The sequence below is a fragment of the Nycticebus coucang genome, chromosome 6 (genome assembly GCF_027406575.1).
Source record: "Nycticebus coucang isolate mNycCou1 chromosome 6, mNycCou1.pri, whole genome shotgun sequence".
Taxonomy (NCBI): domain Eukaryota; kingdom Metazoa; phylum Chordata; class Mammalia; order Primates; family Lorisidae; genus Nycticebus; species Nycticebus coucang.
Window position 1 is genome coordinate 10922603 of NC_069785.1, and position 576716 is coordinate 11499318.

General features: G+C 39.9%; 7 protein-coding genes, 2 long non-coding RNA genes, 3 other non-coding genes and 6 pseudogenes across 32 annotated transcripts; 6 read left to right on the forward strand and 12 right to left on the reverse strand.

Annotated features, from left to right (window-relative positions):
- Nucleotides 1-18854: 18854 nt before the first annotated feature.
- Nucleotides 18855-39242, reverse strand: LOC128588512 (uncharacterized). The gene is made up of 7 exons (XR_008380791.1): nucleotides 39181-39242; nucleotides 36403-36557; nucleotides 31494-31564; nucleotides 28427-28560; nucleotides 25806-25983; nucleotides 24623-24731; nucleotides 18855-19041 (listed from the first exon to the last, which is right to left on the reverse strand). It is a non-coding gene; the product is annotated as an uncharacterized LOC128588512 (long non-coding RNA).
- Nucleotides 39099-126311, forward strand: MIS18BP1 (MIS18 binding protein 1). 2 transcript variants are annotated; one of them, XM_053595351.1, is made up of 17 exons: nucleotides 39099-39487; nucleotides 44874-45507; nucleotides 47499-47624; nucleotides 47845-48329; nucleotides 53697-53770; nucleotides 55766-55896; nucleotides 59044-59131; nucleotides 60096-60256; nucleotides 64980-65131; nucleotides 66588-66684; nucleotides 68964-69810; nucleotides 74323-74495; nucleotides 75246-75400; nucleotides 78145-78293; nucleotides 83138-83225; nucleotides 86360-86414; nucleotides 126097-126311. In XM_053595351.1, the coding sequence occupies exons 2-17, from the start codon at nucleotides 44964-44966 to the stop codon at nucleotides 126255-126257; spliced, it is 3486 nt and encodes a 1161-aa protein (XP_053451326.1). In that variant the 5' UTR covers nucleotides 39099-39487; nucleotides 44874-44963; the 3' UTR covers nucleotides 126258-126311. The 2 variants fall into 2 exon arrangements, with proteins under 2 accessions (XP_053451326.1, XP_053451327.1); XM_053595352.1 differs by lacking the exon at nucleotides 126097-126311 and adding an exon at nucleotides 86590-86988.
- Nucleotides 42791-42926, reverse strand: LOC128589285 (U4 spliceosomal RNA). Its single transcript, XR_008380887.1, has one exon. It is a non-coding gene; the product is annotated as a U4 spliceosomal RNA (small nuclear RNA).
- Nucleotides 94040-165461, reverse strand: FANCM (FA complementation group M). Of its 2 annotated transcripts, XM_053595339.1 has the most exons (23): nucleotides 164868-165461; nucleotides 163266-163438; nucleotides 157066-157143; nucleotides 148080-148238; nucleotides 144174-144302; nucleotides 139894-140026; nucleotides 139441-139566; nucleotides 138543-138629; nucleotides 133885-134069; nucleotides 132068-132274; nucleotides 129056-129269; nucleotides 124734-124891; nucleotides 123190-123345; nucleotides 118549-120451; nucleotides 112485-112579; nucleotides 112262-112330; nucleotides 109103-109231; nucleotides 107497-107653; nucleotides 102712-102818; nucleotides 101420-101980; nucleotides 97564-97936; nucleotides 95423-95714; nucleotides 94040-94491 (listed from the first exon to the last, which is right to left on the reverse strand). In XM_053595339.1, exons 1-23 carry the CDS (start codon nucleotides 165373-165375, stop codon nucleotides 94353-94355), a joined length of 6138 nt encoding a protein of 2045 aa, XP_053451314.1. In that variant the 5' UTR covers nucleotides 165376-165461; the 3' UTR covers nucleotides 94040-94352. The 2 variants fall into 2 exon arrangements, with proteins under 2 accessions (XP_053451314.1, XP_053451315.1); XM_053595340.1 differs by lacking the exon at nucleotides 157066-157143.
- LOC128587629 (twinkle mtDNA helicase-like) lies at nucleotides 142853-143583 on the reverse strand (annotated as a pseudogene).
- A 1809-nt stretch (nucleotides 165462-167270) lies between the features above and the next one.
- Nucleotides 167271-184984, forward strand: FKBP3 (FKBP prolyl isomerase 3). Of its 2 annotated transcripts, XM_053595363.1 has the most exons (7): nucleotides 167271-167450; nucleotides 171693-171794; nucleotides 173673-173780; nucleotides 177711-177846; nucleotides 179692-179759; nucleotides 182537-182634; nucleotides 184641-184984. In XM_053595363.1, exons 1-7 carry the CDS (start codon nucleotides 167343-167345, stop codon nucleotides 184693-184695), a joined length of 675 nt encoding a protein of 224 aa, XP_053451338.1. In that variant the 5' UTR covers nucleotides 167271-167342; the 3' UTR covers nucleotides 184696-184984. The 2 variants fall into 2 exon arrangements, with proteins under 2 accessions (XP_053451338.1, XP_053451339.1); XM_053595364.1 differs by lacking the exon at nucleotides 171693-171794 and having other exon boundaries at nucleotides 167302-167450.
- Nucleotides 184985-185858: 874 nt separating this feature from the next.
- On the reverse strand, nucleotides 185859-208432 carry PRPF39 (pre-mRNA processing factor 39). 5 transcript variants are annotated; one of them, XM_053595354.1, is made up of 14 exons: nucleotides 208278-208432; nucleotides 201935-202281; nucleotides 201373-201498; nucleotides 200604-200722; nucleotides 196238-196405; nucleotides 194789-194954; nucleotides 194233-194340; nucleotides 191860-192024; nucleotides 191420-191546; nucleotides 190670-190938; nucleotides 188866-189050; nucleotides 187215-187289; nucleotides 186866-186986; nucleotides 185859-186615 (listed from the first exon to the last, which is right to left on the reverse strand). In XM_053595354.1, the coding sequence occupies exons 2-14, from the start codon at nucleotides 202250-202252 to the stop codon at nucleotides 186559-186561; spliced, it is 2004 nt and encodes a 667-aa protein (XP_053451329.1). In that variant the 5' UTR covers nucleotides 202253-202281; nucleotides 208278-208432; the 3' UTR covers nucleotides 185859-186558. The 5 variants fall into 5 exon arrangements, with proteins under 5 accessions (XP_053451329.1, XP_053451331.1, XP_053451332.1 ...); XM_053595356.1 differs by lacking the exon at nucleotides 208278-208432 and adding an exon at nucleotides 200851-201013 and having other exon boundaries at nucleotides 201117-201498; nucleotides 201935-201956; XM_053595357.1 differs by lacking the exons at nucleotides 201935-202281; nucleotides 208278-208432 and adding exons at nucleotides 200851-201013; nucleotides 201117-201185 and having other exon boundaries at nucleotides 201373-201500.
- Nucleotides 190525-190610, reverse strand: LOC128589524 (small nucleolar RNA SNORD127). The gene has a single exon (XR_008381079.1). It is a non-coding gene; the product is annotated as a small nucleolar RNA SNORD127 (small nucleolar RNA).
- Nucleotides 208433-221054: 12622 nt separating the features above from the next.
- Nucleotides 221055-310758, reverse strand: TOGARAM1 (TOG array regulator of axonemal microtubules 1). 9 transcript variants are annotated; one of them, XM_053595341.1, is made up of 21 exons: nucleotides 308369-310758; nucleotides 296043-296199; nucleotides 294667-294801; nucleotides 274574-274870; nucleotides 271324-271583; nucleotides 267920-268152; nucleotides 263573-263673; nucleotides 258922-259074; nucleotides 253378-253476; nucleotides 252132-252307; nucleotides 249925-250075; nucleotides 246162-246315; nucleotides 242221-242326; nucleotides 241355-241590; nucleotides 239604-239762; nucleotides 235671-235797; nucleotides 232522-232640; nucleotides 228296-228485; nucleotides 225573-225792; nucleotides 223890-223976; nucleotides 221055-222180 (listed from the first exon to the last, which is right to left on the reverse strand). In XM_053595341.1, the coding sequence occupies exons 1-21, from the start codon at nucleotides 310409-310411 to the stop codon at nucleotides 221924-221926; spliced, it is 5460 nt and encodes a 1819-aa protein (XP_053451316.1). In that variant the 5' UTR covers nucleotides 310412-310758; the 3' UTR covers nucleotides 221055-221923. The 9 variants fall into 9 exon arrangements, 8 of the variants coding, with proteins under 8 accessions (XP_053451316.1, XP_053451320.1, XP_053451317.1 ...); XM_053595345.1 differs by lacking the exon at nucleotides 258922-259074; XM_053595342.1 differs by lacking the exon at nucleotides 253378-253476.
- On the forward strand, nucleotides 272409-273289 carry LOC128588509 (ribosome biogenesis protein NSA2 homolog; annotated as a pseudogene).
- A 116-nt stretch (nucleotides 310759-310874) lies between the features above and the next one.
- Nucleotides 310875-344711, forward strand: KLHL28 (kelch like family member 28). 2 transcript variants are annotated; one of them, XM_053595359.1, is made up of 5 exons: nucleotides 310875-310996; nucleotides 321035-321933; nucleotides 334435-334878; nucleotides 337572-337780; nucleotides 339652-344711. In XM_053595359.1, exons 2-5 carry the CDS (start codon nucleotides 321035-321037, stop codon nucleotides 339813-339815), a joined length of 1716 nt encoding a protein of 571 aa, XP_053451334.1. In that variant the 5' UTR covers nucleotides 310875-310996; the 3' UTR covers nucleotides 339816-344711. The 2 variants fall into 2 exon arrangements, with proteins under 2 accessions (XP_053451334.1, XP_053451335.1); XM_053595360.1 differs by lacking the exon at nucleotides 310875-310996 and adding an exon at nucleotides 311007-311074.
- A 13742-nt stretch (nucleotides 344712-358453) lies between these two features.
- C6H14orf28 (chromosome 6 C14orf28 homolog) lies at nucleotides 358454-369353 on the reverse strand. 2 transcript variants are annotated; one of them, XM_053595361.1, is made up of 5 exons: nucleotides 369029-369353; nucleotides 365301-365825; nucleotides 362561-362650; nucleotides 361258-361392; nucleotides 358454-359870 (listed from the first exon to the last, which is right to left on the reverse strand). In XM_053595361.1, exons 2-5 carry the CDS (start codon nucleotides 365822-365824, stop codon nucleotides 359687-359689), a joined length of 933 nt encoding a protein of 310 aa, XP_053451336.1. In that variant the 5' UTR covers nucleotide 365825; nucleotides 369029-369353; the 3' UTR covers nucleotides 358454-359686. The 2 variants fall into 2 exon arrangements, with proteins under 2 accessions (XP_053451336.1, XP_053451337.1); XM_053595362.1 differs by lacking the exon at nucleotides 362561-362650.
- A 183-nt stretch (nucleotides 369354-369536) lies between these two features.
- Nucleotides 369537-396844, forward strand: LOC128588513 (uncharacterized). The gene is made up of 3 exons (XR_008380792.1): nucleotides 369537-369569; nucleotides 370087-370359; nucleotides 396343-396844. It is a non-coding gene; the product is annotated as an uncharacterized LOC128588513 (long non-coding RNA).
- Nucleotides 396845-426437: 29593 nt separating this feature from the next.
- Nucleotides 426438-428842, forward strand: LOC128588503 (nuclear autoantigenic sperm protein-like; annotated as a pseudogene). The gene has a single exon (XR_008380789.1). The product of XR_008380789.1 is annotated as a nuclear autoantigenic sperm protein-like (transcript).
- Nucleotides 428843-471040: 42198 nt separating this feature from the next.
- LOC128589517 (U1 spliceosomal RNA) lies at nucleotides 471041-471204 on the reverse strand. Its single transcript, XR_008381075.1, has one exon. It is a non-coding gene; the product is annotated as a U1 spliceosomal RNA (small nuclear RNA).
- A 25295-nt stretch (nucleotides 471205-496499) lies between these two features.
- LOC128588595 (26S proteasome non-ATPase regulatory subunit 4-like) lies at nucleotides 496500-497662 on the reverse strand (annotated as a pseudogene). The gene has a single exon (XR_008380805.1). The product of XR_008380805.1 is annotated as a 26S proteasome non-ATPase regulatory subunit 4-like (transcript).
- Nucleotides 497663-523005: 25343 nt separating this feature from the next.
- LOC128588596 (protein yippee-like 2) lies at nucleotides 523006-523560 on the reverse strand (annotated as a pseudogene).
- A 15335-nt stretch (nucleotides 523561-538895) lies between these two features.
- Nucleotides 538896-539928, reverse strand: LOC128588508 (omega-amidase NIT2-like; annotated as a pseudogene). The gene has a single exon (XR_008380790.1). The product of XR_008380790.1 is annotated as an omega-amidase NIT2-like (transcript).
- Between the last annotated feature and the right edge of the window lie 36788 nt (nucleotides 539929-576716).

The following is a 576716-nucleotide window of genomic DNA, read 5'->3' on the forward strand; positions in this document are numbered from 1 at the left end:
ACCAGAGGAGCAGAGCGGATGGGGCAGAAGCACAGTCTCTGAGGGAGAAAACCATTTGCTGCTTTGTTAACCTCTGGTTTGGAATGAGTTCAGGTGGAACACTCCCCAGTTTCCACTGAGCACCCAAAGAAGTCAGACTTCAACTTCCCCAGCTAGTAGAGTGCGGTCGCCTGGCCAATGAGGCATTGACTTCCCTTGGACTCTGGCAGGCCCAAATCCCTCACACATTTGCTCCTTGGAGAGAAATGGGCCACAACCCCATGGGGTTACCAGTGCCTGGGTGTGACAGAGGTGCAAGGTGGGGAAGGAGGCACCAGCCCCCTGGACTATTTTGCTGAATGGGCCTTTCTGACTCCACAGAGCACCATAGTGAGTTACAATTCAGCTGCAAATGGACCCCCCACTACCTAGATGCTGAAGAGTTTTTGAACTCTCCCACCTGATCTGTGTTTGTGTTTACCAGGACAATTGGTTTGGAACTGTTGACCTGGGCCGATCACCTGGGGAAACACCAAGGTTTTACCCTGGTTAAGTTGTTGTGGGAGTGTGGGATTCTCCTCTTCTAGTTGTCGCCTTTGGTGGGGGGTGGGGGGTGTCTTAGTTGCTTGTATATCGCTACAGCTGAGATTTCAGCCCAAAGCCACTGATTTCACTAGGATTGGACAGAGCTTAGCTAAATACAGGTCAGAGCCATCTAGCCCCATCACACCAAGCAGGTCCTCAGAGTTTCAGGCTGTAGTACTGAATGGGACCTTTTTAAAGCTCTAGGGGGAAAGCCGCAATCACCAGTCCCAGTTCTTTGGTAAAGGGCTGGTTAATTACAACTCCAATTTCGCCTTGCCAGCTTCTCTAGCCAAACAGTGAAAAATAATCATGGGGTGGAATCAACAGAAAAACTCTAGCATCATGAATAATCAGAGTAGATCAACTTACCCAAGGAATGACAAAAGAGACACAATAGAAGATCCCATTCATAAACAAATGGCTGAGATGTCAGAAATCAAATTCAGAATTTGGGTTGCAAATAAGATTAACAGAATGGAGGTAAAGTTGGAATTAGAAATTCAAGGAGCAATTCAAAAGTTGTCTCAATAATTCAATGAATTCAAAGACAAAACCACCAAAGATTTTGACACATTAAGGCAAGAACTTGCAGCCCTCAAAGATCTGAGAATCTGTGGGATCTCTACTAGTGAGCAGTAGTAACAGAATGGAACAGGCAGAAGAAAGGCTCTCTGACATTGAAGACAAAGCTTTTTAACATTCCCAAACACTCAAAGAGGAAGAGAAGTGGAGAGCAAAAATGGACCATTCCCTGAGAGAACTGTGGGCCCACTCCAAAAGAGCAAACATCTGCCTTATAGGAATCCCCGAAGGAGAAGAGGATAGTCTAAAAGGCACAGATACTCTACTCCAAGAGATAATTGAGGAGAACTTCCCAAGCATGGCAAGAGATACGACAGCAGACAGTTTCAGAACCCCAGCATGACTCAACCCAAATAAAGCATCTTCTAGACACATTGTAATTAACTCTGCCAAAGTTAATATGAAAGAGAAAATCCTGCAAGCAGCCAGATGTAAGAAAATCATAACCTACAAGGGGAAGAACATTAGAATGACTGCAGATCTCTCAGCTGAAACTCTTCAAGCCAGAAGAGGATGGCCATCAATCTTCAATCTCCTAAAACAAAACAACTTTCAGCCCAGGATCCTGTATCCAGCTAAATTGAGTTTCATTTATGATGGAGAAGTTAAATACTTTAATGACATACACACATTTAAGAAATTTGCCATAACCAAACCAGCTCTTCGGGATATTCTCAGACCCATCCTCCATAATGGCCAGCACAATATTCTACCACCAAAGTAAACTCACTCTGAAATTCTTGATCAAAACCCAATTTCCATGGTGGTGAAAAGATTTAAAATGTCCACTGGACTTTCAAAAAACTTGACACCCAAAACATTACCATTCTTATCACTACTCTCAATTAATGTGAACGGCTGAAATTTTCCACTTAAGAGGCACAGGTTGGCTGACTGGATACAAAAACTCAGGCCAGATATCTGCTGTATACAAGAATCTCATCTTACCTTAAAGGATAAATATAGACTCAGGGTGAAGGGATGGACATCTGTAATCCAGGCAAACAGAAATCAGAAAAAAAGCAGGGATGGCAATTTTATTTGCAGATACATTAGGCTTTAAACCAACAAAAGTAATGAAAGACAAGGATGGTCACTTCATATTTGTTAAGGGGAACACTCACATGATGCAATGTCAATTATTAACATTTATGCACCCAACCAGAATGTTACTCAATTTATAAGAGAGACCCTAACAGACAGGAGCAATTTAATGTCTTCCAGCACCATAACAGTTGGAGATTTTAACAATCCTTTGGCAGTGTTGGCCAGATCCTCCAATAAGAAACTAAGCAAATAAATTTTGGACTTTAATTTCACCATACAACAATTGAATTTAATAGACATCTACAGAACATTTCATCCTATCAAAACTGAATACACATTCTTCTCATCCCATGGAACCTCCTCCAAAATTGATCACATCTTAGGTCACAAGTCTAACCTCTGCAAATTGAAAAGTATAGAAATTATTCCTTGTATTTTCTCAGATCATCGCACAATAAAAGTTGAACTCACCAATAACAGGTATCTGCATACTTATACAAAGACATGGAAACTAAATAACCTTATGCTGAATGATAGCTGGGTCATAGATGAGATTAAGAAGGAAATTGCCAAATTTTTGGAACAAAACAATAATGAAGACACGAATTATCAGAACCTGCAGTATACTGCAAAGGCAGTCCTAAGACGGAAATTTATAGCATTGCAAGCCTTCCTCAAGAGAACGGAAAGAGAGGAAGTCAATATCTTAATGGGACATCTTAAGCAACTGGAAAAGGAAGAACATTCCAACACCAAATCCAGCAGAAGAAAAGAAATAACTAAAGTTAGAGCAGAAATAAATGAAATCAAAAACAAAAGAATTATTCAAAAGATCAATGAATCAAAAAGTTGGATTTTTGAAAAATTCAACAAAATTGATAAACCCTTGGAAAACCTAACCAAAAATAGAAAATTAAAGACCCTAATATCATCAATCAGAAAAGACAAAGGCAAAATAACAACAGACACATCAGAAATTCAAACAATCCTTAATGAATACTACAAAAAACTTTATTCTCAGAAATATGAAAAGAAATTGACCAATACTTGGAAGCATACCAACTTCCCAGACTTAATCAGAAAGAACTGGAAATGCTGAACAGACCCATATCAAGTACTGAAATTGAATTAACTATACGAAATCTCCCAAAAAAGAAGAGTCCGGGACCAGATGGCTTTACATCAGAATTATACTAAACATTTAAAGAGGAACTAGTACCTATATTACTTAACCTTTTCCAAAATGTAGAAAAAGAAGGACTACTTCCCAACATATTCTATGAAGCAAATATCACCCTGATCCCCAAACCAGGAAAAGACCCAACCAGAAAAGAAAATTATACACCAATATCTTTAATGAATATAAATGCAAAAATATTCAATAAGATCCTAGCAAACAGAATTCAGCAACATATCAAACGAATTATACACCATGACCAAGTGTATATCTCAGGGTCTCAAGGTTGGTTCAATATACATAAATCTATAAATATAATATATCACATAAACAAAATAAAAGACAAAGACCATATGATTCTCTCAATAGATGCATAAAAAGCTTTTGATAATATCCAGAATCCTTTCATGATCAGAACACTTAAGAAAATGGGTGTAGAAGGGACATTCTTAAACTGATAGAGGCCATCTACAGCAAACCCCAGCCAATTTTGAATGGAGTAAAATTGAAAACATTTCCACTCAGATCAGGAACCAGGCAGGGTTGCCCATTGTCTCCACTGCTTTTTAACATTGTAATGTACGTCTTAGCCATTGCAATCAGGCAAGAGAAGGTGATCAAGGGTATCCAAACAGGGTCAGAGGAGATCAAACTTTCACTCTTCACAGTTGATATGATTTTATACCTGGAAAACCCCAGGGACTCAACTACAAAACGCTTAGAAGTGATCAAGGAATACAGTAGTGTCTCAGGATACAAAATCGACACTTACAAATCAGTAGCTTTTTTATATGCCAACAATAGTCAAGCTGAAAAAAAAACAGTCAAGGACTCTATTCCCTTTATAGTTGTGCAAAAGAATATGAAATATTTGGAATTTACTTAACAAAGGACGTGAAAGATCTCTATAAAAAGAACTATGAAACTCTGAGAAAATAAATAGCTGAAGATGTTAACAAATGGAAAAACATACCACGCTCATGGCTGAGAAGAATCAACATTGTTAAAATGTCCATATTACCGGGCGGCGCCTGTGGCTCAGCGGGTAGGGCGCCGGTCCCATATGCCGGAGGTGGCGGGTTCAAACCCAGCCCCGGCCAAATTAAAAAAAAATAAAAAAATAAAAAAAAAAAAAGTCCATATTACCCAAAGTAATTTACAAATTTAATGCAATCCCTATTAAAGCACTACTGTCATACTTTAAAGATCTGGAAAAAATAGTACTTCATTTTATATGGAACCATAAAAAAACTCAAATGACCAAGACATTACTCAGAAATAAAAACATATTATTTATATCATAAATATATACATAATATAATAATAATTTACATATTATTATATTATCACTGGATAAAAGATTTAAACTTAAGACATGAAACTATAAAGATTCTTGGAGAGAGTGCAAGATAAATACTTGAAGAAATTGGCCTGGGAGAATACTTTATGAAGAGAACTCCTACCCCCCCACCCCAGGCAATTGAAGCAACACCAGAAATACATTACTGGGATCTGATCAAACTAAAAAGCTTCTGTACAGCCAAGAACACAGTAAGTAAAGTAAGCAGACAGTCCTCAGAATGGGAGATGATATTTGCAGGTTATGCTTCTGACAAAGGTTTGATAACCAGAATCCACAGAGAACTCAAACTTATTAATAAAAGAACAAGTAATCCCATTTCATTGTGGGCAAGGGACTTGAACAGGAGCTTCTCTGAAGAAGATAGGTGCATGGCCTACAGACCCATGAAAAAATGCTCATCATCTTTAATCATTAGAGAAATGCAAATCAAAACCACTTTGAGATACTGTCTAAATCCAGTAAGAGTGGCTCACATAAAAAAATCCCAAAACTACACATGTTGGCATGGATGTAGAGAAAAGGAAACACTTCTGCACTGCTAGTGAGAGTCCCTTTTGGGGCAAGCTAATATGTCCCTTTTGGAAAGAAGTATGGAGAATACTCAGGGATCTAAAAGTAGACCTGCCGTTTGATCCTGCAATTCCTCTGTATCCAGAAGACCAAAAATCACTTTATAACAAAGATATTTGTACCAGATTGTTCATTGCAGCTTAATTCATAATAGCCAAGTCATGGAAGAAGCCCAAATGCCCATCAACCCATGAATGGATTAATAAATTGTGGTCTATGTATACATGGAATATTATGCAGCCTTAAAAAAGATGGAGACTTTACCTCTTTTACGTTTACATGGATGGAGCTGGAACATATCCTACTTAGTAAAGTATCTCAAGAATGGAAGAAAAAATATCCAATGTGCTCAGTACTATTATGAAACCAATTTATGATCACTCACACTTTCCTATGAAGAATAGATCACAACTATGGCCCAGGATGAAGGAGGGAGGAGGGGGAGTGGGAGAGGAGAGGGGAGGTCAGATCAAGGGAGGGTGAATGGTGGGATCACACCTGTGGTACATATTGCAAGGGTACATGTTGGATCCATTAAGTATAGAGTATAAATGTCTTAACACAATAATTAAGTAAACGAGATGAGGTACATATTAACCAATGCCATACAAGCGTTCCTAATTCTATGTGAAATCAGCACATCGTACCCCATAAATGCATTAACGTATACATGATCTATGTGTTTATGGTTTAATAAAAAGAAAGAAAGAAAGAAAGAAAGAAAGAAAAACCAGGAAAGGAAGAGAACTCCGAAGGAGAACACCCACACTCTTTCAATGGTCCACCCCAACTCAAGTCATGGCAGACACCAAGCCAGCTGGGGCGGCAATGAAGTGACAGCCCACAGTTCAGCCAGGCTGTGACTCGTACCTGTTGCTGGTCTCAGCAGCCACAGTAGTTTGTTTCCCAGTGAGCTGACCTGGGCCAACATGTTTTACGAGGTAACAGCCTCACTTACTCAAATGAGAAATATCTAGCATTGATATCTAAATCATAGACACCTGATAAATGACAAAAATCTTTGTGCTCTGCAGGCATGGCATACAACACAATAATTTCATAACAGCCTTTCAATCTCTCTCTTTTTTTTTAGTAAGATGTAATCATAAATCTAACAAACAGTTCTAATCAAATACATGGGGCTCTCAAACTTTTTATTCAAATAAGAAATCCAACAGGCTTTTTCTTTGCCTCTCTGCATGTGAGAGATGAGGGAAGTACCAATAATTCCCTCCTCATTTAATCTGTGTTAAGCTTTTCAACTTCCAAGTATTATCTTTCAGGGGTAAAAGAAGATTGGTAATCTAAATATTATTTTCAGAACAACAAATTATTATGCAAGATGAGTAACAGAATTACAAATTTTTTAGAGGTTACAGGCTACTATCCCAGAATACAGCAACAGAGCGTGAAATGTGGCATCTTACAAGATGCCTTTGTTAGAAATAAAATTTCCAAGAATGGTTTTATGATGAAAATAAAATCATGCCCATGTTTCTGCAGATATAGAGAAAGAGGGAATATTGTGCCCTTCTTATCTTGCTGAGATTTCCATCAGCAGTTAGAAGTCCCCACAGTTTTATTGCTAGTACCAAAATTTCATTCATTAGCACCAAGAGAAAAATAAAGGCTAGCTGAAAAGCTCAAAACTTACACAGCAGAAAAGGAAAGATCCAAAGAAGATGGTTAATAAGTGAAGATTAGGGCATGTAATGTGTTCTATCCTCACCTGGCAACTCAGTAACATTATAGTTAGTAAAATAATAATAACTGCACCTGTAAAGGAGGCTGAATTGCATGGAAGAATTATGATAATCTGTGTGGATATTTTAACTTTCAGAAGTCTAACTTAACCATAAAATTCAAAGTTAATACATTAATTATAGACATTTCTTTCATTTAAAAAGTTGGTAAAAAATATAATGCCCTCATCTGAAATACAAATAAATTTTTAATTCCTTAAAGGAATTCTGAATAATATAAAAGGAATTTAAGAATTAGTATGCAATTCTGAGGATCAAGGCCCTTTCCAGATGCATAAAATATTCAATTAACTACACTGTAGAATTTTTAATTGTAACATCGAAATGCTAAGCAGAGCATTAATATCTATTATTCTTTATGAATTAATATTTTCCAGGACTGTACACCGTGTCAGTTCTATAATAGCACTTTAGGACACAATTTGAGGTTTTAGTTTCATTTCTTAACCCATGTTAAAAGGTAGTATTTAATTCTAGCTAAGCTACCCTTCAAATAATAACCAATGAAGTATCATTTCAAACTAGGAAAATGTTATATTTACTTAATTTAAAAGGGAAAGTATTTTTAATATATTAGGACAATTTCTTACCTAATTTCAAAAACAATAAAATGTTCCAAATTCTCAATGCTGTGTTTTAATAAACTATTATCATAATGTTTTCTGGCTCATTTCTTTCCTTCACACACACACAAAAGAATCAGGCCCTCAAAAAAAAAAAAAAAGAAAAGAAACAGGCCCTCCACCCCACTTCCAGGGAGCAAAGCAGCTATGCACAATTGTGCCCTTAGCACAGTAGGGAAGCAGCCCAACATTGACCCACCACCAAATGTAAGGTAGACAATAGAGGAAAAAGTGCCAGGCACTAGGAACAGAATAATCTGGACAAAAGCCAAGAATCACTACTGGCCATGAGCACTGACAATACTCACTAGACACAGCCCACTGTCCCAGCCTTACGGCACATATCAGCAGTGACAAGATTAAGGCAAGACAGAAGTTCAATAAACAGGATGTGTTAGGAGTTCAATCATGCAGCTAAAGAAAAAGTACTTGTTTTTTAACCTTTACTCTCTCTTTGAAGCTTGCATGGTACTGAATTTTTTCATGCCTGAGATGGCAATACGAGCCAGTGAGGAACATTGGAGGAGGCCACACCCTTGTTTCTCCTTGTGGAGTGCTTGCTGGTGTTGGCCTCCCCAGGTCCCTTGGTTCAATGCAAATGGACTGAGCAGCTGTTGTTCATATTGAGTCAAGCTGTACTGACAAGCAAAGACTTCAGTGAAAAGAGGTGATACTGAGCAGTGGTGAAGAGCCTGGAATGTGGAAGTCAGAAAGCCAGAAAGACCTGGTCTAAGATTGGCAGCACTAAATTACTAATTCCATGACTTTTGGAAAGTTTACTTCACCCCTGTAAGTCTCAGTTTCCTCATCTATAAAATGGGAATGATGGCTAGAGCACCTGTAGCTCAGCAGCTAGGGCACTAGCCACATACACCGGGGCTGGAGGGTTCAAACCCAGCCCAGGCCTGCTAAACTACAATGACAACAATAACAAAAAAAAAAATAGCTGGGCATTGTGGCAGGCACCTATAGTCCCATCTACTTGGGAGGCTGAGGCAAAGAGAATCACTTAAGCCCAAAAGTTTGAGAGTGCTGTGAGATGTGATGCCACAGCACTCTACCAAGGGTGACATAGTAAGATTCTGTCACAAAAAAAAAAAAAATGGGAATGCTGATAACATCTGTTTCATAAGGATGCTGTGACAATTATGTGTTAACATGAGCTGTAACACTGAGCCCAGTGCCTGGTCCCTAAGGACTGATCAGCAGGTATTCGATTTTTGTTATTTTATTTATCTATATTTTATTATTTACTATGTTAAAACTCCAATCATCTGGCATTTCTTTTTTTACAGTTTTTGGCTGGGGCCAGGTTCAAACCCACCACCTCCAGTATATGGGGCTGGCGCCCTACTCCTTGAGCCACAGGCACTGCATCCGGCATTTCTAAGTTCAGTATAACTCCAGGAAAATAAACAAGTTTGAACTTGTCTGTAGCTCCAATGGATCACTGAATTAAGCAATGAAGCATTATTTAAAACCAAAGAAAAACTATATCTGCTTAATAAAATAGAAGTTTGTTTTTTTTTTTTTTTTGTAGAGACAGAGTCTCACTTTATGGCCCTCGGTAGAGTGCCGTGGCCTCACACAGCTCACAGCAACCTCCAACTCCTGGACTTAAGCGATTCTCTTGCCTCAGCCTCCCAAGTAGCTGGGACTACAGGCACCCGCCACAACACCCGGCTATTTGTTGTTGTTGTTGTTGTTGTTGTTGTTGTTGTTGTTGTTGCAGTTCGGCCGGGGCCGGGTTTGAACCCGCCACCCTTGGTATATGGGGCCGGCATCCTACCGACTTAGCCACAGGTGCCGCCCAAAATAGAAGTTTTTTTTTTTTTGTTTGTTTTTTTTGGGGGGGGGTTTTGGCCGGGGCTGGGTTTGAACCCGCCACCTCCGGCATATGGGACTGGCACTCTACCCCTTGAGCCACAGGCGCCACCCAAAATAGAAGTATTTTTTAATATACTAGAACAACTTCTTACATAATTTCAAAATCAATAAGATTTTCCAAATCAGCCTCTGGACTCAGGGGAACAGAGTTATCGATTAGTGCTCTCTACTATGGGCATAGAAGCGGGTAAAAGCCATGTTTTCCATCCCTGGTTAAGTATTTGTTGGCATACAAGGAAGATTTTCTATTGATGAAATCTTTGCTTTTCACTTAGTTTAGCCTTTGTGTGAATAGTAAAATCCACCCACAGGTGTAAAAGGGCAACTACGTAATATGAGCAAATCCACAGAAAAATTAAGTACATCAACTTTGGTCCAGAATATCCCAATTCAAACAGCCAATGCAACACTGCCAAAAAGGTTCCATTGACTGATAACATCATCTTAATAAATGCTTAAATTTTTAAATAGAGACACTATGTAAACACTAGGTCAAGTATTTTTTGCAAATTGAAAAACGATATTTAGGATTGTTTTTGAAATATGTAAAGGATGCTGAAGATCACTGCATTAAGATAGTTTTTGAACAATGGTGATTTTCAAAGAAATGATAAACATTCAAAAGAGATCAGTTACAAGCTCCATATCCTACCACACTGCTGCCAACTTCCCCACTTTAAAAATAGGAACAATTTTAGAAAAGCAAGCAATGCAAAAGAGAATATAATTTTAAAAACAGAGCTCATCTGCTAAATTCATATTACACAAATTCATTAGCTTTACTAAAGATGTTTTCCAACAGTACAAATGGAGTTCTATTCAATATTTATCCTCCGCTACAGAAAATGTACCAAAATATGGGTTTCATTATCACTAAAGTGCAGGGTGTCCCAAAAGTATACTTACATGGAGGGAAATGGGAAATTATAGTTAAATGCACCTTCATTTACAAAACATTATTATGAAATTTTATAAAGAGACAGCCAACACAAGGAGAATATTTGGTAAATATTTTGTAATATTTTGTAATGAATATTTTGTAAATAATGGTACATTTAGTTAAAATTTCCTATTTTCCTTAGGGGTGACTTTTGGGGCACCCTGCAGCATTCAGTAAAACAAGAAAAATTAAGCCACATTCCCCAAATTTCAGCATAAACAACATGCTTTATTTACCAACCAATTAGTTTTTACTAATTCTGTCCCCATATCTAGTATAATTAAGGGGTTGCAATACAATATACTATCCATAGTTTGGCTAATGTGCATTTTCTTTTTATTTTCTTTATGCTGTAACATAATTTTCTTAGTAGATGAGAAGAATATTCCACTATTACCTACGAATTTATATTTCCTTCAGGACTTACTATAAAACAAGTGGTCTACTATAGTTTGTACACAATGCTTTTAACTTGTTTATTATTTGAAAGAAAAAAAAAACCTGTATAATAGCATTAAAATAAGCTATATCTAAGAAGCACAGAATGTGAAGAAGTCTGCTTAAAGCAGTGACTATCAAGGTACTAACTACTAAAAATCTCTTTTAATTCTATCCAATTCACTTTCTAAAAATTTTTTAAAGATAGTATTGAGAAATAATAGCTTGTGTTTTAAAAGCAGAGAAAAAGGTAACTGTAAGAAACGCTGTTCATGGGAATGAAAATTAGTATAGCCATATGGAAAACATTATGGAGATTTCTCAAAACACTACAAATGTAAGTATCATACAACCCAGAAATCTCAATACTAAGATTGAACTAAGCCAGATGTTTAGTTCCAGTCCTAGATCACCACCATTTGCTGGTTGTGTGACCTATGCGTGTTTCCTTAACAGTATCATGAGAATAATGAGAGTAACTACCTCATAGAAGTAAATACTAATATGTATAAATCTCTTAAAACAATGTCACCCCTGCATCCCCATGTTCACTGCAGATCTATTTACAATAGCCAAGTCATGAAATCAACCTAGATTTCCATCAACAGATAAATGGAAAAAGAAAATGTGGCATAAATACATGATGAAATACTGTTTAGCCATAAAAATAAAATACTATCATTTGCAGCAACGTGGATGAGCCTAGAAAAAAGTGAAATAGTCAGGCACACAAAGATAAATGCCACATGTTCTCACTCACATGTAAGAACTAAAAATAATGAGTTCATAGAAGTAGGGAGTTAAATAGAGGTTATTAGAGGCTAGGGAGGAAGGGGGAGGAGAGAATAGGGCTAACGGTACAAAATTATAGCTACATAAGAAGACTAAGTTCTAGTGATCTGTATCCAGATCACTGATCTGGAGGGAAAACATTGTTAATTTAGTTGTCCATTTTCACAAAGCTGTAATGTTCACAATACAAAGAAATGATAAATGTTCAAGGTCAGATATAATAACTATCGATCTAATCACTGTGTGCTGCATATGTGCACTGAAATACCACTCTGCAGCCCATAAATATGCACAAGTATTACACATCAAGCAAAAAGGAGAAAGTGGGTTTCCTACAGCCATAAAACAGCATTTTAAAAAAATGATTAATTTTTCCACTCAATATATGGAAATATAAATGCCAACTTTCCAATGGGCTTTAGTAATGTTCGACATAGCTCGTGGTTCAGTGTGAGCCAGATGTTTAGTTTCAGTCCTAGATCCATCACCATTTGCTGGTTGTGTGACCTATGTGTGTGTCCTTAACAGTATCATGAGAATAATGAGAGTAACTACCTCACAGAAGTAAATACTAATACGTATAAATCTCTTAAAACAATGTCAGGCAGATAGTAACGACTAATTAAGTGTGACTTATTATATAAATATTACCATTGTAGTCTCTGAGGAAGGAACCATCTTTGGAACTAATTTCATCTATGTCCATCTAAGTCAAATACCCTTTTCTATAATAATTTTGACTAACCGCCATTCATCTCTTGAACATAACCAACTGAGAATGTGTCAGTTACCTATTAGCACAGTAAATATTACATAGCAAAGCACCTCAAAATGCAGTAACTTAAAACCATAAGCATTTGTTTAGTTTGCAATAAATAAATGAGTCAGCAATTTAGACTGGGCTTGCCTGGACTTAGCTATACTCATCTGAGATATATCAGCGGGCCCTTAGCTGATTGACAAAGGCTTGATAGGGGTGATTAGGGTGACTTTCTGCCCCACATCCACCTCATCCTCCAACAGTCAGGCCCGAGGATATTTTCATGATGCTAGGAAAGAAGCAAAAGAAGACAAACCCCAACATGCACACCTGCTTCAATCCCCTGCCGTGTCACACGTACAAGCATCCTACTGGCCAAGCAATTCACCTGGTTCAGCCCAGAGTTAAGAGGCAGGACTGCCCACAGTAGCAGGCACCATAAAGCTACATGACCAAGCACACGGACAGAGGGAGTGGTGAAGGGAAATCATCATCATCAGTATACACACGAATGTACTAGATCAAAAGACACCCCTTTGCAATTATCAGACACATGTACTTGGGGTTGAGCCAAACCCTCCTTCATTTTAACTTCTATGATTTGTTCTAGTTAATTCTCTGGAGCTACAACTGTGTAAGTCTAATCATTCTTCTACATGACATTAAGTGCCATTAAAATATTTGATTAGGTTGATCATAAATCATATCTTTTGCAAGCAGAAAAAATATTCAGTTCCTTCTATTGTATTTCATTTAACTTGAGAAACGATCTTGCTTATACTGTCAATACTCCCCTTAATCCATGGTACTTTATATATGTCAGATACAGTCTGATGCTACCTCTGTTATACTGTGTACTAAACACCTTTTATTGTGTTTAAAAACAGCATAGGCTTTCTTGCTGCTAAAGCACACTGTGAACTCACACTGAGTTTGCAGACAAATAAAATTCGCAAGAGTTCTGCATGAACTGTTGTTAAGGTAAATTCCTCTTACTGTAAATTTCCTATAAAATGACCAAATAACATACTAAACTCTCCTGAGTATATGCTTTAGTCGACAATAAATCATGAGTTTTCTGTTGCTATGCTTTTAAACTTACTGATCTATTCCAAAATCTGGTCCCTTGTCAATTCCCTTAATGATATACTTTGGCCCTGCAAAACCAGCTTTATTGACACTTCTTGTATTAAGTCTAAATATGAATTTGGCTTTACAGTGCTTCCATCAGAGGTAGTTTATGCAATCTTATAAATTTAGAGATGGATGGGCCATTTGAGAACATCTACTCCAACCTCCTACCCAATGCTGGTATGTTCAGTATACCTGACAGGTGAACCAGGTTAGCATCTCAAGAACTGCAGAGAAATGCCCCCCTCCAAAGAATTCACTTCCTGGTTACAAGGACAACAAAAAGAGATGGAAAGATGCAAGGTGGGTAGAAGGTGTCCTAATCTGGTCCCTAAGACTTTTCAGTTTAAAAGTGCTCTCCCAGCAGTGTCTCACACTTGTAATCCTAGCCATGATTCAGGAGGCTGAGGCAGGAGAATCACTTAACCCCAGAGGGTGGAAATAGCAGTGAGCTACGATCATACCACTACACACCAGAATGAGCAATAGAGTGAGATCCTGCCTCAAAAAAAAAAAAGTTTGTCAACAATAGCAGAAAGCACTAAACATAAAATATCTTCCACAAGATCCCTGACAAGTAGTTGACAAGTCCCTGAACAAATAATTGAACATTTAGTGGTGCGTTTGCAGAAAATGCTTTAATCAAAGGATCCTTCTAACACTGTCATGCTTCTTTGTCTCTGAGGCTTCCCAGAATAAATATTAATATAACTCTTCTACACGACAATCGTTCAGCTATTCTAAATACAGAATTGAGTCCATCCACATTTCTGTTTTCCATTTCTCACAGGTACCATTCTCGATTACGCCTCATGTGATATGGCTTCAATTCACCCTTCTCTGGCTATAATCTAGTCAGGTGTTCAAAGGGTGGCCCATGGGCTGCATGCGGAGTATGTGAGGACTTTTTGTTTATCGATGGTGGTAGCTATCACAAAAATGATGCACAGACTTTTTCTTGTGCTCATCAGCTTTCATTAGTGTGCGTGTATTTGATATGTGGCCCAAGACAACTCTTCTTCCAGTGTAGCATCAAAAAGTTTGGACACGCCTGCCAGTTGGTCATTTTCAAAATGTAATAGTAATCATTAAACACAATCCACTGGATGTGTTTTACAAGGAAGAAAGGAGGTTGCTTCCTTTGTGATAGGACCAATGACGCTTTATGAGTTTGAGGGGGATTTTGTTTTGGAGTATCTTTTGTTCCTTTGATTTTTTTTTTCAACTACCCCACACTGTCAACTTATTTTAAGTTTAGAGTCAATAATACCCCTAGGTTGTTTTGTCACCTAAGAAAATGTAGAAATTTATGTTTAGCATTAGGAAATTTCATTTTCTTAAATTTAGCCTTTCATCTCCTATTCCAGCTAATTAAGATCACTTAGATTTTAATTCTACCATCCAACATATTAGCTGTTTTCTGACTTCATCATTTTCCAGTGTAATGAGTATGTCATTTTAATAAAACAATTTTGAAATGTTGAATTCAACATTTCAAAGACATGTTACTAGAGATACACCTTAGGCACTGTTTGAACACAGCCTTCAAACCAGTTACAAATCCAATTTCTTCATTTTTAATGTACTATGCCTTGAAAGCATGTTTGTATTTTTAGTGTGAAACCTTTAAATTACCCAAAACCTGCAAGGCCAATATAAATTAATTTCTAAAGATGAAATTCTAGAGTTTTGAGAGAAAGTTTTCTGCCAGGAGAGTTTTTCTATTGTAGTTTTGTGTCTATTCAGATGCCTATGCTGGATAATCACATCCTTACCTAGGTTTTTAATTCCTGTCTTCCATAAAGGTGAGAATTGTGCTAAGAATTTATTAAAAGTATTGTGTTGAGTGAGACTGATTTGAGGAGATATTATTTGCTGATTTCTTTTAAACATAAACTCTAATACATATCATTTCTCATGCAAATATCTGTGGTGAATGGATCAATATAAAGGGTCCCTATGGGTTCCAGTAATCACAAGGGCTGTAACAATACAACAGTCAAGTGATTTCCTTCTGTAAAATCTGGAAGTCAGAACTTCTAAGATATTAGGCTTGATTTTTGGCATGCACAAGTTACTATGATCATCTTTTAAATTCATTTCAGATTCAGCAATTTTATTTCCATTTTTACAACTCTCCTATGTCACTGAATCTTCCCTAGAATCTACAGCCCTGACTCAGTGAAAACGAGGTGAATCACAAGCTATAGTTGTTTTATTTTTAGTGCACAGCACAATCCTGAGAGAGTTGCAGATGTTCCGAAACCAAAAAAAACCACCACCACCTTGGGTAAAGCCAAAATAACACTTCTTTGCACCATAAAGAGAATACATGGCCTGAATCTTAATATAATAGATGCAACAGAGAAGAGGCAGCTGTGACACTTTCAGGAGAAACTGTGCGCTCTCTGCACCTTTCTGATGCCTTTTTCAGTGTGACAAAAGGCACAGATGGCAAATGAAGAATTCCGCGTGTGAGTTAGGTTAGTAATCTAGCACACAACTTCATTACTCTTACCCAGAGGCTGTGTGTGAAATGCATGGGAAAAAGAAAACCCAGGGCCGCTCCCTTTCAGCCAAAACAAGCCCTTTTATCAGATATGAGAAAATTCTGTTAAAATTAACGGAACTACAAGCATGTCAAAAAATGGGTTCCAAATACCTCTCTAAAGCTTTTTTTTTTTTTTTGAGGCAGAATCTCACTCTGTAGATTCTGGGTAGAGTGCCATAGCATTATAGCTCACAGCAACCTCAAACTCTTACGCTTGAGCAATCCTCCTACCTCAGCCTCCCAAGTAGCTGGGACTATTGATGCCCACCACAACACCCCTTTTAGAGATGGGGTCTCCCTCTTTCTCAGGCTGATTTCGAACTTCTAAGCTCAAGCAATCCACCTGCCTTGGCCTCCCAGAGCACTAGGATTATAGGTGTGAGCCATGGTACCTGGCCTCTAAAGCAAAGTGATAGCTACCTAATTGGGTAACGAAATGTTTGCCAATAATTAATTCCATTTTACCTGCTCTCTATTTGCTTTACAAAGTTTTATATTTGACCTAGACTTCTGTAAGAATTCAATGTAATTACTGAATTTAGGCAGCACCTGTGGTTCAGTGGGTAGGGCGCCAGCCCCATATTCCGAGGGTGGTGGGTTCGAACCCAGCCCCGACCAAACTGCAACAAAAAAAATAGCTGAGCATGCTTGCAGGCGCCTGCAGTCCCAGCTACTCGGGAGGCTGAGGCAAGAGAATCGCTTAAGCCCAGGAGTTGGAGGTTGCTGTGAGCTGTGACGCCATAGCACTCTACCAAGGGCAATAAAGTGAGACTCTGTCTCTTAAAAAAAAAATTACTGAACTTGGAATATTACATGTGGGTTTTTTCTTCCAAAAGAATGTTAAATTGATGAAATCATATAATATCAGGCTTTGTTTTTATAATACACTGAGTATTTTTCTGTACTACAGAAATAACTACAGATTAGTAAAAAAAACTACTAGTTTTTCTTTATCTTGGGTAAGTCAGTTACTACACGGGCATAATTAGTGACAGGGACCTACCCCTGCAACCCCCGCCACAAGAGAATGGTATTATAACAGAACACTGTGAGATTAAAAAAAAAAAAAAAAAAAAAATTACTTACCCAGTAGAATTAACCTAGGTATAATTCACATTATATTCAGAAATAAACTGTTTATTTTTAATGTAAATGGCAAGCAAACTATATCAATAGCATTTCCTGAGTTCCCTAATGGATTCATGGTTTATGTGCAAGATACAGCCAAACAGAAAACTTTTAAGTTGTGTTTATTATATAATTATAGGAATAGGGAATTTGGGTACTCTTACTTGTATCATAGTATCTTGCTATCAAAGTGTGGTTGGTAGATCAGTAGCATTGACCTCACCTAGAAGCTTATTAAAAAGGCAGAATTTCAGGACCTATCCCTACCTCCTCTGAGACAGAATCTTCATTTTACACAGAAGCCCAGTTGATTCATATGCATATTAAAGTTTGAAAAACATCATCATCGAAAACTTTAAAATTCACTTCTAGCTCTGATCTTCCACCGTCAAAATCCTGTACTCCTTTTTAAATAACTAAAACACATTACTCATAGATGTTTTATTGAGTCCTGCATTCCTTTTCCAATTAGCTGGAATAAAATGTTATACAAACTTATCAAATAACGAACAAATAGGGGACTATAATGGCAAGAATGAAGGTAATATAAAAATAGTGGTTGGCCATGGGAAACAAATCTTATAGGTATCACATTCTTTCAGCATCCTCACTGCTTGTAAAATTGCAAAAGATGATACTCAACAAGACAAAATGAAGCAGCTATGCAGAAATCAAAGAAGCATATCTAAGACAAAGGCAAGAAGAAAATTGAAATGCCAAACGCCAAGTTTCATTTGAAATAGGAAACATAACCAAATTGTTGTGCAGAGCATGTGGACGTGACAGTGTTGTAGAGAATCATGAGGCAGGTCCTTCTCTTTGGAAGAAGCCTGTGTCCTGTCTCTGGGCAAAACTGCTCCTAAACAACCTCCAGAAAATGACCATTTCAGGATTTTCTACAAATTTGTTTAACCTCTCCAACCTGACGCCAGAATGATTTTTTAAAGACTTTATTGAGGTATAATTGAGACACAACCCTTCAAAAAAAACCCCACACATATTTTATGTATACAATGTCATGAGCTGGGACATAAGAATACAGCCATGATAACTATCGACCATAATCCAGGTAGGAAACACATCCGTCACCTTCTAAAGTTTCCTCGTGTCCTTTTGTGTATTGTGTCTCATAGTAAAAACACGTGAGATCTGCCCTCTCAACAAATTTTTAAGTGAACAATACTGCATTGTTAGCTATAGAAATTATGCTTACAGCAGATCTCTAGAAGTTATTCATCAAGCATAACTGAAACTTCATTCCAATAGAGCAACAACTCCCCATTTCCCCCTCCCACGCCCCAGCCTCATTCCCAATCATTTTTTAAATGCAAAAATCAGTCATTTTCTTCATTAAAAACCTTCAATGTCTACAGGATTAAGATCAAGCCCCTCAGTTGCTCTACAACTTATGACGAGGATAGGTCCTCATAAACCTATTATAAATTGAAAATATGTTAAGTTGAAAATGCTTTTAGTACACATGCTTTTATTAACTAACCAAACAGCATACCTTAGCTCAGCCTACCTTAAACATGCTCAGAACACTTATGTTTGGGCAACATCATCTACCACAAAATGTATCTTATAATAACGTGTTGCCTATCTCATGTAACTTACTGAATATTGTACTAAAAAATGAAAAACCGAATGGTTGGGCAGCTCCTGTGACTCAAGGAGTAGGGTGCTGGCCCCACATACCGGAGATGGTGGGTTCAAAACCAGCCCCTGCAAAAAAAAACAAAAAAACCAAAACAAATGGTTGTATTGGTACTTGAAGTTTGGTTTTCTACTTAATGAGTATCACTTTCGTACCATTTTTCAAGTAAAAAAAAAAAGTTAAACTGTCACAAATCAAGACCATTTGTACACACATCCCTTCATGAGCTGCTTGTAACTTTCTAAATCCATATTCTGCCACTTCTGCATACCCCACCACACAACCATTCCACACTGCCAACTCAAAACATTAAACCCTCGTACTTTGCTCCCCCTTGCTAGAATGGTCCTCTCTGTCACTTTTATCATCTGCATGTTCAACTTCCAAGTCTAGGGCTTTAGTTATCTTATGTACAATGACCTTTTCCCCTAATCTACAATGCAGTAGTACTTAATACCTTGTACCCTATTGACTGATACCTCTGAATCTTCCACTAGGCTAAGTTTCATGAGGACAGAAATGCCTTACTTGTGTTTTTAACCCCAGCACCTAGTCCACTGCCAAGCACTTACTGCTACTCTAACTAGATGTGTGTCTGTATTTCTGGTTCTCTATTTTTTAATCAATTTCTTGATTAGCTGGACTCCATGTGATGATAGCTTAGGGGTTTCTTCTTTTTTATTTAAGAAGAACGTTTAAATATTTTTTCCTTAAATCCTTTATATTTGAATGATACCAAGGGTGAAGATAATATTTTGTCTAAGAATGTGGTAGGAATCTCTTATTTATTTCAGGACTAAATGTTTCTATAAAAAGTCTGATGCAAACAGAATGACTTTTCCCCTTTTGGGTGGGGGAGTGCCAAATCATCTTTTATTGAAACATTTTCCGTTGGACTTTTTAACTAGCTGGGCATTCCACAGCATCACTGTTGATGTCATCTATGACGTCATCAGGGTGGCAGCCATCAACATTGCAGCCCACCTACCAGGCAGTCCCCAGGGTCTCTTTAATGGTTCCAGAGTTTTCTGGCTAAAGATCGGTGCTACATTTGTCTGGCAATGTTGACAATCTCATCGAAAGTGATATTTCCGTTTAATGTTTTTCTGCTTTGATGATGAGGGCAGAGGCAGAAGGTACCACGTCAATTTGGGCCTTTCTGTTCTGGATAATTGCAATCCTCAGACTCTTCCAGTCACTGGCTGCCTTAGCAATGTCATCACCAATCGTTTTTGGAGACAAACCCAGGGGGCTGATCTTGGGGGCGAGGGCAGATGTGGCACCGACTTCACCACCAGTGTACCTCAGGCACACGATTTTGATCTCACTGGGGTCAAACTTGGTCAGCCTGGTGGAGGCGGCTGGTGTCAGATGAACCCAGATTTGGGATGACTGTAGAAAGTTGCACCTTAGCCTCCTCCAAGCCAAAAGCGAATTTTCCCCCTTTTAAGTAACTTGCTTATTTTGCTTTATGTCTAAAGAATTCTATTTTGTTGTTAAAACTATGAAGCTCAATTAACAAATAGGGCATTTTTCAATGTTGAAATTTGATAATTTGATATCAATTTTTCCTATTAGATGTGTATACTTTCTTGTTTAAAAAAATTTTTCCATTATTAGATCTCTGAATACTTTTTATCACCGTCTACTGTCTACTTTGGAGATGCCAATTGTTTTTCAGTCATCTACGTCTGCCTGCCTCTTCCTGATTGTTTTCATTTGCATCTTCACATTCACTGCAATCTTATGCCTTTCTTCTATCACATTATTTAGTGTGAATTTAACTACGACTTTAACTGTGTATTCTGCTCCTTATTTTTTATTGTTCTTGTTAGATTTTTTTTTTTTTTGAGACAGCCTCACTCTGTTGTCCAGGGTATCGTGTCATGGCATCATCATAACTCACATCAACCTCAAACTCTTGATCTCAAGAGATCTCTTGCCTCAGCCTCCCAAGTAGCTGGGTCTATAGGTGTCAGTCACACTGCCTGGCTAATTTTTTTCTACTTTTTGTTTAGTAGAGACTGGGTCTCACTCTTACTCAGGCTGGTCCTGAACTCCTGAGCTCAAGCAATCCTCCCACCTCAGCCTCCCAATGTGCTAAGAATCCAGATGAGAGCCACCGTGCCTGGCCTATTTATTAGATTTTAAAATGCTGCTTTACTTCTGAACTTCCTTGACCTTGCACTTGCCTTTTTATTTCATTCTGTTGTCTTATATTCTTGTCTTTAAACTTCCATTTTATTGTTTTTGTATTTGTATACAATTCTTTCCATAGCAAGAACTCACCCACTCACAAAGAAATAGTTTGTTACCTAAATTACAATTTCTTACACATGGCTTCCTCATCTGTTTTTCATCCATGGCTTCCTCATGGATGTCTTTCTCATTATCTTTCTCTATCTCTTTGTTTTTCTCTCTGGTGCATTTGCAGTGTTTATGTTATTTCTTTTCATCTTGTACAAGCTTAAGACAGTCGACATTGTACAGACACTCTTTGCTCTAATATAGTGTGATTTGTAATAATTTTCAATACTTTATACATAGTCTTTCTTAAAGGGCATGCCAGTAGATTCAACCCTGCTAATGCCTAAAAGAAGAAAATAATAAATAATACTTCTAAACATGACATTGTGCTAAATACTTTAAATTGTTTTACTATAACTTATTTATAGTAAACACTAAGATTAAGCTTTGAGACAAGCTATGTAGATTTAAGCCTGTGCACCTTTGGCTAATAAATAAGCCTCAATTTCCCAATCTCTAAAATGAGACTAATAAAAATACATAATCTCATTGATGGGGAAGTAAATGAAACAAAGTATGAAAAACAGATATGAGGTACTTAGTGCTTGTCAAATGAATGAATATATCCTCCAAATAAAACTTTAAAGCATCACAATATATTTTCAGTTGCATTTTGAATAACTTGTTTCTAAATTTGGCTAAATTTGTGAATCAGTGCCTTTATCATTTTTTGATACAAGTGCAGCTGTCTCATGCAAAGATGTAAGTTTTAAATAGCAGCATTTTTTTCTTTTTTAGCTTTACACCACTACAAAATTGAAAGAGGATGCTTGCCATCTAGTGGAAACCTGTTACATTCCCTTGGCCCTTCTGAGTTCTAGTGAACTCTTGGATTAAAGTAAATTTTGTAATATCTTTGTGACAAACTTCCTGCACATAATTTTTCTGTGCACGTTTATAGGGAGAAAATGATCTGTGGTAGAGCAAAATAAGAATAACAATAATAATCAGCTCGAATTATCTACTGATCAAACAGGATTTGCTTTACAAGAAAAGATATATATCAAGAATTTTCAAATCTGGCTTGAAAGAAAATAATTAACAATAAGAAAGACACATACTTGTTTAAGGAGATGTCAGACTTTCCCCCACAGTGCCATGTAGAAACCCCAGGAATCTAAGCAGGCTCACACTCCCAGGTTTCTTTCTAGGTTTAAGACCCAGTTTCTTTGTACGTGTAAGTAATCTCCTGTCCTTCTCCCTGCAATTATCTTTTTATAAATAAAAGACCAGAAAATTCCAACCTACTTTGTCTTGCCAAAAGTATTTCCTTTTACCACCAAAAAACACCCTAAGCATTGTTCTTTTTCTTTTTTTTTTTATCTTCTTTTCCTTTCCCTCATCCACTCCCTCTTTCTCTGTCTGGTCTTTATAATAATATATTCTCTCCAATTTTAATATCAGGTATACCCAGATCAAGTAGAATGATTTTGAAGTATTTCTTCTTTTTCTATTGTCGATTAAGATTTGGCATACTCTGTTTTTTGAAATTATTTTTTACTTTTATTTATAAATATTAGTTGTCTATTTTTTGAGACTTAAAAAAAAAATAAGAAAAAAATAAGAAGAAGCTAACTGATGACTCCATACTGAATCTCAGAGTCAAAGCATTCTAAAATAGACATACTCTTATTTGACAATGCAAATGTTACTTTCTTTGCAATATTATTATTATTATTGTTTAATATTTCGATGCAGCAATTCTCTGATTTCTTTTCTGAATGTATTTATGTTTGTTCATTCTTTATGAGGTTTTTGTTTCTAGTCCTTATCTTAAACATTGTTATTGTTATTAAATTTTAAGCTCCTTTAATTTTGTGAAGGCAAAAAATGGAAACATAATAAACACATGTACATGTAAAAATTTTAAAAATGAAGAAAAGAAAAAAACAATGTTCTTTTTCCTAATGGATTATCACATTCAATAAGGATTTCTAGGTTTGAGTTTAATATTATTTCTTTTTTTTTTTTTTTTTTTTTGCGGTTTTTGGCCAGGGCTGGGCTTGAACTGACTACCCACAGCATATGGGGCCAGCGCCCTACTCCTTGAGCCACAGGCGCCACCCAGAGTTTAATATTATTTCTTTAATCACCACAGAGATAAAACCCAGCAGTCTTATGAAACTAGAAACTACTCCGTATCTCAAGAAACAAATTACATTGTCAAGGTCATGAGCTATGGCAATGATGTATAGTTCTCAGGTCAAAAAGGTAACTAATCTACAAGTTGAATAAGGTTCGCTCTCTAAAACGGAGGAAACTTGACAAAGTTATGGGTGATAATTCTTAAAAGAGGCAAGTAAGTGGATTCCATAAAATTATTTGAAAGGTTAATGATTTTAAAAAATAATAAGGAAATAGCTAAGGTTAGGAGGTAGAAAATTTACTAGTGAGACTAGGAAATGGATTTGTGCAAAAGATGTAGTAGACAATAGTTCCCGGAATCCTCTGTCTTTCTAGGCAACTTTTAAATTTAGGCTATTTTTGACCTTCATTTACATACTGAGTTGGTCCATTCATAAACCAAGACTGAGTTTTTCCTTTACCTTTTAGGCAGGATCCTCCATAGAACCACAGGCATGAGCTGAGAGAGGCATACTGATAAAACAGTGAGACAGGTGCCATGAAGGTCCATGTACCTACTTATGACACTTGTTTGTGCAGTATGATTATGGTCATTCTAACTCCCAAATGGACCACCTTCATCTTGCAATGTAGTTTTGCTAGGTCGGTCTGACCTAATTATTCAGTAAGTCTGACAGGGCCAGCTAATGATAAGAATTTCTGTATACACAGTCATTTGATGCTTCATGCCCAGGCATCATTTTTTACCAGCACATAAAAAGGCATATAATTCTCCACTGAAATTGCATGGCCTTACTCCATAATCTAAGGGGTGAACAGTATGACTTGCCCACTGGGATTTGTCACAAACTCCACACAGTTTCTTATCTTCGCACTAACACATTGAATATTATAGATTCTGCCAAATTTTATGACCCACGCAGCAGTTGCTTGCACCACAGCCTGGACATGTTGCTGAGCTCTTTCCTACTCTGGATCCAATTTAAAGTTAACAGCTTTTTATGTCACCCAGTATATGGGCTGGAGAAGTATCTCTAGCACAGAATTATACTGCCTGCCTCCACAGCTCAAGAGATCCACAAGGTGTTGATTCTTTTTATTTATAGGAAGTACAAGACGCAATAATTTGTCATTTACTTTGAAGGAGATATACAGGCACACCCCTGCTCAACCTGTAAGATATTTGTAGATGTGGCAAACACTTAAATCTTTATAGACATTATCTCCCATACTCTAGAGCACATGTCTTACCAATACCTGTATTGTACTAGCCATCTCTTGGAAAGCCAACTGAATCAACATGTCATCAAAGTATTATAATTAATCAGGTAGTGCCAAAAGTCAACGTGGTCCAGATATCTTCACCCTATATTATGACAGAAGATATGAGAGTTAAAATATCTCTGGAACAAACCTATAAATGAAATTATTGTCCATCCCATATGAATATGAACTGTTCCTTATTCTCTTATCCAATTGAAACAGAAAATAACACATTTTCTCATTCAGTGGCCACATACCACATACCTGAGACCAAATCAATTACTCTAGTAAAGATTCCTCATCAGGCATCATAAAAACAATCAGGGATAGTGTTTAGCTGAGTTTCTGTTAGTCTACAGTGATTCTCCAAGATCCAGTGGATTTTCAAAGGGTTAGGTAAATTAAACGGAGATATTAGTAGGGACTACCATTTTGGCATTCAGCCAGAAGTTGACAAATTTTTCTGTAAAAGGCAAGATAGTAAATATTTTTGGCTTTGTGAGCCATGCAGTCTCTGTGGCAACAACTCAACTCTGCCATTATAGAACAAAAGCAGCCACAGACAATACATAAATGAATGGGCCTGGCTGTGCTCCAAAAAACATTTTATTTACAAAACAAATAACCATCCAATCTTATTACCTGTATCTACCCACTCTTTCCTCTGTAAGCCTCAGGTGTCTAACACATTTCACCCCAGTGCATTCTCCTCTACCAATTTATCCTCCCAGTTGACTATGGGTAAAAGCTTATAATAAAACACCACCTTTTCCAGGAGCAATTTGGGCTCCTTATTGCTTGCTAGATAATGATTCAGTTCTAAAAGGCCATTTTATCAACTTCTTTTTAGCTACACCTGGTGCCTGGCAGGTAACTACTCCATACTGTAAGCAGTTTGGGTTCTCTAGGGGCAGATGAGGATGCAGAGTTTGATGATTATGGAGGCTGAGAAGTAATAAAATCAAGTTACCAACCCACCCAGGAAGGATCCCTTTCCTGGAAAGCATGTCCCTCCCAGGAAATAGTGAACGGACCCATCCAGACCACCCTACCCTTGTCTCACCTACCTGCCCAGGTAAAGCTATGGACAGACCAATCCTGGCAGCCCTAACCCTTTAAATTCCTGTCCGCTGTAGCCCACATATGGATTTCTCCCTACTAAGGAATCTCACCCCACCTGCCCTCCAGGTGGAATAAAAGCCACTTTAATTGCACAAATTGGATCTCCGTCTTCCTTTCATCTCGGAATGATTTTATCCTTGGGTCCAGAACCTTTTGAGAAGTCCCACGGTCAGCTGTCAGCATGATGGAGAAGCAAGAAAGCTGGTAGTCTGGCCCAGTCCAAGTTCAAATGCCTTAAAAACCAGAGAAGCCAATGACATAATGCTCAGTCCCAGGCCAAAGGCCTGAAACCCAAAGGGGCTGCTGGTACAAGTTAAGTCCAAAGGCCAGAGAACCTGGAGTTCTGATGGCCAAGAGCAGGAAAAGGGCACCTTGGTTTCAGGAGACAGAGAGTGAATTCATCCTTCCTCTGCCTTTTTGTTCTATTCAACTTCAGCCAATTGAATGGTACCCATCTATATTGGGTGTGAAAAAAATCTTTCTTTGCTGACTTAAAGGCCAATTTCTTTTGAATTCTGAACTAGAATTATCTTGCAATAATACCATTCATAGCAAAGACTCTGCATCAGAATCATGCAGCATAAGTATCTGTCATATCGCCTTTTAGTCTTTCCTTGACTTTCCTAGTCTTGACATTTTTTTTTTGTAGAGACAGAGTCTCACTGTACCGCCCTCGGTAGAGTGCCATGGCGTCACACGGCTCACAGCAACCTCTAAATTTTGGGCTTACGCAATTCTCTTGCCTCAGCCTCCTGAGCAGCTGGGACTACAGGCGCCCGCCACAATGCCTGGCTATTCTTTTGTTGCAATTTGGCCGGGGCTGGGTTTGAACCCGCCACCCTCGGCATATGGGGCCAGCGCCCTACTCACTAAGCCACAGGCGCCGCCCTAGTCTTGACATTTTTGAAGATTTACAGGTCAGTTGTTTGGTACTATGTCCCTTTGCTTGAATTTGCTTCCTTATGATTAGACAAAAGCTAATGAGACTCTGTATGTATAGGCACACCCAGAAATAATGCTTTCCCAGCAGTGGTTGGTGGAGCTTAAGTGTGGCAAGTAGGGCATCTGTGCAAGGAAGGGGGCCGCAGTGGCAACAGCAGGATGGTTACATACAGGACTATTGACCAAACAGTATTTACATCAAAGTTTGGAACTGATGGAAAAGAGGGTTACAAATATAAAGAGGAAGAATACTAGAATTAATTCTGTAGTACTAAATAAAAAAGAAAATCTTGAGGTAAACGTGTGGATTTCAAATTAGATATATAGATAGAATATTTTAAAATATATATAGAAGAGAGAGAGAAAGACAGAGAGTATAATTGTGTATTTGGCCACAGAAAGGACCTGAGGGAAGCGACACCCAGAAATAAGCATGCCTCGTCTCTGGATCTTAGCTTCCAAACACATTCTCTATGAACGTGACCCAAGGCTCCTTGAAAAAATGGCTGATTCCAGAGGTCGGGCAAGGAAAGTATAAGGTGAGTCTGGAATCTTGTTTCGGTCCCAGAAAGCAAAGAAATGCTCACAAAATGGTATAGCATGATAAAAGGACACCAAAACCAGCTAGAAAAGACTCTCGCTAACAAATCTGGGGCCATCTAAGAATCAAAATAATAATAGTAGATACTTGAGAAACTGAAGTAAGAGTATCACTTGAGCCCAAGAGTTTGAGGTTGCTGTGAGCCACAGCACTCTATCGAGGGCTTACAAAGTGAGACTATGTCTCAAAAAATAAATAAATAAATAATGGTAGAATTGGATTACAATCTATTGAATAAATTAGGAAGCAAGAATTCTTATTTCCATAAATTAATACCTGAACAAGTTAAAAAAATTCACGAATAACACTATGACATGATTTCAAAGTATTTCCCCATAAAATATGTGTTTTGGGGGCTTTACTATGTTGCCCAGGCTATTCTCAAACTCCTGGCCTCAAGCAATCCTTCCATCTTGGCCTCCCAAAACACTTGGATTATACGTGTGAGCCACTACACCTGACCCTTTTTTGTTTTGTTTTGTCTTGTTTTGTTTGTTTTTTAGCCAAACTATATCTTGCTCTGTCACCCAGCCTGGAGTGCAGTGGCCCAAATCAAAGCTTGCTGCTGCCTTGAGGGCCTAGGCTCAAACAATCCTCCCACCTCAGCCTTTCAAGTCCCTGTGACTACAGGCGTGCACCACTGCACTCAACATCTTTATTACAAAGAGGAAAAGAGTAATACTGCAGTGAGGAATTCTAGTGGTTACCACCTTAATCAAGTGATCAAAGCAAGCATCAGTAAGGGAACATAAAGATATCATGTGACACTCGACAGGATACAGTGAGAAAGACTTGGAATTACTTCTGTGATGTTCATGTTCAAATTGCATAGCTCGAATCTGATTATGAGGAAACAAATCCACAGAGTACCACATGACAGGCTTGTAAACCTTCAAGTGTGTCAAGGCCACACAAGTCAGGGGAAAACTGAAACAGAGATGACAACTGCACACACCACATGATTCTGAAGCAGATAGATTCTTCGCTTGGAATGTTATTTTTGAGAAAATTGGCAAACCTGATTGGGGTCTGGGGATGAGAGGGAAGTAAATACATTGTGAATTTCCTGATTTTCATGGTTATTTTGTAGTTATATAGAACAATGTCCTTTTTTGTAGGAAATATACACTAACCTATTAGAGGAAGAACCAATCAAATCGTTGTTTTAAAGTAAGGTATTGTAGTGTACTTGCAACTTTTTATAAACTTGAGATTATTTTAAAATAAAAAAAGGGTGAGAGCTCCAGGGGATCCCAAATAAGCAAGTCTGAAACAAAGCAAGAAAAACAAATTAAATTTATTTACTATAATTAAATAATAAAATTTTCATTTCTCTGCTTTCCACTGTTTTGCATTTCTTTGTGATAAATCTTCCCATATTCTGCCAGGAGTATTGATGCACCTTGAGAACATTTAAGTGTATGACAGCAATAATGCAAATGAAAGGAAAAATTAATGTTCAGCTTCTGGGAATCAAAATAGGATTTTGAAGCAAGTATTGAAAGCCAGGCTTAATATTTTCTTCTTTTTTTTTGAGACAGTGTCTCACTATCTCCCCCTGGGTAGAGTGCCATAGCCTCACAGCTCACAGCAACCTCAAACTCTTGGGCTTACACGATTCTCTTGCCTCAGCCTCTCAAGTAGCTGCGGCTACAAGCACCAGCCACAACGCCCGGCTATTTTCTTGTTACAGTTGTCATTGTTGTTTAGCTGGCCCAGGCCGGGCTCAAACCTGCCAGCCTCAGTGTATGTGGCTGGTGCCGTAACCACTGTGCTTCAGGCACCAAGCCAGGCTTATTATTTTCTAAATTGGATTACTCTCAGAACATGAGGACAAGCTTAGGCAGTGGTCCTCAATCTTTGCAGCATCAGAGTCTGATTTCATGGAAGACAATTCTTCCACAGACCAGGTGAAGGTGGGGGAAATGGTTTCAAGATGATTCATGCACATGACCATTACATTTATTGTGTACTTTATTTCAATTATTATTACATTGTAATATATAATGAAATAAATATACAATTCACCATAATGCAGAATCAGTGTAGCCCTGAGCTTATTTTCCTATCTAGACAGGTAGTCCCAGCACAGGCTCAGCTCTACCTCTGATCATCAGGCATTAGACTCTCATAGGAGCCACAACCTAGGTCCCTTGCATGCACAGTTTATAGCAGGGTTTGCTCTCATCTCACTGATCATGAGACAGGAGTTGGAGCTCCTGTCCATCATCCAGGTGATGTGAGCGATGGGGAGTTGCTGTAAATCAATGAAGCTTTACTTGCTTGCCCACTGTACACCTTCTGCGCCGCCTGGTTCCCAAAAGGCCACAGATTGGTACCAGTCTACAGCCCTGGGACCCCAGCCCTAGAGGACTTAAAACACAGTGCAGAGAATGCACTCCTTTTGAATAAAATGGCCAGGCCCTGAGACTTGTTACACACAACACAAGAATAGCAGTTTTCAAAGTGTGGTCCAGACACCCCCTGAGGAACCTCAAGACCCTTTCAGAGTGTATAAGGTCAAAACTGTTTTCATAATACAGTCCACCAAAACATTATGTGCTTTTTCCACTCTCATTGTCTCATGAGTATACAGCAGAGTTTTCCAAGGACTACATGATGTGTGAAACTGCAATAAATTGAATGCAGAAGCAAATATGAGCTTCTATTAAGCTATCTTCTACTTAGACACCAAAGGGAAATGCAAAAACATAAAATAATGCCACTGTTCTCATTAATTATATTTTTTTTCTTTTTTCTTTTTTTTTTTTTTGTAGAGACAGAGTCTCACTTAATGGCCCTCGGTAGAGTGCCGTGGCCTCACACAGCTCACAGCAACCTCCAACTCCTGGGCTTACGTGATTCTCTTGCCTCAGCCTCCCGAGTAGCTGGGACTACAGGCGCCCGCCACAACGCCCAGCTATTTTTTTGTTGTTGCAGTTTGGCCGGGGCTGGGCCTGAACCCGCCACCCTCGGCATATGGGGCCGGCGCCCTACTCACTGAGCCACAGGCGCCGCCCTCATTAATTATATTTTAAACTGAAAAATAAAGGTTATATTTCATAAAATGTTCATATAACATTTATTGTAATTAATGAATAAATGTTTAATTTCTGTTTTACTTTCTAATATGAGAAATATTAATAAATAGAATTTTTAAGGGCATAAAGGGGTCATGAAACCATGAGATTTGAGAATCACTAATACAGACATAGGAAGTTATAGAAGGAAGAAAGAAGACGAAGTCAGAGCCCAGAAGTCAGACACCTGGATTCTCACATCTCTGCCTCCCGATGTCCCTGCACTTCTGCACAAACCTTTAGTGAGTTTGGAGACATACACATAGTATGGGAAACTCAAGAATATTGAGACTAACATATACTGGGCGGCGTCTGTGGCTCAAAGGAGTAGGGCGCTGGCCCCATATGCTGGAGGTGGTGGGTTCAAACCCAGCCCCGGCCAAAAACTGCAAAAAAAAAAAAGAATAACATATACTAAAAGGCTAAATCAAGAATTTTTCGCATATTTTGTAGTAGGGACCACCTCTGGAAGTCTAATGAGACTTGGGGACCCTAAGAATATATTATTCATAAAATAAAATACACAAAACTCAAAAAGAACTTGAGATACATTTCTATCCATACACCCAAAAGAAGCCCTGCTCATGACCACTTCCAACATGGCACAGTGGAATGTGCAGCAGCATGAGCAGGCGACTGTGGGTGAGTGAGGCCGGAGCAGCACCCCTGATTCCCTGAAGCAGGCCACGTAGGGTCCACATACGCCCCTATGATTGGGTATAGAAGGGTGAGATATTGGGGATAGGAAAAAAAGAGGCCACGGAATGGGGGTACTTCAAGATACCCCTAAAATAGCTAGGACCATGTACTCTAGCTGCAGATTTTAGCACATCTCCCCTGCTGGAGGATAGTAATAATGAGGAGAACTATGCATGTGTGAGAGCTGGAAATAGATGAAAATCTCCTGTACCTTCCTCTCAATTTTTCTATGAACCTAAAACTCCTCTAAAATCTCTAAGCCTACTTTTTTAATGCTCAGCTATGCTCCTGTTGCACACCCTGAGTCTATCTAGACATTGGATTCACAAGACCAGAAGGGATCTCACTTGGAACAAATTTACTCAAAAGGCTGCAGGGGCAGGAAGCATAGCATGTCAGCAGGGTAACATCAAGCATTTACCTTATTTAGGAGCCTTCAAAGCAATCCACCAGTCCAGAAGCTTGTCTTCATCAGCCATGGCCATGTAACAGCTCAAGGGGAAGACAATGAGACCATTTGGGTTACAAGCCCCCTGTGTCATATATAAACCAATATTTGTAGGCATAGCTTCCAGGTTCCCACAAAAGACACAGAGGTATTTGGGGCAGTCCAGCTTTGGCCCATACCAGGAATTTATAGTTCTTCACAAACTTTCTACACCATGTAAATTCATCAACCAGGGTCATTTTTATTATAAAAAAAAAACATTTTTATCATAAAAAAAAAAAACAAAACATTCTACCTTTTTCAGTTTCCAAGGGAGGTACAATTAGAAAGTTAACCCAAGTTCAAATTTCTCCACATCAAAAAAAAAATTTCACATCAAGACCAATAATCTAAGACTGACAGACATTTCAATGCTGAAATCTGAGAGAAACCATACTTGCTTTAAGACAGATGGAACTTTTCTGAGCAAACCACTTCAACTTTGCTTCATGAAACAGAGACTGACTGAAAAGGAGTAAAAAGATAGTGTCTACTTCACTCTGCCTGTTTCTAAATTCAGGGATATGGTATCTCTACCAACCAGAAATTTAGAAAGCTTATTCCTCTTTTCAGAATGGGCCAATCCTGGCACATCTCTTGGGTGCAGGACACAACTACAAGAGGGACTCTACCTAACAAATGCAAATATTGTAACCTAGTTGTTTGTACACTCACATTAACCATAAATTAAACAAAATAGAAAAGAATTAAGCTAAAAAATGTAATTGTGATAAGTTTTCAACACTTTGGAGAATAAGGCCTGTCAATGCCAAAAAACAATAAAATAAAACTTATATCTCAAACAAGTTCTTTTTGAGTTTTGTGTATTTTATTTTATGAATAATATATTTTTAAGGTCCCCAAGTCTCATTAGACTTCCAGAGGTGGTCCCTACTACAAAATATGCAAAAATTCTTGATTTGGCCTTTTAGTATATGTTAGTCTCAATATTCTTGAGTTTCCCACACTGAGGCAGAGATGTGAGAATCTATGAATCAACCCTCTCTCTCCTTCATTCTGTAGGGAGACAATCATCCAAAGGTCTCTTGTGTCTCTGTATGTGTTGTGAAAAGGCACTGATAGCTTTTGTTCCAAACTAACTTTTCAGGGATGTTCGTATGGAAAATAGTTTTAGAATATAAAAGTTGTCTCTCCTTCTACTGCAAAGGACAGATTCGTTTCCTGATGAATATAGTAGACATGACTCTGGTGAAATATTTTAGTGAAAACTGACTTAATAGAGAAGACATAACAGAAACCTAAGCTTCAGGGGCAAGAAAGCTAATAAGTAGATTTCTGGGATTTGTATTGCAATTTGATTTGCAATACAAATCCCAGAAAGTTTAAGGAATTGCAGACCCCAAGTACATCTGAAGGCAGAGTGTAGAATTAGTATGAAAACAGAAGAAATGGTTGAAAGTCTGTATTTTTTTAAAACAAATTTTCCTTTCTCCTCAGTGAGGGAAACCAGATCCAGACCCACAACAACAATAACAACAAAAACCGGAACAAAGCTTCCTTTGATCTTATAGTAAGTTAGCAACAGACAACAGACAAAACCAGATCAAAAGGCCCCCAGTGCAGATGCCCATTTAACCACAAGATGGCACCAGAGCTAAGCTGCAGGGGAGCCCTTGTCAGAACCTCCTTGGAGCCGCAAAGCCATCACTTAAGGTGCTTCAGTTTTTCTTTGTTAACAAGAAAGGGCCACTCCCTGGTGAAATACCTGGCTGAAAAGAGACATTTGGAACATTCTAAAACAAACTATACAGAAAATACAGTTTGGTCTAGCTTGGAAGATGGCACATGATGAGCAGACAACTGAAAGGACCTAAGAGCTGTTGGTTTAAACCAGACTTCAGGGACTGCTGGATAGCAAGTGTGAGCCTTCAATATAAACCACAAGGTATAAAAAGTGATCTAAAGGTTAGGTGAATACGCATAACAATCAGAACCAAGAACAAAGACACTAGCATGTCTATGCATCATCTGGCAGAACTCCAGGTGGTTATCAAGAAGCCCAGTTATCTCCAAGCCAATTGTTTTTTTTTTTTTGGGGGGGGGGGGAGGTGTACAGTAGTGCGATTATAGCTCATCATAACCTCGAACTCTTGGCCTCAAATGAGCCTCCTGCCTTGACCTCTCAACATGCTGGGAGTATAGGCATGAGCCACCATGTCCAGGCTGCAGACAAAATATTACATTAGATATATTCTGTCCTTTGACCCTTAATAAATACCATTGCAAACACTGCAGTTCTGTTACTCATTGTGAAAGTAGGTAAGTTAGCAAGAAAGAAACAAAACTAGTGTTGTCACCTCATTCCTTCATCTCCAATATTACATACATATGTCCTAGGAATCATCTCAGTGTCAAAAGGATGTGGGAGCATCAGAACCAGAGTGAGATTCAGGGCATTTCCCCAAAGATGGGGAAAAGGCTGAAATACTGTGATTTCTTTAAGAGGCAGGAATCTGCAGTTGGCACAATCAGGCCAACATGTTTTTAAAGTAGCCACAGCTTAGAGAAAGAATATTTGACATATTATAGTAGAAAGCAGGAACTGAGAAAATAAAACCATTTCCTATTTACTACCTAATAATTTGAGACTGTTAAATGAAAGAGTTCCATTTCTAATCTTTGAATTCAAGCTTGTTTCAGTGTGGCTTCTACACCTATTAGTATGAACTGACACAAGAAAACACAATAAACTTTATAAATTCACATCATATGAATCATAGATGCCCTACCTCACTTCACTTTTAGCTCTGACTAAAATGCTAGTTAAAATAGGTATTACAGACATAGCTACCACCAGGCCTCCTATATCACCCCAATCTCAGCCTACCTACAGCTGAGTTATCCATGTTAATAACTATTTCCTAAATTTTGCAAGTAACCTATAAATGGCACATATCTTTAAATACTGATAATCTAATTTTTCACACGGCTTCCTCCAAACATTCCAGTCTCTTATTTGCTTAACTCTCACTGTCTTCAAATTCCTCAAGACCTCCTGTTTTTTGATCTGTATAATCTTCCCAGCCACTTTCACTTCCCTTTATTTTTATTCCCATTCAGAAAAAAAAACAACAACAACAACAAAAACTCTATCATTTCAGCTACTCTAACTATACCTTTAGGTCCTTTACATTCTTGACATTCTGCTACATCCACTCCAAAGTAATCCTAGATCTGGATTAATATTTTTCTCTTACAAAATTTATTGGAAATCCTGAAAATTTCTGCAACTACAAATTCCAACTCCAACTTTAGCTTGATTCTCAGTATACTGTGGCTATCTTTCTGTTTCTCCCAAGATTTTCTATTAACAACTGCTCTAAAATTTAACTACTCTTCTCACAGAGCAATCTCAGCGAGGATTAGAGGATTAGATACTTCTATACTTCTTACCTTAAATCTGGCCAATGATCTCTCTTCCTACATCACAGACAAAAAAGCCATGGGAAGATTTTAACATCAAGACTATTCCCTACACAGAGCGGTGGCTCACCTCTATAATCCTAGCACTCTGGGAAAAGGAGACAGGTGGATTGCCCAAGCTCAGGAGTTCAAGACCAGCCTGAGCAAGCAGTGCAAGACCCCATCTCTACTAAAAATGAAAAACTGAGGCAAGAGGATCACTTGAGCCCAAGAGTTTGAGGTGTCTGTGAGCTATGATGCCAAGGCACTCTACCAAGGGCAACGAAGAGAGACTCTGTCTCAAAAAAATAAAAATAAAAACCGACAACAACTATTCCCTACCTAAAAAAAAGTATGCATTGCTACTAGCTTTTCCTTCCAGCCCTATTAACTCTGTCCTCACCCTTTCTCTAGGCCCATATAGGACAGGAGTGGTTGTATAGCTGTGCTTTACAGAAGGGCACCCAGCTGACAGAGTGAGAAGGGCTGAAATCCTGTTCCACTGTCAGACATCTAGCAGACTCCAAGCTGGGACAGGGGTCAGCAAGGGAGATGGTGCTGAGGAAATCATGAAACCTACATCAAACTTAGTGCATAAAACCAGAAGCCTGTAAGGGCAGACACTGTTTCATGTGCCTGGTGGCTGCATGAGAAAATGCAGCATCTGTTTCCTGGAATCCTTTTATTGGGTACATAACAGAGTACATGTGCAAGAATGCACACCAGTCATTAGTCAGCAGTCAAGGTTAAGAACAAGTGAGGGGAGATTGCAGCCCCCAGGAAAGTTGAGTTAAAGGGTAAGCAAGGACATAGGGTAATGGAAATTCAAAGTGGCCAGATTACAGTGCAACCAGATGAGGTTAGGGGAGAGCACATCTCATCTCCTCAGACAGACATCTCAGCTTCTTAGCCTAAGCTATTAGCTGATGGTCTCAGCTCTCCTGCACTGCTGATTTCCCCATGCAGGGATAGTCACCGAGACATTCCCCTGACTGCGCACATTCAGACTCCTTTCTTCCAATTAGGAGTACAGGGATGGCCCACCTGTGGGCTTTACCCTGGCTTTTGAAAGGTCCATGGGGTCTCAGCCTATCTATTCCCACATTTCATGGCTTTATCTCCAAAATCAGGACTTCTCAAATATAGGCACTATTGAAATTTTAGTCTGATTAGTCCTTGTAGTGTAGGAGCTGTCCTGTGCATTCTAGGAATTTTAGTAGCATCTCTATCCTCTACCCACTAGATACCAGTGGCCCCATCCCTACTTGTGACAATCACAAATGTCTCCAGACATTGACAATTGTCCTTTAGAGGATGCAAAAGTGTCTCTGATTGAGAACCTCTGGCCTTGAATAAAGAACATTTTTCTAATTCCCCCCAAAAGGCCATATGGTCAGCTAGTAGTCCTGTTAGAACTTACCATGGTCCTGGGAATATCCCTCCAGGATACAGTAGTCCCAGATTCCTTGGCAGCAACTCCCACTCAGTAGGAGTTACGAGCCTTTCAATTCCTTCCTCTTATGTCTGCTTTTTGGACCACAGACAGGTCTGCATGGGTTCCCACAAGTTCTAGGCCTAAAATGAGACAGATTATTCCATTAACTAGCTAACAGTAAACTAGGAAAAGCTCTCTTCTCCAGGCAGACTGAAACTTAAAGGAGGGTCCAATCAGAGCAGCATGTGGAGGTCTCAGTAGACAGATGATCGCTGTCCCTTGGTCTCTATGCCTTCTCATCACTTTTTTTTTTTTTGGCAGTTTTTAGCCTGGGGTGGGTTTGAACCCACCACCTCCGGCATATAAGGCCAGCGCTCTACTCCTTTGAGCCACAGGCGCTGCCCCTCATTACACTATTTTGTCCACAAATTGATTAATCCAGTTTTGTTTGAAAAATCACTAGCCATCCTGGCTCAGTGCCCATAGCACAGTGGTTATGGCACCAGCCGCATACATGACGCTGGTGGTGTCAAACCTGGCCCAGGCCAGCTTAACAAGGACAACAACAACAACAAAAAAAAAAAAATAGCCGAGCCTTATGGCCAGAGCCTGTAGTCCCAGCTACTTGGGAGTCTGAGGCAAGAGAATCATGTAAGCCCAAGAGTTTGAGGTTGCTGTGAGCTATGACACCAAACCACTCTACTGAGGGCGACATAGTGAGACTATGTCTCAAAAAAAAAAGTCATTAACCACCCTTACCTGAATTCCCATTGCCATTCACCTTGGAGCATCCTACAGTGAATTACTTCTCACATGAGAAGTGGCTAATTAAAAAAAAAAAAAGTCTGTGTTGGCTCCCGGCCTGTAGCTCAAGTAGCTAAGGCGCCAACCACATACACCTGAGCTGGTGGGTTCAAATCCAGCCCGGGCCCAGCAAACCAACAATGATGGCTGCAACAAAAAAATAGCCCGGCATTGTGGGCACCTGCAGTCCCAGCTACTTGGGAGGCAGAGGCAGGAGAATCGCTTGAGCCCAGGAGTTGGAGGTTGCTGTGAGCTGTGATTCCATGGCACTCTACCCAGGGCGACAGCTTGAGGCTCAAAAAAGGTCTGTGATTCTGAGTGCCTGCCTCTAATATTTCAGGGTTCCTACTTTGCCTCATCACATACAGAAACTTCTTATACCTCAATTTTAGACACTTAGAAAGTTGAGGGCTTATCTTTTCAAATTCCCTCTATCCCACAAAATATATTTCATACATGCTGCTTATCCTATATTTTAAGTCTGGCTCTATCCATAAACTTAGTTCAAGTCCATGTCCAGTCACTTTCTCATTATGCTATACAAGCAAGAAGCTGTTTTTACTCCTCCAAATTTGTTTACCTTCCCCCTACCTCCAATCTGTTTCTTTTCTTTTGAAGGACCCAGTGATGCCATTTTGGGCTTTTCATCATTTCAGGCTTTTGTCCTCCATTTTAAAAGCAACCTGAAAATCCTTTGTTTTCTCGGTAAACCACACCCCTCCCTATCTACCCGAGTGCATCAGAACCCTCCCGACCCCCCCGCCATTGAGACTGGGGGGACCCTATTAGCCTTAAATTCTAGTGACAGCATAAGAGATACCTGACCCAAAGGCCACGCTTTGTTTCCCACGCTCCTCACCCCCTAACCACTGCATAAAAATCCTCAGGGGACGAGCACAGGACTGTCGGCCTCAGTTGCATCTAGGAACACTGGCAGCCCTGGCTGGAGGTTGAATAAACGCCCTCATGTAATTTGCATCCGTGTCTTTCGATTCTCGGGTGTAACACTTTGTTTGCGTTCATTTGGACGTTTTTAATTTATATTTTGGATTCTGAACAGTCGATGTCCACAAAATTTAGTATAATTTAGAAGGAATTGCAAAAGCCACCTAAAAATTAATCCACTATAATCCTTTCAGTCCAGCACACTTTTTAACAGGTAATGCGATATAAGACTTTAGGAAGTTGAATGCTTTTTCTCAGAGGAAGCATAAAAAAAAAAGATGCTCTCTTGTACCAACTGCTGATTGGGGAAGGAGGGACAGAATTCACAAGACACTGCAGGACTGGAGGTGGATGGGATTCAGGATGGAAAGCGTTTATCACTGCCCTGGTTTTCTCCGTTCCAAGACTGAACTGAGGCGCGCTACGCAACGCCGCGTCTTGTCGGGGCGCTGGGTCTAAAGCTGCACCCTGCACCCCTCAGCATCACTGTGTACAGTCCGAGGCGGGGCTCAGTCCATCCACCACTGTCAGAAACTGCGCGCGACCCACACTTGTGGAGATTAATGCTTTTTAACTCTGCAATGATGAAACATAAAATAAATCGCACTTTCCGCGTTAAGAGCTCAAACTAACAATCCGCTGCGTGTGCAACTTTGCGTTCAGTCCGTTAGCGCCTCAAGTACAATACGTCCTTTCTCGGTCTCAAATACATGACAGACCGAGAAAAACTAGCAGTCCTTTCAAACCCGCTCAGCAAGCTGTTTCCCTCAGCGAAGTTAAGGACGGATAACTAAACACCAACAGCGAGCACAGCCTCTAGAGAGCACGGCAGCCGAGTAGGGCCAAACTTAAGAACCGCGGTCCGGCGCAGGCGGCGTGTGACGTACTTCCCAACGCAAAGCACCTCGGGAGGAGCGGGAGGAACCAAGGGTGGGCCCGTACGCTAGGCAGATGAAACGAACTCTGAGGACTAGAAGGCGCGCCTCGTACCCGTGACAGGTTAAGGTCACCTACTTTTTGTGGACCCGCCACTGTCCACGCGGCGCGGAGGCTACCCTCAGTCGCCTAGAGTCCCGGTGAGACGCACGGTGACGCACTTCCTGAGCGTGCTAATTAGGGCTTCCTGAGAGCGGGCTCCTTGAATTTGAATTCCCAAACTGCTGTGGTGGGGGGGGAAACCTCCATGGGGAAGTGAGCGTGGCCTGGGGCCCAGCGGCAGTGGGCAAGGGCCGACTTGGACCTGCGGCGCGACCCTTGGGGTGTCCGGTGCCCCCTTCGCGCGAAGCCGAGTCAGGACCGTATCAGTCTCGCCCCCGCCGAGGTATGTGATCCAGTCGTACATCGCGGTCACCGGTCGCCGCCTGCTGTGCGAGTCCCAGCCCTTGAGCGCCTGGGCCGGTGCGGTCTCTCGTAGGTTTCTGGCTTTGGCAGTGATTTCACCCCTGCGCCCTCACTCTGTATTTGTTGCGTGTGTACTGCAGTTGTCAGGAGAGTAGAACACTATTGCTCAAATTCATGTCCATGGTAAGCGCGCTAAGTCTTTGTTCTAAAGTCACTACTAAGAAGAAAATAGTACAGAATGATTACCAAGCAGAAAAATTGTGCTTTGGACACAATAGAAGCAATTGATTCTTCCAGCTTATGTTTTCTTCTTATTAAATTACAGTATACCCTCCATAGCTGACCACCTCCTTACATTGACCTAGTTTTCATAGGCCAGTCACACACAGGACGTACAGTAGGCCTGGTTCCTTATGTTGACCACCTCTGTGTGTTGACCAGTTTGTGCCATCCCCTTCAGTGGTTAACGTACAGAGGTTTTACTGTTTGCTGGTTGCAAACATTTTCAGCTGTTAATAAAATTATTTAGAAAATGGAAAGCCTCTTGATGCTACCCTTCAAAGATAAACACTGTTTACAGTCTGTTGCACTCCAGATATTTTGCCTGTGCTTATTATGGGGGGGAGGTTTAATGAAAATGCAATTATGTGTTTTGTTCTGCTTCTTTTTTGTAATTTTATATTTGGGGGTGCATATATACCTTTTTATAGAATTCAGTTGTGTGGGCGTAGTGGCATTTATTTTGTCCTTTAATGAGTGCTTCCTAATTTCCCCTGTTATTGCAAGGAACATCCTTGTGTAGTGCACAGTGGTAAAGATACTTGGGCTTTGAATTTGAGTAGACTTGTTTGGGTCTTGCAGTTCCTTACTTACTATTAAGTGTGATCGCGGACAGATTACTTAATTGCTTAATTTCCTTTTTTCCAAACCGGGAACAGTAATGGTACTTAACTCTTAAAAGTTGCTGTAAAATTATATAGTGGCTGACATAGAGTAAATAGTAAATATTGACTATTATTATATTACCACATGTATTTGCCTTCCTATGTAGATGTTTCTGTATGGAAAAAAATTTAGAAGTGGAATGTTTGTGTCAATGGTATGCAGACCTATATTGTGAAATTAATCTTTACTGATGTGAAAAAGAAATCTCACTGTTTTAATTAAGCATCGCATCATGTATTAGTAAAATCAGGTGTTGGCACATTTATTGGCCTTTTGTATTTCTTCTATTAATTATCTTTTATGTCCTCTGACCTTTCTGTTTTGATCATTTTTAAAAATTGATTCATTAGGTCTCTTAACTTATTGTCATATATGCTGCCTATTTTTTTCAAGGACTTCCCTTGCCTGTTACCTTAAAATTATCTTATTTTTCCTATCTAGACCTCCCATTTTTGTTTTGCTTCTTTTTCTCCGATGTGCTAGGATTACAGGCATGAGCCACCACATCTGTCCATCCTCCCAGTTTTGATTAGTGTACTCAGTGATTTTGGACTTTTTACATTATAAAAATTATTAGACCCATGTGCAGTGGCTCACACCTGTAATCCTAGCACTCTGGGAGGCCGAGGAGGGTGGATAGCTTGTGCTTACGAATTCGAGACCAGTCTGAGCAAAAGGGAGACCCCGTCTCTACCAAAAAAAAGTAGAGAAACTGAGATAAGAGGATCACTTGAGCCAAAGACTTGGAAGTTGCTGTGAGCTGTGACGCCACGGCACTCTACCCAGGGTGACAGGTTGAGACTCTGTCTCAAACAATAAATAAATATTATTAGAAAAATCTTCCATGTCTTTTTAGCAAGAGGAGTAACAGTTACATTCAGGGCCACATACATGATAACAATTGCTTAGTTCGTTGTTTACATAGAGAGACATATGTTATGGGAAATGCATCCTCAGGTGATTATATCATCAGCATTGCTGTGAGAACATCAATATGCTTATACAAACCTAAATGGCAGCCTGTTGTTCTTAGGCCACAAACCTGCACAACATGTTACTGTACTGAATACTATAGGCAGCTGTAACAAAAGGTTAAGTATTTGTGTATTTAAACATATCTAAATACAGAAAAGGTACAGTAAAAATACTTTAATATTATATTTAAAGTATTATCATCTTACAGGGCCACCATAATATACGTGGCTTGTTGGCCTCAACATCATTATGCAGCTCATGACTGTAATATAAATAATTATAGCCAGCCCTTTCATACAGTGGTTTTCCCATTCCTGAGTCTTTATGTTGAATAAATAGAAATTTTTTTCTAAGTACATCAGTATTAGTCAGTTTTCAGAATAAGTTATAAGAATCAGAATTTTCAAAAAACTTTAAGCAGTTAATGAAAATAAAGGCATATCATATTAGAATTATATAGGGTGTCCCAAAAGTCACCCATAAAATCGCCATCCATAGGGGAAGTTATAGTTAAATGTACCTTTATGTACAAAGTACTCATTACAAAATTTTACAAAATATTCTCTACATGTTGGCCACCTGTTTGCTAGCTTATTTGTAGTTTTTACCTTCTATTTAGCATGTCATTAGGCTCTGAGGAATTGAGATTGTATAAAGCTGAACATTCTTTGCTATTTTTCTTTTTTTTTTTTTTTTTTTGCTGTTTTTGGCCGGGGCTGGGTTTGAACCTGCCACCTCTGGCATATGGGGCTGGCGCCCTACTCCTTTGAGCCACAGGCACGGCATGCTATTTTTCTCTGTAACTATTCATTTTTGTTTTTGAGAGATAGTACAGGTTTATTATTATTTAAAGTGAATGGCTAATGATTCCTGGCATCTTGCACAATGATGAACATATAAATATATACATTAATACATTTCCTGGATTAACACTCTATGGAAGAATTATAGTGGTTTTTGTGTCACCGGGGCCACAGTATCCCAAGATATCCTTCCTTGTCAGTTGTTGTTATTGAGAAATATTTTTCTTCTTTTCTCTATTATATTATAAATTATTAGATAAAATTGTATTTTATACATGAATTTATTTTTTTTTTTTGAAACAGTGTCTCACTTTGTCACCCTTGGTAGAGTGCTGTGGTATCGCAGCTCACAGCAACCTCAAATTCTTGGGCTCAAGCAATACTCTTGCCTCCATTTATCATGTTTAGTAGAGATGGGTCTCACTCTTACTCAGGCTGGTTTCAGACTCATGAGTTAAACTATCCACTTGCCTTGGCCTCCCAGAGTGCTAGGATTATAGGCATGAGCCACTGTGCCAGCCTATGAGTTTTTTGTTTTTTGTTGTTTTTTTTTAATTCGGTCTCTATAGAGACTGTCCAATTACTAATGCCATCTATATTGCTAATTATCACTGGGGTATTGGGAAAAGTTTTCAATTAGCAATAATCATACCTTGATAAACTTCATTGGCTATGATATTGCCATTGTACAGAGCTGTATGTGCTTTTTTACCTTATTCTCACAGAAGTTACTGTAGGTAAAGATACTTAATGTCTTTTGGCCTGACTGCATTAATATTTTCTGATATAGGCTTTTTATGTTTACGATGTCAAAAACCGATTGTAATAATTATAAATTCACTAATAAGAGATGTTATAAATCTAGAATAGTAAGTTCCAGGCTTGTTGAGTTGCAATATTTTATCTACCAAGTATTACTGAATGCAACTGTATGGTTGTTCACCTGGAATCTTAGTTTCTAGGTGTGGAAAATAAAATTTATACATGAGAAATAAGTCTAAAACCATGTCAGTCCAAGTACATGATTTCTTCTAAAAAATTATAAATAGCATTACATTTTTTAATAATTAGGATGAATTTCTTTTTTTTTTTTTTTTTTTTTGTAGAGACAGAGTCTCACTGTACCGCCCTCGGGTAGAGTGCCGTGGCGTCACACGGCTCACAGCAACCTCTAACTCTTGGGCTTATGCGATTCTCTTGCCTCAGCCTCCCGAGCAGCTGGGACTACAGGCGCCCGCCACAACGCCTGGCTATTTTTCTGTTGCAGTTTGGCAACATTAGAATAACTGGCACTTGTAGTCCCAGTTATTCGGGAGGCTGAGGAAAAAGAATTGCTTAAGCCCAAGAGTTTGAGGTTACTGTGAGCTATCATGTCACTGTACTCTATAGAGGGTGACATAGTAAGACTCTGTCTCAAAAATAAAATAAAATAAATAAAAGGGCTTAGTTGAAAAACTCTCAGATAAAAAATTCATCCTAGGGCGGCGCCTGTGGCTCAGTCGGTAGGGCACCGGCCCCATATACCAAGGGTGGCGAGTTCAAGCCCCGTCCCGGCCAAACTGCAACCAAAAAAAAAAAATGGCAGGGCATTGTGGCGGGCACCTGTGGTCCCAGCTGCTCGGGAGGCTGAGGCAGGAGAATCGCTTAAGCCCAGGAGTTGGAGGTTGCTGTGAGCTGTGTGAGGCCACGGCACTCTGCCGAGGGCCATAGAGTGAGACTCTGTCTCTAAAAAAAAAAAAAAAGAATAGATCACTGCTGTCTTAAAATTTACCTGCATAAAGGGGAAAACTATATTTTGAAATTTAATTCTTTATAACACAATGTAGTGCCTTATGCTGATATCATTTAGTTCCTTTTCATCCAAATATTAGGTTAGAACCTTTAAGACTTGAAGTTCAAGTAAATTTCAAAATCATATATTCAAAATTCAATACTTATGCCAGGCACAATGGCTCACCCTTGTAATCCCAGCACTTGGAAGGCCGAAGCAGGGGAATAGTTACAAGTTGAGTATTCAAGACCAGCCTGGGCAATATGGTGAGACCCTATATCAGTGGTACTCAGCCTGTGGATTGCGACCCACAGGAACTGTATTAAATGGCCACGGCATAAAGGTTGAGAACCACTGCCGTATATTTACAAAAAAATAAAAATAAAATTAGCTGGATGTGGCAGTAACCACCTGTAAGCCCAGCTACTTGGGAGACTAAAGTGAGAGAATCACCTGAGGCCAGAAGCTCGAGGTTACAGTGAGCTATGATTGGGGCGGGGGGCTGTACTTTAGCCTGGGCAACTGTGAAACCCTCATTCCCCCCAAAAATCAAAAAAACAAAATTCAATCCTTGGAACATTAGATATATTATTTGATAAATGCTGCTTTTCTGTAAAGATACAAAGACCAAACTTCATGTCTGCATGTTGCATTAAAGACAAAATTGCATATTATTGTTGAAAAACAATAATAAAAATGAGACTTCAACAAAAAAAGAAAGGTTAGTCTGGTTTGTAAATTATAGATTATCGACTGTTGTTGTGAAGCAGTTAAACATTTTGATTAGTGTGATGTTGTTGTGGAAAGCAAATAAACTTCAAACTTTTTATACAGCAAAGCATGGTAAAGATTGATCTCATATTGAACTACAGGTGTCTCTGGATCCCTGCTGAAGTTCTGTCCTGAAAACTGCTGACATCAGTTTTCTCTTAGAGGAATTTTGTTGCTGCTGTCTTACGAAGATGATTGCAACACCTTTGAAACATCCAGGAATTCCCTTGTCTTCAGAGACGTCTTCTCAGAGGAGAAATCTGTCCCTTGATGCAGTCTTTCTTGATAGCATTCCTTCAGGCACACTTACCCCTGTAAAAGATTTGCTGAAATATCAGAACTCCTCTTTAAAATTGAATGACTTTAAAAAGAAGCAGTTCCTAGAAATGACAACTTTTAACAATAAAAATATACTTCAGTCTACCATGCTAGTAGAGGCTACTACCTCCAACAGATCTCTTGATATCAGTGCTATAAAACCCAACAAAAATGGATTAAAAAATAAAGCAAACTATGAATCACCAGGAAAAATATTTCAAAGAATGAAAGAAAAAGTACTGTGTGACAAGCAAGAACAAGCATCAAGAAACAGTAGTTTATTAGAACCACCAAAAAATGAAAGTAATAAAATCTTCACTCCTAACAAAGCTGAGAAAAAACTGTTGCAGCATACCTACCTCTGTGAAGAAAAGGAAAACAACAAATCATTCCAATCATGTAACAGTTCGTTGAAAGGTTAGTTTTGTTACATATGGGCTAATAGACTACAATGTCTTAAGTGTTGAGTGTGCTAAACACTGTTCTGAGTGCTGAGAATACAGCAGTGGACCCAATGGACAAAAATCCCTGCCCTTGTTTAGCTCTACTTCAATTTGGTGAGAAGACATAATTAACATATTAAATAAATAATTTTTATGGTATAACAAAGAGGAAAAGCAGAAAGGAAAGAAAGAAAAAGCAGAGTAAGGATGATAGAGTTGGAGGGGCTTATAGTTTTAGTGGGTTGGTCCAGGGTAAGCTTCAATGAGAAGACATTTGAGCCCCCAAGATTGAAGGAGGTGATAGATACAGATATCTTGGACAATAGGAAAGGATGATCCAGACGGGTAACAACTGGTACAAATGCCCTGAGATAGGAACGTGCCTGACAAATTCAAGGACTGGCTGGGAAGTTAGTGTGCCACGGAGTGAGTACACAGCTCCAGAGAAGAAGGGATGAATAAGAGTGGGTCAGATAATGTAGAACCTTATAGGTAAGTGTAAGAGTTTTGACTTTTACTATGCGCAAAATAATGAGCCATTGGTAGGTTTTGAGCAGGGGACTGACAAGGTCTGACTTAATTTTTTTTTTTTTTTTTTTTTAAGACAGTCTCACTTTGTCAACCTCAGTAGAGGGCTGTAACGTCATAGCTCACAGCAACTTCCAACTCTTGGACACAGCGATCCTCTTGCCTCAGCTTTCCAAGTAGATGGGACTACAGGCACCTGCCACACCCAGCTATTTTTAGAGAACAGGGTCTCTCACTCTTGCTCAGATTGGTCTCAACTCCTGAGCTAAGGCAATCCACCCTCCTCGGCCTCCCAGAGTGCTAGGATTACAGGCGTGAGCCAGTGTGCCCGGCCTGATCTTACTTAATTTTAAAATATCACTCTGCTGATTTGAAATAGAGTTACTATAGTAATCGAGATGACGGTGTTGGCTTGGTTCAGGTGGTGGTAGCGAAGAAAAAAGTTGTTGGACTCTGGATATATTTTGAAGGTAGAACTAATAGGATTTGCTCATAGACTGGGAGTAGAATGTAAGAGAAAGAGATATAAAGGATAACTGCAGGGTATTTTTTTGTTTGGTTTTGGTTTTTTTATTTTGGCCTGAGCAACTAGAAGGATAATTTAACTTAAATGGTGCAGACAGAAGAAAGAATAGAATGGGGGCTCAGTTAAGGTTTTTATCATATTAATTTCAATATGTCTAGACTTTATTTGATTTTTTTTTTCTCTAGAGACGGAGTCTTGCTCTGTCACCCAAGCTGAAATGCAGTGGCACGATCATAGCTCACTGCTGCCCTAAGCTCTTGGGCTAAATCATTTCTCCTGCCTCCACATCCTGAGAGCTGGGACTACAGGTGTGCACCACCCTGCCTGGCTAATTTTTTTTTTTTTTTTTTTTGTAGAGATGGGGCATTTCACTGTGTTGCCCAGGCTGGTGCTGAACTCCTAGCCTCAAGCAATCCTTTCACCTTGGCTTCCCAAAGTTCTGGGATTACAGGTGTGAAGCATACACCTGGCCTTGGAGAAATTTTTTAAAAATTCTTCCTCAGCAAGGGAAGAGCAGAGAGAGAAAGAAGAAGGGAGGGGTGGGGAAAGGAAGAGCAGAGAGAGGGAAGAAGGGAGGGGAGTGGGACCTTGGTGTGTGTACCACACCTTTTGGGGGCAAGACATGATTGTAAGAAGGACTTTACCTAACAAATGCAATCAGTGTAACCTGGTTTCTTGTACCCTCAATGAATCTCCAACAATAAAAAAAAAATTCTTGTTCCTCAGTATGATATGGGTATAGAGAATGAGGTGAAGGCATAAGAAGATATAAAGGAAAAATTTAAGTGTCATATGCTGTAAAAAGTACAGTATATTGGTCTGATCATTACTGAACCTCAGTGTCTTTAAGAATTTAAAAAGACATTTTTGTTCCTTCTCAGTCACTAATACAATTCAACTTCTTTCTTTAGAAAATAAAACCTCAGTCTCAGTCCGGGAAGTTCTTCTGGAATCATCAAATGATAATTTCCTTCTGGACAAACATAAGACTCAGTGCCAGCAGGAAAACAAAGCACCACTGCACAATTTAACTTACGGTAAACTGTTCTGTGTTTTGTTTTTTAGTTTGTTACTTGAATGTATTGTTAGATGTTCTAGGTAATTATTTTCCTTGTATGGGCAATACGCATTGACTGGACAAAAGCTTGAATTATAAAAGCTGGAGGCACTCAGAGAAAGACTGGACGGGGGATGGAGCATTCTCTTAATTTCATAAGTTCCTTCTATAAATTTTGTTTTGCTTTGTATTTTTTGCAGAACTTCCAATTCAGAACCAACAACAAGAACATTTTTTGGCTACAGGAGTCTCAAACAAGATATTAACTAGAGCTCAGTTGGCTAAACAAATTCTTCATTCAAAAGAGAATATAATTGCAACCACTAAGTCCAAAAAGAGCATGTTTGTTTCAGAAGGCATTGATTCTGTCGATGAAAAATTCCAAAATACTAATGTTGAGACTGTCAGTATCAGTTTTGTTCCCACTGAAAATGACAGTCAACTAATGGTTTCTGATAGCAAGATGACAACAGAAATGTCCTCACAACAGGAAATTAAAGAAGGAAATGAAAAAACAGTATCCACAGAGAATAGTCTTCCAGGTTCCTTGGAAGATACATGTAAAATTGTACTGGCAACTCCAAGACTTCACATAACAATACCTCGAAAGTCAAAAAGAAATGTTTCAAAGCTTTCCCCTCCGAGTCTATTTCAAACTGTTACAAATGGAGTTAAAAAAAATAAGGTAGGAAAATTTTTAAGGTAAATATTTATTTCTGTTTTTACCCCTATTCTTTGACAACGTGAGCTCTTTGCTCTTACTATCTTTTTTTTCTTAGCTAGTATTTGAACCTATGCTCTCTCATTGTTAACAGTAGCTTCATTTTCATGCTTTATGATTATTTGCTGTAGCTACAAGGTGGCCTAGTATAAAGAGTAGTGAGCTAAAAGAAGACCCATTTGTTAAGCCTTATCTTGCTCTATTACTAGTTATGTAGGCTCCACTATGCCCTTTGGGGATGAACACTGAATTCATTCCTGTTCTGTTTTTCTGATTCTTGGGGTACTATTAGGAGAACGATGGAAATAGAAAGGAATTGTAGCATCTGAACATTTGAGAATTTTTCCCAATGTAAAGTGATCAGTAAAAGACATATTTAAGACAGTACTAAATAATGTTATACATTAGAACTTCTGTAAGTTGATGACCCATGGGACTGTAACAAACTGATCAACATATGGGGATGGTCAACTAAGGAACTGGCCTACTGTACTAATACATATGGTGCATATCTAGTGTATGAAAATTAGGTCAACTTAAGGAAGTGGTTGGTGTAGGGAGGTGGTCAATTATGGAAGGTCTACTTAAATATGGATAAATTCTTTGAAGAAAGTAGAATGGTAATACAAGTTTAAAGGGAAAGATAAAATGTAAAATTTCTCATTGTTAAAGATTTGCCCATTCTTAAATGGATGATTGATAATGGGTATCAAATTGTGATGGTATATTAATGCCATCTAAATTTTAAAGAGTAGCATAATAGTTACAGTTTCATTTCTCAGTTTATTCACTGGAAATTGCATTATTTGCAAATACTTACACTTTTGATGAAAAGCTTTAGCAAAAGGTGTCAGGCCATATGCTGCTTTTACGAGGACTTTTCTTTTTTATGGTGTCAAATGTCACAAAAAGTATACATGGATCTTTGACCTTTTTAGCTATTCCGTTTTCATTCATTACTGTTTGTGTATTTAATGTGTGGCCCAGGACAATTCTTATTCTTCTAATACGTAACAGAGATTAAAAAAAAAAAAAAAAATGGACACCCCTGGCTTAGTTACTGACTTAAAAAGATACCAGGTGTGTTGAACAAAAAAGTTTTAAGATAACTGTTTCAAGATACCCCACAGTACTATTTCTACCATCCTAGTTACCATGAGAAGTCCACGCTTCCAGGGACTCTTATCACTGTTTAGTTCTTTATGTCCCCTAATTTTGATGCAACTTTTCACTCAATTCTTTAAACATTACATTATGTCTTCTTGAACTCTAAGTAGGTTGTCAGCAAAATGTTATATTGTCAATCTTCTATGAACATTTATTAACTTTCTTCTAACTAAAATACAGTTTCTACAAACAGCCCTCTCAAATGGTGGCTATTTTTTCTCCCATACCCCACATTCCATTGGACTTAGAAATGAGATAGGGTGTGTCTCTCTTTCTTATTCCTCATTGCTACTTCAGGCCATTTTTCCTATTTCTAAAGCATCTTTGAAGGATATGCCATAAAAGTTTACTACTCCCTGTCCCCTCTTATAAGTCACCTATAAAATAACCTTCTAGTCATGACCTTGCATTCCTGTTGAAGTGTTTGATGCCTGTTAGGTTTTCCTGTGCTACTACTTCTGTCATTATCTCTGGTGACATCAGCATTCATATAGATGATCCATCCATTCTACCTGCTATCTTCGTATTCAGTGACCTTTCTGCTACCTTTATGCTCTACCATCACCATACCCATTTCTTTTCACGCCAAATAATACATGCACCAAATTCTCACTTTCAAACATCTTACTCTCTCACTACCAACTTCTGTATTTCAGATCATTCCCCCTCCAGTACTCTTCACCTACTCCTCACCATCAATCTCTGACCCTTAAGACACCTTTCAGTCCATCAACTCTTTCATGTTCTCATTTCCTTCTTTACCCCACGTAGATTCCATGGTTCGTTCTAACTATTGCAGGTTATAACTCTCAACCCTCTTCAGTTCTTTTCTTCCCCTGCCTTCTGCTGGCAAATTCTAATCCTGGTTACATTTAAGTGTTTTGCTATATGCCTGTACCTGAGAGCTAATGGTTACTAGAGAAAAACACACAACCATGCTGACAGTTCTCATTTTTAATTTGACAGCTAACAGTGGGCTCTCAATGTTGTTCATTAGTCCTGGTACATTTCACTTGTTAATCCATTCTATGACTTTCTTCACACCTTTCCTAAAACTCCACTTGCTGCTATGTCCAGGTACTCTGCTTTTCCTCCTATTTAAATGCATGAACAATTTATGTTCCTTTTGGGGGCCTATTCATTTCCTCTTACCACCTAAAGGTAATTGCCCCTGCAATTATCCCTTTAATATTCTCTTCTTGATCATCCTCATTAGCATATAAACATGCTGAAACATGGCCTGCATTTTTAAAAATATATCAGAAGCCTACCTTTCCTTTATCACCTATCAACTTAAGCTATTATCCCAGTTTTTAATTTCCTTTTATAGGAAAACATGTTGAAAGAGGCATATGTATTCACTGTTATAATTCCTTCTCCCATACCTTTTTGAACGGTTCTATTTTGGATATCCATTACTCTATGAAAATTGCCCTTTCCAAATTCACCAGTCATCTCCATATCACTAAATCCAGTAACTGATTTTTACTCCATATTCTTAAGTCCCTCATGAGATTTTAATAAAATGAATCAAAATGTCTTTGTAAAAAGATGTTAGGCTTTTTCTTTTCTTTTCTTTTTTTTTTTTTTTTTTTAGGTCTTATGCTATTTCTTTTGGATTCCAGGACATCTTTTTCCTGATTTTCTGCTTCATCACTGAACATTCCTTCTTGGTCCTCTTTGTTGATTCCTTTTCCTGTCCTATAAATGTTGGAACTCCTCCAGATCAGTCCTAGAAATGTTTTTCTATCTACTCGCACTCTATCTCTAGGGCTGTTGTTTTAAATTCCATCTCTATGTTGCCAGCTCTCAAGTATAAATTTCTAGCTCAAAGTATTCTCTAAACTCCATACTCATACATAATTACATGTATGACTGTTCTATTGATATCTAATTATTTCTATTTTTTTAATTTTAAAATATTAAGGGACTACAATTGTTTTTGTTAAATAAATGCTTTTTATAATACTTTAGTTGAGGCTTTGACTGTATTCATCACCAGGCTACTGTTCATTGTACCCAGTAGGTAGGTTTGTTTTTTTTTTAGAGAGACAGAGTCTCACTTTATCACCCTCGGTAGAGTGCTATGACATCACTGCTCACAGCAACCTCCAACTCCTGGGCTTAAGCAATTCTCTTGCCTGAGGCTCCAGAGTAGCTGGGACTACAGGCGCCCGCCACAACGCCTGGCTATTTTTTTGTTGCAGTTCGGCTGGGGCCTGGTTTGAACCCACCACCCTTGGTATATGGGGCCAGCGCCCTACCCACTGAGCTATAGGCATCGCCCCCCAGTAGATAGGTTTTTACTCCCCCTACTTCCTGATTTCCAGTGATCTTTGCATTTCCAAATTTTCTATTGATACCTCAAATTTAAAATGTCTACAACTAAATTCTGATTTCTTCACCATAAACCTTATCCTTCATTATCCTGTATTAGTACATAGCAATACCATTTTCCCAGGTACTTAGGCAAAAATTTTAGATTCAATCTTGGACTCTTGGTTGTCTCATAATCTATATCCAAAATATTAAGAAATCTTGTTGGTTCTACTGTCCTGAATCTGACCGCTTCTCACTCCTCAAATTCTACCTTCTAGTCCAGGGATTACTGCAGTAACCTAATGGTCTCTCTGCTTACACGTTTGCCTCTCTCTTCTTTAATCTGTTTTCTAGACAGAATCTGAAATCATTTTACTATCCTGCTCAAAATCCTCCAGTAACTTCCCATCTACTAGAAAACACTAAACCTCAACCGGGGTTTAAAGGGCTTTACGTAACTAATCCTGGAGATCTCCAACCCCACCTCTCATTCTTTCTCACTCCTTTCAAATTGCTATGCCTTCCATGCTACCTTTTTAGGGTGTTGGCGCTGGTTCTCTCTGAACAGTCTCGCGAATGTGCAGCTGGCTCGTCCCTTACTTCATCCCTTTTCTGTTCTAAGACCTTCCCTGACTATCTTATCTAAAAAGCACCCCCAATTGTCTAATGACTCATGTTTCTTTGTTATAGTAATTATCACCACCTGATATTTTAATATTTGACTGTTTGGATACTACCAGGCTACTTACTTCTACACACCCCTCAAGACACACACAAGAATACTTGCTCTAAGAAGCATCCATTTTGTTTCTCCCTGAATCTTCACTGCCTAAAACAGTGTAGTACTCAACAATATTTGTTGAATGAATAATGAATGAACATCTTGATACCTTGTATAAGCAGTATGGTACACATTATTATCTCCATCTGATTGATGCTTTAATGTACCTCAGGTAATTGTTAATGTAATATAAATAATTATATCTTTGCACAGATGTTTGTAAAAATTTTTCCATTAAAATGGGATTTTGTACCACAGGAATTATGTGAACTATTCAGATGTTTGCTTTGAAATAGAGTGCTATTGTATGTATGTTACCAGGAATCACCATTATAGTTTATAAAAAATTGAAATGCAACTCTCAATCAACTTTACCAAAAAAATACTGTAATTTTTTAGGGATAGGCATGATGGTATATACACAGCTGACTCTTTTTTCCCTCCAAGTGATTGGATTTTTCATAGGACATGGTTTTTTTGTTTTTTTTTTTTTTTCTTTTTTTTTTTATTGTTGGGGATTCATTGAGGGTACAATAAGCCAGGTTACACTGATTGCAATTGTTAGGTAAAGTCCCTCTTGCAATCATGTCTTGCCCCCATAAAGTGTGACACACACCAAGGCCCAACAGTTACATTCCAATGGGGCGGGGCGGGGGTCAGAGACTGACTCTACCAACTGTTTTTGCATATTTTACTGTCCTGCTTAAACAGATGTGGAATCAGTTCCTGACCCCCAACCCATTGGAATGCTACTATTTTAATGTACAACTTGGTATTTTATTATGATTTTTCCCCATTGGTTGAGATTTGATATAATAATATTTAAAAATAATTGCTTCTGGGTTGTAGAAGAAGCTATGCAATATAACCTGAGTTTAGTTTTTAACTTCATTTTGTCTATTTCCTTATGTACAAGACTATTTAAAATAGAATGTGGTTCCTAGATGGGTCAGTACTAAGGAATCACTTGGATCACTGAGGTTTTATCTTTCAATGTAATTTCATTTTGTAATACTTTTACAACAAGTAATAGGAAGTATGTTCTTTACTTTATGCTTGATTAGGTCGTCCAGCTACAGGAATGGATGATTAAAATCATTAACGATAATACAGCTATATGTGTAGAAGGAAAACTGATGTAAGTATAACATTTCAATATTCTTTTAATAAAACTTAAGAAGATAATGTGTATAAGAGCTTAGAAGGGTACTGCATGGAAAACAGCATCTTCCTAAAAACAAAGACTGTCTAATGAGGTAATTAATTGAAGACAAAAAAGTAAAGTGACCATGCAGGTCTTAACTATGCTACTTGTTAGTAGCTTTCTTGTTTTTGCCTGTTTACTCAAGTTATTTTTAATTTGACAGCTCAAATTTGTATAGTACTTTATTATTTTCTGAGGCGCTGTGGTGCTAAGTGGACTGTTATTATCTGCTTAATTACATATGATCAGTTAATATTTGCTACCTACATTTCAGTCCAGATTCTCACATGTAAATTGGGATGACCAGATATAAGTTACTGAGCCAGAAAAGGAATAAAAGTTATTTAAAACTTTGCCACACAGCTACACATTAAGTAATCATTGGCACTTTCTGGTTCTCCCTAAAGTGTGAGCATCATCAAGTAAGTGAGCTTTGTCTGATTCAGCTACTCTGTTAGCACCATTTCCTAGTCTGCAAGACCAGTTTCTTAGAGCTAATAAAACATTAAAATATCACTGTTTAAGGTACTTATATTTGAGGTATTTATATAAGTTGAGTATATAAAATTTGCACTGTCTATACTGTATCTGTCACTCTGCCACCATTTCGTTAATGTACAAGAGGCAACGTGGATTGCTTTGTTGGAATCCCACTGCTGCTCCTTACTGCAACTTTGCTTCTTCATCTGTGCAGTGTGGATAATTGTATTACCAGCCTTGTTAGTCGACTTGAGGATTAAATGTAAGACTAGAGAACAGTGCTTTTAATGTGTTATTTAAATTATTGTTACTGTTTAATAAATAAAGAAAATGAATGGAAAAGAAGTGATACTGTGTTAAAGTATAGCATGAGTTTATAACATGATAACATGATCCTACTTGACCAAATTAAAGGAACTTAACTTTCTTATTTATTATACTAGTGATTAATCATAACATGTTATATTAATCACTAGTATTTATTATACATATAGTAAATATACTATATTTATTATACTAGTGATTAATATGTTTATTTGTAATAGTTAACTGATAATAGGAGAATGCTCAACACTTATGAAATACATCTCCATATTTTGCTCTATTTTATATATATGTTTAGCTTAGTTTAAAGAAATATGAAGAATAGGTTGATACTATAGTTTTTTTTTTTCCCAACTGGAACTTCTTGTTAGTAGTTTCCAAAATGAAAGATAAATACATTTGGCTATATAGTGAAGGTAAAAAAAAAAAAAAAAAAATCAGGGTGGCGCCTGTGGCTCAGTGAGTAGGGTGCAGACCCCATATCTCGAGAATGGCGGGTTCGAATCTGGACCCCAGCCAAACTGCAACAAAAAATAGCCAGGCACCTGTACTCCTAGCTACTCGGGAAGCTGAGGCAAGAGAATCGCCTAAGCCCAAGAGCTGGAGGTTACCGTGATCTGTGATACCACTGCACTCTACCAAGGGCAACAGAGTTAAGACTCTGTCTCTTAAAAAAAAAAAAAAAATCAGATTAGGTGGTTTCAATCTACATTTCTAAACAAAGGTTAATATAATGTAGACCCTAAGGGAGAGGTACAGGGAAATCATTCTTTGGAAGCTTAGTTAAGCTGAAGTTGCAAAGATTGCCAGCACCAGATATTTAGAGAAGGCTTATCTTCCTTGATAATAATATATTTTATAGTAGGGACATGGTTTGGCCACAGTACAGTTTCTTGGCACATACTCTAAGGCTCACAGTAGCCAAGCAGTTCTGAGTTCTACAGTATTCTTTAGTCCCCGTATGTTTTGTAATTAGATTTATAGCATTGTTGATGTTGTTGTAGCTAGAGTGCAAAATTACTGCTTTCTGTTATAACTTTGTATATACTTATATGTGCATTGTGACTACTGGTAAATGTGAATATTTCAACCTTATGAAAGTGTTTTTTTTCTTTTTTTGGCTAGAGACGTCACTAACATATATTGGCACAGTAACGTAATTATAGAGCGGATTGAGCACAACAAAGTTAGGACTAAAACAGGCAACATTTATATGTTGAAAGGAATGATAGACCGGGTTTCCATGAAAGAAGCAGGTAAGTGACTGTCATTAATTGATAAATTATTTTAATAAGGGAAGCAATTAGCTATAATATTAACAATAACATATTTTTTACCTTTTAATTAGGTTTTTTAAAATTAGGAATAAATGAAGCCTCCTAATTAAAGCAGAATTGATCACATTATATAAAATTTACACAGAATTGATGTTTTTCTGATTTAATCACTTGATGACAATTTTAATATGTTCAGTGATTTTTTTAAATTAAAGTTAAATACTCCTTATTGCTGGGTGTGGTGGCTCACACCTATAATTATAGCACTCCAAGAGGCTAAGGCGGCAGGACCACTTGAGTTTAGGAATTCCAGACCAGACTGAGCTACATAGTGAGACCCATCTCTACTAAAAGTAGAAAAAATTAGCTGGCCATCATGCAGGCACCTGTAGTCCCAGCTTCTCAGGAGGCTGAGGTAGGAGGATCATTTGATCCCAGGAGTTTGAGGTTGTTGTGAGCTATGATGACACCATGGCACTCTACCCAGGGCAGCAGAGTGAACTCTATCTCAAAAAAAAAAAAAAGCAAAACCCTTATTTATAAGGAATTGCATTTATAAGAATATGATTTAACTCCCTCATTTCTCTCTTTGTTGGATTCACCTGGCATCACCTCAGTCTTGGTATAATCTCATTTTCTGCCTATGCCTTGTACATAGCTCAATGTAGCTGTGGAAAAATAGACTTTAAACGTGTCATTGCTAGCAATAAATTATAATCCTTTAGTGGTCCCTTGGTATTTGCTTGGCATCCTACCATATTCCCTTAATCATTCACTCTCTTCTCCTTCCTGATGACTGTTTTTGTGTTTTTTGAAATCTCCTCCTCGACCCTCTTTCAGGTGAGATAGCAGGGGAAAGAGGATGCCCTTGAGCCCTGGGAACAGGCAGCAGAGGGTTTCCGCACCACATCTGCTGCCTCTCATCTGTGCCTGTGATTGTGGATGAACTGTCTGTGTTCTGTCTGAGTCAGCCTCCCCATTTTTGTGCTAGCTCCCATTTTCCCTGTTTTACTCAAGGACATTGTTCCAGTAATTCTTCTTCTTAAAAGAACTCCCCCTTTTAACCACACTTCTCCTTTAAGCCACAATTGCTCTCCTTTACAACAAAACCAGTCCACTAGATCTGTCTGTACTTACTATTACATGTCTAATTACTCTTGAATTCTCTTCCATTTTTTTCTTGAACTCTCCTTAATCATGCCTTAATCCCCAATTCTTCTCCAAAACAACCCTTATCAAAGTCACCAATGGCCTCTGTATTGCTAAATCCTGTATATACTTAGCAGAATTAATCACATTTACCTCCTTGAAATGCTTTATTTGCTTTCTTGAATACTATGTTCTAGTTTTCATGCTGCCTCACTGCCTTGCCTGTTCCATCTTAGTTTCTTTATGTATTTTTCTCCTTTTCACCTTTAAATAATGAGGTAGCTGGGGGCTTTTTTCTAGACTCAGCACTATGCTGATTCTTTTGTCTCTGTATGATGACAAATATTAGGCATCTCAAACTTAGTATGTCTAAAACCTTCTTTTCTCCCTTAAATTCGCATAGCCTATAGTTTTCCCCATCTTTCTATGCATCTAGTGGTGACCAAAACTCTGAGAGGCATCCTTAAAACCTTAGTTTCCTCATACCCACATACAGCGTATCAGGATATCCTATTGGTACATCTCCAGGTGATCTAAAACTTGGACCTCAGTAAGAGAGACTCTTACCTAACAACAGCAAACACTGTAACCTAATTCTTTGTACCCTCAAGTTAACCTGAAACAATAATAAAAATAAAACTTGGACCTCTGCTATATCACTGTGGTCCAGACTTTCCTCATCTTTTGTCTGGATGGTTATAGTGGGTTCTTAACTGGTCTCGCTCTTTCTTCTCTTGCTTTTCCGCAAACTCTTTCAAAATATCAGCTCTACAGTCCTATTAATAAAGTAAGTCATAATAAATTGTGGTATATGTACACCATGGAATATTATGCAGCCTTAAAAAAAGATGGAGACTTTACCTCTTTCATGTTTACATGGATGGAGCTGGAACATACTCTTCTTAGTGAAGTGTCTCAAGAATGGAAGAAAAAGTACCCAATGTACTCACCCTTATTATGAAACTAATGTAGGACCTTCACATAAAAGCTATAACCCAGTTACAACCTAAGAATAGGGAGAAGGGGGAAAGGGAGGGAAGGGGGGAGAGGTAGGTGGAGGGAGGGGGATTAATGGGATTACACCTGTGGTGCATCTTACAAGGGTATATGTGAATCCTAGTAAATGTGGAATGTAAAGGTCTTAGCAAAATAACTAAGAAAATGCCACGAAAGCTATGTTAACTAGTGTGATGAAAATGTGTCAAACGGTCTATGAACCAAGTGTATGGTGCCCCATGATCATACTAATGTACACAGCTATGATTTAATAAAAAATAAATAAATAAATAAATTCTAGAAAAAAAAATAAAAATAAAGTAAGTCAGATTCTGTCACTCTTCTTGGAATCTTTCCATAGCTTTCCAACTTGCCCAAATTAAATAGTCAGATCCATAAAATGACCCCAAGGCCTTTTATTAATTTTCCATGATCCCCACTGCCTCTGTTACTAATCTGAGTAGCGTCCTGATACTAACTCCTCCTCGTCTCACTTCAGCTATACAAATGTCCCCACTGTTTCACAAACTGACAAAATATACTCTTGTTTTAGCATTTTGCCTTCTAGTCCCTCTCCTTCTAACCCTGTATTGCCACATGGCTCACCCCTCATGTCTTTCAGGACTTTGTTCAGATGTGTCTAACTCAGTGAGGACTTCCCTGACTATCCTTTTAAAATTGCCATCCACTCTACCCCCCAATGAACATATTGGTATCCTTGTCCATTTCCCTGCATAACTATCTAACAAGCAAGATATTTTACTTACTGGTTAGTTTTCTCTGTCGCATCAGAAGGCACATCCCATGAGGGCAGGGATTTTATCTGCTTTGTCAACTGCTGAATTCTGATTATCTATAACAGTGCCTGGGACATAGTACGTATAAGCAATAAGTACATATCTCATGAATGATTTAATGAATTAATGATGTCTCTTTAAAATTCTAAGCTTTTAAATAATTTTTTTGTTCATCCTTAAATAGGATATCCAAATTATCTCATAAGGAAATTTATGTTTGGATTTCCAGAAAATTGGAAAGAGCACATTGATAATTTTCTAGAACAATTAAGGTAGGGTGTTAACAGTTTTAAAAGTTAACTTTATTGAGGTATAATTTACATTTAATAAAATGCACCTATTTTAGGTATTAAATTGTATATACTCATGTAGCCAATGTAACATGGTTTGAGTTGCGGGGGAGGTTGTTTGGGTTTTTTTGGAATGGCAATTTGAAGTCGTCTTTGATCTTTGAAGAATTTTAGAAGCAAATACACTTTACTAGAATTTCTGTTATTATGAGTAAATCTAAAAGGAAAATAAAACTTTTGACATATTTCAGAGAGTTATCCTCTATTCCCTACCCTTCAAAATAGAGTTAAGTAGTCTGAAGTTCTTGGTCCTTTTGTTTTTCATTTGTTCTTTCAGTAGTTATTGAGTGTCAGCTACTTAATAGTCACTATGGTTGACACTGAGAAAACAAAGAAGAATTTGATTAATGCTTGCTCCTGAGGAGCTCAAAGGGGATAAAGAGTTTAAGGTTAATCAAAGTGCAGTGTAATACAGGACATGTAACAGGGAGTACCGTTTATTTTTTCTGTAAAGGACTGACAGTATTCTATTCTTATGGACATGTTGCTTCGATTGCATCTCTTCAACTCTGCTTTTGTAGCAGAAAAGCAGCCGAAGATAGTGTGTAAATGATCATGGCTATGTTTCAGAAAACTTTACTTACAAAAACAGACAACTGGCAGTTGTCCCCTAGTTTCCTAATAGCAAATTAAGTAGGAATTATAAGAACATAGAGTAGGAAGTAGTTAAGAGGTTCTGTTTGAGTCCATTGACTTAAGACATGATACTTGAGTTCTTTGTGGGGTAGGAAGTAGAACGAATGAAGAATTAAAAATGTTTAAGTTTGAAAGGTACTCTTTGCTGAGGCAGAAAGAGCATTACCTGAGGAGGTTTACTTTGTTTATTTATGGGGGGGGGTTGTTTGTTTTTTGAGAACCAATATGAAAGGGTTCTAATTATTTTTAGAGCTGATGAAAAGAATAGAAGAAAAAGGCCAGCCAAAAACAAAAAACTGGAAGATGTGTCTCTAATATACAAAAATCAAAGAAAAATAATGCAGGAGAAAAAACAAACAGATGTTCTCCAAAAGGCCAGCACCACTTATGACCTTGATGGCGATAACTTGGGTATGTTTGTTATTTATTTCTTTTGACATAGTGGTAAATTCTTATGTGAGTTCTATAATGTTTATTGTTTATAATGTACATAGCATTGTGTTTTTAGACCTAAACTACCCTAAAATTCATGCTCTTTCCCTACTAATGGGAAGTAACCTTAGTGAAGAGTGCTCACGGTCAGCATTTAGCTTACTTCATTAAGTATCACCTTGTCATTAATCAGAATACCAAAGAACACTGATAAATGTATCGATGGAAAATGATTGTCTTTTTATTTTCCTAGACTCAAGGTATTTAGGCTACCAGCTTACCCCAAACCTATAGTAAAGATTTATGTACGGTATCCATAAAGTTTGTGTGCAATTTAAAATATTGTCTATTTAGGCTCGGTGCCCGTAGCACAGTGGTTAAGGCGCCAGCCACATGCACTGAGGCTGGCGGGTTCAAACCCGGCCTGGGCCAGCTGTACAACAGTGATAACCGCAACAACAAAATAAAATAGCCGGGTGGGTGCATGTAGCGCCAGCTACTAGGGAGGCTGAGGCAAGATAATCGCTTAAACCCAGGAGTTTGACGTTGCTGTGAGCTGTGACACCGTGGCACTCTACCGAGGGCGACATAATGAGACTCTGTCTCAAAAAAAATAAATAAAATAAAAATATATATATATATAGTCTATTTAAAATACTCTGTCTCAGTCAGCATCTGTGGCTCAGTGAGTAGGGCGCTGGCCCCAAATACCAAGGGTGTTGGGTTCGAACCCAGCCCCAGCCAAACTGCAACAAAAAATAGCCCAGCATTGTGGCGGGTGCCTGTAGTCCCAGCTACTCGGGAGGCTGAGGCAAGAGAATCACCTAAGCCCAAGAGCTGGAGGTTGCTGTGAGCTGTGACGCCACGGCATTCTACCAAAGGCAACAAAGTGAGACTGTCTCAAAAAAACATAAAATAAAATAAAATACTGTCTCAATAAATAAATAAAATACTATCTATTTTAAATTACACATAAACTTTATGGACACCCTGTATTTTTGTACTAAATTTCATTTTTCTTTCATGGAGGAAATGTCATCTTTTCTTGAGTGACCATTGCTAGAAAAGTAAATGGCAGAACTGTTCTGTCCCAACTCTGCCAACATTATTATCTGCCTCCCATGTCTGAAAAATATATGAATGCCCCTGAAAAAAAAAATGCAAGAACGTTAATGTATGTTATTAAAATCTGTTGTATACATTTCTGCCATTTTTACCTTGATTTTGTAACTAAGACCTTTACAAAACTCAAAAAAGTGTTCACGATTGCTTCTGCCAAAAACATGGTGCCATCCTAGGATAATAAATGTACTTTGGGCGCAGTGGCTTATGCCTGTTATTCCAGCATTTGAGAGACTAAAGCATGAGGATTACCCGAGGCCAGGAGTTTTGAGACCAGCATGAGCAACATAGCAAAATCGTGTCTCTACAGATTTAAAAATTTAGCTGAGTGTGATGGTGTTTACCTGTAGTCCTAGCTGCTCTAGAGACTAAGGCAGGAGTATCTCTTGATCCCAGAAGCTATCTGATATTACTACTGTACTCCAGCTTGGTCAGCAGTGTGACACCCTGTCTCAAAAAACAAATGAACAAACAAAAAAGTATATCCCATTCCCTTCTCCCCATTTGAACTACCTCCCACCCTTGAAAAGTTTTTGCTTATCTTTTCTAGTACAGAGAAAGTAATAACAAATACACAGATGACTGGCAAGCAGTCATGGTAACTATAGATGACTGGGCAAACAATTCCATTGCTTAAGTTTCTTCCTTCTTAACTCTTCCTCTTGATCAAAAGACATCCTATTTTCCCCCAAATAATACATTTTGTTTATTGTCATTGCTAGACTAGTATTCTGGGTTCCTGGGGCTGCAGCATCTACTATCTACCTTTACTAACTCCTAAATTTAAAAAAAAAATCCCTGAAAGTATACGTCAGGTTTAAAATATTTGTTAGACTTTCTTTTTACATATCATCTCTTCTCTGTCCCTTCTTTTACTTAAAGCCATCACTTTTTAGGAATTTAAGCTGACTTATGAAAATTATTGGTAAAGTGTTTGAGAAAACAAGTGGAAGGGGTGTAGAGTACAAATTTAAAAGACTAAAGTTTATGGCTCTGCACCTGTTGCTCAATGGTTAGGGCGCTGGCCACATAACACCAGGGCGAGCGGGTTCAAACCCTGGCCTGGGCCTGCTAAACAATGACAACTGCAACAAAAAAATAGCAGGGTGTAGCTGGGCACAGTGGCTCATGCCTGTAATCCCAGCACTGTGGGAGGCTGAGGCGGGGGGATTGCTTGAGCTTAGGAGTTCGAGGCTTGTCTGAGCAAGAGTGAGACCCCGACCTGTGGAAATAAGTGGAAAAACCCAGCTGGGCGCCACGGGGAGCACCTGTAATCCCAGCAGCTTCGGATTCCCATCCCTGAGGCAGCAGGATGCCCACAGCCTGAGTGTGAGGTTGCAGTGAGAAACGATGCCATTGCACTCTGCTCAGGGCATAGGGTAGAACTTTGTCTCGACAAAAAAAAAAAAAAAAAAACAGGGTGTGTGGCAGGCACCTGTAGTCCCAGCTACTTGGGAGGCTGAGGCTAGGGAATCACTTAAGGAATCACTTTGAGGTTGCTGTGAGCTGTAATGCCACAGCACTCTACCCAAGCCCACAGCTTGAGACTGTCTGGAAAAAAAAAAAAAACTGTTTTATAAGCCAGCTGTGTCCTTATGAAATGACTCAAGAAACACTTTTAAAGCATCTTTCAAAAACCTCAATCTATGCTAAGTGTTAGGAACTTAGAGATGAATAAGACATGATGCTCCCCACCGTAGGAGCAATTAGGGACAGATAATACTGTATTTTTCTTATGTAATGCATTAGATCTCAGTTTTAAACTATTAGAAACTATAGTATCACAGAAGTTATTTTGAGTGGTTATCAATACTGTTACTGTTTTTATTTTTTATTTATTTATCTTTTTGAGACAGAGCCTCAAGCTGTCGCCCTGGGTAGAGTGCTGTGGCATCACAGCTCACAGCAACCTCAAACGCTTGGGTTTAAGTGATTCTCTTGCCTCAGCCTCCCAAGCAGCTGGGACTACAGGCGCCCGCCCCATTGCCTGGCTATTTTTTGGTTGTTGTTGTCGTCGTTTGGCAGGCCTGGGCTGGATTCAAACCCACCAGCTCTGGTGTATGTGGCTGGTGCCTTAGCCGCTGAGCTGCAGGCACTGAGTCTGTTTTTATTATTTTCATTACACTTTTTGTGAGGAAAACAACTAAATAAAATAAAACTACTTCTAACATAAAATAACTAAGGTCATATAAAGGGCCTAACCCATTATAATTTAAAATGATGTGATTTTATTTTTGTGTTTTAATTATTTACCGAGAAGGAAATTTTATGTATTATAACCTGTATGTGATAGTATTGTTCTTAAAATACTTTATCTCTGTTATGACACTTACCATAGTATATTATAAATGATCTATTACATGACCAGCCTCCTTCACTATATGGTAACATTCTTAAGATCATTTAAAATGTAGCTTATGGAAGAATAATAAAAATATTTCTTTTATTTATTTATTTGTGGGTTTTTTTTTTTTTTTTTGGAGACAGAGTATCACTATGTCACTTTCGGTAGAGAGCTGTGGCATCACAGTTCACAGCAACCTCAAACGCCTGAACTTAAGTGATTGTCTTGCCTCAGCCTCCCAAGTAGCTGGGACTACAGGCACCCGCCACAGTGCCCAACTATTTTTTTTTTTTAATTGCAGTTGTCATTGTAGTTTAGCAGGCCCTGGTCAGGCTCAAACCCATCAGCCTTGGTGCATGTGGCTGGTGCCCTAACCACTGAACTATGGGTACCAAACCAATAAAAAACATTTCTATACTTTTTGGAGCCTTTTTATACTTTTTGAGAATTTTAGTTCATTAAACATTGAACTTAGATACTATATGATTTTGTTTTACTCAAAAAAAAATTGTTTTTTTTTTATTTTTTTTTGTAGAGACAGAGTCTCACTGTACCGCCCTTGGTAGAGTGCCGTGGCGTCACAAGGCTCACAGCAACCTCTAGCTCTTGCGCTTACGCGATTCTCTTGCCTCTGCCTTTCAAGCAGCTGGGACTACAGGTGCCAGCCACAATGCCCGGCTATTTTTTTGTTGCAGTTTGGCTGGGGCTGGGTTTGAATGCGCCACCCTCGGCATATGGGGCCAGCGCCCTACCCACTGAGCCACAGGCGCCGCCCCGGTTTTACTCAAAATTTTAATTAGCATGGATTTAGTTACACATTAGATTATAGGAACTAATTGAAACTTAATTCTGCATACATGAAGGAATACAAGAGAAACAGTTCTAGCTTTATCTTTAGCTGATACGTAGTTAGGATGAACAGGAATTTGTATTTACAAAATAGATTAACCTTACTATTTATCTTTAGAAATGTGACAAAGTGAGATCCAATACAGAGACTTTTGATTAATATGACTAATTTTTCTTCACTTTTGTGAAAAAAATAAAACTGATTTAAACAAAACATGGTCCTATACAGAGTGAGTCTGTCCAAATACAATTGCTTTATATTATATTCAAGTTATAACAAATATTTGTGGTATTAGACAGATTTTTTTCAAGGTTAATTCTTTAATGTAGAAAAGCAGCTTACTTTTTTGTAATTGTTTATTGAATTCTCCTTTTTTTTACTCATAGAACTAAAGAATAATAAGCATAGTGGGTTGCCTGGAGCTACAGAATTAAATGGTTGCCATACTAAGTGCCAAAATAAACCATCATTAAGACCCCCAGATGACCAAATAAATAAAACTATGCAAAATGGAGGCGGAGATGACTTATCTAATCAGGTACATCGTTTGCTATTTTGAGGGATGACATAGCACTAAAAAGGTTAGGGACCATATCACAAGATAAGAGTTCTGTTTGTTAAGTATTAGTTTTTCATTAACTTTGGGACTGTAAGTATATGTCTTGATATTTATTTTCCCAGCCTCTCATTGAAAAAATGTAGGCAACAAAAGTTGTAGCTTTTAGGCCTCCCTGCTTCCGCGACCCGAAAACCGAAAGTTTGCTTGGTTCTAATTATGAATGAGTACTTTACATTCTGATTTTGAACAGATCCGGTATATGGTGTGTTGTGACATCTTTAAAAAATGTATCCATTCAGCTAAAGGGTTTGCGATGACAGGGAATCTCCCTAGTCATGTCTTTTTGTCACTCACAGAGACTGTGACTGGTTGTCTGCTCTCTCTCCTGAAACACACTTTTCACTGCAGGGAATGTATTTAACAGACCACCTGTTACATTATTCTGAGCACTTCTCATTTCTTTGCCTAGGAAATGTGTTCTCCAATTTGGTCTTGCATTTGGAAGATCCTTGTGTTCTTCCAATAAAATGTGTTTTTTAGAGGAAAAAGGATGTTGTAGCTCTTAGACTGAAGCTTAAAAATAAATAAAACATAGAAAAGCCCTTGAAAAATAAATCAGAATGTATTAAATTAATAAAAGAAATGTGTAAGATAATTGCACCAGATTGTTCAGTGCAGTTCAATTCATAATAGCCAAGTCATGGAAGAAGCCCAAGTGCCCATCAACCCATGAATGGATTAATAAATTGTGGTATATGTATACCATGGAATATTATGCAGCCTTAAAAAAGATGGAGACTTTACCTCTTAAACATTTACATGGATGGAGCTGGAACATATCGTACTTAGTAAAGTACCTCAAGAATGGAAGAAAAAATATCCAACACTCAGTACTATTATGAAACCAATTTACAATCAGTCACACTTTCGTATGAAGAACAGATCACAACTATGGCCCAGGATGAAGGCAGGATGAGGTGGGGTGAGAGGGAGGGGGGGAAGTCAGATTGAGGGAGGATGAATGTGGCATCACACCTATGGTGCATATTGCAAGGGTATATGTCAGATCTATTAGTATAGAGTATAAATGTCTTAACACAATAATTAAATAAACGAGATGAGGTATCTATTAACCAGTGCGATGTAAGCGTTCCTAATTCTATATGAAATCAGCACATTGTACTCCATAAATGCATTAATGTATACGTAATGTATGTGTTTATAATTTAATTAAAAAAATTAAAAGAAATAATGAATACCCCACTGGTACTTCTAAATCTTAAGTTCTGACAAATGAGTTTCTGAGCCTCCACTAATAAAATCTCTCTCTTGAGTACCTAGAAGTTCATGTGCTGGATGCATTTTGTGAAATGCTTAAGGTTATGTTTAGATGGGGGTTGTTAAAATAAAAACATGTTATCTTTTTTACTTGAAGGAATTCATTGGAAAAAAAGAAGTAAAACATTTGTGTTCAGAGAAACTAAAAAATTGTGAAAGAACAAATGAAAGGATAATTCAAAGTCAGAAACAAGGTAATGTATATATGATCTATGTATAAAAGACTTAATAAAAAAAAGAAAGGAACAAGGTAATGTATCTTTGATGGTTTTGTAATCATGAGAAGAAAGGTACTATTTGAAATGTTTTTAATATAAAAGTGATCTTATAAATTTTCTAATCTGAAACAGTAAACTATTTTAGTGATTTTATATGTTTTGTTATTTTTACATTAGATGGTTTGCGTAATAAAATAATCTATTACTTTACATACCATATATAATTTGAAATATGCTTACAGGAATGTTTAAAAACTGGATCCTTTTATGAATTTAATATCATAATTTAGTTTTGTGTAAGTGTGGGGCTTTTATTTACAGAGCTTTTTCTGTAAGCATTCACAGGTTTAAAATTTCATCTTGAGTTAGACTCATCTGTTCAATAACAGTTTTTCTATTTTTCTCATAAACAAAAGTAAAAATGAAAAAAAAGTGTTTGAGTAAATGGAGAGGAAAGCAATATTGCTTAGACTACCAAATTTATATGAGTTAGGTTAAAGTATCTAAGAGAAGGCTGCATCTTCAGTCAAATTTTTAATAAAATGAACAAAAATATTCTAGATAGGAATATTTTGTTCAAAATTAGAACATCCACGACTTTCAAATTCCCAGTTGAATTTATACAAGGAATTAGATTTTCTTCATAATTTGAAGATATGTGATGCTAGTGAAAAATCTTACAGAAGCTTTTTAGGTTACTTTTGATTAGTACCATTTCTCCATGAACTGTAATTTAGTGGCTTCTTTTCTCCTCTGCATTCAATATTATCCATCACTTTTTTGTTGTTGTTGTTCATCTTGTAAACAATGGTCCATAATATGTATAGGTTGTTGCAGTATTTCTCTGTGATGATTGGTAGGATGATTTACAATTTAAATGTATTTTTATAATTGGATAATTTTAGAGTTTCAGTTAGTTTGGCTTCTTGTTACTGAAGTGTGTCCATTTTAATTTGGCTTCTTTACCTAGTGACAAAGTATAATAAAGATTCTCAAGTTGTTCTGTTTTGCTTATTTTCCCATGATACGTCATGGTGTTTGGAGGGATTCATTTTGGGTGTGTCTCTCTGGCTACCATAACGGGTGCAAGTGTAGCCACATAGATAGAGTCCCGTGTTCTCCTAACTCTCTTTAACTAGCACAATTTCTGTTCCATACATTACATACCGAAGAAAGTCTTAATGACCCTACTGGTTTTATTATGTCTCCTATCTCCAGAAAGTTGATTTATTAAATTTTTATCAGCTATTATGCGATGTCAGACAATTAAGTTCACAAACTTGTCCTAGAAAAAGTGTTACATGCCTCACTGCTGAATATTAACTTACGGTCACCTTCAAACACTCCCCTTGGAAAGGAATATACTGATGCCAGTGGGTAGTCTACCCTTCAAAGCACTTTTTGTAGGATGAGTTCATGAACTTAGTGGTCCAACCTTATATGACAAGAACTCTGATGGCCATTCCAGAACAAGAGTTCTAAATTTGCTTTGAAGGATGGACTAGGTCCTGGCATTGGTGCATACCTTCCCAAAGGGAGTACTTCAAAGGTGACTGTAATGATGTATGTAGCACTTTTTCTAGGATGAGTTAGGGAACTTTAATTGTCTGACCTCGTATATGTAAAAGGCTCTGTTCTAACTGCAATAAAGAAATTCAAACCATAAAGACAAAGTTCTTACTACTAATGATTTTTTTCTAGTCTAACTGAAAGATAAGTGTGCAATTGTAAGGACACATTGTAAAACCTGGCATTATTTAAACATATTCTGGAAACTTTAAAGAAGGCAAGGTTTCATTTAGTTGAGGGAATCAATACAAAGTTTGTGAACTAGGTAAGTTAAAGAATAAAATTGAAGCAGGTTGTGATTTGCTTTACTGGTGAGTGAAGGAAACTTTCTGAGTAGAATGAACAGCATTAAGTTGAAAATAAAGAAAATTTGAGAAACTTCAATATTATTTAGATTTTGGGACACTGAGAGATTGGAACTACATCAAGGGCCAGGCACTGGAGCTTCTCTGTATACTAGAAGACTGTCAGAAGTCAGTGGCAGGTTTGTACGAACAATAATACTTGTTTACAAGTAGAGGGGCAGTGATTTGAATAGACCTGTACTTCAAGAAGATTAACATGGCAGTAGGGTTTACAATGGAACTTGTAAAAACAGAATAGTATATTTATTTGTAAAAATATTTTTTCTATGCTTAAATTTATATAGCTAATTTGGTTTTTGGTTTTGTCTTATGAAATTAAAGAAAGAACTGAAGAATTGGATGTACCCATTGATATTCTAACCTCAAGGAAACAGATTTTCACAGATGAAGAAAGAAAAGACATGGCTGTCAGTCAGAAGGAAGCTTTTATTTTAGTAACACCACTTCATTCTAGAAAACTGATAAAGGAAAGATGCATGAAGTATAATCTGTCTGCTAACACAATTAAAGCAGTTACAGATCTTATAGTGCCAAAGCATCCAAAAAACAATCCCATTAGCAAGTTCTCGCAGACTTTAGAAAACACATTTGAGTATAGTGTAGGTCATAAAAGTAAAAGCAAGGACGATTACAGTGAGTGTGATTTGCTCACTATCAACCAGAAAATAAAAATACCGAGCCCTAAAAAGGAACAAATGGTCACCTCTGACTTTAAGAAAAATACCAAGATGTTACCACAATCGAAGAAAATCGAAACTCAAGTAGGGATGCCATCGTATGAACATCAGTCTTCATCAGGTTTGTCAAGTGAGGAGAGGGAGACAGAAAAGGAGATTAGAAGGAAAGCTGCTGCTGCTAAGAGCATCAGAGCAAGAAATACCAAAGAAACGGGGGCTCACCTGAGAAAAAGCACCAGAAATACCACAAAGAATATTCCAGTGATTTCAGACTCTGAAACTGAAGAAAGTGAAGATGAATTTTATATCAAACAAAAGAAAGCTAGATTTTCTTCTACTAAACAAAATCTTCCGAAACCTGGTGCTAGGAATTCTTTACCGATTGTTGAGGTGATGGTATCTGATAAGACTAATACCCATCATACCAAGTGCTTACCTGATTTCATTCAAGATGAGGAATGGAATGAGAATGAATTACAGAAACTTCACTGGTAAGTAGTTAGATTTGACTCTGAAGTGTCCACAGAGTGGTCACAAAATATTTGGAGATGCAGAAATAGCAATATGGATTGATTTAATGACTTCTACCAGTTAATGTGGAAGATGTCATTTCAAAAAAATGGAGAGAAGTTAAAATTTGTACAGGGGCAAGAGGAGAGGGAAAATACAAACAACCAATAGTGTTACTCTAAAGCCTCCATTTGAGGAAAGTAAAAGTGACCTTTTTATTCTCATTTAGTATTTCAAGTTAGCCAAATGCTGTGCTCTCACTTAGCTTCACATTTTAAGAAATATTTTATAGGGGCGGCGCCTGTGGCTCAAGGAGTAGGGCGCCGGTCCCATATGCCAGAGGTGGCAGGTTCAAACCCAGCCCCAGCCAAAAAAAGAAATATTTTATAACTTAATTTACTGTTACAAAACCTTAAAGCTGAATTTAAACGTGTAAATTATTAATAGTCTTTCCCCCTCATTTACAGGCTAGAAGATAGGGTCTCAAATTAGGTGATTTGTCCAAGGTTTCATAGTATAGAAATTGAAATAAAGTGCAATAAGAATCTGTTCTTTCATTCATTCATTCAGTCAACATTTATTTCTTAAGTGCCTTCCATGTGCCAGTTTGAAATGTTTGGAAATACAGAAATTAACAAAATAGACAAGCTCCTTTTCTTCAAGTAGTTTAGTAGGAAGGACATAATGCAAAAGTAAACCAGTAAATAAAAATAGTCAACAAATTGTGATAAGTTCTATGAAAGAGGCAAATATGAGACTGATATGGAGAATTATAGGTAGTATGGTCAGGGAAGCTCTCAAAGGATGATACGAGATGGTGTCAGTCATAGAAAGAACTAGAGAAACTGCATTCCAGGAATAGGGAACAACCTAACCACAGATCCTAAGGATAGAAAAATGTCGATAGAGGAGTTTGCTGGGGGTTATTTTTAGGTTTAATAAAAAGACATTTAAGGATGGCATGATCCTTAAAGTTTGAGGAGATTTGTTTGGGGAAGTAGAAAAGGTACTAATTGCAGGTTGTTAAAGTAGTCTATTGTGTTGTACATTGATGTGGGAGCTGTAAAGATGGAGAAAATTGGATTAGCAATATGTAGACAACATCAAATACAAATTTTATCAGTTATGTGGCACCTGACCTAAATGACTTGTCAGATGGTGGTGTGGAAGTATTAGAGAAAGAAATAGATTGCGGTTGGGAATTGAGTTTCTTTTTAGAAATATTCTATTTAGATTGTTAAGAAGTAGGTAGAAAAACACTATGGAGTTCAGGAGAGGTCTAGGCTATGATATAACTTCAGTTGGCATGAAGATAGATTTAACTTATGAGAAACACATGAGGGCTGTCCCAGATGCATACTGGAAAGCCTGGTTTCTCTGCCTCTCCTCATCAGGCAGGGGCTACAGCCTAGTATAATCAGAAAAGATTAGGCCCCATCCAGATAAGCAGTATGGATAGGAAATTGGGAAAATGCTATCTACTTGTGTCTGTCTCAACAGCAGCCTGCAGCAGGGTGGTGGGGGCCTTCCCAGGGGTGCATGGAGTGCTTTGGTGCCTCTTTCCCTCCTTGGAGACATTCAGTGACTGCAGGAGCACCCACAGCTCCCTGGTACCTAGGCTCTCAGAATGGCACCCAGCTCAAGCTGCTGTCGTAGGCTCAGCTGCCTGTGGGATTTCACATGTGTTCCCTTTTTAGAGCAAGGTCTCTGGCATTCTCCAAGCATCTCCCTATGTTAGGCCTGAGTGAAATCTACATGGGTTGGGGGTTTGCTTAGCCAAGAAATACATTATTTCCAAGGTAGGTTGATCATTTATCAAAATAGACCATATATCAGGTCATAAAATGTATCTTAACAAATTTAAAATAAATCATTATACAAAGAATGTTTTCTGATGATAATTGAATTAAACTACAAATCAATAAAAGAGAATGGAAAAAATTTCAAGTAGTTGGACATTAAATAACATAAATAATGGATCAAGGAGGAGGTTTTAAGAGAAAGTAGAAAATATTCTGAATTGAACAAAAAATGAAAATATATCAGAATTTGCAGGATAAACCCAGGAGTTCATAAACAACTTGATGGTGTTGCTTTACCAGGTTCCTGCCTCCCTCTGATTTCTGTGGTCCTTTCTGCATAAAACAAATTATGTTACATTATTTTAGTGGACTGTAAGCCATAAAAAGGAAGAACTACTGATACATGTAACAACTTGGATAAATCTCAGAGACATTCTGCTTACTGAGAGAAGACAACTCAATGGGTCACATACCATTTGCTTTCATTTATGTCATTCTGCAAAAGACAACTAAATTCCAAATCAGGAATTGCCAGTGGTTAATGGTGAGGGATAGCTTGAGGGGTTTTTCTCATTGTAATAGAACGTTCTGTATCCTAGATGTGATAGTGATTCTATAAATCATATGTGAAGCATTCATAGAACCATACACCAAAAAGTCAGTTTTACTGAATGTTAATTTTAAGAATTGTAAAAATCCTGTACTTTATACTACCTTTTTTTGTACTTGGAGTTGCTGTTTTATGCATTAAGTATTTTTTTATTAAATCATAACTGTGTACATTAATGCGGTTATGGGGTACAATGTGGTTTTATATACAATTTGAAATACTTTCACCAAACTGGTTAACATAGCCTTCACCTCATTTTCTTAGTTATTATGTTAAGACATTTATATTCTATGGTGGCACTTGTGGCTCAAGGAGTAGGACGCCAGCCCCATATACTGGAGGTGATGTGTTCAAACCTGGCCCCAGCCAAAAATTGGAAAAAACAAACAAAAAAAGGACATTTATATTCTACATTTAGTAGATTTAACATGTACCTTTGTAAAATGCACCATATGTGTGGTCCCACCAATTTGCATTAAGTATTTTTATTATGAAAAGTAGACCTTTTTTTTTATTTATTTTTTTTGTAGAGACAGAGTCTCACTGTACCGCCCTTGGGTAGAGTGCCGTGGCATCACACGGCTCACAGCAACCTCTAACTCTTGGGCTTACGCAATTCTCTTGCCTCAGCCTCCCAAGCAGCTGGGACTACAAGCACCTGCCACAATGTCCGGCTATTTTTTTTGTTGCAGTTTGGCCGGGGCTGGGTTTGAACCCGCCACCCTCGGCATATGGGGCCGGCGCCCTACTCACTGAGCCACAGGCGCTCAGTGAAAAATAGACCTTTTAAATAGCCCTAGACTTGTAAATTAGCTACACACACAAATAGAAAACCTTGATCCCCCAAATCCTTGTAGTTCCCTACTTTAGAACATCTATATAGTAATTATGCAAAAGAAAGCATTAATTAACAAGTGTTTGATTCTCATAAGTGTTTGTTTTCCTTTTCTGCAAAAAATGGTAAACTGTAGTGGTCTGGTAGCTATTCCACTCAAGAGCTGATTTTTAAATTTGATTGTTAAAGTCATTAAATTATATAAACTTATAATTAAATAAATTAAAAACAAAGGTAATACTCAAAACTCGTCACTGCCTAATTATTTTACTATATCTATTATTTGTGCTCTTGAAGTTCTTTACCTCTATTGTTTCTGTATAGTAGAACTACTACTTTTGCACAGTGTTTATTAATTGCATATTCATTGAGGTCATGTTGGTAGCTTGAAATCGACCACAGTGGGAATATTCACCATATGGAAATTGGAAAACATTACAAATAAGGGCTTTTTAACCCCACAGAGCCAATTAAAAATTTACTGGCAAACAACTGCATGAAATCTTTTTCTAGTGGTTGGTATCCAAGTTGAAATAAAAACATTTTGTCAAAGAAACTATTAAAAATAAAGACTTGATATAGTTGAAATAAGACTGTTAGTACCTTTTGTAGGCTAAATTGTTGAGTTACAGAGATGTTTTCTGGTTGAAATGTCATCCTAGCCATAATATATAAAATATTTTGGGGGGGGAGGGGTGGTAATGTTTAGTATAGGTTCTAAACAGTCATTTACTAGTAACCTTTTAGAATTTAACTCCTATGTTAAATTGGGGACTATCTTATTTTTTTTCTATTTCGTTTTCATCTCTCAACAGACAGGATTTTATCTAAAATACTGAATTCTATAAATTTCAGTAGAATGAAAGCAAGCAAAACACTTTTTATAAGAGTTTAAAACCTGGAAAATAATAAGAATGCAGAGCTTATCTTCTAAAATACTTAGCACTAGTAACATTGTAGAAAAATGTGCCCAGAAGACCAAATCGTTGATTAGTTGGACTTAGAAAAAAATTTCAAAAGATTGGGGATGATTTTTCAGGTTTCACAGAATACAAGGCATCTACGCGATATATGAAGTTACATCTTCATCTGTAGAGAAAGTTATAGAGTAGGGAATAGTGTCTTCTTTCCAAATGGTTATCTAGAATGATTTTCGTTCCTTCAACCCAGTGTATCTCATTGTCTCAGTGGTATGCTTTCAGGAGGTTACTTCCACTGTTCTCTAACTGGTTTTGGTCTTCCATAGTGCTTTTGCATCTTTTCCAAAGCACAAACCTGGTTTCTGGTCTGATGTGGCTATGGCAGTAGGTTCTCGATCTGCTCAGGAATGCCAGAATAAGTACATGGAAAATCCCCGAGGAAAAGGATCCCAGAAACATGTCACTAAGAAAAAGCCAGCCAATCCCCAAGGCCAAAATGGTAACTTTTATAGTAAATAGTTTTTTCCTAGTGCTTAGTATAGAGTACTAATCACTTACTAAATATATTTTATATTTATCCATTAGTATTATATACATATTTTCTTAAAATGTTAAAGCTAGAAAGAACTTCAAACATCTGCTTAATTGTTAAGTCTTACCTAGGTAGCTAGCTACTTCTATCAATATTAACTTAGTAGTGTGTACTTTGAGTTTGGTCTAGGAAATCTGCAGTTGGATCCAGAGGTTTCAATATCTTAGGGTCTAATTTAAGGCCATTTGGGCAGGGTTCCCTAGTGAGAAAACTTGTAATAAATTTAGTTTTTATAGTCTCAGTTCTTTCCACAGTTACTAGTAAAAGGTATTTTGTGCCAGAGAAACCCTATTGTAAGCTTTAGGGAATTACCCAATATCCCTACTATAATTCAGTAAGGTTTATGTTTTAGCAAAATCAATAAATAAGGCATCAGTGAGGGCAGGGATGGGAGGTGCCCTTTCTTACAACATAAAGACCTTTTTAATTACTCTCATCTTGCCTAATCATACATAGTTTCCTCATGAGTATCATGTGGGCTAATCATATTGCATAGGTCCAAGTGTAGAAAGAACCATTTGTTAAACTTGTAAAATGACAGAGGCTGAGTTTACTTAATATGAGTACACATTTTAAAGTTTGCAAAGACAGTTAACTTTATAGGGTAGTTACTATAAATGATCGAATCCTTATCAAAATGTTTTGCTGGCTTTTAAGGCAAGAGAGGTGATGCTGATAAGCAAACTACTAAGATAACTGCCAAAGTGGGAACTCTGAAAAGGAAGCAACAAATGAGAGATTTTCTGGAACAGTTGCCGAAAGATGATCATGATGATTTTTTCAGTACACCTTTGCAGAATCAAAGAGTACTGGTAAGAGTCTTAAGTGCATGCGATTACGGTTTCTATTAGAAATATTCTAGAATACAAATAGAAATCTATTTGTATCTTTATTGATACATACTTTTTATGTATGTATCAATAATAGATTGATACATACATAATAGATTTCTAATATAATAGAAATCTATTATGTATCTTTATTGATACATACTTTTTAAATTTTTTATCTATTTTTTTAATTTGGGGGGATTCTGTTTGTTTTTATCAATATTGACTTTTATGTATGGTGAAAGTTCATTACTAATATTTAGGTCAAAGATTAATGGTCTCCACAGACATGACCAAAGTATGATAGCAAAATGATGGTACATGCTATTCTTACCAGTTTCCATTCTGCCTTTCAGTGAAGTTCCAAGATAATGTTTGTAGAACCAAATAGTATTTAGAAATAAAAATAATAAAAACGACCAGGCACAGTGGCTCATACCTAGCACTTTGGGAGGTCAAGGCTGGTGGATTGTGTGCGCTCAGAAGTTTGCAAGCAGTCTGAGCAAAAACAAGACTCCGTCTTTGAAAATAGCCGGGCAAGGCTAGGCTCAGTGGCTCACACCTGTAATCCCACCATTCTGGAAGGCCCAGATGGACAGATTGTCTGAGCTCACAAGTTCGAGACCAGCCTGTGCTAGAGTGAGATCCCCACCCCCACCCCGTCTCTAAAAATAGCCAAGAGTTGCGGCAGGCTCCTACAGTCCCAGCTACTTGGGAGGCTGAGGCAAGAGAATTGCTCAAGCTCAAGAGTTTGAGGTTGCTGTGAGCTGTGACACTATGGCACTCTACTGAGGGCACCAAAGTGAAACTGCCTCAAAAAAATAAAATAGCCAGCCATTGTGGTGAGTGCCTATACTCCCCAGCTGCTTGGGAGGTTGAGGCAAAAGGATCACCAAGCCCAAACTGTGAGGTTGCTGTGAGCTATGATGCCATGGCACTCTACCTAGGGCTATAAAGTGAAACTCTGTCTCAAAAAAAGAAAGTATGAAGACCACAGGAAAATATGAAGAATTCAGAAGGCTGAACAAACATTTGGCAAAGTGGTCACTTTAGCTAGTAATCAGAGAAAAAGGTAAATTATATGTATACCTTCTAAATTACAGGATCTGACTGGGCATAGTGGCTCACACCTACAATCCTAGCACTGTGGAAAGCCAAAGCAGGAGGACTGCTTGAGGCCAGGAGTTCAAGACTAGCCTGAGCAAGTGGCAGACCCTGTCTCTACTGAAAATAGAAAAATTAGCCAGGTATGGTGGCTGGCATCTCGTCCCAGCTACTTAGGAGGCTGAGGCAGGAGGATTGCTTTAACCTAGGAGTTTGAGGTTGCAGTGAGCTATTACGATGCCACCACACTCTAGCCTATGTGACAGAGCAAGACCCTGTCTTTCTCGATAGGTAGGTAGGAAGATAAGACTGACTGAATCTTTTTGTCAAAAAAAAAAAAATTACACTCTCCATTGCTAACAAAAAGCAATGATGATGCTGACACAGTCATGCCTAAGTTAGTGAATGCATCAGTTGAATCGTCTTTTAGAAAGCATTATGACAATATATTACAAAAGCCATAAGATTAATTCTAGAACGTTTATTGTACAAAATTTAAAAGCCCCAAATCTTCACAAAGATACGTACTCACTGCAAGTTTATCTTCACAGCAAAAAACTTGGAACAATCTATATATTTAATATAAGGATGTTTTTCATAAATATAGTGAAATGTAAGACTATTTCTAAAATATAAAAATGTTAAGAATATTAAGATTAAAGAAATGTATAAATGTGTGGATAAACAACTGGGCTGTTAAGTGTAAAAACTGGAAGAGTTTTGTTAGTAAGCTAGACTTAACGGGTAATTTTTTCATGTACTAATTTGTTGTTTTTGTCATTATATCATCTTCAACTTAAAAAGGCTACACAGAGCTTAGGCCCCCTTTTGCTTATAGAAGTTACAGAGGGAAATATTTTAAAAGCATCATTTGAGGCCCTCTGTTCTCTTCACAACACTGTGGTCCTTTAGGGGTTCCCTAACATGCTGTCCCACCATCCTGTCAAGTTTACTATGTATGTTTTGGTGTAAATTATACAGTAGCAATGTTAAATAGAGATAAAACAGAAATGGACAGCAATGTTTTAGCTCATCTTATGTGACTTAAGTATACTTTCTCTAAGGTTTTACTGTAAAGGTATGTAAAATCTTAAGAACTCAATTTACTGGAAATACATATGCACAAAAGTTTAATACTACTCAAGTTCTTACCAAGTGCAAGTATAATGGCAAATGATTACAGTTTTATTCTGTCTTTATTAAACATCAGCAAACTATGGTCCTGTGGACCAAATCCAGCCTACCACCTGTTTTTATAAACAAAATTTTACTAAAACGTAGCCATGCCCATTGTTTGCATATTGTCAATGGCTGCTGGCATGCAACAATGGCAGACTTGAGTAGTTGGGACAAAGTATATGGAACACAAAGCCTAAAATATTTACCATCTGACTCTTTACAGAACACATTTGCTGACCTCCAGTCTACAAAACCTTTAGAAATAGGTGTTTTGTCTCCATTTTACCCAGGAGAAACTTCCTGTACCTACCAATATTTTTAATTACTAACTTACAAAAATTATAGAAAGAAAAACAATTTATCAGTCCACCAAAAAACATTTTATGATAATAAGAAAATCCATTTTTATGGGTGCCTGCTGATAATAAGTATTTGTCTTCTAGTTGCCAAGCTTTCAGGATAGTGAAGATGACGATGATATTCTGCCAAAAATGGACAAAAATCCAACAACTCCGTCATCAGTTATCTTTCCATTGGCAAAAACTCCTCAGTGTCAGCATGTCAGTCCTGGCATGCTAGCCCCAATAAATAGGTAAATATTCATGTATGTGATGTGTTGATTCTCTGCCTTAGCCTATTAAGGAACATTTAAATGTTTCATGAGGAGCATAGAAGCCAGAAATGGGAAGAGTCAACATTATAGAAAAATTAAGAATGAATAGTTCCTAGAAGTTAAGGACGGAGAATTTTAGCAAGTTAAGGGTGTTATTCAATTATAATGTTGGGATATAATCACATTTTACAGTAGGATGAATTCCAAATGGATCAGAGTTTTACACGTAAAAATTAAAGCATAGGCTGGGCAAGGTGGCCAACACTTGTAATCCTAGCATTCTGGGAGACCCAGGTGGTGGATCATATGAGCTCAGCAGTTCAAGAGCAGCCTGAACAAGAACGTGACCCCTTCTCTAATGAATAAAAATAACCAGGCGTTATGGCGAGTACCTGTAATCCATCTGCACAGGAGGCTGAGGCCAGAGGCTCACTTGAGCCCTAGAGTTGCTGTGAGCTATGACACCATAGCACTCTATCAAAGGCAATAAAGTGAAATTGTCTCAAAAAATTTTTTAAAAGGCAGCACCCGTAGCTCAGTGGGTAGGGTGCCAGCCACATACACTGAGGCTGGCAGATTCAAGCCTGGCCCAGGTCAACTAAAACAACAATGACAACTGCAACAACAACAACAAAAAAAAATAGCCGGGCATTGTGGTGGGCACCTGTAATCCCAGCTACTTGGGAGGCAGAGGCAGGAGAATGGCTTGAGCCCAGGAGTTTGAGGTTGCTGTGAGCTGTGATACCATGGCACTCTACCCAGGGCGACAGCTTGAGGCTCTGTCTCAAAAAAAAATGATATTCCTAGGGATTGAAAACCCTCAATTTTTCCAAATCTGCTGGGTTCTCAATCCAGCCTTTGCTGTGAGCTGTGGCGCCAGAGCACTCCACCCAGGGTGACAGCTTGAGACTCTCTCAAAAAAAAAAAAAAAAAAAATTTAAAGAAACCTTGGAGAAATATTGTAGGACCTCAGATTAGTGATGGTCTTTCAAACTCAGATGCAAATTAAAGTCAGTAATGAAAAGATTAATAAAGTCAACCATATAAAAAAAAGTTTGAACTTTTATCTGGTACCAACTACCATAAATAATCAAAAGTAACCTGAGTAAACAACATACACAAGTTATGACAGGTAAAAGGTTCATTTGCCTCATATATACAGCACTCCTACAATTTAACAAGAAAAGGGAAGCCATTCTCATTCCTTGCTAGTAAGAAGGTAAATTATTAAAATATTTACAGCAATTGGTCAGTACCTATCAAAGTTATAAATGCACATGCCCTTTGACCTAGGAATCTTTTAGAATTGTAAATGTACAGCTTATTCATTGTACCATTGTTTACAATGTTAAAATTCAAATGTCCATCAATAGAGACCAATTTTTAAGTACTGTATGATATAATGCCCAAGATAAAGAAGTGAAAAAAGCTGGATGCAGTGAACAATGTGCTATTCATGCAAAGGCTGTATGTTTGTGTGTATGTGTATATATTTGTATGTATATGCACATATACATAGTTGCTTTTATTAGAGTACTTATAAGAAACTGAAAAACTGGGGATCCCTAGGGAGAGGAACTAAGGTAGTTGGTGACAAATGAGGTACTTTTGAATTCTGAACGATTGAATATAGGAACTACTTGAAATATAAATTAAGAGAATTAAGAAAAAGTAAGGGTGGCCAATAGCTAAATGTCACAGAAAGAAGAAAATGTTAAGACTGAGGCCTAAAAATGGGCTATACCTTTGGCAATTAAGAGGTCAGTGCTAATCTTAGTAAGAACAATTTCCATAGTGTGAGAAGCAAAAGCCAAATAATTGTAACTGAGAAAAAAACTATTCAGTAGTCCCATGATGCTTGGTGAAAATCTTCTCTAGCACTCCAATTTTGTTTTAGTATTTAGTGGAGGTGAAAGCATATTGATAATCATTTTGGACAGAATTTTTGGTAAGCACTTTGGCCACATCATCAAAACCTTAAAATATTCATCTGTTTGACCCTTGACTCTTATTAGTCAATTCTAAGGAAAAATGAAATTTGGGCAAATATGTTTTTATACATGTCTGAACAAAGATTTTCATCACAAAACATGTAAAAAATTTGAAAATGAGCTAAAATTCCAAAACTAAGATATGAAATTGATTTATTCATGTAATAGAATAGTATGTTTAATTAAAAATCATGTCTACAAAAATTTTTAGTGACATAGAATAAATGATGTTCAGTGGATAATCATTTATAAAAGATAAGAAATAAAACTACATACAGTATGAGCCCAATTTTATATAACATATATTCATATAAGAGAAAGTGATACAGGAAGGTGGACCCCAGGCAGGTTCTTGGCTTCCCACAGGAAAGAATTCAAGAACCAGCCACAGAATAAAGCAAAAGCAAGTAACAGACAGAAGGCAGGCTGCTCGGCTGCTCCAGAACCAGAGGGGTGTCCCTCTCTCTGGGCAGCGGAGAAGGGTCCTTTTGGAGTTTCCAAGGTCTTACACTTTACTACCTTTTATTTAATTTTACGTTAAGCAGAGGGAAGATTATTCTTAAGATTTCTGGGAAAGGGGTTGAGAGTCCCCAGAACCCAGGATTCCTCCTCTTTAATCCATATATGGTAACTTCTAGAATTGCCAGGGAATTGTAAACTGGTGGGAGTTTCTTCTAGTATGCGAATACATTATAACTGGCATGCACTGAGTAGTGAGGGTAACTTTAAGTAGTTTTCTATCACCCTGTGGGTTCTAACTGGTTTTGGCCTGCTTCTCCAAGGTTCTCTTAGGAACCTTGGTTTGTGTCTTGTTTCTTATTAAGTAGAGGCTACTGATTCCCTATCTCAAAGGGACATTTCTTCTTTCTTTTGAGACAGTCTCAAGATGTCATCCTGGGTAAAGTGTTGTGGAGTCACAGCTCACAGCAACCTCAAACTCTTAGGCTTAAGGGATTCTCTTGCCTCAGCCTCCCAAGTAGTTGGGACTACAGGCACCTGCCACAACACCTGGCTATTTTTTGTTTGTTTTGTTTTTTGTTTTAATTGTCATTGTTGTTTGGCAGGTCCGGGCTGGATCCGAACCTGCCAGCTCTGGTGTATGTGGCTGGCACCCTAGCCACTGCGCTACAGACACTGAGCCAAAAGGACATTTCTTTAGGCTGTAGAATGACACTGGTATGGGTTGTATGGTTTTGTTTTAGGTGGAGGAGGCATTTTCTGTCAGCTGATAGCACTTTAGGGAATATGGTGGGTTTTCTTTAGAGCACATGATAGACTATATACATCATGAATCTTTCCTAAAACTGTTTTCTTAAAAAAATGATTTTCCTTGGCTTCTGCACTATCTTTTGACTTCACCAGCTCTAGTAATTGGTTTAACTTTTATACCAATTTTAAATAATGAAACAGTTTTATCACTTCAGTTGTGAAAAACTTATATTTGTTGCACAAAGAGATCTCTTTGAAAACAGACTTAAGGGGTGCTAATCCTGAACAATTGGCTAGGTCTTTTGTTAAGCAACTTGTTACCAACCTCCTAGGCTTCTTTACTTGCTATTCAGCAGCATTTGTGGTTCAGATAGGTATCTTTTTTTTTTTTTTTTGAGACAGAGTCTTATTCTGTCACTGTAGGTTGAGTGCCATGGGGTCATCATAGTCCACGGCAACCTCAAACTCCTGGACTCAAGAGATCCTCTTGCCTCAGTTTTTCTATTTATTAGTAGACACGGTCAGATAAATATCTTAATACACTTACATGTTTGTGTATTTGTCTAGGACGTGCTTATAAGGTTTCTCCCAAATTGAAATAAAGGAAAGAGGATAATCCATCTATATAAGATCTTGGAGCCCAGGGAGAGGATGGAACTAGTGTTCAGCTGGTGTTTACTGCTATAAGTGAGACTAGGAATTGTAGGGATTGAGAATTGAAAATAACCATCCTTTTTGGCTTCTTATCTAAATTATTAATCAAGCATATTTTTATAAATGGGGTGGGGTGACAGATAAGGTAAAAGCAATGAAAAAATACTTTCATGGTTGGTATAGAGCAGCGGTTCTCAACCTGTGGGTCACAACCCACAGGAACTGAATTAAAGAGCCATGGCGTTAGGAAGGTTGAGAACCATTGGTACATAATTTTATAAAAAATAAAAGGCTGGATTGAGAACCCAGCACATTTGGAAAAATTGAGGGTTTTCAATCTCTAGGAATATCTTTTTTTTTTTTTTGAGACAGACTCAAGCTGTCACCCTGGGTAAAGTGCCATGGTATTACAGCTCACAGCAACCTCCAACTCCTGGGCTCAAGCGATTCTTCTGCCTCTGCCTCCCAAGTAGCTGGGACTACAGGCACCTGCCACAACACCCAGCTATTTTTGGTTGCAGCATCATTGTTGTTTGGTTGGCCCAGGCTGGATTCGAACTCGCCAGCTCAGGTATATGTGGCTGGTGCCTTAGCCTCTTGAGCCACAGGCACCAACCCTCCAGGAATATCCTTAAAGTGAATCAACTGTGAGATTCAACCTGAAGAGGAAGAAAAATAAATGACATAATACTTTCAAAGTTTTAGAAAATAGAGACAGCAAGATACTGAGAAGAGCTTAAATGGGACAATGAATAATAAGCGAAGCATAATTTTGTGGAATGTTCTTATTCATTGAAAATGATTGAAGCATTTTTTTATCTATACAGGCACAACATTCTCTTACTTAAAATAGAAATGTACTTTTTAAAGATTGAAGTAGATTTTTTGAAAAATTTGTCAATTGCTGTTCAACTTGTAGATTAAAGTATGACAGCTAATGTTAACTTGAAATCATCTTTATTCAAATAGAAATGATTGTGATCAATACGTTTTTCGTATGCAAAAAAAGCAAAAAAGTCATGGTGGCATTGTCTGGGGCAACATCAAGAAGAAAATGGTAAGTAATTTTATTTATCCAACACTTATGACACAACTATAATATATGATAAATTATGGTTAGTTATCAGTTATGTAACAGTCCTTCCCCTCAAGGTACTTAATAACTCAATACAAGTAAACTGTGAGGCCATGAGTGAGATGAGTATGTTAAATACTGAAGGATTACAGGTGGCAGCTCATAGACTAAAGCCTTTGACCAAGGTGAGAATAGGTAAACATCTTCATTTGGGAAGTAAAATAGGTACATTTCAGACGAGACAAAAGCATACTGCCTGTTCAGTGATTGGGGAGTAATTCCAATTGAATCATAATTTTTATAGAATAGGATGGAGATAGATTTTTGTTTTTTGCTTTTTCTTGAGTCAGTCTCACTCTTTTGCCCAGGCTAGAGTGTCATAGCATCAGCCTCGCTAACAGCAACCTTAAATTTATGGGTTCAAGTGATCCTCCTGCCTCAGACTCCCGAGTGCTGGGACTACAGGCACCTACACAACACTCAGCTAACTTTACTATTTTTAGTAGAAACGGGGTCATTTGCTCAGGCTGGTCTCAAACTCCTGAGTTCAAGTGACTCTCCTGCCTCGGCCTGCCAGTGGTAATATTACAGGTGCAAGCTAATGTACCCAGACTTTGAATAAGAAATTTCATCAAATCCCATGCAGCTTTGTAATGGTTTCAAATATTTTCAGATTCAATTATTTTATTTCCCTTCTTTTTTTGGCAGTTTTTGGCCAGGGCTGGGTTTTGAACCCACCACCTCTGGTATATGGGGCCAGGGCCCTACCCAGTGCGCTACTCCTTTGAGCCACAGCTGCCGCCCCCGTTTTGTTTTTTTACATCCCAACATTTAAAATCCAATTACAAAAAAAAATTTTTAACTTTAGCCAGGCGTTGTGGCGGGCGCCTGTGGTCCCAGCTACTCGGGAGGCTGAGGCAAGAGAATCGCTTAAGCCCAGGAGTTGGAGGTTGCTGTGAGCTTTGTGAGGCCACGGCACTCTACCGAGGGCCATAAAGTGAGACTCTGTCTCTACAAAAAAAAAAAAAAATTTTTAACTTAAAGATGCTTTAATAGAGTGATCTTTGAGAAAAAATTTAATTACTTTTTAAATTTCTAATTTGAATTTGAATTACTGATGGCCAGATGTAAGTATTATTATCCTGGAAAAGCTCAATTTCTTTTTTTTTTTTTTTTGAGACAGAGTCTGACTATGTTGACCTTGGTAGAATGCCATGGTGTCACAGCTCACAGCAACCTCCAACTCTTGGGCTCAAGCAAGTCTCTTGCCTCAGCCTACCAAGTAGCTGGGACTATAGGCATCAACCATAACGCCCGGCTATTTTTTACTGCAGTTGTCATTGTTGGTTAGCTGGCCCAGTCTGGGTTCAAACCCTCCAACTTCGGTGTATGTGTCTGGCGATGTAACCACTGTGCTGCAGGTGCCAGGCCCACCTCAGATTTCTTCAAAGTAAATAATCTTAGAGAATGACAGTTTATGGGCATAGTGGACTACTCTGTCCCCCCCAACAGTACTGCTTCAGATGAGGTTATGGCCATCTCTTTATCACTTATTTGAAATACACAGCAAACTGGCCAAAGTATAATTCTTCTCAGAGAGTCTAAGTTAAATATTTGGTTTACACAATTATATCCCATCTATATGGGCTTTACTTGACCACAGGAAATGGTAGCTAACTCGCTGGAGACCTTAGTTTAAAGCCAGTTGAAGGATTAAATTCAAAAGAAGTCCGTACTCTGTAATTGAAGTGGGAAGACTCCTTCTTAGTGTTTAAGATTCCCTTTTCATTCTTTAATGAAAACGAAATTTTTGTTTGTTGCAAGGACCTGGAATTAGGTTAACATAGTAAGAAAACCTTGGAATGGGAATCCAAAGACTTAGCTCTACTTCCTATTTTACCAGTATGTAGCTTGTTGGCTTAAGAAACACCCTATCCAAGTGTTTCCAAACCTTTAATGTGCTTAGAAGTCTGGGGATCTTTAACTCCAGTTCTGATATGGTAGATTTAAGATGCTGTATTTCTAACAAACTCCAGGGATGTCTGTGCTACTGATCCATGGACAGACTAATCCACTCAGTTTTCTTTGCAAAATGAAAAGAAGCTCATACGGATATATCTGTAAGGGCCCTATCTAGTTGTTGAGAACTTTTCATCTTTTTTATTGTTTCAGGTTGATTTGAAAGAGAACTGTTAATCTTTATAGGTTATACTTTCAGCAGTCTACCAAACTACAGTATTGTGGTTTAGCCCCATTTAGTTCATAGCATAATGTGGCCAATGTGTTAGGATGGGAGCAAAGGATTTAGTGTTGTAACTTCAAGGTCTGGCTCCACATGCCAGCTTTAGGACACTGAGCAAGCTACTTGCGTTTTCTAGCCTCATTTTAATTATGTGTAGTATGACAGTGGTGATCACAATTATACTGGCTTACGTTACCAAATAGTTTTAGAATCAAATGATATAATACAGCTTTTTGCCTCATCTCATGGGAAAAAACTACAATCTATGGGCATGAGTTTGTATCTCAAAAGTTTCTTACAGCAATACTTACCCTTAATATAGGGGATATATTCCTATCATGTTTTCTACTCTATGACTTTTCATTTTTTAAAGATTGCCAGACATGGCCTATATATAGTTTGATTGATGAAAGTTAGCATGTACTTCAAACTTGTCATATACATTGCCATTTTAGCAAAGAATTTGAAGTAAGGGAATTAGTTTTGCTAGTATAATGTTTTCCAAAAGCATATTTTTACCTGTAGTCTGTTAGGATAATCATGATAAATTATATTTTGAGTTAAGTTTACTAGCATACTTAGTACATTTTGACAACTTTCAGAGGGCCACAGACTATCCTTTAACACTGTAACATGGTTTACAATATTTTCTAACAGTAATGTTTGTCAACAGTGAGAAATGTTAAGTCATGGTTCTTGCCTTAGGTAAACTCAATTTAAACAAGAATTAGGCATTTCACAGATAATAATGTGATTACATATCATTACAGACATGTTCAAAGTACTCTGGCATAAAAAAGGTTTAATTTGGTTTAGGCTTGAGGTAAGCTTCCCAGGAGTCATCATTTAGCTATTATTGTGAACTCTTTTATAGGTTGAAACTGATGTCTCAACTTCAACATCAAGAAGAAAAAATCCATTTAACAAAGGTAATATGCTTAAATTTTTCTTTTTTAGCTCAGTTCTATTATATGGTAGTTTATATAGGTGATATTTGATTGCTTTCAGATCTACCATTTAGTTCCTTATATTTGTTTTCAGTTTCACTGAAATTACTTTTAGAAATGTATTAATCCTTTTTATTAAACGTCTCTTTCTTTACAGATTTAGCACAAAACTCTGGTATTGGAAAACTTTTCACTAATGCTATGGAATCTTTAGATGAAGAAGAGAAAGATTATTATTTTTCAAACTCTGATTCTCCATAGCAAAAATGAGAAAGTACAAGTTCCCAGGTTTTTACCATAAAGCAGACATTGATCTTCATTTGGAGTACACGTATTTTCTTTATAAAGTAGCTTCATATGCATATATGGAATTTTTCCCAAAGATTTCATATGTTTATATTGAAAGTAAAATATCCTTCTATAGAATATTCTCATTGCTATACCTTACTAAAACTGTAAGGAAAATTATTTTGCTTACAGAGATGTTTGTAAATTTCTGTTTCACAATATTAAAACATGTAAAGATAAGTTTCTTATAAGCATCTAAGTCTGTTTACTTTAAGAAAATTATGTCCCAAATAGATTTTTAAAAAGCTTTCAAGAAAATGTTGCTACCCATAAGTGAGATAAGGTGGGAGAGGGGATGTAAGAGGTTGTACTGGTGGCTACTGAAGTCAGGAAAACTTGTAAGTTAGCATTTACCAGCCCACAAAAGCCAGAATAGATCTAATGTTTAAATTACACATTCTTGAAACTTATGTGACATGCTTCTCTCCTGATTGTTTTTCTTAAAACTTATGATTGACATATCTATAAAACCTATGTAAATTTATTATTGCCTTTTCATTATTTTATCAGATACAACTACTTAACAGTTTTGTTGCATTCTTAATCCTTATTACGTACGCAGACAGCTTAAATTTGATCTCAATATTTTGACTGTATTAGACTTTCAGTTAATATACCCACTATTAGTAAAGTTTATGTTGTGTCATAGTAAACATCCTTTCTGTTCCAGACAGCTCCTTTCAAAGTAAACTGCTTTTTAGCTTATTATATTTTATAGTTTGATATAGACTATGTTCTCTCTGGCTATATATTTGTCTACCCTTTCTCTCCAGTTAGATTGTTCAAATAAAGTTAGACTGCTTTTATATTAGTTTCTTATTTTTTTGTTATTTTTAATTACTCGATCATAACGAGATAAAGAAATATGCATTTTTTAACTGACCCATTTTAGTTTCCTCAAAAATACATGAACTTTTAGTGGAAAAGTGGAAAATAATATTTTCTTGTTCCTTAAGAATTTAGTCAAAGCTGAGTACAGTATCACATGCCTGTAGTCCCCACTACTTGAGTGGTTGAACAGGAGGATAGCATGAGCCAAGGAGTTCAAGATTGATCACACCTGTGAATAGCTACTGCATTCAAGCCTAGGCAATACAACAAAACATTGTACAGTTAAAACAAAGAATTCAGTAATAACCAGCAGTTATAGACAAGACTTATAGAAATACAAGATTTACATAGAATAGGTGGGCAGAGCAAGATGACCAAATAGAACCATCCAACTGTCATCCTCCACAGGAACACCAAATTCAACAACTGCCCACACCAGAAAGCACTTTCAGAAGAACCAAAACAGAGATTTCAGGCTTTGGTTTGGTTTGGTTTTTGCGGCAGAGTCCCACTCTGTTGCCCCAAACTAGAATGCCACGGCATCACAGCTCACAGTAATCTCAAACTTCTGGGCTTAAGCCATCCTCTTACCTCACCCTCCCAAGTAATTGTTACTACAGACATCTGCCACCACGCCCACCTAAATTTGGTTTCACATGTTCTCACTCATGTGGAAACTAAATATTAAAATAACTGATCTCATAGAGACAGAGAACAGAATGATGATTACCAAAGGCTGGGAAGGGTAGTGCATGGGGATGGTTAATGGGTCCAGAAATATAGTTAGATAGAATGAATGTAAGTTATAGTATACTTTAAAATAACTAAAAGAGTAGAATTAAAATGTTCCTAACATTGGTTTGAGCGCCTGTGACTCAAGCAGCTAAGGTGCCAGCCACATACACCTGAGCTGGCGGGTTTGAATCCAGCCCAGGCCCGCCAAACAACAATGACCGTTGCAACCAAAAGAAAAAACATAGCCAGGCATTGTGGAAGGCACCTGTAGTCCCAGCTACTTGGGAGGCAGAGGCAGGAGAATCGCTTGAGCCCAGGAGTTGGAGGTTGCTGTGAGCTGTGATGCTACAGAACTCTATCCAGGGCGACAGCTTGAGGCTCTGTCTCAAAAAAAAAAAAAAAAAAAAATTGTTCCTAACACAAAGAAATGATAAATGTTTGAGATGATGGATACACCAATTACTCGGATTTGTTATGTATGCCTGTATCAATACATCACATGCACCCTCTAAATATATATAAGCTGTTATGTACCCATGACAATAAAAATAAAACATGGAAAACAAGATGGCAGACTAGAGGGATCTCCCTCCCTGCTGGCCTCTCCCAGCAAGGCAAGGGAAAGAGAGAACCCAACCATATTTGGCATGGGAACCTACCTGGAGTCGTTGCTTCAGGTGCACAGAAGGTGGTGGTGGACTGCAGGAGACAACAGGAGGTCTGGAGCTGTGGAGAACTGACAGTAGGCGAGTGCATGGGAGTGGGAGGGTACCAGCCAGCCCCCCCACAGAGGTCTGGGGACAGGAGGGAGCGATTTTGCAGTTTTTAGATTTCAGGAGAAGCTGCACATTGAGTGGAAAGCTTGGACGAGTGAATAGATTCAAACAGTGTACAGTGACCGGGTTTGAATACTGGGTGGAGTGGATTTACCAACAGCTTGACTGCTGGGTGGGCTGCCATTTGTGGGAAGGTCTATGGGGACTGTCCATAGGAACCTAAAGCACATCTGACTCTGGTGTGCCTGAGCTCAGTCTTCCACTCTTGGGGTGAGCTGAGTGGCTCCTGCAACCCCTGGGAATTGTCAAGGGCCTTTGTGAGACTTGCCTTGTAAGGATTCTGGAGAGCTTTAACACTCCAATGCGGCAGGGACTGAATGCTGAAGAAACAACCAGGCATTCACTGAGGACAACTAAGTAAGGATGACAGGACTTGTTCTTGGCTTGTGTTCTCCGTCTCCTAAAACCACGGCAACACTTGGTGTCCCAGCTCGCTCTCACATTCACGCACGCATTTGCTCTCTATATATATGTATGTGTGTTTGTGTGTATCCCTATTCTTGCTCCCTTCTACAATATATTTTTTTTTAATTATTTTTTTCTTTTCTTTGTTGTTGAGGTTATTCTTATTTTGGTTTATTTGAGTTTTGCTTGTTTTTTGCCACTTTGGTTGTATTCTTAATTTCCATTTACTTTCTTCGAGAGCAAGGGCTCCTATATTTTTGTTACAGTATGTCAGCTCCTTTAATTCTATTTTACTTCTCTCCTTTTTTCACTTTCAGTAGAGACTTTTCTACATATTCTATATTTTCCATATAAATTGCTCATACAACAGTTAAAAAAAATATCCCCCCCTTCTTATGTTCTTTTCCCCACTACCTTCTTCTTTATCTGCTATAACCTGTATTTTTAATTTTCCTTATCTATTTTGTTTTTACTCTTTTGTCATAATGCTGGGGGAGGGGGGCAGGAGTCACAGCATTGGCCTGGCTCAAAGAGGTCAAGAGATCACAATCAGGAGAGTCCTTCTACATTTGGCCTTTGGAAAGACAATATTGGCAAGTCCACAGTGCTGAATTTTTTTCTTTTCTTTTTTTTTTTTCTTTTTCTTTTTCTCTTTTTATATTTGGCAGAGGTAGGGTCTTGCTTTCCTCGGGCTGGTAAGGAGCTCCTGGTTTTGACAGACCTGCCCAGCCTAGGCCCCCAAAATCCTTGAGTTGCAGGCATGACCATAGCACTGTGCCATACAACACCATTTCTCCTATCAATGTCATTCTCTTTTTTCTGTCCTCCCACTCCCTGTTCTTCCATTTGATTCTTTCCTCCCTTCTATGCACCCCCCCCCCTTTTGTTCTTCCCTTCTTTTCCTTTTCTTTCTCCCTGCTCACTCTTTATCCTTCTCTTCTTTTTGGCCTTATACTAACAGGCCACTTAAACATCTAAGCTCAAAGATAAGGTAATTTAAAGTGAGGGAGACAATGAGAAGGAAAACAGGGCAAGGAGGTGAAAACATACATGAGGAGAAATCAACACAAAAATTCTGGTAACATGAAAAACTAAAACAGAACAACTCCCCAAGGGACCAGGAGGCAAATACTGCAGAGGACTCCACCTATGAAGAAATAATGGATGGGGGGCACCTGTGGCTCAGTGGGTAAGGCGCCAGCCCCATATACCGAAGGTGGCAGGTTCAAACCTAGCCCGGCCAAACTGCAACAAAAAATAGCCAGGCTTTGTGGCGGGCGCCTGTAGTCCCAGCTACTCGGGAGTCTGAGGCAAGAGAATCACCTAAGCCCACGAGCTGGAGGTTGCTGTGAGCTGTGATGCCACAGGGCGATAAATTGAGACTCTTGTCTTAATAAAAAATAATAATAATAATAATAATGGAATTGACAGAAAGGGAATTTAAAATACAGATGATGAAGGCAATAAAGGAAATTGATGAGAAAGTGGAAAAACAACCAAAAAATGGACAAAAGACTTCCACAATGGCACAAGGATTAAACTATGCAATGGCCTTTCACAAAATAAGATGAATAGAACTCCACCACACTTATCAGTTCTCTCAATAAATGTAAATGGCTTGAATTCCTTACTGAAGAGGCACAGGCTAATTGGATAAAAGCACAAGCTGTCCATATGCTATCTCCAAGAAGCACACCTAGCCTTAAAGGACCAAAGACTCAAGGTTAAGAGATGGAAAACAGAATTTCAGGCAATGGAAACCAGAAGAAAGTTGGGGTTGCAATCTTATTTTCAGATACAAGTGGATTTAAAACAACTAAAGTCAAAAAAGACAAAGATGGAGATTTCATATTGGTCAAGAGAACAATACAACAAGAGGATATTTCAATTCTAAATATTTATGCACCTAACTTAAATGTTCCCCAATTTACAAAACAGACCTTGATCAGTCCGAGCAATGTGATATTCCATGACACCATAATAGCTGAGGACTTTAACACCCCTCTGACAGAGCTGGATAGATCCTCTAAACAGAAACAAAGATAAAAAGACTTACATGTGACCCTAGAATAAACAAGCTTAATAAACATATATAGAACACAGCATCCCAAACATCCCAAAGGTAAGGAATATAAATTCTTCTCGTCAACCCATGGAACATACTCCAAAATAGATCAGATCCTATGTCACAAATCAAACCTCAACAAAATCAAAAGAATTGAAATTATACCTTTGTATATTCTTAGACCACAAGGCAATAAAGGTGGAACTCAACTCCAACAAAAATGGTCATCCTGGCTTAGCACCTGTAGCTCAGCGGCCACATACACCAGGGCCGGCGGTTTGAACCCAGCCCAGGCCTGCCAAACAACAATGACAAACAACAACAAAAAAAAAAATAGCCAGGTGTTGTGGCAGGCACCTGTAGTCCCAGCTACTTGGGAGGCTGAGGCAAGAGAATCGCTTAAGCCCAAGAGTTAGAGGTTGCTGTGAGCTGTGACACCATAGCACTCTGCTGAGGGTGACATAGTGAAACTGTCTCAAAATAATAATAATAAATTGTCATCCCCACACAAAGACATGGAAATTAAATAACCTTATGCCACAGTTGGATCAAGGAAGAGATAAAGGAGGACATTGTTAAATTCCTTGAATGTAACAATGAAGCTACAATAAGAGAGAAATTATTACATTAGCTGCCTACATATGAAAAACAGCATTTCAACAAACTGATGAATGATCTTAAGGACGTAGAAAAGAAAGACCAATCCAATCTCAAACTTAACAAAGAAAAGAAATAACCAAAATTAAATCAGAAATTAATGAAATTGAAAATAAAAGAGTCATTCAGAAAGCTAATGAAATGAAAAGTTGGTTCTTTGAAAAAAATAATAAAATCAATAAACCTCTGGCCAAATTAACTAGAAATAGAAAAGTAAAATCTCTAGTAACCTCAATCAGAAATGAAAAAGGGAAAAAAACAACAGATATCACAGAGATACAAGAGATTATCTCTACATGCCTACAGTGGCGAGGAAGGTCAGAATGTTCAGTAGATTAGATAAGAAACTAGTCTGGGAAATGTCCAGAAAGAAATCAGAGAAATCCCTTAGCAGAGACCAGGGTATCAGTAGAGTTACAAGGCAGCTGACAATTACCTTCCAGCTGTGGCTATCAAGCCTGTGGGCTGTAACCAGTTCCTCATTAAGTCCCTATGATGGAGTTGTTTAATACGTGATTTAATACTTTACTGTCCTTCCCACTGATAGTCGTCTTCTTCCTTCATAAAAAGACCACCTGTTTAACTTAGTCATGAGACTGTTAACTTCTCACTTTTTTACTTTGTATGTACACACCCCCAAATCCTAATATAAGGCTCTTGAGATTTTGGTTCAGGGTGGCACCAATCTGCCTCACTAAAGGCTGATAGGGCCGTAGAAACTCCGTGTAAATTTCTCGCACAATTCCTCACCATCTCTAGACCCCAGGTGGTCAGGAAAGTATGCACTTGGAGAATGCTCAGTCTGCCATTGTGTGGCTCCCTCCTACGCAACCCCAGAGAATAAAGGATGCTAAATAAAGAGGTAGTGGGATGCCCATAATTAAAGGCTTCTTTTGTACTATACTCGCTAGAAGGAAAAAACCTCATGCATGTTGCAGGTATAAACATGAAGCTATTTTAAAAGCATCACAAACAATATAATGGGTCAATAGGTAAATAAAACAGGTCCACATCCAATAATTTATACAAAAATTTATACTAAAAGATATTGTGGTTTATATATAGCAAAACTGTTTATGACCACATTGGCAGCAGTCACAGACACATCACTGCTACTATACTAACAGTAAGTACATGCTTTAATCTTGGGGAAAGCTCCAAAATATATCCCTAACTCAGCTTTTACTTTGTTTTTTTGTTTTGTTTGTTTTGTTTTTGAGACAGAGTCTCACTTTGTCGCCCTCAGTAGAGTGCTGTAGCATCACAGCTCACAGCAACCTCCAGCTCTTGGGCTAGGACAATTCTCTTGCCTCAACCTCCCAAGTTGCTGGGACCATAGGCGCCTGCCACAATGCCCAGCTATTTTTGTTGCTGTTGCCACTGCTATTTTAGCTGGCCAGGGCGAGGTTCGAACCTGTTACCCTTGGTATATGGGGCCGACGCCCTACCCACTGAGCCACAGGCACTACCTACCAGCTTTTACTTTTTTTAAATATTCTCAAAATTACCTGTAGTAAACCTTGGTTTATTCAATTAAAAATGGTTCCATAATCTAGTCAAAATTACTACAGAACACCAGGTTTTCTTTTTAAATAATTTCCATAATCTTATACAAATAAAAGTGGACAAAATATAAAATAGTATCTTTAAGTGATAAGGAAATACTCTTATTTACGAATTTTATTATTTTTTTTTTTTTAGAGACAGAGTCTCACTTTGTTGCCCTCAGTAGAGTGCTGTGAAATCACAGCTCACAGCAACCTCCAGCTCTTGGGCTTAGGTAATTCTCTTGCCTCAGCCTCCCGAGTAGCTGGGACTATAGGTGCCTGCCACAACACCCAGCTATTTTTTTTGTTGCAGTTTGGCAGGAGCCAGGTTCAAACCCACCACCCTGGGTAAATGGGGCTAGCATCCCACTCACTGAGCAACAGGCGCTGCCCATATTTACAAATTTAAATTGATAATCACAAACCACAGCAATGGTAACCAAAGTGCATTTAGTACTGTGAGAGTTCTCTGATAACCACGTCTTGAGTAGCCTGGTCACGCATCAGATTTCAGTCTACCTTGGTTAATATCATCTGGTAACATTTGTATGTCAAATACGTAGTGAACATATTTATAGATCTCCTCAGCCTTTTGATGGGTTACTTGTGCATACATGGAGATTTCTTGAGGTGAGCTGAAAAATAAGACAAAATTATTATACTTAGAACATCTGATTTTTATAAAATGTAGTATCTTATTAATTACCAAACAACAGCCTTTAAGAAAATCATCTCTTCCTAAGCATTAAACATGCAGTTGATGTCTTTAGCATTAGTTTAAACAAAACAAAAATGTACTTGTTTCCTTTATTTAAAAATCATCTGCAATAATAATGATTTTAATATCTGCAATGAACCAAATGTTTGTGTTTCCCCCAAACTTATATGTTGAAACTCTAATCCCAATGTACTGGTATTCTGAGGTGGAATCTTTGGGAGGTAATTAGGTCCAACGGGTAAACCCCTCAGTGCTCTTATAAGAACAAGACAGAAAGCTAGTTAGCTCTATTTCTGCCATGTGAGGATACAACAGTAAGTCATGCTGGCACCCTAATCTCAGACTGCCAGTGTCTAAAACTGAGACGCAAATTTCTCTTGTGTATAAAGCACCTAGTTTATGGTATTGTTTTATAGAAGCCTGAGCTAAAACAATATCTTATGTGGACCTTTAGTTAAAATGAACCTATGCTCTAAAATCTCCATCTTTAGGCAATATAATGATCAAAACTAGTAATATCCTCAACATTTTTTTAGTTACAGAACTGAACAGCCCAGAAATGGTAGAATGCAAGGTCAAATATAAATGTCACTTATTGTCTATCTCCCCATAGGACTCTAAGCACCTTGAAAACAATGCCTCTATGCATTTTTTCCCATTATTTTCCCCATTAATATCCCTGAGCTTCATAGTAACTGATACATGTTGGCAAGCAAAAAAAAAAAAGCTTTACTGAATAAAATAATAGGCATATACCTCTTAATTTTAAAAAATACTGAAATTCTATTAAATATTTTTAGGAATCTTTAAATGGTAATAATTTAAAACTATTATTAAAAGAGACATACCTGTTAGCCATCTTTCTCACAGATGAAAACTGGTGACACAAATTTAATGCAGTTATATAACTTGTATTTGGAATACTTAAATAAAATGAAAGTGCCTCACATTTACTACTATTCACCACCACTGGAACACAAATACCAACATTCTTTCTTTGTTCCACTAAAGACAATTCCTTTAGCAAATCTGCAGTTTCTTCTTGGCAGGAACTGAAAAGAATTCGGATTCCAGCACCAATTAAGGTAGTCAGTAGGCTGTCATAGCTCTTTGTTCTCCTAAACATCCTTGATGTGTCTCCTAAATATTTAATATTTAGGAAAATGCAAATGTTAGCCAATATTAAGTAGAATCATTAATATATTGTTATTAAAATACCAAGATCTATACCATCAAGCAAATTAGTGTCACATTCTGCTAATGAGAATCCTACAGCTAATGTTACAAAGTGATTCTCAAATATCTGAGAAATAAAACAGGGAGAACTGTCTCTGAGAGTGTATTGAAGTGGAATCAAAATAGGCTGGGTAAATAAATAAGGGAAAGCTTATATTCCTAGATAATTCATTCCTGAAGGCCAAGACAATATTACTCATCTCTACAATTTTTCATTCTAGCATTAAGTATTGGGTTTACTGATACAAAATTATATTATGTCATTATTCCAACCCATTTTAATGTTAAAATAATTTTAACAATTAATTTACCCCTACCTTTCCTGTTCATTTTCTCTTTCATATTCTACTCACATCCTTTTATTGGCATCCCCCTGACACTTGCCCACAACTTCTCTATAACTTTTGCCATGTCACTTTCCTCTCTATTCCAAATCTCTTTCCTTTATTCCGTGCTTTTCAAATCAAAAAGAACTATAAATTGGGTTACTGAAAGTTAAAGTGACCTATCTAAAGTAATATGGTTCACCAGTGATAGCATAAAGATCCACAGATAACATGAAGATGAAAAAGTTGCCTAATTCCCAAACCAGTGTTTTATATAAACTACACTATTTTCTTTTACATAAATTGATTCTTCCATAATTGCTTTCACCTATATTTCACTTTTTCTCATAATCTTACAAGGTGTATAGGACAAGTGTATTATCAATCTCTCCAGGGGAATGATTTGTCACTGAAATGTCACATAGGTATAGAAATAGATGCCTCGGGTGGCGCCTGTGGCTCAAAGGAGTAGGGCGCCAGCCCCATATGCCAGAGGTGGCAGGTTCAAACCCAGCCCTGGCCAAAAACTGCAAAAAAAAAAAAGAAATAGATGCCTCTTCTGATTACACATCTCATGATCTTTTCACTATTCTTCAGGGCTCTCCACACAAATGATTAGCACAGAAATTTACTAACTGAACCTCAAATCCAACATTTACAAATGCATTCTAGGCAGCCATTATAGGGACCCATTAAGAACTCAACTCAAGGCTTGACACCCGTAGCACAGTGGTTACAGTGCCAGCCACATACGCCAAGGGTGATGGGTTTGAACCCAGCTAGGGGCAACTGCAACAAAAAAATAGCCAGGTGTTGTGGTGGGCACTTGTAGTCCCAGCTACTGGGAGGCTGAGGCAAGAGAATCACTTAAGCCCTGGAGTTTGAGGTTGTTGTGAACTGTGACGCCATGACACTCTACCAAGGGTGACATAGTGACACTCTGTCTCAAGAAAAAAAAAAAAGAACTCAACTGAACATGTTCAAAATTAAGCTCCCCTTGCCCCTCAAATCTACTGCTTTTATATTCATAATTGTAATAAATGACACCACTGCCTACTGGCCCAATAACCATTGGTTAATTCAGCATGATTTTCAATTTCTTCCACCATCTCCTGCTTATCCTGGCTCTTAAACATCTCCTGAATCCTACTTCTCTTCTCCATTACTGCCATAGGTAGTATGATCCTTATCCTTACTGGATTCCTGAAAAAGTCTCATTTGGTTCACCTGCCTTCAATTTCTCACCCTTCAATTCTCAGAAGCTACATTTAAATACAGTGACTAATGAAAAACATCATGGCATTATGAAAAATTGAAATGACATTCCTAAGTTACTTATTTATATTTTAAGAGTTTCCTATATTCTGACAGTAGAATAAATTGTCAAGTTCATAGACAGTCTTATAAATATATTTTAAAATACAAACCTCTTCTTTCTCTGTCCTTTTCCACAATCACACATATTCTTTCAAACATGCTCTGCAGGTGCTGGATCTGTTCAATGAGCTTGTTCTTACTGACACTATTTAACATCTCAGATTGATACCTCCTCTCCACCACCATGCGGTTACTCACAATGTAATTACAGCCATTAAGCGGACAAACCTCCACCTGCAATCCATGAACTGCTCTTAGGGAAGAAATTACTTCTAAACCAGAAGTGATTTCATGACTATCTACAAGAATACAGGCATTTTTTCCTTCCTGTGGAAGTGTAAGAGAAGAATGTGTCTGAGCCAAATATGGTCCTGAATTGAAAGAGCATGTCCCTGAAGTGCTAGAATCCTCCAGAGCGCCAATCTGAAAAAGGTAAAAACACTGATCACAATGAGGCTAAATATCTATCGGCAACATAAACTTCTCCTTACTGATAATGTTAATTTTTCCTTCTTTGATATATCCAATGTGACTACATGTGACGGAACAAACAAGCATTCCTCAAAAAAATTATGAAGCTACAATATAATTAACAACAAAAGCTAAGAAGAGAAAGAGGTGAAGAAATCGGGAAAAACCTAAAAAAGAAGAGGAAAGGAAATCAATTTAAAAAGGAAAATTAAATTTTTAGCCCAGAGGGGGAGAAAAATGACAAGAAAGTTAAATAACCTCAAAAATAGATTATAGAATTCATGTCAAACAAAGAACAAGGAAACCTGATAAAAAACACATTTTTAGAAAATATTTCAGCCAGACACAGTGGCTCACGCCTCTAATCCTACCACTCTGGAAGGCTGAGACAGGAGGATCCCTTGAGCTCTGGAGTTCAAGACCAGCCTGAGCAAGAGTGAAACCCCCATCTCCACAAAAAAAAAAAAAAAAAAAAAAAATTGAGTGTGTTAGCAGGCGCCTGTAGTCCCAGCTAATCAGGAGGCAGAGGATTGCCTAACCCAGGAGTTCGAGGTTGCTGTGAGCTTGGCTGACCCAATGGCACTCCAACCTGGGGCAACACTGTAAGATTGTCTCAAAAAATAATAATAATCTTCAAAATACACACCTGGGCTGACAAGAAATTAAGGAATGTACCGAGGTAAACAGAATAAAAGTGAAACTCCTGGAACTTAATTAAGCCAGAAAGAAAACAGGTTTCCTTCGCAAAGTACCTACCAAATCCTTTTGACAGCTTCTCTTTTGACAAAGGCATGGGAAACAAATCCCCTTAGAATTGGTATCTACAGGGCAGCGCCTGTAGCTCAGTGAGTAGGCACCAGCCCCATATACCGAGGGTGGAGGGATCGAACACAGCTCTGGCCAAACTGCAACAAAAAAAATAGCCATGCGTCATGGCAGGCGCCTATAGTCCCAAGTACTCAGGAGGCTGAGGCAAGAGAATCACCTAAGCCCAAGAGCTGGAGGTTGCTGTGAGCTGTGACACCACAGCAAACTACCAAGGATGAAAAAATGAGACTCTGTCTCAAAAAAAAAAAAGAATTGGTATCTACAAACTAGCCTTCCAGCCTTCCTGTGGGTTTGTATCAAGGATACATAATACCTGTATTATGTCCTGTACAAAAAAAACCCAAAACAATTTAAAGTGCTCTCAGAAAAGAAACGCCATATGAATGTATGAAACACAAAAGTTTTCAACATTGCTATTAAAAAAATACGAAGGGTGGCACCTGTGGCTCGGTGGGTAGGGCACCGGCCCCACCAAGAGTGGCAGGTTTGAACTGGACCTGGCCAGCTAAAACAGCAGTGGCAACTGCAACAAAAAATAGCTGGGTATTGCGGCAGGGACCTGTAATCCCAGTTACTTGGGAGGCTGAAGCCTTAGAATCACTTGAGCCCAGGAGTTTGAGGTTGCTGTGAGCTATGACGCCACAGCACTCAACCAAGGGCAACAAAGTGAGACTGTCTCAAAACAAAATCTATATAAGAAAAGCCAGGCACAATTTAGAATTGGAAACACCAATTGAAGGACAATTACGTGGACACTGTGAAGCCTGCTGCTAAAGCAGACTGGAGTGAGGTATCCTAGGAATAAAAGAAAAATAGAGGCGGCGCCTGTGGCTCAGTGAGTAGGGCGCCGGCCCCATATGCCGAGGGTGGCGGGTTCAAACCCAGCCCCGGCCAAACTGCAACAAAAAAATAGCCGGGCGTTGTGGTGGGCGCCTGTAGTCCCAGCTGCTCGGGAGGCTTAGGCAAGAGAATCGCGTAAGCCCAAGAGTTAGAGGTTGCTGTGAGCCGTGTGATGCCACGGCACTCTACCCGAGGGCGGTACAGTGAGACTCTGTCTCTACAAAAAAAAAAAAAAAAAAAAAAGAAAAGAAAAATAGAAGCAGAGAGTAGAATGGTGATTACCAGGCACTAGGGGAGGGGAGCAAGGGTATTGAGGAGATGTTAGTCAAAGAATAAAAAACTTCAGTTAGAAAAGGAGTAATTTCAAGAGATCAGATGTACAACATGGTGACTATAGTTAATAACATTTTCTTAAAGGTAGAGTCTCAGTTGCCCAGGCTATGCAATGGTGTCATCATAGCTCACAGCAATCCCCCAGCCTCAGGCTCCCTCACACCCGGGACTATAGGTGCTTGCCACAGTGCCTGAGTAATTTTTTATTTTTTGGTAAAGAGGGAGTCTTACTATGTTGTTGAGGCTGGTCTTACACTCCTAGCCTCTAGCAATTCTCCTAAAGTGCTAGGATTATAGTCACGAGCCACAAGCCCAGCAATAGGTACTGAGACAGATTTTAAGTGTTCTCTCCAGAAAAAAAAAAAGAAGGTAATATTTTAGGTAATGCCTATGTTAATCTCATCCCAATGAGATGATTTTTTTTGAGTCTATGTTTCAGTCTCCTTAGATCAGCGGTTCTCAACCTGTGAGTCACGACCCATGGGAACTGTATTAAAGGGCCGCGGCATTAGGAAGGTTGAGAACCACTGCCTCAGATAATCAAAGAAATGAATTATTTACAGTTAGAGGGTCCTATGACTTTAACCCCTACTTAGCCACATTACTGTAACTAATATATCAACTCTTTAGAAATGAAAATCATTTCAGTGATTCTTTCAAAAACAGTAAAATAGAGAGAAGGTGAAACTGGACTACTTAGCAGTCACTCTGAAAAGAAACAGAAACAAACTTTAGAGAAGGAACCCGGTGCTCTATGCAAACTCCTTACCCCAACAGTTCATACCTGAAACCTCTTGAAGAAAAATTAATTAGGAACCAGTTCTGAAAACATAATTTCTGTTAATTTCACCCTGTAGAAAGCTCTATTTCCCTACATCTTTTTAATAACATTAGCGTTTCCTCATAGAATGGTATTAAGAAAACAATTAACAAATAAAACTAAGTATCCTATGAATTGCCTATATAATTTAGTATGCTGGTTTTTATTGTTTTGGGGGTTTTGGGTTTTTTTTGAGTCAGAGTCTCACTCTTCTGCCCTGGGTAGAGTGCCATGGCCTCATCAGCGCTCACAGCAACCCCAAACTGCTAGGGTTCAAACTATCCTCTTGCCTCAGCTTCCTGAATAGCGGGGCCTACAGGCATGCACCACCACAGTGACTAATTTTTCTGGGGTCTCCCTCTTGCTCAGGCTGGTCTCAAACTCCTGACCTCAAGTAATCCATTCACCTTGGCTTCCCAGGGTGCTAAGATTATAGGCCTAAGTCACCACACAAGGCCTAGTATGCTGTTCTCTTATTGAAGATATTTTATTCAAATTTTGATACCTTTTCCTTGACAAAGTTATTTAGCACAAAATGCACAAAAGAAAAAATTAAAGAGAAATTTTTTTGATTTGATAAATCTATGAAGGCTTTTCTTTTATTTGATTCATACCTTTGATGGAATTGAAAATTTTCTATGGTCTTTCTGTGGATCAAAGGAAGTGAATGGTGGTGAGGAAGATTCAATTTTATTATCACTCTGAGGTTTTAAGTATGAGACTTCAAAAATCGTATCTTTTAAATTAAGTGGGGTCTGTTGTTTCTGCTTTGCTGATTCATTAACTTTTGAATTAGAGTGGACTTTGGATTGCAATGAAGACCCAAAAGGTACTAAATTCAAACAGTGGTCCTGCTGTTTGGTCCTGGTGTCAACAGCGCTTGGGCTGACCATGAGACTAGATTCTCTTCCATCATTTACGTTGTTTTCCTCCTCACTTGAATCATCTGGTAAAATAATTCTGGATAATTTCTTCTTTGAACGTGCACAGTTTTGTTTCATTTGTTTGAGCATTACTGCACGTCGGGTTTTATATTTTTTATTCTCATTTGTAAAGCAGTCTTCATTTACTAAGTTAAAATCAACACAAACTTCTTCACTTGATTGGCTTTCGCTAGACTCTCCTTCGTGAACACAAAAACTGTCTTCTAAATACGTTTCATCTTGTTCAGGAATCTATAAAAATAACACAAGAATATTTTAAATAATCAACAGGTGTTAACATATACATTTTAGCACATGAAATCTTCATTAATGATTTCATTTATTTTATTAATTCAGTCACTCATTCAACTCATATATACAAAGTACATTCTTTATAGAGGAAAATGGCAAGTTTAAAGATAAAGAAAAAGAATAACTTCCCCTCTAGATATTTACAATCTAGTGTAGGTAGTAGAAAAGTAAACAATAATAAAAGATGATAAATGTTATATAATAAGCACAATGGAAATACAGGAAGTACGTATTACCAAGCTGTACATGGTAATTAATAGCAAACAAGACTAATATGAATTTGTTATTCATAGATGAAATATAATCTAATTTTTAGAATGTAACATTTGTATAAAAAAAGATTTTCAAGAGAAATATGACAGTATATGAGAATTAAAAACTTAACTAGATGATTAAATTCTATTCACTTCCTTTAAACATTCTCCTAGTTGAAAAATTCATACTATATTCTAACTAGCTCAAATTAAAGAAAGGCTAATTTCATCAAATTAGGACTAAAAGGGATCTTGAGAATTAGTTTAGTCTACCTTCTAGATGCTAGGCTTTCCGCAAAAATTATCCCAAAGAGTGCTGACAGTACAGTTTTAGTAACAAAATGGAAGCTGCATTAATAGGAACGTACTTAGGAAAAATACGTTAGGAAAATCTCCATATATTTCTACAGTTCTTACCTGTGAGAAAACGTTTACATTGCTACGTATCTTACTGATCATTTTGTACTTAGTGCTCATCAATGGACTATGCAAAGATTTCATGTAAATCGCTCTCATTTCAGAATCTGTGTAATAGAAAATGGCAAAATTATTCAAATGAATACTGGCAAAGTATTTAACTTCAATCACTTATACATGATTGAAATCCTGTGAAAATACACAAAAGATAATACATATTGAAAGATATATAAATGCAATAATTCAAAAATGCAAAGTTAGTAGTTTTGTAATTGAAATCAGGTCATCTGCTTAGGCAATCGTGGAAAACGGATTGAAGCTCTCTGTCTTAGCTCTCTATTCTGAAAATGATGGTTAGGATGGTACTTTTCCATTCAAACTAAAAGTATATAAAGAACTTAGGACTATACGTGATTTATAGAAGTATTCACAAAAACGTAAGAAATACAGGCAGAAAAGAAAACATGCACTAAAAACATTAGAAGCTGATAATATGTTTCAGTATTTTCAGTTATACAACAATCAGAAAAGATCAGGTGTTACTTATAACTATCATTTTTTAAAGTTATAACATATATTAGTAAAGAGTGCTTAAGAAATGATACATAAAAACAAACAAAAAAAAGAAATGATACATAAAAACAAAAGATAATGTGAATTTCAAGAGTTTTTGTGAAGCTTTAAAATCATGCGTATTTCAGGGCAGCACTGTGGCTCAGTGAGTAGGGCATTGGCCCCATATACCGAGGGTGGCAGGATAGAACCCGGCCTCAGCCAAACTGCAACAACAACAAAAAAATAGCCGGGCATTGTGGCAGGTGCCTGTAGTCTCAGCTACTTGGGAGGGTGAGGCAAGAGAATCACCTAAGCCTAAGAGCTGGAGGTTGCTGTGAGCTGTCACACCACAGCACTCTATCAAGGGTGACAAAGTGAAACTCTGTCTCAAAAAAAAAAAAAAAGAAAGAAAAAAATACGTATTTCAAAGGTATTGTCGTTGAAAATGGAGTTTCAGATCTCTCCCACTCTCCATCCAAACTGCTCCATCTACAGTCTTCCAAATATCACATAACCTGTTGCTCAAGCCCACTGACACCTCTCTGTCTTTCTAATCCATCAGAAAATCCTATCAGCTTTATGCGCCCAGAACCCAATCTTTCTCACTCTCCTCAGGGCTACCATCTTGGTAGAAGCCACTGTCATTCTTTGAATTATTGCAATAGCCTCCTAACTGGCCTCCTTCTACCTTTGTTCACCCATAGGCCATTATCAACACACACGCTACAGAGATTCTGCTAAAACATGTGAGATCACGGTCTAGCTGCACACTGTCTCACTTCCTCCCACTACCTTTCTCCCTCATTACAGCCACAATGCTATCCCTTGAACTGGCCAGACACACTCCTGCCTCAGAGTCTTTGCGTTGGTTGTTGTCTGTGTATCAATGTTCCTCCATCATATTATACTGTAAATCTGCAAAAGCCACTTCTGTCAATGAACATCTAGGGCATAAAACCTTACCGTGCAAATAATTATTAATATCAGCGGCATAGTAGACTTTGTCTTTAACCCCTTTGTTTCTTTAAAATCACGAACCTTGGGAAACTTTGCTGCTCTAGATAATGTCAGAAATTGCAAGAGGAGAATAAACGGTGGGATCTGTAAAAGATCAGAATACTGAAGAGCCAGTCAGCGTTTCTCCCTTCTGTTAGAGCCGAATGGAATCATCTGCTCTAAATTATCATATACGAGATTTGCTCAAGAAGATCTCCCCTACTTGGCAAATTTAATAACTTTACCTCTGTATCTCAGTTGGCTTTAACAATGCATATCACTAACACCTCTTCTTCTGGTCTTTGACCAAATGTCACTGTCTCAATGTGGCCTATTCCTAATCACCTGAATTAAAATTGCAACTTGTGGGCGGCACCTGTGGCTCAGTGAGTAGGGCGCCGGCCCCTTATGCCGAGGGTGGCGGGTTCAAGCCCAGCCCCGGCCAAACTGCAACCAAAAAATAGCCGGGCGTTGTGGCGGGCGCCTGTGGTCCCAGCTGCTCGGGAGGCTGAGGCAGGAGAATCGCGTAAGCCCAAGAGTTAAGAGGTTGCTGTCAGCCGTGTGATGCCGCGGCACTCTGCCCGAGGGCGGTACAGTGAGACTCTGTCTCTACAAAAAAAAAAAAAAATTGCAACTTGTCCAATACTTATACCCTCAAACTAACCCCAGCCACTACAATTTTTTATTTTTTGTTAATTTATTTATTTTTTTTTTTTTGAGACAGAGTTTCACTATGTCTCCTTCAGTAGAGTGCGTGGCATCACAGCTCACAGCAACCTCAAACTCTTGCTCTTAACGATTCTCTTGCCTCAGCCTCCCAAGTAGCTGGGACTATAGGCACCGCCATAACGCCCAGCTATTTTTTTTTTGCTGCAGTTGTCATTGTTGTTTAGCAGACTGGGGCTGAGTTCGAACTGTGTGGCCGGCCCCCTAACGACTGAGCAAAGGGTGCCAACCAATACAAATCTTTCTTATCTTGTTCAATTTTATTTCATTTTTCTGTATCTTTTTTATCTTACAATATACTAAATAATTTACATTCAAATGTAAATTTCATAAGGAGAAATTTTTGTCTTTTTTATTCACTGATACATCTTTCTCAAGTGCCTTATATAGGCACAGTAGGCACGAAACACTTATTAAATGAACATTTGATATTTATGCCACCTAGATCAATCTGTAGAGAAATACTCAAATTAGCAGAAATAACCAAGTCTAAAACAAACCCAGTATTATAGAATTTGAATAAAAATGACAAATAAATATTTTACACAAACTTAAATCCCTTTAAAGTCTAGTTTCTTTGAAAACTTATTAAAATATTGGAAACATCAAACATACACTGGAGAAAAGAATCCTTTTATAAATAAATGTTGTTGGGAGAAATGGATAACCACATGTAAAAGACTGAAAATGATGACTCGGCGCCTGTGGCTCAAGCAGCTAGGGCACCAGCCACATACACCTGAGCTGGCGGGTTTGAATCCAGGCCAGCCTGCCAAGCAACAATGACAGCTGCAACCAAAAAAAAAAAAAAAAAAAAAAAATAGCCAGGCATTGTGGTGGGCACCTATAGTCCCAGTTACTTGGGAGGCAGAGGCAGGAGAATCACTTGAGCCCAGGAGTTGGAGGTTGCTGTGAGCTGTGATGCCATGGCACTCTACCCAGGGCGACAGCTTAAGGCTGTGTCTCAGAAAAAAAAAAAAAAAGACTGAAAATGGAACTGTACCTCTCACCACTTACAAAAATTGATTCAAGATGGATAAAAGATTTAAATCTAAAGCATGAAATGATACAAATCCTTAAAGAAAGTGTGGGGAAAACACTTGAATATATCAGCCTGAGGAGAGATTTTATGAAGAAGTCTTCTGTATCAATTGAACAACAACAAAAATAAACAAATGGGACTTAATTAAACCGAAAAGCTCTGTACAAAAAAAAAAGACAGAAAAAGCTCTGTACAGCTAAGGAAACAACAACCAAAGCAAACAGACAACCTTCAGAATGGAAAAAGATATTTACATAATATGAATCAGACAAAAACTTGATAAATAGGATCTTTAGAGAACTCAAATTATTGATCAACAAAAAAAGACCCAACACAATCCCATATATCACTGGGCAAGAGAGATGATTAAAACCTTCTCTAAAGAAGACAGACAAGCGCGGCACCTGTGGCTCAGTGGATAGGGCACCAGCCCCATATACCGAGGGTGGCAGGTTCAAACCCAGCCCCGGCCAAATTGCAACAAAAAAATAGCTGGGCATTGTGGTGGGCACCTGTAGTCCCAGCTACTTGGGAGGCTGAGGTAAGAGAATCACCTGAGCCCAGGAGCTGGGGATTGCTATGAGCTGTGTGATGCCACAGCACTCTATCTAGGGCAATAAAGTGAGACTCTCTACAAAAAAAACAAAAAACAAACAAACAGAAAAATGGCTAACAAACACGAAAAAATGCTCATTGTCCCTAATCATCGGAGAAATGCAAATCACCCTGTAATAACACCTAACCCCAGTAAGAATGACCCACATCACAAAATGTCAAAGCTACAGACATTGGCGTGGATGTGGAGAGAAAGGAACACTTTTACACTGCTAGTGGGACTGCAAACTAATACAACCTTTTTGGAAGGAAGTTTGGAGAATCCTCAAAGAACTCAAATTAGACCTTTCATTTGATCCTGCAATCCCATTACTGGGTATCTACCCAGAAGAAAAAAAATCCTTTTTTCATAAGTACATTTGCTGTTTATCGTAGCTCAATTTACAATCACCAAAATGTGGAAATAACCTGAATGCCCACCAACCCAGGAGTGGATTAACAAGCTGTGGTACATGTATACCATGGAATACTATTCAGTCACTAAAAAAGATGGAGACTTTACATCTTTTGGATTAACCTGGATGGAGGTGGAACACATTCTTCTTAGTAAAGCATCACAAGAATGTAAAGGCAAGTATCCAATGCACTCAATTTTCATATGAAGAGAGTAGATGAGCTAATACAAGGGGTGGCATAAAGGAATGAGGAAGCAGGGTGAGGGGAGGAGGGAGGGAGATTGGAGGTCACCGTGTATGGCACATTTCTTGGGGGCTGGACACAATTATAAGAGGGACTTTATCTAACAAATGCAATCAGTGTAACCTAATTCTTTGTACCCTCGATGAATCCCAAACAATAAAAAAATACATATTTAAAACATAAAAAAAGTAAAGCATCATAACAATATTTACCATTGACACTCTGTGAAAGTTGAGTCCCATCATTTAAGAAGTCAAGTAATGAGGAGTCTTGTTCATTCTCTGGCTCATCATGTTCATCTGATGAAACACATTCTGCACCTTCTTCAGAAAGTTCCGCTTCATCATCTAAAAACCTCCTGGCTAGATGCTAAGACAAATCAGAAAATGGGAAGATACCTCTGAGAAAAATAATTTTCTTTCATGATTGGAAATAGTTCTGTAAAGTGGGTTTCTTGTCATGCCATTAAATAAAATAACAAAAATAGAAAACTCCAAGAAGAAATGTAAAGTAACATACCTATTTCAAAATTTCCCCTAGTAATTCTATTTAAGTAAAATAAAGTACAAGTCAGCATGTCAGCTTGCTGAATGTTTCTTAATAAGCATAAAGTCTCCTGAGTCTTCCAGCTAAATAAATTTTTGGCAGGAAAAATACCACACCACAAAAGGATTGATCAGCAGGCAAAGTGCTGACAACACTTTTCTCAGTATTTCATTATTAGAGATAAGAAAAACAATGTAATGACTGTAAAAGCAAACACTCTAAAACTGAGATTTCTGTCTATATAATTTCTTCATTCTGATTCATGAATTCTCAATACACGAGTTTTTTCATCTAATCATTCAAAATAACAGAACACTGCAAGATAAAAGTATCAAAACTCAAAGGAAAGCAAAATGCTATATGTTTAAGTCTTCCTTGTGAGTAAACCTGAGGACCAGGTGCAATGCCTCACACCTGTAAACCCAGCACTTTGGGAGGCCAATGCATGATGATAAATTGAAGCCAGTAGTTCAAGATCATCCTGGGCAGCATAGTGAGACCCCATCTCTACAAAACAATTTAAAAATTAGCCAGGCATGGTTACTCATGCCTGTAATCCCACCTACTGGAGAGGCTAAGGTGGGAGGATCACTTGAGCCCAGGAGTTTGAGCAGGCAATGAGCTAGATTACACCACTATACCCAAGCCTGGGCAACAAAATAAGACTCTGACTCTTAAAAAACAAAGCAAAACAAAAAACACAGCTGGGGTGGTGGCTCACACCTGTAATCCTAGCACTCTGGGAGGCTGAGGCGGGTGTATTGTCTGAGCTCACAGGTTCAAGACTAGCCTGAGCCAGAGCGAGACCTTGTCTCTAAAAATAGCTGGGCATCGTGGCGGACACCTGTAGTCCAGCTACCCTATTTCCCCGAAAATAAGACATCCTCCGAAAATAAGACCTACTTACAGGAAAGATAAGACGTCCCCTGAAAATAAGACCTAGCGCGTCTTTGGGAGCACACCTTACTGTCTTATTTTTGGGGAAACAGGGTAGTCTTGAGGCTGATACAAAAGAATCGCTTGAGGCCAAGAATTTGAGGTTGCTGTGAGTAATGACGCCGCCACAGCACTCTACTGAGGGTAACAGTGAGATTCTGTCTCAATTAAAAAAATTAAAAAAAGGAAAAAACTACTTAATTAGTGTCAAAATACTTTTTAAAAATTGAGATTTTTCTATAAAGAAAATGTATAGAGAAATCCAGTCAAATATAAAAGTTAATATTAATTATTTATATATATATTAAAAAAATGAATTCTCATCAAAAAGATTACCTTTAGGTGCCTCTGTCTCTTTTGGATTTTGATGCCCCTTCTGGCATTCCTGTTACAACCTCTGACATCTTCTGATTGTGAATATGGCTTGTTAAAATTCTCACTTTCATCACTAGATGATAATTCTAACTATAATAATTCAAAAAGATATTGCATAAGAAAAATACAATTGAATTATTTTATCTTAGTATATTTCAAAAGTTGCCATTTTTATTTGCCATTTTTTCTTTTAAAATATTTGGCCCAGTATTTTCTTAGACAAATAAAATTGCTCTCACAACTCAGAATCGTGTTATAAAAATGTTTATACGTAAGAATTTAAAAACTAGTAACTTTGATAATACTAAATGCTAAAATACTTTTTTTTTTTTTTTCTTTTGGCCAGGGCTGGGTTTGAACCCACCACCTCCGGCATATGGGACCGGTGCCCTACTCCTTGAGCCACAGGTGCCGCCCTAAATGCTAAAATACTAAGTTAGGTGATATAAGTAACACTACTATAGAAATTCATTCTGTTTAATATTATATCAAATATATTTGATAAAAATTGGCACGTTGAGTTTAATAACATTTCCTGTAGAAAATCCTCAAGCCCTTTACAATAATTAAGTCTGTAAATCTAGCTATAAACATCAGCCCAAACATACAGGAATCTTTTCAAACTAAGAAACCAATATAACAATAACAAATTTTGACCATCAAGCCTACCACTGTATCTCTTATAGAAAAATATAAAACCAATCAAAATAATCAAATCTTATCAGGCTCAGCACCTGTCACACAGTGGTTATGGCACGACACACACACACACACGCATGCAAGCGCACACAGAGGCTGGAGGGTTCAAACCATCCCTGGACAGCTAAACAACAATGACAACTGCAACAACAACAACAAAAATAGCCAGGCGTTGCGGGCGCCTGTAGTCCCAGCTATTTGGGAGGCTAAGGCAAGAGAATTGCTTAAGGCCAAGAATTAGAGGTTGCTGTGAGCTGTGATGCCACAGCACTCTAGCTGGGAGACATAGTGAGACTCTGCCTCAAAAAAAAAAAAAAAAAAAGAATCGAATCTTATCAAAATAATTTCAAGTAATAGAAGTAACTTTTTTTTTTTTTTTTGTAGAGACAGAGTCTCACTTTATGGCCCTCGGTAGAGTAATGTGGCCTCACCCAGCTCACAGCAACCTCCAACTCCTGGGCTTAAGCGATTCTCCTGCCTCAGCCTCCCGAGTAGCTGGGACTACAGGCGCCCGCCACAATGCCCGGCTATTTTTTTTTTTGGTTGCAGTTTGGCCGGGGCCAGGTTTGAACCTGCCACCCTCGGTATATGGGGCCGGCGCCTTACCGACTGAGCCACAGGCGCCGCCCAATAGAAGTAACTTTAGTTTAATTTTATATTGACGACTGATAGATCATCAATATAATCGGTGTTTTTAGTCACCTCTGATAGTTAATCAGATATTCTAGCTAAAGTAGTAAGCTACAGCAATTTTTCTAGTGAAGTTTTATATGAATGTACAAGGTTAATATGGACTGACTGCATTTTAATTACACAGACCCTAATTGTTTAAATTATGATTTTTTGACTTTACATTGGTCCCAAAGCAATGTGCATTCAGAAGACACTGTACTTTAAGTACCCATATAATCATTCCGTTTTTACTTTCAATACAGTATTCAATAAAGTACATGTAATATTCAACACTTTATCATAAAATAGGCTCTGTATTAGACGATTTAGCCCTACTGTGGGCTAGTTGAAGGTAAGCTAGGCTAAGCTTTGAACTGTGGTAGGTTAAGTTGGTTAATGCATTTTCTTTTTTCTTTTCCTTTTTTTTTTTGTGAGACAGAGTCTCACTATATCGCCCTCAGTAGAGTGCCGCTACATCACAGCTCACAGCAACCTCAAACTCTTGGGCTTAAGTGATTCTCTTGCCTCAGCCTCCCAAGTAGCTGCAATTAGCCTGGCTATTTTTTTGTTTTTAGTTGTCGTTGTTTGGCAGGCCAGGGCCAAGTTTGAACCTGCCAGCCCTGGTGTATGTGGCTAGCGCCCTAGCTGCTGAGCTACAAGGGCCAAACGTAAATGCATTTTCAAATTATAATATTTTCAACTTATAATGTTACTCTATTGTTATGTCAAGAAGCATCTATAATTTTGCACAAATCACCCTAGACTGTGTTAGGAAATAAAATACACAAGTTTTAATTAAAACCTACTAGTCTCAAAATTTAGCTATCAGCCATAAGCTGAGAACAAATGAACATTATTAGCCTGAAGACCTGCCCACCTACCCAGACTTCAAATTCACAGTCATCAATGTCTGTCTCTGTCACTTTACTATTCTACAAGAGCCTCACATTCATATATGTTCAACACTGAGCCATCATTTCTTTCTTATCTTTTCTAAATTTGTGGCACACTTGCCAAACAGCCCAAGCCAAAAACCAGAGAGTCACTTTGGACTCCTTCCTTTCCTTCTTTCTTTTTTTTTTTTTTGTAGAGACAGAGTCTCACTTTATGGCCCTCGGTAGAGTGCCGTGGCCTCACCCAGCTCACAGCAACCTCCAACTCCTGGGCCTAAGCGATTCTCTTGCCTCAGCCTCCCGAGTAGCTGGGACTACAGGCACCCGCCACAACGCCCAGCTATTTTTTGGTTGCAGTTTGGCCGGGGCCGGGTTTGAACCCTCCACCCTCAGTATATGGGGCCGGCGCCTTACCGACTGAGCCACAGGCGCCGCCCCCTTTCCTTCTTTCAAATTCATTCAAGTAAGCAAATAAAAAAATATGGACTTCCAAAAACTGAATAACAAGTGATTTAAGACGGTATCAGGACATACTCCTTTTAGCATCCTCAGCATCTTACACAGTAGATACAAAATAGATATTTAATACTGTTTGCTGAATTGCTGAAGGGTACTAACAAAGGTAGGATGGTTTTAAGGAAGTCTAAAACTATTAAACATTTAAATTGATTGTGCTTAGAATGACTATATCTCTAGAAACTATCAAAGTTCTAAAAACATAGTATATAATATCAATTTTTCTATCAATAATATACTTATAAGATTAAACATACATATTTATCTATATACATATTTTTCTTGTAATATTTATCCCAAAGGAATCTTGATTACTGCAAATGATCTACTATTTACTCACTCTGTTAACAGGAACTCTACGCTTTTTGACAGCATGAATAGGAGAATCAACTTCACTATTCTTCTGGTCCTAAGTAAATAAAGAAATAGGTAGATAAGATAAAAGGTAACAAAGTATCTCAGCAGAAGCTCAAGACAGAAAAGCCTTTAACATATAGGCTTTTACATAGGCCATATAATAGCCTTTCATATGATTATATTATTACAATTACTAAATGACTCACCTCAGGGGATTTTAAAACATTTTCTTTTGCATTTTTATTTTTTCTTCGAAAAATCTCATCATCTTCACTTTCATTACTTGCTAATAATTGTTCACCTGTAATTTCTTTTAAAAAATAAAAAATCTGGTCAATAGATTTAAGTTTACCCAGTCATAACAATCTATTTTACTGATGGCTACAATAAGAATTGTTTCTGGCAATCTCAACATGCATTCACTTTCCAAAAGGACAGTTTTGTTTGTTTGTTTTTTTTTTTTGTAGAGACAGAGTCTCACTGTACCGCCCTCGGGTAGAGTGCTATGACGACACACAGCTCACAGCAACCTCTAACTCTTGGGCTTACACGATTCTTCTGCCTCAGCCTCCCGAGCAGCTGGGACTACAGGCGCCCGCCACAACGCCCAGCTATTTTTTTGTTGCAGTTTGGCTGGGGCTGGATTTGAACCCGCCACCCTCGGCATATGGGGCTGGCGCCGCCCTGTTCGTTTGTTTTTTTAGAGACAGAGTCTCGCTTTGTTGACCAAAGTAGAATGCCATGGCGTCACAGCTCACAGCAATCTCCAGCTCTTGGGCTTAGGCAATTCTCTTGCCTCAGCCTCCCAAGTAGCTGGGACTACAGGCCCACCACAACGCCTGGCTATTTTTTTGTTACAGTTTGGCTGAGGCCAAGTCGAACCCGCCACCCTCAGTATAATGGGGCTGGCGCCCTACCCACTGAACCACAGGCACCACCTGCAAAAGGACAGTTTTTCAGAAAGAAGTTTGGCAAAAAAGAATCAGCATGGGAAGATGCACAAAAACAAAAATACCAGGGAGGAAAATTAGCTTTTGCTAATAAACATGGATTTGAATGTGGTTCAAGTTTATAAATTAACTGAAATGAGGGCAGAAAAAGGTAAAAATATAATTTTATGGGCGGCACATGCAGCTCAAAGGAGTAGGGCGCCGGCCCCATATGCTATGAACCCCCCCGGTGGCGGGTTCAAACCCAGCCCCGGCCAATAACTACAAAAAAAAAAAATTTAATTTTATTAGTCAATGATCCTATAATTTACCTCTCAAATCTACTGTATTTTCTGCCATTTGTGTATTATTCTCTTCCTATTTGAAGGAGTTAAATTATAAAAATATATGAAAAGATTTTTTTTATGTATGAATACATATGTGTATCCACAAGTGTGTTTATATGCAGGCATGAAGTAAAAATCTATAAGATAGTCAACATATTGTAACTAGAACTACACATTCAGGGCATAGAGGAATGTTTAAAAAAAACCCTCATAAATGAAATCAAATGCTTCACATTTTCAGGTTCCTAACTAAAGCTCTATTTCTGTACTTTCACAAAATTTTGATTGAAGACATCTTTTTGTGTCTTCATGAAGCTTTTCAATAAGAGTCCTGTGATGGTTTTACGTTCACAAATTCTTTCATAATCCTCCCTTCAAGAAGTGGATCCTTGGCTCGGTGCCTGTAGCACAGTGGTTACAGTGCCAGCCACATACACGGAAGGTAGCAGGTTCAAACTTGGCCCAGGCCAGCTAAAACAACAATGACAACTGCAACAAAAAATAGCCGAGCGTTGTGGTGATCGCCTATAGTTGGAGCTACTTGGGAGGCTGAGGCAAGAGAATCACTTAAGCCCAAGACTTTGAGGTTGCTGTGATCTGTGACACCATAGCACTCTACTGAGGGTGACATAGTGGGCTTCTGTCTCATAAAAAAAAAAAAAAATTAAGTGGATCCTCTTACCTCGAGCATGGGCCAGATTTAGTGACTTAACAAAAGAACATAATGCAAGAGAAATGGATCACTTAATGACTCTAGGTCCTAAGAGGCCCTGTGGCCTCCTCCTTGCTCTCTGTTTCACATCACTGGCACTGGGAGAAGCCAGATGCAATGTTTTACTCCACGTGGCAAGAAACTGAGGCCTCCTACCAACAGTGATGTGAGTTAGTCTTCTTAAAAGCAGATCCTCCAAACCTATTCAGGCTTTTGGATAACCGTAGCACTGGCCAGTATCTTGACTATAACCTCATGAAACATCCTAAGGCAGAGGCACACAGCTAAGGCACACTTGATTTCCAGATCCACACAAAACTTGAGATAATAAATGTTTATGGCTCAGCACCTGTAGCTCAGCAGTGAAGGTGCCAGCCACATGCACCAGGGCTGGCAGGTTCAAACCGGCCCAGAGCCTGCCAAACAACAATGACAACTACAACAAAAAATAGCCGAGCATTGTGGCGGGCAACTCTAGTCCCAGCTACTTGGGAGGCTGAGGCAAGAGAATCACTTAAACCTAAGAGTATGAAGTTGCTGTGAGCTGTGACGTCCCAGCACTCTACCAAGGGTGACATAATGACAAAATAAATAAATAAATAAAAAGAAAAATTTATTATTTTAAGTCCCTAAGGATTGAGGACAGTTAGTTATAAAGCAACAGATAAACAGTACAGATTTTAGTGCCTACAAATAAGGAGTTGCTCTAACAAAAAATGAGAAAGTAGCTTTGAAACAAGGAGAGCTTTAGTTAGAGTTTTAGTGAAGGCCTGAAGAACCTGGAAGAAATTGTAGGAACACTAAGTCATTGAGGAGGCAATGGATATAGGCTTAAAGAAAGGTAAGAAAAATCGCCCTAGAAATTTGGAGGGAAGGAAATTCATTATGTAGTTCCAGAAAATTTAGCAACACTGTAGGTAATGCAAAGGCCGGCAACATGGCTCACGTTTGTAATCCCAGCACTTGGGAGGCCAAGGCGGGTAGATCGCCTAATCTCACAGGTTGGAGACCAGCCTGAGCCAGAGCAAGACCTGGTCTCCAAAAAATAGCCGGGCCTTGTGGTGGGTGTCTGTGGTCCCAGCTACTGGGAGGCTGAGGTAAGCGAATCGCTTCAGCCCAAGACTTTGGGGTTGCTGTGAGCTGTGATGCCACGACACTCTACCCTGGGGGGCAAAGTGAGACTCTGTCTCAAAAAAGAAAAAAAAAGAAAGAAAGAAAATGTACCTAATAAAAGAGGTAATCCAGCTAAGACTTCTAGATAAAATTAAAGATATCACCTGTTGGTTTTTGCTGTTAGAGTAAAAGGCAAAAGGAAAGAAGTAACAAAAGGACCCTAAACACGAGACCATTGGGCCTTGCTGGTTTTGAAAATTCCCAGACTCTCTAGACAGCAAACAATGCTAAAATTAAGAAATCTTCTAATCAAATCCAGAGGACTGCCAGGAAAATATTATAAATCTGAGGGTGCAGTTGTAAATGCTTTATTTATTAACACTTCAGAAAGATCAAGAGTGGTACCTCAGAGTAATTAGACAAAAAAGGTCCCTTAAATATCTCAGGTATGCTCTTCAGAGACCTGTCAAGCAGACCTTGTACGGAATTGCCTCCAGACCTCTCAGCAGAAGCCCAAGGTAGAGAAGTACTTTTCTTCAAAAGATTTGTGAGCATGGACAGTGTTAATGGAAAGAACCTCAGTAAGATTCACAAGAGACTCACAAAGATTTATGAAAATCATACTGAAAGAAATGCATATAGTTATGACTGAAAAGGATAGAGACAGTAAAAGATGTCTGCTGGACCACCAAATTTTTCAACAGGAAACAGGCTGAAAAACTTCAAACATGCTACCAGATATAAAAAAGGCCTAAGCACCCAAAGAATCACAGAGCATTATTCCTAGGCTTTGAGTGTTAATAAGGGAACTTCTGATCTCAGCTCTTCTGGATTTCAGAAAGGCCATGGCCTAGCCATTCTTTTGTCCCTTCAATGGCTCCCTCACCCTTTCTGAACGCACTATCTTGGAAGCAGATTCTGCCAGTTAAGCTTTCACACAAGTGCAACCCCAGTTGAAATCCTAAGACAGAACAAGCCAGCTAAACAACTTTCAAATTCCTGACCCACAGAAACTATGAGATCAATGTTTATTTTAAGCTACTGAGTTTTATGGAGTAATTTGTTAAATAGCAATCTGTAACTAATACAAACCCACCAGGTAAATTTCTCCTCACACTCTCCCAAAGAAACATCTGCCTAGACTGATTGAAAACATTTGCCTTGAATGATTAATTTTTACAGATAAGCACTATTTAAAACAAGAACTTTTCTTTATCACTTTCTAAGGAAGCCAGAATTAAATGCAAAACACAGCTATAGTAACCAACACATTCTAGGAGAATTTCTTTTTAACTGCTTTAGTGGTGTTTTAGTAAAATATTTTTGTATGTATAACATGGTAAATGACTTTAAATTCTTTCTTTGAATTAGATGGCATAAAAAAATACTAAAATATGGCTCAGTGGCCATAGCACAGTGGTTATGGTGTGCCAGCCACATACACTGAGGCTAGCGGGTTCGAACCCAGCCTGGGCCTGCTAAACAACTGCAACCAAAAAATAGCCGAGTGTTGTGGCTGGTAAATGTAGTCCCAGCTACTTGGGATGCTGAGGCAAGAGAATCGCTTAAGCCCAGACTTGGAGACTTGGAGGTTGCTGCAAGCTATGTTGCCACAGCACTCAATCAAGGGTGACACAGTAAGACTCTGTCTCAAAAAAAAAAAAAAAAGAATACTAAAATAATTCCCTTATATGTGTTCATAATTATATTGCTCATGCTTAGTAATTAACTATAACATTAGAAGTTTTAATGCAAATATGACACATATTAACATGGACTTAATATAGAGGTATTAAAGCAAATATTGAAGGCTCATGGGCAACATACATTCAGTACAAACATGAATGTCAGACACATCTCAAAGTATGCAATAATGGCTGGTCCAAGTGCAGTGGTGTTTACAACTAATTGATCACAAAGTATGCAATAAGTCAGGTCTTAAAAAGTAAATATATTTCCAGAATTGGCTTCAAAGATGGTTTCATCTTAAATAGAACACTCATGAGTCATGCATTCCATGCTAATCAGAATAATATAAGGAAAAGATTTACAGAGGAAACTCTGATTTTATACTAAAAATGTTTTATCTCTTTACCTATAAGGAATAAAATTCATAAATGCCTGATATAATAATAATATAAAGTTATATTATATAGCAAAATTTAATGGATACTTAAATCATTTTAATACCAAACATCTATCACTATTTTCTGGGGTTTTTTTTATTTTGAAGCAGAGTCTCTTTGTCAACGTTGGTAGAGTGCTGTGGCATCACAACTCACAGCAACCTCAAACTCTTGGGCTCCATGGATTCTCTTGCCTCAGCCTCCCGAGTAGCTGGGACTACAGGCGCTTGCCACAACACCCGGCTATTTTTTGGTTGCAGTTGTCATTGCTGTTTAGCAGGCCCACGCAGGGCTCGAACCTGCCAGCCTCACTGTATGTGGCTGGCGCCCTACTCACTGAGCTATGGGCACCAAGCCAATCACTATATCTTCTGATTTTTCCATAACTGTGAAGTTAGATCATAGAAATCTAAAGATTCCTCTGGATCTTCTCAGATGGTTTCAATCCTCTGAATATAGTTTTTATTTCTCAAATATTTTATTACATAAATCCTCTATCTCCCCCAAATCTTACACATTTCTTCTTTCCCTTTGCTTTCATCATTTTATAACTCATGAATTCTTTTTTATTACTTTTAGATCCAAATAGTAAATATTCCTGAGGAATCAAAATGGAAATCTACATTACATACGATGCCTTCCCAATTTAACTCAAAATTTTGTCATCCTCTGAACCTTCTAAACAGCTACTCTTTTACTGCTCATTTGGTACTTATTCCCATAATTTACTGACATCTTTTGAATGTATTTTTCACATAATTATGTCTCATAATCAAGACCTGGGACCAAACCTTATACTCTTTTGTGTATTTCAGTATCCAGCATAATACCTTTCCAATGGTATATATATATATGCATGCTATAAATATACGTAAATAAATCTGAGTAAACATTAATTGAAGAAAGATAAATCAATTATCTAATTCTATATAAATAGTGGCACCATATAATACTGAGAAATTACATTTGGAAAAATTATATAAATATTTCTCGAGTAATTATTCTAGAAAAAAACTCTGAGTTTTAAAAAGATAGAATCTTACCTTTAGCAGAATGATAACAGGATTGATGAAAATAGATTTGATCACTGCTTTTAGCCTTTTCTAGAGAAAATTCTGAATTATCAAAAGTTGAATTCAATGTATTTTTGAAACTTTGTAGATTTACTTTTTCCTTACTAGAATCTGGTGTCTTAGGCATTTCCTCTCTCATCTTAGAAAATAGGTTCAATGTCTTTGATTCAGGAAGTGGTGTACTCATAACTTTTCCTGCTACTGGAAAAGAAAACCGAGAATAACCGGGAGACATAAATTCTTTATTTTTGTCTTCACTCAGAGGAAAATGTCCAAAACATGAACTCTGCCTGTCTTTACTTGATGGGACAGTAATGGTTCCACTTGTAAAATTTTCACTATGATCTCTGTGTGTTATTGCTTGATTTGAACAATAATTTGCACTGCTTATCTCCTTAATATCCGAAGGCATTCCAGAGAGGTCATCTAGAAGCCTACTGTTATTTAAATCTGGTGCACATTCTAATATTTCATTATCAGAATCTGGACTATGAAATCCTAAGTCAAAGGTAACAGAAAATAAATTCCTAGAACAATCATAAACAGGTTCATCACTTCTCATTTTTTCCTCATGTGTACTTCTCAAGTCTTCATGAGATTTCCAAAGATCAGTATCACAGATGATTTGATCCTGGGGTTCAGAATTACTTTCTAACAAAAGTTCGTCAGAAATTAAAAACTGAGAGACAAGAGCTACTTCATTTAACTCAGTTTTGTCTGCCACACATGAACATTTGCCTTTACCGTTTAAGGAAGACTGGCTCACATCATTAAATTCTGTATTAACATCTTCAAATAATAGTAAACTTTCATCCTGATCAGGCAACAATACTGAGAGGTCATTATTATCTACATTATTACTGTTTTCTTCAACTAAATTGTTTGTAGGGGCTCTGCATATTTGAACATGATTGTCAGTTACTAAATTTTCCTTTTGAATATCTTTATGTACTTTATCGGCACAGTCACTGAAGCTTGGTGCATCATTCTTATCTTCAGTTGCGCTGTAAAGGCAACTTTTTTCAGAAGGATGATTACTAAGTTTCAATGAATTCAATTCTAAATTCTGTTGAGTATTCACAGCTGCATGTGACGTCAAATAAATGGATTTATCATTTTGTAAATGCTCTGCATAGGGTAAGAAAAATAAATTCTTAACTGCAAAGTCCTTGGTAATTTCAGCATCTAAATCTGAGAGTCCACTGAGTGGCGGAGGAGAATGAGATAAAAATCTCTCTACATTAGCTAGTACCTCTTTCGTCAAAGAGTGACAATTATAAAACTGATCATCTATTCTAGCAATAAAAAGGTCTTCTTCAAATGGAAGAAGCAAGTCAGATGAAACAGATTTTTCACCAGTGAAACTGTTATAACCAGAATCTAAAAAATTTCCAGCCAATGAACTAGAGTTACTTGTAAACTGACACTCCATTAATGCACACGGCTGATTAACATTTTCATTAACAGTACACACGGAAGTAACTTCATCTGATGTCCTTTCATCATTTGACTGATCTAGCGGAAAACTATTTTCAACAGCACTTCTGTCAATATCTGAAGAATACATAACATTATCATTATTTTGTTTTTTAAGCTGATCTCCTTTCATTTCTTTAGAAGCTTTTTTCTTCACAGAAACAATTTTGGTAGGTTTTATAGGATTTTTTTTAAAAATTTCAGAACATTCTTCATCAGATTCCACCATTGATAATAAACTGCCTTGATTTGTATTCCTTGTAAATGAAGATTTGTTGTGAGGAATAAAGGTGGCACTGGCAAAATTACTATTTTCATTCCTAGGAGCACTAAATGTTGAGTTAACATCTTCCATTTGTAAATAGGATTTAATTTTCAATTCATAGCTGCATTCTCCCTATAAAAAAGGAAAATTAAAAAGTCATAGGAAAGCAAAATGCCAAATCTCAGAGATTAGTTTCACTTTATATTAAAATATTTTCTAAACAATATTACATTTATCTAATAGTTTTCTTTCATACCTTAAAAAGTATTCTTATAAATCAAGTGATACATCATAGTACTACGAAATTATCGTGTTATTTTTAATTGACTGATTTTTTTTTAAAAGACTGATTTTTGCTATCCCTAGTACTTAATATGCAAAAGATTCATGATAACTATTCCTAAAACAAATTTAATGATAATATAAGAATATGTAAGCAGTGCCCATGTGCTAGGGTGCTGGCCACATATACCCAGGCTGGCGGGTTCAAACCCAGCCAGGGCCAGCTAAACAACAATGACAACTGCAACAAAATTGTATATGAAATCAGCACATTGTACCCCATAAATTCATTAATGTATACATAATCTACCTCTTTATGATTTAATAAAAATTAAAAAAAAATTTAAAAAAGAATAACCGGGCATTGTGGCAGACACCTGTAGTCCCACCTACTTGAGAGGCTGAGGCATGAGAATCACTTAAGCCCAAGAGTTTGAGGTTGCTGTGAACTGTGACACCACAGCACTCTACTGAGGGCAACATAGTGAGACTCTGTTTCAAAAAACAAAAACAAAAAGAAAAAAAAAGAGCTCGGCACCTGTAGCTCAGTGAGTAGGGCACTGGCCATATACACCAAAGCTGGTGGGTTCAAGCCCAGCCTGGGCCTGCTAAACACAATGACAACTGCAACCAAAAAATAGCCAGGCACTGTGGCAGTCACCTGTAGTCCCAGCTACTCGGGAGGCTGAAGCAAGAGAATTGCTTAAGCTCAAGAGTTGGAGGTTGCTGGGAGCTGTGATGCCACAGCACTCTACCAAGGGTGACATAGTAAGGCTCTGTCTCCAAAAAAAAAAAAAGTTACTTTTTCACTTCTAACATTTAAGAAATTAATATATATTAATGAAAAACAAAAACATATCAAATTACTCTCAATTTCAATGAACTAAAACAGGTTTTTTAGGGGTATCCAACCTGCAGCCCATATACTGATTTTATGAGGACTTTTTTATGTCAGATATCACAGGAAGTATACACGGACCTTTTTTTTTTTGTGATCAAATTTTGTTAGTGTTTGTGGTATTTAATGTGTGGCCCAAGACAACTCTTACTCTTCCAATGTGTGGCAGAGAAGAAAGAAAAAAAAAGGTTAGACACTCCTACATAGAACCTCTGTCTGCCCAGTAGGCTATAACCTGGAATACACTTCTATTTTTAACAAAGTATCCAACCAAAAACTCCCGTAGTGAATTTCTAAATCTTATCTCTAAAACAGTAGCTAAAACTACAATTTCCAATATTCTTCTTTCTCCTCAAGAATGCTACTTTAATTGGGATTCTCTACTACTCAGGGACTTAAGCAGTTACGTTCTGCTTCTCTAAATAATAAATGTGAATGTGAGTGATGTCTTTCTGCCTGCTAGTATATATGCTCCACACAGACAGAATATCTTATCTGTTCCGTTCACGAACATAGGTCATATGACATATAGAAGGCATTCCATAAATACATGTTTAATTTGAAGACCCACATTTTGCTGGGATCTATAACCAATTATTTACATGTATCCGTGAAGAATAGCTAATAATAAAAACAGCAAATACAATTTACTGAGTGCCAGTTACTATTCGAAGTGTTTTACATATATTTGGTCATTTAATCCCAACAATCCTACAAAGTAAGTATTATCATTATCCCTACATTACAGATGAAACTGAGGCACAAGAAATTAAGTTACCTATAGACACAATTAGTAAGAGCCAGCACTGGGATTCTAACCCACACATTATGAATCTCACACTTAATACATTTACTATTTGGTCTTTCTCAAGGAAGAACAATCAAGAAACTACTCCAGGAACCAGTAACTCCCTAAACCTCACCAGGATACAAGAGTGACACCAAATTACCTATATCATAGAGATTATCTCAATAAATCTCAATCCAGGCTGGGTGCCCGGAGCTCAATGGTCAGGGCACCGGCCCCATGCTCCGGCACTGGTTCATTCAAACCCCGCCCAGGTCTGCTAAACAAACAAACAAACAAAAAAATAGCCAGGCATTGTGGCAGGCACCTGTAGTCCCAGCAACTAGGAAGGTGGAGGCAAAAGAATGCTTGAGCCCAGGAGTTTGAAGTTGCTGTGAGTTATGATGCCACAGTGCTCTACCCGGGGTGACAAAGTGAGACTGTCACACAAAAAAAATAAAAATAAAAATAAAAATAAATCTCAAGCCAGTAAGAATCCTTAATTAGCTTTATAAAACATTTACATAAATCGAGTATATTAAAATTTTATAATGATCTACCAATATTTATAGATAATATTCATCGTCAATTAATTAAATCTATTTCTTCTCCTAAGGCAGAAAACTCATTCCTTATTGTGATCACACGGAGCTGTACAGAAAAACAAAATACTTATGACTTCAAAAAAAAAAAAAAAAAAAAAGAAAAAGAGGGCGGCGCCTGTGGCTCAAGGAGTAGGGTGCCGGTCCCATATGCCGGAGGTGGCGGGTTCAAACCCAGCCCAGGCCAAAAACCACAAAAAAAAAAAAAAAAAAAAAAAAAAAAAAAAGAAAGAAAAAGAAAAAGAGAAGAACTCTAGTTTCACCATCATATCAGCAAGACAAAATTATGATAAAACCCTACCTCTTCATGTCTCATTCCCTCTATCATTTGCATAAGACTTATAAAATGGTGGCAGCGATTGGAATGGTCAACTTGATGTGTAGGAAAAGGATGATCCTGCCACACTCTCCATTCAGAGAGAGAGAGCTGATGGACTCCCATGCTTCGTTCTTGAATCTTAATTATTTAAAACAAAATAAAAATGATAAAGACAGATTTCACAAACTGATTTCTAAAAACACGTTTAGTATATAGGTAATAAGCCTCACATAAATAATTTGAATTAATTTAGATACTCTCAACTAAAATCTTAGTAGAAAAAAAGAAAAATAATTACATAAAGTACAAAGATTCCTTTTTAAACACATTTTTAAAATAACTGTTATGTGAATTCCAACTTGATCATATTCCTATTCACATATTTACAGTTCCATGTTAAGAGCAAATACTTAAGAAAATATGTTTGGCTTTTAAAGTCCTAATTTGCTAAATTTCTATCCTATATTCTAACAAGGAGGCATTCATAATCTCTCAAGAATACTGGCCTACTGCCACTCTGCATTCTGCTTTTTAGTGAATAAAATAAAATTTTGATAGTCATATAATCCAAGTCCTATAAATCTAAAAGAAATCTTTCCTGAGGTTGTTCTCCCAGCTCTCTAGGCACATATGCACCCCCGATCAATTCTGTTGACTCCCGTTAAGTTCACCAATACTTTGTTCATAATAAACAAAGTAAACAATAACATCAAATTTGAAGTTTTAGCTGTAAGTTTGAAATGAAAAATAAAAACCATTTTATACAAAGATGCTTATGACAGCATAATTTATGCAGCAAAATACTGAAAAAGCTACATATTTTGGCTTATGCCAGTAGTACCAGCTACTCAGTAGCTCAAGTGAGAAGATCACTTGGGCCCAGGAGTTCAAGGTCATCCTGGGCAACATAGGAAGATTCTACCCCCCATTAGAAAAAAAGACAAGGGCGGCGCCTGTGGCTCAGTGGGTAGGGCGCCGGCTCCAAATACCAAGGGTGGCGGGTTCGAACCTGACCACGGTCAAACGGCAACAAAAAATAGCCAGGTGTTGGGGTGGGCGCCTGTAGTCCCAGCTACTCAGGAGGCTGAGGCAAGAGAACAGCCTAAGCCCAGGAGTTGGAGGTCACTGTGAGCTGTGACGCCATAGCACTCTACCAAGGGTGATAAAGACTCCGTCTCTAAAAAAAAAAAGGGCAAAAAGAATCCCATAATACAACAGGGCTATAGCATCTTGCAGAGTAAAGTGACAACCATATAATAATATGCCTATAGAGAAATCTTTAATTGTAGAAAGTAACAAAAAAGATAAAACTTATATAAAAATTTCACATTTGTATAAAAAATATATGCACAGTAAATAATGAGAGAATTGTAGTTTTATAAACTAAAACTTTAACGATTCTTTTTTTAAACTGATTACCTTCTTAATTTTTTAAGTAAATTGACATTCTAATCATGAACATCTCTCCAGGCTCCCAAAGCTGTTATGATCGGTATAAAAAGCATCTGAGAACATGTTCAACTTACTGGTCTACTTTCCTCACTTTGTAGGGACAGAAACTGAACTTCAGGCAATGTTATCTCCTTAATTTCATCACTGTCTTTTAATCTATAAAGTCTGTTCCATATTTTATATTCTTCTTCTGATAAAAACCAATCTTTCTTTGAGTTACTTTGCTTCATTCCTACAAATTGAAAAAATAATTGAAAAGAGGTCAAAAAAATACAGAAAGCAAATACAAATTATACACTATCAACTCAAACTCTCTACTTGTTCATGGCTACTCACCTTTGCTAAACCACTGATTCTACTTTTTTTTTTTTTAAGACAGAGCCTCAAGCTATCACCCTGGGTAGAGTGCCATGACATCACAGCTCACAGCAACCTCCAACTCCCGGGTTTAAGCGATTCTCTTGACTCAGCCTCCTGAGGAGCTGGGATTACAGGTGCCCGCCACAACGCCTGGTCATTTTTGGTTGTAATTGTCATTGTTTGGCAGGCCCAGGCCAGATTCGAACCCACCAGCTCTGGTGTATGTGGCTGGAGCCTTAGCCGCTTGAGCTTCAGGGGCCATCTGATTCTACTTCTGAAAACTAGCATTTCTTCATATACAATCCCTCAGTTTAATTCTTATATATATCTACCCAACTTCCCTCACCTTCTTACCCTTTCTCTCTATGAGATACCGTTTGGTAATTATTTCATTAACAGATGAGGGCCAGGTACCATATTTTCCTGTTGTCAAAGGTGCACTAAATTTACAAAAGTCAGATCAACTTCAAGACATTTATCTTTGAAGCTGTTGAAGATGTCTGTTCCCTATATTCTATTCATAAGAGTGCTCAAAGTGAGTAATTCTTTGCAGCAAAGAAAATCAGCTGAATCATCCAAAGCAACTGAATAAATGTAATTTCCTTCTGAAGTATTCCATGAAGTTGTTCTGTTAAGTTGAAGTCTAATTCATGCTGCCAATCAGTTATGGTTCTTCTTGAAAGGGGCAGTTGTTTGTATATTATTAGGGCCTAAGTATCATACAACTTCAACAATGCATTCTTTCACAATTTCTACATCACTGAATGGCTTCCCTTTTTCCTCAAGTACACAAACTACTTTATAAGTTGCTTCAGTGGCATTATTTCCAGGTCTTAGTGATACTTGAAAGAAGCGTCTTTGCTTTTGCTTTTCATCTTTTAATTTCGGCAATACAACCTTTTTGTGCCTCTCCCTCTAATTTAAAATACTTCTGGTCCTTATGAGTGTTATAATTCTGATGAGCACTGAATGCTGATGTTGCAGAATCACAAGCAAAGCAAATCATCTTATCTTTACCAGAAACAAGATAATATTGTGATCTCTAGTGCTCATTTAAAAAAATCTGTTTTCCGCCAGGTGCAGTGGCTTACACGCATAAATCCCAGCACTCTAGGAGGCCGAGGAGGATGGATTGCTTGAGCTCAGGAGTTGGAGACCAGCCTAAGCAGGACTCTGCATCTACTAAAAATAGAAAAACTGGGGCGTGGTGGCTCACGCCTGTAATCCCAGCACTCTGAGGCTTAAGTGGGCAGATTGCTTGAGCTCAGGAATTCAAGACCAGCCAGAGCAGGAGTGAGACCACATCTTAAAAAAAAAATAGCTGGGCATTGTGGCAGGCACCTATAGTCCCAGCCACCTGGGAGGCTGAGACAGGAGGATCTCTTGAGCCCAAGAGTTTGAAGTTGCTGTGAGGTATGATGCCAACTCACCCTACCCAGGGCTACTGAGTGAGACTGTCTCAAAAATAAATAAATAAATAAAAATAAAAACAGAAAAACTGGCTCAGCGCCTATACTTCAAGTGGCTAACCCACATACACCAGAGCTGGCGGGTTCGAATCCAGTCCAGGCCTGCCAGACAGCAATGACAACTACAACCCAAAAAAAAAAATAGCCACGCATCGTGGCGGGCACCTGTAGTCCCAGCTACTTGGGAGGTTGAGGCAAGAGAATCACTTAAGTCCAGGAGTTGGAGGTTGGAGGTTGCTGTGAGCTGTGATGCCACGGCACTCTACCCAGGGCAATAGCTTGAGGCTCTGTCTCAAAAAAAAAGAAGAAAACCGGAAAAACTGAGATAAGAGGATCGCTTGAACCCAGAAGTCTGAAGCTACTGTGAGATATGATGGCACCTCACTCTACGCGGGGCAACTGGTGAGACTCGGTCTCAAAAATAAATAAATAAATAAAAAGAAAAACAGAAAAACTGAGGCAAGAGGATCACTTGAACCCAGAAGTTTGAGGTTGCTGTGAGATATGATGCCACGGCACTCTACTTAAGGCAAAGGAGTGAAACCCCGTCTCAAAAAAAAAAAAAAAAAAAAGCAAAAACAAAATACTGCCAAGCTGTGCAACTATTCACAAATTCCACTTTAAATGGAAACACTGTGCAGTACTCAACACCCATAAACTCTCACCAGCCAGCCTCCCGCGGTCACGGGGAGATCTAAAGGAGAACTAAATCACAAGCATAGCAGGCATTAGTTTAACCCTGATGGCTACTAATGCTCTACTTGTACTAGTCAATCTGGGAGGATTATTTCATTGAAACTTATTTTATTTTTTGATATTTTAAACACATTCATTTTAAAAATAAAAATATAAAAGATGAACAAAAATGTACTAATCAAAATAAAAGGATTTGTTCTGTAAAACAAAACAAATTGGATTCAGTCAAAAGGCTGCACTTGAGAACCTAGAAGGCCACATGTGACCTTAAGGCCACAGGGTCTCCACTCCTGGTTTAGGAACGATCTCTTTGAAATTCGAGAAAGTGGGCAGCACCTGTGGCTCAGTGGGTAGGGCGCTGGCCCCATATACCAAGGGTGGTGAATTCAAACCTGGCCCCAGTGAACTGCAACAAAAAAATAGCCGGGTGCTGTGGCAGGTGCCGGTAGTCCCAGCTACTCAGGAGGCTGAGGCAAGAGAATTACTTAAGCCCAATAGCTGGAGGTTGCTGTGAGCTATGATGTCACAGCAGTCTACTCAGGGTGAGAAAGTGAGACTCCGTCTCTAAAAAAAAGAAAATTTCCCATTCATAAATTCCTAAACATTTTAGGTGGAAAAAAAAGGATTAAATCAAGGAAGGTAGTGGCGTTATTTGCCAATCACCATGGGAGTTTAGCCTAGGCACCTTACTAGGAGCTGTCAGTATCTGCTTCTCATATAGATAAGGGAAGTCTCATTATTCCTCTAGACAAAGGCAACTAACACAAATGGCTAGCAGGTGAATAAGGAATGAACTATGAGAGAAGGTGTAGCAAATGGTGCTATCCTCTTATATGAGGACAAGTTACTGCTAATCTTGAGAACATGTATGAAAAAGACTGCAACTGCTTGGGGGTACGTTATAGGAGAGAGTTTCTTTTTGTTTTCATATTCTTAGCAGAGAGTCTACAATGCACACTGTAATCTGGTTTAAACGCTTATTCAAAAACAAAACTTTTCTTTTCTCTTCTCTACTTTATAAAGAGTATTCTCTGGGTGAGTAGATTATTTTTAATTTCCCCACACTGAGTTTCTATCATCCCGTACTGCCATTTTTTCCTTCCCTCTGCCACATAAACAATTTCTTATCTTTTCCAACATGAGCACCTATAACATCCTAGAACTTACAATGAGTTATTCAAAGAAGAAATATATCAAGAAATGACCTCCTCGCATAAATGTATTTATGATTTATGTACAAAAGACTTAGTAAAAAAAAAATTAAATTAAAAAAATAATAATAAGAGGGCGGCGCCTGTGGCTCAGTCGGTAGGGCGCCGGCCCCATATACCGAGGGTGGCGGGTTCAAACCCAGCCCCGGCCAAACTGCAACCAAAAAATAGCTGGGCGTTCTGGCGGGCGCCTGTGGTCCCAGCTACTCGGGAGGCTGAGGCAAGAGAATCACCTAAGCCCAGGAGTTGGAGGTTGCTGTGAGCTGTGTGAGGCCACGGCACTCTACCGAGGGCCATAGGATGAGACTCTGTCTCTACAAAAAATAAATAAATAAATAAGAAGAAGAAGAAGAAGAAATTACCTCCTGGCAGCGTCCATGGTTCAATGGGTAAGCCACCAGCCTGATAAAGTAACAATGACAACTGCACTAAAAAAAATAGCTGGGCGTTGTGGCGGGCATCTGGCGAGACACTTGGGAGGCTGAGAGGCAAGAAAATCGCTTAAGCCCAAGAGTTGGAGGTTGCTGTGAGCTGTGATGCCACAGGGCAACAGCTTGAGACTCAGTCTCAAAAAAAAAGAAAGAAAGAAAAGTAAGAAATGACCTCCTAACTAAGCATGGGGAGCAAAATGTCTATATCAAATGCAAGTTTTTTATTTACCATTCCTACAGGCAAAGACAGATGACTTTCGCTGCACGTTCCGAGAAGACTTCTCTGGTTCATAGACACCATGTGTGATGAACATTTTGTGCAATTCTGGATTGATTCCATCGGGAACCATTCTTGGACTTCTTTGGTAAAAATGAAGGACCTGCCTGTTACCTGAAATGGCTTTATAAATGTTTCTTTTGTTGAATTGGCTTTGATTATAAATCTGTAAGAACAAATATAAAACATCAAATTATATTATTTCTCTAATGATCATTTATCCATAACAAGCAATTGATATATTAGTTTGGGTTACCATAAACATAAAATAAAGCCCTGATCTACTTCAATACTTAGAGAATAGAATTTCTGTTGTCTTGAATTTTAAAACCTGTCTGTTGCCAGGCTCACACTTGTAATCCCAGTACTTTGGGAAGCCAAGGTGGGATGATCGCTTGAGGCCAGGAGTTGGAAACCAGCCTGAGCAACACAATGAGATTCTATCCCTACAAAAAAATAAAAAATAAAAAAAGTTTGGCAGGCATGGTGGTACAAGCCTTCAGCCTTAGCTACTCAGGAGGTTGAGACAGCAAGATTACTTGAGCCCAGGAGTCTAAGGCTGCAATGAGCTATGAATATGCCACTACACTCCAGCCTGGGTGACACAGCAAGGCCCTGTCTCAAAGAAAGACAAAATACCTATCAGTAAACTGTTAGATTAATTCAAAGAAAATCATTTCAAAATCTATTATTATAAAACCTCAGCCAGCCCTAAGCAACTATATTATACAAGGAAAAATCTATTTTTCATTAATTATCCTGTTGTTTTCAAATAAAGCTGCTATTTACAAAAGCATAAGGTTTGGAGTTTTTATTAGTTTTTTAACTATTCCCTTATTTCACCTTTTTCATCTTTCTACACTTTATAATTCAGTTGTATACACCAAAAGCATTACTCCTCCTCTTACAAGGGGCTAGCGCTTAAATAAGATAATGAATCTGAAGCAATCAAAACATGGTAAAGCACAGACTAAGTGCTCATTTTGGACCATTATTACTATTTCACAGATAAGAAAATTAACACTTGAGGCCAGTCATGGTGGCTCACACCTGTAATCCCAGCACCTGGTAGGCCAAGGTGGGTGGATTGCCTGAACTCCCAGGTTTGAAACCAGCCTGAGGCAGAGGGAGATCTTGTCTCTAAAAACAGCCAGGCGTTGTAGCGGACACCTATAGTCCAGCTACTTGGGAGGCTGAAGCAAGAGAATCGCTTAACCCCAGGAGTTTGAGGTTGCTGTGACACCAGGGCACTCTACCAAGGGTGAAAAAGTGAAACTCTGTCTCAAAAAATAAATAAATAAAGGAAAATTAACACTTGAATAGAGAGATTAAGTGACAGGGCAACACAATTAAGATCCAGTTCCAGCAGGATAATATATGGCCATTTACAAGCTATGAAACATTTACTAGAATTACTTTATGAATAAATTGAATTTTAAATATGAATATGTTATACTTACATGAAAACTATTAGGGAAAATAATTCATGTTTCAAGATGATTTTAAAGAATATATAAAACATTTTAAGTCAATTTTTAATAACTATTATAGTTGATCTTTAATGTGAACGAGTCCCAGTGAGTTATAAAAACTAGTTAATACTTAAGTGTTTCAAATACAAAATAATATTAAAATATTTAACACACCCCATCACCTAAGATTATAGGCAAACATGAATATAATTCAAGTTCCTTATCACTTACAATAGGCATCAGTAAACATCCATCAAGGGCCAGAAAGAAAATATTTTGGGTTTTGCAGGCCACATACTATCGCTGTACCTATCCTTTGGTTTTAATTTAGTTAGTTATTTTGGCAGCCCTTTAATATGTTAAAAACCATTCTCACTTCACTATAGCTCAGAAGGAAAACTAAACTAAAAAAAACAAAAAGAAAACAGGCCTTCAAAACACAGGGAAATAATAAAACAAAGTAATATATGTTGATTTTTGTATTTAGGTATCTCTGAATTAATACTTAAGTACTATACTAAAATGTGTTTTTTTTCATTAAGTCATATAGACATAGATCATGAATATATTTGTGGAGTACAATGTGTTGATTTTTTATACAATTTAGAGTACTTACATCAAACTAATTAATATAACTTTCACCTCATGTACTTAATTATTGCGTTAAGACACTTATGTTCTATACTTGATAGATTTGACTTGTACCCTTGCAATATTGTGGTCATTTCATCTCAAAATGAGTGGTATGTTGATTGAAACTTGAATAGTGTTAAGTTGGGAGAGTCTAGGTATACTCTTATATAATGAAGAAATTCTCTTTTAGCAACATGAAGAGAAGGAAGAATGGAAAGGTAAATAAATAGATGAATGCAATAACTCTGTGAATACAATTATTTTACCCAAGACTTTCCTAAAGAATCAAAATACTGATTTCTGGAAGCAAATATTTGTTTTGTTAGTAAAATTTTCTGAATGGAAATATTTGTTCCAGTGACATTAAAAAAAAAAAAAAAAATGTGGGGCGGCGCCTGTGGCTCAGTGAGTAGGGCGCCGGCCACATATGCTGAGGGTGGCGGGTTCAAACCCAGCCCCGGCCAAACTGCAACAAAAAAAATAGCCGGGCATTGTGGTGGGCGCCTGTAGTCCCAGCTGCTCGGGAGGCTGAGGCAAGAGAATCGCGTAAGCCCAAGAGTTAGAGGTTGCTGTGAGCCGTGTGACGCCACGGCACTCTACCGAGGGCGGTACAGTGAGACTCTGTCTCTACAAAAAAAAAAAAAAAAGTGTTTCTTTTATTAATAAAAATTAGAAAACTGAATCCAGCTGAAAATTCTCCTAATTACAAGAAAGATAGTGGTCAGAATCAAACACAAAGAATAAAATAACCATAATTACCTAAATTTTGCTTGTACTTTGAATGCTAAAATGATGTTTGTCTTCAGGCTACATTTCTCAAATTTCAAGTGTCATGTCATGTTTCTACAAGACTACTTACACGTTCCTCTCGTCCTTCAGCAAGGATAACAACAATCCTGCCTCGACGTTTGCGGCCAGTTCTGCCCATTCGTTGTACAAGACGAATTGGGCTCTTCTGAGCATCAAAACATATTATAAGATCAACTTCACCTATATCCAAACCTTCTTCACCAACACAGGTAGAAACCAATGTGTTATAACCACCATCACGAAATTGTTTCACTACCTAAAATTAAAGTGATTTAAAAATAACTAGATGCAATGTAAGAGATTCTAGATCAAGGCACAGAAATTTTTCCCACTCACCCCAAAATAATGAGATGAGATTAAAAATCAGAAACAAAGGCTGGATACAGTAGTTCATGGCTATAATCCTAGCACTGTGGGAAGCTAAGGCATATGGACTGCTTGAACTCAGGAGATGGAGACTAGCCTGAGCAAGAGCAAGACTCTATCTCTACTAAAAATAGAAAAAATTAGCAGGGCGTTGTGGCAGGTGCCTATCGTCCCAGCTACTTGGGAGGCTGAGGCAGGAGAACAGGGCAACCTTAAATACCACCATGGTTTCTTTGCCAAAAAAAGCAATAAGCTCATTATTTATTTATAGCAAAAATAATAAACATAATTATAGTAAACACTTATTAATAGCTGTATAATAAGATCTCATTTAATGGTTACATCAACCCTATGAAGTTTACAGATAAGGAAAACTGAGAGACAAAAAGTAAAGCAACTTGGAAATGATATAGCCTCTGTGGAAAGAAGTATGGAGAATCCGGGCGGCGCCTGTGGCTCAGTGAGTAGGGCGCCGGCCCCATATACCGAGGGTGGCGGGTTCAAACCCAGCCCCGGCCAAACTGCAACAAAAAAATAGCTGGGTGTTGGAGTGGGCGCCTGTAGTCCCAGCTGCTCAGGAGGCTGAGGCAAGAGAATCGCGTAAGCCCAAGAGTTAGAGGTTGCTGTGAGCCGTGTGACGCCACGGCACTCTACCTGAGGGCGGTATAGTGAGACTCTGTCTCTACAAAAAAAAAAAAAAAAAGAAGTATGGAGAATCCTCAAAGAGCTAAAAGTAGATCTTCCATTTGATCACACATTTCATGACTAGGTATCTACCCATAAGAAAAAAATCATTTTACCATAGGGCATTTACACTAGCATGTTTATCATAGCTCAATTCATAATTGGCAAGATGTGGAACCAACCCAAAGCCCAACAACCCATGAATGACTAATAAACTGTGGGATATATATACTATGGATACTATTCAGCCATAAACATCTTTTGTATTTACCTAGATTAAGTTGAAAAACATTCTCCTTAATGAAGTATCACAAGAATGGAAAAGCAAGTATCCAATGTACTTAATATAATGTGAAACTAGTAGATGAACAACTACATGCCCACAGGAGAGAAAAAGTGAATTAAACTCAAGTAGTGGGGAGAGGAGGGAGGAGGGACCCGAGGAAGGATGAGGGAGGGGTGTGGTAAACCCTCACCTAATGGGCACAACGTAAGGTTATATGGCACACCTTCTAGGTGAAGGGCTCAACTGCAACATGGACTTCACCTAACAAACACACAACAATGTAACCTAACCGTTTGTACTATCATGTTAGCCTGGCTTCCAGAGTCTTTCCACTTACCACATCACTTCACCTTACCAAAACACAAAAAACTTCAAAATCACAATAAATATTTTTCATGGTCTTTCAACTTATTTTTATTTACAGTTTTTGTTCCAAAATTGCCTTTATGTAGCCAATTCACCAACAAGTTAAAAAATCCAAAGCTAACCAATATTTTTCTTAAAATTTTATCACCTCCAAAAATAATTACCTCTAGTTGTTCCTTCTGGGTAAAGCCTTTTGTGCTTTTTCCTGAGGCGTGGCCAACAAAAGTCATTACTCTAATAACTGGCTGATGCTGTAAAAGCATTTGTGCAATTTCTTGAACACTATCTCGAAACGAAGAGAAGATCATAACTCTGGTCTCGTCACATTTCTTTTCAGAGGTGTTTTTAGCTATATAACAAAAAATACTTGAATTAAAATTTATAAAAAAGCACTTAGACAAAAACTAGTTCAAAAGATAAGCCTGAAACTATGTACTAATAAATGGTAATTCTTTCAAGAAGAATACAGGTGTTGCACACCTGTAATCCCAGCTACTCAGGAGGCCGAGGCGGGAGGACTACCAGGAGCTCAAGAACTGCTGGGGTAACACAGTGAGATCCTGTCTCTAAAAAATAAATAATTTAAGGCATATTAAACCTTTGCCATTTTTTTTTACCATATTCTCTAGTAAATACAGTAAAAAAATAATCTCTGCTTCTTATTTCTCTTTGGCTATTAAAATAAAGTCCTAGGCTCGGCGTCTGTGGCTCAGCGGCTAAGGCGCCAGCCACATACACCTGAGCTGGCGGGGTCGAATCCAGCCCGGGCCGCCAAACAACAATGACAGCTACAACAAAAAAAATAGCTGGGCATTGTGGCGGGCGCCTGTAATCCCAGCTACTTGGGAGGCAGAGGCAGGAGAATCACTTGAGCCCAGGAATTGGAGGTTGGTGTGAACTGTGATGCCACGGCACTCTACCCAGGATGACAGCTTGAGGCTCTATCTCAAAAAAAAATAAAAAATAAAGTCCTAAATGAGTCACATATGAGTTACTTAAATCATTTTTAACCCATCCTTCAATTCACGCTGAATGTCAATTATTCCCCTTTACTATCTAAGACATTTGCAAGCACAGAACTGTGATGATCCCACTAATTTCATAAATCTTCTCTTTCCTTCCCATTCACTAAAGGCATTATCTTAATCTAGGCCACGGATTCTGTCCTTGAATCTACTATACTTTCAAATTATCCAAAGATAACTGCAGAATATACCCTACAGTCACTTCCAAAGCAGCTCCCAGTTTCTCTGTGCTTGAGAAACAGCAGAATGCACCAATTACATTTTTGTGGCCATGTCACTTACTATATGGGTGTTTAGTGACCATGGTAGTTACTTAATCTCTTTGAGCTTTAGTTTCTTCATGTTAAAATGGACTGATGCATACATGAAATAGTAAATGATTATTAAGTATATGGTTTTGCCCATAAAAATTAGTTAATATTTGCAAGTTATGAGGGTTTTCTAGTTGTTATTTTTCTTTTGTTTTTAAGCTTCATTGGGATTTTGACGATTCTTTTGTCTTCCTTATGATCTGTTTTTTTTTGGGGGGGGGTAGGTTTGTGACACAAAGTCTCACTGTCACATTGGATAGAGTGCTGTGGCATCATAGTTCACAGCAACCTCAAACTCTTGGGCTCAGGTGATCCTCTTGCCTCACCCTCCCTAGTAGCTGGGACTACAAGGCTCCTGGTACAATGCCCAGCTACTTTTTGTATTTTCAGTAAAGACAGGGTCTCACTCTTGCTCAGGCTGGTCTCAAACTCCTGAGCTCAAGCAATCCACCCACTTTGGACTCCCAGAGTGCTAGAACTATAAGCATAAGCCACCAGGCCCAGATGATCTGTATTATATTAGTCATCATATGTATGCCAGAGACTATACTAAGATATATTAACTTATTTAATCTTCACAACCATAAGCAATAAATTACTTATTAATTTACAACACATAAGCAAAAAATAGAACTTGAAGAAGAAGCTGCTGTAAGTAAAATTATTCTAGATCAACCTACTTTGAATCTTCCTAGGATCAAGCACTCAGCCTTTGTATCTGGCCTACTGATGAGTTGCTACTTTCATCCCAAAGCTGGTCTCCTTCAACCAGCCACAGCCTGGCTTTCTACCTCACTCCATCTATTAGCTCCTTTTCATAAAATCAATAACTTCATGCTACCAAATTCAAAGGACACTTTTAAGTTCATTTTACCACACATCTCAACTGAACTGAACACAGTCCGTTCTTTCCTTCTGAAATAGTCTCTGCTCTCAGCTTCTCTGATACTTTCCTTTTCTGGTTTCCTCCTCCACACTCCTTAGTTGCTTTTTTCCCCCTCTCAACTCTAAAGGTTGTTAATCTTCTTTTTCTTTTAGAGACAGAGTCTCACTCTGTCACCCTGGGTAGAGTGCCGTAGCATCACAGCTCACAGCAACCTCAAACTCTTGGGCCAAAGCAATTCTCTGGCCTCAGCCTCCCTTGTAGCTGGGACTATAGGCGCCCTCCACAAAGCCTAGCTGTTTTTTTTTTGTTTGTTTTTGTTTACCAAGCCAGGGCCGGGTTCAAACCCAGCAGCCCTGGAACATGGGGCCAGCCTCCTAACCACTAAGCTACAGGCGCCCAACCTAAATGTTGTTATCCTTCAGGACTCTTCTGGACCCTCTTCTTTCTCTAAACTGTCTTCCTAGTAGTCACATCTATTCCTAAAACTTTAAATATGACTTCTTAGCTGATGACTCCAAAATATATTGCTATGTACCTAAATATATAAAAATTGCCCAGATCATTCTTCTGAGGCCCATATTCACTTACCCAATCCCCTTAACACCTCCACCTAATGTTTCAAAAACACCTTAACATGCTTGCTCTTTCTTCTCTGTTCTTTTTATTGACAAATATAAAGGTCATATATATTTATGGTGTACAACATGTTCTGATATATGTACATATTGTGGATGTCTAAATCAAGACAATTAACATGTGCATTACTTCACGTACTTATCTCTATTGTTGTTCTTAATTTTCTCTTTGCTCACATAACCATTTGCAAACATAAGCACATACTTCTACACAGCCATGATTCCTTTTTTATTCTCATACCCTATGTCCAATCCATCAACAAATACAATAAGTTGGCTCCAACTTCAACATATATCTAGAATCTAGCCATTTCTCAGCCCCCGCAACACTATTGCCTGGGTGCAAATCACTATCACCTGTCATTCATAAATTAAAAACCAAAGTCGTGATTATTCCTCCAAGGGCTACCTGACATGGTCTCTGGTTATCTCTTGCCTTTACCAGTCTTAAGCTCACTTACACTGCTCTACCACACTGGTTTGTTTACTGATCCTTAAATGTCGAGTACCCTACTGCTCAGGACCTTTGATTGGCTATACTTACTGACTGGAATGATCCTTCTCCCAAAATTCGCAAGGCTAGCTCCCTTAGCTCTGTCAAGAACCAGTTCAGGGTAGGGCCCATACCTCAGTGGGCAGGGTGCTGGCCACATACACTGAGGCTGGCGGCTTTGAACCTGGCCAGGGCCAGCTAAAACAACAATGACAACTGCAACAAAAAAACAGCCAGGCGTTATAGCAGGAACCTGTAGTCCCAGCTACTTGGTAACCTGAGGCAAGAGAATCCCTTAAGCCCAAGAGTTTGAGGTTGCTGTGAGCTGTGATGCCACGACACCACCAAGAGCAACAGAATGAGATTCTGTCTCAAAAAAAAAAAAATCAGTTCAAACATCGCTCTACAGGCAGGCCTTACTCTGTGAACAAATTTCAACTTGAAAGAGCCAATCCTTCAGAATGGATCCCAAGGGGCTCACTGGGCCTAAATTTAAAATACAGCCAAGCAATCACTTGCTGACTAGAGGTCACACACACACTTTGAGTTGCCCAAAAATGCACATTTCTAACTTTGAGACTTCCAGAATGTACCTGAACCAACCAATGACAGCTTACCTGCCTCAGATAATCAGGGGTCAGCTGTGTGGAGCAATCAGAACTAAGCAAGCACCAATCTTTCATTTTGATAAACAGACCCAATTAGGCACCTGAGCAGGAACTTTTGCTATAAAACTTAAGCCCTGCCTTTGTTCTCTGCCCTACACCTTCATTTTACTCCGTGGATTGAAACATTTCTGTGAAATAAAGTCTCTCCATATTCCTTTTTCAAACAACTTTTGTTCACACCACCCCTACATGAAACAGCACTCCTCCATGACTTTCTCCTTACCTACTTTACTTTTCCTTACCATTATACATATTTTTACTGTCTGCTTCCCCATATTGTTCCAAACTAACTTTTCTTTTTCAAATAATACCTCATTCTGAACATTCCCACCATTGCCCTTCCCCAAACCTTCCAAAATGCCTCAGAGTATTTTTGTTTTTTGACACAGAGTCTCATTCAGTCAGCCTGGGTAGAGCGCTGTGTCGTCATAGCTCATAGCAACCTCAAACTGTTGAGCTTAAGTGATCCTCTTGCCTCAGTCTCCCAGATAGCTGAGACTACAGGCGTGTACCACAATGTCCGGCTAATTATTCTATTTTTAGTAGAGAAAAGGTCTCACTCTTGCTCAGGCTGGTCTGGAACTCATGAGCTTAAGCAATCCATCCACCTTGGCCTTCCAGAGTGCTGGGTCTATAGGCGTGAGCCCACCGTGCCCAGCCCCTTCACAGCTTTTTAATATTCCATTATCCAGGGTAATTAAAAGTCTGCCTTCTCCATAAGATATCTTCGCCCAAACTAGTGAGGTGCAGTTGTAACCATTTCAATAACTTTGTCTTCTCCTAAAGCTATTAAATATAACCTACCATTCCATGATTTGAAGTGTTCAACGACAACTTCCTCTAATTTCTTTAACTTTGGATGACTATAAAAAAATTTTTTATCTGTATCTCCTGCAAAAAAAGAAAAAATTATATTTTTTTATGTTCAATTACATTAATGTATATTAAGTTATCCTTTTCAAAATACATATGTTAAAACTTTTTTCTTCTTAATTAAACAGTAAGTACCAACTAGGTAGTACATAAGTCTTACTATAAAATGAACTTTGAATTTTTTTTTTTTTTTTTTTTTTTTTTTTTTTGTAGAGACAGAGTCTCACTTTATGGCCCTCGGTAGAGTGCCGTGGCCTCACACAGCTCACAGCAACCTCCAACTCCTGGGCTTAAGCGATTCTCTTGCCTCAGCCTCCCGAGTAGCTGGGACTACAGGCGCCCGCCACAATGCCCGGCTATTTTTTGGTTGCAGTTTGGCCGGGGCCGGGTTTGAACCCGCCACCCTCGGTATATGGGGCCGGCGCCTTACCGACTGAGCCACAGGCGCCACCCGTGAACTTTGAATTTTTTTTATGAAAAGTTCATTCTGAGAGAATCCAAACAGAAATCAGCAACAAAGCAAAAAGGCAAAAACACATGTTTAGTTAAAGTACAAATCCACTTTTCAGAGTTCTTAGAATTTCCACTACCAGTAACAATCACTAACAACTACTATATTGCTAAAATTTATAAAGTTGTTTAAAATTCATAAACTGTAAACTTGTTTATATAAATCCTAACACGTAAAACCTGTAGGCATTTAACAGGTCTGTTGCTACAGAAATATACTTATAGAGAGACATATGCATCAATGGGACAAAACTTCAAAATTAAACTTGAGGAAGAAAAACAATACAATGCATATATACTTTTAAATGAACAACCAGACCTTTCTGGAGAGCAGCAACGCCACCTGCTGAGGGACTGCGTGTGTGCGCAAACATGCACTCCAGGTGATTATAGAGTCCCATGAAGTCCTCATTCTGGCTAAGTTCATTTTTTGACCGTGTCATTCCTTCAGAAATTAAGAAAAGATTTCTCAAATGAATACACTTAATAGCAAAACTAATCACAACTCACAAAGAAATTAAAATTTAGCAATGCGAATTTCTAAAATTTAAATGTGAAAATCTATAATGTTTCCCAGTTCCACCCTCACATTTGTGTTATGGCTTTATTTTTTTTCTAGCAGTTTATCTAAAACAAGGAAACATGGACATTTGTTAAATAATTATTCCACTGGTTTCTAAATAAGGCATTTTTAAGTAAGCCAAACTGTTCAGTATATGTCTATAACCAAAATATAACATGTCATTTCTTCAAACGATTTCATATAATTTACCTTTAGTTCCATCCATAATTCCACAAAGGAAGAAATATAATGATCTCATTCCCATTTGCTGCAACAATTCATAACCATGATATAGACTAATACAAATAGCAAACTCTCCCTCGATCATGCCTTGTTGTTTTCCCTAGAAAAACAGCAGCATATAACAAATTTGACCAAAGAAAGAAATAAACATACATGTTCTATGCCCAAGTGGTCAGGGCCAACAATCAGTATAACATTTATGACATACCAAATGATCTTAATAATTATTCCCTTCCTCACTGACTATAACTAACTGGTTCTAGTGAATATCATGTTATAGAAAGTTGCTATGGAAAGGCATTATGTATTTTCCATATAAAATCTGTCCTTTCTTTAATTAAACAGAAAACTTACATTTTAAAGAGAATAAAGGGGGAGAAATTATTCATCACATACTATTTCTCTTTATAGTTAGCAGTACACAGATTCATTTAGATTTAATTAAGTACTTACTATATGGCAAACAGTGAGCTAGATATTTGAGATAAAATGGAAATGGAAAACAAATCCAAAATGGGCCTGTCCCCAAGACTGTTATGGACAAAAGGCAATTATTTAATCAGACTGTTCAACACCAACATTTAACACCAAATACACAGGCCATAATATCTGACACTGAGCACCAGATACTGTTCTAAGCACATTACTCACATAAATTCATTTAATCTTAATACCTAAGAGGCAAGTTAGCTACTGTTATGCCCATTTTACAGCTGATGCAGCTCATATAGGTAATAAGTAGTAGAGTTGATATTTATTTATTTATGAGACAGATTCTCACTCTCTCACCCTAAGTAAAGTGCAGTGGCATCATACCTGACAGCAACCTCAAACACTTGGGCTCAACCGATCCTCTTGCCTCAGCCTTCTGAGTAGCTGGGACTATAGGCACTCACCATAACAGCTGGCTAGTTTGTCTCAAAAAAAAAAAAAGTCCCAAGCTATCACCCTGGGTAGAGTGCTATGGGATCATAGCTCACAGCAACCTCCAACTAGGGGTCAAGTGATCCTCTTGCCTCAGTCTTTCAATTTTTGGTAGAGACAGGGTCTCACTTTTTGTTCAGGCTGATCTCAAACACTTGAGCTCAAGCTATCCACCCACCTTGGCCTCCTGGAATGCTAGGATTATAGGCGTGAGCCACTGTACCTAACCTAGTTTTTCTATTTTTAGTAGACATGAGGTCTCACTCTTGCTCAGACTGTACTTAAACTACTGAGCTCAGGCAATCACCCACGTTGGCCTCAGAATGCTAAGATTACAGGCGTGAGCCATGGAAGAAAGCTGTGAGCTGTGAAATAATTTGTTTTCAATAAAACTGGAAAAGGCTCTACAAAAAGTCTTAACTCCAGCTGTCTGTCCGATGCAGCACACAATGTAATTAATGTCCAGGTGGCAGGCACTCTGGGCTCACAGCTTTCTTCCATGGCTAAGCAGTCGAGCTAAAGGTAGCTCCCACCTTCTGAGGACCTGAGATTATAGGGCTAAGCACCTAGGATCCAATTCTAGCAAGTGTTTCCTCATGCCCTAGAATGCGCCTCTATAATGCGTAGAACAGAAGGGCTTGGAACCCACCATGTCATCTTTTGGCTCTTAATACTGTGGCTGGAGCTTTGGCAAGAAGTCTGTTACTTCCCTCCAGATTCAGGGGGGTCTGATCTCATGGCCTTCAATTTGCCTTGCTCATGCCTATGGCAGGTCTCTGTATTTACTTCTCTCTCTGCCTGGATCCCTCTTTCTCCAGATGTTCACGTGGCTCACTCCTTCTAGTTCTTGAAGGCCCAGGTCACATGCCCTCTGCTTAGACACCTTATTAGACTACTCATCTAAACTACCCTGCAGCACTCCATCGCATTACTAAAACTATGCTGTGGCTTGAGGTATCAATGGCAGAGCCGGATGGTGCAAGGAACCGTCAACCTCCCAAAAGCATGGAGACTTCATGGCACAGCCCATGGAGAAAAAGCCAGTGGAGAGCTTAGCTGGGACTGGTAAAGTCCTGGGCAAGAAGCTGGAGTAAGGGGGCTTTGGCAAGGCATACGTAATTCTTGGCCAGTTCCCGGTGCTGAAGAAAGATGAAGACCTCTTCCAGGAATGGCTGAAGGACACACATGGCGCTGATGCTCAGTAGTCCAAGATTGCTCTGGATGCCTCTGAGAGCAGTGTGAGCCTTCGGTGATGCACTCTGGGATCCCTCAATCCTCAGCTCCAGCGTTGTCTCCAGAATTTGCAGTTCAGTGGGGACTCCTTCTTTGTCCTTTACAGCTGTTGTCGTATCCCCTCAGATGTACTCCAGGGTCTTGGGGGAGTTTCCTCCCCTCACCATTTCTACTTTTGGGAATTCTTGCTCTTGCGTGCTTCTCCCTTCTCCTTCCCCTACCACTTCCATGTTAGCACTTACCAGCTTTCCTGAGTGCATTCCTGGTCCCTTCCCTCACTCCCATATTTAACCTCCGGTCTGTTCAATATCATTTGGCTGTTTTTTGGCAAAACAGTCATTGTCCTTGTAAAGTCTTAGATCAATATAGTGGCCTTCATTAAAAAAAACAAACAAACAAAAACTATGTTGTGCTTATTCAACACTTGCTTGTCTCTTCCCCCAGAATACAGTTCATGCGGAAACAGAGACCTTATTTGTCTTTTCGTTGCTAAGTACACAGGACCTTGAACAAAGCCTGACACATAGTAGGTTCTCAAATATTTGCTATTTTCTCACTATGGAACCCTACCTAAGGTTAGGCCCCCTCAGACTAAGAAAGGCCCAGGGTTTTCAGGACCACAGGACAGAGGAGCCGTGGAAGAGGACTGAGAGAGTCTATGCCATAGCCTGTCCCCTCAGACTAAGAAGAGCCCAGAGTTCAGGACCACAGGACAGAGGAGTCCTGGCAGAATAACAAGAGAGTCTATGCCCAGCCTGTCCTATCAGGCTCATTTCAGCCACCAGATGTGGCTTGAAGGCTTGGAGGTGTCTGGCTGTTAAGAGGTCGGGGGCCAGGTCTGAGGAAGTCTCAGAGTTATGGGGTATAGCCCCCTTTTTGTCAAAAGATGGCTTTTTGGCCACTAGTCCACTGTCATCCTTGATCTTCTTGAGCCAGGATGTATTCTTTGGTGTAAGGGAGAAGGTGAGAAAGCTCTTATTGAACTCAAGTGGGAAGATACCTACATCTCCATCAAAACAGTTCTTAGACACCTACAGGTAACGTTTCCCTGGGCCGGTCACCACCTTCTTATACTGCAGGATCAGAATGCTTTCTGCTTCCTGGCTCGCTCCGGCTGAGCCCAGGTGGATGCTGTCTGCAGTTCCTTGTCATCATCCTCTTTCCGAGGGTGAAGGACGGGTGTCACGGGGCAGCAACTGTCCGTTGCAAACTTCTGAAAGGCCCCAACAATGATTGCAAAGTAGCTTAAATCCTGTCTGTGGATAGCTTCTCGTGACCCATCATCAACCGCAGGTTGTCAACGACCAAGTGACAAATGTCATAAACGCAGACTGCAGGTGGCATGGTGCCTATTATACTTTGGATACTTTGCTGCCCATGGCAAGTCATGAAATAGAGGGGCAGGTCTTCAAACCGGTCATCATTTGCATCCAGTTGCTCTTCCAGCCGCCCCATAGCAAACTGTGTCAGCAGGACCTGGCGTAGTCTCACACTGCTCATTTGTTGCAGTTGTCATTGTTGTTTAGCTGGCTCCGGGCTGGGTTCAAACCAGCCAGCCTCGGTGTATGTGGCTGGGGCTGTAACCACTGTGCCACGGGCTCCAAGCCACATTTCTGAATTTTTAATGAGCTAATGTTTTATATATATATATGTGTGTGTGTGTGTGTATATATATGCCCCCCCAAAAATCATTATTTACATTTTATTATATCTCTGAGTAAAAATTTAATCGATCACCAAAATTTACTTAAAAATACCAACCACTAGAGTGGGCGTAAAGACTTACTACTTAGTGGCCAATCTTAGCACTCAGACAGGCCTAGGCAGAACAATCGCTTGAGCTCAGGACTTCGAGACCAATCTGAGCAAGACCAAGACCTGTCTGTACTGAAAACTGAAAAATTAGCCAGGCATCATGGCAGGCACCCATAGTCCCAGCTACTTGGGAGAATGAGACAGAAGGATCACTTGAGCCCAGGAGTCTGAGGTTGCTGTGAGCGAAACTGATGCCAGGGCACTCTACCGAGGGTGACAAAGACTCAGTCTCAATAAATAAATAAATAGAAAAAGAGAATGAGAAAAACACCTACCACAATATTTGGAGATGGGTTTTTCCTAAATTGATCTCTTGCCAGAATTATCTGGTATTTCGTTAGATTGGGAATATCCCTTCTCAAAACATTCCTCTGAACCAAAGAACTGGCAAATGCTTCCAAAACCTGCAAATATGAAAGAAATCTAGTTTAAGTTTGTCTTAAAAACCTTTTCCAAGTACAATCATTTTGTCACATATTAAAATAGGAGTTATATGCTTAATAAAGTTTGTCTCAATGAACTTTTAAGTAAACACAGCAAAGATAACAAAATGTAAAATTACTTGACATTTAGCTGGGCCTCATGGCTTAGGCCTATAATTCTAGCACTTTAGGAGGCCAAGGCAGGAGGATCCCTTGAGGCCAGGAGTTCAAGACCTGCCTGAGCACCCTAGCGAGATTCCCATCTCTACAAAAAAAAAAAAAAAAATCAACTAATCAGCCCAGTGCTCAAGTATACACAAGTAGGGCAGCGCCTGAACTGCAACCACAAAATAGCCGGGTGTTGTGGCAGGCACCTGTAGTCCCAGCTACTCGGGAGGCTGAGGCAAGAGAATCGCTTAGGCCCAGGAGTTGGAGGTTGCTGTGAGCTGTGTGATGCCACGGCACTCTACCGAGGGCCATAAAGTGAGACTCTGTCTCTACAAAAAAAAAAAAAAAGTATACACAAGTAGTTCTATCTACTTAAGAGGATGAGGCAGGAAGATCACTCAAACCTAGAAGTTTATACGCCAGTAGTCTTATCTACTTAGGAGGATGAGGCAGGAAGATCACTTAAACCTAGAAGTTTGAGATTGCAGTGAACTATGATGATGCCACCACACTATAATAGGGGCAACAGAGTAAGATTCTGTCTCAAAAAAAAAGGGAAAAAGTAGTTGATGTCTCTCCCTCTAACATCCATATGAGAGTCAACACAGAGCGGAGCCGGTAGTGCAGTGGGTAGGGCGCCAGCCACATACACCCAGGTTGGCAGGTTTGGATCCAGCCCAGGCCTGCCAGATAACGATGACAACAAGAACAACCAAAAATAATACCCGGGCATTGTGGCAGAGGCCTGCAATCCCAGCTACTGGGGAGGCTGAGGCAAGAGAATCACTTAAGCCCAAGAGTTTTAGGTTGCTGTGAGCTGTGACGCCATAGCACTCTACCATGAGGGTGACACTGTGAGACTCTTAAAAAAAAAAAAAGAGTCAACACAAGCAATTACTATAAATAGCTATAATTTAGGATCATATTTATCTGTTTATTTCCTCCCCCCTGCAACCTACACACTCTAAGTGCCATGACACTTTTGAGCTTTTGATTTCATCGCTATTATATGTCATATCCTGAGTGCCTACAGTACAGTCTGGGTCATAGGTCTTCAGTAACTATTTGTAGACTATTGTATTGAAATGTCTCAAAATATACTAAATTTCATTCATCGATTCATTCTTTCCACAAATGTTTATTAAGTATCTAGTATATATCAAGTAATTTTTTGTTTCTTTTTTTTTGTTGTTGCTGTTCTTTTTTGAGATAGAGTCTCAAGCTGTCTACCTGCATAGAGTGCCATGGCATCTTAGCTCACAGCAACCTCCAACTCGGGCCCAAGTGATCCTCTTGTCTCAGTTTTTCTTTTTTTTTTTTTTTTTTTAGTAGAGATGGGGGTCTCACTTTTGCTCAGGCTCTTCTCGAACTTGTGAGTTCAAGCAAACCACTCGCCTTGGCCTCCCAGAGTGCTAGGATTACAAGAGTGAGCCACCACGTCTGGTCTCAACTAATGTTTTAAAGGCTGGGGATAATATGGCTAAGACAAAATGGCTGTTTACATTGCAATGAAGGGTACCCAAAGAATAATGCAGACAAAGAAAGTTGGTCACTTCAATTACAGTACTTGCATTAATAATCTAAAACACAATAATGCTGTAGAGTTTTTGAAGGAAAAGGGATCACAATTAAATAATGTAGGGCCAGGCCCGGAGGCTCACACCTGTAATACTAACTACTCAGGGAAGCAGAGGCGGGTGGATAGCCTGAGCTCACAGGTCGGAAACCAGCCTGCATCAGAGTGAGACCTCATCTCTAAATATAGCTGGGCGTTGTGGCGGATGCCTGTAGTTCCAGCTATTCAAGAGGCTGAGGCAAGAGAATCTCTTGAGCCCAAGAGTTTGAGGTTGTTGTGAGCTATGACGCCACAGCACCTTACCCATGGTGACAAAGTCAGACTCTGTCTTAAAAAAGACATTGCCAATGTTAAGTGGGTAAAATAATTCCTACTTGAGAACTATTGCTACGTAAGGGATCAGAGGGGACAACATTGAAAATGCATTTCATTTCAGTGAGTACAGGCGTCAGCCCCATATACTGAGGGTGGCGGGTTCGAACATGGACCCGGCCAAACTGCAACAAAAAAATAGCTGGGTGTTGTGGCGGGTGCCTGTAGTCCCAGCTACTTGGGAGGCTGAGGCAAGAGAATCGCTTAAGCCCAAGAGTTTGAGGTTGCTGTGAGCTGTGACACCACTGCACTCTACCGGGTGACAAAGTGAGACTCTGTCTCTAAAAACAAAAAGAAAATGCATTTCATTACAAAAGAAACTTCTGGCTGAACCTGTGCATGTGCTGCAGGTGACTCACTTTGTGAAAATTTGCTGAGCTGTACATTTATGTTCTGTGAGTTTTACTATACACTATATAAAACACTGTACAGGGTGGTGCCTGTAGCTCAGCGGGTAGGGTGCAGGCCACATACACCCAGGCTAGGTTTGTAACCCAGACCAGGCCAGCTAAATAATAGTGACAAATTCAACAAAAGAAAAAAAAAAAAAAATAGCCAGGCATTGTGGCAGGCGCCTGAAGTCCCGCTACTTGGAAGGCTGAGGCAAGAGAATCGCTTAAGCCCAAGAGTTTGAGGTTATGAGCTGTGACCCCATGGCACTCTACCGAGGGTGACATAGTGAGAATCTGGCTCAGATAAATAAATAAGTAAATAAAACACTGTAGGCAGAGCCTGTGGCTCAGACGGCTAGGCACCAGACACATATAGCAAGGGTGGCAGGTTTGAACCCGACCTGGGCCTGCAATGACAACTGCAACCAAAAAATAGCTGGGGCTGTGGCAGGTACCTGTAGTCCCAGTTCTGGGAGGCTGAGACAAGAGAATCGCTTGATTGCTGTGAGCTGTAACGCCATAACACTCTACCCAGGGCAACAGCTTGAGACTCTGTCTCAAAATAAATAAATAAATACATACAAAAAACACTATATTGTGCGGTTTAGAAAGTTAAAAGGTTTACTTGAAAAAATACAAAACCATAGAAAGTGATTATTTACTTTAGAAATGGTCGTTTGAGTTTGTATTTGTCCTTTAAATAATAGTTTGCTAGTACATATAAAACATAGTGCTCATTCCAAAAATTTTCTTTTTTTTTTTTTTTTTGGCCAGGGCTGGGCTTGAACCCACAACCTCCGGCATATGGGGCTGGCGTCCTACCCTCTGAGCCATAGGCACCGCCCCAAAAATTTTAATTCAAAGAACTTTCCAACAAATTAATTATATAAAATGAGATAACTGTATACTATAGCAGCCAAATCCTATTAGCAGAAATAATGTATCAAAACCCTGAATTGTGGCTTGGCGCCTGTGGCTCAAGCGGCTAAGGCGCCAGCCACATACACCTGAACTGGTGGGTTCAAATCCAGCCTGGGCCCACCAAACAACAATGACAACTACAACCAAAAAATAGCCAGGCATTGTGGCAGGTGCCTGTAGTGCCAGCTATTTGGAGGCGGAGGCAGGAGAATCACTTGAGCCCAGGATTTGGAGGTTGCTGTGAGCTGTGATGCCACAGCACTCTACCCAGAGCAACAGCTTGAAGCTCTGTCTCCAAAAAAAACACTCTGAATCGTAATAAAAATTTACCTGGACATATGTTTTTTGGATGGCTGCAAGTTCTTCACCAAGAGGAACAACAAGCTTTTCAACTCGTCTTTCATGAGAGTATGGCAAAATATCTGGAGAATCCTCAGACCGAAGCTCTATTTGCCCAATTAGTAGGTTAGTAATAACCTGTTGCACAGCCTATACAAAATCAATTAAATATGATTATAAATTATATTAAATGCTAAACTTTTTTTACTTTAATTCACTAGTAGAAATAAAATAACAGTAAAGATATTCAAACATTAAATATGGAAAAAAAAAGACAAACCCCTAAAGAAAGTATATCAGAAGTAGCACGGTATGAAGAAAATGTTTTTGAAACATCGTTTCTTCACACAGCCCCTCAAGGGAAGCATGTAAGAGATAAGAAAATTATGGGTGGCACTATGGCTCAATGAGTAGGGCATTGGCCCCATATAGCGAGGGTGGCAGGTTGGAACCTGGCCCCGGGCATTGTGGCAGCTACTCGAAAGGCTGAGGCAAGAGAATCGCCTAAGCCCAGGAGTTGGAGGTTGCTGTAAGCTGTGAGGCCACGGCACTCTACTGAGGCAATGAAGTGAGACTCTGTCTCTAAAAAAAAACAAAAAAAAAAATTAATAAATGTCTAACAAGGTCTGAAAATGTATCTTGATACTTTCCAAATGGAATCTTTATAAAGATTCAGACAAAGTAAGTTTTAGATTAGCAAACTGAACCCCCAAACCATTATGTAACAGTCCACTGCAGAGTCAAGAGCTAGAATCTAGGTTTCTTGATTCCTAGCAAATACTTTTTCCCACTGATTTTTTTTTTTTTGTAGAGACAGAGTCTCACTTTACCGTCTTCAGTAGAGTGCCATGATGTCACAGCACTCACAGCAACCTCTAGCTCTTGGGCTTCAGCGATTCTCCTGCCTCACCCTCCCGAGCAGCTGGGACTACAGGCGCCCACCACAACGCCCGGCTATTTTTTGGTTGCAGTTTGGCCGGGTCTGGGTTTGAACCCGCCACCCTCGGTATATGGGGCCTGCGCCCTACTCACTGAGCCACAGGCGCCACCCTCCCACTGATTTTTTGTGTAAAAACAGAGAAGTCCTAGGTGGAACACATTCCTCTTAGTAAAGCATCACAAGAGACAAGCAAGAATCCAATGTACTCTATTCTAGCATGAAGGGAGCAGATAAGCTAATGGGGGGTGGGTAGGGGAATGAGCCAGTGGGGAAGGGGGAGATGGGGGTCACAGTGTATAGCACACCTCATGTGGGCAGGACACAATTATAAGAGGGACTTTACCTAACAAATGCAATCTGTGTAACCTAATTCTTCCTACCCTCAATGAATCCCAAATAATAAAAATAAATAAATTAGGCCAGGCGTGGTGGCTCACGCCTGTAGTCCCAGCGCTGTGGGAGGCCGAGGTGGGTGGATTTCCTGAGCTCAGAGGTTCAAGACCAGTATGAGCAGGAGTGAGCCAGAGTGAAACCCCGTCTCTACAAAAAAAAAAAAAGCTGAGCATTGTGGGGGGCGCCTGTAATCCCAGCTACTTGGGAGGCAAAGGGCAAGAGAATCGCTAAAGGAAGAACAGGAAAAAAAGAAAATTAAAAAGACAAAACAAAAAAACTTCAAACTAAGAAGAGTGAAAGCCAGCTGAAATTGAAAGCAAAAATAAAAAACAAAAAATTATAAAAAAATAAATTAATTAATTAAAAATAAAAAAAGGCCAGGTTTGGTGGCTCACACCTATAATCCTCTGGGAGGCTCAGGTGGGTGGATGGCTTGAGCTCACAATTTCAAAACCAGCCTGAGTAAAAGCAAGAGCCTATCTCTACTAAAAATAGAAAAACTGAAGCAAGAGGATCACTTGTGCCCAAGAGTTTGAGGTTGCTGTGAGCTATGACACCACAACACTCTACTGAGGGTGACAAAGTAAGACTTTGTCTCTCACACACACACACAAAAAAGAGAAGTTCTGTTATTACTAAGGACACAAACGTCTGGCTCAGCGCCCATAGCACAGTGGTTATGGCACCAGCCACATGCACTGAGGCTGGCAGGTTCGAATGCAGCCTAGACCAGTTAAACAACAATGACAACTGCAACAAAAAATAGCTAGGCATTGTGGCGGGCGCCCATAGTCCCAGCTACTTGGAAGGCTAAAGCAAGAGAATCGCTTCAGCCCAGGAATTTGAGATTGCTGTGAGCTGTGAAGCTAAGGCACTCTAACAAGGGTGATACAGTGAGACCCTGTTTCAAAAAAGAAAAAGCTTTAAAGACTTCATCGTGAAACTAGGTAACTGGAGCAAAAATGTATAATCTGTTGGTGTAAACAACTACTATATCAGAAGACTATAAGACTGATAGTGTGATTAACGATTAAAAAGAGAGCAAAAAAGGAGACGCCAAAGATTATCTAAAAATTAACAGCTTTTCTTCTTTTTTTTTTTTTTTTGAGACAGAGTCTTACTTTGTCACCCTTGGTAGAGTGCCGTGACGTCACAGCTCACAGCAACCTCCAGCTCTTGGGCTTAGATGATTCTCTAGCCTCAGCCTCCTGAGTAGCTGGGACTATAAGTGCCTGCCACAAAGTCCGGCTATTTTTTAGTCACAGTTTGGTCAGGGCTGGGTTCAAACCCGCCATCCTCAGTATATGCCAATACCCTACTCACTGAGCTACAGGTACTGCCCAATTAACAGCTTTTTAAAAACTAGAAATCCGGGCGGCGCCTGTGGCTCAAGGGGTAGGGCGCCGGCTCCATATGCCTATGCTGGAGGTGGCAGGTTCAAATGCAGCCCTGGCCAAAAACTGCAAAAAAAAAAAAAAAAAAAACTACAAATCCACAGGGGCTTGTTTAAGGAACTCTTAGTCTGGTGTGGTAGCACATGCCTGTAATCCTAGCCTTCGTGCCTATAATCCTAGGGACCAAGACAGGTGAATGCCTGAGCCCAGGGGTTCAAGACCGGCCTGAGCAAGAACAAGACCCCATCTGTACTAAAAACAGAAAAAAAAAAAAAATTAGCTGAGTGTTTTGGTAGGTGCCTGTAGTCCCAGCCACTTGGGAGGCTGAAGCATGAGGACTGCTTGAGCCCAAGAGCTTGAGGTTGCTGCAAGCTGGGCTGACACCATGCTCTCTAGCCTGAGCAACAGAGTGAGACTCTGACCTCTCCCACCCCGACCCAAAAAAAAAAGAAAAAGAAAAAGAAAAAAATACTCTAGGATAAGAATCCTAAGTCACACTTGTATTCCCAACACTCGGCACAGTGCTTAATAGAGTGCACTATATTCACCAGGGGCCTATACACATGTGAAATCTAGACTATATTTATCACCATTTTACAAAATTAAGAGTTTCATATCTGTAATAGTTCATACAACAATATTTGAGTCACTCCCATATGCCAGACATTGAGTTCATGATAGAACTATGACCAAAATAGATACAATCCCTGCATTCATGTGGCTGGCATTTTAGTCGGTTGGAAAGACCATTAATAAACGAAGAAGCAGAAGAATGATGGATTATGGTAAATGTCAAGAAGAAAACAAGTTATGTTATACTTTAGAGTGGACCTTTCAGAAGGGATAACTAACTAAAAAACAATGAAGCATGTTTAAACAAGATGAGAGGGGCTGGGTGCAGTGACTCAGGCCTGTAATCCCAGCACTCTGGGAGGCCAAAGCAGGTGGATTGCCTGAGCTCATGAGTTCGAGACCAGCCAGAGCAAAAGCGAGACCCCCGTCTCTAAAAAATAGCCAGCTGTTGTGGCAGGCACCTGTAGTCCCAGCTACTGGTGAGGCTGAGGCAAGGGGATCACTTGAGCCCAAGAGTTTGAGGTTGCTGTGAACTATGAGGCCATGGCATTCTACCAAGGGCAACAAAGTGAGACTCGGTCTCCAGGAAAAAAAGGAAAGCTAGGAAATGCATAAGTGCATGTCAAAAGAGCACAGGAGCCATCTTGAAGGAGCTACCAATGGCAAAGCTAGAACCCTCTGAACAACAAAACTGATACAACAGTATTGGATTATAGCCAATAGAAAAAAGCAAGTACCGGGCGGCACCTGTGGCTCAAGGAGTAGGGCGCCGGTCCCATATGCTGGAGGTGGCGGGTTCAAACCCAGCCCCGGTCAAAAAAAAAAGAAAGAGTAAAAAAAAAAAAAAAAGAAAAAAGCAAGTACCTATTAGTCCATACAAATATAAAGAGTTGAATTAACAAATAAATGCGGGTAAAGGAAATACTTCCTTTATAACAGAAGAATTTAAGTTAAGAAATATAAAGAAGGGAACCAGAAAAACCGTATATAGCTAAGGAAATTCTTAGTAATAAAAACAAAGCTGGGGGCATCAGCATACCAGATTTTAGGCTGTACTACAAAGCCATAATGGTCAGAACGGCACGGTACTGGCACAAAAAATAGAGACACAGACATTTGGAATCGAATAGAAAACCAGGAAATGAAACTAACATCTTACTGCCACCTAATCTTCAATAAACCAAACAAGAACATACAGTAGGGGAAAGAATCCCTATTTAATAAATGGTGCTGGGAAAACTGGATATCCACATGTAGAAGTCTGAAACTGCACCTGCACCTTTCTCCACTCACAAAAATTGATTCAAGATGGATAAAAGACCTAAATTTAAGGCATGAAATGATAAAAATCCTCAAAGAAAGCATAGGGAATACACTTGAGGATATCAGCCTGGGGAAAGACTTATGAAGAAGTCTGCCATGGCAATTGTAACAACAAAAAAAAATAAACAAATGGGACTTAATTAAACTGAAAAGCTTCTGTATAGCTAAGGAGACAACAACCAAAGCAAATAGACAACCTACACAATGGGAAAGGATATTTGCATATTTTGAATCAGACAAAAGCTTGATAACTAGGATCTATAGAGAATTCGAATTAATCCACATGAAAAAAGCCAACAATCCCACATGTCAATGGGCAAGAGACATGAATAGAACCTTCTCTAAAGAAGACAAATGGCTAACGAACATAGGAAAAAATGTTCATCATCCCTATCTATTAGAGAAATGCAAATCAAAACCACCCTGAGATATCATCTAACCCCAGTGAGAATGGCTCACATCACAAACTCTCAAAACTGCAGATGCTGGTGTGGATGTGGAGGGAAAAGAACACTTTTACACTGCTGGTGGGACTGCAAACTAGTACAACCTTTTTGGAAGGAAGTATGGAGAACCCTCAAAGAGCTGGGTGCCTGACCTCCTATTAGGGAGCACTCGAACTAGACTGGGAGCAGAGAGAGGGACGGAGGGAAGGGGGTGGGGGTCTTGGTGTCTGAAACGCCTTTTGGGGACAAGACACAATTATAAGGGGGACTTTACCTAACAAATGCAATGGGAGCTAGACCTCCCATTTGATCCTACAATTCCATCACTGGGCATCTACCCAGAAGGAAAAAAATCCTTTTATCACAAGAACACTTGCACTATACTGTTTATAGCAGCTCAATTTACAATCGCCAAAATGTGGAAACAGCCTAAATGCCCACCAACCCAGGAAAGGAATAAACTGTGGTACATGTATACCATGGAATACTATTCAGCCATTAAAAAAATGGAGACTTTACATCCTTCGTATTAACCTGGATGGAAATGGAACACATTATGCTTAGTAAAGCATCACAGAATGGAGAAGCATGAATCCTATGTACTCAGTTTTGATATGAGGACAATTAATGACCTACTACACGGTGAGGGGTGGGGAAAGGGGAGAGCAGAGAAAGAGTGAGAAGGAGGGAGAGGGGTGGGGTCTCGGTGTGTGACACACCTTTTAGGGGCAAAAAACAATTATAAGAGGGACTTTACCTAACAAATGCAATCAGTGTAACCTGGTTTCTTGTACCCTAAATGAATCCCCAACGATAAAAAAAAAAAAAAGAAAAGAAAAGAAATGTAAAGAAGGCTCAGCACCAGTAGCTCAGTGGGTAGGGTATCAACCATATACACCAAAGCTTGCAATCATAGGCCCAGTCTGGGCCTGCTAAACAACAATAACAACTGCAAAAAAAAAAATAGCCAGGCATTGTGGCGGGCGCCTGTAGTCCCAGCTACTTGGGAGGCTGAGGCAAGAGATCACTTAAGCCCAAGAGTTTGAGGTGGCTGTGAGCTGTGACGCTATGGCACTCTCCTGAGGGTGACATAGTGAGACTCTGTCTAATAAAAAAAAAAAAAAGAAGAAAGAAAGAAATGTAAAGAAATGAGGGAAAGAGGAAACAATGATCATGCAAAGACCACAGAAAAAATTGTTGCAAGTAAGAACCACCAGTGGATGCAAAAGCAAGGTGTTTATGGGGCATCCCCTGTGGCTCAAGGAATAGGACACGGGCCCCATATACCGGGGGTGGCGGGTTCAAGCCCAGCCCTGGCCAAAAAATTACTTTCTCAATTAAAATGGAGAAACCAAGAAAACATCATCTTAAGCAAGTTAAGATTAAAAGCACCAAGAATAGGCTCGGCGCCAGTAGCTCAGCAGCTAGAGCACTGGCTACATACATTAGAGCTGGCAGGTTCAAATCCAGCCTGGGCCTGCCAAACAACTACAACCAAAACTGGCCGGGCGTTGTGGTGGGCACCTGTAGTCCCAGCTACTTGGGAGGTGGAGGCAAGAGAATCACTTGAGCCCAAGAGTTTGAGATTGCTGTAAGCTGTGACACCACAGCACTCTACCCAGGGCGACAGCTTGAGACTCTGTCTCAAAAAAAGAACCAGGAATAAATCAACATCATGGATTTCCGGACGGGATGCACTGACAAAGTTACAGCTTCACTTCTAGGCATTCTTCCCCCAAATGCATAACCTCACTCCATCATGACAAAAAAAAGTGTATATATATATATGTGTATATATATATATATGTGTGTATATATATATATGTGTATATATATATATAATCAGACAAAGCCAAATTGAGGGATATTCTACAAAATAACTAGCACCTACTCTGCAAAAACATCAAGGTCAAGAAAACAAGAAAAGACTGCAACGTGTCTCAGATGAGGAGCAAACCTAGGAGACATGACAACCAAATGCAATATGAGACCCCAGGTTGGATTATGAAGCAGAAAAGGACATTATGTGTGAACACTCGCATAATTCAGATAAGATCTGTGTACCAATAACTACTTTTCCAATGTTTATCTTCTGGTTTTGATGATATTATGATTACATATGTTGGCATTAGAAAAAGGCTGAATGAGAGCCACAAGAAAACTGCAATTTTTGCAAATTTTCTGTAAGTCTAAAGTAATTTCAAAACAAAACTTAAAAAGAACTGAAAATAGAAACAATTTTTAAAAACACCTTTGCCATTTAAAAAAATTCAGTACCACGGTGGCACCTGTGGCTCAGTGAGTAGGGCGCCGGCCCCATACACGGAGGGTGGCGGGTTCAAACCTCACCATGGCCAAATTGCAACAAAAAATAGCAGGACACTGTGGCAGGCGCCTATAGTCCCAGGTACTTGGGAGGCTGAGGCAAGAGAATTGCCTAAGCCCAAGAACTGGAGGTTGCTGTGAGCTGTGATGCAACAGCACTCTACAGAGGGCGACAAAGTGAAACTCTGTCTCTAAAAAAAAAAATTCATTATCTTTAACAAACAGCTTCAGGGGCAGTGCCTGTGGCTCAGTCAGTAAGGCGCCAGCCCCATATACCGAGGGTGACAGGTTCAAACCCGGCCCCGGCCAAACTGCAACCAAAGAATAGCCGGGCATTGTGGCGGGCGCCTGTAGTCCCAACTACTCGGGAGGCTGAGGCAAGAGAATCGCTTAAGCCCAGGAGTTGGAGGTTGCTGTGAGCTGTGTGAGGCCACGGCACTCTACCAAGGGCCATAAAGTGAGACTCTGTCTCTACCAAAAAAAAATAATAATAATAATAAAAAATAAAAAAAAAAAACAGCTTCAGATGATTCTTACACACATTGAAATCTGAAAACAACTAATTTAAAGATACTCTTGCAATCATAGAAGAAAAGCTAGCCAAGTTACAGGTAATCGTTATAATCCCAATGTCAGTGGATACAGCGCCAGCCACATACACCCAGGCTGGCAGGTTCAAACCTGGCCTGGCCAGCTAAAGCAACAATGACAACTGCAACAAAGAAAGTGCCTGCAGTCCCAGCTACTTGAGAGGCTGAGGCAAGAGAATCACGTAAGCCCCAGAGTCTGAGGTTGCTGTGAGCTGTGATGCTACAGCACTCTACCTAGGAGACAGCTGACACCCCTTCTCAAATATATATATATATCCTAATGTCAAACTATATACTGTCTTTCACCCTACCTACTACACTCCCACGTATAATACACATACATATTTTGGCCCAAACTTGCAAGAAAACAACTGTCAAGAAAGTGTCCAGCTCTTAACCAGAAGAGACACATCTGGGGAGGGCTAACACTCCCCTGGTAAATTAACAGATTGCACCATACGCCCACAGCCGTGTGCTCTGTAAAGGCTACCCCTTCCCTCTTACCAGGAGCCCTTCTCTCCCCACCACATCAAGGGCCAGGGTAGAGACAGCCACACACGTCAATGGTGGGACAGGAACTATGCAGGCCACTCAGCATACTGGCTCCCCGTCCCCTCGGCACGGCCAGCCCTCAGGACTGGGCCCTCAACCCACATGGCCACAACTGCCTCACCAGCATCCCCCCACCACACCCTCCCATGATTTCAGTGCTCTGAAGAGGCAGCTCCCAGCTGCTCCCACTAAATCCCAGATCCTTCTAAACTGAAAATCCCAGCCTCTGGAGGGCCCAAGCAGGAAGGCACAGCAGTTCCAAGATGCCTACTGGACTCCCCTGCTCCTGAGCCACACCACCCATGTATAATGTGCATCTATATTTTTCTGCCAAAAAGAAGTATGCATGTTATACACAACAAAATATGGAGAACTGATCTGGCCCCATATGAAAGATCTTATTTTCTTAAATGTTACTAGATAGAGAAACATTTTACTTACCTTTATATCACTACCTGGTGTAGCAGTAAGAGCCAAGATTCTAAAGTGATTTGTATATTTGACTAGTTCTCTTACAACCTTAAAAAAAGACAAAGTTCATTAATATCATCTGTCTAACAAAAAAACAACAGTTGCTCTTTACACAAGTTATTATGTATGGTCCATTGTCATTATTCCTTAATTGGCATATTGATTGGCTAGTGACTGGCACTATGATTGGTTATATTATCTGAAGATCAATTTACTTTTACATTAGATGCCTTCAGATCAATAGGTAAAAAGCACACATTAGGGCTTCTTTTCTATAAAAAGCTACAACATCAAGGTTAAATACAGAAGCAGATCAAAATCCCCAAAGGGCTACATCAAGGTCAAATGGAAGAGGAAGAGAGTCTAGTCTCTACACTGCCTGGGCCACAGTCCAGTCACAGGTACATCTGCATGCACAATGGACAGGAAGATGAACCATAAAAGATAACAAAAAACCTTCTAAATAGCAATATAAAATTACACTTGAAATTTTTTGGGAAAGATGTTATTGAATTTAGATTTTATGTGGAAGGCTTACAGTTTTTTCTTTTGTTTTGTTTTCAGACAGAGTCTCAAGCTGTCATTCTGGGTAGAGTACGGTGGCATCACAACTCACAGCAACCTCCAACTCCTGTGCTCAAGCGATTCTCCTGCCTCCACCTCCCAAGTAGCTGGAGCTATAGGAGCCTGCCATAACGCCCGGCTATTTTTTGGTTGCAGCCGTCACTGTTGTTTGGTGAGCCCGGGCTAGAGTTGAAGCCGCCAGCTCAGGTCTATGTGACTGGCACCTTAGCCGCTTGAGCCACAAGTGCCGAGCCACAGTTTTTAAATTAAGTTTATTTATAAAAAATAAGGTAATACAAGGTAATTTTAAAAATCTGTTTCCTTTAAATCCTAAAACATTTCCTCAGTGCATGAAAGCACCATCCTACTCTAGTTTGAACTCAACACCCACATCTAGTATGATTAATATCAGATGATCTGCCAAATAACCATATGCCCCTTGGAGTAAAACCCCAATACAAAGGAAAAAGAACTCCCAAGTAAATTGATTTGCAGGGAACAGCTCTCAGTATTCCATTGTTCCTGCATTAGAACTAAACAATAGGGTGGCGCCTGTGGCTCAGTCGGTAAGGCGCCGGCCCCATATACCGAGGGTGGCAGGTTCAAACACGCCCCGGCCAAATTGCAACCAAAAAATAGCCGGGCGTTGTGGCGGGCGCCTGTAGTCCCAGCTACTCGGGAGGCTGAGGCAGGAGAATCGCTTAAGCCCAGGAGTTGGGAGGTTGCTGTGAGCTGTGTGAGGCCACGGCACTCTACCAAGGGCCATAAAGTAAGACCCTGTCTCTACAAAAAAAAAAAAAAAAAGAACTAAACAATAAAACCAGATTATCCAAAAATCAACTAATTGCAACCCAAGTCAAATATAAACTTCACCCAGGTGCTATGTGGCTCATGGCTATAATCCTGACATTTTGGGAGGCCAAGGCAGAGGATCACTTGAGGCCAGGAGTTCAAGACAAGCATGAGCAAGAGTGAGAATCTGTCTCCACAAAAAAAAAATAGAAATTAACCGGGGGTGGTGGCACCGACCTATAGTCCCCCGCTATTACAGAGGCTAAGACAGGAGAATCATTTGAGCCCAGGTGTTTGATGTTGCAGTGAGCTATGAGGAGGCCACTGCACACTAGCCCAAGTGATACAGGGAGACCCTGTCTCAAAAATAATGAATAAATAAAAATAAAAATAAATTCAAAAGGACTAATACTGAATCTTGACTGAGCCTCAAAAAATATTTATGAATGAGACTCTGAAACATGAGACTGCATATGAAGACATAATGTTAAGGCAGCAATTCAATAATCATCCAACACCTGTAATCTTAGCACTCTGGGAGGCCAAGGTAGGAAGATTCCTTCAGCTTAGGAGTTCAAGACCAGCCAGAGCAAGAGTAAGACCCCATCTCTACTAAAAACAGAAAACTTAGCTGGACATTGTTGTGGGGTCCTATAGTCCCAGCTACCTGGGAGGCTGAGGCAGGAGGATCACTTGAACTCAGAAATTTGAGGTTACTATAAGTTAGACTGATGCCTCAGCACTCTGGCCTGGGCAACAAAGTAAGACTCTGTCTCAAAAAAAAAAAAATAATAATAATGTTTTTTTTTTCACAGATCTAGAAAAATAATTTTTTCTTTTTGAGAGAGTTTCAAGCTGTCACGGTGGGTATAGTGTCATGGCGTCATAGCTCACAGCAACCTCCAACTCGGACTCAAGCAATCCTCTTGCCTCAGTTTTTCCATTTTTACTAGAGACAGGGTCTTGCTTTTGCTCAGGCAGGTCTCCAACTCCTAAGCTCCAGCAATCCACCCACCTTGGCCTCCGAGAGTGCTAGAACTACAAGCGTGAGCTACTGTGCCCAGCCTAAAAAAATAATTCTGTACTTTGCATGGAACCAGAAAAGATCCTATATAGCCAAAGCAACCTCAAGCAGTAAGAAGAAATTGGGGGCTGGGTACAGTGGCTCATGCCTATAATTGTAATCCTAGCACCTGGGAGGCCAAAGCACATGGACTGCTTGAGCTCAGGAGTTCAAGACCAGCCTGAGCAAGAGCAAAACCCTGTCTCTACTAAAAATAGAAAAACTGAGGCAGGAGAATCACTTGAGCCCAGGAGTTTGAGGTTGCTGTGAGCTATGATGACACCGCAGCACTCTACCCACAGCAACAGAGTGAGACTCTGTCTCAAAAAAAAAAAAAAAAGAATAAACTGGAGGCATCAATTTACTGGACTTCAAGCTCTACCACAGGGCTATAGTAATGAAGACAGCATGGTATTGGCACAAGAACAAAGGCAAAGACCAATGGATCAGAACAGAGAAGCCAGATGATATAAAACCATCCTCATATTGCCATCTGATCTTTGACAAGGAGGGGAAAAGAATCCCTGTTCAATAGATAGTACTGGGAAAATTGAATAGTCACATGCAGAAGGCTGAAACAGAATCCGCACCTTTCACCATTCACAAAAATTAATTCATGACAGATAGCAGACTTAAACTTAAGGCATGAAACCATAAGAATTATAGAAGAAAATATTTTATTTTTTATTTTTCCTGAGACAGAGTAGTCTCACTTTGTTGCCCCTGGTAGAGTGCCACAACATCACAGCTCACAGCAACCTCAAACTCTTGGGCTTAAGTGATTCTCTTGCCTCAGCCTCCTGAGTAGCTGGTACCATAGGCAACCACCACAACACTTGGCTGTTTTTAGAGATGGAGTCTCCCATCTCCCAGCTCAGGCTGGTCTCAAACTTCTGAGCTCAGGCCTAGGCCTCCCATAGTGCTGGGATTACAGAAGAAAATATTTTAAATACTCTTATAGACATTGGCATAGGCAAAGAATTTATGAGGAAGATTCCAAATGTAATCACAGTAACAAAAAAAATAAATGGGAATTGATAAAATTACAAAACTTCTGCACAGCCAAGGACACAACAGTAGAACAAATAGACAACGTACGGAATGGGAGAAAATATGTGCATGCTATACATCCAATAAGGCCAGGCATGGTGGCTCATGCCTGTAATCCAAGCACTCTGGGAGGAGGAGGCAGGACAACTGCTTGAGGTCAGGAGCTTCAGGCTAGTCTGAGCAAGAGCAAGATCAAGATCTCATCTTTACAGCAAGAAAAACTAGCCAGGTGTGGTGTGTGCACCTGTAGTTCTAGCTACACAAGAAGCTAAGGCAGGATAATCACTTAATCCCCGGTGTTTGAGATTGTAGTGAGCTATGATGGCACCACTGCACCCAGGGGACAGAACAAGACTCTCCAAAAAATAAAAATTAAAAAAAAAAAAAAAAAACACCATCCAATGTCTTCAAATAGTTTTTTTTAAATAAGTACTTCAAATATAAGCTAAATCTGGCAGTGCCTGTGGCTCAGTGAGCAGGGCGCCAGCCCCATGCACCGAGGGTGGCGGATTCGAACCCGCCTCCAGCCAAACTGCAACAAAAGATAAAAATAAAAAAAGCCGGGCGGTGTGGTGGGCGCCTGTAGTCCCAGCTACTTGGGAGGCTGAGGCAAGAGAATCGCTTAAGCCCAAGAGTGTGAGGTTGCTGTGAGCTGTGATGCTAGAGCACTCTACCAAGGGCGACATAGTTAAGACTCTATCAGGTGGCGCCTGTGGCTCAAGGAGTACGGCGCCGATCCCATATGCCAGAGGTGGCGGGTTCAAACCCAGCCCTGGCCAAAAAAAAAAAAAAAAGTTAAGACTCTATCTCAAAAAAAAAAAAAAAAAAAAATCAACTATAAGAAAAATCACAGTTCTCCCTAACACAGATATAATACAATAACATGCAAAGTCCCCAACAGAAACTACTCTACAAATTCACAAACTAGCGTAAAATTTGTGTCTTTGCACTAAATAAAATCAACGTTCCCTTCTCTTTCCCTCTTCTATTCTTACTGTATCATAGTGTATAATGATAATTTCTAAATCTGTATCTACCGCTAAGAACTCTACAGTGAGATCCACACTTTTATCATCTACTGCCTAATAGACATCGAGAGCTGAATTCACCATAGACACCTCAAACTTAACACATCTAAAACTGCACTATCTTTCCACACTCCCTCAAATCTCCTATGCTGCCAGAATGCTCACAATCTACACGGTTTGCTAAGTCTGAATCCTCATCGCACATTCCTCCTGTCCCTCATTAGATGCTCTGCTGTTAGTCCTCTCCCCTCTAATACCTTTCAAATTTTAAGTTCTACCTCAACTATACTTTTTTTCTTTTGAGACAGAGTCTCACTTTTTCACCCTCAGTAGAGTACCATGGCTCACAGCAACTTCAAACTCTTGGGTTCAAGCGATTCTTTTGCCTCAGCCTCCCAAGTAGCTGGGACTATAGGCGCCCACCACAATACCCCACTATTTCTTAGAGAGGAGGTCTTGCCCTGGCTCAGGCTGGTCTCAAACCCCTGAGCTCAGACCATCCGCCCACCTCAGCCTCCCAGAGTGCTAGGTTTATAGGCGTGAGCCACCACGCCCGGCCCACCCATACATTTTTTAATGAGCCTCTACCATCTATATTCCCTACGACCTACAAAGTACATTCAAACTGTTAAGCATAAAATACAGATGCCTTCATGACCCGGCCTTTAAGTAGAAAAGGCAAAGTCCTCCTTAAAAGAAGAGGGAAACAATAACAGTAGGGAGTTGTGGCGGGCGCTACAGTCCCAGCTAAGTGGGAGACGAGGCAGGAGAATCGCTTGAGCCCAGGAGTTGGAGGTTGCTGTGAGCTGTGATCCCATAGCACTCTACCCAGGGCAACAGCTTGAGGCTCTGTCTCAAAAAAAAAAATAAAATAAGGGCGGCACCTGTGGCTCGGTGAGTAGGGCGCCGGCCCCATATGCCGAGGGTGGCGGGTTCGAGCCCAGCCCCGGCCAAACTGCAACAACAACAACAAAAATAGCCAGGCGTTGTGGCGGGTGCCTGTAGTCCCAGCTGCTCGGGAGGCTGAGGCAAGAGAATCGCGTAGGCCCAGGAGTTGGAGGTTGCTGTGAGCCGTGTGACGCCACAGTACTCTACCCGAGGGCGGTACAGTGAAACTCTGTCTCTACAAAAATAAATAAATAAAATAAAATAAAAGAAGAGGGAAACAGAAAAGAAAGTCAATTTCACTTAGTGCAACCACATCCTACCACTTTACTTTATATTTTATTCCTAGAGTACTCAACTAGAAGGCACTGTGTTAGGTATGTTCAGTACCTTATGTCATTTAATCCTAATAACACTAACAGTTAATTATTATTTTATTCAGCTGTCAAAGATGACACTACATATCCACCACCAATCTTTGCATTATTAGTTCCAAAATTCCACCCCTATCTTACTTTAGATAACAGACCCAACCACAGCCAGGCTTTCATGATCCTTATCTGACACGAATAATCATTAGGATAAAAAAGAAAACAACACAGCAGCAACACTGAATTGAATGGATGAATTAAAGTACAGGTATCTCCTACCACCATCTGTTCTGAGATTATAGATGTAAGGTGTTTTATAACAATACTGTCAATAACTTCCACCATTAATAACTATTCTCCAGAATACTCCTTAATAAGATGGTTACACTACAAAACATCATTTAACAAAATTATTACCTGGCAATAAGCATAGTTTCCGAGAGCTTTATGAGCTTCATCGATAACTAAGCACTTTATTTCAACAGCAGGACATACTCCTCTAGAAAGGTCATTTACCATGACCTGAGGTGTAAGAAAAAGGACTCTCTTATTGCACCATATTTCTTTCCTGGTGAGAGCTTGAGTAGACCCTGTAAATAAAAGTGACATTCTAAACTTCAGACTGTTCTCTGTAAAATATCAATAGTCTGGCCTATTTTCAGAATGTACACATGCCTTGGCAATCTGCTTGAGAATAATTTGACAATTCATTGGAATGTTCTCAATTTAAAGCTCTGGTGTGGGGGAAGAGACACAATTATAACCTTGACTCAAACTGTACAAAAGTAAGCATGTACCCAAAACATGCATTAGTACCTCAGTAACACTCTGAAATAAAAAAAATAATAAAGCTCTGATGTGGTCCAAATTCAAAGCTGGCACTTATCTAAGACCACGACTTGATTGTTTTTAGAGGATTCCTACAAAATAGCATAATTTTTTTTTTTTGTTTTTGAGACAGAGCCTCAAGCTGTCACCCTGGGTAGATTGCCATGGCATCACAGCTCACAGCAACTTCCAACTCTTGGGCTCAAGTGATTCTCCTGCCTTCCCCGCCCAAGTAGCTGGGATTACAGGCGCCTGCCACAACGCCCAGCTATTTTTTGGTTGCAGCCGTCATTGTTGTTTGGCAGGCACGGGCTGGATTCGAACCCGCCAGCTCAGGTGTATGTGGCTGGCACCTTAGCCAAGGCGTCCTCAAACTTTTTAAACGGGGCCAATTCACTGTCCCTCAGACTGTTGGAGGGCTGGACTGTGGCTCAGTCGGTAAGGCGCCGGCCTCATATACGGAGGGTAGTGGGTTCAAACCCGGCCCGGCCAAACTGCAACCAAAAAATAGCCGGGCGTTGTGGCGGGCGCCTGTAGTCCCAGCTACTCGGGAGGCTGAGGCAAGAGAATCGCTTAAGCCCAGGAGTTGGAGGTTGCTGTGAGCTGTGTGTGGCCCCTGAACTCTACCCAGGGCCATAAAGTGAGACTCTGTCTCTACAAAAAAAAAAAAAAAAAAAAAAAACTATGAACAAATTTCTATGCACACTGCACATATCTTATTTTGAAGTAAAAAAGAAAACGGGAACAAATTCACACCACTTCGTGTGGCCCGCGGGCCGCAGTTTGATGACGCCTGCTAGCCGCTTGAGCCACAGGCGCCGAGCCAAAATAGCATAATATTTAAATACAAGCAAATTCTTCAACCAGGAAATCCTTCTTGGGAAGGATGCCAAGTAACATCATGTTCGGTTACCCATGGAGTTTACCCATGGAGTATATACACATAATAGCTTCAAAATACTCTGACAAGGCTCGGACGTTCTCTGAAGATTGAATAAAGCAACCCTATTCACCTGTGTTGGACTTGCTTTAAGTATTAACAGATGATGTTTTAAGGGTGGGGATATACGCATAGTGTGGGCTGGGAACTATTGCGCATGGGTGAGGAATTAGCTCAATTTCTATCGGAATGCATACTTTCCCCTGGATACCCAGCTTTTAATTTCAAATTAGCCCATTCGTCTAAGATACCTGTCATCTCGGCCATGTGGGACTGTGGGATACCCATCACCTGGTAGCAAGCCTCGATCTGCTGTGTCACCAAGGGTTTCGTGGGAGCCATGAAGACCACCTTGCCAGAAGGAAACCAGCGGTAGAAATTGTACATCACCACGGCGGCAATAAAGGTCTTTCCCAGCCCAGTAGGCAGACACACCAGCGTGTTGCAGAACAGAGCAGTCCGGGAGATGTGCAGCTGGTAGTCCCGGACCGGGCAATTGGTGGGGTAAATCCACAGGGCGCCAGCTGAGGTACAGAACCCGCCATTCTCTAGACTTAGCTGCCTCTCCGCCTCGTACACCGCGACCAGCAACACATCGTCGTCCGACTCCGGCTGAGCCTCCGCTGTTGCTGGCAAACGCTCCCGGGAGCCGCCAGGGCTCTGAGATTGCTCAGTTCCTGTGCTGCAACCAGAAGCCCCAGAGGATCGGGAAATACTTGAGCCCCACGTCTGGAAAAGTGTTCTTTGCCGTCCTCTCATTTGGCCGACAACTACCAAAGCCTTCACTAAGAAACTGGTAGCTGCAGCAACTCAACTGCCACGGTTCAGAACCCCATCGGTTTCCTTCGGACAAAACTGCAGCAAGACAACCGGACGGCAGCCAGTTGGTTTATCCGGTTGAAAATACCCGCCGCGCAGTTTATGCTGGGAATATGATTGGCTGGTTTCCCGGAAATCCTCGCGGCCAATGACGCATGCGCATTGTTAAGAGTTACTCTATATTTGGTCCCTTTTGCAGTTATTTTATAGACGGTAAATTTGAGTTCCGTTTCCAACAATTAGGTTCGTGTGTCTGGGAGTCATTGTTAATGTGGTAAATCTCTTAAAATGATAAAATAAATTCGAGATCCAGGGACAATGAAATACCCATAATTTTGTGAACTTGACGTTACTGAGCGTCTGATGTGTCCTATTCCTTGTTGGTTGTATTTTTACAACTTTTTTTTTTTTAATTGCAGTTTGGCTGGGGCTGGGTTCGAACCCCCTACCCTCCTCGGTAAATGTGGCCAGCACCCTACTCACTGAGCCACAGGCGCCGCCTGGTTGGTTGTATTTTTAAATCGAATGATGAGGTGAAAAGCAAGGATGTGGAACGAATAATTTGTCTTATTTACCTAGGCTGAGAAAAAAATTTCTTTTTCATTGTATTAGGAGTGGAAACCCATTATTTTAATATTTTTATTGTTTAAAGGAACGTGAATGTGGTCTGGTTCTGTTATTTATTAGAGTTTTTGCTTGTTTGAGGGTTTCTTTTTTTTCTTTTTTTCCCCTTATCTTAGAATTTTTTTAAATGTAAGGCGTTCTGATGTTCCACATTTACATCTTTATTACAAATAAAAGCAGTAAATGTCGGTGTGCAGTCATTCCACTGCAGCCATAGCTTTCTCAGACAATTTGGCTTCTCCACTGTAAACCGGATGACTTTGAGTAACCTCCCTAAACGTGTTTGCTTGTGTACTGAGGAAAAGTACACACACGTGGAGCTGTTATAAGCATTCAGTATGAATATGCCATCCTTATCACCCTCAGTAAGCAGCATCCTGAGTGCAGCTTCATTACTTTGTTTCATTTGTTCAAGTTTCTGAACTGGCTTTTAGACAGACTTTCTCGTGTTTCTATGGGGGGAGGAAAAGAAACAGTTTACATTTAAGTTTCATTTGTGTGGTCTTTAAATGGGCGATCGCGGAAAATGGGTTTGCTCTGATGGACAAGAACTGAGCCAATACAGGTGTGAATTTTAAGGCTATAACTAGATAAAATGAGAGATTAGAATGGAGTCTGTATGCTGCTGTTTTCCTTAAACAGGTTGTAGACAGGACCTTTAAAGGCCTAGTAGCCTGTAGGTAATAAGCCTGGATAATAGCTGGTAAATATCACTCCCGCTAGAGGTCTCCTTACAAGTGGGTCCAATTAAGAGTAAATGACCAGGGCGGCGCCTGTGGCTCAGTGAGTAGGTCGCCGGCCCCATATGCCGAGGGTGTGGCGGGTTCAAACCCAGCCCCGGCCAAACTGCAACAAAAAAAATAGCCGGGCGTTGTGGCGGGCGCCTGTAGTCCCAGCTGCTCGGGAGGCTGAGGCAAGAGAATCGCGTAAGCCCAAGAGTTAGAGGCTGCTGTGAGCCGTGTGACGCCACGGCGCTCTACCCGAGGGCGGTACAGTGAGACTCTGTCTCTACAAAAAAAAAAAAAAAAAAAAAGAGTAGATAACCAGTAGGGGTCTTCCGCTTAGCTGTCTGCCGAGGCCACCTCCGCAAGTTTTTTAACCCGACTTAACAAAGAAGCCCCCATGGCACAGGCTTTACGTCACTCAAGGACAGGCACCAGTGGTGCGGGCCGGAGCACTGGCCCCGCCCCTTGTCCTGCGAGGCTTTTTGCGCCACGCCCAGGGGCGGGGCGATGCCGAACGGAGGCGGGCTGGCTCAGTAAAGCGGTGGCAGCAGGGGGAAGATGGCGGCAGCCCTTCCTCAGCGGGAGTGGACCGTGGAGCAGCTGCGCAGCGAGCAGCTGCCCAAGAAGGACATTATCAAGTTTCTGCAGGACCACGGTTCAGATTCGGTACCAGAGGCGGCGGGGCGGCCGGGTTGGTGCGGCTGAGGGACGCCTCACCCCCCTGGAGATGCCCAAACATTCCGTATCCCTGTGGGCCCCCGCCCTCGCTGTTCCGCGGCCCGTGGCCGGCAAGGCCGGAGCGCCCCGCGTGCGCCTCCCGGGCAGGCCTACTTCCTCGCGGGGAGCACCTTTTATTTTCTGGGGCACGCAGGCTGCAATCTCAGAATTAGAACCTCGTTGGGATCCTTGAGTGTGGGTGGAGGGCATGACAAAAGGGAACTCTTACTTGTTGGGGGCCGAAACGGGAATTGGGTGTGGTGGCCAGGGAATAGTGGGTTGGGTGAGACCCCGGGAGCGGAGTGCCGGCTCCCGGGGAAATGGGATGGGACATATGAAGACTTATGTGGAAACGATGTGTGCATCTTGCTTTTTTCAATAGTCTACTAAATACTGAGCATTAATGCGTGTTAATTTTTTAAAACCCGTAGATTGTGATTTAACTTTTGCTTAAAATATCGACCCGTTATATGACTTTTTCCCTTATATACTTAGGAGAGCTATGTGCGCGCTTCTTCTTGTGCTGTGGTCTTCCATTGTTGTAAACAATCAGACTAAGGAGTTTATTTGGCATTCTTTATACTGTACTCCCTACATTTTTCAGCATAGTCTCCATCTTAACCTTCTGTCTATTGTCCAGCTATTTTTTTGTCCTTCCGAAATTAAGATCATTCGTATCTCTTTTAAATCACTTAACTACTGTACATGTTGTGCACACACCATCCTCCACTTACCAGAATTCGAAACAGCCACCTGAATGTAATTTCTCTACGATTTTTAAAATTCCAAACTTGCATTCATTTTGAGAGGATTCTATTTTATTTTCCCTTGCGGGGGCTGGGGGTCTAAATGGGAAAATACAAGAACTCTCCAACCTCCAGTTTCTTACTGGTGAATCATTATAATACTGGTGGCATCTGTATCTTCATGAAAGAGATAACTCATACAATCATATATAGCAAAAACTGCTCAATTTTTAAGGATACAAGGGTGAAAGACATGATGTGTCAGGGGTCTTAACACCGTTTATCTTCTCTTAAGCCAATGGTATTTCACCTAAATAGAATACGATAGGGATATCATTAACATTTAATGTTTCAGTACTGTACTTCATCAAATTCTTTTTTTTTTTTTTTTTTTTTTTTTGTAGAGACAGAGTCTCACTGCACCGCCCTCCCTACGGCTCACAGCAACCTCTAACTCTTGGGCTTACGAGATTCTCTTGCCTCAGCCTCCCAAGCAGCTGGGATTACAGGCGCGCGCCACAACGCCCAGCTATTTTTCTGTTGCAGTTTGGCCGGGGCTGGGTCCGAACCCGCCACCCTCGGCATGTGTGGCCGGCGCCCTACTCACTGAGCCACAGGCGCCGCCCATCAAATTCTTATAAAACAAATCATCCCAATGTGGAATCTAACGTGAAACTGGCCCAAGTGGGACAATTTCAAGACACTAGGATTATCAGAATATTTTTGTAGCATATTAATCCTTTAAATGTATGTTCTTTGGGGATCATTCACATACTTACAGCTGTATTTGACAATTATTTTATTGATCTTAAAATATCTAGGAGAAGTCTATATTTGGGATTTTTTAAGGGAGGAACCTTGCTAAATAAATCACAAGAGTGCTAAAGCCACTGATCTTTGATTTAGTCAACTTTAATCTCCTTTCTCCATCAGCTGTTTGTTAATCGTTTAGAACATTAAGAAGGGACGAGAAAAAGCAAAAGATAAAATATACAATACAGATAGAAAAACTGCCTTATCAAAAACTTAGAAGATGCTAAAGGACAACTTTAAGAAAGTAACAAAATGACGGAGTCAAGTAGGGACAAGTGAGAAAAGGAAGCAAAATAGAGGGAAACAAAGATGTTATTCAAACCCTCACATGACATGATTTGAGATGAAAATATATTATGCAGCTCGGCACCTGTAGCACAGTGGTTACAGAGCCAGCCACATACACCGAGGGTGGCGGGTTCGAAACCACCCCAAGCCAGCTAAACAACAATGACAACTATAACAAAAAAAATAGTTGGGTGTTGTGGCAAGCGCCTGTGGTCCCAGCTACGTGGAAGGCTGAAGGAGAATCACTTGAGCCCACAAGTTGGAGGTTGCTATGAGCTGTGATGCCACGGCACTCTACCAAGGGTGACATGGTAAAACTGTGTCTCAAAAAAAAAAAAATATATATATATAATGACTTGATATTTTAGAAGTAGTATTTCAATGCCCACCAGCCAATGTAGCAGTATTATATTTGAGAGAAAAGGAATTATGTTGTTAACCTTAAGTTAACAATTTTAGGCTAGGTGTGGTGGCTGTAATCCTAGTGCTGTGGGGAGGCCAGAGCAAGAGGATTGCTGGAGCTTGGGAGACCAGCCTGAGCAAAAGTGAGACCCCCTCTCTACTAAAAACTATCCCGGCATGGTAGCACACACCTGTCGGGCCAGGTACTTGGGAGGCTGAGGCAAGAGGATTGCTGGAACTAAGTAGTTGGAGGTTGCTGTGAACTATGATGGCACAGCACTCTACCCAGAATGACAAAGTGAGACTCTGTCTCAAAAAAAAAAAAAAAAAAAATAGAAAACTTAACCAGGCCTGGTGGTACATACCTATAGTCCCAGTTACTTGGTAGGTTGAGGCAGAAGGATCATTTGAAACCAGGAGTTTGAGATTGCAGTGAGCTACAATGATGCCACTGCACTCTAGCCAAGGTAGCAGAGTGGGACTGTCTCCAAAGAAGAACATCAGTAAATACATTATTAATCATAATAGTAAATATATATTTTACTTATATATATTTATATATTTTGTCATAGGACTCATCATTGTAGTCTGGGTGAAATGGCTCACACCTGTAATCCTAGCACTGTAGGAGGCCAAGGTGGGTAGATTGCTGGAACTGAGGAGTTTAAGACCAGCCTAAGCAAGAGAAACCCTGTTTCTAATAAAAATAGAGAAAATTAGGTGGGCCTCGTGGTGGGTGTCTATAGTCTACTTGGTAGCTTGAGGCAGAATGATCATTTGAGACATGGAGGCTAGGGCAGGAGGATCACTTGAACCCAGGAATTTAAGGTTGCTGTGAGCTAGGCTGACTCCAGGGCACTGTAACCTATGAATACGTTGTTATATTTTATCCTTACAGCATCCTTTTGACATAGATGCTGTTTCTTATATTTTACCACAGATATCGAGACTGAGTCTTCAGGAAAGCTTAGTCCCATGTCTAGGGTCAGACAAGTAGAGTTTTAATCTTGATAATATGCTGACAGCCGACACATTTAACTGATACAGTAGAACCTCTGTAAGTTGACCTCCCAAGGGACTGTAACAAACTGGTTAACTTACGGAGGTGGTCAACATAAGGAACTAGGTTTACTGTACTGATATATACATGCATATGTACAATAGCCAGGCATTGTGGCAGGCACCTGTAGTCCCAGCTACTTGGGAGGCTGAGGCAAGAGGATCACTTGAGCCCAAGAGTTTGAGGTTGCTATGAGCTATGACGCCCCAGCATTCTACAAAAAAAAAAGAAAAAAGGAAATTAGGTAAACTTAGGGAGATGATCAGCTAGGGAAGTTCCATTGGTGGCAAAAAGGTTAGAAGAAACCATTATGTCTCATACATAATACTACAGTTCCAGTCTTGTGATTCTTAAAATACCCAGTTTTTTAAGTCTCACTTAGATTTCTTTCTTTTTTTTTTTTTAATTGAGACAGTCTCACTTTGTGGCCCTAGGTAGAGTGTCATGGCATCATAGCTCACAGCAACCTCCAATTCTTGGACTTAAGTGATTCTCTTGCCTCAGTCTCCCAAGTAGTTGGGACTATAGGCACCCTCCACACCCCAGGCTTTTTTGTGTGTGTGTGTTTTTTTTTTTTTTTTGGTAGATACTGGGTCTCACTCTGGCTCTGCCTTAGGCTGGTCTCGAACCTCTGAGCTCAGGGCAATCCACCCACCTCAGCCTCCCAGAATGCTAGGATTATAGGCATGAGCCACCATGCTTGACCTCACTTAGATTTCTTTTTGGTAATGAGTTAGGATAAAAAATATAGTGTTTGTGTGATTTCTTCTCCATGAGCAGTATTAAAAATATTAGTGCTAACATTAGATGATCGTTTTCTAATTTTAGACTCCTCTTACTTGAGGGAAATTATTTTTGACTACCCAACCTTTTTCTTTATAGTTTCTTGCAGAACACAAATTATTAGGAAACATTAAAAATGTGGCCAAGACTGCTAACAAGGACCATTTGGTTACAGCCTATAACCATCTTTTTGAAACTAAGGTGAGTGTTGTTTCATTCCATTAGCCAAATATCATTTTAAAATTTTATCTTCAAAAGGACGTTTTAAATGTATTTATTTGCAGAATATGTTGGAGGTTTTCTGCCTGTAAATTTTCTTAACTGTCATTATAAGGAGATTAGCTGTCAAATCTGCGAGTATGGCAGAATGTTTTGGTATTTTGAAAGGGACTAGATTTTGTAGTTGAAAGTGAGACAACAGGGTGGCGCCTGTGACTCACTGAGTAGGGCGCTGGGCCCCATATACCGAGGGTGGTGAGTTCAAACCCAGCCCCGGCTGAACTGCAACCAAAAAATAGCCGGGCGTTGTGGCGGGCACCTGTAGTCCCAGCTGCTCGGGAGGCTGAGGCAGGAGAATCGCTGAAGCCCAAGAGCTGGAGGTTGCTGTGAGTCCTGTGACGTCATGGCACTCTACCAAGGGTGGTAAAATGAGCCTCTGTCTCTACAAAAAAAAAAAAAAAAGTGAGACAACAAATTCTTAAGGCCACTGACATTATCTGAAGGTCAGTTGCTATTACCAAATTACTTATGAACAGTCGCACTGCATATTAAATGTTATACAGAAAAATTGAGTTCCATTGCATTAATGACTTTGAAGTCTAGTTTAGATTTAGGCTGATCCTTTAGAAAATAAATTTTAAGGTTCCAGCACAGTGGTTACGGCACCAGCCACATACACCAAGGGTGGCGGGTTTGAACCCAGCCCAGGCCAGCTAAACAACAATGACATCTGCAACAAAAAATAGCCGGGTGTTGTGGCGGGCACCTGTAGTCCCAGCTACTTGGGAGGCTGAGGCAAGAGAATAGCTTAAGCCCAAGAATTTGAGGTTGCTATGAGCTGTAACGCCATGGCACTCCCCCAAGGGTGACATAGTGAGACTCCATCTCAAAAAAAAAAAGAAAATAAATTTTAAGAAGTTCTCCAATATTTGCTCACTGTGAAATGACCGTCTTCCATTAGAAAACTAGAAGAGTTTAGAATAGCATTCATATTTCTAACTAAAGAGTTAGAATAGCATTCATATTTCCGAGTCTTAAGTTGGCCTTTCTAAGATCATGGTTCTCCTTTCAGAATTTATATTGTGAACTGGCCCAAGGGTCATGATTATTGGTAAGAATGCTGAACAATATTCCTTTTTGCGCTTAGTTCATTTATTTATAGTTGAGTATATAACCCAGTGATCTCCAACATTTTTGTCACCATGGACCAGTTTCATGGAAGACAATTTTTCCACAGATAATGGGGAATGGTTTTGGGATTTAAAGTACATTACACTTATTGTGCACTTTATTTCTGTTATTACTGTATTTTAATGTACAATTAATTATATAAGCCACTATAATGCAGAATCAGTGGGGGACCCGAGCTTGTTTTCCTGCAACTCGATGGTGCCATCTGGGGGTGATGGGACTCAGTGATGCCCTTAAATGTGTCGCTGTGTCTTCAGCTCCACCTCACAGCATCAGGCATTTAGATTCTCCTAAGCAGCACACAACCTAGATCCCTCACGTGAGCAGTTTACAGTAGGGTTCACGCTCCTATGAGAATGTAAATCCCACCACTTGTCTGACAGGAGGCAGAGCTCAGGTGGTGATGCCAGCAATGGGGGGTGGCTGTAAGTGCAAATGAAGCTGCCCTCACTGGCAAGCCCACAGTCCCCTCCTGCTGTGTGGCCCAGTTCCTAACAGGCCATGGTCAGGTACCAGTCCACAGCCAGGAGTGGGGACCACAAACATACCTATAGTTTTGGTGCAGATATTCGTTTTGTGCAGATGTTTGTTTATGAAGAGACTGAAAATGGAGGTGTCCTTTCTCATTCCTAGTCTGTCATCCCTGATGTTATAATATTCCCCTTACAGCGTTTCAAGGGTACTGAAAGTGTAAGTAAAGTTTCTGAACAAGTGAAAAATGTGAAGCTTAGTGAAGACAAACCCAAAGAAACCAAGTCTGAAGAGACCCTGGATGAGGTTTGTATATAATATTTTCTTGTTTTATTACTTATCTGAATTTCAGAAATAGTGCGCTTTATACAACTAATTCCTCATAGTGGCGGGCAGCACTTTCAGTGAGCCAAACATTGATTTGGAGTATGCCATCTTTTCTTAAAGTGTTCTGGGACAAAATAGGCCTAAACTAGTTCTTTACAATTAGTAGTCTATCCTGTGAAATATTCTGTCTTTGTATGTAATACTACCTTCACATCTGACCAGAGCTTCCGTACTTTCAAAGCTATTTTAAGGTCCTGGTTCTATAGCCAAGTTGGACGGAGTGAAAGAAACATTCTTTTGATTATTTTTAGCTGTTTCTAATGTACACAGTGTCCCTGGCAATAGAAATAATCCAGGCCTGGCTGCAGCTGGGTATGGTTCATTGGTCTCAATTTTCCCAGCCTAGATTTTGTATTTTGGTACAAAGGTTTGAAGAACTAGATGAAATTATTTCTGCAAATGGACCTCTATAGTAAAGCTAAGGACACCTGCTAACAACAGCCTTAGCAGCGCATGATAATCTTACCATTTCTGATAAGTTCACTAAGTATCAGTGATAATAATCTATCTTTAGTTTTATATAGGTATAGCCTATTTATTGGTGAAGATATAGTACTTGGGTATTTGTGGAAAAAGTGTAAGTCCAAGTATAAAATTATAGATGTTTACTAAAGTTAGTTAATTTTGCATGACCTTTTCCTGTAGGTTGAAAAGCACAAATTAATGTTTATGAGAATATACACATAAAAAGCAGTTTTCAAGTACTATAAAATTAATATTTGATAACTGTTCTGTTGAGTAGCTACGAGGAAAATAGATTGATGACTACTAAAGGGTTTAGATGCAACTGGCAACATACTTTACCTTTCAGAAAATTAGAAAGAGGATAATATTACCAGTCAGATGTATATCATTAAGGATGAGAAGAGTTTACAGCCAGGTGCAGTGGCTCACACCTATAATCCTAGCACTCTGGGTGACTGAGGCAGATGGATTGCTTGAGCTCAGGAGTTCAAGACTAGCCTAAGCAAGAGTGAGACCCTGATTCTAAAAACAGCCGGGTGTTGTGGCGGGCACCTGTAAGTCCTAGCTACTTGGGAGGCTGAGGCAAAAAGATTGCTTGAGTCCAAGAGTTTCAGGTTGCTGTGAGTTATGACACCCCAGCACTCCCCTGAGGGCAACAACTTAAGATTGTCTCAAAAAAAAAAAAAGGCTTGGTGCCCATAGCACAGTAGTAACAGTGCCAGCCACATACACCAAGACTGGTGGGTTCAAACCCAACCTAGGCCAGCTAAACAACAGTGACAACTGCAACAAATAATAGCCAGGTGTGGTGGATGCCTGTAGTCCCAGCTACTTGGGAGGCTGAGGCAAGAGAATCGCTTAAGCCCAAGAGTTTCTGGTTGCTGTGAGCTGTGACGCCACAGCACTCTACCAAGGGTGACATACTGAGACTCTGTCTCAAAAAAAGGAAGGAAGGAAGGAATTAAAAGACAAGTTCATAAGGGCTTGGAAGGGTCTCTAAGTATTATTTAAGACCTCTTTTCATTTAACTGGCCAGCTTGAGCCCATTTATATGCTTTATCTTCTTAGCACCCTAGATTCCGTAGCCTCTTGTCCAACTCATGCTTTGGGACTGGACAATAAGCATTATAAAGGGACACATAATCATAAATTCATGTTTAATATCAACCAAGCCTTTTTTTTTTTTTTTTTTTAGTTTCACTGTCTCTCAGCAACATTTATACCAGCAGTTCTCACACTGTGAGTCGTGACCCCTTTGTAACAATGAACATACATTGCGGCATTAGGAACGTTGAGAACCACTGCTTTATACCATCCCTCACCAGATTCCCCATCACATCACCCAAACAAACTACTTAACATTTTCTCACCAATTCTCAGTTGCTTCTTACTCCCTTCTTAGTGCCTGTGTAATGTGAATGTCTAAGTAATAACCTGTTCCCTTCAGCTTTAGACAGCAGCTTAAAAGTTGTCTAAATCTTTGGCTCTCCTTTTCTTTTCATGTATCTTTCAGGACTAATGCCCTCACTTCTTTTTCAAGTCTATTCTTTTTCCATTTTTAAGCATTCCAAGGCAGGTCTCAGACCTGGTATGTTGGGAAAGTTGCTCGTTCAGCCCCAAAATGGCTACTTTAAGAAGCTTCCTGAAACAATACTTTGCAAAGCATACCTTGCCCAAAAATCTTCAGTAATTCTGTGCTGTCTGGAACTTGAGTATTCAACAAGCTAGTCACTAGCCATATGTGGCTATTGAACACTTTTGCTAGTTTGAACTGAAATGTTTTGTTTTTGTTTTTTTCAGAGACAGAGTCTCACTTTGTCGCCTCTGGTAGAGTGCTGTGGCATCACAGCTCACAGCAACCTCCATCTCTTGGGCTTAGGCGATTCTCTTGCCTCAGCCTCCTGAGTAGCTGGGACCACAGGCGCCCACCACAGTGCCCGGCTATGTTTTGTTTGCAGTTTGGCTGGGACCCAGTTCGAACCCACGACCCTCACTATATAGGGCTGGCCCCCTACTCACTGAGCCATAGGCACCGCCCCAAACTGAAATGTTTTAAGTGTAAAATACGCAGTTAGTTTCAAGGGCTTACTATTTTTTTTTTCAAGGGTGTAAAATATCGCACTTATTTTTTATTTTGATTACAGGTTAAAATGATATTATTTTGGATGATTTAAATGACTTTTTTTTTTTTTTTTTGGAGACAGAGTCTCACTTTGTGCTGTGGCATCATAGCTCACAGCAACCTCAAACTCTGGGGCTCAAGCAATTCTCTTGCCTCAGCCTCCCAAGAAGCTGGGACTGCAGGTGCCCACCAAAATGCCTGGCTATTTTTAGAGATGGGGGTCTGACTCTTGCTCAGGCTGGTCTCGAACTTGTGAGCTCAGGCAGTCCACCCACCTTGGCCTCCCAGAGTGCTGGGATTATAGGTTGAGCCACCATGCCTGGCCCCAGCATAATCTTTTTTTTTTTTTAAATATTTAATTTTGTTTTAGAGATGAGGTCTCACTTTGCTGCCCAAGCAGGACTCGAACCCCTGGGTTCACTCAGCACTCAGCCTCTGCCTCCCTCCACATCTGGCTAATTTAAAAAAAAAAAAATTTTGTTTTTGTTTTTGTTTTTCCTTTTTTACTCGGGAGGTTCTGGCAAGAGAATCGCTTAAGCCCAAGAGTTTCAGGTTGCTGTGAGCTGTGACGCCAAGGCATTTTACCGAGGGTGACATAATGAGACTCTCTGTCTCAAAAACAAACAAAAAAAAAGGCGGTGCCTGTGGCTCAGTGGGTGGGGCGCTGGCCCCATATGCCAAGGATGGTGGGTTCAAACCCAGCCCTGGCCAAACTGCAACAAAAAAAGAGTCAGTAGCCAGGCGTTGTGGAGAGCGCCTGTAGTCTCAGCTGCTCTGGAGGCTGAGGCAAGAGAATCGCATAGGCCCAAGAGCTAGAGGTTGCTGTGAGTCCTGTGACATCATGGCACTCTACCAAGGGCAGTAACGTGAGACTCTGTCTCTACAAAAAAAAAAAAAAATAGTCAGGCATTGTGGTGGGCGCTTGTAGTCCCAGCTACTCGGGAGCCTGAGGCAAGAGAATCGCCTAAGCCCAGGAGTTGGAGGTTGCTGTGAGCTATGACACTACAGCACTCTACTGAGGGTGATAGAGTTAAAAAAAAAGAATTTTTTGTTTTCCAAAGAAGCTGGAAGTTGTTTGAAATTATAGATGTGTAAGTTACTGGTGTTCACATCATAATCTTGAAATAAAAAACTTAACTCACACAGGTGGACAAGAGGTAAAACAGTTTGTAAACTCTATGACCCAACTCTAGTCACTGTTGGCTATATATTCTCTTTGTCATTCTTCTAAAGGACATGAATTAATTTTGTTTTGGTTTTAGGGTCCACCAAAGTATACAAAATCTATTCTTAAAAAAGGAGATAAAACCAACTTTCCCAAAAAGGGAGATGTTGTTCACTGCTGGTATACAGGAACACTACAGGATGGAACTGTTTTTGATACTAATATTCAGACAAGTAAGGCTCAATCTAATCTTATCTTTTCGGCTTAAAGACACTGCAAAATAATTGTGTGGCAGGTTGATTTGTGGTTGGCATTGTCTCTTTCTTGACCATCACCTACTTTTTTCCAAATGTCTTTTATACTTATGATTTCCTTCAATGAGGTCTTTGTTTACTGGTCATTGGCTAGCTAAAGACTTCTTAGTCTTTAGAAAGCAAAAATGGCCAGGTGCCATGGCTTACTCCTGTAATCCTAGCACCCTGGGAGGCCAAGGCAGGTGGGTTGCCTGAGCTCACAGGTTCAAGACCAGTCTGAGCAAGAGCAAGACTCTAAAAAAAATAGCCAAGCGTTGTAGTGGGTGCCTGTAGTCTCAACCACTTGGGAGGCTGAGGCAAGAGGATCACTTCAGCCCAAGAGTTTGAGGTTTCTGTGAGCTTTGACATGACAGCACTTTACAGAGGGTGACAAAATAAGACTATGTCTCAAAAAAAAGAGGCTTGGCACCCAGTGCTCAGTGGTTAGGGCACCAGCCACATGCACCAAGGCTTGTGGGTTCAAATCTGGCCTGAGCCTGCTAAACAAACAAAAAAATAACTGAGCATTGTAGCAGGCACCTATAGTCCCATCTACTTGGGACTATAGCTGTGAGCTGTGACACCATAGCACTCTACAAAGGGCAACATAGTGAGACTCTGTCTCAAAATATAAAAAAATTAAAATAAAATTTTTTTAGAAAAGAGCAAATATAAGGAAGGCTGGTCTAAACTTGGTTAATGTCCCAAAGTTAAGCTTTAGTATTAGTATTTTATTTTTTGAGACAGTCTCACTATGTCGCCCTTGGTAGAGTGCCATGGCATCACAGACTCTTGGGCTCAAGTGATTCTCTTGCCTCGGCCTCTCAAGTAACTGGTACTACAGGCACTTGCCAGCTATTTATTTTGTCGCAGTTGTCATTGTTGTTTAGCTGGCCTGGGCATGTTCAAACCCACCACCCTCAGTACATGTGGCAGGCGCCGCAACCACTGTGCTACAGACACTGAGCCAAGTATTAGTATTTCTTTTTTTTTTTTTTTTCTTGAGACAGAGTCTCACTATGTCGCCCTTGGTACAATGCCGTGGTGTCACAACTCACAGCAACCTCAAACTCTTAGGCTTGTGTGATTCTCTTGCCTCAGCCTCCCAAGTAGCTGGGACTATAGGCGCCTGCCACAATGCCCAAGTATGTTTTTTGTTGCAGTTTTCGTTGTTTAGCAGGCCAGCGCGGAGCTCAAACCCGCCACCCTCGGTGTACGTGGCTGGCATCCTTACTCACTGAGCTACAGGTGCCAAGCCAAGTATTAGTATTTAAATAGAAAAGACAGAGTAGGCCAAGGACAGTGACTACTTCTGTAATCCTAGCATTCTGGGAGGCCAAGGCAGGTGAATTTCCTGAGCTCACTGGTTCCAGACCAGCCTTAGACCTCTCTAAAAACAGCCGGGCATTGTGGTAGGTGGCTGTAGTCCCACCTACTTGGTAGGCTGAGGGAAGAGAATTGCTTGAGCCTAAGAATTTGAGGTTGCTGTGAGCTGTGACACCATGGCACTCCACTGAGAGTGACAAAGTGAAACTGTCTCAAAAAAAAAGAAAAGGTAGAGTAGTTTGCTATTTTAGTGGTATATGTATAAGGGGTCCCACCCTTTTACCCTTTTAAAAGCCCTATAATTATTTTAATATCTGGAATTTTCTTTGTGAATTACCTGGCTTTCTAAATTTTTCTTTCTTTTCAAATACAAAGTATAATTATTCTGAAATTAATAATATAGTTAAACTGTATTTTTCCATTAGAACTTAATATCTTACAGGAAAATCCGTTTTACAGGTTCGAAGAAGAAGAAAAATGCCAAGCCTTTAAGTTTTAAGGTTGGAGTAGGCAAAGTTATCAGAGGAGTAAGTAAAGAATGGCGGTGAATCTGTAGCTACTCTGGCATGTGCTGCTTGTGACGTGGTGGTGTAAAAAATCAGGATGAGGGATATGATGAAAGATCAATCTGTGGATCATCTGCGGTGAGGAGATCTGGCACAGTTTCCCCATCTATAAAATGAAGGCAGTACTGCCTACCTCAGCGTTTTTATATTAAGTGAACATAACTTAAAGCACCTGATATAGCAAGGACTTATATATTCCTTCCATGTTTACCCCCGTTCTTTTTCTTCATAAAGTAATTCTTTGCCATAATTTTTGGCCCAAGAGTCTTATAAAATATTATATAGCTGTTGTATGTAACCACTTATATATATTCAGGTAAGGTAAAGTATCTGTTCTGCTGAAGCATAGAAGTAGGAGTTTCTGTCGTCTTCTCACCTCTTATAACCTGGGCTCCAACCCAGAAAATCATTCAAACATAAGCATGTTTTTACCATGTATTATATGTGAGTGATAACCAAAGCAAACTTTAAGAGGGTAAGTTAGTTAGGCTTGAGCTGTGGTGACCATTACAATGTACAGGAGGAGCTAAAGAGGATGGCAGATTGTCAGCTTTGCTGAATCGAGTTTTCATGCAAGGGCTCGCCCATTGTTTGTTTTAAATCATCTTAGTGGCCAGGTTCAGTAGCTCATGTCTACCTATAGTCTTAGCACTTTGGGAGGCTGAGATAGAACTACTTGAGGCCAAGAGTTTAAGAACAGTCTGAGAAACAAAGAGAACCTATTTCTACAAAAAATAAAAAAATTAGCTGGGCAAGGTGTGCATCTGTAGTCCTACCTATTTGGGACCATCGCTTGAGCCCAGGAGTTCCAAGTTGCAGTGAAATACTGCACTGCAGCCTGAGTGACAGAGTGAAACTTGTTCTCTAAAAACAAAATAAACAAATTGTGATTACGCAGAACATCAAGTATTTTTAACTGAAGTTAAGTGCCTATTTATAAATGCAGTTCTAGGCTTGGTGCCTGTAGCTCAGCGGCTAAGGCACTGGCCACATGAACCAGGGCTGGCGGGTTCGAACAGGGCCCAGGCCTGCCAGACAACAACAACAAAATAGCCGCTGGTGGGTGGCGCCCATGGCTCAAAGGAATAGGGCGCTGGCCCCATATACCGGAGGTGGTGGGTTCAAACCCAGCCCCGGCCAAAAACTGCAAAAAAAATTGCTGCTATCGCTGGGCCTATAGCTCAGTGGCTAGGGCGCCAGCCACATACACCAGAGCTGGCGGATTCAAATCCAGCCCGGGTCTGCCAAGCAACAATGGCAACTGCAACCAAAAAATAGATACTCTGTCTCAATATATAAATAAATAAATAAATAAATAAATGTAGTTCTAAGAACTCTCAGTATAATATTCTTTGTACTATGGGGTCAAGCAATCAAATCCAGAGTCTAAAACAATATAAAACATGTTCACACTTAAAAGTTTAGTTGAGCATCACTGTTGTGCTATTTTTTTTTTATTTCTGTATTTGGATTCTGATGAATATTTTTCTAGCCCACCATATTCTTTTTTTTTTTTTTTTTAAACAGAGTCTCACTATGTCTCCTTTCATAGAGTACTGTGGCATCACAGCTCACAGCAACCTCAAACTCTTAGGCTCAAGCAATTCTCTTGCCTCAGCCTCCAGAGTAGCTGGGACTATAGGCACCTGACACAATGCCCAACTATTTTCTTTGTTGCAGTTGCCATTATTGTTTTTTAGCTGGTCTGGCCTGGGTTTGAACCCACCAGCCTCGGTGTATGTGGCCAGCGTCATGATCACTGCTCCACGCACCAAGCCACCCACCATATTCTGAATTTCCACATGTGACAGATCTAACTTTATCCCTTGAGCTTTATGTGATTTTTTTTTTTTTGAGACAGTCTCACTATGTCACCCTCAGTAGAGTGCTGTGACAACACAGCTGACAGCAACCTCGAACTCTTGGGCGTAAGCAATTCTCTTGCCTCAGCTTCCTAAGTAGCTGAGACTACAGGCACCTGCCACAACACCAGGCTATTTTTTGTTGTTGTTGTTGTTGTTGTCATTGTGATTTAGCAGGCCAAGGCTGGATTTGAACCCACCAGGCCCCGTGTATGTGTCTGGCGCCCTAACCACTGATGGGCACCGAACCTGCAACTGGCTTTTTTCAAGACCCCAACTTGTTAAAAAAAAAAAAAAAAAGGGAACAAAAAATGGAGAGGCAATCTAGAAGCCTTTGTCATTTCTTTGAAGGAGTTTTACCTTTTATAAAAGATCTTGAATGTGCTAACTTTTTTCTTTTGGTATACCATCATGACTCCACTATTATAACTTGGTAATCTTAAAACAGTTTTAGAGTAAGTACTTGCTAGTATATTTTTTTTTCTTCTAAGTCTCTGTTAACCTTGCCACAGTTGAAAAAATTGAAGACACAGCTACTGGGGAGGCTAAGGCAAGAGAATCGCCTGGGCCCAGGAGCTGGATGTTGCTGTGAGCTGTGATGGCACAGCACACTACCCAGGGCAATAAAGTGAGACTCTGTCTCTACAAAAAAAAAAAAGAAAGAAAGAAAAAAATTAAAGACAAAGATCTAGGGACTCATCCAAGGACATTACCTTAGGAATGTGAAATAGTGGAATTTGAAATGTGAATATCTTAGGAAAGAGTAAAATTCAATAACAATGCTTTATATTATCTATATTTTTTTTCTTGACTCGTCTGGTGTTGCATGTAATTTTTGCAAAATGTCATTAATTTTCATTTTGTTCTTGCCTTTAGTGGGATGAAGCACTTCTGACTATGAGTAAAGGAGAAAAAGCTCGACTGGAGATTGAACCAGAATGGGCTTATGGAAAGAAAGGACAGCCTGATGCCAAGTATCCTTTTTGTCCTTTCCTCATTACCTTTCTTTATCCTTCTTTCAACTGTGACATTGAAAGGCAAATTTTTTTTTTTTTTTTTAGACAGTCTTCACTCTGTCGCCCAGGGTCGAGTGCCATTGTGTCATAGCTCACACCAACCTCAAACTCTTGAATTCATGTGGACTTCTTGCCTCAGCCTCCCCAGGCTAGTTTTTCTATTTTTAGTTGCTCAGGCTGGTCTGGAATTCGTGAGCTCAAGTAATCCACCCACCTCAGGCTCCCAGAGGGTTAGGATTATAAGCTTGAGCCACAATGCACGGCCTGAAAGGCAATTCTTAAATGTTTCAAAGTTTTACTTCTGGAAGTTATGTGTCTCAATACAAACTGTAGAAACTAATAAAAATAATTTTATGTTACACATAATTTAAGCAATTAAAGCTGAGAAAAATGGAGCACATGTTGAGGTTTGTAAATTATTAACTGAAGGAGACCATAGGACCAAGTTAGTAAGCATTTATTATTACTACTACTGACAGTAGGCCAGGCATGGTGGCTCACGCCTGTAATCCTAGCACTCTGGGAGGCCGAGGCGGGTGGATTTCCTGAGTTCACAGGTTCAAGACCAGCCTGAGCCAAAGCGAAACATCGTCCCTAAAAGAAAATAGCCAGGCATCGTGGCAGGTGCCTTTAGTCCCAGCTATTCGGGAGGCTGAGGCAAGAGAATTGCTTGAGCCCAAGAGTTTGAGCCTTTACATTTATAACATGAGGTAAAAATAGCTGTCAGCTATGATGCAGCTGCCCTCTACTGAGGGCAACAAAGTGAGGAGATTTTGTCTCAAAAAGAAAAAAAAAATACTACTAATGAAAGTATTTCTAAGTCCAGTTTGAGAACATTAAGAAAAAGTAGGGGCAGCGCCTGTGGCTCAGTGAGTAGGGCGCCAGCCCCATATGCCGAGGGTGGCGGGTTCAAACCCAGCCCCGGCCAAACTGCGACAAAAAAAAAACATAGCCTGGCGTTGTGGCAGGCGCCTGTAGTCCCAGCTGCTCGGGAGGCTGAGGCAAGAGAATCACTTAAGCCCAGGAGTTGGAGGTTGCTGTGAGCTGTGTGACGCCACAGCACTCTACCCGAGGGCGGTACAGCGAGACTCTGTCTCTACAAAAAAAAAAAAAAAGAAAAAGTAGTTACTCCAGACCATTCGGATCAGACCAATCCCAATAGGTAAGTAGGAAAGTAGTTTGTAGTTGTTGTTCATTCCATTCCTGTTAGACCAGTTAGATTAAGTTTGAAAAAGAAATTTTTAAATATCTTTTAAAATTTTCAAATTTTTTGGCAGTACCCATAGCTCAATGGGTATTGCGCCTGCCACATACACCAAGGCTGGCACGTTTGAACCCGACCCAGTCCTGCTAAATGCAACAATGACAGCTGCAATGAAAAAAAAAAAAAAAAAAAAAACAATAAAAATTTTAAAATTTTAAATTTACTTTCTGTAGTCCTATGAATTAAACATACTCTTTTCTTAGCTTATCAAAATCATGACCACTTATAGCTCCCTTTTTTCTCACATGAAACAGCTCAAGACCAATATGATGCACATAAATTGTACCCTTCCCTAAACTTAGATCTTAAAATTCATAGTAAATATCATGTACTACCTCATATAAACTTTAATACAGCATATACATAGACTGGATTGCTTTTTTTTTTTTTTAAGCACTTAGTAGCAGTCTTCATTAACTGGTAGCTAATTTTAGAGTACTAGTAAAGCATCCAGGTAAGAAGGATCCTAGTCCAAGCTCAGCTTTATCTAGTTAGCTTATGTTGTTATGATCTCCATTTATCAGTATAGTTACTCTTAGGAACCTCTATGCTAGTTATATTATTAGCTGAATCAACTACAAAGCTCTTCCCTTTGGGGTTAATGGTAATACTCAGTATACATAATTATAATTTTAGAGTAAGGTTGTTGGGGGTAGGAAAGAGACACTTTTTATCAAATTCGCCTTGACTTTTTCAACAGAATTCCACCAAATGCAAAACTAATTTTTGAAGTGGAATTAGTGGATATTGACTGAAATAGCAGTGATTCATTTCTAAAGACATCAGCAGTGATAAAATTTGGCCTTGAAGAAACTTATGTAACTAAAGCTTGTTACTATTGTAAGGGAAGAGTCAACTGGAAAATTCAAGGAATTAAGTTAAAACTTGTTTACTTATCCCAACTTTTGAGAAATGTTAATCCTTATAAACCCCTGAAATCAAATATTTTACTACAGCTGTGTAAAATATTAGTCAAGGAAAATGTGTTCCTTTTACCTCATGTTATAAATGTAAAGGCTCAATAAACATTTATCCACTGTATTGTTGTGATTTGTTTGGTGTTAAGGTAGTATTGTTCTGACTAGATAATTAAGACTAAGACCTCATCATACCAAGGAGTAACTCAGTAAAACTGTCTAAGCATATCTTTTTTTTTTTTTTTTAAACAGAGTTGCCCTTGGTAGAGGGCTGTGGCATCACAGCTCACAGCAACCTCAAACTCTTGGGCTTAAGCGATTCTCTTGCCTCAGCCTCCCAAGTAGCTAGAACTATAGGCACCTACCACAATGCCCGACTTTTTTGTTGTTGTTGTTAACTGCAGTTGTTTAGCCGTTACTCAGCTGGCCTGGCTGGGTTCGAACCTACCACCCTCAGTGTATGTGGCTGGTGCCGTAACCACTGTGCTGCCAAGGCCAAGCCAGGGACACTCATCTTAAAATGTTTAAATATTCCTGTACAGGGGCGGCACCTGTGGCTCAGTTGGTAAGGCGCCGGCCCCATATACTGAGGGTGGCGGGTTCAAACCCGGCCCCGGCCAAACTGCAACCAAAAAACAGCCTGGCGTTGTGGCGGGCACCTGTAGTCCCAGCTACTCGGGAGGCTGAGGCAAGAGAATCGCTTAAGCCCAGGAGTTGGGGTTGCTGTGAGCTGTGTGAGGCCACGGCACTCTACTGAGGGCCATAAAGTGAGACTCTGTCTCTACAAAAAATAAAATAAATATTCCTGTACAGTGAGAAAGCAAATGCAGAGAACTTAAGATCTCAGAAACAGAAAACTAAAAGGTCTAAGAAATACTGACAGGAAGATAAAGACTAAATTTAGGAAAAGTTTACTTCACAACTAATGAACCACTAATAATGTTGAGTATAAAGTTAATATTAGTTGAAACCTCCCACCCCAAAAATAAATTCATAAGCAATTACTGGATGAGTCTTCAATTTTATTACAAAAATGAAGATGATCAGTTTGATCAAAATGAAAGCTTGCTCACAAGTTTTACATGAATATTCTAAATACAAAGTCTCCTGGAACAACATATTTTTGATATGATTTTCATTTTTTAAAGGGATGCAAACATTCCATTTTCTCATTTATATAATCTCTATTCCAAAGCATAGTATTTTAATAGTGTATCTTTTCTGTAGTTAGATCACAATTCACAAGTATAACTGAAACACAGACAAAAACCTCGTCAGCAAAGGTTACAAATCCATTTTTTTCTTTTTTTTTCTTTTTTCCACGTGAAGTAAAATCCTTAATAACCAGCCCTTATGTGTTTTCAAAATCTTGTACTACACTGACATGATTTGCAGTCAGGTTTTTTTTTTTTTTTCCTACCCTTAAGGCTACAAAACTCTTGCAAATGCATTGCAAAAGAATTCTAGACCACGTAATGAAAAATCAAAAAAATAGTTCTCCAATAAAAAGTAAATTTTATAAATGGTAGGAAATAGTATCTGTGGTAAACTAATACTTGCATTTTCCCCTATTACTAAACAAATCATGTTACACAGAAACAGGGAAGACAAGTTATCAAATACAACAAGGTTATGCTATGTTTACATCCCTCATTAAAAAAAATAATTTCATATATTCCATATGAAATATTCATTTTCCCATCAGGTTGGAGGGGGAGGATAATACTGTCCATAATTCCAAGGATTCTGGTAATTGTACTGAAAGAAAAAGGCAAACATGTCAGTAAGTTACTAAAACTGCCTAAGCGCCATAATATAAAAATATAATTAAAACAGACATGTTTAAAAAAATTAGCATGTGTTCACTGCTAAAATTCTAAGATTTAAATACCAAAGACAAAGTATTATATAATCTGGAACAAAAAGATATTTTTCTTTAAAAAAAAAAAAGCTTCCAATTTATGCTTCTAGTAATATCTATGAATAAAGAATTATGATATGGACTCACTTGATACCAGGCACTGTAATTATATACAGCTTGATTGGCCTGTAAATCACCATCAATCATCTGTGTTGATGCTGAAGTTGTATCTTCTGTGTGTGCTTTCTTTTCTTCTGGTTCTTCTGATCTATATAAAACGTCAAAATGGAAACTTTCAAAACTTGCACAAATGAAAGCTTTAGTATTTGTTTTACTGAAGTTACCAACATCATAAGATTTTTTTCACATCTTGAAAATAAAGCATCTAAATGATAACATAAAGGTAATGGTTAAAAATATTTGTCTTTAAAGGCCTTTCCACAAGGAAATTTCTCTTTTCAAGCATCCCTTCCTGATTCAGCTAGAAGTTACATACCCATTTTCTGCTTTCCTTTTTAAAGAATCCTGTTCTTTTAAGAGTGTTTGATGTTCATCATAAGCATTCAGAAGCCTATGAAGGAAGAAAAAAAATCCTCTGGAATATATAAAAATCAAACCTATTTTTTAAGATTTTAAGTTGTTTCCAATTAGAGAAACTGCCTAAGTAAATTTCTAAATGGCTCATTATTTTCTTACTACCTCTTAAAATTTAAACTATAATAATCTTAGTCTGGATAATAAGATCCTCCATTACATGTACCTGCAAAAGACTAAAATATCTTGTTGAACCTCCAATTTGCCTATTACTGCCAAATCAAAAACTTCAATAACTTGCTGTCAAATACCTACCACAAGTGCTCTGAACTCAGTCTAGCTTACAAGGCACAGCACAATCAAAATTGCACTTCCACTACTTTATAATATCCTCCAAGCAAGCAGATGTTGCTTCCATCACTGTGTTTCCTCCTCAGCTTATCAGGATCCAGGAGTAATGGAAAGTAATCACATCCTCTATGAAGCATGACAAACCTGTTCTGAACCACAGAGATCTCTGCCTTCTTAACAGTTACACGCTACCCCACATACACACCTATCTCCTCTGATAATCACACCAACCAGACTAAGCTAGAATCACATACCTCATTTCTTTTGTATACCTTCAGTGCAAAACAAGTAGAAGACACTAGATATGCAGCACATGAAGAAGTAGAAACTTTGAAGTAGGTTCCAATCCTAGCCCCACAATGTACTAATCTAAGTGACAATGGAGAAACTGCCTGATCTGTCTTTAATCATCTATTCAAAGAATAGTACCTCATTATACTGCTAAGAATTTTACATAAGATGTTTCATATAAAACATCTACATGATGCACTGGCATGATGATTTAGCATGATCCAAGTACTCAATAAATATCAGCTGTTATGTTAGTTTTACACAGCCATCAAACATTACAGACACAGAAGTAATTCTGTTTATCTACAATGGTTTTGATGGGAATCACTGTAAATGAGAATAATCAGAGAAGGCACATGCCTAACGAGACCCAGATACTTCCTTACTAGAATCAGATAAGCCTGGGACTTCAGCAATGTTCCAGCCAATTATTTCTACCCCTTAGTTTAGCAAATGTAAGTATTAAACTTACACTCTTCCCAAATCCCTTAGCAAACCCTCCTACTACCTTCAACCCTCTTCAGCCTTTTACAATGCAGGAGGCTGAGGCACTAAGCATGAAGTGAGGGCCACTTCCATCCTCTTCAACATAAAAAAATGGCATCCTGTTTCACATTGACCCTTTCCACCTTCATTCACCTATATACTAAATGTTTATGTGTTTCAGGGTTCAATCCTTGTCTTGTTTCCCTTTTCACAGATTGTTTTGATTCCTGTCTTCTCATTCACTCCTGTTTTATTATTCTAAAATTAGGAAAACAGTTTTGAAGGAAAGACAAACCACAAGTCTTCCTTTTAAGCAGATAATACATTTATGAAATTGAATTTACCCTCACATATAGCTGCAGAAAGAATAATCTAAGCAGGAAACATTTTAAAATTACAATGTATTAATTTGTACTAATCATCAAATTCCCATCCAAAAATATCAAAGTTCATTGATAATTCAAAGAGATAATATAAGATCTTACTTATTAACATCTGAACCAAAATCTTCAAGAAATTCCACTTTTCTCTGAGAAAATGTTATTCTCATTTTAATAGGTAATGAACCATGTACAGCTTTGTCAAAACAATTTAGGATATTTTCTTCATTTTGTTTGAGGTCACCACTATATTCCATTTCAAGTAAATTGAGGTATAACTTTGTGTTCTCCTGTGTAAAAAGCATTATCAATTAATATTTCAAAAATATTTTGATTAAAGCACAGGTTAAAGTACCATAATTTTTACATCTCATTTGAAAAATTCAGTATTTAAAATTTATTCATTGAAATACAACTCACAGAAATGTTTTCAACATTCATCTAAAGGGGTAAAAAAATGAATTAGCACATTGATAAGTAGTAACATCATCCTGGTATCTCCCCAAACTATGCAAATTGTTAAATGCCAACAAATTAAAACACTATATCCTATCTTGGGTTTATATGACTTAACCTACCATCGTAATTAGAAAATAAAGCAGAGCGGCGCCTGTAGCACAAGGGTTAAGGCGCCGGTCCCATATGCCAGAGGTGGCAGGTTCAAACCCAGCCCTGGCCAAAAGCCACAAAACAACAAACAAACAAAAAAACTCCAGTATATTAAGGAAAAATCAAATTCAAATAAATTGAGTAACTTGTATTAAAAAAAAAAAGAAAAGAAAGCAGAAAGCCTTGGCATCCAGAGCACAGTGGTTACAGTACCAGCCACATACACCAAAGCTGGCAGGTTTGAAACATGGCCAGGGCCAGCTAAACAATGACAACTGCAACAAAAAATAGCCAGGCATTGTGGTGGGCACCTGTAGTCCCAGCTACTTGGGAGGCTCAGGCAAGAGAATCTCTTAAGCCCAAGAGTTTGAGGTTGCTGTCAGCTGTGACGCCACAGCACTCTACCGAGGGCAACATGGTAAAAAATAAATAAATGAAGCATAAAAAAAAGATCTCTATGGTTCACAGAATTTAAATCTTTACTACAACTGAGGGCAAACATCTTAAACTCCAGCAGGAAAGAGTTATAAATCTGGTTTTTTTTTTGGAGACAAGTTCTCACTGTCACCCAGGCTGCAGTACCATGATGCAATTGTAAAAATCACTGCAGCTTCAAACTCCTGGCCTCAAGTGATCCTCCTGCCTCAGGTGCCTGAGTAGCCTCCTGCCTACAAACACATCACCACACCTAGCTAACACTTTTTAGTTTTTGCAGAGATGAAGTCTATGTTGCCTAGACTGGTCTCAAAGTCCTGGCCTCAAATAATCCCACCTCAGCCTCCCAAGTTGCTAGGATTCCTGGCCTAAGCCACTGGACCTAGCCAATAAAACTGTCTCTTATGCAGACCTAGCAATAGCTAAAGACCTAGAAAAGGAGAATTTCCTATGCTCTGCCTTTAATCAATTGATATAAAAGAACACTTTGGAAAAGGAAAATCATTTCACTGCTACATTTGCTACAATAGAGGCAATTGCTACGCTTTTGGTTATGAAGTATTCTTCCAGGCACTCTGTTCTACTTATAAATCAGTAAATTCACTGTAAAATTTGTAAAGGGAAAATAGAAAGTATCACAATGTCTTCAACACTTTTTAATCCAATAATCTTAATTTTCTTAAACTTTTAATTCCAAACAATTAGCAAGAACATTTGAAATGGCAACATCAGTTTAGAGGGACTGCTGTCCTCATTAAGTAATAAAATATATTACATACAGACCAAATCTTTCATCACAGTTGCCAAAGTGAAAAAAAAACTGAATTTCTTTTATAGAAGTTATCCTTTAAAAAAAAATACGTACTTTGTCTCGTTCAATTGCTTCCAAAAGCACCTTTCTTGACTTTGGAAGATTTTTTTGTATTTTGAAAAGATGCCGGGCTAGTTTGACAGCATAGAACGAAGACTCATGATTTGATTTGGCATTCTTAATGGCATCCTGGAGCAAATGTTCAGCTTCTTCCATATTTCCATGCCGACGTTCTAAGCTTACTCTTCGCAAACGAACCATTGCCAATCCTAGAACACATTCTTCAAATGTTCTCAAGATATTCCTGGCTTCGTTTATATTACCTAGAAATGGTAATTAAATGTTTATGCTTTGTTCAAATGTCTGAAATATCCTTTACACCAAATATTGGCAAACAACCACCCATGTACTAAATCCAGCTTTCTGCCTGTTTTTGTAAAAATAATGAAAACAGCATGTTCATTTATTTTTTATTGTCTCTGGCTGCTTTGGGGCTACAACAGTAGAGTTGGGTAGTTAGAAAAGAGATAATGTGGCCTGCAAACCTAAAATATTTAGTATCTGGTGTTTTATAGAAAAAACTTGCCAAACTCTGCTTTACATCATCCCAACACTTGATTTCTATTATTTTATTCTGAAATAACTTAAAAATATCAAAAGTATCAACTGGGGTGTTGCCTGTGGCTCAGAGAAGTAGGGCACCGGCCCCATATGCCAGAGGTGGTGGGTTCAAACCCAGCCCCGGCCAAAAACTGCAAAAAAAAGAAAAAAAAAAAAGTATCAACTGAATTTGCTCATTCTTACCCTGCTGTTCCTCAAAAGCTGCCCAAAGCATATGCACCATGGGTTTCTTTGGGAGATGAATAGTACACGCTCTGCTGAACACATGCCTCACTCCTTCAATGCTGTGGTTTTCCATGTACTTGGCATACTACATACAGAAAAGAAGAAGTACTGAATAATTTACAGTTGAACAAGCCATTAAATATGTGACAGAACGATAAAATTCTATTTTTAAACCCATTCAGCACCTTTATTGAACCACTAGACTAGTTTCTGTAAGGAAGGACGAAGAGAGGCAACGAGGTTGGCATATGCAGCAGTCAAATCTGGTTGCAAGCAGACCATCTCCTAATGCAACAGATATAGTTATATGAACAACATTCAACAGAAGTACAAAAAAGGTTAGTCACTAGATCAATGTTTATAATATATTGAAGTGTAAGAGCATGTAATTTTCTTACCTTTATCCAAAACTCCTCATAGAGGGCACATGATATGACACATCTTTCAAAGAGAACCACAACTCGTTCATGAGTCCCATTTTCGATTTCAAATTCTAAGTATTCTTTCCAGTTTTTTAGCTGTGCCTTTTCCAATGGTTTCACATGAAAATAAGGTCTTTTAATCTGTAATAAAATTGTAACATGGCAATGAAAGTAACCAAAACCTACACCAAAATATGCAGAAGTAATTTGTATTACTAAACAAGTTTCATTAATGATAATGAATCAAAAATAAATGAATTATAATACTTTGTAATTATTTTTTAAAACTTTTTTGAGACAGAGTCTCACTCTGTCACCCTGAGTAGACTGTCGTGGTATCATCATAACTCACAGCAACCTCAAACTCTTGGGCTCAAGCAATCTTGCCTCAGACACCTGAGTAGCTGGGACTATAGGTGCCTGCCACAATGCCCGCCTAATCTTTCTATTTATAATAGAGAGAGGGTCTCACTCTTCTCAGGCTGGTCTCAAACTCCTGAGCTCAACCAATCGATGCCTCAGCTTCCTAGAAAGCCAGGATTATAGTCGTGCGCCATGGCACCTGGCCTATTTTTTTTAAAAACTTTTAAAATTAAATCCCTTAATTTCTTTAGGTTATATAAATGAAAGAAATAGAATATATTTTCCACTTATTCACAGCCACTTTAAAAGAATTACACATAATTGTGTATAGAAAATTTTATTGAGGCTCAGCGCCTGTGGCTCAAGCGGCTAAAGCGCCAGCCACATATACCTGAGCTGGCAGGTTCGAATCCAGCCCGGGCCCGCCAAACAACAATGACGGCTGCAACCAAATAATAGCTGGGCATTGTGGCAGGCACCTGTGGTCCCAGCTACTTGGGAGGCGGAGGCAGGAGAATCGCTTGAACCCAGGAGTTAGAGGTTTCTGTGAGCTGTGATGCCAGGGCACTCTACCCAGGGGGACAGCTTGAGGCTCTGTCAAAAAAAAAAAAAAAGAAAGAAAGAAAGAAAATTGTATTGAGTATTTAAAAATTGAAAAATTAAAAAAAAAAAAAAAAATTATACCACAGTGACAGAAAGCAGATCAGTGGTTACACAGGGCCAGGAGTGGGGTGAGGAGCACCAAACAGAAAGAGGCAACAGGGATTTCTGGTGGTGACAAAATAGTTTCAGATCTTAATTGTTGTGATGATTACAACATATATACATTTGTCAGATGATTCCATATTATATGACTCCATTCATAACAAAGGCCATTAAAGGAAAATCTATAGGAGCAAAACATAGACTAGTGGTATATTTAGAACTGGTAGTGGAACTCACAGTTGATGGTGCAGGAGCAGATAGCTAAAAGGTAAGGGGTTTATTTTGGGGGTGTTGAGAATGTTCTATAATTAACTGTGGCAATAGTTGTACCTATCTGTGAATACACTAAGAATTGTACATTTGTACACTTTAAATTAGTGAACCGTATGGCATGTGAATAATATTTTGGTAAAGCTGTCAAAAAAACAGAAATAAAGAATTCAGCTAGGGCTGGGTGGTGGCTCACGCCTGTAATCTCAGCACTTGGGAAGCTGAGGCGGGTGGACTGCCTGAGCTCACAGGTTGGAGACCAGCCTGAGCCAGAGTGAGACCTTGTATCTAAAAATAGCTGGGTGTTGTGGCAGGCACCTGTAGTCCCAGCTACTTGGGAGGCTGAAGCAAGAGAATCACTTAAGCCCAGAGTTTGAAGTTGCTGTGAGCTATGACGTTACAGCACTCTACTGAGAGCAACCAAGTGAGACTCTATCTTAAAAAAAAAAAAAGAAAGAAAGTATTTAAATGTTAAGGAAAAAACTCATTTTAGTATATACCTAAAACAGGTATATTTTTTGTATATAAAGTATAAACCAAAGAAGTCAATTAAACATTGTTCAGACTAAGTAGGTACCTTGTAAACAAGCTAAGTCTGAATTCAAGTAAGATTCTAAAATTGATAATGGAAATGTTAAAATTGAAAACAACAGGAATAAATAAGACAAACAAGTTATTACTAAATATGCAAAGTTACATTCCTATCAAAACTGAAAGAAAAACACATTATTGAGCCGTCTAGGTGATTCACGCCTATAATCCTAGCACTCTGGGAGGCAGAGGCAGGTGGATTAATTGAGCTCACAAGTTCAAGACCAGCCTAAGCAAAAGCAAGCCCCTGTCTCTACTAAAAACAGAAAAACTGAGGCAAGAGGATTACTTGAGCCCAAGAGCTAGAGATTGCTGTGAGCCCATACCACATCACTCTACCCAGGGTGACAGTTTGAGGCTCCGCCTCAAAAAAAAAAAAAAGTACTTTTTTAAAGACTATTACAAAACAAAAACACTTACAGCTTCTTCAAATGTCCACCTTTTACTAACTTCATGCTCATTATAATTAAACATTTCTTGATGAATCTCAATGATTCTATGTCTCATGTTTTCTATTTCTGTAATTAGCTTGGAAAGAAAAAGAAAATAATTAAATTTCATAAAAGCTATATACTGAAATTTTTCAACATTACTGTTTATATTTAAGTATCATCAACAGATGCTTTAGAGCAGTGGTTCTCAACCTTCCTAATGCCACGACCCTTTAATACAGTTCCTGTGGGTCACAACCCAAAGGTTGAGAATTGCTGCTTTAGAGTCTTTACATAGTGGGTTTTTAACATTAGCAGCAGTTAATGTGCAAAGTCCAATTAACAATATTAAATAGATTCTCTACCATAAACCTGTATTTACCATATCAGCTAAAGAATTCCCACTTGCCATAATCAGAAATTAACTTTATATAAGCTACAATAGTTAAATGGCCAGCTGAATAAATTTACCGCTATGCCACATAAGTAGTCAGGAACATACAATCTAGTTTCTCATGCACTGAAGAATCTGTAAGTCTAGTTACCTTTGCTGGATCCGTTATGTCCTCAATTCCTGAGGGGAGATCATCACCAGGAGGACCATCATCACCACTATGTCCATTCACAGAAGCTAATTCCCTTCGCAGCTGAATAAACTGTTCACCAGTTAAAAGATCTCTAGGCAAGTTATTCTGTACATGTTCTTTAAATCTAATGGAAGACAAGAAAAATACATGCTCTGTATTTAAATCATAACTTAGATCCCATACTGGATTCCTCCCATATATTACTTTTTTTCATTTTTGAAATAGTCTTAAGCTGTCGCCCTAGGTAGAGTGCCATGACATCACAGCTCACAGCAACCCCAAATTCTTGGGCTTAAGTGATTCTCTTGCCTCGGCCTCCCAAGTAGCTAGGACTACAGGTGCCCACCACAACACCCGGCTATTTTCTTTGTTGTTGCAGCTGTCATTGCTGTTTGAGCTGTCCTGGACTGGGTTCGAACCCACCAGCCTTAGTGTATGTGGCCGGCGCCCTACCCATTGAGCTACGGGCACCGCCCCATACATTACTCTTTCAAAGAAAATGGTTTAGGCTGGGCTCAGTGGCTCAGGCCTGTAATCCTAGCACTTGGGAGGCCAAGGCAGGTGGATTGCCTGAGCTCACAGGTTTGAGACCAGTCTGAGCCAGAGTGAGACCCTGTCTCTAAAAATAGCCAGGCCCGTGGAGGGGGGGGATGGGGAATCACCCATAGGTCAGTGGTTAGGGCACCAGCCACATGCTCCCCGGGGCTGGTGGGTTCAAACCTGGTCAGGGCCTACTAAACAAACAAACAAACAAAAAATAACCAGGCATTGTGGCGAGTGCCTGTAGTCCCAGCAACTAGGGAGGCTGAGGCAAGAGAATCGCTTGAACCCAAGAGTTTGAGGTTACGGTGAGCTATGATGCCATAGTACTCTGCCAGGGGCAAGAAAGTAAGACTCTCTCAAAATAACAGTAACAGTAATAATAATGGCTCAGCACCTATAGCACAGTGGTTATGGCGCCAGCCATATACACCAAGGTTGGCAGGTTGGAACCTGGTCCAGGCCAGCTAAACAAGAATGACAACTGCAACAAAAAATAGCTGGGTGTTGTGGCGGGCACCTGTAGTCCCAGCTACTTGGGAGGCTGAGGCAAGAGAATCACTTAAGCCCAAGAGCTTGGGGTTGCTGTAAGTTGTGATGCCACGGCACTCTACTGAGGGTGATATAGTGAGACTCTGTCTAAACAAAAAATGATAATAATAGAAACAGTAAAATTTCTAAACATCCCATGAGATATATGAAAAAAATGTCAAAATTAAGTGTATAAATTGTGATTGTCTAGCAAGAACATTTATTTGTTTCCATATAATAAAATCTATATAACATGTCAGATTATAACACTCAATACTAAAAATTAGTTATCTGAGTAATCAAAAGATATTTCGAAGATGAGATTTTTTCACCTACCTCTGAAAATGATGACTATACAGCTGTGTTGGAATCCCAAGAATACGATCGTATACAGATGTAACTTCTCTGAGGTTTCCCTGTTCATTTTCCCAGTTAATATACATTTCCCACAATCTGTCAGATCGAAAATCTGTTCCTGCAGCTAGAACAGCATGCTCAAAAGTTCTGAAAAATTAAATTACTCTTAAGTTATCTTTCCAACATAAATCACTTTTAATAGTTTCCAAATTTTAAAGATAACACTAAATTCAAATAATTATATTCAACTGCTTCCTATCCAAGTAGGGATTGGACAGGAAGAACAACAGTTAGAAGAAACAGTACAAAGTAGAGAGCAGCTGTTTTATTTAATTTAATTTTTTGGGGGGGAGGGGAGTAGCTGCTTTAAAAAAGAATGAGAAAACAAAGGGAAAAGATAAATGTACTTCTGATGTAGTTTTATCTTATATGAAATTACAGTGCAAGATGCAAAAATTATAAACAGGTTAAGAGTGACACAGTATGCTCGGCACCTGTAGTTCAGCGGCTAGGGCACCAACCACATACACCAGAGCTGGCAGGTTCGAATCCAGCCCGGGCCTGCCAAACAACAATGACAACTGCAACAAAAACACCCAGCTACTTGAGAGGCTGAGGCAAGAGAATCCCTTGAGTGCAAACTAGAAAACAGCTGGGTGTTTGTGGCGGGCTCCTGTAGTCCCAGCTACCTGGGAGGCTGAGGCAAGGAACCACTTAAGCCCTAGAGTTTGAGATTGCTGTGAGCTGTGATGCAACAGCATTCTACCGAGGACAACATAGTGAGACTCTGTCTCAAGGAAAAAAAAAAAAAAGATGAACATCAATCAAGAGTAGGGTCTAATAAACTCTCTGAGTAAGACATGAAACCCAGGAATGAGGTTAAAACATCTCCTAGAATCATCATAATAAGCACAATTGTTGTACAGCAGAACTAGACAGAGCAACCAGTCCCGGTTGCATCATAGGTCACAGGAGTGACAGCTCAAAGGAGAAAAAAAACGGGACTAATGAAGTACCTGATGGGTCTGATAGTATACAAAGATGTACCTAAAGCTTTATACAAAGCTGCTGGATCATACAAGAAAAGATTTTCAAAGAAATAGGACACATGGAAAAAAAGGTGAGGGGGGTAGGGAGATCACTGACTCAAGGAAAAACAAAAAGTTATAAAATAAAACCACAGTATGATAAAAACAAAATCTATAGCCTTAGAATGAGTTTTTAAAAAAAACACTGACAAAGACTATTAAAACCTATCCTGTAGCTACACTGAAAAGATTAAGAAATAGAACGACAGGTTGAGCAGTGGCTCATGTGTGTAATCCTAGCACTCTGGGAGTCCAAGGTAGGTGCATAGCTTGAGCTCACTTCAAGACGAGCCTTGAGCAAGAGCAAGATTTTATCTCTACCAAAAATACAAAAACTATAGCCGGGCGTTGTGGCGGGCGCCTGTAGTCTCAGTTACTCAGGAGACAAAGGCAAGAGAATCAGCTAAGCCCAAGAGCTGGAGTTTGCTGTGAGCTGTGATGTTATGGCACTCCATCGAGGGCGACAAAGTCTCAAAAAAAAAAAAAAAAAAAAATACAAAAAGTGAAGCAAGAGGATTGCTTGAGCCCAACAGTTGGAGGTTGCTATAAGCTATGACACCACAGCACTATACCCAGGGCAACAAAGTGAGACTCTGTCTCAAAATTAAATAAATAAATAAATAACGGAAAAATAAAAATCAGGGTCTAAGTGAGCTAAAATTCTACCATAGTAGATTCATGTGTACAATTAATAAAAATAGAAAGCACTATGGAGCTGCTATTACACACACAATGGAAAGTACCAGAAGAAACAGCTAAAATATTTAAAAGAAAGTAGAATGATTGCTTTGTGTTACAATCAGTTTAACATTAACTGACTTCTTAAACTAAATGCACACTTTGTTTTTGAAAAATGAAAATACATTAACAAATTTCTCTATAATTGGTAAGAAACAAGACAAGCCAGGCCCACTGGCTCGTGCCTATAATCCTAACACTCTGGGAAGCCAAGGTGGGTGGATTACCTGAGCTCACAGGTTCAAAACCAGTGTGAGCCAAAGCAAGACCTGGTCTCTAAAAATAGCCAGGCATTGTGGTGGGCATTGTAGCTTCAGCTACTTAGGAGGCTGAGGCAAGAGAATTACTTAAGCTCAGGAGTTTGAGGTTGCTGTGAGTTGTGACACCACAGCATTCTACTGAGAGCAACAAAGTAAGACTCTGTCTCAAAAAAAAAAAAAAGAAAAAAAAAATTTAAATAAACAGAAAAGAAAAGAAACATAGCATTACTCCAGGTCTTCGTAAAAAAAAAAAAAAAAAGAAAGAAAAGAAAAAGAAACAAGCTTGGCGCCTGTAGCACAGTGGTTACAGCGCCAGCCACATACACCAAGGGTGGCGGGTTCAAATCGGGCCTAGGCCAGCTAAACAACAGTGACAACTGCAACAACAAAAATAATAGCCGAGCGTTGTGGCGGGCACCTGTGGTCCCAGGTACTTAGGAAGCTGAGACAGGAGAATGACTTCAGCCCAGAAATTTGACGTTGCTGTGAGCTGACAACACGGCACTCTATAGAGGGTGACAAAGTAAGACTCTGTCTCAAAAGGAAAAAAAAAAAGAAACAATCCAATAGAAAAATGAGCAAGTGATAAGAATGGGCAATTTAAAATGGCTTATAAGTTCAAGTTAATTTATTGATGCATTGGAAACAATAAAACCACAACTGCTTTTATAAAAAATAATAATAAAAAAATAAAATGGCTTATAAAAAGCATATAAGAGAGCAAACTAGGATAAGCAATCAAGACATACACAAATTTTAAAACCAAAGAGCTAGTAGGCCGGGTGTGGTAGCTCAGGCCTATAATCCTAGCACTTGGGAAGCCAAGGCAAGTGGATTTCCTGAGCTCACAGGTTCCAGACCAGCCTTAGCCAGAGTGAGACCTCCTCTCAAAAAATAGCCAGGCATTGTGGCGGACACCTGTAGTCCCAGCTCCTCGGGAGGCTGGGGCAAGAGAACTGCTTGAGCCCACAAGTTTGAGGTTGCTGTGAGCTATGATGCCATGGCACTCCACCAAGGGTGATTAAGTGAGAGTCTGTCTCAAAAAAAAAAAAAAAAAAAACAAAGAGCTACTATTAAGGATTAAAATATATATACAAATGTATGTGTGTGTGTGTATGGAACAGCTATGGTAATTTGACTACTTTCATACATTTGGGGAATTTAAAATTGATGCCATTTTTGATTAAACATTTGATCAACCTTAGCTGTGTATTCCCTTTGACAGAAGCTCAATTTCTAGCCCATTCTATATAAATATTGACTTGTATAAAGATGGTCACTATAGCACTGAGTATTTCTTATAAATATGGATTTGGTAAAAAGTATAGCAACTTAACACTATAAAATACTTTTGCAATGGTTAAAAACTACAGTGAGATTCAAAAACATTCTATTAAATAAAAATTTTAAAAGCCAAAGAATAGTATGTCAAATACACACGCAAGTATGTATATCTACATACATCTAAAAGAACACACAAAGCCATTACCCATGAGGGGAGTATAATAGGGGACATAAGAAAAAGAGAGTGTGGAATAGAGAAAGGCTTCATTATCTGTAATTTTTTAATAATTGAGCATAAACCTATTACATGTATTTTTTTTTTTTTTTTCAGTTTATTTTATTTATTATTTTTTGAAACAGAGTCTCATTCTGTCACCTTGGGTAGAGTACCCTGGCATCACAGTTCACAACAACCTCAAACTCTTGGGCTGGGAGGGATCTTCTTGCCTCAGCCTCCCCAGAAGCTAGGACCACAGGCTCCTGCCACAATACCCAGCTAGTTTTTCTATTTTTGGTAGATCCGGGGTCACCTTCTTGCTCAGGCTGATCTCAAACTCCTGAGACATGCATCTTTTTTTTTTTAAACGTAGAAAAGAAAACATAAAAGTTAAACTTCTAGCTTGGCGTTCAACATCTATTATAGAGTTCTATTACCAACATCAGAATTCTTATTTACAGGCAGCACAAGTAGCTCAGTCGGTAAGGCGCCAACCACATGCACCCAGGATGACGGGCCAAGCCAGCTAAACGACAATGACAATCACAACCAAAAAATAGCCGGGCATTGTGGGTGCCTGTAGTCCCAACTACTTCAGAGGCTGAGGCAAGAGAATCTCGTAAGCCCAAGAGTTTGAGGTTGCTGTGAGCTGTGATGCTATGGCACCCTACCAAGGGCAACATAGTGACTGACTGACTAAAAAAAAAAAATTCTTATTTACATCTTCAAATACATGTGATGATCGAAGTTTCACATACCCTCTTATTGTACTGTTTGTCTCAGGATCACTAGGGTCCAATGTTTCCTTTAAGAAGTTTATGTAATGTATCCAAAGGTCAACACTAAGAGGTATTGCCTGAAGCCCCCGCCGATAAACCTAAGAAGAAAACAACAAACTGTACTTCAAATATTTAATTATTTCTTAACAGAGAGGCAACACTGTGTTATCCGGTGAACCTTAGAAATACTAATTACTGGAATTTTGTTTAAATAATCTACCATTACCATTTGGGTGGAGGTTGGATAGAACATGGCAATGTTCTGATCCCCACGTGCAGAGTCTTGATCTTCAAAGCGCAGCAGTCCCTGCATTCTGACCGGGTTGTGTGGGCAGGCTTTGGGTTACAGACCATAGGGCACAGACCCATTAGAGCATCAATGACAGCGTCTGACCAAAAATGCAATAAGACGTAGCAAATGTGACTAGCAAACCAACTATATTGTTTGGAAAATGAGAAATAAATGTAAGTGAGAGAAAAGCCCTGCCCTACTTGTTAAGCTGCAGTGTAATACAGAGGCTTGCACTGCAAAGCTTGACAAACTGTAGAGGTTTAACGCACCTGCCAACAAAGAGAGAAAATATTAGCTACAAATGCCACAAGAGTGACAAATGCAAATAAAATACCCTATAAAAATTGTTTGACCATAAATGGTAGGTACTGCCAGCCAAGAAAGAAAAGTCTTTATTTTGTTATTAATTGGCTTACAGTACCTAATGGAGGTAACTTTATTCAGTGATATACGCACCTCATCTGATTGTTTAATGTTGTCATGCCGCTTTTCAAGATCTGCATACTTTTTCCAGTAACCATAGCAATACGGATAGTGTACAAAAAATTTGTCAAAAGCCTTCCTGGCAGCCATCAAGTGATTCTGATGAAAATAAAACAAGGTATTTAAACATCTCAGAAGTTTTTAATCAAAAACATAGTTATTATTCCTTTCAAATTTATTATCTCGGAAACAAACAGCAGGCTTCAAAATCACATAAACAGCATCCCTTTTTCCTGTAAATGCAACCGAAACCAAAGAAACTAATTTTGTAAACCTTTTATTTCAGTAATTTTACACATACACAATTATTATAAAATGCTAGGATTTTGGCTCTACTAAGTCTCCACAATATACAAAATCTAAGTTATTTTCAAAGCTAAAAATGTATCTAATGTTATTCAACTTAATCTGAAAATTTTAAGAGACCATTTAAATTACAAAACAATGAGTCCTATTGTTTTCTTATAAACTGCTACTACTTGATTAGTTATTTGATTAATCTGTCACTACTAATACCATTTAAATAGTTACTAACCTCCTGTTCTACATACTGAAGTAAATACACCCAGCCTGTAAAATCCTGAGGATTATTTTCTACAGTTTTCCAAAATTTTTCATATTCTGGAGGAAAATTTGCTTCTGTTTCTGTCACTGGAAGGTCCACAGCATTTGCCATTTCACTTTCTTCTGCAGATGCATTGACATTGGGAGAGTCATCAGGTGACTGTTCCATTTCTGTAACATTCATAATCTCAGTACTGAAATCAGGAGGATGTTCTACCACTACCTCTGAATCGGTGCCTGTGCTGCCATTACTAGAATTTCTGTACTCATCCATGTGAGAATTTTGCATAGCTATTTACTTTGTCTTCAGTTAATGATCTGTGGAAACACAAAAGAGAAACATCTTCCAAAAGTCAATAAAATTATTATTAGGCATTGACAATAACTAAATAGCCCTATTTAGCTATTAAAGAAATATATTAATTTGATTATTTTTCTCCCCTATGAGTCAGAATCATAAGGACTGTTAGCATCTATATTATAAATAAAATTACGTAACATGAGTTTCTTCACAAAATTGCCATTTTGTTGTTGGTGTCGGAATAAAAACTAAATAACAGGCTAGGTGCAGGGCTCATGCCTGTAAATCCTAGCACTCTGAGAAGTCAAAATGGGTGCATCACCTGAGCTCAGGAGTTCAAGAGCAGACTTCATCGCTACTAAAAATAGAAAAATTAACCCCAGGCATTGCAGCAGGTGCCTATAGTCCTAGCTACTTTGGAGGCTCAGGCAAGAGCATCTTTGGAGCCAAAGAGTTGAGGTTGCTGTGAGCTATGACACCATGACACACTACCCAAGGCAACAGAGCAAGACTCTGTTACAAAAAAAAAAAAAGAAGGAAAGAAAAAACTAAACCTAAATAACCATGCCTTTAGTTTCTTTCTTTCTTTTTTTTTTTTTTTTTTTTTGAGACAGAGTCTCAAGCTATCTCATGGCGTCATAGCTCACAGCAACCTCCAACTCTTGGGCTCAAATGATCCTCTTGCCTCAGTTTTTCTATTTTTAGTGTGTGTTGGGGGGGGGTCTCACTTTTGTTCAGGCCGGTCTCAAACTCATGAGCTCCAAACAATCCACCTGGCTCCGTCTCCCAGAGTGCTAGGATTACAGGCTACAGGCGTGAGCCACCACGCCCAATCCATGCCTTCAGTTTCTTCATTCATAAATCAAGTACCACACCAGCTCCCTCATTAAGCAACCATATTTAAAATTCAATGTTTCTTGGCTAAGAATCTAAAATTCAAAGCCTGAATGGTATCTTGTTATCAATCACTGGAAAACAGCAATATCTTTTAAGAAATCATCCTTTTATGGTAGTGCTGTAATATCATTTTACAACTGCCTTCATCTCTTCCACTAACAGTTTAAATGGAAACCAAAAGTCTAGGGCATGTCTCTCTTTTTTTTTAAGTGAGGGATTATTAATTTTTCCAAATGGCCTTTAAAAAGCAAATGACTACCTTCCTCACCTCCATTTAACCTTTTCTGAAATGTCACCTTCTCACTAAGACCCACCTGAACTACCCTACTTAAAACTGTAAATTGCTCCCATTTCCTAGAACAGCTGACATCCCCTTTTCCTTAGTCTACTTTCTTTACCCATAGAATTTATTACAAATAGTGAACAATTTAATTATTTAGTGTACTCTGCTATAAGAATTAACCAGCCTCCCTGGTGGTCTAGTGGTTAGGATAAGAAAAAAAAAAGAGAGAAGAAAAAAAGAATTAGCCAGCCCTTTTTATTCCCACTATTATTGCTATAGTTTAAGTAATCATTATTTCCCCACTCTATCAGTAATTTTCTAACAGAAGATTGCTTCTTTTCCTTTTTTCAAGTTGGAAAACAGAATAAAAAAAAACTTTTTATTATAGTGCTTTGCCCAGTAAAAGTATATCATAACATTTTAATGTAATTTTACACCTACATGTGCAATACAACTCTTGTATACTGAGCTGCCTAGCACATAAAAGACACTCATTATTTTTGAAAGAATCAATGAAGCCATGTCATTTGCATTGCTATGACACAATAATCAGCTATTAGTGATAACAAGAGATGCCATTTATTGAACATATTGAACATTTTCTTAAATGCCTTTCTTTTTTTTTTTTTTTTTGGCCAGGGCTGGGTTTGAACCCGCCACTTCTGGTATGCGAAGCCGGCACCCTATTCTTTGAGCCACAGGTAACACCCATTAAATGTCATTTTTTATCATAAGGATAGTAAAGCCAAAATTTATTAAGGTTAAATAACTTGTCCAAATGTATACAAGTAGTAAGGAACATAGCCAGGATTCAACTCCATCTTACCATGAAAATTCTTGCCTCAGCCAAGACATTCTATTTGTTTTGTTTTGCTCCCAGTTCCATTCCTTTCAGCTTAGGAACCTTAGTATATGCCGTTTCTTCTACCTGGACTGCTCTCCCATCCCATCCCTCTACTCTGTGCCGACATTCCCACTCAATACCTTCAAACTAACCAAAGCCAAATCTTCTAGGTCAAACAACACTTCCTAAAAAGTATTCTCACATCCTCTGAATAAGTTAAGACTTCCCCTAGTTATGCTCTCACAGCATTCTGACTTTTTCTCCATAAAGCACCCATCACAATTGTGATACCTGTTCACTGTCTATCACTAGAAAATAAGGACCAGACCTGGCTCAGTGCCTGTAGCTCAGCAGTTAGGGTGCCCGGCCACATACACCAGGGTTGGCAGGTTCGAACCCAGCCAGGGCCTGCCAAACAACAATGACAACTAAACAACAACAAAAAAAGTAGCTGGGTGTTACAGCAGGCACCTGTAGTTCCAGCTACTTGGGAGGCTGAGGAAAGAGAATTGCTTAAGCCCAAGAGTTTGAGGTTGCTGTGAGCTGTGACACCACAGCACTCTACCGAGGGTGACACAGTAAGACTCTAGCTCAATAAAAAAAAACAAGGACCAGACCTAGAGATATATTATAACACCAGGAGGCCTAGTACACACCCAAGGCATTTAATAAGTCATAAATAACATCACTCCTTAGTCGCCCATGCAAAAACCTGGCATATTGCTTTCATCACCAAATGGGAAGGAAGCATGAAGAATTGGGCTTTTGAGGTCAACAGAACTAAATTAAAGATCTAGACGGGCTAAAATAATCACACATATCTTGCTATAAAAATTAACTATCCCGGGCGGCACCTGTGGCTCAGTCGGTAGGGTGCCGGCCCCATATGCCGAGGGTGGCGGGTTCAAACACGGCCCCGGCTAAACTGCAACCAAAAAATAGCAGGGCGTTGTGGCAGGCGCCTGTAGTCCCAGCTGCTCGGGAGGCTGAGGCAAGAGAATCGCTTAAGCCCAGGAGTTGGAGGTTGCTGTGAGCTGTGTGAGGTCACAGCACTCTGCCGAGGGCCATAAAGTGAGACTCTGTCTCTACAAAAAAAAAAAAAAAAAAAAATTAACTATCCCTTACCTCATAAATGTATATAATTATGATTTTTCAATCAAAAATAATATGCTTTAAAACTTAATCCCCATTTCATTCACACCTCTAGTGCTATAATTTAAGTAACAGTTCTATCTCCCCAAGAGATCATTGTTCTTCAAACTATAGACTGCTTCAAATCAGCTTCTCTTTTTTTTTCTGAGACAGTCTCACTATGTCACCTTCAGTAGAGTGCTATGGCGTCACAGCTCACAGCAACCTCAAACTCTTTGACTTAAGTGATTCTCTTGCCTCAGCCTCCCAAGTAGCTGGGACTACAGGCACCCGCCACAATGCCCAGCTATCTTTTTTTTGTAGTTGTTACTGCTGTTTGGCAGGCCGGGGCTGGGTTTGAACCCACCAGCCTTGGTGTATGTGGCTGGCACCCTATCCGCCCAGCTACAGGCACCGAGACTCAGCGTCTCATTTTTTAATGGATAAATATAAAATAGCAAAAAATACAAACAAGAGTGTATATACACATTAAGGCATTTTGTTGCCTTACACACACATGATTCAACTGTTTATTGGGCTGTGATGTCACATGTACATCCTACTGTGGAATGCAATAAAAAAATTGAAAAACACTGCTGCACCACAGCTCCAGATAAACCAACCTAATATTGATGGAATATTAAATTCAAAAAGAAAGAGGTCTTGGTGGTTTTGTTCACTGCTTTGTCCCTATAACTTAAAATAGTGCCAACAAATTATCTCTAAACGAGTGATGGATCTGCTCCCAATTTAACTTTCCAAAATATTTATCCTACAATACTCTTCTTCATTGCCATTTCCGGAGCCCACTGGTTCTTTGGGTCTGAGCCTCAACACAGGCTTTTCCCTCAGACTGACAAAAGTACTCCTTTTCTCAACTCTCCAAATCATTTGATGCCTTTTTACTCCATTACACTTTCTTATAAAATCAAACAGGATGAGACTCCACTAATATAAAATGAAACATAATAAAGTGAGGCAGAGCCTGTGGCTCTGTGAGTAGGGCGCCAGCCCCATATACGGAGGAGGGTGGTGGGTTCGAACCCGGTCCCTGCCAAACTGCAACAACCACAACAACAACAAAAATAGCTGGGCACTGTGGCGGCCGCCTGTAGTCCCAGCTACTGGGGAGGCTGAGGCAAGAAAATCACCTAAGTTCAAGAGCTGGAGGTTGCTGTGAGCTGTGACGCTATGGCACTCTACCAAGGACGACTGAGTGAGACTCTGTCTCTAAAAAATAAATAAATAAATTATAAAGTGTGTAGTTTATTTATCATAATTTTTAACTTTTAGTATAGTTATTACATTAAACACATAACAATTTACCATGTCATTTTAAAATGTAAAAGAAAGGGCGGCGCCTGTGCTCAGTGGGTAGGGCGCTGGCCCCACATACCGAGGGTGGCGGGTTCAAACCCTGACCCGGCCAAACTGCAACAAAAAAATATCTGGGCGTTGTGGCAGATGCCTGCTACTCGGGAGGCTACTCGGGAGGCTGAGACAAGAGAATCACTTGAGCCCAAGAGCTGTGACACCACGGTACTCTTCCGTGGGCGATAATGTGAGACTCTTGTCTCTAGGAAAAAAAAAAAAAGTAACATCTGTGGGCTGCGCCTGTGGCTCAGTGGGTAGGGCGCTGGCCCCATATACCGAGGGTAACGGGTTCGAACCCAGCCCCAGTCAGCTCAAACAGCAGTGGCAAATGCAACAAAAATAGCCAGGCGTTGTGGCGGGTGCCTGTGGTCCCAGGTACTCGGGAGGCTGAGGTAAGAGAATCGCTCTAGGCCAGGAGCTGAAGGTTGCTGTGAGCTATGACGTCATCGCACTCTACCGAGGGCGACAAAGTGAGACTCTGTCTCAAAAAAAAAAAAAAAAAAAAAAACTGTATCATTATAAAATTATATGGTCACTACAGCATCGTCAGTAACACACTGAACAGTACTAATTATTCGCCTGTAATACCCCGAATCGGAGGCTGAGGCAAAAGAATCTTATACTCATGAGTCTGCGGTTGCTGTGAACTATGACGCCACAGCACTCTACCCCTGGGGGACTGAGACTCCGTCTCAAAAAAAAAATATCAGATAATTTCAAGCAGTATTTATTAAAGTCAAGTATATTTATTAACTTAAAGATTCTGAAGCGCGGGCGGCACCTGTCGCTCAAGGAGTAGGGTGCCAGTCCCATATGCCGGAGGTGGCAGGTTCAAACCTAGCCCCGGCCAAAAACCAAAAAAAAAAGATTCTGAAGCGGAAAAAATACACCACCGCTGATCCCTGGCTACAAAAGGTGAACATTCTTAAATAGATTCTCTTAAAAGATCCTGCCGGGATCTTGCTGTTCGGTTTTTCTGCTTTAATCCCACTCTGCCAAAAGCTCTGGCTGATCTCCGGGGGTGCTGTGACTTAGGGCCGCCAAAGTGCTGCTTATGGGGTTGTAAGGCAGAGAAGGCGCCGTACGGAGCGCGCAAATGCCTTATTAACAGAATGTATCTCCGACCCTCCCACCCTCGGGGCGGCTCACCGCCTCTTCCACCGCCAGCCGTCGCAGCCACGCTGTCTCCAGCTCCCGGGCGAGCCAGAGCTGCAGACTGCGCCCGCGTCGCCTCCTAAATCCCGGCGAAGGAGGTCCACGCTCCCCCGCCCAACCTACCGCACCGGTGAGGAGAAACCTCGGCCCGCTCCACCCAACAGGTGGGAAGGAGAAAGGAATGGACAGCTGGGCGCCCCGTCCAAGCCAGGCCTCAAACAGGGCGCGAGAGGGAGGCCGCGGCCCCGGCGCGGCCTGAAACGCGCAGGCCCCTTCCCGCCCCAAGTGCCACCCCAGCAGCTGATTTCAAGGCGCCCGCCCCAGCTGACCTTACGATGGATGCCGCTCGATGCCATGAGCCGAAGCCTGAGCCAACCTAGCTGAAGAGGGCACTTCCACCGCCTCGGTCCCCACAGCCACGGCAGCTGCCGCCACAAGCGACACAGCAGCCTCGTCGCAAGCCCCGCGCGCATGCGCCTGAGTCCCAGGAGTCGCACGGGTCACGTGGTTCTGCAGCGCGCAGGCCTCGCCCTCCAGGCCCCAGCCCCGCCCTCCAGGCCCCAGCCCCGCCCTCCAGGCCCCAGCCCCGCCCCCGCCGCGGGCGCGGACCCGGCTTCCCCCCGGGGAATTCCTAAGCAAAAAGCGGGTATTTAGGGCCCTGTGGCCTTTCACACTCTTAATTGTAGACACAGACTACCTCCTGACCCCGAGAAAGTAAAATATCGTTATTCTTTGGGGGCAAATCCCCTGAGGTTTCCCAAACATTGCCCAGACTTTACCTCTAAAAATGTACCTGAAAACGGGCAAAAATTAAGCGTTACACCCCCGAATTTTCAGATGGCACGGATTCTGGAGCCAATTAGGTTTCTGGAAAATGAAACACTCGTAGATTTCCAGACTTGGAGAACTGACAGACATTTTTCTTTACAGAAAAAATGATGCAAGGACCCTTGTCAAGGCACGGTAGTGAAGATTAACTCAGGACGACAGGACTAGGTGTAGGGCTGACTGGGAAGGAATCTGGCAATGGGGAGAAGAGATACTGGGCTCCTCTCTCAATACAGCGTGGGCAAGTGGGAATGTATAGCCGGGAGCTACGTGTGAATGGAAAAATTACTAAAAGGAAGTATTGGTATCAGGAGAAAGGGGCATTTGGGCTGAACCGACCTAACAGGATTCTTGCTAAACTTGGGCCAGGATAACCAGACATCACCTGGGGAATGGTGGAGGACCAGGCACCCCTTCCAGTATTGAGAATGATCAGATGTCCAGGCTGGGGGTGGGGGAGTTTGGCTAAACTGACTTAACAACTGGATTTAATAATACGGAGGAGCACAGATGGAAGATGCAGAAGCCAGTTGGCTAAGCAAAGACTCTTTGTCACTATTAAAGGGATATGTACACCCAAGGCTACATCTTCTCAGTAAAAAATTGAATTTAGGGGCGGTGCCTGTGGCTCAAGGAGTAGGGCGCTGGTCCCATATGCCGGAGGTGGCGGGTTCAAACCCAGCCCCGGCCAAAAAACCAAAAAAAAAAAAAAATTGAATTTAAACTCTAAAAATATGTAAAATCGCCCTCCGGACAAATGGAGTTTTTTTTTTTTTTGTAGAGACAGGAGTCTCACTTTATGGCCCTCGGTAGAGTGCCGTGGCCTCACACAGCTCACAGCAACCTCCAACTCCTGGGCTTAAGCGATTCTCCTGCCTCAGCCTCCCGAGCAGCTGGGACTACAGGCGCCCGCCACAACGCCCAGCTATTTTGACAAATGGAGTTTTAACAGTTTTCCTCAGTTATACCCATATCCCTACCTAAAAAAATTTTTTTTCTTTCAAATCTTGTTTCTCCTCATGATGGGCTACTGTAGTCCCAGCTGCTCAGGAGGCTGAGGCAGGAGGATTGCTTAAACCCAAGAGTTTCCAAGGAAGGGAAAAGGAGGGGGGAGGTTTTGTTGGAGGGAAGGTAATGAGTGGGGCCACATCTATGGTGCATCTTAGAATGGGTACAGGCGAAACTTACTAAAGGCAGAATACAAATGCCTACATACAGTAACTAATAAAATGCCATGAAGGCGACTTTGAACAATTTGATGAGAATATTTCAGATTGTATATGAATCCCGCACCTTGTACCCCTTGATTGCACTAATGTACACAGCTATGATTTAACAATAAAAATAAATTAATTAAAAAAAACAAGAGTTTAATGTTGCTGTGAGCTAAGCTGATGCCATGGCACGCTTCAAAGGTGACAAAGTGAGACTCTGTCTCAAAAAAAAAATAAGGCTATTTGAGGGGATGGGATCACAAAGATAATTTTTTTTTTTTTGAGACAGAGCCTCAAGCTGTCACCTTGGGTAAAGTGCCTGTCACCTTGGGTAAAGTGCCTGTTGCCTTGGGTAAAGTGCCATGGCATCACAGCTCATAGCAACCTCCAACTCCTGGGCTCAAGCGATTCTCCTGCCTCAACCTCCCAAAAGTAGCTGGGACTACAGACACCTGGAACAATGCCCAGCTATTTTTGGTTGCAGCCGTCATTGTTGTTTGGCAGGCCCAGGCTGGATTAGAACCCACCAGCTCAGGTGTATGTGGCTGGCCCCTTAGCCACCTGAGCCACAGGTGCCGAGCCCACAAAGATAATCTTATTTAGCTTTACATGACTTTAAAAATTGTATATCATAGGGCGGCACCTGTGGCTCAGTCGGTAAGGCGCCGGCCCCATATACTGAGGGTGGCGGGTTCAAACCCGGCCCCGGCCAAACTGCAACCAAAAAATAGCCGGGCGTTGTGGTGGGCGCCTGTGGTCCCAGCTGCTTGGGAGGCTGAGGCAAGGGAATCACTTAAGCCCAAGAGTTGGAGGTTGCTGTGAGCTGTGTGAGGCCACGGCACTCTACCGAGGGCCATAGAGTGAGACTCTGTCTCTACAAAAAAAAAAAAAAGAATCTGGATCAAAAAAAAAATTGTGTATCATAATCATAAGCTTTCGGAAGAAAAAAGATATTATACCAAAAAATGTAGTTTAGGAGGTAACAGGCTCTAAAGTACAGTATTGATAGGTGATCTCAGAGCAGAGAGATTGGAGAAATCTGATAGATGGAAGAAGGTCTTTATTCTGAGAGAGGATACCCGAGAATGGTGAGGTCCAGGATAGTAGGTCTTCTCAAGGGGACCACAAGGATATACCTGCAGCATCGTCTCTATGGTGATTCAGATCTTGAAAATCTGTAGACTTAACTTCCTAGAACTTGGAAATTTCCACTTCTGTGAAATCCTGTAGTTCTGTGGAGGCTGGAACAGCATCTCCTCCTTGATTCAAACTGGCCAATAAAAAAGGTACCTATGGAGCAGCGCCTGTGGCTCAGTGAGAAGAGTGCCGGCCCTACATACCGAGGGTGGTGGGTTCAAACCCAGTCCCGGCCAAACTGCAACAAAAAAATAGCCAGGCGTTATGGCAGGCGTCTGTAGTCCCAGCTACTTGGGAGGCTGAGGCAAGACACTTGCCTAAGCCCAAGAGCTGGAGGTTGCTGTGAGCTGTAATGGAACATCACTCTACGGAGGGCAACAAGGTGAGACTCTGTCTATAAATAAATAAATAAATAAATAAATAAATAAAGGTACCTATGAGTTAGAACTTTGGGATTGGAGATAGAAAAGGAAAGACCAAGCCAATCAGGGAGCGCTGCCATTTGGAGTTCTTCCATCCTGTAAGCTCCCAGCTGGTAAATTGCGCCCTTCCTCTTATAAACATGGTGTTTGGATGCTCTTTCTCTCCTTTGGGCCTCATCTTCCTGCAACAATTCATGTAGTACCTTTCTTCTTTTTGCCATCCCAGAAGCCATGTCCGCCCTGCTCCATTCTCTAAAGATCGACCCTTTGCAGGAGGACAGCCTGTTACATAGCAAGAGTAAAAAACCATCTTGAAGGCTATGTTAACCAGTTTGATGAAAATATTTCAAACTGGGTGGCACCTGTGGCTCAGTCGGTAAGGCGCCGGCCCCATATACCAAGGGTGGCGGGTTCAAACCCGGCCCCGGCTGAACTGCAACCAAAAAATAGCTGGGCGTTGTGGCGGGCGCCTGTAGTCCCAGGTACTCGGGAGGCTGAGGCAAGAGAATCGCTTAAGCCCAGGAGTTGAGGTTGCTGTGAGCTGTGTGATGCCAGGGCACTCTACCGAGGGCCGTAAAGTGAAACTCTGTCTCTACAAAAAAAAAAAAAAGGAAATATTTCAAACTGTATATAAACCAGCACATTGTGGGCGGCGCCTGTGGCTCAGTGAGCAGGGCACCGGCCCCATATACTGATGGTGGTAGGTTCAAACCCAGCCCCAGCCAAGCTGCAGCAAAAAAAAAAAAAAAATAGCCGGGCACTGTGGCCGGCGCCTGTAGTCCCAGCTACTCAGGAGGCTAAGGCAAGAGAATCGCCTAAACCCAGGAGTTGGAGGTTGCTGTGAGCTGTGATTTCTTGGCACTCTACCAAGGGTGATAAAGTGAGACTCTGTCTCTAAAAAAAAAAAAAAAAAAAAAGACCCAGCACATTGTACCCCATGATTGCATTATTGTACACCGCTATGATTTAATTAAAAAAAAAAAAAAGAGTAAAACCATCTTAAAGTAAAACTACCACAACTATGGATGGGGATGTTTGGCTTCTACATACCAAGTCATTCCCCAAGCAAGGTCAAAAAACAATGTCTGTAACATAGACCCCCTCATACAGAAACAATGTAACAGGCTCAGCACCCCTAGCACAGTGGTTACAGTGTCAGCCACATACATCCAGACTGGGCCAGCTAACCAACAATGACAAGTGAAACAGAAAATAGCCTGGCATTGTGGTCAGCGCCTCCAGTCCCAGCTTCTTGGGAGGCTGAGGCAAGAGAATTGCTTAAGCCCAAGAGTTTCGAGAGAAGCATGGTGAGACTCTGTCTCAAAATAAATAAATAAATTTTTAAAAAGAAAGAAACAATGTAACATATATAATCCTCCCCCCCAATAAAGACACTTATTAACTTACCCAGTGGTCACAAGTTTTGCAAGGAGGTCTGAGATAAGACCAGCTACATGTTTTACCCAAAAAAGCTTACTTTATAAAAGGATGCCTTCTAGACTGCCAGGTGCAGGGATCCACCTGCTCCAGACTGCTCTAAGTCTCTATTACAAGTTTCTTTCTGGGTGGTGCCTGTGGCTCAGTGAGTAGGGTGCCAGCCCCATATACCGAGGGTGGCGAGTTCAAATCCAGCCCCGGCCAAACTGCAAAAAAATAAAAAATAAATTAAAAAGAAAAAAGTTTCTGTCTGAGGCTGGCCACATACACTGAGGCTGCCGAGTTCTAATCCGGCCCGGGACAGTCATGACAACTGCAACAACAACAACAACAACAAAAATTACAACAACAAAAATTAGCTGGGCATTGTGGTGGACACCTATAGTCCCAGCTATTTGGAAGGCTGAGGCGAGAGAATCGCTTAAGCCCAAGAGTTTGAGTGCTGTGACATCATAGCGCTCACAGCACTCTACCGAGGGCTACATAGTAAGACTGTCTAAATAAATAAATAAATAAAATAAAATAAAATAAAAATAGTTGGGCATTGTTGTGGATTCCTGTAGTCCCAGCTACTTGGGAAGCTGAGGCAAGAGAATCATTTGAACTCAAGAGTTTCAGACCAGGTTCAGCACTTGTAGCTCACCAGCTAGGGCACGGGCCACATACACCTAAAATGGTGGGTTCAACAATGACAACTGCAACAAAAAAACAGCCAGGCTTTGTGGCAGGAGCATGTAGTCCCAGCTACTCGGGAGGCTGAGGCAAGAGATTTGCTTAAGCCCAAGAGTGAGCTGTGAGCTGTGACACCAGAGCACTCTACGGAGGGCAACAAAGTGAGACTCTGTCTCAAAAAAAAAAAAAGGCTCGGCACCTGTGGCTCAAGCAGCTAAGGCGCCAGCCACATACACCTAAGCTGGCAGGTTCGAATCCAGCCTGGGCCTGCCAAACAACAATGACAGCTGCAACTAAAAAAATAGCCGGGCATTGTGGCGAGCGCCTGTAGTCCCAGCTACTTGGGAGGCAGAGGCAGGAGAATCACCTGAGCCCAGGAGTTGGAGGTTGCTGTGAGCTCTGATGCCACAGCACTGTACCCAGGGTGACAGCTTGAGGCTCTGTCTCAAAAAAAAAAAAAAAAAAAGAGTTTGAGACCAGCCCAGCCTGAGCAAAAAGTGAGACCCTGTCTTTACTAAAAATAGAATAATTGAGTCAAAAGGATTTCTTGAGCCCAAGTTGGAGGTTACTGTGAGCTATAATGCCAAGGACTCTATCCAGGGTGACAGAGTGAGACTCTTGTCTCAAAAAGAAATTAAAAAAAAACTTCACTGCCTGCAAAAAGGTCTTTTTGATAACTGTTTTGAAAGTCCCTGAGCTGACAGAAGGGTTGGGAGCCTTCCCACTCCTCCCTGAGAGGAGGGCAGCACCGGATGTCTCCTGCCATCAACAGATAAGAAACTAATTGCTATTATCAATCTGCTGTGTGAGAAACAGAAAAAGCCAACAAAGCAACTCCCCCCCACCCCCGCTTTTGTTCTCAGTCTGCTGAAGCAGAGAAGTAAAGGGTATTTTTATTCTTGAAAAACATCTCACTGCTTCTCCTGGGGCCTCACTTTCTCCCTTTTTGGCTTGGCACTCTCTCTCTTTCTCTTTTTGCTATCATTTTCTTTCTTTCTTTCTCTGGAAAATAAACTTTATGCTATTTTTTTTTTTTTTTTTTTTGGCCGGGGCTGGGCTTGAACCTGCCACCTCCGGCATATGGGACCGGCGCCCTACCCGTTGAGCCACAGGCGCCGCCCAACTTTATGCTATTTTCTATCCTAACCTTTGTCTGTGAGAATTCTTTCTCAACCAGCAGTGAACATTTCCACCCTTTCAGTGTGTTGTTGTGAAGCCAGAAGCCCCCTTGGCTTTGCCTGTTCACACATCTGCTTCCCTTTGACCTTCTGTAATGTTGTGACACAGCAACAAAGCTCCACCAGAGGCTTACCAGATGCCCATGGCACACTTCTTTGTACTTCCCAGGCTAGAAAATAATCTTTTTCTTTTTCTTTTCTTTCTTTCTTTCTTTCTTTCTTTCTTTTCTTTTCTTTTCTTTTTTTTTTTTTTTTAGACAGGGTCTCATTTTTATTGCTCCAGTTCAGTGGCATCACCACAGCAACTTCAGTCTCTTGGGCTCAGCTAACCTTTTGCCTCAGCCTCCAGAGTAGCTGGGACTACAGGCAGGCACCACCACTTGCAGCATTGTGTACGGATGGAGTCTTGCTTTTGCTCAGGCTGGTCTCTTCTGGCCTCAAGCAATCCTCCTGCCTTGGCCTCCCAAACTGCTGGGATCACAAGGTGTGAGCCACTGTGTCCAACCCATAAACCTCTCTTATTAAAAATAATTACCCATGGCTTGGTGCCTGTGGCTTAAGCAGCTAAGGTGCCAGCCACATACACCTGAGCTGGAGGGTTCAAATCCAGCCCGGGCCCACCAAACAACAATGATGGCTACAACCAAAAAGTAGCTGGGCATTGTGGCGGGTGCCTGGAGTCCCAGCTACTTGGGAGGCAGAGGCAGGAGAATCATTTGAGCCCAGCAGTTGGTAGTTGCTGTGAGCTGTGATGCCACGACACTCTACCCAGGGCGACAGCTTGAGGCTCTGTCTCAAAAAAAAAATAATAATAATTACTGGGCGGCACCTGTGGCTCAGTCCATAAGGCGCCGGCCCCATATACCGAGGGTGGCGGGTTCAAACCCAGCCCCAGCTAAACTGCAACCAAAAAATAGCTGGGCGTTACGGTGGGCGCCTGTAGTCCCAGCTACTCGGGAGGCTGAGGCAAGAGAATCGCTTAAGCCCAGGAGTTGGAGGTTGCTGTGAGCTGTATGATGCCATGGCACTCTACCCAGGGCCATAAAGTGAAACTCTGTCTCTACAAAAAAAAAAAAAATTATAATTACCCAGGCTGCGCCCATCACTCAGTGGGTGGAATGTTAGCCATATACAGGAGGTCTGGTGAGTTCAAGCCCGGCCTGGGCCGGCTAAAACAACAATGACAACTGTTGCAACAACAACAACAAAAATAGCTGGGTATTGTGGCAGGTGCCCATAGTCCCAGCTACTTGGGAGTCTGAGGCAAGAGAATCACCTAAGCCCAGGAGTCTGAGGTTGCTGGGAGCTGTGATGCCACAGTGTTCTACTGAGGGTGACATAGTGAGACTCTGTCTCAAAGACATAAAACAAAATAAAATAAAAAATAAATTACTTAGCTGGGCGTTGTGGCAGGCGCCTGTAGTCCCAGCTGCTCGGGAGGCTGAGGCAAGAGAATAGCGTAAGCCCAAGAGCTGGAGGTTGCTGTGAGCCGTGTGACGCCACGGCACTCTACCCGAGGGCAGTACAGTGAGACTCTGTCTCTACAAAAAAATAAATAAATAAATAAATTACTGTAGGCTGGGTGTGGCAGCTCACACCTATAATCCCAGCACTCTGGAGGGCCAAACCTGGTGGATTGCTTGAGCTCACCAGTTGCATATCAGCCTGAGCTACAGGGAGACCCTGTCTCTAAAAAAAAAACAAAAAAAAACCCTCGCCAGCCATTGTGGCAAGTGCCTGTTGTCTCAGCTACTTGGGAGGCTAAGGCAATAGGATCACTTGAGCCCAGAAGTTTGTGGTTGCTGTGAGCTCAGAAGCCATGGCACTCTACCCAGGGCAATAAAGTGAGACTCTGTCAATAAATAAATAAATAAAATAACAAATAACCCTAATATGAGGCCAGTAGATGATCTAAGACAGACCCACTGAAGAGAAAAACTCAATTCAAGTTGGGGGGAGGGGAAGTGAGGGAGATGGGAGGGGATTGGTTTGCTTCCACTTAATGGCACAATGTAAGGGATATGGCACTCTTTTTGGGTGGGACATGGTTACAACAGGGACTCTATCTAACAAATGCAAATATTGTAACTAGTTGTTTGTACCCTCACATTAAACTGAAATAAAAAATAAATAGCTAAGGGCAGCACCTGTGGCTCAGTGAGTAGGGCCCATATACAGAGGGTGGCGGGTTCAAACCCGGCTCCAGTCAAACTGCAACAAAAAATAGCCAGGTGTTGTGGTGGGCACCTGTGGTCCCAGCTACTGAGGAGGCTGAGGCAAGAGAATCACCTAAGCCCAAGAGCTGGAGGTTGCTATGAGCTGTGACACCATAGCACTCTACTGAGGGTGACAAAGCGAGACTCTGTCTCTAAATAAATAATGCCTCGGGTATTTTGTTATAACAACATAAAACAAAGACATATCTCTGATAATGGTATCACTATTCACCTAGTTGCTCAAATCAGAAACCTAGGAATCATTTTACTCTCTTCCTAATTTCCTCAGTCAAAACAGTCCCTTATCAACTCTGTCAGTTCTAATTAAAATATTTCATGAACTTCTCGGTGATGCCTGTGGCTCAGAGGGGTAGGGCACTGGCCCCATATGCCAGAAGTATTGGGTTCAAACCCAGCCCTGGCCAAAAATAAATAAATAAATAAAATATTTCATGAACTTCTCAAATCTTCCCCATCTCCACGGTTACTCCCTTGGGGCAGGCCACAGGTATTTTTCTCTCAGATTCTTCTGATAGTCTCAAGTGTTGAGTATTACACCAGAGAAAAGAAAATTGTGAGGTATGCAAAATTTATCATGCCCAGAGAGATTTGAGTGCAGGACTTGAGTCCAGTATCCCCTAGCTCTTACACTTACCCCAGGGGCAATTGTTTGAAGTGATTTTGTTTCTGACAGCTATCTCAATATCTTCACATTCCCAGAACTTGTGATACAAAGAACAACATATAGCCAATCAATAGCTTAACTTTTTTTTTTGAGACAGAGTCTTTGTCACCCTGGGTAGAGTGCCGTTGCGTCACAGCAACCTAAAACTCTTGGGCTCAAGAGATTCTTTTGCCTCAGCCTCCAGAGTAGATGGGACTACAGGTGCCTGCCACAATGCCTGGCTATTTTTAGAAATGAGGTCTCCCTCTGGCTTAGGCTCGTTTCGAACCTGTGAGCTCAGGCAATTCACCCCGCTTGGCCTCTCAGTGCTGGGATTACAGGTGTGAGCTACTGGGCAGGGCAATATCACCAACTCTTCTCTCTTGAGTGAAGAGAGATCACCTTTTGGGTGATGGGTTTGATGCTGGACTTGGGTTGGATTACTCTGGTGGGATTAGACTTTTGTAATCATCACTGCTGCCTATTTGTTTATTCCAAGTAAATATTTATTCAGGCCTTCAGTTTGTGATCTAAAGATAAAATCCTCCTCTAAGTGAACAGACTCCTTGTGGTCAAGGGCAACCCAGAAAAATCTTGAAACTGAGTTTCTGGTGGTGCCTGTAACTCAGCAGCTAGGGCTCTGGCCACATACAGCAGGGCTGGTTGATTTGAACCCAGCCCAGGCCTGCCAAACAACTATAACAACAACAACAAAATAGCCATTGGTTAGGGCGCCAACTACATACACTGGAGCTGGCAGGTTCAAATCCAGCCCAGGCCTCCCAAACAACAACAACTAAAAAATATAGCTGGGTGTTGTGGCAGGCGCCTATACTTGCAGCTACCTGGGAGGCCGAGGCAAAAGAATTACTTAAGCCCAAGAGTTTGAGGTTGCTGTCAGCTGTGATGCCATGGCACTCTACCAAGGGCAACACAGTGAGACTGTCTAAAAAAAAACAAACAAAACAAACAAAAAAAACCCCTGAGTTTCTAAGAAAGATGGGAGCTATAAAGGACCATTACATTTGTGCTTTTTCTCTTCATAATTATTCATGACTCCAACTACAGCTTGTTAAATATGTACAACTAGCCACCTTGATTTTTTAGAGACAGTCTTACTTTGTCACCCTCAGTAGCATGCTGTGGCATCACAGCTCACAGCAACCTCCAGCTCTTGGGCTTAGGGGATTCTCTTGCCTCAGGCTGGGTTTGAACCCACAAGCCAGCATCTACTCCCTGAGCCACAGGCGCTGCCCCCTAGCCACCTTGTTCAATATAAAATTCATATTTCTTTGTCTCTCCCTTGAAGCATGTGTTCCCAGCTTGTGTTCTGGAGCCTTGTTCCCCAGTCTGCCAGAGTGGACACTGATAGCTGTAAAACTCTTTATAAAAAATAAAGCTCTCAGACGGCGCCTGTGGCTCAGTGAGTAGGGGTGCTGGCCCCATATGCCAAGGGTGGCGGGTTTGGACCCAGCCCCAGCCAAACTGCAACAGAAAAATAGCCAGGCGTTGTGGCGCGCGCCTGTAGTCCCAGCTGCTCAGGAGGCTGAGGCAAGAGAATTGCGTAAGCCCAAGAGTTAGAGGTTGCTGTGAGCTGTGATGCCACAGCACTCTACCGAGGGCCATAAAGTGAGACTTGGTCTCTACAAAAAAAAAAAAAATAATAAAGCTCTCCTTTTTCCTAAACGTTTTTTTTTTTTAAGTTAAAAAGCTTTTCCTTAGTTTTTTTCAATCAGTGACCAGTCTCCAGTTCTTTGCTGACTTCTGGTTTTATAAAAGTTCTTTATTTGGGGTGGTTCTGGCTATGTCACAGGGACTGGAGTGGGGTGACGTCATCATAGCTCACTGTAACCTCAAACTCCTAGGATCAAGCCATCTTCCTGCCTCAGCTAATTTTTCTACTTTCTGTAGAGACCTTCTCGCTCAGGCTGGTCTCCCTGGCCTATAGCTCCTGGCCACAAATTATCCTCCAGCTTCAGCCTCCCAAAGTGCTAGGATTATAGCCCTGAGCCACCACGCACTGATAACAATTGAGAGAGTTCAACTCTACAGAGCTCAATATCAAGATGTTATAAAATAAAGAAAATCTTTAGGCTTGGCATTCTTGTAAATTAATGGCTATATTATTTATAATAAAAGATGGTTCACAGATTATGTGAAGCTATAAGGCCAGGGCACTCTACCAGGGGTGACCAAGTGAAACTGTCTCAAAAAAAAAAAAGAAAAGAAAAGAAAAAAATGGGCAGTGCTTGTGGCTCAAGGAGTAGGGCATCAGCCCCGTAAACGGGAGATAGCAGGTTCAAACCTGACACTGGGCAAAAAAAAAAAAAAAAAATTATGTAAGTGTATAAATAAAAAAATTAGCCAAGTTTTTTTTTCCAGACAGTTTCACTTTGTTGCTCTCTGTAGAGTGCTTTGCAGTCCTAGCTCACAGCAACCTCAAACTCCTGTGCTTAAGCGATTCTCTAGGACTACAGGTGCCTGCCACAATGCGTGGCTATTTTTTAGATAGGAGTTCTTACTCTGGCTCAGGCTGTCTCAAACCTGTGAGCTTAGGATATCCACCCACCTTGGCCTCCCAAGTGCTGGGGTTACAGGCGTGAGCCACCTTGCCCGGCCTAATTAGCCAAATCTTTACTCTTCTTTTAGATAAATTTCAAATAGCAGTGAAACGTGTTTGTTTATTTCTCAGAAGTTGTGAATACAGAGTCACAATCTGAAAATCCAAAGCATTAGAAAACTGGTCAGTTACACAAGCAATGAAAAAGAATGAATACAAAATCATAAAATTTCAGAATAGGATAGGACCTTAAAACTTATCTAGTCCAGCTCTCATATTCTTTTTTTTTTTCGAGTCAGTTTCACTTTGTCACCCTTGGTCGTGTGGCCATAGCTCACAGCAACCTCCAACTCTTGGACTCAAGTGATCCTCTTGCTTCAAACTCTCAAGTAGCTGGGACTACAGGCACCTGCCACAATGCTTGACTGTTTTTTTTTTTTAGAGACGGGTCTCACTCTTGCTCAGGTTGGTCTCGAACCTGTGAGCTCAGGCAATCCACCTGCCTTGGCCTCCCAAAGTGCTGGAATTACAGGCATAAGCCACCGCGCCCAGCCTCAGCTCTCACATTGTAGAGATGAGAAGGTTGAGGTCCAGGCCTAGCATGTGACTAGCTAATTTCCTATAAAGCTAGAATAAAAACCCAAATTACTGTTAGGTTAATAGTGATAGGTAAATATCACAATTGAGTAGGTCAACTGAAAGTAATAGATCAATATTAATTTTTTTTTCTATTGTAAAAGACATGAAAGTTACAAAAATAAGACACCCCCAAGTCTACAGAAATAAATCCTTTTATTTATAACATTCCTTTTCTCGTTTAAGATGCATACAGTACTTGTAAGCCCAAGAATTCTGAGAAAAGCTATAGAAGACCTGGCACTATTTTTGAGAATTACACAACTGGGCAGGAAAATAACACCTTTATAAATGTCAGGACATATAGAAATAAAATTTAGTGTTTACACACAAAAATAGGTAAGTTACATTCAACACGTTTTCTTAAACGTGCATTTGAAATGTTTAATGTTGTCTAAGACTTTGGTCATCATGCTTTATTACAACCTAAATTTCACAATTATGTAGATAATTAAACCCAAAAGGTAAGCAAATATATCACATTAACACAGCAGCAAAAGCTAATACTGGACAATTATATTAGTGGACTGATTCAGAAATACATGTTTTTCACAAATAGCACACAAGACTTAGTTTGATAACATAGTTCGATGGCTTCCACTTCATAAAATAAGGCTGAGTAATGAGACGTAGCAGAACATGATTACATAAAAAGTATATTTTTAATTACAAATCTAATCGTACATACAGGGCAACAAATTGTAGTTTCTATCAAACAGTGCAAATGAGCAGGATTTTTCTCAAAAAATATTAAAACTGGATTTATCCCATGTGCCTCAGATTTCATGAATAATAGGATTAATTAATTATTTTAGGGTTTTATTTGATGGGTACAAGTAGTAGGGTGATGTAGGATAGTTATGTACTCATAGGCTACAAATAAAAATAGCCATTGACTTAATTTACTGAACGTTAACTGCAGGCACTGAAAACGAAACTTTTAAAAAGTTCCCTTTGTCATCATGTAAACAGTTTTGTTCATCATACCATACTTTATCAAAGATTCATAATTCATTTAAAATTGTCATCAAGCAATTCCTCTAAATTCTTTTTGATATGTGGTGGTTGAGATGCAGCCTGATTTAACAGATTCTGACCCATCTGTGCAAAAAGTGCTTTTGATAATTTAGCTGTGGCTGTTCGTATATTTCCTCCAGCTCCAGGCAGGGAGCCACTATTTGTCATGTTCCCCAAGAGGTGCCATAAAACAACCAACACTTTCTGTTCTGTGGCATGGGGCTTCCTTTGATAAAGTTCCATAACAATATCTGAAACATAAAAATATGGTAAATAGTGAGGATTTTTATAAAAATAAGTTCAAATTCTGCTAATAAAGCACCTAAAATACATGCATACTAATCATCTTCCTCATGTCATTTGTAATAAAAAAATAAAGCTTCTTAAGAGAAGTAAAAACAGAACCCTCACCTCAAAGATGGAGATCTTCCAGTACAGTATTACAATTCCATATAACAGGAAAAGTTCAGGCAAATTGGTAAAGAGAACTGACCACAAAATTCATCGCAATGTTATCCAAATGAAGTTAAATAAAAATTTATACATTTTTTTTTTTTTGAGACAGTCTTACTATGTTGCCCTCGGTAAAGTGCTGTCACACCACAGCTCACAGCAACTTCAAAGTCTTGGGCTTAAGCAATTCTCTTGCCTCAGCCTCTCAAGTAGCTGGGACTTCAGGCACCTGCCATAGTGCCCGGCTATTTTCTTGTTGCAGTTGTCATTGTTTAGCTGGCCTGGGCTGGGCTCAAACCCACTAGCCTCGGTTCATGTGGCCGGCACCGTAACCACTGTGCTATGGGCACCAAGCCAAAATTTATACATTTTAAACTCATAGACCTTTTATCAAATAATTTTGAGTTTTCTGAGTGCACCAACATTTGATTTTAATGTCTTTTTATTTTTCCTGTATTATTTCTACTAACAAGATGACAAAACACTGGAAAAAAGGAAGAAAATTCTATTTTTTTTCTTGAGACAGAGTTTCACTAGATTGCCGGGGAAGAGTGTCATGGTGTCATAGCTCACAGTAACCTTAAACTCTGGGGCTCAAGTGACCCTCTTACCTCAACCACCCAAATAGCTGGGATTATAGGCACCTGCCACACATCCAGCTAGTTTTTTTTCTATTTTTAGTAGAGATAGGGTCTCACTCTTGCTGAGGCTGGTCATGACCTCCTAAGCTCAAGCAATCCATCGCCTCAGCCTCTCAAGTGCTATAATTACAGGAGTGAGCCATTGCGCCTGGCCAGAATAAAATTTTGAAGAAAATTTTCTGGATAAAAGTTTTAAAAGATTCTCGGTGGATTGGGGCGGCGCCTGTGGCTCAGTCAGTAGGGCGCCGGCCCCATATACCCAGGGTGGTGGGTTCAAACCTGGCCCCGGCCAAACTGCAACCAAAAAATAGCCGGGCGTTGTGGCGAGCGCCTGTAGTCCCAGCTACTTGGGAGGCTGAGGCAGGAGAATCGCTTAGGCCCAGGAGTTGGAGGTTGCTGTGAGCTGTGTGAGGCCACGGCACTTTACCGAGGGCCATAAAGTGAGACTCTGTCTTTACAGAAAAAAAAAAAGATTCTCGGTGGATCATTACACACTTTATTTCTACTTCATGGGCAATGATATTGAAAAAGCTAAGCTAAAATACTCATCAGTTTATTCTTTGGTAATAAAAGGTTTCTTTAGAAAGTACAATTGTGGCTCATTGAGTAGGGTGCTGGCCCCATATACTCAGGGTGGTGGGTTCAAACCTGGCCCCAGCCAAACTGCAACAAAAAATAGCCAGGCCTTGTGGCAGGCTCCTGTAGTCCCAGCTACTTGGGAGGCTGAGGCAAGAGAATCACCTAAGCCCAAGAGCTGGAGGTTACTGTGAGCTGTGATGCCATGGCACCCTACCCAGGGTGACGAAATGAGACTCTTGTATTTAAAAAAAAAAAAAATAAATAAAAAGTACAATTAAAGTCTTTACCAGCAAGCTTTTCCGTCATATCCTGTTTTGCTTTCCCATTCAAAAACTGAGCTTTTGTGCAAAATGGCTGTAGAAGTAAATAATTGTCTAAACAAAAAGAATAACACAGAGAGACATGTTACTTCATTTGTATTAAATAGCATTGAAAGGAAAATATATATTTGATGAAAATGTCTTAAGTTTTAAAAATGTATATAGCTAATCACTATTTAAAATTCTTTTTCAAGCCTTACCAGAGTAACATTCTTTCTTTTCTTTTTTGAGACAGAGCCTAAAGCTGGGGCAGAGTGCCATGGCGTCATAGCTCACAGCAACCTCTAACTCTTGGGCTCAAGTGATCCTCTTGCCTCAGTTTTTCTATTTTTAGTAGAGACAGGGTCTTGCTCTTGCTTAGGCTGGTCTTGAACCCATAAGCTCAGGCAATTCACCTGCCCTGGCCTCCCAGAGTGCTAGGTTTATAGGCATAAACCACCACGCCTGGCCCCACTTAGTGGGATTTTTTGCAGAGCAAACTTTTAAAAATTTTGATGCAGTCCAATTTATCAGTTTTCATGGATCACGCTTTTAGTATTTCTCACATAAAAAACTCTTCACCAAGCCCTAAGATTTTCTCATGCTATGTTCCATAAGTTTTATAATTAAAATTTACATTTAAATTCATGATCCATTTTCAATAAATTTAGTATCAGATATGAGGCTGAAACAGAAAAAGAAAGAAAAGTCCAAGATAAGGGAAAAGAAAGTAAATTTATTTTTTATTTTATTTATTTATTTTGGTGAGACAGAGTCTCAAGCTGTTGCCCTGGGTACAGTACTGTGGCATCATAGCTCACAGCAACCTCAAACTCTTGGGCTTAAGCGATTTTCTTGCCTCAGCCTCCCAAGTAAGTGGGACTATAGGCACCCACCACAACGCCTGCAATTTTTTTTTTTTTTTGGTTACAGTCATCATTGTTTAGTTGGCCGGGGCCAGGTTTGAACCTGCTAGCCTCGGTGCATGCGGCTGGCACCACAACCATTGTGCTACTGGTGCCGAGCCTATTTTTTTGTTGTTGTTGTTGAGACAAGAGTCTTATGTTGTGGTGTCACAGCTCACAGCAATCTCAAACTCTTGGGCTCAAGAGATGAGAAAGTATATTTAATGATATAGAATTTAATCACTAGAATTTAAAAACTCTTAGGGAAATAAATTATATGATGATACTAAATTTAAATATTGGATAACTAGGATTTCAGCATTATAAAAAAAAAAATGTTTAATCAGAAAGTGTGAAAGTAAGGCGGCGCCTGTGGCTCAGAGCAGGGCACCGGTGGGTTCAAACCTGGCCCCGGCCAAACTGCAACAAAAAAAAATAGCTGGGCGTTGTGGTGGGCACCTGTAGTCCCCGTTACTTGGGAGGCTGAGGCAAGAGAATCGCCTAAGCCCAGGAGCTGGAGGTTGCTGTGATGCCACAACACTCTACCGAAGGTGACAAAGTGAGACTCTGTCTCTTAAAAAAAAAAAAAAAAAAAAAAAAAAAAAAAAGGGGGCGGTGCCTGTGGCTCAAGGAGTAGGGCGCTGGTCCCATATGCTGGAGGTGGCGGGTTCAAACTCAGCCCCGGCCAAAAAAACCACAAAAAAAAAAAAAAAAAAAAAGTATGAAAGTAGCCAAAGCAATTTGAATGCCAAAGTAAGATTCTTACCTACGTGCTGACTTAGTGCCTGAACAACATTTGTAGCAGCAGTGTAGATGCCAGGATTCTTGGAATTCAGATTATTATCCACTATTGCTGGAATTAACATATTGATTATAGGAGACAAATTGTCTCTAAGTAAAGGAATCATTTTGTACATTGTTTCCAGAGCCACCAGATTTACTTTACTATTAGAATCATGAAGTCGAGATTTAAAAGCATCAAAGATCTGAAAGTAAATTGGGAAATTTAAAATAAAATAATGTTTATAACTATTATATTTAAATTCCCTTGGCATTTGATAATATTTCTCCTGCTTTATTCAGTTTGTTTTTATTTTAATTTAATTAGTTTATTTTTTTGAGACAGAATCTCACTTTGTCACCCTTAGTGGAGTGCTATGGCATCATAGCTCACAGCAACCTCAAACTCCTGGGTTCAAGTGATCCTCCAGCCTTAGCCTCCTGAGTAGCTGGGATTATAAGTGCCTGCCACAAGGGTTGGCTATTTTTAGAGATGGAGTCTCCCTCTTGATTAGGCTCAACTCCTGAGCTCAGGCAATCCACCTGTCTCCTCCCAGAGTGCTAGGATTAAAGGAGTGCACCACTAGTCCAGCCCCCCTTACTCAGTTTAAAAAGACACATAAGACATTCTATTGACAGTGGGGCCCGTAGCTCAGTGGGTGGGGCGCTGGCCACATACACCAGGGGCTGGTGGGTTGGAACCCAGCCCGGGCCTGCTAAAATAACAATGACAATTGCAATAAAAAAAAAATAGCCAGGCGATGTAGTGGCGCCTGTAGTCCCAGCTACTTGGGAGGGTGAGGCAAGAGAATCACTTAAGCCCAAGAGTCTGAAGTTGCCGTGAGCTGTGATGCCATAGTGCTCTACTCAGGGCAACACCTTGAGACCTTGTCTCAAAAAAAAAAAAAAAAAAAAAATTCTATTTAACATGAACTTAGGCAACTGGAACATAAAAATTTGGATACTAAATCTAAATGAAAAATGTTTTTATAGCAAAAAGAGAAAGTTTTAACAATCACCCCAAAAGACATCCTAATGAAGGTTGAAAATGTGGCTCAGTAGGCAGATAATTGACTTACCATAAATATGATAAACATGCTGTTTTCTGGAAGGTGCTGGTTAGCTTAGCTAACCCTAAGAATTTAAGAAAGTTTGTTTTGGCTCAACACCTGTAGCTCAGCGGCTAGAGCGCCAGTCACATACACCAGAGCTGGTGGGTTGGAACCCAGCCCTGGACTGCCAAACAACAATGACAACTACAACCAAAAAATAGCTAGGCGTTGTGGTGGGCTCCTATAGTCACAGGTAGTTGGGAGGCTGAGGCAAGAGAATCCTTAAGCCCAAGAGTTTGAGGTTGCTGTGAGCTGTGATGTCATTGCACTCTACAGAGGGCGACATAGTGAGACTGCCTCAAAAAAAAGAAAGAAAGAAAAGTTTGTTTTATGTCTATTTATTCCAGAAGTAGACATTCTACTGTGGAGATATGACCTCATTTCAGTTTAGGGGTTATCAAAATTTTAGATGCAATTCTCTTGCCTTAGCCTCCTAAGTAGCTGGGTCCATAGGCACTGGCCACAACACCCGGGGCTATCTTTCAGTTGCAGTTGTCATTGTTGCTTAGCTGGCCTGGGCTGGGTTCGAACCTGCCAGCCTCACTGTATGAGGCCAGCACTGTAACCACTGTGCTATGGCACCGAGCCTATCATTACTCCTTAATTTGTCTTCTTTAAGAATGATATCTTGCTCTTTGAAATGTCACCCTCAGAAGAGTGCCCAGGTGTCATAGTTCACAGCAACCTCAAACTCTTGCGCTTAAGGATTCTCTTGCCTTGGCCTCCCAAATACCTAGGACTATAGGTGCCCACCACAATGCCTGGCTAATTTTCTGTTGCTGTTGTTGTTGTCATTGTTGTTTAGCAGGCCCAGGCCTGATTTGAACCTGCCTGCCTCAGTGTATGTGGCCAGCACCCTACCACTGAGATATAGGCAACGAGCCAGGAATCCTTAACTTTCATAAACTCAAGATAAAATAAAGTTAACGCTAAAAATAGCTGGGAGTTCATGGGGGGAGCCTGTCCCAGGCAAGAGAATCACTGCTTGAGCCCAAGAGTTTGAGGTTGTTGTGAGCTATGATGCCATAGTACTCTATTGGGGGCAACAAAGTGAGACTCTGTCTCAAAAAAAAAAAACAAAAAACAAAAAACAAATAAAGACTAGTTATGTTTGCCACATTTCATGTATATAATATAAATTTAAGAGAAGATAAAGTAAATTTATTTTTTATTTTATTTATTTTTTTTAGAGACAGAGTCTCATTATGTCACCCTCACATAACGCTGTGAGGTCACAGGTCACAGCTCACAGCAACGTCAAACCTCAAATTGCTTCCAGTGGTTCTCAACCTTCCTAATGCCGTGACCTTTTAATACACTTCTTGTGGGTGGTGACCCACAGGTTGAGAACCACTGGTTTAAGCGATTCTCTTGCCTCAGCCTCCCAAGTAGCCTGGACCACAGGCATGCACCATGCCCAGCTAATATTTTTAGTTTTTGTAGAGACAGGAGTCTCATTATTGCCGAGGCTGATATTGAAGTCCCACTTTGGACTCCCAAAGTTTTAGGATTAAAGGCATTGAGTCACAGCACCTGGCCCTAATAAATTTTATTGGCTACAGACTTCAGATGAAAATTAATTTTGACAGGTCCTTACCTTCACAATGTTTCCAATAACAAGCTCTTGATTATTTTCAGTATCTGACAAAAGCTGCTTAATCCCATTGATACGATCACGAAAGTCTTTTGCATTTAATAAACCTGTTATGACTTTAATGTACTCAGCACTTTCAAAGGAATTACGAGGAACTGATTTTCTGGTGACTTCGCGTACTTCAGTCACCTCTCTAAAGCAAAAGAAAGGTAAATTTAATTTCATTTTCACTTTCCTGAACCACAAACATAAAAAATTCTCATTTTAAATTCACTTTCTAAAATTCATAAAATTATCTAACCCACAGACACAGTTTCTGTCTCCAAGATCTCCCCTAGGACTGATTTGCTAAGACGATTCATAGGAGTTAGTATATACAGGTAATTTTACTCATGGCTAAAATTTATTACAGCAGAAAGATATCATTGGAAATTAGCAAAGGAAAAAAGTACATAGGCCAAAGTCTGGGGGAAGCCAGCCTCAAGCTTTCAAGGGTATACTTTCCCAGTGGAATCACACAGGACACACTTAATTCCTTCAACAATAAATTTGTGACAATGGCTACTTGGGAGGCTGAGGCAGGAGAATCGCCTAAGCCCAGGAGTTGGAGGTTGCTGTGAGCTGTGTGACGCCACGGCACTCTACCGAGAGCCGGCCCCATATGCCAAGGGTGGCGGGTTCAAACCCGGCCCCGGCCAAACTGCAACAACAACAACAAAAAAATAGCCGGGCGTTGTGGCGGGCGCCTGTAGTCCCAGCTACTCGGGAGGCTGAGGCAAGAGAATTGCGTAAGCCCGAGAGTTAGAGGTTGCTGTGAGCCGTGTGACGCCACGGCACTCTACCTGAGGGCGGTACAGTGAGACTCTGTCTCCACAAAAAAAAAAAAAAAAAAAAGAAAGTGAAACTCTGTCTCTACAAAAAAAAAATAAAAATAAATTTGTGACAACATATATGACATGTTGCCTACCAATGAAGTTGATTAGAGTGTCTATGTCCAGAGTTTTTTTTTTTTTTTTTAAGACAGAGTCTCATTTTGTTGCCCTGGGTAGAGAGAGTGCCATGGCGTCATAGGTCACAGCAACCTCCAACTCAGGCTCAAGTGATCCTCTTGCCTCAGCCTCCCAAGTAATTGGGACTACAGGCACCCACCACAATGCCTGGCTGTTTTTTTTAGAGATGGAATCTCACTCTTGCTCAGGCTGGTCTCCAATTCCAGAGCTCAAGCAATCCACCCTCCTTATCATCCCAGAGTGGTGGGATTACAGGTGTGAGCCACTGCACCCTGCCCATGTCCAGGTTTCTTACTGGGAGCTGGTTGCATATGGATCTCTACCTAGGACACACCAAAGTTCCAGACTCCCAGAAAGAAGGACATTTTCAGCATAAGCCACAATGTTTGCCCAAGCAATGTAGGCATAGTAAACTATCTCATCAGTTAGATAATAGTGGGAATCCTAAAATCCTAGTTTCTCTGTATTAGCCAAAAGCTAATCTTGCAAGCAGGTGTTAGCCAAAACCTAACCTTGCAAGTAGGCCTTTTTGTTTATCTTTTTTTTTTGGAGACAGGGTCTCACTTTGATGTCTGATCTAGAGTACAGTGGCTTGGTCATAGTTGACTGCAATCTCAAGCAATCCTCTTTCCTCAGTCCCCAGAGTAGGTGGGATTACAGGTGCATGCCACCACATCTACTAAATTTTGCACCTCGAACAATCCTCTTGCTTTGGCCTTCCAAGGTGCTAGGATAAAAATTATGAGCCATTGTGCCCAGCCAACAAGCAGGCCTTTTTTTTTTAATTGTTTTTTATTAAATCATAACTTTGTAGGGCGGCGCCTGTGGCTCAGTGAGTAGGGCGCTGGCCCCATATGCCGAGGGTGGCGGGTTCAAACCCAGCCCCGGCCAAACTGCAACAAAAGAAAAAAAAAAAATAGCCGGGCGTTGTGGCGGGCACCTGTAGTCCCAGCTGCTTGGGAGGCTGAGGCAAGAGAATTGCGTAAGCCCAAGAGTTAGAGGTTGCTGTGAGCCGTGTGATGCCATGGCACTCTACCCAAGGGCAGTATAGTGAGACTCTGTCTCTACAAAAAAAAAAAAAAAAAAAATCATAACTTTGTACATTGATGCATTTATGGGGTTCAGGGTACAAGCAGGCCTTTTTTTTTGTGCAGTTTTTGGCCAGGGCTGGGTTCGAACCCACCACCTCCGGCATATGGGGCTGGCGCCCTACTCCGATGAGCCATAGGCGCTGCAAGCAGGCCTTTTTTTTTTGTTGTTGTTGTTGTTGTTGCAATTTGGCCAGGGCAGGGCTTGAACCCGCCACCCTCGGTATATGGGGCCGGCGGCCCACTCACTGAGCCACAGGCGCCGCCCCAGCAGGCCTTTTTAAGTATAGAAGTCTCAAGGCTGCAATGTTTTTTATTTCACTTTTTTTTTTTTTTTTTTTTGTAGAGACAGAGTCTCACTTTATGGCCCTCGGTAGAGTGCCATGGCGTCACACAGCTCACAGCAACCTTCAACTCCTGGGCTTAGGCAGTTCTCCTGCCTCAGCCTCCCGAGTAGCTGGGACTACAGGCGCCTGCCACAACGCCCGGCTATTTTTTTGTTGCAGTTTGGCTGGGGCTGGGTTTGAACCCGCCACCCTTGGTATATGGGGCCGGCACCCTGCTCACTGAGCCACAGGCGCCGCCCAAGGCTGCAATGTTTTTTATTTCACTTTTGAGACAGAGTATCACTCTGATATTTCAGGCCAGTTTTTCTATGACATCAGCCTAGCTCCAGCAACCTCAAATTCCTGGGCTCGAGTGATCCTCCTGCCTCAGCCTCCTGAGTAGCTGGGACTACAGGTGTGTACCTCCAGATGGGAATACAGGCATGTACCTTCACACCTGGCTAGGACGTGAAGATATACAGGAATATATACAGATATATTCTTGTTTTAATATTTGCATTTTTTTTCTTTTATTTTTTCTGAGAGTCTTACTATGTCCCTCTCAGTAGAGTGCTGTAGCCTCCCAGCTCACAGCAACCTCAAACTTTTGGGCTTAAGCGATTCTCTTGCCTTGACTTCCCAAGTAGCTGGGACTATAAGTGCCCATCACAACACCCGGCTATTTTTCTGTTGTAGTTGTCATTGTTTTCTGCAGGCCCGGGCCAAGTTTGAACCCACCAGCCCCAGTGTACGTGGCCAGCACCCTAACCACTGAGCACGGGTAGCAAGCCTCTTTTATATATATATATACACACACACACATATATATATTCACAACACACAATAAATCGACCCCCCCCTCTCATAACAAGGGGCCTAATGTTTGTATTTTTGAAATTGTTTTTCCTTAAACATAATTATATGTTACTTTTATCATTAGGGAAAGAAAATAAAGGCTACAAATTATTATTATTATTATTATTCTTGTTTTTGAGACAGAATCTCAACCCTATCACCCTCAGTAGAGTGCCCTAGCATTACAGTTCACAGTGACCTCCAACTCCTGAGCTTAGGTGATTCTCTTGCCTCAGACTCCCGAGCAGCCGGGACTACAGGCACCCGCCACAACGTCTGGCTATTTTTTTCTTGCAGTTTGGCTGGGGCTAGGTTTGAACCCGCCACCCTCGGTATATGTGCCCTACCCAGTGAGCCACAGGCGCCGCCCAAAGGCTACCAAATTAAAGAAAAATTAATCAGAGTTGTCCAATATAGGCCTAATATTGACAAGTTCAATAACACTAAAACTTTACTAAGGTATAGTCAATGTGAAAGCAAAGTGCTGTAAATATATAATTTGCCTTATTAAAACTAATTACCTTACACTTTCTAGATCATTACTGAATTTTTAAAACACCAAATTTTGGCAAATACCTGAGATAGTTTGTGAATATACCTAAACAAGACTACCAACCACCACCTGGTGCGGTGGCTCATGTCTGTGATTCCAGCACTTGGGAGGCCAAGGCAGGTGGATTGCCTGAGCTCACAGGTTCAAGATCAGCCTGAGCAAGAATGAGACCTCATTTCTAAAAAATATAGCCAGGCATTGTGGCGGGCACTTGTAGTCCCAGCTACTTGGGAGGCTGAAGCAAGAGAATTGCTTAAGCCCAAGAATTTGAGGTTGCTGTGAGCTCTGATGCGATGGCACTCTACCCAGGGCAACATAGTGAGACTCTGTCTCAAAAATTAAAAAAAGATTACCAATCATCACTAGAGAGTAATTTCCCTAATGCAAACGATCTTACCTTTCAGTTGAATTGAAAGTATCCCTAGAAATAGATGACGATCTTGTATTTCCAACATTGCCAGTGTAAGTTCGTCTTCCTTTTGCTGAAGGAGTATCTAGTGGAATCTCTCCCAAACCCTGTTAGTAAATGCAAAGGCAATAAAAGTCTTACAAATAGTAGTGAAATAACCTACACAATGTAATGTTCAAAGCAGCCATTATTGATTTTTTTAAAAGATTAGCACCTAATAATCTGCTATACTGGCTTGGTGCCCATAGCACAGTGGTTATGGCGCCGGCCACATACACCAAGGCTGGAGGAGGGTTCAAACCCAGCCCCGGCCTGCTGAACAACAATGATAACTGCAACAAAAAGAATAGATGGGCGTTGTGGAGGGTGCCTGTAGTCCCAGCTACTTGGGAGGCGAGGCAAGAGAATTGCTTAAGCCCAAGAATTTGAGGTTGCTGTGAGCTGTGACACCACAGCACTGTACTTTGGGAGACACAGTGAGACTCTGTCGCCAAAAAAAATCTGCTATACTAAGTTTTAGAAAGTATCAGGCACATAAATACTTTATAATTTTACATTTTGTTACAAATTAACAAAATATGCAACTAATAGGAAATTATAAACTGACTTATGAAAACAAATCATTTAAAAATTAAAATGCTGTATTTTATAACTACTCTTCTTTCTCTGTTGTTTGACTTTGTCACTCTTGGTAGAGTGCCGTGGCATCACAGCAACCTCAAACTTTTAGGCTCAAGTAATTCTCTTGCCTCAGTCTCCCAAGTAGCTGGGATTACAGGCACCTGCCACAATGCCTGGCTATTTTTTTTTTTTTTTTTTTTTGCAACTTTGGCCGGGGCTGGGCTTGAACCCACCACCCCCAGTATATGGGGCCGGCCCTACTCCTTGAGCCACAGGCACCGCCCAATGCCTGGCTATTTTTTAGAGACAGGGTCTTACTCTTGCTCAGGCTGGTCCTGAACTCATGAACTCAAGCATCCACCATACTAAGCCTACCAGAGTGCTTAGGATTGCAGGCGCGAGCCACCTCATCCAGCTATTAACTACTCTTCTTTTTTTGTTTATGAAACAGAGTCTCACTATGTTGCCCTTGGCAGAGGTGCTGTGGTGTCACAGCTCATAACAACCTCAAGCGATTCTCTTGCCTCAGTCTCCCAAGTAGCTGGGACTACAGGCGCCCACCACAATGCCCGGTTATTTTTTGTTGCAGTTGTTATTATTGTTTAGCTGGCCCGGGCCAGGTTAGAACCCACCACCCTCGGTGTATGTGGCTGCTTCCATAACCACTGTGGTACGAGCACTGAGCCTTAACTCTTTTTTTTTTTTTTTTGTGGAGACAGAGTCTCACTCTATTGCTCTCTGTAGAGTGCCGTAGTGTCACACAGCTCACAGCAACCTCCTACTCCTGGGCCTAGGGGATTCTCCCACCTCAGCCACCCGAGTAGCTGGGACTATAAGCGTCTGCTACAACACCCGGCTATTTTTTTTGTTGCAGTTTGGCTGGGGCCAGGTTTGAACCTGCCACCCTTGGTATAGGGGGTTGGCACCCTACGCACTGAGCCACAGGTGCTGCCCATAACTACTCTTAAAGCATAAAATCTATATAGAAAATACAAACACATCCCATTAATGATGAATTTCTTTCTTTCTTTTTTTTTTTTTTGTAGAGACAGAGTCTCACTGTACCATCCTCGGGTAGAGTGCCATGACTTCACACGGCTCACAGCAACCTCTAACTCTTGGGCTTATGTGATTCTCTTGCCTCAGCCTCCCAAGCAGCTGGGACTACAGGTGCCTGCCACAACAATTGGCTATTTTTTTGTTGCAGTTTGGCCGGGGCTGGGTTTGAACCCGCCACCCTCGGTATGTGGGGCCGGCACCCTACTCACTGAGCCACAGGCACCACCCAAATGATGAATTTCTATGCAACAGGAGGAGTTTCAGAACAAACATTTTGGAAACAACTATTTAAGCCCTTTTTGTTCCTGATACTTGTATTGGAAATGACTCACAAATATTATTTGCCTTATTTTAGTCAGATAATTTTTTGTAGTTATTTTAATAAGTTCTATATAAATTAAACAAAAATCATTAAAATCAATAGGCAGGAAAAATGCTCTAAAATGACTATTATCACATATCTTTGCAGTATTATCTCTTCATAAATGAGACCTGAGTCCAAGGTCATCAGAGAGAAATGACATAAATTATAACAGAAAAATTCTATATTAAGTCAAAAATATTCTTCAAAAATAACATATACCCTTCACATTTTTTTGGGACAGGGTCTCTTAGCCACTTGAGACCTGGGGTAGAGTGCCTTGGCATCACAGCTCACAGGAGCCTCCAACTCCTGGGCTCAAGCGACTCTCCTGCCTCCACCTCCCAAGTAGCTGGGACTACAGGCGCCTGCCACAATGCCCGGCTATTTTTTGGGATGCAGCCATCATTGTTGTTTGGCAGGCCCGGGGCTGGATTCGAACCCGCCAGCTCAGGTGTATGTGGCTGGTGCCTTAGCCACTTGAGCCACAGGCACGGAGCCACCCTTCACATTTTATTTTTCTTGGTATTCTCTCAGTACTCATTGCACAGACATTACTAAATCCCAGCTATCAATCAGAACAAACCAGACGTGGTGCTTAACTTCAAGGAACTCCTTACAAATGCTCTGCAGTGGGGTAGCAGCTCTAAGAGTGGGATGTACAAAGTATATAAAGCTGAGATTAAGCATGGAAAACACTCCTGATGAGTTTTGAAAAAATTAAAATTCTAGTTTAGGCATACCTAAAGTTACATAGTTGCTAATTGTTAGAGTTTTAATTCAAACCCAGTGTTGTAACTTCAATAAGCTAAAGTATAATCTAACACACATCAAGCTTTTGTTCAACAAACATTTACTCTGAAAGCCTGACGCTATGTCTGTCTACTTAGTACTTTAGTCACCAAAAAGCTATTGTAGATGTAGATGTATTGTAGATTGTTTCTATTCTTGGTAAATAAACTTTTTAAAAGTTGTTTTTCTGTTTTTTTTTTTTTTTTTGAAGCAGAGTCTTCCTCTGTGGCCCTGGCTAAAGTGCCATGGCGTCATAGCTCATAGCAATTAAAGTTGTTTTTTTCAGCTAACTTTTTCCACATACCTTTTGCCGTAAGTTTTTAACAGATTCCTTAATATATGGCAAATCTTTAGATGGGACATATTTTTCAAGCATTTTTTCAAAGTTAGGATGACACATCATGAGGAAAAGCATCTTTCGACCATAAAACCTATGAATATTTGAGAAATAGGTAAATAATCTTATGTATGTTAACAACCTGTTTGTTAGACACAATTTTGTTCAGTAAGGAAAAAACCTGCCAATATCAAGATTACCATTCCTATTTTATGTAAAATCATTGAAATGTACATACACTAATAGTATAGTACTAAAAATTACAGACAGTCCCCAACTTAAAAGTCCAACTTAGGATTTTTTGACTTGACAACAGTACAAAAATGACACGTATTCAGGAGAAACTATACAGCAAATTTTGAATTTGGATCTTTTCCCAGGCTAGTGACACATGGTATTATACTCTCTTGAGATGCTGGGCAGCAGTAGCAAGGCCACAGCTCCCAGCAAGGCACGCAGCCATGAGAATCAACAACTCTGCTCCCAGGAATGTGCTACCAGACAACGTGGCTCAACTGCAGGCCAATGTAAACATTCTGAGCATGAGGTAGGCTACACATGTTTAGTAGCTTACACATACTAGATACATTTTAAACTTGCTATTTTCAATTTATGATAAATTTATCAGGCCATCATCCCATCATAAGTCAAGGAGCAGATGTACAGAATTCTCCTGTACACTCCTTAAAATCACTATGCCTTCAAATTGTTTAGCCACATGTCAGATGGAGAACAAATAGTATGACTGTATTTGACTGTATTTTTCAGGCATCCCAGGGTCCACACCAAGGTTGGCACTTGAGAGAATGGTGAATTAGTAGATTGTTTTTTCCTTGCCTAGGCATTTTGCTAGGCCCTGTATTTCTCTTTTTTTTCCAAGGTAACACTTACCTGGGTACCATTTCCATAAAATCCTATCCTCTGCTACCTAAAATACACCCAAGATTAGTTGATAAATCATGGTTGAATATGTTAATAAATACTATAATAATCTCCAAACTGGGGTTTTTATGTTATAAGAATTTTTTTTTTTAGACAGAGTTTCACTCTGCCCCCTGGGTTGAATGCTGTGGCATCATCAAAGCTCACAGCAATTGAGCTATTTTTTCTGTTTTAGTTGAGTTGGGGTTTTGCTCTTGCTCAGGCTGGTCCTGACTTGAACTCCTCAGCTCAAGCAATCCACCCGCGTTGGCCTCTCAGAGTGCTAGGATTACAGGAGTGAGCCACTGCGCCCCGCCATATGCTATAAGAATTTTAAAATAGTCCTCTTAGGATAATACCTTAAGCCAAAATATCATTCTAAGGATAGAATTCAGATATCACTGAAGTACATATTGGAGAATTTTTCAGTACAGAGATGTCTTATAATACCTCAAAATATTAATAATTCCACATTTTATTACTCTTGAAGGAGGCCTAGATCTAAAATAAATTATAGTCATACTTTTGCTCATAACTTAGACTATTATGTACTACCCTGTTTCCCTGAAAATAAGACAGTGTCTTATTTTAAGGTGTGCTCCCAAAGATGCGCTAGGTCTTATTTTCAGGGGACATCTTCTCTTTCCTGTAAGTAGGTCTTATTTTTTGGAGGATGTCTTATTTTCAGGGAAACAGGGTAGAAGAACTAAAGGACAGACTTTTGTTGGAGAGAAGTATAGGATGATCTTAAAATCATCTATATTGGCTGGAAGTGCTGGCTCATACCTGTAATCCCAGCACTCTGGGAGGCCAAGGCAGAAGGATCCCAAGCTTAGGAGTTTGAACCAGGCTGAGGAAGAGCAAGATCCAGTTTCTACTAAAAAGAGAAAAATTAGCCAGGTATTATGGTGGGTGTCCCTAGTCCCACAGTCCCAGCTATTCAAGAGGGTGGAGGTAGGAGGATCGCTTGCACCCTGGAGTTGGAGATTGCTGTGAGTGAGGCTGAGGCCATGGCACTCTAGCCTGGGGCAACAGAATGAGAACCTGTCTCTTAAAAAAAAAAAAATAAAAATCAGGCAGCACCTGTGGGTCAAAGGAGTAGGGCATCGGCCCCATATACTGGAGGTGGTGGGTTCAAACCCGGCCCCAGCCAAAAAATAAATAAATAAAAAAATAAAAATCATCTCTATCAACCAGACTCCTTCAAATGTAATAAAATTGCATAAAGTGATTTGATGTCAGAGAACAAATATTACCGTTCTCTTTCTACAATCAAAACAAGGTTTATACCCAGATAAGCAGCTCCTAATCATTTATGATTTCAAAGATAGTTCTGACATTTAGCCTAGGATAAATATTAAGGACTGTAGGTCTACTACAGAGCCCAACAATATGAGAAAGGTTAAAACAAGCAAAAGGGACACAAAATGTGAGAAATTTGTGTTGCCTTAAGCTACTACGTCTGTGTTAATTTGTTACGCAGCAACAGAAACCTAATACAATTACTTTCTTCCTTTTTTTTTCCCCTGTCTCCCTGTGCCTTGGCATCAGAGCTCACAGCAACCTCAAACTTGTGGGCTCAACCAATCCTCTTGCCTCAGCCTCTTGAGTAGCTGAGACTACAGGCGCCCACCACCTCGCCCAGCTAGGTTTTCTATTTTTAGTAAAAACAGTGTCTGACTCTTGCTCAGGCTGGTCTTGAACTCCTGAGCTCAAGGGATCCTCTTGCCTTAGCCTCCCAGGGTGTTAGGATTGATTATAGCATGAAACACTATGCTCAACCTTAGTTTTTTTTTAACATTTACTTTCTGTATTCACTTTAAGCGTGATGAGTTCCACAAGATTAATGCCAGTTACCTAAAGTAATGAACATCTTTGTCTTAAGATGTTAAGAATTTTGTATCTTAATTTTTTTTTTTTTTTTGACAACCTCACTTTGTTACCCTCGGTAGAGTGCCGTGTTGTCACAACTCACAGCAATCTCCAACTCCTGGGCTTAGGCGATTCTCTTGCCTCAGCCTCCAAAGTACCTAGGACTACAGGCGCCCGCCACAACGCCTGGCTATTTGTTTGTTGCAGTTTGGCTGGGCTGGGTTCAAACTCGCCACCCTTGGTATATGGGGCAGGTGCCATACTCAGTGAGCCACAGCCGTCCTTTCTTTAATTTTTATAACCTCAGGATCCTCTCTCTTGCTTCTAATTATCTTCCTAAATTATTGCCATAAAATTTTAGATTTTATCTGGGACATTACTGGTCACCTAGTACAAACTTCCTAATTTTACAGACAAGGAAACAGAGACTAACAGAAACGAACTTACTTGCTTAAGGACAAATCATGATCGAGCTAGAAATTTAATCTAGGCTTCTGCCTACATCCAAAATTTTTGTCATCACCACTGCTATTATACTATACACATCTTAATTATTTCATCTTCTTTGCTGTTAACGTTTACGTCTTCTTTGTTTGATTGCTGTTAATGTTTATAAAATTGTTCAAATATAACCATAAGAAATTCACAGAAGTCTCCAAGCACAGATATCTTGTATTTCAAGGCATAATATATTGTTATGTGTTATTCCAATATTTTTCAGTTTCCTACTTTTTTAATTTTACCCAATTGTTTGGAAAATATATCATCATCCCCTAAATGCATTACCTTACATTTGCCCATAATGAAGTTCTTCTGCCACTTTTCTGCCCACTCATACAATCTTGTGCTGTTTCATGAAGTTCATCCCTGTGACTTGGCATCTCACTACCCAGAAGTATGTAGTGTCATCTGTAAATTTGGAGAATTCACTATGCACTCCCTCAAGATCAGTTACAAATTGGTGAAATATGGCTATCCCCTAGCACCAATCTCTGGGGATCCCACTTCTCCATTTAGAAAAATGTTCATTCTTCAACTTTAGCTCTTTTCCTACTTTTAAGCCCTTACACTAATGAGATTTAGCAAATACTACCAGCAGCTATTCACCTGGTTTCTGGTGAGCTGTCTTGAGCAAACTTAGCAGCAGCAGGTAGTATACGTTCAGCCATATCCTTTGCGCCAGATAAAACACGTTCTGGTTCCATAAATTCCACTACATCTGATAAGTGCTGGGCTGTACACCGTCTTACTGCGATGTGTAAATGGCTACAAGAACACATAATTTAAAACGTTGTTGGATAAACTATTTTCCAGTAATCTATTTTAAACAATTAAACAGCTCCTCAACAATTATCCAGGGAAGTTAAAAAGACAAATTATTTGCATTAGTTTTTCCCACTGAACAAGTTCAAAACAAAATAAAATTCATAGTTCCTGATATATATTTAAGTAACATTATTAAAATAGGCTCAGCGCCTGTAGCTCAGTGGCTCGGGCACCAGCCACATACACCAGAGCTGGTGGTTTTGAACCCAGCCCGGGCCTGCCAAAAAACAATGACAAACACAACCAAAAAAAAAAAAAAAATTAGCTAGGCATTGTGGTGGGTGCCTGTAGTCCCAGTTACTTGGGAGGCCGAGGCAAGAAAATCACTTACGCCCAAGAGTTTGAGGTCGCTGTGAGCTGTGATGCAACAGCACTCTACCGAGGGTGACATAGTGAGACTCCGTCTCAAAAAAAAAAAGACATTATTAAAATAACAGTATTATTATTTGAGATGGAGTCTCAGTCTGTTGCCCAGGCTAGAGTGTCACGGAGTCATCCATCATAACTCACGGCAACCTCAAGTTCCTGGGTTCAAGTGATCTTCCTGCTTCATCCTCCTGAGTAGCTAGGGCTACAGGTGCCTGCTGCAACACCCAGCTAATTATTATTATTATTTTTTTTTTTTTTTTGAGACAGTCTCAAGCTGTCACCCTAGGCAGAGTGCCATGGTGTCATAGCTCACAGGAACTCCAACTCTTGGGGTCAAGTGATCCCCTTGACTCAGTTTTTCTGTTTTCTTTTCTTTTTTTTTGTAGAGACAGCGTCTCACTTTACCACCTTCACTAGAGTGCCATGATGTCACAGGACTCACAGCAACCTCCAGCTCTTGGGCTTCAGGGATTCTCCTGCCTCAGCCTCCCGAGCAGCTAGGACTACAGGCGCCCGCCACAACGCCCGGCTAGTTTTTCTATTTTCAATAGAGACGTAGTCTCACATTACTCAGGCTGGTCTCAAACTTATAAGCGCAAGCAATCCTCCCACTTCAGACTCCCAGGGTGCTATGATTACAGGAGTGGGCCACCACACCTGGCCAATATTATTTTTAAGCTTAGCATTTAATATGTTTACCACATAGGAATTGTTCGATAAATTTTTTGATTGAAGTAATGCTGCAATTTGCTTGCTTGTTTCTATACTGAGACTGTACTATTGGGCGGCGCCTGTGGCTCAGTGAGCAGGGCACCAGCCCCATATACCAAGGGTGGCGGGTTCAAACCTGCCCCTGGCCAAACTGCAACAAAAAATAGCCGGGCAATGTGGCGGGCACCTGTAGTCCCAGCTACTCAGGAGGCTGAGGCAAGAGAATTGCCTAAGCCAAAGAGCTAGAGGTTGCTGTGAACTGTGACACTACAGTACTCTACAAGTGAGACTCTGCCTCTAAAAAAAAAAAAAAAGAAGGGGTGACGCCTGTGGCTCAAAGGAGTAGGGCGCCGACCCCATATGCCAGAGGTGGGGGGTTCAAACCCAGCCCCGGCCAAAAACTGCAAAAAAAAAAAAAAAAAAAGGCATTTCAAGATTATTCCGAACAGTACCTTTGCCCTCCACTGATGAGAGAGACGACTGCACGTGCCGGAGTTACACTGTTAGCCATGGCCCGCAGCGCTTTGTCAACGTCTTCCCTTATAAAGGTATTGGACTCTCCAGCCTTGTGCAGTAAGACTTTTACTGTAGTATCTAGTTCTTGATCCATGTTCTTTTTCAGATAAGTGAAAAGATCACTTAAACAGACCACAGCAGCACGAGAAACTCCAGAGCGTAAATTTTTTACCTAGAACAATTACCAAAATATAGGTTTTGCTAAATTACTTTGAAATAAATCTTACTATTAAGGAAACATATTTTACCATTATCTTTTGTCCTAAAATCAACATCTAATTTTTTTTTTTTTTGAGACAGACTCTCAAACTGTCACCCTGAGTAGAGTGCCATAGCGTCATAGCTCACAGCAACCTCCATCTAATGGGCTCAAGTGACCCTCTTGCCTCTGTTTTTCTATTTATAGCAGAGATAGGGTCTCACTTTTGCTCAGGTTGGTCTCGAATTCCTGAGCTCACGCAAGTTACTCATCTCAGCCTCCCAGAGTGCTAGGATTACAGGTGTGAGCCACTGCGCCTGGCCTAAATTTATTTATTTATTTTTGCATTTTTTTTTTTGGCTGGGGCTGGGTTTGAACCCTCCACCTCCGGAATATGGGGCCGGGGCCCTACTCCTTTGAGCCACAGGCGCCGCCCCTATGTTTTTTTAAATGTTGCAAATTGAGACATAGGATACTTAAACTAAAAAGCTGTATAAAGCCTACCTACGTAATAGCACAGAAAAATTTAAAGGTCAAGTAAGTGTGGCATATTTATTCTCTGTTATACCAACAATCCATGTCTCATCTAGGAAATACATTTACCTCTTGAACTACTGCAAAAGTTATTTCATGCAACTTTGTGTTCAATATCTCAGAATGAAAAGCAGCTAAGCATCTAATAAAATTCAGTCCCTCAATTTTCTTCTCCCTATGAGAAAAGGAAATAACAAAATCAGATGTCTTCTTTTTTGTGTTTTTCAGATGTCGTCTTCTTTTTTTTGATACAAAAGCCTCATGCTGTCACCCTGGGTAGAGGGTCATGGCATCACAGCTCACAGCAACCTCCAACTCCTGGGCTCAAGTGATTCTCCTGCCTCCACCTCCCAAGTAGCTGAGACTACAGGTGCCCGCCACAACGCCTGGCTATTTTTTTTTGGTTGCAGCCGTCATTTTTGTTTGGCGGGCCCAGGCTGGATTTGAACCCACCAGCTCAGGTGTATGTGGCTGGTGCCTTAGCCGCTTAAGCCACAGGTACCGCACCTCAGATGACTTTTTTTTTTTTTTTTTAGAGACAGAGTCTCACTTTATCACCCTTGGTAGAGTGCCATGACATCACAGCTCACAGCAACCTCCAACTCCTGGGTTTAGGCGATTCTCTTGCCTCAGCCTCCCTAGTAGCTGGGACTACAGGCGCCTGCCACAATGCCTGGCTATTTTTCCTGTTGCAGTTTGGCCGGGGCTGGGTTTGAACCCACCACCATTGGTATATGGGGCCGGCACCCTGTTCACTGAGCCACAGGTGCCACCCCTCAGATGACTTCTTTTTTTTTTTTTTTTTGTAGAGACAGAGTCTCACTGTACTGCCCTCGGGTAGAGTGCCGTGGCCTCACACAGCTCACAGCAACCTCCAACTCCTGGGCCCAAGCGATTCTCTTGCCTCAGCCTCCGGAGCAGCTGGGACTACAGGCACCCGCCACAACGCCCGGCTACAGATGACTTCTTTTTAATGTATGGAATATGCCAATGAAGAGACTTCAGCTGTTTTTGCTTACCATTTAGGGATCTCAAATAAAAAATATGGAAAGGATCTTTGAAGACCTAAAATCACTAATGACAGTCAAACTAAGTTAATCCTTTGTAAATAAAAAGAAATACTTGTTGCATATTCTTTCTAGAAAGCAGAGGAAAGAAAACAATGATAAACAAAAGATGTAGAAAACAATAAAACAAACATGGAAGAAGAAAACAACCTGTTACTTTGCTGGTGATTAGAAGCATGCCTCAGGGATACTGCTGATTCAGTTCCAGGCTACCACAATAAGGTGAATGTTGCAATAAAATACAAGGTTTTTGTTTCCAGTACATAAAAAGTTATGTCTACATTATATTGTACAATAGCATTATGTCTAAAAAAAATCGGTATACTTTAATTAAAAATCATTTCATTGCTAAAAATGCTAACGATAATGTAAACCTTCAGTGAGTTATCATTCTGCTGGTAGAGGATCTGCATCCATATTGATGGCTACTGACTAATGAGGGTGAAGCTTGGGGTGGCCAGGGCACTATCCTAAAATAAGACAATGAAGTTTCCCACACTGACTTGACTCTTCCGTTCACGTAAGATTTCTCTGTGGCTTGTGATACTACTTGGCAGCATTTTACTCTATTACTATTGAACTACTTCAAAAATTAGAGTCAATACTCTCTCTTTTTTTTTTTTTTTTGCCCTGGGTAGAGTGCCGTGGAGTCACAGCTCACAGCAACCTTAACTCTTGGGCTTAAGTGATTCGCTTGCCTCAGCCTCCCAAGTAGCTTGGGACCACAGGTGCCTGCCACAATGCCCGGCTATATTTTTGTTGTGGTTGCCATTGTTGTTTTAGCTGGCTTGGGCTGGGTTTGAACCCGCCAGCCTTGGTGTATGTGGCCGGTGCCCCACCCACGGAGTTACAGTGGCACCAAGACTCAATATTCTTTTTTTTTGAGAAAGAGCCTCAAGCTGTTGCCCTGAGTAGAGTGCTGTAGCATCACAGCTCACAGCAACCTCCAACTCCTGGGCTTAAGCCATTCTCCTGCCTCTGCCTCCCAAGTAGCTGGGACTACAGGCGCCCGCAACAATGCCTGGCTATTTTTCGGTTGCAGCCATCATTGTAATTTGGCAGGCCCAGGCTGGATTTGAACCCGCCAGCTCAGCTGGCGCCTTAGCAGCTTGAGCCACAGGCGCCGAGTCGAGACTCAATATTCTTAATCCCTGTCACTCCTTTATCAACTAACTTTATAGAATATTCTAAATTCTTTGTTGTCATTTGAACAATGCTCACAGCATCATCGCTAGGAGTATTTTCTTGGCCACCCATAAAAAGTAATTCCTCATCCATTCAAGTTTTATCATGAGATTGCAGCAACTCAGTCATATCATTAGGTTCCACTTGAAGTTCTCTTACTATTTCTATCATATCTGTAGTTACTCCCTCCACAGAAGCCTGGAAAGTCTCAAAGTCACTTATGAGGGGTAGAATCAGCTTCTTCTGAAATTTTTTTTTTCTCACAGTCTCACTTTTTCATCCTTGGTAGAGTGCCATGGCATCACGCCGCAACCTCCAACTCCTGGGCTTAGGCGATTCTCTTGCTTCAGCCTCTTGAGTAGCTGGGACTACAGGTGCCTGCCACAACGCCTGGCTATTTTTTTGTTGTAGTTTGGCTGGAGCTGGGTTTGAACCCGTCACCCTTGGTATATGGAGCCAGCATCCTACCCACTGAGCCACAGGCGCCGCCCTTTTTTTCTTTTTTTCATATCTTCCAAATTTTTTCTTTTTTTAGAGACAAGAATCTCACTTTATCGCCCTCAGTAGAGTGCAGTTGCGTCACAGATCACAGCAACCTCCAACTCCTGGGCTTAGGCAATTCTCTTGCCTGAGCCTCCCAAGCAGCCAGGACCACAGCTGCACGCCAGAATGCCCAACTATTTTTTTGTTGCAGTTTGGCGGGGACCAGGTTTGAATCCACCACGGGTGGTATATGGGCCGGCGCCCTACCCACTGAGCCACAGGCACTGCCAACTTCTTCTGAATTATTAATGTTGCTATTTTGATTTCCCATAAATCATGAATGTTCTCTCTCTCTCTCTTTTTTTTTAGACAGTCTCACTTTGTCATCTTCAATAGAGTGCTGAAACATCATAGCTCACAGCAACCTCCAATTCAGGATCAAGAGATCCTCTTGCCTCAGTTTTTCTATTTTTAGTAGAGATGGGGTCTTGCTTTTGCTCAGGCTGATCTCGAACTCGTGAGCTGAAGCAATCCACGGGGCTTGGCCTCCCAGAGTGCTAAGAGTACGGGCGTGCGCCATGGTGCCCAGGCCACTATAAGCACTTTTTAAGTTGATGAATATGCTCTCTCACAGAGGCAAAACTGAAGAAGAGATGTTGAATGGGGACCAAAGGACATACTGAAGGAACAGGGAAGGAAATGAGACAAAAGTAGTGCATAAGTGAATCCTCAGGCTGAAACAAGTGAGATCTATGCTGTCACTGTCTTTTTTTTGTTTTGTGGTTTTTTTGGCCAGGGCTAGGTTTGAACCTGCCACCTACAGCATATGGGACCGGCGCCCTACTCCTTGAGCCACAGGCGCCGCCCGCTGTCACTGTCTTGTTATTTTCCCTGAGTTACTAGCTGGGCTGGCCAGTGGCTGTAGCTGTAGCATGAACAGATGAGTATTTCCAGGATCGTTACAAGTTACATTTCACAGAGAATTACTTTGAGAAATGTTGAAATTTAGACTTGAACACCAATGAGTTATATAATGCACAATAAAGCCAAACTATATCCTTTTGGTATATAAGTTATAATACAACTGGTAATACAGTACTACTAGGCCAGAGTTCACCACATTAATAAATCGAAAGGACTCCAATGCCAAAAGACTGAAATAGTTGTTTCTAAGACTATTTTAATAGGAAATATGTTTCAAGGATTTTAATAAAAAAAAAATCTACAGAAAACTTTTGGAACTCAGCTTGGTTTTAAGTTAAATGGTGAACTTACCAATCCTCATCAGCTAAAAGCCTCAGGGCTTCTATCAGTGCTAATTCTGGTTTGAAAAATGGCCGTAGTTCTGATAAATCCATTATTTCTGGACTATGCGTGACAGAAGGCATCCTTTCTTTATACTGTGAAGTGGCTCCAGGAGCTGCATCACCTACAACAAAACGTATTACATAAAGCGTAAGAGAACCCTGATACAAAGGACACAGAGGTTAGGCACACCTATGATCCTAGCACTTTGGGAGGCCTACATGGTAGGATCACTTGAGGCCCGGAGTTTGAGACCAGCTAGAACACAAGTGAGAACCTCATCTCTACAATAAAATAGAAAAATTAGGTGGGTTTAGTAGAGTGTGCCTGTGGTCCCAACTGCTTGGGAGGCTGAGGCAGGAGGATGGGTTAGCCCAAGAATCTGAGGTTGCAGTGAGCTATGATGACACCTCTGCTCTCTAGCCCAGGCAACAGAGACTCTTACTCAAAAAAAAGAAAAAGAGGCTTGGCGCCTATAGTACAGTGGTTACAGCGCCAGCCACATACACTGAAGTTGGTGGGTTTGAACTCAGCCCCGGCCAGCTAACCAACAAGGACAACTGCAACAAAAAATAGCTGGGCCTTGTGGCAGGCACCTGTAGTCCTGGCTACTTGGGAGACTGAGGTAAGAGAATTGCTTCACCCCAAGAGTTTGAGGTTGCTATGAGCTGTGATGCCATAGCACTCTACTGAGGGCGACATAGTGAGATTCTGTCTCAAAAAAAAAAAAAAAAAGAAAAAGACACAAGCTCACGCCTGTAATCCTAACACTTGGGAGGCCAAGTCCACTCAGGTGGACTGCCTGAGCTCAAGGGTTTGAGAGCAGCCTGAGCCAGAGCAAGTCCCGGTCTCTAAAAAAAAAACACAACAGCCGGGCATTATGGCAAGTGCCTGTAGTTCCAGCTACTTGGGAGTAGAGTTTGAGGTTGCTGTGAGCTATGACAGCACAGCACTCTATTGTGGACAACAAAGGGAGACTCTGTCTCAAAAAAAAAAAAAAGAGAGACAAAAACAGGATTCTGATTACGGATGTTATGAATATTTCTTACAGAAACTAGTACTATCATTTAATTTTCAAGAAAATTATAATACTCAGAAATAAAAGCTATTTGAAACTTTACTTTTTACGTATAAAATAATAAAATACATTTAAAATAAATGGTCTTTTAGTTGAATCATAAAAAAGTCTAGCTTGATTTTAATAGCTTAAAGTAAATAAAAGAAGAAGTATGATCCCAGTTTCTAAAAGCACGTGCATATATACTTGTTTCACTATACAACTGACAACTGAAAATGAAGTTATTTATTTATTTATTTAACGTCACAGCTCACAGCAACCTTCAACTCCTGGGCTTAGGCAATTCTCTTGCTTCATCTTCCCAAGTAGCTGGGACTACAGGTGCCTACAACAAATGCCCAGCTATTTTTTGGTTGCAGTTGTCATTATTGTTTGGCAGGCCTGGGCTGGATTCAAACCTGCCAGCTCCAATGTATTTGGCTGGAGCCTCAGCAGCTAAGCTACAGGCGTCGAGCCTGCAGTGGAGGTCTTATAAAGAAAAGGATTAAACAGGGCAGCGCCTGTGGCCCAGTGGGTAGGGTGCCGGCCCATATACTGAGGGTGGCAGGTTCAAACCTGGCACCAGCCAAAACTGCAACAATAACAAAAAAATAGCTGGGTGTTGTGGCGGGCGCCTGTAGTCCCAGCTACTTGGGAGGCTGAGGCAAGAGAACTGCCTATGCCCAGGAGTTGGAGGTTGCCGTGAGCTGTGATGCCACAGCACTCTACTGAGGGCGATAAAGTGAGACTCTGTCTCTATCATTAAAAAAAAAAAAAAGGATCAAACAGACTGGGCCTTTGTAAGTGTTGTGTAAAGATTTATTGTTTTTTTCGCCCATATTAAGAGAGTTTTTTTTTTGAGACAGAGTCTAACTTTGTTACCCTTAGCAGAGTGCCATGACATCACAGCTCATAGCAACCTCAAACTCTTGGGCTGAAGCAAGTCTCTCACCTCAGTCTCCTGAGTAGCTGGGACTATAGGCGCCCGTCATAACACCCAGCTATTTTCAGAGATGGGGTTTGCTCTGGCTTAGTCTGGTCTCGAACCTGAGAGCGAGCTCAGGCAATCCACGTGCCTTGGCCTCCTGGAGTGCTGGGATTATAGGCGTGAGCCACTGTGCCCAGCCAAGAACAGAGAATTTTTAAAAGTTGTCTACATTTCTTGCATTTTAAAAGAAATAAAAGCTAGGAAAATTCTCATTCATTTAGCTTAAATCTCTTTTATTTTTCTAAGAAAAGAATGTTGTCCAAAAATACATTTATACTATTTTTGGGTATTTTGTCAATATCTAGAGTACAGATGCAACATAAATTAAATAATTTTTGTTACAGTTACTCATTTTATTCCTTAGTAATTAATATTTAATAAATAAAAATTAATACCACTTAATTTTTATTATAATTTACACAATATTTCATTTCAACCTTTAATTTTTCCTAGTTGCTACCACAAATATTGAATAGTTAAGATGTATTCAGTATTTTTTCAAATGGCACAGGAGGGGCAGCGCCTGTGGCTCAAAGGGGTAGGGTGCTGGCCCCATGTGGCTGGTTCTAATCCAACCCCGGCCAAAAAAAAAAAAAAAAAAAAGGCTCAACTGGCACAGGAAACATAAAGCCAATTCTTGGTCAAGCATAGAACATAGTAGGTAGGTACTTAATGACAGGCTAAGTAAACAGTAAATTCTAACAGAAAAATGAATTTTCTAGGTTATGATCATGATAAATCAATTTTACTCAGTTACCTTAGCTATAAATCACACACCACTCCTAGGCAAACCAAAACTATTTGCAGGGAATATGGAAGAAATTCTTGTGATAGTCTAAAGCTTTAAGATAATTTAAAAGAGCAGAAAATTGAGGCTTGTTTTCAGGTCACACAGCTAATTAAAGACAGAACCAATACTTAAGAAGCCAGGTCTGTCTACTGACTCTTGGTTCAGGGGTTCTTCCATCACAAATGCACTGAACCACATGTGGTATCTTCAGCTTAACAAACATTTGTGACTTTACCCTTTGCATTTAAGTAAGTGACTTACTTGAGTCTGAAAAAATGCTAAACACAGTGACTGTTTTAAACTGGACCCGCCTTTCAATGGAGGGTTAAAAGCAATGTTTTCTAAAGAAGAATTCTCATTTTTTTGATATCCCCAATCTCATCTCCAAAAATGTTTAAATCTAGAAGAGAGAAAAACAATTATTTTTGTTTTTATGAGAACAAACTAATGCTATAGTTTGTTCATATATAATTAAAATAGAAGCTACTGGCTCTGGCATATTCTAGTGCTGTTGTCTCAGTATTTCTTTTGAGACAGGGTCTCATTCAGTCACCCTAGGGTTAAGTGCCATGGTATCATAGCTCACAGCAACCTCAAACTCTTGGGCTCAAGCAATTCTCTTGCCTCAGCCTCCCAAGTAGCTGGAACCACAGGCACCCGCCACAACACCTGGATGTTTTTTTTCAGGGATGGGGTCTGACTCTTGCTCAGGCTGGTCTCCAACTGCTGAGCTCAGGCAATTCACCTGCCTCTACATCCCAGAGTGCTACACATTTTAGCATTATAGGTCAATATATTCCACTCTTAGTTATGCACCAACCTTAGCTAAGCCGTATTTCATCCAGCTTTAGAATGTTACTAGGAAAAAAGCCTATGCCAGAATTTACACTCCACTTACTTTCAGATGCCATTTTCTCACTTCCTGTCTGTTTCATTTGTTCCCAGGGATTCTGTTCCTTCTTTTCGCAGTCTTTAATGTCAAAAAGTTCTTTTTCTTTTCTCTTTTGCTTCATCTTGTCATAGGTAGATTTTGAAATAGAAACTTTAGTCTGCATAAAAACATTGAAATATCTGAAAGTATTCAGGGAGCCTGACATTTAAAATATTTTCATTTCAGATAACTGTATATATGTACATTAAATGTCTGTAAGAAATAAACTATGATTTCTTAATACTTATTCAAAACATCATAATATCTACTAGAATTACAAGGTACTGATATCCAATAAATTTGTGCCTGAGTATATTAACTTGTCACTACTTGAGTGTATCCTAGAAAATGACTGTATACACATACATCTGTTTGTATATAAAGTACATCTAGAGCAGTGGTTCTCAACCTTCCTAATGCCACACCCCTTTAATACAGTTCCTCATGTTGTGGTGATCCCCAACCATAAAATGATTTTCGTTGTTGGGGTGTTGCCTGTGGCTCAAAGGAGTAGGGTACCGGCTCCATATACCAGAGGTGGTGGGTTCAAACCCAGCCCCGGCCAAAAAAAAAAAAAAAATTATTTTCGTTGCTACTTCATAACTGTAATTTTGCTTCTGTTATGAATCGTAATGTAAATATCTGATATGCAGGATGTATTTTCATTGTTACAAAGGGGTAGCGACCCACAGGTTTAGAACTGCTGATCTACAGTTTAAAGTATACTAGATATTTTATCATCAGAGTAAGAATGCATTTATTTATTTATTTAATTTTTTGAGACAGAGTCTTACTTTTTTGCCCATGGTAGAGTGCCGTAGTGTCATAGCTCACAGGAACCTCAAACTCGTAGGCTCAAGAGATTCTCTTGCCTTAGCTTCCCGAGTAGCTGAGACTACACATGCCTGCCACAATGCCCAGCTATTTTTAAGAGAAAGGGGGTCTCACTCTAGCTCAGGCTGGTCTTGAACTTGTGAGCTTAGGCGATCCACCCACCTTGGCCTCCTATAGTGCTAAGATTACAGGTGTGAGCCACCATGCCTGGCTGAGAATGCATTTATTTAGTGTGAAGAGAGAATATTTTAATGATGAAGGATCAAAAACTACACCAACAAGATCTTATTTATTGATTGATTTGATTTTTTTGAGACAGTTTCACTATGTCACCTTCGGTAGAGTGCTGTAGTGTCACAGCTCACAGCAACCTCCAACTCTTGGGCTTAAGTGATTCTCTTACCTCAGCCTCCCAAGTAGTTGGGACTATAGGCACCCGCCACAACACCCGGCTATTTTTTGGTTACAGTTGTCATTATTGTTCAGCAGGCCTGGGCTGGGCGCAAACACACCAGCTTTGGTGTATGTGGCCAGTGCCCTACTCACTGAGCTACAGGTACTGAGCTGTATCTACTTATTTAGAGACAGAGTCTTACTCTGTTGCCCTGGGTAGTGTTATGGCATCATCATAGCTCACAGCTACCTTGAACTCCAGGGCTCAAATTATCCTCCTGCCTTAGTATTTCTATTTTTTTTTGTTTTTTAGACAGAGTCTCATTATGCTGCCTTTGGTAGAGTGCAGAGGCATCACAGCTCACAGCAACATCAAACTTCTGCTTCAGCCTCCCAAACAACTGGGACTACAGATGCATAGCACAACACCTGGCTGATTTTTCTATTTTTAGCAGAGATGGGGTTACACTCTTGCTAGGCTGGTCTTGAACTCCTGAGCTCCAGTGACCTTCCCACCTTGGCCTCTCAGAGTGCTATCATTATAGGTGTGAGCCACTGCACATGCCCAATATTGAAATTTTTTTTTTTTTTGTAGAGACAGAGTCTCACTTTATGGCCCTCAGTAGAGTGCCGTGGCCTCATACAGCTCACAGCAACCTCCAACTCCTGGGCTTAAGCGATTCTCCTGCCTCAGCCTCCCGAGCAGCTGGGACTACAGGCGCCCGCCACAATGCCCGGCTATTTTTTGGTTGCAGTTTGGCCGGGGCCGGGTTTAAATCCGCCACCCTCGGTATATGGGGCCCGCACCCTACTGACTGAGCCACAGGCACCGCCCCCAATATTGAAAATTTTAATCAAAATACTTTTATCACCCCATATCTGATATATATAAAACAACAACATTTAGTATGTCTAAATTTATTCTATTAATTAGCAAATAACCTTACGTCTTTTTCATTCTCAACATCAAGATATGAGGGAATATTTTGCTGGACTGCTCTTCCATAAATTCCTGATGGTGGTTCGAAACTTTGTTTAATTGGACACGTATCCCCATTTTCCACAGATGGTATCACTGATTGGCTGCAGGTTGCTGGCGCTGAATTTGGACTTCCAAATACACCTAAAATCAACCAATCACCAAATAGTCATTAAGTATTTTTGTGATGGCACTTTGGATAATAAAGTTTAAGACAAGGCTCTTACCTTCAAGAGGCACATAATACAGGTAGTGAGAAAGACATGCTAAATAATTATATAAAAACAAATACCCAAACAGGATGACTACTTTAACAAGATAATAATAATGAGTGAGAACTGCATATTATGTAAACGCTGAATTCATACAAAGGAAATGTTGATGCGAGCTGGGTGGTTTCAAGGAGCAAGGATTTGAGCTGAAATTTGGAGACAAGAGGGATTTGTTTATGTCAGTAAGGCAGGGGAGAAGGAAATCCTAAGAGATGGGCATATTATGTGGCAAGATGAACAAATATAAAGCACGTATGTGGAGTAAATAAATTAGTTTAGCTGGGCATAAGGTAAACAGAAGAATACAGAAAATAAGTCTGCACCAGTAAGCCGGAGCCAATCTGAGGAAGGCCTTTAAATCAACCCAATCAGACTATCAAGCAAAAAGTTAAAGATTTCAAGAATTTTATTCTGTTAAGTTATATTGAACAAAAATAAGATGTACATCCTCAAAGTATACCATGGCATTTTAGGTTTTCAATTTTAAAAAAGTCAGCTTTAAAAGGTATTTGCAATTACGCTGTTCAAAGGTCCCCTGGCCCTCCTATAATATGTAACAGGTTAATTTTGACTTCATCTAGACTTCTTTGGAGGCTAAAATGATATTAATTTATACTGATTATTAAGCTGATAAATAAGGACTACCATTTGCCATTTGAATTTAAACTACGCTAAACCTATCTCACCAATCCTAAAACTATTTCAGAAGTACCTCAACTGCAGCTGTCACATAATACATCTCTGAAAATTACTAACATGAATTTATTGTAGTTTCTTTAGAGGATAGAAGTGCAAAAATTAGCATTCATTTTTAATTCTTTCAATTTAATAATTTTAAAAAGTTTTATTCAATCTTGAATTATACTCTTTATTCTTTATTGATATGCTTTGCTTATGTGTGAAGAACACATACAATTAAAAAGCTAAATAACTTTGAAATACCTTTTCCAACAACTACTACTGAGTCTTCGGAGAAGGTATTTGTGGATATGAGGTCAACACTGGATATTTGCTGTACATTTGATGATGTCCCTATAAATCCTAAAGAAAAACAAACAAAAAAAATTTAAAAAATACACAGTACTTCTCTAGTATTTCAGGATATTATAACACAGTTTTTCAAAATTGAAGGTTTGTTTCCTATCAAGAATTTATAATTCATTTATTAATACATGTTCATAAACTTAATAAATATTTATAATTAGAACACATGGTAAAATTCAGGTACTAGGAAGAAAAGAAATCTTCCTTCCTTTAAGGAGTTTATACATGCCAAGGATGAGGACAAGAGAGGCAGAGCAAATTATCATAGTATAATAATCAGGCAATAAAAGAATCATCAAGAAGAAATTCTTTGATATCCAAAACAGATCAGGTCAATTTCACAGCAACTTATACTTTTCTAGGTTAACTTTTATCTCAGTTTCTGATTATTTAATTTTTTCTCTTTACTGTTAGACTATAAACTCCATTGGGAAAGAATCTATGTTCAACAAACATATGCTAGATGAATGCATTGTGGTTAAAAAAAAAGAAAGAAAAGCAAAAAATAATTTAGGATCTATGAAAGAAAAGCAATTCATTACTGGTAAATTTAATCAAATAACTAACGTTTACAAAAATAATAGATGATTTTGCTGACTCAACTTATTTTGGCTTTGTGTGAAAATGGCAGAGATGAAAGAAAAAAATTCATGTAGGTGATCATTTTTTCACATATTCCTAAGGATAGTTTGGAATAATCCAAATTTATGTGCACTTTTATAATACACACCAATTCATAGAAACGTTAGGTGGTCCAAAAAGGAGTTCTATGACAAACGGAAGCGATCTTAATAAATGGGAACACTCTACTCCACAGTCCACAGAATGTCCACATAAACTATCACGGGGTGAATGAGCAATGAGACAGAACACGAAGGACACGTTATCTGTAAGTAATTTAACTTCATTTATAAGAGAAGCTGACCATCATTTTTATTCTATATTTTCTTCTAAAAAAAGAAATGTTGAAATATTGCTCATGAAGTCTCAATTCTAAAATATAAAGAAAAAATGTCTAAAGGCTACTTCACACACAAATATCCTTATATAATTTTACTTCATTACTTCTAATTCAAATACAGAAAGAGAAAATATTAACTCATGGGATCTAGTTTGCTCATCTTTTAAGTATCTAGCATTACTCATTTTCTCAAGTAAATAATGGGGCTCTAGGTTACGTAGAAAATGGACAAGTTCAAAGGGACAGCCAGTGGAGAAAAGGAGTGGGGAGAAGAGGAGGTAGGTCAGAGAGCTAATCCTGATAAAATCTGATTTCTTACAGGATAAATCCATTTGGCCACTCATTACCAGCATCTCTCTTGGAAGGCTTTTTATTCCCTTCAATATAGCATTCAATATTCACTTTAATCTGATTATTTTAGAATGCATTTTTTTTTTTTTTTTTAGACAGAGTTTCACTTTATCGCCCTTGGCAGAGTACTGTGGCATCACAGCTCACAGCAACCTCCAACTCCTGGGCTTAGGCGATTCTCTTGCCTCAGCCTCCTGAGTAGCTGGGACCTACAGGTGCCCGCCTCAACGCCCCGCTATTTTTTTATTGCAGTTTGGCCAGGGCTGGGTTCAAACCCACCACCCTCAGTATATGGGGCTGGCACCCTACCCACTGAGCCACAGGTGTCGCCCAGAATGCATTTTTTTTTTAATTTTCATTTTTAAAAAAAATTTTTAAGGATCAGTCAAGGGCAATGTGAGAAGGGGTGAAAGAGTAGAACAAGGAGTTCGATTTGTAACAGACTATGAACAATTGAGGTCACTGACTACCTTTGGAATAGCCAGAATGCAATTTTTGAGTGGTTGTGTCCAAGGTCACACTATTCGGTCTGACTAATCAACACTCCTTACACTTCCCATGTGTTCACTGAACACGACAAACCATAATGGTGATATAAAGATGGCAGTATTTTATTCCTAAGAAATTTATAATTTAATATGAAAAATATTAAACATGCAAGAATATTCACTGTAAGGTAGGATGAGAGAACACAAGATGGAAAGACTACTCTAGACCAGGAAAGTTTTCTAAAGAAGTGGCTCTTAAGCCAGTATTCAAAACAGACATGATTTGTACACATTAAGATTGAAAGAGGGGGCCATTGCTGAAATCCCACAAGGGGCAATGGACCTCTGGCTCCAACTTTTAATTCTACTCCATGCTTTATGTCTTTCTTTAGCATCGCTTCTAACTCTGTATTTCTTCAGTCAATCACTACCAGTTTCCACAGTTCTCAGCGTGACCCCAACAAGGTTACACTAGCTCTTCAGCAATGAACTCCAACAGAAAGCAAATTGTTGTAATGTTAGATATGGAATTCAGAGTATGGATCACAAATAAGATCAATGAGGTTGATGAGAAAGGTGAAAACCAACACAAAGAAACAAACAAAAATAAAAGTCAAGCTAAGAAGGAAAATTGATTTAAGAGATATATAACATAAGAAAAATACATAATAGAACTTCTGGAAATGAAAGTCATTGAGAGAATTTCAAAATACAGTGGGAGGTTTAAACAACAGGCTAGACCAAGCAGAAGAAATGATTTCAGAGCTTGAAGACAAGCCCTTCAAATTAACCCAGCTAGTCAAAAGTGAAGATAAAAGAATCAAGAACAATAAATACTCTCTCCAAGAAATATGGGATTATGCATAGCAAACAAATATAAGATTCACATGTATCCCTGAGGAATAAGAAAAAGCAAAAAACATGGAAAACTATTTGAGTTAATAATGGAGGAAAATTTCCCTGGTATTGCTAGAGATTTAGACCTTTAGATATAGAAGGTCATGGAACACCTAGAAGATTCAAGGTAAATAACACATCACCAAGGCATAGTCATCAGGGCTGATGCCCATTAATCTATGAATGGATTAATAAATTGTGGTATATGTATACCATGGAATATTATGCAGCCTTAAAAAACAGAGACTTTACCTCTTCTACGTTTATTTGGACAGAGTTGGAACATATCCTACTTAGCAAAGTATCTCAAGAATGGAGGAAAAAGTATCTAATGTAAAAAAAAAAAAAAGAAAAAGATTGAAAGCGGGGGCTCAGTGCCCATAGCTCAGTGAGTAGGGCACTGGCCACATTCACCAAGGCTGGTGGGTTCGAGTCTAGCACGGGCCTGTTAAACAATAACAATTGCAACCAAAAAATAGCCAAGCGTTGTGGCAGGCACCTGTAGTCCTAGCTACTTGGGAGGATGAAGCAAGAGAATTGCTTGAGCCCAAGAGTTTCAGGGTGCTGTGAGTTGTGACGCCAGGGCACTCTACTGAGGGCGACATAGACTCTGTCTCAAAAAAAAAAAAAAAGATCGAAAGAGGGCACCTAGGCCCTTCACATGCAAATTAAGGAAATTTTTAATATTAAAAGTGCTAGAGCATAAAGCATGAAAAGGGGAATGGTAAGAAGTAAAACAAAATAGTTAAACTGAGGCAAGATTATTCAGAGACTTAAAAGTTATGCTACCGAGCAGGAACTTCATCCTGTGAGAAATAAAGAGAAGCACTTAATTTTTTTTTTTTTCTTTTTCTGCAGCCGCACTGAGTACCACTTAATGTTTTAAGTATGGAAAAGATGATGACTATTTTTTAGAAAAACAATTCTGGTATCTTAATGCAGCTTAGATTTAAAAAGGATAAAAGTAATAGATAAGTCTTACAGCATGCTTCTGTAATTATCCAGGGAAGAGGTAATGAAGGCTCAACTTACAACTGTGACAGCACATATTATTAAATTGGACTAAAAGGAAATAGTAGGATGGACCACCTCCTGAACTTGAAAGGTAAGGAGAAACAGACAAAGATGACTATAAAGTTTTAACCCTTTATATACTGGGAAAGTGGTAATGCTACTAATAAAAATAAATAACAAAGGAAGAGGAGCAAATCTGAAAAGGATGATAAATTTGGTTTGAAACGTTTTTGCTCTTGTTGCTGAGATAGATCTAGTAGGTATTTGGCTCAGAGTTGGATGCATGAGTATGAAGTAATTTTCTGGACCAACTGTTGGCTAAAGGATATAAATATAGGGCTGGGCGCAGGGGCTCACGCCTGTAGCCTAGCACTCTGGGAGGCTGAGGCAGGTGGATTGCTTCAGCTCATGAATTCAAGACCAGCCTAAGCAAAAGTGAGACCCCCGTCTCTAAAAAATAGCTGGGTGTTGAGGTGGGTGCCTATACTCCCAGCTACTCAGGAGGTTGAGGCAAGTGAATTGCTTGAGCCTAAGAGTTTCAGGTTGCTGCGAGCTGTGACACCATGGCACTCTACCCAGGGCCACAAAGTGAAACTCTGTCTCAAAAAAAAGACATAAATGTTTATAATTCTACTGTCTAAAAACGATGCCACTAGCAGTGAATAAGCATAATCTGCAACTATTTCAAGGCAATTTTAAAAAAGAATATTAAAGAAAAATTGTAATTAGGTGTAAGTCACTTTTAAGAAGAAAAGAATTTTTTTCTATATGGAAAAATCCTACTATCCTTTCAAAGCAATTTTGCAACTCTTTCTAACATGGCCATCAGAGTTGTCATTGTGTAGGCCTGACAATTAAGTTTGTGAACTCATCCTGGAAAAAGGGCTTTGAAGGGTGGACCAGGCACTGGCCACAGCTGGTACACGGCTTCTCGAGGGGAGTACTTTGAAGGTGCCTGTAGTGACATTCAGCAATGAGGTATGTGGTACTTTTTCTAGGATGAGTTTGAGAACTTGTCTGACCTTGTTCATGATTTAAGATGAGTGGAAATAACAAAGTATAGAAGTTGACCTTACATGACCCCAGGTGCTATACAAACAAAAAAAGACAGCTTCTTATTTTAAATTACAGGTACTTCTAATAACTCTACTTACATATTTATCCTTTCAAAATCACTTATTTTTTACCCTAAGGGAAATTTTTAAAATGCAGCTGTAACAGGATCTCTTAAGAAATGGACCTAGCAGTCACAGGCGTGCTGCCTGCTACTCATTAAGTAAGATGTAACTGTTAACAACAGCCTGTGATGAACAAGAAGTTTCACCACAGGGAAATCATGTTCTTGTTGCCACAGCTTTCATCCAGGGTTGCACCCTATGCAGGCATTTCGGAGTCACTCAATCACATGATTTTCTCCACCTCATTTTAGTGATAAAATGCCTTATAAAAGCTGTCCCCTCGTCCTGAGGAGACAGTTCAGTTCCCTGGCTTTAGCCACATGGGCACTTGCTTCCCTGTGCTGGCTCCTTAGGCAAGCCCATTAACCATATGCGAACCAGGGAGTTCTCTCACTGGGCAACATTATCAGAGTGACAATACATCAGCACAAGGCTAAGAAAAACCTCAAAACTGGTAATTCTCAGTTAATTTTTCTTCATTGATATGCTCAGGGAAGATTCTGATTTAGGGATACTCAATCTTAAAAATTAGCTTGTCATGGGATTTACTAACCTTTTGTATGCTTATAATGTCTTAGGTGTTCCTTATTTTGAATTTTTACAGCACTAGATGAAATGTCATGTGACCTACCATCTTCAAAATCACCACATCCAAACCTATAGTTCATACGTTGACCAATTATGCTCACATTGGGTGCTGTAATCCCTATAAAATAAAATAAATATTTATTTGAATGATTTCGGGAATATACATATCCCCTCTAAACCTACTTTATCTTGTAACCTTTTAAAAAGTCAGTTAACAAATTAGAAATTATATTATAGAAATTTTAAAAGTTGTCTTATTTAAAATTATGTAATACATTTTATTTACTAACAGATAGGAACATTTATTATAAACTGCCCAGCAAAATGGCTCATGCCTATGATCTCAGAAACTCTGGAGACTGAGGCAGGATGGCTTAAACACAGGAGTTTGAGACCAGCCTATCAACATAATGAGACCTTGACTCTAAAAAAATAAAAACATTAGCCATTTATGGTGGCTCACACCTATCATCCCAGCCACTTAGGAGGTTGAGACTAGAAGATAGCTTGAACCCAGAAGTTAGAGGCTGCAGTGAACTATGGTCATGCCACTGCAATCTAACCTGGGCAACACAAACATATATTATAAATGATACTACAACATTTCATGAAACAGGGTACTACAAAATACAGCATATGAAAGAGATAATCAATTTTAAAATGTATGCTTAAAAAGCATTGGTTTGGCGCTCATAGCTCAGTGATTAGGGTGCTGGCCACATACACCAAGGCTGGCAGGTTCAAACCCCACCTGGACCTGCCAAACAACAGTGACAATTTCAACAAAAAAATACCTGGGCATTGTGGTGGGTGCCTGTAGTCTGAGCTACTTGGGAGGCTGAGGCAAAAGAATCGCTTAAGCCCAAGAGTTGGAGGTTGCTGTGAGCTGTGACGTCACAGCACTCTACCGAGGGCGACATAGGGAGACTCTGTCTCAAAAAAAACCCAAAAATGTATTTTAATAAAAACAAGGTGGTGGAGAGAGGAGTGGCTGGTAGCAGTGGGGCTAGAAAGGACTGTAAAGGGCACTAAATCAGTTAATAGAGAAAAGATTTAAGAAATATTTAATATTAAATGATAGCAAATTTCTGGAAGTGACAGCTTTCTAAATTGTTAGTTTTGATAGTTAATTCATAAAGTAAGACTCACAAAGATACTGGCTTTGGGTGGAAATGTTGTCCATTTTATCAAAAGTTGACACTAATCCAATGCTATTAGAAAAAGATTCCCATTCAGGAAATGTAGCACAATTTGCTGTAATAGATAGTAGTAGAATATATGTGGAAACTTTTACTGGAAATACTGTATAATTTTTTTTTTTTTTTTGAGTCTCACTTTGTTGCCCTCAGTAGAGTGCTATGACATCATAGCTCACAGCAACCTTAAACTCTTGGGCTCAAGCAATTTTCTTGTCTCAGCCTCGCGAGTAGCTGGGACTACAGATGGCTACTACAATGCCCACCTATTTTTAGAGATGAGGTTCTGCTCTAGGTCAGGCTGGTCTCAAACCTGTGAGCTCGGGCAATCCATCCGCTTCAGCCTCCCAGAGTGCTGGGATTATAGGTGTGAGCCATCACGCCCGGCCTGTATAATTTTTATGTAATTGTTATTTTTGTTTTTATTTTCAGATAGAGCATTACCATTTTTATGTTTTGCCAAAAAAATCATAATAAACTTGAAACAAACCCAAATATATAAAATCCTAAATCATTAGGAACTTAGTTTGAGAATGTTAAATTTAACTAACATTGAATAATAGTAGTGGTAAGTAGTAGACCAAACCTGATCCTAGAAATACTTAAGTTACTTATTAAAAATATAAATTTCTAATGATGAAGATGAATTCAAGAGCTATGAGAGAAGGGCAGAATCTAAGGTGTTTTATGCACCCAAAGTGCTTCTTAGGTTTAGGCAAGTTTGAGAAACACTGAATATTCCATATATAAGTATGAACTATTATAAAATCAATCACTCTACTGAAACTTAAAATGACTCCCAAGGTCACACAACTAGGGTCAGAATGGAATTCAAATCTAGGTTTTCTAAATCTACTCTTTTCTATTTCTAAAGATGTTCTTTTTTCTTTCTTTTTTTGAGACAGAGTGTCACTTTGTCACCATTGGTAGAGTGCCGGTGGAGTGCTGTGGTGCCACAGCTCATAGCAAACTCAAACTTTTGGGCTCAAGTGATTCTCTTGCCTCAGCCTCCCAAGTAGCTGGGACTACAGGCACCCACCACAACATCTGGCTATTTTTAGAGATGAGGTCTTATACTTGCTCAGGCTGGTCTCAAACCTGTGAGCTCAAGCAATATACTTGCTTCGGCCTCCCATTGTGCTAGGATTACAGGTGTGAGCCACCACACCCAGTATCTATTCCAAAAGAGGGGTCTATTTTTACAAACTATAATATACAACCTAGCAATCAGATGTTTCTTTAAACTTATATAAATACTTGTAAAATTACAAATAGATTTATTAGCACGATCAACCTTAAAAAGGATTAAGAGTGGGCCGCGCCTGTGGCTCAGTGAGTAGGGCGCCGGCCCCATATACTGAAGGTAGTGGGTTCAAACCTGGCCCCGGCAAACTGCAACAAAAAAATAGCCAGGTATTGTGGCGGGCACCTGTAGTCCCAGCTACTCAGGAGGCTGAGGCAAGAGAATTACCTAAGCCCAAGAGCTGGAGGTTGCTGTGAGCTGTGATGTCACGGCACTCTACCCAGTGTGATAAAGTGAGACTCTGTCTCTAAAAAAAAAAAGGATTAAGGGTAAGTTTATGTATTTCCTTGGCATCTCCCCCTTTAGGGCAGCGGTTCTCAACCTATTGGTCGCACCCCCTACCCCTTTGTAACAATGAAAATACATCCTGCATATCAGATATTTAATTACGATTCATAACAGTAGCAAAATTACAGTTATGAAGTAGCAATGAAAATAATTTTATGGTTGGGGGGGGTCACCCTAATATGAGGAACTACATTAAAGGGTCGCGGCATTAGGAAGGTTGAGAACCACGGGTACTTCATATATGTCATATACTTAATTCTTCATTACCTTTCTCAATCAGGTAACTAATTTCCAAAGCAGTTAAGTAACTTGTATACGGTATGAATACTATTATTAAATATCAAACTAGAATTCCAGCTGGGGTCTTTCAGACTCCAAAGCATGTACACACTGTCTTCACGTGCCTAGTAGACTACCTATTTCTTTGTTAATATTAGTTTTGTGCAAGCCAGTATACCAGGCATATTCATGATGTGGCAGCCACATGGTAGGTACCCAGAGGTAAAGAAAAGTAAAATAATTGCAATACAGTAATGAAAAATGTCAATACAAAGCGCAATAGTATTACAAAAGAGGTAATAATCTTGTTTGTGAATTAGGGAAGGTTTCCTAGAGAAAGTAAATGAGTAGTTTTCAGAGCTGCATAATGTGTGAAAAAACAGTTAGAAAAAACAGTATGTGCAATTACAGAAACAGTGCTGAGATGGTACTGAAAGTGTCTAATTTAACTGGAACATATGGATACAAAGAGGGAAGTGAAATATGAGGTCGGAGAAGTGGACAGGGGGAAAGACGTCCAACTTGGGTCTTCCCCTTTGCCAGAAGCTCTAGTGCTTTTTTACTCCTTCTGTATTCCTTTCTGTCTAATAAAATTGTATGTTAAAAAAAAAAAGTAGGCAGGGACCAGATCATGGGAAGATGTCCTGAATGAATTTAGGCTGGCCAACAGAGTCAGAATTGCGTTGTGGAGACCAGAATCTAAGTGAATGATATTGAAGACGGGGAGAAAACTTAGGAGGCTAAGTAGATAAGAAATGAGTAAGAATATGAACTAAAGCCATAGTAATGGGAATTAAAAAGAGGGGGTGAAGTTAAGACATTTAATAGCAATACATCAAAAATCTTAGAAAACAATCACGCAGATATATAGCTTTTTAGGAAAATAACTACAATCTAAAGTAGCCTTAAAATAGGACTTTTATACTGAGAGCATGTGAAACTTAAGTATCATATCCAAATTTGTAACCATTCACTCAAAATTCAATATAGTTTTATTAATCATAAAGAAGAATCAATGTAGTTTCCCACCTTAAAAAGATCACAGTGTAAATATTTTTCTAATTCATTACTAATAACTGAATTTATTTTCTGAGAAGTGATATTATAAAATTAGTGATATTATAAAATCCAAGTTAGTTCCCAAAAATTCTTAACACAAGATACACATGAAATTAACTACTAGTTAAATATTGTTTTTAAAGGAAATTGCCTTGTGATTCCTAGTGGTTCCCAAAATATGCTGCACATGAGAATCATATGTGAAGTTTTCAAAACCCTGAAAGCCAGGTTACACTGGGTGTGGGAGCCAGGCATAGGTATACTATGGGGTTAAAAGGAGATAAAAGATTTCAGGTCAACAAAAATTTTTTTTTATTCCAAAAATAATATAATACTTATTCTTATCAAAATGGCCTTTTAAGAAGTTAAAAAATGATTAGTCCTAATTGGTAACTACAAAAGTGGAAAATCTGAAATGAAGTTATCATTTTTGGCATCATATAAAAATCATAATTTTTTATAAATTATATTTATAAATAGTCACAGAATACCTGTACTGGGGATATGTTCAGCAACATGAGAGTTTTTATTCTTTGCAGAAGAAAGTCTTGTTGGACAAGGTTTTGATCCAAATGTTGGAAATATGTCTGACCTACAATGAAACAAAGTAATTTCAATAAACATTAAGATTCAGAGTTCTGCAACATTCATATCACGCATTCTCTTTTTATTAACTCAATAAACTTTGAGATAAGACAGAGAGAAGTGTGAAAAACTATGGCTAACTGGTAGTCTTTTTTTTTTTTTTTTTGAGACAGAGCCTCAAGCTGTCACCCTAGGTAGAGTGCTGTGGCATCACAGCTCACAGCAACCTCCAACTCCTGGGCTCAAGTGATTCTCCTGTCCCCGCCTCCCAAGTAGCTGGGACTACAGGCACCTGCCATAATGTCCGGCTATTTTTTGGTTGCAGCCATCATTGTTGTTTGGCGAGCCTGGGCTGGATTCGTGGCCCAACTGGTGCCTTAGCCGCTTGAGCCACAGGTGCAGAGCCCGAACTGGTATTCTTAATTCATCTTTTGAACTTCTAACCTTTTTAATATATGGCCAATTCCTAATTATTCATGAGAGTATCACCATGAGAAATGATTCTCTGACTTATACCATATAATCCCTTGGGGAGTGTAAAAAAAAAAAATTCAAAAGAGTTCATTCCAAAACCAAATCAAATGATTCGTAATTATCTAACATATGTAGAATGTGTTAATACGTAACACAACAATAGAGACTTGACTATACTCTAAATAAGAGATCAGCAACAGGGCAATGCCTGTGGCTCAAAGGAGTAGGGCGCTGGTGGCCCCATATGCCGCAGGTGGAGGGTTGAAACCTAGCCCTGGCCAAAAACTGCAAAAAAAAAAAAAAAAAGAAGAAAGAAAAAAGAGAGAGATTAGCAACAAGTGTGTTTGACAAATGTCACTTTCTTTTTAGATTATACTTTGCTATACTTTCTTGACATCATAAAAGCTTTCAGGCCTTGTTTCATAATGAAAGCAAACTAAGCTACATTAAATCTGAGTGTAATGGAGCTGTTTTAAATCAACATGTGGTATAATGCCACTAAGTCAATGAGCTATAACGAAGGGGTTTTACAAAGTACAATTCTTAGTTGGGTAGGTCTATTTGTCAATGAGCCCAGGGAGAAATCACTGTTAACTATTTTGAAAGAGTAATTTCTCTAGATTACAGTAAATTTGCATTTGTACTTCATGTATTTGACTTGGATGAAAGAAAAACCTTTGTCTCTAGAAAGTGGCTGTCAACAATTTTTCCTCCCAACCCACCTAAGGATAAAAGCCTTGCATGAGCTATTAGTGGCTTCCTTTGGCCCTGGATCTCAAGGCAGAATATAATCTGATCAAAAATTGCTGTAACCTATTAAACTTAAATGTGAAAACCCCACATTCACGGAAGTTACCTTCAGGCTATAAATGAGGCTATAGGAAGTCCAAGTTCTCACTGAATTCAGTATCTGAAGAGAATAACTCCATAAGACAATATAGAAAATAGTGAACGCTAACTGTTAAACATAAAATGAACTTATTTGGGTGGCACTCATAGCTCAGTGGGTAGGGTGCCTGCCACATACACTGAACCGAGGCTGGCAGGTTCGAGCCCAGCCCAGGCCAGCTAAAACAATGAGAACTGCAACAACAACAAAAATAGCCGGGCATTGTGGCAGGCACCTATAGTCTGAGTTACCTGGGAGGCTGAGACAAGAGAATCACTTAAGCCCAAGAGTTAGAGGTTGCTGTGAGCTATGATGCCACAGCACTCTACCCAGGGTGACAGCTTGAGACTCTGTCTCAAAAAATATATATATATTTATATATTTTTATAAATATATATTTTTATAAATATATATTTTTATAAATATATATATATTTATAAAATATATATATATATATTTTTTTTTTTTTGTAGAGACAGAGTCTAACTTTATGGCCCTCGGTAGAGTGCCGTGGCCTCACACAGCTCACAGCAACCTCCAACTCCTGGGCTTAAGCGATTCTCTTGCCTCAGCCTCCCAAGTAGCTGGGACTACAGGCGCCCGCCACAACGCCCGGCTATTTTTTTTTTTTTTTTTTTTTTTGGTGGCCGGGGCCGGGTTTGAACCCGCCACCCTCCGTCACCCTCGGTATATGGGGCCGGCGCCTTACCGACTGAGCCACAGGCACCGCCCTATATTGTATATTTCTACCAAGGTAATTACAACAAAATAATTGTTGTAAGAAAAAATTTCCAAGCGTTAAATAGGCTGCTCTTTTTTTTTTGAGATAGTCTTACTCTGTTGCCCCAGGCTAGAATGTTGTGGAATCATAACTCAAAAAACCTCAAACGCCTGAACTCTAACAGCCAGGCAAGATGGCTCATGCCTGTATTCCTAGCATTCTTGGAGGAAAAGATGGGTGGATTGCCTGAGCTCAGTAGTTGGATCCCAGCCTGAGCCAGAGCGAGACCTTGTCTCTAAAAACGAAAGGGTGTTATGGCAGACACCTATAGTCTCAGCTACTTGGGAGGCTGAGGCAAGAGAATCGCTTGAGCCCAAGAGTTTAAGGTTGCTGTGATGCCATGGCACTCTACCAAGGGCAACAAAGTGAGACTGTCTCAAAGAAAACAAAAACAAAAATAAAAAAAATCTCCTGCGCTCAAGCTATCCTCTTGCCTCAGCCTCCTGAGTAGCCGGAACCATAGAACCTCGCCTCAATGCCTGACTTATTTTTCTATTTTTAGTAGAGATGGTGTCTTGCTCTTCCTCAGGCTGATCTCGAACTCCTGGGCTCAAGCAATCCACCTGCCTTGGCCCCCAGAGTGCTATGATCACAGGTGTAAGCCACTGCACCAGGCTAACAGACTGCTATTTAAGTTAAAAATGTGTGGGCGGCGCCTGTGGATCAAGGAGTAGGGCGCCGGTCCCATATGCCAGAGGTGGCGGGTTCAAACCTAGCCCCAGCCAAAAACCAAAAAAAAAAAAAAAAAAAAAAGTGGAAGAGCAAATTATGGGCTGAGACAAACATTCTAAGAATAGGACACAAAAATTCATTTTAATTCCACGAATCGCTGAAATAAAAACCTTTTGTATTCAAGTAATTACACTAGCACCTCTCCTGAAATCTCTACCCATGTTTCTTAGAAATTCCAATTCACTAAAGTGAAATTAATTTTAATTTTAAAAAAATTACTTCTAATTAAGAAAAATAAAATTAAAAAGACCAAATGACACCAAATGTTAGCAAGAATATTAAACAACCAGAACTTTCAATCATTTTGGGAAACTATTTAGCAGTTACTTAAGTTAAATATACATCTACCCTATATCCCTTAGCAATTAGATCCCTAGGTTTTTGTCCAAAGGAAGAAGGGATTCCTCAAAATCCTACAATAGGGTTAGAGAGATGCCTAGAAATCAGGGTAGACTCTCCTAGAGGTTTAGTGAGGTTAAGGTTTAAGACTTAGAAGTTATAGAGGTAATCTAGAAAAGCTGCTCTAATTGCTAGGCTAGAAAATAATTTTCTGTTGGTGTGGAGTGGCCAGGAATCTTAATTTCGGCACTATTACTATAGAGAGACTACTGAGAAGGCTATGAGAACTACGGTATAGAGTCCTGAGCTTATTATTATTATTATTTTTTGAGACAAGAGTCTCAAGCTATCGCCCTGGGTAGAGTACTGTGGTATCACAGCTCACAGCAACCTCAAACTCTTAGGCTTAAGGGATTCTATTGGCTCAGCCTCCCAAGCAGCTGTGACTATAGGAGCCTGCCACAACGCCCTGCTCTTTTGTTGCTGCAGTTGTTATAGCTGTTTGGCAGGCCTGGGCTGGATTCAAACCTGCCAACTCCACTGTATGTGGCTGGCACCCTAGCCGCTGAGCTACAGGCGCAAAGCCAGTAAAACAACTTTTCATCTAAAAAAGAAAAGAAAAAAAAAAGATATAAAAAATAATGGGAAAATAGTCATATGGACCTTATTCATAAATCAGTGCTAAGTTTAAAGTGAAAGCAGTAAAATGTGTATTAGCTATTGGCAAACTGACAAAAGGGTCAGTGATCCAGAAAAGAATACTAAGATAAATTTCAGAAAGAACTGTGACCTTAAGAATAGTAGGTTTATGTTAATTTAGAAACTCTTGGTCACAGTTGGCGTTGTGTTTTCTCTTACCAACCATACCCCAAACCAAAAACTAGTAAAGTAATATCTGTAAATTTTTCAACTTTCAAATGTATTTTAACATCTTAAAAAACAAAAAATACATGGTTTTAAGCTTTTTCCAAATATGCTATCAAGGCCTTAGTTCACAAATTACAGAGCACTCATTAAACATGCAAAAAAAAAAAATACATTATTCTCTTCCCCTGGGGAGTTGTAGACAGAGATGATGTCAGTGATTCTTGACTGTAAACTCCACTTTCACCGTAAGAGCTGATGTTCGGAGAGGAAGACCGAGATGGGGAATCCATTGTCAAGTCAAGCTTCATTGCAGAATCAGGGCTTTCAAGATCAGAAGTACTGCCACTGAGTTTAGCTCTTTTCTTAGCTGCACTGTTACGAAGAGACCTAAGAGAGTTCTGCATCTAAGAAAAAATGAAAATAATTAATTTTATGACATACATTCTTTACATTAGTAAAAGTTACCCTTAGATTTTGAATTCCATTAACTATGCCTAACAGTATCCTCCTGTACTGATTAATAATTGTATAAAAGGGCCGGCGCCTGTGGCTCAGTGAGTAGGGCGCTGGCCCCATATGCCGAGGGTGGCGGGTTCGGACCCAGCCCTGGACAAACTGCAACAGAAAAATAGCCGGGCGTTGTGGCAGGCATCTGTAGTCCCAGCTGCTCGGGAGGCTGAGGCAAGAGAATCGCGTAAGCCCAAGAGTTAGAGGTTGCTGTGAGCCGTGTGACGCCATGGCACTCTACCCGATGGCGGTACCGTGAGACTGTCTCTACAAAAAAAAAAAATAATAATAATAATTGTATAAAAGAAAGTCACTCCCTAACCCCGTATTAACAAGATGAATGCTAATATATATGTACGCAGTATAAATACAGATTTCATCACCAGGGTATTAATAAACAATGTATTAGATTGTAAGCTCCTTAAGAAGAAAAAAATCTCAGCTATTATGATTCGCCATGGTATTTTGAGCACTGGACACAATGACTAAATACACTGAATTCAATTAATCACTGAATCTGATGACAGATATCAGAGTTGAATTCAAGAGGTACAACTAGCCTTGGATCACTGGTGTGCTAATGTGGCTCCTTAGAAGTTCAAGGAGGGGCTCGGCGCCAGTGGCTCGGTGGTTAGGGCGCCAGCCACACCCAGGGCTGGTGGGTTTGAACCAGGCCCAGGCCAGCTAAACGACGACAACTACAACAAAAAAATAGCCGGGTGTTATGGCAGGCACCTATAATCCCAGCTACTTGGAAGGCTGAGGCAAGAGAATTGCTTAAGCCCAACAGTTTGAGATTGCTGTGAGCTATGATGCCATTGCACTCTACTGAGGGCCACATAGTGAGACTCTGTCTTGAAAAGGAAAAAAAAAAAAAGAAGTTGTTCCAGGAGAATGTTAACAAAAAGTAAAATGAGTTTTCTCAAGTTTGACATGCACATCAAGCTTGCAACTGTTACACAGTTCAGAGAATAACAAAATTATGACTTGCACACAACTTCTGAAACCAAATGTTTTTAGAAATGTGGAATACAAATTGTTATTACAAACTAACATATTAAGTTTGAGAATAGAACTTTGTACAAATTAGTGGCCATAAACAGGTATATAAACTGCTCTGTTTAAATTTCAATTCATAAAGTTTAGTATTTAATGAAAGTATCTGTCCTCTATTAATGAAAATGTCCATCAATTTCTTTTTTTTTTTTTTTTTGAGACAGAGTCTCAAGCTGTCACCCTGGGTAGAGTACCATGGCGTCACAGCTCACAGCAACCTTAAACTCTTGGGCTTATGTGATTCTCTTGCCTCAGCCTCCCAAGTAGCTGGGACTACAGGCGCCCGCCACAACGCCTGGCTACTATTTATGTATTTAATGTACAACATATTTTAAGGCCTTATACCAGGCAAACTGAAATGGAGAGAGGCATCTATGGAAACAGTCTTCTGAAACCAAAGTAATACAGCAACCACATTCCTTCTCTGACATAATTAGTATGTACAGGGTTTTTATACAGACAACACATTTTTATAGCATAAACAGTGATTGAGTATTAAAAGATAAACATCCAATATGATCTCAATTTCATAAAGATAAACAAATTTGCACATATGCACCAAGGACTGGCTCAGGCATGTTTGCTGTAGCAATGTCTGCAACGGTAAAAGATGGGTAAAAAAGTCAAAATCCATTATGTGGATATATCATAAATTAATGCACAAAAATAATATATTAGTACAAAAGGCACAGAAACCCATAAAACATGAATTAATGAGAATAGTTCTTCAATATTCTCAATTCTTCAATAGTTTTTCTTTTTTTTTTTTTTTGAGACAGAGTCACAAGCTGTCCCCTGGGTAGAGTGCTGTGGCATCACAGCTCACAGCAACCTCCAACTCCTGAGCTCAAGCGATTCTTCTGCCTCTGCCTCCCAAGTAGCTGGGACCATAGGCATCCGCCACAACGCCCAGCTATTTTTTAGTTGCAGCCGTCTTTGTTGTTTGGCAGATCTGGGCTGGCTTCGAACCCGCCAGCTCAGGTGTAATGGCTGGCGCCTTAGCCATTTGAGCCGCAGGCGCCAAGCCTCAATAGTTTTTCAATAGATAGTCTCTATTGAAGGAGAAAAAAAAGGATTGATATTCCTATTGTTTAAAAAATAGGAAACAAATAAGACAAATTGCTCACTGGTAAGGGTCAGTACATGAATGTATTGCTATATTATTATACTTTTTTTTTGAGACAGAGTTTCACTATGTTGCCCTCAGTAGAGTGCCATAGTGTCACAGTTCACAGTAACCTCAAAATCTTGGGCTTAAGCAATTCTCCTGTCTCAGCCTCCCAAGTACCTAAGACTGCAGGCACCCACAACAGTGCCCAGCTATTTTTTTTTTTTTTCAGACAGAGTTTCACTATGTCATCCTTGGTAGAGTGCCATGACATCACAGCTCACAGCAAGCTCAAACTCTTAGGCTTACATGATTCTCTTGCCTCAGCCTCCCATGTAGCTGGGACTACAGGCACCTGCCACAATGCCTGGCAATTTTTTGTTGCAGTTGTCATTGTTGTTTTAGCTAGCCTGGGCCAGGTTCGAACCGGACAGCCTTGATGTATATGGCTGGCGCTGTAACCACTGTGCTACAAGCTCCAAGCCCCAGCTGTTTTTTTTTTGTTGCAGTCATCATTGTTGTTTAGCTGGCCTGGGCTGTGGGCTGGGTTCAAATGTGCCAGCCTCAGCGTACGTGGCCGGTACCCTACCAACTGAGCTAAAGGTGTCGCCTGTTAGTTATACTTTTCATTTAAAAAGGGAATAATGTATGAATAGAAAAACTACTAGAAAGAAAAACATAAGAGTATTAATAGTATATTATTCTGGGTAGTGGGATGCATTATGATGAATTTCCTTCCTAATAATTCATGGCATTGTCCACATTTCCTATAATGAACATGAAATCATTTTATAAATAATAAATGTTATAGAATAAAAAGTACTTGGCTTTTCTTTATATACCAACTGTAACATTATAGAAAATTATAAATAGTTTTGAATTATTAAAAATATTTCATTCTAACCTCTTCTTGATCCAAATCTTTATCCCTGAAATTTAATTCTGAAAGATCAATTGTAAGACTATCTTTTTCACGATTCCAAATATCAGCAGGCTCTTTATTTTTGTGTCCCACTGTGCTTAAATCAGCTTTATCAGGCAAAAGGCTTATTCCTCTTGGTATCGGAGGGACAGGCTTTGTCCCATTTAGGCCTCGTCGGGAAGATGGTGATCGCACCAAGGCAGGTGTAAGTTGAACCGGTGGTTTTTCTTGACAATCTTCTCCTGCATGAAAAATACATATTTCACTTTTTCCTTAATTGCTTTTTAATTTCAGAGAAGAAGAGGGAATAATAGTTATAAGTGTTTGGAATACAGTATATTTAAATAAAAAGAGCACATTATTTTTTTCTTTTTTTTTTTTTTTTTTGTAGAGACAGAGTCTCACTTTATGGCCCTTGGTAGAGTGCCGTGGCCTCACACAGCTCACAGCAACCTCCAACTCCTGGGCTTAAGCGATTCTCTTGCCTCAGCCTCCCGAGTAGCTGGGACTACAGGCGCCCGCCACAACGCCCGGCTATGAGCACATTATTTTTTATTAGAAATAAAGATTACTATTTAAAATGAGGAGAAATAAAAATATGCATATCACTATTTTCTAATGAATATAACAAAAATGTGCCACACAAAATCCTTTCGTATTATATGAAAATATATGCCAAGTTAAGTTTTTGTTATTTATCTTCATAAATATAATCTTGAGTAATATTTGCTGTGGTTAAGTCCATAATAAGTTAGAAGGGCTACTTTTCTGTCTTAATTGTATAAGCAACATCTGAATGACTACTATATGCAAAGCTGTAATACTGAGCAGTAGGAAGAACAAGCTAAATAAAGTCTCATCTTGATTGATTTTGTAGAAAAGACCAGCAAGGAAAGAAATTAATAGAAGGGAATGAAGGTTCAATGCTAACAGAAAGTAATAAAATTGAATGAATATGCAATACATTCATCATTGGTGCTGTAGGGTAGTTTTAAGGGAAAACATCTTAGCTCAATGGCCTGGGATAGAAGAGAAAGTTGGGCTTTTCCTGTCGCAGCGGACCTGTGTGGAGTCGGCTCGTAGATCTGTGAGACCCTACAGTTGACAGCATCTTCGTACCCAAGAGGCTGCGCAGGGCGGCTCTGCAACCGTCATCATGCCACAAAATGAATATATTGAATTACACCATAAACGCTATGGATATCGCTTGGATTACCACGAGAAAAAGAGAAAAAAAGAAAGTGGAGAGGCTCATGAACAGTCAAAGAAGGCAAAGATGATGATTGGTCTGAAGGCTAAGCTCTACCATAAACACCGCCATGCTGAGAAAATACAAATGAAAAAGACTATCAAGATGCATGAAAGAGAAACACCAAACAAAAGAATGATGAAAAGCCTCCACAGGGAGGAGGACAGCTGGACAGAGAGGGACAGTCCCGAGCCAAAGTACTCTCAATATGATTAAACAAAATGAAAAGAGAAAGCGGGAAAATGGGAAGTCCCTCTGCCCAAAGTTCGTGCCCAGGGAGAAACAGAAGTATTAAAAGTTATTCGAGCTGGTAAGAGAAAGAAGGAGGCCTGGAAGAGGATGGTTACTAAAGTCCGCTTTGCTGGAGATGGCTTTATGAGAAAACCAGCTAAATATGAAAGATTCCTCAGGCCAATGGGCTTGCATTTCAAGAAGGCCGATGTAACACATCCTGAACTGAAAGCCACCTTTTGCCTGCCAATACTTGGTGTAAAGAAGAATCCTTCATCCCCATTGTATACAATTTTGGGTGTTATTACCAAAGGGACTGTCATTGAGGTCAAGGTGAGTGAGCTGGGTTTTGTGACACAAGGGGGCAAGGTTATTTGGAGGAAATATGCCCAGGTTACCAACAATCCTGAAAATGATGGATGCATAAATGCAGTCTTACTGGTTTGATAACCATTTCACACAAGTAACTTCTTGTTGAAGATTACACGACAATTGAGAAAACCAGCATTACTGCAATGTTTCTGAATGCTACCAAACAGCCTTACATGTCTGTAGTCATTAAAAGAACTATTTATTAAATTGTAGAAAACATTAAAGTGGTCCAGTTTGGAAAAAAAAAAAAAAAAAAGAAGAAAACAAAGTTGGGGCTGGGTATGGTGGCCAAGGCCAAGGTAAGTTTGAGATCAGCTTGAGCAAGAGCATGACCTAGTCTCAACTAAAAATAGAAAAACTACCTGGGCATCCTAGCAGTTATCTATAGTCCCAGCTACTCAGAAGGCTGAGGCAAGAGGATCTTTTATTTTTATTTTATTTATTTATTTATTTATTTTTGAGACAGAGTTTCAAGCTGTCACCCTGGGTAGAGTGCCATGGTGTCACAGCTCACAGCAACCTCAAACTCTTGGGCTCAAGTGATTCTCTTGTCTCAGTCTCCCAAGTAGCTAGGAATACAGGTGCTCGCCACAATGCCTGGCTATTTTTTTTTGTTGCTGCAGTTGTCATTCATATTTCAGCAGGCTCGGGCCAGGTTCGAACCCACCAGTCTTGGTGTATGTGGCTGGTGCCCTACCCACTGAGCTATGGGCACTGCCAAGAGGATCTTTTAAGCCCAAGAGTTTGAGGTTGCTGTGAGCTATGACATCACAGCACTCTGCCCAGGTTTACTAAGTTTAATAAGCAAGACTCTGTCTCACACACACACACATACACACACAAAAGCATATGGGGGAAGCAGGATGCCTTTCATAGAATTTTTATTTTCAAATTGGATCTGTCCTTAATGAACTTATATGTGCTAATTTTGTGATTCTGAAGCGGGTTATTAAGAAAAGAATAGTTTATAAAAATAGAAAACCTTTCAAAATAATGTTAGCATATAATAAATATTCACTAAGTGTTGAATAAATGAATACTAACTAGGCATTAATTATGAATGACATTTTACATTTGTAAAGCTAAAACTGGTTAGTAGGCTCTCAGGTAACATATGTTCATTATAAAGCATTATTATTTGCCTAGTTCCAAAACAGGATTTTGAAGTGGCAACATAAAAAAAGAAATGACAGTTTCAATAAAATTTTATAAGTTTGATCTATTATTTCTATATTTCCCTAAATATTTAATAATTCAGAAAGAATGTAATTTACCAGCTTTTAAAGATCTAACAACCCTATGTGTTAACACCAAAAAACTAATGCAAACACACAAATAAATAAATTTGAACAAAGTATTGATTTTTGCCATAATTTCTACCTGTAGGGTCAGATGATTTTTGGCCAATAAGCTTTTTCTGTGGACTTGGCTTTGGTAGCCCTTCCAAGCTTTTCAGAGGCCAGGAATTTGAGAAATTAATGGGATTATCTTGAGACTTCTTTGGAGATATAGTAGGAGGAGATGTATGCTTTGGACTAGTTCGAGGTGATGAAAGAGGATAGGATGGAAAGATGTAGGCTCCTGGACTTGGATTTGGACCAGGGTAGGACGAAGTACGCTCTGTTTGACTTCCAAATGTTTGCTGAGTCTTACTGCCAAAATTTAGGCTACCAAACACTGTAATAAAAAAAAAAGAAAAAAGAGAGTGTTATTTATGTATACATATCTTTTAAGAGTAGAATTTCTAAGCTTTCTTGCTTTCACAGTGAGATTTTCATAACATCTGACATTTAAATTTTTGTAGATGTGAGGTAAAGATATAATTTGTATTGTTAGAATATCCTACATCTATTCATTACCCTATTAAAATTAAAATTTTCTATTAACATTTACACATTTATTTTCTCTTCATATATATCAAAAAAGTCTTCATATATATGAAAAAAGGGTTCCAGAGGGCACAAGACTTTTTTGTGTCCTCTGGAGCCCTCCCTGCTTTGCGAAGAGCCTTTCTTAGTGAATTGTTTTTCTCCAAATGGCACTTTATACTCTTAAAATGGTGTTAGCTTTAATGTGCATATTTTCCCTATCATCAAAATATTTACACCTGAGTTTCTTTGAGCATTTGCCTAGGATGCTTTTTCCATGCTTTACTTTCTCCTCACTATTTTGATGTATTTTAGGTGATGCTCTCAGAAACAGCATTTCAATAAAAACATAAAATATAGGGGGAGGTGGAGCAAGATGGCGGCCGAGTAACAGGTTCCCTGCAACTGGACACGGTGAGTCTAGGGAGATAAGACTCCAGACATCTCTGGCTGGTGGGATCTGCCTATAATCATCCCTTTGAGGATACAAGGAGTCAGCAAGGGACTTCTGAACCCCAAGCGGAGGACAAAAACATTGGAAAACTGGCAAGTGGCTGCGTGTGTTTGACTGACCTAATCCCACCAGAAGCCGTAAGTACAAGCAGCAGTGAGACTGCAAACCCGAAAGGCCTTACCTGTGAACTGTTTCGGTGTTTTTGGACTTGGCACTCAGTTGAACTGCCTTGGGGAGAGCTTGAACAAGAGTGCAGAGAACTCTGGGCATTGTCTAGAGCCCCAGACTGAGCCGCTGAGCTGGACGGAGCTAATAATGTTCGGCTGTGGGCCGCAGGGAGCCATTGTGAGAGAACTGTCCTGGCAAGCTCTGCCCTTAGGGTCGCAGAGCAAGGATCAGGTGGGAGCTAGTAACCTAGTGACTGAGCAGCCTAAAGGCAGGGAGTGAGCTGCCTTACAGTCTTAACCCTCAGGGGCAGAGTGAAACCAGTTTTGGCACACTGGAGCCACGGGCAGTTGCCCTGGGAAGAGTGCCATGGAGTCACAGCTCATAACAACCTCAAACTCCTGGGCTTGGTGCTGCCCGGACCTCTGTAAGACCTGCACCGCTACCCCCGACTAGCGCTCCGCGCCCGCTGGGCCTCTGCATGCCCTGGAACTAAAGGAGCCGCGCAACCCCACATCCTCCCTCCTGTACCCTCCCTGCCTCCACACCGGCCCGCTCGTCTGGCCATGGACTCTGGTAGCAGCGTGCCCTCTGGAGCACTCCCTCTCTTTGCGCAGAGCCCTTCTCCTGGCCGGAGACTACTGGAGCCTTGGGCTCTCTGTGTCAAAGTCACTGGGAGCCAGGCACTCCCAGAAACGTGTGCACCACCTCCCAGCCTGTTGCTGGATCCGGGTGTGTCACACTCCAGAGCTGCTTCCACAATCAGAACTCCTGGGCTGGGGCAGCCCCAGAGGAACTATACAGGATCACTCCCTACAAAGATCCAGCAATAATAGAGTGATCCCGCTGGGGTCTAAACTTGGAGAGACACCTCCCCAACTCTGAGGACGTCCAGAGGCAATGGTGAAAAACAATCACGAGGCGAAATCACAGAAAAACTCAGGCAATATGAAGAATCGGAGTAGACCAACTCCCCCAAGGATCAATGGGGCAGACACAGCGCAAGATCCCATGCACAAACAAATAGATGAGATGTCAGAAATCGAATTCAGAATCTGGATAGCAAATAAGATCAAATTAGAATTCCAAGCAGTAACCCAAAAGATATCTCAAGAATTCAACGAATTCAAAGACCAAACGACCAAAGATTTTGACACATTGAGACAAGAAGTTGCAGCCCTCAAAGATCTAAAAAACACAGTAGAATCCCTCAGTAACAGAATGGAGCAAGCAGAAGAAAGGATTTCTGACATTGAAAACAAAGCTTTCGAAAGCTCCCAAACTCTTAAAGAAGAAGAGAAATGGAGGGCAAAAACAGATCCCTCTCTCAGAGAGCTCTGGGATAATTCAAAGAAAACCAATATTCGTCTTATAGGGATCCCCGAAAGTGACGAGGTGGCTTCACAAGGCACAGAGTCTCTTCTCCATGAGATTATGAAGGAGAACTTTCCAGACATGCCAAGAGATTCTGAAATTCAGATAGCAGACAGTTTCAGAACTCCAGCACCATTCAACCCAAATAAGACATCCCCAAGACACATCATAATCAATTTCACTGAAGTTAATATGAAGGAGAAAATACTGAAAGCAGCCAGATGAAAGAAAACCATTACCTACAAGGGCAAGAATATTAGAATGACTGCAGATCTCTCTGCTGAAAACTTTCAAGCTAGAAGAGGATGGTCATCGACTTTTAATATCCTAAAACAAAATAACTTTCAACCCAGAATCCTGAACCCAGCTAAACTGAGTTTCATTTATGATGGAGAAATTAAATACTTCAATGACATTCACATGTTGAAGAAATTTGCCATAACTAAAACAGCTCTCCAGGATATTTTAAGACCTATCCCCCATAAAGACCAGTGTAACCCTCCACCACAAAGGTAAACCCACCCAGAAAATTTTGATCAAATTCCAACTTCCACAGTTGCAAAAGCATTAAAAATGTCCACCGGACTATCAAAAGGCTTATTAATATTCTCAATTAATGTGAAGGGTTTAAATTGTCCTCTAAAGAGGTACGGGTTGGCTGACTGGATACAAAAACTCAAGCCAGATATCTGCTGCATACAAGAATTGAATCTTACATTAAAAGACAAATATAGACTCAAGGTGAAGGGATGGGTCATCTGTCCTCCAGGCAAATGAAAAGCAGAAAAAAGCAGGCGTTGCCATCCTATTCGCAGACGCAATAGGCTTTAAACCAGCCGAAATAAGGAAGGTTGATCTGTTGTTAAACGTAATACTCAATATGATGAGATTTCAATTATTAATATTTATACACCCAGCCAGAATGCACCTCAATTTATAAGAGAAACTCTAACAGACATGAGCAACTTGATTTCCTCCAGTTCCATAGCAGTTGGAGATTTTAACACCTGTTTATCAGTGCTAGATAGATCCTCCAAAAAGAAGCTCAGCAAAGAAATTTTAGATTTAAACTTAACCATTCAATATCTGGACGTAACAGACAACTATAGAACATTTCATCCCAACAAAACTGAATACATATTCTTCTCATCAGCCCACGGAACATACTCCAAAATCAACCACATCCTAGGCCACAAATCTAACCTCAGCAAATTAAAAAAAAAAAAGAAATTATTCCTTGCATCTTCTCAGACCATCATGGAATAAAAGTTGAACTCAATAACAACAGGAACATACATACCCATACAAAAACATGGAAGCTAAACAACCTTATGCTGAAGGACAGATGAGTTACAGATGAGATTAAGAAGAAAATCACCAAATTTTTGGAACAAAACAACAATCAAGACACGAATTACCAGAACCTCTGGGATACTGCAAAGGCAGTCCTAAGAGGGAAATTGATAGCACTGAAAGCCTTCCTCAAGAAAATGGAAAGAGAGGAAGTTAATAACTTAATGGGACATCTCAAGCAACTGGAGAAGGAAGAACAGTCCAACCCCAAACTCAGCAGAAGAAAAGAAATAACAAAAATCAGAGCAGAATTAAATGAAATTGAAAACAAAAGAAGTATACAACAGATCAATAAATCCAAAACTTGGTTTTTTGAAAAGATCAATAAAACAGATAAACCTTTGGCCAACCTAACCAGGAAAAAAAGAGTAAAACCTCTAATTTCATTAATCAGAAACGCTAACGATGAAATAACAACAGACCCCTCAGAAATTAAAAAAATCCTTAACGAATACTACCCTACTCTACCCTCAGGAATTGAAAATCTTAAAGAAATCGACCAATACCTGGAAGTACGTCACCTACCAAGACTTAGCCAGAATGAAGTGGAAGTGTTGAACAGGCCTATATCACGTTCTGAAATAGCATCAACTATACAAAATCTCCTTAAAAAGAAAAACCCCGAACCAGATGGCTTTACATCAGAATTCTACCAAACCTTTAAAGAAGAACTAGTACCTACATTACTAAACCTATTCCAAAATATAGAAAAAGAAGAAATATTACCCAACACATTCTACGAAGCAAACATCACCTTGATCCCCAAACCAAGGAAAGACTCAACAAGACAAGAAAATTATAGACCAGTACCACTAATGAATATTGATGCTAAAATACTCGATAAGATCCTAACAAACAGAATCCAACAACACATCAAAAAAATTATACACCACAACCAAGTGGGATTTATCCCACGGTGTCAAGGCTGGTTCAATATACGTAAATCTATAAATGTAATTCAGGACATAAACAAATTAAAAAATAAGGACTATATGATTCTTTCAATTGATGCAGAAAAAGCTTTTGATAATACCCAGCATCCCTTCATGATCAGAACACTTAAGAAAATTGGTATAGAAGGGACATTTCTTAAACAAATAAAGGCCATATACAACAAACCCAAAGCCAATATCGTCTTGAATGGAATTAAATTGAAATCATTTCCACTTAGATCAGGAACCAGGCAAGGTTGCCCATTGTCTCCATTGCTCTTTAACATTGTAATGGAAGTTTTAGCCATTGCAATTAGGGAAGAAAAGGAGATCAAGGGTATCCACATAGGGTCAGAAGAGATCAAACTTTCACTCTTTGCAGATGATCTGATTGTATATCTGGAAAATACTAAGGATTCTACTACAAAACTTTTAGAAGTGATCAAGGAATACAGCAATGTCTCGGGCTACAAAATCAACACCCATAAATCTGTAGCCTTTATATATACCAACAATAACCAAGCTGAAAAAACAGTCAAGGACTCTATTTCTTTCACAGTAGTGTCAAAGAAGATTAAATATTTGGGAGTATACCTAACAAAGGACGTGAAAGATCTCTACAAAGAGAACTATGAAACTTTAAGAAAAGAAATAGCTGAAGATGTTAACAAATGGAAAAACATACCATGCTTATGGCTGGGCAGCGCCTGTGGCTCAGTGAGTAGGGCGCCGGTCCCATATGCCGAGGGTGGCGGGTTCAAACCCAGCCACTGGCCAAACTGCAACAAAAAAATAGCCGGGCGTTGTGGCGGGCGCCTTAGTCCCAGCTGCTCAGGAGGCTGAGGCAGGAGAATCGTGTAAGCCCAAGAGTTAGAAGTTGCTGTGAGCCATGTGACGCCACGGCACTCTACCCGAGGGCAGTACAGTGACACTCTGTCTCTCCAAAAGAAAAAAAAAAAAGTCTATGCTACCCAAAGCAATATATACTTTTAATGCAATTCTTATTCAAGCACCATTGTCATATTTTGAAGATCTTGAAAAGGGTTGTGCCTGTGGCTCAGTGAGTAAGGTGCTGGCCCCATATACTGAGGGTGGTGAGTTCAACCCAACCCTGGTCAAACTGCAACAATAAAAAAATTAAAAAAAAAAAACTTAATTAAAAAAAATGATCTTGAAAAAATAATACTTCGTTTTATATGGAATCAGAAAAAACCTCGAATAGCCAAAACATTACTCAGCAATAAAAACACAGCAGGAGGAATCATGCTACCAGACCTGAGACTGTACTATAAATCGATGAACAGCCCGGTATTGGCACAAAAACAAAGAAGTAGATGTCTGGAACAGAATAGAGAACGAAGAGATGAATCCAGCTACTTACCGTTATTTGATCTTTGACAAGCCAATTTAAAACATTCAGTGGGGAAAGGATTCCATATTTAACAAATGGTGCTGGGTGAACTGGCTGGCAATCTGTAGAAGACTGAAACGGGACCCACACCTTTCACCATTAAGTAAGATAGACTCTCACTGGATAAAAGATTTAAACTTAAGACATGAAACTATAAAAATACTTGAAGAAAGTGCAGGGAAAACTCTTGAAGGAATTGGCCTGGGTGAATATTTTATGAGGAGGACTCCCCAGGCAATTGAAGCAGTATCAAAAATACACTACTGGGACCTGATCAAACTAAAAAGCTTCTGCACAGCCAAGAACATAGTAAGTAAAGCAAGCAGACAGCCCTCAGAATGGGAGAAAATATTTGCAGGTTATACCTCAGATAAAGGTCTAATAACCAGAATCCACAGAGAACTGAAACGTATTAGCAAGAAAAGAACACGTGATCCCATCTCAGGGTGGGCAAGAGACTTGAAGAGAAACTTTTCTAAAGAAGACGGACACGTCTCATCAGCTGTTCCATCTCCTGGGGATCTCAAGTGTCTCTGCAGCAGCCTCTGTCACCCTGTGACCTGCAGAATAGGCATGGACTCTCTACAATGTCCATATGTAAGAAACAAAGCTGAGGGTAGGAGACAAGATGGCTGACTGAAGCCAGCTTTCCACAGAGGCTCCTGTCCAGTAGGAGAGTTAAAGGACAAAAATTCAGCAAGTAACCTGGTGGATTTGAGCTGCACTAAGAGAGAAGGTTGAAGAATGCATGTCAACCCCGCTGAGGTGAGCTGCGACCACAAGGATACAAACAAAAGGTACAAAATCCATCACCAAGCGGATGGGAGTCCCCTCCCCCATGAGAACGGCTCAGAGTGCCCCACAAACAATCGGCCGAGTTCAAAGGTCCTCCCACTACACTCCACGGAGAGACCCTCTAAAAATTGGACCTACCTCCCCTACTAGGGTGCCACGGCGTCCTCCTGCCAGGCATAAAACTGTATAAACTGTATATAGTCTCTACCTGGAATTCTGAGCTCCCAGCACTCCCCTTCACTCACACTGAGGTCTGGAGGCCAGTCCCGGTCGGTGGAGAGGGGACCACACCGGAGTGGCAGTTCCCTGAGGCACAGCGCGACAGCCGTCTTTTGTGACAATACGGCCAGGCATAAAACTGTGTGAAGCTGTGTGTGTTCTCTGCCCACAACCCCAGGCTCCCAGCGCTCCCCGCACTCCCCTCTGCTCTCGCTCCAAGGTCTGGAGGCCTGTCCCCCAGGGGTCCAGACTCTTGGGCGATTACTCGAGGGGTGGACACAGTGCTGGGCTGAAGCCAGTCGGTGCAGACTCTGGGGTACGGGAGGGGAGAGAGGACGGTTGGCTGGAAGGGAGCTACACTGGAGCAGGGGTTGCCTGAGCCATAAAACAGCAGCCCTCTTTTGCTAGCAATACTGCTCACTACTGAATATTCTGAAGCCACACCCCCTGACTCCCTGGGCAACCAGAGACTCTGAGTATAGTATTTGCCTGAGGCTACTCCAACTTGCAAACTGGAGAAACTCCCAGGGCGGGGCTGACCCAGTGGTCCGATTTACTAAACCTAAGACGCACCTGGCCCTTAGGGGATCGTCAGCCTACAGACAATACAAGAGCAAAGACAAGCTGATCCGGAACTCAATTCAGCTTCTCTTCTGCAGGAGACCCGCAGAGTTGTTCTGTTCTGTTCTATCAGTAACATTAATCAGGGGCGAGACTGGACCTGAGTGAAAACCCCCCAACCTTCATCAAGTGCCCGAGGTTGTTAGGCCTCACCTCCTCCTGCTAGATAGAGGCAGAGGGCAGCGGCCTGGCAGACTTCCTTGTGATTCAGGCAGGTGCAAACTCCTGGAGTACCAATTCACTACAGGCAACTGGGTCAGCCAACTGCAGGGCTATCAGTGACTGGGTGTGACAGTGGTGCAAGGTGGGGAAGGAGGCAGCAACCTTCCCAGACTGATCTATTGGCTGGGTGACTCCTCCTGACTCCACGCAGCACTGGAGCAAGCCACACCAGAGTAGTCACCAGACCCCTGTGATGCAGTTCCCAGAGACCTCTTAAACTCTCTCACCTGAGACAGGTGCAGACTGAGACAATTGATTTGGACTTTTTGACCTGAACCAATTGCCTGAGGACAAATCAGGTGGTGCCCTGGGTGCACGATGGTAGGAAGGTTTGACTTTTCTTTTCAAATTGTTTGCCGGCGGGGGGTGGGGTGGGGGTGTGTGACTTAATTGCTGATATTTCTCCACAGCTGAGACTTCAATCCAGAGTATCTGTTTCACTAGGGTGGAACAGCAACCAGCTGAAAACAAGACAGAACCACTTAGCCCCACCACACCAGACAGAGCCCCAGTTTCTCAGGCCACAACACTGTACAGGCCCTCGACAAAGCCCCAGGGGAAAGAAATCGAAGGGAGTAAAACAACCATGGGAGGAATCAGCGGAAAAACTCTGGTAACATGAATAACCAGAATAGATCAACCCCCCCCCAAGGAAAGATATGGCAGATGTAATTGAAGATCCCATTCATAAACAACTGGCTGAGATGTCAGAAATCAAATTCAGAATTTGGATTGCAGACAAGATTAACAAAGTGGAATTAGGAATTCGAGGAGAAATTCAAAAGTTGTCTCAAGAATTTAACGAATTTAAAGACAAAACCACCAAAGACTTAGACACACCGAAGCAAGAATTTACAGCCCTCAAAGATATGAAAAATACAGTAGAATCCCTCAGCAACAGAATGGAGCTAGCAGAAGAAAGGATTTCTGACATCGAAGATAAAGCCTTTGAATGCTCTCAAACTCTCAAAGAGGAAGAGAAATGGAGAGCAAAAATGGATCATTCTCTCCGAGAGCTCTGGGATAATTAGAAGAAGGCAAATATCTGAATAATAGGAGTTCCAGAAACAGATGAAGTGGCCTCGCTGGGCACAGAGGCCCTTCTGCATGAAATTATGTGGCTTTTTTTTTTTTGGCTGGGGCTGGGTTTGAACCCGCCACCTCCGGCATATGGGTCTGGCGCCCTACTCACTGAGCCACAGGCGCCGCCCTGCATGAAATTATGAAAGAGAATTTTCCAGACATGCCTAGAGATTCTGAAATTCAGATAGCAGACAGCTTCAGAACCCCAGCATGACTCAACCCCAATAAGACACCCCCCAGGCATCATAATTAACTTCACTAAAGTTAATCTGAAGGAGAAAATCCTCAAAGCTGCCAGGAGAAAGAAAACTATTACCTTTAAAGGGAAGAAGATTAGAATGACTGCAGATCTCTCTGCTGAAACTTTTCAAGCCAGAAGAGGGTGGTCACCGACTTTTCATCTCCTAAAGCAAAATAACTTTCAACCCCGGATCTTGTATCCAGCTAAACTGAGTTTCATTTATGATGGAGAAATTAAATACTTTAATGACATTCATATGTTGAAGAAATTTGCCATAACCAAACCAGCTCTTCAGGATATTCTCAGACCTATCCTCCATAATGACCAACCCAATCCTATATCACAAAAGTAAACTCACTCAGAAACTTCGGATCAATCTCTAATTTCCACACTGGCGAAAGGATTAAAAATGCCCACTGGACTTTTGAAAAACTCGATACCCAAAACTTCACCAGACTTATCAATATTCTCCATTAATGTGAACGGCTTAAACTGTCCTCTAAAGAGGCATAGGTTAGCTGATTGGATAAAAAAATTCAGGCCAGATATTCGTTGCATACAAGAGTCACAACTTAAAAGACAAATACAGACTCAGGGTGAAAGGATGGTCATCCATATTTCAGGCAAATGGTAAGCAGAAAAAAGCAGGTGTTGCAATTTTATTTGCAGATACAATAGGCTTTAAACCATCAAAAGTAAGGAAGGACAAGAATGGTCACTTCATATTTGTTAAGGGTAATACTCAAATTATGAGATCTCAATTATTAATATCTATGCACCCAACCAGAATGCACCTCAATTTATAAGAGAAACTCTAACAGACATGAGCAACTTGATTTCCTCCAGCTCCATAATAGTTGGAGATTTCAACACTCCTTTGGCAGTGTTGGATGGATCCTCCAACAAGAAGCTGAGCAAAGAAATCTTAGATTTAAACCTAACCATCCAACATCTGGATTTAGCAGACATCTACAGAACATTTCATCCCAACAAAACTGAATACACATACTTCTCATCAGCCCATGGAACTTATTCCAAAATCAATCACATCTTAGGTCACAAGTCTAACCTAGGTAAATTTAAAGGAATAGAAATTATTCCATGCATCTTCTCAGACCACCATGGAATAAAACTTGAGCTGAGTAACAACAGGAATCTGCATACTCATACAAAAACATGGAAGTTAAATAACCTTATGCTGAATGATAGGTGGGTCAGAGATGAGATTAAGAAAGAAATCGCCAACTTTTTGGAACAAAACAACAATTAAGACACAAACTATCAGAACCTCTGAAACACCGTGAAGGCAGTTCTAAGAGGGAAATTTATAGCACTGCAAGCCTTCCTCAAGAGAATGGAAAGAGAGGAAGTTAACAACTTAATGGGACATCTCAAGCAACTGGAAAAGGAAGAACATTTCAACCCCAAGCCCAGTAGAAGAAAAGAAATAACCAAAATTAGAGCAGAATTAAATGAAATTGAAAACAAAAGAATAATACAACAGATCAATAAATCAAAAAGCTGATTTTTCAAAAAGGTCAATAAAATAGATAAACCTTTGGCCAACCTAATCAGTAAAAAAAGAATAAAATCTCTAATCTCATCAATCAGAAACAACAAAGACGAAATAACAACAGACTCCTCAGAAATCCAAAAAATCCTTAATGAATATTACAAGAAACTGTATTCTCAGAAATATGAAAATCTGAAGGAAATTGACTGATACTTGGAAGCACATCACCTTCCAAGACTTAGCCAGAATCAAGTGGAAATGTTGAACAGGCCCATATCAAGTTCGGAAATAGCATCAACCATACAAAACCTCCCTAAAAAGAAAAGCCCGGGACCAGATGATTTCACGTCAGAATTCTACCAAACCTTTAAAGAGGAATTAGTACCTATATTACTCAACCTGTTCCAAAAGGTAGAAACAGAAGGAAGACTATCTAACACGTTCTATGAAGCAAACATCACCCTGATCCCCAAACCAGGAAAAGACCCAACAAGAAAAGAAAATTATAGACCGATATCACTAATGAATATAGATGCAAAAATATTCAACAAGATCCTAACAAACAGAATCCAGCAACACATCAAACAAATTATACATCATGACCAAGTCAGTTTTATCCCGGGGTCTCAAGGCTGGTTCAATATAGATAAATCTATAAATGTAACCCAGCACATAAACAAATTAAAAAAAAAAGACCATATGATTCTCTCAATCGATGCAGAAAAAGCTTTTGATAGTATCCAGCATCCCTTCATGATCAGAACACTTAAGAAAATCGGTATAGAAGGGACATTTCTTCCATTTTTTTTTTTTTTTGTAGAGACAGAGTGTCACTTTATCGCCCTCAGTAGAGTGCCGTGGCGTCACACAGCTCACAGCAACCTCCAACTCCTGGGCCTAGGCGATTCTCATGCCTCAGCCTCCCGAGTAGCTGGAACTACAGGTGCCCACCACAACGCCCGGCTAGAAGGGACATTTCTTAAACTGATAGAGACCATCTACAGTAAACCCACAACCAATATCATATTGAATGGAGTTAAACTGGAATCATTTCCACTCAGATCAGGAACAGACAAGGCTGCCCATTGTCTCCATTGCTTTTTAACATTGTAATGGAAGTTTTAGCCACTGCAATTAGGGAAGAAAAGGCGATCAAGGGTATCCATACAGGGTCAGAAGAGATCAAACTTTTGCTCTTCGCAGATGATATGATTGTATATCTGGAAAATACTAGGGACTCTATTACAAAACTCTTAGAAGTGATCAAGGAATACAGCAGTGTCTCAGGTTACAAAATCAACATTCATAAATCGGTAGCCTTTATATATACCAACAATAGTCAAGTTGAAAAAACAGTTAAGGACTCTATCCCATTCACAGTAGTGCCAAAGAAGATGAGATATTTGGGAATTTATCTAACAAAGGATGTGAAAGATCTCTATAAAGAGAACTATGAAACTCTAAGAAAAGAAATAGCTGAAAATATTACCAAATGGAAAAACATACCATGCTCATGGCTGGGAAGAATCAACATTGTTAAAATGTCCATACTACCCAAAGCAATATATAATTTCAATGCAATCCCTATTAAAGCTCCACTGTCATACTTTAAAGATCTTGAAAAAACAATAGTTCGTTTTATATGGAATTAGAAAAAACCTCGAATAGCCATTACTCAGAAATAAAAACAAAGCAGGATGAATTACACTACCAAACCTCAGACTAAACTACAAATCGATAGTGATCAAAACAGCATGTTATTGGCACAAAAACAGAGAAGTAGATGTCTGGAACAGAACAGAGAACCAAGAGATGAATCCAGGTACTTACCGTTATTTAATCTTTGACAAGCCAATTAAAAACATTCAGTGGGGAAAAGATTCCCTATTTAACAAATGGTGCTGGGTGAACTGGCTGGCAACCAGTAGAAGACTGAAACTGGACCCACACCTTTCAACATTAACTAAGATAGACTCTCACTGGATCAAAGATTTAAACTTAAGACATGAAACCATAAAGATAACAGAGGAGAGTGCAGGGTAAACCCTTGAAGAAATCGGGCTGGGCGAGTATTTTATGAGGAGGACCCCCCGGGCAATTGAAGCAGTTTCAAAAATACACTACTGGGACTTGATCAAACTAAAAAGCTTCTGCACAGCTAAGAACATGGTAAGTAAAGCAAGCAAATAGCCCTCAGAATGGGAGAAGATATTTGCAGGTTATGTCTCCCACAAAGGTTTAATAACCAGAATCCATAGAGAACTCAAACGCATTAGCAAGAATAGAACAAGGGATCCCATCGCAGGCTGGGCAAGGGATTTGAAGAGAAACTTCTCTGAGGAAGACAGGTGCGCGGCCTTGAGATATATGAAAAAATACTCATCATCTTTAATCATCAGAGAAATGCAAATCAAAACTACTTTAAGATACCATCTAACTCCAGTGAGACTAGCCTATATCACAAAATCCCAAGACCAGAGATGTTGGCGCGGATATGGAGAAAAGGGAACACTTCTACACTGCTGGTGGGAATGCAAATTAATACATTCCTTTTGGAAAGAGATATGGAGAACACTTAGAGATCTAAAAATAGATCTGCCACTTAATCCTGTAATCCCTCTACTGGGCATATACCCAGAAGACCAAAAATCACATCATAACAAAGATATTTATACCAGAATGTTTATTAAAGCCCAATTCATAATTGCTAAGTCATGGAAAAGCCCAAGTGCCCATCGATCCACGAATGGATTAATAAATTGTGGTATATGTACACCATGGAATATTATGCAGCCTTAAAGAAAGATGGAGACTTTACCTCTTTCATGTTTATATGGATGGAGCTGGAACATATTCCTCTTAGTAAAGTATCTCAAGAATGGAAGAAAAAGTACTCAATGTACTCAGCCCTACTATGAAACTAATTTAGGGTTTTCTCATGAAAGCTATAACCGAGTTACAACCTAAGAATAGGGGGAAGGGGGAAAGGGAGGGGAGGGAGGGGGGAAGTGGGTAGAGGGAAGGGCATTAGTGGGATTACGCCAGCGGTGCATCTTATAAGGTTATATGTGAAACTTGGTAAACGGTCTGTGAAGCTAGTGAATGATGCCCCATGATTTTTTCAATGTACACAGCTATGATTTAATAAAAAACAAAAAATAAAAAGCTTTTCTCAAAAGAAAAAAAAAAAAGACAGGCGCATGATCTACAAACACATGAAAAAAAGCTCATCATCCTTAATCATCAGAGAAATGCAAATCAAAACTACTTGAGATATCACCTAACCCCAGTAAGAGTAGCCCACATAACAAAATCCCAAAACCAGAGATGTTGGTGTGGATGTGGAGAAAAGTGCACACTTCTACACTGCCTGTGGGAATGCACACTAATACGTTCCTTCTGGAAGGATGTTTGGAGAATACTTAGAGATCTAAAAATAGACCTGCCCTCGATCCTATAATTCCTTTACTAGGTTTATCCACAGAAAACCAAAAATCACTATATGACAAAGATATCTGTATCAAAATGTTTATTGCAGCCCAATTCATAATTGCTAAGTCATGGAAGAAGCCCAAGTGCCCATCAACCCACGAATGGACTAGCAAATTGTGGTACATGTATACCATGGAATATTATGCAGCCTTAAAGAAAGATGGAGACGGGCAGCGCCTGTGGCTCAAGGAGTAGGGTGCTGGCTCCATATGCCAGAGGTGGCAGGTTCAAACCCGACCCTGGCCAAAAACTGCAAAAAAAAAAAGGAAACTTATAAAAAAAAAAGAAAATAAAAAAAAAAAGAAAGATGGAGACTTTACATCTTTCACGTTTATATGGATGGAGCTGGAACATATTCTTCTTAGCAAAGTATCTCAGGAATGGAAGAAAAAGTATCCAATGTACTCAGCCCTACTATGAAGCTAAATTATAGCTTTCACATGAAGGCTATTTCCTAACTATAGCACAAAACTATGAGGAAAGGGCCAAGGAAGGGGAAGGGAGGGGGGATGTTAGGGTGGAGGAGGTTAATGGGTGGGGTCACACCTATGGTGCATCTTAGAATGGGTACAGGCGAAACTTACTAAAGGCAGAATACAAATGTCTACATACAATAACTAAGAAAATACCATGAAGGCTACGTTGAACTGTTTGATGAGAATATTTCAGATTGTATATGAAACCAGCACATTGTACCCCTTGATTGCACTAATGTACACAGCTATGATTTAACAATAAAAAAAACGTAAAATAGGGCAGCGCCTGTAGCTCAGTCGGTAGGGCACCGGCCCCATATACCGAAGGTGGCGGGTTCAAACCCAGCCCCGGCCAAACTGCAACCAAAAAAAAAAAAAATAGCCGGGGGTTGTGGCGGGCGCCTGTAGTCCCAGCTACTTGGGAGGCTGAGGCAAGAGAATCGCTTGGGCCCAGGAGTTGAGGTTGCTGTGAGCTGGGTGAGGCCACGGCACTCTACGGAGGGCCATAAAGTGAGACTCTGTCTCTACAAAAAAAAAAACAAAAACGTAAAATATAAAATCTGATCATCTCTGTTATTTAATAAGTTCTGCTCATTTGTATTTATGGTAACTACTGATGTTTTTGGCTTTAATTCTACTGTCTTATTTTGTGTTTTCTATTTATTATGGGTTTTTATTGTTTTTTTTCTTACCTTTTATTGACCTTTTCTTTTCTGTAATCGTTTAGGATTCCTATAAATTTTCCTTTAATATTTTTCAAAGACTTTCCATGACAAAAGACCTACCTAGCTTATATATACTAACAAAATAACCATTTCTCTTAAGACGTAAATGACTGTATATATAAAATATCCTTTCTTTTTTTTTTTTTTTTTGAGAGAGAGTCTCACTATGTCACCCTGAGTAGAGTGCTGTGAAGTCACAGCTCACAGCAACCTCAAACTCTTGGGCTCAAATGATTCTCTTGCCTCAGCCTTCCTGTAGCTGGGACTACAGGCACCCGCCACAATGTCCGGCTATTTTTTGGTTAGAGTTGTCATTGTTTAGCAGGCCCAGGCCGGGCTCGCCAGGCTCAGTGTATATGGCCAGTGCCCTACTCACTGAGCTTTGGGTGCCAAACCTAAATATCCTTTTTTTTTTTTGCAGTTTTTGGCCAGGGCTGGGTTTGAACCTTCCACCTCCGGCATATGGGGCCGGCGCTCTACTCCTTTGAGCTACAGGTGCTGCCCAATATCCTTTATTTTTAATTCCTATCTGACATAGTTAGGACCTCTACTTCTACCAAAATCTAATTTAGGTTGAGGAGACTACAAAGGACTTAACTAGTCACAGAGTTATATAATGAAAACTTTCAGTTTCTTGATTTCAATTACAGTGGTCTATTAATATATTTTGATCCTTTCAAATATAAGGAATATATGGCAATGTCTCATATATTCCTTTTCAGAGATTTAAAAAGATTTCTTATAAAGAAATCAAATATTTTTTCTACAAATAAAAACAACTGAATTCAACATATACTGACATTTCCAACACTCTGGTATGTATCACTACAATATTTAAAACTGGGATGGGGGCTGGGTATGGTGGCTCACACCTATATGCCCAACACTTTGAGAGGCTGAGGCAGGAGGACTGCTTGAAGGCAAGAGTTTGAGACCAGCCTGGGCCATACAGTAAGACTAATAATGATGATGATAATAATAATAATTGGGATGAGAATGTCTACAGAGTTTGACATCCACACCTCAGGTCCTTTGGAGATTCCATGGGGAATATTAGTTGAGATGGTGGTGGTCCTGGCAGAACTTTTAACATATAAGTATTAAGTTAAATTCCATTAACTTTATAAGAATATGATATCCCTTTATACTAGCTGCTCTAATAGATGCACTGAGGAGTTATAGAAAACCAGAGCCACTATACAGCTCTGATTAAATACTGAAAGTGGAGATATTCTTCAGAGGTAAACTAAATCATTCAGGGATAGCCTAAACAGACACAGGCTAATTCCTTTTTGCTTTTACTAATAATGAGTTCCAAAGGTATTCAAGAACCAAAATTCCCTGGGGTGGCGCCTGTGGCTCAGTCGGTAGGGCGCCGGCCCCATATACCGAGGGTGGCGGGTTCAAACTCGGCTCCAGCTGAACTGCAAACCAAAAAATAGCTGGGCGTTGTGGCGGGCGCCTATAGTCCCAGCTACTCGGGAGGCTGAGGCAAGAGAATCGCTTAAGCCCAGGAGTTGGAGGTTGCTGTGAGCTGTGTGATGCCGTGGCACTCTACCGAGGGTGATAAAGTGAGACTCTGTCTCTACAAAAAAAAAAAAAAGAACCAAAATTCCCATATCATTAAGAAAAATAGGACTATTTTATTGTGGTATGGATAATACCACAATGAAAAACTTTAAGGGGGCGGCGCCTGTGGCTCAAGGAGTAGGGCACCGGTCCCATATGCCAGAGGTGGCGGGTTCAAACCCAGCCCCGGCCAAAAAAAAAAACCACAAAAGAAAAACTTTAAGGGGTCATGTGGGGCTTTGGAATTAGTGGAGAAAGAGTAGCTAAAATGTAAGTGCTATATGCATTAACTCTTTTTTTTTTTTTGGTTTGGAATTCATTGAGGGTACAAAGAATTAGGTTACACTGATTGCATTTGTTAAAGTTCCTAATTATAATCATGTCCTGCCCCCAAGAGATGTGTCATATACCGTGATACGGCATTAAATTTTAACTACTTTTAAATAATCATTTTTTCATAGCAAATATAAAGGTCCCTACCATTCAAAAAAGTTTTAGTAAAGGACATGTAACAAAAATTAAAATACCTCTAGAAATATTAAATTGATCCTACTTGGGAATAACTGTCATCACTATTAGGATGGAAAAACATGTTCAACCCCAATAACTAGTCTCAAATTCTTTATTTTCTTTTGTACCTAATGTCTTATCTGAAATGCATAACTTGAAGTTATGATTCAATAAATTTTAAATGGTCTTAAAATTTAGTGCTGTAGAGAAAATCATATCTGTTAACACAGTAGTAATAAATAATGCTATTTTCAATGACTTTGTATTAAAATGCTGGTATTAAGCATTTTCCATATATCTGTTGCCCATTTGTATGTCTTTTGAGAAAGGTCTATTCAGATCTTTCTGCCATTTTTAAAGGGATTATTAGATATTTGCTAATGAGCTGAGTTCCTTATACACACTCTATGTATTCTGATTATCTATCCCTTTTCAGTTGAATAGTTAGCAAATATTTTCTTCTGTTCTGTAGGTCTCTTTACTTTGTTAGATTGTATCCTTTGCTGTGTAGAAATGTTTTAGCTAGATATGATCCCACTTGTCTATTTTTGTTTTGGTTGCCTGTGCTTTTGAGGTTTTTTTTTTTTTTTTTTCTTTGCAGATTTTGGCCGGGGCTGGGTTTGAAACTGCCACCTCTGGCATATGGCGCCGGTGCCCTACTCCTCTGAGTCACAGGCGCCGCCCATGCTTTTGAGGTCTTACTCAAGAAGTCGTTGCCTAGACCAATGTCCCAGTATTTTCTTCTGGTAGTTTCATAGTTTCAAGTCTTACATTTAAGTCTTTAATTCATTTTGATTTTTGTATATGGCGAGAGACAGGGCCTAGTATAAATCAAAGCCACAATGAAGAAACTTGCTCAAATTAAAATTATCAAAAAGACAAAAATAAAGGATGCTGGCAAGGAAGCAAAGAAAGGAAAATGCTTTTACATGGTTGGTGGGAATATAAATTAGTATAGCCACTATAGAAAACAGTACAGTGGTCCTCAAAAATACAAAAGTAGAACTACCATATTATCTAGCAATCCCACTGCTGGGTATATGTGCAAAAGAAGGGAAATCAATATATCAAAGAAGCATCTCCCATGTTCATTATACCACACTGCTCACAATAGCCAAGATTTAGAATCAACTGAAATGTCCATGAATGAATGAATGAATGAATAAAGAAAGCGTGGTACATGTACACAATGGATACTGTTTAGCAATAAAAAGCAATAAAATTCTGTCATTTGCGACAACATGAATGGAACTGGAGGACATTAAAGAAGGTTGGTTGGGCTGTGCCTGTAGCTCAAGCAGCTAAGTTGCCAGCCATATATACCAGAGTTGGCGGGTTCAAATCCAGCCCGGGCCTACCAAACAACAATGACAACTACAACCAAAATATAGCAGGGTGTTGTGGTGGATGCCTCTAGTCCCAGCTACTTTGGAAATTGAGGCAGAAGAATCGCTTGAGCCCAGGAGTTGGAAGTTGCTGTGAGCTGTGATGCCACAGCACTCTACCCAGGGTGACAGCTTAAGACTCTGTCTCAAAAAAAAAAAAAAAAATGAAGGTTGGTTAGTGAGTAAAAAAAATAAAATTACGTAGAAGGAGTAAGATCTAGTGTTCAGCAGCGCAGCAGTGCAGACACAGCTAACAATCACTTGTGTATTTTAAAATACCTAGAGAAGTAAATTGGTAATGTTTCAGTACAAAGAAATGATAAACGCTTGAGGTGAGGAATATCCTGATTTCACCATTACACACTGTATGCTTGCATTAAAATATCATATGTACTCCATAAATATATACAACTACTATGTACACAGAAAAATTAAAAATTAAAAAAATTTAGTGCTCATCTCTACCATGAAATCTCTAAATTTTAATTTCAATCAGTTATATTTACATCAATATTACAGAGTAACAATTATGAAAAAGTTATTGGGTTTTTTTTGTTTGTTTCTTGAACTCCTGAGCTCAAGCCATCCACTTGCCTCTGCCTCCCAGAGTGCCAGGATTACACGTGTGAGCCACTACACCCAGCTGAAAAAATTATTGTTATTAAAAACAAAATTGGCTTGGCGCCCGTACCTCAGTGACTAGGGCACCAGCCACATATATCAAGGCTGGTGGGTTTGAACCCAGCCCATGCCTGCTAAAGAACAATGACAACTGTAACCAAAAAATAGCCGGGCATTGTGGCAGGTGCCTGTAGTCCCAGCTGCTCATGAGGCAAGAGGATCGCCTGAGCCCAAGAGTTTGAGGTTGCTGTGAGCTGTGACGCCACAGCACTCTACTGAGGGTGACATAGTAAGACTCTGTCTCAAAAATAAATGAATAAAAATATAACAAAATCCTTTTTTTGGTGATGAGTATAATTACACAAAATAGAATATAAGCTAGTGTTGTAAATCCCACATAACACTTACAAATTATTTGCTTCGAAATAAATTTGGCATTTATACCTTTATCTTGATGACTATTAGTTGTCCCTAGGAACTGTAAATCAGAATCCACACTGCCAGTTTTACCACAGATCTGTGAAAATCTATGTTGTCCACATTTCCCAGAAAGATTTGTCTGATAAGTTCCAGTAGTACCTTTTGAAGGAAGGAGGGGGAAAACATAAAAGTTAATTTTATTTCATGAATACATCTTTTCTCCACAAATCTTGGTATGATCTGAATGGGAATAAAGTTGTTATAGGAATGTAAGTATGGTGAGGCAGGCAGGCAAAAAAGGAATAAAGCCTTTTTTTTTTTTTTTAAATTAAATCATAGCCATGTACATTAATGTAATCATGGGGTACAATGTGCTGTTTTTTTTTTTTTTTTTTAGAGACAGTCTCACTTTACCGCCCTTGGTAGACCTTGGCAGACCTTGGTAGAGTGCCATGACGTCACACGGCTCACAGCAACCTCCAGCTCTTGGGCTTCCGCGATTCTCCTGTCTCAGCCTCCTGAGCAGCTGGGACTACAGGCGCCCGCCACAACGCCCGGCTATTTTTTTGTTGCAGTTCGGCAGGGGCTGGGTTTGAACCCGCCACCCTTGGTATATAAAGCCGGCGCCCTACTCACTGAGCCACAGGCGCCACCCAATGTGCTGGTTTTATATACAATTTGAAATATTTTCATCAAACTGGTTAAGAGAGCCTTCACGTTAAGAGAGCCTTCACGTTAAGAGAGCCTTTTCTTAGTTATTATGTTAAGACATTTATATTCTACACCTAGTAAATTTCACATGTACCCTTGTAAGATGCACCATAGGTGTGGTCCCACCAATTACCCTCCTTCTACCCATCTGTCCCCCTTTCCCTCCCACTTCTTCTTGGGCTTTAATTAGGTTAGCTATAAATTGGTTTCATAGTAGGGCTGAATACATTGGATACTTTTTTTTTTTTTTTTGAGACAAAGTCTGATTTTGTCGCCCTTGGTAGAGTGCCTCAGTGTCTGTGGCCGGCACCATAACCAAGATATGGGCGCTGAGCCATATCTTGCATTTGTAATAATTAATGTTTGCTCCTCTCCTCAACTACAATGTAAGCTCTATTAGGCAGATCCCTAGCACTAAGAAAGGTACCTGACACATAGGAGATGCTCAATAAATATGGGTGATTTATTAAGCAAGTATTATTCTATATTACTATTTAATGAATTTCAGTGAGAAACCTTTCCAGGCACTTATGAGATAACATCAAAGTGTTAATTTTTTTATCAGGTGTTCAATAATTTATTGAATCTGAACTGCCTTCTAGTTTGCAAGTTTTATGAGCCCTTGAATGGACTATGAAGTTTAGAAAAGACTTTAACTTAGTTCAACATATCTATTACCATGTACTTACCAGCAGCACACACAGGAAGAGAATCTGGGTTAAAATCCCGACTATTGTGAAATAAATTTCGTGATACTCTTTTTCTGCTAAAACATAAATCATCATTGACTGGCATTCCTTGAGAAGGCTTTAGTTTTAGAGATGGGATGAAATCATATGCTGAAAACTGTAAGAAAGATAAATTAGTAAGTTTTAAAACTATATGGTAATAAATATGATAAATAACATATCCTATTATGAAAGTATGATTATAAGAAAAAATTTAGTTTATCAAATATATAATGAAACAAACATTCACATTTAGTAAGGTACACTAATGGTACTTTTCATTTTTCATTCTAGGATAGAAATGCTAATTTTCTTTTGTTTTTTTTACTACTTCACCTAACCTCTTTCTGTATCTTATTCTACAGTACACATCTGGAACCTGTTAATATAAGGAGAGAATACCAATGATAAAAAGGGTGAAATAACAACTGGTCTGAAGAAAAGAACACCTGACTCAGCAGCATAACCCCTCAAACTGTGCAGTCTTTGCACATTAGACAATAAATGCCAACCGAAGGCCACTGACAAGCATTTATTCTACTATTCTTACTGAGGCAAACTGCTTATCTATTTGCTGTAGCCCAAATATAAATGTAAAAGACATAGTAACCTGTTTTATAGTTCTGTTAGAAGACTTTCTTTTATAAATCTTAGTTAAAACCAAGTATATAATACTTTATATATCTCTAGTTTCCAAGTCCTTTTTCATAAACCACATATGATCTTTAAGAGACAAAAGTGCCAGGATATAATTTGAAGTTATATATAATCAGTTAAAGAACTAGAACTAAAGAAAAGCATGATTCAAGTGTTCAGAATTCTTGATTAATGATGACCTCCATTGTTCTGGAATGCTTCACGCTCAAAATGGCTACACAGCATTTAAAAAACTGAGTGAGACCAGGCGTGGGGGCTCACACCTATAATCCTAGCACTGTGGGAGGCTGAGACTGGTGGATTGCCTGAGCTTACGGGTTTGAGACCAGTCTGAACAAGATCAAGACCCCTTCTCTAAAAATAGCTGGCCACTGTGGTGGGCACCTGGGAGGCTGAGGCAAAGAGAATTATTTGAGCCCAAGAATTGGAGGTTACTATAAGCTGTGACACAAGAGTACTCTACACAGGGCAACAAAGTGAGACTCTATTCTCAAAAAAAAAAAAAAAAAAAAGGTAAATAAAATAAATAAACTGAGTGAACTGACAAGTAATTATAATTACTCTCTATGTATTTATTTGGAACTTACAGATAAAATCAAATCTACACGTGGTGAATTATAAGCCTTGTCAGTATGCTTCTTTGAGAATTTTGCCAAGTATAAAACTGGCACAATAAAATTAAAGATATGTCTACCTGAAATTTTCTTAGCCTCTTAACTATCACAAGATAAAACTATAAATATCAAATGATGATGATAACTCATTATTCCTCATCAAATTTTGTGGAAAGCTAAAGTCTTTCAAAAATTAATTCAGAAAAGACAAGTGAGAATAAAGAATGCCCAGATGAAAAAGAAGTGACTACTTTCTCAAAATCCAATATTGTAATTCCTATGTTTGATTATATAGTCAGAATTAAAAAGATACAGTAAAATAAAAATGAAACCAATTACAGTCAATTTCTGATTAGATACATTAAAAGACATTAACACAGCTAAAATAGTAAGTAATCCACAAATAATTCTTCAGTATGAAATATGTTACATTAGATTTACTTTGTAATTAATTTCTACTTAACCAACACGAGTATATGTGCCAAATACACACAACTAGTAGAGCTGGAGATGGTGATATGCATACTGATTCTTACATATTTTTCACTAAAAGATTACATACACATACTACTATCATTCAATACTTTGACATAATACATCTTACTTTAGCTTTTGGCATAGGGTATTGAAATACTTCAAAAATTGTTTTAATTCTTTTTCATTAGAGTTAGTAGCAAATGACCAATTTTCACAGAAATCACCTACACTCCTGCCTTTACTAAACTCATACTAAACTTTATCTTGACCTCCATTTTTTTGACCTTTTACCTTTTACCAGTTTATTCTGCTTTCACCTGGACTCCAACCTTGCCCCTTAATGGTGGCCATTAAAAACGTTTATCTCCGGCTTAGTGCCTGTAGCTCAGCAGCTAGGGCACTAGTCATATACACTGGAGCTGGCGGGTTCAAACCCAGCCCAGGCCTGCAAACAACAATGACAATTACAACAAAAAAATAGCCGGTTGGCTCGGTGCCTGTGGCTCAGTAGCTAGGGCGCCAGCCACATGCACTGGAGCTGGCGGATTCAAATCTGGCCCAGGGCCTGCCAAACAACAATGAAAACTGGAACCAAAAGATAGCCGGGCCTTGTAGCAAATGCCTAGAGTCCTAGCTACTTGGGAAACTGAGGCAAGAGAATCACTTAAGCCCAAGAGTTTGAGGTTGCTGTGAGCTGTGATGTCACAGTACTCTACCAAAGGTGACATAGTGAGACTCTGTCTCAAAAAAAAAAAAATAGCCAGGTGTCGTAGTGGGAACCTATAGTCAAGCCACTTAGGAGGATGAGGCAAGAGAACTGTTTAAGCCCAAGAGTTTGAGGTTGCTGTGAGCTGTGACACCACAGCACTTTACCAAAGGCAACATAGTGAGACTCTGTCTCAAAAAAAAAATAAATGTTCATCTCCATGTGCAATTCATATGCACATTAAAGTGTGAAAAATTACTGCACTAAAGCTACTCTTTCCTGCTATCTCAAAAATTTTTTAAATATTTTATGTCATCTTCCTTTTGCTTTTTCTTTAGTTTCAGAGGAAAAACCTTTTCTGTTCCAAAGCTAAACTTCTCTATACCTGTTTTTGACTGTTTATGTAAGAATAATATTTCCTTTCATTTCTCTCTCAAATATGATTACAGGGATTGTATCTGCATATATGTATTTTGCGTATCTAATAATATCTACCATAGTAACACACAGAGCAGGCATGTTAAATTCACAGATGGTTCCTTTCTATGCCTCTCTCAAATTAGGTATCTCTTGTTTTTTGGAGACAGAGTCTTAAGCTGTCACCCTAGGTAGAGTGCTGAGGCATCATAGCTCACAGCAACCTCCAACTCACGCTGGTCTTGAACTTGTGAGCTCAAGGAATCCACCCACTCCAGCCTCCCAGAATGCTAGGATTACAGGCATGAGCCACCATGCCTGGCCAGGTGTTTCTTTTCTTTTCTTTTTGAGACAGAGTCTCTCTATGTCGCCCTCAGTGGAGTACTGTAGCGTCACAGCTCACAGCAACCTCAAACTCTTGGGCTTAAGCGATTCTCTTGCCTCAGCCTCCCAAGCAGCTGTAACTACAGGTGCCTGCCACAATGCTCTGGCTATTTTTTGCTTGCAGTTGTCATTGTTGTTTGGCAGGCCCGGGCTGGATTCAAACCCGCCAGCTCCTGTGTATATGGCTGGTGCCCTAGCTGCTGAGCCACAGGCACCAAGCCCAGGTGTCTCTTATTTAAAAATAAAACACAGTAATAAGTCAACATACTATATATCCTTGTGCTACTATCTCATTTGGTCTTTCATTGTGAAATCTTTACATGTTTTCTCATTTAACAGATGTTTGTTGATGCCTGTTGTGGGAACACCACTATGGTCAGTGCTATTAGGGAAAAAAAACAATCAAACAAATACCAGTCTCTACAATCACACTACCTATCATCATTAAGGCGAAAGAACAAATGACTCACATGTGCTGAATATCAAAAGAGAAAAAAATGCTAGGCAATGCTTTATAGAGTAGTGTAAAAACGCCTACTCACCTGTGCACATAGTGTATGATCAAAAAGATGCTGAATAGATGCTTACTGCCTACATTTCCTTATCAATTCACCTCATAAACTTGGAGGGGGAAACAGAGTCTCACTCTGTCACCTAGAGTAGAGTGACCTGGAGTCATCATAGCTCACTGTAACCTCCAGCTCCAGGGCTCAAGTGATCCTCCTGCCTCAGCCTTCCAGGTAGCTAGGACTATAGGCATACTCAACCATGCCCAGATAAGTTTTCTATTTTTTGTATAGACGGGGTCCAGCTCTTGCTCAGGCTGATGCCAAACTCCTGATCTCAGGCTTTGGGCTCCCAGAGTGCTAGGATTAGAGGCATGAGGCACTGACACCAGCTGTAACTTAAATTCTACTAAAACTGCTCTTTTCCACATCCCAATGACTTTCCAATAACCAAATCCTTTTCCTTGAAAAACCTACAGGCTTGCAAATTGCATACATGTGAAACAAGTATATTCCTCACTTTTCAGTGTAGATTACTGACTACTATGACTCTTACGGCATTCTAGAAAAATCTGTTAGGAAAAATAAAGCTAATATGGTAGCTAGCTATGGATACTTTCTTCTCCTACCCCCATCAAAAGGTCTTAAAAACACAGAAAGTGACGCAGGGTTAGAATATCACAGGAATGTGACTATTACTCTGCAGGATGCCAGAGCACAAAAAGGATCCACTAAATGGTGGAAACAAAAACAGTGTTAAAATGCCTAAATATTCACAGGTAAACACACCATGACATTATATGATTCAACACTAAATAGCCATTAGAGATATGACTATGGATTATTTGCTATTAAATAAGAAATGTTCATGATAAAGTGAAAAAGAAGATACTTTCATTCACAGAAAAAAAACTACAATAGGATACAAAAACTGAAATACTGAAAGTACAGCCAATAAAATATTGAGTATAGGCTTCTCCAGGAGTGAAACTGAGGAAAATTTAAAATTTTTCCTTTGTCCTATTTTATAGTTTCCTAATTTTCTATAATGAGCATGTACAACTTTTTTATATTCAGAAGAATTAAGAGGACATTAAGAAAGATGAAACTAAGAAAAATACCTTAAAAATTATTTTGTGAATAATAGGATAGAATATGTAAGAACAAATCAAGCTTTTCCTCAACTTTCGTTTTCCTCAAGCTTTGCCCTGCGTTTATCAGTCCTGATCACTCCGTCCACTTTGCTTCTAAAACCTTGTTCTTTCTTGGTCCTCTTCCAACTCTTAGACACATTTTCTCTTTGCCTTATTTGGTTGTACCTCCTACCGCTATGCCCTAAGCAAGGCTGTATACTGAGATCCGGTCCTAAGCTATGTGCTCTTGCTCTATACGCAGCAGGAGGCCCACCCATTCTCATAGTTTTAATAATTATTTCTCATTACATAACATCCAGGATTTGCATTTGCAATCCTTTTCATGTCCCTTAAACCATAGTCTTCAATTCAATGAAAATAGTCTATCTTCCTTGACCAAAAATTTGTATTTTCCCAAAATTATTTTCTCCTTTTGGGCATTCCTTAAGTCTTGTCATGGATCTATAATGCATTTAGGTACGTGATGCGTTTAGTTGTATATTAGAAAAGAAGAAAAATCTAAAATCAAATATCTAAGTTTATTCCTTAGGAAACTAGAATAAGAAAATCAAATTAAAGTAAGCAGGAGAAAAAAAAATATATAAATTAGCACAGATGTAGCCGGGCGTTGTGGCGGGCGCCTGTAGTCCCAGCTGCACGGGAGGCTGAGGCAAGAGAATCGCATAAGCCCAAGAGTTAGAGGTTGCTGTGAGCCGTGTGACGCCACGGCACTCTACCCGAGGGCGGTACAGTGAGACTCTGTCTCTACAAAAAAAAAAATTAAAAAAAAAAAAAAAATTAGCACAGATGGCTCAGCGCCTGTGGCTTAGTGAGTAGGGCGCTGGCCACATACACTGAAGCTGGTGGGTTCGAGCCCGGTCCAGGCATGCAAAACAATGACAACTGCAACCAAAAAATAGCTGGGCGTTGTGGCGGGCGCCTGTAGTCCCAGCTACTTGGGAGGCTGAGGCAAGAGAATCACTTAAGCCCAAGAGTTTGAGATTGCTGTGAGCTGTGATGCCATTGCACTCTACTGAGGGTGACATAGTGAGACTCTGTCTTAAAAAAAAAAAAAATAGCACATAAATAAGTGAAACTAAGAAAAAAATCAAGAAAACTATAAACTGGTTCTTTGAAAAGATCAATAAAATTGATAAGCTTCTGGTCAAGCCAAGTAAGAAAAAGGGAGAGAGGACACAAATATCACCAATAGCATGAATAAAAGATAGATCACTACAGATCACACGGACATTAAAAGAATAATAAAGAAATACTATTAACAACTCTATGATCACAAATTGGGTAACCTAGGTCAAATAGACCAATTCCTTGAAAGATACAATCTGCCAAAACTCAGGAAGATACAAATAATCTGACTAGGCCTACATCTCAAATTAAATTGAATAAATATTAATTAGCTTCCAAAACAGAAAGCAAGAGACTCAGATGGGTTTACTAGTGAAGTCTACTAAACATTTACAAAATTATATCAATTTTCTACAGTCTCTTTCAGAAGACAGAAGTAGAGGGAACACTTTCTGACTCATTCTATGAGGCCAGCATTACTCTAATACCAAAACCAAAAAACACATTATAAGAAAACTACAGACTGGGGCAGCACCTGTGGCTCAGTGAGTAGAGTGCCGGCCCCATATCCTGAGGGTGGTGAGTTCGAACCCAGCCCCGGGCAAACTGCAACAAAAAAATAGCCAGGCGTTGTGGCAGGTGCCTGTAGTCCCAGCTACTCCGGAGGCTGGGACAAGAGAACCACCTAAGCCCAAGAGCTGGAGGTTGCTGAGAGCTGTGACGCCAAGCACTCTACTGAGGGTGATAGAGTGAGACTCTGTCTCTAAAAAAAAGAGAAAACTACAGACTAACATCTCCCATTAACAAATACACGATCACCTTTTAAAAAATATTATTGACAGTAAATTGAATCCAACAATGTAGAAAATGACCACTACACCATTACCAAGTGCTATTTATCCCAGGTATGCAAGGCTGGTTCAGCATCTGAAAGTTATCCATCATGTCATCAGGCTAAAAAGGAAAAAAAATAAATCTGCACTTTGTCAAATGTAGAAAAAGCATTTGACAAAATCCAACATCATACATTAAAAACTCTCAGCAAACTAGGAATAGAGGAGAATTTTCTTTAACTGTGAGAAACTTGAAATTTTCCCACTAAAATAAGGAATAAGGGAAAGATGTCCCCTCCCACTTCTTTTCCAACATTGTAATGGAAGTCCTAACCAATTCAATAAGAAAAGGAAAAGCCTGGGAGAGCAAGGTGGGTGGATTGCCTGACCTCCCAAGTTTAAGACCAGTCTGAGCCAGAGCAAAACTTCATCTCTAGAAATAGGGGGGCATTGTGGCAGGTGCCCATGGTCCCAGCTACGAGGCAAGAGAATCACTTGAGCCCAAGAGTTTGAGGTTGCTGTGAGCTGTGACACCATAGCACTCTACCGAGAGCAACTAATTGAGACTGTCTCAAAAGAAAAAGAAAAAAAAAGCAAAGAAAGGTCTTTAGAAGGAAGAAATTAAATTGTCTTTGTTCACAAATGACATGATTGTCTACAATGAAGTCTGAAAGAATGGACAAAACAAAGCTCCTGGAACTTATAAGTGATTATTAATGTGCAAATGTCGATCACGCATGGCGGCTCATGCCTGAAATCCCAGCACTTTGGGAGGGTACAGAAGGAGGATAACTTAAGGCCAGGAGTTTGAAACCAGCCTGGCAACAGCAAGATTCTGTCTCTACCAAAAAAAAAAAAAAAAAGTACGAAAGTCAATTGCTTTCCTATATGCCACCAAATAACAAGTGAAATTTGTAATTAAAAACCACATTATCGGGCGGCGCCTATGGCTCAAGGAATAGGGCGCCAGTCCCATATGCCGGAGGTGGCGGGTTCAAACCTAGCCCCGGCCAAAAACCAAAAAAAAAAAAAAAAAAAAAAAAACCAGAAAAAAACCCACATTATCCTTTACATTAATATAGACCAAAATGGGACACAACAGATATAAGTTTAATAGAATATGTACAAGAGCCATATGAGGAAAAGTGTAAAAGTCTAATGAAAGCTACCAAAGAGCTAAATAAATGAAGCTAATTTGGATTCTTGGATAGGAAATCTTAATATTGTAAAATGTCAGTTCTTCCTAACTTGATGTATAGATTTATTAACATTATTCCAAACAAAATCTCAGCTAAGTTATTGTGTAGACATCAACTAACTGATTCTACAGTTTATACAGAGAAGCAAAAGACCCAGAAGAGTGAACTCAGTATTGAAGGAAAGAACAAAGTTGGAGGACTGACACCACAGAACTCAAGACTTACTATAAACTTACAATAATCGAGCAACAAGACAGATGAACGCAACAGAATAAAGAGCCCAGAAAAAGGCCCATGTGAATAGTCAGCTGATCTTTGACAAATAAGCAAAGGGAATACATGGAGCAAAAACAGTATTTTTAACAAATGCTGGTGAAACAACTAGACATCCACCTGTAGCAAAATTAATCTAGGCCAGGAGTGGTGGTCACACCTGTAATCCTAACACTACAGGATGCTGAAGCTGTGAGTTCGAAACCAGTCTGAGCAAGAGGGAGACCCTGTCTCTACTAAAAAAAATGAGACTCTGTCTCAAAAAAAAAAAAAAAAGAAAGAAAAAAGAAAAATTAATCCAGACCAGTGGTTCTCAACCTTCCTAATACCACGACCCTTTAATACAGTTCCTCATGTTGTGGTGATCTGACACATGAGGAGTGGTGTCTCGGTTCCTAAGACCATCGGAAATATGTGGTTTTAGGCCACTCCTGTGAAAGGGGAAAGGGTCGTTCAACCCTCAAAGGGGTCGCGACCCACAGGTTGAGAACCGCTGATCTAGACAACAGACTTTTTACCTTAAGTAAAAATTAACTCCACGTAAATCATAGAACTAAGCGTAAAATGCAAACCATAAAATGCCTAGAATGTAACATAGAAGAAAGGCTATATGACCTTGAACATAATGGTGATGACTTTTTAGATCCACATCAAATGCACCATCCATGAAAGAACAAACTGATAAACTGGATTGCATTAAAATTTAAACACTTCTGCTCTGAGAAAGTCAATGTCAAGTGAATAAGAGATTAAGACATAGATTGAAAGACTTAAAGAAAATATTTTCAAAAGATACATCTGAAAAAGGACTCCTATCCAAAATATACAAAGAACTCTTAAAACTCGACTATTAAAAAGAAAAACCCAATTATAAAATGGGCAAAAGACCCTAACAGATAACTCACCAAAGAAGACATACAGAAAGCAAGTGAGCATGTGAAAATATGTTCATCATTTGTCATTAGAGAATTGTAAATTAAAACGAGAAGGACTGGGCGTGGTGGCTCACACTTGTAATCCCAGCACTCTGGGAGGCCAAGGCAGGTGCACTGACTGAGCCCAGGAGTTCAAGACCAGCCTGAGCCACAGCGGGCTCCTGTAGTCCCAGCTATTTGGAAGGATGAGGCAAGAGAATCACTTAAGCCCAAGAGTTTGAAGTTGCTGTGAGCTATGACACCATAGCACTCCACCAAGGGAGACAAACTGAGACTCTGTCTCAAAGAAAAGACAAAACAAACAAACAAAAAAACAAAAAGAGTTAACCTTAATGTAAACTGTGGACTTTGCTTAATTATGAAATGTTAATAATTGAACAAATTTACCTCTGTGGTGCAAGAGGTACTTAGTAATGAGACAGGTTATTCCTGTGAGTGCACAGGGGTAAATGGGAACTCTCTGTAACTTTTCTCCTCGATTTTGCTCTGAACCTAAACCTGCTCTTAAAAATAAATTTTATTAATTAAAAAGTATATATGTAGGCTCGGCGCCTGAAGCTCAGTGGCTAGGGTGCCAGCCACATACACCGAAGCTGGCAGGTTTGAATCTAGCCCGGGCCTGCCAAAACAACAATGACAACTACAACCAAAAAAATAGCCAGGCGTTGTGGTGGGCGCCTGTAGTCCAGCTACTTGGGAGGCTGAAGCAAGAGAATAGCGTAAGCCCAAGAGTTTGAGGTTGCTGTGAGCTGTGATGCTACTGCACTCTACCCAGGGCAACAGCTTGAGACTCTGTCTCAAAAAAAAAAAAGTAAAAATAAATAAATAAAATTAAAAAAATATATATATATACTTTTTAAAAAATGCACATGTAACTACAGGAGGGACTTTATCTAACATATGCAAATATTGTAACCTAGTTGTTTATACCATCACGTTAACCTAAAATTAAAGAATAGGGCAGCACTTGTAGCTCAGTGAGTAGAGCACTGGACACATACACCGAGTTTGGTGGGTTTGAGCCCTGCTAGGGCCTGCTAAACAATGACAACTGCAACCAAAAAAAAAAAAATAGCCAGGCGTTGTGGCAGGTGCCTGTAGTCCCAGCTACTTGGGAGGCTGAGCAAGAGAATGGCTTAAGCCCAAGAGTTTAAGGTTGCTGTGAGCTGTGACACCACAGCAGTCTATCTAGGGCGACATAGTGAAACTCTGCCTCAAAAAAATAAAAAATAAAAATTACAGTTCATACACAAAAATATTTAAATATTCACCCTCTTCCTCCATTAAGGTAATTTCCAGTGTACCTCCTCTATAGACCATTTCTAAGCAAGTATTTTTTTTTTTTTTTGAGATAGACTCTTATTATGTGGCCCTCGGGTAGAGTGCCGTGATGTCAAGCTCACAGCAACCACAAAGTCCTAGGCTTAAGAGTGATTCTCCTGCCTCAGCCTCCCAAGTAGCTGGGAATACAGGCACCCGCCACTACGCCCAGCTAGTTTTTGGTTGTAGTTGCCATTGTTGTTTGGCAGGTACGGGCTGGATTTGAACTCACCAGCTCTGGTGTATATGGCTGGCACCCTAGCCACTGAGCTACAGGCACCATGCCTCTAAGCTTGATATCTGAATTAAGTTTTAATTTCACCATAACATCTTTCAAAAGCAAAATATGTTTATGCTGGCATTTCAGAAATGTACTTATTTCCAGGTTCTTGTTGCTACTCTGGCCAGCACCAGAATCATTTTCTCTTATTTTTTTTTTGAGACAGAGGCCCAGGCTAGAGTGTCAGGGCATCAGCTTAGCTTACAGCAAACTCAGACTCCTCTGTTCAGGTTATCCTCCTTCCTGAGCCTCCCAAGTAAATGGGGCTACAGATGCCTGCCACGACAAAGACTGAGCTGGTTTCCAACTCCTGAGCTCAAGAGATCTTTCTGCTTCAGCCTCCCAAAGTGCTAGGATGACAGGCATGTGCCACTGTTGCTGGCCAAGAACCTGAATACTACATACATCGTAAGATATGATGAATATAACAAGAAGCCTCAAGATCAATGCTTACAGAAAATCATTTACTCCCAGGTAATGTTTACAATACACGAAAATAACCATATAACCAGATTATATAAATCTTAAAATCCTAATAAAAAACCCTACAAATTTTGGAACTAAATGGAACCAGCAGAGAACACTTATTTCACCTCCATCCAATTCAGAACTATTACAAAGTCTAAATTCATTATTTGCAAAATAGGACCTTTGTACTTTACTCTTACCTACATCTCCAATATCATCATCTGCTACTTCACACTATACCTCTTGTGTCAACTGTGCAAAAACTCCCCATTCTCTTATTAATTTTCTGTGTTTCTGAACATGCCATCCACAGTCATTCAGTCAAAAAATTAAGTTTAAATGTAGAACTCCGAATAATTCTAATAAAAAAGGAACTGTAAAGAAATCTTGAACTTTATTCAGTAAGTAGTTGGTTGCTATGTTATTGGTCTAGTAATTTTTTTGTGTATTGTAAGACATAGTATATGAATAAATATGACTGATACTGGGAAACCAGGATTTTATTGTGACAGAGGGAGATTCAATATGGACTAAAGGAAGATGAGGAAGATAGTGGAATTATTTTTTCATGTCTTCATTATTCCCAGTGGACTGTTTATGTTTCTATTTTAGTACTTAACAAATTTGCTAATTGCCAGTTCATAGGTCTGACCTTTCCCCTGTACTGTGTGGAAGTATTTCCAGAACTCAGCTCTTTGCCAGGCACCTAGGAAGTAATTCAGTGTTTGTGGTATGAACTGATACGCCAAAGTGACAAACTAAAACTGAAATCCAGACATTGTCTCTTTCACACTGTGCCTTAAATTTAATCAAATACATCCATCAAGAAGCCTATTACGTGGTCCTATGCGACCAGTTCCATTATAATAAATACCCACGGCAGCATTCAAACTGATTGGAAACAAAGCATAACCTCATTATGGAGTCCGATCCTTACGTCAACACAAGAATATTTTTATTTAAAAATTTTCACAGTATTAATCAATTAAAGAAGCATACCTGCTCTGTATCTTTGGAATTGGAGGTCTGGTTTTCTCCCATGATTCCAGGCTGCTCACTTTCCCATGGTAATTTATTTTTCCTTTTTCCTGCGCTTAATACCCTTCGGGTACATAGAGTTGGACTGTAAGATCCATAAATTTGCATGCTATCCCTGGTGTAGTCACCACAGTGACAGTGTGCACTCTGAGTTCTGTTACCAGCTAAAAGCCAGTCTGTGTCTGCTCCATGTGCTAAATGGCTTGACCTACCCTGGGCAGAAGATGGCATGAGTATTGCATATTCCACAAATCCCTGCTCTGTTAGCCTTGGTAGGGTTTTCCTAGCCAATCTGGCCTGCACAGCATTCATCACTCCATCTCCATTATCTTGAAGTTCAACAGTATCCACAGCTTTGAAAAGGATGCTAGTTTTACCTGAGCCCAATGATGATGCCAAGACAGCAAAAGCTTCTAGAGCTGCTTGGCGTACCCTGCGTTTGCTATCTACAAGAGCTGGGGCAAGATCAAAAGACAGTTTGGGTAAGTCAAAATCCTCACTGGGATAGGTGAGCAGGGAGCAGATGCAAATGTTCACCACTTCTTCTCTTACTCTGGAATGCTTATGTTTGAGATGCTCCAGGAGTAAACAAAGCACCTGTTGAGGACCTACTTCCTTCATTAGCTTGAGGAAGATTTTCATGTACTCTTGTTTGATGACCAACTTATTGTCTGCCAGAACTTTGACAGAAGCAGCTATAAGTGGTCCCAAAAATGCTTGTACCTGCTCTCCAAGGCGAATAACCAGTAAATGCAGGACCTGAAGTGTACCATGGACCACTTTGAAGTTAGAGTCGTCTAACAAATTATATAACAAGCTAATGAAACCAACAAGACTAGAATGGGGGGTAGAACCGGGGTTAAATTTTCCCAGCACCTGCTTTAGTTCTTCTACGGCCTGCGTCCTGTTCTTATAGTCTTCCTGATCCAACAATCTTGAATGCAGCTCCTGAGGAATAATCCCAAATTTAAGATTGCTATTGGAAAAAGTCACCGCACATGGAAGGGGATCCTCAGGAAACCCAGAGGCTTCAAGTTCCAAATAATACGGAACTTGACTTTCAAACTGGGACTCCAGGCGGCGATTGTAGTGTCTCCTCAGGGCAGAGGGTAAGCGAGAGATGTAGGATTGAAACCTGTCTTGGCCAAGCCGCTCCCCGATTTGTTGAAGTGCAGAGAAAGCTGTCTCAGATTCTTCTGTCTCCTGATCACCAAGCTTTCGGGCTAGAGATATTATCACCTCGGTGAGATCCAAGCCGAGCAACAAATCCTTAGGAGTAAGCAAGATAGGGAGGAGGAGTGCTGTGGAAGCTCTAAGCCGGGCATCGGTACTTTCCAGTCCTTGCTGGATAAGCGTTCTCAGCACCTGTCCAGAACTACGTTTCAGACATACGTGCAGGATCTGCAGCGCATCTTTCCGCAGGGCTGGGTTCTCTTCTCGTAAGGAGATAACCAGTTGAGGCAGAAGAGCTAAGCTAAAGGCTTCTTCTAGCTGGCCTGCTTTCCCCTGACCCCGGAGAACGTCCGAGAGAAGTTGCAAGCAGAGTCGCTTCTCATCACTACCTCCTTCCACAAGCACTCGGCCCAGCGCCCGATACAATGCTTCCTTGCGTCGTTGAAAGCCAAGTCGACCGCTACGCCGCGGCAAAGCAGCCTGCAAAGCCTGGAAGGCTTCGGAAGGATCTGGAGCGGTGCGGAGGAGTTGAAGGAGCCGAGCCTCCTCTTCAGAGTCTCCTCCCGACAAAGCGCCTCCAGACCCTGACCAGCTGCTGGCGACTGCCTCCGCCGGCATCAAGAGGGCTGAGGCCAGAGGCAAAGGTGTAGGGGGGCAGGAAGCGTGGTCTCCCGCAGCTCCAGGGCAGTAATTTTTTTCTCCTTTCATAGTGCCCCCAACTAGACTATCATCAGTCTCTGGGGCGGCAGGAAGAGTGTGGCTCTTGAGGCGAAAAGCACAGACAGCTGGAAGGGGCGGCAGCAGAAGCAGCCGGGAGGGCGCAGCCGCCATGGAGGGTCGTCAGGTGCTGATGGCTGGAGGGAACCATTGCCGTCTCCCGGGGGCTCGATGGAGCCCAGCCTTTCAGTTCCTTCAGCCCTAAGCTGCAGAGAAGGAAAAGAAACAGCTTCAAGCAGCTACCAGACCGCCCCCAACTCCGGGAGGCAGCGTTTGGCAAAATGGCCCCCGTCTGAGCCTCAGACCCCCACAGCTGCCGCCGGGCGTAACCAGGGGCACCACGTGACCAAACCGATCGCTTCCATGGTGATGTACCCAGCATAGAACACTTGACCCGGAGATAAAACCTCTGTGGCGAATGCTGGGTTATGCAGTCCACGTCAAATATTAAGTAGCGGGCACTAGGCAAAAGTCTCCTGGAAGAGGAAGTCACAGAACGCTGAGAACGCAGCCAGAGCGGAGAAGGGAAGGCAGGGTGAAGACCCTGGGCGGAAGTGACGCCACCCCTGCTCGGGGCGGATGTTCCCCGCCCCACCCGAAAGAGCTGGGGTTTGACCACAGCTTCTGAGGATCTTGCTCAGGCTCCCGTTGTCCACAGCTCCTCCTCCTGTCGCTGCTGGAGTAGTTCCTGGGACTCAGGTATTTTCCTTTTGCTGTCCTCCAGCAGCGCGGGCTTTGGCAGAGTTTGTCCGAATGCTGCTGGTGCTAGAGTGAGAGGTAAAGGAATGAACGGAGCAGGTGGGAAGAGGAGACATCTTCTTGGTGCAGGGCTTGTTACCGTAGTAAACGCATCTCTCTCCACTGTCCTGAGTAAAGAGATTTTTTTTCTCCTACTTGTCCTGGGACGGAGGATTCGGACCGAGGCCAAAATCATAGATTGGGTACTCTCTTTTCAATTTCTAGGGTTTTGGGGCCTTACCTTCCCCGCTCTTCTCCTTTTCTACTTCTCTTAACCCTCCGGCTGTGGAGCGTTAATGGTTTTCTGTCACTTAGTCCGGTCACTTTGACTTCTCTTTGAAACGTAGGCAATAGAGAGATGACAAGTTTACTTTCCCCTGCAGTTAACTGCCTCTCCCTTAGACGTTCTCGAAGTGTTTCCTTCTAATGCTGTTCCTCAGTGGGACTCACCCCTTCGCCCCACCCTCTCTCTGGCGCCCCAAGCTCCCTGCAGAATCCTCACGCGTCTCTGCAGCCTTTCAGTCTCCTGGAGACGGAGATTGCAAAGACAATTTTAGTTGCGGTGAAGTTCTTGTCATCACCATCCTAAGAGAATTCTGCCCTGTGGATTTAGAGATAATAGACATTTCTTTGTTTAGGCGAATTGAGAATAAGGTGGGGATTTTCTTCTCATACATGACACTTAAGCGGACGCAATTGAAGAGTGGAGTTCTGGTGTGAGGCTAAATGCCTTGGCATATGGAAGAGAGGTTTTTTTAAGCACTAACACAGTTGCTTTTGAATGACCCAGTGAGAAAAGTTTGAGTTATTTGAGGTCCCAAATTAATACACTCAAATGAAAGTATTCCTGCTCTACTCTGTGCCAGATAGAATGTCTCTTAAATACTTTTTATTTATTTATTTTTATTTCAAAATATTAAGGGGGTACAGTTGCTTTTAATACATGGCTATAAAAGTGACCATCGCTCAGACTGTGTTCATTGTAACTGTAGATGGGTTTCTTAAATACTTTTTAAAGGCTAGGAATAATTGAGCCACATATGCGAAACCACTTTATCAGTAATGTTCGTGACTGATGCACGTTCAAAAATAATTTCTAGACATTGCCTTAAAGCACAATTTAAGCATCATCGGTTTCTTTTTTCTTGGGGAATAAAGTATTACTGTAAATGAAGCTATGTAAATATGCATCCGGTGTTTTGGTTTAAATTCCGGGTTATTAATTTGATGTTGATCAGTCCTTTTGGTGTTTAAGTGAATCTACCTAAATTTGGTTTGATCCCCATGTTTCATTTTAGGGGCAAGAGCAGGAAAGTAAAAACCATGTTTGTAGCAGCTGTCAGTGAGGGTGTCTGGTTCTCCTCTTTCCAACCTAAGAAGCTCAACTATATACTTTTACTTGTGTATGCTCAGACTTCAAAAACCCAATTCTAACTAAACTAAATAACAGTGTACACGCTAGAATGCCAATTTGTGTTGTAATAGAAGATAACCCTTTCTATTTTAACTGAAAATCTGGTAGACTCTTTGGTGTATCCAAGAATTTGGGAAGCTAAGTTAATAAATAACTAGAGGTTGTGTGGTAATTATGAAATCATAGAAAAGAAACTTGGAAAGTCTGGAATGATATTTCAGCATCAAAATTATGGTAGAAGAATTAATCCTTTTTTCTATAAAGAATGTTTTTCAAGGGACTTGGATGCTTAAATCAAGCAGTTACCATGCCCTTTTCCTGGGAACAAAGCCCTTTCCTTTGTCTCTTCTCAGGTCCCTGGAGATCACAGTGTGTTACAGATTGCAGTTTATTTTATATTTGTCACCTTTTGACTCCTTGATGAATACTTGGAAGATGCATTAGTTTTCATGGTGTATATTTAGGAAATGAGACTTCATTGTTATCACATATATTACTAATTTTTATTTTAGGGCTATTTTGTGGAACATAAATGTTTATTTTTATTGTTAAATCATAGCTGTGTACATTAGTGCAATCAAGGGGTACAGTGTGCTGGTTTCATATACAATTTGAAATAGTCTCATCAAACTGTTCGACGTAGCCTTCATGGCATTTTCTTAGTTACTGTATGTAGACATTTGTATTCTGCATTTAGTAAGATTCGGCTTTACCCATTCTAAGATGCACCATAGGTGTGGCCCTACCCATTACCCTCCCTCCACCATAACCTCCCCACTCCCTTCCCCTTCCTTGGTCCTTTCCCCATAGTCTGTGCTATAGTTGGGTTATAGCCTTCATGTGAAAGCTATAATTTAGCTTCATAGTAGAGCTGAGTACATTGGGAACATAAATCTTGTCAATTTGATATATAGCCTGTTTATTTTTATGACAAAGTAGTTTTCTTTTTTTTTTTTAGACAGGGTCTCACTCTGTCACTTAGGCTAGAGTACAGTGGCCCATCACAGTTCACTGCAACCTCAAACTCCTGAGCTCAAGCAGTCAGTCCTCCCACTTCAGCTAATGTACCACTAAATTACCATCCCAGCTAATTTTTCTAATTTTTGTAGAGATGGAGTGTTACTCTTGCTTAGGCTGGTCTTGAACTCCAGGCCTCAAGCAGTGCTCCCACCTCAGATTCCCAAAATGCTAGGATTACGCTGCTCCTAGCCTATAAAGCACTTTTTAAAAACTTTTACTTTTGAATTCTAGGGATACTTGCTTATTGAGTAGAAAAGCCTTATATATTTAATCACAGATATGGATAGGATACAAATTTTTAATCAAATTCCACTATTAGGTATATAAATGATATACATCAGAAAGTTGAAAGGAAGTAGTAAAAGATACATTGAAAATTGCAAATTCAGGTAAAACAAGTTAAAAAGTTCAATAATTTCAAGAGTTTAGTTAAATTAATGGATTATAGGAATGTGTGTATAATTTTTTGAGCTGAAAGTCCCTAAAAACATCCTTTATTTCCACAGTCATAACATATTAAGCATGAATCACTATCATTTTTATGTGTTTGCACTCAAATTTTATAGATACCCAGGAATATTGGACATCAATGTGAACTCTGTAAACTATGAGGAATTTTGCATAGTTTAAGAAGTTGTGAAGAAATGCTGTGCAAATGAAAGATGTTATTAAAATTAACAAATAATTATAATAATACCATTTACTGAGTGTTTGCTATGTGCTGTATGCTGTGCTAGGTACTTAAAGAATTAACTCATGGCTCAGCGCCTGTAGCTCAAGCGACTAAGGCGCCAGCCACATACGCCAGAGCTGGTGGGTTAGAATCCAGCCCAGGCCTGCCAAACAACAATGACAACTACAACCAAAAAATAGCCAGGCATTGTGGTGGGCACCTGTAGTCCCAGTTACTTGGGAGGCTGAGGCAAGAGAATCCTTAAGCGCAGGAGTTGGAGGTTGCTGTGAGCTGTGATGCCATGACACTCTACCCTGGGCAACAGCTTGAGGCTGTGTCTCAAAAAAAAAAAAAAATTAACTCATTTAATCCTCACAATTTTTCTAGGTTACATCTTTTACATTTGTACTATGGCATATTTTATGGACAGTGAATAGAGGAAGAAAGTAAAACTTAGATGTAACTATTTGCTTAGAGGTTTGGTAATGTTTGGTGGAGGAGAATATTAGAATTATAGGATAAAATTAAATTTTTCTATTAATTATTCATATGTTTTATATATTATTTGAATATATATTTTGTAACTAAATCTTTAGGACTCCTATTTTATTGGAGTTAATAGTTTTATAAGGTTAAGAAATTATGAGCTTGGCCTAGCATGGTGGCTCATGCCTATAATCCTAGCACAGCGGGAGACTGAGGTGGGTGGATTGCCCTGAGCTCACAGGTTTGAGACCAACATGAGCAAGAGTGAGAGCCCATCTTTAAAAATAGCCAGTCATTGTGGTGGGTACCTATAGTCCCAGCTACTTGGGAAGCTGAGGCAAGAAAATTGTTTGAACCCAGGAGTTGGAGGTTGCTGTGAGCTATGACAGCACAGCACTCAACTGAGGGTGACAAAAGTGAGATTCTGTCTCAAAAAAAGAAAAAAGAAATTATGAGCTTTACATTTTTTATATACATATGTAATTAAATAAGTTTTCTTGATGTATATCAGTGATATATTTTCATCTATTTAAGATAATGTTCCAATGTCATGGCACATTTCTGTCCTGAGTCAAAACTATAATATTAAACAAAAATCCAATTTGTACTGCATTTTAAGCACTTATCTGTATAAGTTAATGGGATTTCTCTGTTGCAACTAGTTTTTTACTGGACAGTGTTTACTGAATGTAATAATGGCTTACTTGCATTGTCTGTATTATTTGATGATAGAATGGTTCAGTTATTACAAGCTTCTAATTTTCCTTTTGTTTCTCCAGATGTAGTACAAGTTAATCTCAGAGAAAAGGAAAATATGCCAACTTGTTCCATAGGTTCACCGATAAAACTATATACCATCATTTGTTGTCTTCTACTGTGAGGAAAGTTGAACTGTGGCAAAGAAAATAAAGAAAGCACAGTTTAATAAAATACTTAACTGATTTTATAAATCATACTTTTAATAGAAGTGTTTCTGTTTGAATTTTTGTTTGTAAGCAGTCTTCATTTCCCTTTACTATTCATTTACTCTGGTTGTGATCTGTGTTTATCTGTTGGCAGATAATTGCCTCCCAACTGATTTCAGCACCACTGCTTCATAGCTTAGTTGTCAATTAAGTAGATAGATCCTAAACTCATAGCTTGACCTTTATTATCTTGGTTGCAGATCCTAAAACTGTCAAGTTTCTATACACTATCGAAAGTTTGATTTTGTTTTAATTTCATCTGCCATTATTTATATGTTGTGGATATTTATGCAATAAGGAACTGATTAGCAGGGAAGTGTAATACTATTGCCTTATTAAAATTTCATGGGTCCTGTTTATTCAATATTGACTAATTCAGCTACCTAGATTTAGAATGTTCTTTTCTTTTTGCTGTTCTTCCTCTTTCTCTTTTGTTTTCCCTTCCTTACAGGAGACAGAGTCTTGCTCTGTCCCAGTGGGCACTGCCTCTTTTCTTTATGCTTAAGTATGAAAAGTGTAATTCTCTGTTGAAAAATAAATCCTAGACTAGGCACCTGTTGCTCAGTGGTTAGGGTGCCAGCCACATGCATGGGGGCTGGTAGGTTTGAACCTGGCCAGGGCCTGCTAAACAACAATGACAACAATAATAATAAAATAATAATAATAATAATAAAAAAGCTGGGTGCTGTGGTAGGCTTCTGTAGTCCCAGCTACTCAGGAGGCTAAGGCAAGAGAATCGCTTAAACTCAAGAGTTTGAGGTTGCTGTGAGCTGTGACACGATGGCACTCTACTGAGGGCAACATAGTTGAGACTCTGTCTCAAAAAAAAAAAAATCCTATAATTCCTTTATAATGTAAAAAACAAGTACCTAAATATAAACAAATAAAATTTTGAATTGAAAAGTTAAAATGAAGGATTTTTTTTTCCTGAAAGTTTGGGCCTGAAAAAATGTGGTAATTGTTTAGTTTGGGAGTAAGATGAACTTAACAAAATAACTAGATCTCCTTTTTCAATCTCTTATTTTTTCCTCTCCATTCACCTTTCCTGTTTTTTGTTCTTCACTTTTCAATCTGTCATTTTCTTTGCTTTAAGTCAGGCAAGTGAGAGTCAACACACTTATAGAACTAAATTAATTGCATGTAAAGGAATGTTGTACATAAATGCTTATCAACTTGCAGGTAATGTTAGTTGTGACTTACACTCTTGAGGATTTGAATTAGAGAAAAGGAACACGAAAGGAGAAAGATTATAGAGAACATCTAACATGTAGAAGAAAGTATTTGGGAGATAGCAAGTTTTACAGAGTGCTTTAGTAATTACATAACCATTATTAGAATGAAAGTTCATTATGAGAAAGAATGGGAATTAGTGAGAGTGAGGATTATGAGATGAGGCAATTTAGTAAAGTGAGACTTAAGTATTCTTAGCACCTCAAGTTGTATGGAACACTTTACACACTTTCAGGTAAACTGAGAAAAGTAGGGGTAGTCTTATATTATGAATGAGAATATTAATACTTATGTTAAGAAATGTACTAATTATGGCTGGGCGTGGTGGCTAACGCCTGTAATCCTAGCACTCTAAGAGGCCAAAGCAGGAGGATAGCTTGAGCTCACGAGTTCAAGACCAGCCTGAGCAAAAGCGAGACCCGGTCTCTACTAAAAATAGAAAAACTGAGGCAAGAGGATCACTTGAGCCCAAGAATTAGAGGTTGCTGTGAGCTAACCCAGGGCGATAGCTTGAGATTCTGTCTCAAAAAAAAAGGAAGAAATGTACTAATTCTACCTAATAATTCATGACTCAGTTGGGACTAACACTCATATTTCTGAGGTCTGTATTCTTCAGTGATTACTTCTGTTGCTTCACCATAGTACCCTACACATGAAACTCTTACAGTTTATTGTGCTTTCATGTACACTGATTTGATCCTCAAAAACCTTGTGAGCTGTGTAGTTCAGGTATTATTATGATCTCATTTTGGAGATAAGGAAAATGAAGGTGAGAGATGGTAAAGTTAACTAGATGTAAAGTAGCTAGGACTGCTTTCCTAACCCTGTTACTTATTTTCTGTATCTACATGTTACTTATTTTCTGTATCTACTTGCCTTTCCTCTTGTTCATTACTTTTTAGTCTAGTTATTAACTTTTCCATAAAACTAAGTCTGAAAGAAGTTAAACAGGTTAAAAAGGTCAACTCCATAATAAGTAACAGAACATACCCAGATCTAAATTTATGCCTTCTGACTATATGTATTTTGTCCAAAATAACGTCCCTACTGGAAGACCTAGAAATTTCTTGAGACTTGTTCATACCATGATTGAAATAATACTGGAGAATTATACTGCTATGTGTGTATGGTATTATTTGGAGAAATCAGAAGTGAAGGCTTGGGAAGAAGGGGGGCTTTGTAAACTCTTACCTAACGGTTACAATGTAATGGTATTTGGCACACCTCCTGGGTGGAGGGCTCAACTACAACTGGGACTTTACCTAGCAAACTCAAACAATGTAGCCTAATCATTTGTACCCATATATTAATCTGAAAAAAAAAAAAAGAAGTGAAGGCTGAAATCAGCTGTGAGGTGGCTATATTAACAATATGCTGGCTGGGCACTGTAGCTCACACCTATAATTCTAGTCCTCTAGGGAGCCAAGGCGGGTGGATCTCTTGAGCTTAGTTCAAGACCAGCCTGAGTAAGAGTGAGACCCTGTCTCTACTAAAAATAGAAAAATTAGCTGGGCTTGCCTTGTGGCCGGAGCCTATAGTCTCAGCTACTTGGGAGGATGAGGCATGAAGATCATTTGAACCCAAGAGTTTGAAGTTGTTGTGAGCTATCATGGTGCCGTGGCACTCAACCCCAGGGCAACATAGTGGGACTCTGTCTCAAAAAACAAGCAAACAAACAAGGAAAAAAAACCCCAAAACAATATGCTGACTTAAAATTCAGTATTAAGTGTGAAATGATAAGGTTCTTGACATAGATACAAGTTTCAATATGTATTTTTATCACTTAAAAATGCTCAAGAATGGCTGGTCATGGGGGCTCATGCCTGTAATCCCAGCACTGTGGTAGGCTGAGGAGGGAGAATTGCTTGAGCTTAGGAGTTTGAGACTTGCTTGAACGAGAGTGAGACCCCCGACTCCTAAAAAAATGGAAAAACTCAGCCGGGTACTGCAGTGAGCACCTGTAATCCCAGCGGCTTCAGGAGGCTGAGGCAGCAGGATGCCCATAGCCTCTGAGATTGCAGTGAGCTATGACGCCATTGCACTCTGCTCAGGGCATAGGTGGGCTCTGTCTCAACAACAACAACAACAAAAATGCTCAAGAATGAAGTGCTGTACTATCCAGGTCCTGCCAATACTTATTTAATAGTGCTCAAAATTGTTGAATTAATTTGGTAACACTTTTTTGAAAGAAACCAAATCTACTTTTTGTTATCTCCGTAACCTGTATTTGAAGTGTGAGGCAGGGAGGAAACAGCTTATATTGTAGAGATGTTGTATGTTAATCTATTCTAAGCAACTGCTACAATCCATATGAAATTTCTGTGTATCAATTCTCCCGACATCTGTAAAAAAATATCACAAGCTCAGTTGCTTAAAACAACTGTGTAGAAGTGTATTTTCTCACAGTTCTAGAGGCCAGAAGTGTGAAATTAGTGTCAGGGAGCTGAAATTAAGGTGACAGGGCCATGCTTCCTCTGAAGGCTCCAGGGGAGAATCTGTTCTAATTTCTGGTGGCTGCCAGCATTCCTGTCTCTGTAGTCACATGACCTTCTGTCTGTCAAATCTCCTGCATTCATTTTTTTTTTTTTTTTTGGCCGAGGCCAGGTTTGAACCTGCTACCTCTGGTACATGGGGCCCGCACCCTACACCTTGAGCCACAGGTGCCGCCCCATTCTTTCTTTAAATATTTTTTTTCTTGGCTAGGCTCAGTGGCTCACACCTGAATCTGAGCATTCTGGGAGGCCGAGGCAGGTAGATTGCCTGAGCTCACAGGTTGGAGAACAGCCTGAGCCAGAGCAAGACCCCATCTCTAAAAATATCTGGGCATTGTGGTGGGCGCCTGTAGTCCCAGCTACTCGGGAGGCTGAGGCAAGAGAATCACTTGAGCCTGAGAGTTTGAGGTTGCTGTGAGCTGTGACGCCATAGCACTTAACCCAGGGCAACAAAGTGAGAGTCTGTCTCGAAAAAAATTTTTTTTCTTTTCTTTTGTTCTTTTGTTACAGCAGATCCCTCTGCCTTCTTGTAAAGTACATGTTGATTATATTTTAGACCCACGTGGGTAATCCAAGTTAATTCCTCCCATCTCAAAATCCTTAATTACGTCTACAAAGTCCTTTCTTGCCATATAAAGTAACATTCACAGTTTCCAGGGATTAGCATGTGTATGTCTTTTGGGGAGCCAGTATTCCACCCACCACTGTCTTTATTGTCACTCTACTTGCTTTCTTTTCTTTCTCATCCCTTTTCTTCTCTCCTATTTTTATTCTTTTTCGTCTTAATGTTCTAAATTAATGATCAAGAGTTGAGTGGCTGTGATGTAAGATCAGTAGGCTAGCCTTATTGCCCCCCCAATGAAACATTTCATTCTGTTCACAATAATTTTTTGTTGTTATTGACAGTTAATTCATGAAATTCAGCACTTTCTACAAAAGCAGTTACTGAATTTTTGGGTAAAATATTTGAGTTAACTTAATATTTCAATTAAAATATCTGTCAGATGACAAATATCTAGTGTTATTTCGAATCTGATTTTCCTTTAAGCAGGTTTCCCTCATGTATTTGCATTTTGTTTTAGGGTTAGCTCATGACTTGAATTTAATGACTGGAAACAGAATGAAAGAGTTGGTAGAGTTTTGATCCAAAAGTTCGTTGTCCAGAGATCTTTATGGTTTGGGGCATATCATGTAAACTTTTAGGCCTCCATTTCCTAATATGTCCAATAAAGGAGTTGAATTATATGCTCTCTATGAAGAGCTAAATTGCCTCTTACTCAGTTCTGGTATTAGTATAAAGTATTTTTGAAAAAGAACGAGGCCGGACACAGCTCATATCTGCAATCCTAGCACTCTGGGAGGCTAAGGCAGGTAGATTGCAGGAGCTCAGGAATTTCAGATCAGCCTAAGCCAAACTGAGGCCCCATCGCTACTAAAAACAGAAAAATTAGTCAGGCATTGTGTTGGGTGCCTGTATCCCAGCTACTCAGGAGGCTGAGGCAAGAGGATCTCTTGAGCCCAAGAGACTGAGGTTGCTGCGAGCTATGATGATGCCAGGGCATTCTACCCAAAGTGATAGAGTGACACTCTGTCTCAATAAAACAACAACAAAAAGGCAAATAAATAACAAATCTGATTTATCTTGTACTATTTGGAAAACAGAATTATATTAGCAAGATTATTTTGAAATAACTGTGCATGCTTTCTGTTTTTCTGTAGATGGACCACACATCTCCGACCTACATGCTTGCTAACTTAGCCCACTTACATTCTGAACAACTTCTACAGGGCTTGAATCTTCTTCGCCAGCATCACGAACTCTGTGACATTATTCTTCGAGTAGGTGATGTTAAAATTCATGCTCACAAAGTGGTACTTGCCAGCATCAGCCCATATTTCAAAGCAATGTTCACTGGAAACCTTTCCGAGAAAGAGAATAGTGAAGTTGAGTTTCAGTGCATTGATGAGACTGCTCTCCAGGCCATTGTGGAGTATGCCTATACGGGGACTGTTTTTATTTCTCAGGACACAGTTGAATCCCTCCTGCCAGCAGCAAACCTTCTCCAGATAAAACTCGTCCTGAAAGAATGTTGTGCGTTTCTTGAAAGCCAGCTTGATCCTGGTAACTGTATTGGAATTTCTCGTTTTGCAGAAACATATGGTTGTCACGACCTTTATCTGGCAGCCACTAAATACATATGCCAGAATTTTGAAGCTGTTTGCCAGACTGAAGAGTTTTTTGAGCTTACACATGCTGATTTGGATGAAATTGTTTCTAATGACTGTTTGAATGTAGCTACTGAAGAGACAGTTTTTTATGCATTAGAGTCGTGGATCAAATACGATGTACAGGAACGCCAGAAATACTTAGCACAGCTACTAAACAGTGTACGACTACCACTGTTGAGTGTTAAGTTTCTCACTAGACTGTATGAAGCAAATCATCTCATTCGTGATGATCGCACTTGTAAACATCTTTTGAATGAAGCTCTGAAGTACCACTTTATGCCTGAACATAGACTCTCTCATCAGACAGTCCTGATGACACGACCTCGCTGTGCTCCCAAAGTACTTTGTGCAGTAGGAGGGAAATCTGGACTCTTTGCCTGTTTGGATAGGTAAATAGGAGACTTCCTTAAAGAAGTCATGCTAATAGATTTTATGCTTTTTAAATTGCAAATTTTCTATATTTTTAAAATAGTTTGCTTTTCCTTTTTACTTTTCTTTGTTTGCCTCTTTATTTTTCTCTCTTCCTCAAATACTATGCAGTTTTTTAAATCACATTGTCCTCCATTCTGTACAATACTCATCATTATTAATCGTTCACCTAAGCATGCACCCTTTCTCTAGCCTGGTTTCTCACTAGCTTTTCTTTCATTTTCTGTCTTCTTTTTTTTTCCTTTCTAGAACATTTACATCTTCATTTTAGTAGATGAGGTCAGAGGAGATTTATTGTTGTTAACTGTACGAGAATATGTTAAAGAAGAGAACTAGGAACCTTGGGGAGGGCACACTAGGGAGAGGAATGGGTTGGAATGAAACCAGTTAAGTAGAGGTACCACTAAAGAAATGAGAAAACAGGATATTGATATGTGATATAAATCATGGATGTCATGTGAAGTTTATTTTCTTTAGTGTAAGAATTTATTAAACACAATAGTAAAAAATACTTCCTTTTCTGGGCCAAGCTCAGTGGCTCATGGCTGTATATCCTAGCACTCTGGGAGGCCAAGGCGATTGGATTGCCTAAAGCCCGGTAGTTTGAGACCAGCCTGAGCAAGAGTGAGACCCTGTCTCTATAAATAGCAGGTGTTGTGGGGGACGTCTATTGTCCCAGCCACTTGGGAGACTGAGGCAAGAGAATCATTTCTGCCCAAGAGTTTGAGGTTGCTGTGAGCTGTGATGCCAGGACACTCTACCAAAGGCGGCAAGTGAGACTCTGTCTAAAACAACAAAGAAAAACAAACAAAAGACACAAAAAACTTAGACTAGGAGTTGTCATATAGTTTCTATAAAGGGCCAAGTAGTAAATATTTTAATCTTTGTGAGCCATGTCGTCTTTGTTGCAGCTACTCAACTTTTCTATTTTTAGTAGAGATGGGGTCTTGCTTTTACTCAGGCTAGTCTTGAACTCCTGGCATCAAGCAATCTTCCTGTCTAGGGCCTCCCAGAATGCTAGAATTATAGGTATGAGCCGCTGGATGCGCTGGTGTGCGCCTGTAGTCCCAGCTACTTGGGAGACTGAGACAGGAGGATCGCTTGCGTCCAGGAGTTATAGGCTATAGTGCGTTATGCCTATCGAGTGTCCGCACTAAGTTCAGCATCAATATGGTGACCTCCTGGGAGCAGGGGACCACCAGGTTGCCTAAGGAGGGGTGAACAGGCCCAGGTCAGAAATGGAGCAGGTCAAAATTCCCGTGCTGATCAATAGTCAGATTGCGCCTGTGAATAGCCACTGCACTCTAACCTGGGCAACATAGTAAGACCTGGTCTCTTAAAAAAAAAAAAAAAAAAAAAAAATTATAGGTGTGAGCCACCATGCCTGACTTTAATTATAGTCTAAATTGTTTATTGTTGAGATTATGCTATGAGTAGCATGTTACTTATGGTAGCTAATTATATGCCATTGTAGTGTAAGAGCAGCCGTAGTTGATACATAAATGAATAAGGACAGATGTGTTCCAAAAGGCCTTATTAACCCAGGTAGCTGGTGGGCCAAATTTGACCCAAGGCCATAGTTTGCCAATCCTTGACATAGAGAGTCATCTAAGTAACTTATATGTTCAAAATGTAGCTTGATGTTATCTTTGTTCTTTCCTTGGCTAGGATTGCTTCACAAAAACTTTTGTGTTTGATGTATTTGTTTAATACTGTGGATTTCTCTTTGGTCATTTCTAAAAATTTGGTAATTCCGTCTCCAGTGTGGTGAACTATTGACGGCTCATCACTGGCAACTCATATATTCCTGCATCTTTTAAAAAATGTCACTACATATTTTAATTGTAGTACTTTTTTTCTTCTTTTAAATTGAGATAGGATCTTATTCTGTTGCCCAAGCTAGAGTGCAGCGTGTCATCATAGCTCACTGCAACCTTAAACTCCTGAGCTCAGGTGATCCTCCCACCTCAGCCTCCTGAGTAGCTAGGACTATAGGTATATGCCACTATGTCAGGCCAACTTTTGTATTTTTTTGTAGAGACAGGGTCTTGCTCTTACTCAGGCTGGTCTTAAACTCCTGACATCAAGCAATCATCCTACCTAGTGCTCCCAGAGTGCTAGGGTTATAGGTGTGAGTCACCATGCCTGATCTTAATTATACTCTAAATTGTTTATTGTTGAGATTGTGCTGTGAGTAGAGAATTAGTTATGGTAGCTATACAAATTGCTTAACCTATTTTTTTTTTTTTTTTTTTTTTTTGAGACAGAGTTCACTATGTCGACCCGGGTAGAGTGCTCTGGTGTCACAGCTCACAGCAACCTCAAACTCTTGGGCTTAAGCAATTCTCTTGCCTCAGCCTCCCAAGTTTCTGGGACTACAGGTGCTTGCCACAACACCCGGCTATTTTTTGGTTGCAGTTGTTGTTGGTTAGCTGGCCCGGGCTGGGTTCGACCCCACCAGCCTTGGTGCATGTGGCCGGTGCCATAACCACTGTGCTACGGGCACCAAGCCTTAACTTTTATTCTTAAAGGCAGTGATAATTGGTGTGAAGTAAATAGTATTAGTCAAATGTCAAGACAAAAACTTTCAAATAATCATCTGCCTCTTATTTTGTCACCTATTAAAAATAACAAACATAAATTACTAAAGAGTCTTAAAAAATGCTCATATTTTTGGACCCTGCAATCTTTTATCATACAAATCTATCATAATGAAATTTTAAACGTATCTTTTGCACAAAAACTGTTTATTATACCATTATTTATAACTCTGAAAGAATTGGAACCAACTTGAATGATCATTCAATTTAATTCTACAAAAAAATAAACACACAATGTCGACACACTGCTAGATAATGGGTCTTTAATAAGTTTTAATTTAGTAAAGGAGACAAATATTTAGACAATTGTAATGCATAGTGTTAATGCAGTATTAAAATTAACGTTATAGAACTATTAGGGAAAGGCATTTGTCTTATTTGAGGGACTTAGGGAAGGATTATAGACAAGTTAATATCTAAGCTGAGTGTGGAAGGCTAAGCAAGAACCAAGTGAAGAAAGGGGGATGGTCATAGGGAAAGTGCAAAGACACAATGGCATTATACAGTATGGGACTGCAGGGAACTAAAAGCTGTCTGATATCCAGAAGTATATGTTCTAACCAACAAATGTCAATCAATGGTCATTACGAACCAAGTCAAAGAAATTACTGTAACTCAGAAGCCAAAAGTCAAATACCATGTTCTCATTTATAAGCAGGAGCTGAGTGATGTATATGCAGATGCAGAGAGTGGAATAATAGACATTGGAGACTTAGAAAGGTGGGAGGGTAGGATGGGGGTGAGGAATAAGAAATCACCTAATGGGAACAAGGTATACTGTTCAGGTGATGGTTACACAGAAAGCTCAGACTTCCCCAGTCTGCAGTATATCCATGAGACACACCTACACTTGTACTCCCTACATGTATTTTTACAAAAAAGAAGCTATTGTATGCTATGATAAAAAGAATTTATGTGGGTTGCAAAGCTATTCCAAGGATAGTAGTGAAATGATCAGATTTTTTATTAGATCATTCTGGATGCATTATGAAGAAAGAGGATTGGCATCAGAGTGACTAGAAGTACAGACAGGAGGCTGGGTTCAGTGGCTCATGCCTGTATTCCTAGCACTCTGAGAGGCTGAGGCAGGTGGCTTGCCTGAGCTTAGGAGTTCAAGACCAGCCTGAGCAAGAGTGAGAACCTGTCTCTAAAAATATCTGGGTGTTGTGGGGGATGCCTGTAGTCCCAGATACTCAGGAGGCTGAGGCAAGAGGATCAGTTGAGCCCAAGAGCTTGAAGTTGTGACGCCACAGCACTCTACCCAGGCACAGAGTAAGACTGTCTCAAAAAAAAAAAAAAAAAAGCAGTACAGACAAGAGATTTGAAGGTCCTGAATTAGGATAGAAATAGCAAAGATAAAGAATGGGACATTAAGCATTTAAAAGAGTAAATTGACCAGATTTGGTATTTAAGTGGATGAGGGAAGGAGTAGTGAGGCAAAGGGAGGAATTCAAGATGAGCCGAGGTTGTTCCTGGGGACTGGGCCGGTGATTGGATGATTGGATGGATGGTTATATACAGAGAGAGAAGGGAAGAATTAATGAATGAATATGGGAGGAGGAACTACCCTAAGCAGAAAAGTAATGTGTTTAGTTTTGGAATTCCTGAGTTTGAAGTACCTGTGAAATATCCAAGTGAAAGATTTTGAATTGCTTGCTGGGTATGAGTACACAGCTCAAAACAGATCAGGGCTGGAAATTTGGAAATCATTTGTGTGTAGTGTAATTTAAAGATATAAATTAGAAGCATGAAGTTTTCTATGCGTTCCTTGACTAGTTTAAATGTTCCACCTTTCTGCCCAGTGAGAACATATAGAAAGGAAGAAGAGTTTGGCGCCTGTAGCTCAGCAGCTAGGGCACCGACCACATACACCCGGGTTGGCAGGTTCGAACCCAGCCCAGGCCTGCCAAACAACAATGACAACTATAACCAAAAAAAAAAAAAAAACAACCAAACAAACAAACATAGCCAGGCATTGTGGTGGGAACCTGCAGTCCCAGCTACTTGGGAGGCTGAGACGAGAGAATAGCTTAAGCCCGAGAGTTTGAGGTTGCTGTGAGCTGTGATGCTACAGCACTCCAGGCACTCTGCCGAGGGCGACACAATAAAACTCTGTCTCAAAAAATAAATAAAAAAATAAAAAAAGAAAAGGATTGATTTATGAATTAAAATCTAGGGAACACTAAGATGACAGCAGGGACAGTTTTTGAGATAGGAGAACAAGAGCTGATAGTGTCATGAAAGCCACCCACGGAATGGAAGTGTGTCAAGGAAAGAATGTGATCAGCGATGTAAAATGCATCGAAAAGATCAAGGTGGATAATGAGGAAAAGGTGGCTGTTAGGTTTGACAGTAGGGAGATCATTAATAACTTTTGGTGGAGTAATTGTAGGAATGCTATGGATACATTATTGTGGTTTTGGAAGTGAATAAAAAGTAAGGAAATACACTGAGTGAATACTATTCTTCTAAGAATTTTGGCAGAGACAAGAAGAGAGTTAAGGCAGTACCTGATGGAGTTGGGAAGTTTTTGTTTGGTGGTTCTGTTTTCTTGAAGAGAGACATGAATGTGATTGTAATCAGATGCCAGTAAGTAGGGTGAAGACAGAGCAGTGGTCACTGATGAAGCAAGATCTCAGAAGAAATTGAAGGGGGCAGTATCAAAAGCAAGGATAGAAGGTTTTAAACAGGAGGAAGAGGAAGTCTTCATGCCTGGAGATCAGAACATAGGGGCAGATTTACTGGTGGAAGGGAGAGGTGAGAGCAGAGCTTAAGATAAAATCCTGTCCAGTGGCTTCAATATGTTCCTTCAACTAGGGGAAGGTCTCTAGAGAAGGAAGTGGAGCTTAGGTAGGCAGCTTAAGGAAACTGGAAAAACTCCCACAATGTTGCTGTTTCTACTTGCACGAAGGGAGGCCTAAGGATGGCAGTATACTGAAAGTGTTTCTGAAAAATTGTGCAAGTTCATTAAATGTTGAGTGGATGTTTGGGCATGTCACTCAACACTGTAAATCATAGGTCTAATCTCAAGAAAGAAACTCCTTGCAACTGATTATCATTAATCCTCTGCTGTGGTTTGAATGTGTTGGAAATTTAATTGCCACTGGAACGGTATTAGGAGGTAGGGCCTTTAAGAAGTATTTTTTTTTTTGTAGAGACAGAGTCTCACTTTACCGCCTTTGGTCGAGTGCCATGATGTCACAGGACTCACAGCAACCTCTAGCTCTTGGGCTTCCGCAATTCTCTTGCCTCAGCCTCCCGAGCAGCTGGGACTACAGGCGCCCGCCACAACGCCTGGCTATTTTTTGGTTACAGTTCAGCAGGGGCTGGGTTTGAACCCACCACCCTCGGTATATGGGGCTGGCGCCCTACTCACTGAGCCACAGGCGCCACCCAGGTCTTTAGGCCAGGATGGCTCTGCCTTCAGAAAGGGATTAATACCTTTGCTACAGGAATTAGTTAGTTATCACTCTTTTTTTTTTTTTTCTTTTTTTTTCAGAGTCTCAAGCTGTCGCCCTGGGTAGAGTGCCGTGGCGTCACAGCTCATAGCAACTCCATACTCCTGGGCTTAAGCAATTCTCTTGCCTTAGCCTCTGAAGCAGCTGGGACCACAGGTGCCCACCACAATGCATGGCTGTTTTTTGGTTGTAGTTGTTGTTGTTTGGCAGGCCCGGGCTGGTTTTGAACCCGTCAGCTCAGGTGTATATGGCTGGCACACTAGCCCTGAGCTGTAGGTGCTGAGCCAGGAGTTGGCTAGTCACCTCTCTGCCTGGCAGGCACCCTGGCTTGTTTGCCATGTGATTGATGCCTTCCACCATGGGATGACCCTCCCCCGATGTAGGTGCCATGCTTTTGGACCGTCTAGCCTCCAGAACTGTAAGCCAAATAAATTTTGTTCTTTGTAAATTACCTAGTCTGTAGTGTTCTAACAACAGAAAATAGACAAAGAGAAAAATGGACCCAAGAAGGGGAAGGAAGACATTGTAATAACAAATACTCTTTTTGTTTTTGAGACAGTCTCAGTCTATTGTCAGACTACAGTGCCATGATGTCAGCCTAGCTCACAGCAACCTCAAACTCCTGGTCCTGTGATCCTCCTGCCTCAGCCTCCCAAGTATCTAGGTCTATAGATACCTACTACAACATCTGTTTTTTTTTTTTTTATTTTTAGTAGATATGGGGGTCTCATTCTTGCTCAGGCTGGTCTTGAACTCCTGAGCTCAAGGGATCCTCCCAAAATGCCAGGATTACAGGCGTGAGCCTCTGTGCCTAGCCATATGACAGATACTTAGAAATATGGAAGTGACTTTGGCACTAGCTGATGGGTGGAAGCTGAAAGAATTTGGAGGAGCAGGCTAAAAGAAGCCTAGATGGTTGTGAATGGAATGTTAAGGGTGATTCAGGTGAGGGCTCAAAAGAGGAGAACTGTAGGGAAAGTCTGAAACTTCTTAGAGATTATTTAGGTGATTGTGATCAGAATGTTGGTAGAAATATGGACATTAAAGGCCATTCCAGTGAGGTAGGAAAACTGGAGTAAAAGCCGTCGAGTAGCAAATACCTTGACTGAATTATGTTCCTAGGACTTTATGGGATGCAGAACTTAAGAGTGATGAACTAGGGAATCTGGTGGGAGAAGACAGCAAAGCCTTCATGGTGCCTTGGAAGCTGAGGAGTGGGGCCATCCCCAGGACCACAGAACTATAGTACTCTCAGTATGCAACGTCAGCCTGGAAGAGATGTGGGCGCAAGACTCCCACCTGTGAGAGCTACACAAGCCCAGTCCAGCAGATGTGTGGAGGCAAGGCCACTCTAGGTCTTGAGGGTCCACCTCCTGCCTCAGTGTATCCAGGAGTCAAAGGGGCCTGTTACTCCTTCTCTTCCCTGTTTCTCCCCTTTGGAATGGGAATGTCTATCGAATGCCTGTCCCACCATTGTACTTTGGAAGTAGATAACTGGTTTTGATTTCACAGGCTCACAGCTGGAGGGAATTTGCCTCAGAATGAATCATGTCTTAAGTCAGACCCATATAAGACTTAGATGAGACTATGGACTTTGAACATTTGAGTTGATGCTGGAAAGAGTTAAGACTTTTGGGGCTATTTTTTTTTTTTTGCAGTTTTTGGCTGGTGCTGGGTTTGTACCCACCGCCTCCAGCATATGGGGCCAGCGCCCTACTCTTGTGAGCCACAGGCGCCACCCCTTTTGGGGCTATTTTGATAGAATACACATTTTGCGTGTGAAAAGGACATTAATTTGGGGGACCAGGGTCTAGTTTTATGGTTTGAAATGTTCTCCCAAAGTTCATATGTGTTGGAAACTTAATTACCATTGGAACTGTATTAAGAGCAGGGGCCTTTAAAGATAATTTGAACCATGAACTCAGTAAAGTTCTTTAGAAATCACCCAATCCTGCGGTGCCTGTGGCTCAGTGACTAGGGTGCAGGCCCCATATACCGAGGGTAGTGGGTTCAAACCTGGCCCTGGCCAAACTGCAACAAAAAATAGCTGGGCGTTGTGGAGGGCGCCTGTGGTCCCAGCTACTCAGGAGGGTAAGGCAAGAGAATTGCGTAAGTTCAAGAGCTGGAGGTTGCTGTGAGCTGTGACGCCATGGCACTCCACCAAGGGTGACAAAATGAGACTCTGTCTCAAAAAAAAAAAAAAGAAAGAAATCACCCAGTCTGTGGTGTTCTGTTATAGCAACAGAAAATGGACTAAGACACTCTGAAAACACCATAGGTCTGATGTCATACCTATTTACCTGAATCATCTCCAGAAATCTTTAACTTCTAGATAATCCATCATGTTAAACTTTAGTCTTTTTTTTATTTTTTATTTTTTTGAGACAGTCTCACCATGTCACCTTCAGTAGAGTGCTCTGGCGTCATAGCTCACAGCAACCTCAAACTCTTGGGCTTAAGTGATTCTCTTGCCTCAGCCTCCCAAGTAGCTGGGACTACAGGTGCCACAACGCTTGGTTATTTTTTGTTGTAGTTGTCATTGTTGTTTAGCAGGCCCAGGCCTGGTTCCAACCCACCAGCCTTGGTATATGTGGCTGGCGCCCTAATCACTGAGCTACAGGCGCTGAGCTTAAACTTTAGTCTTATTGTCACTGACAGGTTTATTTCCTCACACCAACAAATTTTTCAGTTCTCCAACACCAGCTGGGTGTCTAACAATTCAATTCAGCTCTTTCACTAACCCTTCAGAGTTAGCCCATACCCCACAGGTTAAGGGCTCAGTCTCACAAGACTGTCCCTACTTCAGGCACAGCCTTTGTTTTACCAATAACTTCAACACCTTCAAAATCTTGGTTCACACATTCCATTCTCTGGTCACCACCTTTCTAGCGTCTTTACTTCAGTACATATATTCAAACGATTCTTTGTTTCTTTGGGACCTTCAGGAGTTTTGATCCATTGGCTCTGTAATCACTTAGGAGAGCTGACTGCCCTTCAACCACAGGTTCTCAGCCTCACAGCTTAGATTCCAGGAGCATCACTGTCATTGTTCCTTTGAATACACCCATGGCTCCCTTGCCTGCCTCTCTCGCTCTCTCTTTCCTTTTTTGCTGTTAACAAAGTTCTTTATCGCTAAACAGAATGTATTTGCAGGTTGCAACACAGTATTTATAGATCATGAAATACAAAAGATCACTTATATGATTAACATTTAGAAAACACTGTCTTGAGTATTACAGTTTGATGAATTTTTTCACTTTTTTTAAATTTCAAGTTATTACAGGAGTACAAATTTTTTGGTTACACGAGTTGCTCTTACAATGCTTGAAACATGGTTATAGGTATGCCCATCATTCCCTTGCCTTTCTGTCCCTCCATTGTACTCATCTAGTTAAATTCAATCCTTCCCTTAACGTTGTGACCGCAACCTGGGAGCAGGATGTAGGCCGAGTAACCCCTCTGCATTTTCCTAATCAGTTCACTCTTTTTCTTCCTGGGAGGCCTATCTCACACCTTCTGCTCTCTCCATAAAAATACCCCACACCTCTTCTCCTCACCTTCTAACTCTTAGCTTGGTTACCTTATCTCTCATTTTACTGAATAGAAGCAACCAGCAGAGAACTACCCTTCCATCACCAAATCTACCAAGTTACTTCTGTCTCAGGCAGGCCCCTCCTCTTATTTCCTTACTCATTAGATTCCATTCCCTGTCCATTACACAATCTGCTCTTCCAGTTGTGGCATCTCTGTCCCGTGCCATCACCTTCTTCCACTGTAGAGCATCCTTGCCTCCAGCATACAACATATTCAGGTTGGTTCCCAGATTAAATTAATCTTCTGTGGTCCACGTGGTCTTTCTCTGCTCTACTTTGTAGCTACCTCCTAATACTTATTTTACTCTTTATAGTAAAAATCATCAGAAAAGTTGACCATGCCCACTTTTTTTTCATTTCCTCATCTCCCATTCCCTTTTGAACCACTCCAATTAAGATTTATTCCCCCTACCTCTCTGAAACTGCTCTTGTTAAGGTCAAATTGTTCCCTAACATATTATTCTCATTGGATTGGAACAAATTCACATTTTTAGAACAAGCATTATAACAAAACTGATTACAAAAAGGAAGTCAGTAATTATTAGATGAATGAATGTACTTTGATCATACTGGATGGAGGATATATATTTTTTGCTATTGCATTTTTTTTTTTTTTTGTAGAGACAGAGTCTCACTGTACTGCCCTCGGGTAGAGTGCCGTGGCGTCACACCGGCTCACAGCAACCTCTAACTCTTGGGCTTACGCGATTCTCTTGCCTCAGCCTCCCGAGCAGCTGGGACTACAGGCGACCGCCACGATGCCCGGCTATTTTTTTTTGTTGTTGCAGTGTGGCCAGGGCTGGGTTTGAACCCGCCACCCTCGGCATATGGGGCCAGTGCCCTACTCACTGAGCCACAGGCGCCGCTTGCTATTGCATTATTGAGTTTGGGGACATTAGCTACCTTTTCCCAACATTTGGGGAGTAATGCAACGCACAGAAGACCATATATCATATGCATAGGGTATCAAGAAGAATCAGCCAGATTAATAGACTATTAACACCTTAAAGTCCCTGTGTGTCCCCCCTTAACGTACCTTCCTCCCTCTGTCAGAAGTAACCACTCTCCTGAATTTTCTGTGTATTATTCCTTTCCTTTTAATTATAATTTTGCCACATACTATATGTGCTCCAACATATTGTTAGGTTTTTGCATATTTTTATATAAATACATTAATACTTATTTTTCAGAGATGTGTTTTTCACTGAACAGTAGGTTTATGAAATTTATGAGATTGCATGAAGCAATAGTTCATTTACTTTATTTGGCAGGTAATATTATAGTATATGGCTATAATATATTTCTTTCTTTCTAAAATAAAAATGTTCACCTTCAGTATTTTAAAGTGTTACACACCTACAGAAAAATATACAAATCCCAGCTGTTTAGGTCAGTGACTTACCACAAAGTGAAAATGACATACTAGTTTCAGAGATCGTACATAACCATCACCCAGAAGCCACCTTTGAGCTCCTTTCTTCTCCCCAAAGGTAAACACAATCCTCACTTCTAATAAGCAGACTAGTTTCACCTGGTTTTTTTTGTTTTTTTTTTTTTAGACAGAGTGTTACTATGTTGCCCTTGGTAGAGTGCCACGGTGTCACAGCTCACAGCAATCTCTAACTCTTGCCTCAGCCTCCCGAATAGCTGGGACTACAGGCGCTCACCTCAACGCCTGGCTCTTTTTTTGTTGTTGTAGTTGTTGTTCAGCAGGCCTGGACCAGGTTTGAACCCGCCCACTCTGGTGTATGTGGCTGGTGCCCCTGAGCTACAGGCGCAGAGCCAGTTTTGCCTGTTTTTGAACTGGTATTAATGAAGTTATACAGCATATATTCTTTGGAGTTTGGCTTCTTTCTCTCAACATTATATATGTAAGATTTACCCCCAGCTTCATGTAGCTGTAGTTTGTTCATTTTCATCGCTGTAGATAATGTTCTCATGTATAATATGCCACAATTTACTTACTCTTTTTATAGTTGATGAATGTTTGGATTGTTTCCAGTCTGGGGCTATTACAAACAATGCTGCTGTGAAAGAATATTCTTATACATGTACATACACATGGATTTTTCTTGTGTATATGTCTAAGAGCGGACTCGCTTGTTCGTAGGACAGATCAGCCACACCTTATTTAACCTTTCCCCTTTTGATGGGTGATTGTTGTGCTTGTGTGGCCATTTCTGTAGATACAAAACTGACTACAGTAGACATTCAATAGAATAAATACATAGATGGCTCGGCGCCCGTAGCACAGTGGTTATGGTGCCAGCCACATGCACCAAAGGTGGTGGGTTCAAACCCGGCCCGGGCCAGCTAAACAACTGCAACAAAAAAATAGCCGGGCGTTGTGGTGGGCGCCTGTAGTCCCAGCTGCTTGGGAGGCTGAGGCAGGAGAACCGCTTGAGCCCAAGAGAGTGAGGTTGCTGGGAGCTGTGTTGCCAGGGCACGCTACCGAGGGTGACATAGTGAGACTCTTGTCTCAAAAAAAAAAGAATAAATACATAGAAATGTAATGGCTGAGTCAGTGAGTCAGTGGACGTGTGTATCTTCAACTTGATGGGGTAATGTAAAATTGCTTCCCAGAATAGTTCATGCCAGTTTACACTTGTACCAACAGAGTGTGTGTTCCTTACTACACTTTCTTGCCAGCTGTTGTTATCTCACTTTACGTTTTTGCCAAGGTGGAAGATGTATCATGGTTTACTGTGACTTTAGTTTGCGTGTCCCTGATTACTAATGAGATTAAATAAATTTTGGTTTATGGGCCATTTTGAGTTTTTAAATTTTAACTTTTTCTTCTTATGCTTTAGTGTGGAGATGTACTTTCCTCAAAATGACTCTTGGATTGGTTTGGCACCCCTAAACATTCCTCGCTATGAATTTGGAATATGTGTTTTAGACCAAAAAGTGTATGTTATAGGTGGTATTGAAACTAATGTGCGTCCTGGGGTCACTATCAGAAAACATGAAAATTCAGTGGAATGCTGGAATCCGGATACAAATACCTGGACTTCGCTAGAGAGAATGAATGAGAGCCGAAGTACCCTTGGAGTAGCAGTACTTGCAGGAGAGCTTTATGCTTTAGGCGGTTACGATGGACAGTCTTACTTACAATCTGTAGAGAAGTATATTCCCAAAATAAGAAAATGGCAGCCTGTGGCACCCATGACTACCACAAGAAGTTGTTTTGTCGCAGCTGTACTGGATGGAATGATCTATGCCATTGGCGGATATGGTCCTGCCCACATGAACAGGTATCTAAATTAATAATCAATTGTGTATTATGTTGCATTGATTAATAGAATAAAGAAATGGGAATTTAATTCCTATATGTCTATACAATCTTATAATGAATCATAAACTAAAAGCATTATTTAAAATTAATTTTTGCCCTTTCTTTCTTCTTCTTTTTTTTTTTTTTTAGATATGGGGTCTCACTATGTTGCCCAGGTTGGTCTCATACTCCTGGCCTCAAGCCAGGGATTAGAGGCATAAAGCCTCTGAGCTCAGTCTATATTCTTATTCTGTAATCACACATATATATGAGTTGTAGTGGATTCTGAATTTGAGATTTCTATATTATGTAGTATTCTCTGGAGAAATATATAGTATATGGGAAAATAAAAGTAAAAAGTTACTGCTTATATGGAAAATTAGTTGTAATTTTGAACTTTTATTGAAAATTAATGTTCTAGGCCAGGCACAGTGGCTCACACCTATAATCCTAGCACTTTGGGAGTCCAAGGCAAGTGGATTGCTTGAGTTCAGGAGTTTGAGACCAGCTTGAGGAAGAGTGAGACCCTGTCTCTACTAAAACTAGAAAAACCATATGGGCGCTGTGGCAGGTGCCTGTAGTCCCAGCTACTTGGGAGGCTGAGGCAAAAGAATTGCTTAAGCCCATGAGTTTGAGGCTGCTGTGAACTGTGACACCAGGGTACTCTACTGAGGGTGACAAAGTGAGACTCTATCCCCCAAAAAACAAAATTTGTAAGATAAAATGTTAAGTCTTTTAATTGTGAGATAATGCTCTTGAAGTTTAAGGTCTTGCTTCAAAGATTTGGGTCTAATGTTTATTTATTTATTTTTTTGAGACAGAGTCTCACTTTGTCACCCTCAGTAGAGTGCTTTGGTGTCACAGCTCACAGCAACCTCAAACTCTTGGGCTTAAGTAATTCTCTTGCCTCAGCCTTCCAAATAGCTGGGACTACAGGTACCCACCACAACGCCTGGCTATTTTTTGTTACAGTTGTCATTGTTGTTTAGCTGGCCTGGGCTGGGTTCGAACATGCCACCCTCAGTGTATGTGGCCAGCGCCATGACCATTGTGCTACAGGCGCTGAGCCAGGTCTAATGGTTTTTATTACGATGTTTTAATATGTATCATGAACTCGAGAAAGACGTCACCACCTCTCAAATGATAAGGTTTTTCAGCCAGGTAGGTCACGACCAGAATGAGTTCAACAAGATTACCTGTGTGCCTTTGTGCCCTCTTTGTGGCAAAAACATAGGCTTAAAGAGCTTCTGGAATTTTTTTTTTTTTTTTTGAGACAGAGTCTCAAGCTGTCACCCTGGGTAGAGGGCGTTGGTGTCAGAGCTCACAGCAACCTCAAACTCTTAGGCTTAAGCGATTCTCTTGCCTCAGTGTCTTAAGTAGCTGGGAAATAGGCGCCCACCGCAACGCCTGGCTATTTTTCGGTTATAGTTGTCATTGTTTTTTGGCAGGTCCAGGCTGGGTTTGGACCTGCCAGCTCTGATGTGTGTTGCTGGCGCCCTAGCCTGAGCTACAGGTGCCAAACCAAGCTTCTGGAATTTTTTAGGGAAGCTTTTTTGGAAATCATGATTTGCTTTCGATTTCCTTAATGTAACTTGGAAATGACAATTTTCTGGAATCCAGTTTTGACTTAAATTCCTGAATTCTCCTACATTATTATGAGATTACTATGATTAGCCAGTTTGTATTATAAAATCTATAGTGATTGATTGTTTTGCAGTAAGCCATATGAAATCTGTGAGAAAAAAAAGTGTTGTTTTTCTTTCTCTTGTCTTTTTCTTAGCTGTGTAGGAGATCTTAATATCCTTAAAAAATCTGTTCTCAGGGTGGCGTCTGTGGCTCAAAGGGGAGGGCGCGGTCCCATATGCCAGAGGTGGTGGGTTCAAACCCAGCCCTGGCCAAAATCCACACACACACCAAAAAAAAAAAAAAAATCTGTTCTCAATTTGTGATTTCTAAAGTACTTTCCCATGCATACTCCTTTGACTTTAATCTTATTTGGGTCCTTAGAGGTTGCATTGCCCTCATTTTTACAGGTGAGAGGAAATGACTTATTCAGAAGTGCATGAATCCAAAATAGTAGAGCTAGGGTTCATTCAGCTCTAAGAATTTGTGTTAGCGGCTCGGCCCCTTGTAGCTCAGCAGCTGGGGCACCAGCCACATGCACAGGAGCTGGCGAGTGGAGCCCAGCCCGGGCCTACCAAACAACGGTGACAACTACAACCAAAAAATACAGCCGGGCGTTGTGGTAGGTGCCTGTAGTCCAGCTACTTGGGAGGTTGAGGCAGGAGAATCGCTTAAGCCCAAGAGTTTGAGGTTGCTATGAACTGTGATGCCACAGCACTCTACCGAAGGTGACATAGTGAAACTGTCTCAAAAAAAAAAAAAAAAAATAAAGAAGAATTTGTGTTAGTACCTGAACCCAGGTCTTCTGACTCTAAGTTCTATCCTTTTAATATTCTCTGCTGTTTACCCAGTATAATGGAATGTTCATAGATAAGCTTTTATCCCTGCATCTTGTCAGCAAAATCTAAACATTTGGGGCAAACTACTCTTGTTTTTTGTCTGTCTGTTTATTTGAACTTTTAAAATTAAAGTGAGTTTTAGTTTTGCTTTGGCAAGAAGAGTGACACAAAGGATCTGTAAATTAATTATTTCTTTTGTGAACGTTTTCAGTGTGGAGCGTTATGATCCAAGTAAGGACTCCTGGGAGATGGTTGCATCCATGGCAGATAAAAGGATTCACTTCGGTGTGGGTGTCATGCTAGGCTTCATTTTTGTGGTGGGTGGTCATAATGGTGTCTCTCACTTGTCAAGCATTGAAAGATATGATCCTCATCAAAATCAGTGGACTGTGTGTCGGCCAATGAAAGAACCCAGAACAGGTAATAATATTTTACTACTTTTTAAACATGGAGGGCAGCGTTTTCTACAGTGATGTTCTTGGGATAATAGTTCTGTGGAATATAAAAATAACAACGGATTACTTGTCCAGAAAAAAACCCTTTTTTGAAATAAACTTGGCTGAGGCAAGAGAATCATTTAAGCTCAAGAGTTTGAGGTTGCTGTGTGCTGTGATGCCATGGCACTCCACCGAGGGTAACATAGTGAGATTTTGTCTTGTGTGCCTGTAGTCCCAGCTATTTGGAAGGCTGAGGCAAGAGAATTGCTTAAGCTCAAGAGTTTGAGGTTGCTGTGAGCTGTGACGCCACAGCACTCTACTGATGGTGACAAAGTGAGACTCTGTCTCAAAAAAATAAATAAATATTAGACTCAAATCTTTGAAGCAAGACCTTAAACTTAAGAGCATTATCTCAAAATTAAAAGACTTAACATTTTTTCTTACAAATTTTGTTTGTAAGATACAACAAAACTCCAGTTTGAGCATCCCAAATCTGAAATTTGAGATGCTCCATTGAGCATTTCCTTTGTATATCACATGGTACCTAAAAAGTTTTAGATGAGCGGCGCCTATAGCTCAAGGAGTAGGGTGCCGGTCCCATATGCTGGAGGTGGCGGGTTCAAACCCAGCCCCTGCCAAAAACCACAAAAAAAAAAAAAAAAAAAGTTTTAGATTTTGGAACATATCAGATTTTAGATTTTTTGATTGGGTTGCTCAGTCTATTTTTATGATTAAAGAAACTCTTGAAGTATAAACATGCAAGGGAAACTGAAAGGAAAAACTGGACCTAACTATTTTAGTGTTTAGTTAGTTTTTTTGGTATCCTTGAGAGGGAAAGCCATACAAACAATGAGAACTTAAAAATTTGGGGTAGTAGGGCTGGGTCCAGGGCTCATGCCCATAAACCTAGCACTCTGTGAGGCGAGGTGGGTCAATTGCTTGAGTTCAGAAGTTCAAGACCAGCCTGAGCAAGAGCGAAACCCTGTCTCTAAAAATAGCTGGGCATTGTGGCAGGTACCTATAGTCCCAAATACTCAGGGGGCTGAGGCAAGAGGATTGCTTGAGCCCAAGAGACTGAGGTTGCTGTGAGCTATGACACCATAGCACTCTGGTGACAAAGTAAGACTCTGTCTCTAAAAAAAAAAAAAAAAAAAATTGGAGGTAGACTGTTTTTAAAACTGTTGTGTGTTCATATTTAAAGTAGAATTTTTAAAGCATAGATTATATGGTTATGAATTTTTTTTGTTTTTTTTTGTGATTTTTTTGGCCGGGGCTGGGTTTGAACCCACCACCTCCGGCATATGGGACCGGCACCCTACACCTTGAGCCACAGGTGCCACCCTGTTTTGCATGTTTTAATGTATTTGAAAACTTGATAAAATTAATTATTTCTAATAAAATAAATGCAATATAAAGTTATAAGAAAGCATGTAGAAAGATATACTACATCCTTTTTATTTATTTCCTTTTTTTTTTCTTGAGATAGTCTCACTATGTCACCCTTGGTAAAGTGCCAAAACTGCAAAAAAAAAAAAAAAGTGAGAGAGAGAGAGATTAACAGCAATGACTAATAAAAAATAGAGCAATTATAAAAATATGTTGTAATAAAAATCACGTGAATGTGATCTCTTTCTCACAATATCGTATTGTATAATACTCACTTATTTTTGAACAGTGGTTGACCTCAGGTAACTGAAACCATGAAAAGCAAAACTTCAGATAAGGGGGGATTGCTGTATCTGCTTCTAGATTGCTTATTTTAAGAAAACTTAAAATGCAAATTTGTTTATTTTTTGTGAGTAAAAGTGTACTTCCTGGTTCACGTTTCTTTCCTCTTTTTCTGACCTATCCTAGGAGTTGGTGCTGCAGTAATTGATAACTACCTTTATGTAGTTGGTGGGCACTCAGGGTCTTCCTATTTGAATACAGTGCAGAAATATGACCCTATCTCAGACACATGGCTGGATTCAGCAGGCATGATATACTGTCGCTGCAACTTTGGATTAACTGCACTCTGACAAGTGGAACTCCTGGAAATGGTGTGGTAGTGAAACTTGTGCCGCATGAAAGGATGCCCAGTTTTGTGAAATCCACAAGCTGCATTGCTTGCTTTTTAACTTGAAGTGGCATGAAGACTCAAAGTTTTGTTGGTACTTTGAATTGACAAATAGTTTTGGTTGCTCTTGATTACATAGTAAATCAATAATCAAAAAAAAAAAAAAAGGAAAAGACCTTACCAATAGAATTGTGCACTTTTTCCTCTAAGACTGGCATAGACTAGTTTTATGTTCTTAAGTATAGAAAACCTTGCTGCTTTTTAAAAAAAGTTCAGCTCTCCTTCCTTCCTTCCTTGATATGCACTATGATTTATTAAGATGAGAGATGTTTTAGATGCTAGAGAGTACTGAATGACTGGACAGAGCCGAAAAAGCTGGTTGGATGTAAATTCATATGCGTCACATTTTTTATTTGTCTTAAAACAAACAAAGGGCTGCTTTTTTCTGGTACTTTTAAGGGTTGTAAATATGCCATAGTGATTCATCTGAATACTCTTCCTGGGAAATGACTTTAGGGCTGGGATGTAACAAGTGTTAAGACAGTTGCTTTTACTATCATGATATTTGGGGCCCTGTTTTAAGAAAAGTCAGATATTTACTGTTCATGCCTTTTGTATATGGGCAGATTAATGCTAGATGAAGTTATTTACCCATCTATGGTGTACTAAGCCTAGATGGAAAGAGTTAACCATGTCAGTTGTTTAACTTTTGCATTAATTACACGGCAGGCTTCCCAAGGTTGATGTAAATATTTGAGAAGTATTTAGCACAATTCTTAGTGCATATTAATTTTTCATCTATCTTTATAATTTTAGTTTTCAAGGATCTTTGCGCTTTTTTTTTGAAGTGTTCAGATATTACAATGGTGCTAACTGTAGGATCCATAACAAGGCTATAACCAATGTTCTTTGGGATGCTCAGTATGAGATGTGCATGACATGTGTTGATAAGTCTTTTTCATTTTTACTGGCTTGATTCACTTGTGCTTATTAAAAATGTTAGCAATTGCACTAATATTAACATCCAGAAATTATCAAAATGGCCTATGTTTTGCTTTCCATAGTTCCTGAATAGTGGTTTAAAGAAAAATACATTTCTGATCTTTTTTGTGCTACATATTACATGTCCTTTTAAAAAGCAGAAATATATGTATTAAATATGAAGCACTAGGCAGTTATGCCTTACTTTGTACATTTCTTAGGTAACTGAATATTGTTATTGAGGAAAACTGGAACTCAATGTTTACCTTGAGTAGTGGTTCCAAATTTAGTTCTACTTTGATTAAAGAAATGATCTTTTAAAGCAGAATTGTTGACTGTAGCCAGTGATAGCTTATTTAAAAGAAGTGGTTAATTTATTTTATTTTAGCATGTTTTAGTGTCTGTCAGTCTTAAAAACAATAACTTGCATTTTGTTACGATGCTGGTACTTGTATTTTTGGTACTATAGTTATTTTTGTTTTCTTTTCCTTGATTTTTTTTAACCTGCCCACTACTTCTTTATAAAGTCTCTGGAAACCAGTGTATATTTTTTTCTTAAAAACATTCATACTTCATTCTTAAGTGCCATAATGTGCTAGACTATTGATCTTTTAGAAGCCATTTGTAATTATAAAACATGGGTTCATTTGTTAGCATATATGTTATTTCTTGAAAAATGTAGCCAGGCAATTTGCAGTTTTCCTTGTTCTTCCATAAACTGCCAGTTGTAGATTTGAATATATACTACAGAACTATGTAAAATTGTCTTTAATCATAAAAGTAGTATCATGCTTTATGAATTTTTGCACAGATTATAAAACCTTGCAAGTGATTTTTAGTCTCTTCTAATTTAGAACTCAGCAGGAGCTATTATTAAAATCTACAGTCTGATGATTTTCTGTGTTGCTTGTTTAAATAACATAATGATACATAGCAATAACTTTTTCATTGATTTGAACAAATCTATTGCATAGAAACAAGGTGCACTATTGTGGTTGGCCTAGGCTTTATTTAAGGAAAAGCAGTTTAAAATAGATTTCATCAGATACTGAATTTTAATCTCTAACTCAGTTTTCTTTGTTCATATTTAACCAAATTATTGAATATATTCCATTTTTAATCCCTCCCTCTCAGAAGATGATGGAATTTGAAAGACTATAGAAAATTATTTTAATTGTAAACACATCTATACATTTTAACAATGTTTACTCATGTATCAACTCTAATATCAATTAGTATAAAATATAATCATTTAGCAAATTAGATCAAAAGCACATAATGATCATTGTCTTTGACAAAAATCTAAATTTCATCTTGGTAAACACTAGACATGAAACATCTTGGGTAATAGTAAGAGCCATATACTAATGAACAAATTTATGAAACTCTATGATGGGAAGAGAAAAAATATTCAAAACCTAGAAATAAATTTATTTTAGTATTGCTAAACCTGGACTGTTCATAGCAACCAGAGCTATAAAATCTGACCTGACAACTGATAAGTTTACTATAGAGCCTTCTGTTACAAATTTGTGAAAGGTTCAAATATGAATACTCACCTGAAATTGTGAATTTACAGCCACATACTTCCTTTTTTTTTGAGACAGAGTGTTACTATGTCAACCTCGGTAGCATGCTGTGGCGTCACAACTCACAGCAACCTCAAACTCTTAGGCTTAAGTGATTCTCTTGCCTCAGCCTCCCAAGTAGCTGGAACTACAGGTGCCTGCCACAATGCCTGGCTATGTTTTTTTGGTTGCAGTTGTCATAGTTGTTTAGCAGGCATGGGCTGGGCTTAAACCCGCCAGCCTTGGTGTATGTGGCTGGCACCCTACTTACTGAACTATGGGAGCTGAGCCAACAGCCACATATTTCTTATGTTAAAAAGGATCAACATGTTTGGTTATAAATCCCCAGGATTAAGGGTGTTAGAAATATATATATTTAGGCAAGGAGGGAAAAGATATTAAAGATTACCCAGAAATATTTTGGGAAAGAGCAGCATTGGGAAATAGAAACTTATTAGTTGTAAAATAATTGTCTTCTATAATTATGTTATGAACACTTTATCTTTTAGGATTCCTTAGCTTTTTAATATTTGTTGAATGCCATAATAGAACTTAGTGATTTTTCTTTTTTTTTTTTTTGAGACAGAGTCTCAAACTGTCACCCTGTGTAGAGTGCTATAGCGTCACAGCTCACAGCAACCTCCAGCTCTTGAGCTCAAGTGATCCTTTTGCTTCAGTTTTTCTATTTTTAGTAGAGAGGGGGTCTCTCTCTTGCTCAGGCTGGTCTCAAACCTGCGAGCTCAAGTAATCCACCCGCCTTGGCTTCCCAGAGTGTTAGGATTACTGGTTTGAGCCACCAGCCACCATGCCCAGCCAACTTAGTGATTTTTAATGTAGCCCCAAGGATATTTACAAATTCCATATGTTAAAATGCTGTTTTAAATATGAGTGAATAATAAATGATAGGAAGTGGTATCAAGTGATAGGAAAGTAGCTTACATTTTGAAAGTTCATTTTGAGAGTTTATACATACAGAGGGTCTACTGTATGTCTAAGACATTCTGTTACAGGCTGTGGGAGCTAGAAAGGTAAGACATACTCTCCCTCAAAGAGAGTAAAACACAGTGGGAGAGATCTGTAACCTAATAGCAATTAAGATAAAATATGAATCTAATTCCTTATCCCCAACATCATAAGAAGTGATTAGAAACCTAGTTTATGTATAAATAGTTCTTTAGTATCCAATTAGGTTTTATTGACATGAAAAAGAAGTACAAAAAACCTAATGTGTACAGAACTCCAAATTTCCTGGAATTGGATAATGTATTTTCTAATAGAAAAACATACAGAAAAAATTTTAAAACTTATTTCCTGTAATATCAAGGCTATGGCTGACATTGAGGGAAATAGCTGTACATGTAATGCTGTTTATTTTCGGTTTCGATGGTGGATTCCTGGTATTGTCACCTAAGTGCTCATTTTCAGGAAAATCTGATTTCACAATAAACTTATTGCTTAAACTTCAATAAACTTGTGATAACCTCTTAACCTCTATAGTCTGAAAGTTAAGAAATTTTAAGATGTCACATGTCAAGTTAACATCCAGTTCTACTTCTTAACCTTTTTTTTCCTTTGTAAACAGCACTTTAATTAGACATGATTTAATTAGATAACAGTTATTCTGTGGCTGGTATGTGTTGGATTTTCAGTTATAGTACACTGATTCAGTATTGATAAACATTTGAAAGAGTAGGAATATAACACATTTTAAATACAATAGGTTTACAAATTTTCTTACTGGTGTAAATATGGAGTAAAAAATCCAGTTTACATCTCTGCAGAGAGAAAAATTGTTATCCATATGTCTTTTATATTATGCATATTTAACTAGGGGTAATTTATTGTTAATTTTGTCCAAGTTATGTGTAAGTCCCATTTATTTCAAAATACTAAGCAAAAAGTTCCAAGTTTGCCTTAAAATACAAGTGAAATTAAAGAACTGGATGATAATGCCTATATTTTTGCCTTATGAATTGTGCTGTATAATTAACCAGCAATGGTTTTGGTTTTAACAGGATTCTGAAATTTTGTAGATTTAGAGTACTAATATTTGTACTCTCTTGCAAAGAATGTGATCTAGTTGTGGAATATGTTAATGTTTAAATGTTTTTGTATGTGTATTTTACCTCTAAATATGTGGGTATCTTTTTAGCATCAGGGTTTTATTTTATTTTTGTTTACATAGTAAAGTGGCACTTGTATTCTTTTTTAATTTTAAAAGTTCTTTGTGTATATTACTGTGCTAATGCTCTGTAATGATTATGATCAAATTTCATTTCATGTAAAATGTTTAAAATAAAATTGAAAAACATAGCTTTGTGGAAGTCAATTTGATAATTGATGTGAAATGAACCAAGTTAACTTTGTCATCTTCACCTCTTAGGGTTTTTCTGGTAGATAGGGAGCGGCCTCAAAAGTTGAGGTAGATGTGGCACAGCCCCTTCTTTACATCCTCATTACCAGGTTATAATGAAAACCTGTCTCAGATCAAATTCTGCCACACATTCACACATTTACCAAAGAAACATTAGCAAAATAGACACAAAAGAGTTCAGTCCACAAGCCCAAGGCAGCCCCAGCTTTCTGTAGAGTGTCTAACCAGCAGTAGATGAAAGGTTTGCTTAAGGCCAACAAGGCAGTATTTCAGAGGATCCCAGTACTTTACCAGTCAGCATCAGGTAACCTGCAACGCCAAAGAACAGACTGTAAAGAGGAGGTCAAGACACAGGCGCTGCCATAAATTATCAGCCTGAATGGATTCAATCTTTAATTTTACTATTAAGAGAGATTTCCTGACATCGTGTTAGTCAAAGAGCCACTTTACTGATAAATGCTCCTGACATTTAATATGCTCATTAGCAAAACATTGGGCATTGATCAGATTATAGATAACAGAAGTAATTGCAGAAGACTTAAGCCTGCGTTTCCTGGTTAGAATACCAGCTAACCACCCCAACTGCATTCTTTCTTTTTTTTTTTTTTTTTTGTAGAGACAGAGTCTCACTTTAGAGTGAGTGCCATGATGTCACAGGACTCACAGCAACCTCTAGCTTTTGGGCTTCAGCGATTCTCCTGCCTCAGCCTCCCGAGCAGCTGGGACTACAGGCGCCCGCCACAACGCCCGGCTATTTTTTGGTTGCAGTTCAGCTGGGGCTGGGTTTGAACCCGCCACCCTCGGTATATGGGGTCGGCGCCCTACTCACTGAGCCACAGGTGCCACCCCCAACTGCATTCTTAATGAACGCAACTCTTAAAGAGTCGAAATTGGAACTTAGCAGATACAGTATGAAGTATTTAAAGTATTTTATAGATAATATAAAATATAGAAATATGCATTTTGAAAGAGGGACATGTTAAAATATTAAGATTTCTTGGCCATGTGGATTTTTTAAAGTTCTGTCTTTTTCTAAAGCATGCACACATAGCTTTCACATTACTCAGAAATTATTGAAAAATCTAGTCAGCAGACAGTTATTGAGAGCTTAGTAAGTGCAAGACATAACAGAAGGTGCAAAAGAGTAGTCCAAGCCATATCCTACAGTCCACCTGAATGTAAAAAAAGATACCTCAGATTTTTTTCACCCCAGGGAAGGAGAATAAAAGAAAGTGTTAGCTGGCAGAGGTCTACTGTGTTTCTTGGGTACTTTGATAAAATTACTATTATGTACGGTTCTTTCATTTGGGGTGGACATTTCAACCCTATTTTGGAAGACTGTGATGGACAGAGTGTAGAAGTCAGCAGTAGATGCCTAAGGGAATATATAAAAGAAGGCCTTCCAGTGCAGCACTAGAACTTAAGGCCAGCAGTAAAACTGAACGCCATGAAGGAGAGACGGCACGTATCGGAGCAGCTCAACTGAGTTTGGATATGCCTCCCAGGCTTTTATTTTTTATTTTTTATTTATTTTTATTTATTGATTTTTTTTTGTAGGGACAGAGTCTCACTTTATGGCCCTCAGTAGAGTGCGGTGGCCTCACACAGCTCACAGCAACCTCCAACTCCTGGGCTTAAGCGATTCTCTTGCCTCAGCCTCCCGAGTAGCTGGGACTACAGGCGCCCGCCACAACGCCCAGCTATTTTTTGGTTGCAGTTTTGGCTGAGGCCGGGTTTGAACCCGCCACCCTCGGTATATGGGCTGGCGCCTTACCTACTGAGCCACAGGCGCCGCCCTATTTTTTCTTTTTTAAAAGAAATGGAACCTCCACATACGCATCGCCCAGCTTCAACTTTTAACTATATTTTATTAGTTCTACTTCATCTATTCATTTTTTTTGTTTTTATTGGAATATTTTTAAGGACATCCTATGAATCTTAGATATGTAATATTACCACTAAAAAACTGAGGCTGCATCTCTAATCGAAAAGGAAACTTTACAAATGTATTCTAGAAGCCACATTGATATAATCACACTTAAAAATGAGTACTTTTGTAGTATTTAGTAGTCTACATTCAAACTTTCGTGATTGTTTCAAAAAAAAAATTTTGTTACCACTGGTTGCTTTGATTCAGAATCTAAACAAAATGTTATATATTTCATTTGACTGCCATGTCTCTTAAATCCCTTTTAATCTCTGCCAGTCACTGCCCCTCATCCCTTCTTTTCTTTATCCTATGTATTTATTGAAGAAATGAGGTCATTTTCTCTATTAGAATGCCTCACATTCTAGATTTGGCTAATTGCCTTCTTGTGCTATTGGTTAACTGAATGTCTCATTCTTCAAGTTTTCTACGAACCAATACATAGATGTAGTGAATTGGTGCCCTGGCAACCTCCAAATGAACCTTGATTAGCTTCGGGTTCTTTTTTATGCTTTGTTTGGAAAACATAGTCGCTGTGTTTTATAGTTCCAACAGTATTTGTCATGAGGTGTATCACATCTGTCTATCCTATTTTTTGTGATGCTAAGCTAAATTAGTGTGTTTGAGTTCAGGTGTCAAACTGATGATCCTCCATTATCAAGTTTCACATCAAATTCTTACCTGATGGTTTTAGCAACTATTTGGGTGGCTCCTGTGGCTCAATGAGTAGGGCGCCAGCCTCATATACCAAGGTGATGGGTTCAAACCCGGCCCCGGCCAAACTGTACCAAAAAATTAGCTGGGCATTGTGGCGGGCACCTGTAGTCCCAACTACTTGGGAGGCTGGGGCAAGAGAATCACCCAAGCCGAAGAGCTGGAGGTTGCTGGAGCTGTGACACCACGGCACTCTACCGAGTGTGATAAAGTGGGACTCTGTCTCTAAATAAATAAATAAATAAATAAAACTGATGGTTTTAACAACTATCGATAGCCACAGCTGGATCTATTACTGTATCAGACATGGCAAAATGGTGATTTTCAAATCCTGTCATTCCTTATGCATTTTTTTTTTTTTGAGACAGAGTCTCACTTTGTCACCCAGGTAGAGTTTGTGGCAGCACAGCTCACAGCAACCTCAAAGTCTTGGGCTCATGTGATCCTCTTGCCTCAACCTCCCGAGTAACTGGGACTACAGGCACCCGCCACAATGCCCGGCTAGTTATTTATTTATTTATTTATTTATTTATATTTTTTTTTTTGTAGAGACAGAGTCTCACTGTATCGCCCTTGGGTAGAGTGCCGTGGCGTCACACGGCTCACAGCAACCTCTAACTCTTGGGCTTACACGATTCTCTTGCTTCAGCCTCCCGAGTAGCTGGGACTACAGGCGCCCGCCACAACGCCCGGCTATTTTTCTGTTGCAGTTTGGCCGGGGCTGGGTTTGAACCCGCCACCCTCGGTATATGGGGCCAGCTCCCTACTCACTGAGCCACAGGCGCCGCCCAATGCCCGGCTAGTTTTTAGAGATGGGGGTCTTGCTCTTGCTCAGGCTGGTCTCAAACTTGTGAGCTCAAGCAATCTACCCGCTACGGCCTCCCAGAGTGCTGGGATTATAGGTGTGAGCCCCTGCGCCCAGCCTCCTTATGCATTTATTAACTAAAATTCTATAAAAGAAAGCATTTCCTTATCACTTAGTTACCCTGAGATATAGTATATATAAGAAAAGCAGTGGCAAAAATGTAAATTCGTTCCTTTCTCAATCTTTAGAGTAGTGAATTGGTTCCATAGCAATCTCCGAAGGTGATAAAGTGTCATGAACCCACAAGTTGTTATCTGCAGAATGGACGTAAAGTTTGTCTGCAATTTACTATGTTAAACTATTTTAAATCACACATGAACTTTATGTTCACCCTGTATTTGATTCTATATGTGTTTCAATCAATTATGTCATTTTAGGCCTGTAGAGATACCTCATTAAGTTCCACTGAACATTTACTTGCTTTTAAAACAATTCATAGCCCAGCACAGTAGCTCACACTTGTAGTCCTAGCACTCTGGGAGGCTGAGGCAGGTGGATTGCTTGAGCTCAGGAGTTCAACATCAGCCTGAGATAGAGTGAGACCTTGTGTCTTAGGAAAAAAAAAAAATAGCCGGGTGTGGTGGCGGGTGCCTATAGTTCCTGCTACTCAGAAAGCTGAGGCAAGAGGATCACATGAGCCCAAGACTTTGAGGTTTCTGTGAACTATGACACTATGGGTGACAAATTAAGACTCTGTTTCAAAAATAAGTAAAACAATTTACAAAAAACAAAATATTTAAAATTGTTTAAAATATCAATTTACAGAAAAATTGTAAGAATAATACAACTCTTTTTTTGTGTGTGTGTGTGGTTTTTGGCCAGGGGTGGGTTTGAACCCACCACCTCCAGCATATGGGACCGGTGCCCTACTCCTTGAGCCACAGGTGCCACCCAGAATAATACAACTCTTGTATACCTTTTCTAGGATTCACCAATTTTTTTTTTTAGAAAGAGTCTCACCATGTCGCCCTGGGTAGAGTGCTGTAGCGTCACAGCTCACAGCAACCTCAAACTCTTGGGCTTAAGTGATTCTTTTGCCTCAGCCTCCCGAGTAGCTGGGACTACAGGCGCTGGCCACAAAGCCCAGCTAGTATTCAGTTGCAGTTGTCATTTTTGTTTAGCAGGCCTGGGCCCGTTGCAACCCTCCAGCCTTGGTGTAGCTCAGCCCCACTCGCTGAGCTACAGGCACTGAACCGGGATTCACCCCTTTTTGACATTTTGTGCCATTTGTTCTTATAATCCTCCTCTCATTTTTTCCAATCCATTTGAAAGTTGGTTGCATATATTATGTCCTTTCGTCCTTTAATACTTCAGTGTATATGGCCTAATAATGATATTCTCTCATGTAACCACAATTCAGGTGTCAAATTCAGGCATCCTATGTTTTGGCTTTTTTTTTTCTTTCCCCAGTCCAAAATAATCCATTCCCCCAATGAACCCTGGCACTCTTTTTTTTTTTTTTGAGACTTAGTCTCACTTTGTCACCCAGGTAGAGTGCTGTGGCATTATAGCTCACAGCAACCTCATAGTCTTGGGCTCAAGTGATCCTCTTGCCTCAGCCTCCTGAGTATCTAGGACTACAGGTGCCTGCTACAACACCTGGTTAGAGACTGGATCTCGCTCTTGCTCAGGCCTTGAACTCCTGAGCTCAGCCAATCCACCCGCCTCAGCTTCCCAGAGTGCTGGGATTCCAGGCATGAGCCACTGTGCCTGGTTCCCTGGCACCTTTTGTTAGGAAATAATATTTAGAGGTCTCAGTATGGGTAATGGTGCTGTCTGCTACTGGTTTGTTCTTGCTTATAGCTATTCAGTAGGCTTTTTTATTTTAAGAGAGAAATACCTTCTTTTTTATTTTAAGAGAGAGAGAAAGGGTCTTCTACTGAAATTTTTTGATTTTTAATGTTTTCTCTGAGTCTGAAAATTGTAGTCTATCAACGTTAGCACAACGACCTATTTGCTTTATCTTATAATAGTTTCAAATAACAATACTGATATAGCTATAAATAATAAGAATACTCATAATAGTTTCAAAATGACAATACTGATAATAACTATAAATAATAAGACTAATGTGGTGACTAAATGTGGTGAAGATTGCTTTGAGATTCTTTTGTCCTTAGGGTAAAATCTTACAAGGATGTATAATGAGAACACTTGGTTTAGAGTCAAATGAAGTAATATTTTTCTTCTGTTAATAGCATAATTTAGGTATAGATTATTTTAGTCTGGGTTTTAATTTATAAGGATATATTTTTTAATTTAATTTTTAAATTATATACTTATTGACTTTAGAGTAGAAACAATATGACAACATGCATCTTCAGAAATTTTGTCTGCATTTCCATCTTTTTCACCATGTTCAGTTTATTCCTCTGCAGGTAATCCTCTTTATTAGATGATGATTCCATTGTTCCATTTTTAAAATTGAAATACCTATATACCTCTTTCCCTATTTCCTTAACAAGAAAAATAGTGCACTATTTTTTTGACTTAGTATTTTTGACTTAGACAGGAGATTTTCACATGTCAAAATATTTACATCGTATCTTTTTCTACAGTTGTGTAGAACTTTAATGTGTGGATAAACCATAGGACTTTTACTTAGTCTGGTGATGGGCATTTGGGTTGTTTCCAAGTTTTGCCTTTACAAATAATGCAATTAATAGCCTTTTGTGTTTGGGGGACAGTTTTTTGTTTTTTTTTTTCTTTTTTGAGACAGAATCTCACTTTATCGCCCATGGTAGAGTGCAGTGGCATTGCAGCTCCTCTAGCTCTTGGGCTTAGGCGATTCTCTTGCCTCAGCCTCCCGAGTAGCTGGGACCACAGGTGCCTGCTACAATGCCCAGCTATTTTTGTTGTTGTTGCAGTTTGGCCAGGGCCAGGTTTGAACCCGCTATCCTTGGTATATGGGGCTGGCGCCCACTCATTGAGCCACAGGCACAACCCTTGGGGACAGATTTTTAAAAGTGGCATTGCTGGGCCAGGGTAGATGACATATAACTTTGCAAGGTCTTGTCCAGTTCTCTCAAGATGTTTTAGCATTTGCACACTCATCTCAACAGAGAGGACTGACTTAAAGTTTGCCTTTTTTTTTTTTTTGTGGAGACAAAGTCTCACTTTATTGCCCTCAATGGAGCGCTATGGCATCACAGCTCACAGCAACCTCCAACTCCTGTGCTTAGGTGATTCTCTTGCCTCAGCCTCCCGAGTAGCTGGGACCATAGGTGCCGCCACAATGCCCGGCTATTTTTTGTTGCAGTTTGGCTGGGGCTGGGTTTGAACCTGCCACCCTCGGTATATGAGGCCTGTGTCCTACCCACTGAGCCACAGGCGCCACCCCTTGGTGAGGGTTTTAATGTGAATTTGGGGAAGACACAAACACTCAGACCATAGCAGGGGGATAAATGATTTTGGACAGGAGCAAGATCTAGAAAACTTTAAACCATTCACTTTCCCCTCATCTAATTGCTTTTGCTTTATTTATTTTTGCTTTTCAAAGTAACTAATATTTTTAACCTTTTTTTCACTGTTTTAACAATGAAATTTGTTCTGTGGGCTTGTCACAAATTCCAGCAATGATTTTCTCCAACGAACTTGAAATATCTGCACAGAATGTAGTTCATTTTCTGCAGCCCCACACTCACCTACTGACAGTAATTACTGAGATTTCTTCTTCTTTTTTTTTTTTTTTTGAGACAGAGTTTCACTATGTCACCCTCGGTAGAGTACCATGGGGTCACAGCTCACAGCAACTTCAAACTCTTGGGCTTAAGCAATTCTCTTGCCTCAGCCTCCCAAGTAGCTGGGACTACAGGCACCTGCCACAATGCCCGGCTATTTTGTTGTTGTTGTTTAGCTGGCCCCGGGCTAGATTTGAACCTGCCGGCCTCAGTGTATGTGGCTGGTGCCGTAACCACAAGCGCCAAGCCAGCGATTTCTTGATAAAATATTGAAAGAGGAATCAACAATGGCAGCCAACATTTTCATAATGCTCGTAATTTTGTGTCAGGCAGTAAGTGCTGTACATAACCATTCATTCAATCCTCATCACAGTCTTATGAAATATGTCCTATTATTGTCTCCATTTTACAGTGAAGAAACTAGGGAATTAGAGTTATGTAACAGGCCCAAAGCCATACGGCCAGTGACTGAGACTGGATTTGAGCCCAGGCAATCTAGCTTCAGAGTCCCGGCATTTCACTGCTATCATCTTGCCATGACCTTGAAAACATGAAAATTAGTAATCAAGAGCTGGTACTCGAGATAATCCAGTGGTTAAGTGATCACGTATCTTGATTCATTTAGAAAGTCTACAATTCCAGTCTTACTGTGGGGTAGAAAAGGGTTATCTTGGATTAGGTCTTCATGGCATTTTCAGGAGGACAGGAATTCCTAAGGCCTTTCCAAAGAAGAGGAGGAGGAAGAGGGGAAATTTTCAGAAACCAGGGGAGTTGGAAGGAAGTAGTTGAAGAAAACCCAGGAGTCAACTTACAAATCTTATTTTAGCTGGGGAGTTACTGGCAGAGAAGAGCACAGCCAGTCTTATCCATGGTGTCATGATTGTATGTTTTCCATGAATTATGACTGTATGTGGTGACACTGAACAGAAGAAAAACTGGACTTGCTTCATCTAAATTATAAAGTAGATTAACAGTTTTAAGGCCAAAAGGTCTGGGTATGTTGCTTTCCAGATCCTTTGCCTTCTTATTGAAGAGGAGCGTCTGTCACCTCATGTTCATAAAGAATACTGCAACGGGGGACCCAACAGTCCCGTCCCTCCAGAGGACCCCTGACCAGTCATTCACCTAGTATTTAAAGCGGATCCATCCCAAGTGACCGTCTCATTTTCCTTTCATCTCTTTCCTCTTATCAGAAATAGAAGAAATTTGAAATTATTTATCCTTGTGAATTACCTTAGCTACAATTAATTTCTTTTTAAATTTGAAGGTTTCTGAAAATCTTTTATCTTGAAATGTAAGATTCATAGCATTCCAATTTAATGGAAATGAAAGGCAGTTAAGCTTTAAGGGTGGAGGCAGAAGCAACAGGACCTCACAAGTGGCCCTTGAAATCACAAGCTAAACAGCCTGTAGTGTCTTTCCTCTAGGGAGGAGCTTCCTCCAGGAATACCAGGAGCACCTGTGAAGGGCCTATTCCAGAGCCCTCTCAGCAGTGTCTCCGGAGGGAACTCTGGTGAACTCTCAAAGCCTCAGGTACCTCCCCTCCTGCCACAACACTTCCCTCTCTATCGGCACTATTATTTTGACTCATGTACACGCTTTCAGGGCAGAAAGCAAACCTAATTCAACTAGCAAACAGTTGGTACTCAGTGAGCATGTATTAAATGAATGCTGCAGAGAACCTCTTTCTGGTGTCACCTTGTTCTGGCTTGCAGCCCCCAAATCAAGCTTAGCATGCTTGGCTAAAGATTTCCCTCGCCAGCCGGCCATTTCCTCCGAACCGTAACCTGATCTCCTCTTAACTTGCTGTCCTATTCTCCCCTTCTTTTCCTCTCCTTTCCTACTGCCCTAAAATTCCCATCTGGTGGGTGTGCACAGCTGTTTATTGTGCCTATTTTCCTCCTCTACAAAAACTTCCTCCCACCCTTACAGCTAATTATGTTCAGTGTATCTTAATCCTTCTTCGTTATGCTTCTGTGTTAGGTCAACAGACAAACAGGAAATCAATTTGGTTGTATATCTATTTGGGCACGACTTATACTATCTTGCTTCCCAACTTTGGGTCTTGCTCCCCAACTTTGGCTCCTGGAATACTATGATTGAGATGTAGGCAGAAAAGTTTAAGAGATTGACATTTATGGTAAACTAAAAGAATGAGTTCTTGAAGGTATGAGAAGATGTTTCTGATGGCAAGCTTCCAGGCAGGGAGAAATGCCTGAACAGCTGTCTGCAGATGTTTTCCTGTGTCTTACTTTCCTGTTGGAGTTGTCGCAGGCTGATCACCTCCGTCACGGCTACGCTGGCCTCCAGGAGTATATGCTGCTCCTTTCAGAGACCTGGCTCCTTGGTTCTTGGCACCAGGAGCCATGCTGGACTTTCCATAAAGTGTGAACCAATGGTTATCACTGGGGGGGAGAAATTAGGGATAATCTTTTATTTTCTCATTTTGCCTTTTTTGTATTTACTGATTTACATATTTTTATAATCCTGTTAAAAACAGGACTTTAAAGAATTCATGGAAAAAACAAGTAATGAAAATACAGTAGAACAGTTAATCATCTCCCTCCATTGACTGTTTCCTTAAGTTGACTTAATTTTCATAGACCAGACATGCCCCGCGTGTATGTATCAGCACAGGAGGCCTAGTTCCTTATGTTAACCAATTTGCTACAGTCCTTTGGGTGGTCAACGTGCAGAGGTTCTACTGTATAGCCAAGTGAACAAACAGGAATAGTTCTGATCCCACCACAGCTAACTTGTCTACACAGCTACTTTGCTCCTAAAGCTTCTGTTCATTCCACTTTTGAGGTCTCTGCCAAAGCAGCTCACTTTTTCAGCTTGAAGTGATATTCCTCTTGATATGTAGCAGAAGATTTTATTGAGAAAACAATACATGGATGAGGGAACTTACTGAAAGTAAATAGGTAAATATACACCCTCAGGCAGATACAAAGAAGCCATCTAGCTACAGACGCCTCCCTGCTTCCTGCTCTTCAACTTCCTAGAGTAAAAGGTATTTTCCCCAGGAACAAGTTAAATTTGAGATTAAAGGAGTGTCTTAGGCCAGGTATATTGCTGTTATAAAGCACCTGAGATTGGGTAATTTATAATCATAAAGAACAGGAATTTATTTCTTATAGTTCCAGAGGTTGGAAAACCCAAGATGGAAGTGCCAGCATGTAAAGAGGGCCTTCCTGCTGCACCCGCACATGGCAGACCGTGGAAGGGTAACAAGGCCCTTGAGAGGGTCAGTTCTCTCAAGCCTTTTTTATAAAGGCACCTACTCTCATTGTGAGGAAAGAAGCCCTGTGATCTAATCACCCCAAAGTTTCTACCTCTCAATACCATTACCATGGGAATTAAGTTCAAAACTTGAAATTTGGAGGGGACACCCTCCTTCATACCACAGCAAGGAGGCTGTCTGCGTGACTGGAGAGTGGACCTTGGGCCAGCTGGGTGAGATGTAGGAACCCTTGATAGGAAGACATCGGATTTAAGACCTTGTATAAATATCTCAGTAAGATGAACATTAAAAACTGCTATTGGGCGGCGCCTGTGGCTCAGTGAGCAGGGCGCCGGCCCCATATACCGAGGGTGGCGGGTTCAAACCCAGCCCCGGCCAAACTGCAACAAAAAAATAGCCGGGCGTTGTGGCGGGCGCCTGTAATCCCAGCTACTCGGGAGGCTGAGGCAGGAGAATCACCTAAGCCCAGGAGTTGGAGGTTGCTGTGAGCTGTATGACGCCACAGCACTCTACCGAGGGCAATAAAGTGAAACTCTGTCTCTACAAAAAAAAAAAACAAACAAAAAAACAAAACTGTGCTATTGGGCCAGGTGCAGTGGCTCACACCTGTTATCCTAGCACTCTGGGAGGCTGAGGCAGGTGTATGGCTTGAGCTCCTGGGTTTGAGACAAGCCTGAGTCAGAGCAAGGCCCCGTCTCTAAAAATAGCCTGGTCTTGTAGTAGGAGTCTGTCCTCCCAGCTACTCAGGAGGCTGAGGCAAGAGAATCGCTTGAGCCCAAGAGTTTGAGGTTGCTGTAAGCTATGACACCGGGGCGCTCCTCTACCAAGAGCAACAAAGTGAAAAAAAAAAAAAAAAAAGCTGTGCTATTTTAAGGTAGCAGAATTTAATGCCTATTTTAAATGTTAGAGTATTAAGAACCATGAAAAAAAATGTTTGCTTTGGCTGAAGTTTAGTAGTAACAATCATTTTATTATAGGACGGACACGAGCTTTCAAGACCCAAAGTCAATTAATATAGTGTCAATTAGGAAGTCTTTATTAAAGACCTAACGGCCGGCTGTTCCCCCAATACAGAGAGCAGCCCCGACCACTGGTAGAGTTCAGCTTATATAATGTGGGCTGATGCAATCTTGGGTGAGTTTACGTGATCAGAAAATTGCAGAGGCAGGTATTGTTTAAATGCTTACAGGATATACAATAAAAATAATCACATCCAGTCACATTGGATTTAGTCATTCCTTCTAACGATATCTTTCTAGCCACGGTGTCTGGTTGGGCCTCTCAGTATGGTGGGGGTTGCGGAGGGTAGATTGGGGAAGTGCGAACTGGTTTCTGCAGCTCAGACTTCTCAGCACCACGACCTCTGCTTCCCTTCCTTTTTTCCTTTAACATTTCATTAAACAGTAAACAGTTTATTATGATTTCTTACATACTTATACTATACTTAATGTCTAATGCTTTCTGCCGTTTACCATTTATTAATCGTTTTGTTATCTATTTTACCTACTCCTAAACTATTGTTAAGTCTTAGTAACTTCTCTAAACTACTGTTAAGAAGTCTCCCTCCCCCCTCCCGCTATTGATTGTGTCTTGCTGATTTAAAAAGAATTTAAGGGTGAAGCAAAAAGGAAGGCAACAAGGGGGTGGTGGTGGTGAAAGTGACAGGATTTTTTTATCCCACCTAAATTTCACATGAACTGCTCACCCTTTTCTGCCTACTTACAGTACATTATAGTTATTTTCCAATAATTAAACACCATTAAATCATTTAAAACTAAACTGATCATGTGCTCAACATGTACAGATTTTTGTTGGCCATAACAGCAAGTTGCTCATATGGAAACAGAACATGGGACTGGCCACGCTGGTGGCTCACACCTATAATCCTAGCACTCTGGAAAGCCAAGGCACGTGGATTGCTTGAGCTCAGGAATTCAAGACCAGCCTGAGAAAGAGACCCCCATCTCTACTAAAAATAGAAAACTGAGGTGAATGCCTATAGTCCCAGCTACTCCACAGGCTGAGGTGGGAGGATTGCACCAGCCGTTTGAGATTGCTGTGAGCTATGGCTCCTACCCAGGGCACAGAGAGACTGTCTCAAAAAAAAAAAAAAAAAAGAACAATGGACTCACTGTAGTAAGCAAGTCTAACAAAGTCAGTTATCCTTTGTTCCTCTTCCTCTTTCATTGGATCAGGTCTAGTGATAGTGCCTCAGATATTAAGTCAATTCCTGTGATTTTTTTGTTGTTTAGCAGGCTCAGGCCAGGTTTGAACCTGCCAACCCCAGGCTGCACAGGGCCAGTGCTCTAACCATTGAGAAACAGGCACCCAGCCCAACTCCAATTTGAATTTTTAAATGAAAAGCTACTTTGGAGGAATATTCTAAGTAAGATTATTTGTGGAAGCTATAGAGGAAAAGTTTCTTTTGGACTCTCCCTGCCCACTCCTAGTAGATCATTCTCATTCCTCAAAGGGTTTAGGGTTACAGAGAATTTTCCAGACCCTCATCTTCAGATTCCATAGGTCATCTAGTTCACCTTATTCTTTACCCTTTTTCTATTTCCTGTTTTTCCAGCAGGGGATAAGTTCTTTTTTTTAACCAAGCACCCACTACCATAATAACAAACCACCTCTTCTTGAACTCTAGCCATCTAGGGTCAAGAAGGCATGCTTAATTTCCATTACACATTAAATACATTAGTGATATGATCTACTGCCTAATTAAATAATTAAAAAAATCTGAAATTAGTAAGAGAATCTGGGAGCCTTGCCTGTACATGAAAGAGGTAGAAAAACGTTTTTTATTAGCATGTTCAAGGTAGTCCAGATTTTAACAAACATCTTAATCCTCACAACAGCCCTGTGAGGTAGGCGAGTCATTGTTTCATGATAAACTATTTTTTTAAATACAGTGCAATTCCTAAAATAATAAATCTGCATTAGGAAAAAATTTTCTAATGACAACATTCATGAATACACTAATATTTGCATTTTTGTATACTTTGATTCATACAGTAAGGTGCCCCTAAAAAACTTTACTGTAAATCAAATCCTATTTAAATATACTTGAGGAACTATGTAAATAAACACCTGGGCACATTTTTTGGTAATATAATCATTATTTTTATCTTATATAAAAAAGGAATTTTTGTAGTATTTACTACAATGAGGCCTTCTCAGCAGTGTTTCACCCATATTTACCCATTCTTTGGTGAGTTTTCTCAACACGGCATCATGCCAGTGTAAGATTTAATTTATTGAATGAAATCTTAGCAGTTAGGTATTTGGCAGTGATCTGTGTGTGTTGTCATGTAGAAATATCTAAATATAGTGCTTTTTAATCTCAACCCCAAACATAAGTGGACGATTTATTCAGATGTAAACATTAAAATAAATGGTGATAAATCTCAAAAAGTATTTTCCCTTAGGAATCTTATTTTTTCCCTTAAATTGCAAAAGGATGAGTTATCTTAGAGTCTTTATAAAGAAATACAGTATTCTTATAACTATAAAATTCTAGTGATTTATGTTGCAAGTCAAAGTCTCATGCTATCAATTACTACTTACAAGGGAGCCAGCAGATGTTATTCCAAAAATTTAAGTATTTGTTTTCTTTGTGCCAATATAAAATTTCACTAGGAAAAGAAATATTTCCAGGCACATATTTTACATTTCTATTGTTAGTCCAATACCAGTAAACAACCAGTTGCCTAATTTTTTTATAGGTGTCATATGTGCAAAATACATTTTTATTAAAGCATTTTCATTATATTTAATCATGAGATTAACATTCAGAATAGTTATATAATTTATCTGCAACAATATCTATAAGCTTGGCAGGTTTATAATACTTCAGCGAGTGGTTGAAGTAATTTGCTACTATGACGAAATAGTTTAAGATCAGAAAATTTTCTCACATAAATATTGTCAAAAACTGCTGCAGGCAAATTCGGCAAATCAGCAGGTAAACTAAACAAAACCATTTGTAAGTTGTACAATCAAATCCATATTAGATCCAGTAGTGCACTTTGCATTATAGTGAGGTAGGGCAAAAAAATATGTTTTGAACTGTTAAATTTATATAAACATCAATACTGACTTTTACCCAGGTTTTACTTGAATCTAAAAAGAAAAATTTATAATTCAGATGACAAAGTATTTTCTTGGATTCAAGGACAGACTTGTAAAAATCTTCAAGGTACATAAAAATAAAAAATACAAAGGCCACAAGATATATTTTATTTCAACACAAAATATGCTTATATAAAAATAACCCAGGAAATATAAAAAAGAAATACAAACACTTTTGCATAGATCCTATATATAAAACATTTACCTGGGACTAAAACAATAGAAAACATACCTCTGCAACTATTGTAGTTGAACTAGTCCCTTGGATGCCAAGTACACACAAAATAAAGCCCCTCATCTGGGAGCATGGGCAGGAGGGAAAACAATTTAATTTAGCATCAGTCTATATTTATTTCTCTGCTGCTCGAATATAAACCAATGATGACAAGAGGAGAAACTCTGGGGGTTTATTTAACAAAATTAAATTCACATTTCTGAGGCCATCATAGTGCATCCAATGTCCATCAATCTGGAAAGCTGCAGAATAATGATGTTCTTCTTTGTTAAATAATGTGGCACCTTCCAACAAATACCTACAAATTAAATGACAAAGTGTAGCAGAAAATTACAGTTTTTTGTTTTTTTTTTTTATTGTTGGGGATTCATTGAGGGTACAATAAGCCAGGTTACACTGATTGCAATTGTTAGGTAAAGTCCCTCTTGCAATCATGTACAATTACAGTTTTTTAAAGATAAACATTACTTAGATTCTTAACTAGGGAATAAAATAATTGAGATATGTCTGCATTCCCTTCTTTGGAAAAGGTATCCATCTCTATCAGGAGTGTTCAACCTGGGGCCCATGAGCAACATGTAGCTTATTTGAGGACTGTTTTGCTTATCTGTAGTGTCGGATATCATGAAAAGTATGCATGGACCTTTTTTTCTTTGCTCATTAGGGTTTTTTTTGGGGGGGTGGGGGACACAGACTCTTATTATAATGGTCACCCTTGGTAGAGGGCTGTGGCGTCATAGCTCACAGCAACCTCAAACTCTTGGGCTTAAGCAATTCTCTTGCCTCAGTCTCCCAAGTATCTGGGACTACTGGCACCTGCTACAATGCCTGGTTATTTTTTGTTGCAATTGTCATTGTTATTTAGCTGGGCCGGGCTGGGTTTGAACCCACCCACCCTTGGTACTTGTGGCTGGCACCCTAACCACTGTGCTACAGGCACTGAGCCAGCTCATTAGGTTTTACTACTGTTCTTGTATTTAATGTGTGTCCCCAAACAACTCTTATTTTTCCAATGTGCAGCAGAAAAGAATTTAAGAATAATTTAATAATAATTTAAGAATTCTTACAAAACATATTTTAACAGATTAACTCATAACCTGTCACATATAAAACAAATTTAAAGGCAAAAGTTAAAAGAACCCTGTATTTGATTTGTATGGAAATATCTGTATTTATCATGATTTTATTGTACATAGTATAATGATTAATGATGACATTTGATGTGTATGATGACCTCCTATGTATTACTACAGACTTCTTTGACTTAAAATATCAATAGTAGCCAGTAGTTACTGACTGCTTACTATTGTCTTTATCACTTAGCTTGTGATCTTATTAAATCCTCACAATAATGCCCAGTAGATACTGTCATCTCTGTTTTATATCTAAGTACACTAGTTAAGGTATGGGCCCACGGTTATATGACTTGTAAAAGACAGGCTAGGATTTGAACCCAATTCTGTCTATTCTATAGTACAGGTACCTAACCACTATGCACACTGCTGGTGCCTGACTCCCTCTAGTACATTTTGATTCTATTCAGGATGCAAAAATTTAGAGACAGCTGTAATTTTTCCAATAATATTTACTTAAGGGCTAGTCAAAATTATGATAGACTAGGATAAAAAATTTGTTTTCATTAGTTTCATAAAGTAAAGAAACAACAACAAGAAAAAAACACCTACTTGTGATCAGATAAATCCAAGTAATAGGGGACATATGCCAGATCTTCAGATTTCCAATGCTGCATATTTAAGACAACAAAAGGGGGAGCCCCATGGCAAAAAACGCGCTGGGAAAATTCTCTTAAGCCGCCACACCTAAAATAGAAAATAGGCATGGACATTATTATACCTGGCTCACAGATGCCTTTCAATGCTTCTGGGTCACCTTTATAACTTTAATTTTCTTAGAATCATCTATTATAAATACAGGTAAAAATAGTGTGCCTATACGTATGTATTATTACCTTACATATCTATTCCCAGAAGTTTATGAGCTGTGTTCTCTATGCTAGAAGTAATACTTTAAAAATGCCAAGAAAAGCTAACTATTTAGATCCGAGCCCATGATAGTGTGATTCTGCTGAACTGATATATAAGCTTTTATTTATAGATACATTTTTCTCTTTAAACTGGCTTCAAATAATGGCAGGGAGGGGAATAATAGCTCTAATAGCTTCCTTTCGCCATTAGAATCTTCTATTAACATGAAACAAATTCTCTTTTCTTAGTAAAAGAGATTACTTAATGCCATTAGGCATTAAGCATATGTATCAGAATACAACAAATACAATTATACAGTAAAATCTCGATTAACCGGAATGCTCAGGGTACAGTATTCTGGTTACCAAACATTACTAACTAAACTAAGTTAACCAGAAAACCACCGGTTTCAGTGTTTGTAATAAACTAAAATATATTAGTTCACTTTCTGGAATTAATAAGTACAATTAACTGAATATATTTTTTATCTTTCCTTCTTTTGTGATTAGCTATAAAACCATCCTTCAAAGTATTAATTCTCACTGTACGATAATATCAATGCAGAATTTGCTAAGAGATTGGATAAATATATTCTGCCCCCTCTTAATTTTTTTTTTACTATGTTAAATTTTTTGGTTGTCATTTACCTCTTTCTCCTAAATGAGGAATGCAGAAAAAATTCCAGTTTACTGAGTCCGATTAGCTGGGTTCCGGTTAACCAAGGTTTTATTGTACCTACTCAGCAGTGGGGAAAAAAAAAAGGCATTTGCTTTTTGTTCATCAATTAGCTGTAGAACCATATTCTATATTGTGATATTTGAAAACACAGCATAAGATGGCATAGTAAAAGAGGCTGTTAATTACATTAAGAAGTGTTAGGCTTCCCCAAAACACACACGGGTGGACATTTTATAAAGTATGAACTTCAAAGAGCACGTAAGCCCAGATTTCCTTACAAACAGCACAGGAATACTTTCATCTAAAATGGCTCTTGTATACTTACCCACGTTCTTCACACAGTTCAATCTTGGAACAGAATAACTCATCCACAGCCAGGCGTATCAAGTTTCCATGTGGAATTTCTTGAGGAGGACTACAATAATTGTAAACTGCATATAAGAACTGCTTCAGCATTTTACAAGCTAAAAGATTCTTAGGACAACAAATTTTATAGGTCAATCTGTTACTAGCAAAACCAAGTATACCAAGTACAACCTCTGCCATCCATCTTTGTGTTTCTTACAGGTAGTGCAGAAAGCAGTTGAACTCAAAAAACATTAATGTATGAGACTTTCCAAGAAACATTAAAATTTTCTGTAAACAATCCTGACATGTGCAAATGTTGCTATGTTAATCTAAAATATGTGTGAGAGGATTCAAAACAGACAATCTGGTCTGGTGGGAAAACACAAGGACTCAGTTTCAGGAAAACAGACAATTAGTTACCTGACCAAATGGAAGTCACAACCATTCTTGGCCTCAGGTACCTGATCTACTAAAAAAAAATTGCCTACATACTTTACAGGTTATTTTAAATACAGGCTTAAAAAATGTGCAAACACTTTAAAAAGCTCACTCTGGGAGGCTGAGGTGGGTGGACTGCCACAGGTTTGAGATCAGCCTGAGCAAAAGCAAGAGCCCATCTTTAAAAAAATAGCCGGGCATTGCAGCGGACATCTGTAGTCCCAGCTACTAGCGAGGCTGAGGCAAGAGAACTGCTTGAGCCCAAGAGTCTGAGGTTGCTATGAGCTGTGATGCCATGATACTCTACCAAGGGCGACAAAAAAAGAAAAAACACCTTTAAAAAGTTATAGAGTAAGATGAAAAATATTAAATGATAGAGGTATAACTTATTAGTATTAATACAATTAAAATATTTTATTATGGTTTCAAAGTATTTATAAATTAAAAATACTAGTTTTTAAAAAAGACAAGATAAACTTAAAAAAATTTTTTTTTTAATTTACTTATTTTATTTTGGAGACAGGGTATCTCAATCTGTTCCTGGGCTAGGGTACAGTGGCATGATCATAGCCCACTGTAGTCTCAAACTCCTGGGCTCAAGTGATCCTCCTGCCTCAGCCTCCTGAGTAGGTGGGACTATAGACACCCACTACCACACCACGCTGACTGATCTATTTTTTTGTAGAGATGGAGTCTTATACTTGCTCAGGCTGGTCTCGAACTCCTGAGCTCAAGTGATCCTTTGGCCTCTGCCTCCCAAAGTGCTAGGATTATAGGTAAGAATTACTGCCCAGCCTGAAACACTTTTTAGACCATTGTGATGTAGAGTAAGAAAATTTTACATTGACAGAAATTTCAAAATCAACACGATCATATCAACAATACAAGAAAATAGACAAAGTATATGTCAGGAAAAAAGTGAGTTTAATAAATTAGGGTAAGTGATGTACACTTCCAAACGAGAACAATCTTTTAGGCTGTTTTTCTGGACCATGGGACCAAACACTTCGTCTGACAACAGTGTGTTTGGGTCTGCTTTTCTTCCACTGTCGATTACTCCTTTTCAAGCTCTTGTCCCCTGGGTACCTTAACGTTTCCTAGCACTCCATCTAGGGCTTGCCAGGTTGGCCTCTCTCCCTGTCATTTATCAGCTTGGAGGTCTGCCTTCTCTCTGAAGGCCAAACACACTCAGTTGGCTCCCAGGCACCTCTCCTAGTCAGTGTAAAAGCTTCTCAAGTTTACGTCTCCTCCAGCTGTGAGATGCCACGTTTGCTTGAGGATTCTGAGGTTTCTGTCTATAATTATGCCCAGGCCATGATATGAAAAAATATATTTTAATCTTTTTTTTGAGACAGAGTCTCAAGCTGTCACCCTGGATAGAGTGCCGTAGCATCATAGCTCACAGCAACCTCCAATTCAGGCTTTAGCGATCCTCTTGCCACAGTTTTTCTATTTTTAGTAGAGATAGCGGTCTCGAACTCATGAGCTCAAGCAATCCATCCACCTCAGCCTCCCAGAGTGCTAGAATTACAGGTGTGAGCCACCTTGTCTGGCATTTTTTAATCTTCTTATTCACATGAAACTAGCTTTCCTGACAGAGTTTCATTCAAGGAGTGAAACATTCCAAAACAGTATTAAGTGCTTTTAAGAGGTTAAATTTGTGACACAAAGAATTATTGACGTTGTCATTTTAGTAAACTCGAAACAAGGGTAAAATATTTTGCATATTGACTGAGTTATTACTTTGCTACTGAAAAGGTTATCAGTTGGTTTTATAAAGTAATTCTAAGATGTTCAGGGGACCTGCAGAAAGTCTTACATTTGTATGGTTGTTCAATGCAGTTGTAGTTATCCAGGCTCTACTTTCACAAGTACTTTGGCAACAGTAACAGTCATGTATTATTCACTAGGGATAAGTTCTGAGAACTGCGTCCTTCAGTAACTTCTTTGTTGTGTGAACATCATAGTGTACTTACATAAATTTAGATGGTACAGTCTACTACCGACACGGGCTGTAGGGTATAGCCCACTGCTCCTGGGCTACAAATCTGTGCAGTATGGTACAGTTCTGAATTTGGTAGGTAACTGTTAACTAACAGTAAGTATCTGTGTACCAATCCTATCTAAATACAGAAAAGGTGTGGTAATTATGTGTTATAATCTTACGGGATCACCTTTGTGTATGCGGTCCTCTGTTATGTGGTGGATGATTATTTAACATTTAAAGCAACATTCATTAGAAAAGCTAAAAGCAACAAAAAGACTTTAGAGTGACTTACTTTATATTAATTGTGCGCTGCTGATCTTCCTGTACTCGAGTTGGGCATCGCCAGTTGGAACAGTAACTCTCTTGAACGGTGGACATAAGATTTTCAAGATTTTTTGTAAAGTTATCATGCTCATTCCCAAACAAATCAATTATTAATGAAGCTTTATGAACTTCAGATTTGTATTGCTGTTTTTCCATCTTGTCCCAAATCCAAAGCAGCTTCACAGTTGTAAAACTGTAGGTGTCCATTAAATAAAGAAAACAATCTACAAACTCTCTCCCAAAGTGAAGAGAGAGTTCCCTGGGGAAATTTTCATTTTCATTCAGAATGACATATAATAACATCAAGAATCCGTCTATGGTGCAAGTATTTTTCAGTCTTATTTCAACATAGAGTGGCATACAGGATACTGCTTTGCGGCCAGCTTTGATAGTAAAAACACCTCCCCAAGGAAGAACAGGTCTCCAGAATGATCGATCTTGGTTGTAGTTATTTTTAATTGATGCTTTGATCTCTTCAAACAGTGTCTTCATCCTGCATGTTAAAAGTTTAAAATAGAACATGTAAACTTGTGACTGTTTTTTTTGGAATTGGAGTCTCAAGCTGTGGCCCTAGGTAGAGTGCCGTGGCGTCATAGTTCACAGCAACCTCCAACTCTTGGGCTCAAGTGATCTTCTTGCCTCAGTTTTTTTTTTTTTTTAGTAGAGACGGGGTCTTGCTTTTGCTCAGGCTGGTCTCAAACTCATGAGTTCAAATTTATCCACCCACATTGGCCTCCCAGAGTGCTAGGATTATAGGCATGAGCCACCTCGCCCTGCCTAAACTTGTGACTTTGTATGTTAAATGCTTGATGTAAGTTTACATGGAAATAAATCCATCTAAAGACTCAAATTAAATTTGATTAGGCCTTCCAAGGTAACATAAAAAAATGTAAATGAGCCATTTTTAGAGTACTATGAATAGTCTCTGGAAGACCATTTAAAAAGGTGCCATCCTTTTTTAAGATACAGAAGGGCCATTATATTAATTATATTGCATTTTATTTATGACATATGAAAATATAGCTGTTCAAAGATATCAACTGTTTGGTTAGGTATGTTCCTAATGTAAACCTCCTCCCTCTCCAAAATGCAAGCTGCGCTTCATTTTCTTGTTAATAATGTGGGTGGTTCCACTTAAGAAACTGATACAGTGCAATCTTTAGTTGGAATATAGAGTAACAGCTATCTGAAGGCCTTTAATTATACTGCACATTTTATCTACGGCATAGAAAAACTATGTAATAACAACTCCTTTTGCTATAGATTAAGACTAATTCTGACATTCAGCTTTGAGAGACAGCATATGGGGAGTAATCATGAGAACTTATAGTAGCATAGCTAGTGTTTCTATTCACTTTGGGATTTCCATTTGCAATTTAGAATTGTTCTATTTATTACACAATTTAGATATCCTATAACTTTTAACTACAGAGACCATGCTATGGAGATCTATTTCATTCAGAAACTAACAGACATCCTGATTATCCACCAGGCATATTTTGGGAATGAACTGATATGTTCTCCCTTTTTAAACTGGCACCTGTCCTTCCCCCAACCTTGAAGATAGCTAAGCATTTTGTTTTTAAAGCCACTGACTGTATTTTAATAAACATGCTTGTGTTATTTATATATGTTATCTAAAACATTTTAAAAACAGAAGAATGGGCTCGGCGCCTGTGGCTCAAGTGGCTAAGGCGCCAGCCACATATACCTGAGCTGGCTGGTGGGTTCGAATCCAGCTCTGCCCGCCAAACAACGAGGGCTGAAACAAAAATAAATAGCCGGGTGTTGTGGCAGGTGCCTGTAGTCTCAGCTACTTGGGAGGCGGAGGCAGGAGAATCGCTTGAGCCCAGGAATTGGAGGTTGTTATGAGCTGTGATGCCATTGCACTATACCCAGGGCAAGAGCTTGAGGTTCTGTCTCAAAAGCAAAAAAACCCCCAGAAGAATTGAGTTCTTTTTTCAAATTGTATTGAAAAAACTGCTTCACTTAACTTGGGGCAAACAAATGTCTAAACTAAAATATTGTTTTCCAATATATTACTTTTATGGAAAAGTGAATTCTTATGAAAAAAGGGAAGCAGCTGAGGAATAGGAACAGAGAAATGAGTAACTGAGATCAGGGTCTTATTTTGATCATCTTTTCAAGTGCCACATCGTCCTAAGCCAAGGGTTCTCAACCTGTGGATTGCGACCCCTTTGGGGGTCTCCTGCATATTAGGTATTTACATTACCATTCATAACAGTAGCAAAATTACAGTTATGAAGTAGCAACGAAAATAATTTTATGATTGGGGGGTCACCACAACACGAGGAACTGTATTAAGAGGTCATGGCATTAGGAAGGTTGAGAACTACCGTCCTAAACACATATGAACTCAACACTCAATAATAATGTAGACCTATGTGTTTTATTTGTGAGAAACATAAGTTCAAAATACAAGCCGACTAAAAATTCATTTCTACAATATATTAAACATATGCATACACAGCATTTTCAGCTTAGCAATTCCAGTGAACTGCATTAAGTCTGAAGTGTAGATGTTTATACCTAGTCTGCTAGCATGTTGGTTCTTGCCAACCACTTAGGAATTAAGAGGGTGTGGCAAATCTTCAGCTTAGGGAAACACAAACTCAGTTTCTTCTTAATAAAAATTGGCACATTTCCTTTACAAAGATTTAAAAAAAATATCACAAGGCGTTCAAATACTTTAAACATGAAAATAACTTTATGGTTTCATTTCTTTCTGTTGCATTTTAAAAATTTCATAATAAGGTTTAAGACTGCTTAAAAGAGCCTGAGTTTGGATTCCTAAATATTGCACTGGAATGATAAATCTCTAATATTTTTTCTTCAAATTATCTTTTAGACATGACCAAATGAAAATTAACTACAGCTCTGTAAAGCGATAGCTATATTCTAATGGAATTAAAACCTGAATGATATAAATGGCATGAAACTTCTTTAGTCTTTTTCTGGCAAAAAAAAAAAAGGGGGGGGAAGGGGAGGATCGGAAGAATTAGAGGTAACAATCTTTTCAGCATTAACTTGGTGAATGCAATAAAAATTGGGGGCAGGGAAAATGGAGAGATGGCTATAAAGAGCTTTACTTAAAATTGTCTTAGGTTTTCATCACATTGTCGAAAATAATGTTAGGCACTGTATTGGGACCACTGGAGAATGTACTCCAATTCCACCTACTTCATTTTCCTGCCTCAACAAGCCCTCTCTAGTATGAAAAAAATCTGGAAAACTCTGACTTCTATTTCCTTGGCAAAACGACGCCTTTTGCGGTCATTGCCAAGGGTGGCAATCCGTACCCCAAGCTGGCTGTGGGGACCACACCACCTGCCCAAGGCACTGAATGCCGGCTCAGGAGTTGTCAGGGTCCCCTTTGGAGTCAGCGCCCCCGAAACGCTCCTCTGAAAAAACGGCCACGCGCTTCCCCCCGAAGCAGCGCGGGGTTCCCGGGCAGGGACCAGCTGGGCGCGCCCTGGGCGCCCTCGTCTAGCCGGTGCACTCCGGCCGCGCCCCGACTGGCTCCGCGCTGGCAGGTGCCCAAACCCGGAGCCGGGGAGTCGGCGGCGCGCCCATGCCTCGGTCGGGGCAGTGACCACGCCGAGCGTCCGGGACCGCTGGCACACCGGCGGGAGAGCCCGGCCAGTCTCCGTCCACCAGGAAACCGACTCCTCGTACCTCCCCGGGGACCGAAAACCGCCGGTGCTGCCGCACCCGTCGCCGCCGCCGCTTGCTCATGGAGAGCCCCGGCTGCCGCCGCCGCCGCCTCATCTACAAGCACCGTCGGCTGTCCTGGCCTCCCCCCGCATGTGTGCTGGGCGCCGGCACGGCCTCCATCGCACCCCCGTGGTGGGAGCTGCAGTAGCTCCAGCGCCCAGGTCCGATCCGACTGGACCCACGGTGCCAGGACCCCGGGACGCGTCGCTTCTTATTACGAAGGAAGATTCGGCCTGACCTCCGCCCCCTCCCCCGGCCTCCAGTTTCCCTCCGCCTAACGGTGGTGCTGCGCAGGCGCGAAGACGCCCCAACCAAACGCGCGTGTGTCGGTTGTGTACACAGCTTCCAGATTCGTCCAATGGGAACCAGGATCAGGTGCAGGGGGCGGGACCTTGCCGAGAGGGGCGGGGCACAGTGGTTGAGGATGGGTGGGGCAGCCGGAAGTGGGCAGGGTTTGCACAGAGGCGGAGCTTTACTGGGCAAACCCGACTGGATTTTAGAGGTTTGTACCATTTAGGGCTTTATTTGGTTTTAGTTTGCTTCTAGGTCTTCTCAAATTGTTAACTCAGAAGGAGACAACTTTGTTTTCTCAGTAAATTGTAATTATTTAAGCTTTTGATTTAAGTATATATTTAGGGAAAAGTTGCCAGGTTTAGTGTTCAAGGTGAGGAGTGCCCAATGTGTTGTAATTTACATGGAAGGTGACCTCATTAAAAAAAAAAAAAGAAAATACGTAGTTGGTGGGTGCCAGTAGCTCAGTGGGTAGGGCTCTGGCCACATACACCTAAGCTGGTGGATTCGAAACAGGCCTGGAGCAGCTAAACAACAATGACAAGTGCAATAACAACAAAAATTATATAGCTTTAGTCTCATAGTATAGTTGAAAATATTAAGTTTGGGAGATAAGCTCCCTTACAGCGACAGTCTTGGAAACTGAAGTTAAGACCGCTATTGTTAGTTTGTGAGCTCAACCATTATCTCTGTTCCTTAAACCCTGGTTTTTGTATTCTCCCTTACAGAATCAAAGCCCCACATGGCTCCACATCTGGAGAACAGGCCTGCCTGGAAAACTACCTCTACCTGCAAGTAGAAATGGAGATATTGTTCAGATTTACCCCATTCAGCTATTCAACACACAAGTGTCTGGAAAGGGAGGCTCAGCCTCCAGAATACATGAGGATTGATGTGGCGAGCTCAAGACCAGCCTGGTGGTTCAGTCTGTTTCTGAGTTACAGGCTGAGCCTAGAAGGTGAATGCCTTCTTGACCAGTGTAATAGCCAGCCAAGTTTATGGTAAGGGCTATTCTCCTGGACTGCTTTTCAGCGCCTGACAGCTTTGTTGCAGTGATTTTCTTTTCGTTGCAGTGATTTTTTTAAAGATAAATTTATTGAGATGTGATTGATATACAATATATGAAGCATATTTAAAGTGTAGCATTTGATAAGTTTTGACGTATGTGTACCCCCTTGAAACCATCATCATAATCAAGTATGTCTATCACCCTCAGGTTTCCACTTACCTCTTTGTAATTTCTTCCTCCCTACTTTCCTTCCTCACCTGAGCAACCACTGATCTTTCTGTTAGTATAGATTCATTTGCATTTTCTAAAGTATTATGTAAATCGAATCACTGTTATACACTCTTTTCATCTGGTTTCTTTCACCCAGTATGCTAGTTTTGAGATACTAAAGATTTATAACAGCTTTACTGGAAATACTCCAAAACTAGACACAACCCAAATGTTCAACAAATGTGTAGATTAACAAATAATAGTACATCTGTATATAGGAACACACTGAGCAACAAAAAGGATTTTCAGTAAAATCTCTTCATCTGCAGATCAAAACAAGAATGCTCTTACAGGCTTGGTGCCTGTAGCTCAGGAGCTAGGGTGCCAGCCACATACACCAGAGCTGGCGGGTTCGAATCCAGCCTGGGCTTGCCAAACAACAAGGACAACAACAACCAAAAAATAGCCAGGCGTTGTGGCGGGCGCCTATAGTCCCGGCTACTTGGGAGGCTGAGGCAAGAGAATTGCTTGAGCCCAAGAGTTTGAGGTTGCTGTGAGCTGATGCCAAGGCACTCTACTGAGGGTGACAAAGTGAAACTTTGTCTCAAAAAAAAAAAAAAGATGCACTTACACTTGATTGACCTCTAGTAGTTGCTCAGTGCACTGTTGCTTGGTGATTATTTTTTCTCTAGTAGTTGTTCCATGTGCAGCTTTGTAGATTCACTGTGTACAGCTTAGTATTTGGCAAAAGACTCAAGGGCACCCTATGCAGATTGCTGGATCTTTTTCTCTGTGCAGCTTCCTTCTGGCCATAGTTAGCCTTGCAACTTCCAGCAGTATCAATATCCCTGATTTCCGATCTCAGCTAAGCTGAGCAAGATTGCTGTGCTCTCACTTTACTGTAATATAGAAACTGCCTCTTGGAAGAACTCTGGGTGATTGTCAGGCTCATCTCATTCATTTCTCTTCTCCAGTTCACAGTCCCGAAATGCTTGTTGTCCAAAATATGAAGACAGTTATTTCATATATTTTATCTGGCTACATAGATTTTTTTTTTTTATTGTGGTGGTCATGGGAGGGGCTTGTTCACTCCCAGTTGCTTCTAATGGTCAGGAGCATTTCAAATATTTTCAAATAAAAATTAAAAACTGACAATTATCGTGGTCAGGGTAGCAATCATTGAATTATAGTAGAGCATCGTTATCAAATGAGTTGAATGAGATAAATTAGAGACTGTATTTTAAACAGTCCTTGGAATCTACCTGTCTGTCTTAGTTCAGATCCTCCTTATTTTGGTGAGAAACTCTTGTCTCAAACCCTTGTCTCAAACCCTCTGTCTTTAGTTTAATTTTCTTCTAAGTGCCAGAACATGGTTTCTAACTTGTAAGATTAGTCCTGTCACTTTGCTACTTAAAATCATTCAGTGGCTTCCAACTGCTTTTAGGGAAAAACAAAAATTTTTTAGTGAAGCTTAGAATAGGTCTTGCATGATCTGCTTCTCTCTTCCACCCCCCTCTACCTATAATTTCCATTTTCCATTATAACCTCTTTGGAAATGCCCAAGAGATGGGCATAAGAAGCAGCTAATAGACTCACTTTCTAAATAAACTTTATTTATTGCAAAATTCTCTCCAACTTTCTATTGTTACTGTCTCTATGCTACTTCAGAGTTCTTTTAAATAATTTCAGTATCCTAATGGCTTTATACTTAGGTATCAATTACTTACATTAAATTTTATGTTTGAGTATCTAGTGTGGTTTCTGTCTCCTGACTGTACCCTGACTGATAAATCAGTAACAACTGGGATGAGAGTTTGATCCCTTGTAACAACTGGGAGAGAGTTTGATCCCCAGGAACCTGTGACAATGCCTAGAGGCATTTTTGGTTGTCATAACTTAGAGGGAGCAGGTGCTGGCATCTATTGAGAAGAGGCTGGCAGGGCTGCTAAAACATTATATTATACAATGCACAAGAAAGCTTCTTACAACAAAGAATTATCTGACCCCAAATGTCCAGGGTTTCCTTACCCATCAGAGAATCCAAGATTAAAACCTGGGGAGAACTGATCCCGGTGACAAGAGATGGGCATAAGAAGCCGCTAATAGACTCACTTTCTAGATGTCATCTCTGGCACAGACCGGTTTTAATGGTCTGTGTGAATGGCCTATGTCAGCTTTTGTGGTGTGGTTTCTGATAGGTCACCCTGGAAGTTGGCAGCTTTGACAACTGAACAAATAACTCCCATCTTTTAGGTCAGGAAAAATGGCAAATCTTGGCCAAACTCAGCTATCATAGTTGTCTTTTGTTTTATTTTTTAATCGATTATAGTTTTTTCCCTATTCATCATTTATTCTTTGATGTCACCCTTCCAGCTATGATGTATGTTTATTTGCTTCTGATTCTAGTTGTGAATTCAATTTTCTACCTTGTTTTAGTTTGTCCATCCTTGACTGCTATTGCTTAAGTCACATCTAATCTACCATAACAACTCTGCCCTCTGCACCCACCTTGAAACTTATGCCCATGTTTTGCAATGTCTGGAACCTTGTATACAATAATAAGCTCATAGGTAGGCATTATCAGGGAAGGTCGGACCATACAGAAGGTCACAGTTTGGAATTTTGTAGCTGCCAGGTAGAGAAGGATAATTATTATCAGTTTCCTAGCAGCTAGAATAAAGAAGAAAACATGATGGGTTACTTGACCCTGACTATCTAGTAAGAAATGTCTTAGTTTATGACAAAAAGATAGACTCTTATTCCTGAGGTCTAAATGTAATTTCCCACAGAGATATTTATTTAAAGACAATGAATAATATAACTAATGCTTTTCTAAATTGTGATTTTATAAGAAACGAATAAAACATTTTCATTTGGCTGGGTTTTATGTTGGCCATTTATGAAGGCCAAAGGCACATTATTCACTTGTTCATCCATCCATCCATCCATCCATTTAGTTATTCAATGAACAACCATTGTGTACTTGGGACTGTATTAGCTTGGGCTGCCATAACAAAGAAAATGGACTTGAGTGGCTTAAAAACGTTTATTTCTCACAGTTGTGGGAACTGGGGGTCTGGGATAAGAGTGTCAGCATGGTTGAGTTCTTATTGAAAGCACTCTTCTTGGCTTGCTAACAGCCTGGGGTCTGCAGTAGTTTGTATTCCAGATGTGGTCTGAGGATGTGCAGCATCGGCATCACCTGGGAAATTGCTAGAAATTCTAGATTCCAGACCTCATCCTAGAACTTCTAAGTCAAAGCAGCATTTTTAATAAGATGCCCAGAGTGAGTCACATGCAGTTTAAGGTTTGGCTTAATTAATGTTTTAGTGGACAGTAGTTGGACAGCGTGCTCAATTACTTTTCTAAAATTATTTTTTATTTTTATTTTTGCATCATGTATTAAGACCCACAGCTCAATTGCTTTTTGAGATTGTTTTAGAAAAAACTTAGTGACTAACAGGAGGGACTCCCTTCTTGCCAGGTCCCAAATTAATTATTTCTTTTTATAGAGCAATGAATATATTGTTCAAAACACCAGGGAAAGTTTAACACCAGCCCTAGTTAACATCTTGATTGCAGCCTGTGGGGGAACCTAAACCAGAGGACCCAGCTAACTCATGCCTATATTTGCAACCCAAATGTAACTGTGTGATAATAAACGGTGGTGTTTTTGAACCACTAATTTTTAAATAATTTGTTATGCTGCAATAGATAATATAATGAGAGGCTTGAAATAAAAAAATTAATATTCTAACAATATGCTTAATGGCTTATTGGGACACAGTAGAATGCACTCGCTTTTTTAGACCTGGTTCTTGTTGTCTAGTGAGGACTGAAGAGCTGATCTGTTTCCCGCTGAGTCTTCTCTGTTAGTTAAACGTGGATTTTTGTCCTTCTTTGCATTCACTGTATTCTGAGTCATACTGCTTTTTATCCCAGACCAGGACTAGGGTGAGGAAAGTGAGAAGCTTAAGGCACAAAATGTAAGGAGGCCCTGGGTGCAACCATTTAACTCACGGTAGTCCTGGCCCTGATTTAGTCAGCAGAGCTAATTTTGTGTTTTGGCTTCTACTCTTATGAAATTATTTGTTTACCTGTGATGGTGTCCTGATGTTTCTCTAGAAATTAAGCTTTGCCTTATGTCCAAGCCTAGATAGATATCCGGTGTGTGTATGTCTTTGTGTGTGGCACATGTGTTTGTATAAGTCCGTTTTTCTATACTTTCTGCCTTGTGTTCGTCTCTTTCTAAGTGCCCCTTACCCAAAGGAGGAAAAGTTGATACGCTAGGCCCCAAGGCATTCCCTGGACTCTGTATTTCATAGGCAGGTGTTATGGACTCAATGTTTAGTGTCTCTCCCAAATTCACATGCTGAAATCATAACCCCCAAGGTGATGATATTAAAAGGTGGGGCCTTTTTGGAGGTGGTTAGGTCATGAGGAGGAAACCATCGTGAATGAGATTACTGCCACGCCTGTGGCTCAGTGAGTAGGGTGCTGGCCCCATATACCAAGGGTGGCGGGTTCAAACCTGGCCCCGGCCACACTGCATCAAAAAAATAGATGGGTGTTGATGCGGGCACCTGTAGTCCCAGCTACTCGGGAGGCTGAGGCAAGAGAATCGCCTAAACCCGAGAGCTGGAGGTTGCCATGAGCTGTGACACCACGGCACTCTACCGAGGGCGACAAAGTGAGACTCTGTCTCTAAAAAAAAAAACAAAAAGGGAGCTTGTTTGTCCCTTCTGTTACAATGAGATTACAATGTGAAGTCAGCAATTTACAGCCTGGAAAAGGGCCCTCCTCAGAACCTGACTACGCTGCTCCCTGATCTTGAACTGCCAGCCTCCAGAACTGTAAGAAAAAGTTTTGTTGTTTATACGTCTCCAAGTCTTTGGTACTATTTTACAACAGCCCAGAATAAGAGAGCCGGGTACTGTGCTTTAAATGTCAGTACTTAAGGCGTGGCGTCTTATTTGTACTTCTATCTTTAGCTGGTAAGCACACCCAAGCAGGTCCTGTTTTTTTAGAACAGGCTAGGCGTATTTCTCTTCTTTTGTATTCTGAATTGTTGTTTTGAGCTGTATAGACAAGATATGTCTGTGTCTCTTTCTTTTTCCCCTTTCCAGGTCTGCAGCTAATTGGTGACATAATGCCATTATTTGTTTTCTCTGCTTGTGTTGGTATTTTAGATTCAGGGGAGGGTGTGGGAAGTTCCATTTAGGTCTCCAGGACTAAGTCACATTTTTCTAACTTCTGAAGGACCTTGACATTGGAATTGTTAGATGATGATTTGACTGTTAATAAAGGGGTAATTTTCTTACTGGTTACTGTCTCTTACCTATAGCTGTCTTGGTTGGAAAATGTGCGTGCAGGAGGGCTGAGTGGTAGGGCAGGAGTTGAGCTTAATACCAGTCTATTGCCAACTAAACCTCACCTTACGTTCCTAAATATTGCTGTTCACTGGTGGGGCCTAGTGAGTGTAAACAGGGAGCTTGGAATTTGGAGTTAGCGCTGGCTGGGACGACTTTGGCAGCAGCTGGCTTAAATTGTGGCAGTACAGCTGCAGCAGCTGGTATGGTTTGGCGAGAAGAAGGGTTCATGTTGGGGTCAGGGCAGGTTTGACTGAGACTGTAGCCTGAACAAGCCTTGTCTTGACAGGGGAGAAAAGTATTTCCTTGAGGCAAGGAGAACCTCTTTAAGTGGTGCAGATTCAGTTTCAAATATTGTGAGCAGGATACATCGGGAAAGAGCAAACCCTTGCTGGGGTCAGAGACACCTAAATTCATAATGGCAGAGCTGTGGCTCATGGGCCTTTTAAGGATGCGTTTTGCTGTTACAAAGCATTAGCCCCCCTGCTTCCCTGCTTTGCCCTTCTAGTCCTTTAGTGAGAACCAATGGATTGTTTTGTTCTCCAAGGAAGATCAAGTCCTTTTGCAGCAGGAAACCAGACAGACACAAGGGATTGTTATTTTTTTGGATTTTTATTTTTTGATACTTTCCTTAGAGTAGTGAAGATTAACTGAGCCCCCAGAATTAACGGGCAGAGGCAAATAAGGTTTTGGTAAGAAGCAGTTGTCAGGTGGTTGCTTTTCCTTGGGCCTCTCAGGATAAAAGAAGACCAACAACAGCCTCTCAAGTAAGTTGCTAAGACCTTGAGTTTCCGTAAGCCGTGGATTTAGTGGAATTCACTGTTATTTAATTTCATAAGCTCCACTCTCCAAAGGTTTAGCATGGAGTGACCAGTATATTGGCAAAACAGAAACCATGGAGAATTTCTTGTTTTTTTCCTCTTGCTTTTTCGGTCTATAACACCGTAACACCAAATCTCTGCTCTTGTCCACAACTGGCAACAGCAATGTAGGAACTGCTTTGTTTTGGGAAATGCCACAGGGGCAGCTGTTAGCGTTTGGTTCTGAATTCCGAAGGGATAGATATGGCCCTGACACTCAGGTATCTTACTGACGTTTTGAGGTTGAAATAATTCGAAAAGGTTGACATTGAGAAATTTCAGAAGGGATGTGGGTAGTATTAACTTGACTTTCGTGGCTCTGAAGGAAAACATTCATTTTGGAGGAAGATCACCAGAGGCTGCGGCTGAAGAAAGCAGCCAGATCCCCCCAGACCTCTGTGCTTACCCTTGAGCTGGCACTGAGCAGAATGGAAGGGGGAGAGCTGTGGGCTCTAAGGTCATCTGATTCTTATGGGAATTTAACAATAAGGGGTGATATTTAGAGTTGTTTTAACTTGTGGGTGAATCGAACTTTTTAAGATGAAAAAGTGGCCTAAATTTCTTTCTTTTTTTTTTTTTGAAACAAGAGTCTCACTATGTGGCTCTCGGTAGAGTGCTGTGGTGTCGCAGCTCACAGCAGCCTCAAACTCTTGGGCTTAAGCAAGTCTCTTGCCTCAGCCTTCCAAATAGGTGGGACTACAGGTGCCCCCCACAATGCCCGCAATTTTTGTTGTTGTTGTAATTATCATTGTTGTTTAGCAGGCCCAGGCTGGGTTCAAACCTGCCAGCCCTGGTGTATGTGGCCAGCACCCTAACCTAACCCTAGGGTTGGGTGCATGTGGCTGAGCTACAGCGCCGAGCCAGTGGCCTATATTTCTAGTAATACTTTTTGCTTTAATTTTTTTTATATATTAATATAGTTAATATATCAGCTGTTAGAATTTGATGGTATATCTTTTTGTGTTATTTTGTGCTTTTGACCTTTGTGTATTTTGTAGTTTAGATGTTATTTTTTGTGACCAGCACATAGTTGGGTTTTTGTTTCTTTAATCCAGTGGTTCTCAACCTGTGGGTCACGACTCACAGGAACTGTATTAAAGGGTTGCGGCATTAGGAAGGTTGAGAACCACTGCTTTAACCCCTCTAACTAATTTTCTTTTAATATGAATATTTAGTTACTTTAAATTTAATATAATTATTGATTTATCTTTGTTTAAGATTACTTTTTTTTTTTTAGAAACAAGAGTCTCACTATGTCATCCTCAATAGAATGTTGTGCTGTCACAGCTCACGGCAACCTCAAACTCTTGGGCTTGAGCAATTCTCTTGCCTTAGCCTCTCTAGTAGCTGGGACTATAGGTGCCCGCCACAATGCCTGGCTATTTTTCTGTTGCAGTTGTCATTGTTGTTTAGCAGGCCCGAGCTGGGTTTGAACCTGCCGCCCTGTTGTATGTGAGGCCCACTGAACTATGGGTGCCACCCTGTTTAAGATTACTATTGACAGTAAACTGCCTGTTATCCAAAACTCAAGCAGCTGGCACAAGACCCAGTCAAAATAATAATCAGAGTCTAAACATGGCGCACCGGGCTGTCAGTAAGCTGAGGCTTCGTGCATCACTCCTTGGCTCTCATGTGTTCTTGTAACAGTTTTAAGTGTTAATATGTGTTATTTGAAGTTAAAAAACATGGTAGTGAAGTTGAAAAGTGTATTGACTGTCATTTAGGTAAAATTGTATACTGCACTTATAAAGCTGTTTTATAATACAATAAAACTATACTATAGTAAGTGAAGTTTGTCTTTATTTGACATATTTGCTTTTAATTAGTGTATTTCGATATCAATGTCAAGTCAGCACAGAGCCAGTCCAGTCTGTGGCCAGCACAGCTGCACAGCTGGTGTGCAGCACAGGGCTGAAGAGAGCAGAGGGCTGGAGTGACAGAGAACCAACACCACATCCCAGATATTGGGTCACACAGCTCCATCTTTCAGCTGTTGCTTGAATTGCATGTACTGGAGATTTGAGGACAATACTCTTATCTTGCTGTCTCAGATGACGTTAAATAGAATATTCCATCATTTTATTAGTCTAGTTACTTCCACGTAAGTCTAAGCTGGATAGTCTGAGCTCAGAATTGTCTACCAAGGTTGCTACTGAAATCAGGGACAGGCGGAAGGAATGTCACTCAGGCTTCAGAGGCCTTTGCTGCAGGGAAGAACTGCTGGTGTCATTGACAAGCACAGGAAATTTGTGAAGCCTGCTTTCATTTTTGCCTGGGAAAGGGAGTTGATCTAGCCTCATGGATCATATTTTGAGGACTAGTGCTTAAAAAGTAAAGTTGCTTCCTGATTATACTCCAAGAGTCCTTCTTGTTCAGCGTGACAGTTGCACAATCAAAGCCATTTCTCACAATGAATACTTCTGAATCTTTGTCTCAATGTCAGCATGCATGTGAGAATATGAGCGCCAGGAGACAGCCTGAGATGAGCAAAGGTGACGCTGGCCAGGACCTGAAAACCAGCCAAGCTCGTGTCTCTTGGAAGTTGCTAATTGTTGGATGATCTGAAGGGAATGCCGCATTGCCTGAGCAAAGGGGAAAACAGAAGGGAGCCACGGGGCTGAGAGGTGAGATGTTAATCAGAGGTCAGGAGGACCCTGCATGAGGGTTCTGTGAAGACAAATCCAGGTGTGGAGCTCTCTGGAATTTGGAAGGCCTTCTCTTGCTTCCCATCTAAAGGTTAGTTTTGTTTGGTAAGAATATACCATGTAAGATAAAACCTTAAGCTCAAACTCTGTAATATAATTGCCAGGTGAGCTGTACTTAACCCCCTCAAAGGAGGAGGAAGACAAAGGCAGAACAAGAAAAAAAAGTGACTCCGGCGGCAACTGTGGTTCAGTGAGTAGGGTGCCGGCTCCATATACCGAGGGTGGCGGGTTCAAGCCCAGCCTTGGCCAAACTGCAACAAAAAATAGCCAGGTGTTGTGGTGGGCGCCTGTGGTTCCAGCTACTCAGGAGGCTGAGGCAAGAGAATCACCTAAGTCCAAGAGCTGGAGGTTGCTGTGAGCTGTGAAGTCACAGCACTCTACCCAGTTGATAAAGTGAGACTCTGTCTCTAAAAATAAAAAAAATAAAGATCATGTTTACAAATAGTGTTTCGAAATGCAAATGATTCATACTTTGACCAGTCTAGCTACTTGTTATTTGTTATTGAAAAGCAGGTAAACTTCTTTGCCTTGGTAAAAATTCTGGACCATCTTTTGCTGTTTCAGTCACTAATGACTTTTCCCTTCCTAGTAAACTTTTCCTTTTATTGTCCCCACCCCCAATTTCTTTTTACCCATTTATACGTTGATCTTTCAACTGCTCCAAGTTTCCTGGTAAAGCACATTCACCTTTATATTTCAGATTTCTGGGAAAATACATAGCCTTTGCTTCAGAACACCTTTATCTTTATTTTGGATTTAGAAGCCATTTCTATTTTCTGTTGAGGTAGGAGTTCTTTGAAAATATTACTCTAGAATTTCACATATTTTCTGTTTTACCTGAAATTTTCTTGCATTTATTTTAGATCTTCAGTTTGGTTTTAACGAGCACTGCATACCACAGGCATGTCGCTATGCCTCTAGATGGCAATGCAGTACCATCAAAGAAATGAATGAGTTTTTCTGCTAGGAATGCACATTCGCTGTTTCTGCTTCTACAAAGATGACCTTCATTTGCCAATGATCATGTCTTCCTCTTTCATTATTTCCCCTTTTGACCCAAACTCGAAGCATTTGATCGCTAATTATATCTGGCATCAAAGTGAAATTTGTAAAACGTCAAGGTAGCTCCAGGGTACTGAATCAGGTGTAGGACACTGCATAGTCTTAGTAGCCATTATATTTTATATTTTTATGATTGCAATAAAGAGCTAGAATATTAAGAATTCCTGGTCTTGGACTGGAATTAGGACACCTATTATAGAAATTGAATGCTGAATAGCACTTCAAATTAGCAGCATAAGTTTAAATATTCACAGTCCCTAGGTAGAACTGATTATTATTTCCCAATTAATACAGATCATTACTTATCCTGAGCATTTTGATGTTTTGCTATTGTGAGAAAGTTTACAACAGAGACAGATTCAAGAAGATGCTACTCAATTTACCATTCCTCTGTTCTGTTGAGTTGCTTAAAGCTCCTGACATGTGCTTGTGATATTTTGCCTGTGAGTTGGATTCCCTCATGAGCTAGTTAACTTTGCTTCTTTCTATGACTTCCTCCTAGACCCTTAACTCTAAACAACCTCTCTGAAAATGCTCTACCCTGGCCTTGAGGGGGATAAGAAGTGGGAATTTGTATTCTCAGTGCAAATCCTTCATCACTAGTGAACAGTCCAGTGAAAGCCTGGCATTCCTGCTGTTATCAAGGTGATTGATGGGCTGAATGCTGGAAAGGTTATGGCCTGTCACCTGGATCGGTGTGTCCCTTTGCATCCCCACCATTCTAACTCGGGCAGGGATCATCGCCCTTGCCTCCCCGCTACTCTCCTTGTTGTCTCTACCCCTTGCCCAGTGCTTTCCTGCTGCAGTGAACAGTCCATATTCTCTAGCTACCCCTGATGACATAGTCCCCAAATGTCTTCATGGTGCCCTAACAATGTGTCAGTGCACAGTGAGGAATTCTTCGTAGTCTAGGCCATGTTTATTGTGATCATCAAAAAAAGGCCACGTTCTCTGGGGAATATTGTATTCCCTAAAAAACAGGACTACTCAATCTTCCCTGAGGAAATGTTGTGTGTTTCATTGTCTGTGCTGTTACCCACACCTGTTCCTGACTCTGGACTATGCGTCTCCCTGCCTTGATCTCACACTCTAGGGATCTTACCAATTCTTTAGCATCTGGCTGTAATTTAACCTCTTCTAAAAATGTTCATCTGTTCTTTACACTGGAAGCACTCTTCTCTTTCTCACTGATAATGCTTTGTGTGTTTTTCCAGTTTTATGGCGTTTATAGTGGTTTTCATTACAGTCATTGGTCCATATGTCTTATCTACCCTGCTGGATTGCAGGCTCCTTAAAAGACAGGGATTTTCATCATATTTGTATTTCTCTCAATACCAAAGCCATAATAGACCAGTAAGACATTTGAAGACATAATGCTTATTAATGTATAAATACAATTCCATTTTTGTAAAAGTACATGTACATAACCAATGTTAAGTGAAACTTTCTCCTTGTAGAATCCTGGCTGAATTCTAAATTGGACAATAAGCATTCTCTTATTTTCAAAAGAGGGGCCAGCCACATCCTGGAGGACTTGCTGTGATCTACCCGACTGGCCAGTGTGCATCTCCATCAACAGCTTATTTAAGCTTATTGTTGAGGAGAATTCTTTGAAGGGAGCGTGCAGTTGATGGGTCTTTGAACCTTACTCACAAGCCAAATGAAGGGAGCCCTAAAAGATCCTCTCGACGAGGCTGGAGGAGGATTTGTAAGCAGGGAAGCCTGGCATTTCACTCTTCTGCTAGATGTTTCCTGAGCAGCACAAATGCACAGCTATGGAGCATGAGAGATTTTACAAGAGGACTGGATGCCTGTGCCCAAGTCTTTGGGGCCAAATGTAAGGAAGATCAAAACTGTGGACTGCCTTTTGCTCGGAAAATTCTGACTTTGATAGGCTGCCTGAGAGAGTGGAGCCGTGGACAAGTGGTAGGGCAAAGGGTATGTGTGATGAAGGTAAGGGGAGTAGGGAGATGTGTGGGCAAAGGTAGGGAGGTAAGAAATAACACTGTGTAGGGTGAGCAATGGGGAAGGAGAGGATCATTCAAACCTCACATTTAAATAAGATTTCTTTTTTTGATACCATAAATATTGGAGCAGGGGAGTTGACGGCAACTGATTGCAACCACTAATTCATGTGACTAGTTCTTTTGGCAGAAGCACTACTAAAAAGGTGAAAGCTTTTTTTTTTTTTTGAGACAGAGTCTCAAACTGTTGCCCTAGGTAGAGTGCTGTGGCGTCACAGCTCACAGCAACCTCAAACTCTTGGGCTCAAGCGATTCTCTTGCCTTAGCCTCCCAAGTAACTGGGACTACAGGCATCCACCACAACACCTGGCTTTTTTGTTGTTGCAGTTGTCATTGTTGTTTTAGCTGGCCTGCGCCGGGTTTGCACTTTGGTGTATATGACCAGCGCCCTATCCACTGAGCTACAGGTGCCATCCGAGAAAGCATTTTAAATTCCACTTCTATTGTTCTGTGGATGTATTCTGCAAGAGTACACAATGATCCTCCTCCTAATTTTACCCTGCAAAACCACCATTGTATTTTAGCATTCTGAGCAATTCCTGGTCAACTTCTCACTATAAATTAATAATAAATTGGTACTTTGGGTTAAGAGTAATGCTTTTGTGAGTTTGAGATCTAGTGGGTATGATGGATCCCATAAAGACTCATCACTTTTGTATGACCAGATAAAATTGAATTTATTAGCTTGCAAAGCAAAGGATATATTCCTTCTGATCTCACCAAGATGTAGATATCTTAAGTCAGAACATTAATCTAGAAAGTTGAGAAGGTCAGTGTATTAGTTATCCATTGCTAGGTAACAAGTCACTCTAGAACTTTGTTACAGTAAACACTTACTCTCTTATAGTTTCTGTGGGTCAGAAATTCCAAAGTGATTGTAGCTTGGTAGATGTGTCTTTCATGAGGTTGCAATCAATATGTAAGCCAGAGCTTCAGTCACTCCAAAGCCTTGATGGGGGCTGGGCTGGAGAATTGGCTTCCAAAGTGGTTTGCTCATGTGCCTAGCAAGTTGGCCCGGGCTAATAGTGGTAGCTTTAGTTTCCCCTCCCTTGAGCCTCTCTACAGGCTGCTTGAATGACATCATGACATGGAAACCAGCATCTCCCCGTAGCTAGACGCCCAAGACAGAATGAGGCAGCACAAAAGAATAAAATGTCTTTTATTTCTGCAGTATTTTGTTCATCACACTGGTTTTTCATGATTCGACAGGGGAGATTACCTAAGGGCCTGGGTGTGAGGAGTACCAGGAGACAATGATTATGGGGGCAATCTTGGAAGGCATGGTGTCATAATCAGTTCACCACATCACATATATTTTTTTTTGTTAAGAGACGGAATCTCACTTTGTCACCCTCGGTAGAGTGCCATGGCATCACAGCTCACAGCAACCTCCAGCTCTTGGGCTTCCGCGATTCTCTTGCCTCAGCCTCCTGAGCAGCTGGGACTACAGGCGCCTGCCACAACGCCCGGCTATTTTTTTGTTGCAATTTGGCCGGGGCTGGGTTTGAACCCGCCACCCTCAGTATATGGGGCTGGCTCCCTACCCACTGAGCCACAAGTGCCACCCCATCCACATCCGATAGTTATTACACTATATTCATATAGTTTATACTTGTTTAAATTGGAATTGTCATTGCTCAGGCCCCATATTCTAAATAAGAATGTCATTTGTTTTTAGTTTTTTCTTATATAGTAGGCTAACTGTTTTTTTCCCCGTGGGGATTTTTTTTTTTTCTGGCTCTTGACCAAATTTTTGGCATAAGAAATTATAAGAAATCATAATTTCTCTCTTGTTTAAAAGCACTTGTGATACATTTGGGTTTGGTCTAAAAGCCCCTGGTTATATGTCCCTGTGTCCTCCATTTCTCATTTTATTCTTTCTTTGGCTAGCAGTGAGATTCCATGGATTTAAAAAATCAAAAGGAGTATTTTCAGGACTTCATGTAGTGCAGTTTTTAAACCTATAAATACAGTTTCTGTTTATGCATGCCTTCTGAAGTGTTCAAATCAGAATATTTATGTAGTGTTATTCCTACACTCTCAGGAATGTATTACAGAAATTATTAGCATTGAAGAATTCATTGTTTTTCCTGACAGTAACATCTTTGCTTCATCATTCTTAGAGGAAATTTTTTTGACAGCAGTATTTGTGTTCTATATCTGGAAATATCTATAAAATATATTCAATTCGCTGAAAATCTCAAAGGAAGAGTTGCTGTGATAAAATTTTTGATATAAATATTTCACACTTCTAGCTGTGGCAGCAACTCCACAACTCCAGGGGGGAAAAAGTGAATAAGTGCACATTTATACATAAAACCAAAATTCCTCAAATACACATATACGTCTACATATATATATGTATTTGTATATATGAGTGGTGACTTCTCTTTCCAGAAGATAAGAGGAAAGATCTTTATTATAACTGTATTTTCTGGCTTTAGAAACACATTTCCCGGGTGGCGCCTGTGGCTCAAGGAGTAGGGCGCCAGTCCCATATGCCAGAGGTGGTGGGTTCAAACCCAACCCTGGCCAAAAAAAAAAAAAAAAAGAAACACATTTCCCCTTGCAGGTATGGTACAAGGATAACTTTCTCACTGACTCTTTATAGTTAGAACAAGAATTATATTCCCTTAACTATTAGTCTGTGCGATTGCTGACTCAGATTTTGCAAATGTGACTGGCAAAGGTGAGAGAGGGGGCCTTAGGAAATGTTGCTGTGAATCTAGGGAAATGCCTGCTAAAGCCAGAAGGTAAATTGTTCAAGACCCAAGGTCCTATGGACAGCAAAATACTTAGAAATACCAGGTTGAAGGGCCAGACATGGTGGCTCACATCTGCAATCCCAGCATTTTGGGAGGCCAAGGTGGGAGGATCACTTGAGGCCAGGCATTCCAGACCAGTCTGAGCAAGAGGAGGCGGGACCCATGTCTATAAAACAGAAAAATTAGCTAGGCATGGTAACATATGCCTATAGGCCCAGCTACTTGGGAGGCAGAGGTCAGAGGATAGCTGGAGCCCAAGAGTCAAAGTCACAGTGAGCTGTCATACAGCCACTGGCCTACATGACAAGAATGAGACCATGTTACAAAAAACAAACAAGGGTGGTGCCTGTGGCTCCGTGGGTAGGCACTGGCCCCATATACTGAGGGTGGCGGGTTCGAACTTGGCCCCAGACAAACTGCAACCAAAAAATAGCTAGGCATTTTGGCGGGTGCCTATAGTCCCAGTTACTTGGGAGGCTGAGGCAAGAGAATTGCCTAAGCCCAGGAGTTGGAGGTTGCTGTGAGCTGTGATGCCACAGCACTCTACTGTGGGCGATAAAGTGAGACTCTTGTTTTAAAAACAAACAAACAAACAAATAAAAAAACAGAAAAAAAGAAAAATTTAAAACCCCCGAACAAACAGCCCTCACCCCCAAATTTCAGAATCATGTAAAAAGAATTGGGCGAAAGCCATCAGAAAAATTGGGATTACAGACACATTAGCATAATCTCTTGGACCCAGCTAGATGATAATTACTGCATAATATAAAACATTAAATGAATACTTTCATGTGACTCAGTGTATGAGATTTGGAGAAAGAGAAGGTTTGAGAGAGAGATATTTGACAACTGAACATAATGAGCTTACATTTGAATTGATGGTCTCCAGTTCATTGACTTGCTAAACTGAGAAACCAGACTACAGATGAGTTGAAAGGGTGTTAGAAGTTTCTCAAAATAGCCTTCTTTTACTTTTTTTGAGACAGAGTCCCACTATGTTGCCCTTGGTAGAGGGCTGTGGCATCACAGCTCACAGCAAACTCAAACTCTTGGGTTTAAGCGATTCTCTTGCCTCAGCCTCCCAAGTAGCTGGGACTACAGGCGGCCGCTACAATGCCCAGCTATTTTTTGTTGGAGTTGTCATTGTTGTTTAGTTGGCCGGGGCTGAGTTGGAATCTGCCACCCTTGGTGTATGTGGCTGGCGCCATAACCATTGTGCTATGGGCACTGAACCTCAAAATAGCCTTCTTAACTTTGTAGCTGCTTTGTGGTATGCAGGGTGGATCTTAACTCAGATCTTTACTTTAAACGAGCCTACCTAGCCAAGAACTGAAGCAATAAATTGAGTCTCAAGACTGCAGTTTTCCTTGGACCCTTCCCAACTGCAGTTTGGAAGCAGTATTTAATGGCAGAGGAGCAATATCTTTGGAGTCAGACTTATGGTTGAATCTGGTGTGTGCCTATTGCTAGTTCTGCTGTATTGGAACAGCTGCTTAATCTCAAGTCCCAGTTTTCTCATCTACAAATGAGGGATGATAGTACTTAGTGCTGGCTATGTAATTTGTAAGAGCCAGAGCAAAATGAGAATGCTAGGCTCTTTGTTCAAAAACAGGAAGAAAGTGCTATGAAAGTATTGATACATGAAGGTTTTTCCTTTAATAATACTTTATTACTTTTTTTTGCTTGCTTTGTTTTTTGAGCCAAGGTCTCACTCTGTCACCCAAGCTATAGTGCAGCGGCATAGCTCATGGAAACCTCAAATTCCTGAGCTCAAGGGATCCTTCTGCTTCAGCCTCCTGTGCAGCTGGGACTACAGGTGTGCGCCACCAGGCCGGGGAATTTTTCTTTTTTCTTTTAAAGGTGGAATCTCAGTCTGGTCCTCCCTTCCTGCCCCTAGGCAATCCTCCAGCCTGGGCCTTCCAAAGTGCTAGGATTACAGGTATAAGCCACCACACCTGCCCTGTGCTTTATTACTTTTAAAGTATAATGATATAATGTGGTAAATAAAATCAAAATTTTAAATGATTAACATGAATTTCACCATTCATGTTTATATTATATAATGTCTATATGTATTATAAATGCAAATATAAGGGCATTAACTTATGTGGAATCAATTTTGCATAGCTCATAAATGCATATGTATTTCATTTTTAACAGAACTTTGTGGGAAAAAAACTGCACACACTTTTTATTTCACTTCTTTAACATGCACATTCTACCAACACTCTCTGCTGTAGCTTATCTATGAATCAGGGAGGATTGAACAGTGGGTTACCTTGTCTTTCTCCTTTTTTCTAAATCATCATATTTAGTGATACTGGGAAGTAACAGGAATGAGAAAGGATATGATAGGGCTCTTTGGTCATTTGTGTTTGTTAGACACCATTACCCTCTTTCTGCATTCCAAGCACTTCTTGGTTTGGTCATAGATGTGTAGTGTGGAACATGAGCACAGAATTTTGGGGAACCCACTATGCATTGGATTTTAGTGAGACTCACAGTGAAAGAAGCCATGGAAGCTACATGCAAATGGGGTGGCAAGTTACAGCTGCTCTGTGCACTTATCTCCTCGGCTCATGCACTGCTCCCTGTCCCACTAGAATTCCTTACAAAACATAGACTCAAAGATGAAATTACTAAGAATTTCAATATCTTTGGGAGGTGCCTGTGGCTCAAGGAATAGGGCGCTGACCCCATATGCTGGAGGTGGTGGGTTCAAACCTAGCCCCGGCCAAAAACTGCAATAAAAAAAAAAAAAAATTTCAATATCTTTAACAGCACAGCTTTCAAGTTCCTTCTGCCCCTCAAATCTCTCTCCATTATCCACTTGCCACAGTCCTTCCGAGTTCACCATTAGAATGTATTCCTTGGTGTTAATGTGCGTCCTGTTTGAAAACACTGGAGGTGAAGCTACTGTAATTGAGCCCAAAGTGGTTTGGTTCAAGCCACTTAAAGTGCTTAAGGAAAGAAAAGGGCAAGATTGTTTTGGGAACCATTCTGCCTCTGACAATCATGTTTAGTCAGAATTTAGTAAAAGAGATGGATTCCTTTAGGAAGGGACCAGGAGGAATCAGTGATAATTCTGACTGACTTCCTTTGTTTCCAGGATTTTGTAATGATTTCTCCAAAGGTCAACTTTGAAGGGTTGAGAGTCAAATCAGAAGCTTAGTTGGAGGCAAATGGTTAATGCTAGGAAGAACTTAATTAAGGCTTGTTTTTGGCTGTGTAAGTCAGGGGAGGGGTAGAAAGAAGCCCAACCATTTGTAAGACCTTGGCCAAGCTACTTCTTGGAGACTGTTTGGCCTGAATATTCTCCAGAGTATATTCTGCCTTCTGAGTTCTCTAGGTCGATGACATTGTGTTTTTCTCTTCTCCTTTTCACTTATCCATCTGTGTGTATCTTTCTACCCTTGGGGCCTTCCCAAACAGGCACTACTGTAGGGTGGCTTATTAGTGGGCAGAGAGTACCTAGAAGGTCTGGACTACAAGTTCTACTTATAAATTCAACCATCCTATTTGGGGGAAAGCGTCTGAAAATACAAATAAACTTGGAAATGTAATAGATTAATTAAATAATTACCACTTGATATCTACATACAAAAAAAAAAAAATGAATCCAGACAGATCTTGCACTTTTCACTAAAATGAACTCAAACAGATCACAAACTTAAATGTAAAACTCAAAACTATAAAACTAGAAGTTAACACAGGAGAAAATTTAGATGACTTTGGGTTTAGCAATGACATTTTAGATATGAAGACAAATACATGATCTATGAAAGAAAGAACTAATAAACTGAACTTCATTAAAATCAAAAATTTCTACTCTGCAAAGGATACTGTTAAGAGAATGAAAAAACAAGCAATAGTCTGGGAAAAAATATTTGTAAAAGACATCTGACACAGGACTGTTATCCAAAATATACAAAGAACACTTAAAACTCAATGATAAGAAAACAAACCTGATTAAAAAATGGGCCAACTGGGCTTGGCGCCTGTGGCTCAAGTGGCTAAGGCACCAGCCACATACACCTGAGCTGGCAGGTTCAAATCTAGCCCAGGCCTGCCAAACAACAAAGACAGCTGCAACCAAAAAATAGCTGGGCATTGTGGCAGGTGCCTGTAGTCCCAGCTACTTGGGAGGTGGAGGCAGGAGAATCGCTTGAGCCCAGGAGTTAGAAGTTGCTGTGAGCTGTCATGCCACAGCACTCTACAGGGCGATAGTTTGAGGCTCTGTCTCAAAAAAAAGGCCAACTATCTTGACAGACACCTCACCAAAGAAGATACAGAGATGGCAAATAAGCCTATGAAAAGATGCTCCATATCAAATATCATTAAGAAAATGCAAATTGGCTCGCTGACCATAGCTCAGTGGTTAGGGTGCTGGGCACATACACCTGGACTGGCTGGTTTGAACCTGGCCTAGGCCTGCTAAACAATGACAATGACAACAACAAAAATAGCCGGGCATTATGGCCTGTAGTCCCAGCTACTTGGGAGGCTGAGGCAAGAGAATCGCTTAAGCCTAAGAGTTTGAGGTTGCTGTGAGCTATGATGCCATGGCACTCTACCAAGGGTGACAAAGTGAGACTCTGTCATAATAAATGCAAATTAATTTAACAACGAGTTACCACTCCAAACCTATCAGTATGGCCCCAATTCAGAACATTAACAACACCAAGTGTCGGTGAGAATGTGGAGAAACAGCCCCTTCATTGGAGAGGAGATGCCATCTTGGAAGACAGGTTGACAGTTTACTATAAAGCTAAGTGTACTCACCACACAATACAGCAGTTGGACTCCTTGGTATTTGTCCAATGGAGTCAACAACTTATGTACACACAAAACCCGCACATGAATGTTTGTAGCAATGTTATTTGTAATTGCCAAAACTTGGAAGCAATCGAGATGTCTTTTAATAGGTGAATGGATAACTAAGCTGAGGTATATCCAGACAATGGAATGTTGTCCATACTAAGAAGAGATGAAAGCCATGAAAGAACATGGCGGGAACTTAGGTGCACCTTACTCAGTGAAAGTCTGAGCAAGCTGCATGCTGCACAGTCTCAACTATATGACACTTTGGGGAAGGCAGGTCTGTGGAGACAGTGGTGAGATCAGTGATTACCAGGGAATGGGGGCAGGGGAAGAGACAGGTAGGTAGAGCACAGAGGATTTTTAGGGCATAGAAATTCCATAAAATGTGGATACAAGTTAGTCTGCATTTGTCCAAACCTATCGACTGTATAGTACTAAGCCAAGAGTGAACCCGGGCGTAGGCTGTGGACTTTGGGCAATAATGATATGTCAAGGTAAGTTTATCAGTTGTAACAAATGTCCCACTGGTGGGGGATGTTGATAATGTGAGAGGCTATTCCTGTGGGTGGGCAGGGAGTATATTGGGTATCTCTCTACCTTCCTCTCAATTTTGCTGTGAACCCAAAACTCCAAAAAATAAACTCTGGAAAGAATAATGACCACAACCTCAAAATTACTATATTTTGTTTTCTTATGGGCCAGCCCCTTCCTAAGGGCTTTATAATTATCATCTCACTTATTTCGTTCTATTATCTTTTGAGTTAGGATGTTCTTATTTCCATTTCACGGATTTAAAAACTAGCATCTAGAGGATAATAGTTGAGTCTTATTGCCTTGGTGAAAAATAATTTCTTAGTGTATTGTTCAGTTATTGTGCAGTGATTCATCTCAAAAACTCAAGCATTTGAATGTCTTACAAAGCCAAGTATTTATATATTTTTGCTCATGGGGTTGTGAGTAGGCTGGTGCTTTGCTGGGTTTGGCTAATATGTAGGTCATTATGGAAATCTTGAGATACATAAAAATCAAGAAATGTAAAACCTATGCATATGGAAACAAATGAAGCCCTCCCAGAAACACCCGTAAGCCAAGCAAGTTGACGCTTGGCTTCTCCTTGGATCAGCATCTACCTGCATCTACACAGCAAATCACAGAAGCACAAGCCAAACTATAAAAACACATTTAAGGTATCTGCTCATGTCACGTCTATGAGCAAACATCGCCAGTATTTTGGGAAAATATTGCACCCACAGTGAGGAGGTCTCTACGAAGTGACAGGGAAAAGGATGTAGATGTAATAAGTATGTATTACTACAGGAGAACATTTGGGACCAGTAGTCCAATCAGCTTCCAGTTATGAGCAGGGATTGAGAGGAGGGTAGGGACAGAGAGAAGGTAACTGTGATGTGTGTTGCACAGCGTGGCAAGTGCAGGGCAGCAAGAGGGGCTCAGGCCAGGTGATGGGCATGCTGGAAAGGAAAGTGGTGTTCTCTCACCACTTTATTCTAAGCCCAAGCTAGTCTACTTTGTAACTTTATTTATGACCATCCCAGTAAATAACAGTACCATTCAGTGAGAACAATGGCCATACAAGACCCTGGGGTTCATTTTGAGTCATTACAACCTAGAGTTGTAGTGGGTTAGGGTTTTTGGTCACTGCCTATTCTCAGTAGATTTTATGATGTTCATTAAAATCCTGGCTCACATCTCCTTTATTGCAACACAGATAATATTCTGAGTAGGTTTCTTAAAACTCCCGCTGCTCATAGCAACAAGGATGCTTCTTAATTTAAGGGCTATTTTCTGGATCAGAGTCCAGTCACTGGTTCCTGTGGGAGTTTGACAAGACTGTTTCTGGGAAAAGGCTGCCATATTATTGTTCTCAGACAATATGAAGTTATAACAGCATTAATATTAGTAGCATTTCTTGGACTTCTAGTTTGTAGGTTGGGGGAGATATTTTAGCCTCTATAAGGAAAGGAAGGTTGAGATTGAAAAGTGGAGTCGGAGCCAGATGAAAAAAAGGGCTAAGATTGGCTTTTTTCTTTCTTTTTTTTTTTTGAAAGAAGCTCTGACAGCATAAGAAGAAGGGATCTGAGAGAAGGTAACAGACAGAATGCAGAGGCACTGACGTGGAATTTACTGTGATGTTTTAGGCGAGAGATGGTAGGAACATCACGTTCTCATTCCTGGGGCACCATTTTCAGATGCCCTTCTGAGACCATCTGTTCCTGACATTCTCTAGCACTTCCATTTCCAAAACAACAAAATTCTGGAGAGCTTTAGCTGGAAGTTCCATTTGATTTTTAGATTTATGCTATTTTTTAAAGATGTTTCCTAAAATGCCTGGCAAAGTAGGTACTCTGTGTTTGCTGAATTAAAAAAAAAAAAATTGCCTTTCTATGAGCAAACTGCTTATTTTCTTTCTCTCTTTCTCTATCTGTTTTGGTTGTTGTTTATATGAAAACATAATGTACCCTGTAGTATACTTCAGAAGAAAGAAGGCTCGTTAAGACTCCAGTCCATAAGGGGTGAAGACATGCACTTGTTTTCACTTGCTGTAAAGGCCAAGTACCAGGGACGGGAGGAGTCATGTGCTGTGTAAGAGGCAGATTTGCAGAAAGCTGTTTGAGCACAGCCAGAATCACACATGGAGCCCTTCCCTTCAGGCTAAAGCAAGATGTTCCACACCATACACAGGTCAGAAGGGTAGAGTGTACCTCTTCTGTCTTATGTAACTTATTCAAGGGCCTGGGGCCAACCCAAACCTGAAACATAGCAGAAAGGTCTTTTTCTAGACCCTCTCTCTCATTTTAAAGGTTAGCCCTCCTCATGCCAGCACTGCTTATTGCACGCTCAGTGGTCCAGCTTTCCTTTGGGGTTCCTGGCTGGGTCCAGCGTGCAGGTGCTCCTGCACTGGGTTAAGGTCTACTGAAAGGTGTTTATTATCTCTCTATAAAAGAGATGCAGAGTTCCCATATCGACGTGGGCTCCCATTTCAAAGGGTGTATTTTTCTCTGACACTTTTTCTCCTTCCTTTCCATCCCTGAGTATGAGTGTGCGTGTGTCTCTTTCAACCATCTGTAGATTTTGACCATGCCTTAGTCCATTTGGGGTCAGAAGATCATGGACTGGGTGGCTTAACAATAATAACAAAAACTCATTTCTCACAGTGCTGCTGGCACCTTGGGTATCTGGTGAGGGCCTGGCTTACTAGTTCATATAAAGAATTGCCTGTCATCTCACTGTGTCCTCACATGGCATAAGGGACAAACAAGCTCCTTTTGGGTTTCTTTCATAAGGGCTCTAATCCCATTCATCTTGGCTCTGTCCTTGTGACCTAATCACAGGCCCTCTCTCCAAATATTATCATCCTCAGGATTAGATTTCAACATATAAATTCAGTGTACAGCTGACTAGTTAATCACATATTGGATGCTGTGGGAAAGAGGGCTCTGTGCTCCAATTTTGAACTTCGGTAGGCCTTGGGAAGTTGTAGTTTTGTTTCTGCTTTAATACCTTGCTTCAGCTTAATTTTTTGAGTTTTGCTATGTAAACTAAGAACCCACTCTTCTGGAGCAGAGTCACTTATATCAGCTTCACAAAGGTTAGAAGAGTGTTGCAAAGCATAACTTTGATAGCCTGCTCACATCTCTGGATGTGTTTTGGGAACTGAAAGGAATTCTAACTGATGAGCTTCCACATGAGGTCAGACAATGAGTTTGTGAACGTATCCTAGAGAAAGTGCTACATACCTTGTTGGTGAGTATCACTATGGTCACCTTTGAGGCACTCCCCTTAGGAAGCTGTGCACCAATGCCAGCACCTAGTCCACCGTTCAAAGCAATTTTGAGCACTTTTTCTGGAATGGCCATCAGAGCTGTCAGTCTTATGCAGTCTGGCAATTAACTTCATGAACTCCTTCTAGAAAAAGTGCTATATACCTCATTGCTGAATACCCCTATGGTCACCATTGAAGTACTCCCCTTGGCCATCTGGTGACTGCAGTGATATTCAACAATGAGGTAAGTGTGTAGCACTTTTTCTACGACTAGTTAGCAAACTTAACTGTCCAACCTCAAAAGCCAGGCGTCCTCCAACTGCGGCCCACAGGCCACATGAAACGGTGTGAATTGTATTTGTTCCCATTTTGTTTTTTACTTCAAAATAAGATATGTGCAGTGTGCATAGGAATTTGTTCATGGTTTTTTTTTTAAACTATAGTCTGGCCCTCCAATGGTCTGAGGGATAGTGAACTGGCCCCCTGTTTAAAAAGTTTGAGGATGCCTGTCATGAACCAATACTCTATCCATTTCATCTAATCCTGTGGCAAGATCCAATCTCTAGCCTGGTCCCATGCCTAGGTGCCATTTTTTTCTCTTACATTTAGGCTGAGCTGTTCTAATAGATGTCTTACAAGCTGCGTGAGACTATACTCTTCTGGCTCTTCATCACCGTCTCAGAAACAGAAGTCATTGACTATGGCATTGGGAAATGGAAAGTGAAGCTAGTGACTTCATTTTTAGTGGCAGTTTGTGTGTGATGGGAAAGTATTTCAAGATATTAATCTATGTACCCCAGAGGTCATCTGTCGAATTCTTTCACTTATGACCTATAAATCTTTTCCCTCCCCTGGTCCCCTTAGACAGACATGGATCACCCAGAAACACGGAATATAAATACTCTGTTATTAGTTTGAAATATGTTGGTAGCCTAAGTAGGAATGATTTGAAAGCATCCTTGCAGTTTTTCTAGCTAAATGATGTCATGAGTGGGGAAGAGTAGGAGAGGAGGGACAGGATGTGTACCGAGATGAGTGTGCAGTGGGGTGGTGTTTCTGAGGCAGGACCAGAAGCTTCCACAGTCCATCCATTAGAATGAGTTCAAAACACTCAATGACCTGTTCCATTCATTCATGATAATATTTGCTGTTTCTGGAGCTCAGACCAAATTCCCTGAAGAAAGCTTTAGCCTCTCAACCAGTAGGGCTTACTCTTTCCAATGAGCTTTTCCTCAATTCACATATGGGGCAAGGGTGCCCAGTTTCGGTTTATATAGTTTATGGCTGCTGAGGATACAGCTCAAGGGGGTCAAAGTCTCAGGCTGCCATTCACACTGACTTATTCTTAAGGACCCAGAAATTTGAGCATTTCAAATGGTGCCCTTTTCTTTCTAAGTACGTTGTAAATTACCAAAGGTTGAGCTGGCACAGAGATTATTTACATTTCTGTTGTATATCCATTTGATAAATTCTGTCCTTTTTTCTCCTTTGTTGGTTTAAGGTGGTACATTTCTGGCTCAGTTACCATAGTTTTCTTACTGCAATGTCGTGTGCACGAGTGGAGGAATGATTATTACCATAACTCTGTAACTCAGCTCTCCCAATCCGTTGCTAGTGAAGCCAACTTAAAGAATGGCAGAAAGATGTGTTATGTTAACCTTACCAATGAAGATCCTATTTCTTAGACAATATAAATAAAGGAAACCATCCCTATGCTAGTCTTAGGGTATAAGAGTGACTATAATGACAAACTCAGAGGAAATAAGCCTACTACAGTTCTACTGAAGTTGAATGAATCTCTTAGCAGCTATTGTATTCTTTTATCTGTGTTGAAATCAGGGTTTTCAATGCCAACCTAGGCTAGCCTATCTATGGGGCTATTCATTCATTTCTATTGAATTACAGTCTTATACCTTCAGTAGACTGTATCTTCCTAAAAATATCAAAATGGGTAAAATCTTTCCTGGGAATAATAATTAGTAGAAGAGTATTTTGGGGGATAGTGATCCCATGTATATGAGTTGAACAACCCAGATAGTCTCAGAATTTGTCCTCAGATTGGTAAGTAATAGAGCAGAATAAACATTTAGGCTAGGCCAAATTACTACTGATTACGTAGTAGTCCTAGTTCTCTTCATCAACCAGGAGGAAATAATTTCCCATCTCTAACACTTTATTTTGTACTTGAATTAATACCAGGAGTGGTGGTGATGGTGAAACGATCTTTGTCTAAACAAAAATAAAAAGTAACCTGACCATCTAAGGAGAACGTAAAGAAGTTGTTGAGACTTGTTTTATTGATTCGTCTGGAAAACTTTAGGCCGTGGTTCCAGAGCGCCTTGTTATAGCATCTTACTTTTTTCTTGTTTTCTTCACAGTTATGCCATGGTTACTACGTGGAGTCTTAAAAGCTTCTATACACCACTCTTCTAACAGATGATCCAAAAAATAATAAAGGCAAGATCATGCTGAGGAGCACTCAGATGGAAAATTAGGCTTTGCAAATGAACATTCAGTTCCAAGAATATCGGTAACAATGGTGAAGATCTGGACAATCTTGTTGATCTTTCCTGTAGCTTTGGCAGAGAGATGACAAAAAATGGGATTGAGAATAAGAAATAAAATTTTACAAACTTGTAGAGAAAGACTGACAATTATACAACTATGGTTAGTTTGAGAGTTAGAATTGACTTTAAACCTGTCTTAATTGTCTAATTAGAGATAATAATCAATAGCAGGTAGTGCCCTTACTCCTGTGAACACGCTTCTAAGGCTGACATTAGATGTCTGCCTCTGTAATCAATACAAAACATGCTGTCCAGGCTGATCTCAAGCCACTGTCACCTCTGTAATGAATAAACATTTCCCAGGAGCGCTCTGTGAGGTTGGAAGTCTGCTCTTCTTGACTGGCACAGCTGTTCATTACTTAAATGAGCATGCAATTCATCTTTGTGCTCTTGGTTTCAGATTTCGAATGTGGTCTCACAGTCTCTGACAAGGGACAGAAAACAAATATTGCTTGTAGAATCACTGAAAAATGGTAGAATAAGGAAGGCACATATGAAGTTTTTACTCTGGGCAATAACTTCAGACACTGAAATATAGGGCTTGTTCTCCCTTTCTTCAGAATCATTTTCCACTCAGGATGCCTGAGGACAAAGGCGATAGATTACCAACGTCTAGATGAAATGTAGGATCTTGCTAGGTGGGAGAAAAGGTGATAGAGCAAAAGAAAAGCTGGAAGGAAGAGGCAAGTGCCTGTGGGAGAGAAGAGTTTATGGAGCATTAGGTGTTTGGTGCCTTCCCACCACCTCACGCAGGGAGACGTGAATGTTCCACGTGTCCCATCCTGTTCCGGAGTTGGGGTCTCAAAGACATTATTATTATTGGGAATTGGAGGTACTTCATATAGGCCCCGCTGTTAGCTTATTGTTTGGAGTTCTCTAAGGGGCAGAAAGTAAGGGCATAACCAACCCTTGGAACTGACAGGAGGGCAGTGGAAAATTGGCGAAGTGCATAGCCTGTCAGAAGGAAGTGATGGTAACCCTTCAAATCTCGTGGAGCCGAGCCTGTCAGAGTTAACATTAATAAGTTTCTCCAAGGTCTACAGCAGGCATTGGGAAGTATCTGTGGCTGTAGACTGGCTTGCTACCTCCCAGCCTTTCCAGCATGGTGAAGAGACCATACAGAGGATGTAGGGTGGACCATTACCTGGGAGTTGGGGTGGCAAACCCCAGTCTTTCTCCTGACTTGACAAGGCTATGGAGAGACTGATCTGCAGGACGCTCAAAGACCATTGCACCTTCTATGAAGTAGAATCAGCAGCGGGGTGCTACCAATGCCAGTAGCAGATGGTGGGTAGGGGAGACGACAGCAGCCAGGACCAGAAAAAGAGACTATAAATCAGCTGTGCCACCCCTGCCTCACACTATGGAAGGCAAATTCATTCCTTTAAGTCCTTTTATAAGGTACTAATTCCATTCCCTGTTGCATCGGGGATTAAGTTTCAACATGAATTTGGAGGGGGCAAAACATTTAAACCATAGCAGTAACCCACAAAGACATAGCCTGTTATGGTTTCATTGTCTAATCAAATAGAAAATTAGGGGCACTTATATTTTACATGGGACACTATTTTTATAAATGACTGACTTTATATTGTTCAATTATGAATGCTCGGTGGGAATTAGTGTTTAACTACTTATTATAACCTCTGAGGGTATTTCAAAGAGCCTCGTGGATGGAGCAAGTTAAATGGTGGAAATTTACAACTCTTATGCTGAGGGGAACAATTTTGAAAGATTGAGCTGTTTAACATCCACCTTACACTGTACCAGGTGGCAACCTTGGATTTTACCTAAGCATAAAATCAGCCTCTTTATGGACTCAATCTGATTAATAGCAACAGGAACATATGCATGAAATGCCGAGCTATCGCAATCATGTGTTAATAAGATAGCATTTACATCGTATCCTAAATCCTTTCTGCAAGTAGTTTTGTTGGATTAAATGAAAAGAAAAGCATGAACTGTATTTTGAAATCTATAATTTGAAACTATATTTTGAATTTGACGATGAAAGAGAATTGGGTTAGATGCAATTACTTGTCAGCCCCTTTTGGAGGTAAGGCCTGAAGATCTCTTAGAGCCACAAAGTGGAAATTGGTGGTTCTGTCTCATAGCTAAGATAAAAATGAAAGTGTCATCTGGGGACTCTCTCTGGATGACTTGGGGGCATTAGTGGGTCTTACTCACTTCATATCAAACAGAACCTGTAACAAAGACCCAGCTCAAATGAAAAGGAGGCCAACGCACTGTAGATGTAATTCTTCCCTCTACTTAACTGACTCTTGAGTTCCTGAACTGTTTGGTTCTTAATACTTTGGTTACTGCTCTATGAAAGAATAATGGCAGAAATGTATTTTCTGTTGTGTGTGCTATTTCAGATTACAAATGAGGCTTCCTTTCCTTTTCTTTATTGCCAGCTAGGCTTAAACAGTAGCACTGAAAGCCACACGTGTGAATTTGTAGTTGCTGATGCTTAAACAGCAAGCATAGCACAAACCCACCCCGAGGGGCTGATAACTGATTACTCACACTTTGGAGTTTTGACCAAAACTCTGCTTCTTGGAACACACAAGCCCTCTTTTGATAGCACCTTTCTTCATTCAAAGACAAATACTAAGATGTCTACAATGTATATGTACACACATACTTATTTGAATTTTCATTGCATATGAGTTTGAATAGCTAGATGGGATAAATTATTCCAGCTGCACTTCATTTCAGTCTTTGATTTAGCGTGCCTCATGGCTAAAGGAATGCTTTTGTAAGAGAGAGAAACAAGAGTGATGTTGGAAATGGTATCTGACCTCCTAGATATGGCTTTATGTACTTTAGACAGGAAGAACAAGAAATGAACTCTGAAGAGAAAGCAGCAGTTTAGAAATTATGCTATTATTGTTAATTTGGAAACCTCTTGATTTTGCCAAGTGGAGAATTTCTATGATTAGAGAATGTGCTGGTAATTCAATTCCCTAATTTGCAGTCTTTTACTGAGGGACTGAGTGGGAGAGCAGAGTTGTCTGCTGTTTGGGTACAGGGCTGGAGCAGGCAATGCGTAGAGTATGGGCATGTTAGGGTGTCAGCAAACGGCCACCTGTCTCTACTGCTGAACTGCTGCCAATTCTGAACCCCAACTTTGGAAGTACAACAGTACTATTGGAGTGCAGTGGTCTGATCATAGCTTACTGAAGCCTCAAACTCCTGGGTTCCCGGGATACTCCTGCCTCAGCCTCCCAGAGTAACTGGTGCTATAGGTATGTGCCACCACAACCAGCTAATTGTTTTTTTTTTTTTTTGAGACAGAGTCTCACTCTGACTAGAGTGCTATGGTATTTTAGCTCACAATAACCTCAAGTTCTTGGGCTCAAGTGATCCTCTTGCCATAGTTTTTTATTTTTAGCAGAGACAGAGTCTCACTATTGCTCAGGCTGGTCTTGAACTCCTGAGCTCAAGCAATCCTCTTGCCTTGGCCTCTCAGAGTGCTAGGATTATAGTTGTGAGCTACTGCGCCCGGCCTACAACAATTAAAAAAATGGGGGGGGGGAATCTAGGTGTGGTAGCTTTCACCTATTATCCTGGCACTTTGGGAGGCTGAGGCAGGAGGATGGCTTGAGGCCAGGAGTTTAAGACCAGCCTAAACAAAAACCCCAGAAAAATAGAAAAATTAGCTGGGCATTGTGGCAGGTGCCTGTTGATCTAGCTAGTGGGAAGGCTGAAGCAGGAGGAGGGCTTGAGCCTAGGAGTTTGAGGTTGCTGTGAGCTATGATGATCACTGCACACTGCACTCTATCCCCCATGACAGACTGAGAAAAAAAAAGTCTTCTTCTTTTTCTTTTTTTTTTTTGTATAAATGAGATATGCCTATATTGCCCAAACTGGTCTCCAACTCCTCAAGTAATCCTCTTGCCTTAGCCTTTCAAACTGCTGAGATTATAGGTACCAGACACAGTGACTGCCCAACAGAGGCTATTTTAATTTTAGTGTTATGTTAACCAGTGTGATGAAAATGTGTCAAACGGTCTATGAAACTAGTGTATGGTGCCCCATGATCGCATTAATGTACACAGCTATGATTTAATAAAAAATAAATAAAATACAATTTCACTAACCAATAAATACATTTTCCAAAATCGCAAAAAAAAAATAATTTTAGTGTATACAAGATTTTTTTTAGTGTCATTTTGAAAAATTACATTGAAAGATTTAATCTTGGGGCAGTGCCTGTGGCTCAAAGGAGTAGGGTGCTCGCCCCTTATACCAGAGGTGGTGGGTTCAAACCTGGCCCCGGCCAAAAACTGCAAAAAAATAAAAAAGATTTAATCTTTTCATTGTTTAGCTTCCTAAAAAGTCTAATCTGGCCCTTGATTGGGAGACATCATCCTCCCTACTGAAATTTGAAGGGAACTCAAGGAACTCAAGGGCATTCTACTTAAAAATATCTAAAACAGACTTTCATATTCAGACAGTGCCTTCCAAAGTTCTCTGTAAGTGTGAAGAAGTTTTGCATAGATGTATGTGTGGCAGGGCTGGGGAATGAGGAGAAGTTCCATTTTATGAGAACAATCAGGGCAAGGGATGAAATGACACTTCCTAGGAAGCTGGGACAGCCTGACAGTGTCTATATCCTAGGCTCACTATTTATTCTCCATATACACAGCATCCATTTGGTACTTGAAACGTAAGCAAATTGGGTTAGGTAGGGATCATTTAGGGAGCTGAGGTGACTACACATACACCTCTACGTATGTACTTACCAAGGGGGTTCAGGATGTGATTACCCCGGGAATAGGCAGATACTGTAAAAATTCTACAAATATATAAACATATAAAGAAAAAACTTCCTTCTTGTTTCACTACCCAGAGATAGCTTCTATTAATTAATAGGTGTGTGTTGTGGGGTGTGTTGTGTGTACAATTGTAATTGTATCTGTGGCTATGTATGAAGATGCCGTGGAGTGCTATTTGGATCCTTCTTTATGACACTTCCTTTAATAATAAAAGAATTTTTTAAAAGTTTCTCAACTCTTTGTTTTTTTTTTTTACATTTGTGCTATAATTATATTTTAAACCCAGATTTAAAATTTTGGTATCACCACAGTGCCTGATACGGTGCTAAATGTGATTAAGACTTAAATATGTTGTGATGTATTTATGGGTGACATTTTCCCAGGATAATCCTATTTTAGTTTTTAATGCCAAAAAGTATTTATTGTTATATAAACGTGATTTTCAATAAAATATTTTGAGTAGGTCATTTGTTACCCAAGGGCTATCTCTGATCAGAGACTTAACAGCTGGGAATTTGGCGTGACAAAATAATGCGTTCTGTCATTTTGAGGTTTGACTTTTTGATAACTGGGCTAGTTCCAGGTACAAGACTTAAGCATCATTCATTAGTAGAGTAATTTATTTGCCCCTTTATGATGATTTTGATCACTTGCAAATGTTATGTATGACTCACTCGTTGCTGTCGTTATTAAACTCCTTATGAATACAATTACAGAATGGAAGATGTCAAATGATTCTATAGTTTCAGTTCACTTGAATTTGGGTTAGAAGAGAAAACAGGGTCATCTTAGGCCATTATGATTCAAAATTAAGATGAACAGAATTCTGAGGAAAGAGAACAAAAGAAAAGTAATATAAGCATTTATGGTCTTTATGAAATTGGAAGGGAAAGGCTGTCTCAGAAAACAATCCAATTAAACTGTGAGACATGAGATAAGCTCTTTAGAGGCTGACAGTTATTGTAATTCTTGAGACAATTCAATTTTAGTTAGGAATAAATGGTGAACCTATTGATTTTGTCACATAAAATACAAATGGGGAGAATATTCTACTATGCTCTTCCAAGATGAGTTTCAAACCACAGTAAAACTTATCAAGAAATGTAATATAACATTGGATTTTAAAATTCATGTTCTCTTTGAGTGTGCATCTGTGTTTCAACAATTTAGCCAATCTGTATTAGAATGTACTAATCTGAGTCAACAAGGCCTGGCGAATGCATCATAAATGCAATTGCACTGTGATAAAGAGATGCGACACCTGGCTTTTTTTTTTTTCTGAAATAGATTTCTATTTTCTTTCCTATAGTCTAGATAAAAAGTAAACTGATGAGGATACATTTTTTTTTTTATTAAATCATAGCTGTGTACATTAATGCGATCACGGGGCACTTTGACACATTTTCTTCACACTGGTTAACATAGCCTTCCTGGCATTTTCTTAGTTATTGTGTTAAGACATTTATATTCTACGTTTACTAAGTTTCACATATACCCTTGTAAGATGCACCGCAGGTATAATCCCACCAATCACCCTCCCTCTACCCACTTCCCCCCTCCCTCCCCTCCCTTTCCCCCTTCCCCCTATTCTTAGGTTATAACTGGGTTATAGCTTTCATGTGAAAGCCATAAATTAGTTTCATAGTAGGGCTGAGTACATTGGATACTTTTTCTTCCATTCTTGAGATACTTTACTAAGAAGAATGAGGATACATTTTATTATTATTATTTTTTTTCTTGACAGTTCTTAATGGGCCTTTTATTTTGTTTTTTTTTTTTTTTTGATTTTTTTATTAAATCATAGCTGTGTACATTGATAGAAGGAATGAGGATACTTTTTTTTTTTTTTTTTTTTGTAGAGACAGAGTCTCACTTTATGGCCCTCAGTAGAGTGCCGTGGCCTCACACAGCTCACAGCAACCTCCAACTCCTGGGCTTAAGCGATTCTCTTGCCTCAGCCTCCGGAGTAGCTGGGACTACAGGCGCCCGCCACAACGCCCGGCTATTTTTTGGCTGCAGTTTGGCCGGGGCCGGGTTTGAACCCGCCATCCTCGGTATATGGGGCCGGCGCCTTACTGGCTGAGCCACAGGCGCCGCCCATGAAGATACATTTTTAATAGACACTTTTCTCTCAACAATTACCTTCTCATTAGCCAATTACAATGTTTTATTTAATTCCTATATGTTTTCTCCCCTTTCATTGACTAGTTTTCACTGTTCTGAATATAAGGTTTTCATACAATGTCTAAGAAACCCGGGGTATATTTTAATGATTGAAATACAGTAGAAGTGGAGCGCAACAGCAAGATGGGGAGCCCCTTCTGGCCTCTTTCTCTGTTCTTCCTCTCAACTTTTACAAGAGTCTCCTACTGCCCTGCATGGGGAGAAAACTGTAGGTCTTCAGTCCTAAGACAAATTAGCCTCAGGAAAAGCTGGGTGCTTTGTGGAGACCCAAGTGAGCATAGTAACCATTTAAGTTGAAAACATACATGGCAAGGTAAGAACGCTCTGATTACTCGAAACATGGAAACATAAATCTTTTTGCTTTTCTTTCTTTTATTCCATGTACCAAGTGGATGTGAAACAAATATTTGCACCCACTTCCTGGGAAGGTTTGGTGATTAAACAAACAGGACAGAAAAACTAGTTGGTGGCTAACTTGTGTGTTCAACACTTACTCAACGACACTTTGTCGAGCATCTACCACGTATCAGGCATTATTCTGGGTACTGGTTTATGTTTTATGTGAATGACTAGGGAGATACATAGGAATAGATGTATAGGGAGAGAATTATGAGTATCTGATTTCAAAAGAGTGCTGTGACAAAAATAAAGCAAGTAAGGGAATGAAAGTTGAGGTATTAGGGGTGTCTGGGGGGAAGGAGACAAGTTTAGGTAATAGGTTTGATCAGCTACCAAAGTGTTTTGTCAAAAAAAGGATGAAAAGGTTTGAGAGAAGAGGCAGAGTGTCCTGGAGAAGCTGGAGGGAGTCTGGGGATACCATCCAAGACTGGAGGAAAGAGGACATGTGTGGGCACAGCACGCAGGTGCACTGGCTGGAGCTGCATCGCCAAGAGGTGGCCAGGCAGAGGGGAGAATGTGGGAGCGGGAAGGCAGCACCCCAAATGCTGGGTTTCCAGCCTTGGCAGACTCTCACGTCCCTCTTGTGGTGAGGAAGCTATAGGAGGCTGCTGTTTTTGAAATACTCTATGAAGACCAGCTCACAGGCATGACCTGCTTGGGCAAAGACCAACAGTTAGAGTGGTCTTCCATTTGAATTGTTGTTAAACAAGACCCTGGACCCTGACTCAACCCTGGGAGGATGTGTGGGAGCACCAAGAATGACTCAAGTTGAATCTTCTGCCGGTCAAAAAGCACAGTGATTTATAGTAAACAGGAATGATTTTTATTTCACATTTGAGTTTGTTGACCGAGATTCATATCGGCTGTATTTAAATGACTTTTCCCAGGTGTATTTCATACACTTCTCCCCACTCCAATCTCATCTTGCTCAAATGGTAAGCAAACTTATTTGCATATTTCAACCTGCACATTATTTGAAAAAATCTTGCTCTCTGGAGTTTACCAAGAATTTGACCTTTTATGGCAATATTTCAGCAGCTTAAGAAAAGTTCACTGGGGTAAAAGTTAATTTTATAGCTGAACTTTATGATCCCTTTTACATGTTAAAGTGCTGTCTTTAAGGAAACCTATATTTAAGGCTTAAATTTTAAGACATTACTGTTTCCTTTGAAAAGACCATGGAGAAATAGAGTGCTACTGATGACATTTTTTATTCTAGGAGGTCAAGGTGTACTCATTTTTTGGCAGCTTTGAAATCTGAGAAAGAAAGGTCACAATGACAATTCTTGTCTCTCTCTCAGAAAAATGGTTATTAAGAGGTTTCCGTGCTAACATTTGCTATTTTACCAAAATGATTATGGGTTATGATTCATTGGATTCTGGTGTGTAAAAACCTGTGACTAGAAATATTGCTAATGAAACAAGGTCGATATTTTACTGTGCTGCTGTGAAAACTTTTCTTCCCTTCCTTTCCTTGTAAGGAGGAGCTAAATTGTTCCAGCATGCCTGAAACCGAGGAATCGGAGTAGACTCTGATAATGCTCTATCTCCTTATCCTAGCTCTTAGTGTCTGGACTTGGGTGGGAATAGATAAATTCAGATAGTGAAGGATACTCGGCTTGGAAAAATATGTTTCCCTTAGCAATAGAGGTTCCCCTTGCTGTAGGCCCCAGCTAAAGTGTAATCTCTTATGCTCTCTAGCTGTGCTTATCACTTCAAATTTGCTGTTTTCTCAGTTCTTACTTTACATTCTACGGTGGGAGGCATTTTCAAATGATCCCCCTACCCCAACTTTTTTATCAGAGGGAGATTCTAACTCAAAAGGTTACAACTGGAGCTGAGGCTCTTGCTTGGGAAATAGGACGCAGCTGTGTGACTCTCTTGTGCAGCCGCCCTGTCTCCACCTAGTTGAACAAAAGCACAGTGTTTCTGAGCTAAAACAGGTTGTCCATTATTTCTGCAGGGCAAGCCACAGCCCTACCATTGGGGGAATGTTCTTTCTTCCTCATGGAGACTTATTCGTCTCCAAGGAAAGCTAATGATTGTCACTGAGAAAAGTGCTTATTCAATTGGTCCCCTAGTAAGGGAATCAGCAAGCTTGCCACTATAGCAGGAGGGAAGCTGAAACTAGTATTGGGGGACACATGTTCACTCTGGTTAATGAGCTGCAATAGGGAGGGGATAATCCCACTGCTCGCCACCTGATCCAGGAAGCAATTGAGCATAGAATCTTTACACCTGTGGAACGGAGTGGGGTGGGAGTTGTGAGCAGGTGTCTCTTGTCAGGAGAACATAGCCATGGTGAGATACGGCCTTTATTGTAGGAATTAGACCTTACACAACTGAGGAGGTGGGTAAGTGGATCTCTGAAAGGGGAGGTGCGGGATAAGAAAAGAAATAATGCAGTTTTTGAGAAACTTCCATACTGTTTTCCATAATGGCTGTACTAATGGTCCATCTGACAAGCTGAGCATGTCTAGCTATCAAAGTGGGGAAGCAAAGCCAAATACATGCAAAGTCTGTTGCAAGCTCTTGGCTCTTTGTGGTTACTGCTTCTGGGTCTGCAGTCAAGTGTCTGGTGGTGAGCCTGGGGAAGCTATTGGGAAGGATGGCAATTGGGAAAAAACCTTGGAAGAACAGAGGAGATTGAGGATGAAATGGAACCTGCTGGTTACTTCTGAATCTGTCCTTCTCTATATTTGTCAACAGTGACATTCAGAGAATAATGGTCACTGCTTTACTCTGTCATGCAAATCTCATGAAAATTCTTCCTTTGGCTAACCTACCTCAGAAACATATAGGGAAGAGCTCCCAGGACGTGTATTTGCTAGTTTAACATTGAAAAACTCACCACAGCAGGGCTGTGAGCCTGAGGGCAGCTGGGTCTGATCAAAGAAGAAAAGGATGCTTTGAGGCGATCACCCTCATTGTGAAGGGTGAAGGCCAAAGCTTTGAGATGCTTTGCTTAGATTGTACACAGGAAAGTCCAGAGTACCCAGAATGTTAATTTTGTCCACCTGTGGAGCATAGTGGGGCTGGAGTGGTGAGCTGTATGTCTCTGCTATCTAACATGTTAGCTTTCTGTAGGCGAAAGGGAAAACATAGCAGTGTGTATTAGTTATGATGATAGCAGAAAACCTGACTGAAACTCAGACAAATGGAGGTTTATTTTCTGTACAAGATGAGAAGTCTGGATGAAGTCCGCCCAGGGCTGGAGCAGGGGCTCCCCATGAGGTCTGCAGTACTTGGGCTCTTTGCTCTCTCCACTGGCCACTTCTCAGCATGTTGGCCTTTTGTGCTTGTGTTTATTTCTTCCTGGTCTCAAGATGCCTGCTCCAGTTTAAGCACAACATCTGTTTTCATGACAGGAAAAAGGAGAAAAGCGTTCTCCTGTCATGGAGAAGTCTTTCCTGGATCCCACTCTTAAACGTCCCCTCCTACCTTATTGGCCAAAATCGGGTCATATAGTACCTTTAGTAGCAAGGGAGACCAGGAAAGAACTTATCCAGCAAAGTGGTGAGGCATGACGCCTCACAGTTTCAGATTGATCACGATCAGCTCTGGACCTGAGAGAGGAAGCCCTACTTCCCTAACTGAATACAAAACTGATGTTCTGGTTGCACAGTGAGGAGAAGAGATGGTGCTGGGGGGTGGGAGGAGGTCCACAGTAACTGAAGAATAGCATCTGCTAGCGGGAGCTTTGCAGCTCTCATTTCCTCTTTAATCTCGGGAAAGAAGAGGGCGTCGGAGCGCACTGTGATGGAGACGTCCTGTCAGCTCTTAGTGGCCACACAGGCCACATAACCCCAACTCTGGGGGTCCTGAAGAAAATCCCCTGCTACAAAGGAAATTGGACCAAGTGTTCTGAATACCTCAGTGGTTATCAAGAGATGTCCTCCGAAGTAGAATGGCTGGTGAGTGGGTGGTGTCTGAGCTATTTCTCTGTTACAGGATGTATTAAAGATATTGCTGTCATCTGTCTTCTGTCTGATCCCTCCATAGGAAGCCAGCTTCTTTAGGTTAGGGATCTCTGCTTATTTATCTTTGTGTCCCAGTTTTCAGCATGGTATATGATTCAGAGGGAACTTTCCCAAAGTTTTGTATGGATGACAGGGGCCCAGGCTACACATGTAATTCACTGGGAGAAATTTTAAAATTGTAGTCCATAGGCCCTACTCAATTGAATCTGAATCTCTTGGGGGTAGGACCTACCCAGACAGTGCTTTTAAAATTAGCATTTTTAAAAGCTTTTCAGGTGATCAGTGTGCAGCTAAGGTTGAGAGTCACCGCAATAGCGCATTTTCAATTCTTCCTTTTTTTTTTTTTCTCAAATACTCTCTGGGGAAGTACAAGCAACACTGAGCAAATATCCAGTGGTGTTAGGTCATAAGAATGCTTGGTGCTTGGGATTCTCAGGGGGATATTTCTAACTGGAATTTGAGCAGCAGTTAGGGATCAAGGCCCTGACAAAGGTAGTACTCCACTGAAAATATTTGATCTTGATAACCACTCTGTGGCAGCCTGCTAAGAATCTCCTTAAGAGAGGGATATGTGATTTAGGAATGAGAGGAGATAATACTATTCAAACTATAGCGTATAAACCACAGCACATAAATTAGTGACCTTATTGTTTTCTTCCATGCATTTTTAAGAATGGTGTAATTATAACTAAGACTCAGATCATGCCTTTATTTCCTCTTTTTTCCTCTCTAGTACATCATCTTTTCATTCCTTTCCTCAATTCCTAGTTGTTCTAGGCAGCTCCAAATTTTTAGGCATCTCTAATTTTTCATGTTGTTATTATGCAGAGCTGGCAATTCTAAGGGTGGTATGTACTAGTCTTGAAAACAGATTCTATTTCTATGGCATGTCATCATCATATTATGGACTGCATCTGTCCCTAATCCTAGTTGAATTTGGATTTACATCATCTGGTCTTATGCACAGTGGGTGTGCAATAAATATTTATTAGAGGCATTATGGCCAAGTGGAGTCTGACAGATCCAGGCTTAGAACCTGGTTCAGTCATTTACTAGCTGTATTATTTAGGATGAATTATTTAATCTTTTTTTCTTTTCTTTTTTTATTGTTAAATCATAGCTGTGTACATTAGTGCAATCGCCTGTACCCATTCTAAGATGCACCATAGATGTGGCCCCACCCATCACCCTCCCTCCACCAAAACCTCCCCCCTCCCTTCCCCTTCCTTGGTCCTTTCCCCATAGTCTTGTGCTATAGTTGGGTTATAGTCTTCATGTGAAAGCTAATTTAGCTTCATAGTAGGGCTGAGTACATTGCATACTTTTTCTTCCATTCCTGAGATACTTTGCTAAGAAGAGTATGTTCCAGCTCCATCCATGTAAACATGAAAGAGGTAAAGTCTCCATCTTTCTTTAAGGCTGCATAATATTCCATAGTATACATGTACCAAAATTTGCTAGTCCATTCATGGGTCGATGGGCACTTGGGCTCCTTCCATGACTTAGCAATTATGAATTGGGCTGCAATAAACATTCTGGTACAGATGTCTTTGTTATATTGTGACTTTTGGTGTTCTGGGTATAAACCTAGTAAAGGAATTATAGGATCGAATGGCAGGTCTATTTTTAGGTCTCTAAGTGTTCTCCAAACATCCTTCCAGAAGGAATGTATTAGTGGGCATTCCCACCAACAGTGTAGAAGTGTGCCCTTTCCTCCACATCCACACCAACATTTCTGGTTTTGGGGTTTTGTTATGTGGGCTACTCTTACTGGTGTTAGGTGGTATCTCAGAGTAATTTTGATTTGCATTTCTCTGATGATTAAGGATGATGAGCTTTTTTTCATGTGTTTGTAGATCTTGCGTTGGTCTTCTTTAGAGAAGTTTCTCTTCAAGTCCCTTGCCCACCCTGAGATGGGGTCACGTGTTCTTTTCTTGTTAATACGTTTGAGTTGTCTGTGGATTCTGGTTATTAGACCTTTATCGGAGGCATAACCGCAAATATTTTCTCCCATTCTGAGGGCTGTCTCCTTGCTTTACTCACTATGTTCTTGGATGTGCAGAAGCTTTTTTTTTTTTTTTTTTTTTTTTTTTTTTTATTGTTGGGGATTCATTGAGGGTACAATAAGCCAGGTTACACTGATTGCAATTGTTAGGTAAAGTCCCTCTTGCAATCATGTCTTGCCCCCATAAAGTGTGACACACACCAAGGCCCCACCCCCCTCCCTCCTTCCCTCTTTCTGCCTCCCCCCCCATAACCTTAATTGTCATTAATTGTCCTCATATCAAAATTGAGTACATAGGATTCATGCTTCTCCATTCTTGTGATGCTTTACTAAGAATAATGTCTTCCACGTCCATCCAGGTTAATACAAAGGATGTAAAGTCTCCATTTTTTTTAATGGCTGAATAGTATTCCATGGTATACATATACCACAGCTTGTTAATCCGTTCCTGGGTTGGTGGGCATTTAGGCTGTTTCCACATTTTGGTGATTGTAAATTGAGCTGCAATAAACAGTTTTGTACAAGTGTCCTTATGATAAAAGGATTTTTTTCCTTCTGGGTAGATGCCCAGTAATGGGATTGCAGGATCAAATGGGAGGTCTAGGTTGAGTGCTTTGAGGTTTCTCCATACTTCCTTCCAGAAAGGTTGTACTAGTTTGCAGTCCCACCAGCAGTGTAAAAGTGTTCCCTTCTCTCCACATCCATGCCAGCATCTGCAGTTTTGAGATTTTGTGATGTGGGCCATTCTCACTGGGGTTAGATGATATCTCAGGGTTGTTTTGATTTGCATTTCTCTAATATATAGAGATGATGAACATTTTTTCATGTGTTTCTTAGCCATTCGTCTGTCGTCTTTAGAGAAAGTTCTATTCATGTCTCTTGCCCATTGATATAAGGGATTGTTGGCTTTTTTCATGTGGATTAATTTGAGTTCTCTATAGATCCTGGTTATCAAGCTTTTGTCTGATTGAAAATATGCAAATATCCTTTCCCATTGTGTAGGTTGTCTCTTTGCTTTGGTTATTGTCTCCTTAGCTGTACAGAAGCTTTTCAGTTTAATGAAGTCCCATTTGTTTACTTTTGTTGTTGCAATTGCCATGGCAGTCTTCTTCATGAAGTCTTTCCCCAGGCCAATATCTTCCAGTGTTTTTCCTATGCTTTCTTTGAGGATTGTTATTGTTTCATGCCTTAAGTTTAAGTCCTTTATCCATCTTGAATCAATTTTTGTGAGTGGGGAAAGGTGTGGGTCCAGTTTCAGTCTTTTACATGTAGACATCCAGTTCTCCCAACAACATTTATTGAATAGGGAGTCTTTCCCCCAAGGTAAGTTCTTGTTTGGTTTATCAAAGATTAGGTGGTTGTAAAATGTTAGTTTCATTTCTTGGTTTTATATTCGATTCCAAGTGTCTATGTCTCTGTTTTTGTGCCAGTACCATGCTGTCTTGAGCACTATGGCTTTGTAGTACAGACTAAAATCTGGTATGCTGATGCCCCCAGCTTTGTTTTTGTTACAGAGAACTGCCTTAGCTATACGGGGTTTTTTCTGGTTCCATAATAAACGCAGAATCATTTTTTCCAAATCTTGAAAGTACGATGTTGGTATTTTGATAGGAATGGCATTGAATAGGTAGATTGCTTTGGGAAGTATAGACATTTTAACAATGTTGATTCTTCCCATCCATGAGCATGGTATGTTCTTCCATTTGTTAATATCCTCTGCTATTTCCTTTCTGAGGATTTCATAGTTTTCTTTATAGAGGTCCTTCACCTCCTTCATTAGGTATATTCCTAGGTATTTCATTTTCTTTGAAACTATGGTGAAGGGAGTTGTGTCCTTAATTAGCTTCTCATCTTGACTGTTATTGGTGTACACAAAGGCTACTGACTTGTGGACATTGATTTTATATCCTGAAACATTACTGTATTTTTTGATGACCTCTAGGAGTCTTGTGGTTGAGTCTTTGGGATTCTCTAAGTATAAGATCATGTCATCAACAAAGAGGGAGAGTTTGACCTCCTCTGCTCCCATTTGGATTCCCTTTATTTCCTTGTCTTGCCTAATTGTATTGGCTAGAACTTCCAGCACTACGTTGAATAGTAAAGGTGACAGAGGACAACCTTGTCTGGTTCCAGTTCTAAGAGGAAAAGCTTTGAGTTTTACTCCATTCAGTAAAATATTGGCTGTGGGTTTGTCAGAGATAGCTTCAACCAGTTTTAGAAATGTGCCACCTATGCCTATACTCTTCAGTGTTCTAATTAGAAAAGGATGCTGGATTTTATCAAATGCTTTTTCTGCATCTATTGAGAGGATCATGTGATCTTTATTTTTGCCTCTGTTAATATGGTGGATAACGTTTATGGACTTGCGTATGTTAAACCAGCCTTGCATCCCTGGGATGAAGCCTACTTGATCATGATGAATGACTTTTTTGATGATAAGCTGTAATCTATTGGCTAGGATTTTGTTGAGAATTTTTGCGTCTATGTTCATGAGTGAGATTGGTCTGAAATTCTCCTTTTTGTTTGGGTCTTTTCCTGGTTTTGGTATCAGGGTGATGTTTGCTTCATAGAATGTGTTGGGGAAGATTCCTTCTTCCTCAATTTTTTGGAATAATTTCTGCAGTACAGGGATAAGCTCTTCCTTGAAGGTTTGATAGAATTCTGGAGTGAAGCCATCTGGACCTGGGCATTTTTTGGTTGGAAGATTTTTTATTGTTTCTTTGATCTCAGTGCTTGAAATTGGTCTGTTCAGGAGCTCTATTTCTTCCTGGTTGAGTCTAGGGAGAGGGTGTGATTCCAAATATTGATCCATTTCCTTCACATTGTCAAATGTCTGGGCATAGAGTTTCTGGTAGTATTCAGAGATGATCTCTTGTATCTCTGTGGGATCATTTGTTATTTCCCCTTTATCATTTCTGATTGAGGTTACTAGAGATTTTACTTTTCTATTCCTCATTAGTCTGGCCAATGGTTTATCTATTTTATTTATTTTTTCAAAAAACCAACTCCTTGTTTCATTAATTTTCTGAATGATTCTTTTGTTTTCAATTTCATTGATCTCTGATTTGATTTTGGATATTTCTTTTCTTCTACTGAGTTTAGGCTTAGATTGTTCTTCTTTTTCCAATTCCATAAGATCTCTTGTGAGATTGTTGATGTGCTCTCTTTCTGTTTTTCGAATGTAGGCATCTAAAGCGATGAATTTTCCTCTCAAAACTGCTTTTGCAGTATCCCACAAGTTTTGGTAGCTTGTGTCTTCATTGTTGTTATGCTCAAGGAAGTTAATGATTTCCTGTTTTATTTCCTCCTGCACCCATCTGTTATTCAACAGAAGATTGTTTAATTTCCATGCCTTTGGGTGGGGTCAAGCATTTTTGTTAGAGTTGAGTTCCACCTTTAGTGCCTTATGGTCTGAGAAGATACAAGGTAAAATTTCAATTCTTTTGATTCTGTTGATATTTGTTTTGTGTCCCAGGATATGATCAATTTTGGAGAATGTTCCATGGGGTGATGAGAAGAATGTATATTCTTTATCCTTGGGATGGAGTGTTCTATATGCGTCTATCAAGCACAGTTGTTCTAGGGTCTCATTTAAATCTCTTATATCCTTGTTTAATTTCTGTTTAGAGGATCTGTCCATCTCTGTAAGAGGAGTGTTAAGGTCCCCTGTTATGATGGTATTATCAGATATCATATTGCTCAGACTGAGTAAGGTCTGTTTCAAGAATCTGGGAGCATTTAAATTGGGTGCATAAATATTTAGAATTGAAATGTCTTCTTGTTGTATTTTTCCCTTGACCAATATAAAGTGACCATCTTTGTCTTTTTTGACTTTAGTTGCTTTAAATCCACATGTATCTGAAAATAAGATTGCAACTCCTCTTTTCTTCTGAATTCCATTTGCCTGAAAAATTGTCTTCCAACCCTTGACTCGGAGTTTTAATTTGTCTTTTGAAGCCAGGTGTGTTTCTTGCAGACAGCAAATGGATGGCTTGTGTTTTTTAATCCAGTCAACCAATCTATGTCTCTTCAGTGGGGAATTCAAGCCATTAACATTTATTGAGATAATTGATAAGTGTGGTAGTATTCTATTCGTCTTATTTTGTGAGAGTCCATTGCTTAGTTTTATCTTTTGCATCAGTGTGGAGGTTAGGTTCTATCCTTTAATTTCTGAGTTCTTACTTTGCTGCTGATCCGTTGTGGTTGTCAGTGTGCAGAACAGGTTGAAGTATTTCCTGTAGAGCTGGTCTTGTTGTGGCGAATTTCCTCAATGTTTGTATATCTGTAAATGATTTGATTTCTCCGTCAATTTTGAAGCTTAGCTTAGCAGGGTACAGAATTCGGGGGTGGAAATTGTTCTGTTTAAGTAGATTAAAGGTAGATGACCATTGTCTTCTTGCTTGGAAAGTTTCATTAGAGAAGTCTTCGGTCACTCTGATGGATTTGCCCCTGTAGGTCAACTGGCGCTTACTCCTGGCAGCTTACAGAATCTTTTCTTTTGTCTTGACTTTGGACAGGTTCATCACAATGTGTCTTGGAGAAGTTCGGTTAGAGTTGAGGCGACCTGGGGTCCGACAGCCCTCTGAAAACAGTGTGCCAGAATCTTTAGTGATATTTGGGAAATTTCCTTTTATAATATTCTCTAGTATGGCTTCCATTCCTCTGGGGCCTTCTTCTTCCCCTTCTGGAATTCCTATAACTCGTATGTTGGAACGCTTCATAAAGTCCCATAATTCTGACAGTGAACGTTCTGCTTTCTCTCTCTTCTTTTCTGCCTCTTTTACCATCTGAGTTATCTCAAAAACTTTGTCTTCTACCTCTGAAATTCTTTCTTCTGCATGGTCTAACCTGTTGCTGATACTTTCCATTGCATCTTTAAGTTCCCTGATTGACCGTTTCATTTCCTTCAGCTCTGCTATATCCTTTTTATATTCTTCATATCGTTCATCTCTTATTTGATTCTGTTTTTGGATTTCCTTTTGGTTATTTTCCACTTTATTAGCAGTTTCCTTCATTGTTTCCATCATTTCTTTCATTGTTTTCAACATGTGTATTCTAAATTCCCTTTCTGTCATTCCTAACATTTCTGTATAGGTGGAATCCTCTGCAGTAGCTACCTCATGGTCTCTTGGTGGCGTTGTTTAGGACTGGTTCTTCATGTTGCCTGGAGTTTTCTGCTGATTCTTCCTCACAAGTGATTTCTTTTATCTATTTCCTTGCCCTAATTTTCCTTTCACTTCCTCTTGCCCTTTAAGTTCTCGTGCCTGTGGACTAAGGGTTACAGGACCAGAACGGTGAGAAGGTTGAAGAGCAAAAAAGGGATGAAAGAAAGGAGGACCGAGTGTTAAGAAAAAAAAAAAAGAAAAGTAGAGAAAGGAGAGGGGGTGGGTATAAGGAATATTGACAAAAAGAAGAGAGGCACAGAAAGAGGGAGACAGAGCAATATAGGTGTACAGTAGGGTACTTTGATACAACCTTAAGAAAAACCCAGCTTCTGGGGGTGCCCAGTTGGGTGGTTCCCTTGAGGTCAGCAGCTCTTTGCTAACCTGATCAGACACGGTACCCCACCTCCACCAAATAGAGAGGAAAGACAAAAATGCTATAAATCAAACTAAAACAAGCAAACAGAAAGCTTTACGGGATAAAATTGGGTGGAAAACCAAATAATATCGGTAGAAACACTAACAAAAATGAAGTTCTAATTATTGAAATAGGCAGCAATGGGAAATTGTAATTAAACTAGAAAAATTGAGAAAGAAAAAGGATCTGTATGGAAAAGGTTGAACTTAAAAAACAAAGCAACATCAACAACATCAAAATAAACAAAAAAAACAACCAAACCAAAAAAAAAAAAAAAACAAAACACAACCAAAAACAAAGCAGTATGTATATGTTATTGAATATTGTCTGGGCAACATGTGGTCTTCTGGGGTGTGAGATGTTAATCACAGTTCTGATACGACTCGACTGGAGGCTGCTAGTTTCTCAAACCCCAGCATGTAGACACCCTAAATCTCTCTTTAGCCCACTTAAAAGGCACTTTGAACTTGTTCACTTGCTGAGCAGAAGCTTTCCCAGGGAAGTGCTTGTCGCTGGAATCACTGCTGAAGTGGCTATCCACTTACCCTGTGTGCCAAAACTGGTCTCCCTCTGCCCCCGAGGGTTAGGGCTGCAGAGCGGCTCAGACCCCGCCCTTAGGCTACTTGGTCGCTGGGTTACCAGCTCTCACCCAATTCTAGCTCTGCGACCCTGAGGGCGGAGCTTGCCGGGGCAGATCACTCACAATGGCTCCCTGTGACCCAACACCAAACACCATTAGCTCCGTCTGGCTCAGCGGCTCAGACTGGGGCCCTAGACAAAGGCCAAAGTTCTCCGCACTCCTGCTCAGGCTCTCCCCAAGGCAGTTCAGCTGAGTGCCAAGTCCAAAGACACCAAAGCAGTTCACAGGTAAGGCCTTTCTGGTTTGCAGTCTCGCTGCTACTGAACTTACAGTTGCGGGAAGGTTTAGACAGATTGAACACACGCGACCACTTGCCAGTTTTCCACTGTTTTAGTCCTCCTCTTGGGGTCCAGACGTCTCTCACTGACTCCCTGTATCCTCTCAGGGCTGATGCTAGGCAGATCCCACCAGCCAGAGATGCCTGGCGTCCTATCTCCCCAGACTCACGGTGCCCAGATGCAAGGAAGCTGTTATTCGGCTGCCATCTTGCTCTGCCTCTTTCTTTTCCTGCAGAAGCTTTTTAGTTTGATCAGGTCCCAGTAGTGTATTTTTGATACTGCTTCAATTGCCTGGGGAATCCTCCTCATAAAATATTCACCCAGGCCGATTCCTTCAAGAGTTTTCCCTGCACTTTCTTCAAGTATTTTTATAGTTTCATGTCCTAAGTTTAAATCTTTAATCCAGTGAGAGTGTAGCTTAGTTAATGGTGAAAGGTGTGGGTCCAGTTTCAATCTTCTACAGGTTACCAGCCAGTTTACCCAGCACCATTTGTTAAATAGGGAATCTTTTCCCCACTGAATGTTTTTAATTGGCTTGTCAAAGATGAAATAACGGTAAGTAGCTGGATCCATCTCTTGGTTCTCTATTCTGTTCCAGACATCTACTTCTCTGCTTTTGTGCCAGTACCATGCTGTTTTGATCACTATGGATTTATAGTACAGTCTCAGGTCTGGTAGCGTGATTCCTCCTGCTTTGCTTTTGTTGCTCAGTAATGTTTCGGCTATTCGAGGTTTTTTCTGATTCCATATAAAACGAAATATTATTTTTTCAAGATCTTTAAAGTATGACAATGGAGCTTTAATAGGAATTGCATTAAAATTATATATTGCCTTGCGCAGTATGGACATTTTAACAATGTTGATTGTTCCCAGCCATGAGCATGGTATGTTTTTCCATCTGTTAACATCTTCGGCTATTTCTTTTCTTAGAGTTTCATAGTTGTGTTTGTAGAGATCTTTCACGTCCTTTGTTAGGTATACTCCCAAATATTTCATGTTCTTTGGCACTACTGTGAAAGGAATAGAATCCTTGACTGTTTGTTCGGCTTGGTTATTGTTGGTATATATAAAGGCTACAGATTTATGGGTGTTGATTTTGTAGCCTGAGACATTGCTGTATTCCTTGATAACTTCTAAAAGTTTCATGGTAGGATCCCTAGTGTTTTCCAGATATACGATCATATCTGCGAAGTGTGAAAGTTCGATCTCTTCTGACCTATATGGATACCCTTGATCACCTTTTCTTCCCTAATTGCAATGGCTAAAACTTCTATTACAATGTTAAAGGGTAATGGAGACAATGGGCAACCTTGCCTGGTTCCTGATCTAAGTGGAAATGATTTCAATTTAACTCCATTCAATACGATATTGGCTGTGGGTTTGCTGTAGATGGCCTCTATTAGTTTAAGAAATGTCCCTTCTATACCAATTTTCTTAAGTGCTCTGATTATGAAGGGGTGCTGGATATTATCAAAAGCTTTTTCTGCATCAATTGAAAGAATCATATGGTCTTTATTTTTAAGTTTGTTTATGTGTTGAATGACATTTATAGATTTACGTATATTGAACCAGCCTTGAGACCCTGGGATAAATCTGACTTGGTCATGGTGTATAATTTTTTTAATGTGTTGTTGGATTCTGTTTGTTAGGATCTTATTGAGTATTTTAGCATCTATATTCATTAGTGATATTGGTCTATAATGTTCTTTTCTTGTTGGGTCTTTCCCTGGTTTGGGGATCAAGGTGATGTTTGCTTTGTAGAATGTGCTGGGTAATATTCCTTCTTTTTCTATATTTTGGAAGAGGTTTAGTAGTATAGGTACTAGTTCTTCTTTAAATGTTTGGTAGAATTCTGGCATAAAGCCATCTGGTCTTTTCGGAAGATTTCTTTTTAGGAAGATTTTGTATAGTTGATGCTATTTCCGAACTTGATATTGGCCTGTTCAACATTTCCACTTCGTTCTGGCTAAGTTTTGGTAGGTGGCATGCTTCCAGGTATTGGTAGATTTCTTTCAGATTTTCATATTTGTGAGAGTAGAGTTTCTTGTAGTATTCGTTAAGGATTTTTTGAATTTCTGAGGGGTCTGTTGTTATTTCATCATTACAATTTCTGATTGATGAGATTAGAGATTTTACTATTTTTTTCCTGGTTAGGTTGGCCAAAGGTTTATCTATTTTATTGATCTTTTCAAAAAACCAGCTTTTGGATTTATTGTTCTGTTGTATAATTCTTTTGTTTTCAATTTCATTTAGCTCTGCTCTGATTTTCGGTTATTTCTTTTCTTCTGCTGGGTTTGGGGTTGGACTGTTCTTTCTTCTTCAGTTGCTTGAGATGTCCCATTAAGTTATTAACTTCCTCTCTTTCCGTTTTCTTGAGGAAGGCTTGCAGTGCTATCAATTTCCCTCTTAGGGAAAAGGTATCCCAGAGGTTGTGGTAATTCATGTCTTGATTGTTGTTTAGTTCCAAAAATTTGGTGATTTCCTTCTTAATCTCGTCTATAACCCATCTATCCTTCAGCATAAGGTTGTTTAGCTTCCATGTTCTTATATGGGTATGCAGGTTCCTGTTGTTATTTAGTTCAACTTTTATTCCATGATGGTCTGAGAAGATGCAAGGAATAATTTCTATTTTTTAAAATTTGCTGAGGTTAGATTTGTGGCATAAGATGTGGTCGATTTTGGATTTTGTTCTGTGGGCTGATGAGAAGAATGTGTATTCAGTTTTGTTGGCATGAAATGTTCTGTAGATGTCCATTAAGTCCAGATGTTGAATAGTTGAGTTTAAATCTAAAATTTCTTTGCTTATCTTCTTTTTGGAGGATCTATCCAGCACTGCTAAAGGGGTGTTAAAATGTCCAACTACTATGGAAGTGAAGGAAATTGAGTTGCTCATGTCTGTTAGAGTTTCTCTTATAAATTGAGGTGCGTTGTGGTTGGGTGCATAAATATTAATAATAGAGATCTCATCATATTGAGTATTACCTTTAGCAAATATGAAGTGTCCATCCTTATCCTTAATTATTTTGGTTGGTTTAAAGCCTATTGCGTCTGCAAACAGGATTGCAATGCCTGCTTTTTTCTGCTTTCCATTTGCCTGGAATATAGATGACCATCCCTTCACCTTGAGTCTGTATTTGTCTTTTTTTTTGGTTTTTGGCCAGGGCTGGATTTCAACCCGCCACCTCCGGCATATGGGACCGGCGCCCTACTCCTTGAGCCACAGGCACCACCCTATATTTGTCTTTTAATATAAGATGCGATTCTTGTAGGCAGCAGATATCTGGCTTGAGTTTTTGTATCCAGTCAGCCAACCTGTGCCTCTTTAGAGGACAGTTTAAACATTCACATTAATTGAGAGTATTGATAAGCCTTTGGAGAGTGCAGTGGACATTTTTAATCCTTTTGTGACTGTGGAAGTTGGAATTTGATCAAAATTTTCTAGGTGAGTTTACTTTTGTGGTGGAGGATTACGCTGGTCTTTATGGAGGATAGGTCTGAGAATATCCTGGAGAGCTGGTTTAGTTATTGCAAATTTCTTCAACATGTGAATGTCATTGAAGTATTTAATTTCTCTGTCATAAATGAAGCTCAGTTTAGCTGGGTACAGGATTCTGGGTTGAAAGTTATTTTGTTTTAGGAGATTAAAAGTCGATGACCAACCTCTTCTAGCTTGAAAGGTTTCAGCAGAGAGATCTGCAGTTATTCCAATATTCTTCCCCTTGTAGGTAATGGTTTTCTTTTGTCTGGCAGCTTTCAGAATTTTCTCCTTCATATTAACTTTAGTGAAATTGATTATGATGTGTCTGGGGGATGTCTTATTTGGGTTGAGTTGTGCTGGAGTTCTGAAACTGTCTGCTATCTGAATTTCAGAATCTCTTGGCATGTCTGGAAAGTTCTCCTTCATAATCTCATGGAGAAGAGACTCTGTGCCATGTGAAGCCACTTTGTCACTTTTGGGGATCCCTATAAGACGAATATTGGTTTTCTTCAAATTATCTGAGAGCTCTCTGAGAGAGTGGTCTGTTTTTGCTCTCCATTTCTCTTCTTCTTTGAGGGTTTGGGAGTGTTTGAAAGCTTTGTCTTCAATGTCAGAAATCCTTTCTTCTGCTTGCTCCATTCTGTTACTGAGGGATTCTACAGTGTTTCTAAGATCTTTGAGGGGTGCAACTTCTTGTCTCTGTCGAAATATTTGGTCATTTGGTCTTTGAATCTGTTGAATTCTTGAGATAACTTTTGGAATTCTAATTCGATCTTATTTGCTATCCAGATCCTGAATTCGATTTCTGACATCTCAGCTATTTGTTTGTGCATGGGGTCTTGTGCTATTTCTGCCCCATTGATCCTTGGGGGAGTTGATCTACTCTGATTATTCATATTGCCAGAGTTTTTCTGTTGATTTCGCCTCATGATTATTTTTCACCATTGCCTCTGGCTGTCCTCAGAGTTGGGGAGGTGTCTCTCCAAGATTAGACGCCAGCGGGATCACTCTATTGTTGCTGGATCTTTGTAGGGAGTGACCCTGTGTAGTTCCTCTGGGGCTGCTGTAGCTAGGGAGTTCTGGTTGTGGAAGCAGCTCTGGTTTGTGACACACCTGGATTCAGCAACAGGGCTGGGGGTAGTGCGCCCGGTTCTGGGAGTGCCAGGCACCCAGTGACTTTGGCACAGAGAGCCCAAGGCTTCAGCAGTCTCTGCCCAGGAGAAGAGCTCTGCGCAGAGGCAGGGAGGGCTCCAAAGGTCATGCAGCTACCAGAGTCCCTGTCCAGATGAACGGGCTAGTGTGGAAGCTGGGAGGACACAGGAGGCAGGACGCAGGGTTGCGTGGCTCCTGCAGTTCCTGGTCAGGGAATGTGGAGGCCTGGTGGGTGCGGGTCATGGGTTGGGGGTCGCTGCACAGCTCTTATAGAGGTCTGGTTGGTGCCAAGCCCAGGAGTTTGAGGTTGCTATGAGCTGTGATGTCACGGCACTCTACCCAAGGCAACAGCCCAAGGCTCCAGTGTGCCAAAATCATCTCACTCTGCCCCGAAGAGTTAAGGCTGTGAGGCAGCTCAGTCCCTGCTTTTAGGCTGCTCAGTCAGTAGGTTACTTTGACCCGCCCAATCCTTGCTCTGAGACCCTGAGGGCAGAGCTTGCCGGGGCAGTTCTTTCACAATGGCTTCCTACGCCCAGCTCAGTGGCTCAGTCTGGGGCCCCAGACAATGCCCAAAGTTCTCCACACTCCTGCTCAAGCTTTCCCCAAGGCAGTTCAACTGAGTGCCAAGTCCAAGAACACTGAAACAGTTCACAGGTAAGGCCTTTCCGGTTTACAGTCTCACTGCTGCTTGTACTTACGGTTGCCAGCGTGATTAGGTCGATCAAACACACGCAACCACTTGCCAGTTTTCCACTGTTTTTGTCCTCCTCTTGGGGTCCAGAAGTCCCTTGCTGGCTCCCTGTATCCTCAAAGGGATGATTATAAGCAGATCCCACCGGCCAGAGATGCCTGGAGTCTTGTCTCCCCAGACTCGCTGTTCCCAGTTGCAGGGAAGCTGTTACTCGGCCACCATCTTTAATCTCTAATCGAATTATTTAATCTTTATTGAACAAAAAGATCTTTCTTGGAAAGATGGTGTGATTCCTATAGCTTTAAAACATATTACTATATTCTCCCACTAAGCCAAATCAAACCAAACCAAATAAAACATAATAAAGATACATCTCCTACCCTGTAACTGTCATTGTCTGATAGGGCTACCATAACAAAATGACCTAAACCAGGTGGCTGAAATGACATTGAATTCTTATAGTTCTGGAGGTTGGGAAGATCAAGGTGTCTGCAAACATGTGTTTGATTCTTGGCGGAGCTGCTCTTCTTGGCCTGTACGGTGGCTTCCTCCTCACTGTATCCTCACATGGAGATGAGAGGAAGATATGCTGTTTCTTCTTTGTATAAAAAGGACATTAATCCTATACTGAGGGCTCCATCCTCATGAGCTCATCCAAATCTAATTATTTCTGAAAGGCTCTAACTTCTTTTTTTTTTTTTTTTTTATTTATTGTTGGGGATTCATTGAGGGTACAATAAGCCAGTTACACTGATTGCAATTGTTAGGTAAAGTCCCTCTTGCAGGCTCTAACTTCTAATACCATCATATTGAGGGTTAGGACTTTTAACATATGACTTTTGCGGGTGGGAGCAGCAAACATTCAGGCACAATAACCACAAAACCCAAAAACTATATCTCAGACTTTCTGTCAACCTCACAGTTATTTTCCTCCTAGAAAAACACCTCAAAATACTTGTCTATTTTCACTGCTTCAATTTTTCTCCCCTTCCATTCACTCCTCAGCTACTGTTTTAGAGTACTAAAACAACTCTAATGTGTTCCTAAATCAATCCTAATATCTCAGTAGCAGTTACAGTGGTGATCATTCCTTTTTTTCCTTAGACTCCATGTTGCTGCACTTCCCTGGGTTCCTCTTCCCTCTCTGTTCACACCTTTGTCTTTGGAGTTTCTTAACTTTAGTCCTAGACTTTTCCTCATCTTGTTGTATTTTTGTCTTCTAGGTCTTGTCACTTATCCATGGCTTCATTTCCTGAATGACTCCCAAGTTCATCTGTAGACCAGATCTCTTTTCTGGCTTTCAAATTTACCTGTTTAACTAACTTCTTGACATGTTGACTTGGATGTCTCAAAAGACAAATTCAGACTCAACATCAGGCTCACAACACTCAAACTGCAGCTGAAAATTTTTCTTCCTCAAACCTACGTCTTATCCATTTCCCTATCTTAGAGTATGGTACATTTTTATCTTCCAATTTTGCAAGGCATAAATCTGGAAAGATCTTTTCCTGTCACTCCCCATAACCAAGCCCATTGTCATGACTCTGAACCCTTATCTTCTAAATCTCTCTTTTATAAAACAGCAATTTTGAAGTATAATTGACATACAAAGATCTGCACATATTTAATATAAACAATTTGATGTGTTTGGACAGGTGCAAATGCTTGCGGTACCATGACTACAATCAAGGTGATAGACATATCCAACATCTCCCAAAGTTGCCTTATATTCCTTTGTGTGTGTATGTACATTTTGTGGTAAGAACACTTACATGAGATCTTTCCTCTTAAGAAATTTTGAAGTCTGGTGAGCAAGGGGCCACAGCTGTTCCCACCTTTGGCAGAAGAGGTTCTAGCTAATACTTGACTCATTTGAAAGGAGTAGAGGACAGGTGGGCTACCCTAACGAGGACAGAACCAAGTTGCACTATCTCACCAAGCTGGCCAACAGAGATTCTTACCACAGCCCTAGAAGGGAGCTTCACAAGGCTGTAGGGGAAGGGTAACAAGCATAAACTCCAGCTCACTGGTGAAGGGGAGGTTAGTTCCAGTTCCCGGGGCCTCCCAATCTGGCCTCATCCCACCAGTTTCAGTTACCTGATAGGTCTCCAATTAGACAATCTCTCAGTAACCAGGAACATCCTTTCATGTCATCTAAAAAAGTATAATTAATATAAAAAAAAATGGAAAATACTCCTGGGAAGGAGCCAGCAGAAGAATTCTGGCAACATGAAAAATTAGAATAGATTTACTCCCCCAAGAGATTACAAGAGAGATACAGCAGAAAATACCATCCATAGAGAAATTGCTGAAATGTCAGAAATATAATTCAGAATATGGTTGGCAAATAAGGTGATTGGAATAGAGGAGAAGATAGAAATAGAAATACAAAAAATAGTCCAAAAGTTGTCTCAAGAAATTAGTGAATTTAAAGAGAAAGTCATCCAGATATGGACATAATGAGAAAAGATATAGCAGAGCTTACATAATTTAAAGAGGCATGCAAGGAGCTTCAAAACACAGTAGAGACCCTCAGTAACAGAGTAGAATATAGAGAGGAAAAAATTTCAGAAATTGAAGATAAGACTTTTGAACTATGCCACTCAAAAAGGCAGAAAAAAAAAAAGAGAATGAAAACAGAATATTCTCTAAGACAGTTGTGGGATTATTGCAAAAGATCAAACATCCAAATTATAGGGATTCCTGAAGGAGAAGAGGATGGTCCTAAAGGCACTGATGCTCTACTTCAAGAATTATGGTGGAGAATTTCCCAAACACTGTGAGAGACACAGAAATTCAGAAAGTACATAGTTTCAGAACACTAGCACAACTCAATCCAAACAAAACATCTTCTAGACACATTGTAATAAACTTTGCCAAAGTCAGTAGGAAGGAGAAAATCCTGAAAGCAGCCAAGTGTAAGAAAAGCCTTACCTACCAAGGGAAATATATCAGGATGACTGCAGATCTTTCAGCAGAAACTTTTCAATCCAGAAGAGGTTGGTCATCAGCCTTTAACCTTATTAAACAAAACAATTTCAGCCCAGGATACTGTATCCTACTAAACTGAGTTTCATTTGTGATGGAGAATTGAAATATTTTACTGACATGCAAATATGGGGGAAATTTGTCATAACTAGACAAGCTCTACAGGAAATACTCAGACCTGTTCTTCAGAATGACCAACATGATGGTTCATCCCTAAAGTAAACACACCCAGAAATTAAAGAACAAAGCCTAGCTTCCACAATGATGAAAGGGATAAAAGTAAGCTCTAGACCTTTTAAAAATAAGATGACCAAAACTCTACCATGCTTATCAATTATCACAATAAATGTGAATGGCTTGAATTCCCCTTGAAAGACACTGGGTGACTGGATACAAAAACTCAGGCCAGGTACCTGTTGTCTCTCAGAAACACACCTAACCTCAAAGGATAAAACAAAACTCAGGGTGAAGGGATGGAAAAACAACAATGCATTCAAATGGAAATCAGAAAAAGCCTGGAGTTGCAATCTTATATGCAGATACAATTGTATTTAAACCAACAAAAATAAGGAAAGACAAGGATGGACATTACATATTGGTAAAGGGATGCATACAACCTGAAGTGATTTTAATAATTAACATGTGCACACCCAACCTGAATGCTCCTTATACATTAAACAAACCCTAAAGGATCTAAATAATATGATATCTTCATGCACCATAATAGTTAGAGATTTCAACACTCTTTTAACAGTATTTGACAGATCCTCCAAGCAGAAACTAAACAAATAAATAATGGACTTAAACATGGCCTTTGAATAAATGGAATTAACAGACATATACAGACCATTTCATCCTAACAAAACTGAATACATTCTTCTCATCAGCTCACAGATAATACTCCAAGATTGATCATATCTTAGGACATAAGTCTAACCTTAACAAATTCAAAAGAATAGAAATTATTTCTTGTACCCTCTCAGATCATCACGGAATAAAAGTTGAAGTCAGCAGCAACAGAAATTGTCATACTGAAATAAAGTCATGGAATAACCTTAGGCTGAATGACAGCTGGGTCGAAGATGAGATTAAGAAGAAATAATTAGATTTCTTGAACAAAATGATAATGAAGCCATATGTTATCAAAACCTGTGGGAGACTGCAAATGTAGTTCTGAGAGGCAAATTTATAGCATTAGATGCCTTCACCAACCAAACAAATAGCAAGTTCATAACCTAATGGGCCATCTCAGGCAGCTAGAAAAGGAAGAACAATCCAATACCAAATCCAGCAGAAGAAAAGAAATAACCAAAATCAGAGCGGAATTAATTGAAATAAAAAACACAAGAATCATTCAGAAGATCAGTGAAACAAAAAATTGGTTCTTTGAAAAGATTAATAAAATTGACAAATCTTTGGTTAGACTAACCAGAAGCAGAAAAGTAAGATCTCTAATAACTGCAATAAGAAATGAAAAGGAGAAATAACAACACATACCACAGAAATATAAGAGATCTTCAACAATTACTACAAAAAACTCTATTCTCAGAAATATGAAAATGTGGAGGAAATGGACCAATGCCTGGAATCATGCCACTTTCCTAAACTCAATCAGAAAGAATTAGAAATTTTGAACAGAATCTGCCATTTTCTGTCTGTGGATAAGTCTTTGGTGTCCCGTATTCTTTCTGCTTTCCTCACAGGCTCTGTTCCCCTACTTGCTTACCACTTACACTTCATGGGAACGATGGCCACAGAGTCCACAGCCACTGCCACCATTGCCGCGGAGCTGGTTTTTGCCAGAGTTGAAGAAGATGTTCCTGTGCCTTCTACCTCTACAGACAAAGTGGAGAGTCTGGATGTGGATTGTGAAGCTAAGAAACTACTGGGATTAGGACAGAAACACCTGGTGATGGGTAATATTCTGGCAGCTGTTAATGCATTCCAGGAAGCAGCCAGTCTTTTAGGTAAGAAGTATGGTGAAACAGCTAATTAGTGTGGAGAAGCCTTCTTTTTCTATGGGAAATCACTTTTGGAATTGGCAAGAATGGAGAATGGTGTTTTGGGAAATGCCGTGGAAGGTGTTCATGTGGAAGAGGAAGGAGAAAAAACAGAAGAATCTCTGGTAGAAAATAATGACAATATAGATGAGGAAGCAAGGGAAGAGTTGAGAGAACAGTTTTATGATGCCATGGGAGAAAAAGAAGCAGCCAAAAAAACAGAAGACAAGTCTTTGGCAAAACCTGGAACCGATAAAGAACAGGAAAGTGAAATTGAAAAGGGTGGAAAAGAAGATATGGATATAAGTGAGCCTACAGAGGAGCTACAGGAGAAAGTTGAATTGATGCCAGGTCAGTTAATTAAAACCTCTGAAGAGGTGAAAGGAGCAGCAGCACCAGAAAGATGAAATGAAAGTGAAATCATTTCTGGGAAGCCAAATAGGAAGTCCCAGATGCTGAGGAAGAAAAATCAGTTTCTGGAACTGATGCCCCAGAAGAATGTAGAGAAAAAGGAGGTCAGGAGAAACAGGGAGAGGTAATTGTGAGCCTAGAGGAGAAACAAAAAGAAGAGCAGCCTGTTGTGGCTCATGAAAAGCCCACCACTGCAGTGGAAGTAGAAGTAGCATCCGTAGACCCAGCAATCAAGCCAGTACATATGGATGGGGATGAGCCAAAGGAGAAGGTAGCTACCTCTGAAAATGAGATAGGAAAGGTTGTTCTTGAGCAACTGATAGGGCAAGAAGAGCCTGCTGCTGAAGAGTCACCAGAGGTGACAATAGAGTCTACAGAGGCCTCAGCTATAGAGGCTGTATCAGAAGTTTCTGAGAAGCCTGGGCAGGAGGCCACAGTTCTTAAGGATAATGCAGTCAATGGACTGTCAGCTCCAGGAGATTACACTCCTGTTGAACCACAGACTTCTTTAGAAAGAGTGACAGAAACAAAAGATGGTTTAGGACTAGAGGAGAAGGCGAGGGCAAAGCTGGTTCCTAGTCAGGAGGAAACTAAACTGTCTATACAAGAGTCTGAGGCAGCTGGAGATGGGGTTGATACCAAGGTAGCCCAGGGAGCTACTGAGAAATCACCTGAAGACAAAATTAAGATAGCTGCTAATGAAGAGACACAAGAGAGAGAAGAACAGATGAAAGAGGGTGAAGAAACTGAAGGCTCAGAAGAAGAAGATAAAGAAAATGACAAGGCTGAAGAAATAGCAAAAGATTCAGTTCTTGAAAACAAGTCTCTTCAAGAAAATGAAGAGGAGGAGATTGGAAACCTAGAGCTTGCCTGGGATATGCTGGATTTAGCAAAGATCATTTTCAAAAGGCAAGAAACAAAAGAAGCCCAGCTTTATGCTGCACAGGCACATCTTAAACTCAGAGAAGTTAGTGTTGAATCTGAGAATTATATACAAGCTGTGGAGGAGTTTCAGGCTTGCCTAACCTTGCAGGAGCAGTACTTGGAAGCCCACGACCGGCTCCTTGCAGAAACCCACTACCAGCTGGGCTAGGCCTATGGGTACAATTCTCAGTATGATGAGGCTGTGGCACAGTTCAGCAAGTCTATTGAAGTCATTGAGAAGAGAATGGGAGTACTAAAGGAGCAGATAGAGGCTGAAGGATCACCTACTGAATATAAGAAAGAAATTGAGGAACTGAAGGAACTGCTACCTGAAATTAGAAGATAGAAGATGCAAAGGAGTCTCAGCATAGTGGGAATGTAGCTGAATTGGCTTTGAAAGCTATTCTGATTGCCAGTAGAAAGCCAGCAGATGGTGCTTCTTCATCAAATTGTGTGACTGATATTTCCCACCTTGTCAGGAAGAAGAGGAAACCAGAGGAAGAGAGCCCCCGGAAAGATGATGCAAAGAAAGCCAAACAAGAGCCAGCAGTGAATGGAGGCAGTGGGGATGCTGTCCCCAGTGGAAATGAAGTCTCCGAAAACATGGAAGAAGAGGCTGAGAATCAGGCTGAAAGCTGGGCAGCAGTGGAGGGGACAAAGGAGGCTGGAGCTACAGTTGAAAGCACTGCATGTTAAAAGGGGGCAGAGCCTTCCTCCTAAGGGAAGGTGTTTTTGTATATAATGTATTTTTTCACTTTTGGGGGATTCTTTTTGTATAATTTCAATAAAGATTGTAAGCAAAAAAAAAAAAAAGAAATTTTGAACAGACCTCTATCAAGCACTGAAATTGCATCATCAATACAAAATCTTCCAAAAAAGGAAATCCCTGGACCAGATGGTTTCATACCAGCATTCTATGAAATCTTCAAAGAGGAACTAGTACCTATACTGCTTAATCTATTCCAAAACATAGAGAAGGAAGGAATCCTCCCCGACACATTCTACGAAGGAAATATCACCCTGATTCCAAAACCAGGAAAGGACCCAACAAAGAAAGAAATCTATAGACTAATATCTAATATCATTCATGAATATTAATACGAAAATATTCAATAAGATCCTAGCAAACAGAAAAAGTGACACATCAAAAAAGTTATACATTATGATCAAGTAGAATTTATCCCAATGATGAAGTTTGGTTCAATATATGTAAATTCATAAAGGTATTTCACCACATAAATAAAATAAAAAACAAAGACCATGCGATTCTCTCACTTGATGCCGATAAAGGCTTTTCACAATATCCAGTATCTTTTTCTCATAAGAACACTTAAGAAAATAGGCTTTGATGGGAGACTTCTTAAACTGATTGAGGCCATCTACAACAAACCCGCAGTCAATATCATTGAATGGAGTAAAACTGAAAGCATTCCCACTCATAACTGGAGCTAGACAAGGATGCCCACTATTGCCACTGCTATTCAACATAGTTCTGGTTGCCATTGTCATCAGGAAAGGGAAGGAAATCAAGGGTATTCAAACTCTTTCTCTTTGAGGATGACATCTTATACCTGGAATACAGGTAATCAAGGAATACAGCAATGTCTCAGGATACAAAATAAATGCCCACCAATCAGTAGCCTTCATACATGCCAATAAAAGTCAATAACTAGACTGATAATTAGAATCTACAGAGAACTCAATCAACAAGAAAAGAGCAAACAATCTCATTTATAAGTGAGCAGGAGACATGAATGGAAACTTCTCTGAAGATGACAGATGAGAGGCCAACAAACACATGAAAAAACGCTCATCATCTCTAATCATCAGAGAAATGTAAATCAAAACTACTCTGCAATATCACTTAAACCCAGTGAGATTAGCCCACATCACAAAGTTCCAAATTTGCAGATGCTGGCATGGATGCAGAGAGAAGGGAACACTTCTATATTCCTGGTGGGATTGCAAATTAATACAACCTTTATGGAAAGAAAAATGAGAAATCTCAACTGAAAGTTGACCTTTCATTTGATCCCACCATCCCATTACTAGGTATCTACCCAGAACATAAGTCATTTTACCACAAGGACATTTGCACTAAAATGTTTATTGCAGCTCAATTCATAAATGCCAAGTAGTGGAAGCAACCCAAGTGCCCATCAACCCATTAATGGATTAACAAACTGTGGCATATGTATACCATGAAGTACTATTCAGTCATAAGAAAAGATGGAGACTTTGCACCTTTTGTGTTTACCTGGATGGAGTTGAAACGCATTCTTCTTAGTAAAGTATCTCAAGAATGGAAAAAAAAATTCAATGTACTCAGTACCAATATGAAAATAATATATAGGCAACTACACACCCACATGAATGATGAAATACAAACATAGTCTACAAAGTGGGAGGGGAAAGGAGGGAGAGGGAAGGGAGAAAGGAGAGTTATTTGGTGGGATCTCAGCTAATGTGCACAATGTGAGGGTGTTCAGCACACCCTCTGGGTGAAGGGCTCAACTACAACTTGAATCTTATAATTGAAAACAATGTGACCTAAAAATATGTACCCTCATATTAACTTGACATTAAAAAATTAAATTAAATTAAACAAAAATTAAATAAGAAAGACATTTTGAAGTGCATAATACCTTATTGTTAACTATACTCACTATGTTTTATAGCAGATCTCTAGTTACTTATCTAGCAAAACTGAAACTTTATACCCATTGAACAACTCCCCATTTCCTCACCTCTTCACCACTATTGTATCATAGAATATGTCCAGAAGAATTGAAATCAGAATCTTGACGAGATCTCTGCATTTTCATATTCACTGGTCTTCTGTCATGCCCATGGACAGAAGGATGGATAAAGAAAATGTGGTATATATACACAACTGAATAGTATTCATCCTTAAAAATGAGAAATTTTGCCATTTTTGACAACATAGAGGAACCGTGGGGGAGATTATGCTAGGTAAAATAAGCCAGTCACAGAAGACAAATATTGCCTAATTCCACTTACATGAGCCATCTATAATAGTCACACTCTTAAATATCTCCTGCATTGGTCTCCGTCTTCCCATCTTTACAGCTACCACCCTCATTCAGTGGACCACTTCTCCACCCTAGACAACTGAAATAGCTTCCTCTCTCCATCTCCTTTCTTGCTGCTGTCCAATCTGTTCTTCCTACTTCAGCTGGAGTGCTTTTGAAATTCAAACTTAACCATATTATTCTTTGCTTAAAACACATCAATGACTTCCAGTTTTTCTCAGAATAAGGACTGAAATCTTTAACTCTTGGCCTGCAAGCATCTGCATGGTCTGGTGTCTGCTTTTCTTTCCAGCTTTGCTTCATACTGCACTCCCCCTCACAATCTGTGTCCCAGCCACGTTGATTTTCCTTCAGTTCCTGGAAATATGCCCTGCTTCCTCCTTTTACAGGGCCCTACACAAACTCTTCCTTCAGCCTGGAACATACTGTTTCTCCCATTCTGACTTGCTAAACCCCACACATTTTTCAGAGTTCAGTCTTTGGTGCTTTGACAGGTCAAATGCTCTGAGTGCTCCTAGATCTGTGAACCTTCTCAGAATGGCATTTTATCACAGTGTACTGGTTTGTTACAAATGCTGTAACAAAGTCCCATAGACTTGGCAGCAGAAGTTTATCTTTTGCAATCATGAAGCTAGAAGTCCAAGATGAAAGTGTTGGCAGGTTTGATTTTTCCTACAGCCCCCCTCCTTGGCTGGTGGATGTCTGCCTTCAAGCTGTATCCTAACATATTTTTTTCTTTGTGTGCATGCAACCCTGCTGTTTCTGTGCATGTCCAAATTTCTTTTTGTACTAAGGACACCAGTCAGATTGGACGAGGGCCCATCCTAATGGCTTCATTTTAGCTTAATTACCTCTCTAAATGATCTTATCTCCAAATACAGTTGTGTTCTGAGATACTGCGGGTAGGGCTTCACTATCAGTTTTGGGGAGAGTAAGATTCAGTCCATAGAATACAATTATAGTTTGTATTAAAAGTAATTTATAATCTCAGTGAGGATAAATATTTTGTCTGCTGTGACCCACCATTGTTATTACATGGTCTGGTTGTACCACATACAGTTTATTTGTTGAATAAATGAACAATTATGATTTAGAAGAGTCTACCAGAATATGATATGCAACCAATGGTCTACAAGTGACAGATTTTATTAACAAGGATGATGATAAGCAGATGGTTCGGTGACTCAGGGATCACTCTCAATTTTGTTTTCATGATCTAGTCGCTCCTATTAGCATTTACTTTTTCTTTTTTAAATTTCAAATTAATATGAGGGTACATATGATTAAGTTACATAGTTTCTTCTGTAAGTTTGAAGTCCAAGTTGCAGTTGTGTTCTTCATCCAGGATGTGTGCTGTTTACCCATGTAATGTGCCCACTGGGTAGTATCTTACCCAACTACTTCACCTGCCTCCCCTCCATGAATTAATTAATCTTTTTCTCCCATGTGAGCATGTATTTGTTGATCTACTAGTTCCAATGTAGTACAATTGAGTACATGTGATGCTTGTTTTTCTATTCCTGTGATAATTAGGAGAATGTTTTTCTTTTCTTTTCTTCCTTCCTTTCTTTTTTTTGAGACAGAGTCTCACTATGTCACCCTTGGTAGAATGATGTGGTGTCACAGCTCACAGCAACCCCAAACTCTTGGGCTTAAGTGATTCTCTTGCCCCAGCCTCCCAAGCAGCTGGGACTACAGGTGCCCCCCACAATGCTTGGATATTTTTTTTGTTGCAGTTGTCATTGCTGTTTAGCTGGCCCAGGCCGGGTTTCAACCTGCCATCCTGGGTATATGTGGCTGGTACGCTAACGACTGAGCTATGGGCACCGCCAGGAGAATGTTTTTCAAATCCATCCAGTTTGTTACAAAAGATACAAAATTGCCATCTTTTTTATGGCTGAATAGTATTCCTTGGTATATATATACCAAGTTTATTAATCCATACATGTGTTAAAGGGCACTTGAGTTGTTCCCAAATCTTTGAAGTTGTGAATTGTGAAATGTCTTTTATTCTTTTGGGTAGATACCTAATGAGGTTGCAGGGGGAGCATGGGTGGTTCAGTGGTAGAATTCTCACCTGCCTAATGGGATTACAGGATCAAATTATAGGTCTCCTTTTAGTTCTTTGAGGAATCTCCATGCTTCTTTCTAGATAGGCTGTACTAGTTTGCAGTCCCACCAATAGTGCATGAGTGCTCCCTTCCTTCTACACCACACCAGCATCTGTTGCTTTGGGACCTTGTGATGTGGGTCATTCTTACTGGGGTTAAGTGATATCTCAAAGGTGTTTTGATTTGCATTTCTCTGATGATTAGAGACAATGAACATTTTTTCCATGTGTTCGTTGGTCATTTGTCCTCAAGAGAAAAGTTTCTGTTCATGTTTCTTGCCCAGTTTTCAATGGAGTTGTTTGCTTTCTTCTTGCTGATTTGCTTGAGTTCTTTGTAGCTTCTGGTTATTGGCCATTTGTCAGATTCATAGCATGTAAACATCTTCTCCCATTCAGCATTTACTTATGAGGTCCTGCTGCTGATTTAAATCAGCAAGGGTTTGAGCCTGTGACTATAACACAAGGCAAAATAATACTTAGCACATTTTCAGTAAATTAAATTGATAATTATGGATTCTCTGTGACTAATTATCTAATTTCTATGTAAGAAATTCTCTTAAAACTTGATTTGTGATTGAGTTTATAAATCCTTTTTTGAAATATTAACTTTCTAACTGTTCTTTTTATAAAAATACATGCAGCAAAAAACCCTATTTATTTATTAAATCATAGCTGTGTACATTAATGTGATCATGGGGCACCATACACTGGTTTTATAGACCATTTGACATATTTTCATCACACTGGTTAACATAGCCTTCCTGGCATTTTCTTAGTTACTGTGTTAAGATATTTATATTTCACATTTGCTAAGTTTCACATGTTACCCTTGTAAGATGCACTGTAGGTGTAATCCCACGAATCACTCTCTCTCCGCGCTTCCTACCCCTTCCCTCCCCTCCCTCTCCCCCTTCCCCCTATTCTTAGGTTATAACTGGGTTATAGCTTTCATATGAAAGCCATAAATTAGTTTCATAGTAGGGATGAGTACATTGGATACTTTTCCTTCCATTCTTGAGATACTTTACTAAGAAGAATATATTCCAGCTCCATCCATGTAAACATGAAAGACGTAAAGTCTTCATCTTTCTTTAAGGCTGCATAATATTCCATGGTGTACATATACCACAATTTATTAATCCATTCATGGATGGATGGGCACTTGGACTTTTTCCATGACTTAGCAATTATGAATTGGGCTGCAATAAACATTCTGGTACAAATATCTTTGTTATAATGTGATTTTTGGTCTTCTGGGTATATACCTAGTAGAGGAATTATAGGATTGAATGGCAGATCTATTTTGAGATCTCTAAGTGTTCTCCAAACATCTTTCCAAAAGTAATGTATTAATTTGCATTCCCACCGGCAGTGTAGAAGTGTTCCCTTTTCTCCACATCCACGCCAACATCTCTGGTCATGGGATTTTGTGATATGGGCTAATTTTACTGGAGTTAGATGATATCTCAAAGTAGTTTTGATTTGCATTTTTCTGATGATTAAGGCATTAATCATATGAACATTTTTTCATATGTCTGTAGGCCGTGCACCTGTCTTCTTCAGAGAAGTTTCTCTTCAAATCCCTTGCCCAGCCTGCTGTGGGATCACTTGTTCTTTTCTTGCTTATACATTTCAGTTCTCTGTGGATTCTGGTTATTAAACCTTTGTCAGAGACATAACCTGAAAATATCTTCTCCCATTCTGAGGGCTCTCTGCTTGCTTTACTTTACTGTGTTCTTGGCTGTGCAGAAGCTTTTTAGTTTTATCAGATCCCAATAGTGTATTTTTGAAGCTGCCTCAATTGCCTGGCTGGTATTCCTCATAAAATATTTGCCCAGACCGATTTCTTCAAGAGTTTTCCCTGCACTCTCTTCTATTATTTTTATAGTTTCATGTCTTAAGTTTAAATCTTTAATCCAGTGAGAGTCTATCTACTTAATGGTGAAAGGTGTGGGTCCAGTTTCAGTCTTCTGCAGGTTGCCAGCCAGTTCACCTAGCACCGTTTGTTAAATAGGGACTCTTTTCCCCACTGAATGTTTTTAATTGGCTTGTCAAAGATCAAATAACAGTAAGTAGCTGGGTTTATCTCTTTTTTTTTTTTAAGGAGTAGGAGATTTTATTTATTTATTTTTTTTTAATTTTTTTTTTTTTATTGTTGGGGATTCATTGAGGGTACAATAAGCCAGGTTACACTGATTGCAATTGTTAGGTAAAATCCCTCTTGCAATCATGTCTTGCCCCCATAAAGTGTGACACACACCAAGGCCCCACCCCCCTCCCACTGTCCCTCTTTCTGCTTCCCCCACCATAACCTTAATTGTCATTAATTGTCCTCATATCAAAATTGAGTACATAGGATTCATGCTTCTCCATTCTTGTGATGCTTTACTAAGAATAATGTCTTCCACGTCCATCCAGGTTAATACAAAGGATGTAAAGTCTCCATTTTTTTTAATGGCTGAATAGTATTCCATGGTATACATATACCACAGCTTATTAATCCATTCCTGGGTTGGTGGGCATTTAGGCTGTTTCCATATTTTGGCGATTGTAAATTGAGCTGCAATAAACAGTTTTGTACAAGTGTCCTTATGATAAAAGGATTTTTTTCCTTCTGGGTAGATGCCCAGTAATGGGATTGCAGGATCAAATGGGAGGTCTAGCTTGAGTGCTTTGAGGTTTCTCCATACTTCCTTCCAGAAAGGTTGTACCAGTTTGCAGTCCCACCAGCAGTGTAAAAGTGTTCCCTTCTCTCCACATCCACGCCAGCATCTGCAGTTTTGAGATTTTGAGATGTGGGCCATTCTCACTGGGGTTAGATGATATCTCAGGGTTGTTTTGATTTGCATTTCTCTAATATATAGAGATGATGAACATTTTTTCATGTGTTTGTTAGCCATTCGTCTGTCGTCTTTAGAGAAAGTTCTATTCATGTCTCTTGCCCATTGATATATGGGATTGTTGGCTTTTTTCATGTGGATTAATTTGAGTTCTCTATAGATCCTAGTTATCAAGCTTTTGTCTGATTGAAAATATGCAAATATCCTTTCCCATTGTGTAGGTTGTCTCTTTGCTTTGGTTATTGTCTCCTTAGCTGTACAGAAGCTTTTCAGTTTAATGAAGTCCCATTTGTTTATTTTTGTTGTTGTTGCAATTGCCATGGCAGTCTTCTTCATGAAGTCTTTCCCCAGGCTGATATCTTCCAGTGTTTTTCCTATGCTTTCTTGGAGGATTTTTATTGTTTCATGCCTTAAATTTAAGTCCTTTATCCATCTTGAATCAATTTTTGTGAGTGGGGAAAGGTGTGGGTCCAGTTTCAGTCTTTTACATGTAGACATCCAGTTCTCCCAACACCATTTATTGAATAGGGAGTCTTTCCCCCAAGGTATGTTCTTGTTTGGTTTATTGAAGATTAGGTGGTTGTAAGATGTTAGTTTCATTTCTTGGTGTTCAATTCGATTCCAAGTGTCTATGTCTCTGTTTTTGTGCCAGTACCATGCTGTCTTGAGCACTATGGCTTTGTAGTACAGACTAAAATCTGGTATACTGATGCCCCCAGCTTTATTTTTGTTACTAAGAACTGCCTTAGCTATATGGGTTTTTTTCCGGTTCCATACAAAACGCAGAATCATTTTTTCCAAATCTTGAAAGTACGATGTTGGTATTTTGATAGGAATGGCATTGAATAGGTAGATTGCTTTGGGAAGTATAGACATTTTAACAATGTTGATTCTTCCCATCCATGAGCATGGTATGTTCTTCCATTTGTTAATATCCTCTGCTATTTCCTTTCTGAGGATTTCATAGTTTTCTTTATAGAGGTCCTTCACCTCCTTCGTTAGGTATATTCCTAGGTATTTCATTTTCTTTGAGACTATGGTGAAGGGAGTTGTGTCCTTAATTAGCTTCTCATCTTAACTGTTATTGGTGTATACAAAGGCTACTGACTTGTGGACATTGATTTTATATCCTGAAACATTACTGTATTTTTTGATGACTTCTAGGAGTCTTGTGGTTGAGTCTTTGGCGTTCTCTAAGTATAAGATCATGTCGTCAGCAAAGAGGGAGAGTTTGACCTCCTCTGCTCCCATTTGGATTCCCTTTATTTCCTTGTCTTGCCTAATTGTATTTGCTAGAACTTCCAGCACTACGTTGAATAGTAAAGGTGACAGAGGACAACCTTGTCTGGTTCCAGTTCTAAGAGGAAAAGCTTTGAGTTTTACTCCATTCAGTAAAATATTGGCTGTGGGTTTGTCATAGATAGCTTCAATCAGTTTTAGAAATGTGCCACCTATGCCTATACTCTTCAGTGTTCTAATTAGAAAAGGATGCTGGATTTTATCAAATGCTTTTTCTGCATCTATTGAGAAGATCATGTGATCTTTATTTTTGCCTCTGTTAATATGGTGGATAACGTTTATGGACTTGTGTATGGTAAACCAGCCTTGCATCCCCGGGATGAAGCCTACTTGATCATGATGAATGACTTTTTTGATGATAAGCTGTAATCTATTGGCTAGGATTTTGTTGAGAATTTTTGCATCTATATTCAAGAGTGAGATTGGTCTGAAATTCTCCTTTTTGTTTGGGTCTTTTCCTGGTTTTGGTATCAGGGTGATGTTTGCTTCATAGAATGTGTTGGGGAAGATTCCTTCTTCCTCAATTTTTTGGAATAATTTCTGCAGTACAGGAATAAGCTCTTCCTTGAAAGTTTGATAGAATTCTGGTGTGAAGCCATCTGGACCAGGGCATTTTTTGGTCGGAAGATTTTTTATTGTTTCTTTGATCTCGGTGGTTGAAATTGGTCTGTTCAGGAGCTCTATTTCTTCCTGGCTGAGTCTAGGGAGAGGGTGTGATTCCAAATATTGATCCATTTCCTTCACATTGTCAAATGTCTGGGCATAGAGTTTCTGGTAGTATTCAGAAATGATCTCTTGTATCTCTGTGGGATCAGTTGTTATTTCCCCTTTATCATTTCTGATTGAGGTTAGTAGACATTTTACTTTTCTATTCCTCGTTAGTCTGGCCAATGGTTTATCTATTTTATTTATTTTTTCAAAAAACCAACTCCTTGTTTCATTAATTTTCTGAATGATTCTTTTGTTTTCAATTTCATTGATCTCTGATTTGATTTTGGATATTTCTTTTCTTCTACTGAGTTTAGGCTTAGATTGTTCTTCTTTTTCCAATTCCATAAGATCTCTTGTGAGATTGTTGATGTGCTCTCTTTCTGTTTTTCGAATGTAGGCATCTAAAGCGATGAATTTTCCTCTCAAAAGTGCTTTTGCAGTGTCCCACAGGTTTTGGTAGCTTGTGTCTTCATTGTTGTTATGCTCAAGGAAGTTAATGATTTCCTGTTTTATTTCTTCCTGCACCCATCTGTTATTCAACAGAAGATTGTTTAATTTCCATGGCTTTGGGTGGAGTCGAGCATTTTTGTTAGAGTTGAGTTCCACCTTTAGTGCCTTATGGTCTGAGAAGATACAAGGTAAAATTTCAATTCTTTTGATTCTGTTGATATTTGTTTTGTGTCCCAGGATATGATCAATTTTGGAGAATGTTCCATGGGGTGATGAGAAGAATGTATGTTCTTTATCTTTGGGGTGGAGTGTTCTATATGCGTCTATCAAGCACAGTTGTTCTAGGGTCTCATTTAAATCTCTTATATCTTTGTTTAATTTCTGTTTAGAGGATGTGTCCATCTCTGTAAGAGGAGTGTTAAGGTCCCCTGTTATGATGGTATTATCAGATATCATATTGCTCAGACTGAGTAAGGTCTGTTTCAAGAATCTGGGAGCATTCAAATTGGGTGCATAAATATTTAGAATTGAAATGTCTTCTTGTTGTATTTTTCCCTTGACCAATATAAAGTGACCATCTTTGTCTTTTTTGACTTTAGTTGCTTTAAATCCACATGTATCTGAAAATAAGATTGCAACTCCTCTTTTCTTCTGAATTCCATTTGCCTGAAAAATTGTCTTCCAACCCTTGACTCGGAGGTTTAATTTGTCTTTGAAAGCGAGGTGTGTTTCTTGCAGACAGCAAATAGATGGCTTGTGTTTGTTAATCCAGTCAGCCAGTCTATGTCTCTTCAGTGGAGAATTCAAGCCATTAACATTTATTGAGATAATTGATAAGTGTGGTAGTATTCTATTCATCTTATTTTGTGAGAGTCCATTGCCTAGTTTTATCTTTTGCATCAGTGTGGAGGTTAGGTTCTATCCTTTAATTTCTGAGTTCTTACTTTGCTGCTGATCCATTGTGGTGGTCAGTGTGTAGAACAGGTTGAAGTATTTCCTGTAGAGCTGGTCTTGTTGTGGCGAATTTCCTCAATGTTTGTATATCCGTAAATGATTTGATTTCTCCGTCAATTTTGAAGCTTAGCTTAGCAGGGTACAGAATTCTGGGCTGGAAATTGTTCTGTTTAAGTAGATTAAAGGTAGATGACCATTGTCTTCTTGCTTGGAAAGTTTCATTAGAGAAGTCTGCGGTAACTCTGATGGATTTGCCCCTGTAGGTCAACTGGCGCTTACTCCTGGCAGCTTTCAGAATCTTTTCTTTTGTCTTGACTTTGGACAGGTTCATCACAATGTGTCTTGGAGAAGCTCGGTTAGAGTTGAGGCGACCTGGGGTCCGATATCCCTCTGAAGCAGTGTGTCAGAATCTTTGGTGATGTTTGGGAAATTTTCTTTTATAATATTCTCTAGTATGGCTTCCATTCCTCTGGGGCCTTCTTCTTCCCCTTCTGGAATTCCTATAACTTGTATGTTGGAACGCTTCATAAAGTCCCATAATTCTGACAGTGAACGTTCTGCTTTCTCTCTCTTCTTTTCTGCCTCTTTTACTATCTGAGTTATCTCAAGAACTTTGTCTTCTACCTCTGAAATTCTTTTTTCTGCATGGTCTGACCTATTGCTGATACTTTCCATTGCATCTTTAAGTTCCCTAATTGAGTGTTTCAGTTCCTTCAGCTCTGCTATATCCTTTTTATATTCTTCATATAGTTCATCTCTTATTTGATTCTGTTTTTGGATTTCCTTTTGGTTATTTTCCACTTTATTAGCAGTTTCCTTCATTGTTTCCATCATTTCTTTCATTATTTTCAACATGTGTATTCTAAATTCCCTTTCTGTCATTCCTAGCATTTCTTCATAGGTGGAATCATCTGCAGTAGCTACCTCATGGTCCCTTGGCGGGGTTGTTCTGGACTGGTTCTTCATGTTGCCTGGAGTTTTGTGCTGATTCTTCCTCATGAGTGGTTTCTTTTATCTGTTTCCTTGCCCTAATTTTCCTTTTACTTCCTCTTGCTCTTTAAGTTCTCGTGCCTGTGGAAGTTGCGGGCGGGTTTAGACCGATTGAACACACGCAACCACTTGCCGGTTTTCCACTGTTTTAGTCCTCCTGTTGGGGTCCAGAAGTCTCTTGCTGACTCCCTGTATCCGTGCAGGGGTGATGATAGGCTGATCCCACCAGCCAAAGATTCCTGGAGTTCTATCTCCCCAGACTCACGGTGCCCAGATGCAAGAAAGCTGTTACTTGGCAGCCATCTTGCTCCGCCTCCCTCTCACCCAGACAGCATAAGAGGGCCGCCAACGTCAAGACCACTTGTGCCACAGTCCGCAAGTTACCGAGATGTTGTCGCTTCCCCCCGGCGATGGGAGAGAAGTGGGGTTCATCTCTTGGTTCTCTATTCTGTTCCCGACATCTACCCCTCTGTTTTTGTGCCAGTACCATGCTGTTTTGATCACTATCGATTTATAGTATAATCTGAGGTCTGGTACCATGATTCCTCCTGCTTTGTTTTTATTTCTGAGTAATGTCTTGGCTATTCGAGTTTTTTTCTGATTCCATATAAAATGAAGTATTATTTTTTCAAGATTTAAAAAGTATGACAGTGGAGCTTTAATAGGGATTGCATTAAAATTGTAGATTGCTTTGCGTAGTATAGACATTTTAATGATGTTGATTCTTCCCAGCCATGGGCATGGTATGTTTTTCCATTTGTTAACATTTTCAGCTATTTATTTTCTTAAGAGTTTCATAGTTCTCTTTATAGAGATCTTTCACGTCCTTTGTTAGATAAACTCCCAAATATTTCATCTTTTTTGGCACTACTGTGAATGGAATAGAGTCCTTAAGTGTTTTTTCAGCTTGACTATTGTTGGTATATATAAAGGCTACTGATTTGTGAATGTTGATTTTGTAACCTGAGATGCTGCTGTATTCCTTGATCACTTCTGAGAGTTTTGTAGTAGAATCCCTGGTGTTTTCCAGATATACAATCATATCATCTGCGAAGAGTGAAAGTTTGATATCTTGTGATCCTATATGGATACCCTTGATTGCCTATTCTTCCCTAATTGTGATGGCTAAAACTTCCATTACAATGTTCAAGAGCAGTGGAGACAATGTGCAGCCTTGTCTGGTTCTTGATCTGAGTGGAAATGATTTCAATGTAACTCCATTTAATACGATATTGGCTGTGGGTTTGCTGTAGGTGGCCTCTATCGGTTTAAGAAATGTCCCTTCTATTCAAATTTTCTTAAGTGTTCTGACCATGAAGGGATGCTGGATATTATCAAAAACTTTTTCTGCATTAATTGAGAGAATCATATGGTCTTTGTTTTTAAATTTGTTTATGTGCTGAATTATACTTATAGATTTATGTATATTGAATCAGCCTTGAGACCCTGGGATAAAACCGACTTAGTCATGATGTATAATTTGTTTGATGTGTTGCTGAATTCTGGTTGTTAGGATCTTGTTGAATATTTTTGCATCTATATTCATTAGTGATATTGGTCTATAATTTTCTTTTCTTGTTGGGTCTTTTCCTGGTTTGGGGATCAGGGTGATGTTTGCTTCATAGAATGTGTTGGGTAGTGTTCCTTCTTTTTCTATATTTTGGAACAGGTTGAGTAAGATAGGTACTAGTTCCTCTTTAAAGGTTTGGTAGAATTCTGAAGTGAAGCCATCTGGTCCCGGGCTTTTCTTTTTAGGGAGGTTTTGTATGGTTGATGCTATTTCAGAACTTGACATAGGCTTGTTCAACATTTCCACTTGATTCTGGCTAAGTCTTGGAAGGTGACGTGCTTCCAAGTATTGGTCAATTTCCTTCAGGTTTTCATATTTCTGAGAATAAAGTTTCTTGTAATATTCATTAAGGACTTTTTTAATTTCTGAGGAGTCTGTTGTTATTTCATCTTTGTCATTTCTGATTGATGAGATTAGAGATTTTACTCTTGTTTTCCTGGTTAGGTTAGCCAAAGGTTTATCTATTTTATTGAACTTTTCAAAAAACCAAGTTTTTGATTTATTGATATGTTGTATAATCCTTTTGTTTTCTATTTCATTTAATTCTGCTCTAATTTTGTTTATTTCTTGTACTGGGTTTGGGGTTGGCATGTTTTTCCTTTTCAGGTGCTTGAGATGTCCCATTAAGTTGTTAACTTCCTCTCTTTCCGTTCTCTTGAGGTAGGCTTGCAGTGCTATAAATTTCCCTCTTAGGACTGTCTTTGCGGTATCCCAGAAGTTCTGATAATTCATGTCTTCATTGTCGTTTTGTTCCAAAAATTTGGCAATTTCCGTCTTCATCTCATCTCTGACCCAGCTATCATTCAGCATAAGGTTATTTAACTTCCATGTTTTTTTTTTTATTATTAAATCATAGCGTGTACATTGATATAATCATGGGGCATCATTCACTAGCTTCACAGACCGTTTAACTTCCATGTTTTTGTATGAGTATGCAGATTCCTGTTGTTACTGAGTTCAACTTTTATTCCATGGTGGTCTGAGAAGATGCAAGGAATAATTTCTATTCCTTTAAATTTACTGAGGTTAGATTTGTGACCTAAGATGTGATTGATTTTGGCATATGTTCTGTGGACTGATGAGAAGTATGTGTATTCAGTTTTGTTGGGATGAAATGTTGGATGGTTAGGTTTAAATCTAAAATTTCTTTGCTCAGTTTCTTATTGGAGGATCTATCCAACACTGCCAAAGGAGTATTGACATCTCTGACTATTTCGGAGCTGGAGGAAATCAAGTTGCTCATATCTGTTAGAGTTTCTCTTATTAATTAAGGTGCATTCTGGTTGGGCGCATAAATATTAATAATTGAAATCTCATCATATTGAATATTACCCTTAAGAAATATGAAGTGACCCTTCTTATCTTTCCTTACTTTTGTTGGTTTAAAACCTATTGTGTCTGCAAATAGAATTGCAACACCTGCTTTTTTCAGATTACCATTTGCCTGAAATATGGACGACCATCCTTTCACCCTCAGTCTATATTTATCTTTTAAGGTAAGATGAGATTCTTGTATGCAGCAACTATCTGGCCTGAGTTTTTGTATCTAGTCAGCCAACCTGTGTCTCTTTGGAGGATAGTTTAAGCTGTTCACATTAATGGAGAATATTGATAAGTCTGGTAAAATTTTGGGTATCGAGTTTTTCGAAAGTCCCATGGACATTTTTAATCCTTTCATCACTGTGGAAGTTGGAGTTTGATCAAAAGTTTGTGAGTGAGTTTACTTTTGTGGTAGAGGATTGGGCTGGTCATTATAGAGGATAGGTCTGAGACTATCCTGAAGAGCTGGTTTGGTTATGGCAAAGTTCTTCAACATGTGAATGTCATTAAAGTATTTAATTTCTCCATCATAAATAAAACTCAGTTTGGCTGGATAGAGGATCTGGGGTTGAAAGTTATTTTGTTTTCAGAGATTAAAAGTCGATGACCACCCTCTTCTGGCTTGAAAAGTTTCAGCAGAGAGATGTGCAGTCATTCTAATATTCTTCTCTCTGTAGGTTATGCTTTTCTTACCTCTGGCTGCTTTCAGAATCTTCTCCTTCATATTAACTTTAGTGAAGTTAAATATGATGTGCCTGGAGGATGTCTTATTCAGGTTGAGTTGTGCTGGAGTTCTGAAACTGTCTGCTATCTGAATTTCAGAATCTCTTGGCATGTCTGGAAAATTCTCTTTCATAATTTCATGGAGAAGGGCCTCTTTGCGAGGGATGCCAATGAGGCAGATATTAGCCTTCTTTGAATTATCCCGGAGGTCTCTGATAGAATGATCCTTTTTTGCTCTCCATTGCCCTTCCTCTTTGAGAGTTTGGGAGCATTCAAAAGCTTTGTCTTCAATGCCAGAAATCCTTTCTTCTGCTTGCTGCACACTGTTACTTAGGGATTCTACTGTATTTTTCAGATCTTTGAGGACTGCAAATTCTTGCTTCAATGTGTCAAAATCTTTGGTGTTTTTGTTTTTAAATTCATTGAATTCTTGAGACAACTTTTGAATTTCTCCTCAAATTTCTAATTCCAACTTTTGAATTGCTCCTCGAGTTTCTAATTCCAAGTTTTCCTCCATTCTATTAATCTTGTTTGCAATCCATATTCTGAATTCGATTTCTGACATCTTGGCTATCTGTTTATGAATGGGATCTTCAGTTACAGCTGCCATATCTTTCCTTCTGGGGGTTGATCTATTCTGGTTATTCATGTTACCAGAGTTTTTCTGCTGATTCTGCCCCATGATTATTTTACACCATTTGACTTTTTCCCCTGGAGCTTTGCCGAGGACCCATGCAGTGCTACGGCCTGAGAAGCTGTGGACCTGTTTGATGTGGTGGGGCTAAGTGGTTCTGTCTAGTTTTCAGCTCATCTTTGTCCGACCCTAGTGAAACAGTTACTCTGGGTTGAAGCCTCAGCTGCGGAGAAATACCAGCAATTAAGTCACCCTGCCCCCGACAGGCAACAATTGGAAAAGGAATATCTAACCTTCCTACAACCACACACCCAGGCACCACTTGGATAGTCCTTGGGCAATTGGCTCAGTTCAAAAGGTCCAAATCAATTGTCTCAGTCAGCACCTGTCTCAGGTGGGAGAGTTTAAAAGGTCTCTGGCAACTAGATCTCAGGGATCTGCTTACCACTTAAATATGAGTTGCTCTGGTGCTCCGTGTGGTCAGGAGGACCCACCCAGCAAGTAGACTTGTTTGGGAAGGTTTATGCCTCCTTCCCCACCTTGCACCTCTGTCACACCCAGTCACTGATAATCACGCAGGGCTGTGACCCAGTTGCCTCCAATGAGCAGATACTCCAGTGGTTTGCACCTGCCTGAATCGCAAGGAAATCTTTGTCTCCTCAGCCAGGCCGCTGCTCTCTGCCACTATCTGGCAGGGGGAGGTGGGGCTTGATGTAGGCTGGGGGTATTCACTCAGTTACTGCCCCTCCCCTGGTTGATGTTACTGACAGAACTGAACAACTTTTTGGAATTTGTTTCTGTCCCAGCTAAATTCACCTGCAGAAGAGAAGCTGTTTTGAGTTCCCAGAACCTGCACCTCAGGCCCTGTCTTTGCTCCTGCAGGTTTGTATTTGCAGCACGGTTAGCTGTCAGTTCTAGCCTCCTGCCCTCTTTTGTCTAGGCTGATGATCCCGTGAGGGCCAGTTGCATCTTAGGCTCAGTAAAGTGGTCCTCTGGGTCAGCCCTGCCCTGGGATTCTGCCGGCACTGCATGTACATATTCTAGTCCCCACACTCCACCAGGCTGGTACCGCCTCAGGCAAACCCTTTACTCATGGGGTCTGCGTTTCCATCCCATATCTGTTCGGCCGATGGTTGCCACCTGAGAAGATGCGCGGCTTCCTCTGGTTGCCCAGAGAGACAGGGGATGTGACTCCAGAATATCCAAGAGTGAGCCCTATTGTTGCCAAAAACAGCTGCTGTTCTGTGCCTCGGGGGCACCACTGCTCTGGTGTGGTTCACTCTCAGCTGACGGTCCTCTCCTCACTCCCATGCCGCAGAATCAGTACTGACCAGCATCAGCCCAGGCCCTGTCCACACCCTTTGAGAAATCACCCAAGAATCTGGACTCCTGGACAAGCCTCCAGACCTCAGAGTGAGAGTAGAGGGGTGTGCTAGGAGCTCAGAATTGCAGGAAGAGAATATATACAGTTTTACACAGTTTTATTCCTGGCAGGAGAGTGCCATGGCACCCTAGTAGGGGAAGTAGGTTCAGTTTTTAGAGGGTCTCTCCCGTGGAGTATAATGGGAAGACTTTTGAACTCTGCTCATTTGTTTATGGAGTACTCCAGGCCATTCTCATGGGGGGAGGGGACTCCCGTCCGCTTGGTGATGGATTTTGTACCATTTGTTTGTATCCTTGGGGTTGCAGCTCACCTCAGCTGAGTTGATGTGCATTCTTCAACCTTCTCTCTTGGTGCAGCTCTAATCCACCAGGTTACTTGCTAAATTTCTGTCCTTTAACTCTCCTTCTGGACAGGAGCCTCTGTGGAAAATCTTTTCTCTGCCCCTAAAAACCTTTAATTGGTTAAAATGTTATGTGATGTGTTTTCAATTCTCTGGTCTTCATTATAAAATTGTGTTAAATGGAATTCATAAATTAATATATAATATTTAAAGTCTAATGATATATATATATATATATATATATTTGAGACAGAGCCTCAAGCTGTCCTACTGGGTAGAGTGCCGTAGCATCACAGCTCACAGCAGCCTCCATCTCCTGGCTTAAGTGATTCTCTTGCCTTAGCGTCCCAAGTAGCTGGGACTACAGGCGTCCACCACAATGCCCGGCTACTTTTTGGTTGTAGTTGTCATTGCTGTTTGGCAGGACCAGGCTGGATTCAAACCTGCCGGACCTGGTGTATGTGGCTGGAGCCTTACCTGCTTGAACTACAGGTACCGAGCCTCTAATGGTATATTTTATGCCTGCTATATCATGTTAGATTAATTTGTATTACTTTTATATCTTCCTTGAAATTAAAATGAATTTAATTATTTCTTTTAAACATATTTCACCCTTTTTCACATTTTTAAGGTAAACAAATCGATTAAAAAGTAAAGGTTGATATGATGGATAATGTGGCATTCAGTTGTTCAAGCAACTGAAGGATGAAATATAGCCAACTAAATGGCATATGTACAAACCAACCTAGGATTTCACTCATTTTCCCTAAAATAATAGAAAAGCCTATGGGGTCAATATTAAGGCTTTTTTGTATTTGTCAATATATGTTGCCAGAATATGTCATTCATCTTTCTGCTCACTAGATGTCAGTGTTGTTTCACTGCAAACAGATTTTTCACACTGGAGGAGCCCAGGATTTTATCACTGTTAATCAATGTTCCTCACCCTCACTGGCTTTTAAGGGTCAGCAAAGTTCTTTCAGCATCACAGAGCTGAAAGAGACCGTACCTCTGCACAGGCTGTGCAGAATGTATATTTTTTTATTAGGCAAATGAAGGATGAAGTACAAGTTTCAAAAAGCCAAAGGCAATTTTTGCTTGACAATAACAACTACCAAGAGATACTGAATGCTTATTGCATGCTATGCATGGTGTGAAGCATTTTACACAGGTTCTCTTATTTAACGCTTGCTTAGAACAACTGAAGGAAGAATTTCACTCTTATTATACTCACATTTTACATGTGAAGAAATTGAAGGCTCCGAGAAGTTAAATAAGTTGCTCAGGAGCACAGAACCAGGAAGTAGCCAGGAAGTAATGAAAAAACGACTCAATCACAAATGAGGCCAAGCGTTCAACTGAACTTCATCTTTACTATACATTACTATGCAGCCTCACCTTTCCAATAAATCACAGTGGGGAAGAATCTTTGTTAAAAACCACGTGCAAAGTAGTAATTTTCAAAGATACTCTTTTAGGAATTACTGTAAGTATAAATTGTACCTTGTGACTCATTAGTAAGAATTCCGTGAACTACAAAATCATCATTTATGAACATTTTTACAAAATGCAGGCAACTTCCCCCCCACCCCCCTTTGACTGCCACCCAGTTACAAATGGATGATGTTAAATAATCCCCTGAGGAAGGCATGTGTTGATGTTAGAGACATTTGTGCAGATATTTGTTCATCGTGGCCTTTTTGGGTTACAGGCAGGAATGGTGAAGCTCTAATGGATGTGTCTTTGGCATACTAGAAGTCAGCACCAGAGAGCCCTCTTGAGTGAATCATGGAAAGATTCCAGGTGACTATCACTATGATTTTTATTAATTGACTAGCAGAGTAGTCACTTAAATAAAAGAAAGAACATTAAAAAAAAGAGCCTTCTAGAAGGCCATCTGGCAATATGTATCAAAGCATTGGAAAAATACATTTAATTTAACATAACAATTCCCATCTAGGAATGTTTCCTAAGAAAACAGTTTTAGGTTTTGATATATTTCAAAGCCACTTACAATAATCAAAAATTTAAACTACCATCCAAACATAGGAGATTGGTTAAATAAAATGTAGTTACTAAAGTCATTATTAGAAGAATATTTAATGATGTGAAAAATATTTATAGTATATTAAGTTTACAAAAGTATTTGCAAAACTGTATTTAGTATGATCCTGATTTTGCAAAAACTAAACATATATATATGATTGAAGTATGCACCAAAAGGCTATTAATTATTTTTTCTTAGGTGATGATAATAGATGACTTTTGTTTTCTTTCTTTGCGTTTTAATTTCTTTTTCTTTTTGTACACATAAGTAATTTGTATTACTTAGGAATTAGAAAAAAAATCTCAGCATATATTTTAAAAACTTTACACGATCTTCTTTTAAACTAGGTTTGACAATTAGGTTTGTGATTAGGAAAAGCTGATTATTGCTATCTGTTTTGTCATACCCTCATGTTGTTAATAATTCATGTCATGTGAATCTGTGCAGGAAGGATGGGAGCTTTAAGACTGATTCAGTTTTATCTAACTCCAAAGGAAAGGTTTTCCTTTCAGTTTTATCTAACTCCAAAGGATGGTTTAAAAGACAATCTTGGTTACTGTCTTATGCCACTTGAGAATGATCAATAAGGATTTGGTCAAGTGTTTCTCTAAAGAGCTCTAATTTAGTGTTTCTAATAAGGGCCATGGGGCTTTGTGTGGGCCAACATATTTGAAGGCACTGTCTCTACCATCTTTATAGTGGAAAGGGGCTGGTCCTGTTGGGTTTGTGTTGAGCCTGTCAACCATGACAGCAAAGTGGCATATGGCGTGTTCTAGAATCTGCAGCTGCTTTTAATTCTGCTTCTTTACGATCTTGATTGATTCTTTTAGATTTGTTGTTTCTTCTTTTAATGTGAGGTTTCACAGTCCAAGGATTCCAGTTTATTTTATGAATGTTGAACATTACTAAAATCACATAATTCTAATTAGACAGTGAACGCACAATTAAACAATTTTGACACTATAGTCTCAAACTTTTCTTTTGGGGATTTGACTTAGCCATTTCTTCACAAATATTCATCTGCCTTTAAAATCTTTCAAGTTTTATGAAGTGAAAGCTTGTCCCACTACATTACTCTTTTACATTGGAATCGTACCAATCTATATGTGTCTTTAAAGTGCTGAATCTTATGGAGCATCTGTCTCACATGCCAGGGCTCTCGATGGACATCCTTTCACTGATCACAGTTTGAACCCATGCAGAGGAAGGACAGAACATGACTTCACAGGGAATAAGTCTTGTTGTGGCCAACCTTTGATCTGGTCTCAACCTCACCAATGCTATTGGTGACAATTGTGGGTAAATTGATTAGTGACTGTCTTGAGGTTTGGGACTCTGACTCTAAATTCATATTGAGCTGAAAATTTTAAATACCTTGATTCCCTGAGTCTTTTTAAAAAATATCAGTAAACGATCCATGTCTTTTCCCCCTTTGAGTGCTTGTTCTGTACTGCCTTACTGAGCATGCCTTACTGAGCAAGGGTGCAAGAGTGACTTTCTTCTGAATAGGTATAAAATTTTGGCCGTTGGTATGTTTTGGTCCACGCTAATTAGGAATAACAACAGGTAATGCGAATGAATATTGGCTGGAAGTCAAGATTCAGGAGAGTTTTACTGAAAGAAAAATCCGAAGTTCATGATGTAAGGCATTGTGCAACCAGCACTACTAAACTTGGTTAAATCAAATTACACTGAGTCATGGCTGTAGCATATAATACATTTCTGCCCAAACTGGCCTTAGCTTCCATTTTCTTCCATTAAAATGCCATCCAAAATTGGAAGTGTCACCAAAAAGTGCATTCAAGGTACTTGTTTGGATGGAAAATGGCCCCTTTAGCTGCATCTTTTTGTACTGGCTTATAGGACTCGGTAGCTGAGGCCATTTTTTCTCTTTTTTTGTTATTTCATTGTATTCATGCTTGGAAGCATTCTCAGCAAATGTAAAAAGCCATAGGGTTTAACATACAATGTTTAGGTTTCCTTATGTTATTGAGAACAAGAGAGGATGGTGTTAACTAAGAGTTGATTTTTTCTGAAAATTCACTCAAGTTTAAGTTCTTTTGATAGGTACTATAGTGTTTTGGGGAAAAACAAGAGGTAAGATGCTTATCTAAAAAGTACAATTTTGAGTTTTATTTTATGTTAGTATAAAGTAGAAGAGGCAAGGGATTTCAATTCCAGGACTGTAAAATTCACAAAAGAAAGGTAATTAAGGTAACTAATTGTATTTTAATTACAAATGGAAGTAAGGCCTAGATTACAATCTGAATTTCTAAAATGAATTTATTTTAACAAGCCCAAACTTTATTTTGACAGGATAGTTAACATAGCCCATGAGCCAGATCCTGTCGTAAGCATTTTGGTACTTTATGAACATTCACTTACTTAAACTTCCTAATAGCACTGTGAATATCCGTGCTATCCTCAGCAGCCCCATTTTACAGAGCAGGTGACTCAGGGCACTGGCATTCCCTTTCCTCTGTAGGGCTGGGGAGGGTTGTCAGATCCCTTGGTTGGAGGGGGAGGAGCTGGCAGTTGTGCTGCTGGCTGGATTTGGTTCCCAGCTTGCCGCAGTAGGCTGATGGCACTCCCAAGCCTAAAGGCCACTGTGATTACCAGCCCTCCTCAGAAGTTCCTCTGAGGTCAGTTCAACAACATAACTGTTATACTCTTTGAGGGTAGGGAGGAGAGAATTTCTTTTAAAATGGATCGAGGGAGTAGAAATTAAAGAAGTAAACAGAAGAGGTGGTAATCTTTCCTATCTGGTATGTTTTCTATCTTTTCTTCACCTTGATTTCCTTTGCAGGCACAACATGCTTCCTGGAAAAGGGAATTGCAGATGAAGGGTGACAGAAGTAGCTGTGTCAGTCACTTCAGTCCCTTCCTAGCAATCCTCCTACCCCACTCTGATTGTTCCTCTTGTTCTTCTTGCTGACCGGTGTCCCTCTCTCACTCTGATGCTTTCTTCTTCCCTCTGCTAACCCCTTTGTGTGCTTTTCCCCACCAAAATCCAATACATTGCCATACTCCTTAATCAGCCACCTACTTATGAATGTGACTCAGTGATTTCATGGAAAGTTTTACAGTTGGGTACTCTTGGGATTGGTAATTTGCCCAAAGGTACCCAGTAAGCAGATTCCTTTAAGGCAGCAGTTCTCAACCTGTGGGTCACGACCCCACAGGGGTCGCATAAATACATCCTGCATATCAGATATTTATATTACAATTCATAACAGTAGCAAAATTACTGTTATGAAGTATCAACGAGGCCCCATATGCTGGAGGTTGTGGGTTCAAACCCAGCCCCGCCAAAAACTGCATGAAGTAGCAACGAAAATAATTTTGTGGTTGGGGGTCATCACAACAGGAGGAACTGTATTAAAGGGTTGCGGCATTAGGAAGGTTGAGAACTGCTGCTTTAAGGGAAAGATTAATAAAACAAAAGAGAATGTTTTTAAGTCCTTACACTGCTGATTTGCACTCTGAAAAACTAAGAATAATAAAATCGTATAGGCAAACTACATTAGTACAATTCAAGTTAGTGGCAACCAGGTGGTGCCTGTGGCTCAGTGAGTAGGGCCCCGGCCCCGTATGCCGAGGGTGGCGGGTTCAAACCCAGCCCCGGCCAAACTGCAACAACAACAACAAGTTAGTGGCAACCAAATACAGTTTTCTCATTCCGATGTCTTTCGGTGAAAGTAAAATTTTTTAAAAGATAAATTCTGGTGATCATCATCAAAATGTTTAGAAACCAAGGTTTTCAGGGTAAAGAAGTTTATACTATTTTGGAAAAGGGAAATTCTGGCTTGAGAGATTTTTCTAAATTGAAGCTGGGACACAGGGTGGCACCTGTGGCTCAAAGGAGTAAGGTACCGGCCCCGTATATGGGAGGTGGCAGGTTCATACCCAGCCCTGGCCAAAAACTACAAAAAAAAAAAAAAAAAAATGAAGCTGGGACACAGAAACATTGTGAAGTAACAATGTCCAAGCATCATAATTTTTGAATTTTGTACATTCGAAAATCCTTTTTTTCTGTATTAAGGAGTCAATGGCAATGTATTATGTTTCTGCTAATTTTGTTTTTCTTTTAATTATCAGTATGTAGTAAGTAAACCTCAAAGCACTATTTCTCTTTTTCCCTGGCTTCAAAATTTGGTTTTAGGTGAAATAGACACTGCTGCGCTGACTCCAGGCTTTTAAAAGCTCTGTTGTATATCCTATAAATGTTTTTCTCTCTTTTTTTAACACGCCTCTGACATCTCAAATATTTTTGTCCACAAGGACTCTAGAATATCACAATGTGCTTCTGGGGCTTCAACATCCATGATGAAAATACGATGAAGAGAAAAAAGTTCACTTCTTTTTTTTTTTTTGTAGAGACAGAGTCTCACTGTACCGCCCTCGGGTAGAGCGCCGTGGCGTCACACGGCTCACAGCAACCTCTAACTCTTGGGCTTACGTGATTCTCCTGCCTCAGCCTCCCGAGCAGCTGGGACTACAGGTGCCCGCCACAACGCCCGGCTATTTTTTTGTTGCAGTTTGCCGGGGCTGGGTTTGAACCCGCCACCCTCGGCATATGGGGCCGGCGCCTTACTCACTGAGCCACAGGATGCCTGAAGTAAGGGAGAGGAAGAGTCAAAGAGATGTGTGACCTTACCAGTCTTCTGTAAAAGAATCGGGGTGCTGGTAAAAGAATCTAGTCCCCTCTTAAGGATTCCGTCACACAAATTTGTGAATGAAAACAGACCCAATGCAAAGCATTTTAAAAAGAATTTTGTTCTTGAATGTGTCCTTTGTCCTCTTAGTTTTTATTTCTGACAACTCCTTTTTTATGAACCTTTCCATTAGATTCTGTAAGAAAAAGAAAGACAACTTCCCACTCATGAGAGATTACTAAGGGGCAAAGAGAAAAAAAAAAACAACCCTGAAAACCAAGACATGATGGGGAGCAAATAGACAGAGAGAAGCAATTAGCATCGTGTTTTCATCCTGGAAAATGTTTTGCCTCAGGTCCCAGCGGGATCAGTTTTAGAGCTGTAGATTCTAGTGTGTGTGCAGGAGAGATGCGTAAAATAATTTGCCTGAACACTTGCTTGTGACTGAATTCTGGGTCTTCTCTGTTGGGTTCCAATTCTACATATAAAATACGGGCTTACTCTTTATTGAAATCCTGCTTCAGTATATCCTGGTGGCTTAGAGGGCTGAAGAGGAAAACAGGCCAAAAGTCTACAGCTTTCAAAATATATCTTAGTACAAGAGACCCTGAAACACCAGTTTTGATCCCACAGACTTTATCAGTGAGAACCTTGGCAAGATTGATTAGGTTTATGTGTGCAAGGTCTGGGGCTATAACCTTGAGCTCATGTGGAGCTGAAAACTTTTAATCCCTAGTTTCCAGTTCTTTCTTTTAGCATCAATAACCACAATACAAACAGACCAGCAACTGTAATATGTAGTACATGCAGAAGAAAATAAGTCTCAATAAAACCTGATTTTGTGTAGTGTTGCTTATTTATATATCTTTGGCATCCTCCTCTCTCTCAAATCCTCGTTATGGTCATGTAAGACCAATCCAGGTAAGACCTAATAATTTCCTTATTCTGAATTTTAATGAAGGCACAAAAGGGTATGTTGAGAATTATAAAAACAGTAGTGAGAGACAAAAGCACATTTTGTTAGGTTACGTACATCTATGCACAAATTGTAACCTCCCTATGAAGAGTTATCATGGTGTATGGTTAATTGCTGACGTCCTAATTCTTAGCTCATTACTTGACACAGGGGTAAAATGAATTGTTACAGTGAATGATGGATTATGATCCCTGGTGTCACACACCAATTTAGAAGCCAGGAAAATAAGTGAAAGGTAAATTAAAAAATATTCAAGTGATTGGTGAAAACAATAAGCCACCAACATTTTCTTGTTCAGCGAAATGCCAAGATACTTTTCATATTTGATAAAACATTTTGTATCCTGTACAATTCAATGTAATGTTGTATGTAACTCACATCCCCGATGAGCAGTGCATATATGATGATGATAATAATAATAACAATACTGTCATGACTCACAGGTGGTAATAACAGTATGGTGTAAATCTGTAATAATAATACCCCTATCCCGTTATAGTATGTTACAGAAACCATTGTGCTCTTTTAGCTCACACAAACAGCACATGACAAACTCATATGAAAAGTTTAGATAGGACATAGGAGAAAGTTCAAAAAAGAATAAAAAAGGTGAACATTTACCTAATGTTGCGTTCATGCTTGCTCCCTTGAAGGGGTATTTTGGAGACAAGCAGGTAGCCCGAGGCTGATCAGCAGGTGATGATGGAGATGGTGCTGGAGAATCAGGGTTTCATTCTGTTGCTAGACGAGGGGAGCTTGAAAAGTCAGTTCCTTGAAAAAGGTATCTGCGATTGTTTGCCCAGCCTTTTTCTTTTTCTCAACAGTTCTTTGAGAAATCTCTATATTGTTTCCCATAGAGGTTGTGCTAATCTCAAATGGCCTTGTAGCAGCTGATGTTCTCACCAATTACCTGGTACATCTTTGTAACTGCTCAAAGGCAGGAGTTGCTCCTCAAGCTTAGCAAATCCTGCTTCAGTGAGATGAAAGGCTTCAGTGAATTCTTTTGCCATAAACTATTTTGGCTCTGGATCTTCTGATTCTTGGTGTTCTTGTGTTTCTATCGGCTGCTTCTCTATCCATCTATCTATTAGATGAGCGGCTAGCGAAAAGATGCTGTGTCAGCGTCCTGCTGATGCCATGCAGGTTTGTTTACATGCATGGAAGAAACTAGTTTCTAAATTATCAGTTGAATTATTTAATTATAAATTATCCTTATGGGGAACCTTGGGAACTCATTTGTAATAAGTATAGAATGCTGGTTGGGTGCCTGTAGCTCAGTGGTTAGGGCGCCGGCCACATGCATTGGGGCTAGTGAGTTCAAACCTGGCCTGGCCTCCTAAACAACAATGACAACAACATTAACAACCACAACAATAACAACAACAAAAATAGCCAGGCGTTGTGGTGGGGGCCTGTAGCCCAGCTATTTGGGAGGCTGAGGCAAGAGAATCGCTTAAGCCTAAGAGATTGAGGTTGCTGTGAGCTGTGACGCCACAGCACTCTACTGAAGGCGACATAGTGAGATTCTGTCTCAAAAAAAAAAAAAGTATGCAATGCTGTATGTTGGGTTGCTGGTAACCTAACGACTGCCTATATTTCAATTGTTTTGATGGTTGAGTGGTATTCCAAGGCATATACAGTATATATACCATGTTTCATATATTTGCTCATCTTTTGCTTGGCATTTGGGTGTGTTTCATGGCAATTGTGAACTGTGATAAATTGTGATAAACATACAGATGCAGGTGTATTTTTTTATGAAAGATGACTTTTTTCCCCCTTTGGGTGTGGACTCCCAGTAGTGAGATTACTGGATTAAGTGGTAGATGTACTTTTAGTTCTTTGAGAAATCTCCATATTGTTTCCCATAGAGGTTGTGCTAATCTCAACTCCCATCAACACTGTATAAACATTTCCTTTTCACCACTTCTACACTGACATTTTTGAATAGTTTTTTTTTTTTTTTTTTTTTTTTGTAGAGGCAGAGTCTCACTTTACAGCCCTCGGTAGAGTGCCGTGGCCTCACACAGCTCACAGCAACCTCCAACTCCTGGGCTTAAGCGATTCTCTTGCCTCAGCCTCCCGAGTAGCTGGGACTACAGGCGCCCGCCACAACGCCCGGCTATTTTTTTTGGTTGCAGTTTGGCTGGGGCTGGGTTTGAACCCGCCACCCTCGGTATATGGGGCCGACGCCTTACTCACTGAGCCACAGGCGCCGCCCTGAATAGTTTTTATTAATAATGATTGCCATTCTGACTGGGCTAAGGTGGTATCTTTTTGTGGTTTTGCATTTCCCTGATAATTAGTGATGTTGAGCATTTGTTTCATGTTTGTTAGCTATTTGAATCTCTTCTTTTGAAAATTGTCGCTTGAGTTCATTTTACATTCTAGATTATTGGGTCTTTGTCAGATGTATAGCTTGCAAATATTTTCTCCCATTCTCTAGGTTGTCTATTTTACTCTGTTGAATATATCTTTTGCTGTGCAGGTTTTTAGTTTAATTAATTTATTTATTTCAGTTTTTTTTCTTTTATTGCTTGGGATTCATTGAGGGTAGAAGAAACCAGGTTATACTGATTGCATTTGTTAGGTAAAATCCCTCTTACAGGGATTGTCTTGCCCCCAAAAGGTGTGTCACACACTGAGGTCCCCCTCCCTCCCTCCTTCCCTCTCTCTGCTCTTCCTTCCCCTCTCCCCCTTTCTCTCTCTCTCTCTCTGCTCTCCCCTTCCCCCACCTCCCACCATGTACTAGGTCGTTAATTGTCCTCATATCAAAATTGAATACATAGGGTTCATGCTTCTCCATTTTTGTGATGCTTTACTAAGAATAATGTCTTCCACTTCCATCCAGGTTAATATAAAGGATGTAAAGTCTCCATTTTTTTAATGGCTTAATAGTATTCTGTGGTGTACATATACCACAGCTTGTTAATCCATTCCTGGGTTGGTGGGCATTTAGGCTGTTTCCACATTTTGGCGATTGTAAATTGAGCTGCAATAAACAGTCTAGTACAAGTGTCTTTATGATAAAAGGATTTTTTTCCTTCTGGGTAGATGCCCAGTAATGGGATTGCAGGATCAAATGGGAGGTCTAGCTTGAGTGCTTTGAGGTTTCTCCATACTTCTTATTTCAGTTTTTGTTGTATTTGCTTTTTGGGTCATATATATATGTATTTATATATATAAATACATGTTATATATATATTTAACCTAGAACAATGTAACACCTAAACTCTTGGGCTCAGCGATTGTCTTGCCTTAGCCATTCTCTTGCCTCAGCCTCCCAAACCCGCCACAACACATGGCTATTTTTTTGGTTATAGTTGTCATTGTTGTTTGGCAGGCCCAGGCTGGGTTTGAACCCGCCAGCTCCAGTGTATGTGACCGGTGTCTGAGCCACTGAGCTACAGGCACCAAGCCTTTTGTTTTGTTTTAGAGATGAGGTCTCACTCTTGCTCAGGCTGGTCTTGAACCTGTGAAGTCAGGCAATCCATCTGCCTCAGCCTCCCAGAGTGCTAGGATTACAGGCATGAGCCACCATACCTGGCCCTACCTTAAAATTTTATTTTCAAATCCACCTCATTTTTAAAAGGCACATAACCTAATGAGGAACATGTTGTATTTTCCTTATGGATGAATAGTGAGCAAAACGGCAAAATGCAAATCTAACCCTCATTTTTCATTTGACTTGTTCACTATCAAAGCCTTTCCTTGGGTTTTAATTCTGTAATCTCTAAAATTCTACATGGGCAGTTTCTGTGTAACAAAGACTATCTGCATTATTATTTTGGTTCCTTTTATGTATTTGAACATTAAAATGCAAGCTTATAATTTTTTTTTTTTTTGTAGAGACAGAGTCTCACTTTATGGCCCTTGGGTAGAGTGCCATGGCATCACACAGCTCACAGCAACCTCCAACTCCTGGGCTTAAGCGATTCTCTTGCCTCAGCCTCCTGAGTAGCTGGGACTACAGGTGCCTGCCACAACGCCCGGCTATTTTTTGGTTGCAGTTCAGCAGGGGCTGGGTTTGAACCCGCCAACCTTGGTATATGGGGCCAGCGCCTCACCGACTGAGCCACAGGTGCCGCCCACAAGCTTGTAATTTTAATCGCCAGTTTTGTCTCATAAGCGGTTATTATACAAGTGTCATTTTCAGATGTGTACTAGGCTTAGTCTGTCTGAAGTGGCTTACAGATTATCAAAATGTAATTATCCCTAACTTTTTAATTGAAGGGAACAACTAATAAAACAAAATGAACTTAGGTTGCTAACAAGTTTTTGCCTATGAACAAAATTTGCATTCAAATGCTATAGATCAAAAATCTAGTGATATTTTGTGACAAACTCCCCCTTCTCACATATGTATGGATGTTACAGCCCTGAGCAAGAAAGAGGAGTCGTCGTAAGTGTAGATGTGACTTTTAGATGTACTAATACCCAGCTTAGTGAGAACTTCATATGCTAGATGGGCACGTGTCAAGCATGTGGGACCCTGATTTGTGTGAGCTGAGTAGTTGGTGGGCTACAAAGGGAAGAGGGAACTTTGAGAAAAGCGCAAAGTTAAATAGGAATGTTAAGGTGTACAGAGCCTAGTTACAGAAAATGTGAAAGTGGAGAAGTTACTCTGAGGCACTGGATTCCTTCAGCCTGTGTCTAAGTCACTTTTGTCTGTTGTACTTACCTGGGTATTTTAACTAGGGACAGGCAGAAGTGGAATGCTAAACTATTTGCACTGGATTTAGAAGTCAAATTGTCCTGGTTCTGCTACTTTTTATCTGTGCAATCCGGCAGATTATTTAACTGTCTCACTCTCAACTTCCTAATCTGTAAAGTTGGGATAAAACTCATCTCATAGGATTGCTGTAAGGGTTAAACGCAATGATGCACATGACACAGGCTCCATCAATGCTAGCCAGACTTTATTTTTTAGTGTGCCTGTTATTATCTAAGGGAATGAAGAGCCGAGGTGTCCTCAGAGAAGCAGACCGGGAAGCAGAACGATTCAATAAAGGGAGCTAATAGCTTGAGAGACAGGTGGTTGATCACCCAGTGGGCTGGTCTGAATATGACGATAATTGCTGTGAAATCTGGGTGAATGGGATTGGTTACTCCAGTGACCGGATGATCCAAGAAAGAACTGGTACTTGGATGGGCAAGAACTAAGGCTAGGTTGAGGCATCAGAGATTGAACCTAGAGGAACAGGATGTGGTAACATGGGGGTAGGAGGAAAGATTTGGCCAGAAAAAGGAATAAACAGATAAGAAAACTTGGACCGCACTAACTTGGTGAGTGACTTTTAATTAGTGGTATTTTTACTTAGACAAGAGCTTACGTATAATGAAGTAGTAAGCATCCAGCAATCTTTTTAACTTAGCATAAAGTAAAATCATTTTTATTATGTGTATTTCCAGGTTTATAGGGAGTGACATGTGAAAGCATCTGAAGAATGCAATTGTCCAGTGTAACCTGGACACTGTACAGGCTTATTGTACCCTCAATGAATCCCCAACAATAAAAAAAAATGCAATTCTCAAAGTATTATGCTGTGATTTCCTTTCTCTGGGACTGATATTTTACATAGCCATGTAAGCAGGGAGTCTCTGTGGTTTTAGAGAATGAGCCATTTATTTTCTTATCCTCCCCTCGCCTGGTCCATGATGCCTGATGTCCTCCTAACATATCACAGAGGTTTTCTTTCCACAGTTATGAGACTTCAAATGTAAATATTCACAGGAGAGGTAGCATCTGTATTTAATTCCATGTTAAAGTGCACATGACGGCCAGAACACTTTTAAAGTGTGGCTATCCATCACAGACTGAGAAAGAGGACTTGGCATCTGAGAGGGTTGGTAAATAAAAATAGAGAGGCGCAAAAGCTGTGGCTTCCCACTGAGCTACCTTTATGTATACATAATATATTTTGAGGCTGTAATTGTCTATTTTTTTTTTTGAGACAGGAGTCTCACTATGTCGCCCTCAGTAGAGTACTGTAGCATCACAGCTCACAGCAACCTCAAACTCTTGCCTCAGCCTTCCAAGTAGCTGGGACTACAGGTGCCCGCCACAATGGCCGGCTGTTTTTTTTTTTTTCTTGTTGTTGTTGTTACAGTTGTCATTGCTTTTTATTTTTATTATTAAATCATAGCTGTGTATTAATGTGATCATGGGACACCATACACTGGTTTTATAGACCATTTGATACATTTTCATCACACTGGTTAACATAGCCTTCCTGGCATTTTCTGTTTTTTTTTTTTTTTTTTTTTTTTATTGTTGGGGATTCATTGAGGGTACAATAAGCCAGTTACACTGATTGCAATTGTTAGGTAAAGTCCCTCTTGCAATCATGTCTTGCCCCCATAAAGTGTGACACACACTAAGGCCCCACACTCCTCCCTCCATCCCTCTTTCTGCTTCCCACCCCCATAACCTTAATTGTCATTAATTGTCCTCATATCAAAATTGACTACATAGGATTCATGCTTCTCCATTCTTGTGATGCTTTACTAAGAATAATGTCTTCCACTTCCATCCAGGTTAATACGAAGGATGTAAAGTCTCCATTTTTTTTAATGGCTGAATAGTATTCCATGGTATACATATACCACAGCTTGTTAATCCATTCCTGGGTTGGTGGGCATTTAGACTGTTTCCACATTTTGGCAATGGTAAATTGAGCTGCAATAAACAGTCTAGTACAAGTGTCCTTATGATAAAAGGATTTTTTTCCTTCTGGGTAGATGCCCAGTAATGGGATTGCAGGATCAAATGGGAGGTCTAGCTTGAGTGCTTTGAGGTTTCTCCATACTTCCTTCCAGAAAGGTTGTACTAGTTTGCAGTCCCACCAGCAGTGTAAAAGTGTTCCCTTCTCTCCACATCCACGCCAGCATCTGCAGTTTTGAGATTTTGTGATGTGGGCCATTCTCACTGGGGTTAGATGATATCTCAGGGTTGTTTTGATTTGCATTTCTCTAATATATAGAGATGATGAACATTTTTTCATGTGTTTGTTAGCCATTCGTCTGTCATCTTTAGAGAAAGTTCTATTCATGTCTCTTGCCCATTGATATAAGGGATTGTTGGCTTTTTTCATGTGGATTAGTTTGAGTTCTCTATAGATCCTGGTTATCAAGCTTTTGTCTGATTGAAAATATGCAAATATCCTTTCCCATTGTGTAGGTTGTCTCTTTGCTTTGGTTATTGTCTCCTTAGCTGTACAGAAGCTTTTCAGTTTAATGAAGTCCCATTTGTTTATTTTTGTTGTTGTTGCAATTGCCATGGTAGTCTTCTTCATGAAGTCTTCCCCCAGGCCAATATCTTCCAGTGTTTTTCCTATGCTTTCTTTGAGGATTTTTATTGTTTCATGCCTTAAATTTAAGTCCTTTATCCATCTTGAATCAATTTTTGTGATTGGGGAAAGGTGTAAAAGTCTTTTACATGTAGACATCCAGTTCTCCCAACACCATTTATTGAATAGGGCATCTTTCCCCCAAGATATGTTCTTGTTTGGTTTATCAAAGATTAGGTGGTTGTAAGATGTTAGTTTCATTTCTTGGTGTTCAATTCGATTCCAAGTGTCTATGTCTCTGTTTTTGTGCCAGTACCATGCTGTCTTGACAACTATGGCTCTGTAGTACAGACTAAAATCTGGTATGCTGATGCCCCCAGCTTTATTTTTGTTACTAAGAACTGCCTTAGCTATACAGGGTTTTTTCCAGTTCCATACAAAACGCAGAATCATTTTTTCCAAATCTTGAAAGTACGATGTAGGTACTTTGATAGGAATGTCATTGAATAGGTAGATTGCTTTGGGAAGTATAGACATTTTAACAATGTTGATTCTTCCCATCCGTGAGCATGGTATGTTCTTCCATTTGTTAATATCCTCTGCTATTTCCTTTCTGAGGAGTTCATAGTTTTCTTTATAGAGGTCTTTCACCTCCTTCGTTAGGTATATTCCTAGGTATTTCATTTTCTTTGAGACTATGGTGAAGGGAGTTGTGTCCTTAATTAGCTTCTCATCTTGACTGTTATTGGTGTATACAAAGGCTACTGACTTGTGGACATTGATTTTATATCCTGAAACATTACTGTATTTTTTGATGACTTCTAGGAGTCTTGTGGTTGAGTCTTTGGGGTTCTCTAAGTATAAGATCATGTCATCAGCAAAGAGGGAGAGTTTGACCTCCTCTGCTCCCATTTGGATTCCCTTTATTTCCTTGTCTTGCCTAATTGTATTGGCTAGAACTTCCAGCACTACGTTGAATAGTAAAGGTGACAGAGGACAACCTTGTCTGGTTCCAGTTCTAAGAGGAAAAGCTTTGAGTTTTACTCCATTCAGTAAAATATTGGCTGTGGGTTTGTCATAGATAGCTTCAATCAGTTTTAGAAATGTGCCACCTATGCCTATACTCTTCAGTGTTCTAATTAGAAAAGGATGCTGGATTTTATCAAATGCTTTTTCTGCATCTATTGAGAGGATCATGTGATCTTTATTTTTGCCTCTGTTAATATGGTGGATAACGTTTATGGACTTGAGTATGTTAAACCAGCCTTGCATCCCCGGGATGAAACCTACTTGATCATGATGAATGACTTTTTTGATGATAAGCTGTAATCTATTGGCTAGGATTTTGTTGAGAATTTTTCCATCTACATTCATGAGTGAGATTGGTCTGAAATTCTCCTTTTTGTTTGGGTCTTTTCCTGGTTTTGGTATCAGGGTGATGTTTGCTTCATAGAATGTGTTGGGGAAGATTCCTTCTTCCTCAGTTTTTTTGGAATAATTTCTGCAGTACAGGGATAAGCTCTTCCTTGAAGGTTTGATAGAATTCTGGAGTGAAGCCATCTGGACCAGGGCATTTTTTAGTTGGAAGCTTTTTTATTGTTTCTTTGATCTCAGTGCTTGAAATTGGTCTGTTCAGGTGGTCTATTTCTTCCTGGCTAAGTCTAGGGAGAGGGTGTGATTCCAAATATTGATCCATTTCCTTCACATTGTCAAATTTCTGGGCATAGAGTTTCTGGTAGTATTCAGAGATGATCTCTTGTATCTCTGTGGGATCAGTTGTTATTTCCCCTTTATTGTTTCTGATTGAGGTTATTAGAGATTTTACTTTTCTATTTCTAGTTAGTCTGGCCAATGGTTTATCTATTTTATTTATTTTTTCAAAAAACCAACTCCTTGTTTCATTAATTTTCTGAATGATTCTTTTGTTTTCAATTTCATTGATCTCTGATTTGATTTTGGATATTTCTTTTCTTCTACTGAGTTTAGGCTTAGATTGTTCTTCTTTTTCCAATTCCATAAGATCTCTTGTGAGATTGTTGATGTGCTCTCTTTCTGTTTTTCGAATGTAGGCATCTAAAGCAATGAATTTTCCTCTCAAAACTGCTTTTGCAGTATCCCACAGGTTTTGGTAGCTTGTGTCTTCATTGTTGTTATGCTCAAGGAAGTTAATGATTTCCTGTTTTATTTCTTCCTTCACCCATCTGTTATTCAACAGAAGATTGTTTAATTTCCATGCCTTTGGGTGGGGTTGAGCATTTTTGTTAGAGTTGAGTTCCACCTTTAGTGCCTTATGGTCTGAAAAGATACAAGGTAAAATTTCAATTCTTTTGATTCTGTTGATATTTGTTTTGTGTCCCAGGATATGATCAATTTTGGAGAATGTTCCATGGGGTGATGAGAAGAATGTATATTCTTTATCTTTGGGGTGGAGTGTTCTATATGCGTCTATCAAGCATAGTTGTTCTAGCGTCTCATTAAATCTCTTACATCTTTGTTTAATTTCTGTTTAGAGGATCTGTCCAGCTCTGTAAGAGGTGTGTTAAAGTCCCCTGTTATGATGGTATTATCAGATATCATATTGCTCAGACTGAGTAAGGTCTGCTTCAAGAATCTGGGAGCATTTAAATTTGGTGCGTAAATATTTAGAATTGAAATGTCTTCTTGTTGTAGTTTTCCCTTGACCAATATAAAGTGACCATCTTTGTCTTTTTTGACTTTAGTTGCTTTAAATCCACATGTATCTGAAAATAAGATTGCAACTCCTCTTTCCTTCTGAATTCCATTTGCCTGAAAAATTGTCTTCCAACCCTTGACTCGGAGCTTTAATTTGTCTTTTGAAGCCAGGTGTGTTTCTTGCAGACAGCAAATGGATGGCTTGTGTTTTTTAATCCAGTCAGCCAATCTGTGTCTCTTCAGAGGGGAATTCAAGCCATTAACATTTATTGAGATAATTGGTAAGTGTGGTAGTATTCTATTCGTCTTATTTGGTGGGAGTCCATTGCTTAGTTTTATCTTTTGCATCAGTGTGGAGGTTAGGTTCTGTCCTTTGATTTCTGAGTTCTTACTTTGCTGCTGATCCATTGTGGTGGGCAGTGTGCAGAACAGGTTGAAGTATTTCCTGTAGAGCTGGTCTTGTTGTGGCGAATTTCCTCAATGGTTGTATATCCGTAAATGATTTGATTTCTCCATCAATTTTGAAGCTTAGCTTAGCAGGGTACAGAATTCTGGGCTGAAAATTGTTCTGTTTAAGTAGATTAAAGGTAGATGACCATTGTCTTCTTGCTTGGAAAGTTTCATTACAGAAGTCTGCGGTCAATCTGATGGATTTGCCCCTGTAGGTCAACTGGCGCTTACTCCTGGCAGCTTGCAGAATCTTTTCTTTTGTCTTGACTTTGGACAGGTTCATCACAATGTGTCTTGGAGAAGCTCGGTTAGAGTTGAGGCGACCTGGGGTCCGATATCCCTCTGAAAGCAGTGTGTCAGAATCTTTGGTGATGTTTGGGAAATTTTCTTTTATAATATTCTCTAGTATGGCTTCCATTCCTCTGGGGCCTTCTTCTTCCCCTTCTGGAATTCCTATAACTCGTATGTTGGAACGCTTCATAAAGTCCTATAATTCTGACAGTGAACGTTCTGCTTTCTCTCTCTTCTTTTCTGCCTCTTTTACTGTCTGAGTTATCTCAAGAACTTTGTCTTCTACCTCTGAGATTCTTTCTTCTGCATGGTCTAACCTGTTGCTGATACTTTCCATTGCATCTTGAAGTTCCCTAATTGACTGTTTCAGTTCCTTCAGGTCTGCTATATCCTTTTTATATTCTTCATATCGTTCATCTCTTATTTGATTCTGTTTTTGGATTTCCTTTTGGTTATTTTCCACTTTATTACCAATTTCCTTCATTGTTTCCATCATTTCTTTCATTGTTTTCAACATGTGTATTTTAAATTCCCTTTCTGTCATTCCTAACATTTCTATACTGGTGGAATCATCTGCAGTAGCTACCTCATGGTCCCTTGGTGGGGTTGTTCTAGACTGGTTCTTCATGTTGCCTGGAGTTTTCTGCTGATTCTTCCTTACGAGTGATTTCTTTTATCTGTTTCCTTGCCCTAATTTTCCTTTCACTTCCTCTTGCTCTTTAAGTTCTTGTGCCTGTGGACTAAGGGTTACAGGACCAGAAGGGTGAGAAGGTTGAAGAGCAAAAAAAGGGGATGAAAGAAAGGAGGACCGAGTGATAAGAAAAAAAGAAAGATAGAGAAAGGAGAGGGGGTGGGTATAAGGAATATTGACAAAAAGAAGAGAGGCACAGAAAGAGGGAGACAGGGCAATATAGGTGTACAGTAGGGTACTTTGACACAACCTTAAAAAAACCCCACCTTCTGGGGGTGCCCAGTTGGGTGGTTCCCTTGAGGTCAGCAGCTCTTTGCTAACCTGATCAGACACAGTACCCCACCTCCACCAAGTAGAGAGGAAAGACAAAAATGCTATAAATCAAACCAAAACAAGCAAACAGAAAACTTTACGGTGATAAAATTGGGTGAAAAACCAAATGATATCGGTAGAAACACTAGCAAAAATGAAGTTGAAGTTATTAAAAAAGGCAGCAATGGGAAATTATAATTAGACTGGGGAAATTGAGAAAGAAAAGGGGATCTGTGTGGAAAAGATTGAAATTAAAAAACAAAAGAACATCAGCAACGTCAAAATAAACAAAAAAAACAACCAAACAAAAAAAAAAAGGAAAAAAATACACAACCAAAAACAAAGCAGTTTGTATATGTTATTGAATATTGTCTGGGCAACACGTGGTCTTCTGCGGTATGAGATGTTAGTCACAGTTCTGATACGACTGGAGGCTGCTGATTTCTCAAACCCCAGCAGGTAGACACCCTAAATCTCTCTTCAGCCTACTTAAAAGGCACTTTGAACTTGTAAACTTGCTGAGCAGAAGCTTTCCCAGCTTTCTCGCTGGAATCACTGCTGAAGTGGCTATCCACTTACCCAGTGTGCCAAAACCGGTCTCACTCTGCCCCTGAGGGTTAGGGCTGCAAGGCGGCTCAGACCCCACTCTTAGGCTACTTGGTTGCTGGGTTACAAGCTCCCACCCATTTCTAGCTCTGCGACCCTGAGTGCGGAGCTTGCCTGGGCAGATCACTGACAATGGATCCGTGTGACCCATCGCCAAACACTATTAGCTCCATCTGGCTCAGTGGCTGAGACTGGGGCCCTAGACAACGGCCAAAGTTCTCCGCACTCCCGCTCAGGCCTTCCCCAAGGCAGTTCAACTCAGTGCCAAGTCCAAGGACATCAAAGCAGTTCACAGGTAAGGCCTTTCTGGTTTGCAGTCTCGCTGCTACTGAACTTACAGTTGTGGGTGGGTTTAGACGGATTGAACACACGCGACCACTTGCCGGTTTTCCACTGTTTTAGTCCTCCTCTTGGGGTCCAGAAGTCTCTCGCTGACTCCCTGTATCTTCATAGGAGTGATGATAGGCAGTTCCCACCAGCCAGAGATGCCTGGAGTCCTATCTCCCCAGACTCACGGTGCCCAGATGCAAGGAAGCTGTTACTCGGCTGCCATCTTGCTCCACCTCCCCCTTCCTGGCATTTTCTTAGTTATTATTATTATTATTTTTAATTTACATTGCATTTATTGAGTACATACTGTCAGGCACTGTTATAAATGCTTTGTGGTTTTTTTTGCAGTTTGTGGCCGGGGCTTGGGCTTAGAACCTGCCACCTCTGGCATATGGGGCCAGTGCCCTACTCCTTTGTGCCACAGGCGCCACCCAATGCTTTGTGTTTTTTAAAAGCAGTTAATGCTCAAAACAACCCAATGAGATAACTACTACTACCACTCACATATTGTAGATAAGGAAAGCTGAGGCTCAGCAAGGACAAGAAACCTCCCCCAGCTAGTAAGTGAGAAGCTACAATTTGAGTTCGGGCTGGCTGGTGCTAGAATTCTTAGTTATTATGTTAAGACATTTATATTCTACATTTACTAAGTTTCACATATACCCTTGTAAGATGCACCGCAGGTGTAATCCCACCAATCACCCTCCTTCCGCCCCCCTCGCCCCTCCCTTCCCTCCCTCTCTCCCTTCCCCCTATTCTTAGGTTATAACTGGATTATAGCTTTCATGTGAAAGCCATAAATTAGTTTCATAGTAGGGCTGGAGTACATTGGATACTTTTTCTTCCATTCTTTTTTTTTAAATTTATTTTTATTTTTATTTTTATTTATTTATTTTTTATTAAATCATAGCTGTGTACATTAATGCAATCATGGGACACATACACTGGTTTTATACACCGTTGGACACATTTTCATCACACTGGTTAACATGGCCTTCCTGGCATTTTCTTAGTTATTGTGTTAAGACATTTACATTCTACATTTACTAAGTTTCACATATACCCTTGTAAGATGCACTGCAGGTGTAATCCCACCAATCGCCCTCCCTCCGCTCACCTCCCCCCTCCCTCCCCTCCCTTTCCCCCTTCCTCCTATTCTTGGGTTATAACTGGGTGATAGCTTTCATGTGAAAGCCATAAATTAGTTTCATAGTAGGGATGAGTACATTGGATACTTTTTCTTCCATTCTTGAGATACTTTACTAAGAAGAATATGTTCCAGCTCCATCCATGTAAACATGAAAGAGGTAAAGTCTCCATCTTTCTTTAAGGCTGCATAATATTCCATGGTGTACATATACCACAATTTGTTAATCCATTCGTGGATCGATGGGCACTTGGGCTTTTTCCATGACTTAGCAATTATGAATTGGGCTGCAATAAACATTCTGGTACAAATGTCTTTGTTATGATGTGATTTTTGGTCTTCTGGGTATATACCTAGTACAGGAATTATAGGATTGAATGGCAGATCTATTTTGAGATCTCTGAGTGTTCTCCAAACATCTTTCCAAAACGAATGCATTAATTTGCATTCCCACCAGCAGTGTAGAAGTGTTCCCTTTTCTCCACATCCAAGCCAACATCTCTGGTCTTGGGATTTTGTGATATGGGCTAATCTTACTGGAGTTAGGTGATATCTCAAAGTAGTTTTGATTTGCATTTCTCTGATGATTAAAGATGATGAACATTTTTTCATATGTCTGTAGGCCGTGCGCCTGTCTTCCTCAGAGAAGTTTCTCTTCAAGTCCAGCCTGCAATGGGATCACTTGTTCTTTTCTTGCTTGTACGTTTGAGTTCTCTGTGGATTCTGGTTATTAAACCTTTGTCAGAGACATAAACTGCAAATATCTTCTCCCATTCTGAGGGCTGTTTGCTTGCTTTACTTACTGTGTTCTTGGCTGTGCAGAAGCTTTTTAGTTTGATCAGGTCCCAGTAGTGTATTTTTGAAGCTGCTTCAATTGCCCGGGGAGTCCTCCTCATAAAATACTCGCGCAGACCGATTTCCTCAAGGGTTTTCCCTGCACTCTCTTCTAGTATTTTTATAGTTTCGTGTCTTAAGTTTAAATCTTTAATCCAGTGAGAGTCTATCTTAGTTATGGTGAAAGGTATGGGTCCAGTTTCAGTCTTCAGCAGGTTGCCAGCCAGTTCACCTAGCACCATTTGTTAAATAGGGAATCTTTTCCCCACTGAATGTTTTTAATTGGCTTGTCAAAGATCAAATAACAGTAAGTAGCTGGATTCATTTCTTGGTTCTCTATTCTGTTCCAGACATCTACTTCTCTGTTTTTGTGCCAGTACCATGCTGTTTTGATCACTATCAATTTATAGTATAGTCTGAGGTCTGGTAGTGTGATTCCTCCTGCTTTGTTTTTATTTCTGAGTAATGTCTTGGCTATTGGAGGTTTTTTTCTGATTCCATATAAAACGAAGTATTGTTTTTTCAAGATCTTTATAGTATGACAGTGGAGCTTTAACAGGGATTGCATTAAAATTGTAGATTGCTTTGGGTAGTATGGACATTTTAACAATGTTGATTCTTCCCAGCCATGAGCATGGTATGTTTTTCCATTTGTTAACATTTTCAGCTATTTCTTTTCTTAGAGTTTCATAGTTCTTTTTATAGAGATCTTTCACGTCCTTTGTTAGATAAACTCCCAAATATGTCATCTTCTTTGGCACTACTGTGAATGGAATAGAGTCCTTAAGTGTTTTTTCAGCTTCACTATTGTTGGTATATATAAAGGCTACCAATTTACGAATGTTGATTTTGTAACCTGAGATGCTGCTGTATTCCTTGATCACTTCTAAGAGTTTTGTAGTAGAATCCCTGGTGTTTTCTAGATATACAATGATATCATCTGCGAAGAGTGAAAGTTTGATCTCTTCTGACCCTGTATGGATACCCTTGATCGCCTTTTCTTCCCTAATTGTAATGGCTAAAACTTCCATTACAATGTTAAAGAGCAGTGGAGACAATGGGCTGCCTTGTCTGGTTCCTGATCTGAGTGGAAATGATTTCAATGTAACTCCATTTAATATGATATTGGCTGTGGGTTTGCTGTAGATGGCCTCTATCAGTTTAAGAAATGTCCCTTGTATACCAATTTTCTTAAGTATTCTGACCATGAAGGGATGCTGGATATTATCAAAAGCTTTTTCTGCCTCAATTGAGAGAATCATATGGTCTTTGTTTTTTAATTTGTTTATGTGCTGAATTATACTTATAGATTCATGTATGTTGAATCAGCCTTGAGACCCTGGGATAAAACCGACTTAGTCATGATGTATAATTTGTTTGATGTGTTGCTGAATTCTGTTTGTTAGGATCTTGTTGAATATTTTTGCATCTATATCCATTAGTGATATTGGTCTATAATTTTCTTTTCTTGTTGGGTCTTTTCCTGGTTTGGGGATCAGTGTGATGTTTGCTTCATAGAACGTTTTGGGTAATCTTCCTTCGTTTTCTATCTTTTGTAACAGGTTGAATAATATAGGTACTAGTTCTTCTTTAAAGGTTTGGTAGAATTCTGACATGAAGCCATCTGGTCCCGGGCTTTTCTTTTTAGGGAGGTTTTGTACGGTTGATGCTATTTCCAAACTTGATATTGGCCTGTTCAACATTTCTACTTGATTCTGGCTAAATCTTGGAAGGTGACGTGCTTCCAAGTATTGGTCAATTTCCTTCAGATTTTCATATTTCTGAGAATAAAGTTTCTTATAATATTCATTAAGGATTTTTGAATTTCTGAGGAGTCTGTTGTTATTTTGTCTTTGTTGTTTCTGATTGATGAGATTAGAGATTTTACTCTTTTTTTCCTGGTTAGGTTAGCCAAAGGTTTATCTATTTTATTGACCTTTTCAAAAAACCAACTTTTTGGTTTGTTGATCTGTTGTATAATTTTTTTATTTTCAATTTTATTTAATTCTGCTCTAATTATGGTTATTTCTTTCCTTCTACTGGGTTTGGGGTTGGAATGTTCTTCCTTTTCCAGTTGCTTGAGATGTCCCATCATGTTGTTAACTTCCTCTCTTTTCGTTCTGTTGAGGAAGGCTTGCAGTGCTATAAATTTCCCTCTTAGGACTGCCTTTCCGGTATCCCAGAGGTTCTGATAATTCGTGTCTGCATCGTTTTGTTCCAAAAATTTGGCAATTTCCTTCTTGATCTCATCTCTGACCCAGCTATCATTCAGCATAAGGTTATTTAACTTCCATGTTTTTGTATGAGTATGCAGATTTCTTTTTCTTTTTTTTTAACAGGGGAGAGCGCAAACGCAGTCCCCCACTACCACAAATTATGCAGTCTGGTTTCCCACATTTGGGGAAATCGCAGGGGTCAGCACATCCGGAGTGCAATGGATAAGCCTCGCCCTGGGAAAACCACCTTCGTGATCATGGTATGTCCCCTGCCAGGTAAGTATGAGTATGCAGATTTCTGGTGTTACTGACTTCAACTTTTATTCCATGGTGGGCTGAGAAGATGCAAGGAATAATTTCTAATAATTCTAATAATTTTTAAATTTACTGAGGTTAGACTTGTGACGTAAGATGTGATCAATTTTGAAGTATGTTCCATGGGCTGATGAGAAGTATGTGTATTCAGTTTTTTTTGGATGAAATGTTCTATAGATGTTTCCTAAATCCAAATGTTGGATGATTAGGTTTAAATCTAAAATTTCTTTGCTTAGCTTCTTATTGGAGGATCTGTCCAGCACTGCCAAAGGAGTGTTGAAATCTCCAACTATTATGGAGCTGGAGGAAATCAAATTGCTCATGTCTGTTAGAGTTTCTTTTATAAATTGAGGCACATTCTGGTTGGGTGCATAAATATTAATAATTGAAATCTCATCATATTGAGTATTAAGAAATCTCATCACATTGAGTATTAAGAAATATGAAGTGACCATTCTTATCCTTCTTTACTTTTTTTTGGTTTAAAGCCTATTGTGTCTGCAAATAGAATTGCAACACCTGCTTTTTTCAGATTACCATTTGCCTGAAATATGGACAACCATCCTTTCACCCTGAGTCTATATTTATCTTTTAAGGTAAGATGTGACTCTTGTATGCAGTAAATATGTGGCCTGAGTTTTTGTATCCAGTCAGCTAACCTGTGCCTCTTTAGAGGATAGTTTAAGCTGTTCACATTAATGGGCAACATTGATAAGTCTGGTTAAATTTTGGGTATCGAGTTTTTCAAATGTCCAGTGGACATTTTTAATTTTTTTGCCACTGTGCAAGTTGGAGTTTGATCAAAAGTTTCTGCATGAGTTAACTTTTGTGGTTGAGGATTGGGCTGGTCATTATGGAGGATAGGTCTGAGAATATCCTGAAGAGCTGGTTTAGTTATGAATGTCATGAAAGTATTTAATTTCTCCATCATAAATGAAACTCATTTTAGCTGGATAGAGGATCTTGGGTTGAAAGTTATTTTGCTTTAGGAGATTAAAATTCAATGACCACCCTCTTCTGGCTTGAAAAGTTTCAGCAGAGAGATCTGCAGTCATTCTAATATTCTTCCCTTTTTAGGTAATGGATTTCTTATATCTGGCTGCTTTCAGAATTTTCTCCTTCATTTTATCTTTAGTAAAGTTAATTATGATATGCCTGGGGGATGTCTTATTCTGATTGAATTGTGCTGGAGTTCTGAAACTGTCTGCTATCTGAATTTCAGAATCTCTTGGCATATCTGGAAAATTCTCTTTCATAATGTCATGGAGAAGAGCCTGTGTGCCTTGCGAGACCACTTCATCACTCTCAGGGATATCAATGAGGTGGATTAGCCTTCTTTGAATTATCCCAGAGCTCTCTGAGAGAATGATCCATTTTTGCTGTGTATTTCTCTTCCTCTTTGAGAGTTTGGGAGCGTTCAAAGGCTTTGTCTTCAATGTCAGAACTCCTTTCTTCTGCTTGCTTCACTCTGTTACTGAGGGATTCTACTGTATTTTTCAGATCTTTGAGGGATGCAAATTATTGCTTCAGTGCATCAAAATCTTTGGTGGTTTTGTCTTTAATTTCGTTAAATTCTTGAGACAACTTTTGAATTGCTCGAATTTCTAATTCCAAATTTTCCTCCATTTTATTAATCTTATTTGCAATCCAAATTCTGAATTTGATTTCTGACATCTCGGTCAGCTGTTTATGAATGGGATCTTCAGTTACATCTGCCATATCTTTCCTTGGTGTTGGTTGTGGCGGGGGGGGGGGGGTTTGATCTATTCTGGTTATTCATGTTTCCAGAGTTTTTTTGCTGATTCTGCCCCATGTTTATTTTACACCGTTTGATTTTTCCCCTGGATCTTTGTCAAGGACCCATACAGTGCTATGGTCATAGAAACTGGGGACCTGTTTGGTGTGGTGGGGCTAAGCGGTTCTGTCTTGTTTTCAGCTGGTTTCTATTCGACCCTAGTGAAACAGTTGCTCTGGGTTGAAGTCTCAGCTGTGGAGAAATACCAGCAATTAAGTCACCCTGTTCCCCACAGGCAACAATTAGAAAAGGAAAATCAAATCTTCCTACAGCCACATACCCAGGGCACCACTTGAATAGTCCTCAGGTGATTGGCTCAGTTCAAAACGTCCAAATCAATTGTCTCAGTCAGCACCTGTCTCAGGTGGGAGAGTTTAAAAGGTCTCTGGCAACTGGATTGCAGGGCTCTGGTAATAACTCAGATATGGCTTGCTCCAGTGCTCTGTGGAGTCAGGAGGACCCACCCAGCAAATAAATTAGTCTGGGAAGGTTGATGCCTCCTTCCCCACCTTGCACCTCTGTCACACCCAGTCACTGATAACCCTGCAGGGCTGTGACCCAGTTGCCTCTAGTGAACAGACACTCCAGGGGTTTGCACCTGCCTAAATCACAAGGAAATCTATATCTGTTCAGCCAGGCCACTGCACTCTGCCTCTATCCAGCAGGGGGAGGTGTGGCCTGACAATCTCTGGAGCTTGATGGAGGCTGGGGGCTGTTCACTCAGTTCTAGCCCTGCCCCTGATTGATGTTACTGACAGAACAGAACAGAACAACTTTGTGGGAATTTGTTTCTGTCCCTGCTAAATTCCCCTGCAGAAGAGAAGCTGTTTTGAGTTCCCAGAGACTGCTCCTCAGGCCCTGTCTTTACTCCTGCAGGTTTGTATTTGGTTAGCTGTCAGTTCTAACCTCCTGCCTTCCTTTGTCTATAGGCTGACCATCCCCTGAGGGCCAGGTGCATCTTAGGCTCAGTAAAGTAGTCCTCTGAGTCAGCCCCACACTGAGAACTTCCCGGCTTTGTGTGTTTGTTTCTAGTCCCTGCGCTCCACCCAGGCCGGTACCCCCCTCAGGCAAACCCTTTACTCACAGGGCCTGCGTTTTTGTCCCAGATCTGTTTCGCGGTAGTTGCCACCTGAGAAGATGCCCGGCCTCCTCTGGTTGCCCAGGGAGACCGGGGGTGTGGCTTTGGAATATCCAGGAGTGAGCCCTATTGTTGCCAAAAAACAGCTGCTGCTTTTTGCCTTGGGATACTGCCGCTCTGGTGTGGTTCCCTCTCAGCCAACTGTCCTCTCCTCACTCCCATGCCACAGAATCACCACTGACCAGCTGCAGTCTAGGCCCTGTCCACACCCCTCAAGAAATCACCCAAGAATCTGAACTCCTGGGGGACAGGCCTCCAGACCTCAGAGTGACAGTGGAGGGGCATGCTGGGAGTTCAGAATTGCAGGTAGAGAGCATATACAGTTTTATACAGTTTTATGCCTGGCCGGAGAATGCCATGGCACCCTAGTAGGGGAGGTAGGCCCAGTTTTTAGAGGGTCTCTCCCATGGAGTGTAGTGGGAGGACCTTTGAATTCTGTTTGGTTGTTTGTGGAGCACTCCGAGCCGTTATCATGGGGAAGGGGACTCCCATCCACTTGGTGATGGGTTTTGTACCTTTTGTTTGTATCTTTGGGGTTGCAGCTCACCTCAGCAGGGTTGACGTGCGTTCTTCAACCTTCTCTCTTGGTGCAGCTCTAATCCACCAGGTTACTTGTTAAATTTCTGTCCTTTAACTCTCCTTCTGGATGGGAGCCTGTGTGGAAAGCTGGCTTCAGTCAGCCAACTTGTCTATGATTCTGTCATTCATTGCTTTTTAACTGGCTCAGGCTTGGTTTGAACCTGACAACCTCAGTGTTTGTGGAGGGTGCCCTAACCACTGAGCTACAGGTGCCACCTAATTGTCTATATTGAAAGAGTGAAATTAATGGCTGAGCTATCCTTCAGTAAATTTTATTCAGTATTCAACATATCTGAGTTGAGATTCATTTATTTTTTATTTATTTTGATTTTTTTATTTTATTATTATTTTTTATTATTTTTTTAATTAAATCATAACTGTATACATTGATATGATCATGGGGTATCATACACTCGCTTCATAAACCATTTGACACATTTTTATCACAGTGGTTAACATAGCCTTTCCGGCGTTATCTCAGTTACTGTGCCAAAACATTTACATTCTACATTTACCAAGTTTCGCAAATACCCCTGTAATATGCACCACAGGTGTGATCCCACCGATCCCCCTCCCTCTAACCACCCACCCCTTTCCCACTTCCCCCTATTGTTAAGTTGTAGCTGGGTTATAGCTTTCATGTGAGAGTCCCAAATTAGTTTCATAGTAGGGCTGTGTACATTGGGTACTTTTTCTTCCATTCTTGAGATACTTTACTAAGAAGAATATGTTCCAGCTCCATCCATGTAAACATGAAAGAGGTAAAGTCTCCATCTTTCTTTAAGGCTGCGTAGTATTCCATGGTATACATATACCACAATTTATTAATCCATTCGTGGATCGATGGGCACTTGGGCTTTTTCCATGACTTAGCTATTATGAATTGGGCTGCAATAAGCATTCTGGTACAAATATCTTTGTTATGTTGTGATTTTTGGTCTTCTGGGTATATGCCCAGCAGAGGAATTACAGGATTGAATGGCAGATCTATTTTTAGATCTCTGAGTGTTCTCCATATATCTTTCCAAAAGGAATGTATTAATTTGCATTCCCACCAGCAGTGCAGAAGTGTTCCCTTTTCTCCGCATCCACGCCAACATCTCTGGTCTTGAGATTTTGTGATATAGGCTAGTCTCATTGGAGTTAGATGATATCTCAAGGTAGTTTTGATTTGCATTTCTCTGATGATTAAAGATGATGAGCATTTTTTCATATGTCTGAAGGCCTTGCGCCTGTCTTCTTCAGAGAAGTTTCTCTTCAAATCCCTTGCCCAGCCTGCGATGGGATCCCTTGTTTTTTTCTTGCTGATGCGTTTGAGTTCTCTGTGGATTCTGGTTATTAAACCTTTGTCAGAGATATACCCTGCAAATATCTTCTCCCATTCTGAGGGCTGTCTGCTTGCTCTGCTTACTGTGTTCTTAGCTGTGCAGAAGCTTTTTAGTTTGATCAAGTCCCAGTAGTGTATTTTTGAAGCTGCTTCAATTGCCCGGGGGTTTTCCTCATGAAATACTCACCCAGACCAATTTCTTCAAGGGTTTTCCCTGCATTCTCCTCTAGTATTTTTATAGTTTCATGTCTTAAGTTTAAATCTTTAATCCAATGAGAGTCTATCTTAGTTAATGGTGAAAGGTGTGGGTCCAATTTCAGTCTTCTGCAGGTTGCCAGCCAGTTCACCCAGCACCATTTGTTAAATAGGGAATCTTTTCCCCACTGAATATTTTTAATTGGCTTGTCAAAAATCAAATAGCGGTAAGTAGCTGGATTCATCTCTTGGTTCTCTATTCTGTTCCAGATATCTACTTCTCTGTTTTTGTGCCAATACCATGCTGTTTTGATCACTATCGATTTGTAGTAAAGTCTGAGGTCTGGTAGTGTGATTCCTCCTGTTTTGTTTTTATTTCTGAGTAATGTCTTGGCTATTCGAGGTTTTTTCTGATTCCATATAAAACGAAGTAATGTTTTTTCAAGATCTTTAAAATATGACAGTGGAGCTTTAATAGGGAGTGAGTTGAAATTATATATTGCTTTGGGTAGTATGGACATTTTGATAATGTTGATTCTTCCCAGCCATGAGCATGGTATGTTTTTCCATTTGTTAACATTTTCAGCTATTTCTTTTCTTAGAGTTTCATAGTTCTCCTCATAGAGATCTTTCACGTCTTTTGTTAGGTAAATTCCCAAATATTTCATCTTCTTTGGCACTACTGTGAATGGGATAGAGTCCTTAACTGCTTTTTCAATTTGACTGTTGTTGGTGTATATAAAGGCTACCGATTTATGAATGTTGATTTTGTAACCTGAGATGCTGCTGTATTCCTTGATCACTTTTAGGAGTTTTGTCGTAGAGTCCCTAGTGTTTTCCAGATACACAATCATATCATCTGCGAAGAGCGAAAGTTTGATCTCTTCTGACCCTATATGGATACCCTTGATCGCCTTTTCTTCCCTAATTGCGGTGGCTAAAACTTCCATTACAATGTTGAAAAGCAATGGAGACCATGGGCAGCCTTGTCTGGTTCCTGATCTGAGTGGAAATGATTCCAATTTAACTCCATTCAGTATGATATTGGCTGTGGGTTTGCTGTAGATAGCCTCTATCAGTTTAAGAAAAGTCCCTTCTAGACCAATTTTCTTGAGTGTTCTGATCATGAAGGGATGCTGGATATTATCAAAAGCTTTTTCTGCATCAATTGAGAGAATCATATGGTCTTTGTTTTTTAATTTGTTTATGTGCTGAATTACATTTATAGATTTACGTATATTGAACCAGCCTTGAGACCCTGGGATAAAACCAACTTGGTCATGATGTATAATTTGTATGATGTGTTGCTGGATTCTGTTTGTTAGGATCTTGTTGAATATTTTTGCATCTATATTCATTAGTGATATTGGTCTATAATTTTCTTTTCTTGTTGGGTCTTTTCCTGGTTTGGGGATCAGGGTGATGTTTGCTTCATAGAACGTGTTGGGTAGTCTTCCTTCTTTTTCTACATTTTGGAACAGGTTGAGTAATATAGGTACTAATTCCTCTTTAAAGGTTTGGTAGAATTCTGACGTGAAACCATCTGGTCCCGGGCTTTTCTTTTTAGGGAGGTTTTGTATAGTTGATGCTATTTCTGAACTTGATATGGGTCTGTTCAACATTTCTACTTGATTCTGGTTAAGTCTTGGAAGGTGGCGTGCTTCCAAGTATCGGTCTATTTCCCTCAGATTTTCATATTTCTGAGAATAAAGTTTCTTGTAATATTCATTAAGGATTTTTTGGATTTCTGATGAGTCTGTGATTATTTCGTCTTTGTTGTTTCTGATTGATGATATTAGAGATTTTACTCTTTATTTCCTGATTAGGTTGGCCAGAGGTTTATCTATTTTATTGACCTTTTCAAAAAACCAGCTTTTTTATTTATTGATCTGTTGTATTATTCTTTTGTTTTCAATTTCATTTAATTCTGCTCTAATTTTGGTTATTTCTTTTCTTCTACTGGGTTTGGGCTTGGAATGTTCTTCCTTTTCCAGTTGCTTGAGATGTCCCATTAAGTTGTTAACTTCCTCTCTTTCCGTTCTCTTGAGGAAGGCTTGCAGTGCTATAAATTTCCCTCTTAGAACTGCCTTTGCGGTGTCCCAGAGGATCTGATAGTTTGTGTCTTCATTGTCGTTTTGTTCCAAAAAATTGGCGATTTCTTTCTTAATCTCATCTCTGACCCAGCTATCATTCAGCATAAGGTTATTTAACTTCCATGTTTTTGTATGGGTATGCAGACTCCTTGTGTTACTCAATTCAAGTTTTATTCCATGATGGTCCGAGAAGATGCATGGAATAATTTCTATTCCTTTAAATTTACTGAGGTTAGACTTGTGACCTAAAATGTGGTCAATTTTGGAGTAAGTTCCGTGGGCTGACGAGAAGTATGTGTATTCAGTTTTGTTGGGGTGAAATGTTCTGTAGATGTCTGCTAAATCTAAATATTGGATGGTTAGGTTTAAATCTAAGATTTCTTTGCTCAGCTTCTTTCTGGAGGATCGATCTAACACTGCCAAGGGAGTGTTGAAATCTCCGACGATTATGGAGCTGGAGGAAATCAAGTTACTCATGTCTGTTAGAGTTTCTCTTATAAATTGAGGTGCATTCTGGTTGGGTGCATAGATATTAATAATTGAGATCTCATCATATTGAGTATTACCCTTAACAAATATGAAGTGACCATTCTTGTCCTTCCTTACTTTTGATGGTTTAAAGCCTACTGTATCTGCAAATAAAATTGCAACACCTGCTTTTTTCTGATTACCATTTGCCTGAAATATGGATGACCATCCTTTCACCCTGAGTCTGTATTTGTCTTTTAAGTTGAGATGTGACTCTTGTATGCAACAAATATCTGGCTTGAGTTTTTGTATCCAGTCAGCTAACCTATGCCTCTTTAGAGGACAGTTTAAGCCATTCACATTGATGGAGAGTATTGATAAGTCTGGTGGAATTTTGGGTATCGAGTTTTTCAAAGGTCCAGTGGACATTTTTAATTCTTTCGCCAGTGTGGAAGTTGGAGTTTGATCCGAAGTTTCTGAGTGAGTTTACTTTTGTGGTATAGGATTGGGTTGGTCATTGTGGAGGATAGGTCTGAGAATATCCTGAAGAGCTGGTTTACTTATGGCAAATTTTTTCAACATATGAATGTCATTGAAGTATTTAATTTCTCCATCACAAATGAAACTCAGTTTAGCTGGATACAAGATCCTGGGTTGAAAGTTTTTTTGCTTTAGGAGATTAAAAGTTGATGACCAGCCTCTTCGGGCTTGAAAAGTTTCAGCAGAGAGATCTTCAGTTATTCTAATATTCTTACCTTTGTACGTTATAGTTTTCTTTCGCCAGGCTGCTTTGAGAATCTTCTCTTTCATGTTAACTTTAGTGAAGTTAATTATGATATGTCTGGGGGATGACTTATTGGGGTTGAATCGTGCTGGGGTTCTGAAGCTGTCTGCTATCTGAATTTCAGATTCTCTAGGCATGTCTGGAAAATTTTCTTTCATAATTTCATGCAGAAGGGCCTCTGTGCCCTCGGAGGCCACTTCATTGTTCTCAGAAATCCCTATAATCCTTATGTTGCTTTTTTTCGAATTATCTGAGAGTTCTCTGAGTGAGTGATCCGTTTTTGCTCTCCATTTCTCTTCCTCTTTGAGAGATTGGGAGCGTTCGAAGACTTTATCTTCAATGTCAGAAATCCTTTCTTCTGCTTGCTCCATTCTGTTATTGAGGGATTCTACTGTATTTTTCATATCTTTTAGGGCTGTAAGTTCTTGCTTCAGTGTGTCTAAGTCTTTGGTGGTTTTGTCTTTAAATTCGTTAAATTCTTGAGACAATTTTTGAATTTCTCCTCAGATTCCTAATTCCATTTTATTAATCTTGTCTGCAATCCAAATTCTGAATTCGATTTCTGACATCTCAGCCAGTTGTTTATGAATGGGATCTTCAATCACATCTGCCGTATCTTTTCTTGGGGGGGTTGATCTATTCTGGTTATTCATGTTACCAGAGTTTTTCCGCTGATTCCGCCCCATGGTTATTTTACTCCCTTTGGTTTTTCCCCTGGGTTTTTATCGAGGGCCCGTACAGTGTTGTGGCCTGAGAAACTGGGGCCCTGTCTGGTGTGGTGGAGCAAAGTGGTTCTGTCTTGTTTTCAGCTGGTTTCTGTTCGATCCTATTGCTACTTCTATTCTGGCTTGAAGTCTCAGCAACATCTGTATTCACTCCTTGCAGTTTCCTCTTCTTCCTGCCAGAAAGAAGGGGGCAATACCTAGGCACGTAGGAGCTCAAATAAGAAGATCCAGAAGAATATGAAACAATGCAGCCTCAAAACTATTTGCGGGACCTTAAGTCTTGGTACCGTGACTCAGATGGGCCGTTGTCCTTTATCAGTTCTTAGTGTGCTCTTGGCTGAAGAGTGACTGTGAACCGTTTTGATGTCCTTGGACTTGGCACTGAGTTGAACTGCCTTGGGGAAGGCCTGAGCGGGAGTGTGGAGAACTTTGGCCGTTGTCTAGGGCCCCAGTCTGAGCCGCTGAGCCAGATGGAGCTAATAGTGTTTGGCGGTGGGTCACACGGAACCATTGTCAGTGATCTCCATTTTTTTTTTTTAAATCAGTGAGAGATTTCTTTGTCAATATTATCTGGAATATTGTTTTTGTTCTTCATTCTTCCTTTGTAGATTCAATTTACAAAATGCCCTGAAGCATCTTCACCGTTCCAGAGGGTTGGCAGGAGCAGAACGGGGCTGTTCTTGGGGGTGGTGGTGATTGTGAGTGCTCTGGAAGGAGGAGAGCGTCTGAAATAAACTGAGGCCCAGGGAGTCTGGGAGTCAGTGGTTGGGCCTCCTTGAGAGTGAACCGGCAAGAGTGTTTTCAAGTGAGCCCAGGTGCTTTCTCTAGTGGCAGTTTCAGTGGTGGTCACAGTCAGTGGAAGGAATGAGAATTTCCACTCTAGCAAGCTCAAAGTTAAAATTAAACACAGCCAATGTCCTATCTTTAGATTATTAGAACTATACATTATTTGCTTTGCTTTTATCCATTCTAAACTGAGAGTGGACTACAAGGGTCTAAAGAATCCTCTTAGAAGTACTAGTGTGTGTAAGTGCGTAGGGAAGGAGTAGGGGGAGTGAGAGGACCCTGCTCATTCTGAGCCTGCCGTGGCCAAGCCCTATTACTGATATTCAGTGAATGATGGATGTTATCTCATTTTAATTCTCTCAGCATACCAAATGAGAGAGGTACTATTTTTCCCATAGTACAGAGAAGGAAACTGAAGTTTAAGAATTTGAGTAACTCTTTCGAGGTCACACAGCATGTAGGTGTCAGGGTTTGATGGGATCACAGCTCTGATTTTGTCTGATTCTGTGATTGAATTATCTGAAGCCAAAGGTCTAGTTTTCAAGAGAACCAGCAATTCCTCTGACTTGAAAATTAGAATTGGGGCTCAGTGCATGTAGCCTGGTAGAGTGCTGGCTACATGCACCAGGGTTGGTGGGTTCGAACCCAACTCAGGCCTGCTAAATAACATTGACAACTAGAAGAAAAAAATAGTTGGGCATTGTGGCAGATGCCTGTACTCTCAGCTAGTTGGGAGGCTGAGGCAAGAGAGTTGCTTAAGCTCAAGAGTTTGAGGTTCTATGACTGTGATGCCACGTCACTCTACTGAGGGTGACATAGTGAGACTCTGTCTCAAAAAAAAAAAAAAAAGGAAAGAAAATTAGAATTGGGTAAAAGAAAAATCCATCAGCAGAAGTAATAGTAATAGGCTTAATTTAAATACTTAATTTTTTTCTAAGACGCTCAAAGAACGCTTAGCCCATCACCTGGTGTTAATAAATCTGCTTCTCCAGCCGCTGATGTGATTTTCTGTGCTGTTAACAGAACTTTGCTTTCTTTCTTTATGTCCTTGGCTCAAGCTGACCTTTCCTTCTGTGCCTTTCTCCTTTTCAAATCTTATTCATCCCTTTTCTTTTTTTTTTTTTTAAGAGACAGAGTTTTATTTTATCACCCTCAGTAGAGTGCCATGGCATCACAGCTCACAGCAACCTCCAACTCCTGGGTTTAGGCGATTCTCTTGCCTCAGCCTCCCAAGTAGCTGGGACTACAGGCGCCTGCCACAATGCCCGGCTATTTTTTTGTTGCAATTTGGCTGGGGCTGGATTTGAACCCACCACCCTCGGTATATGGGGCCGGCGCCCTACTCACTGAGCCACAGGCGCGCCCTATTCATCCCTTATCAAGGACACTTCAAAACCCACTCTAACTTTGAACCCTTTGCTAGTAACCTCGATGTAGGAGTTTTCCTCTAAACATAAGGAGTTTAGAGGAAACTAAGCATAGGAGTTTTTATTCTACATGGTTGGCTTATTTTTCCTTAGTTTTTCCTCTAAGCATATGGAGTTTTTATTCTACATGGTTGGCTTATTTAACTGTTGTTTACACATCAGTTGTGTTAGATATGTTCTGGTGGATTTATGTCTCACTTTTTTTGTCATGGAGTAAGTACACTGTCAGTTACATATCCGTAGAATAGCAGTGGCATTTTGTATCTGTAATTCACTTGAAGAGAACACAGCACCAAGAACAGTTGGGTTAACCCCCATCATGGTTAAGAGTCCAGAATCTGGAGCCCCCACTGCCAAGTCTGAATCTTGGCTGTATTATTTATCAGTTGTGAGATGCTAGGCCAGTTACTGAGTTTTAATGTTGAGTTTCTTTGTCTGTAAAATGATAATGGCACTTACCTCCTCTGGTTGCCAGAAGGATTGAACGAAGTAATAGTTTTATAGAGTATTTGAAATAGTACCTGCTGATGTAAGCACTATACAAGAGCATGCTATGATTACTTTTTTAGGATAATTACCTATAAAAGAGACAATCATCATCGTTTACTTACTTGGAATACTGGAACTTATGGACCTATAAAGGAGATTAATTAAATGGTTTTAAAATAAGCACAAACACACCAAAAATTCATTCTCTCCTCTTCTAGAATGCCAGGAGTATCTGAAGAAGGTGGCATGAGGCCTACTGTGGTTTTCTGAGCTGTGAAGAGGTGATGGTGGCCTCTTGGGGCCACTCTTCTGCAGGACAAGGTACTCTGCAAGATCTTTCTTTGATAGCAGCTTTTCCAAAGGTAATTGAATTCTCTAGCTGGATGTTTTGGACTCAATCATATTCTCTGTGGATATAAGAGGATAAATGTTCACCCCAAGTATATAGATATTCATTTTAGAGCAACAAGTTTAACATTTTAATGTGGCAGATTTTAGTATGTTTATATCTCCATTTCAGTGGGGGCAACCAGAGTGATATAAAGCCTATCAAAATAAAATTTCCATTAGATACACATTAAAAACCTCAATCTACTATTTCTGACCCCTAAGAATATAACCCTTCTAAGATATGCTTTTTCAGACATACTCCAAAATTGAGCAAGATGCTTAATTTTCTTCACACAAGCAATACTCTTTCAGAAAATTACTTGTATCACAGAACAAAAATCTTCTAAAGGTTGAACTTAGTACATAATATGTGTAGCACATTTTTGAAAGCCCGAGATTTAAAATATACAAGAAATATTTGACTGCCATCAAATTAATAACAATGTTAGAATATAGTTTCTTATGACCAGTTATTTAAAGCAAGTTTTCTTATGCCATATCAAGAATTCTATTGCTGTTATTGTTTTATGAAACATTCCATATGAGAAATCTCTCTTTTAAAAATGTGGTTACACTGTCCATTTAAATGCTTGGTAAACATAAGTTTTAAAATATAACTGAGAACTTTACTCTTTCATTTATTTGGCAATGAAATTTGTGTTCATTTCTATTGGGAAACAATTTTCACTTTACTCCCTCAAATGTCATTGGAAACTCTGAGGGTCAAATGTGAGTTTTGTTTTTGCGTTTTTTAGTGGGGACTGGGTTTGAACCCACCACCCCTGGTGTATAGGGCTTGCACCCTACTCCTTGAGCCATAGGTGCCACCCCAGTTTTTTTTTTTTTTTTATAGTTTTTGGCTAGGGCTGGGTTTGAACCCGCTACCTCCAGTATATGGGGCCAGTGCCCCACTCCTTTGTGGCGCAGGTGCCACCCTCAAATGTGAGTTTTCTACATTATGGACATACGCTGACGAACAAAGGAGTATGGTTCCTGAGATGTGACACTGTCACATTGTTTGACAATTGGTGCTTACCCCAGCTGTACCCAGAACCCGACATGTCAGCTAAGCTCTCAGCCTCATACCTTTGCTTGGTCACCCTCCTCCTGCCACCAGAACCCCTCCTACCTGGAAAGTTCTTTCCCTAAATAGTGACATATCAACATAAGTTGTCATGAATTGTTTCCTTACTTCCTTTAAACCTTTATGAAATGTTATCCTGTCTAAACTTGCACCTGCTCCTGGACCTTCCTCCTCTCCCTCTTCAGCCCCTACCTCTGTTTAACTTATTGTTTGCATCCATCTACTTCCTCTTGGGGCTGTAAGCGCCTTGAGGTCACAAGCTTTGGCCATGTTGTTTATCACCCCAAGATATCTCCAGGGCCTAGACTAGTGTCTGGCACCTAGTAGGCATTTAATAAATACTCATGAATGAGGAAAATCAGTCCAAAATTTGTGTTTATGAGTTGTCCAATATCCTGGGAATAAATACATTTCCAACAAAATAATGAAGCCGCCATTTAAAGAACAGATGCATAGCACAAAGCATAGCTTTTGTAACATTCTGTATATTTCAAAGACTATGCTGTCCTTGGTCTTTTCCTTCTTTAGTGTTTTTTCTTTCCTTTAACGTAGCCATTATTTTCAGAAACAGCTCCGTCGGACTCTGCTAATTCTCATCCCTCGCTCCCTTGTGAAGGGCTCTGTCTTTGAGGCTAACCTTCCTCTAACCCTTGCTCTTGCCTTTTTATACTGTCCCCTGTGCTCTTCTTTTGGGTCTCACTGTTTCAAAAGATTTTCATATATAGATAAAATAGAATTTGTCTAATGACTTTTAATAAGGTGCTGTAATTTAAAATTTAACAGAATCCATGTGTGAAAAAACAGGGCTGTTCTTTTGATTCTCATAACAAACACAGCTTTGTTGGTACACATTTCTGTTAGATGTTCCATTCAGCTGCATGAAACCAGACTACTTCTCTTAAAAAAAAAAAAAAATTATTATTTTTTTTATTTTAGGTTACTATGAGGGTTCAAATGTTTAGGGTACATTGTTTTCTTTTTTTTTTTTGAGACAGGTCTCACTATGTCGCCATCAGTAGAGTGCTGTGACATCATAGCTCACAGCAACCTCAAACTCTCGTGCTTATGCAGTTTTCTTGCCTCAGCCTCCCAAGTAGCTGGGACTACAGGAGCCCTCCACAATGCCTGGGGCTTTTTTTTTTGTTGCAGTTGTCATTGTTGTTTAGCTGGCCAGGCTTGGTTCAAACCTGCCAGCCTGGGTGTATTTAGTTGGCACCCTACCCACTGAGCTACAGGGGCCACCCCATTGTTTTCATTTCTAAAGTAAAGTTCAGGTTGTAGTTGAGACCTTTGCCCAGGGGGTGTGCTGAACACCCTCACATTGTGCCCATTAGGTGAGATCCCACCAGTCACCCTCCCTGAACTCAGGACCTATAGGTACTTTACGGTATACATATACCACAGTTTGCAAACTGAGTTGCAGTAACATTCTGGCACAAATGTCCTTGTGGGAAAATGATTTTTTGTCTTCTGGTTAGATACCTAGTAATGGGATTGTGGGATGAAATGGAAAGTTGACTTTCAGTTCTTTGAAAATTCTCCATACTTCTTTCCATAGACGTTCAGAACCCCAGCTTACTTTTCTTATGAAATAAAGAATCTGATTGTTTGGTATTGGCTCGGTAGCTTAGATTGTTGAGGCCAAGATGTTTACAATTCTTTTGACTCTTTTCTCAAGGTCTAAAGGACAATAGAGGAAGAATAAAGGACAAAAATGACTATCTTAGCTGGGTCAGATGCCCCTTTTCTGGAGTTTCTCTAGAAGCCCCCCAAACAAGTTGCATGGAGTTGGCCTGTTAATATGTCCCATGGCCACCTCTATCTATCTGCAAGGGAGGTTGTTGTTTTCTTTTTTCTTTTGATCACATAGATGATATCACAAATTAAAATTCCATTGATGGAGAAGAAGGGAAGAATGGATATTGAGAAGAAAATCAATAGTCTCTGGCAAAATAAAATACTCTGATCAGTAGATAAATTTCTATTTGCTTTTAGTATTTTTTATTTTTTCAGAAATGAATTTTAACAGGTCATATCATCTGGAAGAATAATGCTGGGAAAATTACCTACAGATGGCTTCACTCCAGAATTCTATCAAACCTTCAAGGAAGAGCTTATTCCTGTACTGCAGAAATTATTCCAAAAAATTGAGGAAGAAGGAATCTTCCCCAACACATTCTATGAAGCAAACATCACCCTGATACCAAAACCAGGAAAAGACCCAAACAAAAAGGAGAATTTCAGACCAATCTCACTCATGAACATAGACGCAAAAATTCTCAGCAAAATCTTAGCCAATAGACTACACCTTATCATCAAAAAAGTCATTCATCATGATTAAGTAGGCTTCATCCCAGGGATGCAAGGCTGGTTTAACATACACAAGTCTATAAATGTTATCCACCATATTAACAGAGGCAAAAATAAAGATCACATGATCCTCTCAATAGATGCAGAAAAAGCATTTGATAAAATCCAGCATCCTTTTCTAATTAGAACACTGAAGAGTATAGGCATAGGTGGCACATTTCTAACACTGATTGAAGCTATCTATGACAAACCCACAGCCAATATTTTACTGAATGGAGTAAAACGGAAAGCTTTTCCTCTTAGAACTGGAACCAGACAAGGTTGTCCTCTGTCACCTTTACTATTCAACATAGTGCTGGAAGTTCTAGCCAATACAATTAGGCAAGACAAGGAAATAAAGGGAATCCAAATGGGAGCAGAGGAGGTCAAACTCTCCCTCTTTGCTGACGACATGATCTTATACTTAGAGAACCCCAAAGACTCAACCACAAGACTCCTAGAAGTCATCAAAAAATACAGTAATGTTTCAGGATATAAAATCAATGTCCACAAGTCAGTAGCCTTTGTGTACACCAATAACAGTCAAGATGAGAAGCTAATTAAGGACACAACTCCCTTCACCATAGTCTCAAAGAAAATGAAATACCTAGGAATATACCTAATGAAGGAGGTGAAGGACCTCTATAAAGAAAACTATGAAATCCTCAGAAAGGAAATAGCAGAGGATATTAACAAATGGAAGAACATACCATGCTCATGGATGGGAAGAATCAACATTGTTAAAATGTCTATACTTCCCAAAGCAATCTACCTATTCAATGCCATTTCTATCAAAATACCAACATCGTACTTTCAAGATTTGGAAAAAATGATTCTGCGTTTTGTATGGAACCGGAAAAAACCCCGTATAGCTACAGCAGTTCTCTGTAACAAAAATAAAGCTGGGGGCATCAGCATACCAGATTTTAGTCTGTACTACAAAGCCATAGTGCTCAAGACAGCATGGTACTGGCACAAAAACAGAGATATAGACACTTGGAATTGAATTGAACACCAAGAAATGAAACTAATATCTTACAACCACCTAATCTTTGATAAACCAAACAAGAACATACCTTGGGGGAAAGACTCCCTATTCAATAAATGGTGTTGGGAGAACTGGATGTCTACATGTAAAAGACTGAAACTGGACCCACACCTTTCCCCACTCACAAAAATTGATTCAAGATGGATAAAGGACTTAAACTTAAGGCATGAAACAATAAAAATCCTCCAAGAAAGCATAGGAAAAACGCTGGAAGATATTGGCCTGGGGAAAGACTTCATGAAGAAGACTGCCATGGTAATTGCAACAACAACAAAAATAAACAAATGGGACTTCATTAAACTGAAAAGCTTCTGTACAGCTAAGGAGACAGTAACCAAAGCAAAGAGACACCTACACAATGGGAGAGGATATTTGCATATTTTCAATCAGACAAAAGCTTGATAACTAGGATCTATAGAGAACTCAAATTAATCCACATGAAAAAAGCCAACAATCCCTTATATCAATGGGCAAGAGACATGAATAGAACTTTCTCTAAAGACGACAGACGAATGGCTAACAAACACATGAAAAAATGTTCATCATCTCTATATATTAGAGAAATGCAAATCAAAACAACCCTGAGATATCATCTAACCCCAGTGAGAATGGCCCACATCACAAAATCTCAAAACTGCAGATGCTGGCGTGGATGTGGAGAGAAGGGAACACTTTTACACTGCTGGTGGGACTACAAACTAGTACAACCTTTCTGGAAGGAAGTATGGAGAAACCTCAAAGCACTCAAGCTAGACCTCCCATTCGATCCTGCAATCCCATTACTGGGCATCCACCCAGAAGGAAAGAAATCCTTTTATCATAAGGACACTTGTACTAGACTGTTTATTGCAGCTCGATTTACAATTGCCAAAATGTGGAAACAGCCTAAATGCCCACCAACCCAGGAATGGATTAACAAGCTGTGGTATATGTATACCATGGAATACTATTCAGCCATTAAAAAAAATGGAGACTTTACATCCTTCGTATTAACCTGGATGGACGTGGAAGACATTATTCTTAGTAAAGCATCACAAGAATGGAGAAGCATGAATCCTATGTACTCAATTTTGATATGAGGACAATTAATGACAATTATGGTTATGGGGGGGGAACAGAAAGAGGGAAGGAGGAAGGTGGGTGGGGCCTTGGTGTGTGTCACACTTTGTGGGGGCAAGACATGATTGCAAGAGGGACTTTACCTAACAATTGCAATCAGTGTAACCTGGCTTATTGTACCCTCAATGAATCCCCAACAATAAAAAAAAAAATAAAAAAAAAAAAAGAAAATTTCCTACAGAAAATTGTGTTTCAAGTTTATGGAAAGCATGTAAATGTTCTTTATGATACAGCACAGTTGCCAAATGTAGGATAGGGCAAAGAATATACGTTAAATTCCACACCAAAGAACAATAAGTACAACATTCACGTGGCTCTGTCTGCTGAAAGGTATTGCCCAGAAAAAGTTACAAATGTCAGATTTAAAATGTAATTTATAGTAATTCTAGATGGGTTGGAGTGGATCATAAGAGATACTAAAGAAGTTAGTGATAAATTATATAATAACTATTTAGATTATATAATGATTTAAGGTATAATTTAATAACTAAAGTTGATATGGGATATATTATATAATAATTAAAACAATTGTATTTTGGAAACCTTAATAGTTTAGAATATTTGTAGCTCATATGTTTTATAACTAAAACAGAAAAAAAAATCTCAAATAATGATGAACTCATATGTTTACAAATTGTTTTTTTTTTTTTTTTTTTTTTTTATTGTTGGGGATTCATTGAGGGTACAATAAGCCAGGTTACACTGATTGCAATTGTTAGGTAAAGTCCCTCTTGCAATCATGTTTTGCCCCCATAAAGTGTGACACACACCAAGGCCCCACCCACCTCCCTCCTTCCCTCTTTCTGTTTCCCCCCCCATAACCATACTTGTCATTAATTGTCCTCATATCAAAATTGAGTACATAGGATTCATGCTTCTCCAGTCTTGTGATGCTTTACTAAGAATAATGTCTTCCACGTCCATCCAGGTTAATACGAAGGATGTAAAGTCTCCATTTTTTTTAATGGCTGAATAGTATTCCATGGTATACATATACCACAGCTTGTTAATCCATTCCTGGGTTGGTGGGCATTTAGGCTGTTTCCACATTTTGGCGACTGTAAATTGAGCTGCAATAAACAGTCTAGTACAAGTGTCCTTATGATAAAAGGATTTTTTTCCTTCTGGGTAGATGCCCAGTAATGGGATTGCAGGATCAAATGGGAGGTCTAGCTTGAGTGCTTTGAGGATTCTCCATACTTCCTTCCAGAAAGGTTGTACTAGTTTGCAGTCCCACCAGCAGTGTAAAAGTGTTCCCTTCTCTCCACATCCACGCCAGCATCTGCAGTTTTGAGATTTTGTGATGTGGGCCATTCTCACTGGGGTTAGATGATATCTCAGGGTTGTTTTGATTTGCATTTCTCTAATATATAGAGATGATGAACATTTTTTCATGTGTTTGTTAGCCATTCGTCTGTCGTCTTTAGAGAAAGTTCTATTCATGTCTCTTGCCCACTGATATAAGGGATTGTTGGCTTTTTTCATGTGGATTACTTTGAGTTCTCTATAGATCCTAGTTATCAAGCTTTTGTCTGATTGAAAATATGCAAATATCCTTTCCCATTGTGTAGGTTGTCTCTTTGCTTTGGTTATTGTCTCCTTAGCAGTACAGAAGCTTTTCAGTTTAATGAAGTCCCATTTGTTTATTTTTGTTGTTGTTGCAATTGCCATGGCAGTCTTCTTCATGAAGTCTTTCCCCAGGCCAATATCTTCCAGTGTTTTTCCTATGCTTTCTTGGAGGGTTTTTATTGTTTCATGCCTTAAGTTTAAGTCCTTTATCCATCTAGAATCAATTTTTGTGAGTGGGGAAAGGTGTGGGTCCAGTTTCAGTCTTTTACATGTAGACATCCAGTTCTCCCAACACCATTTATTGAATAGGGAGTCTTTCCCCCAAGGTATGTTCTTGTTTGGTTTATCAAAGATTAGGTGGTTGTAAGATGTTAGTTTCATTTCTTGGTTTTCCATTCGATTCCAAGTGTCTATGTCTCTGTTTTTGTGCCAGTACCATGCTGTCTTGAGCACTATGGCTTTGTAGTACAGACTAAAATCTGGTATGCTGATGCCCCCAGCTTTATTTTTATTACAGAGAACTGCCTTAGCTATACGGGGTTTTTTCCAGTTCCATACAAAACGCAGAATCATTTTTTCCAAATCTTGAAAGTATGATGTTGGTATTTTGATAGGAATGGCATTGAATAGGTAGATTGATTTGGGAAGTATGGACATTTTAACAATGTTGATTCTTCCCATCCATGAGCATGGTAAGTTCTTCCATTTGTTAATATCCTCTGCTATTTCCTTTCTGAGGATTTCATAGTTTTCTTTATACAGGTCCTTCACCTCCTTCGTTAGGTATATTCCTAGGTATTTGATTTTCTTTGAAACTATGGTGAAGGGAGTTGTGTCCTTAATTAGCTTCTCATCTTGACTGTTATTGGTGTACACAAAGGCTACTGACTTGTGGACATTGATTTTATATCCTGAAACATTACTGTATTTTTTGATGACTTCTAGGAGTCTTGTGGTTGAGTCTTTGGGGTTCTCTAAGTATAAGATCATGTCGTCAGCAAAGAGGGAGAGTTTGACCTCCTCTGCTCCCATTTGGATTCCCTTTATTTCCTTGTCTTGCCTAATTGTATTGGCTAGAACTTCCAGCACTATGTTGAATAGTAAAGGTGACAGAGGACAACCTTGTCTGGTTCCAGTTCTAAGAGGAAAAGCTTTCAGTTTTACTCCATTCAGTAAAATATTGGCTGTGGGTTTGTCATAGATAGCTTCAATCAGTTTTAGAAATGTGCCACCTATGCCTATACTCTTCAGTGTTCTAATTAGAAAAGGATGCTGGATTTTATCAAATGCTTTTTCTGCATCTATTGAGAGGATCATGTGATCTTTATTTTTGCCTCTGTTAATATGGTGGATAACGTTTATAGACTTGCGTATGTTAAACCAGCCTTGCATCCCTGGGATGAAGCCTACTTGATCATGATGGATGACTTTTTTGATGATAAGCTGTAATCTATTGGCTAGGATTTTGTTGAGAATTTTTGCGTCTATGTTCATGAGTGAGATTGGTCTGAAATTCTCCTTTTTGTTTGGGTCTTTTCCTGGTTTTGGTATCAGGGTGATGTTTGCTTCATAGAATGTGTTGGGGAAGATTCCTTCTTCCTCAATTTTTTGGAATAATTTCTGCAGTACAGGAATAAGCTCTTCCTTGAAGGTTTGATAGAATTCTGGAGTAAAGCCATCTGGACCAGGGCATTTTTTGGTTGGAAGCTTTTTTATTGTTTCTTTGATCTCAGTGCTTGAAATTAGTCTGTTCAGGAGCTCTATTTCTTCCTGGCTGAGTCTAGGGAGAGGGTGTGATTCCAAATATTGATCCATTTCTTTCACATTGTCAAATTTCTGGGCATAGAGTTTCTGGTAGTATTTAGAGATGATCTCTTGTATCTCTGTGGGATCAGTTGTTATTTCCCCTTTATCATTTCTGATTGAGGTTACTAGAGATTTTACTTTTCTATTCCTCGTTAGTCTGGCCAATGGTTTATCTATTTTATTTATTTTTTCAAAAAACCAACTCCTTGTTTCATTAATTTTCTGAATGATTCTTTTGTTTTCAATTTCATTGATCTCTGATTTGATTTTGGATATTTCTTTTCTTCTACTGAGTTTAGGCTTAGATTGTTCTTCTTTTTCCAATTCCATAAGATCTCTTGTGAGATTGTTGATGTGCTCTCTTTCAGTTTTTCGAATGTAGGCATCTAAAGCGATGAATTTTCCTCTCAAAACTGCTTTTGCAGTATCCCACAGGTTTTGGTAGCTTGTGTCTTCATTGTTGTTATGCTCAAGGAAGTTAATGATTTCCTGTTTTATTTCTTCCTGCACCCATCTGTTATTCAACAGAAGATTGTTTAATTTCCATGCCTTTGGGTGGGGTCGAGCATTTTTGTTAGAGTTGAGTTCCACCTTTAGTGCCTTATGGTCTGAGAAGATACAAGGTAAAATTTCAATTCTTTTGATTCTGTTGATATTTGTTTTGTGTCCCAGGATATGATCAATTTTGGAGAATGTTCCATGGGGTGATGAGAAGAATGTATATTCTTTATCTTTGGGGTGGAGTGTTCTATATGCGTCTATCAAGCACAGTTGTTCTAGAGTCTCATTTAAGTCTCTTATATCCTTGTTTAATTTCTGTTTAGAGGATCTGTCCAGCTCTGTAAGAGGAGTGTTAAAGTCCCCTGTTATGATGGTATTATCAGATATCATATTGCTCAGACTGAGTAAGGTCTGCTTCAAGAATCTGGGAGCATTTAAATTGGGTGCATAAATATTTAGAATTGAAATGTCTTCTTGTTGTATTTTTCCCTTGACCAATATAAAGTGACCATCTTTGTCTTTTTTGACTTTAGTTGCTTTAAATCCACATGTGTCTGAAAATAAGATTGCAACTCCTCTTTTCTTCTGAATTCCATTTGCCTGAAAAATTGTCTTCCAACCCTTGACTCGGAGCTTTAATTTGTCTTTTGAAGCCAGGTGTGTTTCTTGCAGACAGCAAATGGATGGCTTGTGTTTTTTAATCCAGTCAACCAATCTATGTCTCTTCAGTGGGGAATTCAAGCCATTAACATTTATTGAGATAATTGACAAGTGTGGTAGTATTCTATTCGTCTTATTTTGTGAGAGTCCATTGCTTAGTTTTATCTTTTGCATCAGTGTGGAGGTTAGGTTCTGTCCTTTAATTTCTGAGTTCTTACTTTGCTGCTGATCCATTGTGGTGGTCAGTGTGCAGAATAGGTTGAAGTATTTCCTGTAGAGCTGGTCTTGTTGTGGCGAATTTCCTCAATGTTTGTATATCCGTAAATGATTTGATTTCTCCGTCAATTTTGAAGCTTAGCTTAGCAGGGTACAGAATTCTGGGCTGAAAATTGTTCTGTTTAAGTAGATTAAAGGTAGATGACCATTGTCTTCTTGCTTGGAAAGTTTCATTAGAGAAGTCTGAGGTCAATCTGATGGATTTGCCCCTGTAGGTCAACTGGCGCTTACTCCTGGCAGCTTGCAGAATCTTTTCTTTGGTCTTGACTTTGGAGAGGTTCATCACAATGTGTCTTGGAGAAGCTCGGTTAGAGTTGAGGCGACCTGGGGTCCGATATCCCTCTGAAAGCAGTGTGTCAGAATCTTTGGTGATATTTGGGAAATTTTCTTTTATAATATTCTCTAGTATGGCTTCCATTCCTCTGGGGCATTCTTCTTCCCCTTCTGGAATTCCTATAACTCGTATGTTGGAACGCTTCATAAAGTCCCATAATTCTGACGGTGAACGTTCTTCTTTCTCTCTCTTCTTTTCTGCCTCTTTTACTATCTGAGTTATCTCAAAAACTTTGTCTTCTACCTCTGAAATTCTTTCTTCTGCATGGTCTAACCTGTTGCTGATACTTTCCATTGCATCTTTAAGTTCCCTGATTGACTGTTTCATTTCCTTCAGCTCTGCTATATCCTTTTTATATTCTTCATATCGTTCATCTCTTATTTGATTCTGTTTTTGAATTTCCTTTTGGTTATTTTCCACTTTATTAACAGTTTCCTTCATTGTTTCCATCATTTCCTTCATTGTTTTCAACATGTGTATTCTAAATTCCCTTTCTGTCATTCCTAACATTTCTGTATAGGTGGAATCCTCTGCAGTAGCTACCTCATGGTCCCTTGGCGGGGTAGTTCTGGACTGGTTCTTCATGTTGCCTGGAGTTTTCTGCTGATTCTTCCTCATGGGTGATTTCTTTTATCTGTTTACTTGCCCTAATTTTCCTTTCAATTCCTCTTGCTCTTTAAGTTCTTGTGCCTGTGGACTAAGGGTTACAGGACCAGAAGGGTGAGAAGGTTTAAGAGCAAAAAAGCGATGAAAGAAATGAGGACCGAGTGATAAGAAAAAAAAAAAAAATGAAAAAAAAGAAAAATAGAGAAAGGAGAGTGGTTGGGTGAAAGGAATATTGACAAAAAGAAGAGAGGCACAGAAAGAGGGAGACAGAGCAATATAGGTGTACAGTAGGGTACTTAGATACAACCTTAAAAAAAAAAAAACACCTTCTGGGGGTGCCAAGTGGGGTGGTTCACTTGAGGTCAGCAGCTCTTTGCTAACCTGATCAGACACAGTACCCCACCTCCACCAAGTAGAGAGGAAAGACAAAAATGCTATAAATCAAACCAAAACAAGCAAACAGAAAGCTTTACGGGATAAAATTGGCTGGAAAAACCAAATAATAGTGGTAGAAACACTAACAAAAATGAAGTTCTGATTATTGAAATAGGCAGCAATGGGAAATTATAATTAAACTAGAAAAATTGAGAAAGAAAAAGGATCTGTATGGAAAAGGTTGAACTTAAAAAACAAAACAACAATCTAGAACGTCAAAATAAACAAAAAAAAAACCAAACCAGAAAAAAAACCAAACAAACAAACAAAAAAAAACACACACGCAACCAAAAACAAAGCAGTATGTATATGGAATTGAATATTGTCTGGGCAACACGTGGTCTTCTGGGGTATGAGATGTTAATCACAGTTCTGATACGACTGGAGGCTGCTAGTTTCTCGAACCCCAGCAGGTAGACGCCCTAAATCTCTCTTCAGCCCACTTAAAAGGCACTTTGAACTTGTTCACTTACTGAGCAGAAGCTTTCTCAGGGAAGTGCTTGTTGCTGGAATCACTGCTGAAGTGGCTATCCACTTACCCTGTGTGTCAAAACTGGTCTCCCTCTGCCCCCGAGGGTTAGGGCTGCAAGGCGGCTCAGACCCCGCCCTTAGGCTACTTGGTCGCTGGGTTACCAGCTCCCACCCAATTCCAGCTCTGCGACCCTGAGGGCGGAGCTTGCCAGGGCAGATCGCTCACAATGTCTGCCTGTGACCCAGAGCCAAACTCTATTAGCTCCGTCTGGCTCAGCGGCTCAGACTGGGGCCCTAGACAAAGGCCAGAGTTCTCCGCACTCCCGCTCAGGCTCTCCCCAAGGCAGTTCAGCTGAGTGCCAAGTCCAAAGACACCAAAACAGTTCACAGGTAAGGCCTTTCTGGTTTGCAGTCTCGCTGCTACTGAACTTACAGTTGCGGGCGGGTTTAGGCGGATTGAACACACGCGACCACTTGCCGGTTTTCCACTGTTTTAGTCCTCCTCTTGGGGTCCAGAAGTCTCTCGCTGACTCCCTGTATCCTCTCAGGGGTGATGATAGGCAGATCCCACCAGCCAGAGATGCCTGGAGTCCTATATCCCCAGACTCACGGTGCCCAGATGCAAGGAAGCTGTTACTCGGCTGCCATCTTGCTCCACCCTCCCTACAAATTGTTATTAAGCCGGTTAGGATTACTTAAATGCAAAGAATTTTTTTTTTAAAGTCACCAAGCTTTATTTAGGTTGTAATGGTTACAGACAGTGCACACCTACCTGTCCACAGCCCACAGGCAGTTAGCTTCCCTTTCCCTTCAGTCTCGCTTCTTGTCTTCCTCCTTTTTGTCCTTGCCATCCTTGGTGGCCTGGGAGGCTAGGGAGCCCATGGCATTTTGAATGGCTTCATTGTTGGGATCCACTCCTGGAAGGTTCTCTAGGACACTCTGAAGGAACTCGGGGTTCTGCATCACATCATAATCATGCTCTTCCTTGGCTGGCTCAGACGTGTCCATGGCTGAGCAGGCATCAATATCTCCTGATTCTGCCTGGCCAAACTCTGCTCCCTGCAGGGACATCTGCATAGGACATACAATCTGCTCTTCTTCTGTCATGCTGCTTTGGTCAGGGAGCCCGGTGCAGCCAAACTCCTGCTGGCTGATGGTCACCTTCAGCAGGGCATCATCTGAGTCTCTTTCACCTTCAGCCCCGGTCGCAGCCTCAGCAACAGAGGCCGCAGCTGCCCGCCGGGCCTCCTCCTCCTGCTGTTGCCGCTGCTCTTCCATGGAAACACAAAGGGCCAGGGCCAGCTCAGGATCAGCACTGGGATCTATTCCAAATTCAAAGTCACTAGCACAAGACCCAGCATGGCACTGCCCTTGCCAGCCAAAAGGGGGGAGCTGATGAGAGCATCAGCCAAGCTGGGCCCAGGAGGCACTGTCACCAGGTGGGAGCCACTTCTGTCTTTGCTGTTCAGTGTGTTTACAAAGGCTGTCAGCTTGTCTGTGTTCACCTCCTCTTCCCCTAAATTGATAATGTCAGCATTTACTTTCTCCTTTTTGAGGTGTTTAGCCAGTTTCACCAGATCCTTCTCCTTGTCCTCCCCTGGGCTCCCCACAAAGGCAATGACGTGCATCTTGGGATTCTTGCCCTGTCGGTGCTTCAGAGCCAGATGGGCCACACGAATGCCAGAGCAGAAGGTGATCTTGCCCTTGGGCTGGACAGTGTGGAGCTTGGACAGGATGCAGCCGGCGTCGGCGGTGAGAGTGGTCAGCACTTCACAGTCGTTGGACAGTGTGATGAGGCCCACATTGTTCTCAGGGTTGCTGTGGGTCTTGGAGTGACATACTATGTTGACAGCATCCTGTTGTGCCTGCAGCTGGTTGGGTAAGAAGTCCCCATTCCGCATGTTCTCACTGTTGTCCACACAAACCATAGTGCTTTCCAACACCATCTTGCCACTTTCCTCTGCTGACCGCTTCTCCCCGAGAAATTTTTATTTCTTCTTCTATCTCAGGATTTAAGTCTTTTTTTTTTTTTGGCCGGGGCTGGGTTTGAACCCACCACCTCTGGCATATGGGACTGGCGCCCTACTCCTTTGAGCCACAGGCGCCGCCCAGGATTTAAGTCTTTAACTTAAGATTATAGTAAACCCAGAAAATATGTTGGGAAGTCATTGGCAGGGATGAATTATTCCTATGGAAAAACATCAAGGTATTTAATCTGAATTTCTTTTATTCTTGTAACTACTTAGGAAATGACTTTAGGAAGCTTATCATACACGCCATAAAAATAGTAAATGGAACAAAAGAGAATCAAGTCCCTAAAGAAGCAACACACTTTAATTTTTAAAATGTTGTCTATAATTATACAATAATGTGTTTTAATCCTAGGGGAAAAGTACTTTGGGTCCCATTCTTCCTTAATTTTAAGTGAATGGGAACCTTACTGAGTTTAAATTAACATTACATGCTGAATTGCTGTTGTCTTCATTTTTCTTTATTTTAAATGATGGATAAAGAGAGCTGTTTTATTTTCTACAATTTTGTAGTTTAGGAAATGAATTGTAGGTATAATGATATTTTAGATTAAGTAAGACTCCGGGGATATAAGTGTGACTCACATGTAGTCTTTGCATTCAAGAAGCTTCCATTCTGATGGGAAAAACAGATGTATGAGACTTTCAATTCCTAAACAGGGCTTAGTCTTTGGGGGCTGCTATAATGAAATAACAAAACTGGGTAGATTATAAACAGCAAACATTTATTCATCATAGCTCTGGGGGCTGGAAAGTCCGAGATCAGGGCACTGATAGATTCAGTGTCTGGGTGAGAACCCACTTCCTGGTTCATAAACAGCCATATTCTCACTGTGCCCTCACATTGCAAAAGGGGTAAGGGAGTTCTCTGGGGTCTCCTTTATAAGGCACTGACGCCATCCCAAAGGTCTCACCTCCTAGTCCCATCACCTTGGGAGTTAAGATTTCAACATGTGAATTTTAGGGGGGCACAAACATTCAGAACACAGTGCTGTGGGAATCTGGAGGATGAGGAGGAAGATGACGTGTGACGTGGATCTGGAAGGTATTTTACCAGATGGACATTTTGGAGAGGGAGGGGTGATATGGAGGAAGAGTTCCTTGAATGGACCCTCTGTGGAAAGGGACACTTAGAGGTGGCGCTGCAAGACGTTGAGGCTGACTGTGAAGGGCTTTGTATGTTTAGTCCAGGACTATGCATCTCACTAGTAGGCAGTGAAGGACTAATGGAGTTTTTACACAGCACAGTAATATAACCAGATTCTGTTTTAATGGGTCTGACACTAAGGACTTTTAAGAGGTGGGACTGGGGCAGATAATGATTGTGGATAAAAAGATCACCAAGTAAGATGATCAGGGCATGAATGGAGTGGTCGCAGGACATCCTTAAGAAGGTGGCTTTGGGAAACGTTTCTCTTAGGATGAGGTATCTGCTTATGGAAGTGTGTGTATTACTTCTCGGGGCTGTGAGTTCCTGGAGTTGAATATAACTCTCATGTTTCTAGCTTGGAAAGTGATATAGCTGCCATTTAATGAGATTAGGGATTTAGGAAGAAAAGCAGATAATTCGATGCAGGATAATAAGTTCAGTTCAGGACATTAATTTTCAGGAGTATCTGTCTAGTAGGCAGTTAGACATATGAATCTAGAAATAGGATTTAAGAGACTCTAGAGTCATCCCCACATAGATAATAGTTAAAGCTCTAGGGTGAAAAAGGTATAGTGTGTCCATTTTGCACATTAACTGAGACTGGGAGAGGTTAATGACTCGTTGAAGGTCACCAACAATGGTGTGGCAAAAAGTCAACATCTAATCAAGATCTTCCGATCCCAGGGCCAATTATGTAATTTCTTTGAGACTTAGTTTCTTCACATATAAGATGAGGCTAATGACATCTTCTCCATGATGCTTGGTATTAAATGAGATAATACAGACAGGGTACCATGCAGTGACGCAGTGTCACAATCAGAGAGCGTTTAAGGGTCTGTTAACTTCCTTCCTTCTTTCCTTTTTTTTTGGTTTACAGATGCTGCTGTAGGCTGGCAGAGACTCTCCTTGACCAGACTTTAGATAGGCTTGTCTGGGCCGTGTTTTAAACTAGAGCTCTGCCTTTGGCCTGCTGAGTGGTCTTAGCAAGAGTCTTGTTACGTCAGTTGTGGGAGAATCTCTCTGCTCTTGATTTCTGAGCATTTCACGATCTGATCAAATTCCATATCCCCTGCTCTTGATATCTGCTCAATCCTGAAGTGATTCCAGCAAGAATCCCCCTAACCTTGATGTCTTTTCTTAGTAATTTTCTATCCACTGACATCCTACCTCCTCCTCCTCAGTTATAAACCTCAGCTGTCCCAACAGTCACTGTACGTGGAAAAAATGGGGAATAGTACCTAAATGTAATTTTTTTTTTTACAAATTATTCATTATAAAATTTTATGAAGTATATTTACATAATATTTTCAACGTGTTGGCCACCTATTTCTACACACACAAAGCCTTCTCTCCCACTCATGGCAAACACGTTCAAAGATATATGTTGTTATAATCTTTTTTTTTGATTTTTTTTATTAAGTCTTTTGTACATAGATCATAAATACATTTATTCCTTTTTCAATGTGTTATGTTGATTCTTGACACAAATTGGAGTGCTTACATCATACTAATCAACATAGCTTTCACCTCATTTACCCAATTATAGCATTAGGACATTTGTGTTCTACACATGATAGATCCAACTTGTACTTGCAATGTGCTCCATAGGTGTGGTCCTCCATGTTGTTATAATCTTTCCTAAGTATGATGACTTTTGGGACACCCTGTATTTGCAGCTGAGCATCAGTTCTCTCCCCTGTTCAGAGGGTCTTGGCACCTATTGCAATCATCCTGAATAAAGTCTTCTTTACCATTTTAACGTGTTAGAATAATATTTTTTTAACAGAGCCTTAATATTACTTTACCCACTAATATTTCAGGAGGTGCATTAGGCAGCTTGCTATGTGTCCAGCATGATGCTCTTACTGCCCAGGGCTGTGAGTTCAAATATGCGTCAGAACCAGAAAGTGCCAAGTGGGCATTGGATGGAAGGTGGGAGACAACTGACAGGATTGCGGGGCAGTCAGTGTTGGAAATAGGAGTCATCAGAAAAGGTGGAGTTGGACAGTGGAGCCAGAGCTATGGCTGCAAAAGGAGCCTAGAAACTGGGGAACAGCCCAGATCCCGGGATCGCAAGAAGCAGGCGCCCAAGTGATCTGACAGATTCCACTGGGTGAAAAATTTTTCTTTTTTCTTTCTTTTTTACACTTCAGATTAATACGAGGGTAGAAATGACTAGGTGACACTGTTTGCATTTGTTAGGTAAGGTCCCTGTTGTTGTGTCCAGCACCCAGGAGGTGTGCTGTATACCCTCACATTGTGCCCATTAGGGGGGAGCTCACCAATCCCTCTCTCTTCTCCTCTCCCCTTCCTCCTCCCTCCAACTTGAATTAAATTGAGTTTTTCTCTTGTGTGGGTGTATATTAGTTCAATTACTGGCTTCATATTAGTATTGAGTACATTGGATACTTGTTTTTCTATTCTGTGACACTTTATTAAATAGAATATGTTCCAACTCTATCCAGGTTAATACAAAAGATGTAAAGTCTCTTGCTAGGGGCGCAATGGCTCACGCCTGTAATCCTAGCACTCTGGGAGGCTGAGGTGAGTGTATTGCCCTGAGCTCACAGATTCAAGACCAGCCTGAGCAAGAGTGAGACCTCATCTTTAAAAATAGCCAGGCATTGTGGCAGGCGCCTGTAGTCCCAGCTACTTGGGAGGCTGAAGCAAGAGAATCGCTGGAACCCAAGAGTTGGAGGTTGCTGTCAGCTGTGACACCATAGCACTGTACTGGGGGTGACAAAGTGAGACTTGTTCTCAAAATAAAACAAAACAAAATAAAGAAAAACCAACAAAACAAAAGATATAAAGTCTCCTTCTTTTTTATGGCTGAACGGTACTCCATGGTGGATGAAAATTTTTGTCTTTTCCAGGGATGCTTTTAACAAGTAAAATGCATTTTGGCTCTTGTGTGAGGCCCAGGGACACACAGACTCCGTGGGGATGGAGGTTGCTGTGTTGTTCCACATGCACACTTCCTACCCAACACGGAGAAGGCCAAGGTCCGAGATGGCCTTCTAGGGAAATGGGATTCTGCAGTTATAAAGAGCTGAGAGCTATCATATATGCCAGTATTACTGATTTTTAAACCCTGGAATATAATAACATCACTCCATATTAATAGTCTCCTTACCATAATTGATTTTTTGAGGGATAATCTAAAAGGCACTGGATGATGGGAGACCTTCACCAGGATTGCCCATGATCTTTGTGCCACACTTACGTGAGAGGGCTGGTAGACACAGCATTTTTCCCCCCAATGCCCCTTAACTCTTTTGAGTGCTCAAAACCCAAGGAGAAGGCAGGATGGACAGCAAGGAGGGTTTCAAGGGGAAAAAAAAGTGGCCAAAAGTATGGGGCAGATCAAAAGAGGAAAACATAGCTCAACAGCTGCAGCAAACTCGTGGTACTCACTGCAGCTTGCCAAGGTTCACTGGGTTACACAGGTATGAAAGTTGGTAGTTTGGAATGAGAGGGACGTAAAAATACTAAAAAGATTAGAGGAAGTGAGGCTTTTATAAGGTCTTAGGGTGTTAGCTTTTCAATGACATATAAGACCTTGCAACAAAATAAAATACCTGCAACAAAATAAAAATATTAGAACAATTAAAAATTAAATGATTAAAAACAAGTATCCAGTGTACTCAATACCAATATGATACCAATATATCAACAACTGCACAACCACATGAAAGGTGAACACAAGTACATTCTAGTGTGGGGGGGGTAGAGGAGGAAAAGGGGAAGGGGCAGGACAGACGGGGACAGGGGTGGAGGGAGGGTGATCAGCTAGTTCTCACCCACTGTGCACAATGGGAGGGTGAAGGGCTCAACTACAACTTGAACTTTACCATAGAAACAAAAACAATGTAACCTAAACATTTGTACCCTCAAATTAATCTGAAATTTAAAAAAAATTCTCAGAAAAAAAGAATTAAAAAAAATGATTAGACCGACAGCATAATTTACCATACTTACCTATGGTCTGAAGGAAATGCTAACTGTATTTAGGGCGTGGGTGAGAGAGGTGAAGGACGGAGGAAGATTAGCAGACAGACCACTGTCTGCAGGGGTTGCACCTTCGGGGGTCTGGTGAAGAGCTTGGGAAGGGGGCAGTGCCCCAGGCCTGTTTTTAGGAGGGGACAGGAACAGTTAACTCCTGGGCTTTAGTTACTGTGTGCCTTTGGGCAAGTGAGCATCTTTATTCACATAAACGCCCCTTCCTCTGCTTCTGTGGGCGAGGATAACTCCGAGGTAGCCACATATCTCCAGGCAAATGTTTAAGGATAGTCCTTGTCAGAACCATGAAACTGAATGAGCTATTAGTGATTAATTTAACATAAAAACAAACTGATATTTCCCAAGGTCAGACAACTAGTCCAATTTTGAGAAACTAAATTGCTTATAAAATAATTAGGTTAATACCACTGTATGCGATTTTCTCTGAAATATAAACTCTATTTCTACTAACAGCATAATCTCCAGTTACTTAAATTCTTTTTTCCCTCATCTATAAAGTGAAGACAGTTATGCATATATAAAAATATTGTGAAGATTATATATTAAAGATCACTGTATGGAAAAAGGTATAATTTTTTTTTTTTTTGAGACAGGATCTTGCTCTGTCATCCAGGCTGGAGTGCAGAGGAGTAATCATAGCTCATTGTAACCTCAAATTCCTGGGCTCAAGTGATCCTCCTGCTTCAGCCTCTCAAGTAGCTGAGACTACAGCTATGCACCACTACACATGGCTAATGATAAAAAAATTTTTTTTTTTTTTTTTTAATAAAGATGAGGTGTTGCTGTTCTGTCCAGGCTGATCTTGAACTCCTGGTCTCAAGCAATCCTTCTGCCTTGGCCTCCTAAAGTGCTGGGATTATAGGTGTGAACCACAGCACCTGGACCAAAAGTAGTTTTTTGATAAAAGTGAGATTTTTAACCTCTCTTTCAATTTAAGATATTGTTGTAATAACTGTCAGATTTTTGGTTTCTCAGTAGCCTTTGTTAAAATAAGATGCAGAAAAGTCGACCCCTCCCTCTCTCCCCAGCCCATTCTGGCATAGGACAGTTTAACTTCTGCTGGGGTGGGGTTGGTAGAGAGATCTCTCTCAGAGGCATTCAGAGAGTTGAGACTTCTCTCTACCTAGTTATAATATATTGTAATTGAATATGAACATTTCATACAATATCAATATATTCAACCCAGCCTCTCAGGTTGTCTAAATGATCAGATTCTGGTCAATCAATTGTTTTTAAATTTTAGATACTTTTTCTTTTATAAACTCACAAAAACTTGTGTAGAGAAGTTAGAAAACTCATACAAACAAGTCCAAAAATATTTTTCCTGTGCATTTATGTGTGTTTTAACAAAATTTGAATCATGTTATATATAAATTATTTGCTAATTCCCTCTTTTCTATACATGTTTTGCATATGTAGGCATTTCTGGTAAAATGCAATGTATGAATTTATGAAAAACCTTGTGTTCAGCAAAATTATATACTAAAAATGACAAGGATTAACTGGAAGATAAGGTTAAGACAGAGTATTCAAAATCTAAGCAGATTTGTAATCAGAGGACCAGTGAAAATAATGACTGGTACCTGGGTAAGGTAACTTGGACTGTCAGACAGTTCAACATGACTGCTGATAGCCATGGGAGAGATTAAAAAAAATGCAAGAACAATAGAGTGACGATGCCAACACCCTTTAATTAGAACTGGGAGGAGTATGTTGATTAGAAGTGTGTGTAGTGCAGATGAGGAGGCAGAGCTCTGAGCGCCTGTGGGGCTGGCATCAAAGTCGGTGTGGGTACCAGGTGCCACCTGCTGTAAGCTGAGTGCCGTGTCTTTCTAGGGGTCCCTCGGAGTAGGAATTTCTGTGAGCAAACTCTCTTTTAACTTTTTTTTTGTATTTCAACGTTTCGTCTTGGAAATTTTCAAACATATCACAAAGTAAAGAAGATAATATAATGTATCCAAAATCCAGAGTTGACAGTTATCATTATTTTTCTAATCCTCTGGTATCTATCCCCCCAAGTGTACCCTCACCTGTTTTTCCCAGTGAAATATTTTGAAGAAACTTCATGACATCTTATCATTGGCCTTGTTAATAACTCAGCTTATATTCCTATCAGATAAAAGCTTAAACCCTACACATAATGCCTTTTTAATACCTAGTAAAGTTGATCAGAATTCTTTGATATCATCTAATATCAAATTCGCTTTCAGGTATTTTCCAATTAAAAACAGCCTTTTAAGAATTCCTTTCTTCAAGTTAGAATTTAAAGAAAATTAACCAATCGGATTTGGTATCATGTTTTTAGTCAGTTTTTGATAACTTTTCAGTTTCTTTTTGGAGATAATAGCAAATGCGCACACATGTTTATGTTCCCCTTTATTACACCCAAGATGCACCGTTCAGGTCCTTGCTATATTTCACTGAATAGGTAAATCTTGGAAATCATGCTTCAGTAGCATAATGAGTTGTTATCAGTTCTCTCTCTCTATTTTTTTTAAGAGACAGAATCTCACTTTGTCACCCTTGGTAGAGTTCTGTGGCATCAAAGATCACAGCAACCTCCAGCTCTTGGGCTTAAGCGATTCTTTTGCCTCAGCCTCCCGAGTAGCTGGGACTATAGGCGCCCTCCACAACGCCCGGCTATTTTTTTGTTTCAGTTTGGCCGGGGCCGCGTTCCAACCCGCCACCCTCAGTATATGGGCCGGCACCCTACCCATTAGGCCACAGGCGCTGCCCATGTTATCAGTTTTTTTAATGTCTGCCTGGAACTTCATTGGTTGGTATATTGTAGTTTACTTAATATTATACTGATGGAGTTTGGGATATCTTCAATCTTTTCTTATAAATCTCATAAACCATGCTTTGATAGTCCTGTCTGTATTTTAATACATTCTCAAACACGTGTTTTAAAATTTCTTAAAACATAGCAGAGGGGCTCCTGCTGCCAGTGCAGCTGCTGAGCTGAGGTTCTCCTATCCTTTTGGTGGGTAGATGTCTACCCCTCTTGGTTCTGGCCCCGCTTATCCATAAAAAAATCATATAGGAGCCAACACAATTACAGCTTTTACTGACACAATTTACTGGCAGCGTGACAGACTACATGTGCACAGCCCCACAAACCTTCCCCACCCCAGGCCCACGTGTGTGCCTCACATCCATGGTATCGTTTTTAATGGCTGCTGCATTAGTTACTTACTGCTGCATAGCAAATTTCCCCCAAAGCTTAGTGGCTTAAAACAAAATAAATCAAAAACCAGATTTATATGAGTTGGAGCCTCAGAAGTCTTAAGGTTCACCTGGGGGAAGATTTGCTTGCGAGTTCACAGATACACACGGTGTTGGCAGGACTGAGACCTCTGATCCTCCCTGGCTGTTGTCTGGAGCCTGCCTTAGTTCCTTGCCCCAGGAGCCTCTCTGCAGCTCACAGCGTGGCAGCTGGCTTCTAGCAGAGGAGGCCAGAGAGCAAGCAAGGACGACCAAGGCAGAAGCCAGAGTCTTTAAGGAATCTAATCTCCCCACTTTTGCTATATTCTGTTGTTTGCAAACAAGTCAAGGGATCCATCTAACATTCCAGGGAAGGAGATGACACAAAGGTGTGGATGTCAGGGACTGAATGTCACGGGGACTATTGGAGAAGCTGCCTATCATCATTGCATAGCATCTCATTATGTGGGATGTATTATAGTCCACTAATATTCTATTGCTGGGCATTTAGATTGCTTCCAATCCCATCACACACCCACAACTTTCCACTGTGTACCTCATGCCTATTCTGGGCCCCAGGCTCTCCCAAACAGAAGCCCCAAAGCAGCCCTTTCTTCATGTACAGACTGCAGAGAAATGCACTTCCCCCTACCAACTCCTCTAGAATTTCAATGAATAACATTTTCTCTATCCTGTTGCAGGTGTTTTAGATCAAACAGATATTGGTCATTTATCCCTTAATATATTCCCAACTTTAGAATTGGTATTCTGTATATAAAGTGCTTTTCCAATCCAATAAAGACAATATTTTCAGTAGAAAAACAAAGTGAACAGTAAAATATAGGGATGACAATTTAAGGTGAGAAAATATTAAGCTGCATTCACAAAAAGGGTGAAAATTGTAACAAGCTATTATTTTTAATCAATCCGGCCAAGAAAGATCTTTAGAAAGGATTATGCCTCGTATCTTCAAGGATGTATCTGAACAGGTGCTCACGAACATTCCTGGAAGGGGTTTGCATTTGTTCCCTGTGACTCATCAATTCCGTTCACCAAGGTTTTCTGTGTCTTCTTTACATCTTGTAGTTAAAATTGCATTGCAGAATTTTTCCAGCATTAGCTGTCACTGTGGGATCACCACTGTTATATTCAAGACATCAGAAAATATCTGTCAGTGAAGTGAGAACAGTTTATCAACAAAGGCCATGGCATGGCCACTTTTATGAGTACAGAGCCTGACAAAACAATTCTCAAGTTGTCAAGCAGGTTAAAGGCAGTCAACGTAACGGTGACAGTCATAATAGAAATACAGACTTCATCGTTTGCTGCACAGACGCGGGTGCCATGAAGCAGAACCACGGATACGTCCCTTGGAAAACATGAAGTGTGCTGCAGAAACTATTGCAGTTACGTGGGGAAAAAATGCTTTTGTAAAACTTCACATTATAGAGTTTTAAGTTTCTTTATATCTAGTTTTTGTTTTGGAGGGAGAAAGGGCAGCATTATAAGTTAAAGAAGTTTTTTTGCCCTTATCTTAGTGGTCCATACAATGAAATGGATTGAAACGGATTGATTTCCAGATCGTGAAGGGAGATGCCATGTTGTTAAATGACTTCGCTGTCCAAGTGTGTTGTTCTTTGCTACCCTTCTTGAAAATAGGCTTAGGCACATCTTATGATTGTCTCCCAAGTATATGATAGAACTAAGGCCTGAAAACGTTTCCCGTCTGTTTTTGTGCTCTGTATATAATCCTCCACACTTACGGAATACAGGGATTAAATCATTTGACGTTTTTGTATCTCTGAGGTTCTTTACAAGATTAGTGTGATGATTAAGAAGGAAACGTGTACAAAAGCACTTTGACTTTGCAGGCCATGTTTCTCTCTCAGTCGAAGATATCTACCGAATGCCCTCTTTGCCCGGTCAAATAGAGGGGAATATGTTGATTTTATTGTGTATTGATTATAAAAACAGAGAGTATATGAGTGAAAGTGCAATTCAAGGCTTAGTCAACATTTTTATTCTGATTCTCAAGAACTTTGATATCTGAGAACATGATTTAGTCTTAGAACAGGAAAGTTATACCCTTTCTGTTTCTCCAAGTTCCCTTTCAAATGCAGGTGAAATTTTTATTTCCCTTCATGCCTCATAGGGATCAGACTAAAAGGCAAACACAGAATGTACTGATTCTTATGTCTGTTAAGTGTATGGTGGCTAATTGCTCAATGTGTATTTTATTAACACTTACTATGGGTCCTTCCTCTTTTCTGCACTTTTATTCTCTTGTTTTCTTTCTTCCTACTACATTTATATTTTTCGCATATGTCAATATAATGAATTTAGTGCGATAGCCTCAGAAACCATGCCAATTTACTAATGTAAGACATTTTTTGACATGTTTTATTGACTTGCAATTTTTCAATTAATGAAATATGTGAGAATTTAAAAATGTATCTCTTTGATCAGAGAAATTCATCCTATTTGTTGTCATGGCTAAAAAAATTTCTATGTAACAGTACTTGGTTATAAATCTTTCTCATATCTTGTAGAAAATTCACAACTCTCATCGGTCTATCTTATTAAGGATCTATTTAGTATATGCTACTTGTAAAATCACTGATTTGAACGCCTCTGGGAAACTTTTTTAAGGCAACTTTTCATCATCTGTTCCCTTCTCTTGTGTAGATGCTTCTACATGATCTAATTCATGTTTCAAGACTGTTCTGGCCTATATACTTAGACATGCAAGGGCGTACTTTACCTAGCTGGCCTGTAGGTAGATGTAAGCCTGCACGTGGTCAAATGATTTAAGTGATGGTGAGCTACCTGATATTCCAAATATTCACTTGAGCCAGTCGAGTTGCACCCCCTGAGGAGTGTTTGGTGGGGAAAGCAATGTCCCTGTAAATACTGAGATAACTGATATTCCAAATAAAGTGGCAAGAGGCCACGTCGGGCTTGTGTGACATTTTTAATGCTTGCATCTTGATCAAATGTAGTTCTTCAGAGGGTGTCAGGGTTAAAACTACTGCTGAAGGGTCTAGTAGAGGCAATGTGGTCACTTCTGATCAAAAAGCAGAAGCAAAAAATTTATAATAGAGAAAATCTGATCATTTTGACTTGAACAGAGATTCTATGTAGGATGAGACAATGAAGAATATCTTTTAGGTGCTCTAATTTTTAAAATGCTTTAGAATTTTTTCACTTTGGGCGGCGCCTGTGGCTCAAAGGAGTAGGGCGCCGGCCCCATATGCCAGAGGTGGCAGGTTCAAGCCCAGCCCCGACCAAAAACTGCCAAAAAAAAATTAAAAAATAAAAATAAATAAATAGAATTTTTTCACTTTGATCTCAGCTTATATCATGTGCCTGGGAGACAAAAGGATATGATTTTAAGTCCTGACTCTGCTGTTCATTCGCAGAGTGACATTGGGTGAGAGTGCTGAGTTCTCTATGCTTCCCAGGCTTCTTCATTCATGAAATTAGAAACTGTCCTAAATGATCTCTAAGTAGCATTTGTCTCAAAATCCCTTGATCATATCTGGTATAAAAGGTATATCCTCTGATTTGGGGTTATTTGAAAATAGTACCCAATTGGATTTAAAATGCAAAATAAACAAATGTGAACATTTGAAATTTTTCTAGGCTATTACTATCATTTTAATTGTGAGGCCCATTTCTTATTTATGCCTTAGTCTTTGAGAAATCTAAGCCAGGCTGTTGAATAGTTCTCCTAATGAGCATGAATGGTTGTAGCATTTAAAATCCTTGTCCTGCCTTTGATAAGATCAGAATTAGAGTGAAGACTATGCCTTGGTTGAACATTAGCATGCAAAGCAGGCGACTTGAAAAGACGTGTTTAGGAGCTGAGAATAAAAGCAGAAGCCAGCACGTTCTGACAGCTGTGAGAAACACAAAAAATATTAATGGTGGCAGAGAGTCAGACGGAGAATAGCAATGCACAGGTGCATTTCCCCCAGTGCATATATTTCTTCTTTAGTATTCACGATAAGTTTCCAATACCTTCATCTTTACACAGCATTAGAAAACAGTTCAGACTTATTAGTTTGGATGAGCAATAGTCTAGGACAGCTAAAAGAACAATGCCTACAGGGGCGTATATGATTGTAATAAAGTAGTCTTCTGTGATAATTCTTTAAATATCACTGCAAGGCCATTTTTCTTTTCTAATAAAGTCATCATTATAAAGGGTCTTATGGTTTTCTTAATTTTATTCTTATCTGAGTAGAGTGAAAAATTACTCTAATTGCAAGCTATTCTTCTTGCCTTACCAGCACTGCCTTTTAATATAAGTTTCTCATATCTATTTATCAGAATTTTGACTTGAAAGGTTAAAATGTCACTTATGATTTAGGGTAAGTATGAGCAAAAACTTTCAGGTCAATATGGAAACCCATTGCAAAATGTGGAGAAATAGAAGGCGTGACTTTTCTCTCAACATGTTTGAGTGCACGATCATATTGAATCCCTCTGCACATTCCTCCCAAACCCCAAACAAACCAGAGATAGACGTCCTGAGTACTCCGTTCCCAGAGTTATCAGGAGATATGAGACAATGTGGGCAGGCTGGGTCGTAGTGGTAATGTGTATCTCTGAAGTTCACTGTTGGTGAACAGGTGAAACATTTGGGCCTGGGTGTCTATGCAGACTTACCCTTTATCCTCAAACTTTCACAACTCAACTACTGGGAGAACAATTATGCAAACCATGTCACACTGTCATAGACACATGAATAGTAGAATTTAAGTCAAGTCATTGAAGGGAATTTTCTTTTCTTTCTCTATAAAATCCAGAAAGAAAACCTATATGGTAGTTTTCCTAAATTGTATTTTAGAGAAAAATGCCAGTCTTCACATCACATTTATAATTGTAACCAAATATCTTAGGATATGTAGCAAAAGTGCTTATTTAGAATTAGTATTAATATGCAAATAAACTCTATGTTTTAAAGGCGACTGAGCTTTTTTTGTTTATTTTTATTTTTTATGAGACCGAGTCTCACTCTGCAATTGAGCTTTAATTTTTAATTGTCTCTTTAAGACTATTAGATACTATTCGTAAGATCCTAGCTTCAGCATGGTGACTCTAATCGAGCCTACTGTCAGCCAGATGGCTGAGATGGGTTGGTTACGACAGCATCATATAATAAATACCTTTGGAGTTTCTCATCTTGGGATCGGCATATCTTATAACTTTGGAGAAAAGAACGTATCTTCCTTGAAGACCCATTTTTGCTTGTTTCTTCTTTGAAGCTATCTCTGACCCTCTCACCCCTGCTCCAGAAGGGGACAATAGCTTCAGAAGATCTCTGAAGTTCTTCTGAAATCTTCCTGTGCTTGTATTTGGTTTAGTTATGCGGGGCGATCAACTTTATCAGTTTCCTAATTGGCAGATGTGGTGTATCAAGGGAGACATGAGATTGATTATAAGATCTGTAACGGGTTCACACACACACAATTTAAAAAATAACAAAACAATTTCCAATTTGCTTGAATTGATTTTGAGTATCAAGTTCTTCTGAAATCTTCCCGGGCCTGTATTTGGTTTAGTGAGGCAGAGTGACACAACTTTATCAGTTTCCTAATTGCCAGATGTGATGTGTCAAGGGAGATGTGAGATTGATTATAAGTCTATAGCAAGTTCTCACACACACACACAAAATTTAAAAAATAACAAAACAATTTCCAATTTGCTTGAATTGATTTTGAGTATCAAGTTCTTCTGAAATCTTCCTGGGCCTGTATTTGGTTTAGTGAGGCAGAGTGACACAACTTTATCAGTTTCCTAATTGCCAGATGTGATGTGTCAAGGGAGATGTGAGATTGATTATAAGTCTATAGCAAGTTCTCACACACACACACAAAATTTAAAAAATAACAAAACAATTTCCAATTTGCTTGAATTGATTTTGAGTATCAAGTTTCAAATGAGATCATGTTGTTTTTTATACAGAAAACATATAATGGCAATCCATATTGCTAAGTTTTATTATTTTATTTTTTATTTTAGTTTTTTTGTTTTATGTTTTTTTCTTTATTAAGTACATTAATGTGTTTATGAGGTACAATGTGCTGATTTGATACACAATGTGGAATGCTGACATCTAACTCATCAACATACCCATCTCCTTGCTTACTTATTTATTGTGGTAAGACATCTATATTATTAATTGAATTATGCACATTAGGTTAGATCTCCCCAAATACCTATTTATTTATTTATTTTTATTGTTGGGGAATCATTGAGGGTACAATGAGCCAGGTTACACTGCTTGCATTTGCTGGATGAAGTCCTTCTATTAATAGTCTCACTCTATTGCCCCTCGCGTGCCATAGCGTCATAGCACAGCAACCTCAAACTCCTAGGCTCAAGCAATCTGATCCTCTGGCCTCAATCTTCCCAACAGCTGGGACTACAGGCACCTGCCACAACACCCAGATAGTTTTTTCTATTTTTAGTAGAGACAGGGTCTCACTCTTGCCCGGCTGGTCTTGAACTCAGGAGCTCAAGCAGTCCACCCATTCTGGCCTTCCAGAGTGCTAGGATTATAGGTGAGAGCCACTGCGTCTGGCCCTTATTGCTATTTTTAAGCTCTATTCTTAGAGCTTAAAAATATTAATTCATCGATTAAAAATTTTTCTTAGGTGTGAACATTTTGGTTAAGTCTAAAACTCTTTTCTTTCTTTTTTTTTTTTTTTGAGACAGAGTGTCACTATATGTTGCCCTCAGTAGAGTGCTATGGTATCATAGCTCACAGCAACCTCAAACTCTTGAGCTTAAGCAATTCTCTTGCCTCAGCCTCCCAAGTAGCTGGAACTACAGATGCCCACCACAATGCCAGGCTATCTTTTGTTGCTGTTGTCGTCATTGTTGTTTAGCTGGCCTGGCCGGGTTGGAACCCACCAGCCTGGGTGTATGTGGCCGGCACCCTACCTGCTGAGGCTGTGGGCACTGCCCTATAACTCTTTCTTTTGGTTGTTTCCAGTTTGAAATGTCATCTACCGTTATCCCCTTATCTTCATGACATAGTTTTCCTTTTTAATTCTGCTAGAGTGGAGCTAAATAAGATTTATTACTTTTATGATTTAAAAATCATAAAATGTATTGTAAATGAACTCATAGTTCGCCTCCTTTCTGAGTAATAGAACATTCAGAAATTTTTTTTTTTAAATTTATTTATTTATTGATTTATTTTTGTGGTTTTTGGCCAGGGCTGGGTTTGAACCTGCCACCTCCGGCATATGGGACCAGTGCCCTACCCCTTTGAGCCACAGGCACTGCCCGAACTTTCAGAAATTTCAGCACAGGTTTGTAAGAAATTTTTCACTGACGATATTGAACAGTATTTTAAAAATTATAAAAATATTTAAAAAAATCACAAAATTTATTGTAAATGAACTCATAGTTCGCCTCCTTTCTGAGTAATAGAACTTTCAGAAATTTCAGCACAGGTTTGTAAGAACTTTTTCACTGACGATATTGAACAGTATTTTTAACATTATAAAAATATTATAAAAAAATGGTGATGCATTTTTAAGACAGTATAAACAGATGAGTAGGTTGTACTGAAGACTTTTCACTTAAGACATATGGTGTAAGTTCAAACATCAGGCATTGGGGTTGCTGTGGCTGCAAAAGTCCCTTTGATAGTACAGTAGGTGACTGATTTCCTGGGTTACTCAGGAGCCATGGAAACCAAATCTTTGTCTCTGCTTTGAGTTCACCACAGCTGGATCTCCCATCCTCATTAGTCTCTTGACAAATTCCATCCCAGAACATAACTACTCTCCCTTTTTTGATAGGACATGGAATTCATAACCTGACTAAAGGAAGTGGCTTTATAGTTTCCTACCCTGAAATCCTATAAATATTTCATTAAGAATATCAGACTTAAAAGGTACATGCCTTCTAGAGTCTTCAGATGCTTATTTTTGCTTTCTCATTCCTAAACGCAAACCAATTCCACTCCTCCAGCTGGTCTTACAATATTTTGGAGATGAGATTAAAAATTAGCACAGAATTAAAGGCAATTTTACAGAGTCTTTGTAAAATTGTGTGTCTATGGGTAGAGAAAGTTGTGCAGGAGAGAGAGAAATGAGAGCCTTCTGAGTGTGACATGTGTCTATCTGTCTGTCATGGTGAATACTAAGATGATATATCACTATACATCTATTAGAATGGCTAAAATAAAGAAGAGTGATAATACCAAGTATTGGTGATCATGTGGAGAAACTGGCTCTATCTGTATATTGTTGTTGAGAGTGTAAGATGGTACAGACCATGTCAGTATCTTAGAAAGCTCAATGTGTGTATACTTATAATATGATCTAACAATTGCACCCGCAGGCATTTATCCCAGAGAAATGAAAACCTATGTTTACATGAAAAAATAGATGAATTTTCAAACAGTTTTATTTGTAAGAGCAAAATCTGGAAAAACCTCAAATATTTCTCCATGGTTGAAGGGTTAAATAAATTCCAGCTCCTCTATATGGTGGAATAGTACTCAGCAATAAAAAGAATAAACTATTGAGAAATTTAACAATCTGGGTGGATCTCAAGGGTCTTATTTTTCATGAAAATGGTCGATCTGAAAAGGTTAAATACCATCTGATTACAATTTATATAACCATAGAAATGGAGAACAGGATAGTGGTTTCCAGGGAATAGAAGTAGGGGATATGTGGGGTAGGTGGATAGGGTGAATATAAATCGGTACTATAAAGGAATTCCTTTGTGGTGATGAGGCAGATTTATATTTGATTGTGGTAGTGGTTCATGAATCTATGGGATAAAATTGCATAGAATTATACACACACACACACACACACAGACATACACAACACATCCATTCCCAAAATGGTGAAACTAGAGTAAATCTGTAGTCTTGTTAGTACTGTAGCTAATGGCATTTTATCAATGTCTTGGTTTAGATATTGTACGACAGCTGTCACTATTGGGGAAAATTAGGTTAAGGGTGAAAGGGACTCCACATACACGTTTTATGACTTCCTTTTTATTATTTTAAAATAAAAAGTAATAAAAAAATCCACCCAGTTTGTTTCTGTTTCAGTGATGTACATCAAAAGTCTCCCTGTCCTTTTAATGTAAATATTCAGTGTATCTTTGGTCATCTACATCCATAGTTTGTACTTTGGGGGAAGATTATTCTCATTTGCAGTTAAGTGAGAAAAAGACGGTGGCTTACAGTACCAACTTGAGATGTCAAAGGGTGTTGAAGGGAAATATAGGCTGAGCACCACAGCAGGGAGAGGGCCTCTTCCCTGGCTTCTGATAACTGGATCTCACATCTGTATGGCATTTGATCGGTGGACGCAGGAGTGGGTACGTGTACTCTCTTGTTCTAAGGGCAGAACCTAGGATGTGTGATTTTATTATTTTAAAATAAAAAGTAAAAAAAAAAATACAACAAAAACCTATCTCAATTTGTTTCTGTTTCAATGATATACAGAAAAAGTCTCCCTGACTTTATAATGTAAACATTAGGTGTATCTTTGTCATCTACAGTGTATTTTGTACTTTTAGGGAAGTATATTTCTTGTATTTAGAATCGCAAAGAGCGAGCAATTGCCTCAGTGGCAATTCATACTGTAGGGGAAAGGAACACACAAGAAAATACTGTAAGATGGAAGCTAGCCAAGAGAGACAAAGGGGTCTTTAATGTCAGTTGTCAAAGTAGTTTATTTTAGGCAAAAAAAAAAAGGGACTATCCTTCAAGCAAGATGAAATAGCAAGGTAAGCATAGCACCCTCTTGATGGACGTGAACTCTGAGCAGAAGCCTGACAACAAAATGTACAAGGATCCAGCACTTCCATTCCCTGTTGTGGAGTAACCTCCTTAACAAGCTGGAAGCCCATCAGGTGAGATCTGGGATTCAATCAACAACGGTTTTCTAATTATGTTGGCTCTGAGTATGTCTTCAGTGTTTTCAAATTGCTGAGAATCCAATAATCCCCCCCACCCCCCGAGACTGCACGCCTGAACACCCCCACCCTGCTGCTTTGTGTCTGGGCAACCATGTGCTCCATCAACTAAGACAGGTATTGGTTGTGTATGATGAACTATCGCTAATTTCTTTTTTATAAGCAAATAAATAATTTTGTGGCTCATTAAGTTGATCATTTTTCTGAATTGTTCGACCTTTGCTGTGCTTTTTTTTTTATCAGCCAGTTTCCTCAGACCTCATTTTCCCTGGCAAAGCTCCAGTAATCAAATGAATTGCTGGACCTGTCAATCTCAAGGCCTGACCTGTTAAAATGGGATTGGTCTAAAGAATTTCATTACATTTTTGTTAGAACAGTTGTCAGAAATCTTTCGTTCCTGCTCTCTGGTACCAGTGAGTGACAGCTGCCTGATATACACATGAAGGAAGTAAAATATTTATTAAGAGCTTTAAGTTGGGATGTCAGTTGAATCTAAAGCTTCCTACACATAGCATCCTTTGCAGAAAAGATTTTCCAGTAGCCAATGTGGACAATCAAATTTAGAATCTTCTCCTTTTGAAAGATTAATCTAGGTGAGAGAGTAGCATCAGTTTAAACCCCAAGTGTGTGTTTGGGAAGTAAAAAGTTCCTAGGGAAGATTTAAGCTGAAAACAGAAAACAGCATTTGCAAAGAGTATATTAATGTCGCTGCCATTTGCCTTATGAAAAATCATTCACTGAAGCAATTACTCTGCAAAATAGAATTATGGGGCTGAACCTGGGAGGAGGAAACATCTTTACCAAGCCTGATTAGATTGACCTGATGTCAGCACGTTCTTTCCAATGTTGACAATAGTGACCAAGATGGCTTCCATGTTCCTCTTACCCTGACTCAACTGCAGATGAGTTTCTACTTGGTAATAGGTCCCGACCTCCCTTTTCTTAGAGCATTTACTTGTGATTGTAAATTGAAAACTAGAAAACTTGTAATTGTAAATTCTTTCTCTGCCCCTTTGAAACGTAAATCTTCTACAATCCAGGAATATTTTTCTCAAGGCCTGGGAAGCCATTCCTTTGAGATGTAACCACCAAGAAAGGTGGAACCCCATCTCCTGTTTCTGTGGGAGGGTAGAAGCCCAACTTCAACACGCGACAATCAGCAAACACAGATCTCCACTGATGTTCTTCAGGACTTTCTCCTCACTCATGCCAGAATTTAAAGACCCTCATTGGAGACTCTAAAGGTGAGAAGGTGGGACGGGGTGAGGGATGAAAAATTATCCACTGGGTACAGTGTACACCAGTCTGGTGATGGGTACACTACAAGCCCAGATCTCACTGCTATATAATATGTCCATGTAACAAAACCACAGTTGTATCTCCTAAATGTATGGAAACATACAACAACAACAGAATCTGCCTTTTGTTTCAGTGGAGTGGAGTTCAGTTTTCCATCCCTGTTGCATTCATCTTGACTATTTAGTTGAGGTAGTACAATATTTCTTTCACAATAGAGCTCAGATAATTTTTTTGGCTTTATTTTTAACCTCTATAAATCTGTTTGGATTGATTTTAAAAATGGAAAGTTTGTGGTTTGGCTTACTTAGATCTGACTCTGTGCCATAATGTATTAGATTGCTTTAAGAAAGCTGTAAGCGTCATTTAGGAACTAAGTCCCCTCCCTTTTAAAGGAAAATATTGAATGCTGGGGTGCAAAATGATGTAGCACATATGTAATTTGCAGCACATCCTGCTCTGACTGTCAGATGAAAATTAACTCCCTGGGTTGAGAGCTCCTCCTGGCAGAGCAGCAAAACCAGGGGGGCAGCTTCTGTTCTGTCCTGGAGTGATCTCCCGCCCTTCCCTTTGATACTTGGTTGTATACCTCATCACTGATTTGGTTTTGTTCAAAGAATGGCCTTATGCCTTATACCGAGAGCCACTGATTTCACTGGCTCCTAGTTCAGAGACCCATCCTAATGCCTGTTGGTCTGATCTGCCCTCCAGAGTCAGTAAGTGTTAAGTTTCATTGTCTCAGAGAGCAGTAGTGCCTGCTTGTTTTAGGGACCCAAGGTCTTGGCTGATAATTACTAAATACTTACCCTTTCTTGATGGGGTTGATATTTTGGCTTAGGGAACCAAGTTCAACATAAGCCTTTAAGTTATATAACATAGTAAGCAACATCCTCATTAAACTGGGCCAGGATATACACAGCCCTCAGTCACAGGGTCAGGAGACACAGTCTCAGGTCAAAGGCAATGGCTTCAAACCATCGTAAAAGGTGCCTGATAAAGTGTATTCTTAATAATCACCTTGGTTGTAAAGTGCTGTACCCTGCAGTGAGATTGGCCTGAGTCTTCTCATTCGCTGTTTACTGCCCTTGGCTGTTGTATCCTTACCATTCCCTGGACACACAAAGCCTTCTATTCTGATACTTAGATAATGGTATGGCTTTACCCCTGAATTCCAACCTTGCTTCCTAAATTGAGCTTGACATTTGCTGAAACTTTCGCAGAAATGACCTTAGTATGTCTATTATTTTGGCATCACCATAACTTGTAGAAAAACCTAGGATTCAGTCATGTTGGAGCACAGTAATGTTTATTCAGTTATGAACATTTTTAAGAGGAAGTCCAGAATGAAGCCAGAAAAACAACCCCCAACTGGCTTTCAATGTTACTGAAGGACGTGGGGATGTCAGCTGGGGCTAACTGGGAAATAAGCCCACATCTTGTAGAAGTAACATGATAGCCTAGACTTGACCAGCCTGTGACCTTGAAATGTGGTCACATTTACTTTTAACAACCAAATTCTGGTAGTTAGAATGCTTATTGGCAAAATGCACCAAATTACCCCCTTCCTAATATCTACTGGTTCTTTTTGTGAGACCCTGAGATGCCCACAATCCAGTTTGTTGTTTGGTGCCGGCTTCCCACTGGCAGTGCCTGTTATCAGAATGCTGATACCACGTCAAGGGTGTTGCCTCAAAGTGCTTCCTGTCTTTGGCATGTACTAGTGTTTCTGGATGCCCTGTGGAGGTGGGAAGTCTAACTTCTTCTCTGACGACTGTCACATTTTGTTGCCAGGGCCTAGAAACTCTCTGGGGGACAGGTCCTGATGTGAGTCTCTTGGCTACGATCTTAACAAATCTCATATGAAATCAAGTCTCCCCTTGTTCTCAGTGGTCATCACCCCTTCCTCTTTCTCAAATCCCCTTGCTCCCAAACCAGCAAATCCTCCTTTGCACTCCAGCTGAAAAATAAAGCTCCTGGAGAAACATAATCAAAGAAAACAGATGCCAAGAGGGCTAAGGAATCTGGGAGACGAAAGCCAGGCTTTCACAGCAACTGGCTCCCACTCAATTGAGGCAAAAGTGCCTCGATAAGCTCATACAAAGGGCTTGGTAAAATGTAAACCCTCACTTGCATTAAGGTCCTTTTATCTCTTTATTTTCAACTCTCCTTAGTTCTCTTGTTTCTTTAGAGCTGACCTCTGCCAGGAGAGAGGCTAAAAGCCTCTAGCAGACAGTCTAGACGAAGTGAGTGTCGGGAATGGACTTCCCAGGTCTCTGGATCTCTGAAGCGGAGGGCACAGTGCACGGCAGAGATCAGGCTGTCCGTGGATGTTACTGGTGCCCTGCTGCTGCCACCCTGCCCCCGAAGGGAGAGGAGCCAGTCAGGTGGGAAAAAAACAAGAACTATAAGTTAAGGGTGAGAAAACCAACAGGAACAGAAGAGTCTGGATTATCTGCTGGAAGCAGGGGCCTCTCAAAACACTCTGGAGCTTTTTTCCCATAGGGAATCTAACTGACATGATTCGAATCAGGTGCCTTTGTTTTCTTCTGTCCTGCTTAGGAAAGGCAATTGCCAGGGAAGTCGCTTCGAATCCTGCCCTCACAGGGGATGGATAAGCATACAGATAATCTGAGAGCTCCAAGTCGGATGATCTTATTCCTTGATGGGAATCCAGGATGACCTGTGGGTGTGGTTTAAGCTTTGTCTTGTATACCCATAGGCCTGTTAATGAGCTATAAAGGATGTCCCCAAGAAGGGAAGGGGACTTGTCTGATCTCCCTTGTCATGGCCAGGAAATGGGGTCCCCTTGGCCAAGAGGCTTCTGTTCAGTCAGCTGGGGAGCTTAAGATTTCATTTTAGCTCACGGTTCAGATACCTAAACATTTAATTTAAGGTGTTTGCCAGGAAAAAAAAATCACATCTTGTTTTTAAGTAACTGCATTTGAGCTCCAGGGATTCAATTTAGTACAGTCTCTCAGAATGCATTAATATATAAACAGGTTAACTGATGGGCAGTGAAATGCAATTAGCAAGTGAATTTAAAAGTTTTTTTCTAATAAATCCCTGGACTAGATTTTGTGTTCTAGCAGGATGTTTAGCAGTCACATGTGGTTAACTTTTCAGGTGATCTGGGACCTAAATAAGCAGGGTTGCCCTAAAATAAAATAGTTTGTGATACCGGGTGGACATAAAGTTGGTGTGCAATTTACAATAGTCAATTGCACACGAACTTTACAGACACCCTATATTCCCCCCCCCCCACCCCGAGCAAAGGGTTTAATCAAAATCCATAAATAAAGACTACTTCCTTTAGGAGGGGAAGGAAGAAAGGGGAAAATCCATGATTTCTGGGCTGGCAAGCCAGCTTAAGGAGTGTGAAAGTTGAAACGTGTTTTGTTTTTTATTGAGAATTTAGGTCTGGGAGCCAGAGGAACTGTTTCTCTGGGAGCAGAAATTAAATATTTTTTTTCTGAACCTCCATATGCCTTACGGTGAAGTGGGGAGAACAACTTACTCTCCAATGGCTATTAAAGCACTAAAAAGAGCTGGACAGGGAGCCCTAGGGAGCATGATTCAATTCCTAAGAATCCGTTTGCTACCCCTGCGTCTACCTGGCTTTCTGTCAGTCCTGGGGCCAGCCCTGGGGTTCCCACTCTGCCATCAGCACATGGAGATACACAAAGGCATTTCCGCCACAGTATCACTCCCTACAGAAATTTGGTTCTGCTGTGGATACAATGCTGAAAATGTCCTGGGTTGTCTGTTTGAATCTTGGTTAATAAATTTTGCAGATTATTATCTCCAGGAACTCGCTCTTTTGTGAGACTTTTTAAGGTGAATTTCCCTTTAGGATAGGCCTATTTGGAAAATGAGATGCTGAATTACCTGACCTACACATCTGAACAATAATATTTTCAGTCTAAGAAATGAAAACTCAGTTGAATATGTTTCGGCCACGCACTGAACTGCCGTAGAAGAGACTTCACAGTGTTCAGTAAATGTAACAAACTCCTCTTTCTCAAGAGCCCACTTCCCTAATATAATAAAGTTTGGATGGAGGGGCAGTAATATTGGAATTTATAATTCTCCCCCAGTATTGGACCACACCAACAGGAGAATTCTCTCCACACAAGACATTCAGGTCTGAGGGGAACAACTAGGGCAGGAGGAATCTACCATCCAGGTTATCACTAAGCTCAAAGCCTCCGGCCTCTCTTTTCCACAGTCTACCATAATAGAACTGGAGAAAAACACCTGACACTGTGAACAAAGAATGGCTGAGCCCTCTGAAGCCACTGCACATCCACAGAGGAAAGATGTACCTAGCCTGTACTGGCTCAAAATCTAAAAGGTTCTCAGGATTGCCCCTACCCACCCTAGTCCCTTGCCATACTACTAAGGGTCGGAAAAAAGATCAGACAGACTTGCTAACCGATTCTACTTTTTATTTTTCTGGCTCAGTATCTGAGCCTTCTCTTCAGGAGCTTCCACGCTGCAGTCACCTTTGCTCCCTGTTCTCCCCATTACCGATTTTACCTGGCTGCTGGTCAGAGCTTTTGGGATATTTGGATCTTGTGCCTATTGCAAATGGCAGTCCCCTCTCTCATTATCTATGGTATCTTGGCAGTGACTTTTTTTTTTTTTTTTTGTAGAGACAGAGTTTCACTTTATGGCCCTCGGTAGAGTGCCGTGGCCTCACACAGCTCACAGCAACCTCCAACTCCCGGGCTTAAGCGATTCTCTTGCCTCAGCCTCCCGAGTAGCTGGGACTACAGGCGCCCACCACAATGCCCGGCTATTTTTTGGTTGCAGTTTGGCCCGGGCCAGGTTTGAACCCGCTACCCTCAGTATATGGGGCCGGCGCCTTACCAACTGAGCCACAGGCGCCACCTATCTATGGTATCTTAAGAGGCAAAGTTGATGACTGCCCAAAGGCATCAGAGTCACCAAAATCCACAGGGCTTCTTCTCAAGTCACTCATCACTACCAGGACATTCCCCAACACAGCCCAAGAGAACCGGGCCCTTGCCCTGCCAACTAGAACTGGGGCTACTTGTGCTCATTTGCTAACCTGGCACATTCAGTGTCAGGGACAGAAGCTTCTGATCAGAGAATGCAGTAATGAGGTATTTTTTTTTTCTCTTTGTCCTTTTAGACAATTCGATTATTTCTAGCCTAAGTTATCAGCTCTCCAGGGGCAGCTCAATTCTCTTGCAATCTCCACCCTCCCACCCGTTACCCATCCCCAGGACTCCCAGGGTTTCCCCCTTTTCCCTCTTCCTCTCACCCCCATGCCACTGCTCTCCTGACAAGAGGCTGTCAGGCAGCTCTTGCACAGGCCTGGGGCCCTTACCAAGGTGGGCTGCCACAACACAGTCAGGGATCTGTTCCTTTCATTGTGTTGTTTTCAGCCAACATTAGAACAGAGAGAAGCCAGGATCAACTCACAAACAGATACAAAGCAAAAAGACAGAGAGGCAGTGATTTAGAGGCTGGTCACCAGAAAGATGGTGTCAGCGTGGGAGGATGCTCCAGATGGCAAGGTCCCTACCTGGATGGGACCAAGTGTTCAGTCCCTCTCTGACGGTTGGGCAGAAGGTTCGGTTGGATGGTGGTGTTCACTGGGACCCTGGGTTGAGTGGATACGGTGCCATCAGTCCCAGCCATTGTCCTTGATCGTGTGTGCTAGTTCAATGATGGATTTGCCTTCTTTATATTTCTGGCTGCTTTCAAAACCATGTTCGTATTTGCAGGCCAGCATGGTTTTGCAGTTTTCACAGTAAATGTCTGCATCTGCATATAGTCCTGTGAGCAACATACTCTTCTGCAGGGCCACAGCCCACACCAGCTACTCAGTTAAAGAGGCACGCTCGTCCTTGACTTTGGACTGACTCAGAAATCAGTTCATCGTCATTGGCCAAATGAGCTCTGCAGTGAATGCAGCTGTGGGTCTGGTGGCAGGAGGGCAGGTATGCCTGGGAAGTCTCGGATCCTGTCATCTTCACTATCAGCGCCGTGGATCATTGGTGAACTCTGGGGTGGCCCACGAGGTCCTCCCGCAGGACAGGCCTCAGGGAAAAGGAAAAGCGTGGTTTTGCAGGGGGTGGGTGTGGGGCAGGTTCCCCACACCGGTGATGTCTTCAGAGGAAGGACCCTCAAGCAGAGGTCTAGGGCTGGTTCTCAGCAGCCCGGCAGCAGACTGCCCCATCCGGCCAGCTCTGGCCCAGCTCCGTGGGGATGCACAGCCCCAGAGGACGCCCGGCTGGACCATGGGCTCCACCACTGCCCCAGCTGCCACTGCGCCTCCCTCCAGTGGGAGCTGGGGGCTCGACACCCTGTATTTTATTGATTAGTGTTGGCTAACAGAAATCAAAATCAAAGTGGCTTAAAGAAGATAGGAGACTTTTCTTCCTCTTCCAAATTCTGAGTTGGAAGGCATTTGGGGTGCCCATTTTATCCGTGAGACATCTAATGACCCCAGGCATCTTTTAATTCACTGCTCTACAATCTAGGATGTGAACTTTGGCTGCTTGTTCCAAGCTGCTTCACCACCGACACAGGGGAAAGGAGTGGAAGGTGAGTGGCTTCAGTGACGCTCATGTGACTTCAGACGGTCCTGTTGGCTGCCGGGACGCGGAGGACTAGAGAACACAGCCTACGCCCAGCCACAGTGGCCTGGGGACACGGCCGCTGGCTGGGAAGCAGTAGGCTCAACCTAAACTTTGAGGACTGGTAATATTAAAAGAAAGGGATAATGGATATGGAGGGGGAATTAAGAGTTTTCATCACAAATGTGCAGCCTCAAAGACATCAATATTTTCTGTTGGTCCCTAGTCGTGGATAATGGCCTAAATCAGTCAATGTTTTGAATTAAAGGCAAGGAAGAATGCCCAAAAATTCTTTCCTAGTAGAATCAAGGCGATGCGGAGGATGTAAGCATCTTATCCACTGTTGCAAGCTTTCAATTCATAGTTCATGTGTGTAATGATGCACATGTGGGGGGAAAAAGAAGCTGAGAGGCAGCAGTAGCAATGTTTGGGCTGTTAAATCCTGATGATACCCAGAAAAAGCTCTTCTTTTCCAAATGCTCAAATGGCAGTGCCAACATTCACACAAGTTCCTCAGCAGCTACCCACAATACTTAACAAACAGGAGATCAGCCCTCTCTGGAATTGTGCCCTGAAGAGCAGAGGCCTGGGTTGTTTTCGCATTACTCACCTTTCCTTATAGTCCCTTCCTAGTGAAATTTCGAGTCTGTCCTGATTTTGTTACAGTTGCTCTTTAGGAAGAGAAAACAACTCCCGGGAAAATGAAATCCTTTCAAGTTTTTTAACAGGCTTCTGTTGACCCAGCCACCACTGACTGCTACAGATCAACCAGATTTCCCTCCTTGTTTGTCCAGATTCTCTGTCACATGGTGACTAATGCGTGTCTTTCGACATTTCACATAGAGCATTAGAAACACCTTTAGGCAATGGACGACATCAGAATCACTTACATTCGAAATCCTGTTATTCACTGAGATTAATTAACAGTGTGGCAATCTGGGGAATTAGCAGCACAGCTTCTCTGATGCCGGCTGCAGTTTGCGTCCCCTGTGGGGGTGACACTGAATGAAATCTTGCAAGTCATTTCAAAATAAAAATAACTCTCTGCGAGAAGTAAATGTGCAGCGAGCCCGTCCTAGACAATGCTTTAAAAAAATTGCTTGTAAAGCGCCCTTGTTTGCGTGTGTTAGATTTCGGTTAGCTTTGCTCTAATTAGAAGTTTATAACCAACCTGAAAGTGAAGGCAGCTTAGCATCTAGTGCTGCGTACAAAAACATTTTCTTCTAGACTGTCTGAATGGCTTTGCTAAGGAAATGGTTCTGTGAACTCATTGGAATGTAGATGGTGCGTCCAGCCTGATTCCACATCTTGATTTGCCTCAGTCTCTCCTGGTTGAAGCCTGTTGCTTTCGTGTAATTATTAATAGCACCCTTTATACTCCTCCAAAGCGTCCCTGGTTGGATGATAAATTACATGGTCCCTGTAACTATAGTGAACCTTGAAGTTAAAGATAAATATTTTTTAAAAAGTCCATGTCCTTAGATAAGCTTAGTATGACTAGATGTAATGGTAGAAGGTTTAGCTCTTGATGAGGGATATGAGAAATGTTAGTAGTGGATAATGGCACTTCCTCCCTCTAAATCCCAAGAGCAGTGTTCAAGTTTATTACCGGAAACTTGAGCTTCAGGTTTTCCTAGACTCTACGTTTGAAGATACTGGCATTGTCAGAATTTATAGTTTTAGCAAGGCACACCCCAGAATCGGACTGCTTTGGGCCTGCTGTACCGCTACCATATTTCAGTGGCACATTGTTCTTACTTAACTCTTTTAAAGTCTCAGAAACTATGATTTCTGCTCAAAGAAGCTAATGCCTGTATTCCTGTGCCCCGATCACATTGTTATAGATAGAATTTGGAGCTTGAGACTCGCGGCAGTGTGCCTTTATGTACTAGGTGCTCAATAAATACTTGTTTAGTTGAAAGGCACCCTTTTCCTAAAGAGTGCTTATGAGTCACAAATTATTTTAACTTTTAAGCTATGCCTTCTAAAGAACTGTGTAGAGTTTGAGGTTTTCCCTTACGTACAGTTTGACAAATTAGTCTGCCCTAGCTTCATGCATGTTGACCAAAGACATAAAACTTCTGAGTCAGAAAAAAGAACATTACTCAGGACAACAGGAACTTATTGGTTCTATCTATCTGTCTAGTATCTGTCTATCTATCTATCTAGTTATTATGAAGGATCAAGCAGGATTTTGCCCAGGCCTGGTTATATTTTTGTCCCTCTTTCCTGTAATATATTGAGATAACAGGGAGGGGAAGGGAAGTCAATTGCTCTTTTTGAAGGATCTGCTTTTGTGTGTGTGTGTGAAGAGGGAAACCCCCTTCTAATGCCTGTTGATCTCTAAGGGTCTTTAATTCAAAACACTCTTGATACCAAGGAGTCATGTTTTGTGGTGAAGTTCCTGAGCTCCTTCAATATCAAAATATTAATTTGTACACCTTAAGTAAATGTAATGTTTACTTGTCATTTATACCTCAATAAAGATAAAAATAGAGAAAGTACTGCATGAGAGATAAATCACTTTTAAGAAGAATTGAAATAAGATCGTCTGGGCCGAAAGCTGTCAGTGCCACTGCTGGCAAGACACGCAGAGATGTGAGAGAACCCATGTCTCTCGACATGTCTAAGGTCTGAGTCTCGAAGTGTACACGTCATTTTATGTTTAACACTAGCTGTCAATTGCTAAACCTTCTTTTCCTAATCAGCTGCAATCATAGATTAAGAAAAAATTATTCCTGTTTTTGATGGTATTCTCATTTTACCAAAAAAAAAAAAAAAAAAAAAACTCAAAAGGAAGAATACATGTGAGGGCGGCACCTGTGGCTCAAGGAGTAGGGCACCAGCCCCATATACCGGGGGTGGTGGATTCAAGCCCAGCCCTGGCCAAAACTGCAAAAAAAAAAAAAAAAAAAAAAAAGGGAATGCATGTGAGAGTTTGTTGAGATTATATCTGCTCTTCTTTCTTATTGTATTACATACCCAGCAGTAGTGTCCAACCTTTGGCTTATTTGCACCAATTGGAGGAAGAAGAGTTGTCTTGAGCCACACATTAAATTCACAAACACTAACAAAAGCTGATGATCAAATAACAAAGATTTGGGCATGATTTTTGTGATATCTGCCACCACAGACAAGCAAAAAAGTCTTCACAGAATCTGCATGCAGACCACGGGCGGCAGGTTGAACACGCCTGGGTATTGCATAGATAATTAGAGAGCATAGGCACTGTTTTTGAGTAATTCATGTAACCAAGGGGTAAAATAAATAACCACCCCAGGCATTTATTTAGCTATGGGATGATTTGCTTTGCTTGTATAGGGAAGAAGGAATGTTAAAGATGAATGTGATATTTTATGCCTGGAAGGCGCCTTCAGCAGTAACCATAGCTCAATGAATATTTTGAGTTGATGACTGAGGTTGCCAGATGTTTTTGAATCCTTCATTTCCTTGTACATATTCTGCTTTCTCATGTTTTTGTTTCTCTTCCTTTCATTTCCTTAAAACCTATAAACTCCTATTGATTCTGAATTTGAATAATCCAAAAACCCAGACACTAAACTTTTTGGGGGGAAGGGTATGAAGTTTATACTATACTTTTACAGATATATGGAAAAACATAATCAGAATAGGAAGACAACACATAACAAAGTCCCAACCGGGACTCAAAAGCATAACTTCCACAGCATGTGGCAGGGTCAGAGCAGGTTCAGTTTAGCTTTCTCTTTCTAGTGATAAATACGAGTGTAACCATAACGCGTACTATTTATTGAAGGCAAATTATTTGCAGGGTACGTGCCATATGCCCTACTATTTCCAATCTTTAGAGAAGTTCTGCAGGGAAGGCTTAGTCTCCATTCACAGACCAAATTTGAGGTCCAGAGGTTAAAGTCACTTGTCATAGGTAACAACTCCAGGCCTTTGATTGGCTTCTGATTCTTTTGAAAGATCCGGATAGAGGTCGTTATGTTTATGATGGCATTTGAAAACTGATCGATCTACATATGCTGTTTTACCATTTCTTTTCCGAAGTGTTTGATTTATTTTAACATTTTAGGTAAACAAAGGCATATATTATACATTTAAAATACCAAGAATATGAATATGTCTATGTAACATATGCAAGTATGTGGCACCTTCTGTCTCTCAGTATGTATGTGTATATGCATATACATACAATGTGCATGTAATTTCAGCAACAATTGATAACGTGAATTTTTTTCTTCCTGGAATCTTTTTCGGACACAGTTTTCATTATTACTTACCCTTCTGTTATCACTTAAAGCTTTTTTAAGTCCTCTACCAGAGCACTTCACACATTGGCTTATAATTAATGTTTTAGGAGGCTACTCTGCTTCGGAAGACCCTTGGATGGGGAACATTTCCTATGTATGTCTGTATCTGTGTGTCTAGCCTTGTGTCTGGAATTTAGCCTGTGGCTCAGTCGGTAAGGTGCCATATACCGAGGGTGGCGGGTTCAAACCCGGCCCCGGCTGAACTGCAACCAAAAAATAGCCGGGCGTTGTGGCGGGCGCCTGTAGTCCCAGCTACTTGGGAGGCTGAGGCAAGAGAATCGCCTAAGCTTAGGAGTTGGAGGTTGCTGTGAGCTGTGTGATGCCATGGCACTCTACCGAGGGCCACAAAGTGAGACTCTGTCTCTACAATAAAAAAAAAAAAAAGTGACTAGTTTACTCTGTTTATATTTTGGCACAGCTATGGCCTTTCATGTTTTCAAGTAATTTATATAAAACATTGTTGTAATTCACCAATGTTACTTTAGTACCATTGAAAAGTCACTTTGAATCTTAAAATAACTTACCTATTCTGTAGAAACTGCTGACTAACCTAGGATTTAAACCATACTGTTTCTTTTCTGCGACCTATTTCTTACCAGCATAGCATTATACTAAAGAGTACAAAACCATACGACTCCAAAGAAATCTGAGCGGTTATATAATCTATTGTTTTGTCTTCAGGGCAGCTTGAAACCTAAACCAGATTAGACACTTTTCTCAAACACTGCCTGAAAAGATAATTCTACAGCTTTACTTGCCACCATGTGCTGCCATTTTGTGTCACAGAGAAAATGTTTTTGACGCATAATCTGGATCCTCTAATTTGGACTTTTAGCTCTGTAGGTTAGGCCAAATGTTCTATGGACGTGTGGAAACTCTTCAGTGCTTTTGTATTAATAAAGATAGGCTATATCATGCTCCTCAAACAAACAGCTGCCAACTTCAGTGACTTAAAGCCACAAAAGTGTTTTCTGTTATTGTTGTTTTTTTCTTACTCACAATGCACATCTATTGAGGGGCAGCTCTGGGGGCTTTGCGTTGCTTTGTCTGGGACCCAGGATGAGGGGAACATTGCCATGGTCAAGGGTGAAGAAAGGTGGTGGCTACACACGGTGAGGAAGTGGGCCCTCATCAGACAGGGAATCTGCCAGCACCTGGATCTCGGACTTCTCAGCTTCCAAAATTGTGAGAAATAAATTTCTGTTGTTCATGAGCCACCCAGTTTAGGGTATGTTGGTACAGACTAAGATACAGCCTTTTATTCTTCTTGACGTTAGCCCCATAAACCCATTCTGGACCTCTGACCTCTAGAAGTGTAAGAGAATAAATTTGTGTTGTTTTAAGCCCCTTATTTTGTGGTAATTTGTTACAGCAGCCAATAGGAAATTAATACGATGGTTGGTGACATTGCCTCTGTGTCTTCTGCTCTGGTGATTCTGCCCAAGCTGCTCTCTCCAAGGAGAGATGAGATTGAGAAATGCAAATCAAAACTACAATGAGATATCTCAGCCTGGTTAAATTGGCTTTCATCAAAAACAAAACAAAACAAAACAAGACAGGCAGTAACCAATGCTAGAGAGGTTGTGGAGGAAGGAGAACCCTCATACACTGTTGGAGGGAATGCAAATTATTTCAACCCCTGTGGAGAAAAGTATGGAGGTTCCTGAGAAAACAAAAATAGTGCTACCGTGTGATTCACAGTCCCAATGCTAGGTGTATATCCAAAGGAAAGAAAATCAGTATTTTTGAAAAGATATCTGCACTCCCATGTTTATTGCAGCACTATTCACAATAGCCCACATTTGGAATCAACCTAAGTGTTCATCATGGACGAATGAAGAAATTGTAGTACATATATGCAACAGAATATTACATAGGCCTAAAAAGAATAAAATCCGGTCATTTGCAAAAACATGGATAGAAATGGAGACCGTTATGTTAAGGGAAATAAGTCAAGCACAGAAGACAAACAGTGTGTGTTCTCACTCCTATGTGGGAGCTGAATATTATAGCAGTTGAGCTCATGGAGACAGAGAGTAGAATGATGATTACCAGGGGCTGGGAGGGGTGACGGGGGATGGGTATAAAGTGGGGATGGTTAATGGGTGCAAAAATATAGTCAGGTAGAATGAACAAAATTTGATAGCACAACAAAGTGACTATAGTCAAATATGTTATGGTATATTCTAAAATAACTAAGAGTAGATTGGAATGTTACTAACACAAAGAAATGATAAATGCCTGAGGTGGTGCTCAGTTACCCTGATTTGATTAATTCACACTGTATACCTACATCAAAACATCACATATACCCTGTAAAGATATACAATTACCCATAGTAATTAAAAATAAATGTTATGGGAGGCACCTGTGGCTCAAAGGAGTAGGGCACTGCCCCATATGCTGGACATGGTGGGTTCAAACCCAGCCCTGGCCAAAAACTGGAAAAGAAAAAAAAAAAGTTTAAAAAATGATCTCTGTGATCTAAAGCCACTGACTTCTTTGGAACTGTGTTGGATATGAGGTTTTATGAGGAAGCTTTTCTTTGCAGAATACATTACTCAGACTAACTACAAATGTTGATATTAAATATTGTCATCCTAGCTGGGCGTGGTGGCTCACGCTTATAATCCTAGCACTTGGGAGGCCTGAGGGTGGATCGCCTGAGCTCACAAGGTTCTAGACTAGCCTGAGCCAAAGCAAGACCTTCTCTCTAAAAAATAGCCAGGTATTGTGGTGGGCGCCTGTAGTCCCAGGTACTTGGGAGGATGAGGCAAGAGAGTTGGAGCCCAAGAGTTGGAGGTTGCTGTGAGCTGTGATGCCACAGCACTCTACTGAGGGCAACAAAGGGAGACTCTGTCTCAAAAACATTTTTTTAATCCTATTTATTGTATTTACAAATAAAAAATACAAGCAATAACAAAACAATAGTTCTTCCTTTAGCTCTCAGGTTCACCTTACAAATTTTGTTGTTTATAAGATCAACAAATTTTAGCTTTCACTTTTCAAGGGGCTTTGATTACAATTTGAGATCATTTACAAATTTGGTTGATTGAACTCACTTAAACATTTCAACCCGTATTTAAAAATGTGATAGCTTTGATTTGTCTCATAAACACTACTATTATCTATTACTATTTTTATGAACAAAATCTTCTTAGGCTCTTAATTATTATAAAGTTAAAACTAACTAATAAACTTATGGACTTGGTGAAATTTAATTTCCTTAAGAATAAGGTGCCAACTAAAACCACCAGTCTAAATCAATTATTCAATTATGCATTTTAAATTGTTATTATAAGTCTGAACTGTTATTTAAATAGGCCAAATGTTCTTAAATGATACGTGTACACATAGATAAAACCCATAGGTAAACAAATATGACTACTAGGGCCATGATTTTTAGAAACATTTCTGTACTAATTTAAGATCTTTTGGGGGTTGAAGACTGTTTACTCATTTAGGAAACTTGTAAGTTTTCCCAAACAATTTTAAGAGATCACTTTCGATCTGACTGAAACTGCACAACAAGAGATTTTGGCTAAGACACAAGCTGGATTCTTGTTATTGATACTGACAGGATGTATCACTGTGATTTATAGGAAATAATAGAGGTGCTAAAACAATCCAGCTCTTTCCTGCGTTAGACCTGTGAATCCGAAGAGTCAATTTTGACTGCTTTCCTCCCTCCTTTCCCCACTCACAAAATCCTTCATTTTGATCATGGCTTTAACATGATGTTTCACAAACTAGTTTTTCTATGAAAATTCACTCTAATGCAGTTGTTCTCAACCTTCCTAATGCTGCGATGTATTTTCATTGTTAAGAAGGGGTTGCGACCCATAGGTTGAGAACCGCTGCAGTCTAACGGTTATTCTCTTAAAAAATTCTCTGTTTAAAATACTTTGGGCAATACTGTTTTTCTGGCTACCTCTGGGAGATTCTTGGTTCACATTAGTAAAAGTCCTTAGAAATCGTCCGGTGAAGGCGTTTATTCATCTTGGTTTAACCTAGCATTTCAAAAATTAAATGAGCAAGAACCATGTCCCTCTCTCCCATCACTTATAATCCCCACAGAATTATTGGCTTGAGAAGTGCTACTCGAATCTGTCTGTTCCTTTCTATTCTAATTACTCTCACTTTAGCTCAGGTCTTATTATCGCCCACCTAGGCTAGCCTATTAGGTCTTCTAAATAGAATCTCTGCTCCTTTTCTTTCTCATTTTCAATCTATTCTTTAGATGCTGCTGGGGTAATCTTTGCATAACACATTTCTAAGCCCTTCTCTTCTCTACTCAGAAGCAGTGGAGCCGATTAGGAATCTGAGGACCTTTATTCATTTCTTGGCTTTGCACTACAATTCATGCTATCTGTCTGGGCTTCTGTTTTTACAATTGAAAAATTGGCAGGATGTTCTAGATGGCCCTTTAGTTCCTTTCAACTGTAAAATTCTATATTTTTGTGAAAGTACAAATTCCTTCTTTGGCTTCTCATGAAATTCCCTTGGTTTACATCTTCCTACCTTCATTTATCATTTTCTTTTTCTCTTGAACTCTATAGTCCAATCAAATCAGACCATTGCTTACTATCCTTCGTTTCTCATGCCATTGAAATTCGTTTCCTTTAATACATATCTCCTTTCTATCTTAGATTTCCTGTGTCTGCCTCTACAATAGTTAACATCTTTATTTTCGAGACTGGGCATTGCTCTGTCGCTCAGGATAGAATGCAGTGGCGTCATCATTGTTCACAACAACCTCCAACTCCTGGGCTCAGGAGATCTTACTGCCCCAGCCTCCTGAATTGCTGGGACTATAATTGCTGGGTACCACTACACCCAGTTGAGTTTTTTTTTTTTTTCTTGGTAGAGGTGGGTCTCCAACTATGTTGCCCAGGCTGGTCTTGAACTCCTGGTCTCAAGTGATCCTCCTGTGTCAGCCTCCCAAAGTGCTACCATCACACCCAGCTTATGGTCAACTTTTAAGATACATCTCAGTTACTCTTTCTTTTAGGAAAATCTTAACACTGTGCTCATCAGTTGGGATTTTTTTCAACTGTGACTCTTATAGCACTTTATACCTCCTTTCTCTCTCCTATTGTTCTGCCTTGATGTGCACTGATGTAAATGTCCCATTCACCCATGAAGCTATAAGTAAAATCAGTAACTTCCCACTCACAGGCTCTAAACAGAAGTCAGCAGCTGCTCCTTTACACGTATGCGTTCTCCCCAGGGCATCTATTGCCAGCCCTTGAAATGGCTGAGTGCTAAGTTGATAATGTCTAATTGAGGAGTAAATTTTATCTTTTAGGGATGTGCTGAAATAAAATAGAAATACTAATTTTCCATGAAATTAAGACATAATGTGAAGAAGATCTGAAAAAACTTTTTTGGGGGTATATATTAATTAAATAGTGACCTTTTATTGTCAACTATGCATAAAACATAAGTTTGAAAAAATAATATTCAAACTCTTAGGGCTCAGGTGCTTTCATTTTCTCTTATCCAGGTGAAAATCCATTTTCCTTTAATTTTCTTTTATAATGCCTCCTTCGAAAATGGCAAGTTAAGTAAATAAAGGTCCCTCTATAGATAGGAAGGACGAAGGCTGGAGTAATCTTGTCTATTTGGCTATTTCATTACCTCCAATTTGTCTTTGAGATCTGACTTCTTCCTTTGAACTTCATTTTGTAGGTGTTCCTCAGATATTACATTTCAAGCTCCACAGTAGTTAAATTAAGCCAGAATAATTGTAATTCAGTTCATGGGTTCCACATATTGCTTTTGTAACAAAACAAAAAAGCTTCCAACAGCATTTTCGCAGGTTTCTTGTATTTTATACACATGTACATGCATTAGAGAAATGAAATCCTGCCACCTTAAATTTCTCTTCATAGATTAAACATGATTCCCCCTCACCCCCACCAAGCGCCTAGGAATAGCCTCTGTTATGGGATGGCTGCTGTGATTAGAGAAGGGAGCAGTGTTGTGCCTGCCATTTGAATAAGGATTTAGTGAGGTCCATAATGCTGAGCTAGTCAAAGGGGAAGCTTGAAATATACATCAAAGGGAATTTAATCTAGGCAAGGCAAAAATAAAAAGGTCCATTTCATGGAGAAGTGCTAATAAAAAATTGTGGAGCGTGAAAAAGAGACTTATTATCTGGAAAAGAAAAATAACAGCCTGAGAAATGTTAGCTGGTGACAATCACTATCCAAGATTTCATGCGAATCAAAGGACTAGTGGTCACCCTGAAGAAGCATGTGCTAATTTAATGGCTTTCTTGGTGTAGGTCTTTTAGAAGTTGTCAGCAGTTACTGATAACTTGGGAATTTACTTTTCAAGTGAGAACAACAATGATCATGATACTATTGGGATACCCACTGATGTCATTGAGACTATCCATGGTCATGATATTGGTATCACTGTGATTTGGGAGCATCTGTATCACATTCAGAAATGTGCGTTCTAGATGCACAATTTCCTTTGTTGAGTTATGGTTAGTGGTATAGACTGAATGTATGCGTCCCGGCAAAATTTATAAATTGAAACCTAAACCCCAGTGTTATGGTATTCAGAGGTAGGGCATTTGAGAGAGGGTGGAATCTTCATGAACTGGATTGTCCCTGCACAAAAGAGAGCTCCCTTACCCAGATTGCTCGCTATGAACCAAGATTCTAGCCCTCATCAGACACCCAGTCGGCTAGGACATTCTCCAGAGCTATGAGATATAAAAGTTTGTAGTTTGAGTCACCCAGTCTATGGTATTTTTGTTATGGCAGCCCAATGGACTAAGATAGTAACTTACTGTAACTTTTAGGCTAGGTGTCTTGATTGAAGCTTACTAATTAAGAGATCAAAGCCAATGTCATTAATTCTATTTTTTAGTTTTTTATGTTATTTTTATAGAATAGAATCATATTTATTTTTTCTTTCCTTTTCTTATTTCAATGTACTATGCAGGTACAAATATTTTTGGTTACATGGATTACTTTAATAATGCTAGATCAAGGTTCTAAGTGTGGCCATCTCCCAAATAGTATTCATTGTACCTATTAAGTAAGTTTTTGCTCATCTCCTCCTTTCCCTCCATCTGTTTGATTTCCGTTGAATTTATTCCTTCTTCTTCTTTTTTTTTTTATTTAAATAAGAGGAAGGGAGGGCTTTATTTACCAGCGGGGAGCTTATGGCATAGAAGAATTCCAAATGGCCATGCTCCCCAACTGGCTTGGTCTTTCCCTTTTTATCCACAGTCAAAAAGTTCAACCCCGCAGGTACCCTTCTCATTGACCTGTTTGAATCAAGCAGGAGATGCTATTCCAGCCCCTACAGAACTACAGGATTTCACAGAACTTGGAAATTTCCAAGTTTCAGGAAGTTAAGTTTACAAATTCCCAAGAGCTGAGTGACCATGGAGAGCACCCTGCAGGTGTATCCTTGTAGTCTCCTTGAGAAGCCCTGTACTCCTAGATCTCAACCTTTTCGGGTATCCTCTCTCCTAACAACTTTTACCTTCAGAAATTCTGAACACTTCCAGTTATAACTGAAACCCAATTCAAACAAACTTAGGTGGACAGGGGAAGGTCATTGTTTCACCCCCTAAAGCAGCAGTTCTCAACCTGTAGTTTGCAACCCTTTGAAACAATGAAAATACTATTCCTTCTATTCACACGTGTGCTCATTGCTAAGTTCAAATTTAATAGTGAGTACATGTGATGTTTGTTTTTCCATTTTTTTAGATACTTCACTTATAATGGTCTCCATGTCCATCCAAATTTTTGCAAAAGGCATTAAACCTTCCTTCTTCATGGCTGAGTAGTGTCCATGGTGTGAATACTCATACAACACATTGTGCTAATCTACAAGAATTTATGGGCACTTAGGTTGACTCTATGTCTTTGTAGCTGTGAATTGTGCTGCAATGAACATTGAATACAGGTGTCTTTTTGAAAATATGACTTCTTTTCCTTTGGGCAAATACCCAGTAGTGGGAATGGCAGGTCTACTTTTAGTTCTCTGAGGACTCTCCATACTGTTTTCCATAGAGGTAGTACTAATTTGAAGTCCCACAAATTGGGGTATAAACATTTCTTTCTCTCAGCATCCACATCAGCATCTATTGTTTTTGGGCTTTTTAATAAAAGCCATTCTAACAGAGAAAGTGACATCTAATTGTTGTTTTAATTTGTGATTCTCTGATCATTAGTGAGGCTGTGCATTTGGTCATATGTTTACTGGCCATTTGGCTATCTTCTTTTGAAAAACTTCCGTTCATGTTTTTTGCTCACTTTTTGATGGGGTTATTTGATTTTTTTCTTGTTGATTCACTTGAGTTCTTTGTCGATTCTTGTCTCGATTAACCCTTTATCAGATGTATAGTGTGCATATATTCCCCCTCCATTCTGTAGGTTGTCTATTTACTCTGTTGACTATTTCCTTGGTTGCACAGAAACCTTTTAACTTAATCAAGCCCCATTGACTTATTTTTGTTGCCTAGGTCAATATCTAGAAGAGCCGTCTTTGGGATTGGTTTGCTCTTTCTTTTCAAGTTCCTTGTTGATTCTTTAGTTTTTGATTTTTGATCTTCTGTCTTTTTTTTTATTTTTATTGTTGAGGATTCACTGAGAGTACAAAGAACCAAGTTACACTGATCACATTTATTAGGCAGAGTCCTTTTTATAATTGTGTCCTGCCCTCCAAAGGTGTGTTACACACCATGACCCCACGCCCTCCCTCCATTCCTCTTCCTGCTCTCCCCCACCCCCCACCGTGTACTAGGTTATTAATTGTCCTCATATCAGTATTGAGTACAGAGGATTCTTGGTTCTCCATTCTTGTGATGCTCTACTAAGAATAAGGTCTTCCACTTCCATCCAGGTTAATACGAAGGATGTAAAGTCTCCATTTTTTTTAATGGCTGAATAGTATTCCATGGTATACATATATCACAGCTTGTTAATCCATTCCTGGGTTGGTGGGCATTTAGGCTGTTTCCACATTTTGGCAATTGTAAATTGAGCTGCAATAAATAGTCTAGTACAAGGGTCCTTATGATAAAAGGATTTTTTTCCTTCTGGGTAGATGCCCAGTAATGGGATTGCAGGATCAAATGGGAGGTCTAGCTTGAGTGATTTGAGGTTTCTCCATACTTCCTTCCAGAAAGGTTGTACTAGTTTGCAGTCCCACCAGCAGTGTAAAAGTGTTCCCTTCTCTTCACATCCACGCCAGCATCTGCAGTTTTAAGATTCGGTCATGTGGGCCATTCTTACTGGGATTAGATGATATCTCAGGGTGGTTTTGATTTGCTCTTCTCTAATAATTGCTCAAAGTCTCCCAACAAAAAATGCCTTGGTCTGGGTGGCTTCACACCAGAATTCTTTTTTTTTTTGAGGGGTAAATACGTTTATTATCTTGATTACAATGGTTTCTGGCTATGCATGTATCAAATTTTAACAAACTATTGCTTAATTTTTTTAAAACGTCAATACAATTGTGTCAATTATAAATTTAAAAATTAATTTTAAAAGACATTATCCTTTTCAATTCTCTTCTTAGTCTACAATGCTGTTTTCCAGAGTCTAAGTGACATTGATGCCTGCATTTCTTGTAACTAAGGGAATATATGTTCAGGTACTTGTTTTGAAATTTTCTGTTTTATTTTCCAATATGGTAAATATCTATCTAAAACTTGTGGTGTGTTAGAGTGGAATTGCACCAGCTCACAAGAGCTGATTGTGCTCGTCTATTCCCAACTCAGTGTTCATAGGTATCAACTTGATAGCCTGAACTCAGCCATGGTATGCCACAAAAATCACCAAAATCAGAGCTTTTTCTCAACTAAACAATTACCAGCCCACAATTGCCTATCATAAAGATAAACAAGAACTCATTGACATCTTTAATGTTTATGGAGATAGAGTATTGCAGTATTGCTTAGGCTGGACTCCCAACTGCTGGGCTCAGGCAATCCTGCCTCAGCCTCCCAAGTGGCTAAGACTACAGGTGTGTACACCATAAATATACTAGCTCAGTCCTTAATTTTTAATTGTGCAAAAGAATTTTGAGACCAAAAAGTTTAAGAAACCACTAGACTTAGTGGTTCTTTATCTATGGAACTAGAAAATATTACTAGGGAAAAAAGCAAAAAGAAAAACATTTTCAGACACTTCACAAAGTTTTTTGCAGAGATCGATACTAAGTTGCCTTCACCAAATGCCACCACTGCCATTCTCCCACAGGGCTCACTGTTGGCCCAGTCTTTGCCCCATGACCAGGAGGGTTTGGGGTTGAATGATTAGGTCCTTCTTAAATTTGAGCACAAAAGCTGCTAGGAAAGAAGGGGCTGCCAGCGCCTCTGACAAACACCAAATATCTACCACCTCATCCTATAGCTGCTCATGGACCAAAAATAGAAATTTAAGGTACTGCTTGGAAAATAATAGTACCAGACTAAGTCCTCTAGATAATGGATTACAACTCCAGCAAATGAGATAAGAGGTCCAGGACACAAGTTAGGTGAACCAGCCATCAGGAAACCAAGATGTCACACTTCTACCAAATGCTTTGAGGCAACTTAAATACAGAAGAAGCTCAGGGCTAGCCCCTCCTTCTGTTCTTAGTATCCTCCCTACATCCTTTTTAACTAACGTGATACGGAGAATGTCAATGTGCTGGAGGCTCCATCATCAAAGAGCTTCCTGGGAAGGAACAGACTGAAATTTTTTTTAAAAAATAATTTCCATTAAAAAATTAAACATCAGGTCATTATAAAATATATTTGTTCCTGAATTGGGAAGTCGATCATGTTGTAGAATCATATCATCCTATTTCATGACATGTTGGATACATAAACTTTAGGGCTTTTTCATCTCCACTGCATAGAGGTCTGATCGCTTTTGTCTAAAAATGGGGATTTGCTGGCTTATTTCAGCCAACTTCTTCAGCTCTATGTCTGAATACATGATCATTTCTTCTGTGCCAGCTTTGGCTAGGACCTCTCCCCAAGGGTTCGCAACGGTGCTGTGTCCCCAGGCAACATAGGAGGCTTTGTCATGCCGGGCAGGAGAGGCCGTGGCCACATAAACCTGATTATCGACAGCTCGGCCTTGCTAAAGTAACTCCCAGTGGGCTGGTCCAGTGGTTGGATTGAAAGCTCCAGGATATACCAACAGCTGGCAGCCTTTCTGTACATAGATCTGTGCAAGCTCTGCAAAGCAGATGCCCAGACCCACTCTGCAGTAAGGAGTATCAAATGTGGAGAACCTATGACCTGGACTCAATGTTTTAGATTCTTGAAATGTAATTTTCCCAGGAACATCAATGTCAAAAAGATGGATCTTTCTGTACATCAGGCCCAAACACAGTACAGGTGTTATATAATTTCCCAGCATCCTCTTCAGGTATGGAACCTCCAATGAGATAAACGCTGCATTCCTTTGCTACTTCAGAAAACTTCTGTGTGGATTCACCAGGAATTTTCTCTGCATATTCAGGAAAGTATTTCGTGCCATATGGAGAATTAAAGCATTCCGGCAGAGAAACGATTTTGGCTCCTTGTTATGCTCCATCCCGGATAAGGCTACAAGCTTGAGTGACGTTATCTGATTTGATAGAAGAAACTTGAAGTTGAATGAGGGCCAAGCAGAAAGTAGCCATGGTTCTTGCGGGAAGCACCATCAGCACTGTCCACACCAGAATTCTATCGAAACTTCAAAGAAGAACTTATTCCCATACTGCAGAAATTATTCCAAAAAATTGAGGAGGAAGGAATCTTCCCCAACACATTCTATGAAGCAAACATCACCCTGATACCAAAACCAGGAAAGACCCAACTAAAAAGGAGAACTTCAGACCAATTTCACTAATGAATATAGATGCAAAAATTCTCAACAAAATCCTAGCCAATAGACTACAGCTTCTCATCAAAAAGGTCATACATCATGATTAAGTAGATTCCATCCCAGGGATACAAGGCTGGTTTAACATACACAAGTCCATAAACGTAATTCAACATATCAACAGAAGCAAAAATAAAGACCATATGATCCTCTCAATAGATGCAGAAAAAGCATTCAATAAAATCCAGCATCCTTTTTTAATTAGAATGCTGAAGAGTATGGGCATAGTTGGCACATTTCTTAAACTGATCAAAGCCATCTACGACAAAGCCACTGCTAATATTTTACTGAATGGAGTAAAATGGAAAGCTTTTCCACTTAGGACTGGAACTAGACAAGGTTGTCCACTATCGCCACTACTATTCAACAAAGTGCTGGACATTCTAGCCAATACAATCAGGCAAGAGAAGGAAATAAAGGGAATCCAAATGGGAGCAGAAGAGGTCAAACTCTCCTTCTTTGTTGACAATATGAATTTATGCTTAGAGAACCCAAAGATTCAACCACACGACTCCTGGAAGCTTTCTGTCTTTTTGATGTAGGCATTTAAGGCTTTGACTTATTTTATCAACACTGATTTTCCTGAATCCTATAGATTTTGATAGGTTGTGTGCCCTTTGTCATGCAGTCCAAGGAATGCTTTGATTTCCGTATTCATTTTATCATTGACACAATCATTGATCAGCAGCAGTTTGTTTAATTTCCAAGACCCTGTGTAGAATAGGGTGTTTCTCTTGGAGTCGAGTTCTAGTATTTTATTCTGGTATTATCTGAGAAGATCCATGTTATAATCTTAATTTAATTTGAATTAGTTAAGACATATTTTATGGCCTAAAATATGCCACAGCACAGAATCTTCCATATGCTGATAAAAGGAATATGTATTCAGTAGTTTCTGTTCTGTAAATGTCTGTTAGGCCCATTTTCTCTAGAGTCTATTTAAGTTCAGTGTTTATTTATTTTCTGCTTGGAAGATCTGTCCCGTGTTGGACCGATGGGTGTTTAAGTCCCCGTCAGTTATGGTGCTTCTCTTGATGTCTTTGCTTACATCTATCAATTGTAGTGTTCACTTTATGAGTCTGGGCACTCCTGTATTAGGTGCATAAATACTTAGGATTGTTACACCTTCTTGTTGAATTGCTATCCTTACCATTATGAGATCACCCTCTATGTCTTTCATTATTATTGTTGATTTAATGTCCATTTTACGTGAGAAGGGCTATACCTGCTTTCTTTTGGTTTCTGTTTTTATGGAGTACTTTTTTCCCACCCCTTCACCTTGAGTCTGTAAAAATCCTTGAGGTGTGTTTCCTGGAGAGAGAAGATACTCAGCTTATATATTTTTAATTTGTTCTCTTCAATGAAAAATTTAAACCATTCATGTTGATTGATAGAACTGATATGTGAGGTGCTGTCCCATTCATCCTGTGGGTAGCACCTTATTGCTTTGTCTTATATCTTGTGCTATTGTTTTAAATGAGCTCTGAGCTTTACCTTAGGGTTGGTTCTTCCCTGGTAGGTGACGATAGTGCTGATACATGCATGTATAATGCAGTTCTGAGTATTTCTTCCAGGGTATGTCTGGTCTTGACAAATTTTCTCAGTGTTTGATTGCTGGGTACAGTCTTTATTTCTTCTTAATTTATGTGATTTAGTTTTGCAGAATACAAAATTTTAGGTTGGCTGTTGCTGTTGTTCTGTTTAAGAAGACTGACAATAATGCCCCAATCCCTTTTAGCCTGTGAGGTCTTTGTTGAAAATTCTGATGTTTTGGTCTCACAGCCTGCAGGAGTTGCTCGTTCCCTCTTGATAGTCTGATGGCCATGTCAGTCTTGGTGATTACCTCTTTGTGATGAATCTCCAAGGTATTTGTTTTGTATCTGGATGTCTAAATCTCTAGCAAACCCCCCCAAGTAGCATCTCTACCACTTATGTGTTTTCTTCTTTACCCTCAGGGTTACCTATAATTCTTATATTTGGCCATTTTACATGATCTCCTATTTCTCATAGGTGTTCTTTATTCATCTTAACTTTCTATTCATTATTTCTGACTGACTGAGTTAATTCAAAAGTATTATCTTCAAGCTCTAAGATACTTTCTTCTGCCTGGTTAGTTTATTCAAATACTTCCATTATGTTTTATATGTGCATTTTCTTATAAGTGAATTTTTAATGTCCAGAAGTTCTATTTGGGGTTTCTTTAATTTGTCAATCTCCTTAATAAAATTTTCATTCATTTCCTGAATTGTTTTTCTGTTTTCTTTGGGTCAGTCTTCCATTTTCTTGGATTTCATTGATCTTCCTTACAATCCTTATTTGGAATTCAGTCATTTCAGTATTTTCATTGTGGTTGGTATCCATTGCTAGAGAGCTGGTATTCCCTTTTGGGAGTGTTCTCTTGCTCTGGTTTTTTTTTTTTTTTGCTGATTTTTTTCTTACCTGGAGCCACTGTTGCTTCTTATTCTTCAATTTGCTTTAGTTTAGATGGTTTTTTCCTGTACCCTCTCCATTCACATGGGCATGTTTGTAACATAAGTCATGTAAAAACCTTTTGCTTTCTTTGTGGGTGCTTTGATGGTGATATGGGTTCTGCATGGATGACTTGGTTATAGACATCTCTAGTGTAGTGGTTTTCTCAGTTGCTAGCTGTTTGTAGGCTATATCAGTGCTGCACTAAGTGTATGGGCAGATTCTATGTCTCTCTTTGATAAGAAAGGGTGGAGGTCTTTGAAATCCTCTCCCTTTCCAATGCCCTGTGGTCTTCTTAGCAGCATGAATGGCAATGGCACACCCAGTTCAAGGTCTTCAGTTTCTGAGACAGTAGATGGTGCTGTATGAGTGAATCAGTAAATTCTGTAAAGGGCTATGCAATTTGACCTCCCTGTCATTAGGTGGTTCTTTCTGGAAAGAACAGAGCAGCAGAATTGCTCTGGGAACCTGAGAGCAGAGGAGCAGTCATATGCTCTAGGTGGTGGGTGGGGTCCTGGAACATCCAGGTGTGTCCTTGCTGGGAATGAAGGACTGAGACAGGTGCTGGTTTGAGTGAGCTTTCCCTCAGGCTCCACGCAAGTTGATAAAGTAGCTGTTTTGGCAGAGTTCAAAGATCTGCTCCCAGCTTCTGGGGAAAGCTGTCTGGGAGGGGCTGGAGTGGGCCTCCACCCAAATAGAAAGTCTGCTTATGGAGATGGGGCCATCAGAGAGTTGTAATCTGGCCATCCACTTCTCAAACCCCTGCCCCTGGCCTGTGTGTCTGGTCCATTATCATATATCTCCACGAAATTCCAGCAGGCAGGGAGCCTTGAAATTGGGCACCCCTAGTTCACTCTCTCTGGAGGACTCAAGAACCTGGGGGGAATGGGTGCTCCCACAGATTCTGCATCTTGGATCAGTTCTGTCTGTATAGGCTCCCTTGCCACCTGAGTCCAGCTCCCAGACCTTCCCACTATGTCCTCAGGCAACCCAACTGAGTCTGGGGGCATGGTCTCTGGCCTGCTTATCTGACCCCCCACAACTCCACAAGATGGTGACAGGCAAGGAGTTCCCAAATTAAGCATCCCAGATCTATTGCAGGCCCTGAAAAGGAAAGGCATGGGACCTACTTTAGGATGTACCACTGAGAAGAGGTGGTCTCCTGCCAATTCTTGCCTCTAACTTTGTAGTGGGTGGGAGGAGTGTGGAAGGAAGCACATGAGTGGAAGGCAGCTGGCTCTCTGGTGTGACACTTTCCCTGGGGGTGGCTCTACATGGGATGTCCAACTCTGGATCATGCAAGTTCTCCCCACTATTCTGTGTTTTCTGCCATGCCTGGGCTTGTGGGGGTGAGAAAGGCCCCAAGAAAATTGATAACCAGCTGCTTACCAAAGGCTTGTGGAAGGGAGAAAGGAAATCCCTTTGTCCTTTCACGGGGTTCTAAGCTTCTCTGGGTTTCATCCTTGCTGATATCTTTTTTTACTTTATCTTTTTCCTTCTCTGCTTTGCAGTTTCTCTCTGTGAGGTTCGCAGGGGGCTCCAGAACTTCCTTCTGTGATCTCCACCTGAGCTGTGTGTCCTTTCTCCTCTATCTTATCTGAAATCCCATCCTCCCTCCAGGACTGTCTGGCTAGCAATGTCTCTAGTTGGCCAACTTCTTCTCTACTCTCCACTAATTCTATACTCTCAAATCTCTGTTATATTCAGAATGAGTCTCTACTATGTGGCTACAGACAATGCTAGAATCGCAGGTAGTCATATCACACATATTTGTCACTGACCCAAACATGAGTGGCTAGGTTAAAATCTTTTATTATTGTTTTGAAAAACAGGTCAAAATGCAAGTCACATTGTTGGGCAGCTGAATAGCTTCATTTTTACCTGTAAAACATGTCCCTGATGTAAAGGCCTTTTAAATTATAATAGGGAGAGTCAACTAACTGTACACAGGGCACACTCAGCTCATTGAATGAAAGGATTTCTCTATAATTGTGTTATTTATTTCTACATACTGTGTTTCTAGTACAATGTTTAGAAAGAACCCTTTAGTAATTATTTGAGAAAATACATCCAGTATTTCTCAAAATAGGAGATGCTTAGCAAGATAAAGAACTATTTTTTTCTTTAGACCTGCAAATTAATTTTATTTAAACAATTACTGTCAAGTTGAATAAGTAATCTTCAGTAAGTGTATATGTTGTACCCTTCTAGAGGGGTCAGCTCTAGAAGACATTTTATAAAATTTCTATCTGCTTAATAACAAAAGATCTATGACTTTTTGAAAACATATTTGCCTAAATTACAATTTGACAAAAGAAAGGTGACTTTCACTGCCGTTTCAATGAGTTTGTGTTGGTATCTGGGATACCATTATACTTTTTGTAATAAAATTCTTGGAAGGTTTGCTTTGATAGCTAAGTTTATTCCTTGTGAAATGCATGACACACAACTTAGAATTCATTCTGGCAAAAAAAAAAAAAAAATGTTAAGATACAACATGTTCCGGTATCAAAGCTAAAATTCTTCACCACGTGTAAGCATCTTTTATGCACAATACAATGGAAATTGATGTTCATGATTATGCCTACGAGACATTCCAGGATATAAAGAAGGTGCCAAATTAATAAAACTTAAATTGTATTTGATGCAGTTTTGGGGTTATGTATTTGTATTCTGTTTGACAAATGATTGTTCATATGTGGCATAAGCAGTGACTTTCAATTTCCCAGAGTAGAGCCTATAAAACTCCATAAAACTCATAGAACCTAGGAACAGATTGAGATCACAAAGTATATTTGTATATCAATTTGTTTTGAACTAGGAAAATATGTTTCTATGAAAACAATGTTATGTTGCTTATACAGAAAAATTTATTGTGAATGTATTATGTGCCAGACAGTACAAAAGAAAGACGATTAAACTTTCTCAAAGTCCTGAAAATATCATGAAGGCAAGAGATATGTAGAAGTGGAAGAGCACAGTAGAGGTGACTGCACAATGCTTTGAGGACATAAGTGCTTGTGTACATAAGCCATTCTAGGGCCAGGAAAGCCTTTCCTACCAAGGCAATGCATAAGTAATTTTAAAGAATAAATGAATGTTATCACACTGGCTATCTGAGGATGAAGGAGGACCTTGGGGGGGGGGACAGCTATGTGAAATCATGGTGACATAAAAGAGTAGGGTATATGCAGGTAACTGTCAGTGGTTTGATGTAACCAAAGCATTGGGACTGATGGGAAGAGTGGGATAGTGCATTGGCTATATTGCTTAAAAGCTGCAAGCAATCACTTTATCATGTGGAAATTTGCACTAGATTGTTTATCACAACTCAATGTATAATCACCAAGATGTGGAAACAACCTAAATAAGAATAGATTAATAAGCTGTGTTAGTATACCATAGAATACTATCCAGTTATAAAAAAGATGGAGACTTTACATCTTTTGTATTAACCTGGGTGGAGTTGAAGCATATTCTTCTCAGTGAAGTATCTCAAGAAAGGAAAAGCAAGTATCCAATACTTGCTCAATACTAGTATGAAGCCAGTAGATGATCTTAGACATGACCACATGAGAGAAAAACTCAATTCAATTCAAGCTGAGGGGAGGAGGAACGAGGGAAGTGGGAGAAGGGAGAAGGGAGGAGGATTGGGTGTACTCCCACTTAATGGGCATAATGTTAGGGTATATGGCAAACTTCTTGGGTGCCGGACACAACTATAAGAGGGACTCTATCAAACAAATGCCAACATTGCAACCTAGTTGTTTCTACCCTTGCATTAACATGAAGTAAAAAAAAACCCAAAAATAATAGGCAGCTTTCGATATCTTATTAACAGGGGAATGAAATCATTAAGTTAATGCTTTGGAAGGACTGACTACTCTGGTAGCTCTTAAAAGGGTGCAGATGCAGGAAAGCCTGTGCAAGTGTCCAGGTTGAAACAAGGAGACCAAAATTGCAGGAAGTCTTATTATCGCTCTTATAAAAAGAACATCTGCCTTTTGGCTTCTGCTTGCATGCCATTATCTATAGAGGGTCAGGGTCAGGTCTAGGTCTTTTTTTGTTGTTTCTTTTGAGATGAGTCTTGCTTTGTCACCATGGATAGAGTGCAGTGGTGTCATCATAGTTCACAGCAACCTCAAACTCCTGGGCTCCAGGCATCCTCCTGCCTCAGCCTCCCAAGTAGCTTGAACTACAGGTGCACGCCACCATGAGACCTAGCTCTCTGAACACAGCTTGTTCAGCACACCCTTACATCGTGCCCAGTTAAGTGGGAGCACACCCAATCCTCCTCCCTCCTCCCCTCTCTTCCTTCTCTATCTATTGGCTGGCAAATAGATACCATGTTGCTCTCCAATTACAGACTACTTCACTATTTCTCCTGAATCCTGGGGACCCATGTCCTCTCTCTTTCTTGCAGTGAAACCCCCCAAACAATAAAACAAACCCTTGAAACTTAAAAAAAAATAGAATCCCGTGTATGTGGGAGATGAGAATGTGAGGATGGGATTGGGGAGGTCTGCAGCTCCTCTCATGGCATATTTCTGCTGAGCTCTTCTGGGGCCATTCTCCTGTAACAAATCCACAAGATCCATTTTCTAATTGGATGCTTAGGGAGTGAGAGAAAGGAAAATGTTTAGTATAATTAAGGTTTCTGGCTCAGCTGATGAGGGTGTCACATTGATAGAAGGCTCACAGGAGGGGTTATAAAATGTAAGAGAAAGTCGATGTTCAGTTATGAACCTTTGGGACGTACAGGGAGGCATTCCAGCAGGCAGTTTTGTGGTGCTAGACTTGAAGAAAGATGTGGCTGGGAGGGTGACAGGGGAGTTATCGGTACATAGACAGCCTTGAAAAAATATGTCTGATCAGTTTACTCAGAAGACTGATTAAAGTAAAATAGGAAATGGAAGCGATAAGAGCAACCCTGAAATTTAAGAGAATAATCTAAGGGGGATGCCTTTTGGAGGTGTATTCTTTTATTGAAACCAGAGAGATTATTTACCAACTCTAATCCAAGTATTTAAAAATGTCATCTTGAAATGAAGGAATGAAGTTGTCTTCAAAAACATAAGACAGTCTTGTATCCCTGATGAAACAGATTGTACATACACAGTATTGGGCTTACTGTGACCTCACATATGAGCTATAAATTGCAAAGTAGAATTAAGACGTAAGAAAAACTCAAGAACAGGATGTAATAAATTTGTAAATCTGATCAAGGACCATGCTTATTCTGAGAGTGATTTTACCCAATCTGGTCAGAACAACTCTAAAGTAGATAAATATCAAAACTGTAGATAAATATGCCAAAGAGAAACAGCCAAAGCTCAGAGGATTCTACAGAGTAAATTTACTCTTTCTTAAAATGTCTTTTTTTTTTTTTCCTAACAACCATAGGATTCTATGAAATATTTTAAAGCCAGCAATTCTGAAGAAGGCACACTATTCTGAAAGGCAGATTTCTTCCTGGCAATTATAGCAGGACAAAGTCACATATAATAAAAAGAAACTACAGATAACAAGGTTTTCCTTGTGAAGGTTGTTTGTAGAAATTCTCTTTAATTTTTTATTATTTGATAACAGTTCTTTCCCCAAGTAAACAACTTTACATGGCTGTACTTCCCCCAAAGTTTGACCCTTTCCGTGAACAAAGAAATATGATCATTACCAAGTGAGAAGACAGCCCAAAGTTCTGTTGCTGTGACGTTGGGCTTTCTAAAATTTCTCAGTTTAGCAGCATCTGCCACACAAAGCTCATTTTATTTGGGAAAGGAATCTAAGAATTTTTTTTTTTGGGGGGGGATGGGGAAACTCAATGTAATAGGATATCTGCCAATTTTCACATATTTCAATATGTATACTATGCTTAAAGTTTAGGGGGTCTGTCCATTTGTTAAATAATTTCCACAGAAAACGAATCACACATAGTTAATAGATAGACTATTCAATGGTCTATAAGATTGATAACTTCTTTTTATTGCCCCCTCCCATGATTGAGGGTGTGTATGATTGAATCTTGTCCCATACTGCTGAATGGTAAGATTCAATACTTTATACTTGGATGCTTGGCATATTATATTCTTTCTGGCAAGCTGACATCCTCTCTTTATGAGATATGACCATCCCAGGAAAACACTGCTGACATAAGCGCCATTCCGCTGATGTTACTCAAACCCAGAAATATATGCCATTTTCTTAGACAGCCCACGGTAATACAATAGAAGAGTTACATCTGGGGTTAGTTGTCATCTTATTTATCAGTTCGCACTTCCATCAATATGACATTCACTTTTCAGGTGCTCTTGTAAACCTAGAATTTCATCAGTCAAATGAATTAAGGAGTTAAAACAGTCCCTCCACTATAGGTTTGTATTTCAAAGTATTCATCAGTTGTCCAGCACCCAGGACATATATCCTCATCGAAAAACTATATTGTAAATGATAGTTACATTCCCAAGCCTATTTAACCCATAATGTGGCTGAAATTTCAAACATATTAAATCAAATACAAGACAACATCATGACATCACTGTTATAGTACCACAGAATGAACACAAACATAAAATAGGTTGAAGGAATTGAGAGAATACTTTTCTGGCATTTTAAATATTAATCATAAAGCAGACGTGTAAAACAGAAGAAAGTGGCTAAAAGTTTTTATTCCAAACGGTAGTGCCTACAGAAAAGCAGCTTTGGGGCGGTGCCTGTGGCTTAAAGGAGTAAGGCACCGGCCCCATATGCCGGCGGTGGCGGGTTCAAACCCAGCCCCGGCCAAAAACTGCCAAAAAAAAAAAAAAAAAAAGCAGCTTTGACTAGAAGATGGAGGGGTCCATAAAGAGGCTTGAGGGGATTCTGAAAAGGACTTTGGCATTTTTATGAAATGGGCATAAAAGGTAGTGGATTTTTTCTATGTATAATTCAAATTTTATTTTCGTTTTTAAAATTAAAGATGTATCATTAGCACTTCTTCCATGCCTGTGAACCATTGTTAGATTAAAACAATTGTTTTTTGGTAAGAGGAGAGGAGTTTATAAATAAATACATCCAGAAATGTTTAATTATGAAACCAGCAACATTTCCTGGACCCTTAGAGCAAACTTTCCTTATTAGTTTTCAACTCCTTATGTTTTAAATTCACTCTGTAGGCTGGCTGGCATTGTATCTTTCTCATTTTCTTAAGGCCTAATTTCTCACCCCTTCCTTCCCTTCTCAGATCTGTTATTCAGAGAGAACACAGACAGTTATGATTTCACTTTCTTCTACTAACTCCCTACTTTCATTCTTTTTCTCTGCTCAATAGCTATCTTATGGCAGTGTTTGAAATTTCTTACTTGAACTTCTAATTTTTTGATAAACATGAATAGTGTTTCTGGAGTCCTGTTGTGACCACTTATATGCTTTTCTTCAGCTCTCTTACTCCTTTTATCGTCTGTTACAGTTTCTGCCATTCTTTTCATTATCAAGGTCGAGAACTGTGGCAAAGGCTGATTGTTGTCACCAGTGTTCATTTCTACCTTCTTGCTTAGAAACAGACTATTTTAGCTGGACTGTCCTGACTGCCTGGAATAGAACCTGAGCATCACCCCCATTGCTGTTGTTTTTCTATTGGTTTCTAGTTTTAGCTCAGTACCAGGCAAATACCATTCATAGATTTTTACTTTTGATTCTTTCTAGGTTAGATTCATGAATTCCTGTTTTATTTTATTTTATTTTATTTTTTTATCAGTTTTTCTCTTTCATGCTATTTCTGAGAGACAATACACTGGAGTGGCCAAGCGCACAATGACTTGGGTGTCATTTTAGCTCCATGGCTGATTGGTGGCTGTAGGATTTCAAGCATGTTAACAATTCCTTATCCCATCTCTAAGCTTTGATTTCCTTAAGTAGCACCCACCTACTTCATAAGTTTGTTGCTGAATTAAGAGAGTTAATCCATATTTAGTGTTTAGCGCAGTGCCTGGAAAATAGATAACGTTCAATGTTACCTTGTATCTACCGCTGTTATCAATGGAATTACAGTGAGCTGGCCGAAGTCAAGCATACCAGAGCCTGAGTTCAAGCCCCACCTGACTGCAGAATCTGAGTTTTTAATGACCACGCTATTCTGTTTCATGTGGAACATATATACTAAATGATTCTATAGGGAAACAACTGCCATCTAGGACAATACAGGGTGTCCCGTCCCCAAAGTTGCCATACATGGGGTTAGGGGGAAATGGGAAATTTTAGCTATATGTCCCTTTATTCACAAAATATACATTACAAAATTATATACACTATTGTAAAATGTTCTCTACGTGTTGGCCACCTTTCTACATACACACGAAGTCTTCTTTCCCAGTCGTGGCAAATACTTTCCAAGAGCTCTGTTATTACGATTGTTTCCTACATACAGGATTTGAAGGACGCCCTGCTGTTCGCAGCTACTGGGGGTTGTACAGCGGGTGGACGGGGCTTGACATCACATGGCAAGCGAGTACCTGATTGGTTGGGGAGCTTTTTCAGAGTACACAAGTCTGGCGCCCCTTCTGAGGAAGTGGACAAGCAGGCGTGGGTGGGCTATGGCAGGGGTCTGTGTCTTGAATGAGCTTCCCTGCAGACCTGATGCCCCTTCAGGTAGATATAACTAATTTGGAAGAAGTTGCTACATTTTGCTGAGTGGAAGGAGTCTACCTACAGAAATCCTAGAGTATTATCCAAGAAGGAAGCCAAATGAAGAGAAACAAAAATGTTTGTAGGCTTAGTATGCCCTTTAGAAATGTTCATAATGATCAATACTTTTTTGCATGTTTTGACTGCTCTTATTTCTTATTTCTGTATGCAGTACGCATTCTAGCAGCCACATGAGCGGCTTTTCTTTCTTTTTTTATTTTGAGATAGAGTCTCACTATGTCCCCTTTGGTAGAGTGCTGTGGCGTCACAGCTCACAGCAACCTCAAACTCTTGGGCTTAAGCAATTCTCTTGCCTCAGCCTCCCAAGTAGCTGGGACTACAGGCACCTGCCACAATGCTCACTATTTTTTGGTTGTAGGTGTCATTGTTGTTTGGCAGGCTCGGGTTGGATTCGAACCCTCCAGCTCCGGTGTATGTGGCTGGTGTCCTAGCGGCTGAGCTACAGGCGCCGAGCCCACATGAGTGGTTTTTAAATTCGGCTAGTTTCTCCTTTTGATAAGAGCTTTAGTTAACGTTTCTGGTATGACATCTACATATAATGCCCCCAATGCTCACTGCCATAAGTTAACTTCAAATATATAGTTCAACAGCAGTAAAAATAAAATAAAAGGAAGATTTTTAAGGATTTTCTGGCACTCCAGCACCACATTGTTACTCTAGCCTTTTATCCTAAAGTGACATCAGTAAATTAATGTTTGAGCATGCACACGTAGCTCCCTCCTGGTACCCCATTACAGTAATAAGAAAGGGATAAGGAAACTTATAAGCCACAAAAATAAAAGGGAAGACAAGGAGGGGCAAAGAGTGATAAGGGAATTCAATGAAGGCAAGTCGGTGACACTGTCTCGTGAGTGGAGGTGAGGCCTTTAGGTTAAAAAGGGATTTGTTCAAGGAAGGAACAGATTTGCTCACAGAAACAGAGAGACCTGGGACCTAGAAATCCAAGGTTCAATAGATTGTGATGTGGGGCTTAAAATAAGCAAGTTGACTGAAATCCTCAGGCAGAAGGATAACTTCCTGTCTTCATCCCAGCATATCACAAAAATCCAAAGAAGACTTGTTTCCTTATTTATTTATAGACATTGAACATGTAGGATAGGATCCAGGTGGTTGGCCAGGCTCCCCGGATTCACAATCTCGGGCCACTCAGCGCTCACAGCCAGCTCTTCTCTTGACCTCATTCTTAAATAACTCCAGGGGTCCATGGATCACTAGAAATTTGTATAAATAGCAACATGTTCTGGAGGAAACAGAGCAAGATGAAGAACTTTAAAAAAATTTAGAGAGCACATTATAATTAATATTTTTGAAGACTTGAAGCTGGAAAAATAAAGCTCCCATCAAATGGAAGAAGAAGCTGGCAAAAAAAAAAAAACCTTTTGGAAGTTAAAAATAATGCATTAAAAATATATAAAGTATATCGTTAGAATATGAAACAGAAGCAATCTCTTAAAAACTGGAACAAATGGCAAAAGGGATAGAGACCCTGAGAGAGAAGTGGTGGAAAGGCTGAATTTGGAAGTTTTGTAAGAGACTGGTAGCTGCTCTGAGTCCTCTCCTTCCCGGGCTCAATCCTCTATCCACTTCTGGACTTCACTGCAGGTCCAAGTTCTGGCAGATGAGATACACGCTCCTTTTTATACCTGAACACTCTCCATGTTCTCATATGTGGTAGGTGGGTGCAGAGAATGCACTAAAAGGACACTGAGGCTGTATGAGACACAGCCATGAGGTGAAAGGAGCCTGGGTCCCTGAGTCACTGACTGGCCCAGACCCTCACCTGTCCTATACCCTACCCGCTGTCTCCTCTACCAACTTGAGTTACTCTGCCACATCAGTAAGCGACAACTCCTTGAGTTACATTACTAAGATTTTTGAGTGTTACAGCAGTTAGCGTATTCTGCTAATATGACTACTGATGAATAAAAGTTCCAGGAGATGACAGAGAAAGAGAAAATTACTAAAGACATAATAGGAGAGAATTTCCCAGAGTTGAAAGACACAAGTCTTTATAGCAAAGGAGTCCACAGAGAGACCACTGATGCAGATGAAAAATGTGACTAATGTCCAGAAATATCACTGTGTAATTTCAGAACACTAACGCGATAGGCTGGCTGAACTGTTTACTCCCAGATTTCATATGTTGAAGTTCTAACTACTAATACCTTGGAATGTGACTATATTTGGAGAAAGGGTCTTTAAAGAGAAAATTACATTAAGATGGGGTCACTAGGGTAGGTCATAATCCAATATGACCAGTGTTCTTAAAAGAAGAGGAAATCAGGACACAGACACCACACTCAGAGCAATAAGCATGTGAGGACACAGTGGCACGTGGAGAGGGATCTCAAGGAAACTGAATTTGCCAACACCCTGATCATGTCTATCTGCCATCAAGAATTGTGAAAAAAAATTTTTCTACTGGTTAAACCACCCAGACTTCAATATTCTGTCATGGCAGCTCTAGAAAACCAATACACCAAGAATGAAGGGAAGTAAGTTCATAAATGCTTTCAGAAAACAAAAGCAAAAGCAAAACAGATCACCCCCTAGAGAATGAGAACCAGACTGACTTTGGATTTCTCATCAGCAACATTGGATGCTAGAAGACAATGGAGCAATGTCTTCAAAGTTTGGGGGAAAATAATTTATCCTCCCACCTCAGCCTTCCAAAGTGTTAGGATTACAGGTATGAACCACTTCTCCTGGCTAGAACATAATTTTTAATTCAGAATTCTATACTCAGATTAAAGACCAGTCAAATGTGATGGCAAAATAAAGGTACCATCAATCATGTAAGAACTCAGAATGTTTTACCTTCCACACATCATTACTTATGGAAGGTATTGTGGACATACATTTCATCAAAGAAAAACATTGTTCCAAAAGAGAGGAAGAGGCTGAAGATACAGAAGTATGAGCAGAAGGCCCCAGGAGAGAACTGTTGGGGACAGAACTCAGCTTATAGGGTCTAGATGTTCAAGTATCGATTTGGCAGTGCAGGAACAAAATCCTTGGTTTCCCCAGTCTAAAGTCGCCAGTTTTAGAAAATAAAATATTTGGGATATGCTTATACAAAAAATTATTTGTTGTTTATCTGAAATTCAAATTTAACAGGGCCTATGTTCTATCTGGCAACTCTAACCTGGTCTGAAGGCACTAGTTTTTATATTTCTTACACCTTGCACAATGTCTGGCACACAACACTCATTAAGGGGTCAGTGAAATGTCATCCAGAAAGCTTCTGTAGTATAAAGATGATAGAGAATTAAAAAAAAAAAAACAACACAATTAAGAAACTGCAAGTTTCTCTTGAGGGGTTCAGCATTAACAGCTACTTCACACTCCTACATCATTTCAGAGCCAGAGCAGGATTTGACAGACACATCTCATAAAGTTGACATTTGTTTATGCATGAACTTTTGCTTCATCAGCAAATCCTTCAACATACCGGGTTCATAATATATTGTGTTCGTTATTTCTTCTAAGCCTAACATTTGTGTTTTATATCTTTATGACACTGAATTTTATTTTGGGCATTATCTGTTGAAAATAAAATTTCTTGTATTGATTAGTTCTCTCAAAATAACTTGAAAGCATTTGTGCTCTGGATTTGGAAGTTCTGCAAAAAAAAAAAAAAAATCACAGAGACAAAAATCTATCGATCAGTTGGGGCTAATTTTGGTGCACTGTTTGAAATGATTACAGTTCTACATTTTAAAGGTAGATATTACAACAGGAACCTTATTGTGTTTATCCTTCAGCAATACATTTCTTGGCTTTTTCCTTGTGTTGATGATGTGGTAAGTGATAAATTAAAATTCACAGCTTATCAGTGTGACAGAAGATTAAAAATAGAGGAACTTAAAAACAAACCTTTATATTTCTGAAAATCTGAGAAATGCTTCTTCATGAATTTTTCATAGTCTTTGTTTTTTGTTTGGGGAAAAAACCACATTTGATATGTATTTGATTGACTGTGAGACAAAAGTCAAGTTGGCCTAATTTAAAGTGACTTGCTCTTATCATACAATGTCATCTCCTATTTTCACCAGAGATAGAAGAAATTGAGTGAGAAAATTGAAAAATCATTTTAATGTTCCCCGAAGAGATTGTAACATGAGCTGGAATGTGCGGGTAATTTGTGAGGTAAAGTCAGCTGTGGAGTCTAATCATTTTTGAAGTAATTTTTGTGACTGAAATGTTCTAAACCGAGAAAAGCTTTCTTTTTTTTTTGGAGACAAAACTGTGATTAGACTTCTTTAAACTTTAAACTGTAGCTGGAGTATTGAACAAGCATGACTTTTGCATGAAATATAATAAATAAAAGTGTAACTTGAATTTTTTTTGCCCCTTGTTGCTCCTTTAAAATTTATTTTGTGGAATGAATAATCTCTTCTTTCCCCTGAACGAAGGGCTGGTTCCATTATTTTTTGGCTCACATTTAGGTAATTAGACTAATGTTATTTTAGTTCAAAATCAGCCTTGGTTCAAACATTAGAATATCTATTTCCCAACAATAATCAAAACATGAGGGGCCCAGTACAAAATGGGCCCTAAAGCCCATTCAAAGCAGGTCCCTTGCTCAAAAAGTAGGAAAAAAAAGTCTTTAAAAGTCTAATGATCTAATACATACCCACATAAGTGAAAAACTCAAATCAATTCAAGGTGGGGCATGGGGAGCAGGGGAGGGTCAGGGATGGGGGGTTACAGTGTATGGCACACTTGTGGCTGGGACACAACTATTAACAGGGACCTTCCCTAACAAATGCAAACAGTGTAACCAAATTCTTTGTACCCTCAATGAACCTGAAACGGTAAAAAATAAAAGCCTAAAATATAGAGCTTTTCCCTCTCTTTCACAGTCTATCCCTTGACTTGTCATGGTCTTTTTGCTATTTATGTCATTCCAAGAAAAAAATTCTAAATTGTCATTTATTTTATTGTTCACCTTTATATTTTGCAATACCAGTTTTCAAAGCAAATACAAGAGCATTTAACTCATGCGTACAATTCCTGAAATTGCACAGCCTGTGTTTTGAGCTGGGACTTAGTACATGTACAGAGCAGTGGAGACACTGCCCCAGGCTAACTTCGCTGTTTTATTTCACTTCTTTTTTTTTTTTATTGTTGGGGATTCATTGAGGGTACATTAAGCCAGGTTACACTGATTGCAATTGTTAGGTAAAGTCCCTCTTGCAATCATGTCTTGCCCCCATAAAGTGTGACACACACCAAGGCCCCACCCCCCTCCCTCTGTCCCTCTTTCTGCTTCCCCCCCCCATAACCTTAATTGTCATTAATTGTCCTCATATCAAAATTGAGTACACCATGGACAACACTCTCCACCTTGAGCTCACTGGTAAGTAAGGAAAGATTGAAGGGAAAGGGAAGGGCCCTTTGCCCTGTCTCTCCCTTTCCTTCTGTGTCATCATTGCCAGTTGATTTGTTAGCTAACTCAGAGCAGTGACATGAGTGAGAAAGAATCTGATAGGGCTCCGTGGCTGTTTGTGTCTCTTAGAACACGGTTGCCTTCCTTTTGTGTGCAAAGCCAATTCTAATTCACATGTAAAGCATGTCCTCTGGCGGCTGTATGTAAGCACTGCTCACTAGGTTATAGACCTAACCCCTTTGCCTTGTGCTCACTGTGAGTCTGACTGCACTCCCAGGCCTAGTGAGTTCTCTGGAATTCTTTGTCATGGGGCATCACAGGCGCTAAGTGGAGTAGCAAAGAATGGCAGACACACATTGTCCCATTGGACTTCTAAGACAAAAGCTCCAGGACACAATTATCAAGAATTTCAATGTGTAAGGCATTAAAGCAAGCATGGATGGGGGCCCCTTCTGAAAGCAGGGTCCCTGTACCTGCGCGGTGCTGGCCGTGAAACTGACCCCGAGTGCAATGACTCCTCCAGGTGGCTGAATCAGACGGGCGTCCAGCTGGCTCCTGTGAGGTTCGCAGTGGTCCAGCGTCAGCTCTCGTGCCTGCTCCCCTCATGCAGCAACAACACAACTACGTGTGTTTACTTTGCCTCAACACAGCTCCCCAGTTTTCCCGGGGAGACAGCTGACCTTAGGGTGTCCCCGTTGGGGCATCCTTCCCCCTAGGCTGAAGGTGAAAGAGCAGAAACCTTTTGATTTTTTCTTCTCGGTGATCTGATGGGTCAGGGCTCACAGCACAGCACCATCCTCTTCCTTGTAAAGTGCTCTCCCCAGACCTACTTTCTCAAGCCTCTTATTCTTCCCTGTGGGGACAAACCAATTTCATACTTTGATGTGGTTTTTGGATAATGTCTTGCAAATTGGAACATGCTTTTTTCTTCAAAAATCACTCGGTATCTGGTATACAAGGGCTGTTCGGAAAGTATCCAGCCATGGATGTCTGTGTTTTTCATACTCTAGGCTGGAAACTTCTCAGACAGCCTTCCCGTGTCCTGTCTAAGCCCTCAGCTAACACCTCCACATTAAGCCTTCCGCTTCATGTAAATTATTATACCGAGTGCTAAGCGTGATATAGGGCACAGGGGTGTGTGTGTTAAATGGTTGGGCTTTTCAAGGCCACATAGAACTTGCACACCTATGAATCTGCTTCCGGACAAAAACACGCTGCTAAGATTTTAGTCTGTCCTAAAGCACCTGAAGTGGGGGTGTTGATCAGAAGCGCACTCATTGGTTGGAGGAGTCTGGCACTATATATTGCTTCAAACATTTTATATTGTTAAGCTATCTTGTTAACTATGTGTATGGAAATCACATGCTGTAAGGAAAAAAGTAGGACTCTGGGATTGTATGAGAGACACCTGCATATATGATCTGGGTTTCTCTGCTTCTTTGTCACCTTGAGGCAGTTACTAACCTTCTTTAATTCTAATTCCTCATCTGTAAAAATGGGACAATAATACCAACACTTTAGAGTTATTTGATGATATATGTGAAAATTCCAGAGACTTGCCTTGATGAACATTAGCAATTTGATGGAGGGTTTTAAGTTTATTCTATGGAAAGGAAAAATTGATATTTAGATTGCAACTGACAGCAGTCCCTTATTTAAGCATATTGTGTCTTTGGTTGATCAAAAATCCTTATGATGGGCTATTTGTGTATGAAAGACATAGGCCTCAGGTATTGGGAAGAATTCAAAGGAGTGAGGAGAAAAGACCTGTACAATAGAGGAAGAAATCTGGAGTTTAACTCAAGCATAGCTATGGCGTCACCTCTGTCTCTATCTCCTACCCAAGTAAACCTATGTCCGTAGGTAGTGAGACAATGTTGATTTTACTAAAGATGTTGAAGGAAGGTGGATGAGTATTGTAGGTGAACAGCATTCCATCCCAGATATGATGGGTGATCCTCCATCCCCAGGCTCTAAATACATCATGAGTGCGTGAGTCCTGGGGCACTAGACTACGGCCAGGCTGGGAAAGTTGCCCTAAACTCTCCTTGAATTTAGGCACTGGCTGTGGCAGCAAGAGGCTGGGCGATATCTTGGTCTGGAAAAATGTTCAGGAAGGGGGACAGAAATGCTATGAGTCCGATACAGGAGGGTGGGCCTCTCTTGACGAGATTAGCAGAGGCAGGCATCTCTGGGCTGCTCAAGCCACTATATCTTTTCCTCTCTCTGCAGTGACAGTGGCCTCTGTTCCTTAGGGGCACACAGATACCCAGATTCCTAGCCCTTTCTCTGGCCTAGCTGAAGCAGCTGTGGTGGAAGCAGGGCTGCCAGGCCACCTCTGGGTTGTGACTGAAATGCTGTGGTGGGAGAGGTGAGCTTGTGCCAGGGACTTGCCTCCCTGGAGGGTAAGTTCCTCCTGGAAGAGAAAGGAAGCTCAGGGAGAGGACGGCTAGCCCCATCCTCCCTCAGTAAGGGGATAGTTACTACTCGTGTGCTGGTAGCTGCAGCTGTGGGCCAGGTGGGCGAGTGAGTTCTGGGAGCAGTAGCTGGATTATCAGAATGGCACAGCTTTTCAGATCTGGCGTGGAGGGTGAGCAACCTAGCATGATTTCCCAGTCTACTGCAGTGCCCTCTGGGAGTGTCCAAATTCCTGCCCCTCCTGCTGTCAGGCTTCATGTGTGTACAGGAGCTCTCCTGTAGTTGGGCTTGCAGCATCTGCAGCAGGGATGTGGACCACCAAGGTTCTCTCACTCACCCTTTCCTCTCAACGCCAAGTCCCTCGGGGCTCCTGCTGATCTCTGCTGGGTTGGCCTCTCACTTCCCTCTCCCTCTGTGTACAAGGTGTTTTCCATGTGCTCTCCATCACACTCTAGTGTTCGCTCAATATTCCATTCCAGGTATGATTTTCCATTTGTAATGTCAGTTCTTCTTTCTAGGGACTGTGGGTGTTGGATGGCTGTAGTCAGCCACCTTGAACCAGACTCTACACTTTGACTTCTTGAGTGTCCTCACAGTGTGTGGCCTCTGACTTCCCCCAGCATGAGTGACCCAAGGGAAGCTGAAGTGTTTTTTATGACTTAGCACCAGCACTCACATGCCATAACTTTTGCCATGGTGATTGACTGCCCAGATCATCTCCAAGATAAAGCAATAAGGGACTACTCAAAGGTCTGATTATCAAGAGGCAATATTATGTCCAATGTTGCTAACCTTTAGTTTCTTCGCCTTTGAAATGCAGATGATAATGGCAGCTATCTCTTAGAGTTTTAAAGATACATGTAATATTTCAGATATTAGCACTTAGTAACCAACATTGGCAAGCTCTTTTTTTCTCAATGTAAGTTTTCTAAAAAGGGTTTCAGAAGTGTGGAAGATTATGGGCATTTCTATTTAATAGTATAGCTATCCCTGAGTTGTAAGAGAACCTTATGTGTATACTCAACAAATGTTAGCTATTTTCATTATTATTACTAGTTATGATGGTCTTATTACTTATATTACAGAACTTGCCTATCTTTCTTAACATTTGTTCCTGGGAGTTCCATAGATAATTTGTTGTATGATCATCTTACATCTGAAGTTCATTGGGAAGCTATCTAATGGCACCTCTTGATTAAACTACATTTAGCACATTACGACCTAATAAAATATTCTGCTAGCTAGACTGCCTCATTACATGTCACAGAAATTAAAAGCACAGCTTCTAATATAAATGTGCTGTTTTTAATGTGCTGGCAGAGGACTTTTCCTGACGGGGTCAGCAGAATACAGAACATGCCTGATCCACATTCACCTCAGGCCAATTCACATTCTGAGCCTTGTTGAGGTTGCAGAGGTGCAGAGGGGCACATTATATTTGCTTTCAGTCTCATGAAGGTAGAATATAGACACTGCAGGAAGACAATCTACCTGTAGGAATAATTTGGTTGTAAGGAGCAGAAATTCATTCAAGCTTGCTTTAGATTATGTGCGTTTATTTTAAATGTTCAGGAGAGCCTCACAATTTTACAAAGTGCAACTAAGGAAATAAGTCCCATGAGACTGGAAATTCATCAGGTCATCTTTGTTTCTGTTTTTTTACATGGTCTTCAGCTCTCATTTCAGGACTTATGTGGTCATTCTCTTCAAAGAGGGTCCACAATGACTGTTCTCCTAGTATTCATTCCCTTATGTAATCTTTTCCCATTGAGAATGGCTGGGCTTATTGACCCATTTCTAAAGTTGGGAGTAATTTCAGGTTAGGTTTGTAAATGAAAAATAAAATCCCAACCCTCTTGCCAGCTGAACAAACCCTCTGTTGGCCAAAGGGGACCCCAGGAAAACCTTAAAACCATGTTTCTAACCATGAACGGAAGGGAGGTTGGATGTGCCTCATTATACTCCCTCCTATTTGGAGTTTGAATAAAAAAATTGGCAAGCATTAATATTAAAACAGAGATCGTAAGACTGACAAAACAGACTCTGTGACAATAAGATACTAAATTCTTAGCAGGATCTAAGACCATGCAAAGCAAATGTTAAATCACACCTGCAGATCATCAATTTGCTTAACAGATCACTTGAGTCTGTATTTTGTGGCTTGTCTCTGATTAACAGACTTCCTCATCCTAACTTAAAACATTGTAAGCCCTTAGACAATTACAAATCAAAGAATCTTCAGACTCATCTATAATCTATAAGCCCCTACCCTGCACTTCAAGATGTCTCACTTTTTTTTTTATTTCTGCCAAACAAATGTATTCTTTCCAAGTATTGATTTATGATTTTACTTGCAATTCCTATATCTCTAAAGTGTGTAAAACTAAACTGTGACCCAATTGCCTCGGGGTCACCTGCTTAATAATTCAAAGAGGCTCTCTGGCCATAGTAACTCATGTTCAGCTCAAAATAAACCTCTTTGAATTATTTTATAGTTTTTTTTTTCTATTAGCATGTTAAAAAATATAGTGACTTCAATCTTGAGTATGTGTGCTTTCTCTCTCTCAGATCACCTGTGCTGTGGGGAGCAGCGCACCATGTTTTGAGCAGCAATATGGACAGAGGATCATGTGGTGTGATGGGGACCTGAGGTCTTTAGTTCAATAGCTTCAGAGACATGGTGGCCCTTATCTGAAAACCCCCCAGTAACTAAAGCCTGTCAATAAGAATATGAACTTCAAGGTGTATCCCTTATCCACAGTTGAGACATTAAGTCTTCAGATGGTTGCAGCCTCAGCTGACAGTTTGATTATAACCTCACAAGACATTCTGAGCCAAAATTACCTTAACTGCTTTGTAGTTTTAAGCTGCTTATATTTATTGTAATTTGTTAGGCAGCAATAGGTAAAGAGTGGAGATTTCAGAGCCTGGAAGTGGGGTGCTGCCAAGATGAAAACCTAAAATTGGGAGTGGCTTTGGAGCTAGGCACTGAATTTGGGTGTAGTGTTAGTGAAATTCTAAAATATCTTTAAAAAGCTGGTCATAGAAACTAAGGGTGAGTGCTGGCAGTAAACTGAAAAAAGGAGAAAAACTTGTTATGGAGTGGTAAAAAAAAAAAAAGGAACATTTTTGCTCATGGTAATGTGGAAAATAGAAAATGTGCTTCATAAGCTGAGTGATCTAGTTAGGGAGGTTTCCAAGAAGAGTGTTGAAAATGCTATCTGGTTTCTTCTTGCCACTTATAGTAAAATGGAGAGAGAAGAATTAAACTGTTACGAAAAAAGGAGCCAGGACTTGATAATTTTGAAAATTCTCAGTCTTTCCAGACGGCAAATGGTGCCAACATTTTAAAGAATGGCCTTTGATTAAAGATCAAATGTAGAGCACTCTCAGGAGAATGGCAATCTGAAGATAAAGCAAAGGATATAACTGTCAAAACTTGTGTTAAGATCTTAGAGAGATCAAAGGTCATGTCTCTGGACACTACTTAAGTCACACAAAAGGCCCTTTAAAGGTATTAACGGTGTGTCTCATAGATCCTCTGATTAAAAAGGAATACTGGTTTTAGAAAGCTTAAGAACAATACCCCTCAGCTATCTCAGCCAAGGCTGGGGAAAAGGAAGAGCTTACTTTAACATTTGTGACTATAGATTTTGTATGATGGAATTAACACCAAAATGTTTCATAGGAGATCTACAAAGTTCTTGAAAGAGTTATATATGCAGACACGTCACTAGCTAAGACCCTGGGAAACAAGATTGAATGAGGGTGATCTTTGGACCTCAGAATTCTCTTGGAAGGAAAGGGTCCATGGTTGTGACTCAGCTACAAACACTTGTTACCTTTCACAACAAGGAAGGAAGACTAGGGGGTGGGCATAGAAGCTGGGAAAGGCGGAGCTAAGCCAGGGAAAATTATCCCAAAGTCTTGAAATCTAGTCAAGGAACTTCCAGCATTTGCCCAGCCTGATTTCAGAATTACCATGGACCAGTGCCTTTTGTGCACAGAGCATTTTCTCCCTTTTGACAGGGTTGTGTATAGTGGTTTTCCAATGCCTGTCTTCATTTTATGTGATGTGTGTGTGTGTGTGTGTAGAGGAGTAGGACAGATGATTTGTCTCTTTAATTTCAGGTCTATAGGTCAAGAAGTCTTGGATTTGTGCTTAAGGAACTACAGCTAAGAAGCCTCATCACTTGGCCCTAATTTAGAGGACAGGATTCTGAACTTTGAGCTGATGCTATAAACTTAAGGAATGAAACTCTTGGGGGCGTGGAGGGAATTTTGCGTGGGAGAGAGATGTGACTCACTGGAGGCCGTAGGGCAGACTGCAGTAGTTAGCGTCCAGGATGGCTCCTGCTGATTCTAGCTTCCTGGTACTCATGCTTGTGTGATATCCTCCCATGGACTGTGGGCTAAACCTAGTGACTCACTTCTGAATATAATATGGAAACAGTGATAGGCTGCTACTTCTGGGGTGAAAGGCAACTTTGACTTCCATCTTTGGTACCTGCTCTTTCCCTTTCTGGGGCCACTGGTACTAGGAGAAGTAAGCTGCCTTAGTGAGTAGACCTCTGGAGAGGTCCACATCATACTGCAAGGGACCAAGCTCCTAAGGGGTTCAGCTCACATATTAAAAAGCCTGCAAACAGCTGCATGAGTGAACTTGGAAGCGTACCCTTTCATCCCAATTTAGTCTTCAGACATCTGCAATCCCAGCTGACAGCTTGACTACAACTTTATGAAAGATCTGAAACCAGAATCAACCAGCTAAACTGCTCTCAGATTCCTGACTCTCATAAGTTGTGAAGTAATACTTGTTGTTTTGAGCCACTGAGTTTTGAGGTAGTATGTTATGCATCAGCAGACAGCTAAGACATTATGTTTTGGTTTCTGCAGTGGCTTCTCTGCTGACTCATCTGTATTACAGGAGGTTGCCTTGCTTGCTGACCATGATTCACTGACTCACTCTCTGGATCTCCATTTCAATTTTTGGAGAGACAATCTTTTTCTTTTTTTTTGAGCGGAATCTAATTTTGTCACCCTCAGTAAGTGCAGTGGCATCATAGCTCACAGCAACCTTAAACTCTTGGGCTTAAGCGATCATCTTGCTTCAGCCTCCCAAGTAACTGGGAGTATAGGTGCCCGCCATGATGCCTGGCTATTTTTAGAGATGAGGTCTCCCTCTGGCTCAGGCTGGTCTCAAACTTGTAAGCTCAGGCAATCCACCTACCTCGGCCTCCCAGAGTGTTAGAATTACAGGTGTGAGCCACCATGCCCAGCCTGGAGAGAGAATCTTACTGGCCTGGCCTGGGTCAGATGTCCCATCCTGGTTCTATTTCCTACACCCAAAAATGGTGGGATAGGAAGTAGGTAGACCTGCCTTTCCCAGGCTGTTGTAGGGTATATTCTTATAAAGACACTAGAAAGGAAAGGGTGAGCTTTTCTAGAACTGCAGCTTTGTGAAGTGGTTCCCAGCACTATTTTTGTACCTGGCAAAATTAACTGTATTATTTATAACAGTGGATTCAGGGGCTTTAAGATACTTAGAAGATTCATTAACAGTGCCGTAAGAGGCTATGGCATTACCAGTGATACTTCCAAAAAGTTACACATACAAAATGGAAGAAGTGAACTCTGGGTGCAACTCAGCAGTAATTAGTAAAGCTATTTTCACAGTATTTTTGCTAAGGGAGTTGAGCTGATCATATTTTTTCAAGGTGCAGCAACACAGGTGATAACTGGAGCTGTCTGGTGAACACATTGGGTGACTCCTCCGGAGAGATGTTCTCATTCATCCAGAATGATTCAGGAGCCTGTTAGGAAAGAATTGGCTCGCACCACCACTGTTATGGAGAAGGAGGGCTGCTCTGTATGCCCAGGGGCACCATGAGTTACTGCTAACATTTTATGTTTCATTGGTGCTTTCTAGTGGCAAACTGCAGAGATTTTTTTTTAAGAGTAGGTTGAGTTCAGAATTATATTACAGTAATAAAGGATTGTCTCATTGAAGGCCTTTTTTTTTTTCTCTTTTCTGTTTTGTTAGAATTACCTGACAAAGCACAGTGACTTGAATGTTCTAGAGAGAATTGTAAATTGTACCCTTAAAATAAAGAAAAAACAAACAAAACTATGTGTATGTTTTAGCTACAGAAAAATTAAGGTGAAAGACAACTTGGGTAAAATATTTAGAACAAAGAAGACTAAACAATGATGGTATTAAAATGGTTTTAAGTCTATGTGTACAGTAATACCCACCTGTACTAGACCAGCACGCTGTTTGCGTGCTCTTGCTGCTGAAGCACACACAGCGAGGTCCAGGTGTTTGTGACTGTGAATGTGCATATCTGCCCCCCATTCTCTGGGATATTGGGTTAGGTATTAGGAGTCCTAATTCCTTCTTGGCTCCTAGAAATCCTAAGAGGTGGCTGTGAGGATGTTGGACCTGATAATTTGGTTCCCAGACACAGATCTATAACTCTTTAATGAAGAAGAAAAAAGAATTTGCTCTGCATATTGACTGAGGGTTCTGGGAAACAAAGAAGTTACTCTGAGGTGGGAGGCAGTGGAAGGAATGAGTCCCCTACAACTCTGGGCAGGCCAGAAGTGTGACACAGTGGGGATGTCACCTGCATCAACCCTTGGCCAGCCTCCTGGGAGCTTAGTTAGTTCCTGCATAGAGGTTTTGTAAAATTTGAAGAGCTAGGCTGGGTTTTAGGACAAAAGGATCAGTAATCATGTAGATGAAAGACTATTTATGAGTAGTTGAGAAAATGTCATCTTCTTTGATGGCCATTTCTGGTAGAAAATACAGTGAACAAAGCAGGTGGTGTTGGCAGATTTACAAGAAGACTGGTTCAGATAGCAGTCAGCCTGAGTGTCACAGGACCAGGAAAGAGGTTGTGGGTATGGGTCAACCAACCACACACTATCCTGTCCCTCTTTCTGATTATGGTGGTGTGATCCAGTTTCTTTCCAAAAAGAAGTTGTGTCAATTCCAGGTAGGGGCTGGTGGGAAGAATAAAAGGAGGAGTTGAATAAAAACAACAAAACAAAACAAAAAACCAAGCAGAACAAAAAAGAAATCCCTGAACTGTGACAAAAAATACTTCTAATAACATCATCCAAGCCTTTAAATTTGTCTTTTTGGGAGCTGATATGGTCTACGGAAAGAATGGTTAGTCTTGTCTGTGGAAACTTGCTGTAGTTCTAATTAGAAACCACAAATGCTCGTTCAATTCACTAAAAGATCCTGATTTAAAATGTGTCTCTAAGAGGGATTTGCTGCAAGGTTGATATTCAAATTTGCAATACTGGCATGAAGTAATAATAGGGCCAATCAAAACATGCAGAGCAAGTGGCTCTTGGAGGTACTAAGTAGGCGGCTTTTACATGGTTGAGCAGGATTGGCCTTTCCCACCCCATCAGCGGCTTCTTTCAAGTTTCTTTTCATTGCAAACCCCATGGGCTCCAACAATTTTTTCTCAATGGCTACAAAATTCTCACTGTTTCTCTTGCCAACATTACAAGAGAATTTCTGCTTCAGGGAGAGGTAGAGAGAGGATGGTTAGACTGCACAGCCAGCTCAGTTTCTCCCACCCGTCCTTTCCTGCCTGCTACCTGCCCAGGACGTCTGCCTGGTTTCTTTTCCTCTTTTAAGCTTCCTGCACTCAATTCATCCTTTGGATTTTTCCAAGACTACTTGGAGTGGGACAGAGATTTTTTCCTCCATTGCCTTAGAAAGCAAGCACCCAGGTCCTCAAGGCTTTTAATGACTTTGCTGATCATCATACAGCCTTTTCCACCAAGAAGGGCCCAAGGCAGCTTTCTTTCCCCTGTCTCCACTCAGCCGCATGTCAATTTCCCCATCTGTTTTCTGTTGCTGCAACAATGCTGTGAGAAAACCACCCCAAAGTCAGCATCTAGAACCATTACATTTATTTAGCTCTTGACTTTGGAGGTGAGCTGGGTGGTTCTTTTGGTCATGATTGGGGTGATTCATGTAGCTGGGCTTGGGCCGCCATTGTCTGACTAGGAAGGCCTTAGCAGGAGTGGTTGGGGCACACTGGCACTGTTTTGTTTCTTATCCCCAGCAAGCTAGCCTGACTTTGTTCCCATGGTAAAGGCAGAGGAGTTAAAAATATAAGTGGAATCATGAAAGTGCCTTTTTGTGCTTTTACTTGCTGTCATCCCAATGACAAAGCAAGTCACTGGGTTGAGCCCAGAACCCAGAGGTGGGATAGAATGTCATGCCCAGAGCAGGAGAGCAGGACACAGTTACAGGAGAAAGGCAGGCGTACGAGAAGGTGCGTGTGTCTCTCTGTGTGTGAAGAATTAATGCTATCAAATCTCTATACCAGTGATTTTCAACCAGTGTGCCACAGCACACTGGTGTGCCATGAGAAGATCTTAGATGTGCCCTGAAAAAAATTTAAAGATCATTAATTAAATTTTTTTCAAAAGAAGTTTAAAGCACAATAAGTGTATTTTTTAAACTCTTCTTTTTGATCAACATAATTTAAGTGTGCCGTGGAAGTTTAATTATAGGTTCAAGTGTGCTGTGAGATAAAATAAAAGGCTGAAAATACAGCTCTGTAGTCTTTTTTCTCATTTCCTTGATTACTTAGGTGAGGGTCACCTTTTACCCCTTGCTCATGCTCAGTCTTCACTAGATAGCCCAGAGGGAGATTCCATTAAATCTGGATTTGATTTCTAGATGTATCCTCCATTAGGAAGTTTTAGCCTACATTTCCTAATAATTCCTTATTAAAAACAATAAGTAGAATAATGGTAATAATAATTATCAAATTCTTTCTATGTAACAGACATCTTTGAGGTTTTTTTTTAAAACCAGTATTTTGTCATTATTTAGTCCTCATAATCATTGTTTTAAGAATTGCTATTCTTATGTAATGGCTGAGGAACTAAAGTTAAAGGAATGTAACACTGTAATAACTGAGATCTGGACAATTATCGTTATGGAGAATACCATCTTCCCACGAACAACACAAGTCTACATTAACAGTCTGCATTTATATGGATCTGAAAGTGATACTCTTAGCTCTGCCCCAAACTATACCCCCCCCATACTATGATATGCTTGTTGGTTTTACTTTTATATTATTATTATATTTTGAGACAGGGTCTCACTTTGCTGTCCTCAGTAGAGTGCCACGGCGTCATAGTTCACAGCAACCTCAAACTCTTAGGCTCAAGAGATCCTCTTGCCTCAGCCTCCCAAGAGGCTGGGACTATAAGCATCTGCTGCAACACTTTGCTATTTTTAGAGATGAGGGGGTCTCACTCTTGCTAAGGTTGGTCTCGAACTTCTGAGCTCAAGCAATCCACCAGACTCAGCTTCCCAGAGTGCTAGGATTATTTTCTTATTTTGATATTTTTTTCTACATTTATGATAACACAAATATAGTTTAGCAAGTTGGAGGAGAGAGGAGAGAGACAGGAGTGGGGAGGAGGGAGGGCGATTGATGGGAAGAGAGAGCAATTGGCAAGATCTCACCTAATGTGCACAATGTGAGGGTGTTCAGCACAGGCCCTGGGTGAAGGGCTCAACTACAACTTGAACTTTACCTTAGAATTGGAAACAACATAACCTAAACATTTGTACCCTCATATTAATTTGAAATAAAAAACTAAAAATAAAAAAATTATGATAACATGCAGAACTTAACAGGGTATAAAAATAACATAGTAAAGGAGAGGATTATAATTTTCCCTCCATCATCTTGCAGGAAGTATACAAGGCGGGTAAAATTAAGGTTATTTTAATAACCTTAATAACCTTACTTTTGTAAGTAATATGTAAAAACCATCAGTACTATCCCAACATGCTTCAACTCAAAGCATCTATCACAACAAGAAGATTAGAATTCATGTAAAAAAAGTTTCTTAACTCTGTGATTTTCCAGATTTTCTTTAATTCTTTATTTTGAGACAGGTTCTTGCTCTGTCACCCTGGCTAGAGTGCTGTGGCATGTTCATAGCTCACAGCAACTTCAGTGTCCTGTACTCAAACGATCCTCCTGCCTCAGCCTCCTGAGTAGCTGGGACTACAGGTTCCTGCCATAATGCCTGGTCAAATTTTTTCTTTTTTTTTTGTAGAGACAGGTTCATGCTTTGGCTTAGGCTGGTCTCAGATTCCTGACCTTGGCCTCCTATAGTTCTGAAATTACAGGTGTGAGTTGCTGTATTCATCCTCTAGATCTTCTTTTTATATGAGATTGTCTTGGGTCTTAATGAAATTTAGTTCAAATGCACAGTGAATACCAAAAGAAGTTCTCTGAGAACCAACCTGATGAAAATGACATTATTAAAAGAGCTGTAAGTGTGCCACTGAAATTAAAGTTCCAGATTATGAAATTTCATCACTTTTAAAAGCCAAATTAATTATTTATATTTTAATAATTTTTTGAAGGAAACCTAACACAAATGTGCTGTTTTTCTGCTTTTTGTACTAAGCACACTACATATTTTATTCATTTTTTTGATGACTAGGTCTCAGGTTACCATTATGAATAATTTTTGTTTTATATGCTAATACAGAGTTTCCCTCAGAGGCTATGTAGATCTGTTTGATTAATTACCTTAGATTTTTAAAAAAGTTCTGGTGATTCTCTTGCCTGTATTGTATCTTTCTTACTCCAGTCTAATCCATTTGACAATGCCCTTTTTCTTGATCCTTTTAATCTATAGTTTTTGTTCTATAACCCCTATTTCTGCATCAATCAGGCAAACATTCAAGGTAAGTAGATTAAATTGTATATTAAATTACAACCCAGTAGCTCTTTTCCCAAGAATTTTAGCCCCATACTTCTCCTGAAAATATAACAAGTGATATTTATTTGTTCATTTAAAATATATTTGGGATGCCAGAACCATATTTTGTTGTCTCTAAGATGTTGATTTTTGTACAGATCACTGTTTCATGGGCTACTAGGAAAGAAAAAAGATTGCTTATTATAAGGTACAGCCCCACTTTAGAGATATTAAAACATGTAAAAGTATAAGTCTTGTGTGAGCTGAAATATGTTAATAGGTGAATATGAAATAGGTGTGTGAGATAATGTTCTGGATGATGGAGGTTACACCAGTGATCAAAGCAGACTGTGTCCCTCCCTTCATGGGGCTCACTGTTGTAATGGCAGGGGCCAAGGATGGTGTCGGGTGATAATTAGTGCTCTGAAGGAGAAACAAAGATAGGCAAGGGGAAAGGAGGGGTGCTCTCTTCATGTAGAATAGTCAGGAAGTCAGGGAAGGCATCTCTGGGAAGGGGGTATTTGAGCAGAGACCAGAAGGAAGAGATGGAGTGAGCCGTGGAAGGTGGGAGAAGGTAACTGCAGAAAGTGGGAACAGTGAGTGCAGAGGCCTGAGATGGAAAGAAACATGTTTGAAGTGTTGGGGGAATAGCAAATAGGTCGGCCTGGTTCCAGAGGAAGAAATGAGGTAGGAGCTGACATCACAGAGGTGATGAGCTCCAAATTAGGTCAGGCTGTGTAGACCCAGCAAGAATGTTTCCCTCTGTGATGGATAAGCAAGCTGTGCAAGGGTTTTGAGCAGAGAATTGACAGGATCTGATTATATTTTAACAGACACATCGTGACTGCTGTGCAGACAAAGACTCAAGAGCAAGGGGGTGGAAACAAGAAGATCTGTTAGGAGACAATTGCAATTATCGAGATAGGAAATGATGGAAGCCCAGACCAGGGTAGCAGTGACAGAGGTGGTGGGAAGTGGTTAGATTCAGGGTATAGTTTGAAGGTCAATCTTGCAGAATTTGTTGACAGATTTGATAATGGAGTTTGACTGAAAGAGAAGAGTCAAAGGTAACTCCAAGGTGTTTGGCCCCAGAAGCACTGGAGTTGATATTCATTGAAATTGGGGGAAAGAAAGGAGAAAGAACAGAACAGAATAAGAAGAAATGAAAACTCTGGCTTTGTACAGGTTATGTTTGAAATAGGCAGGGGGATACGTGAGTCTGGAGTTCATGGGAGAGTGTCAGACCGGGCAAGTAAGTCTGGGAGTCAGGAAAAAGAAATGCACAAAGGTGTCAATTTCTGTTCCTAGACTGAGTAAAGAACTAAGAATTGGATTTGTCAACACAGCATTTGTGAGACAGAACAGATTGGCGTGGGTTCAGGGAAGGGGAGGAGAAATGATGGAAGCAGTCCTTTCAAGGGGTTTTATTGTAAGGGGGGGCAGAAAAATGGGATGACTGCTACTTCTTCACGTATGTTTGAAACCTTTTCAATTACCTTAAAAATCATCTGGTTGGAAGATAGCAACAAAATACTTTGGCTGCAGGGTACATTAATTCGCTGCTATCACATCTCAAAAGACTTTGTCAGGAAATGAAGTAAGCTCGAATATACTTTCTATTCAAACACAAACCACATGTTCTTTAGAGTGTACGTTGCTTTTTGAAAATTAGAGTAGCATTGAAGATATGAGAAAAGATTCGCAAATATAGGGTCTTAGAGTGTTGACCACTTTGTACATGAGAAATCTCCACTGTAGTCTAAGTGGGGGTTTGTGTTCATGGGTACCTAACTATTAACACACACTGGGGTTTCAGATAACCTTTGTATGTACTGGTAGTTCAGACACAGCCTGTCTGAAAGGGTGGCTGTGGATTCATTATGAACACAGAACAGCTACAAATAAAGGAAGATTCCAATGTGAAATTTGTGCCAGGCATTCAAAAAGTTATTATACTTCTAGAGTGGGTAGTCATAACCTTTGAAAAATACGTCTCTGAAAATTGAATAATTGTGCTCCGGTAACCCGCAATATCCCCAAGGTAGAAATATGATTCGCTAATGTAGAGTTCCAGAGGTGTTCTGGCTGGATACCCGCCAACACTGTGGCCTCAAGGCAGGATGACAACCTCACTCCCTCAAGTTTCCTCAGACTCTGGTAACGGTGTACCTCTAGGGGGTGTAGGGACAGGGTACCATGATTGCACCTCCCCAACTTTAGACTCTGTCGCCCAGGCAGTTTATCTTATCCTGGTCTGCCTCCCCTCGCCCCCACCCGGCCTTTTAGTCTTTCTTTCTTTCTTTTTCTGCCAGACATGCTATTTATGTCTCAACTCTAATCCTGGGCTACATAAAAGTTATTTGCCTTTGAGGTTTTTCATCCCTCATGTAAATCAGTAGATGGGAAGAGAAACAGGGGCTGAGCTCAATTCCACATGTCAGATGGATTTAAATCTCGTTTCCAGGCTAGCTGGGATCCTTTTGGTGCACATACGGATCCTGGAGAGGGAGAAATGCTGTGAGTATGAGTTCTTTGTGTTTTCTCCTCCTTACCCGTACTATTGTAGCTCAAGCCTTTGGAGAAGGAGGGAGAGAGTGAGAGTGAGAGAGAAGTAGAGTTCACATTCTCTAAGTCACCTTAAAAACCTATTTTAGGGGCTTGAACTGATGGTGAGTGTTTCTGAGACCTGGAAAAATAAGCACAATGTCTGTCATTACATGTGTGTGTGTGCATGGGTGTATTGTGTATGCCTGGATGTGTATCTGTGCCTCTGTGTGTATGTGTGTATGTATGTATGTGTGCATGTGTGTATATGTCTGTGTGCATGTGTGTATATACATATGTGTGTATGTATGTGTATGTGCATATGTGTGTATATGTTGTGTATGTGTATATGTGTGTGTGTCTGTGTGTATGTATATGTGTATGTATGTGTGTTTAGGTGCGTCTGTGTGTATGTGTGTATATGTAAATGTGTGTACGTGTGTGTAAACGTGTGTATGTGTTTACGTGTGTGTATATGTGTCTGTATGTGTATGTGTGTGCGCGTACACATGCATGACTGCTTGCTGGTCTGGAAAAAACTTTTCAGTTTCTTCTTCCTTTATCCAGGGTAGGACATGCCTGGAAAATAAATCCCTTGACTGATTTTGCTCTTGGAACTTGGAGAGTTCAGAAGGGTGGGGAAGGTGTTGGAGTTCCGTTTAGAATAGCTATTAAAAAAAGCCTTTGCGTACAGATGATGATGCTACCGACACGCACCGTTGGCATACCAAGTGTTTGGTGACTGTTTTGTTCTTCTCAGCAGCAGGGGTGAGTCTGAGCCGAGATACCCCCGCTACTCCCCGGGCCCCCATTTGTGAAATGGTTGGCTGCTTCGGGGAGGAAGGCAAGGCTGGAAACCATTTTCTCCTCGCAGTGGTAAGAGCTCCTTGTGGACACAGCTGCCAGAGGGATGATGAAAACCTCGCAAATTACTGTTCATCTGGAGCAGCTCCTAAAGTGCTTTCCTACAGAGGGCAAGTCGGGGAAGAAAGGGAGGCTGCGACCCGCGCCCTGCGCCCCTCCAGCTGCGGGGCTGGGTCTCGGGACGGCTGCTTGCAAACCAGCACACGCGGCCGAGGGAAGCTCTAAAACGTTATGCTGTAAAATATTAGAGAAAGCTGCGGATTTAGCTTTCTTTTGATTAGTTCTTTAGATCTCTACTTCAGTAGCTTTGCTGAAGGGCCAGAATCAAACCAGAGATATCCCTGGAGCCCGTTTAAGAACTATCCAGTGTTTACTTAATATTTTAAAGATAAAAACACTTTGGAACACTGAGCACTCCAAAAGAACAAAACCTATTTATGGACCCTGAGGGCATTTCACCTTTAAGACAGCCAGGCTGTCAGGAAACCAAAGAAGTCTTTCATTTTTATAGCACCAGATAAATTATGGGCTAACTCAGCTTCCGTGGGTATCTTTTAACTCTTTCTGCTTTGCTTCTTGTATTTGAAGGATTACCTTTGGAGAAAATACTTCCTTTTCATTCGATAACTTCTAACACTTTTAATTTAGAATTTTTTAACAAAAGAAGACAACCACATGTACTTTGCCACAATACAGGGCTTGAAACAGAAACATAAGAGTTGCCATAGATTTCTCCCTGATTCAGAATCAGAAGACCTTGCTCTCGTGCTGGCTGTGTTTGTCTGGTGGTTATGTCACCTCGGGAAAATCTTAGCTATGCCAATTACTAGCTGTGCAATGGTGGGCATGCTACTTAAGCTACTTGCTAGAGCTTTGTGTGTGTGTGTTTTAATCTGTAACATAAGGAGAGTTAATAATACCTACCTTTCTGGGCTCTTGTAAGAATTAAGAGACAAGGCAGATATAGCACCTAGCCCAAAGCTTCCCTCATTATACACGATCAATCCATGTTAGATGCTACTAGGACTGAAAAGCAATCATTTAGTTTTATTTTAACTCCATTTTCTTTGCTTTTAAAGTGGAAACAATAGTATACATCAAGTAGAGATGTTGTAAGGTTTCAATGAATGTGACATGTGAGTACTTTGTATACTAAATGGCATATAAATGCTTGGTGCATTTGTAATCATAATGGATTTTGAGAGCTGGCTGAAGAGGATGGGTAAGTAAAAGAAAAGAAAAAAATAGAGAAGACAGCAGGAAAGTTGGGAGCTAACTCATGTAATGGTTTGTATGTTATTAGAAGCAGAAGAACAGAATTAAAACTTCTGCCCAAACCAAATCAAACCAAAACCCAACCCCCAATTAAAAACACAACAAATAAGTAACAGCCCAGCCATACCAGTTGTTCCTGTCTTAAGGATACATTCAGAATAGCGTTCTTCTTTGGAGAGCTTCTGGTCTGTGCTTCTCATTCTAATATTGTTATGAAAAGAATGTTGTGAATACAGAGTGAACCCAGCTGCTGGGAACATCCCACTTGCCTTCCTATTTCATCCCAGAGCCCATTCTCTGGCCCAGCGTGGCTCCCTATGCCCTGGGCAGGCTCCAGGTCTTTTTAGTAATAGTAATGCCACTATTTCTATTATATTGTAAAGCAGGAATGAATTTGAAGAGTTAAATTTGAATCAGATTCACCAAAGTCTTTTTTTTAAGCAAGAAAGAAAAAGTATGTACGCTATGTCCTTGATATATGAGACCTTACAGGAATGGGTGTATATAAAGAGGGTGTTTGAAAATGCAGACAGAGTTTAATAAATGTTATCTATGTATTACTTTTTGAGGTTAAAGTAAAGTTACTGTTACTGGTCAAGCATACCTAGACATGCTACACTCATTCTTTTTACCTGCAGTATGCATACTTTTTGGGAATGAACAAATTTATTTGCAATGAGATTGCTTAAAATGTGTATACATGTTTTTGGCACCCCTGGTACCTGTGTCTTTTCCCTGACCTGTCTTAAAAGTATTTCTCCCTCTGGTCACGCACACACATCTGTGAAGAAATCCAAAAATATGTCTGTGTAAATAGAGTAGTTCACACAAGCCGGTGTGGAGTAAACTATCAGGAAGTAGAGAGAGATTTTTTGAATCAATGAGGACGTGACTGATGACCTAATAACCATAAATTAGCCCCAGCTCACAGACCAAGGCTCCAATACACCAGGCTGACACAGTCAGAAATTTAATAATGTAAAATATGGCCCACAATAGTGTCGCGAACCAGCGTGGCAAAGGGGAGTGATCCAGAGTGGAATTGGTGGGGAATGAGGAAAACACAGAGAAGACACAGAAACAAAGGATGGGACCGGCTGGACTGACCGAGCTGATGGCTACAGCCAGCCCCAAAGCACAACATCAGCTTTATTTTATAGTATCAGTACAGGGGTGTCCAGAGGGAAGTAGCATAGATAAAATGGGGAAAGAGCATAAACCAATGATGTAGTTTTGGTCATACAGTACAATAGGAAAATGTAAATGACTTTAACAAAAACAAACCATCTTATTAATGGTTTCTGCTCAACTTCATTAACATATGACAAGAAGTAAGAATGGCAAGATCACAAGGGTCTCAGTAGAGTTGACAAAGCAAAGGAAGAACTATGTGACTTAGTGGTTAGTACTTAACTTTGTTAACATATGATGAGAAAGAAGGGAGAGATCTCAAGGATCTCTGCATAGTTAACTAAACAAAGAAAGGGCTACGTGACTTCTGGCAGAGGGAAGATGAAGAAAGGAAAATGGCTGATTCGGGTACGGAGGTGAAGCAGTTGGGGATTCATTCTCTGACTTCTGGGCTCTGCCTTCTCACAGCCCGCTCTCTACACAATAGTAGTTTGTGTGGTATTTGAGAGCTGGCTGAAGAGGATGGGTAAGTAAAAGAAAAGGCTCCTGGTTTTCATGCCATGAGATACAAAGATCTGGAAGGGCTGGGTAAAAGAGTTTTGGATCTCTGTGAATTTCTGCAGAGTGGAAGTTTCTGTCTAATTCATAACGGGTTCTCCTATGGAATTTACAGAGGGTGCTCAAAAATATATACACATTTTTAGAAATGTTATCTATGTATTGCTTTTCAAAGTTGAATTGAAGTTACCATTTGCTGTCTGCAGATAGACACTGTTTCTGCTTATATTTGTGGATGCTGGTGAGCCTGACAAGTGAGTTGCTTATCCAGGTGCCTATCATAGCATATGAATTGTCACTCTAGAAATCCTAGGAGCTCTATAAAGAGCTTCAAAATGTCAAGAAACTATGTAGGGGTTTAATTGAATCCAAGCCCAAGGCTAAAGACAGATATTTGATATAGAAATTGAAAGATAAATATTAAGGACTGCTTTCTCCTTTATTAATGCACCCATTGGATTAATCCA

Coding starts and splice junctions, on each gene's coding strand:
- C6H14orf28 (XM_053595361.1), bottom strand. CDS start 365,824: ATGAAGACACTGTTTGAAGAGATCAAAGCATCAATTAAAAATAACTAC. Junction 362,651..365,300: donor CAGCGCACAATTAATATAAA/GTAAGTCACTCT, acceptor CAATTATTGTAG/TCCTCCTCAAGAAATTCCAC. Junction 361,393..362,560: donor GAACTGTGTGAAGAACGTGG/GTAAGTATACAA, acceptor TTTCTATTTTAG/GTGTGGCGGCTTAAGAGAAT.
- KLHL28 (XM_053595359.1), top strand. CDS start 321,035: ATGGACCACACATCTCCGACCTACATGCTTGCTAACTTAGCCCACTTA. Junction 334,879..337,571: donor GGTCCTGCCCACATGAACAG/GTATCTAAATTA, acceptor GAACGTTTTCAG/TGTGGAGCGTTATGATCCAA. Junction 337,781..339,651: donor AATGAAAGAACCCAGAACAG/GTAATAATATTT, acceptor GACCTATCCTAG/GAGTTGGTGCTGCAGTAATT.
- FANCM (XM_053595339.1), bottom strand. CDS start 165,375: ATGAGAGGACGGCAAAGAACACTTTTCCAGACGTGGGGCTCAAGTATT. Junction 120,452..123,189: donor AGGGAATGAGACATGAAGAG/GTAGGGTTTTAT, acceptor CCTTTTTTATAG/GGAGAATGCAGCTATGAATT. Junction 101,981..102,711: donor ATGTAAACGTTTTCTCACAG/GTAAGAACTGTA, acceptor TTATTTTTATAG/ATTCCTGAACAAGATGAAAC.
- MIS18BP1 (XM_053595351.1), top strand. CDS start 44,964: ATGATTGCAACACCTTTGAAACATCCAGGAATTCCCTTGTCTTCAGAG. Junction 47,625..47,844: donor ACTGCACAATTTAACTTACG/GTAAACTGTTCT, acceptor TATTTTTTGCAG/AACTTCCAATTCAGAACCAA. Junction 60,257..64,979: donor CCTTGATGGCGATAACTTGG/GTATGTTTGTTA, acceptor TTTTACTCATAG/AACTAAAGAATAATAAGCAT.
- FKBP3 (XM_053595363.1), top strand. CDS start 167,343: ATGGCGGCAGCCCTTCCTCAGCGGGAGTGGACCGTGGAGCAGCTGCGC. Junction 171,795..173,672: donor ACCATCTTTTTGAAACTAAG/GTGAGTGTTGTT, acceptor TTCCCCTTACAG/CGTTTCAAGGGTACTGAAAG. Junction 173,781..177,710: donor CTGAAGAGACCCTGGATGAG/GTTTGTATATAA, acceptor TTTTGGTTTTAG/GGTCCACCAAAGTATACAAA.
- TOGARAM1 (XM_053595341.1), bottom strand. CDS start 310,411: ATGGCGGCTGCGCCCTCCCGGCTGCTTCTGCTGCCGCCCCTTCCAGCT. Junction 241,591..242,220: donor CTTTTGCAGTAGTTCAAGAG/GTAAATGTATTT, acceptor TAATTGTTCTAG/GTAAAAAATTTACGCTCTGG. Junction 225,793..228,295: donor TTATTGGAAACATTGTGAAG/GTAAGGACCTGT, acceptor ATTTACTTTCAG/ATCTTTGATGCTTTTAAATC.
- PRPF39 (XM_053595354.1), bottom strand. CDS start 202,252: ATGCAAAATTCTCACATGGATGAGTACAGAAATTCTAGTAATGGCAGC. Junction 201,499..201,934: donor TTCAGTATGTAGAACAGGAG/GTTAGTAACTAT, acceptor TATTTTCATCAG/AATCACTTGATGGCTGCCAG. Junction 190,939..191,419: donor AGCTTTTGAGGAACAGCAGG/GTAAGAATGAGC, acceptor TACCATTTCTAG/GTAATATAAACGAAGCCAGG.